General features: G+C 39.8%; 6 protein-coding genes and 1 long non-coding RNA gene across 21 annotated transcripts; 2 read left to right on the top strand and 5 right to left on the bottom strand.

The window, feature by feature from the left end:
• Positions 1–70,445: 70,445 nt before the first annotated feature.
• LOC147915844 (uncharacterized) lies at positions 70,446–139,402 on the bottom strand. Its single transcript, XR_015553825.1, has 4 exons — positions 139,153–139,402; positions 130,129–130,169; positions 71,139–71,308; positions 70,446–70,578 (listed from the first exon to the last, which is right to left on the bottom strand). It is a non-coding gene; the product is annotated as an uncharacterized LOC147915844 (long non-coding RNA).
• Positions 139,403–139,411: 9 nt separating this feature from the next.
• SCOC (short coiled-coil protein) lies at positions 139,412–148,347 on the top strand. The gene is made up of 4 exons (XM_004426476.3): positions 139,412–139,592; positions 144,750–144,821; positions 145,200–145,283; positions 146,757–148,347. Exons 1-4 carry the CDS (start codon positions 139,412–139,414, stop codon positions 146,897–146,899), a joined length of 480 nt encoding a protein of 159 aa, XP_004426533.1. The 3' UTR covers positions 146,900–148,347.
• Positions 148,348–153,193: 4,846 nt separating this feature from the next.
• On the bottom strand, positions 153,194–196,207 carry CLGN (calmegin). Its single transcript, XM_004426475.3, has 15 exons — positions 196,104–196,207; positions 181,168–181,320; positions 178,760–178,833; positions 178,039–178,097; positions 174,706–174,847; positions 170,735–170,816; positions 169,097–169,289; positions 165,875–166,064; positions 161,647–161,760; positions 161,372–161,522; positions 159,934–160,149; positions 158,713–158,838; positions 158,347–158,506; positions 156,990–157,090; positions 153,194–154,995 (listed from the first exon to the last, which is right to left on the bottom strand). Exons 2-15 carry the CDS (start codon positions 181,309–181,311, stop codon positions 154,915–154,917), a joined length of 1,833 nt encoding a protein of 610 aa, XP_004426532.1. The 5' UTR covers positions 181,312–181,320; positions 196,104–196,207; the 3' UTR covers positions 153,194–154,914.
• A 556-nt stretch (positions 196,208–196,763) lies between these two features.
• Positions 196,764–258,666, bottom strand: MGAT4D (MGAT4 family member D). The gene is made up of 11 exons (XM_014784482.2): positions 258,567–258,666; positions 242,615–242,773; positions 239,890–240,027; positions 235,363–235,496; positions 232,815–232,861; positions 225,655–225,768; positions 223,685–223,760; positions 222,262–222,376; positions 219,586–219,716; positions 215,864–215,971; positions 196,764–196,910 (listed from the first exon to the last, which is right to left on the bottom strand). The coding sequence occupies exons 1-11, from the start codon at positions 258,658–258,660 to the stop codon at positions 196,764–196,766; spliced, it is 1,263 nt and encodes a 420-aa protein (XP_014639968.2). The 5' UTR covers positions 258,661–258,666.
• Positions 258,667–272,435: 13,769 nt separating this feature from the next.
• ELMOD2 (ELMO domain containing 2) lies at positions 272,436–314,686 on the top strand. Of its 10 annotated transcripts, none has more exons than XR_015553824.1 (11): positions 272,436–272,565; positions 273,699–273,845; positions 275,750–275,778; positions 284,359–284,456; positions 286,099–286,228; positions 288,699–288,832; positions 292,580–292,648; positions 293,441–293,574; positions 306,177–306,865; positions 308,278–308,319; positions 309,409–310,035. XR_015553824.1 is itself a non-coding variant. In XM_004426474.2 (9 exons), the coding sequence occupies exons 2-9, from the start codon at positions 273,704–273,706 to the stop codon at positions 306,320–306,322; spliced, it is 882 nt and encodes a 293-aa protein (XP_004426531.2). In that variant the 5' UTR covers positions 272,436–272,565; positions 273,699–273,703; the 3' UTR covers positions 306,323–310,035. The 10 variants fall into 10 exon arrangements, 4 of the variants coding, with proteins under 4 accessions (XP_004426531.2, XP_014639990.2, XP_014639991.2 ...); XR_015553822.1 differs by having other exon boundaries at positions 306,177–308,122; XR_015553819.1 differs by adding an exon at positions 310,403–314,686 and having other exon boundaries at positions 306,177–309,523.
• UCP1 (uncoupling protein 1) lies at positions 313,943–322,669 on the bottom strand. The gene is made up of 6 exons (XM_004426473.2): positions 322,480–322,669; positions 321,342–321,540; positions 317,117–317,317; positions 316,917–317,018; positions 315,955–316,135; positions 313,943–314,057 (listed from the first exon to the last, which is right to left on the bottom strand). The coding sequence occupies exons 1-6, from the start codon at positions 322,603–322,605 to the stop codon at positions 313,943–313,945; spliced, it is 924 nt and encodes a 307-aa protein (XP_004426530.2). The 5' UTR covers positions 322,606–322,669.
• Positions 322,670–358,415: 35,746 nt separating this feature from the next.
• Positions 358,416–472,783, bottom strand: TBC1D9 (TBC1 domain family member 9). 6 transcript variants are annotated; one of them, XM_087437585.1, is made up of 21 exons: positions 471,809–472,783; positions 426,027–426,137; positions 414,475–414,593; positions 407,994–408,222; positions 407,300–407,561; positions 405,264–405,471; positions 401,114–401,320; positions 400,082–400,252; positions 399,128–399,278; positions 396,121–396,335; positions 393,894–394,011; positions 392,434–392,719; positions 392,012–392,141; positions 377,611–377,709; positions 377,367–377,435; positions 369,981–370,221; positions 365,277–365,342; positions 364,365–364,478; positions 361,635–361,709; positions 361,455–361,558; positions 358,416–360,557 (listed from the first exon to the last, which is right to left on the bottom strand). In XM_087437585.1, exons 1-21 carry the CDS (start codon positions 471,936–471,938, stop codon positions 359,835–359,837), a joined length of 3,828 nt encoding a protein of 1,275 aa, XP_087293711.1. In that variant the 5' UTR covers positions 471,939–472,783; the 3' UTR covers positions 358,416–359,834. The 6 variants fall into 6 exon arrangements, with proteins under 6 accessions (XP_087293711.1, XP_087293710.1, XP_087293713.1 ...); XM_087437584.1 differs by having other exon boundaries at positions 400,082–400,255; positions 471,809–472,782; XM_087437587.1 differs by having other exon boundaries at positions 364,365–364,451; positions 400,082–400,255; positions 471,809–472,782.
• Between the last annotated feature and the right edge of the window lie 76,854 nt (positions 472,784–549,637).

Genomic DNA, 549,637 nt, shown 5'->3' with positions numbered 1-549,637 from the left:
GCCCCTCCCACCCCACATAATCCTCTGATGGTTTTTCTGGACTCACATAACATATCCATTCCATCATGCCCACTTCCCTCAGTATTTTTATTCCTTCCTCTACCATCTTCCAGGGCAACTCAGGCATTTGCACTTTGCTCAGCATTGTCCAGCAATTTCTCCAGGCTTCTAAGAACCACCTTGCTCCCCAGGGCCCTTGCTAGAATGTTAAACCAGTGTCCTGAGAAAATGCCCCTGAGGCAATAAATTCATGTTTATCCTGTCTTACATATGACCCTATTGATCAAGCACCCTCAAAATCCAATTCTAGAGGTTCCCCGGCTTCTGCTGGAACATGATAGCTAATTCTTGCTACACCGCAGTGTATGATCTCTTTCTTCTCCTGTCAGGCACAGCACACACCTAGCCAGGTCTGCTGAGATGTAACCCTACTTATGAGCCCAGCAACCAGAGAGGAGATAGGCAGCTCCTGAGGGGGGTGCTTGTGGCCGCTGAGAATGAGGCACTGCAGGGAAAGTTTTAGCTCTTACTAGAAATATTAGTTTTCTATCACTGTATAAAAAATTGCCACAAGCCTGGCAACTTAAAACAACAGACATTTATTATCTCGCAGTTCCCATGGGTCAGAAGTTTGGGCCCCACTTAGCTGGGTCCTCTGCTCAGTGTCTCACCAGGCTACAATCAAGGTGTTGGTCAGGCTGTGTTCTTTTCTGGAGCTCAGGATCCTCTTCCAATCTCATGTGGTTGTTGGCAGAATTCAGTTCCTTGTGGTTGTAGGACTGACATACTCATTTTCATACTGGCTGTCAGCCAGGGGCCACTCTCAGCATCTAGAGGCACCCCCAACCCCCAATTCCCTGCCACATATGCCTTTCACAGACTCCCTCACAACACAGCAGCTTCCTTCCTCAAGGAAATCCAGAGAACTTCTCTTATCTCAGGGAGGATCAGCGTCCCTCTTTTAAAGCTTTTCATCTGATTAAGTCAGGCCCAACCAGGATAGTCTCCTTTTTTTTTTTTTTTTTGTGAGGAAGATCAGCCCTGAGCTAACATCCATGCCAATCTTCCTCTTTTTGCTGAGGAAGACTGGCCCAGAGCTAACATGCATGCTGATCTTCCTCCACTTTGTGTGGGACGCCGCCACAACATGGCCTGACATGCGGTGCATCAGTGTGCCTCTGGGATCCGAACCCAGGCTGCCAGCAGCGGAGCAAGCGCACTTAACCGCTATGCCACAGGACCGGCCCCTAGTCTCCCTTTTGATTAAGTCAGTCAACTGATTTGGGAACTTAATTACATCTGCAATAAATCCCTTCATCTTTGCTATATTCTATTGCCTAGAAGCTAGTCACAAGTTCTACCTGCACTCAAGGGAGGGGGTGTCTACAAGGGCGTGACTGACTGGGGGTCACCTTAAGTTGTGTCCTCACACTAGGGAAGGGAGGGTCTCCACAGGAACATGGTGGCGGATCCAGAGGCACGGCAGCTGGGCTATTTGTCAATTATGGTCCCTGCAGCAGGAGACCTGAGCAGCACATTTTCGTGGCTATTATCACAATAATCATCAAGGTATTATCACAATCTGAAATCTACGAATTTGATAATGTGTTATATGTTTATTATCTTCCCTACTAGAATATAAGTTCTGTGGGGGTAGGGACTAAATCTGTCTTTCACTCTCGTATCCTCATTGCCTAGCACAGTGCTTTTTGTATGTAATAGATGCTCAAAATATTTGTTAATTTTGAAAGAATAAATGAATGAATAGCTTCAGTAGCAGCAGCGATTTTATACTCTAACACTGTCCCCTGACCAAGTTTAACTCATCTAAGGGTGACATCCTGACCCAAGGTAGGCTGATGAGTCTCTTCCCTAATAATTTTGAGTTGAGACTGATAGACAATTGGGCTGGTGATACTCTGGGAGGCTGAACTGTAACTGGTAACATTCTCCAGAATGCTTTCTGCCTTGTGGACCAAGGAGCAGTGGATGTGAGTTTGTAGCATGGAGGAAATGCCACCGATGTGCCAACAGAAATAGAGAGGAGAGAGAGCAACCTCCAGATACATGTTTCTCCTGGGACCTCCTCCTAGACTATCAAGAGGTTCCACAGTATTCTTCCCCCCAATTTTTATTTTTGGCTTAAAGTAGTTGGAGTTGAATTTGTGAGTCCTATATAATATACTCTGGAGGTGTTAGAACACAAGGCAGCTAGCAGCCACCTGGCCTTACTTCAGGTGGGGCTGTGATGAGCGGGTTTTAAGGAATGAGAGGAGACTTTTAGAAATGGCTAAACCCTGCTGTCCAGCAGTTAGGCACAAAGGACAGAGGCCAGGGATCCTGCCCAAAAGAGGAGCTGGCTGGAGCCTCTCAGGGGCAGGAGATAATGCACAGAGTGTGCAGCAGCTGCCTTTGGGGAGCTGGAAGCATTGTTACCCCTCCAAGTTGCCTGGCTGAACTTGCCCTGTCCTGTCAGGCAGAAAGATTATCCAGTCACGGGAGGAGTCAAGTACTGTTTTTTCCACCGAAGGCTCCTTGGGACACCAACTAAATCAGAGCATGCAAATGGACATTTGCAGATTATTCTGTAATATATTCATTCATACTTTATTAAGCATCATTAAGGTGAAATAAAGCAGGCTCCAGTGAAAGGAAGAGGGTCTAGATGTTGATGAGCATAACAAACTGACTGAGAGTTGTTGCAGAAGACAGGAGACAAGAGGAGTAGAATGAAGCAGAAACAGGAGAGTTCAATAGAAGGAATGATGAATGGGAGAATGGAAATTTTGGCATAATTGTAGGTGGTGCAAGTGGGTGTCCAATGAGATACAAAGGCTAAGAGGAACAGATGAAAAGGGCAGAAAGATATTTTGTTTCTTCCAGGTGGGAAACAGGATAAAGAGACATATGTATGTATTTAATCATTCATATTTATTCAGCAAATATCCATGAGTACCTACTCTATGCCAGGCGCTCGTTAGGCACTGATGATACAGCGGCGAACAAGACAGGCAGAGTCCTGGCCTTCATGGAGTTAATTTTCTTGTGGGCCTATTTAGACAGAGCATATCTTGTCACCACTCCTTCTCCATGGTTAGTGAAGGACTGCATTAATACTCAGGCGGTCAGACAGGTCTTTCTCCCAACCCCTGATGCCATCTCTAGAGAAACACTGAGTGTGGAGTGAGGGCTGGGATGGAGAGACACTACAGCATATTAAAGGTTCAATCATGAGGAGACAAGGCAAGAGAAGGAAGGAGAATGGACTTGACAGTAGGATCAGGCCCACTGTGGCAGAGAAGGCTAGCTGCCCGTTGAAATTCACACTCCCCTCAAAACAGAGTAGTAGCTGCTCAGCCAGAGACTACAGTTCCCTTTGCATCTAAGTGTGGCCATTGGAATGGTTGCCACAGAAATATGAAGACCAGTGATATGTGTTACTTCCAGGCCAGGATTTAAAAAAAAAAAAATCATACACTCATCTTTCATATTTTAACTTTCCACACGCTCTTATTTAATAATGCCCAGCTATATGAAAGCAAATTCATTCCATTACTATTTACATCATGATGTAATAGAGAATTTCAATTTCACACCTTTATTATATTAAATTTTACGATGAAATATAGCATATATTTTTAAATTACTACTACTAACTTTCAAAAAGAATATATATATGTATATATACTCATCCATCAACTAACAAAGATGCACAGGATTCCAACAACAAAAAGCAAACAATAATCCCCACTGAAGATAAACTCGCACACAAAAATTACAAATCACACAAAGGCAACAATATGCTGTGAAAAAAGAGGCAGCAGAAACATTAAACAGGGATGTGAGATAATGCAACAATCTGAAAGAGACAATAAATTAGCTACATTTAAAATTATAACAGAGATAAGATATGGAATGGAAACCATAAAGAAAGAAAATAATCTATGGGGGGAAAACACAAAGAATTAATGGGAGGAAAGGAAATGGAGATAGGAGGAAGGGGCATTTTTGGTTAATTAATTAATTTAAAAAGTTAACCAATTGAAAAAGTACCATGTTAGGTGTAGACAGAGAAATGAACAAGACATGAGAAGATAGGAAGAATCAAAAAATGAAGAGAATGAGGGCATGAGTTTCTTAGCAGCTAAGGCAAAGAGAGAAACTCATTGGACTTATTGTCCAAAATTTAAAAATATAACAGTTTACCAACAGAGATGAACTGTTTCTGGCTCTGAGATCTAAGAAAAATTTATTTTGGGAGCATCTTTATAGAAGGTGAATTTAGTAACACTGTGAACTCTGTCCTCAACTCTGTCCTCAGTAGATTCACCAAAAATGCAGAGGGCTCACACTTGGCTTTTGGTTGATCAGCTCTTCATGAAAACTGAGGACATGACTTACATCATAAAAGAAATTCTCCAGAAAGAAAGAATTAGAATGGCTTAAACACAATGACATTATGTAATAATGTATATATTATGAAAATTTCATAAAATTTTGGAACAATGGAGAAAATATTCTAATTTGCTATAGAGAGTTGCTCTAGGCACTGTAGGATGATTAGCAGCATCTCTGGCCTCTGCCCAGTAGATGCCATAGCATCCCCATTTCCCCATATATCCCCTCTGGCCAGTTGCAACAAATATATCTCTAGGTATTGTCGAAAGTCCCCTGGGGACAAAAATCAACTCTAGTTGGGAACCACTGTTCCAATCATACCGAGTAAATACAATTTCTTTCATATCTGAGTAGTTTATTACAATCTTTTTCATATGTTATACATTTATGTATACATATATTGTATCCTGTGTTTTTCACTCAAAGAATGTTGTGAATGGCTAGAGCAGACTCCTGGCATTTGAGAAGAATACCCAAGACCTTTGTAATCCCCATACAGTCGAATAACCACTTTAGCATATAACAGCTCCCACAATTTTGCTTGAGAATGAAGAGAGAATAGTGAAACTGCTCCCAGACTCAGATCGTGAGCAATTGACTAGTTTCATTCAGTAGCTCAAGTATCTGGGTGTCTACTCTCCAACCTTGCAGCTCACTTTAATCAAATTTGTTTCAGCTAAACTACAAATCAGTATAGGTCAAGGGTCCCTGGGGTCTCTCTGGGGTAATTCAAGCAATGAATCCAAACTCTTCAAATGCCAAGGGACTACTGTGGGTCTCAGGGCCTGTGCTGCAGACACGTAACAGTCCTTGGAAGTATTAGGGAGGCCCATGAGCTAGTGCAGTGTGAAGGCCTAATGGGACATTCATTTATGCAAAATAAGGCCATAAGACCTACATATTTTAAAAGTGGTTTGTTCTGTAGATTGAAATATTTCAAAACATAGGAAATGGGGTAGAAGGGTGATGATAAAAAACACAGATGCAAATTTAGAGGTCGGCGTGCAAGCTGGACACCACTGCTTAATGTTTCACGTCATCTCCAAGGCCCCTAAAGCTGTCCAGTCATGACCCAGCCCTGGCGTTGCAGAACCAGCCTGGGAAATTCACCTGCACAGAGGAGCCTGTTGCAATCGTTTCTGCTCAAGGATAAACTCGGGGTTCCACTTAGATTCAGGACCTCAGAGACAATCTGAACATAATCTCAGGTGCTGCCATAACTGAAATTACTCTCGGGTGTAGATAGAGCATGCTATAATGGAGAAGAAAAGTGGATTAGGGGTTAAGAATGTCTTTGTTCCAATAAGGACTGTGCTGCTGACAGCCCCGCCTCCCTGAACAGTCATTTAACTCCTGCCAAGTCCAGGTTCACCATGGGGTCAATGCTACCTGTGAAGGCGACTGGGTTGTGAGAAATAAATGAAAATAAAGAGTGTGAAAGAACTTTGGAAACTTTAAAATGCAAGGTATTTGTGGCAAATTCATCTCATCACGAAACATTCCAATGCACTACAAAGTTATAGAAAGTGGGTCCTGAACGTAGCTTTTCACATGGCCAAATGCAGTGGTTCGGAATGTTGCTTTTCTCTCAAGTCTTAGAAGCCAAGAAGCAAGGGTGAATTTAAGATTTGGGGATTAAATCAGAATCTGTCTGTCTTTATACTCACCCCTAGAGGTTAAAATGAGATGATGAAATATGAGGAAAAACTGTTCACAAAGTTCTCAAATCATTCAAGCCTTCAGTCCCTGCTTGGTCTCACCTCCCATTGCTCAATAGTTGGTCTTGCAGAGGAGAGAGAGAAACACTGGATTTTCTACCTCTCGGCCACGTAAAGGGCCCCTCGCAAAGTCACCTAATCTCTCTAGACCTCAATTCCTTCACTTGTCAAACTGGAAATTTGGGACATGCCTACCTCCTTCAGTTGTGGTGAGGATTAAATGCAATGGTATGCTTGCATGACACAAAGCACAAAGCCTTTTGCAAATACCAGGTATTATATGGCAAAGTTATTGTTCATTATCAGCTCCATTGCTACTTATTATAAAAATGGGTGAAGGTCAGTGATACTAATGAATAAAAAGAAATTTGAGAATTGCCTATAGATTTTCAAAGTGTGTACTATTTTGCCTTTCTCACCGTGAACTGAAGTTTAGCTATAAATTGAAGCTCTGTTCCACTGTCACGAAAAGGAAACGTTTATACATCAACATGGATGAATCTCAACATATTTTGAGCAAAAAAGAAAGTCCCAGAAGAGTACATAAAATATAATTCCATTTATATAAAATTCAGAGAAACACAACCAATAAATTGCTTATGACATGCACTTATGTGGTAAAATTATAAATAAAAATGAAGGAGAGGGAATATATTGGGGAGGGTATAAAGGGTGTCTTAAAAGTTACAGAGATGTATTTCTTTCTTAAGCTGTGTGGTGGGTACAAGTATAATCATTTTATTATTTTCATTTAAACAGTTTAAATGACAATAGTTTAATAAGAATAGGTTATTTAAACTATATATATCAGTATATATATATTTACACACATACACTATATATATAGTATACATACATATTATATGTATTTGTTGTTAGTGCCTGTCTAGTAGATTCCAACTCCTAGCAACCGTGTGTACAGCAGAGGGAACCTTGCCCCATCGTTTTGCACCATCCTCTCAACCTTCCAGCACTGTGTGTATCAGACAATGCTCTGCTGCTATTCATAGGGTTTCATGGCCAGTTTTTTCAGAAGTGAGTGGCCTGGGCCGCCTTCTTCATAGTCTGTCTTAGTCTGGAAGCTCTGCTGAAACCTGTCCACCATGGGTGACCCTGCTGGTATTTGAAATAACAGTGGCATAGCTTTCAGCATCACAGCAATATGTAGCTGCCACAGTACGACAACCGACAGATGAGTGGTGTGGTTCCCTGACCAGGAAATGAACATGAACTGTGGTGTGAGAGTGCTGAAACTTAACCACTGCTAGACCACCAGGGCTGGCTATTATAAATATATAATGTAATGTAATATAACATAATATAATATGATATAAATGTAAATATAATATAAATACTCAGTATATATGATTTACTTCATAAAAATTTTTTTGAAGATTCTCCATGCCTCTAGAATCATACTATAATAAAATTTTATTAATATAATTCTTCTTTTCTTCTCTCTTGGTTTGTTACTCGTGGCTCAGCTTGGATCATTAACCTCATCTTGTGCCAGTTTGCCCCTCCCTGCCGAGGTCCCATTCATTGTGGACATCTCAGTTTCTCTATTTGCCCTGCATTGCCTGCCTTCCTGAGAGACTTCACACTTGCTGTTCTTCTGCCCAAGGGGCTCCCTCCCCAGTCTCTCATCCTTTAGGTCTCAGTTTAAGCATCATTTCTTTTAGGAATCTTCTGACTCCTCTGACTAGGTTAGGTTCTCCCGAGACGAGCTTCCAGAATATCCTGCATGTCAACTTCCTAATATTCATCACACTTGTAAAGACTTAATTTCTGTCTTCCCAACAGACTATAAACCCTAGGAAAGCAACACCACATCTGTTTGGCTTCCTGCTGAATCACTAGTGCTTGGCCCAGGCATCTGGTGGGCATGCAACAATATATGTTGGATGGATGGATGGATGGAAAAGCCAGTGGATTCCCACTAGCAGGTATACATTTGAGATTATAAAATAAATTTTATCAGCTACATTTTGGGCATTGCTTCATCTACTTTTTTCTAAGAGCTTGATGACCACTTAGCACCAGCTCTAAACAGTTGAAAGAATTGTCAATGAAATTTACCTTTATTGTATTTAATCTGGTCTAGCAATTGCTTCTTACTGATTGTAATAAGTTGTGATTGGCATGGTGATGTCACTTTAAATGCCTCTATAAGGTCTTTCGTTCACTACTCGGTAAGAAAAAAATAGCAGATTCCTCTCAGTGAGGGGCACAAGATAATGCATTATCTAAGTTATCACTGTTCAGTCAAAAAGTGCATGAAGGAGCCACATAATTCATCTAGACAGCAATCACCCTGGAGTTACGCAGGTCTCTTAGGTAGGTGATGAAACAGCCAAATTCCCTGACAGTGGTGAATTACTCCTCATGTCACTAAAGCGGTGCCAAAAGAAGTGTCAAGGCCACAGACATGGAGAATGGGGGCCTCAAACTGCATGAGTAAAAATTTGATATATTTTATTTGCTTTCTTTTAATCTTGATCATTGAGGTTTTAAAATAAAATTACAGAGATGCTAAGCCTACCAAACGGGTAGGGTGATTCATTTCTACTTGGCAATGGTGTTAGTATGTTGGCTTCTGTCCAGGTCAAGCCTGGGCTGGGGCCCCTGTGCCTCACTGTTCCACCATCATCCCCCCGGCTCAGCTGGCACCTCGAATCCTAACAAAGGGTGCATGACATATGGGATTTTTAAAAAATCTGTAATCAAATAATTCAGCAAATATATATCTCTTTTTCTCCTGCAGTTAAAGTATTGACCTGATGTAATAAACTTCTGATTTTTAAAAGCCTTGTAGTATGAGAGGCTAACATATGAACTTGAAATCTGGTGATTAGAAAGTGTTTTGAATGGCCTTGAGAACTGCAGGTAAAACATTAAATTACACTAATATTCTTGTTTAGTTAAACTTTTTAATGTTTTAAAAAGCACTTCATAATATTATGGATAAGTAAATTCTTGGGCCTGATTTCAATTTGAGTCAAATTTCAACTAATAATGTTACACCCATAAACCTTCTCCTTAACAGCCCATAACATTAAACTGAAAACAGAATTCTTAAAACACACTCGTATGCTGTCTATCCATGAAATAAGCATTACAGACTTTCACCAGATGTCTTTAATAGACATTGTTATTAAAAAGAATATTACATAAAATAAATTTAGACTGTTAGTCTAGCGCAATTACTAAGGGAATACTGCTGCATGTTCAGATAATCACATCTATACTTAATTGGGAGGGATAAAAGTCTGTGGACAATGATTATCTTTGGTAGTAGCCATGTACCACTCATTTACTTATCCAGCTCCTTATCCCAGGTTAGGATGTGTTAGTGCCTTTTCCGTATCATAAGCCCCAATTTTCAGGAAATTAAAAGTTGGTCAGAAAAAAGAACTTCAGCTAACAAGCATTAGCCTAAGAGCAAATTCCTTATAAAAATCTTGGGGAAAGAATTCAGCTCTTTTTCAGTGATGGGTGCCAAAGAAAAGAAGTTTTGTGGTTTCAGGCACTTTTAAGTTTTATAATTTGAAAATATGTTAGACTTGAAACAGAAAAAAGAAAGTTCCAAGTCCATAGTATGGATTAATGCCTCTGGTGTGTTTTGAAGATGACACAAAGCTAGTAAGAACAACCAAATTATTTATTGGGAAATATGTTGTATTGCGCATAAATATTTTTTTAAAAAAACACTACCACTTATGCCAGCATTGAATTTTGATTTCTGCCTTCAGGCCTTGCAATATGAAAAATACTATCCACTACAGTTAATTAGGTAATAACTAGAATTTACATGACATTTCCCATTCTAGGATATTGAACAAAGTAAGGGGAAAAGGCCCACTTTTCTGGTCAATGGTGAGTCCTTGTGGTGGCAAGCTCTTATGGAGAGAAATCAGAGGTAAATGGCCATGAAGATGGCCCTGATATTGTCATTCCCTGTAAACAGAGAAAGCACATGAAGGAGGGTCTTAAGCAAGATTACACAGCAAATCAAAGCTGAAGTTCATGTCTTTCCCAGGTGAGGATATATTTACTGTGTTAAGCTGTGGCTTCACCCTGGCTATGCACCCAGTAGATTAAGCACACATTTAGACACTCTGCATTCGGGCAGGTCTGGGAGAATGAGACAGATCTGCACTTACAAGGGGGGCAGTCTTGCCAGTGCTGAGCCTGCATGGAGGAGAAGGGGAGAGTGTGGGTTTTGGATCAGACAAACCTCAATTTGATCCTTGTTCTGCAACTTACTGGTTAAGTGACTTTGGAAAGTTACCTGAGCCTCTGTTGACTCATCTGTAAAATGAGGCTAAAAGAAATATATACCTCATGAGTAGTTTTAGGGTAGTTTCAGGTTCCATAAGGAAGAGAGTTTAAGTAGTAACAATCAATAATCGTAGGCTATTATTATTATTCTCAAATTCCAAATCTTGGTTCCGAATTATCTGTAAGTTGCATTTTAGATATACTGTCTAAAAGATCTTACTACTTTATGTATGTAGGAAATATCATGCTATGATGACTTACTTTTATACATTTTTTAATTTTTAATTTTTTCATTTTTGCTAAGGAAGATTTGCCCTGAGCTAACATCTGTGACCAGTCTTCTTCTATTTTGTATGTGGGTCGCCACCACAGCACGGCCACTGACGAGTGGTGTAGGTCCATGCCCAGGAACTGAACCCAGGCTGCCAAAGCAGAGTGCGCCAAGCTTAACCACTAGGCTACCGGGGCCAGCCCCTATACATTTTTTTTTAAATCTGACCATAGACTTAGTTAAAGCAGCAGCAATGAAAAGATGGCCAGTGTAGGATTCAGAAAACCTGGTTTCTGCTGCACCATTTACAACTTAAGAAAACTGCTTAAGCCTCTCAGAGCCTCAGTTGCTTTTTTTTTTTTTTCAATCCATAAAATTGAATGATGAATCTTACCTACCTCACACAGTTCCTGTGAGGATTATGTGAAAACATTTTGAAAACTATAAAGCAGTTAGTTGAAATAAATTAGAATATTTTTATAATTTTTATCATGCTCAAAGTCACTTATGATGACAGATTTCTAGATTCATCACTTTTTTCTTTGAAAGTTTATCCTTATTTGGAACCATTGTTATTTATTACTCATTTAATAATAGACATGAAATTAGTTCTAATGACAGCCTTTTTTGCTCACAATAAACCAAAAATGGATTCATGGTTTAGTAATGCTGTTCAGCTTTTCTCCCTTTTTGAAAAGTTGAGCCTTCACAATTTGTTGGAGCAAAGAGAGGGTTGTATTACTTCATAACTGTTCTACTAAAGTTCACCAGATTGTACTTGATGTTCTGACATTTACTGCTCACACAGAATATGCGTTTTCCACCTGGCCTTATTAAGCACACATACACACAAAACTTGCTTTGACCAAAGTGGTCATATGAGTATGGTTAGAAGAACTAGATAAATTCAATTTGTCTGAAACTTTAGGGCTTCAAGAGCTAATCTCAAGTGACAGAGTTATTGAGAAATTTTGACCAAGAGAAGAACCTTACCTTAGGAAAAGGACAAACATTTCGTGTAAACCTACTGGCTCCTTCCTCTGGCAAGGTTGTTTATGCTTAGTCATCGGGAAAGTTTCAGCTGAACTTTGATCAACATGGCTCACTAATTATCAAGACATTGACTACAGCCTAGATAGAAAAGGGAAAGCTTGACCTACTTGTAGCATGGATACCTGAAAGAATAACTCACATTAATGAATGCTTTTCTTGAAATGCACTTCCTTGAAATGCATCCCTTTATTTTATGGTCATACCTTGTATAACCCCTCTGATATTAGGTCTGCTCTACCCAAGGAATAAGGAACTTTGAGAGTAGGAGAGAATCCTGATTCAGATTTCCACACATTATTCAATGCCACCCAAACTTCCATGTCTTTAGTACACTTACTGTCTGCTAAGCTTCAAGGAAGCAACCAATGCACACTAAAGTGTGACTACCTTCCAGTTATGATGTTATTGTCTCTCAGCTCCACACCCACTGTTGTATACTTGGCTTTATGATGTTGGAGTAGGGACTCTGCAAATCATATTTCTCCTTTGCCAGCAGCTCCACGTTAGGCTCTGAAAATCACGTGCATTAGAGGGAGCCTGCAACGCTGGAGGAGGAGAAGGGAGTAACTCCTTCCCATTTGCTCCCTATTACCTTGAGGTCTGCTTGCTATTGCTGTGAGCAGCCCCCCAGCCACATTTCTTCACTCAGCAGAAGCAGTTCTTCCCTACAGCAGTGAGTGAATCCAGTAGTTTGCCCAACACCAACAGAACCAGCCACGCTGTGCATCCCCCGCCACCAGCGCCAGCCAAGCATCACTCCCTCCCCAGGGGTCTGAGTTTTAGCTCCATAGGGCATCTCCTCCAAGCTTCTAGATTTTAATAATTCCATCCTCTTCCCTTCTCATCCCAGCTCTAGTATCTTAATATCCTCTTTTTACACTTTTAGTTACCTAGTTAACAACTTGGTACCTAGTCAAGAATTCCTTATATTAAATTCTCTGTTAAAATAACTGGGGTGGTTTCTGTCTCCTGACAAGACCCTGATTGATACACCAGCTGACAGCCTGGATTCATGTAATAACATTCCCACCATATTCTCTGTTCTATAGTAGCTTGTAGTCCACATCTATTGCATTTGTCTGTCCAGAAACCAATCTTTTTATTTTGGCAAACCTCCCCAAACTCGTTCTCTGTCCATGTAGTTTAGGTAGGATTGTCTGAACCCCTTGATCCAGGAGTAGGCTTGTGACTCAAGTCTAACCAACAAAATTTTTGTGTGTCCCAGCCAGAGTGATGGACACGTGTTCCAGAGGTACATGAAGTCAGTGCCACCTTCTTAAACTTCCAAGTGACATAAGCCAATAAATTCCCATTCCTTAAAAAAGCTAGCTTGAGTTGTGTGTTTGTCACTGACAAGCTCTTAAACAAAAGGAATAAACCTTTAATAGTGGTACTTTAGCAGAAATTTGGTGGATGTGTGGGTGAGTGCCAGGCAACACTCCATGGCCTTGAAAACATAACCCAGAATGGAGCTGGGAGTGGCAGGTAGGTACATGCCTCATGTGGCCCTCCTCCAGCCTGGAGCCTGGCTGGGGCTCTTGTTGCCCATGTCCTCACAGGACTGATTCCACATGACCACTTGCTGATGAGCAGATAAAAGAATGTCTCAGGGCAGTGGCTTGGTGCTTTGACATCCACAATGTGAGAGCAACGTAACTTTCTAGACGCACAATCTAATTGACAATTTAGCTTAATTACCTTACATGGTGATGGGGACAGGACAAAAATGCTTCCTCATATTATCTTCTAAATATGATTTATCTGATACTGATATCCAAGTTAAGATAGAACTTGGAAGAGAATTGGCATTTATTGAATACCATTATAGACAGAGATTAGGCTGAGCACTTTCATTTCACAACCAATCCAGGACATATGTATCATCACCCACCTTTTAAAGATGAGAAAAGTGAGGCTTAGAGAGGTTAAGCAACTTGTTCAAGGGCACAGGCTAATATATTCAAATCCAGTTCCCTTTGACATTGAAGTTCATTCTCTCCCATCACGTCAGGTGATGACTTCCCTGAGGAAGTCAGCAGATAGTTCAAAGAGAAAAGGTGATCACTGAAAATGTCTTGTCTCCTACTTTTCACCTTGTTTTTCCACACCTAAAGCCCCAAGGCAGAAATGTGGCCAGAAACCTGTTCTAAACCATCACTGCAGGCAGGAATCTATCCTGTGTATTGGAGAAAGCAAATCCAAAAGCAATAGTACTTGGAGTGTTAGAAAAGTCTTAGGCTGTTTCTGGTTCAGCCACAAATAAATAGAGGTTTATACGTGTAGAGTGATTTACTATCATTCATTAGTGTATTTTATACTTCACTGAACTTAGATAGGCAAATTATATAAACACTTTATATATAAGCAAAATGTCAGATGTCAGGACTCAAAATATGATTTAATTAAAAAAATACATCTTAAAACCAAAGCCCTAAATAGATGTTAAACGATACCCTAATCTGAAGGTAGATGAGATATGCCACCTAACAGATATTAAGTGACCCACATAGACAGTAATACCTCCATTAATGAGGCAAATGCATCCCAACAGCACACTTTAGTGTCAGAAACTTCATCACCTGGTGAAGCAATAACACAGAAGTCATAAGGACTCCTCCAAGGAGGGCAGAGAAGAAGTGGGTACAGTGTGAAATTATTAAATATTAACCAAAATAATACAAGTATGCTGCCAGAAAACAAGATTTTGGAAGTTCTAAGATATAGAGAGAGGGGAGGAAGAGGGGGAGTGGGACTCGCAGGGCTAATCTGTGATCTGCCAGAGAAGTTGGGAAGAGGTTTGAAGGAGAAGTCTGAAGGGTGGCTTGGACTGGAGCAGAATGGACGCAGCCTGATGTGGTCACCCCAGCAGCCCCAGAACAGGCCTCAAGGAGCTGGAGCCGGGCCTGGCCCAGGCGTGTCTCTGTAAGGACACGGACTATCTAAGAGGAGAGATGGCACTTCTGATCCCCCAAACCCGCCAAGGGCAAGCTCAGTATTGGGGTTACATGTACATGATTTCCGCGTGTTCCATGTTGCCCCATCTTTGCAAGTCCTTTCATTAAAAGTTCGAGTATATTTACCTGGCTGAGGTTCCACATTGACAGAAACTCACTTAGACAAATGTGTTGCTCATTAATGCATCAGACAATCAGTACATGAAAATGACCCTGATCAGATCCTTTTTTTTCTTGACAAATACAAGGAAGTGGGGGGGTGGGCTGATGCAGGGCAGCTGAAGTACAGGGGAGGCAGCCAAGGGGTTAGGAGACTCAGAAATGAGAGGCTGGGGAACCCCTACATTTTTGCTGATTTCTTATTTATACCATAAACCATGCAGGACAAACACGCTCTATTCACCGAGGTATTTTTGTCCTGTGCAGCTGTGTGGCTTAGCAGGAGCTTTGCTGTCGAGCCATATGACTCACGCCAACACTGCTGCATATGATTTATGAAGACTTAAAGAAAAAGAAAACAGCCAGCTTCATTATGAAGGAGCTTCCTTTTCAGAGGATTTGTTCATCGAGGATCAGAGGACTATTTGGTCCTTTCTTGCTTGCTTTCTGAGTGAAACAGTGAGCTTGGCTCAGCCAGCTATGGGTGGGAGGACACCCTCCTGCTTCCCTCCTCCCCACTTTACCCAGCTTAAATGAGGATACCTCTAGTTTAAGAAGAGAACTGATAGCTGCTGCCAGAGGATCTGTGGCCTTCAGCTGCCGCAGGAGGTTTAATGACTCAGAAACCCGCCACACGACACTATCAGAGGTGTTGCTTGGGCCTGGAGCTGCTTCCCTCACAGACAGGGTCTGCAGCCCAAGGCAAGGGGAGAAAGGTTGAGAAGGGACCAGGTTTTATTGGTACCCAGGCTGGCCCCTTCTGTCAGACTGTCTCCCTGCCTCCTGACTAGGAGACCATCCCCCATTGATTTTCTGAAATGCTCTGCAGAGAACATTCAACCACACTCCTTTCCCCTAGTTGCACCCCACACTCCCCACTGGGGGGTCAGAAAGAAAAGGGCTGGGATCTCCTACTTTAAAAGATTTCTAACTCCTACCCTTGAAACTTTCCAAGCTGGACTTGACGAGTCTTGTCTCTCCTACCTTCCCTCCCCGTTTTAGCTTTCACTTTCAAACAAGGCCGGGGCTCACATTTATTCCTTGAAAAACGGGAAAATCGGGCCAGCTGATAGGCCAGGTTTATGGCTGTAACACATAACAGCTGCCGTGTGATAAAGCTACTTGGACTAAGAAAGCAACCTTGGTAATTTCCTGTTTATCTGCTTCCAGGAATGCGCCGTTACCCCCGATACCCTCACCACAGTGGAGCAGAATAGTTCATAAGAATTTGTGAATAATAATGTGGTCACAGAGCCTGCACTTTGGACTCTTTCATCTTAAATTAAACTGTGGGAGGCTCACGATAAAGTCTGTATTCATGTCGTCTAACTCGTTAGAAAGATATATAGTTTATCATTCTATGAAAGAGCAGAATGAAGCAGAGTTGGAAATTTTGCAAAAAGGAACTTTAAATGACAAATTTTTAAATATTAAAAGTATGTACCATGTGCCAACGAGGTTCTATTTAAAACTAGAAAATAAAAAATAAATGATAGTGTTTGCAATTTTTAATTTTCCAGTAAGTGTTAAATTAAATATTGTATCCTTTGTTTCTTTTTGTTGTAGTTAGTTTGGGTACAGTGCTTCCAGTGGAGCTTTTGGTTTATTTGTTTAATTTTTGGGTGGTCCAATCCCTGTCTCCACGAACCCACACACAGAGGCCCGGAACAATTGGTTGCAGGTAGTTGTAATCTCTCCGCCTGGAAGCTTTGAAGGTGTTTCCAGCTGCATCAAAGTGCTTCATTCTCTGTGCATCTCCGCCCAGCTTCAAAGGCTCCTGCAGGAATTTGCAGTGCCATATACCATGTAGTTCTAAAGGAGCCATTACTCTCTATTTATTGTGCAAATTTTTATGGAGATGCCCTGGTATCTTTCTTGACTCCCTGCTTAGCCTCACAGTAGCTCCTTCTAACTATGATTAAGAACCACCTTGGAAAATTATCTAAAGGAACAGGTGAGGGTCAGACCGCCTGAAACTAATCCTGCTGACTTTATGTCCTTTCAGTGTCTACGATCCCACACCACATTTAACTGTCTGAAAAGGTTCTACCAGCACAGTAGCTGGGGAGCTTTCCCTTAGGAGCCTAGAGAAAGCTAATTAGTTTTGATTTAAGTTGTGGTTAAAGAAAAGAAAAAAGCTCCACCTTTATAAAAATTATTGGTAGAGGATTCTGAAAGGAACAGGAGTCCCAAGATATAAGAGCAAATAGATGCTCTAGGACAGGCTTAATAGAACTTTCTGCAATGATGGAAATGTTCTGATATTCTGTACTGTCCAGTATGGTAGCTCCTAGACACACGTGGCTGCTGAGCACTTGAAATATGCCTAGAATGAGTGAACTACTGAATTATCAATTTTATTTCATTTTAATTAATTTAAATTGCCATTAGTGGCTAGTGGCTACTGTATTGAACAGCATAGCTCTAGGAATTAACTCTGCATGTGTGTGTGTGTTTAGAAAATGTAAGACCTCAGTTGGAGGAAAGAGAAGGAAAAGGAAGAAAAAACATTGCCTACTTGGACCCTACTGGAAAAATCCTTTTGACCTGTCGCCATAATCTCCCCTCCCAGGCAATAAGGAGATCCTAGCAATCAGCCTTAAAGAGAATAGTCTCCTCATTTATTTTCATTAATCATTAGGGAACAAGGCTGCCATGCCCATATACAGGCTGGTACTTCTCTGCATTCACACCAACTGATTGATAGCATTTCAAGTAATCTTGTGCTAGGTAATGGACAAGGGGGAAAGGTAGTGAAATTGCCTCCTCATTTACCAGCCCAAGCCAATAACGTGTCATTGTGCATGGCTGTCACTTTTATACATCAAGAGTGCCCAATACCAGGTAGAACACCCGCCCTTTTAAAGCGACATAAATCAGGAGCTGTACAAGTGGAGAGGGGTCATCAAGAGGCCACAGGAATCTCAGGCCTGTCCACTTGTCTGATTTGGGGCCTTGAAATTGTTCCCTGAGCTGGCAAAAACATGGGATTCTGAATACTTTGGTGGGGACTCCAAGCCACATGGATGCTGCAGACGACCTGATGGAAGAGAGGAAAGAAACACGACCTGACAGAAGGGAGGAAAGAAACATGGAGAGACTATTGTGGATGGGACTGTCCATATACGTGAAGAGAAGTTTCCCGCTGGTGTGAGGAGTGGGGTTTCGAAATACAGCAGCAGGGAAGACAGCCCCCCACCCCATTTCCCACCCCCTTCCCCTACGTTCATTTTCCTGCTATGTTCTAATTAGGAAACCCTGAAGAAATCTTGGAAAGTATAAAAATCCAGACATTAATAAGTTTTTCTCCATCCAGGAAAAAAAAAAACAACAAACTTGTTCATTAACCCACATTTCACTTCTGTAAAGTTGTCTTTTTTTCCTTCCTTTCTGAGGTAGGCATCTGGGCACAGCATTTAGCAAGGTACTGAAATGTTTAACTGCTGCTGCTGCAGTACTTTCTAGTCAAGAGAGATTTGCCTTTTTCATCATGAATTCTTTTGTTTTTCCCTGTGGCCAGCTGCTACCAAGATGCAGTCAATTTAGATTAAACAGGCTAAGGAGTGCTATTCAATATAGCACTCTTCTCTAACAGGCACACTTCTCTAAATACAGTGTTCAGCAGGTACAGCTTTTCTAAAAAAAAGTCAGGGGGCTGTTCCCAGAGGGGCACAGACTTTGTTTTTAAGTCTGGGAACAGGAGCAGCGATCCTTGGAGGGCAGACACGGGGTTCTCCATATTCAGCGCTGGGAGCAGCTCGCGTCCTTTCTTTCTGCCTGTCTTCACCCTCGTCCTGCTCCTCCCCTTCCCCTGCTGCCACCGGTTTCTATCTCCATTGTTCCCTTAAGCCCAGCAGCCAGTGTGCAGCCAGGCCCAGCACACGCTCCCGCAGCCAGCAACTTCCTCTGAAGCTGCAACGCATAATTACAACCAGCTGCTCCGGGCTGCTGGCTGGCTAGCTCTGCAGACAGGCATCCTGATACCCTGAGTTCCAGGGAGGCAGCAGCCTGCTGTTGGCAGCAACAAATCTTCCGAAGGAAGTGCCCACACCCTTGGAAGAAGAGGGAGCAGCCCTTCTCTCTCGTAGCTCCCAGAGGCCAGTGTCCCTCCGTCTCGTCTCCTCTCTCTTCCATGTCAGAGAGAGTCATTTTTATTGTTAATAGGAAGGTGCCTACTCTGTCACCTGCAGCTGCCCTGGCCCTGCTGGCCTATTGTCTGTGCTGGTGCCACCTCAGGCGGGATGGCGTGTCCTAGGCCTAACTCAGGGGGGCAGTAGCACGAGAGACCCAGGCTTTCTGTCGGCATCTCAGCTGTGTCAGTTTGAGAACATGTACAGAGAGATGGGGTGGGAAACGTGCCCTGCCCTCAGCTAGCAGGAGGCGAAAAGACAAGTGATGTATTGTTAAAACAGTACCAGTGAAAATCCAAACAAGCCTGACTTAACCTCCCTGAGGAGAGCAGCATGTGGTCAAGAGAGCTGAGGACTGGCCCAGGCCCCGCCTCAGAGCTGTGGGTTCATTTTGGGGCCTCAGTGATCTTTCAGGCTTGGCTACAAGTATGACTCTGATCCAAAATTAGGCTTTGAATGTGTAACACAAGGCTCCCTGCCCCACCCACCGCCTCTCTCTGCCCTGTGCCGTTTCTTCAGAGCCTGGCTCTGGGCCAGATCTGGCCCTTCTGGCTCCTGGGGGAAGGGCTGGATGTAGTGTTCTGTTTCCAGGCAGGGCTTTAGGGTGAGTGAAGATGCATGGCACTATTCAGGAAGGGGAGGGGAGATTGATACGCTTGTGAAGGGCACCCAACCCTCAAATCACTCACTGCATCAACCCTAAGCTGTAGAAGACCATGGAGGTGGGAGGGCAGGCGTGCCACTAGGGCTGCCAGCATTGCTTCTGCCCACCTGTGCCTTTCAGCTCAGCCTCCTAATAGGCTTTCAGCAGCAAGAGTCAAGCCATGTGGGCCCGCTGCTCTGTCATGCCCAAGAGCAGCCTCGGAGGTGGGGAGCAGCTGGGAGTCTGCTGTTGAAAAGGAGCTGCTCATTTTACAGGGCAATTTCCCAGGGATGCTGGCCCCAGCAGTAGCAGCTCAAGTGGGGCAGACAGAAGCATCTTTGAGAGGGTTTGTTCTTTCTGTCTGAGCTTCTGCAGCCAGACCATGACGAGCAGCAGCGGGCTAGCCGTCTGTCTTATTGGGGTTCCCCTTCGAAGCTTTCTCTGTTTCACTATTTAAAAATCTCAGTAGAACTTTTTCTCCAGAGTAGTGCCAGGCAGGGGGTACTTACTTGGAAGGAGTCGTAATAGCAACCTGGATTGGCCAAGGGCACGCAGAGAACTAAAGTCATCGCTGAATGTGTGCAAACAATGGAGTTCATGCCTCATCAGCTGCAGCTTGTCTGCGTTTCTGCATCAGGCTCTGATAATCTTGGCAATTTAATTCCCCACAGAAGAAAAATACCAGTTTAAAGTGCTCTTTTGGTGTTCAATCCATGCTTTCCCCTCTGATTCTTCAGCCTGGACACACTTTGGAAGCACATACAAAGCAGACGCGTGTCCGTAATAGCATCACGACGCGGCTACTGCAGCCTGCACGTTACTTGCGCAGCTTGACTGCCTCCTCCACTTCAAGTGGTACGGAGGTCCTGGTGACTCAGTAAGGTGATTTTTGGCAGGTTTTTCTTCGGGCTTGCAATGAGGAACAAGCTTAACAAGCAAACAGTCCTGTCTGAGCTCTCACTTCGCCGCAAACCTTACTGAAGGATGAGAGTGCTGCTTTAGAGGGCTCCGCTCCCGGAGAAGGAAGGTGGAGAAGGAACTTACAGTCCTGTGATATCAGTAAATGGAGAAAAAAGACGGATAAGAACAGAAAGAGAAAAAAGTTCAGGCTTCAGGATTATAAAAAATGAAGTTGAGAGGGATAAGCACCAGATTTTGATACAGGAGACTTAGATTATTTTCCTAACTCTGCCCCTAATTATCTGTGTGGACTTGGCAATCCATTTACTTTTCCTGGTTTAAGTTTTCTCATTTATAAAGTAGGGGTGATGATACCTTCTCTCTGCAATTCTACCGTGTGTGTGTGTGTGTGTGTGTGTGTGGTGACAGCAAGAGAGCAAGCACACTAAAAATGTTAAAAGTAGTATGGAGATGCATTTTGTAGTTGAAAAGTAAGCTAGTAGTAATAATAGCAGCCATGTGTCCTCCTTGTACATGCTTGTCTTATTTGTTCATTATTTAAACGAATATATAGGTTCAGCCATTGAAGTGGGTTTCATGGAAAACCATCCACCAATAAGTAAAGAAATGCAAGTACTTTTTTCAGGTATAAGATCATCTTCTTATTTAAAAAACATACGTTCTGTAATTTTTAGACCATAGGATGGGGTTTTATTTGACCACATGAAGGGAAGCATGAGGTCTTTCAGGCCCGTTCTAGCATCTCTCAGTGCTTCACAAAGATGCTCATGACACTCTGAGAGCAAGGTATCGTGTATCACTCTTTCCACCAACAGATGGAGAAACTGAAGCATGAAGAGGTGAAGCGAGGTCACCAAGGGAGCAGGTGATGGACTGGCTTCTGGTCTCTTGCTCCAAACCCCGCTCCGCTTTGTCTCTCTCATAAACAGCCATCAATAACTTCATCCCCAGGCTGAATACTGCAAACCAGGACTCACGGTGTGCAAAGCATTTGTGTGCAAATGGGATCTCCACCATCCTGGGGCAGAACACAGGGGCCAGAACAGAAGTGGAGGAGAAAGAAACAATTGTTACCACTGGAGGTGGAACCTCCATCAAAGGCCAGTCTCACAGTGACAAGCCAGAAACAGGGAAGCGGAGAGTGGAAAACTCACTATCATCAGTCAATCCACTACTAACAGATCAAGATCATATAAACCTAATGGCAGGACTTCTTAACATTTACTTTAAAAACCTATTTTATTAAAAAAATATTTATTTATTTATTTGTTTATTTTTTGTGAGGAAGATTAGCCCTGAGCTAACATCTGTTGCCAATCCTCCTCTTTTTGCTGAGGAAGATTGGCCCTGGGCTAACATCTGTGCCCATCTCCTGCTACTTTACATGTGGGACGCCTGCCGCAGCATGGCTTGATATGCAGTGTGTAGGTCCACGCCCAGGATCTGAACCTGTGAACCGCAGGCTGCCGAAGCAGAGTGCAGGAACTTAACCACTATGCCACTAGGCCGGCCCTTTAAAAACCTATTTTTGACACTGTACTCATACTTAGAGATTTTTCCTTCCTTAATATTAGAACTATACAGAGAATTAGACTGATGACAAAATAATTAAAATTTCATGTTAACGTTCATATGTTGTGATAAGGCATATCATCATGTATAAGTCAACCAAATGCTTAGGTTGACTGAACATTTCTATTTAAAAATTAAGGTGGTGACCCATTTTCCCTTTACATATTGTCTACTCAAACATGTACCTTATCCCTTTAGGTTATCAGCCTGGCTTGCCACTCACTAGCTTTGCAACCTTAGGCAAAAGCCCTGAGCCTCAATGTCCTCCTCTGTAAATGGGGCAATCAGGCCTATCTCAGATTTTTTTTGCTAAGACTATTTGACTTCCTGTTTGTAAAAGTATTGAACACAACCCCTGGTACATAGAGGGTGCTTAGTAAATGCTGTTTTCTTCTTCCCCATCTTTGAATATATTCCTTATAAAGTACTTTAATTGTTGGAAGTACTTTCACATATATTGCACACAATTCAATAAGGTAGTTAAGGAATGCGTAATTATCCCTTCCAAATATATGAGAAAACTCTGTCTCTGAGAGGTTAAGCAATTTGCTCAGAGTCACAAGCAAATTGGTGCAGAACTGGAAGCCTGGCACCTAGTCCTGTGATCTTTCCAGAAACTTCCATCTGTTGCTGCCATTGCCCCCACCTGAATGGAAGCACCTGGTCTGCAATCCACCCCAAACCAATTCCAACTCCCAGGAGGCAGCTCCTGGGTGCCTCTTCCTGGCCCTCCTTGCACTGTAGCCCAGCTTCAGTCTCGTCCCATTCCTCAGGAAGTTCCCTCTACCTCCACCTGGGGCTGGATGTTCAGGGACTAATCTACATGGCATATGAGTCAAAATGAATTGGGAGGGAATGTTCTTTTAAATGAAAGAGGTTGAATTAGATACCATCATCCACAATATGTTGTTAAATATCTACAGCATGATAAAATCATCCCAAATGTCACCAATCCCTGGGGGACTTATTAATAATTAAGCATTTTTAGTTCACTTAGGAATGCAAATTCCATTTAACAAGAGAATGTACACTATGTCCATTATATTGCAGCTTGCAACAGAATCTATTAGAGATCTCAGCTGGGTTTCTCCAGGACAGATGACAAAGTTAATGCAGGTATCAGTCTTTCTGAAAGGCAGCAGAGGAGCCAAAAGTAGCATCTTGGATTGGTTTATAAGGTTCCTGTTTATTAGGAGTGTTTATTAGAATGACTAATAATGGGAGAGAGATGACTTGGCAAGGGTTAGGGGAAAGCCGGTAGAAGCCCAAAGGAAATGACATGATCTCACAGAATGTAGAGCAGAGCAGAGACCCAGTGTCTGCGGTGGAGTGAATCATTTGTCCCCACGTTGATTTTTAAGGTTTTTAAGAACTGGAATAGGCCAAGAAGGCCTCGTTCTGTATGTTCCACTTGATGGGAAGGCCATTTACATTTTTATTTAGCTTACTCCAAAAAGATATATGGCCCTGGTTTTACACACACACACACACAAAACTTTTCTTTAAAAAGCAGTTTTCTGGGGCCGGCCTGGTGGCTTAGTGGTTAAGTGCGTGTGCTGCGCTGCTGGCGGCCTGGGTTCGGATCCCAGGCGTGCACTGACGCACCACTTCTCCAGCTATGCTGAGGCCGCATCCCACATACAGCAGCTAGAAGGATGTGCAACTATGACATACAACTATCTACTGGGGCTTTGGGGGAAAAAAAAAGGAGGAGGATCGGCAATAGATGTTAGCTCAGAGCCAGTCTTCCTCAGCAAAAAGAGGAGGATTAGCATGGATGTTAGCTCAGGGCTGATCTTCCTCACACACACACAAAAAATTTAAAAATTAAAAAAAAAAAGTTTAAAAAGCAGTTTTCTTTATTTGCTTTGTTTTGTTTTATCTAATTCTCTTTTCTCTGTCTCCTCTCTTTATTTCCTAAGCAAAGTCAGAATACTGAATACCTTGAAAGAAAGAAAGAGAAGCTAGCAAACAGGTTGCCAATCTTCTTTGTCTCTTTCAGAGATTTACTGTTTTTTCCTAGGCCCACTAGTGATGGTTCCTTTAGAAGATGATCAAGGGGAGAGCGAGAGGGTGTGAGGAGATCTGGGGAAATCAGTTAACCCAGGCTTTAGTCCTGGGCTCTCCTAACCAGCTTTGCAACGTATGATCTTTTGGGCACTTTATTTAACCTCTCTCTCTAGGCCCCTTTCCCTACCAATAGAAGTTTTCATATCTAGAAATCCCTTCTAGGCTTAATGTACCCGAAATCTAGGCTTGAAGCAGAGAGAAAGCTTCTTCTCAATGGTGCCTGGAGAATTTCGCAACCTTTTAGCAGAAAATGACTGTGGACAAATTCTTCTACTTCCTTGTTTCCTGAACTGAAACGACAAGCAAATCATGCCACTTCTTTCCTCCCTCACTTAAAGCACCTGCCCACATAATAAAAGAGCCATCAATTTCGTCATAAGGGCCCTCACAAAGGAGAAGGATCCTCTCCTGACCAAGGGGGTTAGCGGGACAGGCTGTCACCAGGAAGCAGAAACCGCAAGGAAGACTGTCCTCTTGGCCATTGTAGCCGACCTGGGAGGACTCAGCGAAGCCGAAAGGCAGCAGGACTTAATATGGAGAGTGGACTTGGCTTGCTCTACAGCCTCTCCACTTTCATCATGATGTTATTGGGGCTCAAGGTCCAGCTAGTACTGCCTCCAGGGGACTTCTGGTCTGAAAAATGCTTGTGTATGTCTATAGGAATCTCTCCACAGTGTTCTCTAAAGCCAATGCTTTCTGTTGTTAGATATGGGGTCCAGGCAAGTGGGTTGTTGAGTAGAGACTGCCACCCTACACTCAGGAAGAATTGACAAGGATAGAGAGCAAAGTGAGAAGAAACGGAGGAGAGAGCAGGGAGGGTATGGAGAGCTATTTATCATGTACCAGCCTTGGGAAAAGCGGAGGAGGAGGGGCTGAGTTTCAAAACAACTTGTGGACTTAGAGACTATAAAAATGGTGGAGGAAAGATAATTTAAAGTCAAATAGATTAATAAACTCAATTATCCTGGATGGTTTTCTTTAGCCACTGGTTTTCCTATTCTGAAAGTCACTGTTGTTTTTTCCTGCTAATAACCAGCTCATCCCAAATGACAACAGTGTGTATTATATTTCACAACTTATAGAAGCAGGTGCGGAGGTTTCTCACTTTGCTTTCACATACACACACCCCACCACCACCACCCTGATAGTTTGAGGAATTAGTCTGCTCTGTCTCTTTAAAAAATCTAGAACATTCTTTGGGTACTGTCAAGGCTAATCAATCAGAATTATGCTTATAACCAAGTGGGATCCCATCATCTATGTTTCATAAGTTGCTTCAGATAGTGACTGAGGGGTCATGTCCAATAGGGCATGACCTCGCACATTAGCAGATTAAAAAATATGTGTACACGTGTGTGGGAGGGTCGTTACCTGGTTTAGCTGTTGTACTTTCTCACACTTTCGGGTCCTGGCAAAGAAAAGCATCTTTGAAATTTCTATGGCTCTAAGCATAATCACAGATTTTCCAAGCTTGTAGGAGTAGAGTCCAACCAATTCACAGCACAGATGATTAAACTGTGGCCCACAGAAGTTAGCCAGATTAAGTGTGGGTCATCCAGCTGGTTAGCCATAGATCCAGAGAAGGAACATGAGCCTCCAGGCTCCTTGTCCTGTGCTCTTTCTACCCAGGTTGGATTCCAGGAGATCTGCTTGGCAGAATTTCCTTTCCACTTTGTACTCTGCTGGAGACAAGAAATCATATTATGGGTTTATGTATCCGAAGTCCTTACCAGTCAAACGTTCCCCAGCACCCTCCACTCTCACCCACACTGCTGGAGGCCACATATCTGCATAAGGATACAGCTGGAGCACTCTGCTCCCACATGACACATGTTCTTTTCCATCAAAGTAAGTCCTTTTTCTTTTCCCCAAGGTTAATTTCTTGGCCTCAATTTCTTTTTTATCTCTGTCTATTCACTTTTAGTTTATATGCCAATACTTATATGCACCACTAAACACAGCTAAATGCAACCCATAGTATCTAAAAAATAATCTCAGTTTGTGTAATATTTCCTATGTTCTCCCCTTAGTGATCACGTGATGGGTGGGGACTTTGAAGCTACGTAAGAATCATATCTCTCCTTCTGAAGAAGAGGTAAGTGACTTGCCTGAGAATAGAAGGCAGAGCTGGGAGTAGAATGGTCCCCATAGAATCACTGACTTTTCTTCTTTCTATTATGCCACAGTACCAACCTGTCAAAATTGGGTTTACAGTCTCTCTTCCCTCTTGTCCAACCCCGGGTAGATCAACAAAATAGACATGACATGAGCACAGATGTCATGAGGCACCTCAGACAGGATGAGGCCTGAACAATCTTGCCTACACTGTTCAATACATTAGCCACAAGCCATAAGTGGATAAAACTATTTAAAATTAAATGAAATTAAAAGTTTAGTTCTTCAGTTGCACTAGCCACCTTTCTAGTGCTCAATAGCCGCAAGTGGTTAGTGGCTACCATATTGGGCAACACAGATATGGAGCATTTTTCTCTTCACAGAAACTTCTATTGGACAGCTCTGCCAGACTGTAGGCCATCAGGGCCTAATAATAATAGCTACCATTTATTGACCCCCAACAGCATATCAGGCCCCATTATTGGTGTTTTATGCCTATTATTTTATTAATTTTCATCAAACCCATGAAGTATTAGTATTTGCATTTGACAGAGGAAAGAACTGATATTAAAAATTCTTAATAATTTGCCCTTCCTGTTCAGTAGTAAATGGCAAAAATATGAACACGCACCCGGTAATGGCAAACTATAACGGGATCTCTAGTTTCTTGTGAGCGGTCATAAAGACTGATAATATAGCTAACATTTATTGAGTACCTCCTACATGCCAGGCATTGTTCTAATAGATAACATACATAAAACCACTGAATTCTCTATAAGGTAGGTATGACCATCATTCCCACTTTATAGGTGAAGAAATGAACTTAGAGAGGTTAAGAAACTGTCCTAAGGCCACCCAGCTAGGAAATGATGGAGTCAGGGTTTGAACTCAGGCAGTCTGACTCTAGAATGTGGGTGCCAAACTACTACACCATACTGATGAACAGCTGGCTACTGCTTCTATGTTGTATAAAAGGCAAGGATTAACCTGTAGATTACGATTCTAATCCTTGTTCACAGGGCTGGTTGCTCTTTCCAGATGGGTTCTCTCAAGGAGCCAACTGTCAGATGCCTCTGCTCAGAAGGATCAGCTCCCTTTCTCCTTGCTGCTGGCCAGCAAGGTCTGTTGCTCTCACTGCCAAGCTGCCATGGCTAGAAGTCATCACAAAAGTCATGCTTGAGCAAGTCTTTAAAGGAGTCCTTTGGCCTACTCCTTGGAGTTGTCCCATGTCAGCTCACCACAGGGCAACTTTAAGAGCATCCTGTTGACATTCCTTCTTGACATTTGGTTGGCCCAGTGAACATCCCTTCAGTCCTGGTGGGCTGGCTGCATTTCAGGCATGTTGGTGAATCTGTCTTACCCTTTAATGTGAAGGTTGGGTGGAGGATCCTCATGAGGTGGTTCAAGAAGTTCGCTGTGATATTTGTGGAACTGGTCTGTAGACTTTTATTTAGTCCAGTCTCGAACCAGGTGCCATATGGACACCATACTCCACCTGCCAGCCTCATCAAAATATCCTGATTTTTTTTTTTTTGCTTTATTTTTCTATTGCTTTGATACTTTTAGAGCATTACTGTCTGAGCAGCAAAATTCAATGGAGGTTTTTTCTTATATTTCAGTGGTGAAATTCTTTTGGCTACCAACAGGCTTTACAATGCATGGGTTAGCATTTATTCTTGATCAACTTTTTGACTTTTCACACTCTTAGCAGTATTATAACTCTGCAAGATGGTCCAAAATCCTTTGGAGGTTGTTTCAAGTATGGTGGCTTAGGAGTCACCATACAACAATTCATAAATGACTTTAAGAGAGAATGGCCTGTGGGTTGTGAAGTTGGAAGTACCTCCCTAAGACCTTGAACTTGGGTTTCTTGGTGTACTCTGGAACAAATAAATATTCAAATTGGTCTCAAACTCTTAGTGGTGTGGACTGGCTATGGGGAATACCTTCAAATAACTGGCAGAATCTTCATGGAATCCCACTGGGCTTCTTTTGTCAGATCAATAACAGGCCCTGTGTAAGTCAACTCACATTATCAAAGACTTTTGTAAAATTGGTGGATACGGTGCACTTCCTCTACATAATGTACCATAAATTTCACAGGAAAGTCACGCCCACCTCACCACTGTAGCCCAAATACACGGCTGTCTTTCAAGGGTACAACTGACCTTATTGTGCAATCATTGGTTTGCAAGGATACTGACATGAATTTTGCTTCAATAGAAAAGTGTGAGAAGTTTGTGAGACCTGTCTTATCATTCTCACATTTTTTTCTTCTGGAAAAGGATGATGAACTTGAAATCCTGCTGTATGTCCTTGGCGTTCCACATAATAAAGGATGGTAAATACAGCTATCTAAGTAGCTTCTTCCATTTCAACTTGAAAATTTCCTCAGGTGCAGGACTGTGACTGCAATTCATGATTCCAGTTCCAGCTTCCTGGTTGGAACAAATTCATATTTTTAGCGTAAACTGGCATGGACACTTCAAGAGGCAGTACATTCCCTTACATGAAGAGACTCAAGCACAATGTGATTGGCTATTTAGAGGGAGTATTGTGAAGGAGATTTAAGAACTGGTTGGGTGGCCAGAGTAAATTACCCAATCAAACCCTGACAGACGATGATTTGGCATGTTCTCTAGTCTGCAAAGTTCTGTATCTGTGATGTTCTACTCTTTAAACATATCGCACTTTTTTCTTCTCAAAATCTTTACCCACACTGTGTTTTTTTCCTGGAATGTCGACACATGGCTAGAGTTGACCTTTTTTTATTGTGCAGATGTTGACTTAAATGTTTTCTTCTTAGAAAGGCCATTTCTAATCCCTCTATCTAAGTAGGCACACTATGTTATTCTCTGTCTCTGAATCCATTAATCTTTTTTCCCAGAATGTATGCAGTTCTGGATATATCTATACTTGTTTGTGGATTGGTTGTCTGTAGACTGTAAGGAGGGATCCATGCCTGTTTTATTCATTAATGTATATCTGTGCTTAGTACATAATAGGCATTTAAATAATTGTTGGATGTCTGACTGAATGAATATTAAAATCAGATTAAAGTCATTTATAGATTCTAAGCTTTAGAATTTTTGAGCCGGAAGACATGTTTAGAGACACTCTATTCCATCGTTTATCAGAAAAATATAAATACCCTCAGTTTCTTTTTTTCCTAACTCTACAAGGTTGGTGGTTGAGCTATGTAAATTTCTAAGCACTATATAGCTATTTTTGGTTAGGTTACACATTGGGACTTGTGTACTGTACCATCAGAAATCCCAGCAAAAGGAAAAAAAGTTTTTTGTTTGTTTTTAAAACAATATCCAGGGCTTGGCTATATACTGATAGTCTATCAGTTCCTTTCCAGATCGTTTGGAATAACCTTATCATCCTTCAGACTCCACTTATCTCCAACTTGTCTGACTGGAGTGGGTGGATCCTTGAGGTCTTCCTCTGGTCCTGTGGGTGGACAATGACCCTGCCTGTGTGACTCGTGGTCACCATGGTGAACTCTCCAGGTGGGGGCTGGTCACGTTGAATATGATAGGACCAAAGAAGAAGGCACCAATGACCAGAGGCATCAGGAACAAAGAGGGAGGAAAGCAGGGTCCTGAAAATAGAAATCACATCAAAAAATAGATGACGAGTTGATAATGCCTTGAGGCCTTTGTTCAGGAACACTCTGGTACTATAAAGGGAAAAATGACAGTGCCATATTCTTCTGTGAAGTGTGAGTCGGTTTTTCTTCAAGAGTTCTTCCCAAAGAAGGTCTTGTGGGTTGTGGCTAACTCTGCTTTCCATTTTCATCTCGATTTGTTCTTTAGCACAAATGTTATTCTTTTTCCAAGGATTGCTGTATCATCACATTAACAATAAGATAAACAAACTTGACAAAAATTCACTGAAAACAATAAGTATGGTAATTGCATATTCTTGTCCTAGGTATTCCCTTTTTGTTCCCAATTAAAAAGCAGTTCCAGCAGTTGTGTATGCTGTATCATTTGTTCACCTTAAATAAATACTTTTGAATCTAAAAATACAGCAGAAATAAAACTTTCTGAAAAAAATAAAAAACTGAAACTTAGAATCACATCAAAAATAAGAAATGGATTTTTAGGGGATCAGGATGGTTTTCAAGAGGGTGAGGTTTCCTGACAAGCCAACTCTGTTATGGCTCTAGATCTAGGAGGTCTAAGAGTTTATACAAAACAGTTAGACCTCTAGCCAAATGGTATAGATGCCCAGTCAGATATTTTAGATTTGTTTAAACTTAACAAGAATATGAGTTAACTATACTCATTGGCAGATATTTCATGAAAGAACAGGATTTCAAGTAGCCTTTGGTCAGCTCAAGACTATTATGTAGTAAATCATTTTAATTCACTCTGCTTGAATTAAACACATGATTTTTAACTGTGACTAACAGTGAAAAAGTGTGAGAGCCCTACTAAGCGAGTTGGTACACAAGATTGAGTCTGCCACTTTTAGGGGCATGGGCTCAGCCACCTTTCTATCTACAGGCAACAGAAGGAAATGACCAGGGAAATTTCAGGAAGAAGTGGCCCGACCACTGTAGCTTTCACACCTGATCCGTGGAGTAGCCCGGCCCTACACCCCTCAGGACATGGTAAGCTGTCTCCTCCCACCCCACCTAGAGGCTTTTCAGCAGCAGGCTTCTGACATGAAGAGTGAAAGATCTGACACAGCCTCCTTTTCTGTGTTCACACTTCCCCACGACATGCTGAAACCAGCACATCAGAACAGACACACTCATAATAAGACCAAAAAGCAGTAAGAGTGCTGGCAATTTTATACCTGGGCCAAGTGCCAGAACTGGCTCTGGGGAGGAGGTGCAGGGAGGGGAGGGAATGCTTTACTCTCAACCCTTTTCAAAAACAAAGGTGGGGGCTACTGTTAACTCAGTGCTGCGGGGAGACTGTAACTTGGGGTTTTCTCCCAGATCCTTTGGAGGTGGGGCCTTCAGGTGAGATCAAGAAGGGACTTTTAGACCCCAGACGTGTATGGAACCAGCAGAGGTGACTAAGTGAGGGGGCAGGACCCTCACTACCAGCCCCACTTTAGCCACTGGAAGCCCCCTAGCTCTTCTGAGTGTTGCTGAATTAGTCATCCATACAGCATCTATACATCTCAAACAGGCCTAAATGTTCTTTTCTCTCACACAGTTTTCCTGTGAGTCAGGAATTCAGGGATGGCTTAACTGTGTGGTTTTGGTTCAGGGTCTCTCACGAGGCCCAGATGTCAGCAGGGCTGCAGTCATCTGAAGGCTTGACTGTGGATAGAAGATCCACTTCATCCAAAATGGCTCACTCACACGGCTGGCAAGTTGGTGCCGGCTGATGGCAGGAGGCCTCAGTTTCTCAGTACGTGGACCACTCCCTACAGCTGCTTGAGTGCTCTCATGAGATGGTGGCCAGCTTTCCCCACAGTGAGTAATACAAGAGAGAGCAATGTCTTTTACGTGCTAGCCTTGGAAGTCAGTCAGCCCTGCTTAATATGGGAGGGGACTACATTAGGACATGCATACCAGGAGGCAAGGGTCATTGGGGGCCATCTTGGAGGCTGGCCATCACAGCTGCCTATTGGCCCTACTGATGCCCATGGGAATCAGTCTGCCTAATGACTGAACTTCTCCCAAGAGCTATACAAATTGAATGCTCATGGAAATGTCCAAGTGTCCTTTTAGAGCAGGGTCAACGGTTCCGACCTCTTGCCTGCCTTAGGCAGGTGGTGGCTCAGTGCCACACCCCCGCCACCACACCTCTGCTTGGGTAGCATAACACGTGTGAGTGCTAAGGAGTCACCGAACAGCCAGGCACACAGTGTGGCTTAGAATGCAACTTTAAAGCAAGACCCACTCCCAGGGAACCTTCAAGCTGGAGTATTACTCTCAAATGGGCATCTGGTGGCCCCAAACAGTTCATAAGCCTATTTAAGTGTCTGAGTTATACCTATGAGGCTCTGAGGAGAATGTGCCCTCACTGGATTTCTGCTCTTTTCCTGGAGGGGAAATAAACCTTGCTGACTCAGTTGGGAGTAGAGAAGCTAATTGTTAGCAGTTGCTGGGTTCACCTTTGGTAGATGTCTGTGGAAATTCCAGTGAACTTCCATTATCTTCTGCAAGACAATCCAACTTAACTTCAACTGTAAAACTGAAAATTTCAAATTTACTGAAGAGATAGTATGTGACAGGCAGTTTATATACATTATCACTGTTGGTCTTCACAGGAACCCTATGAGGTAAGTATCATGACCACTATTCATAGAGGAGCAAACTGAAGTGAAGCTCTGGGAGGTTAAATGACTTGTCCAACTTCCCAGCCAGCAAATGGGGAAGCCAGGATTCCAACCTGGGTGTGTCTGACTCCAAAGCCCATGTGATATGCTCTCTCAGAAACTCTCCAAATGATGCGGGGACATAAAACGGGTGAGAATGTATATCCAGAGAGAGGAAGGAGCAGAGGAGGAGCTAACACAGCCACAGCCCAGCCTCAGAGGCAGGAGGAGGGATGGAGGCTGAGGGCAGCAGAGGGACAGATGGGAAGAATCTTCTGTTAGGAAAGAAGAGTCCCAGGATGTTTGGCTGGCTCTCCTCTGAAACCCTTTTCCTCAGTCCAGGCAAGAGTGATGCCAGATCTGTCTCAAGGGCTGCCAACTGTGCATCTCCCTCCCCTCCAAGGAGAGTCAGGTTGTTAATAATAATAGTAACTCTAGCCAGGCCTCCTGCTAAGTTAAGCACCACTTTTAAAAAATCCTCACAACATTCCTATGAGGTAAGTATTACTGCTGCCTTTTATAGCTGGGGAGATGGAGGGTTGGAGAATTTAGGAACATCTCCGAGGTCACAAAGCCCCAGGTGTCAATGCTCACGTTTCAACTCAGGCCTCTGACTTCAGGAATCTTAACCCCATGTTCGACCAGACAGAGGGTGGGGGTCGGACGACTGCGTGGCCAGTGCATCGTCGCATGCACTGACAGCGCCAGCCCGCGACACAGAAGGGGCAGGGTTGGCCGCGGCTCCTCCTGGAAGGAGGCTTGGTGATGGCGCCAGGCGGGCCCACGCACTCGCATGGGACCCTCCCGCTCTGGGGCTCAGCCAGACCCTGCTGCTGAGGGACCTGGCAGGCGGGCAGGTCATGTCTCCTCCCGCGGGCCTCGGCGTTCCCGGAGTCGGAAGCAGCCCCACGCCCGGCTGGACAGAGTTGGGGTGGGCTTGGGCTCCGATGGCGGGGATGGGTGAGCTGGGGAGGGGTGTCTAGGCTGCGGCGGGCGCCAGGCATGGTGGCGCGTGGGGCTCGGCACCCAGATCACCATTTTCCTCGGCGTGGCAGTCTGCTCCTACGGCCGGAGCCATGGCCCCAGTGCGGGGAGAGGAGGATGGGGGGTGGGGGTGGGGGACGCCCTGCTCCTGGGCCGCCGAGACCCCGGAGGCTTTGTGTATTCGGAACCGGATTCCCCACCTCCCTTCCCCGCCTCCCATTCCCGCTTTCTTTTCCCCTAACCGAAGTCCCAGTAGAGTATCCAGCAATTAGCACGCGTGGAGGGGGTGGAAGACGGCCGCGAGCGGGGTGGGGGCGGCGAGACCCTCCTCCCGGGATCAGCCCGCGCTCCCGCCTGCGCTGCCTTCGTGCGCCACCTACCGGCTGCTCGGGGCCGATGCGGGCCCGCCAGAGCTGTTCCTAGGCAGATCTTGCTCTCCGTGGACAATAGACAATAAGAATTTTTTTTTGAACAATGATTTATTTTAGGGGGTGGGGATAAGGAAGAAGGAGGGAGGGAGGAAGCAGCAGTGTGTTTGTCATCGATTTAGAAAAAATCTCTGTTCTATCATTGTTTCTGCATATCCATTATATTGAGGACAAAAGAATCCCGTTCTGGAACAACAAAGCCAAGGGAAATAAATGTTTTCTGTGGCTGACATTTAATTGTGTGCACAAGGTGCTACATTATCACGGGGAGCAATGTAGAAAGGAATAGGGCACAGCTTCGGTTCAAAAGCCTGACTTTTCTGCTTTAAGTTATGGGCTTTCTTACATGAGCCCCATTTTATATTGTCTCGTGTATCTCCTCTCGTGTTATGCACTATACACAATTCTGTGTTTCTATATAGTTTTCCAGCCCATCACAAGGATTCCTTGTGGATTATTTTCTCACCACCTCCAAGGTGTATTCTTTTACAGCTAACAGGGATAATTATGCCTCTCTTCACAACCTCCCTACGCGTTTCTGACCAAAAGGATCCTAATTTTTAGGAGCTGTTAAGAACCTTGGAGAACACTTAGTCCAGCCTCCTGGTTTTACAAATGAAAGAGATAGAATGCCTTGTCCAATGTCACACAAATAATTAGAGATGAAGGCAGGACCAGAAGCCTTGTGTCCTGAGCTCTGGTTTCTATTATGACGTACTGTTTGATGTCCTGATGCCCAGTACCCCCTGACTTGCACACTCTCATGGCCTCCTTTCTACTGGGAGAAACCCACACATAGTGAGGTGTGTTGCACAAAGATGGGTGATCACTAGCACAAGGATGGGGTGAGAGGGGGCAGATGTAAGCCTCCTTGCTTGGTGGCAGTCCCTTTCACTCCCCATTTCCTCCCTTCCCCTCTGTACAATGAAGCAAGAGAGCAATGTGGATATCATCTTCATTTATTTATTTTGTTATTTTGCTATGATAACTTAATATGTAAAACCCATTGCAGTTATCCACAACTCTCTAGAAAATGCTTCTCCTGGGATGCAGGGCCTGAGCTCCCCCTCTGACCCAGTGCTAACCTAGCTGCTGGGAACATAAGAAGGAATGTCTTCCAATTTTGGAAATTGTGCTCAGTGGTCTCTTGGCAAAGGTGGGTTTGTGCTTGGGAACTTGAATAATACAGATGTCCTTCTAAGTTTCATGAAAAATCCTAGGGGAAATGCAGATAGCTGATCATGCTGTAGAATAGAGACATTTTTCTTCTGCAACCTTCCAAAACATGCTACAACAGACGGCGCTCCCCTTCAAACTCTTAACTGTGTCACACTGAGACAGAAGAATTTTCAAGTCTTAGATGAGAAGCTCAGTAAACATCTTAGCACATCCAAAATAAGTCAACCCATCATAGAAGTCTGCTTATTTTAAAGGTTGTTCAGTCTGTTTAAAGCAAATAGACCAATCTCACAGTCGGCAGACAAGTAGACAAGTGGAGGAGGTTTCAAAACAAAAGACCAGAACATTCCCTAACTCTCTTTAAACTGTCTTCTAAAAGCACAGAGAAGAAGAAGACACACTTAGGTTTCAAGCAATTCCTAAACCTTTCTGCTGGGTTTTGGCACTTTAAGAGCTTCGATTTTTACGGGAGCTGTGTGATCTGTTAACAGGGAGCTTAGATCTCTAAATCTCCTAGTTTCCATTTGTTTGTTCCTTTTTTCCCCTACCGGTGGTGATTCATCCTGTATCTACAAAAAGACCCACCATTCAATGATATTTTAATATGACAACCACACACTTACAAACACCTTGCCTCAAGGATTTTGTGAGAATCAGATGTGATCAAATGAGATGATGTAGGGGAAAGTACTTTTAAAAGCCTAAGATACTCTTCAGATGTGAGGTATTATACCCACATATTTAAAGTTTATAAAGTATTGAAATCATTAATTGGAGCAGCAGCCTAACTGTTCTGTAAAATTGTGATTCAGCCCATTTTTCAGATAGGAACTTAAGGTTACACATTAGGAGTAAAGTTTAATGTGAATATTAGCATATCCGAATCTCATCTTAAAGAATACCTTCACCTCATGTTGGAATCTGGTAAATGCTAGAATACGAGTGACTCATTGCTTCCCCTATGTCCTTATTTGGTATCATGCAAATAAAAATGATCATTTTCAGATTTAGATGTGCTCAAACCGTGGTGCTAGCAGCTATTTTTGCTTTCGCTTCAGTCACCATTCCCTGTAGTAGAAAGTGTATTTAGAGTTGTAAAAACTGTTTTTCCATTTGCAGCCTAAATTTAAACATGGAATACAGCAACTAACATACTTCCTTGGTCAGACACAGGAGTCACTGTAATTCAATCCAGTCCTTCTGGCATATGGCCCTCGTTTCTATACACGTCAGGACTCCGCAGCCCTGACTTCACCAGCACCTCCTAAGACTATTTTCGTAGCCCCTATTGACGTAGCATCTCTCTTTAGGACACCTCCAGTAATTTGCAGATGTTCTATAATTAATTCCCTTAATATTTGTATTGGAGAGATATGGATCCATTGACATGATACTCAGTTTGTGGAAAGTGAAACCTGACCCAGTCAGCAGGCTTCTATATCACAGGCCCATGAGATGCACAGCCCTGTGCTGAGCTCCACCCCAAGAAATGACTGTGTTACAAAGGAAGAGCAAATCTTGGAACCCCGATTTCCCCAATTGCTGTTGTCCTATCTTATTAAACCAAGCCTACTATCAAGGTTCTCCAGAGGTCAGAGCCCCAAATCGCCATCTGCTCATGAGGTTGCCTGCTGGGTCAGGGGAGTTTGGGAGCCATTTCCTGACTTAACCCCAGGCCTTTACACAACCTGCATCCTGGACCTGACTCAGCAGCCTGAGCTGTGACTAACTTCCTGTGACTGGACATTCAAATGTTAATGGTGATGATGCCCCTTCCAGGATAACCAGTCCAGACTGGCCAGCTGCAAGAATGATTTCAAGCTGGTTTCAGTTAAACCGCATTCTGGTGTTGATTCCCTTTCTCTTTTATAAACCTCCCATTGCTCCTTGGGGCCAGGGTAGTGGCTCTAACTTCTTGGAAGCTTCTGTTTACGGGGCTTTGTGTTTATGGGGCAGGAGCTGGTTCTCCTTGTGCCTCCTTGACTGTCCTGACTGCCCTCTCACATTCCAGATTTTGTGGTGGGCCTGAATCTGACACCAAATCCTGATGAAACGCAGGACAGGGTATTGTCACCTAAGCTGCCCTAAGAGCAAGTGGCCAGAGGCAGGAAATAAAGAGGATGCTGGCAGGTGTTGCACCTCAGGTGACTGGGCGTGCCCTCTGTAACTAATGCCGCCTGCCCTACATCCATCCCAGCCTGGGGCTTGGTCATTGGGCCTCCTTGGAGGAGGGTCTGGGCATGTTGCTGCTGGCTCTTCCTCCATTCCCCTCCAGCTCTACCATCTGCACTGTGGACTTCTGCCCCTATAAATTCTTGCAAAGGAGGAAATGCCCAGTGGAAATGCAAAAATCATCATGTCATCTTTCACACATTTATGGTATTTTGGCAATGTTTCTAATAGCCACTAAGGGACAAGAGTTTATCTTTCTATCTTATATCTCATAAATCTTTTCCCTTTTTTTTTCATCACTAGTGTAAATTGTGCTTAGTCCAATAACAAGGTTAAAATTATAGTGCTTTTCATCATTATAGAGATGCTCTTTCCTGTGATGGGGACCATGGTGACATCTGAAGCTTAGCAAATTTATTTTTTCCCTTTGCCTGCGTCAGGGTGTCGTCTGGAAGATAAGTAAAGATTTTCTCTTAGCTCTGTGCACAGGCTTTGTTCAAGGCCTCTGTTTGGGAGAGTAAACACCTATGGGAGAGGCCTGTAGCCTAGGGGAGAACCAGTTCATCTGTGCCTCTGTTCTTCTCCGGAGTTTCTTTTTCAGACGAAAATAATGGGGGAGAGTCCTCTGAGGTATCTCGCAGTGTTGAGGAACCCAGGCTGCGTAAATATAGACAAGTTATTTAACCTCTCTGTGCCTCAGTCTCCTCATTTGAGGATAATAATGGTGCCTCATAAGTTTATCGTGAGGGCTTAAAGCAATAGAATGTGTAGAGAGCTTAGCACAGTGCCTGGCAGTTAGTACCTGCCAGCATCATCCTCGCTACCGTTTCTATCCTCCTGTTTCCACATGATGGCCTTCTGCCCTGGCAGATCCCTAGAGCTGCCAGAAGAATCCATGCACACTGCTAATCTGTACCTCTGGCTATGGTGCCATGACTCCCCATTCAGCCTCTACTCCTTGGGTGGGGAACATTCCCTGGCAGAATTGGTGGCAAGCTGGTGGAAACTCGATGCCAGGCAAAGATAGGGTCCTGGAACAGTGCTGCCTCTCCTTTCAAATGCTGGCTCTGCTTATTCTCATGGAGGTGGTCACGCTGCTCTGGCTCTCAGCCCACCATACCTACTCCACATAGAGGTCTTTCACCCAGGCAATCTGTGGGAGATGCTCTTTCTCTACCCTCTGCCAAGTACTTCAGCTCCATAGATTCTTTTCTTCTGCCCACACAGCTCCAGAAGGCCCAGGTGTGGAAATTACCCCCATTTTCTGGCTGCGGTGAGATATTAATTGACAAGTTCTTTCCGGCCTTTGCTCATATCTATACTGAGGTTTCATCTTGTCCCTTTTTCCAAGAGTACCTCCTCATTGACCACTTTAGCAGGATGCTGTGGTTCTTCGTGAGGCCAGCTTCTGTTTCCAAATGTCTAAGAGGCATGTCCCTCCTCACCTCCATCAAACATCTAGTTTTTGATTGAGGGTTAGGTTAAGACATTTTCTGCCTGTCTCTGGATAAGACACAATCCATATAATCAGGCTGTCAACTGAGTCATTGGCCCTTCTTTCTGGAAAAGAGGGACAACGCCATGCAAACCTCTCTCCCATTTGATCTCATTACTTCCTTTATTTTCAAACTTGGTCAGACACTCATTCATTGTAGAAATGGAAGAACCCCTTTAGATGGTGTCTGAGTAGGAGTACAGCTTTCCCTCAAGAGCTTCAGGGTCTGTTTTCTCTCCTCTTTCTGAGTTATCAAGTAAGCCCCAAGAATAGCTTGCATTTTCCTCTCTTAGGAACCAAACCTAGTGTGCAGGTTCAGTTTTTTGAAATGATGGCACATTATATGTGCTGACCATTCCCTCCTGATCATAGTTCTCCTATCATCTATCACCTGTCTATGGGTTTCTGCTAATTACTTCCTTATATCTGACCCAGAGTACTTCAACTAAAAGGCAGATGTGCCAAGATATGACTTACTACTGACACAGTGGCCCGGTTTTTGCCAGACTCTCTGTTTGCTCTCAACAAGTGGAATTGGACACCTCTTTGGTAACAGCTCACATTAGAATGCAATACAGAAATGCTTGGAATTGCACACAGACAGGGTTATTACTGAAGCTGATATAAGTCAATGGAAAAATACATTGGCAACGCTTAGACACAGAGGAAACATCTTTGTCTACAAAAGTTTGGATATAGCTGACCAGTGATCAATACCTATAAGATGAAAAAGGATGCCCATTTTGATGCCTCTCTCCTTTGCAACGCCAACTCCCTTTGGTCACTGAGTTCTATCATCCTTTCTTTACTTCATAATATCCCTCTCGATCATTTCTTTCTTTTCATTCCTACTGTACTCTAATCCTGGTTAAAGTCTTCTTCCCTTGTGTCTGATCCACTGCAATAGCATTCTAACTGTTCTAGCTACTTCACATCTTTTCTCTTTAAACATCATTCTAAAACTGCCGTCTGATTAATCTTGTTAACTTTACTTTCTGTGAACTGTATGACCCCCAATCCTCCAATTTCCCCATGGGAAAATGTCCACAATTCTCTTGGTATGGCCAAGAGAACCCCCTATGGAGTAGGTCTTCAACTAATCCCTCCTTTCTTGATTAAACCTCCACCTCTATCAAATGCTTTTACCCATCCTTATCTAAAACATGCTCATGCCATTCCAATTCCTGGATATACCCTTTCTTTTCCTTTCTGCCTTTCCAAATCTCTCTGCATTCTTAGAGATTGGGCTCAAATGTACTCCCAGCCTGAAACAATTGCCCTCCTCAGAACACCCTGAGATATTATTACTTGCATGATTCATTTCACATACTCAACAAACACAGTCTCGTGACCTTTCCTCTAGTGTTTTGAGTTGCTTCCTAACTTTCACATGCTTACCTCTTGTCACATGTCCTGGGCGGTGAGTTCCTCACAGATGGCTGATTCATATTCCAAGTTTCTTCTAAAGTGTCTTGCCCAGGCCTTGCACTAAGTAGGCATTCAAGAATATTGGATTTAATTAACAGAAGAAAAAGCAACTGAAAAGGAAAACAAACCAGTCAAGCTATTTTCATCACCAGCACAGAAATGACAGGTCCAGAGTTTTGTTCCTGTGCATGTTGAATTTGAGAGGATGATCGAGAATGTGTTTTTCATAGTATTACGTATCTAGAAAGAATCTTGTGAGGCCATCTTGTCCAGTTTTCTGGCTCTAAGCCATCCAAGGCAAAAAGAGATCTATCACATGCTTAAAGAACCCAGGGATAGAATTTCTTGGATCTTTTGGATAACTGAGCTTCAGAAGTGCATCAACTCTCTTTGTGACAGTTCTCTCACTTGTCACTCTAGGCCAATGTCCTGAAATTTTAGTTTACCTTAGCAACTCCTGTAGTATGTGTTTAAAATGCAGGTTCCCATGCTTACCCTGAAGAATAGCATTTAGTCATTTTGGGGTGGGGGCACATAAATCTGAAATACCGAAATATATATAAATTTTATGTATGTGTAATATATCCCAGTAGTTCTGATACAAGTGGTCTGGAGAACACACTGTGAGAGAAAAAAAACTTCTCTGAGCTAATAGTTTTAAAAAATTTTAGTTTAGGCATATTAATTCAAGGACCATTTTCTAGGAACATTAAAAAACAGATGATTAATAGTTTTTCTTAATAATTGTGTGTCCTTACATGAGTATTTTTAACCTCATCTATATTAAGCTCTAGGAAACATTTGATGTTCCACACATATTTATTGAGCACCAGTGTGCTGGGCACCATAGTTATAAAGATGAATGAAGTAAGTGATAAGATAGATAGCTCCTCATTGTTAGGAAGCTCATAGTATAGTGGGAAAATGAAAACCTATGATGATGACAGTGCTGACCCATCACCTTTCATCAGAGGTTTAACTACTGATGATACTATACTACTGATGATAGTAGACGTCTTATAAGTTTGTGGCAGTCCAGCAGGGGCAGGGACTTGGGGTTTATTGCCCGTGACACTAGGCAGAAAGTATATGTAACATATTCCCTTGCTCTGGCTCCTGACTTTGCGCCTCTAGGGCTAGTAAAAACAAAAATGCCATCACCCCTTCACTCCAACAGCTTTCCAAAAAGAGATGAGCATTAGACAGTCAGTCAACCACGCCTTACGCAACATTTGGAATGACTAGCACTCAGTACAGCATTTGGAGAGGAGATTGTTCCCCTTCTCCATGCCCTAGACTTTGTCATAATAGTGTTCCAGTCCTTCTCCATTTACTTGGGTCTCTTTGATTTCACTGCCACCAACACTAAAGGCTGAGTGCCCTCTCTCTCCATGAAATAAATATTTAGTGAGTTCTTCAATGTGCAAGGCATTGGCTAAATGATGTGATGCATATAAAGATGAATCAGATACAGGTCCTACTCCTAAGGAACTTACAGTCTAGCATAGAGATACATCATGTACATAAGTACCCCATCACAAAGTGGAATATAAGCAAATATACCATGGGGTTACTTCCATCCAGGGTTGGGATCAGGGAGCTGGGCATATGGGAGGGATTGGGAGTGAAGGGGTGGCACTGAGGGGAGGCAAGTTCAGGTTTGGATGTGTCCATTTGGAAGTGTTGAGGGACATCTTGGTGAAGATGGCCAATGAGTAGTTAGAAAATGTGTGACCAGAGCTTGGAAAGAGGTAAAGGCAAGAGACACCAGTGGCATGTGACGCTACATGACTAGGTTTTATTGCCAAAAGAGTCTAGCAGCAGGAAAATGGGAATTGAAACACAACAGAGATGACTCAGACATACCATATTTTCCTATTAGACAGCACTGTAATCACTGAGAGGTTGAACTTTACAAGCTGAAAGATGAATTAAAATGTTTTAGTTACTCATATAACTAATAAAATACATTTTATTTTTTCCCCTTGCTTTGCTTGGGAGATAAGCTTAAAATATTTCCATGTAGCTTGACCAATGTCTCTACTAGCCCTGTGAGAGAAAGACTTTTTAGTATCAGATTAATGCCACTGTGTTTGTTTTATTCAGGGGGAAATGGAAGGAACGATAGATGGAAGAAAGGAAAGAAGAGAAATAGAATAGGATCTCTTTCTCATGGCACCTATGTTTGCTCTTAACTAGGGAAAACATCATGTATTCTGGCCGTGACTTGACTGGGATTCTATGCTTTTTAGAAGGCTGGTGTACTCTCAGGATCCCAAATGGCTGTATACTGAAGACCCCCTATCTTTGGCCTGTTGGATTAAAACTATGATCTCCAAAATTCTGCCCCACAGTCCTCGTGTGCTCTACTTTTTGCCTTCTTTCTTTTCTTGTCTTTTTATATCTTCCTCTCTCCTCACTTCTAGTATAGAGGGTTGGGTTCAATGACAGTGGCTTCTTGCATAGGAGTGGAGAAAAAAGGGGAAAAAGAAAAAGCCCTAAGAGAATAACACCAAAGTGTTGATTTGAAAATTCCCTTAGAGTAACTGTTACAGGCACATGCAAATTAACACCATGTGCATAATCCTGTTCGAACATATTTGTGTCTCTTCAAAAGATCACATACAGATGGATGTTGTCCTCGGAGGAGGTCCTATTAGAAATCCTTGCCGGGGTAGCTAGTGGATTTTCAAAGACCTTGTGACTTATGTTTACTTCCTTGACATCCAGCTCCCTGGAGGAAAATGAAACCTTGTCTTCCACAGCTTAATTTAGGACTATCAGTGTTGCAGAGCCTACAACCAACCTGCACAGGAGGCCAACTAGAATGTGCTCATGCAGAGCTGAAAGAGGAGTGAGCTGTGAGCAGGGCACTCTGCATTCTAGATCTGCTCTCAGAAACTCGCGTGGAGCCGCCCGCTGAGCAGCTGTGGGTGAGAGGTGAGCTAATCGCTTCTGAAACACCCCATTTGGCAAGCCGGCCTTTGTTTGAGATGACTCCGGGAGTAAGAGCAGGTTATCATCGCTATACCCAGCGGTCTGACAGAGAAAACGGAAGAGCTCTGAGAGGTGAGAGAGGTGAGGAGAAAATTAGCAAAGCTCCAAAGGGATAATTGGAAAAGTGGAGGGCAGGCAACAAATTATGCCTCTTTTACTTAGTTTAGTTATCATATCACAAGAATGGATGAAATAGGTCAGTGACCCAGGGCTGAAAAGCCAGCTCAGAGAGGGTGGAGGGGTGAGCTAAGGATGGCCCTTTCTTTTTTTTTTTTTGTGAGGAAGATCAGCTCTGAGCTAACGTCCGATGCTGATCCTCCTCTTTTTTTTGCCGAAGAAGATTGGCCCTGAGCTAGCATCCGTGCCCATCTTCCTCTACTTTATATGGGACACCGCCACAGCATGGCATCACAAGTGGTGCGTTGGTGCGGGCCCGGGCCGCAAACCCAGGGCCGCTGAAGCAGAGTGCGGGCACTTAACCGCTTGAGCCACAGGGCTGGCCCCTAGGATGCCCCTTTGAAGGGCCCTGGAGACAGTGTTGCTAGAGTCACTCTTAGAAAGAGAAACAGGACAGAAGACATCAACAGAGCTTTCTGTGATTCTCTGGAGGTCTTTTTCATGTTACCGGAGCCTAGACCTGTCAGGAGGGAACAGGCAGGGACAAACGTCTCACAAATGGAGAAACAAGTCAAGAAAGGGAGTGGTACTGGTTACCCGGGTTCTGGACTGCTTACTTTGACTTCCACCAACCGGCATCCTTGTTCTGTGACTTTGAGGAGTTACTTAGCCTCTTTGTGCCTCAGTTTCCTCGTGTATGATAAGGAAATAGTAATTGTACCAATAATTTCACACATATAAGGCACTTAGAACCATTCTTAGCACTTAGAAAACACTCACAGAGGCTGGCCAATTAACACTTGAGAGCACAGTTTTCAATGCCCTCCAGGACATTTTGGAAATTGGGGAGGGCCTTTTTTTGATTGTTGCAAGGATGGAGGGGTACTACTGCCATTTAGTGGGCGGAGGCCAAAAACAACAAAATTATCCTGCATCCCACATGCCTTTTGAGTGTTCTACGGGGTATTCTTGTAGGTGAAAAACCTTGGCTGATATTATCAGAACTTAGGATCTAACTCAGTATTAAAAGTTTACATGAGGTCTTTTTGCATTGTTTTAATATACACTGAATTTTACACAGCCATATGAATCAAGGAGGAATACTCTGCTTTGTTCAGCGTATTGTCAAGAGTTGTTCACCATTTCAGAAAATCACATCATGATGGCAAAACCCCACCTGTACTGGTGGCATCTGTGGCTCTTATGTTCCTGGGGCCACTCCACGTGGGTGAAGCCTCATGACTTGATTGCGACTTCTAGTATCACAATGCACAGTGCCTGAGCATTTACACATCGAAACACCCATTATTTTATTATAAATAACGTTGTGTCTTTCTTGTATATCGGTTAAGGCATTACGTTGATTTCTTTTTGAAATGTGTGAGGATAGGTTATGTTTATTAATTTTATTCAAAATATTAAAGGGGCATGACAAAACACTGGTTACAATAAAGAAGAGTTAGCTCTGATAGGTTTGAAAACCATAGGTTTTTAGAGCCAAGCTTAGCACAATCCTAAATAGTTCCCAGAAACTGGCCCCTGAGACAAGGAAATCCAAAGCCAAGGACAGGGCGTTTCACTTGGTCTAAATTAGCCTCTGTCCTCCCTTCGTTGAGTATTTAAATACTTCTTTGGCAGACAGAGCATTGTGGTGTATTGCCTGCACCTGCCCTCAAGGAGCTTGCCCTCTAGTTCGTGATTAAGACGTGGTGATCCAGGGCTGGCCCCGTGGCTTAGCGGTTAAGTGTGCACGTACTCTGCTACTAGCAGCCGGGATTTGGAGCCCGGGTGCGCACGATGCACTGCTTTGTCCGGCCATGCTGAGGCAGCGTCCCACATACAGCAACTAGCAGGATGTGCAACTATGATATACAACTATCTACGGGGGCTTTGGGAGAAAAGAAAAAAAAAAGAGGAAGATTGGCAATAGATGTTGGCTTCGGGCTGGTCTTCCTCAGCAAAAAGAGGAGGAATGGCATGGATGTTAGCTCAGGGCTGATCCTCCTCAGAGGAAAAAAAAAAAAAAAAGATGTGGTGATCCGTCAGTTTTCTCTGGAATACTAAACTTCAAGAGGAAAGACCATCTTTTCTTTTCTGCATGTGAACTCTTCTCCTCTCTCTCCCCGTAGGAGCTAGATCACTCCAGAAAAGCCTCTTCCTGGTTTTTCTGTCCTCCTTGCCTGTGGAAAGACCAAGGCAGGCAGACAGGAAGGACTGGAAGACCCCCTTTCACTGTGGCCGCTCCTGCTGCGTCAAGAGCTGTCTCCCAGCCTGAACCACAGTCCCAGGGTCCCACTCCTGGCTGGGTAGGCCTAGTAGAGTTAATTCTGAGGCACACTCTCTGACTTGATCATTGTAAGTCCTGTCGTAAGGGGAGGGAGTGGATCTGTTTACTCCCTCACATGCACAAAGAGCAAAAAGGAGCAGTTGCAGAAAATCTCTATGGTTGAGAATGCATTATACATTCCTGGAAGATGGTGGTGTCGTCAGACAGTCATGGGGAAGATGGCAAGTGGAGTCAGTTTTCTGGGGCAAGTCTTGATTTCAGTTTCTTTCTATTAGTATAGTAGGATATGTTGTGGTGAAGGTATTAGAATCTAGTCTGGCAAAATAAAGAGTCATTAAATCTTTCAAGGTTTAATCCGTGATTAAGCTATATGCAGAGATGTACTGTTTCCCAAAGATTAATTTTCCTGTCTCTAGGTATTAGAAGAAAATAAAAAGGCAAAGAGGGAAGGAGGAAATCTTTGAGAAAAACTATTAATTAGGATCGAGGAGATCTATAAAGTCTCTGCCTGGGGCCAGTTGTACTTTCATATTAACCACAACAACATCTCCCATCCCACAAGCTCTTCAGCAAAGAAGTGGGGTGTGACTCCTTTCCCCCTTGAATTGAGCCTACCATGAGAGAAAAACACTACGTTCTGCTGGAGAAGAGAAAAGCATGTATATTCCACGGTGAGAAAGAGGATTATTTGATACCAAACCCAGACTATACCCCCTGGAGCTGGGGATCAGCTTACAAAAATGGATCTTTGGGAGCCGGCCTGGTGGCGTAGCGGTTAAGTTTGCCCCTTCTGCTTCAGCAGTCCAAGGTTTGCTGTTTTGGATCCTGGAGTAGGTGCGGACCTACTCACCGCTCATCAAGCCGTGCTGAGGCGGTGTCCCACAGAGAAGAGCTACAACCCGACAGCTATGATATACAACTGTGTACTGGGGCTTTGGGGAGAAAAAAGAAAAAGAGGAAGATTGGCAACAGATGTTAGCGCAGGGCAAATCTCTCCCCTGCCAAAAAAAAAAAAAAATGGATTGGTAAAGACACTGGAGAGTCAGTGGGAACAACAGTGAGCTAGAAGACAGCGAAGTTGTAAGCAAGGAGAAGATGCCCGTGTGGGAGGCTGGAGGAACAAGTTAACTGAAGCTGGAGATTTGACCAGGGTGGGGCGTTAATGAGAAAGGCTGTTAGTGGACAAGGTTACATGAGTGCATTCAGAATAGATGTCAGTGGCTGAGACCTTCGAGCAGCTGACCGTGACCTTGGGCTGGAGGACGGATGCGTGCTAGGTCCTGGAGAGACCACAGAGAGCTGAGTGAGAATAGCTTTGGGGGTTACTGCAGTGCACAGCCTGGCTCTGTTTTCTTTGGGTCTGCTTCTTGCCCTTTCCCTACCCTGTTCTGAATCAAAGGGGTCTGACCCCTGTAGATTGCTTTTCCAAGACTGGAGGATGGGAGGCACTGACAGGTGACTGGAAGGTGGAGGGAGGGAGGGAGAAACAGGTGCCTCTTCCCCTCTCTCTGTGCAGCTGCACAACCTGTCTGGCTCCTGTTGTTGCTGGGCAGGTCTACTGTGATTCCAGCCTCCACCTGGTGACAACGCCCCTGAGCTCCAGAGCCCCCTCCCCTCTTCCCTCTGCCCTGTGTCAGTGTCAGCTTCCTGTCTTTGCTGTCTCTGGGTTCCTCACTGTCTCCTGCCTGGCCTCTTGGCTCTTCCGTCCCTCAAGTAATCAGTTCCTACATCCAAGCCCTTCTGTTTCAAATTCTGTAGTGGTTTCTATTTCCTGGTTAGATCCTGACTGGTACACTGGTCTCAGGAGCTGGTCAGCTCTGATTCAGGGGGAGAGCTGCTAAGGACCAGCATGGGAACACCGTGCTGGGAGAGGTTTTTTGGAAAGCATGAGGTCTTCAGGACAACTGAGTGTGTGTTTGCCTGGTCCCATCCTCTCCAGAACCACATCAGCTGTGCTGTAAGGGAGGGACTGTAACTGAGGAATTGAGTCAGGGGCTGGGGGTCTAGCTAAAGAATTCATTAAAATAGGAGCACCAAGGATGCCAGCCACGGAAGAAAGCTATGTTCACTCAGGTTGTATATAACCAAGGTGCTCTGGAGGGGTGATTTATGAATTCCTGAATTATCGTGGCGTTCTTGGGCCCTATAGAATGTTTGTACCTGTATCTGGTTTCAAATAGAACAGAGAATAATGTTGAGTGCCTCTAATTTAATATTCCAATAATATTTTCACCACATCAAATTCCCACTAGGACAAATGTACACAAATGAATCATTATAATTTTTTTCCCCTTACCCCAGCCAAGCCACTTGGGCCCTTGCTAAGAAACGATGATAAAAGTGATGAAAACAAAACAAAGAATACATTATAATATCATTTAAGAAATAAAAGATTTCCAGGAGATCCTTTGTTGTAGTGGAAGAACACAAGCTGCATTTTAAAATGACTTTTTGTTTTCCCTTTTGGATAATCACAGAGAGTCATGCAACCAAAATAATCCTTGGCTGCAGCTGAGCTCATCATTTAGTTCCTGCTGACATGTTGAGCCGGTCAGAGAGCCCAGGATCTCAGAGGGAGTAGAGCCCTGGAGTCATGAGAGAAGGCGTCACTCAGACTTCTGGTGCCTCCACTAGAGACAACAGGAGCATCACGTTTGAATGCGGTTCAACAGGATCCCATCGCCGCTCTGGGGAGGGGTTCAGGAGCATACTTGTATCACAGGCACTGGAGACTACAATGGGAGAGAGAAATGCCATCTGAGACGGTGTCCTTGGGGGATGTGATTTTTCATGCTGTGTAATAAACCTTCAGTAGGGAAGGGCATTTCATTGTGGGTTTTACTGCACTAGGCAATTCTGACAGGTATATGGATACTTATTCCAACTCATAGTTGTAAGATGAAGACAGTAGTGGGGAAGATGCCTGCCTTGCAATGCTATATTTGGGGAGAAGATTTAATGTCAAAAGTTCAGAACAGAATAACAGAGTAAAATTATCAAGTCCTAGAGTTATTTGCTTATCAGTTCTAGTCCCTTCACTAAAAACAGGGCTGCAACCAAACATTAGGTGGTAGTTTAAAAATATGGCCAACAAATCCTTTGATATGTCTCCCATCAAAATGTGAGATCCATATCTCCTACCCTTGAGTTGGGGGCAGGAGTGTTGTAAGTGCTTTGACGGATAGGATCGAGTACAGTGGAAGTGACAAAATGGGTATTCTGGGGTTGGGTCATAAAAGGCCATGTAGTTTTCACTCTGTTAGCTGGAACACTCTTTCTTAGAGCCCTAAGTTGTCATGTAAGGAGTCTGACTACCCTTAGGCCACCACATGGACAAGCCACATGGAAAAGCTATAGTTGACAGTCCCAGTGGAGCCCAGCCTTCAAGCCATTCCAGCAAGGTATCAGACATGTGAATGAATTAGCCCATAAGCCAGGTAAATATCTTTGAGTGGCTTCCATCAATGCCTCACAAAATAGAAGATCAGCCAGCCAAGCCCTCCCCAAATTCTTGATTCACAAAATCATGATATATAATAAAATGTTTGTTATTTGAAGCCACTAAATTTTGAAGTAATTTGTTATGCAGCAATAGTTAGCTAGAACATATTCCTAACTAGAAAAGTTTCTACTCTAGTCCCAAATGTATCTTAGTAAGTAGAGTTCATCACTTAGTAATGCTTTGATGTCAAATAGCCATCAACATCTCATACTGAGTGCCTGTTGCAAACCCCAGTGATGTGCAGGATATGAAGTATAAGGTTCAGTCTCTGACCTAAAGGATTTGATAAAATAATAATTATGGGATGTCATTTGTTGAATGATTGCTATGAATTAGGCTAATGATTCTCAAAGTTGGTGCCAACACAGCAGCGTCAGCATCACCTTGGAATTTGTTAGAAATGCATATCCTCAGGTCCTTTTCCAGACTTACTGAATTAGGAACTCTGGGAGTGGGCCCAGAAATAGGTATTTTAATAAGCCCTCTGGTGATTCTGATGCACGCTATAGTCTGAGGATCACTGTAGTAAGCACTTTATTTACTTAACCTCATTGAATCCGCACTGTAACCCAGGCTGTCTCAACCTTGCCACGATTGACATTTTGGGTGAGATGATTCTTGTTGTGGATGACTGTCCTATGCATTGTGAGATGTTTAGCAGCATCCCTGGCCTCTACCCACTAGATGCCGGTAGCTTCTCTTTCCCCATTTGTGATAACTAAAAATGTCACCAGATATTGCCAAATGTCCCCTGGGGGTCAAAAATCACCTCCAGTTAAGAACCATTATCATTACCCTATGTGGCAGTGTTTGAAAATATGTACCCAAGACTAGTTTCAATCAGGTGTGCTAACTCATGCAGACGTGGAAATGATTGTCATAAAGGGAGAAGTTTTTACTCATAGTTCCCTAGAAACAGGAGGTGGCATGCCATGGGGAGACCACCTGGGGAAGCACCTGGATCCGTCAAGAGGCGAAGAGAGCAGGGGAAATTGTGGGCAAGAGACTTTATTGTGACTTCTGTGGGAAGGAATGGGCGAGGCAGGGTAAGCAGGTTTAGGATTGCCTGCTTTGAATAATTATTGTGGCCTCTGGGGCCAAGGGGCTGTCTAGTTGCCCTGGGGTGATTAGGGCGTGGGGCTAGTGGTCAGAATATGAGAGCCCAGATAAAGGAGGTGGTTGGGGTATGGGCTTTGGATTGGTTGGTTTGCGTATGAAAGGCATTCTTGCAGGCCAGTCCCTTGCCAATTCCTAGAGGAGCAGTCTCTCCAGAGTCAGCAAGGCACCAGATGTCAAAGCATCAGAATAAAAAGACATGCTTGATACAGGTAGATACAAGTACTTTATTTTACAGATGGCAAAGCCAATGGCAGACAGGTAACCTGCCATAAGTCATATCTCCACCAAGGGGAGGATGCAGATTGAAACCTAGGTCCACTGGACCCCTCAAATGATGCTCTTACCTGTGTGCTACACTGCTATTCATCTAGCTAATTAAGCATACATGTGGGCGTCTATAACTATATAAAAAGATAATTGACAGACAGAGCAAAGGAGCATGTTGAACGATTTCCACATAAAATAATTACGCTAAGCAATGAGAGGGAGAAGAGATCACTTGTAGTGGTCAAAAAAGGCTTTGTGGAAAAAACGTCTTTCAGACTGCTGGTACCCTGCTCAGAGAAGACAGGGCCATCATGCTTGCTGGGTGGATCTGGACAGTTGGACAGAATGAAGCCAGGCAATATTGAGGAGAAAGGATATTCTGAAGAGATGGGAAATGATGTGATCACAAGGCTCAAAGGCAGTGATGTGCAAAGTCTGATGAAAACACCAAGTGTTAATAGGCCACCTTGGTTACTGGAACGTAGATAAGAAGGAAAGAGAAGAAAAGGGAGATGCAGCTGGATGCCACCCACTTTAATAAGCTGAATCCATTGGAAGCAGTGCACGGATGTACCAAACACCCAGCATGATGGACTAAATATTAACAGAATATCCCCATCCGAAAGTAGTGGCATAATTTAGATGCCTGGGCTAGAGGAAATTTAAAGTAAGAATCAAGCTGGAAATTTCCACCTTGACATCTTGCAAGATAAGAAGTTAGGCTGGGAATCTGTGACCAAAAGGGAGCACATAGATAAAGAATGTTCTTTCCATTTGGATTGAACAGAATGTCAAAGGTTTTGACAAGTGAAGCCGACAGCCATTCATTCATTTAGAGGTTTCTGAGCGCACTCACGCTGCGCCAGGCACTGTGCTAGGTGATAGGGAGTTATAAGTCATTAGTCATGTTGATGAAGCAGGATCTCTGCCATCGAGGGACTAACAAGGTAGTGAGCTCCCAGTCTCTGCAGCACCAGACTGAGCAGAGGTTTCTGCGCAGCCCAGCCTTGGAGAGGTGCAATGAATGGGCACCTGTCCATGTGCTGAAATTCCACGAGGCATCCGGAAAGATCCAGGCAGCACAAGATCAACCCTCCTCCGACTCTCCCACTATCTCTGGGGGGAGTCGCACCTTACCTCATCACTCTCACACTTTCCGAGGGTCTAAGTCTCCAGGGGAGTTTAACAACGCATGCTGTCACTGGGTCCTGCCCCCAGGGAGGCTGATGCCCTGGGTGATAAAGGAAGCACTACCTTCAATCCTCAATAACTCCATTCACACCTTTGTTAGCAGTTAACATTTCAGCAGCCAGAATTATAATGCAAGAATTTAACTAGAAGATAAGCTCCAGACGGGCAGAGATATTTGTCACTTTTGTTCACTGCTGTATCCACAGTGCTTGGCCCATGTTAGGTCTTAGTAAGTCTTTGCTGAATGAAGGAATTGGACACATGGTGGAGGCAGGGGAAGGGAAGAAATCAAGTCAAGAAGAAACAAGAAGAAAGGGGTACTTTTAACAAGGGAGGTGGAAGGGTATTCAGTGAGAACTTGGCTTTTACCAAAATCCTGCTATATTTGGGGAGAAGCCTCAGGTCTTCACTCTGCTGAACTAGAATTACAAGTTGAACAGCACCTCTTAAACCATCGTTCTAAGAAATGCTGTGCTTATGGAAAAATAACCATTCAGTGCCTTTCAAATCCTGTAAAGGCTCCTGTCTCTTACTGTTTCTAACCCTCAGTCCGTGCCATGTTCAGAGGTCACAAATGCCAAACATTTCTGAGCTAGAAGAATTCTCCCACAGGGCACCATGTGCTCATTTTTATACATTTAAAATGAATATACATTTTATTCAATGTGAACTCAGGCCCCAGCAACAGCCCTGGAATGCCCTGTCTCTCCACACCTCCTTCCTCAGATGAGCACGCCAGCTTGAAAGCCCAGTGTGAAAGGAACAGATCTCAGAAAAGATGGAGGAGAAAAATCAGGACATCTCACCAAGTTAAGCCAATACTTAACCAAACATCTGGATGGAAGGATTGTGTTATCAGGTTTTTACAAAATTATTTTCCATGGGAAATGCTGTTTTATTCAATATCTATCAGACACTATGTTTTCAACACTTTTTTCCCCCTAAGTCCTTTTAAAAATTCTCAATTCTGGTTTTGAATCTAATTCGCTTTTCTATTTACACATCTTCTTGGGAAAGATATTTTTTTCTTATGTACTTTTTCTCCTTTTTTTCCTCACTCATCTCCATATTTGGCCTAGTTCTCCTTTTGTTTTGGGCCAGCAATGGGCGGGCCTCCAGCAGCAGGCAGGAAGGTAGCTGGTCTCTTTAACAGAACCAAGCAGATCACAAAATGTCTGTCAAATGAACACATCTACCTCAAGCTTCCCACTCTGATGGGGCTCAGTGCTGAGCTCTGATTTGCTCTAGTTAAAAAAAAAAAAATTCCCCTAATTTCACTGTCAAGATTTTGAGAAGCATTCTCATGGTTTTAAAGAGATTATTGCATAATTTGTTCATGTTTAAAGAATTATATTGTTAAATAAATTTAGCTCTCCAGATTCTAAATGACAAAAACAAGTGAAGTTACATCATTTGAATTATGAAGTGATAATGTCTTCCAATTCTGCCCCAATCAAAAGTGTAACAGTTTAAAGCTTATAATAATCATGTTCAAACATATTCAGATTATAATTACTTTTCTTCTGATAATGATAGCCCGTCTGATTGGATGATTACCTATTTGACTTTGATAAGTCTCAGAGGTCAAAAAAGGGATAATTGCAGACATCTGTTTTCTATGGAAAATATAATCTCAGAAAATAGTGTTTAAAGTGACATCTGCAAATATGTGTTTTAGAAAGAAACTCGTTGCACATTTATAAATCACAGGGAAAAGAGCAATTTCTAAGCTACTATGTATCACGCTGTCTTTGTAAATAGAAGAACAAGTTTAACTTACTAGTATTCATGTATGCATAAGTAATTACAAGCAGGCATGATTATATTTTGTACAGGTAGAATTAGAAATGGAAATAGACTATGAGAAAGGAATTTGAAAGAGTCTATGATATGGAATGATGCGGAGGCTTTTTCTCTTTACTTTGGTTTAATTCAGTCTAGACATACATAGGTGTAACCATTTTCCTGGTTGTTTTTTATTTTGAAATTGGAGCTGGAAGATCTTGTCTCCTTGGTTTCTCTTTGCAGGTGACCTTCTCCACTGCTGAGCTGGCTCTTAGTGGAGGCAAAGGCTCATTCCTGGCTGCCATGATTCTCTCTGTAGAGGAGGTCCCAGTGTCTCTCCCTGCAGGTGCATCAACTTCCCTACCCTCTTAGGGAGATGCCAAGAATCTCTCCCTCCCTTTAGCCAGCAGCTGCATTCTGCAGTAAAAAGGGAGAACTTTAATATTCCCTTCCACACATGGTAAAACTCCGTTGGTTTTAATTCATTAACTCAGAGTCTTTTCTAATTCATGCAAGACCTGGGTTATCTCTTTTGCCAGATTAACTTTCTTAAGATATAACTTTTACCACAGCACTTCCCTTTGCAAAAGCCTTCAATGGCTCCCCAGTGTCTGCAGAAGGAATTCCAAACTTCTCAGCAATTCACAACCCTTCACCATCTGACTGTAACCTATTTTTCTCATCCTTATCTTCTACATGAAACTTCCCTCTTTTGTTAAATCCATCTAACACCAAAGGGTGTTAATCTTTCTTGCCTCTAGTCTAAATCTTTGGTGATGCCATTATACTTGCCTAGAATTTTCTCTATATCATCTCTGCCTGTTAGTCTTCTATTGTTGTTCGTTGGTTAGTTTTTGCACCTTAGGTGCACTGAAATGGATAAATCATAATCTTTGGTTCATAACATACTAGTGTAATTGGTCTGTGAAAGAGCCTCTTTTATATTTATTCATTCATATTAAAATTTTACCCAAGTCTACCTTAAATCCTATCTTTTCAATAAGCCATTCCTCTGTACACATAGGGATGATGACCCTGCTAAGTGGCCTCTTGCTCTCCTTTGAACTATTACAGTATTTAGTAGCTAGAGTCTGGACCACCACTTGTATGAAACATCGCATGCTGCCTGGTACCATCATTGTGTCCGCACATCTGTGGCCGCAGTTAGCTGTGCCAGGTACTCAGTCGTAGCTCCATACTAGCCCTTACCAAGTGGTTGTATTTTTATCTGGGCCTGTCTTCCCCATAAAGGAGTAAGTTCCTTGAGGTCAGACTCAGTTTCTCATCTATCTTTGCATCTCAAGTGCCAACCACAGTGCCTGACAGATAATGTTTAGTAAGCAGTCATTGAGTATTTTAGAGAAATTAGATTATAAACTCCTGGGAAATAATGAATGAGCTACAGAATTTCAGGCAAGGTATGGATCTCATGACTTATATTCCTTCTGTATCTCTCACAGTGCCTCAAAGAGTATTGAGCAGATATAAGCAATCCATAAATACTTATTGATTGGTTGATGCTTAAACTTCTTCAGAATATTAATGAACCATATATATTAGAGAGGGTGGCCAACTTATTTCAGTTTTCCCCTAACTGTCCTAGTTTTAAAATAGAAAGTTCTGTGTTGGGGAGTTACCTTTGGTCCTGGGCAAACCAGGGTGGTTCCTCAGCCTACTTAGAGGTCCCACATGCATATCAACAACATAAATGCTAACATTATTCTCCCTCCTCGTTAACATCTTTTTTTTTTTTTTTTTTTTTTTATTTTCCCCCAAAGCCCCAGTAGATAGTTGTATATCATAGCTGCACATCCTTCTAGTTGCTGTATGTGGGACGCGGCCTCAGCATGGCCGGAGAAACGGTGCGTCGGTGCACGCCCGGGATCTGAACCCGGGCCGCCAGCAGCGGAGCACGTGCACTTAACCGCTAAGCCACGGGGCAGGCCCTCGTTAACAGCTTTTAAGGACCACTTTGGCAAACTTAATTTGAGTTTTTGTATATTTGAAAGTGACTTTTAAAAAAAATTTCTTGAAGATTAGTCTAATTCAGGCTCTTCAGAATTAAATTTTTTTAAAAATGTATTATTATCCCTACTATATATTAGTAAGACTTAGAAAGGTAACTAGGAAATTTCATTTCCTAGAGTAAGGTTTCTTTTTTGGGAGCTTAAAGAGACAGCTCAACACAGACTCAAGTCTGTGACTTTTTGGCCAAGCTGGAATGGGTGAGACTGTCACCTTCTGGTGAAGGCCACATGCCACTAGGCTGCAGACCCCTCCCACTGTGGGGGGCTATTGTGAGTCACCAAGTCCCTTTTGTGTAACACCAGCCTCCTTGGATCCTCTTGGAAATCTTTTATTAAATCTCTAAGAATTTTCATGCTCTCCACACTGTTCCATTTTTATTCCATTCCACATCCATTGTTATTGAGGGAATATTTACTTGCTATTGAAGGAAGTCATGTGGGATGTATAGTCAATAATTTCATCAAGGAATAACTTATCTTTGTGCTTTTGGTGAAAAGGGTAGGGAAATAGTTTCACTCAAGTAGCTTATGAGCTTTTGAAGACTATTTACAAAGAGATATTTTTAGACAAAGAGATTATCATTTTCCTATTTTAGTAGAAGAAGCAGCAAAAAAACAAACAAAGTCTGAAACAAAACAAAACAGTAGAGACACATCCAGAGAATGTGATGGCCATTGATTTCTGTATTAGTCACTTAACAAATATCATACCCACAGAGGATGCGTGCTTATCTCTAGGGAAAGGCTCAAATGAGAATTATCCTGGATGTGACTTATATCATTAGAGATTTGTTGGCTCTCTAAGGAGAGGGAGAAGGTAAAACAAATACAAAAATTGAATAAAAACCTCTTTATTTTGTCAAAGGTGACAAAACTTCTAGCAAAAGCAAATTTTTGCCATAGTGGACTTTGGAACTTTGGCACACTTGAAATTCACACCATTTACATAATTCTGTGGTTTCATTTTTGCTTCTTTTGAGATATCCATGTGAACTAAGTCTAGCTGGCTAAGAGTGTGATTCTCTTTTACGCCAGGAAATTGATTTCCAGCTAACAACCATCTCCCTCCCCTGACATATCTCTGGTCCTAACGACCATCATTTCTTGCCTAGGCGACTGCAATAATTTCCCTGCATTCACTCTGCATCCCCCACCCCTTCTGTCTTCACAGTACAGACAGAATCAATGTTCAGTTTGCATATATGATCATGTCATCCCCCCCTACCTCCCCATTCTCTGCTTAAATCCTTCCTTGGGTAGGAAGTACTCTGATGTTAAAGACCACGATCCTTAACATGGTCCTCAAGACCCTATGTAGTTTGGCCCCATCTACCTTTCCATCTCATCATGTACCGCTCTCTCCCTGTCTCTCTGCACTTCAGCCAGGCCTTTACCCAGTTCCTCACACCTGCCATGCTTCCTCCTACCACAGGGCGTTTGCACAGGCAGTTACTTCCACTGGGAACATTCTGTCTCTCCCAATCTTCACTTGGTTAAATCCTTTTATTCCTTCAGAGTGCAGCTTAAGCACATGTCCTCAGGAAAGACTTCCCAGCGACCCTTATCCAGGTCAGATTCCTTTGTGATATGTTCTCTTAAGTCCATTTTCTTTCCCTTAAGCGAGTATATAATTATACATTCATTTTGTTGATTAAATAACCTCTACCACCAACTATCTTGGCTACGAAAGCAGGGACTTGGTTTCTGCTTGGTATGTCATCCCCAGTGCTCAGCAAAGTGACTGACACATGGCAGCCACTGGTCAACTGCATGGAATATCTTGGAAGGATTTGTTTCAAGGACTATGCTTGTATATTGGACATGCTAAGTAGACTTGGTAACATAAGAGGAAAATTCTAGCTCTGATTCTATTCTTCTGACTTGCTAGAAGAAATAATTTATTTGCCTTGGTTTCTGTGTCTATAACACAAGAATAAAAACACCTTTTGTGGACTATGCTTGTATATTGGACATGTTAAGTAGACTTGGTAACATAAGAGGAAAATTCTAGCTCTGATTCTATTCTTCTGACTTGCTAGAAGAAATATTTATTTGCCTTGGTTTCTGTGTCTATAACACAAGAATAAAAACACCTTTTGTGGGCTGGCCTGGTGGCGCAGCAGTTAAGTGTGCGCGCTCCGCTTCGGCGCCCCAGGGTTCGCAGGTTCGGATCCCGGGCGCACACCAAAGCACCACTTGTCAAGCCGTGCTGTGGCAGCATCCCATATAAAGTAGAGGAAGATGGGCACGGATGTTAGCCCAGGGCCAATCTTCCTCAGCAAAAAGGGGAGGATTGGCATCGGGTGTTAGCTCAGGACTGATCTTCCTCACACACACACAAAAAAACAAAACACCTTTTGCCCACCGGGCTCATCACATTGAATGTGCCATTCTCCAGTGAGTCAGTGCCTCCGCACGTTGGATTAGCTCAAACTTAAGACGCTGGTTTGGCTGCTGTAACAAAGAGAACTAGACATACAGTGCTTAAACAGGATAGAAGTTTATTTCTCTCTCACAGGAACATCCAGGTAAACATTCCAGGGCTGGTGTGTGGCTCAACAGTGTCAGCAACCCCGGCTTCTTACGTCTTCTTGCTCTGCCATCCTCAACGTACAGCTTCCATCCCGAGAGCCGAGCTGGACGCTGCAGCTTTCACGGGTGCAGCTGCATTCTAGCTATAGGAGAGGGAGAAAATGAAAGACAGGCCTTGCCGCTGCCCTTTAGCCACACGAACTGGCAGTTGCACAGACCACTTCCGATTTCTCTCCACTGGCGAGAGCTGAATAATATGGTCACATCTAAGGCAAGGTATCTTGTATTGCGATTTTTTACTTCCATTGTTTTCTTCCTGTTAGACTTGGGGTTTTTTGAGGCCAAGAATATTGTCTTGTCCTTCTTTGTGTCCCTCCTTAGTGCCTAAGTGAGCGCCTGCTACATAACAGTCCCTTAGTAATTGCTTATTTAATTAATGAAATAAATCATACTTGACGTGGGCCCAGAGTAAGTGAATGTTAGTATGGCAGCTGTTTGTCAAATACCAGTGTTTTTTTTTTTTTTTTAATTTTTTTATTTATTTATTTTTTCCCTCAAAGCCCCAGTAGATAGCTGTATGTCATAGTTGCACATCCTTCTAGTTGCTGTATGTGGGACGTGGCCTCAGCATGGCCGGAGAAGTGGTGCGTCGGTGCACGCCCGGGATCCGAACCCGGGCCGCCAGTAGCAGAGCGCGCGCACTTAACCACCAAGCCACGGGGCCGGCTCCCCAAATACCAGTGTTTTTATAAACTCCTAGAAAGAGCTTACTAAATCTTTCTGACTTGCTTTCTATGTCAACGTATATAATTCATCCTGAAAATGAATCAGGGGTGTTTAAACTGGTATTTAAAGCCCACATAGGGGCTTCAGGGAATTCACTTTTATGGGGAGAGGGTCCACGAGATTTTCAAACTGGTTTGTGACCTGAAAATGTTTATGAACCCAACCAACCCAACCTGACGTGGGGCTGGCCTGGTAGCGTAGTGGTTAAATTCGCGCCCTCTGCTTCAGCGGCCTGGGGTTCTCAGGTTTGGATCTCGGACATGGACCTCCCCACTGCTCATCAAGCCATGCTGTGGTGGCGTCCCAGATACAAAAATAGAGGAAGATTGACACAGATATTAGCTCAGCAACAATCTGCCTCAAGAAAAAGAGGAAGATGGGCAACAGATGTTAGCTCAGGGCCACTCTTCCTCACAAAAAAAATAAAAAAAGGAACCCCTGAAGTGAATGTGGGGATTTGAGGAGTCACAGTAAATCTGCTGGAATTCAGAACCAATTGAGAAATAAGACCAAAGACTAAGGCAGATGGAGGCCAAATTTTTATCTATATTACTACAAAGCTGGTGTTCAAGAATGAGGCTTATATGTTTCAGAAGACAAGTGGTCTTCCACATACTGAATACTAGATTTGAGCAAACTTACTCAACAGCCTTATACCCGAGCAGACCATCTTGTCCCCTCCCTACAAGGGGAGTGCCTTCTCTGAAGGAGGAGAGCAGAACACACTTCCAGTGGATAACTTGTTCCCAAGAAAGAGGGAGGAGGAAGAGGCTGGGTGACATGTACCTAGTTTCTTCTTCCAAAAGTCCTTGTCATATTAAGTCACTCTTTCTTCCCTGAGACAAAGTAACAGGTGGTGGGGGGGAGGCTAGGAGTTTTACACTAAAGAGTCTCCCTCCACAGGTGTGGGGAAGAAGCGTTCTCCCCTAAAAATAAAGTCTGAAAAATTACTTCTAGTAATGAGTCCCTTGTTTCTTCACTGATTAAATGAACAGATAGACCAGATAAGCTCCAAAGCCGTTCCCAGTCCCCAAATATGGGAAACAATTCCAACGATAAGATTCATGGCTTAAATTTTTGTTTTTTGGGTTATGTGGGAAGCTTCCTTAGGCAGTGCTGTATTTCCTGCTTTTTAGCCCCGGTCTTTGTCACCCTGGGTCCTAGAGAACTTGCCTGTGCCTTGCAAGTCCCTCATGCAGCTAGCCAGGGCCGGGGAGCCAGTGACCTTCTCCGTGTCTCCAACTTAGGACCACGTCAGGCAGGGGGATGTGGAGCGCTTCACTTGAACACTCTCCCTGCCCCCCTAATCAGCTACTTAGGGAAAGCAGAAGACACGCAAATGGGAGAGTTGGAAATGAAGCCCCTTGAGCCATTGCAGAGTCTCTAGGAAATTGGGGGACCTCGGTACCTTGGTCTCCGACCTCAGTTATCCCTGTTTATCGGTAAGCAACGCATTTTCCTGTTTTGACCGCTCTCTAGAATATATCCCTTGCAAACTGTAAGGAAATTGAGTGTCCTATACGCATATAAATAGCATCCTTAATCATCATCAACCAAATACACGACACTCTCCTTATGATGTTGCAGGAAAGCAACCAGGGCATTCCCATGGCCTTTAGAGGGATTTTCCTTGATTCTGTAAAGCCTTGAGTAATATTGAAGCTTTGTAACAACACTGAGCTACTTTTGCAATTATTCTAGTCTTAGGTTTGAACATTATAATATTAGTTGTTTAAATTTTCATAGATTCCAAGGTTCAGAAGAGTTCTGTGGAAATCCTTTAAATTCATCCTCCTGCAGGTCTCTAGGTAGGACTGCAACTTGGCTAACAAAGACAAATGGTTTTCTCTGTGACTCAGGAAGGTCTCCAGGGGGAATAGTCTGTAACTAACCACAGTAATCACAAATTACTAACATGAATGTGCCCCCACTTTAAGAAAACCTGACATCTGAAGCCTATGTGGCAGGATAATTTATTGAGATGCTAATCTGTGCTTTGTTCTCTGTAATTTGCCTCCCCACCTCCCTGCCCATGAAGGTTGCCAGTTCTATTTCCCTTCTCTGGAAGGTGATAGAATTGTGCTGTGTTCCTATTGCTTTAGTAGACAGAGGCATAGAGAAACGGGGTGCACTTGTCCATGTGCTAATTCTAAAGTCAGAGTCCAGCTCATCAAGGAACAGTGGAAGGAGGCATGCTCCTTAGAGGGAATAGCATCGCCCTGGGAGACAGAGGCAGGGAGCTATATGTTCTTAGAAAATGGTTTTTATCTCTTTGACCTCTGTTTGATCATCTGTAAAATGAAAGGTTGATTTAATGATGTTTAAGTACCTCCCTGCTCTTGATTCTGTGGGATTATCAGTCTCTTTAGTGCTGACTCTTCAGGACAGCTGTGGAGCATTTGCTTAAAGGTTTTTGAGGTAGGGTGACCAGCTTTAGAAAAGGAAAAAGTATATGCAATATTTGGGACAAACTTATACTAAAAAATGATTTGTTGTTTATCTGAAATTCACATTTAACCAGGCATCTTATATTTTATCTGATAACCCTATTTGGGGTTTTGGGAGATGAGAGGCTGGGAGTGGACGAAGTTGGCTTCTGTTCATGTGTGTCTAGACTGCACCGAGTGTTCAGGAAACAGGTTTGTATATTTCCTTGTCCTGTGGGTATGCCTATTTTACTTTTAAGAGAATTTAAATATACGTAGAGAATGGGCATCTTGGAATGAAAACTATCCTAGCACAATTTTCTTCAAAATCTTCAAAATAAACATATAACAGGAAAAATAAAAATGGGATCTACCCATTTTACTAAAGGTCAAAATTTCTAAACTTTATAGAAATTAGCGACCAGACCAATGAATCCTAAAGCAAGGAGAAACCAGCTGCTCAACTGATCAAAATGATAGTTCTTCCATATCACCTCTCCTAGGGAGAACATGACGGGTTACCAGCGGGAGTTCTATTTTTCTCGTGTCCTCAAAATTTCTGATACAGGAAAGCAAACGGAGTCAAGCTTCCCATTGCCTTTTCTATAACACTTTTTAAAAAAAAGTCTCTTTGAACTTTCCATTCCTTATTTTGGAATTGCATTTAATATCATTCTATGATTTAAGGAAATCATCTGTGAATCGAGCCAAGCTTGATGACATAAGTTGGGCTTCCTGTGATTTCTTGACACAAACAGGTCAGGATCTAAAACTGAATGTGGAGAGAAACACGATTTATATCTCGTCCAATTAGTGCATGCATGACCTTCGTGTGAAAGGAACGTGGCCTTGGGTCAAAGGACTCTCCCAGAGATTTATCCCATTTTTAATCAAAGTGAGGTACCAACACATGTAGGATGCAGTAACTCACAGTCTCAAGATTGAATGCTGTTAAAATTTTCAGCAAATTTAGCATCAAATATATCTTCACCCATAACAAGAAGGTCATTCTGTTAGTGAGTAGGTCTGGGCACAAAATTGGAAGTCCATTGTCTAGTTTTAATAATTTAGAGGAATCTAAAGCTTTGTGAATGAGAGCGATTGACTTCTAATGCCCTCAGTGCATCTGTGTTTGAATTGAGATTAACCTAAGTATGATCTGCAGGAAACAGGTACCCTTTAAAGATGTGTGTGTGTGTGTTGTGTGTGCGTGAGAGAGAGAATTTGAGAGACTGAATGAAAGCAATTCATTTATCAGTGTTCAATTTTCCAATGTCAACCTGATCTGTCTCTCTTTTCATACTTTATAATCTAGAAATAGATTTGCTTTGAGTCACAGGAAGTGCCAAAAACCCATCTATTACTCCTAATTTGCTTTGTCAAGAGATTTTGCCCTACTTGCATTCACAGGAAGGGCAAGTGGAAAGCACTTCCGGGCTGTGAAAGAATGCCAGTGTGATTTAGCTGGAAAATACATGGGCATGGACTGGATTCAGGACCCTGCTTCTGAAATGGCATTTCAAAACAACTTAATATGCTCAAGCATTTTCTAAGGGGCAGGATTGTCCTGTGGAATAGATAAAATGGTCCAACTTCAAGTAGGTAGACAACTGTTTAAAAGAAAAATTGAGGGGTGCTTAGCTTTGGCAATGTTATACTAAGCGGGAGTGGAATCTAGTGCAGGGCTGAGCTTGGGGGAGCAGGGCTGGGTTGAAGGTGGGAGAACTTGGATTAGATGTGCTGTTGCTTAATCAAGGTTAAGCCTTAGCCTGTTACCGGGAGAGGAAGAGCCAGTGACTCTGACTACATAATTGCTATTTATCTCTCTCTCTAAAAAAAAAAGACTGGCAAAGAAGGGACAAACTTAGACTCTGTGTAGGTTATTTCTGAATAATGGAAATATTTTAAATTCTTGTTATAATTAATCAAATCTATGTTCTTTCAGAGTAGAAAACTAAATGGATGCATCATCAATGGCTTATAAGTACAATCATGCAAATTTCACACAGCCTCCTATTCATTCCAACTGAAAACTCTAATGATAATAGTTAACATCTCAAACTTTCCCCATGTGCCAGACATCATGTTGAGATCTTTGCATACATTATTTTCATCACAACCACAGATGAGGAAACTGAGGCTTAGAGAATCGAAGTGAATTGCATCTCAAAGTTTGTATTTGGTATAAATAGGATCTTAATCTGAGGTCTTACTCCAAAGCTGTGTTCATGGCCATTGTGTTATATTTCTTCTCCTGCCTCTCTGCAACAGACACATCACTGCAGTCAGGAACAGGTTTTTCTTAAGGAGCCAAAGGAGAGAAGAGCCAATTTAGATGATAGGAGGAAAATTGTAGCAGAGCACACCTCTGTCACAAACAGGTCTTTGAAAATCCCAGGTGACTGAACTGAAATAAATGGAGAGAGTGTGCTTATTTGATGCAGGGCATGGTTTACTGCTATAGTGGATCAGCAGTGGCCAAGGGGCCAGTCCCTTGAAAACAGAGAGTGATGACAGAGCTGGCAGGAAAGGAGCTCTTGGTCACTGCATTTTTGGTTGGGGTCATAAATAGCTGGGGCATTTTGTGGGTGTCTCTAGGTTTTAATTTTTGTCTTTTGGCTTATGGAGATGCCAAGAGAAATAATATGAAAATAGGGATTTTCCAGATTTCAGGAGAAATTTAGATGAGAATACAGTATTTCCTCTCTTCCCCTTTCCAGTGGACCAAGACAATGCTAAGTGCTAACCATCATGTGGGTGGCCCCACATGTCAGTGATACAGTGGGAACAGCCAGACAGACCTGGCTTCCCACCCACGCTCCTCCATGCAGGCAGGCCCATTAACCTCCCAAACTCCGTTTCCTTATCTGTACCACGGGATGAGAATGCTGACCTTGCTGGGTTGTCGTGAGGATCGGAGATCAGATACAACTGTACCTGGCACGGAGGAGATACGTGATAGATGGTAGTTATTATGGGTCCACAGTTTATCCTGGGTGGGTAAGACAAGGCTAAACCAAGAAATGAAAACATTTTAAAGGCTGAAAATAAAAAAGAGGGAGGGAGGGGATGGTGGCATCTGGCCTGCGAGCCCTGCTGTTGCCCCTCCCTAACTCTGTCCTTTTAATGAGCCATATGTAGCTTCCGATAGATGAGATCTGGTGTCTGCAAAGACAAAACTGAGCCAAAAGGCGACATAACGTGGAATTATAGACTGCATTTCCCTCTAATGAGCCAGTCTGCTCGTTAAGAATGCAGTGCTGTTTGGAGCCCAGATTGGGTGGTGTGTGCAGTTGTGCGCCTGTGCCCTGCCTCACATGCACATGGGTGGTTTGAGCACACGAGCATGACTGCCAATATCACGGTTGGTTAGTTCCCGGCCCAACACTGGGCAGTGTGATGTATGCGGGAGGCGGTGCTGGAGCGCGGTTGTCAAGGACAACTATGGGAGTCACACAGCCTTCAAGCTACTTGGGAAATGGCCTCTTGTCAGATCTTGCTGAGTGAAGAGGTACTCTGGAAGTGAGATGAAAAAGGACACTAGCCGCTCCCCCAAAGGGCTTACTGCTCAGCTGGAAGACCACACACACACCCTACGCACATACACACACAACATGCATGTGCTCTACACACACAACGTGCATATGCATACCACACCCAGACCACAGACACACACCATGCATCACATATGTGTACACATCCACATGCGCCAACACATGCACACCACACACATGTACACACACCCAACACACACATATACACACATCACACACACACCCACCACACAGAGACCACAGACACATACAAACACCATGTATCACACATATTTACACATACCACATGTACCAAACACACGTATATGCACCACACACACATGCATGCCACACACAGCACACATACACATATCCATATATATCACACACATATACTCCTGCACATATATACTAACCCCACACTATACTCATGCACATATATCACACACACAGCACACACTTATACACACACACCATATACATAGACAATACACACCCACATAAATCACCCACACCCCACATCACACCCACAATTCTAGGCATACTACATACATGTAGACACACACTCCAGATAAATACATACCACACATATACACATACATTTATACCACATATCACACAAATATACACACCACACTCACAGTACACACTTGTACACACATACACACGCTACACAAACACCCAACACAAAACACACACATGTACCCACATCACACACATAAAAAAATTCCCACACACTAAACATAAACCTACACACAAAACACACATATGCACACATATGTCTTACACACACATCAGACACCTACAGAAATCCTCCCACACCCCACATACATCACACACATATCCATATCACAAACATGAACACACATGCACCACCCATACCACCCACATATCACTCACACACACATCACACATGTGTATATATATGCATACCACATCCACCCACACACAGCACACACATACAAACACAACTCCACTCCACATACGTACACAGCCCCACCACATACACACATCATGCATACATCCACATGCCACGAATCACACACCTGACTACATATAACACACACACGACGTGCTGAAACTTCTCATGTCTACACACATAACACGTATATGCAATACCACACACACATCCCATAAACACACATAACAAGCGCACACAGAAAGTGCCTTGCTGTGCGCAAGAGTATGCCTCTTTGGGGACCAGAATGCTAAACCTGCAGTGCTCAGAGCTATGGGGGCAGGAAGTACAGTAAGTCATTGGGAGTGATAAAGTGGGGTCATTCTGCTTCCATCTCTTAATTTCCGAACCCATTAATTTTTCCTTTTGGGGACATAGAACCATATAGGGGTCTCTGACTTAATGCACATACTACATCCTGAACACAGGATGCAGAACAGCATCCTGTCCTGGCAGAGTGTTTCAGCTGTGCTTTTAGAAGGTTGTTCCAAAATTCTGAGACTGGCAGATTTTGGATGGTGTGGTATGTGATACAGTGAGGAATCCCATGGGTCCACTCCCTTATTTCTTTCACCATGAAGCAGATCCTCTGTTGGATGCTATGTTGTTAGGGATTCTGAGACTGTGGATCAAACATACTATAAAATTCTGGATAGTGGTGCTGGCTGAGGCTCTGTGAGCAGGAAAGACAAATTCATTTTGAGATAGGTATCTATCCCTGTGAAGAGGAACTGCTGACCCTTCCAAGATGAGAGAGGCCCAATGTATGTGACTTGTCACCAAATGGTCCATTGGTATCCTTGAGGAGTAGCAACACATCAGGGACTCAATATTGATCTTGGTTGCTGACAGATTGGGTAGTCCAAGGCAGCAGTATCTAGATCAGCCTTGTTAAGTGCTGTTGGGTCAAAATTTTTGGGTCCATCCGTAGTCGCCTTCTCTGTTCCTGTGGCCATTCCTCTCATGTGTCTATTATGCCAGTTCTGATAGCTGATGACAAAGAATAGCTAACATCAACCGGCCAAGTCATTTTGTCTACTTGGTTGTTCAGTACCTCTTCTGTGAGGATGATTTTTCAATGGGTGTTAAAGTGTGATACAACAATCTTGACACTTAATGCTCAACCTCATATGTCTAACTGCATGCCTCTACCCCAGGACTCCTCACCAATCTTTCAGTTCCTTTACTCCCAGGCTTCTGGCCAACCCAAGAATTTCTATATATACTCACCTCAAGTCACAAAGTGGATGACTAGGTGCACTGCTCGCTTCTCTGCCCACTGGGAAGGTTTTCCTTATTCATCATCTTTCAAGGTCACCCCCCAAATATGGCTGTAATATAGCTGCCATTCATTTTTGACTTGCATCCCATATCAAGCCACATGAGAGACAATTCTCTGTGGGTCTCTATTGTTTCTGCATGTTTGCAAGGAGAGGCACTGACTGCCTTTGTTCCAGACCATCTTCTCTAGGATGTTTGTATAATGAACAGCCTTCAAAGACAGAGATAGTGTGTCCCTCCAGAGCAAACAGCAGACACACTCACTGTCTACTATAGAAGATTTTGGTCTCCTAAGCTCAAGGTTTCTCTCCTGTATGCAACCCACTATATGTGCATGTGTTACCTAGCATTCTTTGCATTGCCTTACAGGAATTGGAGCTCAGGGAACTGGTGCAAAAAAATGCTCATATCCTGGATACTGCTGTTGTGCTGAGTAATAAAGTTCTTTCTCTTTGACCTCATATCTTCTGCTAGCCTCATACAACTGTGGCAGGATAACCTATTAGCTTACAAGCAGGGTAAAATCTCAGACCCTTCACAGTTCTTGACAAGCTGACCCATCAAAAACCAAGCTTGGACTTTCTCCTCCTTTAGTTGGTCATATAGGACCCTCCTTTGGCAATAGGCGAGAGCTGGGGATAGGCACTGGTGCAACTGGGATGTGTTACAATGGGTTCCCTGCCCATGCAACTTTCTCATGCTTCTGGTCCCACTCATTTCCACTTTACAATAGATTACTTCTGAGCCTGTCTGACTTTATGACTTGGCAGTTCCAACAGAACCCAGATCACAATGGACAGTCTGGTCGCATGGTCACGTGATGCCCCATGGTCTAGCATTCCATCAGAAACATGCCCAGAAACATGCCAGGAGCTTTCTCAAAAGATATAAAATTTAACTGTAGAGGCATGGCCTTCCTCCAGAATCCTGGAGGCCTGCATTGTTGTTTTCTCACTGGGACTTACCATAAACTCCACACTATATCTTTTTATACTACTGACACTTCGAACACCATAGGGTCTGCTGGATCAATGGCCCATGTTGCAGCTTGCCCCACAGCCTGGAGCTGCTGCAGAGCCCATTCCTACTCCAGGCCCCACTGAGAGCTGGCAGTCTGCTGTGTCACCTGGTATATGGGCTGGAACAGCATTCCTGGGTGTGGAATGTGCTGTCTCCATAGGAGGCCAAAGAGGTCTATCAGGTGCAATGCTTCATTTTTTTGTGAGAGAGGATGCAAGATATTTGTCTTTTACTTTAGAGGGGATATCCTGGACGCCTAGAGACTTCACTGTGGGGGCAGCTCCCTGATTCTTCATATATCCCCCTTCTGGAGTGCATGTGTCTTCCCAACTCCTCCGATGTGTAGCAACCTCTTTCTCATCTTTCCTGATCAACATGATGTCATCAGTGTAATGGATCAATGTGACATTCTGCAGAATGTCCAGATGGTCCAGATCTCCTGGGACTATACTATGGCAGAGGGTGAGTGAGTTAAAAAAACCCTAGAAGAAAACTGAATTACAGTGATACTGTTTTTTAGTCGTGTACCGGTACATGTAATATGTGCCTGAGGCTTATTAATCTGTTCTAGCAATGAAGTCATGTCTAGCACAGCAGCTTTGATGAGGATTGCTAGCTGGCTAAGTCTGCAGCAGACAACAGTCAATCTCGAGGATCCACCTGGTTTCTGCAGGAGCTGGACTGGCAAATTAAAGAGAGATATTTTGGAGACCACCACCCCTGTATCCTTTAAGTCTTTAATGGACACAAATTGCCACCCCTGGACTATGATATTGCTTCTGATTTATTATCTGTGCTGGGAACAGGGTGGGGTGGGGGCAATTTCAGAGGCTCCCATTTGGCCTTCCCCACTGTGGTAGCTCTTACCCAATAGGCCAGGGATCCAACATGGGGTTACACCAATTACCAAGTCTATCAATTCCAATTACATCCTCAGGGACTGGAGACATGACTACTGTGTGGATCCAGGGACCATGCAGAGGACACACTGTGAGCCAAGCTTTAGCCAGGATTTTATTTCCTGGCCTTGTGAGCCCCAACTCTAATAGGGGAGCTGTGAAAACACCTCAGGTCTCCAGGTATCAATGCCAACTCAGACCTGTGTCTGATAGTCCTGAAAATATCTGGGTATTTTCCTTTCCTCGCTGTATGTAGGTCTCTTTGGGAAAGAACTGGAGGAATCACCATGGTACATACTTGCCAAGGTGTCGCAGTGTCATTCTGTCTAGGGATCTGGCCACCTCTTTAGTCAGTAGGATCCACAACTGAAAATCTTCTCAGGTCCAGGAAATAAGGCAAAGGGCAGTGACTTTTCATTGGATTGACCACCCTCTGCTCCTGCTCCTCCATTCATGCCTTCTTCTGATTGTGGGTATTAAGCAGCACTCTCATTGGCTGACCATCTGTTTTTCCCTCAGTCTTAAGTTCAACTATCTTGCTCAAGCATGTTCAAACTCTAATTCCAGGGGTGCTCCCCTGGCTCCTGCCGGTTCATGCTAGCTAATTCTCGCAGCTTTGGGATATAATCTTTTTCTTTCCTTATGAAACGCAATATATCCCCAGTTGGATTATGCTGAAATTTAATCTTAGTTATTGGCCTGGCAGCCAGAATAAGAGATGGGACAGCTCCTGAGGTGGGCACCTGTCACCTTGCTAAGAAGAGGACTCTACAGTATCATTTTGAATTGGAAAAATGCTAGCTCTGACTCTGGCGGGGAAGGGGGCTACCTCTCAAAGCTTTGAGGGTTCAGGGAGTCTGAAGAATCAGATCCTTGAGACTATCCACCCAGATGTCCCCATCCCAGCTTTTAGGGTCTCATGTTTTCCCAACCAGGGCCCTGATCCCATAATAGATCTGCCTTGGCTGAGCATTTAAACATCACTGGGGCTTCACAATCCTAACTATCAGATTTTGAGTTTGCTCCTCAACTGTGTCTGCTTTTCCACTGCAGGAGATGAAAGCCTCTTTATAAACTACCAGCATGGCCTCTGGCTCCCACACTTAGCTTTTATCTGTATGTTAACTGCTCTCAATTTCTCCTTATTCCCCTGCAGGCCACCAGTACAATTTAGTAGCAACAAGCAAACTCCACCATCCTTGTAGGCCATGTTCCCTCTCATATCTCTCAAATACCTTAATCTTTGCACAGGCAAAGGCATTCTCCTCTACCAGAATGTTTTCCTAGGTAACCACACATGAAATCTTCAACAAGTGGGCTGCCACCTTGTGCTAGGGAATATCTTTATCCCACATACTACTCAGGACAGGGTCCTTCTTGTCAGCTAGGTCCTGAGTAACCCAGTTTCAAAATTCCATCTTACTGCCAGCTTTCTCAGACATCTCTTGGTGTCTCTCATGTCTTTTGAGCAGCAGATACCCGCACAGGATTAGATGTGCAAGATATTTATTGGAGTAAACCCCTCAAAGAATAAAAGAGGAGCAGGAATAGGCAGGGAGAGTCTTGAGACTGCAACGCAGGTCTGGCACCTATGAAAGAAGAGAGGGAAGGAAGGAGTGAGTAGGAAGAACTATGGACCACTGTGCAGTTCTAGGTAAGTTGTGGCCAGGTCGATGGGAAGGCCCTGAGCCAAAGTTGCTCATTAGAGAATTCCAAGTTATGCAGGACGGGACTGGTCTAGTAACCCCACCATTCTCTCTCATTGGCTGGGAGCAGTTCAGAAATCGATAGTGGAGCCAAAGGTGCAGGAGCTAGAGACTGTCAATCAGCTATTCTCCCCACAGCAGGTTCTCTTAAGTGGAGATCTGAGTGACGCATCTCCATGGCCACCATGATGGGAGGACGACCCCACTTACAGGATTGATGGAGACAGCTACCAAGAGAACAGTCAAGCAGAGCCAGCCGCTGGGTGCTCTTCAGAAAGGAAGGAGAAGTTATTCAGGCAGCAGAAAAGTTAGAGTATGAGTCCTCAGAAACCAATGCCTAACTTAGCTGTCCCCAATTCAGCCATAACTTTTCTACCCCTTTGGTTAAGCTGAGAAGTTAAAGAAGACCCTTTAGGATCCAAAGTACTTCAAAACAGAGACACCTGTAACCAGAGCCTAAAACCCACACTGGCAGGTATGGTAACTTTCTTGGCTTCCAAAGCACCAAGTAATGCTGAAGGTGGCAGTCTCAGGCACATATTCCAGATGTGTCAGGCCAGGTCACTCCACTTGGAATGCTCATCTCCTCCAACTTCCAAGTGACTCTCTCCATCTATGAACAGGAAAATCAGGCAATGTCAATATCAAGGAAAGGTATTTAGGAGGGGGCAGTAACCTCAGTTACTCAGTTTACAATTCTCAGTTTACCTGCCATGGAAGCACCTGATAGCAACATAAAAACTAAGTGATTCCTGATTTAAGACACTATTGCTTCAGTGTATGCTTAAGCATAAAAGCTCCCCACACGCGTGATGCAATTCTCTAATTACACAATTACCCAGCCCATTGCCAGAAAAGGACCAGGGCCCTGGAGAGTTCATCTGGGTACATGTTAATTGGCTGACCAACCAACTGATTTCTCCTGTTCAAAGACTTGGAGGAAATGAGTCCAAATTCTGACAGCAGGAAATTTTTGTGGCTGTGTTCTGTTTCCTGGGCCAGTGGAGTCTATATTAAGGATTGCCCTCTTCTCTAGACCCATATCTGACCACTGGGTTTGCAGTTCTAGGTTCATGGAGTTTCAAGGTTAGAAGGGACCATACAAGCCATCCCACCCAACCCGCCCATGACCTGAAATGTTGGCAACACTGTCGTGTAGATGTGCAGACCTGGTGATGCCATCCATATCAACTCTGGTATCACATATGTTTCCCTTTCTGCCGATCCAGACACAGCTAAAAGTAGCTATTGGCCCATGTTCTGGCTCTTACAATTATTTGTTGTCAAAAGTGTTCTGTGTCCAAATGTCTAGGCCCCATGACTTGAAAGCTTACACACTGAGCATAAATGTAGTTATCATAATAAATTTGAAATCAAATCCCATACTAACTTCCCCTGGCCATCCCACACATTCCCATCGCACCATGCAACCAGCTGGCATATGGCTTAGGAAATATCAGCCACACACCAGTAAAAACAAGGCACAGTTAGGAAGCATATCTGCTGTCAAGAAACCATGCAATTAATTTCAAAGTAAAAAATAATTGGATTATCTGTGCCATGGCTTCATTAGTGCAGATAATTGGGAGATTTTAGTAGTACATTTCCTTCCTTCTTGAAGAAAATGCTTATAATGTAATGATGTGGATCCCTCCCCTTTAGGTTTACACTGGGTGGGAGTTTATAGCTTATGTCTGGTAACTTTAGTTGGCAGGTAAGGGGTAAAGTACTAGAAAAAAGTAACCTTGGTGGCCCAGACCATGAGAGAAATCACTGAAGCCCTAACTATCACTGTACACCATCACCCCATGTGAACATGACATCTGCCACACACTGCCACACTGGGGTTGAAGCCACACAGACGCATGTTCTCCAGAAGGAGTCAGTGGTCAGAGTCAGGCTGGCCAAGCGAGATCTGGCAAGGAAGTAACAGAATAAATCCAGGCAGGAAGGATCCTGAGGGCAAGGGCTGAGAGTCAGCAAGAATAGCAGAAAGACAAGGTGATACCCAAGATAGGAAGAGACAGTTCTGTCCTCCATGTTGCCCTGCCTGCTGTCTGGGCTTGGCTCAGGGCAAGATTTCTCAAAGTGTGGTCACACGACTACCTACAGGAAAATCACCAAAGGGCTTGTAACAAGGCAGATTCCTGGGTCCCTGCCACAGACCTGTTTAATCAGCCTCTTTGGGAGCTGGGCCCAGAAATATGAATTTTAACAAGTTCCCTGGGAGATTCTCATACAATGGAAATTTCAGACTCACTGCTCTGGGGACATGGTACAAACTCCAGCAGGAGAGTTCCACCTGCCTAGGTGTGAATCAGTATCTCCTTATGGCAGGCTCATCATGAGGGGGGTCTTCACAACCCCCACTGGCATCGATACTCACCAGTATCAAATCCAAAATGGGTTTAATGAGCATGTTCTTTTCGAGAAATGCTGTTCACTAATCCCAGACCAGCAATGGGCAATCTCTTAAGGCAGAAAGGCTGAAAATAAGCAACAACTTATTTTCTCAGAAGTGGTAAGGGGGGAGCGGCTGTCTTTTCTAGCTGGATGTGCTGAATTAGAACCATGCAAAAACAAATACAGTTCCCCTGGGGCCCCGTGCATAATTTATTTCCAGATTTAATGAATGGCCACGTGCCTGAGTTAGTGGAAAATAACCCGCAGACTGGCTCATCCCTGAAGTGCAGTGGAAAAGCCTCTCTCGCTGATGCCACTGAAGGACGCTGACCCATTTCCACATCCTAATCTCCCGGCAAAGCAGGTGACATGGCGGGTAGACAAGGTAGGCAGGCTGCCTGCTTTGCCTCTGAGAACACAGTTTCTCGACGTCCTCTGAAATGTCTATTGATCTGAGCATGTAGCTGATGTCAACACTGATTGTCTGAGGGGAGGCTGCTCAATATCACAAGGTCATGATGAGGAAAAAACCTAATAATTCACTATCCTTGTACACAAAGGACTAGGCATTGTTTTCTTCCTTCTTAATAGTATCTTTCTGTGGCTGCCGAGTGACTCTCTCCCTGTCACTGGCCTTGCTGTGGGATTTAGGTCTTACATTCGCTTTTTATTTACCTGTTTCTACCCTGGCTTAACTTTTCAGATTCACGTCACAGCGAACACCTGCTTTGTATGCTCTGTCCCTGCTGCAGCCTCATCGCACAAAAGGCTGATTTAAGTCCTCAAGAGAAAGCCACTATTTCCCAAGCCCTGGGACTTTTCTGAATTATATTTTCTGCCTGGTAGGAGCACCGTCTCTATACTGAAATAATGTTTATCGGTGCTTAATTGATTTAATAGGCACCTGCCTCGCAGCTGTACTGTTGGGCTTAATGAATTCGTTAGTTTGTAAGGTTTTGTGAGATTTGCAGAGGGAATGAGGGCTAGTGACGGTGCATGGGCACTGCTGTTGCTATCTGCTGCCGTAGCCCACACAGCACTTAGAGATGAATCTTGTCAAGTGCCACACCTCGCCGGAAGGGTGGCCACCGTGAGCAGAAGCAGGGCAGCTTTTAATAACACAGAGTTAGCTCTGTCCTTCTGGCTGCTCCTACCCAAAATTACGAGGTAGGCAAAGTTCGGGTTCAGAGGTACTACTCTCCTCTTTGTTTTGCACATTATTTTGTCCCTTGATTCATTCCTTCTCTCTGTTCTCCCACGCCCCTCCTCTCTCTCCATCCCTCACACTCTTTTTCTCTCCTCCTCTTCTCTAGGAAATAACCCCTACTTGCACCTTGCTGTCAGAAAAACACAGGATAAACCGATTCACATTAAGGAATAAGCAACTAAAAGGTTAACATCCCTCCACAGGATGTGTATTTTAAGAAGAAAATCTTAAATCTGAGGGAAGAAAATGCTATCATAGTGGAAATTCACACACTAGCATAGAGGTGAGGGAGAAAGTGGGATTTTCATTGTTCTCGAAATCGCAATACTAGTTAATATCCTTCTGCCTTTTCTTTAAGGTTAATAGAAACCCCTGTTTCTTGGATCACAAGTATCAATTTCATTCCATATATTCAGGTGTGTCAGAAATATAATTCTTTGTTTTACTTTTTGCTCTTTAAGCCTCCATTCCTCTGGGTTTGCAGAAATTTCATTTCAATTAATTTGGCTTCTCCCCTCTCGCTTTTCCCTGGGTTGCCTCTCAATTTTGGAGGCTTACACAGGGCCAGGTATTGGGAGGGGACATCTGGTCCTCAGGATCATTCGCCATCCATGCTGGCCTCCCCCAAGGAGTCCACCTTGCCATCTGGTCTTCAGTTATTGGTTCACCAGGTGGCTGCTGACTCATCCCTTGTTCCTGACCACAAGACTCCTTCACATCCAGCTCTCTCGAAGCTACTTCCAGGACCTCTTGGGCACATAGGTGTTAACTGTTTCTGCCACACAATTCCGGGCCTCAGAAATCTCCAAGAGGCTGTCCAAAATCTTTCCCCATTTCTTTGCCACTCACATGGATCCTACCAGTGCCCCACACCATGTTGGGGCATGAGAACAGCATTATATTGTGGGATCATGTTGCTACCTGAGCTCTAGCTGAGAACCTGGATGCAGGTCCCTTCCTTCTCCTGGCAGAACCAACCAAAATGGGTAGGGAGGGCGTCTGTCTTTCCTCCCTAATCCTGGACCAGCCTGAAACCTAGAAGGGGGAGTAGAAACACTTCTCAGGGACCTACCAGCCTCTAAGTTCTTGGGGCTTTCTTCCACCTCAGCTCCTCCCCATGGCTAATCAGTTACTCCTCTTTTCTCTGATTTCTGCTTTTCTTGAGGCCAGAAATGCAAAATGACTGAATAGAGGGATGATCCAAGGGATGCAAGAAAAAGATAGAGATTGATTTTATTTTAAAATATCCAGCAAACTGTAAAATGCTGTGCTAGCCATTGTGAGGGATATAAAGTATGATAAAGCATAGGCCTTGTCCGCAAGAAACTTACACACATAAATGTAATGCTAAATACCAACTCAGGAGTCATGTGAATTTATAAGGAAAAAAGAAGTCAGTTCATAATTGCCACCACACTTTTCCTTTTTTCCTTTTTTTCATTTGTCCCTTTGAAGGAATTAAGACTCTTCAGCTGCCAGTGGGAATTTCTTAAAGTTAGAAGCTAAAAAGAATACTAAATAGAATAGACTTTATATCAACAAATATTACTATAGCTTGAATCTGTGATTAAACTAGAAATATCAAAGCTTTACCATGGAATTTACTTACTTTGAGCAGTACTGGATATAAATAAATGCTAAGACTAGAGGATTTGAACACACACCCCCCTCGCCTTAGAATTGTAATGTCATTTGCCTTTTGTAAAGATCTATAAGTTTGGAGACTTTATTTTTCCAAATATAATAAGTTGGGCACAACAGCCACACAATTTGGGGACTGGTGTGGAAGGAGATGATTGGATTAGTCAGGGTAGGTAAGGCTAGCTGCTATAACAACAACTCAAAGTCTCCAGGCCTTGACACAGTGAAGGTTATTTTTCACTCACTTCACAACCCATTGGTTCCCCACAGTCATCTGGGGACCTAGCCTCTGCATTTAATGCATGGCTCCCAAGTTCACCCTGGGTGACAGTAAGCCCACTAATGGGGATGAGAGAGTGTGCAGGATCATGCCGGAGATCTTATGGGCCTGCCTTAGAGGTAATACACATCACTTCCTCTCGTCTTGCACTGTCTAGAGCTCAGTCACATGGCTCTATCTAACTGAAGAGGTTGGGAAAAGTCATCTAGCTGTGGGTCCAGGAGAAAAAGGCAACAGGTTTGGCAAGCACATTGCAGCTTCTCTGCCATATTTGTGAGCAAAATTATCTGACTGCATAAGGCTCCCAGTGACTAAAGCTTTGTTAGCAAAGAACCAGTGTTGCTTCATATATAAAGAGAGCTGGACTGTCAGAGAGGCGTGATACTTCTATCTGACCTCCTTCCTTCCTCCTGCTCCCCTTCCCCATCTCAGTCCACACAACTTGGGAGGATGGATAGGCAAGGCTAGAGCCTGCATCTGCACACTTGCTGGTGCCTTACAGCTTTCTTTAGAAAGCTGAGGATGGGCCGGCTCCGTGGCTTAGTGGTTGGGTGAGTGCACTCCGCTGCTGGCGGCCCGGGTTCGGATCCCGGGCGTGCACCGGACCCACCGCTTCTCCGGCCATGCTGAGGCCGCGTCCCACATACAGAAACTAGAGGCTGTGCAACTATGACATACAGCTATCCGTTGGGGCTTTGAGGGGAAAAATAAATAAATAAAATCTTTAAAAAAAAAAAAAAAAAAAAAAAAAAGAAAGCTGAGGAAAGAGCAGTCAGAACTGGGCTTCTCCTCCAGGTGCTCTGCAGCGCCTGGCCCCAGCTCAGAAAGCACAGCACATGAATAATCAGCACTAATGAATGTCAGCCTCATCACTGGATGTTGGCAGAGGCTCAGAATGGCACTGCAGAGAAACCTGGGTAGCTATGCAGGGCATGTGGGGTGGGGAAGGAGCCAAGACCTACTGAGCGTGTGGATGGAGGACTGTCTGTGATGAGAGGGTTCTGATGGAAAGTATTTTGGTCTCTCTCGTGCTGTTCAAGCCAAGCCCAGGCACTGTAAAGCACTCACTTTATTGATTGAAAGGGAATCATTCTGAGGCAGAAAATGTCAACAGCGCTAGTGGGAATTCTGCTTTTGCTCTTTAGCATCTAAGTGGCTTTAAGGAAATGGATTAACGTGGTGTTTTCAGATGAAATATTCTTTATCTCCTGTCCTCAGACACATTGTATATATATGCAAGGCAGCCTTCTTCTGGAACGAGCCACCACCTCAGGACAGAGGGCTGGCACCTCCGTAATAGCTGTGACATTTTTGTCAATGGATCAGACTTGAGGAGCTGGTTGGTTTAGGCAGCCATCTTCTTACATTACACACGTCTCAAAAAACTGGAACCTGAGGAAGCGACATTTGCCACAATGAGCCAAGCTTACAAAAAACAGCAAGGGCATTTAGGTTATGACCCAGGGAGAAAGGCAGTCGTCACCCAAGATGAATTGCGTGATGGAATTGGAGATGGAGAATGGTGGAGAACTAGCCTGGGCTTTTCAGATGGGAGCATAGGTGAAGTTGTAGGAGACGAGGATGAATGTATCTGATGAGGAATGTATGGTAGAAAGAACTCTGTCGTTCTTTCCTTCTTGCTTCTAGTATGTTCTAAAACAGTAAAGTATTGAATTAGCCTTTCAGCTAAAAAATAATCCATCTTCAATTCATCTCTGTGGAGTCAGGGGGGATGGAGTATATGAAATTCCAAAGTATCTTCCCTCCGATGCTTCTATACTCATGGGCTTCATAAACATTCAATCCAGCCAACTCTTCACCACTATATATAATCTCATAACCGTGTTATTTACCACAGAGGGTCAAGCTCTTAATATAGCTTTCCTCAGAGAGAACAGTTGTGCTGGATGTCAGCTTCAGAGAGCCTCACGCTGAGTGCCCCCCAGAACTCTGTCACCAACACTATTTCCTGCTGGAGTGAGGTCAGGGTCCTGAGAACTTTCTTCTGGTAGGTCTTTGCCCAGTCCTGCCTACCTTAGAAAATCAAGTGAACACCTGGGTCTCCGTTGTGGTTACAATGAGTTACAGTTGAACTTTGATAATATGCAAAATACACTTTTTCCCATACACTGTCAACCTGCCACGGAATTACATAATCACTCTTTTTCTGAGGAGTTAAGTTTCTAAAAAGAAGTTTAATTGCTAAAAGCACACATAACATGCTTTTGATTTCTCAAGCAATGGTTTGGGTCAGCTGGGTTTTTTTTTTCTGATTATAAAATTATGAGACAAGGTCATTGAATCTTCTGACCACAGAAGGTCAAAGAGGTCTTTGTCATTTCAGTTTTTTTTTCATTCTTTCATGCCCTCATCAATGATTTGTTGTTGAAGACTACTATGGACCAGGAGAAAAGTTATACAGGAAAGGAGAATCTTGTTGCCAAAAGGTATTGAGGAAATACAGTGCTTTGAGGTTCTTGTCTTTAAAGAATTGGAGGAACTGAAGGAATAATCAGGAATTATGGATTTGATTTTTGGCATGGGCGTTGAACCAGTGTAAGACTCTGTAGAGTTAGTTGATTATCCAAAGGTTTTCATTTCCCCATTCATATCTAAAATCCTTAGGTAAAATGCACTAAAAATAAGCCAGATACTATTTCTAGTCCTGAAGTCATCCTGAACAGTATCTCCAGAATGGATATTGTCCTCAATGATAATCAGGTGATTTGCTAAGATTAGAAGTGGAAATAAATCAGCTAAGTAATGCTTATGTCATTCACAAGAGACCAAAGTGAATATCAACAAACGTCATCAAGGTAGGTGCTCCTATCCATGTATAGTGTTGGAAGCCAGTAATGAAAGGAGATTGTAGATACAGTTACCCAGTCGAATATTTAAATGTGTCCTTATTTGACTGTGCAATCACACAGCCAAATATATTCAAGGGCGGTTTCCTTTATAAGAAAAAAAAGTTAAATGAAATGCTCAAAGATGACATTAGCTCAATTTTATGTTTGAAAACTTAATTGCACCCAAGTGATAAAATACAAAATTAAAGTTCTCACTACAACAATTGAGCCTTACAGTGCCTAGTAACAAGGAGAGATTTTGCCACACATGTTGGAACTCAATGTGATGTTGCTACTGAAACCTAGTCTGGGGAGCTGCCTGCAGATCCATTACTGCCCCTTTCCTAGAGCTTGAAGGAAAGCTTTCTTTAGAGATTATGCAAAAAGCCTTTTCTTGAGAATTACACCCAGGAGCGCTTCTTGGATTACACCAATTAAAGGGGGTGACAGAAAGAAATTACTGTTTACTGAGTGTCCTACTACTGGATAGGCACTTGTACAAATTTTATGTAAAAAATAATTTTGTCTTTCTTTGTCACCTACCTTGTCTACCAAGACAACCCCATCAATTCAGAAAGATGAGACAAAGCCTGTGTGAGCATGTGGAAGTGAAATCTCAGGCCCTGTGGTCCTGCCACCAACCTCACTTGGTTATTGGAGCACATGAGTTACTAGAGAAGCCACCAACTGTGGTGACCCTCAGCACTTTTCAGTGCTTGTGGTTGGGACCCTGATTTCTTTCTTTCCTTTGGAGGCTTCTGGAGCCTTGGGAATGTCTTGTACAGCTTCTCCACACCCAAACCAGCCCAGAAGAGCCCAGGATCCTCTCCCCTTTCTACAGGATTGTCTCCTGAGTTCCTCAGTTCAGCTGGAGCCATGGGAACAATACTAGGAACTCTTACTGTCTTCGTGAAATATCTACAAGAAACCAGGAAAGGGGAAGTGGAGCTCAGTCTAGGGAAACCGAGTTTGGAGACCTTTCACCTAGAATTCCTCTGATGTGGCTTAATCCCTTCCCACTCTTCTCTGTTGCCCACCTTGGGGGTATAGGCAAAGATAAAGAAAACAAACATTGCCTGTGCCACCTCCACTGCCTGCTTGTAGACTTGTTCATTCAATCATTTATTCAACAAACTCTAATTGAAAGTCTACCACAGTGTTGTGCTAGTCTCTTTGGGACATTCAAAGACGATTAAGACCTGGTCCATACCCTGAAGGGGCTCATTGTGTGATCTGAGAGATGATGCATATACAAATGCCCATAACATCAGCTAGAATATGATGAATACTGTGGGAGAAACCCAAGTACCATGGGGGTTCAGATTTGAGAGGAGGCCTCAGGGAGGGAGTGACATTTGAGCTGGGCCTTGAAAGGGAAGAGTATGGCGCCCTGGCATGGCTGACTACAAGATGTTGGTGCTATGGATAGGATGACAGTAGATAAGAGGAAAAACAGGGATTTTTCTGGGGAGGGGGGGCAATGGGCAATGAGGTAGCAGGTAGGAGGCAGGGGAGAGAGATGGAGATAATGCCACTGGTTCTGGACATGTTGAGTTTGAAATTCCAGTTGGAGAGCCCAGAGGAGCTTTCCAGGAGGCAAAAAGAGCAGAGTCTTGAGCAAGTTTAAACGTGGGATCACATGTCTGCACAAAGAGGCCTATTGAGATGTTGGATGTTGCCTAGGAACAGGAGCTAAGCGCTACAGTGAAGCAATTAACACTCTAAGCAACAGATACTGATGTCTTCATTACTTACAGGCAGGCCATGTACTAACACACAGGGAGAAATTCAGCTTTTTCTCTGCAGAGCTTCTGGGAAAACTCAGAAACATGCAGAGACTCTTCGCTAGATGAGAGCAGTAAGGTTGATCTTTGCTAAGTGGATAACGTTGGGGGCATTTTGGTGCGCTGATCCCCATGACTAAAAGCTGATCTGTCCCTTTAAATTAAAAAAAAAAAGGAATGCTGCACTTTCCTCCTCATCCCGAACCATTTTGAGGTTGACGTCATGAGTACCTCTTTTTCCTCTTGCTATCTGGTGGACTCATCTTCTCAAAATGATGTAGACACGCGTTCTAGCCCTTCCGTGATTTGTCCGCTGCTGTACTATTCTAAGCATTATTGATCACACAATCCATTAGGGCACCATTCACCCTAAATAATTTATCTCTTCAGGCATGAGCTCGTCTCTGCCATAGATGCCATCAGCAAGAATCCCCTTCAGGAGGTTTGGGCTGGGGGAAAAGCAACTGCATTGCAAATGTGGTTTAAACACGCAAGGCCCAGGGAGAAATAAAAATAATGACAGAGCAAACCTCATGCCTGGAGACTGCATTCTACTGGGGGTGGTCTGTCAGAGAGAGAACAGATCTGAGGTTTTTCAGACCAGCATTGCTCCCACAGAAAGCATGCTGTCCTGACAAATAGATATAAGCCTCTCTTCCTAGTTGAGGGAATTTGTTTAGGCAGCATATCAATATTTGTTGAACAGACTAGAGCAGTGCTCAATGTTATAATTGCTGGGGGCTGGAGGGGCTGAGGGAGGGGTACAGGCAGCAGAAGAAATAGTAGGCATGGTCTCCTAGCTGTATAGACCTTAACATTCTATTGGTCAAATAGGAAAGCATGTACAATTAAAACTACAAGATCTCTGGCAAAAATAAACAAGAAAGAGTACAAGACCATTAGGGCTCAGATTGCACCTATGACTTGCTGAAGGACACAGGAACAGAGTGCTCAGATTTCAGGCTTTAAGCAGAGTTGCAAAGGAGGAAGAGCCACATAGACAGAGAGGTGAGTAGGAGAGATGCTGTTCTAGGGGAGGAGGATGGATGTGCAAAAGTCTGCAATTAGGAGCTCAGGAATCATGGGTGCCAGCAAACAGATTTCAGCTAGGGCAGAGATTCCATGGTATGAAGCCTGAGAGTAAGGTGGTGACAGCAGGATGGTGACAGGGGGGCTGTGAGGTTATGGTTTTCCCACACAACACTAGAGTCAGAGGGGCCTTCTGTAGGGTAGACAAAACCTGGGGAAAATTCTTCATCCTTTTCTCCCCTTTGAGTCCCTCTTTCTTGAGCTCCCCAGGACTTCTCTGTTACTGTAGGTCTTGCAGAGAAAAAAAAATTATTAAGCTTATTTATAATATGTTTATATGCTAATTCTCTGAATGAGTCAGGGTAGAGACAAGAACACAGAACCCAAGTCAGGTAGTTTACTAAAGGGAATTAATTGGGGAACTAGCTACAAACATAGGTTGGAAGAGCTGGAGTCAACAGGAGGTGATGAGGCAGAGATGAGTAACAGCTAGAGCTGGAGGCTAGACTGGAAGTTGTTGTTAGTGCCATGGAATCGATTTCAACTCCTAGCCACCCTGTGTACAGCATAGCAGAACCCTGCCCAGTCTTTTTGTGCCATCCTCTCTCGTTCCAGCACTGTATCAGACAATGCTCTGCTGCTATTCATAGGGTTTTCATGGCCAATTTTTTTAGAAGTGGGTGGCTAGGTCTTTCTCCCTAGTCTGTCTAGTCTGGGAGCTCTGCTGAAACCTGTCCACCATGGGTGACCCTCCTGGTATTTGAAATACCAGTGGCTTAGCTTTCAGCATCACAGCAACACGCAGCTGCCACAGTGTGACAACCAATAGACAGGTGGTTTGGTTCCCTGATCGCAAACGAACCTGGGCCGCCAGTGAGAGCATTGAATTTAACCACTAGACCACCAGAGCTGGCTGAGCTGGAGGTACCGAGGGAGAAGAGCCTGAACCACCTGGAGGACACTGGAGCCATGGTCAAGCTGCCTGCTGGGAGCTGGGACCACAGAGGAAACATGGATACCATCAGAGACACCACCTGAGGCAGAGAAAGATGGGTGGAAACACCCCAACTTCTCCCCTTCGCCTCTCTGACCTCCTGCTAGGGCCTCCGTTTCGCATAACCTAATTGGAAGCCAGTTGGTAAGGAAACCTAGGAAATATAGTTTGTACATTTGTAGGTATCAGTAGGGAAAAGGTAGCGAATGATCAGCATTCCCCGTACAGTATTTGCAGATGACTCTCAAAGAAAAGCTAGGCCTGTCTCTTGCAAATGGATTTATAATGGTGGAGTTAGGCATTAAGTGAGGCAATATTTGGGGGCAAGATCTTCTTGGTTACTTTGCAGTTAACACTACTCAGTCCACTGTCCGTCCTATGGTACAGTAGCTGAAATCAGAATCGTAGCATAGGTGGGCATTCGCCTAGGTTTCTCTTGAGGAATCTGAGATTCCTTCCACCATGACTGCCCTAAGGTTAGCTTTGGAGAAGAATTAGCCAATACCTGTCTGACCCAGGAATGAACAGTCCACAGGCTCAGTGAAAGCTGAGCGGGAACTGATCAAAGTCTTTGGTTTCTGCTTCTTTGACTCAACCCCAGAGGCAAAGTCTTGTGGTCCAAAAATGCCTACAGTCTCTGCTGTTGTTTTTGGGCCCTTCTTGCTTCTCAGACACCTCGTACACCCCAGAGGAGCATTCTGGACCAGTCTGAGTCTCTTAGGCCTGATTTGAGTAACATATTAAACCATACACTAGTTCTACCAAGAGGACTCAAGCCAAGGCATTCCAAGGCCTGATGGGCACTCCTGGACACTGGGTCTCCCACAGAAATCCTGTCCCCAAGGGAGATGCTACTTAGTAAGCTTTAGGGGTAGAATGCTTTTACATTAAATAGTTCAACACTATTTTAAATGATAGTCATGACTAGTGATGATAAGAAGACAGAGGGACTCCAAGAAGTTAATGATGATGTATATCATATTGATTTAGTACAGTTCACTTAATATGGATTGATCAACTGCAGGGCAGATGGCCTCATAGAGACATGAGCCCTGCCCTTAGGCCAATTTAGTCAGGGCCAAGAAGAGGGCATCAGATACTTGCTGGTGGTAGGGACTGCTACAAGCCCAGGACTGTGTAGGCAGAGCACTGCTTTTCGAGAGTGGGATGATCACTGTGCTGTTCACCTGTTTGGTGTGATCGCTGCAATCCGCTGGTTCTTAAACAGAGCTTGACAAAATAGGCTTCTTGTTAAGCCAGGCTGCTAATTGTGCTGGTAATTAAAAATTGGCACTACTGAGTTTGGCTCATGTTCCCTACCTCAAAACCTTCCAAATCAGCGTTTGCCTTTCACAATGAACAAAACACCTGCTCTGTTTCCCCCACTCATTTTCTAGGACTTTCAAATGCCACTTAGCTGATGCTTTCACAGAGCCTGGAAGGATTTCTGGTATTTCATTCAGAAAGATCGCATGTGCACTGCAGGAAGCAGGATATGTATAGCCAGGGCCGACCAGAGGGCAACCTCTGAGAACGCTCTGAGGAGCTGAGGGCATGACTGTGCTCATGGCCTCATCTCACCCTCCTGCCAGGTTGCTTTGATGACGCCACTTTCCGTTCAGATTTTCTGGCTCTGGGAGCCTGAGTGTTGATTCCTGGAGGTTGAGGGCCACGTGGCAGTCTGCAGCTCGCAGGCTTGTTTGTGCACACACACTCACGTACGCACGGTCATGCACGCACATCTCCTCAGAGTTGATGCGTCATCCTCTTCTATTTATCCAGTTGCTGTTTCAGTGGCTGTAAGAAGTATCTGGAGAAAAACAAAGCTGCCTCCTCCTGCTGTGCAAGCTGTCTGAGCTCCAGAAACAGGCTCTACTGTCTCATTCTGTGTGTGTGTGTGTGTGTGTGTGTGTGTAGGGTCTGTGATTCCCGGAGTGCCTGGGTCACTGAGGAGACGCCCTCTCCCTCCTCCAGCCAGCCTAGAGCTGACGATGCAGGAGCATGCAGCTCTCATGCTCTAGCCATGGCCCCACTGTCCTTGCTCACCCCACTTAGGTCTGACTGCAGTGGCACGATGTGAATAGAATAGGGAAGGGGAACTGGCCAGGCCTCTGCGGCAGGACAAATTGGCACCAATAGCTGCAGTAAGGAATGGGTACCTGGAAAGGGATCATTGAATGTTAGAGCTGAAAGGGATCATGGATGTCATTTTCCTAACACTGTCGTTTTTCACGTGAGGAAATTGAGTCCAAGCAGATGAACAGACATACAGCACCAGAGCTGATCCTGAAGTCCTGCACTTCAGAATCCCAGCTCAGTGACTTTCTACAAGCCTATACCCAGCAGCTGGAACCTCACCTCACCAGCAGGCCATTCTCCTGTAAACATCCTTCAGAATGGAAGGTCCAAAGACAACGTGCTAAAGACCATTCACAAATCTCAGTCAGGGAAGGCCACTGATAGGTCACAGGAAATGTGTTGGCGAAGAACAACTAGAAAGGTGATTATACCTCAGATCTCTAGCTTCTGCCGAGGGCCACCTTCTAACATATCCCTGTCACCACTCTGTGCTTGAGCGATTGTCACATCCTGCTGTGCACTCTGGCCACCTCCCAGGCAAATCCTTTTACAATCTCCACTTTATACTGTCTGGACAAACTTGGTGCTAGTACCCACGAGAAGACTCACTCTAAAAAGACTCACATATATTTGGGTTTCTTTGCCATTCCTTAAAGCCTATCCACTCATGATAAGTTATCCAAGAAAAAAATAAATCCTATTCCAAAATCTTGAAGAGTGATTAAGATCTTTATTAAGGCTTTCCTTCATGTGGGTAAGAGGAAGTTACTCAGAAGTACCTATTGCAAACTTGCTACAAATCTGCTTATCTATTCCTGTCTCCCCCAAATCCCACAGCTCATGGCAGCTGCTCAAATTTCTCTCTTCCTCTCCTCCAAAATCTCCAGCCCAGGCTGCCTCTCCTGTCACTCCTTCCTTCCCTCTCTCTTGCTATCCTTCTTTGGTCGTGGATGTTTTCTTTGCTGGCTTAGCCCACTCTATGCCTTTTCCTATGTAGATCAAGTTACCTCTCTTCATTTGCTCCCAATTCTCTTTTCTACCCATTTTCCTGACCAGCACACCAAAGGCATAGGAACTGAGCAACTGAAACAAAAATCATCCTTAAAATGTGGGGAGGAGAATGACTGTAAATTCTTAAACATTAATATCTTTTTATCCTTGCCATATGAAAAATCAAATCGAATTGGTCTTCAACTAATTGTACTTGGTTGGGTTGCTCCATTATTGAATTCCTAAAATCCTGAAAGTAATTCAGTATTAATCAAAGGCTCTCTAAATCTTTCTTGTTTCAAATAGGCTGCTGCTGCGTCTCAGACACGGAAAATAGCCAGCTTCTCCCCTTGACAGCAATGTTCTTAGGATGCCATGATGAGTGTGTTCCCAGCTACCTAATGCTGCCAGCTGGATTCGTATCTCCTTTATCGCAAGGTTATGGTCAAATCTTAAATAAATCACAAAGAACAATAAACCCTTCAGGAACCTTCACTTCATGGGCAATGGATCTGTGTCCATGTTTTACACGTGTAAGAACTCATTACCAAAGCAGCAACCAGCACGCTCAGAACATTCAACACAATTTCTGGCATTTGAGGGAATCTTCCCTCTCCCTGATAGGGTTCTGGCCTTGGACCGTATGATAGGAACTTTACCTTTTTGAAAGCATTGGGAAGTAGCTGCAGCCCGTCTCTCAGCCCTGTTTATTCTTCCCTGAGGGCCAAGTAGTACCTTATCTGCCTGGTGAAGTTGGAAGGACTAAGCATGTAACTCAGCCCTTTCTTTTTGGATCTCCCTATCTGAGGGTGGGTGTGTTTGGCTCACCTCCTGCCTCATGGGTGGCCTCATGGTGGGGGGGGCTCTGGGCCCACCTGCTGCTAGGGCCAGGTCTAAAGACCTAGCTCGCACTCTGTTCCAAAGGAGGGACACAGTAGAGGCAGTTGACGCTGCTGTTTTGCTATGTATGTATGTTCTGCAGAGTCAACCCTTCCCTGAGTGAGCTGTGCTAAGTTTTAGACTTGGGGAAAAGCATTAGGGAGTCTGACTATGGCCACAATGAAGGCTTACCCTTCAATCCAGCTTCATCATTAATAAAACATGTTTTTAAAATCTTCATTTTTCTGATTTCTGCAACAGTTTCTCAGTAGCACTTGTGAAACCATAACATCTGCATTCAATTCAATTCAATTACCAATTCTGTAAATACCCCTAGCGAGGGAAAAATGTTGACTCATATCCTTATAATGAATGATTCTATAGCGTGCAATTAACATTTCCCAACCATCCACCACGAGTGAGTCTAAAGCCAAGAGAAACAGTAGGGCCATCCTAGATAAGTTCCTAGGATGACCTCAGGAGTGAGGATGGAGACCTGAAGCCCCACAATCCAACTTACAGTGGATTTTATCTCAGTGTCTGACAGACTACGAAACTGCCGCCTCCTTCCAGCAAACCTGGGTGTGTGTTGGTAGCAGCACAGTCGTGTGATTAAGGGGGTGGCTCAGGGTCAGTGCTTGGGTTCATCCTTTCTCCACCTCAACCATAAGACCTTGGGCTGGTCACTTAACTCTTTTTTCCTTAGATTCTGTATCTGGGAAATTGGGACCATATCTTTTAGGATCATTGTGGGAAATAAAATGAGAGAATTATGTAAAGATCTTAGAACAATGCCTGGCAGATAGTAAGCAAGCCCTCAATAAATGTTAGTGATTATTAGTGGTAGTAATAAAATATGTTTCTGTCACCAAAAATATCCCATGAGGATGCTTCTTGAGAATGTGTCATTGGGAAATGTGCTTTGCTTTTAAAATAATTTTGATTTGCAAATATTTTAGAAGGAGCACTTTATTTAAGTGAGAAACAGCTATATAGCTTTCTAGCAAATATGAATTGGGATTTACTTGTTAAAAAATAGAAATACCATTTTTATTGCTTTTCCCACCCACACCATCTCAAGGAACATTTCTTAGCTGCTTTTACCCAAAGACATATGTCAGACCTAAGATCTAGTGACAACTGCCTCCTGAAAGTCTTGACGTGGGCCCCTAAGTGGGGGCATTTCTAATTTTGAAATGTGCTATGTGGTTCAAAAGCTCCTTGCTTTCCAACAAGTAGATGATTGATAAGACTTTCTCGTTCACTGATCAAGCTTGGTAAAAAGAAAAAACAGGAACTAAAAATACCCTACATGTTTGAACCAGGGGCATGGAAAGTAAAAGGAGACCCAGATTTACATATGTGATTACATAATTATATATTTAATTGGTAGTTTGGAGTAAAATTATCCTAAAATCTAAGGATTTTTGTTGCCTCATCTCATAAACTTGTAGTTGTTACTACCACAGGGCAGAATGCCTCTTTGCTGATTTTTTTTTTTTTCCAATTCAAGGTACTGGTCATTATACCATCTAGGAATTTTGCAACCTATAGAACTACCAAGAAAGAAATTCATTTGAAGGTCACATCAGCCTTCACATGAATTTTCCGTAAAATTGAGATGACATTTTACATGTTAACTAAGTAAAAGTGACATAATAAATGATGGTTCTATTTAGGTTCTATTCCTACCTCCAGTTGGAATGTGCATGTGAGGACTCCTTAGAGTAACTCTCACTGAGTCAATGCTCCATCTTTTCATGCCAGGGGATCCTCATGTCATTTGATGTATTGTCATAAATTGTTGCATTTCTACTTGAACAAATAAATAACAGTCACTAACCTGAAGTCTATTCTGCAAGCAAAAAGTATCCAACAGGAAATGTGGATTTTAAACTTAGCGTATGAGCTAGCACAGAGAGTAATAATAAGAGCAGAAATGTCATCTCTTTTATTGCAAATCTTCTATCTGCACCGAAGAGAGACGAATTTCAGATTCAAGAGCCTAAGCTTGTATCCTAGGGGAGGTGGCTATTAAATTCCAGACTCTTGCTAATGTACAAAGTAAAGCCAAGGATAAAACCAGTAAGTCATCATTTCAGGAAAGAACTGGGTCCCAATCTTTATGTCCTTTTGGGATTCCAGGGCTTCCTATGGGTGAGAACTCAGCCCCATAACAGGAGCCCTATACATTGGAGGATTACAAATATCTCAGGTCGATTCTCTCTCTTGCATATGAATCTCAAGGAGATAGGGAAGCAAAAGCAGCAGATGTAGAAGTTGGCAGAGAAGCTGGCCAGGTGTTCAGTGGAGACACTACTCTCAAGAGCAATGAGAAGTTGGTCTCAGAGGGCAATGAGATGACCAGGGCCAGGGGGCCACTGGGACCTGAGATCCTGTACAGCTGTGAATGCCCCTCCAGTTCTCCAGGAGGCATGGCCATGTGACTGCTGAGATGGTTCTCTGCCATTTTTTACTTTCCTATCTATTCTTATAATAACCCTGTACCACCAAATGGGTCTGAGTCCATTGAACCCAAGAGAATCAAACGCTGGATCACACTTTCTATCAAGAATCTGAGGGCAACGTGGCAATTCAGTGTCCCCATAATATGTTGGGACTCCTATGTAAAGTATCTGGTTCTTTGACCCCAACAAATCCCCTGAAAAGAATGTGATCTTCTCTCTTCTCAGTGAGTGAAATAATAAAAATGCAAATCTCTACGCTTCTCCTTGATGTCAACAGACATTCCTTTTCTAGGGGGAAGTGACCTTTGAGTGATGGTACAAAGTGGTAGACTGTAGCTTAAATATTTTCAAAGAGAACAGTATAGCTCACAATATCTAACATGTATCGTATGGCTCTACAGGCTCTGCCCTACATTAGCTAATCTAATCCTCACAATAGCCCTTTGAGATAGGTTTTATATTATCCCTTTTTTATATTTTAGTAACTAACCAGAGGTCACATAACTAGTAAGTGGTAGAATAGGGATTCAAACTCAGTTTTCACTCCATAACTTGAGCTTCTAACGAGTATGGTGTAATAGGCAGAAACTCGCAGAAACATTTCATCCCATCCCTGGATGTGCATTTTCTGTTCCCAGAAATGTCTTCTACTAGCAGGTCCAAGGAGCAGCCCACATCCAGCCTCTCTGGGCAGCAACTAGGCCCTCTCAGTGTGTCTACAGTGACACCCACACTGTTTGGTAGAATCTCGGTGCTTTCTGTACTCCACAGACAAACCACGACGGAGAACCTTCTCAGCATGCTCTTTGAAAACTTTAACCTAGATTTTTAGAAGTCTCTACTTTATCTGGTTCTTCCTTTTTGCTTCAATTTCCAAGAGATTCCTGGTTTCAGACCTTCTTGTCTTCCCCCAGGCTCAAGAAGAAGTGCTGTAATACGATTTTATTAGGTAAGAGAAACAGGTGCAACGTGTGCAGCAGCTTGAAGGTATCAGGTTGCTGTGGCCTTTTGTGGTGGTGGAACATGTCCAAAAATAAGAAAACGAGTCCCACAACCAGGTCTCTAACTGTAATTCTCCACAGTGGCATCAGATGGAAGCTCTGGAAAGTGTAATATAAAATGTGTTATCCCCTCCATTGCTCATTCCCAGCCAGTTGCAGTCTCATTGGCAGAAACATCAGCAAGAAACACAGGTCTCTGCTATGGGAATGTCAAGGACCTCTCATCAGTAGCCAACACCGGGCCTCAGTCAACAGAACTGAATGGGAGAACGGTGATAATTCTCTCAATTGTTCACTTTGGGGACATTTTCATCCAGATGCTTCTGTGTGTTTCACTTGATCCTTCTTACAACCTCGGTGGGAGGCTGGGTCAGAAGGAGGACAGTTTCCCAGGTCAATAACCACTTCCCAAGGAGGAAATCCAGGGATTTTTTCCTCTCCTAGCTACAGATTCACAAATACACTTTCACTTTAGTTGTTTGTAAAGCAAATAGCAGTAACCATTTCAACTTATGTATATAGCACTATAAGTTTTCACAGAAATATGTTGGTTTTTAGGTGCACCTTTGTAAGAACACACCTCCTGCTGAAAAGAGTCAAATTTGTGCCTTTGTTTCAGTGTTCTAATTGAAAAACCCATAGACCAAGAGAAGAGAAGAGGGATTCTCAGGGAAGGGGTGGGCAAAGGGGGTTAGTGTAGGGGAGGAAGAGTTTTCAGAATCACCTGGGGAATTTATTCAAAGCACCTTTCCTCTACTGTCTCTACAATCCCACCCCACTCCACCCCACCCCACCCCATAAGGAATCATTACAATTGAGGGCACATTGAACCCCTCAGATGCATTGGAATGGAAAAAAATCTTGAGTCACAAGAATCCAAAACATTTTCAACAAAATAGAATGATAAGTAGGTCCCTGGGAATGGAATCCTTTAGTGGCAGGTATGATTCTTAGTCCACAAATTAAGGTGTACAAAAAATATTAAATCTCTATTGTTTTAGAAATCTACTATATTTGACTTTGAGCTCTAATCTCTCCAGGCTCAAGAGAAAATATAATCTCTGTCATTCTTGGGGCCTCCTCTCCCTCTCTCAAGGTCACGTCAGGTGTCCAGCATATTCTGCAGTATTAAGGTGTCTGTGGAGTGAACTCTGGGATTTGTCATCTGTCCCACAGTTTTCCAATAAGACTCCCATTGTCTTTGGTCCTAAGGACTGGTGGTACTTTTTGCTTCCAAGTCACACCTAAGACAGAGGAATCTTTTGTAAGGTGACTTAGGGTTCTTGTCTGCCTAGATAGTGCATGCAGCACTTTCTCTATGGGTTCTTGTGACCTCCTTCCTGTTCTATTCCAAGGCCTCTCTTGATCTCCAGTCCTGGTCCAGGAGCCTTTTTTCCAGTCTGGGAAAGGCTCTTTTTCCTTCTGTTATCTTCTTTGCTTCTTCTTATAAACCCTTATATTCTTCTTTCTCTGCACACCATCTAAGTTCTACTATGGGCTCAGGCTTCTGGAAACAAAACCCAGAAATTCTTGGAAGTTACTTCTTTCTGCCCTACCAAATACCTCCCTTGAGGCAATGAAACACAGAATCAGCACCAAGTTTGAGTAAGAGAGACATATAGAAAAGAAAAGAATATACAAATTAGCAACCCAAAATATTATTTCATTACATTTTTATACCTTCTTCATTGGTGATTCCTAGTTCTAGTTTCCAAATATACCTAGAAAGATGTTTTTGAGCTGTTGCAAAAATCCTCCAGAACTTTCAAAATCAAGTTAATCCTGATGAAATTTAAGTTTTAAAACATAAATCATGGTTGTGGTTAAAGCTCAGAGATTTAAGAGCTGAAAAACACACTGTTTCCACCCATAATAAGAAAAAAACCTGGATAAACTTCAAACTAACAACTTTTCTTGAACCTGTCAGAGAACTAATATTGCAGGCAAACAACTAACTTAAAACCAAGAGAAAGTCAAAAGCCTGCAGGGAGAAACAGGATTCAAACATTTGCTTACCTGAGACAGATGCTGCCGAATCCCATAAAAGCTGGTAAGAAGATTAAACTAGAAATATTTAAAGAATTGCTAAAGGCCAAGTGTGGGCTAGCATGAGAGTGTGAAGTCCCAGGGGGCTGCAGACATAGGAGGGTTCACACCCTCTTGTAGGCTTTGCCTCTGGGAACACCAGGTGCTCACAGGGAAGAACAGGGAGAATCCTAAGAAAATGTCCTGTAAGGTGCTAGCTGGGGAAGGAGCACAGCCCGCCACTGCCCAGATGTCCCCTGGCTATATCTCCTTTATCTTCCCTATGCAACAAAGCCTTAATCTGCAGAGGGAAAAGGATCAAAACTGTACCCCGAGGGCACTGGTGGAAACTGACTGCAGCTAGGAGAAGAGAATAGGGGGAAAAAAGAAGCTTCTCCAGTGGGTGAGGGGAAAGAATACTTGCTAGGTCCAGCACTATAGCTGGAGAAGGGGCAGGAACACTTGACACCCAGGTTTCCAGTGTCCTTCTAAGGCTGAGGCTTCATGAGAACAGAAGAGGTCAACCCTTCCCTGTCTCCTACCACCATGCTAACAAGAGTTGCAGTGGAATACAGCTGAGAGAGCTGAAAGACACAGACTCTCTCTAAGGGTTAATCCAAATGAAGACCCAAAACCAAGAGGGGAGATAATTACAAAGTGTCACTAGAGGAATTTGAAGCCTCTGGAGCACTGAGGGTAACCATAACAACAACAAACTCCCAGTCCAACTCCTGACTAGATTAACACAAACTCTCACATTTTAGGCCTAGCAGAAGGAAAGGCTTGTTCATCTCTGAGCGTAAAAAATATTTACTTCATATCTGTTGTCCTATACAATATGTTCATCTTTCAACAAAAAAAATTACATAACATACAAAAAGGCAAGAAAAAAACCACAGTCTGGAAAGGCAAAACAATCATCAGAACCAGACTCGGACATATGTTGGATTTATCAGACAGGGAATTTAAAATTACTATAATTAATATGTTAAAGGATCTAATGGAAAAAGTAGACAAAATGCAAAATCAGATAGATAATTTCAGTAAAGAGATAGAAACAGTAAGAGAATCAAATGAAAATACTACAAATCAAAAACTCAGTAACAGATATGAAGAATATCTTTGACAGGCTCATAAGTAGTCTTGACATAGTCAAGGAAAGAATCAATGAAGTTGAATATAGTCAATAAAATTGACCCAAACTAAAAGACAAGAAGAAACAAAAGTGGGAAAAAAATAGAACAAAGTATCCAAGAGCTGTGGGACAATATCAAATAGTGTAACATATGTGTAATTTAGAATCTCACAAGAAAAAAGAGAGAATGGACAGAAGAAATAGTCAAGAAATAATGACTGAAAATTTTCTAAATTAGTGGCAAACACCAAACTACAGATTCAAGAAGCTCAGAGAACACCACGAAGAATTAAAAAATAAAACAACAGAACAAAAAGTAAAACACAAAGACATGCCAAAGACAAAGAGAAAATCTTGAAGGAAGCTAGAGGAAAAAACACATTACCTACACAGGAACTAGAATAAGAATTACAGCAGACATCTTGTGAGAAACTATAAAATAGAATGATATCGTCAATGTGCTGGAAGGCAGAAAAATGTCAATCCAGAATTCTACATCCAGAAAAAATGCTCTTCTGAAGTACAGAAACAATAAAGACTTTCTCAGACAAATAAAAATGTAGGGCCCTACCTACAAGCTGCAGACCTACCTTACAAGACATGTTAAAGGAAATTCTTCAAGATAGAAGAATATGATATATGTCAGAAAATTAGATTTACAGCAAGAAATGAAGAGTGTCATAAATGGAATAAATGAAGGGCTTATAAAATCATTTTTGTCTTAATTGCTCTAAAAAATAACTGTTTAAAGCAATAATATTAACAACGTATTGTGCATTTATAGCATATGTAAAAGTGAAATGTATGAGAACAATGGCACAAGAGAGGGAGAAAGGAATTGGGAATATGCCGTTATAAGGTTCTTGAACTACAGTGTAATAGCACAGTATTATTTGAAGGTGGATTCAGATTTTTAAAAATATATATTGTAAACCCAGGGGCAACCATTAAAAAAGTTTTTAAATGTTGAATTAAACCCAGAGAAGGCAGAAAAGGAGGTGAAAAATAAATAACAAGTGAAACAAATTTAAAAAGCTAGTAAGATGGTAGATTTTAATCCAACCATATCAATAATTACCTTTAATGTGAACAATCTACACACACCAGTTAAAAGACAGAAATGAACAAATTGACTAAACAAAAGCAGGACCCAAGTATATGCAGTCTATGAGAAACCCGCTTTAAATACAGAGACATATTTAGGTTAAAAGTAAAAGAATGGAGAAAGATATATCATGCAACCACTGACAAAGTATTTACATTAATTTTAGACAAAGTAGACTTCATAACAGAGAAATATTATCAGAGATAAAGAGGATTTTACATTATGAAAAAGAAGTTAATTCTCCAAGAAAATATAACAATCTTAAACATGTATGCATCCAACAACAAGCTTCAAAATACATGAGGCAAAAACCAGTAGACCTTACAGGAAAAATAGAAAAATCTACAATTTTAGATGGAGACTTCAACACTCTTCTCTCAGAAACTGATAGAATAAATAGGCAGAAAATCAGTAAGGATATAGATGACCAGAACAGCACCATCAACCAACTTGTCCCATTTGATATTTATAGAGCACTGAATCCAACAGCAGCAAAATACACATTCTTCTAAAGTACCAGAGATTACTCTCAGTCAAAAAATACTTTAACAATTTAAAAGAATAGAAAATATACAATGTATATTCTCAAACCATATGGAATTAAACCAGAAGTCAATAATAGAAAGATTTCTGGTAAATACTCAAATATTTGGAAATTAAGCAACATCTGTCTAAATAATCCATGGCTCAAAGAGTAAGCCTTCAGGGAAATTGAAAAATAGTTTGAACTAAATGAAAATAAAAATACAACATATCAAAAATTTGTAGGATGAAGCTAAAGCACCTTTAGATGAAATTTATAGCATTAAATGCTTATTTAGAAAAGAGCTACAGAAAGATATGAATTCAGTAACCTAACCCTCCACCATTAGAAATTAAAGGGGAGCAAATTAAGTCTAAAGCAAGAAGATGAAAGGAAATAATATAGAGTAGAATCTTCAATGAAACTGAAAACATAAAAACACTACATTAAATCAATTACACCAAAAGCTGATTCTTTGATAAAGTCATAAAATTGATAAGCCTCTGGTCAGGCTGACCAAGAAAAAGAGAAAGACATAATTTGCCAATATCAGGAATGAAAGAGGGGACATCAATACTGATCTCGTTGGCACTAAAGCATAATAAAGGAATACTACAAACTTCTTTATGTTCATAAATTCATCAACTTAGATAAAATGGACCAATGGCTTGAAAGGCCAAACCACCAAAACTCACTCAAGAAGAAATACTTAACCTGAATAGTCCTATATCTATTAAAGAAATTGAATTTGTAGTTTAAAAACTTCCAAAAAGAAAACCCAGATGCTTTCACTAGTAAATTCTACAAAACATGTTAGGAAGAAATAATGTCAATTATACACAGTATCTTCCAGAATATAGAAGAGAAGGGAATATTTCCCAACTCATTTTACGAGATCAGCGTTACCCTAAGACCCAAACCAGACTGTGTACTGCAAGAAAAGAAAACTATGGACCAAGGTATCTCATAAAGTCAAAAATTCTCAACAAAATATTAGCAAATTGAATCTAGCTATGTATATAAATACATGACCAATTGGGATTTATGCCATACCCCAGGAATACAAGGCTGATTCAAATTCAAAAACAATCAATATAATTCACCATATTAACAACCAAAAAATATATATATATTTATATATATAGACACACAAAGACATATATTCATCTCAGTAGGAGCAAAAACAAAATTCAACATCCATTCATGATAAAACTCTTCAGAAAATTAGGAATAGAAGGGAACTTCCTTAGCCTTATATAGAGAATCTATGAAAAACCTCCAGCTAACATCATACTTAAGGGTAAGATACTGAATGCTTTTCCCCTTAGTTTACGAATAAGGGAAGGATGTCCACTCTCACTACACCTATTCAACATCATACTGGAAGTCATAGCCATTGAAATAAGCTAAGAAAAATAAATAAAAGGCATACAGATTTGAAGGGAAAAAGATAAGACTGTCTTTATTTGAAGACATGGTTGTCAATGTAGACAATTCCAAAGATCTACAAAAACACGCCTGGAACTAATAAGTAAGTTTAAAAAGGTCAATATACAAAAGCCAATCATATTCCTACATTCTGGAAATGAATAATTGGAATTTGATATTAAGAAGTAATACCATTTATAATTATACCAAAAAAGCTAGGTATTTAGGTATAAATCTAACAAAAGATGTGCAGGATCTGTATGCTGGAAACTATACAGATGAAAGATATTAAAGAAAATCTAAATATACTGAGACATACGCTGTGTTTATGGTTTGGAAGCATCAATATTATTAAGGTGTCATTTCTCCCCAATTTGATCTATAGATTCAATGCAGTCTCAATCAAAATCCCAATAAGTTTTTATAGATGATGGCAAGCGAATTCTAAAATTTATATGGAAAGGCAAAGGACCTAGAACAGCCAAAACAATTCTGAAAAAGAAAAAAAAAAGTTTGAGGATCACACTACAGGATTTCCAGACTTACTATAAAGCTACAGTAATCAAGATAGTGTTGTATTGGCTAAAGTATAGACACATATAGCAATGGAAAAGAATAGAGAATTCATAAATAGACCCACAGAAAAACAGTCAACTGATTTTCCACAAAGCTGCCAAGGTAACGCAATGGACACAGGAGAGTCTTTTCAAAAACTGATGCTGGAACAATTGGACACCTGTATGCAAAAAAACAAACCTCTACACATATCTCACACGTTGAATAAAAGTTAACTCAAAATGGATCATAAACCTAAACATAAAACTATAAAACATCTAAAAGAAAACATAGCAGAAAGTTTGTATGACCTTGGGTTTGGCAGTAAGTTTTTAGACACAACACCGAAAGCACAATCCATAAAAGAAAAAATTGATGAATTGGACTGTATTAAAACTTAAATCTTTGCTCTTCCAAAGATATAGTTAAGAAAGTGAAAAGACAAGGTACAGTCTGGGAAAAAATATTTACAAATCACTTGGCTGACAGAAACTTGTATCCAGAATTGATAACATCTTAAAACTCAACAAAGAGAAAAGAAACAACCCAACTTTTAAAATGGGCAAAAGATCTGAACATTTATTTCACCAAAGAAGATACCAATGGCAAATAAACATATAAAAGACACTTAACATCATTTGTTACCAGGAAAATGCAAATGAAAACCACAATGTGGTAGCACTACATACTTATTAGAATTGCTGAAATCAAAGAACCTGACAGTACCGAATTCTGGTGAGGATGCAGAGCAACAGGACCTCTCATTCATTGTGGTTCAGCATGCAGAATAGGACAACCATGCTGGAAGTCAGTTTTGTCATTTCCTACAAACTTAGACATATACTTACAACATGACCCAGAAATCCCACTCCTAGGGATTTCAACTCCCAATGAATTGAAAACTTATGGTCACACAAAAACATTATAAACATATAAACACTATAAACATTCTTATGTAAGAATGTTTATAACAACTTTATTCATAGTCATCCCAAATTGGAAACAACGAGATGTCCTTCAGCAGGGTAATGGATAAATGAACTTGATATATCCATACAATGGACTATTACTCAGCAATAAAAATGAATAAGCTATTGATCCACACACAATAACATGAGTGAATCTTAAACTCATTCTGTAAGTGAAAGAAATCAAACCCAAAAGGCTATATATGGTATGATTACATCTTTATGCAATTAGAGAAAAGGCACATCTATAGGGATAGAAAACAGCTCAGTGGTTGCCAGGAATTGGACGAAAGGGGAGAGGTTTTCTACAGAGGAGCCAAACTGGGTAATTTTTAGGGTGATGGAATGTTCTATATGGTACTGGGGTGGTGGATACATGACTCTATGCATTTGTCAAGCCCCATAAAACTGTGCACTGCAACGAATGAACTTTACTGTATGCACATTAAAAAAAAAAAATCAACCAGGATGTTTAGGTGATCCCGATAGGAAATGCAGAAAAAAAATATTTGCTGAGTAACAACTTCTAAAGAGCGTCATAGAGCGAAAAAACAAATAGCAATAAATGTAGTGTCGTGAATTCAGAAAAGTTGGTGTGTAGCCTCTTCACTTTTGTCCACTGTGATGAATGCTGTTAATGTGAGCTCCTGAAGAGCAAGGCCTGTGTTTGTCTCCCTCTGTAGGCCCGAGGGTTACAATACAGTGTCTCTCAAGCTTGAGTGATATACAGACCCCCCTTCTAAGGAGAGAAACTTCTCATGGGTTGTCAACTCATAATATTGACATCTTATATCATCTTGTTTTCATGATATGTATAAACATACAAATATATAAATTTTTTGTGCTTACAATACTTATACAGCTATGAAACCATAACAGAAAGCTGTAACTTCAATAAAGCTCAATGTGCTAACATTAAATTGGTGAAACCATATCACTGCTCACAATGTGGTTGGGTCTTTTGAGATGGGCAGGCCTGACTACTACTGGGACTACCCAACGTTCCTGCCATTATTTTCTCTTCAAACAATTACACAAACTTCATTTTTTACAGCATACCTTGATGTCATTTAAGATGGCTTGAAGAGGTTGGGAACCACTCCCTACACTAACACCATCACAACTACCACTAAACCTTGTTACAATTATTCTATTCCCATCTGCACCTAGCCTTTGATAAATAAAATTCCATGTAAGTTAAACTTGGTCCTTGTCCTCCGAGGAGCCTAAGTATGAAGATATCACAATGATGTAGATGGACATAATTCGTCTATGTTCCAGGAGAAAAGACTCTGATGGCGATTATGAGGGAAGGCTCTGCTATCCTTGTGCTGAGTTTTTGCCTGCTTTAGAAAATTCTGGCAAGAGGAAAATGCAAACACCACCCTCAGGTGGGATTTCAAAATCTTGCACCACTACACTGATCCGTTTTGAACTATTTGAAACTCCCAGAGGTTACAGGAATGCTTTCTACTGTGCTTTCAAGTAGCTTTTGTGCTTTTTTATGCTGGAAAAAAAAAAATCACTTATAGATGGGTAGCACCTATAACTCATCAATTTAAATAGAAATTTTAATCAATTTAATAGAAATTGTTTGACACCTGATTCTGTTGATTATCTGTGATTTGGAGAAATTCATGCCATAACAATGAATACTGAAGTGTTCACTGGAATAATTTTTGCTATATTTCATATGAAAATAAAACATGCCTTTGGAGTTTTACAATGGTGCAGGCAGCTTTCCTTGTGTCTGTAAGATAGCAAGTCGGGGGCTGGACTAGGGCTGTGTCGGAGAAAGACGCTGACTGGCATATTTTTCTGTAGTGCTGAGTGTAGCTCCTGGTCGGGCGCCTCAACAAACAAGACAGTCAAAGATCTCCCTGCTCCCTTCACTCCCTGCATGTGCCTCCAACACCGTGCTTGAGAAACAGCTGCAGGGCGGTGGATACAAGTGTGGGCAATGGAGCCAAATCCTGGCAGTCACACTCAGCAGCCATATTGCCTTTGGGCAAATCACCAGCCTCTCTGTGCTTTCATTTCCTCATGAGTAAAGTAATGGTAATAGTGATGAGGCTCAAATGAGGAGCTGCAGGTAATGTCCTGAGAGAAAAGCTTGATATGAGGATGTCCTCTATAAATGTTAGCTGTTATTATTGTCACACTTCACACATTGGGTTGGAATCACCCATTTCCTCTTTTTGCTCTAAATGCAACCAGTCTATGAGTTCTTGGAGGGCAGAGATCATAACTTCTTCCCCTCTGTACCCACAGTCCTGAGCACACAACACTCAATCAAAGTGTTTTGAACTGAAGAGAGGGAATAGAATTGGAAAATTGTTCAAGAGAGAGCAAAGAGATTGCAACAGAGCAAAGGGAGAAAAATGAGTAATTTTCACTTTGGAGTGGAGGATAGTAATATCTGTGTGCCACCTTGGAATCGACCCCTGCACCCAACATAATTTCTTCTCAATGCATTTAACAAATCCTTCCTCACAGTTCCTTTGGGTAGACTACTGGCGGCGATTCTGTAACTACAGGTTGTTTTCTTTGCTGCAAAATAGACTTGAATTCTAATAAGCAAACCAATTTTTAAAAAGTCTTATCCTGAGGTGCTGGTAGTGTTTTTTGATCTGGGTGTTGGATATATATTATATATCTATAATCTTACAATTTGCACATTTTACCGTATATATGTTATACCTTAAAACAAAGTTTTAAAAAGCCCTTTGCCCATCAACAGCAATTCCGTCCGACATGTGTTTACAGGATCACCACTGCTACCCTGACCGTCCTTTCCTTGGTACCTCCCAACCTACTGCTCCCAAAGGCGTCCTCTGTATACTCAGCATATAATCACAGGAAATCTGTTACTCACTAGGAATAGGCAAAGCTTTCAAGGCTTCAAAACACTGAAGCTTTTTGTTAAAGAGAATGCAAAATTAATGTTCACATAATCTATCCACTAGAGGGAGCCAACATAGCCAGAATAATAAGAACATACTGACCTTAGCAAGCCACCAATCAAGCTTTTCAGATAAACTGCAGAGTTTCAACACAAGCAAGTATCATTTTCTTGGTTCCTAGGAAGGCATGTGAAATTACTCAAGTCAGATTTAATTCATGGCTTTATATGTCTCCTCGACAGTAGACATGTTTTAATGATAAGAGGCAACTGTCTTTGGAGGCATTAACACTAATAAATGCCTAGTAAGGCTATGGACACGAAAATAAGGATAGCTCACCTTGAAAAATATTTTACAGATTAGGAAGAATTTTCACGTGGGGAAGTGAGTGCTGGCAGTTTTTCTCCTTAATACAAGAATTTAATTTACAAATACAGTTTGTGCCTGTTGGAGATGAAAAAAATAGTTTCCATTGCATTGATGTAGGGCCACCACTAGCATATATGAAAATTAGAAAAAGGCCCATCTGTGAGGTCTGGGACATGGCTTAACGAGCAGAGCATAGGATGGCTCTCAGGCCCCGCTTTCCCCTACCAGACAGCTCTGTACAGGGACAACTACACATCTACATGTGGCAGCCCCAGAGTCTGGGCAGTGGTGGCTCCAAGGGGACGCTTGGGGGAAGTTTATAATCCTCCCTCTCCCCAGTTCTTTAATAAGGACAATTTTTTTTTTGTTTTTTGGTGAGGAAGATTGGCCCTGAGCTAACGTCCATTGCCAATCCTCCTCTTTTTGCTGAGGAAGATTAACCCTGAGCTAACATCTGTGCCCATCTTCCTCTATTTTGTATGTGGGATGCTGCCACAGCATGGCTTGATGAGCAGTGCATAGGTCTACACCCGATGCAAACCCGTGCACCCCGGGCCGCCAAAACAGAGTACACGAACTTAACTGCCACGCCACTGGGCTGGCCCCTGATTGTTGTTTTTATCTCATGTAAAATGCAGCTCCAAGACAAGTCACCCAGTTGCCCTTTTCAATCAGAACGCTGACCTTACATTCTTCCTATAGAGAAATTCTGGATCCACCACTGAGCTATGGAAATAAACATTATCCATCCTGTTCTCTGCTTCCAATCTACACTGCTGCAAAGATCTTGCTCATGTTCTCCAAGTTGCCTTTTTCTTTATAATTTCTGTTTCCTGATCACTCCTCAGCTCCTTATTTTTGTAGCTGTGAGTCTTTCTCATTGGTTAAAAACTTTTTGGAGGAGAAAACTGAAACCAGGCATTCATTTAAACATCTTATACGTGATCATTTCTCAGCCCTTATCTTACTTGACCTGACAACGGCACTTAACCCCGTTGATCACTCTGTCCTTTAGATATGGTTTCTTCATTTGGCTTCCAGGACACAACTATTTGGGTTCTCCTCCTTCCATGCTGGCTGTTCCTTCTCAGTCTCCTGCCTGGATTCCTTCTCATATTCCTGATTGCTAAGTGTTCACATTCACAAGCCATCCTCTCCTCTGCTATGTCTATACCATTGCTTAGATGATCCTACCTGGCCCATGGCTTTACGTACCATCTATCACAGACAACTCCCAAGTTCATATTTCCCCCAGCCTCTGCTCTGAACTCCAGACTCATATTCAACTGCCTACTCAACATCTCCATTTGCATGTTTAAGGGCATCTCAGACTTGACATGTCCAAAAGCAAACTCTTAATTTTCTCTCCCCACCATGTGCTCCTCCCACAGTCTTTCTCACCTGACCAAATGGTACCTCCTTTTTTAGTTGCTCATGCCAAAAACCTTACAGTTATCCTTGGCTTCTCTCTTTCTCTCACTCCCCACATCAGCAAATTCTGTTGATTCCACATTTGAAATATGTCCAGAATTAGACTACTTCATACCACCTCCACAGCTATCACTCATGTCTAAATCAGTACCACCTCTTGGCCTGGGTTATTGCAGCTGTCTTCTAATTCACTTCCCTGATCCTGCCCTTCCTCCCCTCCCCACTCTCCAACCACAGTCAATTTTCTTCACAATGATCAGAATGATCCTAAGTGAACCTAAAGTCAGATGATGTCTCACCTCTGCATAATGGGTCCTACCTCACAGAGTGAAACCCAAGGAACTTGAAAAGGCCTGTAAGGCTCTACGTGGTCAGCTCCCTGCTGTATTTCTGGATATCACTCAAGCCTCACTGTCCTTCAGGCACCTTCTTTGAACATGCCAACCCTGCTCCCATCTCTAGGTCTTTGTACTTGCTGGTCTGTCTGTCAGGAATGCTCTTCCTTCAGATGTCCGCACGCTTGCCCCCTCAACTCCTTTAGTCTCTGCTCAAATGTCATCTTCTCAGGTAGACCTTCCCTGACACAATGTTTCAAATAACACCACACTCCTGTCACTGTCTTCTTTACCTTGCACTATTTTCCTTCACAGCACTTCTCTCCATTGTATGTATGTGCGTTTGGGTATATGGTAGTTCCCCCTTATCTGCAGGGCATACGTTCCAGGACCCCCAGTGGATGCCTGAAACAGCAGATAGTACCGAACCCTACATATACTATGTTTTTTCCTATACATACATACCTATGATAAAGTTTAATTTATAAATCAGGCACAGTAGGAGATTAACAATAACTAGTGACAAAGTTGGCTTTGGGACCATTATTAAGTAAAATAATGGTTACTTGAACACAAGCACTGCAATACCACGACAGTCGATCCGATAACCTAGACGGCTACCAAGTCACTAATGGCAGGTAGTATATACAGCGTGAATATGCTGGACAAAGGGATGATTCACATCCCGGGTAGGACAGAGTGGGACAGTGTGAGATTTCATCACACTACTCAGAACAATGTGCAATTTAAAACTTATGATTGTTTATTTCTGGAATTTTCCATTTAATATTTTTGGACAGCAGTCAACCTCGAGTAACTGAAACCCTGGGTAACTGAAACCACGGAAAGTGAGACCTCAGATAAGGCGGCACTACTGTACATATTTGTATATACATATAGTATATATATTTGTGTGTATTTGTTTGATCATTGTCTGTTTTCCCCACCAAGAATGTAAGCTCCGCGATAGAAAGTATTTTCTTTCATTCAGTGTTGTATCTCCAGTTCCTAGGAAAATGCCTAGCACATAGCAGGTGTTTAATAAATATTTGTTGAATGAATGTTGAATGAATCTAGGCAGTTTAAACACTAACTAAAAGTTAAATGCAACATATAAAATAAAATATGTTAAAATTTGCCTTAAATTTTCTTGTGTTACCCAAGCAGAACTGGGCGTCTTGAAAGCCATTTAAAGAAATACAGTATTTACCCTTGAAGCACAGTGAAGCCACATAACATTTGATGATTAGAGTGAAATCTGCCATCTTTGTGCTCCATGAGTGGATTGCCTAAAAGTAATTGGGCAAAACAGGAGCTACTAACTAACATTACTTAACCCCTTGTTGCCTTGTGTTGTATCACAAGACATTATATTTATTACACGTTTGTTTGTTTTTACTAATTGCTATCAAATTCTATTACTAAACAGGATTTGTATACATGTTGTATGCCCATCTAAAAGAGCATATTATGAATGTCATTGTTCACTACTGCAGATGCTGAAGAATCCAGGCTGATATCTTATGAGAGGACATCCATCAGTGAAGTTGGGAATTGTGTTTCTACTCATCACCCTATTGCCAAAGCTAATTTTTTACATAAAGATCCCTTGATGTGAGCTGTTAACATATTAAAGTATATTTACTGAAAATTGAATACATGATTTAAATGACATATAATTTAAATATACTGTGAAAACCAAGAGATAAATTCATTTAAAACAAGGTATAATTAAGGAGACATTTTTACCTAAAAAACCACATTAATAGCTAAACTGGTTTATGGTAGCCTAAAGAAGAAAAAGCTAAAATTTCCTTTCTTACGTATTTTAGGGTTTGATCTTTACCTTCAAAATGAACATATTAAGGTAAAAATACAATATTAATCATATTGCGTATTTTAATGCCTGTGTATTATAGACACCATGCACCATGGTGCTTGGAGTCTGGGCTTAGGACCTGGACTGCCTGGGTGTGAGTCCTAGCTCCATGACTTCCTGGCTGTGGGTCTTGGGCAAACCATCTTGTCTACACATTTCTGTTTCCTTATAGGGTTGCTGTGAAGAATAATGAGATGGTTATAGGTAAAACACATAGAATAGTGCAAAGCATAGAATAATCACTCAATAAATACTAGCTATTATTATTAGCTACATATAATGAAAATAAAGTTCTGCCATCACATTCCCTCTTTGTTGCTAATGGGCTGAATTAATCCAATTTGCACTATTTGTCAAAAATATCCAAATAGTTTCATGTGAAATGACTCTTAAAGAAAGCGAAACTTTTATACAGCAGAGGAATGCTTAGCACCTCCTTTAGAGATGCCACTTTCTCTCCAGGAATCTACTGATTCCATACACTTCAGATGTCATAATTGGTACTCAGAGCCCTTAGAGATGTTTCCTGGGTTATTGCTTAGAAAAAGAGAAAACCCATGCAAACACTGACTTCCAATGTGCTTCATTATTGATATTTGAGATCGTGACAAAAGGAGTGTGAGAATCCTGATTAGTATACTAATTCTCTTCATTTTATACTTTCTTCAGCTCTATTACCCCCCACACCCATTTACATGCACACGTGCATGTGCATACACACATTTATATTTCACACTCCCCACTTCAAAATGAGAGAAGATGATTTGTTATATAACCATATTGACCTTAGTGTTTTCTTTTGAATCTTGTTTTTAGGAAGATTGTATTACAATAAAGATTTGTATCTTTATGATACATGGCAGATAGGACACAAGGTCCATTCTAGCCTTATTAATTTTATGATACATGGTAGACTAGTCTTATGTTGAATTGAAATTGTAGAGTATGTTATGATTTGGGGTACTTAGATGTAATTCATTCAATTATACTATGGAGAGACAGGCAAACCATGGGTAATTTTTTTCCTAATTGGATTTTCTTAATCTTTTTTCTGTTTTTGTTTTTGTTTTTTTGTGAGGAAGATTAGCCCTGAGCTCACATCTGTCACCAGTTCTCCTCTTTTTGCTGAGGAAGACACCCTGGGCTAACATCCGTGCCCATCTTTCTCCATTTTTTATATGGGACGCCGCCACAGCATGGCTTGACAAACGGTGCGTCAGTATGTGCCCTGGATCCGAACCCCAGGCCGCCGCAGCGGAGCACACGCACTTAACTGCTATGCCACCGGGCCGGCCCCTTAATCTTTTTTTTTAAGTGAGATGAAATTCATATAACATACTATTAACCACTATAAAGAATACAATTCAGTGGCATTTAGCGTATTCCCATTGTGGTGCAACCACCACCTCTCTCTAGTTTCAAAACTTTTTCATCACCCGAGAGAAACACCTCATACTCATTAAGTAAGCACTCTACACTCCCTCCTTCCCCCATCCCCTGGTACCATTAATCTGTTTCTGGCTCTATGGACTTGCCTATTCTGGATATATCATATGACAGAGATCATGCAACATGTGACTTTTTTAATCTAGCTTCTTTTACTTATAATGTTTTCCAGGTTCATCTTAAGTTGTAGCATGTGTGAGTACTTCGCTCTTGTTCATTGTTGAACAATATCCCATTGTATTTCTATATCACAATTTGTTTATCCATTCACCCATTGATGGGCATTTGGGTTGTTTTCACCTTTTGGCTTCTATGAATAATGCTGCTATAAACATTCATATACAAGTTTCTATTTGGACACTTGTTTTCATTTCTCTTGGATACATACCTAGGAGTGAAATTGGTGGGTCATATAGTAACTCTATGTGTAACTTTTTGAGGAACTGCCAAACTGTTTTCCACAGTGGTTGCACCAGCAATGTACAAAGGTTCTTGTTTCTCCATATCCTCGCCAACATTTATTTCCCGTTTTTGTTGTTGTTTTTATTAAAGCCATCCTAGTGGGTGTGAAGTGGTATCTCATTGTGGCTTTGATTTGCATTTTCTTAAAGACCGATGATATTGAACATCTTTTCATGTGCTTATTGGCCATTTGTATATCTTCTCTAGAGAAATATCTGCTCAAGTTCTTTGCCCATTTTTAAAACTGGGTTGTCTTTTTGATGTTGAATTGTAAGAATTCTTTATATATTCTAGGTATTAAACCCTTATCAGATATATGAGTTGCAAATATTTTCTCCCATCCTGTAGGTTGCCTTGTCACATTCTTGATAATGTCCTGTGATGCACAAAAGTTTTTAATTTTTATGAAGTCCAATTTATCTATTTTTTTCTTTTTTTGCTCATGCTTTTGGTTTCAAATCTAAGAATCCATTGCCAAATCCATGCCAATCTTCAAATTCTTATGAAACTGTAAGGGACCTCAAATAGCCAAAACATTATTCAAATAAGAAAAACAAAGTTGGAGTACTCATATTTCCTGATTTCAAAACTTACCACAAAGCTACAGTAATCAAAACAGGGTGGTACTGACATAAGGATAGACATATAGACCAATGGAATAGAACTGAGATGCGACAAATAAACCCAAACATCTATGGCCAATTGATTTTTGACAAGGATGCCAAGACCATTCAATGGGGGAAAGAATATTCTCTTCAACAAATGATGTTTGGACAACTGGATATCCAAAGCAAAAGAATGAAGCTGCACTCCAACCTCATTCCATATACAAAAATTAACTCAAAGTGGATCAATGACCTAAATATAAGAGCTAAAACTATTAGAAGAAAACATACGGGTAAATATTCACCATGGATAATTTAAATCCATGGATAATTCTCCACTCCACATCTTCTCCATCATAACTTTTAGCCAACAACCGTGGGGATAGTAGCAACGCTGACTGACTTGAGCTTTATCTCTTTTCATTCCCCTGTCCATTAGGGTAGATTCTTCATGAGAAATGTCCCTAAAGGTAATCAGAAAGAAGGCAAAGAATCAAATGTCTGGGAGAATCCTAACAGAAAGTACAACTGGCCATGAGTAATCAAACAAACAAACAAACAAAAACACCCAAATATGCAATTTAAACCAAATGCACCCTTTGGTTTCTAAATTCTTTTGCCAGGTTGATTAAGTCTTCTCTTCCATTCTCTCCCTTACCCAATTATTTTATTAGGAGTTGTTAATATAGTGGTTAAGAGCACAGACCCTGGATCCAGAGGGCCTGGAGTCCGATCCCAGCTCCACCACTTACTTGGCTGCATGTCTTTTATTTTTTTCAAAAAATGAGCATCTCTAACCATTAGACATCTTCAAAGCCTAGGAGAGTATCACGTCATAAATATATTGAGAAGGCAGCTTGGGTATCATGTCGTGATTGAGAGTCTGGGGGTCAGACAGATTCTAAGTGTACCATTATATTATGCCTCAGCAACCTCATCTTTTAAATGGGATAATATTAGTGCCTACCTCATGGAGTTGTTGCCTAGCACATAGTAATCACTTTTTAAGTATGTGCTATTATTTCTAGGATTGACAGAAGATGGGTCAGGCAAGAGAAGTATTTCTATGCCTCATAAAGTATTGGTCCATGGTTATATATACAGTTTCTAGAAAAAGCAGCTCATGGTGGCCAGGAGCATGTACCTTGTAGACCTCCAGCTACACAGAGAGTAATTGACCAAGGGTCCCAGCTGCTGTGCTCTGAAATCCATCACCACATTTGCACAGAGGCCTCACTTCCCACCAGGTGCTCCTAGCCAGTAACTACGTGCTGCAGAAATGCTAAGGGAGGCCATTCCTGGGAGACATAGGACTTCTCCTACGGTCAACTTTTGCTCGAGTACTCCTTAACAGCCTTGTCGAAACTTCCTTAGTCTGAAAGACAAGCTGGACCTTCCATCCCGCTTTGTCCTCACTCTGGGTCAGTCATACATCATGGTCTGATGGCTTTCCCAGCCTTTCCTGGCTCCCTCCCTATTTCTCTCACCTTTTTAATCCCATCTTAGTGTCCAATTCTTAGAGGACTTGGACTAACACAGTGCAGCATTCAAAGCTCTCTTGTTATGACCTTAACCTATATCCCACCTTATCTCCCACCTCTTAGCTACATGTATCTTTCACTCTTGGTTCCCAAATGTGCCTAATGCTTTCCCATCTCTGAACCTTTGCCCATGCCCCTTCACTGAGAAAGCATTCACCATCTGGCCATTTTTGCCTATTGGATCCCATATGTCATTGATCATGCATCTCAAATGTTACCTTCTCTAAGCCTTTCAAACTCTGCCAGCCAGGTATACTCTTTTCCTTCTCTCAAATTCCAGGACTCTTGCCTATGAGCTTTTTTACAAGCTTATCAACAGCAATAACTATCTCTTGCTTTGAACCCTCCAAAGTGTCCCACTTATATAGACTAGGCACTAAATATTTGTAGACTGTAACTGGGAAATTAGGGGGAATCCTGTTCTAGTGAATTTAATTTTTAACATTCAAGATTTCCAACAGCTCACATCCATTTTGCTCGATAGAGCAACAATGAACTTGGGTGAATTCAAAAATCCTATATATAAAAGCACTTAGGGCAGAATGTAGTATATAGTAACTCAATTTTAATATCTGCTTAAGATTCATCATCAAATTTGGTTGATTTTTATCCCCAAAAGTGTGATGACTTGAAATTCTAAAATAGTTTTGGGTTTGTCTATGTATATCAATGTGGACTAGGGGACCAGAAAAACCAGTTGTGAAAGGATGCTTCCTCCTCTGACAAAGACCCCTTGGCCTAAGGGCTGGCAAGGCCAACATCCCTCCCCTTGGGCTCCTCCAGATATAGAGAGGAAGATCCTGTCATTTTAATGAACTTTCAGAGGGTGAAGTATATATACACTAATATGAGAGGACACTAATGAGCTCAATACATAATTTTATTTCTTCACATGTGCCTGATCATTTGTGGTTGTTATTGTGGTTGACATTTATCAAGTGCCTGTTATTCACTTTTAATCCTTACAACAGACTTATCCTCATATTACAGACAGGAAATTGAGGCTCTGAGAGGTTAGATGACTTGCCCCCAAGTCATGCTGCTAGGCCACTGATCAAAATCCTTGAGAATTTTATCATAGGTGTCCAAAAAATATGTTAATCATATACAATTCCATTTCTTCCCCCAATCTCCTCCCAGTGCTTCTCGGGCAATGTTTTTGAGCAATTCAGCCCAAGGAAACTGTCACTGGATTGAAGGCAAGGTTTGGCATCTAGCCAGGGTACAGCAGTAATGCCAGCTCAACAGCTTCAGGTAAAGGGTTGTAACTCTTTAACTTGGGTCTCTAATCATTTCCGGCTAGGAACGCAACACTCAGGTAAGAACTTCTCAAGTGGAAAGCAGGAAGAGGGTGGCTCGTGCTAGGATCAGATAGCACCTGCCAGGAGGCTCATTTATTAATGATTTAACAAGGGCGATCACATGAGAGAACTGCTGTTCTTGCCTGCTCTCATTTTTCTCACTAACAGGCCCGAAAAGTGAACAAGATGGATGGGTCCAGCAAAGAGGAAGAGGAGGACAGTACATTCACCAACATTTCTCTGGCAGATGACACAGGTAGGGAAGAACCTGATGAATTCTGAAATATAAAATTCAGCAACTGCTCAGCATTTTTTAAAAAATATAACTTTAATTACAGCGGTGAAACATACTCTTTGTAGAAAACTTGAAAAAATATTAGCTACAAAGATAAAACAACATTTTAAAATTAAGAGCTATTTTTCTTTTTCCTTTTAAATTAAATGATTATTTTAAAAGTTCTTGTGGTTGTATTACATGTACTTTTTAAAACAAATTGACAAATAAAAATATAAAATGTTTATTTCCTAAAAGCTCAGGAAACATGACCTCAAAGTTGTTATCAAAACAACCTATGATATTATTACCATATTTTGTTCAATTATAGTCAATTTCTTCTATATTTTGTAAAATAATTTTATCATTTCTGAAAAATAAACTGGAATGTGCTGCAGTTTACTTCAAGAATTATTTAAGAAAATGTCTGGTTTTTACACAAGGACAAAGTTTGCTGAACTCAACATGAGAGAAGAAGAAAAGGGAGGTAGTGGTTCTAAAATGCTGACAGAAGGAATCCCTGGCTCATTCAACATCCCGGAGAAAACAGACAGTGCTGAGTTGCACAATGTTAACTGAAAACACTTCAAACCTATAAGCACCTACGTCTTGGAGGTGTGTGTGTGTGTGTGTGTGTTGTGTTCTTGGCATTGTTTTGTATCAAAGTTCCTTTAGCACAATCATAGTAAGAAGCCGGCAAGACTGCAGCTAAGCAATGGGGGTTACTGATTTTGATTAATAGAGAGCAGAGCATGAATATTTAACATCAATTGCTCTTTCATACAGCCACGCTTCTCCACTTTCTCCCTAAATGCTCAGACTCAAAAAGCCTCTTTCTAAAGTGCGGCCAGACAATTAGCACAAACCGCCAGCCAGCCGGCGCTAAGCTTCCCCTCCTGGCACTGCATAAACATTCTGGGGGCTTTGAAAATCAAAGAGGAGCATTTTCAGCCTTTATGTGGGGAGGAAAGGTACAACGTCCTGGGGCTGTTGAAGAAGTGGGATACCGCTGGCCTTAACATGCTCCCACCAGGGTGTTTTAGAAGACGACAGAGCTGCAGAAGGCAGCGAAGGAAACAAAGACAAGGGAAACCTGTTTCTTGGCTTCTAGAAGGCACGATGAGCGATGAGCGTGCATGTGGGGAGCTCTATATGCTGTGGGCGGGTGCAGTTCATATAGAGTGCTTGCTTGCTCCGAATTCGCCCCAGCCCAGGATTCTTTCTCCATTGTAACGTGGGCTGGGCCTGAGAGCCGACCGTCGGTGTGGCTGGGAAACCAGCCTTTCTGAAACAGCTCTCCCATCCAGCCCTTGGCGTTGCTTCAACTCTGCCCTCCATGTCTCATCGTCTGCTATCCTCACATTCCCAGCGCAGACAAAAGCAGAGGGGGTGGGATTTGAATTCAGGTGTCCAGTCCACTATTGGCGATGGTTTTGAGAGGGGCTCCATTGCAGTTGCCTGCTAACCGAGTCTGAGGCCGTGGGTGCAAACGCTGAATACCAGGGACGGGGTAAGCGGTACTCTCCGGGTGGTAGTGAGGGTGGTGGCACTGAGGGAAGGCTGCAACGGCTCCCTGCTCCCACTAGCGACCTCCTCGGCCTTGGTTAGAAGAGTCACACAATCTTAGGGCACAAAGGCCCTGAAGGGATGCTCCAGCATGGTAATCAGCACGGGCTGAGGGACTAGTACTAATTTGTGCCATTTTGGTATTCCAAGATGGCAGATGGAAATTGTTCATATACTTGTGACAAAAATGAACTGAAACACCAAGTTTTTTTTTTTTAAGATTTTATTTATTTACTTTTCCCCCCAAAGCCCCAGTAGATAGTTGTGTGTCACAGCTGCACATCCTTCTAGTTGCTGCATGTGGGACGCGGCCTCAGCATGGCCGGAGAAGCAGCGCGTTGGTGCGAGCCCGGGATCCGAACCCGGGTCGCCAGCAGTGGAGCGCGCTCACCCAACCACCAAGCCACGGGGCCGGCCCACACCAAGTTTTTTTGACTTTTGGAGATAATTGTATCAATTTGATGTGGTAGCATTGGTTGGCTATTGTTAATAAGAGGTTTGTGGTCCTTGATAAATAAAAATAAGAACAATTATTATGAAATAAGTGCAGCTTGTTTAGTAGACATCATTCAAATCATAGAGTCTATGCAAGAGTAAAGCATTAAAAGGCTATATTGCTTGTATTATAAAAAAGTTTAGTCCAATTTCTTACATATTATATTTAATATACATACACATGTGTATATACGTGTACACATGTATATGAAAAAGAGGCCCAGAGAGGTTAAGTGACTTGCCCAAGGTGCATATAGGCTAGCCATGTGTGGTATTTGAAGCTGGATATGGAGGCTATCATACAAGGACAACTCATTTTTTCTTCTGAATATATACAGACCTCAAGTACTCTGGTGCTGATTCCCAGTGTGGCTGCTTCAGACCCAATCACTGTCTCCTTTAACCACAACACCCCGCCATCATGACACTGTTTCTCTTAGTCAGAGGATGACAAGAGAAAGGAGAAGAAAATATTTGCTAACTCTGGGAAAGGTTTGTTTGGGGAGAGGACTGAGGCATTAGTTAGACTTGGGTTTAGCTTTGGCTTTATTTAGGTGATCCTATTTCCTGTTAGTCTGCAGCTGTGAGAACTGGTGGCAGTGGTAGCAGTTATTCAAATCACAAACCAGTTGTGCTCCATAAATTCATTTGTAGGTTAGTTGTATGGATTTCAGGCCAAATGTCTCCGTAGAAAACAAGGTTATAAATGACAGTGAGGATTCTAGACCAGCCCATAGTGTTTAACCCCATGGTTCCCAAACTGTGTGCCAAGGTGCCCCGGGGCACTGCAGCAAACCCACAGAGTCTCCATGGGTTGTCTCCACCTCTATTAGACACTGTGAGAACAACTAGCTAGAGGTTGTTCACAATTTCACATAAGATCAAGCTACATTTCCTTCAATGACATCTCTTTCGATACTGGGTTTTCTGCAGTTGCTGTGATAAAAGGCAAGTTCTGCATAAAAATCAATGTAGAACAAATAATGAGAGTGTCAGTTTGACAAGGTTGGAGAAGTCGTGAAGTGCTCAAGAGGTGCACACATCCCCTAAGTAAGTAATTGAGTTTATTTAAGAATGAAACTAAAAAGAAAATGAAATTTCTTTCAGTTTAGGTGTAGTATTTTTTCAAATGGTTACTAAGTTTTAAGAACATAAATACATATTAAGATGTTTGGACATAAATACTTAATTCATGGAACTCTTTGGTATTTCTATTGGTCTTGGAGCACTGTAAAAAGATTACTTAGACTTTCGGGCTCTGTGAACCTAGGTAGTTTGGAAATCTCTGGTCTAAGTTTTATGATACCTGGTGGCCTCCCATCTGGGTGGGAGACATAGAGTGCAGAACAAAGACCTTTGATGGTATTGATCTCTCCTTCCTTCCTTTGTTTCTGCTCCCCTGGCTTTGATGCTACCACACTTCTCAGATTCTCCTTTAACCTCTCTCTCGTCATTCTCAGGCTCCTTTGGGAACCCTTTTCCTCAAGTGTTTCCCCAAGATTCTGCCCTTAGCCTACTTTTCTTCTTTCTCTAAACATACCCTTTGGATGATCTCATCCACTCCTCCTAGTCCCAGTCTCATTGTCCATGCTGTATACCAGTGACTCTAAAACAGAGATTGCAAATTCAAACACTTTTAGGGGCTAGGCAATGTATTTGTGGGAAAGAAGCAATGGTATATCATCACTATTTCTTCAATTTCCAAAACAAACTATTAAAATTTCAATTCTTTTTTCAGTTTGTTAGGTTTTTCATCATGCATCTTTTTTTAAAAATTTTATTTTAATGTGATAAGAACACTTAAAATGAGATCTACTCTCTTAATAGATTTTTAAGTGTACAATACAGTTTTGTTAACTATAGGCACAGTGTCGTACATCATTTTCTGGAACTTATTCATCTTATATACCTGAAATTTTACACCGTTGATTAGCAACTGCCCTTTTCCTCTCCCTCCAGCCCCTGCAACCATCATTCTATTCTTTGCTTCTGTGAGTATAACTATCTTAGATACCTCATATAAGTGAAATCATCCAGTATTTGTCCTCCTGTGACTGGCTTATTTCACTTAGTATAATGTCCACTAGTTTCATCCACGTTGTGGCATATTGCAGGATTTCTTCCTTTTTTGAGTCTGAATAATATTCCATTATATGTATATACCAGATTTTTGTTTATCCATTCATCTGTTGATGGGCATCTAGGTTGTTTCCACATCTTAAGCTATTGATAATAGTGCAGGAATGGACATGGGAGTGCTAATATCTCTTCGAGATCCTGATTTCAATTCTTTCAGATAAATATCCAGAAATGGGATTGCTGGATTGCATGGTAGTTCTATTTTTAAGTTTTTGAGGAACTTCCATACTGTTTTCCATAGCAGCAGCACCATTTTACATTCCCACCAATAGTGTAGAAGGTTCCAATTTCTCCACATCCTCACCAACACTTGCTGTCTTCTTTTATTTTTATTTTTGCTTAGGAAGATTCGCCCTGAGCTAACATCTGTGCCAATCTTCCTGTATTTTTTATATGGGTTGCCACCACAGCACAGCTGAGGAGTGGTGTAGGTCCACGCCAGTGATCCGAACCCATGAACCAGGGCCACTGCAGCAGAGCACACTGAACTTAACCACTACACCATGGGGCTGGCCCCAGCACGTGCTGTCTTTTATTTTTTTGATAATAGCCATCCTGACAGGTGTTAGGTGCTGTCTCATTATGGTTTTGATTTGCATTTTCCTGATGACTAGTGACATGGAGCGTCTTTTCACATACCTGTTGACCATTTGTATGTCTTCTTTGATGAAATGTCTATTCAAGTCCTTTGCCCATTTTTAATTGGGTTACTAGTGGTTTTTTGTTGTTGAGTTTTAGGAGTTCCTTATATTTTGGAAATTAACCCCTCATCAGATATATGATTTGCAAATACTTGTCTATTTTTGCTTTTGTTGCTTGTGCTTTTGGTGTCATATTCACGAAATTATTGCCAAGACCAACTTCATGAAGCTCTTCCTCCATATTTTCTTCTAGAAGTTTTACAGCTTCCGGTCTTACATTTAAGTATTTAATCCATTTTGAGTTGATTTTTGTGTATGGTGTAAGATAAGGGAGCAAACTCATTCTTTTGCATGTGGATATTCAGTTTTCCCAACACCATTTATTGAAGAAACTATCCTTTCCCCATTGTATATTCTTGGCACCCTTGTCAAAGATCAGTTGACCATATATGCATGGATTTATTTCTGGGCTCTCTATTCTGTTCCATTGGTCTATACATCTGTCTTTAGGCCGGTACCATACCATTTAATTACTATAGCTTTGTAATATATTTTTATTACACTGAAATCAGGAAGTGTGATGTCTCTAGCTTTGTTCTTTTTCTCCTCTCAAGATTGTTTTGGCTATTTGGAGTCTTTTGTAGTTTCACATGAGTTTTAGAATTGTTTTTTCTATTTCTGTAAAAAAATGCCATTGGGATTTTGATAGGAATTGCATTGAATCTGTAGATTGCTTTGGGTATAATGGACATTTTAACAATATTAAAGACATACACTGAAAGCTACAAAACACTGATGAAAGAAATGAAAGAAGATACAAACAAATGGAAAGTCATCATGCATCTTTTAAATAGAGCAGATATGGCTCTTAATATGGTTTATTTCACAATGGTGTCTCAAGTTTAATTCTTTCAAAAAGGATGTACTTTGTTTGCATATCAAGTATATGGGAATATTCTTCATTTCTCACTACCATTTTCCTTGAAACGCACAGTCCTCTTGGACTAGATTTCATTTTCTACTTTTTTTGTGTGTGTGTGTGAGGGAGATCAGCCCTGAGCTAACATCCGTGCTAATCTTCCTCGTTTTGCTGAGGAAGACCGGCTCTGAGCTAACATCTATTGCCAATCCTCCTCCTTTTTTTCCCCCAAAGCCCCAGTAGATAGTTGTATGTCATAGTTGCACATCCTTCTAGTTGCTGTATGTGGGACACGGTCTCAGCATGGCCGGAGAAGCGGTGCATCGGTGTGCGCCCGGGATCCGAACCCGGGCTGCCAGCAGTGGAGCATGTGCACTTAACTGCAAAGCCACGGGGCCAGCCCCACATTTTCTATTTTTGATTGAGATAAACGAACAAGAAAAGTTTTTCTATTAACTCTACTGTAAGAAACACAACAGAGCAATTGTGATAATAACATGTCAACCAGTGCTGAGCCTCAAGGCCAGGGGTCCAGCCAGGTGAGGCCCAAGGTTCCCTGGAGAGCATGTGCCCTACTCAGAGAGCAGAGGTGCCTCACACTTCTAGCTGACTGTTGCCATGGAAGAATAGAAATGCAAATAAGCAGAATTTTCAAGAGATACCAGAAATACAGATTTTTTGTGTGTGCAACGTCCTGATTTTTCCATTTTTTTTAACCTAATCCTAATTTTAAAAACAATATCATGAAAGTCCAAACAAAACACATCTGCAGGACAGATATGACTGCAGAAGAAACTATTTTCAGACTTCTGTTCTCTAATCTTTTTCATTTGTCTTTATCTCTCTTCTGCGTTTCTGATTGATAATCCAATGCTTGCTAGACACCTGGATATGTTCCAGGTGTCAGATGAACTCATCTGCCCCCTCCACTACCCCCAAACCTGCTCCCACTCCTGATTCATAATTTTAATGAATGGTCCCATCACCCACCCAGTTCCTTAAGCTAGAAATTCATGTGTCATGGTTCCATTCTCATCTTTCACAATCCAACCAATCACTGATTCCTGTTGAATTGACCTTGAAAATGTTTCTCAAATAAATCTTCTCCATCTTTATCACCACTCCCCTGCTCAGGCACTCATTATCTCCCACATGAACCACAGTATCAGCCTCCCAACTGTTCTTCCTATTTCAATTCTTATCCCTTCAAATCTATCCTCTACCACTGACCATATCACTTCCTCTCCCTGCAGAGATCAGTCAATGCCTTGCATCTCCTGCTGGATGAAGTCCAAGACACTTAGCATGGCATTTAAAGTCTCCTTCCTCCTGGCCCTACCTTTCTCTTCAGTGTCATTTCCTGCCACATAGTTTGGACTCAATACAAAACACAAGGTTCCACGCACACACTGCCCATTTCTTGCTTCTGGACTTTGTTCATGCTGCTCCCTTTGCCTGGAATAACACCACTCACCCTTCTCTTGCCTGGCTAATTTCTACTCATCCTTTAAGAATCCACTCAGGCATCACCTCCTCCAGGAAGCCTTCCTTGACCTTCCCAGGCTGAGTTATGTTTCCTTTCTCCTTCCTGAGAACCCCAAGCTTACCTCTACCTATATTTTTTCCCAACATATTATACTTGTATGTGCATGGGTCCTCCCCAACAGTCTGTGAGCTGCTAGGGGACAGAACCTGGGTTTTAAAATATTTGCACTTCTGGCACCTAGCACAATGTCTGGCACACAACAGACACTCAACACATATTTGCCAAAGAATTCTGACTGAGTGTGTGTGTATATTGGGGTGAGGGCCAGTTAGGCAGGCCAGCCCCTAGCTGAGAATTGACTCCTAGGGTCAGCTTTCCTAAATTATTTCTCCTCTTTAGAGTTTCTTTCCTATCTCCATTTCTGGGTCAGTTTAGTTCTGTTTTCAGAAAACATTTGTTGAGCACCACTATCACACGCCAGGTAGTAGACAGGACCTGGCTATTTGGAGAACTGGCCCCGGGTAGTGTGGCAGAAAGGGCTTGAACTTTGGAGTAGGAAATGCCTAGATTTGAGTCTATTAGACTCTGAACCAGTTATTTAACGTCCCTGAGCCTCAGTTGCCTCTGTTGCAAAATGATCATAAGAATATGTCTCAGAATCATTTTGAAGATTAAAGGAAATAATAAAGGAAGCTTCTAGAACTAACCTGGCACACAGTAAGTGTTCAGTACATTTTAGTTCCTTCTCTGCCCACTTCAAGGAGGTCACACAAGAGTTTCTTAAAAAGCTCCAAGATTTGTCCACATCAGTTGTCATGGTAACGGCAGTGTCCTGTGGACACTGCTCTGTAAGCCTGGACTGCCTGTTGACGTTCTTCTGATAAGGAGGCACAAGCGGAAGAAGAGGGAGGTGGATGTGAACAAGCTCTTTAAACAAGAGCATGATGTTTTTCTGATAAAAATAATACAGCTCCTCTTTTTCCTCTTCTTCCCAGCCCTCACCTCTTCCCCATCGATGTTCCGCCCATTGCCGTTCTCCTTTATGCCTCAGCCTCCTTCCTGACTCTGCTCTCTACAAGCCTCTCCTAAATAATATTCAGAGCTGCTTCTGCGTCTGCTTTTGGCATCAGCCAATTAGCCCTCATTGTAAGGTTGTAATAAGCTTCCCAGAGAAGTGGCACAATTGTCGTGTGCTTTTATTTGGGGCTGCTTCCTACCACTACACGGAAAATGTAACAATACCCGCTTCATGCCCTGCTGAAAGCAGCCTGGGTTTGAAAAGCTTTGAGAAGGCCATCTGCCACCCCCTCAGCCAAGCAGAAGATCAGACACGAGGCCCTGCATTAGTTAGCGCTCCAAGTAAAAGGTATCAAGGGTCTGTATTCCTTTTCATCTCACCCTCCATTATAATACAGACTAAAGAAGGAAATAGACTTGTGGCTACCCAGCTGGTAGACACACTGAGCCGTTGCAGGAGTCTCGTCCATGAAAAGGGAGCAGGCCTTTCTTTTCTGATGGTGAATGGAGCCAGTGTTTGCAGCCAGCACCGTGCTCATGAATGTCTGCTGCAATGCTCTTAATGGGTTTGCCAGGTTACACTGGACCTCTTGGAAGGATACTGTGCAGAGGAGAGTCCCAGAGTGGAGGCAGCATTAAATAAGTACACAAGGATGAGGCAAGTGTCTGCCATGTGTGCTGGTCAGGGTAAGTGAAGCCCTCCCTACATCATCTCAATTTACACCCTCCAATGAATTTGGCCATGAATATTAATTTAAAAGATTATCCAGACATCATTAGGGATGTCAAAAATGATCATCTCTAGTATGGTAGAAACGGTTTTTTTTAGTGGAATTGAACAAGTGTGTTCATTGCACCAGCAATGGCAGAAAGTTTCAGCAAATCTTAATTGGCATTTGGGATCCATATAAGTATAGATAATGACATTGGCTGAATGAAATATCTGTTCCTGTAAGCTGAAGATAATATGGATAGTGGCATTAGGAATACCTCCCCTGGCCCAGCAAAATGTCTTAGAGACTTAGCATAAGAGATTCAATAAGAAAAAGAAGATTAACTCTGCTTCTCAGTAGCTTCTGAGAGTGGTATGGCTCTAGGGTCACTAATATATTGCTAGAAATTGTAAGTGTTCCTTCTGCGAAAAAATCTTCAATCAGAGGAAATCCACTTAACTGAAATAAATGATCTAGCATAATGCAAAAAATATTTTTAATAAACAAGCTTAAGAAATGGAGTGTTAGGGCAGTATCTAAATGTTTTCAGTGATCTAGAGTGTTCTCTAATTTTCTCATCAAAGGATAAGTATTAATATTTTGACTCTTCCTTTAAAAGACAAACCCATCCATCAGTTGCTTTGTATCAGCAATGTGTTTTTTCTTCTTCATTAGATTAACAAAAAAGAGTAAGAATTTTTACGTTGTTTATATGAAATCCTCCATAATTGTGCTAATTTTTTTTTCTAGAGAAAATTCCAGAGAAGAGTCACATAATCAGGGGTGAAATTGATTTACCTGAGCTCCTGAGCTAATGAGAGGGTGACCTCTCCCAGGTCCTCTTCCTGATGAGAAGGGGGCCAGGTGGCTATTTTCCAACACAGGGACCTTCATTCCAGAAAGGCCCCAGTTGGATTGGATCAGCTTTGGCCACACTTCCCCTCACAGGCCTCTCGTCTGCCTGACTTGTTCAAATTTGAGGGTCAGAGCCTGGTTTCCTTAGAGACTCGTGGGTTCACTTGAGAGACCCTTTGAAGGTTCTCTGTGAGCCTTCAAAGAGAATCCGGAGTGTGGAGAGAAGGAGGGTAACTCTAACAGAACAGTACAAACTGGATGAACCAGCTTCCGTGGTGCCCCTCAACACTAGGAATGCAAATTTTAAATGATCCCAAAGCTATGAGTGACCCAACTGGAAATAATATGCACTCCAATCACAGAACCAGAGTTATTGTAAAAGCTGTTCCAGAAAAACGTTTTGCTTTCCATGTCGAGGACTTCATTTTCAGTCCTTGACATGGGAAACGGAGGGACTCAGTGGCAGTCCACATGAATGGTCCGGGAGAATAGTACGTCTCCTTTGCCATCTTTCTATCCCAGTGACCTGGGTTTTCCTGCCACTCGCCTTCCTGGGATGCACACGGCCAACAGCCGGCCCTTTTCAGCTCTTACTGGCTTTCTTCCCCATTTAGTCATTGTTCCCTTGTTTCTCCACACACACGTTTCATTGTCAGCTTAATGACTTTGGCTCAGAGTACTTGGCTGTGCGCATGCGTGGTCCTCTCATTGCTGGTAGCATATTAGTAAAAGCGGTTTGAAAAAGCCTGCATTTTAAAACACATTCTTCCTTTCTTATCACTCCTGAGAATCCCAGCAGACAAAAGACTACTATTATTTGCTCATCCATGTGAATATTTTGCTTTCATTTTCATTCTTGGTGGCAAGGTTAGTGGGTTTTTCTAAGGTCACAATAACTATTTAGAAAGCTTTGTTTAGAAAAGTACTTAGAAGATTTTTTTCAACGTTTCGTATCCTTTTTTATTTTAAAATTTTAAATGGCTTGAGCTTCATGCTATTACAACATTCCTTAGCTTACACAGTGGTTTCTTGTCTCTTCTGCTCTAAAATAGTGTAAAAACAGAATTTCTGTAAATAAAATGTAATCAATGTGTAATTTGAGAGACTCAGTCACAGTTAGCAGTGACTGTTGGCCCCTAAACACTAAATTTCTCAGCCAGTACCTCTCTGTGAAATACTAGTGATCATCGAGCACACAATTGCCCAGCAGGAGCCTATATTTCAAGGAATTTCTCAAAGAACAGCTTTTGCAGAATGTTTTTTACTAACACAAACAGTAACTCCTCTATTGGTCCATTTTGTAGTAGAGTAAGTTGGGACAATACTCTTTTTCCAGAATGTATAATCATTTGATTGTAAAGGAATTAGGCAAATTCGTAGCTAACTGATCATTTTTTATAAGCAAACTGTGTGTGTAATATTTCTGTCATGTTCCAATGATTACATCTTTTAGAAATTTTTTTTCAACTTTTTTTTGGGAGGCAGAAAAATTAAAGCAGGTGTTGGAGCAAGATGATTAATCAGCTGTCACTCCACTTTTCCTATAGGTTCTCAATTCTGGTGATAATTAGAAAAGCTGTTGGTTTCTTTAGAAATCCTAGTTAACTCTTTGGCTACTCGATACTATCTAAAAAATAACCCATTGCTCGTCACAAATAAAACCAAGAGTCACAAAATTAAATATTTGAGTAAGCCCACATTTTACTAACTAGTCACGTATTTCTTAGATGAATAATGATAATAACAAACATTTATTGAGAACTTATTACATACCAGGCACTGTGCTAAGAATTTCACATTCATTATCTCATTTAATCCTCACAAATATCATGTGATTCATATTATTATCCCTGTTTTTCAGATTGAAAACTGGGGTTCAGAAAGGTTTAGTAACTTGTGCAAAGCAGACCCGGGATTCCAGCCCAGGTCCCAGTGACTTCAAAGCCTCTGTCAAATGACAGCGCATCAGGATAGAAATTACCAGATAGATAGCATAAGTGCATTATTCTGACGAGGTAGAGGCAATAAGGTGCCCGCATTGCAGGTATTGAATAATGAAATATGGTCCCCTAGTTATGCTATGCGGTCAGTCTTTCAAAAATGTAATCATGGAATCAGAGGGCCAGAGGAGCCCCAGAGGCTCTGTGACAATATTGGAATATGCTCAGACAGGAAAGGTGGAATGTAAACTTGTATCTATGTTTTGATTACAACCATGTGAAAGTAATTTATGTCTATGGAATAGGATGAGAAGAGAACTTGGAAAAATGTATTTATTAGTGTGAAGGGATTATTATTACATTTTTATGTTATATTTATGGAATAATTTTTTCTTAGAAAAATAAGATTAACAGAGTTTTTCTACTATATGGAAGTAAGATATTAATCCTAACATGAGTGCTGATTTTGAGATATGAAAATACCAGTGCTAGGATTAGGGACATCTATCAAAACTTCACTACTGCCTCTTGCCTTTTTAGTGATGTGTGCAAAAAGTTGTCTTAGAAAAATAAAACATAGAAAGTGGCAAATTTAGTTATAGGACACACAAGGCACAGAGAGCGGGGAACAGGGGAGATGAGACATAAGTTGTAAATGCCACCCTTCAGCACAGTCGTGTCTTATGTGTTTTAATTTTATTTTTATTTTGAAACAATCTCAACTACCAAAAATTTACAAGTAGGCTAAGAAGGATTCTTTTTTCCTGAATTATTTGAGTAAGCTGACAATCCAATGCCCCATCACCCCTGGACACTTTAGTGCGTATTTCCTACAAACAAGGACTTTCTCTTCATAATCACAATACAACCAACAAAAGCAGGAAAATGACATTCGTACATTACTATCACTTAATCTTCAAAGTGAATTTAAGTTTCACCAGTTGTCTTGATAATATTGTTATAGCAAAAGCATCTAGTTCAGAATTATACATTACATTTAATTGTCATGTCGCTTTAGTCTCCAATCTGGAACAATTCCTCAATTCTCACTTATACTCACTCACTTCATTTCTTCCTTATTTTTTGTATTCTTTTTTTCTTTTTTCTCCCCAAAACCCCACCACATGGTTGTATATGCTAGTTGTAAGTCATTCTAGTTCTTCTATGTGAGCCATGAGCACAGCATGGCAACTGACAGACAGGTGGTGTGGTTCCATGACGGGGAAGCGAACCAGAGCCGCTGAAGCAGTGAGCGCCAAACTTTAACCACTAGGCCATCAGGGCTGGCTCACTTCATTTCTTCTTCTCTTATACATTAGCCCCCAAAAGAGAGATGCGAAAGATGACCAACAAGGAAAAATTAAATATTCCTTTATTCATTCACCCATTTAACAAATATTTAATGAGAGCCTACTACATACCAGGTATTCTATTCAGGCTGTAACTTCAGTGCGTCTGGTTCAAGCCTCAAGTTGGGCTCCTCCTGTAGTGAATGGCCACTGGATGGAAGGTGGGTGTAGACAGCATGTGTTCCTATTACCATGTGGCTAGGCCCCCCAAAATTGTTAACCTTAATTTCTCTCAGAGGATGGGATGTTTATAAACCAAACATTGGTATTTTGACATGGATCTCAAATTCAGGATTCATGTTAGGATTATGATCTTAACTTCCACATATGAGATATACCATAGTGACAAAATGGTGACACAGAGCAGAGCTGTCTTTGTCATTTCACTACACTATTTTTCATAACCCATCCTCCTACATTTGTTTTAAGGAAAACACCACCACACTTGGTCTCATTTCCAACATTCTAATAGAAGTCGATTCACAGTAGCATCCTTAATTCGTTGTAACTCATGCCTTCTCTTTTTCTCCCTTTTTCCTCATTCCCTCCACACATTTTTTTTTATCCACTCTGTTCCCTGCCTTGGCTTTTATCCACTCTTGATTGCCCTCTGTGGCCTTGTTTCTCCCTTCCATGCCTTGCTCTATCCTCCCTCCCTTCCACTTTCTCTCTCTCATATCTATGTTGTCCTAGGTCATCCTCCTTTTTTTCTCCATCCTAATCTCTTGGCCTGAACTTTGCACTTTTTGCTCCTATGGTCCAGCCACTGACTATACTCTTTATTGTACTGTTGGCTTAAGGGTCTCACTAATCAGAGTTGAATGATTTTTTTTGAAAAGTTACAGTTTTATTAGTTTAAGTACATGGAAAGGAAGTCTTTGGCTGAGAAAAATTTAGGTTTAGGTACTTATAATTTGCATATCACAATTATTGCTGCTAAGTCTATTAACTGTTCACACACAAATATTGCTGCTAAGGCTGGTATTTCCGTTTTTTATTATTCATATATGGAGTATGCCTTTTCCTTAGGCAGCACTGAGTAATAATTAAGTTTCCAGGCTCTGCAGTTAAAGTCTCTGGAATAGAATCCTTGCTCAGCTAGCTGTGGTAACATTGGGCAAGTTATTTAATCTCTCTAACCTTTAGTTTCCTCATCCATAGAATGGGGACAGCAGGTAGCTACCTCATAAAAATTTTGTAAGAATTAAGTAAGATAGTTCTTGTAAAAGCATGTGGCACCTCGTAAGCACTGAGTGAATGTTATCTTATTATAGATGACATTACATAGTACAATCTTATAATGATTTTTGTACTAAAAATCTATTTCCAAATATAGTAAAAATATTTGTGATATATAATGGAAAATTCTCTACAATTAGTATTCCTGACTAAACAAATCATTTTTAAAGTTTTTTTAAATTGTCACTGCTAATATGCAAAAAATAAGCTCAAAATATGAACTTTTGTGCTGTAGTTAGCTAAAAATCCACCCACAGTTCTTTATTGTTCTACCTGAAATAGCAATTATTTTTCTTTTTCTGTCACCCCCTCAGTCCTAATAATCCCCTCCAGAAAATTCCATAAAGTTTAAATATTTAAAGATACAAAAGGTGAATGACTTATGGTTAGGAGGCTGTAGAAACCTTTCTCCATCAGCTTGGTGATTGACCTAAGGCAATTTACAGATGTTCTGGTCAAAACCCAGGACTCTCCCAGTGAAATGTCACCATGAGGTAAGCCCTTCTCAGTCTCAGTGGATTACAAGGCAGGGAAAGGGCATCAACCCCAAGTGGTGAGAAAGGGGAAGCATCAGCACTTCAGGAAAGGCCTGTAGAGTCCTGGAAATTCTGGGCTCTTTACACAGTGGTACAGTGTGACCAACCTACAAAGTCTAGATTCTGAGGTCACCATTTTAAGAAGGCGAAGTTACTGGTGGAAGGGAAAAATCTTTTCAAGAAAATTCTTTATAGAGAAAACAAACAGGAAAACAAAACAATGAATAGTTCAAGCTATTGAATTCAAGAATTAAATTCAATGGACTAGGACATCAAATGATCTGGGAGCTCAGAGCTAGGAACTTGCTAGGTCAAAGTTAGAACTTTGGAACCAGTACTTTCTTGGTTAAAGATAGTCAGTATTTTGAAGTGGTTTACTAGACCAGGGAAAGACAAGGTTAAACAGGCTAAGTAAATGATATACAGTTTTCCAAAGGAAATCGGCTAAATAATCATAGCCTTTCTCAGCCAGGTTTCCTCAAATGAACCATGGAACACAGAAAAGGATTTGAGTGACTCCTTTCTCAGTTATCTCAGGATTGGCACATAACTAGTACCTTTCTAGCTGCAAGGAGAGAATTTAATTTATTTCATACAATGGACAGCTTAGCAGGGCTGACTTCTCTGTCAGAACCTTGGGTTAAAAAGAGCTGGAGGGACTATAGGCTAATCATCCATGTGGCAGAGCTGCAGCATGGTACTATCATTTCTCTAGAACCTGAGACTAAAAACCATGGTCACCTTTGACCCTTCCCTCACTTTATCCTCTGCAGTTGATTTAATCTCTTAACACATCTTGCTTTTATACTTTCTTTAAAATCTTTATGGTAATATCCTCTCTTCTCCATTTCCACTGCCTTTACCACTCACAACTGAATTATTGTAACAGTCGTATACAGTCATATAACTCAGCCTCTCAGAATCTCAGTTTCTCATGTGCAAAATAAAGATAATCATAGTACCTACCTTATAGGATTACGGTCAGGACTGAATGAGATGTTTTATGTTAAGTGCTCAGTACAGCACCTTACAAACAGAACTCAATACATGTTAGCTGTTATTCTTGTTATGTTCTCCTGCCATAGTCTCTTCCTGCCAATTCACCCTGCATACTGCCTCTACACAAGTCTTTCTAGAAAACATGTCACTCACCACCTTAGGAATTTGTTGTATCAAATTCCTACTTGGCTTTCCATGCCCTCCCCAGCTGATTCACTCATTCACTCTTTCATCTATTAATTCTTTCTGGTTCAAACTCTAGATATTCCTACCACTTCCAAACATGTATCATTCAACCATTCATTCAATATGTTTATATTGCATCCCTATAGTGGGCCAGGTATTGGAGATAGTGTAGGAATTAAGGCAGTAGCACTGCCCACTCTCATAGAATTTACAGTTGGGAGAATAACGAGCATACTAGTCAGAAAATTCTCTTCACCATGCCCAACGCCCTGTTCTATGTTTTCGTAACCCAGCCCAACTGCTCTCTCCTCTCTCAAAAGTTCTGTCATACTCAGTACCATCCTATTTTACAGTTGTTCTATCTAATGTGAGTTCTATGTGTCTTACCAACTAGATTATAAACTCTTTGAGAGACTCCTATATTCCCTTAAGTGACTAACACATTAGGAGTTCAAAGTATACTTTTCGATGGAGATTGACTCATTGATTTTTATAGAATGCAGAACACATATGTCCTCTTTTGGGTTCATATTTTCAAAATGTACATATCTTTAAAATTCACAGCCTAATGAAGGAAGAAGAACTTATATTTCTATCAATTGGAACATGTATTCTTTGGGACTGAAAGCTCTTTGATTTGTTACAGCCGTTATTATTGCCTGTTAATAGAAGATTAACTGAGATTCCAGTAGTATTTAAGAAGTGTACATTATTTTATATTTTTCATTCAGTATTTTTTACAGAATCAGAGAAATTTCCTAAATAAACTCTTTGTTCTGATTATTATTGCTGTGTAACGTAATCCAAAACTTAGTGTTGTAAAGCACCATCATTTTATTTTGCTCACTATTTTGTGCCTCAGAGATTCAGGAAGGGCTTAGCTGGGCTGTTCTCTCTTGAGAGTCTCTCCTGCCACTGTGGTCAGATGTGAGCTGGGGTGCCGTCATCTGAAGTGTGGAAAGAGCCTTAGACCCATTAGACTTGTAGTCCCACCCCTGAGGTGAGACTTCAGGCAAGTCACTTTATTTATCTGGGCCTTGTTTTCTGCTCAGAATGAAATAAAACCAATAAATCCCTTTGAGAGCTGTTTCAGCTCAAAAGTTCTGTGATTCTATGAAATGCAAAAATAATATTTGGTTATGAACAGATATAAATGACTGTGCATAATTAAGTTCATTCCACAAGTAGAAAATGTTACTAAATGAAGGGAAAACAAAAGGATTGAAGTAATGAAGTAAAATTTTTTGTTGTGAAACAAACTTATCTTGAATCAATTTAGCCACTAGAGGTCACCAGTGTACCATCTGGAAAAGAATAAATGCGATTAAGTCACTAGCAGTTCCCCACCTATAGCCCCTAAATGACATTCATGGTGTCTTTTAGTTTATTCTGAATATCTGCTGACCGTTGTCGGAGACATATGTTATGATGAGGTGACACTAGTTGTCACTCTAGGTGATGTTCCATGTGTGCCTGTGTGAAGAGCCGCCACTGGAACCATAGGGAAAATTACTTCTTTGGCTTTTCTGCCCTCTCTCTGGGATGTGATAAGGGGCTGTGAGATAATTTGATAGAAAGTAATGTGAGCTCTGAGGTGAAAAGACACTGTGGAAATACAGTGTCATCTTCTAATGCAGCACAGACACGTCTGCTTTTTATCAGACAGAAAAAGTAAGGACCCAGAGCAGAACATTCATTTATTCATTCAACTAATATTTATGGACATGCATGTAGGCAGCGTGCTTGGCAACGGGGCTACTTAATGAAGAAGATCCGTTGGTGCCCTCAAGGAATTTAAGGAATCAGGCAGAGGAAGTTTCCGTTCAGATACAATTAGATACAGACCACCATGCCAGGCAACTTTGCCTCAGATTTTCTTACTTCATCATCCCAACAGACCTTTAGGACAAGCACCATAATTCCCACTTCTGTAGATGGTCACTGGCAGCACAGCAAGGGCCAGTGGCTTTTTTAAGTTGATGACACTTTTCTGAGGTGATGTTAAGAGTAGACTATACACCTTTTACATCAAATCCAAAACTGAACCATAGAGATACTTGCAAGAAAATGTTAGAATGCTGAGTTGGGTTGTAGACAATGACGCTTGTTAGAAAAAAATATTAAAATTTATTTTAACATAAAATTCCTTAGATGGGAGAACTAATGCTCTAAGTGAAATTAATGCCCTGAAACATAAAGATCCATAGAGATCTCCTCTGAAGAAACTTCTGTGAGAAGGATGGACTCCAGAATACCTCTGAAGGCCATATCAATTTTCTCCCCAAATAGAAACTACCTATAGCAAATTTTCCTATAATTTGCTTTGTGCAATACATAAAGAAAAGATTATTTTATAAAAATTTAGTGGAACATGTACCTGGCTGAAATGATTCATATTGGTAGATCCGTGTGTAGAGAATCACAGAAACCCAAAATCATAAAAGCTGGAATGGAGCAGCTCGAAGATAACTCACTCAGGAAAGCTTTCAGAACCTACAGCAGGCATGGTGCCAAGGGCTAGATGGTCAGACACAACCAAACCATCAAAGGCTGACTCAGACATGGGGAAACATCCACTATAACTCACTGGTAGTGATATTTGATAAAGTCCTTAATGTTATTTTATGCAATATTAGAGAAGCAGAATTAACTCTATTCCAAGCCCTCATTTGGGGAAACAGCGGTCTATAGTAAAGTGACTCATCCCCCACAGCCTTACAGTCAATCTCAAACACCTGGATACTCTACAGTATCATAATGAACACTAAACTAAACTTTTAAACTAGGAAATATATGAAGAATTGAATGAACAAACATAAGTTGAGCCAGAAATGGAACCAGGGTTTCCTCTTTTTCAAACCAATGCTTGTTGCACTGTTGATAGATCAGGGTTTTCCACACCAGCCATTTGCATACCAACATCGAAACTTTTGCCACATGAAATTAACCATTTAATTAACATCATTTTTGAACTTAGCTTTGTTCTAAACAACAACATCTGCAAACTGAGGGTTAGTTGTATTATTCATATTTTTCTATTACAATAAAATATGTAACAATTTTTTAAAAGCTCATCGTTTACAACCAAAGATATAAGCACCAATCTTTGGGAAACACTGATTAAACAATATTTTGTCTAGAGAAAAATAAGCATCAAGACTGCATAGAATCATTCCTCATTTTCATTTTTGTCGTAAAGTTCAAAGCTTGATTCCATGGAGACCCTGAAGTCCTTCTGAATTCTCATTTGAAAAACACTAAAAATACACTGGTAATTTATTACATTTTTTTCTATTGAACAAATGAATGAAAATGACTCGGATCAAATTAGCCAACTATTGGTTGTTATCAGGAAATTGTAATCTTGAGAAAAGTATACAGGAACAACCAAATGGCAGTACAGTATACTATTATGTCTAGTTTTGAAATCAAGTTTCAACAAGTAGAATATATTCTTTACTCACCAAATTCAAGACAGCACTGGTTCTCCAATGAATGCAATAACCTTTCAAGGAAAAAAAAATAAGTAAAAAGGAAAATGCGAGTTCTTATTTAGGAATGAGATGAAACACATTTTGCAAATTAATGAGCTTAAATTATCAGGGAACACACCTGGTTACACTTGAAAGTTTTCAAAATGCCTCCATTTAGCATATTTCACTTTAAAATATCTACCGTATGTTTAGAACCCTCTAATTACTTGAGACAACTTAGAAGTTTTTATATGCATGAAGAGAGCCTGTCAGACTGGAACATCAAAATGATCTAGGACATTCTCTATTTTATTATTTATCATTTCTTCCTCACATAATACATTGCCTTGTAACAACAGTTTTCAATTTAGAGTTCTCCATTCTCTGTGAAGAACATTTTAATTTTGTGCTTTTATTTAGATGGTTTATAATATTATTATATGCATATTCCAGATCACATGAATGTTCATCTTATTATCAAATATTTCTGCGCAATGTCAGTGGTTTCTATTTGTACTTGGGTGTTTTCCTTATTCAGAAGAAGGGAATTTTGTGGCTATTTTAAAATCATCTTTTATTGAAAAATATAATGCAAATATGGGACACTGTATAAAGTAAACATATAGTAATGAATGTTCATTTCATAATTAGTTTGCCAAAATTTTAATTCCCTTTTTATATCCACTTGGATGTACTGTTCTCTTTTGTAACCTTTTGGTTATTTCAAGGATTTTTTTCCTATTCATTCTAGGACACATCTTAATTATCAGCAATGCTGTTTTATCCAGTTTGCAACATTTTGTGAAAGATATATTGCTTTCTAATGTCATGGTTATCTTTTTGTACGTTATCTTTTTTAGATAGTTTGCCTAAGGACTTCCTTTAAAGTTTAAATTATCTAGCAAGATATATGTTTGGTTCCGAAATTTTAAAAAGGTGAATGCTCTAAAATAACCATACCGTACTTTATGACAATCATTTTCATTTAAAAAATAGTTTTATCATCCAAGGATGCATCCAAAATAAACCATAAGTTTTTGGTCTGTTTTTAAAAATATGTATTTTAAGCGTCTTTTAATAACAGGTTTTCTTTCCATTCTTTTTTCCCCTGGTGCAATTTATTTGTTAAAGAAAAGGGCTTGGTTTTTTGTTGTTGTCATTTTTCATCCTGTTGTTGTTTTGTTCCATAGCCAGATTTTGCTAAGTTTATCCAGATGGTAGATTTAACATATTTCTCTGTCTGTATTTCCCGTTAAATTGCTAGTTTATGGGCTTGATCAGGTCAGGTTGCAATTTTTTTTTTTTTTGGCAAGACTATTTCATAGGTGGTGGTGCTTTCTTCTTTCCTAAATGCTATCTGGTAGGTTCTCTTTGTGCTGTTAGTAATGTTGGTACTTAATGTCTAGATCAGTGTTTCTCAGCAGTCTTTTTTATTATACCAAACCCCCAGAGCCTTTCAGACATTATTTTCCTAATCATCCCCTCCCATTATGAAATTGCCTTTTGCCAAATTTGGGAAGCCATTATTTCTTCAAATATTTTTCAGTGCCATACTCTTTTTCCTTTCCTTCTGGGACTCTCATGACACAAATGTTAGATCTTTTTTGTCGTCCCTCATTCCTGAGGGTTTTTTTTTTTCCCCAATCATTTTTCTCCCTGTTTTCAGAATGGATAATATCTACTGAGGTATCTTCAAGTTCACTAACTCTTTCCTCTTTCATCTCCATCTTGCCATTGAGTCTTTGCAGACAGTTTTTTATTTTTTTATTTTTTATTTTTTGTGAAGAAGATCAGCCCTGAGCTAACATCCATGCCAATCCTCCTTTTTTTGCTGAGGAAGACTGGCTCTGGGCTAACATCTGTGCCCATCTTCCTCCACTTTTATGGGACGCCACCACAGCATGGCCTGACAAGTGGTGCATCGGTGCGCGCCCGGGATCTGAACCTGGGCTGCCAGCAGCGGAGCGTGCGCACTTAACTGCTACACCATCAGGCCGGGCCCCTGCAGACAGTTTTTAACTTTAGTTATTTTATTTTTCAGTTATAAAATTTCCATTTGGTTCTTATTTATAGTTTCTATTATGGTGCTTATACTTTCAATTATCATATATATAATTCTGTTTCAGGGTTTTTCATGATTATTTGTTGAAGTTTTTTTTTAATAGCTGCTTAAAATATTTTCCAGATAATTTCTACATTTGTGTCATCTCAGTGTAGGTATCTGTTGATTATTATTCTCATGTGAATTGAGATTTCCATGGTTCTTCATAAGCTGAGTAATTGTGGATTAGATCCACATTTTCATTCTTACATTATGAGACCCTGGGTCCTGTTTAAGTCCTATGGGGAGTGTTGATATTTTTGTTTTAGTAGGTACTTCAGTTGGTTAGGTTGAGGCTGCAAGTTTCAACCCACTTTCTTTGGGCTGCGGTTCCAAAGTCATTTCAATTTGGAAAGTCTTTGCAGTGCTTTATTTTTACTTAATTCTAACAATCCTAATAACAATTAAATAAAGTAGGTATTGTGATACTCATTTTACAGATAAAAAGATAGGTTTGAATTCAGCCTATCACTAGCTATATGATATTGGACAAGACACTCTTTGAGCCTTGATTTCCTCATCTGTAAAATGGGATTAATAACACCCAGGTCATTGGATTGTTTGAAGACTGAGTACAATAACACATATAGCATACCTAGCATACTGCAAACCCTAAAGAAATCCTGGCTAGTCTTCTCATTCTGAAAAAATCAGTTCTATTGAGGAAAAATAATATATAATCAAATACACACATTTTAAGTTACAAGAGATGACTTTTGACAATTGTATACACTGTGTAATCACCCCTCCAATTAAGATATTATAGAATATTTCCATTACACCAGAAAGTTCCTGCATGTCCCTTTGCACCCAGCAGTCCACCATCTTCAACCCCAGGCAACCACTGATCTGACTTCTATCACAATAGATAAGTTTTGTCTGCTCTGGAACTTTATATTAATAAAATCATACACTCTGTACATTTTCTGTCTGCTGTTTTCACTCAGCATAATATATTTCAGATTCATCCATATCAGCAGTTTATTCCTTTTTATTGCTGACTAGTACTCCATTATTTCACTGGGATGTTTTTCTAATATTGATTGAAAGAGTTCTTAGATATTCTGAATTCAAGTCCTCTGTTAGATAATGTATTGTGGCTATTTTTTTCCAGTCTGTAGATTATCTTTTCATTTTCTCAATGGAGTCACTCAAAGAGCAGAAATTTTTAATATTTATAGAGTTCAATTAATTATTTTTTATAGTTATTATTTTTTGTGACCTTTTGCAAAAACTTTTGTCAACACCGAGGGGACAAAGATTTTCTTTCTGTCTTCTTCTAGAAGATTTATACATTTAGCTTTTATGTTCCAGTCTATGACCCATTTTGAATTAACATTTTTGTGTATGCTATAAGGTAGGGTTTGAGGTTCATTTTTTCCCCATACTGATATCCAATTGGTCCAGCGCCATTTGTTGAAAAAAAATCTATCCTTTCTCATGGAGTTACCTTGGTACCATGTTGAAAATCAGTTGACCATATATGTGTGGGTTTATTCCTAGACTCTGTTTGGCTTCATCTATCTATGTGTCTATCTCTATACCAATACTCTATATATAATTTCATTGCTTTAGCTTTATAATAAGACTTGAAATAAGGTAGTGTAAGTCTTCTAACTTTGTGGTTCTTCTACAAAATTGTTTTGGCTATTGTAGACCCTTTGTGTTTCCATATGAATTTTAGAATCAGCTTTAGACCATAATCCCTGAAAGAAGTGAAACTCATGGGGCCAGAATCACAATTGCCCAGGCTCTCTGTCTAGGGGCAGTTGTTGCATTTGATTTCCTAATAATTTGTTAAGGACTTTTGTATCTGTGTTTGGTTTTAGGTCTTTTAATGTCTTTGTCTAGTTTTGGTGTCAGGGTAATGCTGTTCTCATGAGGTGGAAAATGTTCTTTCCTATTTTATTTTCTGGAAGAGTTTGTGTAGAATTGATATAATTTCTTAAAATATTTGGGAGAATTTACCAGTGAAGTCATCTGTATCTGGAGTATTCTTTGTGGGAAAGTTAACCTAGTAATGACATTTTAAAATATAGATATAAAGCTGTTTATATCATCTATTCTTCTTGAGTGAGCTTCTGCATTTTTTCTTTCAAGGGATTTTTCCATTTCATCTAAATTATCAAATTTATTGACATAAGGTTGTTCACAATATTCCTGTATTAGCCTTTTAATATCTGTAGAATCTATAGTGATGTCCCCTCTTTCACTCTTGCTATCTGTAATTTATGGTGTCTTCTCTCTTTTTTTCCTAGATAAGTCTGCTTAGAGCTTTTAATTTTATTGTTCCTTTTAAAAGAACCACCTTTTGGTTCCATTGATTTTTTCCTATTGTTTTTCAATATGATTTATTTTTGCTCTATATTGTTTCCTTCCATCTGCTTGCTTTGTGTTTAATTTGCTCTTCTTTTCCTAATTTCTTAAAGTGAACACTTAGATTCTTGATTTTAAACCTTCCTTGTTTGTCATGTAAGCATTTAATGGTAAAGAAATTTCTCTAAGTACTGCTTTAGCTGCATCCCACAAATTTTTACATTTACATTTTAATTTAATTAAAAATATTTTCTAATTTCTCTTGTGACTTTCTCTGTGACCCATAGTTTGTTTAGAAGCATGTAGTTTAATTTTCAACTATTTGGGTTTTTACAAATATATTTTTGTTATTGATTTCTAATTTAATTCCCTTTGTGGACAGAGAAAATATTTTGTTATGATTTCAATCATTTAAAATTTGTGGAGGTTGTTTTTATGATAGAATATGGTCCATTTTGGTGAATATTCCTTGTGCATTTGAAAAGAACGCCAGTTATCTAGTTATTGGATAGAATGTTCCAAAAACGTCAATTAGGTCAAATTGGTTGATAGAATCGTTCAGCTCTTCTATAGCAATGGTTCCCAAATTTGCCTGCACTCTGTTGAAATCACCTTTGTATCTTCCAGAAATATTAGTGCCAGTATCCCATCCCTAGAGATTGTGATTTAATAAGTCTGGGGTGTAGCCTATTCTTTGGAATTATTAGGAGATTCCCAGGTGATTCAAATGTGCAGGCAAACTTGGGACCTGGGTTCTGTATCCTTACTGATTTTCTCTGTACTTGTTTTACAAATTACAGAGGAGAGTGATGAACTTTCCAACCATGGCTGTGGAATAGTTGCTTATTTCGGTTCTACCAGTTTTTGCTTCAGTGTTATTTTGTAGCACTGTTAGGATTTGGCATCTTCTTAATGAACTGACCATTTTATCTTGCTTTAATATGAATTTCCCTGATTACTAGCGAAGGTAAACATATAAAAGAATCTTTCTGGCCATTTAGTTTTCCTCTTCTGTGAGTAGCCTATTTATGTTACTTAAATATTTTTTATCTTCAATCATCAGAATTCTTTATATTTTCAGAGTTTTACTATATTCTCCCAGCCCGTGGCTTGTTTTTAACGGATTTAAAAATGTCTTCTCTTCTGTTTATAAAACTTGTAACTCTTCTGTTTATAAAACGATCAAAATTTAAAATCTTTTCCTTAGTGAATGGCGCTATTTTGTCTGGTTTAATAAATTCTTCCCCACGGTGACGTCATAAAGACACTTGTTTTTTCCTAAAAGTTTAGAGTTTTGTTTTTCACATTTCACGTTTACCTCATTTGGAATTTAGTTTTATTTGTGGTGTGAGATCAGAATCTAATTTCACATTTTTTATACAAACAGCCAATTTAGAACCACTATAATTTGTCTTTTCTATAGCCAATTACCGAAGTTATTGTACCAATTACACTCCCAATGTAATGAATAATAGTTTTTTCCCACCACCTCACAAACACTTATTCCTTACCAGACACCTTTATTGTATACGAACTTCCAGGTCCAGGTATTCTCCTTTCTAATTTTCTTTTGGTCTGTTCTTGTGTCAATACTACATTTTTGTGTGTGTGTGTGAGGAAGACTGGCTCTGAGCTCACATCCATTGCCAATCCTCCTCTTTTTGCTGAGGAAGATTAGCCCTGAGCTAACATCCGTGCCCATCTTCCTCTATTTTGCATATGGGATGGCACCATAGCATGGCCTGACAGTGGTGTGTAGGTCTGTGCCCAGGATCCAAACCCTCAAACCCCGGGCCACCGAAGCGGAGGACGCAAACCCAACCACTATGCCACCCGGCCGGCCCCAATACCCCATTTTAAAAATAGAATTACCATATGGTCTAGCAATTCCACTTCTGGATATATCCCCAAAAGAACTGAAAGCAAGGTCTCAAAGAGGTATTTGAACACACTGTGTTCCTAGCAGCATTCATAATAGCTAAAAGATGGAAGCAACCCAAGTGTCCACTGACAGATTAACAAAATGTGGTATATACATACCATGGAATAATATTCAGCTTTAAAAAGGAAGGAAATTCTGACACATGCTACAACATGGATTAAACTTGAGGATGTTATGCTAAGTAAAACAAGTTAGTCAAAGACAAATACTGTCTGATTCCACTTACATGAGGTATCTAAAGTAGTCAAATTGATGGAAACAGAAAGAATAGTGGTTGCCAGGGGCTGAGGGTAGAGGTAAATGGGGAGTTGTTGTTTAATGGGTATAGAGTTTCAGTTGTGCAAGATGAAGAGAGTTCTGGAGATTGGTTGCACAACAATGTGAATATACTTAACACTACTGAACAGTACACTTTAAAACGGTTAAGATGATAAATGTTTTATGTTATGTATAGTTTACCCTACTTAAAACAAAAAAACCCCTGTTTTTCTAGCAAAAAAAAGGTTGCTTTTAATAGTTCTTAGTCTGGTGTGCTGCAGTTTCACCACAATGTGTCCAGGGACGGAATTATTTCAATCATGCTCAAGAATAAGTGCTTCTTGATCTGAGAAGTCAAATGTACCACAATCCTGAAAAATTCTTAGCTATTACTCTTTGAATACTGCCCACACCCATTCTCTCGAGTCTCTCTTTTTGAAACTTCTATTAGATTTATGTTGGATCTTTCTTATTTTCCATTTATTTAGCTCCTGCGTTGCATTCTAGTAAATTTCCTCAAATTGTGTATCGTAGTTCCAGCCAAATGTAGCGTTCTCAAACACTGAATGCAAGATTTTTAAAATATATTCTTTAAAAAGATTAAGGCTATATGTCAACAAACTGTGCCAGAAGTAAAAAGTCAAGAAACAAGTGGACATAAGGCTCACCTCTACAACTGAGGAGAATGTGCCAAAGCCAAAACAATAAGGTGTTTACTATCTTGTACTCAGCAAATATTAAAAACAAGCAGGCTTGAATGTAAGACCTGAAACTGTGAAACTTCTAGTAGAAAACACTGGCAGTACGCTCTTCGACATCGGTCTTTGCAACATCTTTCCAAACACCATGTCTGACCAGGCAAGAGAAACAATAGAAAAAATAAACAAATGGGACTACATCAAACTAAAAAGCTTCTGCACAGCAAAGGAAACCATGAACGAAATGAAAAGACAACCTAACAATTGGGAGAAGATATTTGCAAACCATACATCTTATAAGGGCTTAATCTCCAAAATATATAAAGAACTCATGCATCTCAACAACAAAAAAACTACCAACCCAATTAAAAAATGGGCAAAAGACCTGAACAGACATTTCTCCAAAGAATATATACACATGGCCAACAGACACATGAAAAGATGTTCAAAATCACTATCAGGGAAATGCAAATCAAAACTACAACGAGATATCACCTCACGCCCTTCAGAATGGCTATAATTAACAAGACAGGAAACAACATGTGTTGGAGAGGATGTGGAGAGAAGGGAACTCTCATACACTGCTGGTGGGAGTGCAAACTGGTGCAGCCACTATGGAAAACAGTATGGAGATTCCTCAAAAAATCAAGGACAGAACTACCATATGATCCAGCTATTCCACTGTTGGGTATTTATCCAAAGAACCTGAAAACACCAATTTGTAAAGGTACATGCACCCCTGTGTTCATTGCAGCGTTATTCACAATAGCCAAGACTTGGAAGCAACCTAAGTGCCCATCAAGGGACCAATGGATAAAGAAGCTGTGGTATATATACACAATGGAATACTACTCAGCCATAAGAAATGATGAAATCCAGCCATTTGTGACAACATGGATGGACATTGAGGGTATAATGCAAAGTGAAATAAGTCAGAGGGAGAAGGTCAAATACCATATGATTTCCTTCATTAAGTAGTAGATAATAACAACAATAAACAAACACAAAGGGACAGAGATCGGATTGGTGGTTACCAGAGGGGAAGGGGGGGAGGGAGGAGGGTGAAAGGGATAATTCGGTACATGTGTGTGGTGAGGGATTGTAATTAGTATTTTGGTGGTGAACATGATGTAATCTATGCAGAAATAGAAGTATAATGATGTACACCTGAAATTTTTACAATGTTATAAACCAATGTTACTGCAATAAACAAAAAATTAAAAAAAAAAAACAAGCATGATTCTGCTTTATATCAAGCGCTAGATATCTATGAACAGTATCAAGCCAGATTACATCACGTCCCAAAGCCTGGCAACACAGCATTTCACGCTGCGTGTACGACTTTGAGCAAGACATTTATTTATCTTAAGCTTCAGTTTCTTTCTGTGGGGATCAAATGGGATAAGGTGACTGAAAGTGCTATATATCAAAGCACTATTAAGGTATTTTCTCAATTCTAAAATATTATTAAATGGTCAGGTGCACTATAGATTTAATAATAGTTTGGGGAGAATGAGGAGAGGAACAATCCTCTAGAGGTACACTTATGGTTTTCTGATTTGAGAAATAAAAAAATTTGGAAAAGTCTGCTTTTAGAATTGAACTACAGTATTGCAAAGGCTGTCTTTCTCAATGTCTGTAAATGCCCTTTTCTTGAATTTGAACCATCTCTTTCTCGCCCAGCGTTTGGTTTTACCAACCTCCTTCCTGACAGCTGTCAGAATTTTCCGCACTGAATTTCTGACCCCAATTTTCTGAGTCCTGCTGAGACTGAAGAGCTGCTTGGCTTGGACTGGCTTTCACACGCTTAAATTAGCTTCCGCGCTGTCATTGGCTGTTGCTCTTCCCGGACCCGCCCATAACGATCTCAATCCTGATTGGACGCCAATGTCCTTTTGTTATGGCAGAAAGGTGGATCCAGGAGCTTTGAGATAGGAAGATTGGGGAGCCGGGCAGCTAATGCGCAGGCGTGCCCTCTTGAGTGGGGATTGGCGGGCGACGGGGCGGGACGGGGCGGGACTCCCGTCTCGGCGCAGGCTCTGTGGGCGGAGAGGACGGAGCTGCCGGTGTCAGTTGGTTCAAGTGTCCCGGCCTGAGGCGTTCTGCCGATCCCTTCCCCTCCCGGCGCCTCGAACGGCAGGTGAGGGCCGTCGTGGGCCGCGGAGGGCCTGGCCCCAGGCGTCTGGAGTTGGGGCCTCGGTACTGCCGAGGGTCTGGAGGGCGGGGCGGGCTAGACGCGGCCCGGCGCCCCGGGGCCGGGAAGAGCGGCCTGGGGCCTGGCTCCCTGCAGAACCCCTGCGCAACTTCTTTTTCTCATCTTCTCCTCATTATTGGGCTCGGAGGGTCGGGCGGCCCCTGACGCGGACATCCTGCTGCCTCGCCTCGCCGCTCCTGATCCAAAGGCCGCTGTCCGGCCCCCCGCCCTGAAATAGGACTGCGGGAGGGGCGATGGGGTGGGCTGGGACCTGGCACGCCTGGGCTTGCCCGTAGCTGCTCTGCCCAGAGCCCGGGAAATGGGATTGGACGCCGAGGCGGGAAGGGAGGCGAGTGAGCGGTAAAGTAAGGGCTGGCGACATCCGTCCAGGGTCTGAAAGCAGCTCCTGGGTTAGTGTCCTCATGGGCTTCTCTCAAGGGTCCTGCCGAACAAGTTTTGGGGAGTTAAGATTGGAAAGGAGAAAGAGGATCCATTCCTGAAAGGCAGGACTTTCGTTATACAGTTTATCGATTCCAGTACTATGACGTAACAATGTGAAGGATGCTGTGCTATGTTCCCAACGCCGTATCTGTACCTGAGAATCCAAAGCTATGCCTCTATATTCTGTGCCTGTACTCACTGATTAAACTCAGTATAGCTAGCCACTCTCTGGGGATCTAGCTTCTGTTCAAATCCTCATTTGGCCAAACAGTTCCTTAATCTTACGGAATTTTAAACGGATGTATCTAACCGGAACAAATGAGAACTTGAACTGAGCTAAACAAACTATGTTGAAAGTTGCTGCAGCTTGAAGGGAATGAAATTTATCTTCAGTTGCTTAGCTAGTCGAAATATCAAAAGAATTTGACATTAAGGGTTGCAAAATGTTTGGCAAACTTAGAATAGGGCCATATTAAAGTGTCTTCCATTACATAATGGAAAAAACTGTGAACTGAGACCTGGGTTCAATATCTTGGGACAGACATCGGCTGTGAAATTTAAGGCAAGATACATAATCTTTCTGAGATGAGTGTCTACATCTGTAAACTGCAATGTCCTTCTGTTGATTTCTGAACTAATAATATATGTCAAACATTTAGTATATTAGTGCACAGTGACATTATTGTAGTAGTCTTACCAGTTCACTAGTTAAGTGAATGACGTGATGAAAATCAGTTTTAGATGCAGAAAAGTTGGGTCGTTGAGGTTAGACAGATATCAGGAAAATGTCTCAAAATTTCAGGTCTCAGATGTGAGCATACCTGTGGTTGCATGGTGGAAAAATCTAGACTGGGACATTGTCTGTAGTTGTGGCTCTGTTGGTAACTACTGTGATGGTGAGTAAGCGATTGCCGTCATTGGCCTTGGTTTATTTGTAAAATAGGGCAGCTGGACCAGATGGTTTTTCTAAAATTCTTTTTGTGGCCTGAATTAGAGCTAAAGGAGAAGATAATAGCTAACATTATTGAATACCTACTATGTACTAGGTACTGTTGCAAGCACATTATATATATATATATCAACTCGTTAAATTCTCACAACAAAACTATGATGTACATGCTGTTATCATCCTCATTTTACGGATGAGGAAACTGAGGCTGAGATGTTAACCTTGCCCAAGGCTCCAGAGCTTATAAATAGCAGAGCTAGGATTTGAATCCAGGTAATCTAAATTCATGTTCTTAATCATGGTGCTAAACTGCCTCTTAAGAAGAGGGGTGTTGTGGGATACTACAAAAGAAGATAGAGATATGCTTGGTAAAATGATAGTCTTTGGTCACAGTTAGGTGTGTGTGCGTGGAAAGTGGGTCTGTCCTAATGCTTGCCACACTCTCCTGGTCCTTGTTCTCTCATACCTTCTGTTTCCTGGACTTAAATTATCAAAATAATTCTAGATTCTCTTCCACTGACCAAGGCTAGATGAAGATAGGCACCAAAATTTGCTGTAATTTTTGAGAAAAGGTTTTGAGAGTTGCCCTAGGCTTAGGTCAGGGTTGAAGAATCTCGGAGAACCATATCCATTTTGGAACTAAGGCAGATTTAGGATCAACCGAGCAGCCTTAGCACCCCACATTCATTTCAGTGTCCTCACACTTGAGATACTTTGGTCTGGATTCTCCCTCTTTTCATGTTAGATTTGCATTTATGTGTAGGAGCAGGAGTTGAAAATGAACTCTTAACAGCACATTTGACATGGAATTGGATTGATATGATAGCAACTGCAGATTGAAAAAAAGGATTTTATAATTGAACAATTCAGTCTTGTATTGAGTGCATATTATGACGTAGTACTGTGCTAATGTAGACATTATTAAGTTTGAATATTGATCCTGTTTTGAAAGAAAATAAAATCTATGGTTAAAACACTTTGATATAAAGAGCTCAACAAACCTTTTGATCCCATATATAAAATAAATCAGTTTATTACGCTAAATTTACTGAGAGACTTGAAATATACACAAGAGTAGCATTTTAAGGCTAGTCTATTTAATCACACAATAAGAGAAAATTGCTACTTGTCTTTTCCGTTGTTGTGCAGAGGCAGCTGGTAATGCTCTGGTCTGCTTGATTAAAGAGTAATGCCCTTTTGCACAGGGCTGCTGCATATAGTTGGGCGGGTTTTGCACTGTGCAATCTTTGGGGTGCAATCTTACATAGACTGTGATGTGAGTAGTGCTCTCTTGGGTTGTGTAGTGTGTCCTATGGCACTGTCCTCATGCCTGGCTTTTGTGCTCTTGCCTCCACTCCAGTCTTGAATGTGTTTTTCTACGAGTAATTTTTCCTCTAAGCCCCCTCCATCCTGTTTTTTGATTTTTTTTCTTTCACTTTTTCAGATGAAGTCAAACTTGATAAGACATGCATAGATTTTCTTTTGTTTGGGTTATAGTGGCCAAAATTTCAGAAACTGGCTTCTTTTTCTTTACCTTCTACACTGGTCAGTCTGGTTTTGTAGAAGACTTTTTGGTTTAATTTTAGTATTAGACTGAAACATAAGCAAAAGAAGTATACTCCATCCCTATACTATATCTGATTTCAAAATCAGGTGCATTGATTTCATGATTATCTGTTGCTTTGGCTTGTATATCTTATAACTTTACAATTTTGTTTTAGCTGTATTCTTAAAAATACTAAATATTAGAAATTTGAAGCACTTTTTCTATCTTATTTAGCAGGGGAAATAGCCATGTTTCAGTCTGCTGTTGCTCAGTACTCCCAGGATCACTTAGTTTTGCTTTTGGCTATTGCCTCTGTCATCCGTCTCAGACTTTCTTTAGCCAGATCGGTGGTTGAAATAGCGTGAAAAGTGCTCTTTTCTCCGGGAAGTGCCAAATAAAGTTTTCACCGCCGACACGCTTCCTTTTCAATTATGAAGAGACATGTTGATTGAATGGAGAGGAATAATTTTTGAAGTGTGGTCTTCAAGTACTACAATAGGCTGAATAACTTAAAAAAAGAACTTTTGAAAAAATTTTTAGTAATCGGTCTACTTGAATTTATGTAGATGTACTAATATATATATACTTTCTCTGAAGTACAAAGAACTTGATAATTAAAACCACGTGAAAAAGATGTGAGGGAGAGCAGCTCTAATGCTGGATAAGTGGAAAGATGCTAGAAGATTGGAATAGATTTATTAAGCATTAAGTTAATTTTATACCATTTATAGCTAGTTAATTCTTTAATAATGCTATGTAAAGGATGTTTAATATCTTTCTTTTTTAGACTGAGTGATATCTTACTTGAGAGATGGTTTAAAATAAGAATTTCCATGTTCGTGGCAGTATCTGAAGTGTCACACAACTAGCTAAAGCTGTGAGGGAATATACAATACACTGATAACTCTTGATTGTGATCCTAGTTCTAGTATGTGGACATCCTTGTTCAATAGGTTTGGGTTCCACTGTTTAGCATATGGAGGCATAAGAATGCCTGGGGTATAGTAGGTGCTCAAAAAATACTTGTTGAAAGAGTAACACCATTGACAGGTCTAAACTGCTTCAGTGAGTAGACTGATTAACAAATCTGTTTTCAGTAATAATGTGGTAGCTTTATTTAATAAATTTTGAGCACATTGAATGTGAAATGAATGTTAGCAATAGAGCAGAACATGTTTCACAAGAATTTTGTGCTCTAATATTTTGGAGCCTTTTACAGAAACAATAAAATGTTAATATTTATATACTTATTTACATCCCAATTAGTCGTTTTAACCATAATCAGGAGGTGACAAGGGGACATTTTTCATTTATTCCATATTGGTGTTTCAGATACCTAGTATTTTTCTTTTGAATTTTATGTATAAAAGTATTAAATAGTATATGTAAAACAATACTTTAATAATGAAGAATATTTTTAAAGAGATTTGTCTTCATCCCAACCACAATCCTAAATGTAAGAGCTTTTTCCATTTTTCTGTGTTCTCTTTATCCATATTTATGGATACTTTACATAATTTTCATCAGTGAAGGAAGATACAATTTTGTAAACATTCTTCCATGTTATTATAGTCATCACAATTATTTTTAGTAGCCACTTGATTAGAAACTGCAACTATAATTAACCAGACTCTAAATGGACAGTTTATGTTGTTTCCAATGTAGTGGGTTATAAATAATGTTGAACTTAAGATTTTCTATAATTTTTTCCTTCTTTGTAATTTTCCTTAGGCTAAATTTCTAAGACTAAAATTACTTAGTAAAAAAAATTTCAATGTTTTTATGAATCTCGTTTATTACCATACTGCTTTCCAAAAAGGTTACATATTTAAAATTTGTGTCCAATATTTGTATTTGTTTTTCCATAACTTTGCTAGCATTGATCATTATCTTTTAAAAAATAATTTAATAAATGTACAGTGGTATTTTATTATGTATTTCTCTGATTACCAAGAAATTCAACGTTTTCTCTTGTTTACTTAATACTTCTCTTTGTAAATTATTTGTACATATCCTTTGCATATTTACCCATTGAGTGTTTACTTTATTCTTAGAAACAGTAAAGCATGTGCAAAGCCTCCTATTGGGTCATATAATTTTCTTTTGAAAAAGAAGCTTATATTTTATTGCTATATGTGTCTGTGTTTCTAACTTTTTCTTATTGCAGATCATTCATCAAGGATTTTCTATCCAAGGCCCAAAAGTTTATTACCCAAGATGATGAATGCTGACATGGATGGTATGTTATTTTCCTTTTTGCATGTTCCTGGTTTTATGTATATTAAGCACAAAATATTTTGTGCTTTATTAAGCAATGGAAAGAACAGAGAAGCAATATTTAGAAGGCTTGGATCTTGGCTAATTTACTTATTTATATCCCATCTAGTTCTAGAAAGGATTTAAGGCAGCTTTCATTCCTGAACTCTGACACATTGGCAGAACATTTTATCTTCATCTTGGTGTCCTTATCTGCAATGTGGGATGTAACTTTTTACTTTACAGGGCTCTTGTATAAGTAAGATAATGAATATAAAACATTTTGCAGATCTTTAAGTGCTACACTACACAAATGGTACCTAATGTTAATTAATAGTAAATTCGAATGTTTTTATTACAGCAGTTGACGCTGAAAATCAGGTGGAACTGGAGGAAAAAACACGACTTATTAATCAAGTGTTGGAACTCCAACACACACTTGAAGGTTAGCTTGCATTTTGTAGTTTTCTTGAATAACATCCAATTAATTGAAACTGTAAGTATTTATGTTGCTAAGTTTTGTGAGTGTGCATAGTTTTAAAAAGTATAAACTTTAAAGTCCATTTCAATAGGTTTTTTTTCTCCTCCTGCCTATAGCTTTGGCTGGTGATTTTAAAAAGCAGATATGCTTCAATAAGTAAGTCAGTAGTGTTCCTATGCTTCCTTCAAGGTCTAACAGAATGCCATTTGTACATGAGAGCCCCTTTTAAGCCCCTGTATTGTGTTACTAAATCCACTTCAATAAAGCTTATACTAAAGTAAAAACAATGCATTAGCCTCCAAGATTAAAAGAGATTGAGCTGAGTTTTTTCATTTTCTAAATGTCTTGCATACAATTAATACTACCACTGAAACATCTTTTGGTTTTTAATGAAATTAAGAGCTTGTGTTTTTTGTTTTTTGACACCCGAGTGAGCAGATCATGTCACTCCATGGCTTCCCATTTCACAGTTAGAAAAACCAGGTTACTCTCTAGAAGTCTACTACTTCCCTTTGACCTTTCAGAGTCATGTCACACATACTGTCTCATACATTCCACCTCAGACACTCTGACCTCCTTGCTTTTCTTTCAGCATGCTTCCACTCAAGGTCTTAGCAGTTGCTGTTCCCATACTTCAATCTTTTTCCCTTAGTTATTTGCATATCTATATGGCTTATTCCCTCACTTCCTTTTGGTCTCTGGTCAAATTCCCTTTATGAAAATAACTCTGACTATTCTGTATAAAAGGGCAACTTCCCTTTTGCTTCCCATGACCTTTACCCTTCTTGCTTTTTCCCCTGACTCTCACTCCAAGCCCCCCAAATGCACATGTGCCCCCATGCACATTAGAATGTAAACTCTGTAAGGACAGGGACCTTTCTTGTTACTGTTGCCTCTAGAACAGTGCCTGGCTCCTAGAGGGCAACCCAATACTTAGTTGTTAAATGAATGAATGGAGATATTGTTTTATTTGATCATCAAGAACTGTCTTTTGAGTTTCTTGCTAATGTAGAAATACAAAATGATCAATTGCTTAGAAACTGTCTATATCCAGTATATGAATTCAGTTGTGTTCACCTATCTCATTTTCTTAAACATTTCTAGAGAGGACATTATGGTTTTATGTTGATAAAACATGAACCAAAATTCACATTTTAAAAACAAAGTCCATATTTTTTTAAATAACCATTTTAAGAATTAACTACTCAACGTAAATGCTGTTTACAAATTAGTCCAACGTGAAATCTCTTTTTAAGAAGTTTTAGTAAATTTTGAGTTTACTTTGTATACTTTAACTTCTAAAGTACTCTGAATTTAAAAAACAGAAAATTTAAGGATTGTGGTATCTTTTTAATGAATGAATCTTAATAAGCATTTTATAATATGGACTCATTGCCACCATTTTATTGATAATAGGCTTTTTTATTTTTAATATAGATCTTTCTGCAAGAGTAGATGCAGTTAAGGAAGAAAATCTGAAGCTAAAATCAGAAAACCAAGTTCTTGGACAATATATAGAAAACCTCATGTCAGCTTCTAGCGTTTTTCAAACAACTGACACAAAAAGCAAAAGAAAATAAGGGATTGATATCCCTTCTGTTTTACGGAATTGCTGCTGATCATTTTTTCTTTAAAACTTGGATAGATTCCAAAAGTAATAGTACTTTTGTTTGTGGCTTCCTTGAATATTTATGAAGATAATGTCAGGTCTAGGCAAAATTAAGAGCATAACAGAAGACTTCCATGAGTTTGTGTATTATGTTAGTCTATGAAAACGTGCACATGTATTGTAGAGACTTTATAATTAGAAATGCATATATTTATGAAACTTGAAAATGTTTTACTGAATTTGATTTATAGGTTTAGCACTGTCTTTTATTTTAGGCATAGTAAGAGATACAAGAAAATAACCACCATGTTGTGAAAAAGTGACCAAAATCATGTACTGAATGCACAGCTTTATGTACCCTGTCCACCATCGTGTGCCTCTTCTCATTTGCTTATTCCCCTTTTCCTTCCTCTAAGGAAAAAATTGGTTTCACATTTGTAAAAGTAATTTCAATAGTTAATCACCTGTGAGAGTAACCTGAACTCTAATTGTTGACACTTAACCAAAATAAGATACTTTCTCAGTTAGGGCTTGTTATATTTAGTAATAAGATAGGGTGGCTGGTTTCTCTTGAATCAGTTGAAAACAGAGGCTATATAAATGATTTTTATTTGAAACTGAATTGTCATATTGGGAAGATTTGATGTTAAAAACTTCCCTTTGCACAAAATAACCCACTTGATATCTGAAAAGGTGAGCTCTGGTTGTGTGTGTGTTTGAAATAGAAAATTTTTAGAAACATAGAAGTAAGATGGAAAAAGTACTTGGTAAACAGTAGTAACCAACTCCAAATGTTTTTACTCCAGGTTTGTGTTCTCTCTGGCACAGACAGATCTTTTGGGGGATATATATGAAAGTGGATTAAGTTTGGCTAACCTTATGTAAACCACATCTAGAAGAGAATAGTTACAAAAAGTTTGGTGTCAAGGTTTATTTGTAGTACCCAGCAGATCAACTTTTGCAAAATCCCTTAAGAGTGTATTAGTATCGGAATCATGAATAAAATGGGAGAGTTGTACATGTATACTAATGGATACTTTCTCAGTATTTGCTCTTACTACTTCTCCCAGAATTTTCTGTAAACCCAACTACTTGGTTTGCAGGGTTTAGTCATTCTTTTAACAATTTTTAAAAATTTAGTTTGTAGATTCTATTTGGTAAGGAAATTAGTATAAGTGTAATGTTAAAATATTAAATAAAAAAGAAATCCACTAATATAGCTTATGGTTATTAGAATTGGGATACTTTTAATCATGGAATAATAATGTTTGTATTGGTGTAAGATTTGCTGACTTTAGCTGTATGACTATATAATAGTCATACTGCAAACATTTTGCATCCTTTTGTGACCTAACTTACAAACATTTAAAATTGTGTTGCAATTATGTTTTGCTGTTTAATAAAAAGCTGTTTCAGAGATTGTCTGTGTTTTGATATTGTTGCCTAAGTAACGAGTGTATATATATGTAGTGGTGTAGTGGTGTATCCAGAGTTGTTCAAAGCCACAGGATAAGTAGCATATCTTATTACTGGATGTTTAGGGGAATAATATTTTTATTAAAACAAATGTTACAGGATAGTATACATTAATTTTAAAAATAAAAGCAAAGAATTCAAAAAAGGATCCAAGATTGCCAGGAGAAAGGTGGGTTGTATTTTTTAGGTTATGCTAAGCTTCGGAAACAAGAGACAGCTTCGGAAACAAGAGACACAGTGATAAAGAATATAAAATAATATAGAAGTTTCTCTCCCAACTAATGGTTCTGAGGTGAGCACTGCAAGCTAGCAGGCTTTGTTCCACATAATCATTCAGGGACTCGAGGATGGCTCTGCCATTTTCAACCATGGCTTCCAAGTCACGCTAATTATCACTATTTTAATTTGCATAAAAAGTACATGGGGAAACAGATGCAAGGTTTTAAGTGTTGGGCCTGCCTAGAAATGGCTCATATGTTTTTTCACGTTCCAGTGGTTTGGAGATTTAGTCACATCTGGATGCAAGAGACACTGAGAAATGTAGTGCCTAGCTGGAAGCCATATTCCAGCTACAACTTGATTACTGTGGAAGCAGATAGAGGATTTTGGTGGCAACTAGCAGCCTCAGTCACAGTCTTCTTCTCTTGCTATTAAGTATCTGTGTCTACAACCTTCTTCCCACACAAAGAACATATTCAACCCCTCCTCATCCAGTTACTGATTCAGCTCAAAATCCAGGATCTCTATCAAGGTCCATCAGTTGTAGATGTGGTTTCTGATAGTCTGGTGAGCAAACTGATGGGCAAATTATTTGCTCTCACCCTCACCTTTGCCCATTTATAGTGGTGTAGTGGGCACAGGATACCCAAATAAAAACTGTCAATTTGGAAAATGGAATAAAGGGAAACACTTAGTGACTCAAAGCAATTGTGGAATACTCCTGGGAGACCCTGTGAAGATTCTGTCCCTGATAGTGGAGAGGTTTCCTGATTGATTAGACTCTGATTCTGATTTCTGTCAAAGGACTACCTTGTTCATTGCCTTCCATGGCTTCTCCTCTCTGGAAAGTTATTCCTTATCCATTTCCCCCATGGCTCAGACTGCAGTAGAGGTCGGGAGTGTGCCCTTTGTGGGAGTTGTGAAAACAGTCCACTTCTTGCTGATATGAGCTTGGTACTCATCACTTTAAGGCCAAGCTCAAATGTCTTAGGTAGTACAATTCCCTCAAAAACTCAGCCTTTTGTTCTCTATGCTTCCAGTTCCATATGCTAGGAACCATCATCAAACTCTTCTAGACTAAATTCTCAAAGTATGCTTTATTTCTTTCCTCCCTCACAGGACCCTTCCTCTCTTTAATAGAGGCTACCTTGAAACCAACTGAAAATAAGACTGCACTGGGAATGTTGCACCCAGATTATCACTGCAGGGCTGGGTCCCTTTCTTTGGCTTAACAACTGGCAGAGAAGTCCTACTGGGCTTCCCCCACACACACACCTCAAAAATAAAACAATTTGGGGGCAGGCCCAGCAGTGTAGCAGTTAAGTTCACGTGCTCTACTTCGGCGGCCCGGGGTTCGCAGGTTCGGATCCCAGGTGTGGACCGATGCACCGCTTATCAAAGCCATGCTGTGTCAGCGTCCCATAAAAAGTAGAGGAAGATGGGCACAGATGTTAGCCCAGGGCCAATCCTCAGCAAAAAGAGGAGGATTGGCAACAGATGTTAGCTCATGGCTAATCTTCCTCAAAAAAAAAAATTTTTTTTTTGAACCGTTTCAGCTACTCAGTGTACAGAAGCAACTGGCTTTTCTAAAATCCTGTGTGTGAGGTTCCTAATATCTGATCTTTCTCTATTCCCTTCCATCTCTGCTTAGAAACTGGTGAGTTCTTTCTTATGATACCTTGCTAAAAGCATCAAGGAACAGCCAATTCATTTTACATTCTGGCTTTTCCAACAGCTACCCCTAGAGCTATCAACTCAGTAGTGACAAAATTTTACCTGAAATACATGCCCCACCTGCTTGTGTAAATGGTAAACCAATGCCATATATTTTGTATTCATTATGGCAATAATCTCACTTCAGCATATCAATTTCTATATTAGAAATATAGGTGAATAGTGTGCATAGGGGCTGTGTCTAGCTTCTGACAAAGACTCTCTCTTTGACCAAACTTTAGCCAGGCACTTCTGAACCCGCTTTTCAACTAAGCCTCATCTTAGGTCGTGTCTTTGGCTTGCCTAGTCCAGTTTTAGCAAGAATCCTGTTAAGTCTCCCCCACCCTCAGTATCTGATCACCTTGGCCTGCCTTTAGCAAGAATCCTGTTAAATCAGTTTAGCAAGCATCCTCCTACCCTTGATATCTCCTCTTAGTAATTTTCCATCCACCAAACCCCAACCCCAGCTCATTGACTATAAATTCCCAGTTGTCTGCTGTCTGCAGAGTTGAGCCTGATCTCTCTCCCCTATTGCGATAGTCTTGGCACCTATTACAATAGTCCTGAATAAAGTCTTCCTTACTGTTTGAGCAAGTGTCAGAATAATTTTTTCTTTAATACTTCCTAGCTCTAAATGCTGGTGGAATTATGACTGCCAGGGAAAGCCAGCATACCCATTTTCCTTAGGGTCCCCCAACAGGACTTCCCTCAATATTGACACTTACTAGCATTCCATCCAAAATTTGTCCTCTTTATATTCCCTTTGGACTTTACTTACAGCAAGCTACTAATTCCTTATCTGGAACTCTTGGGATCAGTTGTTCCAGAATTTGGAACAACTGATTTGGGGTAGAACCTGTAATCAAATACGTTAAAATTTCTGTAGCAAAATATATGAATTTAATACTAAGTGTGATAAATAAAGACTATATAAAAGCCTGTAAGGGAGGTGAGGTTTGGCTGCCAAATGAGTTTTGGTATCAAACATGAAAAAACTTTTGATCTTCAGAGATTTCTGGATTTTGGAATTGTATGTGCATCAACAAAACATTTTGTAGAAAAGTAACCAAAATCATATAAGCATGTAGTTCCAACCAGTTTATAATGTCACATTTCTATTCCTGTCCATTAACTCTTCCTCTGCTCTAGTCCCTTTTCCAAAAGAAAAAGGAGAAGTGAATTATATAGAATCTAAAATTAATTTTGTGGTCCAAAGCAAAGCAAAATTGATCTTAATTCTTCAGAATGTAAAGCCTTTCTTTACTTTCCCCAATAATTTTGTTTTTCCCTATCGTGAGTTAACACCCTCTAGTGGCTGTCCTCAGATATTTCTTCAGTGCTGGTATCACACAAATTACCAGCAAAAGACCAGAGATTGCTTTAGTTAAGACCACCTTTACTTTAGTAAAGACCACCTGTAAATCATGAAAGAAAAGAGAATGTGATTATATGAAAGGTTAAGAATTGGAAGAGAGAATGACTTAATTGCCTCTTAGCTACTCTACTGGAAAAGTAAGCTACAGTTTATTTCACTTAAATCATAGAGATTAATGGTATTTAAAGACAAACTTACAATAACAAGGACTTTATGTCAGCCTTAGGACCAAATTTACCTTATAATGGAGGGGGATGCTAAGGAATGATGACAGAAGCTAAAGTGATACCTTATAATCAATTGTATAATGTACCCAACTTGTTTTAAATTTTATACATGATTTATAGATGGCTTATCAAATGTTTAGTCTAAGTTATTAAAACTTGAAAATATTCCCCAATTTTACAAAGAATTTAAAATTGTGTTCATTTAACAAACACAAAATATGTGGTAAGACACTGTGTGAGGTGTTTAAAGGTCATTTTCTAATTATCCTGTTGCCTATCTTCTCTAAAACTACCACTGGTCTTCCATGCATTTAGATCTCTAGAGACAAGCTCCAAATGCATCCCCAAATACATTTTCTCTCCCATCAACCCACCTCATCTCCCTGTCAGATTAGGGATAATTTTATTTCCTAAACTCCTCTAGCTGTCATACTATGGAAATGCATGGGAGCTATAATTTGGGAAGAGATTATTAAAATTTATGTAGAAATGCTATTTGTGTTGTAATAAATCACATACATAGGAGATTTAAGTAGCTATCTGATAACAGTCATCTAATTCCTCATCTCTAAATCCTGCTAAAGTTAAAACATATAGCCTGAAAAAACTTCATAGAGGCTTCGAGTGTAATATATTTATGTCTTAACTATTCTGAATAGTTTTCACCAAATACAAAACCATTTTTAGATTAATGTTCTAAATTTCTAAGGTATATTAAATTAATTGCTAGTGGTTAATTTTAACATATAAGCAGTTCCATCCTGTGTCTCTTGCAAATGTGGACACTTCAAAAAGGCTACTAATTCTAGTAGTATGTGTCTTTCTAGAGAAATGATCAATGGAAGCAAGGCTATCTTAAAAAAATATTCAAGAAAAAGGAAGCTACTTTAGCCTGGTAAAGTTAAAAAGCCTCTAAAAAGGCCAACTAAAATAAAATCAAAATACATTTATTTTTCTCCTTTATTAGAGAAAAGGATAAAGTTTAAGTCATTTTAAACAATCAAGTCAGATTAGGAGAGTAAAAGGAAAAAGCCATTTTGTTACTAAGGAAGAACATGCTTTGTCTACTGCATGGATCTAACACACATATTTATAAGAGCTTAAGTTTTGGTTAAACCTGTCAGCCTTGGTACATCCACAGAGGGCACATCCACAGGAAGTAGCAGTGAGCTGGCAAAACTAATTGATCAGATTTTACCACTGCAAGCTCATGGAGTTTAACCAAACGTTAAAGTTAAAATGAATCTGCAACCAAGAGAGCAAAAAAAAGCTTTAATATATCTTCAGAAAAAAAGCTCACATACAAGACACTTGTCAGGCAAGAAAGTTTCTGTAAAATTAAGGAAGGATTATCTCCTGAAGTAGCGGTTTACCTTCAGAAACATTCTCCTCTAGAATCATTCAGCATGTCTAGTTCATGTGCACATTCCAAATACAAAGCAAGAAAGGGAGTCCTTGCAAGATGTGTTAAGTTCAGTTAGTATTAAATAAATACAAACCATGGTTAACTATGTAGTATTAAGATTTTCCACCACCAATTTATGAAAGTTCAGAACACAGCAATGGAATAAAGCACTTATTTGCATTTTCAAGTCACTCTCTAAAATGAGTGAATAGTATTACTAGCTACGTTTGGCTTCCTTTAGTACAAGAAGCTAGAGACTCCTTTTCTTTATACATAAGCTCTAAATATACTATTGGGGGGGAGGTGTATGGGCATTTAGTTGGGGCTAAGGATGGGTGTGTGTTTCCATGAAGGGATCTAAAATATTACCCAACTAGTATAAAGTTCTCTAGATGGTTAGTATTAAAGTAGTTCCGTGGTCTCAGAGATTTAGATCACCTTCCAAAGGGTCTAACCTGTTACCCAAACGTAAAAAATTCTTAAAATATTTTAAATGGAACAACACAGCTCCATTATAGTGTAGTTCTGTGACTTCTGGCAACTACTTTAAAAAGAGGAGCAATAGTAATAGTTGCTGTACCTACCTCAGAGGCCGCTTTTAAGCCAGATGAGATAACAGACTTAAAACAGACTTGAATTTGTCAGGAAAAAAGCAAGATAAAAATACAAAGCATAATGACTGTTACCTATTAGCCATTAGAATCTCTTAAAGATCAGATAAAAGAAAATAACTTATAGCCCCCCCAACAATAATTTACCTATTAAAATGGGTATAATTTAAAGAAGAAAACATTTAAATTTTATTTTCAAGAGCAATGTACGCATAGCAATCTTGTGAATAGGATAAGCCATTCAAGCATAAAACAACTATAAAAGCTTGAAAAAAAATCTGTACACCATTTTGTTTTGATAAACCTATTGTCTTTGTATTCAAATGTAAAATACGCTGCCCTATTAACCAGTGATTCTATGAATGACACTTAGACATTTCTGTTTTGTTGACTTGTCAACAAAGCACCTCTTTAAAGGAATCTATAATTTAAGTGAACAACAGACCATAACTATAATTTGACACAAACTAGGTAAATGCAGGTCACATACAACACTTTCAATTGTTGATAGAATCAAATAACCATACAGAAACTTTATTGCATTTAGCTCTGTACAACAGAACATACTCTCATTTTTATCAGAGAGCTACCAGTTATATTGTAGCATAGCCGTTTAAGAGGAAATTCCAAGAACTGATTTTTCCAATAGCAGTGAAGCTGCTGCATATTATTTCGCTCTGTACAAACCAAAACTTTCTCCAAACTATTAAAACTGTGTAACTTCTAATGATATTAATCTCTTAAATCTGATATGTAACGTGCCACTTGCTTTTATTCTAAATTCAAAGACCAGGTAACTTCAAAGTTTTTTTTCTTAAAAAGAAAGACTAAAGTAAATGTCTGAAAGAATAACATTGCTAGATGTTAGAAACAAGATGTGCAGATTGATTCAAATTCAGTCTGGCAAATGATTTTAGAATCCAAATCTCCTCTCGGGAATTAAAAATACTTGAATATAGTTTACTCCTTTCGTACTCTTCTTTTGCGTATTGACTTCACTGGCCCATCTCCAGATCCTGTGCTTTCATCTGCTTCTTTCATCTAGAAAAAAGAATTATGAAAATGTTTACTTTCGTACAACAGGTAACTAGTCATAGTAATAAATAATATATTTCTTATTCTCTAAAATACATATTCTAACACATCAAATGCTGTCTTAATGTATGTTCCTTTACTTCATGCAGCTGATCGAGTGTGTATATAACTTGATGTGTTTTAACTGGCATGAATACATTTTTAGAATAACTGCTTATCAAATATGCATCTGACAAGGAATACTCTAACAACTCAATTCATGATTTAATTTTATGATTTGGAATTTAATGTCATAATTAACAGGTTATACAATATTTTCATTGTGGGATATTAAGCACTAACTATTCATCACAATATTCCTGCAAGTGAAGAATTGCTGAGCTGGTTTTACAGAGACTTTTTAAGAACTTCTGGCACGTAGTACTTTGAGCAATATTAGGGGAGAGGAAAGGGCAAAATCAAATTTATGGTTTGGATTTTTTCTTTAATTCTTATCCTTCCAGAATAAGCATTTATACACAAACTTGTGTAACAAAATAAAATAATGAAGGTGTTACATGGTATTATACAAAATACTTATAATTATTTCTCAAGGGTATGCTATACAAAAATTGGCTTATTTTCACTCACTGACAAATATATATGAGACTAAAAGTACACAAAATAGGGGCCAGCCTGGTGGCGCAGCAGTTAAGTGTGTGTGCTCCGCTGCGGCGGCCCAGGGTTCACCGGTCCAGATCCTGGGCACGCACCAACACACCGCTTGTCAAGCCATGCTGTGGTGGCGTCCCATATAAAGTAGAGGAAGATGGGCATGGATGTTAGCTCAGGGCCAGTCTTCCTCAGCAAAAAGAGGAGGATTGGCGACAGATGTTAGCTCAGGGCTAATCTTCCTCACACACACAAACACAGACACAAAATATTTTGTGAAGCAAAATATAACTAGAATACATATTCAAATAAATTATTGCAAGTATTATTATTAAGAGAGTGACAGCTGAAACAATGACTGTTTAAAACTTTGTTGTGGAAGAAATTATCTTCACCTGGCTCCCTCAGAATATAGATGTTCATGCTAGATAATGATTCCCCAAACCCCTTTAAAAACTCACAAGGCAGTTCAGACCAGTAATCAGGTATATGTACTGAATAAGCTTTAGAAAACAATGAAACAATAACAATAAAAGAGATCTCTCCAAACAGACAAAACAGAAAGTTTTTCATCACATGCAACAGGCCAGACAAAACTGTCTGTTCTGTTCCCTCCCTAACACTAAGTACCAACAGTGGTGAGGATGGCGACTCTGGGGGTGAGACTGCGCAGCTCTTAAAGGGCTAGAGAAGTAGAGAAAACAGGCTTTTGGTATATGCTGGGTGAAAAAAGAAAGCTCTGGTTCTGAATTATACCCTGGATGGTTTCTGATTCCATAATAACTGACTGAAAAAAGAGGCACTATGGAAAGTTCTATTATATATCAGCATGCAAAAAGGACTAGACATATCAAGTTAATGGGAAAACTATTTATTCAAGATTTAAGAAAAACACCATTTCAGGCAGATAGTACTCAACTACCCAATGAATGAAGTATCAAAACATGACTAAATTATTGAGACAAGGAGAATGTTTTCACAATGGCTATAAAGAAAATTGTCTCGTAATAAACAATTACCCTTTAAATATTCAAATAGTCTGTTTTATCATACTTTTCAAAGGAATACTTTAATGATAAAGTCATGATTTTTTACAGATGCAGCTCTATATTTTGTGAACTACAGGCTTACTTTATACTGTTTCATTAGGCATTAAGATGATATAAATTCTAGTATTTTCTTGCCTTCTTTATGGATATATTTTAAAAACAATATAGCTCTTATGAAAGCTGGGAGAAATATGGCAAAAAATTCTTCACAAGCCAGATTGCTGCTTTTATTGAAATAATTTTTTATTGATAATGATCATATATAGAAACTACTTTATTTTCTGTTAAAGAGTTGCTTACCTCATCCTCTGATCCAGACTTATTTGATTTATTACCTTCTTCTTGTCCTTCTATGATTTCAATTTCTTCTTCACTCTTTTCCTCAGGTTCACCTTCCTCTTCTAGAATACAGATTTTATTAAAGGCAAAGACTCGATGAATTAGAATTTTGCTACTGAAAAGTATAAAATACAATACGGGGGATTTATTTAAATTCCAATATTTAAAAGCAATTTCTTCCATTAGAAATTTTTAAAAAATTAATTATACTCATTATTTTACCATATTTTATAAATAGATCATCATATTTGAAGAAAAGGACAGGTTTTAAGAATTCTTAAGCATTGAGTCTATGTAATATGAAAATCAAAGAATACATATGTGTGTGTGTATTTCTTTTTTTGAGAGAGTATGGGGTTTGTTTTTTTTTTTTGAGGAAGATTAGCCCTGAGCTAACATCCATTGCCAACCTTGCTCTTTTTGCTGAGGAAGATTGGCCCTGAGCTAACATCTGTGCCCATCTTCCTCTATTTTCTCTGGGACACCGCCACAGCATGGCTTGATAAGTGGTGCACTGGTCTGCACCCGGGATCTGAACCTGTGGATCTCTGGGCCACTGAAGTGGAGCAAGCGAACTTACCACTACACAACTGGGCCGGCCCTGAGAGTATCATTTTTAAGTCAACTGTTTCATCAAATATTAGGTTAAAAATAGTGCTCAAGACAATTTAAGTTGCAAAGGGCTCAATCTGGAACTTGGCTGGGGACACCTGACAAATATCAATAGTTTTATTTCTACCTAGATGTGCGTAAAGAGGTCTCAATGGAGAGCCACCAAAAGCCTCAGTTCTTCAGTTCTAACATCTTCAGGAGTTCAGTATAGGGTAAGAAGGGGACATATGATTCAGCAAAACTTTCAGAAGATTAAATTATTTATTTGATATGATAAACTCTCTGCTAAACAGCAGCCATCGGAAGACTTGGTGTTGATTCTGTTGCTGCAATCACCTGCCTTGAACCTACCACTCTTCTACAGAGGCCACAGTCTATACCTCCATCTCATCTATATTCTCAGAGGCAAGAAAAGTCCTATACAAAAAGGCATATGGGATTCATAGTTGCTGGGCTCTGAAGCAACTGAACAATACTTAAATCTCTTTCTTCCTAGAAGACCAAAATTATGAACAGGACGGCTGCTCAGGGTACAACCGCCAGGCAGGGAGGATTCCTCCACTTTGCCATGGGCACACATTCTTGGGGATACAGGCAGTATAAACTGGACAATAAGCAAGTGCAACAGCTAGTGTTTACCAGACAATTGGCTGTTTTTATGAGCTTTGCCCAGGGTCCCCATATTAAATCACTATTATCATCTTACCTTTTTCAAGAATTTCATCATCACTTTGTTTTTTTTCCTCTTCCAAGTCCACTGGCTTCTCCAGGGCTGCCTTCTCCTCCTTCACTTCTTGCTCCAGTGCTCCCTTGGTTTGCGGTTTACATATGTCAGTTTTTTTATACTCTGCATGTTCATATTTTTTCTGTAATAGTTTAACATAAGATATTTTTACTAAAAGCAAAGCATTATTTTTTAAAAGGTTTTTTACAATAACTGACATACACAGTGAACTATCAGTAAAAATTTATAGGAAATTTAGTTTATTACTTTTAAGAACCACTTGCTCAATTCACAACTCCTAACACTAAGAGATTGTTTTTTAAGTTGAAGGAAATTCATTTTGTTTACCTTTACTTTTCTTGGCCAACAAAATGAAGTAAGTAATGCTAGTGGAAGTCCCACTGCCACAAGATAAATGAGCCAAAGCCAGGGGCGCTCTCCAGCAGCTGCCATTAACTGTTTAAATATACCAGGCTATGGAAGAAATAAGAATAAAAATTCAATGCAGATTTTACAAACCTCAAAAAAAAACTTATTTTACCTAGGTGTTTTATATTAAGGAGTGATGAACTTATAAGCTAAAAAATATTTTAATTTCCCATCTTATAGTCTGTAAAGTTTAAACTCCTTAATTATCAGCATGCATCACTGTTTGAGACTTCGTAGTAGAAGATATGTTACTACATGGGTGGAAACTGCTAACCTACCAGCAAGAGTTATGACAATTTTCTTTTTTGGTAAATTTTAGGATAGAATTACTCTGTGGATGTATTATCTGGTTCATTTAAAAATATACAACTCTCTGATAACTCATTCTGTACTTTTAAAAGACTTATTAATAAAATCAACCTGAGAATTATTGTGTTTTTCTTTTTTATTAACACATTTCACATACAATCTTCAGTAAGGAAATTGTTTCTTATTAAAATAAAATCTAAAATCATCAAATGTTTTAGTTAAGAGTTTCAAAACGAGAATCTCTCTACCTTTAACTTACTCTTTTGACGGGTTTTGCTAATATTCAAAGAAACCAAATGTAAGATACGAATTTTTCTTTATAATAATTGATTTTAAAGATACATTCTCCAAAATGCATTGTGTTGAAATATTTAGCTTTATCTCTTCTAAATAGTGTTAAGATTTGAGAGAAAAGAAACTAGAACACAATTTAATAATATTAAATCTCTAGACTCCCCTAAGTGAAAAGTAGTTAAAATGAATAAGAATAATATTTAGATTACTATTACCACTTAGGCCTTGCATTAACAAGGTGACAAAGATATTAAGAAGTCTTATTTCTATAAACAGCAAATAGGCATTAAATCCCATTGTGCTATCATAATTTAGTGAATGAAATGAAGACTTACATATATATTTAGTTCATTATGTAGTTTATAATGAAATTGTATCATAATATAGTAAAGCTAAATATTCTGTCTACATAAATTTATTTAAGTACATTTCTTTGGCATTTAGTAATTATTGCACATTTATTTACCTTTTTAAGGGCCATTTGTATAATCTATAACAGGACCAAGTCCTATTATTACTACATGGTAAATACTGTACCTCATTAGCATTTGCTACCATTATTTTCACTCCCCAACCATCTGCAGCCCAGTGATCCGCTACTTCCTTTTCTGAACAGATAATAAAATTATCAAAGTAGATATCAGAGGTCATAGACCAAAGCTCTAAACCAAGAGCACGGAAAGAGGTGAGAAGAAATGGATGATCATCTTCAAAATAATCTGGATTAGGAATTTTTCGAGGACTCCAGATTCCCTGGAAGAAAAAATAATTTAAGACATTTTCAAATGATTTTATTATAAATGCTACTCAAGAAGTAGTTGCTGCGGAATGAAATTAGCAATACTAACTGGAGAAAAAGAAAACTTGAACTGATATTAATTCATTAGTAATTCACCAGAAATAAACTTTTCTTTCTTCTTCTTCTGTATATGATATTCCCTATGAATGATACTGACATTAAACTGCAAAACAAGGTAAAGTGAAAATCAAACACACACAGAAACTTGAGTACATTTCATAAGTACGTGATACTAATTTAGACAAGTTTTTTACATTTCATAAACTTATTCAAGGCAAGATGTCACTAAAATTGCCCAAATCAGAGAGGTCACTGTATGGCAGAAATGGAGCCACTCCTTTCAACATACACCATGGCAGGCATCAATAATCAATCATGGTTGAACCTCAGAACAATTATTCAACATAAAAGTTCCATTAGATCTTAAATGATTAAACTCAACCAAATCAAATCAATTCGACACTACGATCACTCACTGACTCACTCCACCATCATATATATCTATTCTGTGCCAGGCACTATGCCAGGTGCTAGGGATACTGTGATGATCAGGACAGACCTGGTTCCTGTATTATGGAATTTAAAGTCTAATGAGGAAGACAGACATTAAAAACAAAGTTACCAAAATAAACATTTTGTGATAAATGCTATGAAGAAAACTACAGTGAGCAATTAGAATATGTAACTGCATATATATAATAAATGCTAGAAAATGTCAATGAATAATTAGATAAAAACTACAGTGTTAAATGGATAACATAGGGACTTCTACCCAAAAAGCTAGATATATTTAAAAGATATCTGATTCATATTAGAAAAAAAATCCTAATTTTAATAACACCAGAAAGTAAGGAGCACATTAATTAAGCACAGGTATCAATTACTAAAATATACAATGTGAGTCCTGTTGATCATCAATTGATTACTAGGGAAAAATATAGTATGAAGTGACTGATCTTTAGTTCTTTATTTTATTCCCCCAGAAAATTAAATAAAGAATGCTTTACTTTCTAAATATAAATTAGTTGAAGTCTATTTTCTTTGCCTTCTTAAGATAGCTAAGGCACACTATTACAAATCAAATTTCTAAAAGTTAACATTATCAATAACTAGATATATAACAGAAATGTCAAACAAATTTTACTTTACTATGGGACTGGAACAAGTGGTTATTACCTGGTAGTCAGGATTATCTATCATTGGAGGTCTCCATACTCCTTTGTATTTTGGGTTATCTATCATGGGAGGTCTCCACTCACCACACCCAATCCGACATGCTGGATTAGAAATACGCGGTGCCTCCCATTCTCCATCCATGTCTTCATTCCTTAGGATATCAGAACAATGCAAATATAGTAACCTTAAGTCTCTTCTGTCAATCATATGAACTAGTAACAACAAAGCAAGTAAGAAACATATGAAATTGACATTTGAAGGTGAGGAATGCTTACCAGTCATCAGGTTTTTCAGCATTAGGATCTGGAATAAATTTGGGTTCATCATCAAGCCAGCCATCAGGTTTAACAACACTTGAATCTTCTATTTGGGCAGGTTCACTTTCATCCCTGTAAATACAGTATTTTATGTTAATTATTAATTATTTGAAAAGCTTTAAAATGCACGTTACAAAATTCAGAAGGTACCAAAAGGCATTTCCTACCCTTCTGTCTTTGTTCATACTACTTCCCTATCTCGCATCCACCTGAATCTTCTGCTAACTTGCCACTTTTTTGTATATATTCCGTTGTGCACATATGTATATATCCTTTTTTTTATACAAATGATAGCATTTATACAAAGTATGTCAGACCTTGCTTTTGTTCACTTAAAAACTCAGTCATTCATCAACAAACATATAATGAACGCCAACTATGTGTCAAGACTGTTCTAGGAGCTCTATTTTATATACATATAAATCTGCTTCATTCTTCTTAACAGTCGCATAGTTTTCTACTTTCTACTGGATACATCATAATTTATTTAACCTATCTACTCTTAAGGGACATTTAGTGTTTCTAAAAACTTACTATTACAAATAATGCTATAATGAATACCCTGGAATACGTCAGAAATTAATAAGAAACTAGCTGTCAGCTATACGAATTGAAAATATTTTTTCCAGTTTCTCATGTATTTTTTGGAATGGGTTGTGGTGGGGTTCTTTTTACTGTACACAAATCATTTATTTCCATGTAGTTGAAATTTATTAATATTTTCTTTTATGATTCTTCAATTTCACATCATATTTGGAAAGATCTTCCCTATTCAAACATTATTTTTTAAAACTCTCCATATTTAATTCTAGTAATTTTATATTTTCATTTTAAAATATGACACTAAGAAAGTAAATTCTAAAGTATATAAACATTATCATAGTAAGTACTGAATAGAACTATAGTCATGCACCACATAATGACGTTTTGGTCAACAATTGACTGCATATATGACGGTGGTCCCATAAGATTAGTACCATCTAGCCTGAGTATGTGGGAGGCTATACCATCTAGGTTTGTGTAAGTTCATCTATGATGTTCACACAATGAGGAAATCACCTAAAGACATTTCTCAGAACATATCCCTGTCATTAAGCAATGCATGACTGTACTAATATAATTTTCATCTTTATAGAAAAGTAGAAATTTTAAAGAAGAGGCTACAATATGATTTTCCAAACAAAATCTGAGTAACCAAATAAACTGAAATAATCAACTCTATATATGTAAAGACTTATACTTGCCTGATATCAATGTTATCTTGAGTCTCTGAAGGCTCAGAGTAACCAGAGCTTAAAATTTAAGGGAGCATTTCTTTTAGCACTTCATAAAACAAATTCTAACACATATCACCAATCAGAGTGAAGCTGTTATATGCAGTTTCTCTCATTTAAGGGCAAACTTATTTCCCAGCCTTACTCTTTATGGGTAAGGAAGCCCACGGGCAGGGATGCAGTCCTACCTTTTCTGATAGTATGAATTCATGAAAGTGATGCACTAATAAGTGACTTTTTATTAATTTGTTTAAAAACCATACTGCTCTTCCTACCTTGTACAAGTTACTTCCCTATTATATTATTTGCTGAGGGCAAAGACATTTTCATTACTAATCAGTATCGTTCTCTACCTACAAGAGAGTTAAGAGGTTAACACTTTTGGTTATCCAGGAGCAACACTCTATGTTCTGAATAGGTAGTAACCCCAATGTTTATAAATAAACAAGAACCTGAAGAAATAGGAACACTTTCCAAAATGAAGCACAGAAAGAAAAAGTAGTTTAAAAAATGGACAGATTCACATACAGTGGTCCTCCCTTATCCAACGTTTTGCTTTCCACAGTTTCAGTTACCCACGGTCAACTGCAGTTGGAAAATATTAAATGGAAAATTTCAGAAATAAACAACTCATAAATTTTAAATTGTGTGCTGTTCTGAGTAGTGTGATGAAATCTCTCACTGTCCCGCTCCATCCCGCCGGGGACGTGAATCATCCCTTTGTCCAACACATCCACACTGTATACACTACTGCCCATTAGTCACTTAGTAGCTGTCTCAATTACCAGATCAACTGTCCCAGCATCTCAGTGTTTGCGTTCAAGTAACCCTTATTTTACTTAATAACAGCCCCAAAGTGCAAGAGTAGTGATGCTGGCAATTACGATATGCCAAAGAGAAGTTATCATGTTGTTAAGCTCTTACTGTGCCTAATTTATAAATTAAACTTTATCATAGGTGTGTATATATAGGAAATAAAACATATATATATATATATATATATATATATAGGGTTCAATACTATCCACAGTTTCAGGCATCCGCTGGGGGTCTTGGAACCTATCCCCCATGGGTAAGGGGGTCTACTGTAAAGAAGTAAATGTATGATAACAGCACAAAGGATGGAAGGGGGAAAATATGACTCTTATAAGATTAATTTAAACATGAAGTGGTATAACATTATTTGAGAGTAGAGCAAAATAAGTTAAACATGCATACTGTAAACCCTAGAGCAACCACTAAAACAATAAGCCACAGAGGAAAAGCTACTAAGCCAACAGAGAAGAAAAAATAGAAGACTAAAATAAAATAACTCAACCCAAAAGAAGTTAGGAAAAATTTTTGTATAATGGACCACAGACTATATGGGACAAACAGAAAACAAGTAGTGAGATGATAGGTTTACATCCAACCATATCAATAATTAAATTAAATAGTTTAAAACACTCCAATTAAAAGGCAAGACCCAAACACAGGTTGCCTACAAGAAAATCACGTTAACAACAGAGGCATACAGGGGCCAGCCTGGAGGCATAATGGTTGGGTTCTCGCACTCTGCTTTGGTGACCCGGGGTTCACGGGTTCGGATCCCAGGTGTGGACATACACACTGCTTTTCAAGCCATGCTGTGGCAGCGTCCCACGTACAAAACAGAGGAAGACCGGCACAGATATTAGCTCAGGGACAATCTTCCTCAAGCAAAAAGAGGAAGATTGGCAATGGATGTTAGCTCAGGGCCAATCTTCCTCACCAAAAAATAAAAATAAAGGCATATATATAGATTGCAAGTTAACAATGGAAAACAATATTCAATGGAAACATGATTTAAAGGAAAGCAGAAGTGTTGATTTGATATCAGACAAGTAGACTTCAAGACAGGGAGTATTACAAGAGTTTATAAAGAAGGATATTTTATAATAATAAAAAGATCAGTTCCTCAAGAGGTCATGAAATACTGTGAATGGATCTAGTAACAGATCTTCAAAATACATGAAGCAAAAACTAACTCAAAGGAGGTACAGACAAATTCACAATCATAGTTGAAGATTTTAATACTCTTCCCTCAGTAAGAGGACAGAAAACCAGTAAGAATATAGAAGTTTTGAACAATACTATCAACCAACTTGATGTAACTGACATTTGTAAATGTTTTCTGATCATACTAGAATTAAATTGGGAGTCAAAATGAAAATTACAGCTGTAAAAGCAATAAATTGACAACAAAGCAACACATTTAAAAAAAACACATGGATCAAAGAAGAAACCACTAGGGAAATCAGAAAATGGTATGAACTGAATGTTCTTGTAAAAAACATATATTTGTGGAACATATATTTGAGTTCACCATCTGAATTCAAACTATGGGAACTCAGGAACTGAATACAGTTCTTTTAAGGAAAAATTCATAATCCTGTAGAATAGAAACAATATAAATACTCTGCTAGTGAAAAATTTATGGTTAAGCAAACTGGTATGAGTGAATCCTGTAGAGTTTTATAAGATGCAGAGGATATGGCTATTTTAAGCCAAGTAATCATTAACTGAAAAGACTGCAACTAGATAAAATATGCACACACACACACGATAAAGATCTAACTAGGAATTAAAATTAAAACGTTGGTGTTTTAGAGTCATGGAATTTTTTTCACCATGTATAGCACTGAAAGCATAAAAATAAAAATATATCAAAAAAGGCAAAAAAATTAAAATATTAATGACAATGAAAATTAAGATAAATAAGAGGCAGGGAAGTACAAAATTCATTTTAGAAAAGTATTTCACCCAAAATAGTCAAAATAAGTACTTTTGACGTTTAAAAGAATAAGTTTCATTGGTTGTAAACTTCACATACATATTATATCTCATTACTTAATTACAGCAAATAATGCTTGGCTACTAAATTCTTTGCTTACCAGTCTTCTGGTTTGACGGCAGATGGATCAGGGATTTTTGCTCTTTCATCCCAATCATCAGGTTTCTTATCATCAGGATCTTCAATTTCTTTGGGAGGATTGATTGGAGGAACCACATCCTCTAGCAGGCTTCCTTTGTTTACAACTATTTGATCAATTAATACTTCAAATGTGTCATCTGGATTCAACACTAAAGATCAATTTAAATACATTACACTTATCATATTGATAAACATTTTAAAGATAATCTTCTAAATAATAAAATGACCCTAAACTTCATGGGTAAAATTTTCTCTCAACCAGAAATGGAGGTATTACCAACGTATGACATCAAAATATGCTGAAATCCCTAGATATAATGTTTCCTAAAATCAAAGAAAAAATTTTGTTTTAAGTAATGATAGTAACTTAATAAAATGCTCCATTATGTCTCAAATAAAAAATACCCCATAGCTACCTGAGAGTTTGGGACTCACACAACCAGTCAGCTTCACTCTTTTATAGTTACAGAGCACAAGCTCATCTTCTTCAGTATTTTAAAATAATTTTTTTGAAATGATCTCAAACTTAAAAAGTTGCAAACACTCTAAAGAACTTTATTTTCTCCTGAACCACTTGAGAGTAAATTACTGACCTCATACACATCATCTCTGAATGTTTTAATATATATTTCCTACAAACAAGGACATTCTCCTACATAACCCCAACCTAGGTACCAAAATCAGGAAATTAACATGGACACATTCCTACCATTTCCTAGAAATCTTTCAAGTCCATTGGCATTTCAAATTCAATGATTCATACACTGTAGTGTAAAATATCTCATGGAATGAAAATATTCAAGCTTACACTTATCAGTGTGTTTATTTGGAGGTAAATTCTAGCTCTCTAAAGGGACGTCCCCAAGCCAACTTTCATAAAGGACTCTCTTATCCACTGTAATGACAAAATGAAAGCTCTCTCCTCCATCTGTAAACGTGGGGGCAGGGGGTGTCACTGGGTAAAACTCATATCTTTGGAAAGAATGATAGATGAAAATAGCTGCAGAACATTTGCTGTCAAGAAGCTAAGGAAGTAGGAGCTGTCAGCAGATGTCAGGATCATCCTGACTTACCTAGTAAGTGAGTTACCACTTTCTGAAGAAATAGTTCTCAAGTAATAACAATCTCCAGAGGTTTCAGTCACAACAATGCCAAATTATTTATATCAAAATCAAATACTGCAATTTATATACAAACTCAAATAATGCAAACAAACACTCAATATTTTCTCCCTTCTCTTTTTTCTCCATTATTTCCTCTTCTATTACAGCTGAGATTATAAAACTATATGACTATACAAAGAAAAAAGTCAAGATTGAAGCAGAGCTAAGAGTAAGATCTTAAATGCAAAAATGTACTATATCGTTCCTAATCCAAAAAAAGAAATTTCTCAAAAAAAATCTTGAAAAGAATGTCTTCTGAATAAATTTTGCAACTGAAGTTGATTTTTTAAAATTACAGTTAAAACAAAAAAGCACATGACAAATATCCATATTGTGAAACAACATCTTTGTCCAAAATCTTTGGCCAAAAAAAAGTTCCATTTAGAAAACTGTATTAAATATTTTAAATGAATCTACAATAAAAGGCATTGGATTATAAAGTCGTTTAAGGTACTCGTAAGTTTCTTAGAACAACTACAGAATAATGTTATAAAAATGTAATATAGAAAGTTTTTTAAAAAAGAAGTCATTCAAGAATCCTAGCACAGCAAAGTTTTTTGTTTATAGTGGTAAGAAAAGCAAATGTTTACGAGTCAGACTGAATTTCAATTCCAGTTCTACAAGTTACTATTGTTTCCTAGAGCAAGCTATTTAACCTAAGGCAAAATAGAGAAACTGTTCCACTCACACGATGGTTCTAAACAAGGTACCTATCTCAGAGCCAGGTACATATCAGGTGACTAATGAAAATTAGTTCTTTTTTTCTAGTCTTTTTCTATCTGCTTACCTAATTTGCCTAGTGGCCATCATAATGTGCCTCTAATTTGAATTTTGTTTTCTTCTTCCATTTTAATATTATAAGAATTTCTTCCCAGTTGCTAAAAATTTTCATAGTTATCATTTTGTATTACATAGAAAACCCCTACTGTAACATTTGGACTGCTTCAAATTTGCAGTATATTTTCACACATAGGTCATTTTCTGCCTTCTGGATTATTTTCTTTGGATAAACTCCTGAAAGTGAAATTATGGTTTCAAAGGCCATAAACCTCTTATGGCCTTTGACATAATTTGATATATACTACCAAATTGCTTTTGATCAGGTTTGCACAAAGTCTAATCAAATTCATTTCAGATATTGTTCTAGTTATAATTTCTCATTATTTCTACAGTTTACTTTATATTTCCCAAAACGTCTAGTACTATATTCCAATTTCAGAAAAAGATATTTGACATCAATGCTGACATTAAAAATACAACTGGTCATTGCCTTGGCAGACAAAATGCTTGTTTCTGCAACTGCAGTCTTTGGAAAGAAAACTGTAATACCTTAGTGTTGGATGGAGTTGTCCTGTTAGGTTCTGACATGCTGAGACTCTAAGTAACCATGGGCAGACCAAAGCTCTCTAACCATAAGTGCTTGGGAAGAGGGAAACACTCCTTATAATATTCCTCCCCTCAATGTCTATGCAAACTCTACTTACCTAAGTAAAGCTAAGTATGCTAACACATGGTTGCCCAACGCTTTCTCTTTCAAAGTTTGGACGTGCACCACTACCACCACAAGGTAGGACTTAATAATAACCACAACTGCCTATAGAGTAAAGTCTAAGCTTTTCGCTTGGCATTAAGGACTTCTTCCTCTTTAACCTTATTTTCCAGTTTTCTGTTCTTACAGCACCACTAATGTCATAGTGCCTAAAATATCCTTTTCCCCTCCTATCTTCCACATTCTATCTATACTTCAAGACTAGTTCAAATATAATCTTCACTAGGTTTTCTCCAAGTCTCCAAACTGGAAGTAATATTGCTCTTGAACTCTTAACCGTCCCTTGTCCACACCTCTCATATGGCACTTTACTTTCTGTTTGTACTATAATTATGTATGTCTTATTTTTCTAAAAAGATAAGCTCCTTATGAGTAGGATCCATGTTTGCTTCTCCCAAAGCACTTGCCATGAAAATATCAGTAGTTCAGCAAATATTTTTGAATTAATGAATGAATTAAAAATATATACCAAGGGTATAAAGATGAGTCTTCCTGTCTGTAAAGAACTTTTTAAGGTCTACATCAGGAGGTTTGGCATGTTTCTCTTCAAAAACTCCAGTTTTTGGATGTTTATGTCTGAAGATAAAATGAAGTTTATAATCTTCTCCACATTTATCTGGTCCAAACATAATGGTATAGGATGTTTTATCATAAAAGTTTTCCTTCAAAGAGAGACGAGTGTTGGGATTAGTCCAGAATTAGAGTATTTAATGAATTCCTCTATTCTATCCAATTGGGTAGAGTTTACAAAAATGTATTAAATGCTAATTCACCAAAGAATTACTTGACACAAGTGACAATAAAGGATGTGGAAAAATGACACCATTTATTTCAGAATATTTTTTTAAAAAAGCACACACTACTTCCTTCCTGAAGATGTAGGAGAGAAGCTGGAACTACCCTAGCAACATCATAATAAGCTTTAATTACTTTATGTAAATCTGTACTATTAATATTTTATTAAGAAAATTAAGCATAGAGAAAAGCATACTTATGACATTTAAGACTACAATGATTATCCATTACTATATTTCAGGAAGACACCAGAAAATGACCCTCCTAAGCACAGAGTGAAAAGAGCTTCAGACACAAACACAGACACAGAGACATGCTCCCTGCTTTACCACTAGTGACTTCTCTTTATTTGGCATGGTCTACTGGTTAAGAGCATGGGACTGGAGTCAGATACTGAGATTCAAATCCTACCACTGACACAAACTAGCTGTATGTGGCCCTGAGCAAATTTCTTAACCTCTCTGTAGTTCTGTTTCATCATCTCTGAAGTATGGAGATAATAATAGTACCTACCTTATAAGGTTTCTTTGAGGATTAGCTGAGTTAATCAGTTAAAGTGCTTGAAAAGTACTTGGGCATTTGATTTTATTATTGTCATTATACCTTCAGGTGAATCGTCAACTTAGAATACCCAAAACAAGAGCTTCAACATATACCACAAATGGCTCCCCTTTAACTGATCCTACTAATAGTACATGAATCCTTTAATCCATGTTTCATAGCCTATGCATAGCCTCGCGTTCTGACAAATATCTCGATGTCTCATTTATCTTATTTCTGTTATATGCAGAAATGCTGACACAGCCTCCTGTAGGAGAACGCTATAAGAAATATCTCCAAATGGTCCTAATACAACCTACTTCATTATGAAAACATTTTTAACTCAGTTATTCTTGGGGGGCTGCCAACTCCTGAACTGGCCTGCCTTATTTACTTGGTTCTTTGGCCATTTCATTTTACTGCTTTGCTATATTATCTTGCTTCTCTGAACAAACTTTTGATTATTATTGTGCAAAGAAAATAACTCTAAGCTGATCCTGTGATTGCATTTATAAGCACCATGTTATTTTTCATTTATAGACATGGTAAACTTTTTATGTTGCTAAAGATTACAAAGCTGATGCCATCAAGTAACACAGCTGTATATGAAACTTGAAGGCACGCTGTACAAGCTATATAAACTCATGTTAAATAAAGATTTTCAAAGTTCTTTTTGATTTCAGTTGAAAATGAAAATTTCAGTTTTATCAATTACTCCTTAAAAATACTTATTAACTTTAATAAGGTTTTCTTAAACATTAAAATATCATACCAGATTCAAACCATCAGTGTCTGCTAGGAGTTTAATGTATGCACCTCCACAATCAATACCATCTTGAAAATTTACTTCATATCTAAATGAAGGGAAAAAGAATCATACTGCTGATAAATAAAAATTACTAATTGCTCTTCAAACTCTAATGTATTACTCTCAACTCATTTAAACATAAATGATTTACATTACTAGAAAGCTCATATAAAGCATATTCACAACCTATAGGGAATAAGCAGAAATGCTTTATCTATGCATATCCTTAAAATATTAAAAATAGAATGATTATAATCAAGTATAGAAAAGCCAACCAATTTGTTGAAATAATTTTTTCCATCAAATCTGTTGAATTAAGAATAAGATACTTTGACTAAAACTGTAATAGAAAACTTCAGATTAAAATAAGGTATGCACTATACATATTCTTTATAAACTAAAACACAAAGACCATGAGGACCACAGCTGCAGCAACAGATTTCTAGAAATTGCTAATGATCTTAGATATCCAGTTCACTACTAATTTGTCTTTTAGTTCAACTACACCTAAGCCACGTTAAATAAGATGTACATTTAATTAAATACCTCCAGTAAAGAGATTTCATAATCTCAATCAATAACCTAGATTATTTCAGACCAGGAGATATGGGAAATACAGTATAACAGCTAAAAGAGTGAAGCGACATGAGAGTCTTTTCATGGGTTTACAACACTGTGTAATTCTCAGCAAAAGTGTTTTTTTTTAAGGAAATAGTCTTATTTAGGCAATAAGACATAGGCTTACTAACAGTATAGAAGAGATTTTTGGTAAATTGATGAATTACACATGACAAAAATCAATGAGGAAATGGCTAACAAAGTGAAAAACAGTGAAAACCAAAAAGGTTTAGATTTGGTTTAATGAATTAAAAGAAAAAGAGATGAAAACTAGAGAAGCAACAGGAACTATATAATTTTAATAAAGAACTGTAGTTTAAAATGTTTCTGAAGAAATGTTTCTGAAGAAATTTTAGTGACAAGCAAAAAAAAAAAAATAGCATACAAAACTTTGACAGTTTGAACCCAATTAGCGTATATATTTTATATTGAAAAGAACAGAGGAAATACAGTAAAATTTTAAGTGATTATCTCTGAGTTGCCAGATTATGGTGATTTTTCCCCCTACTTTCTGTTCTGCTTTATTTCTCAAGATATTTGCAGTGGTGGTTACAAGCAGGTACTTTGGAGTCAGAAAGACCTGAGATTTATTCTTGATTCTGCCATTTACTCTAGTGACACCTAGGTGAAGGCAGGTTAAACTCTAAGTCTCTACTTGTTCATCTGTAACATGGGGACCTTGTCCATACGTACACCTCAATGGATTGTTATGATGATTAAAGGATATCATGCACAGCAATGGGCAAATAAATGCTCAAAAATGTTAGCTTCTGTTATGATCAGAAGAAAGGTTTTCTTTTGTTCTTTTTAATTTCTTTTTTGTGTGTGTGAGGAAGACTAGCTCTGAGCTGACATCCAATGTCAATCCTCTTTTTGCTAAGGAAGACTGGCCCTGAGCTAACATCCGTGCCCATCTTCCTCTACTTTATATGGGACGCCGCCACAGCATGGCTTGACAAGCGGTGCGTTGGTGAGCGCCCAGGATCCGAACCTGCGAATCCTGGGCTACCACAGCAAAGCACACGCACTTAACCTCTGCGCTACCAGGCTGGCCCCTCTTTTAATTTCTTAAATAAAAGGAATTTGCTTGTTTTCCTCAAAGCCTTATCAATATTTTTATTTTAAGCAGTAGCTGATGAAGAAATGTTTTTTCACGGAACATGTCTTTGAAGACTATAAAGTAAAAGAAATGGTACACAATGTGAATCAAAGGTAAATATTCACTATTTTAGGTAAAATAAAAAGAGATACAGCTTTTTTATAGGTGATCTAAGGACAAAGGGTTCTGTGAAAATATAAGAACCTGAAAGAACAATTTTGTAAATTGTCTCCATAAGTGTAAACAAAGCTTTGTTGTCCTATTATGCCTAGACTCGATTACTATGTCTACTTCTTACATTGCAAACTTTCAGAGTTTTCAAATTACTAATTTGGGACTAGTATAAATAACTCACAATGGATTAAAGGGTTAGTGAAATGTATATCATACAGCTTGACAGCTCCTCATCTTAAGTCACAGGAAAAATGAGGACATATGCAGAGTATATGTTAACGCTATTTTCTTCAGAGTATCATTTCCCAAACTCTTCTATGAAAGAGTAATTATTGTTAGGGGGAAAAAACTTTTGTGGCCAATATGTTTGGGAAACACAGTATTAAAGTTAAAAATAGGTTTTTATATGTAGAATGTCTCAAAGTCTTTAACGCGCAAATATGCTTCCTTATCTCCAAGGTTAGAATGTCCTTAGTTGCTAAAAATTACATGACCACATAATGCACGTTAACGTGTACAATTTGGTAAAAGCAGCTTTAGAGTAAAGTTATGTCATAAATCCATAGTATTTATAGTAGTTAATATAAAATTTCTTAATTTTATTTATCACATTTCATTTTATCAATATAAGGGAAGACAAACATTCACTCTCCTTTGAACTGTTTTCAAGCATATCAAAGACTGCTCTTCAATTCTTCTTGGTCCTCCTCCTTTGTCAGTATAATAATTTCACAATTGCTTTAATAATTTTTTAGACTTATTATCCAATCTTTGCTTCTAATCTTGCAGGCTATCTTTTGCTTACTTGTCTAGCAGTGATTTATACTTTCTGAAAATACTAAATTTAATTTATTTTACTCTGGAGAAGTTAAACTTTATATTATTTTCCTTTACTCATTCATTTAAGCCACAAAAGGTCAAAATAGAACATAATACTATATTCCACCTAAGTTTCCGCAGAATAAGATTACTTTCAAGAAAAAGGAAAAACCAAACTCTGAATAATGATAAATATCAAGCTCAAATATTAGTCACAATGAGTACTTATGACAATATTTTTAATTTGTTTAAATAATGGTCATATGCTCTTTGACATTATGTATCATTTTAAATTTATTGAAATGACAATGCAACTAAGCCAAAACATCACAACTGAAAAATTAAGCCAATTACACCAAATGCTATATTTTTTTTAATTTCTAAAATACAAAATAGCATTTTAGTTATACCACATAGGAACATGTTTAACTTGTTAATAAAAACTCGAAGGGGTTCTGGAGTGATATAATTTACAGTTAATGATATTTCCTTATGCTGTATTAACTTTGGACAGCCAAATCTTCTGATATAAGGTAGAAAGTAACATATATACATTTCCTCTTCTTTGTTTTTAATTTGAATTCTACTGGTTTTGTAATTGTATTTGTATAGATCTGTTTTTTGGTTTTATACCAGTATAGGTGAAGTAAGCTTGAGGAATTCATATCTGATATTATGATAGTACACATGCAAGCAACATCATAATAAAACTAGTTTATGTCACATTGTGGGGGAGGGGAAGATTGTCTATAACGACACGTGCCCTTTAAGAGGGGTCCATGCTTGAAAGACACTGATCTATTCATGTATTTCCTTTTTAAAATAAATTTGCTGCCTTTGAATCTAATCACTGGTTTAACAGCAATATTTACAGTTCCATTCTGAATATACTGAGGTTAGTATCTTAATAGCAAGTAATTTTAAGAAAATAGTTAAAATAAAAATGGAAAAATAGTGATTTTCATAAGCATTATATAGTTTACAGTGGCGGAATTTTATATATTACAGTGCATATTATGTAATTTTTAAACTAATCTACTTTTAACTCAAAACTTCAAGGTGTTTATGTGTATACATGCACTGTATATTTAAGTAAGTGAAACTGAAAAGGAAAATCTGGATTTTTATGCCCATTTTATACCCATTATAGCTTTATTCAGAAGCCAAATTATAAAAAGCTAATATAAATTTCATGAAAAGTATTCAAAAGCACAATAAAACTTACTGAACTATCAAAGGTTTATCAGCAAAAATGAAGGGTTTTGCTAATATGGCAGATATTGCATGGTGCTTGGCTCTGGATTTCAATACCAGTCCTCTGTCACCAGGTACTCGGTTTTCTTTTAATTCTTCTATTTCCCATCTTCCTAAAATATAAAGCAAAGCAAAAAAACCAAAAACACTGACTTAAAAATTATTTATCAGCAGTGGTGACCAATAAGATTTTTCCATGAAGGCTGATTTGGGAAAAACAAAACAGAACCTAAATCAGAAAATAACATCTCCAGCTGTATGATGTACCTGCTTTTTTTTTCTCTTATTAGAGAAGGGTTTCATTTTCTCAGCTAAAATTGTGGAAACAAATAACAAACACTACAGTATCTGATTAAAGCACTTCTAAAACTGGCTCAGTTTGGATTTCTCTGAAAGACTATCAATCAATGAAGTTACAAAATGTGGTTTCTCATTGGGTCTATCAACATTGTATTTTTAAAGTGAGAGATTTTAAAATTACATATGAGACAAAGTGCATCTTTAACACAAAATGAGCAGTTTGCCTCAGTCTATTTCTTTTGAAATCATGGTATTCATCAGCTACTTTTCTTACTTTGCAGAAGTTATTGTAGGGATTTAAATTTTATTTTGAAAATTGTACGCTCAGTGAACCTTCCCAGGCTAAGCCAATCAGCTCTCAGAACTTACTGGAGAAGCACTAAGCTGTAGCACAGCACAGCTGAGTTAGGCCCTCTCTGGACCATAATTTCCCATGTTTAAGACCAGAAAGCTCCTGAAATTCGGTCATGGGCAGCACACAATGCAAAGCTAGGTGCACTACCTGTCATCCAAAAGTTGTGTGTTGGACTTTTCTCCTTTACGCTTTAAAGAATAGAAAATAACCAACTTATATTAATTTGTATAAAATGTTCTAGTTTTAAAAATTATAGGCATTTCCTATTCCAAGAAAACCCAATTTAGCAAAAATTGCATATTTTCCAGTATTGTGTCAAATTAAAATATTTATTAATGGGTACTTTTGAATCACTAACACTCTTTATATTACTTTTTTTCTTTCTAAAAAACAACAGTGTAAGAACCTGAACACTGGAGTATTTTTTGGTCTATCACTGTGCACACTTTATTGGGCTTTTAAAAATGCATATTTTAAAGTTTCCAGATTTCTTTTCCCTTTTTCCCCCCTAATTTGGTTATACTATACTTTTCTAAAAAAGATGAATTTATTTGGTTTTTCTCCTCTCACACTGATGATAAATTGTATTATCACTACTAACCTGTGCTTTGACCAAATCAAAAGGTCTTCTTTTAAGAAGTAACAACTTTACCTTTAGGGTTTATTGATAGTAAAGGATTTTTAAAACTATGTGGCCTTTTTTGCAATTATGTACATATGCTTATCAGCTATAAAAAGGTATCATCTAGCACTTTAATTTTAGAAAACTTGTGACCAGGTAGTTATGACAAGAAATTTTCCCCAGCTTCAAATAAACAATGACTTTCTATTAATTGATCGTTTACCCAAATTCTAGACAATACCAGGTAGTATAAATTCTGATATAAATACATTTCAAAAAGAATTCACACAGTTTTAGAAGACATCTTGAAAGTTGGTCACTTAAAGAATTGGTATTTATAACATCTATACTTTTATTAATAACTTAATCTGAAAAAGCTAAAAGTCTCCTCCAAATGCAAATCCTGTACCCCAGCACATAATGCTTCATACAGATCTGCCCCTGAAAAGCTAGGAATTAGTTTTACTCAAGGGACACTTGATGGAAGCTGTGAGTAACTACTGTGAAGACGAAATATTCCTGCAAAGAAATCTGATACGGGTCTCAACTAACCACTATGTAAATAACACTGCTAATACTGACATACAAAATACCATTTTCAAGACCTGGAACTTTAAGAGAATCCGTGTTTTTCACAGTTGCTGTCAAGAAATTGGAAAAAGTCAGCCAAAAAGTCATACCAAATCTAATATGCTAGAAAATTATTTTCGTGGATATTTATGTTTAATAAGACTACAAACCAAGCTTGGGTGCTAAGAATTTTGGTTTTTGCTTGCTTGTTTGATTTTTAATATTAAACTGGGGAAAAAAAATCATTTAAACACTAAAAACCATTTTTGTCCAGCAAGACATAGAGACTTAAACTCACTTCTAAGACAGACTATATCTTAACTTTAGGGAAACTCCATCAATGGATTCTTCTAAAATACAAATGTAAAGCAAGTATTTACCCAAAAATAGTTGCAAAAAACTATAAAGTAACCTAAACATAGATGTTTTAGGCCAAGCATTCTGTTGGATAGTGTGTATTTCTGTGGGTATATTTTATCTCCGCAGACTTGCTGCTTCTTTGGGGGAAATTGTTCTGTTCTCTGAATGGATTTAGACTGAACGCAGGATTGCTTGTTCTGCACATATGGTAGAGTTCTTTATGGAGTATAGAAGCATATATAAGCACAGAGGATTGGCTAGGATGGAGAACACTGCAAAGGAAGGCATGCAGGCATGATCTTTATCTCACACTGAGACAGAAACTATGAAAAGGAAGTAGACAGCTGACATCCTGCACATGCTGTTATTTGTTTTGTTGTTGTTCTCATGAAACTGCCTGTTGGGGTCTGAGTGTGAGGTAACATCCTTAGGGGCATGAGGTCCTCTGAGAGAGAGGAAATTCCCACTATCAGTCACCTTGACTGAGGCTGCTCTTGCTTTAGGATATAAAAATTGAGGAGGCTGGTTTTAGACTAGAAGGAGGAAGAAATTCTTTTGTCATACTCCAGGGGAGTCCTGTTAGGGAAGAAAAGATGACCCTTGCACACAGGACATTTCTTTCTATAGCTAAGCCTGAAGATAATCCTATCAGAGACCCAATGATAATGGACGAAAGCCCGGAGATGGGGGCTCCAGGAGCAGCCACACTGCTTGTAGCTCTCGTGAATTATCCTGTTTTGTACTCACTAGGAGAATCTTGCCATAAGTTATGACTTGATCTAGGTGTGCCCATGCTTAAGATGAAACAATGGAGAAGAACAGTAGCCTGGGAAACACTGCTTCAGGAAATGCAAAAGACTAACTGCAGTGGAGTGGAAATTCAACTGTCCAGAGTTAGAAAGCTGGATGGTGGCTTAAGTATGGATTACCCTGGGACTCCAGAAATATTGGAAAGGAGACAAAAGCCTGAACATTCTATTGTGAAGCAGGATGGGGCCTCAGGCCCCATATATGTATATTTAATAGAAATACAATCTCAAAAGCTAGTGAACTCTGGGTCATACTGGTTAAATTGAATATTTAAATAAATTTTTTACCATCATATATAGAAATCTCCGCATCTGTATCATCTTTCTTTGCTTTTGATAAGACCCACCTATAAATAAAGGTAAAGCAAACGTATATCATTAAAAATAAAACTTGCAATTTATAGATACGACGCATATTAGAAACACAACAAAAGATAACCCAACAGTCACTTTTCATTCAAAAATAAATGAATACTTAGAGCCTAAATAAGGATGCCTATACATAATCCTGCAAGGCTAGAGTTAAATCAAATTTGGAATCTGCAATTTACCAGCTGTACGATCACAGGTAAGATACACTAAGCCTCAGTTTCCTCACTGGGAAAATGGAGATAAAGATAGTACCTACCTACCGATTTAGGACAATGTCTGGCATATAATAATCAATGGATAATAACTCTTATTGTTTTCACCATTATTTAGGATGAGAGAGTAATCTGAATTTGTCACCTGAAATTAGATTATTAATATCTTTCCTAAGGAATGAAGAAATGTTATAAGTTTTTGCTTTACATTCATAATTCATTTGTATATTTTCTTTGTATAAATGAATAACTATTCAAATTAAATATTTCTATCAGTAACAAAAATGTGTTAAGGTACTGGTTTACACTGTCAAAGTACTTCAACGTTTTTTATAGTTCTGCAGTAGAGGCAAATTTCATAGGCCAATAACCAACAACTTCAAAACAGCTAATCAAGGAAAAAATTCTCTTGAATTAATACTCACCCAGCCAGTCTTCCACTATCAAAAGTTTCTGTAAAATATACTTCTCCTATAGGTTGAGGTGTCTTATATTTAATCTAGAAAATAGATGTTTAAAAATCTAAAGTTATTCATCTTCACGAATATTTTAATTAAATAATCTCACTAGTTAAGAACCTAGTATGTAATGCGCTCATAGATAATACAGACAGAAGGTAACATGGTCTCTGACCTCAAAACTCTGTATCCTAGTGGTGATAACGTACAAGAGAATATAAGAGATATGCTGATGGAAAAAAATACCATATGTGTAAACAGAGAAAACACTGACTCCTTCTAACATGGGAGGAATGGGGGAAGAAGTGATTAGAGAAGGCCTAAGACACATGACACATGGCTTTGAAAGGCTTCTAACAGGTGACAATATCTGGGAATAAAAATCATTAGAAGTAAAAGAAACAGCCTGATCAAAAGCATGTAAGATGAAAAATTTAGTAAGCATATAGGCTAGTTTAAAATTACCTCTTAAATTTCACTGTTACATGGCTGGAGGATGATAATACCATTTTGAGAGATTAGGAACCCAAAGAAGAAAAGGATTCAATAGAGAAAGCATGGCAAAGCAATTATCTGCAAAGCATTGTTTCAAGTGCCATGTAAGTGTTAGCTGCTATGATGATGATGATGGTGGTGGTGGTGATGTGGCAGCTCTTTAATCCTCATGATACTTCTATGCAGGAAGTACTATTATTGTACCCATTTTACATATGATGAAACTGTGGGAGAGGGGCAAAGTAACTTGTAGAATATAATTGTAGGACTTAAAGACATGAGCCCAGGCTGTCTGGCTCCAAAGCTTATACACTTAACCACTACACTATCGAGAACGTACCAACAAAATAAAAGATTAAATTTATTGACAAATTATCAAAAGATAATTTGAACTGATAATGAACGAATAAAATTTTGCTTCAAGTAATAGCTCAATCTAGGTCCTTTAGAATCTGCCTTTGTGATTTTTATATGTATGATTATGAGATTTCTTCTCTCTGCCTTTAGGGAAAAGGATGCAGAAGTACTTTTTCTATTTTCACTGTCCCTACCCTGCCTTGAGAGTACATGATTTCCTGTCTAAGGGAGGAAAATCAGTAATTAAACAAAATTCCATATAATTACTGACAGGGTCAATATTCTGTTACCAAAATCACCAATCTTCTATGAAGTTTACTGAATTACAACTTTACTGTTCTCTATATTTTTATGGATTGGCAAAATGGACAATGATGTCACAAGAGGCTTCCTTATGTTCGACCACCCTTTAAATCACCAGCAGTTGATTTTGCCCTTTATTTATACTTTACTCGTACTTTACCATATCTAGATTACTCATGCTATAAAATTAGAAGCATCAAAAATTGTTCTTTCCCACTTCTTATCATCTTTTCAAATTATCACCAAATACAGTTAAGAGTGGTAGGTATCTGCCAACTCCTTTGAAGTATTAACCTCCAAAAACCTTTGTAGTTGCTGTATCTAAGTCAGTCATTAGCACTTTGATTACTTACTTTCTGTGGATCACAGAACTAGGTTTTAAAAGAAATGTCTTTGTGGAGCTTAAAACTTAGGAGAAAGAATATTCACCTTAAACAGCTAGCAACACTTGCATTTGGAAATAAAAAACTCTAAACGGAAGTGAGGCAAAGAAGTCTCTAACAACTATATATTATTCTCCTTGGCCCTTTAAACAGTAGTTAGCACAATACAATTGATGCTTTCTCACCATCAAAAATATTTTTGAAAAAAAATTTCTGATTGTCCCAATATTAGATGTGAATATTCCTCAATATGAAGGCTCTTATGGATTGTCAGTGTACAAAAACCTCTATAAAGTTTTCCAGGCTCTTGCTTGTCACCACCTCAAAACACACATCTTAACAATGCTGAGACAGAAACATGCGTGAGCCTCACTAAATGCTTATTTTACCATCACTTCCGTTTCTAATTCATCCTCCTATTTAGCATTTTCTTTCCTCAGAGAAATAAAGAAAAGCCACTTACTTTACTTTTAGGAGAAGGGCAAATTATACTACTTTTTCTTTTATCTGAAGAGGGCTGGCAGTGTCAGAAATAAGACAGAAAACCTTTCTCTTAGCTAAAGTACTTAGTCCTCTTTAGCTGGTGACAAACTCCCATTTTGACAGTCAAAACCTTACTCATATTTATTTGATAATAAAACTGTGTTAAGTGCCATGCGCAAATTTCCATAGCACATGGGCCCTCTAAAAACACAGCAACAAGGGTTGGAAAAAAGCAACATTTTTCTATTTACTTGGAAAATGAAACCATTAAAACAGAAATGAATCTTAAGACATCAGTCACCCTTATGTATCATGTAAAGGAATAATTTATAGCTCATTTCTCAATAACCTTACCTCTGAGGAGAGTCTACCTTCATTGACAACATTCTCTTCTGACTTTTCATCAAAATCTTCCATCTCAACCCCATCATCCAAAAATTCTGCATGAATTGAAACGAATAGAAGACCGAAACGTAGCCAAAAGCCTTGGAAACGCATATCGATTATCTGTGAAATTAAAAGTAATCAGTGAAAATAAAACAAAGTTGTGAAAAATATATGTAAGTATACTTACAAAGAAATAATTTCCCTTAATACTTCCTTTATTCTAAGATGGCTTTAAAAACAAATCATTACCAAAATTATTTAAATTATGATTTGAACAATGATAATACAAACTCCAAATTTCACAGGACACAGATTCTACAGCTGCAAGCCTGCCTCTAAAAACAAAGACCAATGGTATGAAACCTAAAGATATAGATAACAGTGATTACCAAACTCAAACAACATGTGGACACCTTTAAAAGAAACAAAAAAGGATCATGATTCCTAAATGTTCACTTAAGTTACTTTTTTATTACAATGTTGCTTAAGTGTATATAAACATAAAATTGGAAATTTTGTCATTATAAAACCAAAATACTTTTATATAAACACAAAGAAAAAACTAAGGAAAAATAATTTTACTACAACTTAATGTGATAGTCTTTTGCTGAAGTTAAATCACAGCTAAAAAACCAAATACAGGGTTTATTGCAATCTGGTTGACTGCTATCGATAAAGTTCTTTTGTATTTATCATTCCCCTAATACTGTGAAGACTCAAACTATTTCTCTACTCAAATACTGCAAAACTTCTGTTCCTTATAGCATTAACTGAAATGAGTAGAAGCCAAATATTATTTGGCTGCCCCTTGGCAGAAATAAATGATTTATATAATTACATCCTCCTCTATTCCTATTAGCATGTTAAAAATTCAAGTTTTATCTCTTGGTGCCAGTGGACTTTTAGACACTGAAACAGTGTGGCAGTCCTTGGTTATAAGGTGGTCAGTCATCCACAGTATAGCTATAATACTTTTTTTTCAAAGTTACCACCAACATGAAAATTTTTTTTAAAAGAAGTAAATTCTTAGAGAGAACTCTTAGATCCTCCACAACATATCTATGGGCCTATATGGGTCTGCTTAAGAAACACTGGATTTACAAGATAGCACTCTACATCTACCCAAATGGCTATAATCAAAGAGATAATAACAAGTGTTGGGAGGATGTGGAGAAATTAGAATCCTCACATATTGCTGGTGGGAATGTAAAATGAAGTGTGGAAAACAGTGTGAAAGTTCTTCAAAATGTGAAAAATAGAATTACCTTATGACCCAGCAATTCTACTCCTTGGTATCTACCCAAGAGAAATGAAAACAGATGTCCACACAAAAACTTATAATATAAATGTTTAAAGAAACATTTTTCAGGGGCCGGCCCCGTGGCTTAGCAGTTAAGTGCGTGCGCTCCACTACTGGCAGCCCGGGTTCGGATCCCGGGTGCAGACCGACGAACCACTTGTCCGGCCATGCTGAGGCGGCGTCCCACATGCAGCAACTAGAAGGATGTGCAACTATGACATGCAACTATCTACTGGGGCTTTGGGGAGAAAAAGGGAAAAAAAGGAGGAGGATTGGCAATAGATGTTAGCTCAGGGCCGGTCTTCCTCAGCAAAAAGAGGAAGACTGGCATGGATGTTAGCTCAGGGTTGATCTTCCTCACAAAAAAAAAAAAAAAACATTTTTCATAATAGCCAAAAAGTGGAAACAATCCAAATGTCCATCAACTGATGAAGAGATAAACAAAATGTGGAATATTCATACAATGGAATATTATTTAGCAATAAAACTGAACGGAGTACTGATACGTTACAAGATAGATGAATCTCAAAAACATGTTGAGTGAAAGAAGCCAGTCATAAAAGACCACATATTGTAGGATCCCATTTAAAAGAAAGAGGCAAATCCATAGAATTGGAAAATAGATTAGTGATTGCCTAAGGAAAGGAGTGGGAAGAAAGGGTTAATGGGTACAAGGTTTCTTTTTGGGGTGATGAAAATGTTCTAAAATTGGAATGTGGTAATGGTTGCAAAACTCAATAAATATAAAAACCCATTGAATTGCAAACATTAAACAGGTAAACTTGAAGGTATGCAAATAATGTAGCAATAAAGCTGTTTTTAGGGCCAGCACCAGTGGTCCAGTGGTTAAGTTCGGTGTGCTTCACTTTGGCAGCTCAGGTTCAGTTCCGGGGAGCGGACCTACACCACTTGTCTATCAGTGGCCGTGCTGTGATGGCAACTCACATACAAAACAGAGGAAGACTGGCAACAGATGCTAGCTCAGGGCAAATTTTCCTCAGGAAAAAAAAAAGCTGTTTTTAAAAAAGACACATCAGATTATAAAACCATTTTTCCATATTGTTAGCTCAACTGATTAGAACCCTTTTTAATGAAATCAAAACTTCACACGAATTTGCAAGCCAGTTAGCCTTGACTTCTTCTAAAGGTCACTAGCTACAACTCTACAGTTTACTTTGAAAATGCATGTTTTTCAAAAAAATCAGCACCAATCTACCATAATATGAACATTCTATATTGAAAGATGTATTACCACCATCTTTATGGACAAAGACAACACAAAAAATGATGCACACTATCATCTGTCACAAGAGTTTAGCCTCTCTGAATCATAAAAAAGAGGTGTAACTGGGATAGGAAGTAAATGTCAACATATCAATTTGACTCAATAAAAATAAGATAGGTTTATTTCTTTTAATTTTCACTTACTGACACAGGAATTAATAAGCAACATTTGCAAGTTGCTAATTAATGGTTAACCCCAAAAGCTTCATTGTTCTAAAAGTTTAAGAGCCTTCCATGATTTATACAATGCATTAAAAGGTGTTTTGCTTGACTTGCTATCAATAACATTTGAGTAAAACAGAAATGCATAAAATAATAATAGTAATAACAAACATTAATATCACTTCAGGTCCATATCTTCTCCTTCAAAATGAACACACACTTTAGTTTCTTATTAATTAATTTGTTGAAAAAATACATTCTAAGTGCTTTGTTTGAGCTCTGGTGTATTGAGCTGCCAGGGAAGAATTAAGGGGAAGCCAAGCAGGCAGTGCCCCCTCTGGAAGTCTACTCCTACTACAACCAGAGCAACCCAATTTTATTTGTTTTCTATATGAGAGTTCTTCCTAACTTGCCTTCAGAAATAGTTGCCAAGGCTTTAGAAAAAAAGTTTAGAACACACTTTATCTTGAAAGTTTGCTTCTTCTCTCAAGTTCTATGGCTAGGATCACTCATTTGTATAAAGGAACTAGCTAATTTAATCTTTGCAGCTCGGGACACGAATAGGATAGGCATCATCACTCTCAATTTACAAACTGAAAATAGAAAGATTTAAAAACTTGGTCAAAAACCCACAGCTAATATCATCCTCAATGGTGAAAAACTGAAAGCTATCCCTCTAAGAACAGGAACCAGACAAGGATGCCCACTGTCACCACTCCTGTTTAACATAGTACTGGAAGTCATAGCCAGAGCAATCAGGCAAGAGAAAGAAATAAAAGGGATCCAAATTGGAAAGGAAGAAGTGAAACTGTCACTATTTGCAGATGACATGATTTTATATATAGAAAACCCTGAAGAATCCACCAGAAAACTTTTAGAAGTAATAAACAAATACGGTAAAGTTGCAGGATACAAAATCAACACACAAAAATCAGTTGCATTTCTATACACTAACAATGAAGTAGCAGAAAGAGAAATTAAGAATACCATCCCATTTACAATTGCAACAAAAAGAATAAAATACCTAGGAATAAACTTAACCAAAGAGGTGAAAGAGCTGTACACGGAAAACTATAAAACATTGCTGAAAGAAATTGAAGAAGACACAAAGAAATGGAAAGATATTCCGTGCTCTTGGATTCGAAGAATTAACACAGTTAAGATGTCCATACTTCCTAAAGCAATCTATAGATTCAATGCAATCCCTATCAAAGTTCCAACAACATTTTTCACAGAAATAGAACAAAGAATCCCAAAATTTATATGGAACAACAAAAGACCCCGAATAGCTAAAGGAATCCTGAGAAAAAAGAACAAAGCTGGAGGTATCACACTCCCTGATTTCAAAATATACTACAAAGCTATAGTAACCAAAACAGCATGGTACTGGCACAAAAACAGACACACAGATCAATGGAATAGAATCGAAAGCCCAGAAATAAACCCACACATCTATGGACAGCTAATCTTTGACAAAGGAGCCAAGAACATACAATGGGGAAAAGAAAGTCTCTTCAACAAATGGTGTTGGGAAAACTGGATAGCCACATGCAAAAAAATGAAAGTAGACCCTTACCTTACACCATACACAAAAATTAACTCCAAATGGATTAAAGACTTGAATGTAAGACCTGAAACTATGAAACTTCTAGAAGAAAACATAGGCAGTACGCTCTTCGACATCGGTCTTAGCAACATATTTTCAAGCACCATGTCTGACCGGGCAAGAGAAACAACAGAAAAAATAAACAAATGGGACTACATCAAACTAAAAAGCTTCTGCACAGCAAAGGAAACCATCAACAAAACAAAAAGACAACCTAACAATTGGGAGAAGGTATTTGCAACCATACATCTGATAAGTGCTTAATCTCCAAAATATATAAAAAACTCATGCATCTCAACAACAAAAAAACTAACAACCCAATCAAAAAACGGGCAAAAGACCTGAACAGACATTTCTCCAAAGAAAATATACAGATGGCCAACAGACACATGAAAAGATGTTCAAAATCATTAACTATCAGGGAAATGCAAATCAAAACTACAATGAGATATCACCTCACGCCCGTCAGAATGGCTATAATTAACAGGACAGGAAACAACATATGTTGGAGAGGATGTGGAGAGAAGGGAACTCTCATACACTGCTGGTGGGAGTGCAAACTGGTGCAGCCACTATGGAAAACAGTATGGAGATTCCTCAAAAAATCAAGGATAGAACTACCTTATGATCCAGCTATTCCACTGCTGGGTATTTATCCAAAGAACTTGAAAACACCAATGCGTAAAGATACACGCACCCCTGTGTTCACTGCAGCGTTATTCACAATAGCCAAGACTTGGAAGCAACCTAAGTGCCCATCAAGGGACGAATGGATAAAGAAGATGTGGTATATATACACAATGGAATACTACTCAGCCATAAGAAATGATGAAATCCAGCCATTTGTGACAACATGGATGGACATTGAGGGTATTATGCAAAGTAAAATAAGTCAGAGGGAGATGGTCAAATACCATATGATCGCCCTCATTAAGTAGTAGATAATAACAAAAACAAACAAACACATAGAGACAGAGATTGGATTGGTGGTTACCAGATGGGAAGGGGGGAGGGAGGAGGGCAGAAGGGACAATTTGGCACATGTGTGCGGTGATGGGTTGTAATTAGTATTTGGGTGGTGAACATGATGTAATCTATGCAGAAATAGAAGTATACTGATGTACACGTGAAATTTTATACAATGTTATAAACCAATGTTACTGCAATAAACAAAAAATTTAAAAAAAAAAATCTTGGTCAAAGTCACATGATTGGAAATGTAAATGAAGATTAGAATCCAAAACTTTACATCAATATACCATGCCATCTCTTATTTTAGTCTTACCCCCACTGCATTATTGTATGCTTATTGATAAAGCAATGAAAAGGAGTCACAAAAATGGTAACAGCCTATATTTTCAAACCTCTTGGAAATTTCAAAAATTTAGGTGATTATTAGTGTTAAGCTATAAAGATATTTTCCCAGAAACGGCCATATCGACCTTACTAGAGAAGTGAAATACTTAAAAATAAACTGCAATTGGTCACAAACCATTCTGCAGACAATGCAGTTCTACAGGATAACAGTCTTCATTAAGAAAATGATATAGTCCAAGGTTGTTGTTGCTATTTATTATTTTTTTTTTAAATCAGAAATACAGACTTAACAGTTTCTGCTTAATGCTGCAGTGTTCTAATACTATTCAATGATGCACCAGGTGACAACTGAGAATTACATCATGAAGTTCACAGTATTACATAGAAGTCTATCACACTATGGTGCCAACACGTCATCAAGCTCCAAAAAAAATGTGACATTTGTCACATATCATTTCTTAAAGAGAGAGGTAAGATATTGTCAGCCTGCACTGGAGCTCTGAGAGGCCTGACAACGGGGTAACACCACAAAACACTGAAGTAATTAATTTGTGCCATTTTTAAAGATTTTTTAAATTGTGGTACAATACACATAAAAATTACCATTTCAACCAATTTTAACTGTTCAGTTCAGTAGTGTTAAGTACACTCACACTGTTCTGCAATCAATCTCCAGAACTCTTTCCATCTTGCAAAACTAAAACTCTATACCCATTAAACAACAACACCTCCATTTCCCCCTCCCTCAAGCCCCTGGCAACCACCATTCTTTTATTAGTTCTAACAGGGTTTTTTTGGTGGAATCTTTAGGTTTTTCTACACATAAGATCATGTTGTCTGAACAGAGACAATTTTACTTCTTCCTTTTCAATTTGGATGTCTTTTAATTCTCTTTCTTCCCTAACTGCTCTGGCTAGGACTTCCAGCAGTATGGTGCATATAAGTGACAAAAGCAGGCATCCTTGCCTTGTTCCAGATCTTAAGAGAAAAACCTTTCAGTCTTTCATCATTGAGCACGGTGTTAACTGTTGGTTTTTCATACATAGCCTTTCTTATGTTGAGGTAGTTTCTTCCTATTCATAGTTTGTTGAGTGTTTTTATCATAAAAGGGTGTTGAATCTTGTCAAATGCTGTTTCTGCATCAATTGAGATGATCATGTGGTTTTTTCCTCCATTCTGGTAATATGGTGTATTACCTTGGTTAATTTTCATATGTTGAACCATCCTTGCATTCCAAGAATAAATCCCACTTGGTCATATTGTATAATCCTTTAAATGTGCTGTTGAATTCTGTTTGTTAGTATTTTATTAAGGATTTTTGCATCAATATTCATCAGGGATATTGGTCTATAGTTATCTTGTAGTTTCTTTTGTTTTGGCATCAGGGTAATGCTGCCCTCATAGAGTGAGTTTGGAAGTGTTCCCTCCTCTTCAATTTTTTGAAAGAGTTTGAGGAGCATTAGTATTAATTTTTCTTTCAATGTTTAGTAGAATTCACCAGGTAAGCCATCTGCTCCTGGGATTTCATTTGTTGGGAGGTTTTTGATTATTGATTCAATCTCCTTACTAGTTATAGATCTGTTAAGATTTTCTTTAATATCATGATTTAGTCTTAATAGGTTGTGTGTTTCTAGCAATTTATCCATTTCATCTAGCTTATCCAATTTGTTGGCATATAATTGTTCATCATATTCTCTTATAACCCTTTTCATATTTAAAAGTTGGTTGTAACGTCCCCTCTTTCATTTCTGATTTTAGCTGAGTCTTATTTTTTTCTTATTCAATCTAGTTAAAGGTTTGTCAATTTTGATCTTTTCAAAGAACAAACTCTTGGTTTCACTGATTTCTCTATTGTTTATTCTCTATTTTATTTATCTCTCACCTAATCTTTATTTTCTTCCTCTGCTAGCTTTCGTTTTTCTAGTTCCTTAAGGTGTAAAGTTAGGTTGTTAATTTGAGATCTTCCTTTTTTAATATAAGCATCTACAGCTATAAGTTTCCCTTTTAGAACTGCTTTCACTCTATCCCATAAGTTTTGGTATGTTGGGGTTTTATCTTCATCTATCTCAAGATATTTTCTAATTTTCTTGTGATTTCTTCTTTGATCTTTTGGTTAAGTGTGTGCTATTTAATTTTCACATATTTGTGGATTTTCCTCTTTTCCTTCTGCCACTGACTTTTAGTTTCATTATATTGTAACTGGAAAAGATATTTTGTATGATTTCAAATTTTTAAAAATGTATTAAGACTTTTGTGGCCTAACATATGGTCTATCCTAGAGAATATTTCACATGCACTTAAGAAAAATATGTATTTGCATCAATATTCATCAGAGACATCGGTCCGTAGTTTTCTTATACTCACTTTGTCTGGCTTTGGTATCAGGGTAATGCTGCCCTCATAGAATGAGTTTGAAAGTATTCTCTTCTCTTCAATTTTTCGGAAGAGTTTGAAGAAGACTGGTATTAATATTTCTTTCAATTAACTGGTATTAATTTTTCTTTCTGCTGTTGTTAGATAGGGTGTTCTCTATATGTCTATTATGTCCAGTTGATCTATAGTATTGTTCAAGTCCTCTATTTCCTTACAGATCTATATGGTTAACCTAAGTTATGCAATTTTAGTGCAGCAAGAGTTTGTTTCTAAGGTATAAGGTAGAACATTTAGTACTGATGCTACCCCGTCCCTTCATTACAAATGTATAAAAGGTAGCAAGCCCAGGGTTCTATGCTTTATGTGTATTCCTCACTTCATACAGGTTGCTGAAATCACAAAATACCATTTGTGCCTTCATAACGAAGAAGGGAGGCACTAGAGAAATATATCCATTTGCATGTATCTTTGTCTCCTGTATGTTCTCTGTGCTGCTTCTGGGCTGGTTCAATAACAAATTGAAGCAGAAGTAACTCTCGCCAAGTATAACATACCATTCTCCCCAGTCTTTGAAACCAAGACCAAGCAGCCTGATCTACCTCAAGGAATTTCACCAACATCACCTAAAAGCACTCCTAAATCTCTACTGCCAGCCCCAAATCACAAATTACAAAGTGCAGTTCATTTACTGCTATCGAAGTAATGCTCAATCCCACATCAAAGGTAGCTAGAACACTAAAAGAAAAGACAATCACAGGATACTCAATATTTGTTGTAAAGTGTGGGAGAGACTGCTGGCTGATCAACAAGATATTTTCTCTTTTTCAAGGGGACATGACTAGACTATATTTTCCTTGGAGTTAGGTGTGATTCAGGTGAAGTGGAGTTAAGTGAGACCTGGAAAAGCCAATGATGTAGTTCTAGTCTGAGTCTGAAGGCCTGAGAGACAGGAGAGTCTATGGTATAAGTTTCAGTCTGAAAGCCAGCAGGGTCAAAATGCAAGAAGAGCCAATGTTTCAGGTTGAGTCCAAAGGCAAGAAAGGACTGAAGTCCCAGCTCAACTAGTCAGGCAAGAAGAGTTCCCTTTTCCTCACTGGAGGGTCAGCCTTTTTGTTCTATTCAGGCCTTCAACTGATTGGATGAAGCCCATCCACAATGGGGAGGGCAATCTGATTTATGCAGTCCTATCATTCAAACACCCTCTCAGACACACCCAGCATAACCTCTGACCAAATATCTGGGCACCCTGTGGTTCAGTCAAGTTGACACATACAATTAACCATCACAGCCATCCACTCCTCAGGAGCACCAGCAACTAGAAATTGTGTTAGGCCTCTGAAAATTTTTTATTTTCTATTTGAGCATTACCTTAACTAACACATACTGTTAAATAAAACTAAGTAGTTTTTTCTAAATCAGAAGGACCTAGAAACAATGAAAATACTCAAGAAATACAGCAAAAAGTGGGAAAAGAACCATAACAGCAGAAATGATAGTTGAAAATACAACTTAAGGCAGCTTAGGCAACAAAGTGCTACAAAGCATTCCAAGGAGTTTGGATCTGATTATATAAAAGTGAGACACTTTCTTAAGGTCTGAGATTAGTGAAATGATCAGAGCTGAAATCCTGGATAGGGGAGTATTATTTGGTTGTACTAATGATAGAAAGAATGAACTAAATCTGCACTGGGTTTAACTGACCAAATATCATCACTTTCAAAATAATGTTTATATAAGACATCTTTACTTGTTTATTTAGGATTTATACTACCTCTACATAGTTCCAAAGGAATAGCTGAAGCAACTTGCAAAACACAAAACAAGACAAAAATATAAGCTCACCGAGGGCTGGAATTCTCTCTCAGTTCTCTCTCATTGCCCCAAAGAGTGCTGGTATATAAGGATAGGAACAGAGATACATTTACAGAATGAATGAATGAAAACGTAAATGACAGGGGGGAAAAGGTTACACGGGGGGAGGGAAATAGATGAAATAGATGTTACTAAGCAACCATCTCAGATGTGTTTGCAGCAGCACTGCAGCAATACATTTAGCAAAAGCATTTCTAGGCAATTAGGGGAAAATCAGAAATAAAATGAGGGAATTTTCACTGTCTATAAAAGTCTACAAAGTCCTTGGAGGGAAAAATCCTTTTCTAGAATTTAACTCCTAGAAAAATTGATGGATTGAATCCTTATGTAACAGATGTCTTTAACTGTGGTTTTATGAGTGAGAAATAGCTACGTCAATGCTTCTAACATTGGCTCTCTAAAGTTTGTTAGAATATTGTTAAAACTTAACACAGTGAAAGCATTTCTATACAGAAAGAAGATAATGGTTTAGAAAGTTTGCAGTTTTATGATCTAATTTAATATGGGGGAATTAACCATATTTTTAAATTCTTCTCTACATCTATGAAGAAACATCTCTTGTGAGTTATGTCAGAATCTTGCTATAGCCATGCTGCGTTCTAACAACTCAATTCATAATTTACTTTATCAGAAAAGACAGTAAACAGAAAAATTTAAAGTTTTCTGTTACTACATCACAAAAATAAAACTGGATGAATTTTCACCAAATAAGAGGGTATTCTTGGAATTTTTTGGCTATGTAGCACATAGAAAATGCACTTTGAAGGATCACAAATGAGGTGAAGAGGCAGGTAATAGTGGCACCTAAGAGAGGTAGCCTTCTTCCAAAGAAGTTGCAAGACTCAATTTGAAATGTAGCTATTTTTTATGTAGAAATTCAGGGAAGGTTAGCCAGTAGATACTAAAATTTATCATTCACTAATTCATTTTTAACACATATTTATGATTGTCAAGTATGTGCCAGGCATCTTGTTAGACACTGAATTTACAGAATTTAGCAAAACATACATGGCCCCTGATCTCAAAGAGCTTATAGTCTAGGATGGAAAGCAGATGTTAAACAAATAATCCAGGTATAACATGTAAACTAAAATAAGTCACAGAAAAGAAGTTGTAAGAGTTGGTAATTGGGGAACTGAATTTACGTGGTCAGGGGAGGGTCAGAGAAAGCCTCCTTGAGAAAGTCATATGTAAAGCAGAGATGCAAAGGAGAGAAAGGATTGATTTCCCCAGGCCAAAGACAAAGAAGGCAGCCTGTGACAAAGGAACTGAAAGGGGAAGAGCAGAGCAAGGAGAATAAGTGCTATTTTTGAGTACTTACAGTACAGCATACTAATTCCAACCTTTACAGCACTCTATGGTGAAGGTATTAGTATTCCACTATACATAAGGAAAGTGAGGCTCAGGGAGATAAGTAACGTACCCAAGAATACAGAATGCTCCTGAGAAAGAGAAGAGGCACAACTCAAAAGTTAGGTCTAGCTTCAAGCTCTACATTCTTTTCATTAAGGCTCTAAGGTCAGAAAGTTTAATACTTTAATCCTCACTATATGGCATTAAAGTTCTAGGCCTATAAAATATAATACAAGGTTAAATATTTCCTTATTGTGTTCCATCCTTTAGATATCCATTCCAGTTTCTGTGGGTTTTATATTTTAAAAGCCACATTTTTATGTGTATCCACATTATATTTTGTGCACATATAGTTAGTTGGCTAAATGGCCTTTAAAATCTTTGCAGGAAAGATTTTACGTAGCTTAAGGCTACATAAAAACATAAAATTAACAACTTCATGGCATTTATATTTCTATGACACTTTAAAATTTTACACAGTGTTTACACAAATTTCAGGATATTTAAGAAGATACTTGCATTTCTTAGTTAAAAAGCTCAGGGATAAACTATAATTATCACATGCTAGATAATACAAGTGTTTCTAGGTATCACTTTTCCTTAACAAAAGCTTCTAGAAGGAACATCTTCATTAACTGTTAATACTTCTAACTTCCTATGGTAGACAGAATAATGACCCCCTAAAGACGTCCATACCCTAATCCTTGGGTCTTGTGAATGTTACCTCACATAGCAAAAGGGGCTTTGCAGATGAAATTAAGGTTGCTAATTAGTTGACCCTAAAATAGGGAGAGTGTCTTGGATTATCCAGGTGGGCCCAATATAATCACATGGGCCCTTAAAAGTGGAAGAGGAAGTCAGTGAGAGATGGGCAGATGAGATTTGAAGAATGAGAGGTCCACTCACCATAGGGACCTTGAAGATGGGGGAAAGGAGCCATGAGAAAAGGACTGGGGGTGGTCTCTAGAGGTGAAAATAGCTCTCAACTGACTGTCAACAAGGAAACAGGAACCTCAGTCCTACAACCACAAAGAACTGTATTCTGCCACCAACCTGAATGAGCAAGGAAGTGGAATCTCCCCAGAGCTTCTAGTAAAAAATGATGCCCTGCCAACACTGACTCCTGACCTACCGAACTGTGAGAAAATAAATGTGTTGCTTTATGCTGCTAAGTTTGTGGTAATTTATGGCAGCAATGAAAAATTAATATTTTTATTATTCCTGTACTCCTTAATTCTAGCTTCTTTGAAATTGTTCCAGCCAATTCTTAATTGTTAAGTGCAGTAAGTGCAGTCCCGTTGCCTACTGCTCCTCCTGACCTTGCTGACTACCTCCTTCTTGGAGCCCTCTCCTCCCTTGGTTTCTACGGTACCATTCCCAATTCTTGATTCTCTTTTCTCTGCCTCCTTCATGGGCACTTGCTCTAATCTTCTGTAAATGTTGCTGTACCTGAGGGTTCTGTCCCAGGCTCTCTTCTTACATTACATATACTCTTGGCTTCTACCTATAAAAGCTAGCTAAGGACTCCCAAATCTCATCCACAGCTCAGATATCACACTTTAGTTTCAATCACTACCCATCTTCAAGGATGTCGCAAAGCCTCCATTCATTTGAACTTGGTCTTTCCTCCCAAACCTGCTTCTCTATCTCAATTCTTTTCTCCCATTAACTGCACATCCAGTGAACCAATCAGTCAAGTTACTTTGCCATTATCTTAAGACTATTCTTTCTCACTGACCTCCTATGTTATTGGTAGCTAAATGCATTTGGGTATTTCTTAAATGTCCCTTTCTATCCCCATGCCACAGCCTTAATTTAGGAACCCATCATTTCTGAAAAGGATTAGTAAACTCCCACTTTGCCTCTTCACTTCTAGTCTTACCAGTCTACAAATACATCCTCCACCTTCTCTCTAGCATGAGTTTTCTAAAAAACAAGTCTTATTCTGTTTATAAAAATGTTCAATAGTTCTCTGTAGTTCTCAGCATAAATTCTGCCCTTTTAACACTCAGTTCTTTTACTCCCTTCAACACTCACCTATTTAACACATTTGTGCTGTTCTATATGCTCTTTCTTATAACTGAGATGCCTTTCTGCTCTTCATTTTTAATGGCTGACTGAGGACTCAACACTGGTATGCCTCAAAAGTCATGTTTGAAAATCACTATTTCAAGTCTTAATTGCATGCAGCTTCAGAAACTCAACTACAGAATGATATAATAAATAGTACACTGAACTTGGCACATCACACTAAGTTTCTAGTTCTATTATGAAAAAGGCAAAGGGTTAAAACTGCTCTGGGCCTGTTTTTTCATTTGTCAAGTGAAAAGTTTTAAACTAGATGATCTAAACTAGTCCACTAAAGTTGACAATTCTAGCTTTCTAATTATGAGCACTAAAACTTATTAGGTACTGAAAACACTGCACTGTTCAATTTCTACAGATCCATCACATCCTCATATCATTCGCACACAATAATTAACTTTATCAACTAGATAAATAAAGAATATAGACTATCTTGTTCTAAGAATTTAGGGATAAGGTCTAAATGTGATTGGAAGATCAAACCAATTAGATGTGAAGGCAAAATTATAAACTGAAAAGAAGTCAAACTTACAATTACCAAAAGGAGGGCTACCTAGAGTGATTAAATGACCAAGAATAATGTAAAAATTTCAGAGCAAGCAAAATCATAAGACTAGATCAGGGTTTTGATGGCTTTTATGCATCAGTTTCAATATAAATTAACTCTTCTAATTTGAGACTTCTTCCCATGGCCATTCTATTTACTTTCTCTCTCCCCCTTCTGAGCTTTGTTGCCATTTGCTTTTAAATCCCAAGCAAATGCCTCTTCCTTGTTGCTTGGGCAGAGGCTATAAGTAAATTCAGCTAAAGTGACTGACTGATCGTAAACAGGCTTTAGGCGATAATGAGTCTCTATTAATTAGGGCTTCATTGGTTTCAACCCAACCCTCTCGCTCCCTCCCCAGCGACGGACACCGCGCTTCAAACAGCGCATCTAGGGAGTAGCCAGGAGTCACAGGCCACCATCGCTGTGAGGGTTGGGTCCCTTCACCGTTACAGAGGTGGGGATTGCGTAAGCTGAGCCTTTTTGACTTTTGTTGGCGTTTCTGTGAGAAGTAGCCGGTGGGGTGAGCAGCGCCCAGACGCGACTTGGGTCTCCTCCACACCCCTCGGGAGCGCGCATCGGGGCTCGAACGTGGAACGGGGCTGAAATGCTAACCGCTGGAGTAACGGACTCGGCTCCCTGGGGCCCCTTAAGTCTTCAGGGCCGGGCCGGGCTGGGGAGGGCACCTGGCCTTCCCGAGCCCGTCCCAAGCCCAACACAACAGTTCTGGAGGACCCAACGGACCCGAGGTGACCAACTCCCGCCGCCCAGGATGGCCTTCCTTCTCCCGAGGCCGAGAGCCCGCCCAAGAACCTCGCTCGCTGCGCCCCCATCCCGAACTCAACATCCACTCCCCTCACCCGGCCCCAACCTGTTCAGCCTGGCGGGTCGCCAAAGAAAGGGGCGCGGCCCAGGAACCCCCGCCCCGGGGGAAGGAGCAACGACTCCGATTCCTCACCCCAGCCCGAGCGCAAAGGACAGCGGAAAGTGGCCTACTGCCCACGCACCTGTCTTGGGGGCCTGTTTTCGGCAGTGGCAGCTCAGATGTCCGAGTGGCTGCCACTTGCTCCCTAAGTCTCCCCAGACCACTCCCGCCGGCGGCCGCCCAGCAGCGACTGCTAACCGCGCATGCGCGTGCGGCCGCAGGCGGGGAGGAGGCGGAGGCCCGAGGCGCGTGCCGCGCGCACCTGCACCGGGGGGCTCAACGGCCACCGAGGGGCGCCGCCCTGCGAGCCTGCGCTACGAATGCCGCCGCCCGCCCGCCGTAAGGCGCGCTCCCGGCACCGCGCGCCGCGCCGCCTCCGCGGGCCAATGGTAGCGTGGACTGGGCTGGCGGTGGGGGGGAATGTCTGGTTATTAGTCCCAAGACTTTTCCTTCCCGCAGAGCGCTTTGCCCTCTCTGCAAGCAGTGGGGGTCTGCCTCCTATTGCGCATAATTGGGTCCTGAATTTTATGTAAATCCCGTTTTTAACAGCGTCCAGTTGGTACCCCAGGCCTTTCCTAGAGTTCGGTATGTTGTTGACAGATGAGAGGTCATTGTGGTCAGGGCGAGGCTTCCTATTTCATGTGCTGTGTACGATAAATACAGATATATTAAATGTTAACCTAATAAATACATTATGTTTTCTTCTTGAAATGCTGTTAAGAATTGCTATCATTTCTTGTGCTCACTGTACTGTAAGGGTTTTACATTCCTGTTCTCGTTTAACCATCACAACAGCCCACGTGAAGAAACTGAAAATAATTACATGCCGAGCCTTTGACCAGTAAATGGTGGAAATAGGGTTCAAATCCAGGCTTAACTCTCTCAGAGCCTGAAGTTTTAACCAACGCGCTAAAAATAAGAATACAGCATAAACATAGTATTGAATCACAAGCCTCTGCCCGTAGATGTTGGGTCATGGAGCTTGTACCACTTATATTTTATAGTAAATCTCGACTTTGAAATTGGTATAATGATTTCAATGTTATTGGAAGAATAAAATATTTAATTGACTTGTGATACCCCTGTTAAAGAGTATCTGATGAGAGGATTGATGATGCTCTATGCACAATGTTATTGGCTAGATGCCAAGATCACTGAATATTTTTCACATTGCATCAGTAATAAAGCCACTATTTCTAGATTTTTGACAGTGTCACCCTCTGAAGCATGTTTATATAGTGTTTAATTTTATTGGTTTAAAAAATTTTTATTTGAGGTACTATGTAACAATATTATCCTCTTAATTTCTTTCTCCAGTCTTTCCAACTTCTATTATTCAATGTAATTCTGTGGCCCATAACAAATATGCTTGACTTGCTAGAGAAGAATTTCTGAAGGATCCATTGAAAGTTTGCAATGAAGAAGCTGAAAGCTAAAAATGTAAAAATGGGGAATTAGAGCTAAATGAGCCGTTACCCTGACGCATTGATGCGAAAATTTGTTAAAACTCCAAGATTCTGATATACACTTAATTCTTATTCTCAGTTTGGAGTGTTGTTTTAGGAGGATACCTATTTATCTGTTTTAATGACTATTTTAATAGGAATTCAGAATGTAAAGTTCAAGTTATTTCATGTACAGTACTTCTTACTGGAAGTCTCATCAAACATTTGTTGAAGATTTATCTTCTGTGTGCTAAGCTGTGTGTGAAAATTTGGGGGATGCAAAGACAACTACATGAGCCCTGCTTTCAACTAGCTAATAATATAGTTAGAGAAATAGACATATAATCAAATATGTATAATATATGATAAATTATACAACAGCAGCATGGACAAAATGCTATGGGAGCATAGAGTGTGTTGCCATTCATTCTTCCTAAATGAAACAAAGCTTCATCGAAGAAGTGCCATTGGACCTGCGCTATGAAGGCAAAGGAAAGGGGCATTGTTGCTATCATGGTGACTGCATGAGGTGTCCTGAGAATGAAAAGTAGCCCATTTTAGTTAGAAATAGAGTGCATGGGAAGGATTAGTAGAAAATGATTATGGAATGGTACATTGGAACTATCAAGGAATTTAAATGTCAAGAAACAGAATTTAAACTTCATTCTTCAGATAGGGCTATCAAATTATTTTAAGCAGAAAAGTGATAGGATCAACTGTAATTTTTGAAAGATAACTGGCCACAATAGCGAGCCCTGGAGGTCTAGTGGTTAAGATTTGATGATCTCACCACCTGGGTTCGTTTCCTGGTCAGGGAACCACACCATCCATCTGTCTGTTGTCACACTGTGGTGGCTACATGTTGCTGTGATGCTGAAAGTTATGCCACCAGTATTTCAAATACCAGCAGGGTCACCCATGATGGACAGGTTTCAGCAGAGCGTCTGGACTAAAACAAACTAGGAAGAAGGACCTGGCCACCCATCCACTTCCTATGAATAGCAGCGAGCATTATCTGATATAGCACCGGAAGGTGAGAAGATGGCACAAAAAGACCGGGCAGGGTTCAGCTCTGCTGTACACAGGATCGACAGGAGTTGAATCGACTCGATGGCACTAACCACTGGCCACAATATGACATATGTTGAGTGATATCATTTGTGGGTGCAATGTGAATGTCAGGACGTGAATATCCTCCTGACGTCCCAAGATGCGTCAGCCTGCCTGATCTGCATGTGGCCACAGGTACCTGGATGTGGTTCCAAAGCTTCTGGCTCCAGGAAAAAAGTAAAACATTGTTGGGGATGTCTACGCAGGATGAAGGGAATAGGAAGGCAAATGTGTCCAGTTTACCAACGTGACAGAAATATACCAAATAGTGGTCGTGACAAAGGAGGTGGTGGTCTGGGGGTCCAGGGGAAGGCAATGGTGCCTTCTTTCACCCTCTTTCCTTCTACCTTTTCTTTTCACTTTAACTTTTATGTCTATTAAGGCAATGTAAATAGTCAAAATAATTTCAAGAACAAATTTTTTAGATTTTTCTTTGGTAGTTATCTTCTGGGCACATGGCAGGATTGTACTTCTGCCTATTTGAATTTAGGGATGGCCACAGATTCCTTTAACTAATAAAATATGAACAAATGCGATGTGTGTCAGTTCCAGATGGAAGCATTTAATTGTTGGTGCTCATCTCTAACCGTCCTTTCTGCTGCCACAGTGATTACGGAAGCACATGCCAAGACGCAGCACCTGTCATCCTGGTCCTTGTGTGACCTGATGAGTAGGGCCTGCTCACTAACCTGGCATTGTGAATGAGAAATACATTTTTGAAGTTGTAAGCCACTGAAATATGGGGGCTATAAGTTACCGCAGCATAAACTAGCCTATCCTAACAGAATCATTTTTCTTTTCTAGAAGACTTTTTTTTCATAACAACCCGTTCCATTTTTGAAAAAGTGAGATGTAAATTTGAGGGTAAATGAACTTAGACTGAGGTCCTAGTCAAAGAGTAAGGGAAAAGGATTCTTCAATTGTATCCCCAAGGTCTTTTGTTGCCGTTGATGTTGTTACTTTCTATTTTTGATTTGGAAATACTTTCAAACATACAGAAAGGTTGGGAGGAGAGTACAAAGAAATCCTATATATCCTTTGCCCAAAGTACTTGTTAATTTTTAACACATTGCCACATTTGCTTTATCTCTTTCTTTTTTCTTACTGTCTACCTATCCTATCTTTTTCTGAACCATTTGAGAATAGGTTGCATACATCATGCCCTTTTACTATTTAATAATTCAGTATATATTTCCTAAGACCAAGGATATTCTCTCATGTAACCACAGTATGGTGATCTACTTAAGGGAATTTAACATTGATATAATATTTTAATCTATAGACAATATTCTAATTTCTTCAATTGTCCTAATAATGTTCTTCATAGAACTTTTACAGTACAGGATACAATCTAGTATGAAATATCGCATGTGGTTGTCGTGTCTCTATAGTCTCCTTTAATCTGAAATTGTACTTCCATATTTCCTTGCTTTTCATGACATTAGTATTTATTAGTATTAGTATAAAAGCCAGTTAATAGTCTATAGAGTATCTCTCAACATGGATTTCTCTGGTACTTATTCATGATTAGTTGCAAGTTATGAATTTTTGCTGGAATATTGTATTAGTCAAGGTTCTCCAGAGAAACAGAAACGGGATATATATAGATATCTATAAGAGCAGATTTATTATAGTAATTGGCTCACATGGTTATGGAGGCCAAAAAGTCCCACAATCTGCTGTCTTCAAGCTGGAGAACCAGGAAAACCAGTGGTATAATTCAGTCTGAGCCCGAAGGCCTGGGAACTGGGAGGCCGTGGGTGTAAGTCCCGAAGTTAAAAGGCCCAAGAACCAGGAGCTCAGATGTCCAAGGGCAGTATAAGATGGACGTTCCGGCTCAAGAAGAGAGAGTGAGAATTTGCCTTTCCTTTGCCTTTTGTTCTATTTGGGCCCTCAACAGTTTGGATGATGCCTGCCCACATTGGTGAGGGCAAATCTTCTTTACTCAGTCTATTGAATCAAATGACAAATCTCTTCCAGAAACATACTCACAGAAACACTCCTAAATAATGTTTTACCAACTATCTGGGCATTCCTTGGCCCAGCCAAGTTCACACATAAAATTAACCATCATAGATATCTTATAAGTGATTTGTGACCTTTTCAGAATAATGTACCTGAGACACATAATCATTTGCCTCTTTTTGGTGATGTTGATTTTAAAAACTTGTTTAAGGTGTTGTCTGCTTTCTCTACTGTATAAGTTACTATTCTTCCATTTGTAATTAATAAGTTATCTGTGTGAATAAACTTTGAGACTATGCAAATGCCCTATTCTTCATTGAACTTTACTCTCCCTCTTCCTCCACCCTGAGATTTAGCATCCACTGATCATTTTTGCCTGATGCAATTTTACTATGATGATTGAAATATAGTGATTTTCTAACTCCATCTTCTCTCTATATTTATAAGCAACATTATATTTAAAAAAAAGCTTTTATTTCTTGTCCATCCATCTATGCATCCACCCATCCATCCATCCGTCCACCCATCCATTGAATCTATCATTAGTATAAAATCATGACTTTATTTTATTCAATGAGTTATAATCCAGTACTATGCTTAGTTATTGTGGTGCCAAAATTGTCCCAGATTTGGACAATGAGAGTCTCTTCAAGCTAGCTCTTGTGTCTTTTTGACATGGTCCTATCATTTTTCTACAGGCTCACTGAGGTATCTTTGGCATGCAATTTGATGACTTTTGACATATGTATACACCCAAGAAACACCAAAACAAATAACAAACACATCAATCACCACCAAAAGTTTCCTTGTCCCCCATTCCTAAGCATTAGGATTGAAGCATGTACATTTTATCTACGATTGCCAGATTTAGCAAATTAAAATACATGACACCCAGTGAGATTCTAATTTCATATAAACAAATAATTTTTAGTACATATATTTTTCATATGTGTATTTTATCTGGCAACCTTAATTTTATCATGTTAAGGAAGTATCCATTCGTTGCAATTTTCTATAATGTTTTTATAGGAAATAGGTGCTGAATTTTTTCAAAGGCTTTTTCAGCATCTGTGGAGGTAATCATGATTTTTCTCCTTAGACCTGTTGGTAAGAATCCTAACCAGATTTTTATACTCCTGGTATTAAAAACCAGGTCATGGTGTGTTGTTTTCTTAATGTGGCTTGGGAATCTATTTCTAATATTGCATTTAGGATTCTTGCATTAATCATCATAAATGATAAAGGTCTGGTTTTCTTTTTTGTGCTTTCGTTATCAGGATTGGGTATTTATGTTATACTTATGTCATTAAAATAATTTGTAAATTTTTCATTATTTTCCATACTCTGAGACAATTTTAAAGCATTGGGACTATCTCGTTTCTAAAAGTTTAGTTGAATTTCCCTGTGCAATCATCTGGGCTTGTGCCTTTTTGTTATTTCTCACTAACTTTCTCTACTTCTCATAATTGTTGCAATTCTGCCGCAAGGTTCTAAAAGGTCCATATAAGAGTATACAACAAACTCCCAAGATATTTTTACACACCTATGTTAGTAGAGGGTATCTCTTTCCCCTCTACCCAAGACTGTAGCCACATTTACTGTTACTATTACTATTGGTAATGTTGTTTTGTTGTTTTTCTTTTTTGGTATTTTTTTTTAAAGATGTACACAGAATTTTTATTTAAAAGTTTTCATCTCATAACTGTTTTTTCTTTCTTTTTTTGGTTTGTTTGTTGCAGTAACATTGCTTTATAACATTGTATAAATTTCAGGTGTACATCATTATATTTCTATTTCTGCGTGGATTACATCATGTTCTCATCTTCACCACCCAAATACTAATTACAATCCATCACCACACACATGTGCCTAATTATCCCTTTCACCCTCCTCCCTCCCCCCTTCCCCTCTGGTAACTACCAATCCAATCTCTGTCTCTATGCATTTGTTTGTTGTCGTTATTATCTACCACTTAATGAGTGAGATCATACAGTATTTGACCTTCTCGGTAATGTTGTTGTTAGTGCCATCGAGTCAATTCTGACTCCTAATGACCCTGTGTACGGCAGAGTGGAACCCTGTCTGGTCTTTTTGTGCCATCCACCTTCCTGGGCTATATCAGATAATGCTCTTCATGCTTTGCTGCTATTCATAGAGTTTTCAGGGCCAGTTTTTTCAGAAGTGGGTGGCCAGGTCCTTCTTCCTAGTCTGTCTTAGTCTGGAAGCTCCACTGAAACCTGTCCACCATGGGTGACCCTGTTGGTATTTGACATACTGGTGGCATAGCTTTCAGCATCACAGCCCCATGCAGCCACCACAGTGTGACAACTGACAGATGGGTGGTGTGGTGTGGCTGCTTGACTAGAAAATGAACCCAGGCCGCAGTGTGGAATCTTAACCACTAGACCACCACGGCTGGTGGTAATATTACCATATTACTATTTACTTCAATAGTAAATAATGCAGATGTTGGTGGGTTGTCTCAATACTTGAGAGACATTTTGGCAACAGAGTGAATTTCACTTATCATGTCTCCAATGTTTGCAGAGCTTTTACTTCAAAAATAATGTTTAAGAAAAAAAGATTTCAGTAGAATCTGGTCTGAATGTGATTTCCTCAAACTTACCTGCTATATTGATTCAGGGGCTTAAATACATCATTTGCCTTCATACACATGTTTGAAGAAAATTGATTTTAAAGAAACAAAGTCAGTAAGAAGCTTGTAAAACAAATGCCTAAACCAACCAACGAGCACTATTTGCTCTGCTATATACCAGAAGGTGGGGGAGTTCTCCACATCTCCCCTTCCTCATACACATCTGATCAAAAACCATGAGTGGCGAGTGAGACCCTCCAAACAGCCAGCATTTGGGAGCAGTAGGGATGGGGATGGAAGCCCCAGGGCATCTCTCCTGGCTACATTAGGGACATTTTCTAGAAATGCTTTGTACTGACCACCAAAACTCTCTTATCCTGGATTCATTTCATTTAGGACGCAGTTATCAGATTGAATCTTTAACACTGTCTTTTAACTTCTTTATCTCTTTTCCTTCTGGTATCTGCCACTCTCGGTATTTTGGTCAGAGTTCAAATGCCTCTTTCTGAGCGCCAAAGCAGCACTCCCTTGGAATCATCTCAGCTTTTCGGTAACCTTCAGTGATATGTTGAACAGTGTCTTTTTAACACTGTTCCAGTTTATGGTCCCAACCCTCTGGGTATTTTGTTCCAGACTTAGATGGTGGGCTGAGAAGTCCAAGTAAGCACCTTTTCAAGAAATGTTGCCATCTGTTCAAGAAAGGCTGTACCTGGACTTAGTTTTAATTTTTCATATAAGCCTGGAATATGCTCTGGCAGACTTAATCTTAAAAATTCAAAGTTTAAATCAAATTTAAAATTTTTGTAACATACATATTATGTGTTTTTTTCTTCTTTTTTCCTTCAACTCTATTTTTTATTTTTATTTTTGGTGAGGTAGATTAACCCTGAGCTAATATCCATTGCCAATCCTCCTCTTTTTGCTGAAGAAGATTGGTCCTGAGCTAACATCTGGGCCCATCTTCCTCTATTTTATATGTGGGACGCCTCCCTCAGCACGGGTTGACAAGCAGTGTGTAGGTCCACGCCCAGGATCCGAACCTGTGTACCCCAGGCTGCCGAAGCAGAGCACGCGCACTTAACCACTATGCCACCAGGCCAGCCCCTCCCTCAACTTTATTGAGATATAGTTGACATATAGCTTCTTTTCCTCTAAAAGGAGAGAATAAAATGGACACACGTGGACAGTTTATCTTTTATCTTCTCTTTATACATTGGTATGTGATACAATTCATTTAGAGGTAAATGTGTGAAGTTCTGACACTCAAAGATAATACAGCAGTATGAATTAAGATTTTCGCATTTGACTGAAGGATAAGAAAGAAGAACTATCTCTTATTAATTTTCAAAGTAAATAACATAAAACTCAATAGAATAACAAGAAGAACAGTAGATTTTAATAGACTCCTGTAAGAAACTGATGGATCAAGCAGACAAAAATTAGTAAGGATTTAAGAGACTTGAACAAGTAAATTAAAAAGCCTGATATAAGAGAACACTGCACCCATTAAATAGGAATATTTTAAGAAGATATTTTTAAAGCATAAAACTAACATTTATAAAATCAAATGAATACAACAAATTTTAAAGGGAGCATACAGAGACTATACATTCTTTTCAAATTCATATGAAACATAAGAATTCATAACAACTATAAAATTTTATCACACGAAGTTCTGTAACAACCATGTAATTAAATGAGAAACTGACAATAAAAGATGGCAAAAACCCATATATTTGGGGAGAAAAAACCCACACACACACTCCCAAATAACCCATGAGTTGAGAAGGCAATAATAAGAGAAAGTATGGACTCTTTAGAACTGAATGACTATCAAAATATATACATATCGAGATGTTTGGTAATCAGCTCAAATGGCACTTAGGGGTAAGTTTATAGTTTTAAATGCATTTGGTAAAAACAAGAAAATATTGTGGCTGTACTCTCAGACCCAAACCTGCTTAAATTTGCACTATTTCTTCAGATGTTTTAACAAAATGGATAAGAACATATATCAATTCACAAAGAACCTGTCCATGACAATAGGAAGTTTCTGAACTTTTAGCTATTTATTGAGATTATGTGACAGCATCACTAAGTCAACAAAATACATTTCTTCATTTTAGAAAACTTCCCTGCCTTTACTATTTTTAAATTAAATTGTAATAGTAAGTAATAAATAAATGTTCTAATTTTTCTTGACATAAGAGGTAGTGTAATACTTCCAAGTCCATTAGTTTGTTTATTGTTTTCTCTTCTATATAATTATATATTTTCATTATTACAACTTCTGAAAGATGCCGTTAGAAAACAATGTTATCTAAGGTTCCAAGGTATTACAGAGTTTCCTCTTGTTATGCTTATTATCTTCATATTTTCTGAAATAGAAATAAGAAACCTGTAACATCTAGAAATAACATATTAATTTGTAAAGATGTAACTATTTTTCATGACAATTTCTTTTCTTTCCTTTTCTTTTCTTTTTTTGGTGAGGAAGACTGGCCCTGAGCTAACATCTGTGCCAATCTTACTCTATTTTGTATGTGGGACGCCGCCACAGCATGGTTTAACTAGTGGTGTATAGGTCCACGCCTGAGATCCGAACCCACGAACCCTGGGCTGCTGAAGCAGAGCACACGAACTTAACCACTATGCCACTGGGCCAGCCCCTCATGACAATTTCTTGATAATATTCTTTCCTTACCCTGTCCTTTTGACACTACTTCCCCCTATTGAATAGACGATAACTTTACATTGGCAAAATACATAATTCTTAAGATGTACTAGACAACATCAGTTTTAATACTCTCATGGTGTTAAAACTATTGAAAGTAGATTTCCATCACTGGGATACCTGGGAAATCTGTATGGTTGGATTGTCATTACAGCCAACAAACTGTTGTAGATAAGGTACAAATATTTTAAAACATTAATTTTATTTTATTTTTAAAATTTAAAATTTAAATAAATATAGAAATGATTTAGGGTAACAAAGTGAAAATATAGTAATCTTTTAACAATAATATATGAAAGAAAATCAGACCAAACAGAAAATGAGAACCGGAAAAATTTTTCTGTGAATATAAGATACAAGGGTACCACATTTCATATGAAATTAGCTTTGAATTTCTTGTTAGCCAAAGGGAAAAAAATATCCACAGTGGGCTAAAAGAATCACAACAATTCTTTGAGAAAGATTATCTTTTTCTAGCTCCAAATTCTAAGAGAAAACTGTCGTACATATCTTTACGTAAAAGAGAAACATAAAACTTTAACAGTTTTGAAGAAAATGCAAACATTCTGTATATCATTCTTCAATAAAAGTCAAGGGCATAAACTTAAATAATAACTCAGTTAAAGCATTTTGATGGGAAGTCTCCTTCTACGCCATCACCTCCAACTAGGCTTACCAGATTTAGCAGCAATAACAAAACAAATGGGCCATACATACAAAAAAGTCATTGTTTAACTGAAATGCAAGGTTACTTCGCCATCCTGTATTTTATCTGGCAACCCTACCTCCAACACACTGAAACACTTTTCCCTATGCCTAGTGCACTGCCATAAAATGAAAATGACTTTTCATGTAGGATGAAGTACTAGCAAATTATGGAAAAACACACTGTTCTCTTGCTTATCAACTAATTGAAAAACTTTATTTTATTTGAGTTTTCAGAAATTAATACTGAAATATTTCAGTTGTTTCTAAAGAAATTTCTTTTATGTTTATTATATATGTAGAACATGAAATGATAAAGAACATTAAAATTGAAGACAGGCAAAAATTTAAAAATTTTAAAAACTAAAAATTCATTACTAAGATGAATGTTTGTTTCATTAAATTATTATTTTTGAACTATAAGCCAGATGAATAGAGATAAACTAGATTATTTTTCTGCTTAATAAAGTATAGAAAATTTGTCTAACATTAAAAAAAGTTTTATGAGAAATGTAACATATAATTCAACTGGTTAAGGAACAAATTTTGCAGAAAAATTTTTTAAAAAGACTTAAAGGAATGACTATTAAGGAAAACAGAGCAACAAAAGTGTTGCTATGTTCCCCCTGATTAAAGAAAAGAGGAGACATTTATCTCTCCAGGGCATGTATGTAAATCTTATTTTACTTAATAAAATTATAAGTTGAAAAAAATTGAAATGAAATATCCAAACTCTTGGTTTAAGGTAGTGGACGGCTAGACCCCACTGAAATGATAGCAAATGAATAGAAAAGGAGTAACTCCAAAACAACGTAAAGAATGGGAGGGAGTCTCTTGGCCCAGGAGACATTTAATCAGATTTATGAAAGGCATAAATCTAATGGAAGAGTGGGGACTGAGGAATCTGTGACCTAGACACCCGGGATGGGGGCTACAACAGAGATGGCAGATTTGATGAAGGATGGAAGCTAAACGGGGCTAACCCTGGAGAATGGATAAGAGGCTGTGTCGGGAGCACCATAGCCCACACCTGAGCAGCCAGCGCTTTATGCCCCAGGCAACGCACATACGCAGTCTTCTCTAACAAAAGCTGAATGAGCCATCTGGATATAACTAGTGCAGGCAGTATGTATACAGGTGCCTCAGAACAAAGCTCTCTATCTTCTGGCATGTTGGTGCCCCTTTTCTCAAACCACCAGGAAAAACAACAAAGAAACTTCAACACAAAACAATTGCAACCTAGCCGCTCATATACTCTATAACCCAACAAATTCTACCCATGTACCAAAAACTCCCAGGAAGCTTCATTCCTTTCATTTTTATAAAGGAATATGAGGATAAGTGCAGTTTCGGGGATTGGGGTGGGGGGATAAAATTTACCCATATTGCTATCCCTCAAAACGGATCAATATTAACATTTTGTATAAGCTCAATAAATTCAACAGACAACTAAGAATCACTCAATATTTGAGAAAGCATGCAACACGACTGAGAAAGAGCAAAATAAACAAGCAGATAGATTGCTCTGATCACAGAAACAACCGCTAATTCAGTGTACAGAAGAGAACTTTAAAAATGTTTAATGGGGACTGGCCAGCCAGCATAGTGCTTAAGTTCACATGCTCTGCTTTGGCGGCCCGGGGTTTGCAGGTTTGGATCCCGGTCGCAGACCTATGCACCGGTTATCAAGCCATCCTGTGGCAAGCTCTCACATACAAAGTAGAGGAAGATGGGCACGGATGTTAGCCCAGGGCCAATCTTCCTCACCAAAAAGAGGAGGATTGGCAACAGATGTTAGCTCAGGGCTAATCTTCCTCACCAAAAAAAGAAAAAAAAAGCTTAATGAAAAGATCTAATTAATACTCAGATATTTTGAGAAAAATTATATCCCCAAAAGAAGTAGATGCTAGGATAAAAATGAACAAAATTAAAATGAAAATTCAATAGAAAAGTTGAAAGTTAGTGAAGGAACCAACCTAGTACATAGAAAAACAAGTGACGGAAAATAGAAAATAAAGGCTATGACATAAAGAAGATCAATTCAGTAAGTTTAATATTTGATAATTAAGACTTTCAGAAAAGAGAACTTAGAAAAGAGAGGGGCAAAATGATCAAAGTAATAGTATGCTATGGACTGAATATTTGTGTCCCCCTCTCTCAAATTCCTGTGTTGAAGCCTAAATCCCCAATGTATTTGGAGGTGAGGCCTTTGGGAGATAAATGGGTCACGAGGGTGGAGCCCTAATGAATGGGATTAGTACCTTTATAAGGGGATAAAGAGACCAGAGCTTTCTGTGCTCTTGGCCGTGTGAGGACACAGCCAGAAGACAGCCTTCTGCAAACCAGGAAGAGTGCTCTCACCAGAATCCCCCATGCTGACACCCTGATCTTGGACTTTTCAGCCCCCTGAATTGTGAGAAATAAATTTCTTTTGTTTAAGCAACCCAGTTTATGGTATTTTTATTACAGCAGCCCAAACTGACTAAGATATAATAAAAATGAATAAGGATCTGAGCTAAATATTCATCTATCCTGTAGGAAAAATAATAATATGGATAAATAAAAGTTAGCAGCATAAGCATATTATTTAGAGATATAAACATAACTACCAGAAGAATTTAAACAAGAAATGATTAAATGTCATTGCCTCTGGTGAGTCAGATAGGGCTAGGGAAGTGCAGGGAATTGTTGCCTTTTATTATAAGCTCTTTTTTTTATTAACTTTTACCCATATTTGTGTATATTACTTGGTAAATAGAAACAAAACTGAGAATCATATACAATTGAATTTTATTCCCTTTTCAAACGCACCGTTTGGGAAATGGAAGGGATAATCCATTCTGCAACCCTTTCATCAGTTTGGAAACATCTAATTTGAAATATCTAAAAGTCTTAGCAAATGGACAGTCCATTATTTCCCTGAACTGGTTTTCCATAGGGAAATGTGGTTTCAGTGAAGGATGCTGAAAGCATTTCAAACTCCTAACTTGGGAAGGGAAAAAGCAGTGGTGATGGTCTTCTTTTTGTTCTTGCAGAAAAGAAGGGAAGCATTTTGAAAGGAGCTATGAAAAGAGAAAGACACTTAACTGGTAACAGATGAAGGATTCTGGGAAATTTGATACCTGAGATACCTTATTTTCACAGAGCAGCTGGGGATCATATTTAGATTTTGGATATCTTTGAACATTACAATGTTGAAAACTCCACATATGCCCTACCATATCTCATCTGTGCTTCAAACTTTTGCTGATCTCAGTCTCACTAAAAAATGAAAAAAAATCTGCACCATCATGCACGTCTAATTGAAACTTATAGAGTGCAGGGTTATCTTCATGGGAATGCACCCACATTTCCATGGGGAAGTGGTATGTGCAAAAATAAAGCGTACATTTGATTATATATTACGTGCTTCTTTTACTGTTAAAGTATGAAAAGGTAATTTTGTATGGACACACTTCCATCCACATAAATCATTCAGAGGGCAGTACTGGGTGGAAAATAAGTGAGACTGGATTGGAAGGGAAGGAATTCAAATTCCAAAACACATAGGAGCCAGCTACTAAAAAGATGGGAGTGGCTCTAAAGATGACCCAAGCTCAGAGGTGGTGGATATAGTGGAACAGGCGGGTGCCTTGGGGTTAACTGCAGAGCCACAGCTGGAATATCCATGCTTATGCCAATCAGCAGACATCAGAAACAACTGTTCCCCAGCAGAAGCAGTAAGTGCGGGTATCTGATGTGGAGAAGAAAAGCAAGACCCAAGAAGAATGAGGTCTTTCCTACTCAGAAGAAAAGCTACTGTACACCGTGAGCAGTAGAACACTCCATCCCTCCCTGACAAATACTGGAGGAAGGCTAAAGAAACAGATTCAGCATTCACAGACATGAATAGAGAGTCTCAAAAACAAGCAAGAAACAAAATTTCAGTTTGGAAGGGGCTTCTGGAAACACCAGAAGCAGCAGAAACAAAACTGAATTCAGTCAAGGAAACAGAAGCCACTTGAGGTATTTTTGATAAAGAGACAGATTTAATGCAGGCAGCGTAAACTAAAGGTGCACTCAACCGTTGGAAATGTTGGGGAAGCAAAGGTCAGAGAGCCACCTTCAGGAAATCTGGAAGTACAGGGGTCACAGGGAAGCCATTGCAGATGCTCTCAGCTGCCTCAGCAGAGCAGTGGGCCATTTTCAGAAGAACCCTGGAAGCCAGGGGAAGCCACCAGTGATCTCAGCTGCCTAGCAGCAACTGTGATCTCAATTTCCTGTACACAACAGGCCACTGCTGCTTTCTCAGCTGTCTTCCATGTCTACTGCAAGTATCTCTCACTGACAGAATCTAACGTGGAACTTTTGGGAAAAGACATCCTGTGAGGTGTAATTCCTGGTTTTTCCCCTGAGAAGCAGAGGAGAATGAAGAATAGGATAGCAATGATGCAGAATTAACAACAGACAATAAGTATAGGAAGCAGTTAAAACAACAAATTATATTTATACTAATGTACTAATGTTTAAGTGGAATTAATTTTCTCAGAGAGATAGGATATTCTATACATAAAAAGAATCAATTGGAAGTCCTTGGAAAATAAAATTTTGTTTACTGAAGTTAAAAAATGAACAAATAGGCTGAAAAGTAAAATGGACATGTTCAAGAATGAACTAGTAGTCTTCCCAATAAAGATGGTAAATCAGACACAAGTATTTACTTTTACTCTTTCTTGAACTCACACTTAAAACAGCATTAAGGGCCATTTAAAAATACATAATCTTACAAACAGAATGAGAGAGAAGACAAAGGCAACAAAATGGAAGAGGTCTGAGAAAGCTGTATCTCAAGCTCCCAGGGGAAACAGAGAAGCCATCTGTAGGGCAAACCCCCCAGCACTGCTAGAAATGAAGATGAAGATGGGGTGAAACCATGCGGATGGCTTGCAAGTCTGTCTGAGAGCTCTAGATACCCTCTCTCACCCCAGGAAGCCAGGTGACTGTCTTTTCTCCACTTCTGATGGGTAATTCTCTGAAAAGGAAAACAGAGGGTATCTAGACTCAAACCAGAGTAGGGATAATAACGAAAAACAGGACAAATAAGTGAATATAGACAAAGTGAACACTGAAAGCCCCAACTATCTTTGCCCTTTTGGCTTCCAAATTCTCTGGAAATTTAAGGAAGACTTAAAGATACTAACATAGGGGATTTGCTAAGGAAAGCACCTGGCCACTCCACCTAGTCAGTGAAAGTGACAAGTCCAGCCACGTGCTCAGAGCCTCCACTCAGCTTTCTCTCTCCATTTGAACATATAACCTAGGATCACTAGATATATGAGGAAACCCTTTAACATAAAAACAGAGACCAATAAAAAAAGGAACTTGTTGAAAACAGAAATTAGAAGAAATTTAAAAAAAAAAATATTTTTAAAAACCATTAAAATCCTCAGCGGGTTAAGTGGAACTATTTCAATCATAAAATAAGAACCAAACGTTATAAAAAGAGGCAGTGACATTAGGAGAACAAAATGAGTTCTTAGAAATTAAAACCATAATAGCAAAAACAAACAAAAACCAACCAAACCAACCAATCAATGAAAACAGCCATCCCCCGCAACAAACAAAAAAAGCACTAATAAAAAGGATATAAGATAAAATTTAGAAAAACTCCCAGAAAATTAAGCAAATAGAAAGAAAATAGGTAGAAGAGAGTAAGAGAGAAAGAACATTAATCCAAGAAATCTAACATTTCAAAGAGGGTTCCTTAAAAAGAGCATAGAAAATAAACCAATGTTACCTCAATAAAAAATAAATAAAACAAAATGAATTAGGAAAAGCAAGAGCATAGAAAATAGAGGAGGAAATTCATCAACAAAATAATTTGTTATTATTTTCCAGAACCGAATCATGAGTTTTCAGCTTTAAAAAATCCACGAAATATTAAGCACAATAGATAAAAACAGACTCATACCATCATCATGAAACTGTAGAATCCAAATACAAGAACATTTTTAAAGGTTTACAGATGGGAAAATTGTTCTTATACAAAGAAATGGGAATTAGAATGGCTTTAACAATTTTTCAACAGCTACACTCTCAAATATCTTCAAAAATTGAGGGGAAAAACTATTTCCAGTTCAGAATTCTTTGCCTAGCCAATCTAACAACTAACTTTGATAAACTGCAGTCATTTTAAGATATTTTAATTTTCCAAGAATTTACCTCGCACACAATCTTTCTCCAGAAATTACTGGTGGGTGTGCTTTACTAAAGCAAACAAGTAAACCAAGAATGATGCAGAGAACAGGAGAATCAACTCAAGAGAGAGACAAAAGGAACCCCAAGAGGTTCTTAAGATATCTGCTGGAGCTGGTCAGAAGGCTCCAGGAGAGAGATTTTTCAAGATTAGGAAATGACAGAAATGCAGAAAAGCATTTGACAGTAATCAACATTCATTCACGATTTTAAAAATGTCTGAATATATCGAGAACAGATTTAGGTAATTCACACAGAACTTGAGGTTGAATTAGTGAAAAGTATATTGAAATAAAGCAAATTTAAAACTGCAAAGAAAAAAAGCTGTGTAATAAAGAAAGAGTAGAAAGAGTATACGGTGTAGTTTAAGTGTAAAAGCGTTTATATTCTCATAATTATAAAATCATTGAATGATGAGCTAACCAATGATATAACTATATTGAGAGAATGGAGGTTTGAGTGGAGTGAATCCTATCAAAATTAAAATCTTTTCTTCATTGAAAGACACTAAGACATTAAGAAAATGAAAGGGCAAGCCATAGCTGAGACTTCTGGTCAGACTACATACAGAATTATTACAAATCAAAAATGAAAAGGCAAACAGTCCAATTTCTTTCTTTCTTTTTTTTTTTTGGTGAGGAAAATTGGCCCTGAGCTAACATCTGTGCCTATCTTCCTCTATTTAGTATGTGGGATGCTGCCACAGCATGGCTTGATGAGCGGTGCGTGGGTCTGCACCTGGGATCTGAACCTGAGAACCCTGGGCTGCCGAAGCAGAGCACACAAACTTAACCACTATGCCACCAGACTGGCCCCTCCAATTTCTTAAATGGGAAGATATTTGAATAGACATTTCACACAAATGTATACATTTTTCATAAAAAATATATATTTCAGGGGCCGGCCCCGTAGCATAGTGGTTAAGTGCGTGCGATCCGCTGCTGGCGGCCCGGGTTCGGGTCCTGGGCAAGCACTGACAAACCACTTGTCAGGCCATGCTGTGGTGGTGTCCCATATAACGTAGAGGAAGATGGGCACAGGTGTTAGCCCAGGGCCAGTCTTCCTCAGCAAAAAAAGAGGAGGATTGGCATGGATGTTAGCTCAGGGCTGATCTTCCTCACACACACACAAAATATATATATTTCGTTATATATATTTATATATACAAATATGTATAACAAGCACATGATAAGATGCTCAACATCATTGGTTAATAAATAAATGCAAATTAAAATCATGACATATCAGGATCTGCCTTTTCTAGAATTTCATACAAATAGAATCATATAGTATATAGTCTTTTGCATCTGGCTTTTTTTCATGTAGCATAATGTTTTAGAGTTCATCCATATTGTTGCATCTATTGATAAGAATGAGGCTTCAAACTCAGATCTATTGTCTCCAAATTCATTGTACATCTACAGTATATGATAAAAAGGGAAAAAGAAATACTGATTGGTACTTCTAAAACAGAATATTAGAGAGTGTATCAGAAATTTATATATATAAAACTAAAAAAATACAGAGAACATGAGGATATCAAATAAGATTAACATGTATCTGATAATTTTTCTATACACATATCCATTTTCATACTTACCACTTTATTATTGAAGGTTTAACTTTTTTTAATGTGATATAGTCTCTTACCCACCATGAAGAAAGTTGAGAAGTAGTCTAATTCTTGTTATGCCCGTTTTTCCAAAGAATTATTCCAATCATTTTTAAAGAAAGTGTTAGAATTATGAAACTCCTAATAATAGATATCCTGTTAGAAATTTTTAAAATAATTTAAATATAATCACATTTGACATGTCATTATTTCTATCTATTTTATGAGGTATAAAAGGAAAAAAGCTAAGATTATAACATCAAAATGAGTCTTTAGATGAACATTCTACTTAATCTGTCATGAATTTACAAAGGTAAGGTTAAAATATTTTATGGCAAAAAAATATATAATGGAAGAAAAGAATTCTACTATAATAGCACCAACAAATAGAATGGTATAGACCAATTTCTTTCCACATCATCTGCGGCTATGTTTTATGTATTCTGATGGTGTTACTTTTCGCATAAAGATTCATAACAGTTAAATTTTCATTATTCCAGACACTTCTTTGTCTGAAACAACAAACACTTTTAACCTTGAATTCCTCCTTGCTTGATAGCTAATAGCTAACATTTACGAGTTCACACTGTGTTCCAGGCACTGTTCCAAAGAGTTCAGTACAATAAACACATAGAGGAGAAATGGTGGAAAGAGGGCAGGTCATAAATAATGGATGAAATGATGGGAGGATGTATATGTGCATTTCTCTCATTTCAACTGACAAAAGATTAAAGCAATCATTTGCTTTATTGTGTGAAGAAACTAAGAAGGGTAGAGATGTCAACAGTATTCCAAAGGTGGAAGAAATCTTAAGGATCATCTAATTTAAACTCCTCGTTTTATAGATGAAGAACACTCAAACGAGTGTTAGGGCTTGCCCAATATCATGTACATGGGCCACCATAACTAAAAATTAGGTATTTTGACTCTGAAGTCTTTGCTTCCTCCACCCCACCAAGATACTAAGTAGATTATAAATAACATTGTTTCCAAAAATGATGGAAAATTTATGAATGACTAAAAACTAAACCCTGAATTTTTCTTCATCTGGTAAACAGTGGTCTGAAATAAGAAGGTTGATACATTTAAATCCAATAATAAGGGTATTTTATTTTTAAAATATGCTTGTATAATTTTGAATATTAGACTAAAATAATGAGTTGTATTATGATTTTCAAAACACTTTTTTAGTCTTATTATTTGAATTGCACAGCTGGGAGCAGTAAGGCAAAGAAGTTTATGTAGGCTGGATTTTTCTATCCATGATAGATAACCTAGGTCTTGAAAAGACGATTGTTCTTCACAACATACAGTTCTGTCATATGATGAATTGTGTTTAAACAACCATACTTTCTCATCTTGTCAACACTTCTTTTCTAAATAATATTTTATAAGTTCATGAAACATTGTATATTACTCAAGTCACATTTCAAAATCTTACTTTGAAATATTGTTCTTTTCCATGGAGTGATGACTGTATACCCGCATGCTGGAAAAGAGAAGATTTATATCGAATACGAATTTGCTTATTTCGTTCTATACATTTTTCCTGGGGAAAAAGTAAGAGAAACAGCAAACTTCTGTAAAAACCCAAATATTCCTTTTTATTGCATTTACTGATGGCAGAATTTTTATTATATTAGTTTTTGCCAGAGTTCAATATTAATATTTTAAAATTTAAACAAAACATTTAATTCTTAGCTTTTTCTTCATAAGAATAATAGAACAAAAGAGTTGAGATAGAAAAGGGTTTTAGTTAAAAGCATGTATTTTTATGAAATCTGTCTTAGAAAATCAGGCTACTGTTGTACCAACTATAATTTTGCTCTCTTTTCTTTTTATTCCAATAACATAAATGCAGTTTTTAGTCTTTTCCTGTCTATCCATTTCTCTCAGACTACATTATTCTTTTTCTTCCCATATTCATTGATTAATTCCTATACTAAATTACACCCTCCTCAATTTCTTCTTAAATAGTAAAAAGTATATGATTAAAACAAAGAGCCAATATTACACAATGAAAAAGAATTTGGATAATCTCCTTAAAAATAAAAATAAGAAAGATAACCTGTGACACCACTATTAAAAATAAACATTTAAAATTATTACGATCACTATCTGAGAATTATTTTATATATTGTATACATAGAAAATTCATAAAAATACCTTTCAAATTTATATACATAATAATTTTTTAAATGGCAGGATTATTTAAATGCATTTGTACTCAGAACTGACGTGTAGGAAAATATATTAAAGGATTGTTTTTATAACTGTTAAGTAATTAAATAATCAAGAGTTAATTTAATTTGAAACTAAATTAAGGTCAGATAAAATTAGTTGAGGAGTTAAAATTTAGCAAATATGATAATATTTTCTAAGTTATTAATAAGAGTTTCAGTGGGATGGTACTGTCACATGCTAGCTCGCCAAAATGCCCCCTAAATAACCGTTGATAAAGCAAAGCTCAGCTCATTGCTTACAGCAGTAAGGGAGAAATTGCCCTGATAGTGCAAGTCTTGTGCCTATCTTTTAATTGGGTTGTTCTCCTGTGGTTGAGTTTTGAAAATTCTATGCATATTCTGAACACAAGTCTTTGTTGTATACGGAATTTACAAATACTTTTTACTAGTCTGTGGCATCTTACCCCTTTAACAGTAAATTTTGCAGCACAAAAGGTTTTAATTTTGATGAAGTCCAATTTATCAACTTAAAAAAATGGATGATGCTTTTAGCGTCATGTCTAAGAACTCTTCACCTAGTCTTGGGTCCAGATTTTTTTTGTATATTTTCTTCTAAAAGTTTTATAGTTTTATATTTAGATAGATTATCTGTTTTTAAATAATATTTGTATCAGCTGTGATGTTTAGGTTGAGATTCTTTTTTATATGTATATAGATATCCAACTGATCCAATAAACATTTGTTGAAAAGACTATTCTTTCTCTTGAATTGCACAGGCTCCTTTGTCAAATAGCAACTGGCCATATGTTGTGGAACTACTTCTGATCTGTCTGTTCTATTCCATCGGTCTAGATGTTTACCCGTTTGCCTATGAAGGCTTGTCCTGATTACTCTAGCTTTATAGTAAGATTTAAAATGGAGTAGTGCGGGGCCGGCCCCGTGGCTTGGCGGTTAAGTGCGCGCACTCTGCTACTGGTGGCCCGGGTTTGGATCCCGGGTGCGCACCGACGCACCTCTTCTCCGGCCATGCTGAGGCTGCGTCCCACGTACAGCAACTAGAAGGATGTACAACTATGATATACAACTATCTACTGGGGCTTTGGGGGGAAAAAAGGAGGAGGATTGGCAATAGATGTTAGCTCAGAGCTGGTCTTCCTCAGCAAAAAGAGGAGGATTGGCACGGATGTTAGCTCAGGGCTGATCTTCCTCACCAAAAAAAAAAAAAAAAAAAAGGAGTAGTGTGATGCTTCCAACTTTATTCTTCTTTGTCAAAATCATTTTAGGTAATCTAGTTCCTTTGCCTTTTCTTAAAAATTTTAGAATCAGCTTGTCTATATGTACCAAAGAAAATCCTGCTGGGATGTTGATTGGAATTGTGTTAAATCCATAGATCAATTTGGGAGTATTTGCTTATTTACTATGGTGAGCCTTCCAATCCATGATCACCGTATGTCTATTTTTTTATCAGCATTTTGAAGTTTTCAGCATATAGATAATGTACATATTTTGTTAGATTTATAGACACAAATTAGATAGGTAGAGAGATAGATGATAGATTGATAATGTCATAGGATTCTTTTATTCTAATATTGGTAATTTATGCCTTCGGATTTTCTTTAGAAAAGAAAGAGGTTAGAGATTAGAGGTTAGAAATTTATCAGTTTTATTGCTCTTTTCAAAGAACCAGCTTTTGGTTTCACTGATTATCTCTACTGCTTTTATAGTTTCAATTTTGTTATTTTCTGTTTTATAGTTATTTTCTTCTTCCTTCTGCTTAATTTGGGTTTATTTTGCTCTTCTTTTTCTAGTTTCTTAAAGTGGAAGCTTACTGTGAGATCTTTCTTCTCTTCTAAGATAAAAATTTCATGCTATGAATTTCTCCTTAAGCAGTACTTCAGCCGCATCCCACAAATTTTGATAAGTTGTATTTTCATTTTCATTCAGTTCTAAGTATTTTCTAATTTCCTTTGAGACTTCCTCTTTCACTCATGGTTTATTCAGAAATGTGTTGTTTAATTTCCAAGTATTCGTAGACTTTTCAGTTATCCTTCTGTTATTAATTTCTAATTTGATTCCATATTGTCAGAGAATATACTTTTTATGATTTCAATTTAAATTTCTTAAGCTTTGTTTTATGATACAAAACATGTCTATTTTGGTGAATGTTCTACGTGTATTTTAAAAGAATGTGTTTTCTACTATTGTTGGATATAGTGTTTTTTAAATATCAATTAAATCCAGATGGTAGATGGTGCTGTTCAGTTCTTTTATTTCCTTGCTGGTTTTCTGCCTACCAGTTCTGTTGCTTACTGAGAGACGAATGTTGAAGTCTCCAACAATAATTTTCAACTAATTTACTTCTCCTTTCAGTTCTGCCATCTTTTGCTTCATGTGTTTTGAGGCTATGTTGTTAGATGAATACACTTTTAGGATTGTTACGTCTTCTTGGTGAATTGACCCTTTTATCAGTATATAGTATCTTTCTTGATCTCTGGTCAATTTTTTTTTTGCTCTGAAGTCTACTTTGATATTAATATAACTACTACAGATTTCCTTTGATTAATGCCTGCGTGGCATATCTTTTTCCATCTTTTACTTTTAACCTAGCTATATCATTATATCTGAACTGAGTATAGACAGCAAGTAATTGCATGGTGTTTTTTAACCCATCCTGATAAACTGTCTCAATTGGTGTATTTTGGTCATTTATATTTGACGTAAATATTGACATGTTTGGATTTATGTCTACAATTTTATTATTGTTTTTTCTGTTTGTCCCTTTGTTTCCACTTTTCACTGCATTTTTGGCCTCATTACTTCATTTAGTAGGTATAAGTGTCAGTAAAAATTTAGGATATGGGAAGTTTAAAAATTGATGCACTCATCAAATTTGGTTTGGTAAACAAATTTTAGGTAATTACATTAGATAGATAGTATTTTCCTAAAATATTTGATGTTTACAAAGTAAAGAAATACTCACAATTGTTTCTCCTGTGTTACACATCTTTACCTGAAAAATGTCCCCCAAAAGCAAGTCTATGGGTTTATCTTTGTAAAACATTAAAAAAAAACGTACAAAGTCAGTTAAGTCCTCAGATTTGAATAGCTTTCCTATGGAGAAAAAGTGAAGAAATCCAAATAACTCTTGACTATTTATACTACATATCATAATACAACTCTTATACATAATTGCTCATTCCATGAACATGGGAAAAGAGCACAAAGTTATTAAAAATTAAATATATCTTACTCCTTAGAAATTATTTAAATAAAGTTTACACTGATGAAGTTGGAGAATAATAAAGCAAAATAATATATCTGCTTAAGAATTAAGGATTACCACTTCTGGGGGGAAAAAGTGCGAAGCAGGTTTAGAATAGTGAATACTCTCAGGAAATCAACTCTGATTAATGAGGATCAATTGTCTAAATCAAGTGAAAGATATGTAAATAAAATGGAAAGTACAGGAGCTATAAGATTTTACTTAATTCTTCAGAAACTGTGACTTGTAACCTGACTTTTGTAGAACTTTCTCAATCTACCACATTTTTCACTTTTAGTACTTAATTTTGATTAAAATACAGTATTATTTCAATATTTGAGCATTGTTTTATAAGAATGTTATTTTTCTTTTATATTTATGATTCTGAAAGATTTACTATATTTTAAAGTATGATTTCAATAGGTCCAATTTTTTTTCTAATATATTGCATCTTTAATTTTAAAATGAAGTTGAAGGTATAAGATTCAGGTAAATGTTCACTTTAAAGTAAATAGTGTAAAATACATCTAATCATTTTTAATAAGTATGAGAGTAGGATGTAAGCACACTTCATTTTTTCACCAGGACTTGAGTCTATATAGGTCACTTAATCAAATGTACAGGTGCATTTGAAGTTTTTGGCACTCATTTATATAGTAACCAAAGCAAGTGATTTAACAATAGAAATACTTGATTCAGTATTTATGTTTTCCTTATCTGCTGTCAGCATGCTGTAAAAATTCTATTTAGCAAGTTTGTATTTTTGTTAAATATTGAATAACAGAACTGTCATTATGACAACAACAAAAAAGCCTTTGTAAATTTAAGCTTAAATAAGGCTTCAGCATCACATATATGGTGCTCCTTGTTCAATGTGCTCTTGTGATCAAAACGTGAATATTCTTTACCCTTCTCATACCTGACTTTGCTGAGGAAGATAGAAAGAATTTAAAATTCTCAAAGTAATACATCAACAAAATTATTTCCTCTCCAAGATTCTCATCAGGTGTTACTGTTACCTATAATTTTTCCTTCAGGGCCTTAAAATTGGATTCCATGTCACTTGACAGAAAGTTTGGGAAAGAAAGTAGTCAGGTAAGTATGTGAAGAAGAGATGGATTTCAGCAGCAATCATAGAAATGCTTTACACTCCTCCCAATGGCAAAGAAAATTTTTAATGGATAGAATCAAGTGTTGTCAATCATTGGGGAAGCAGGAACTCATAAGCACTGCATATGAGGGTATAAACTGTACAGCCAATCTGCAGAGCAGTCTGGCAGTAATTAGAGACCCAGCTATCTTTGCCCTCAGTGATCCCACTCCAGGGGACATATTTGTCACTTCATTTCTTTGTGGCAGCAGAGAGCTGGAAGCAATCAAGGTCTACCACCCTGGGAATGGATAAGTCAAATGGATTATTATGTAGCACTTATGCAGCAGTAAAAAACAATGAACTAAATGAACATAAAGCAACATGTTGACAGTTTTAAAATCTAGTTTTGAGGACAAAAACGTAAGGAACAGGAATAGGCTTATCACATCGCCATTTATGTAAATTTTAAACAGGTACGAACACGCTAAACACCAAATATTCTACGTGGATATATGTATATTTATATGTATATTTTGAACATATTAGAGAGAAAACCTATGGGGGTGGGAAGAAGTGGGAGTAGGGATTGGGCATAAAACAAAAGAATAAAATAATTGAGGGCCCTGCATGAAACAACACTGACATACACCATGAAATGAGTACGGTAATTCAACTTGCTGCCTCAAGGGTCAAATAAAAGAAAAAAGGACAGAAGGAAGGGAGGAAAGAATGGAAGGAAGGAAAAGGAAAGTCTACAGAGGAATTGTAAAAAAAAATCACATCATGGGCACAATTTCGGGAACTTTTTTGTGGTGGGTATAATTCACATATTTTTATATTTTTTAAAATATGTCAGCTTTGGCATACTGGAAATTGCAGAGACTTCAGAATACAATAGTCCTAAGTTAAAATTCCTTTCTCTACAACTACAATTCATTGAGTTTCAGTATTTTTCTATGTAAAATAGAGAGAAGTACATCTTAGTCACTGAGCTAACATGTATGCCAGATTCAGAGCAAGCATTTAAAAAGAGGTAGCTATCTTATGTTTTTATAACATATGTGTATATATGTCAATCTGCTTATTTATATTGTCCATCTAGAAAAAAATTTGGTTTAAAAATACATTTTCTGAGAAATTCAGATCCTTGAATCTGATTTTACTATTAAAGTAATAGTATCTTTATAGAAATTATGCCATTCCTTTCCCTTTAGTAACAAACTCTGACAAGTTCTCAAGAACTTTTAAGACTACTGTGTGCTAAAAAAAGCATGACCCCACAAAATAGATCCGTTGCTTACCGATGAATCCAAGAATTGAAAACTCAACATAAAACCAATTATTTGAAGTGATATTATGTAAAAAATGCGTGATTTTTGTAAAGTACATCTTTTTAGCTATGATATCATCTTCCAGCTGGAAAAAACCCAAAAAGACATTAGTACCTTTGATTCTTCCATTGAATAAGATATTAGCTGGGAAATTGAAAATAATTCCAAAAGAACACACTGAAAAAATGTTTTTATGAGGTAATAATTTAATTTTTAGTTCAATTCACTGAGGGTATTTACTGTTAGTCAATTTTCATTTTCTGATTCTGAGACCAGAGATGATCTGTTTCTTTCCTAAATACTAATATGTAACATCCAATCTAAATCCTCTTTGGAAGAGTCTATTTATTTGAATCCACTTTTATCCTCACAAATACTTCAGTTTCTAGTTTAAGGCTACCTAGCTTTATGCTTAGATGATAGGTGCCCTGTTCTATTGCCAGATATTGTGGTTGGCAAAGAGAGGACAAAACGGAACTAGTACTCTCATCCACAACTAGCTGGTTAGAATGATGGTGCCAGTAAGCCTAAAAATAGTTCTCCATAAGAAGGGGGGGGGACCTAGAATTTTATTTTTTAATTTAATATGTATTATGCATAGTCTATAGACTAAGAAGTCCTCATAAATGATTAGGAAAAATGTGGAAGTCCCTGGGCACAGTACCAGAGCACAAAACAGAATTGTGTTGTTTCAAATTTGGGAAGAGTACATTGGCTGGATTCTCATGTTGCTATTACATTGCCACTAACTAGGAATCAAAGTGATTCTTTTTTTTTAGTAAAAGAGAAGACCTTGCTTCAGGCCTTTTTCTAACCCTCTCTCTCTATTCTCCAGTGATATTCTGCAAACTCTTCTCACAACTGCACATTGTCTCATGTAGTGAGGTATATACCTACTGTTGGGAAACATAACATTATTTAACAATATGCAGGAATTTAGGGAGTACAAACTATATATAACTGATTTATTTCGCAAATACAATAAGGCACCATAGAACTGTTACTCATAAAATGTGAAGCAATGTAGGGTAGCAATGATATGCATATACATGGACATATTATAATAAGTGCTCAAAATATGCTTGTTTAATTTAATAAACCGTGGACAGAGAAATGTAGGCAGTACAATTTCTATTTTTTTCTAATTTGAGAATTTTTTTTCAGTTTGCTTCAGGAAACTATAATTTCCTCTGTTAATAGTGAACCCAGCAAAAAGACACGTATATAATCAATTTTAAACTTCCTTTTGGCATTTTAATGTAATGAGTATTTTCTATTTTCTGAGTATAAAGTAAGGTGAAGGAATATAATGAGGAAGGAAGGAATCAAAGGATGGAGGCAGAACATAATACTTCCACTTTAAATTATATATATATAAATACCAAGATCTTACCTGTAAATAATACATGGCCTTGGGCTGGGCATACAGCATCAAAAAACAAATATCCAAAACTTGTTTGATTTGCCAACTAAAGATAAGTTTTGAGGAACCAAATTATTACATTTCTTGTAATACTACCACATTTATAACCAAACAATAATAATCCTTTGTATATGTATGGAGCTTTTAACTTTTCAAAATTCTTTCATAAATACTATCATATTTTATTCTCACAATGACTTTTCCAAACACGTAATATAGTTAATAAATAAAATCAGTTAATATTTGCCATTATTTAATTTTTATTTATAAGCACACTTCAGTAATTAAAAACAAACTTTTTTTACACTTTGCTAACATAAAGTACTATCTACATTAAGTGAAACTGAATATGTCACACTAAAAAGTTTCCCATCTTTATTCAGTGGACAGTATCTGCCATTGCTAAACTAAGATAAGCATAATCCATTTATTTTACGTTTTGGTCCAGTTAAATCTTGATCTACATAATAAAGTTAATATTCTTTCTGATCTTAGGTCTTGTTCAGGTGAAAGTATAAAGAAACTTTATTCTAATTTATTACTAAACTAGATACTAGGCCAGTTCCTGAAGAAACAAAGAGCAACATAAAATGTATTTTTGCCCTTCTGGGTCTAGTAACCTAGTATGAAAAGATAGAAAAATAATAACATTAAACCAATTAGATAAGTGCCATATAAAGATACTGACAATGATGACTTACAGTAAGGTGGGGAGGGTGGAGGAGAAGGAGGTAGGACATTCAGTGCAGAGGAAGAGTATGGCAAAGGCACAAAAAGTATGAGAGAGCATGCCACCATAGATCTAGAGCAGAGAGAGTTGATGGAAAGGAAGCTGGTCATGGTGAGGTTGGCAGAAACCAGATCATGAAGGATCTTTTATGACATGCAGGAAACTTTGGACTTGATCTCGTATGAAAAAGTCTTCTGGCTACAGCATAGAGAATGAACTGAAGGAGAAGCTAGGCTAGGCTATGATTAGGAAAAGCAGATAGATCTGGAAGGCCCTGAACTAAGTCTGAGGCAGAGGAATGGGGATGAGAGGGATGATATGGAGAGAGATTAAGAAAAAGAAATGATAGAGACATAAAGGGCAGAAGGAAAAACAAGGATCTAGAATGACTCCCAGCTTTATGACTCTAAAAACTGGGTATAATGTGGGTCATTGATTAAAAGCAAAACAAAACTCTTGGAAGATTTCCAGATTCTGACATATTATTGATTATTTTAAAACAAAACAGCACTAATAAGTTTCCTGGGATAAGACTTTTTTCTGAATTCTGACATGTCTTTTGCTCCATTAAGTTTTGAGGAACCAAATTATTACATTTCTTGTAATACTACCACATTTATAACCAAACAATAATAATCCTTTGTATATGTATGGAGCTTTTAATTTTTCAAAATTCTTTCATAAATACTATCATATTTTATTCTCACAATGACTTTTCCAAACACGTAATATAGATTTTATGATACACACTGGAAAGTTGAGGAAGCTAAGAAAAAAAGGCTAAATCATCTGCCTAGGTTGATCAGGACACAGAAAAGCTGGGACTAGAATCCAGGTGTAATGACTTATAATCCAAGGCTTTTTTTTTCCTTCCTTATGCCTTTGCTAATTATTGTCCGTAAATGTGAATATAGATAATCAGTGGTGTGCTGGTGGTAAATATTCAACAACTGTCTCTCTGTAGGGTGGGGACAGGGGAGGGGGTGAGGCCTGATTTGTAGCTTTTGCCCATTTCCATCGTGTAAATGCTCCTGATTTCATGCTACCAACTGGATGTCACTGAACACAGAATTGGGAAGTAATGCATAGTCAGCTTTTGCAAGCCAACAAGAGCTGGCTGTATTTGAAATAGGATCTATTAGATGCTGAGTCCAACATTTCATCAGGTGAAGTTAGTTATTTAAGGATACTATTTTCTAAAATGTCATACCTCTTTAATTTTTGCGAGTCCTCAGTTGGTGGTTTGGCATGTAACATGTTTGGATAAAAGAAGGCAGGTATTGAAATGACCTCTAAGGATCCAGACTTCACTTGCCTTTTGAATCTATAAGTAGAAGTAAACGGAGGCTTGTAATTGAATATTTGATTTACCAGAATAACACAAATACTTAAAAAAGAATTTCCTTATTCATTTCCACCTAAAATTTTTATTTGAATTATTTCACGTTGACGCATGATATCAACATCATAAAACTAATACTTTTTAGCCAAAGTATTTCTTTTATAAATTAGTGACAGACATATCAAAAAATTAAAATATACAATATAAAATTCATTTCCTCTCATAAAAATTATAGATACTTTGAATTTTTTAAGTTTACAATCAGATGTGTACTCTGACAGATACAAGATAATGAAAGTAACGAGTTAGCATAATACAGTAACTGCAAAAGAGAAAGAAGAGATGATTTTTTAAGTGCATAATTTTAAGTTTTATTAATAAGCCACATTAATAGCAATGTGGCTCCTGAAACTAGACTGCCACAGCAAGGATTAAGTGTGACACTTGTATAATTATTAGAATATATGTATAATTTTTAGAATATTTATATTTAAAAGTTAATATTTACAGACCAACAAGGACATCACTAAAATGCATAAAATATTGCTTAAAAAACTGTAATATAAATCTTGTACCATCAAGGTAAAGGATGGGAAACCACGTAGAGCATTTCAAATGGTTTTCCCCTAGAGATAAATAATACGATGTTAAATGAGATTTAAATTTAGGCATTATATTATTTATTAAAATATTAAAGTCTCAGGAAAATGTTTATTTTATACTATTCGGTGAAAAACCAGGACAGAGTTTATATGCATGATCTCAATTATGTGCAAAATAGGCAGCGTTTATTTGCATAATTCCAATTTGCATAGGTTTCAGTTGCCATGTTGTAGTTAAGTAACACCAGTCTCCCAGTCATCATGGTATATTTACTGTGAATAGCTGCATAAAGTACCAACTTGGCTGCTGGCTCTTCAGTTCACAAATCCTTACATAATCATCATCATTATGATTACATAAATAATCATCTTCTCACTTCTTTCAAAGTCTGTTGGTGACTGGTCACTGTGCATCTCTTATTCAGTTCACTTACAGACAGCAAAACATGTAGCTGTGTTGCTTCCTTGTCTCCCAGCAACAAATCCATGTGACATTGAACAAGAATGGATAATCAAAAGAGGGCACTGGTCAACAGATGAAAGCGCAGACAGGGATAACGCTGGAAGTGAATTCGGATGTGATTAGAAGAGAGCTGACCCTGGGAATGTTGACACTTCTGCCACTCAGAGAGACTCTAGATACACAGCCACAGGCACTCAGTGAAGTGAACTTATCTGACATAAACGAGGAAAGTGGCTGTAGTGAAGAGGATGTCCCATAGGACGTGATGCTGGTGAAAACCTTCACATTAAAGGAAGGCTCAGAGATATTTCATAACATCGAGAATTCAAATGATAAAACGTAGGAACCTGATCCAAACTCAGAAAGGATGTGACAATTTGCCGAGGCATAAAAAAGATGTTTGCTCCATATTCTAAGTTATATGACAAGAAGAAGGCAAATACTGTTTAAACTATACTCTTGATAAATTTTCTAAAGGAAATAAAATACTTTATTATCAATAATTCTCATGTTTTAAATGACAGTTTACTAAATGAATATTGGCTTTACTATATTTTTCATTTTTCTAAACATTTATAGTTGACAGTAAGAGAATATTGAATGTCTTCACAAATGTTTAAGGTGATGGAACGACTGTAATTTTTCCCATTGATTGTTAATATTGCCTTGCATGGTTGCACCCTGCACAACCATTTTTATGGCCCCATATTATCATGCAAATCAAGGATTGCCTGAATATGTATAAACACACACAGAAGAAGGCACATGCTTTTTTAGCTATGAGTCCTTGGAATGTGGACAGCTATATTCCTTTCACTTGCTTTTTAAATAGTTTCCAGCTGTTTAATAATAGGTATGTATCATGAGCTTGGGGTAGGAGTAGCATCATGTGCCAGAGAGAATGTGGGGTTTAGACCCAGAAAAGTAAATGCACCAATTTTGCTTCCTTCATCTTCAAACTTGGTGTGAGTCATTTACTTTCTCTCACGTTCAATTTCCTTGACTGTAAAACTGGAATAGCAATACACACCTGGCAGGGAAAGAACGTTCAAAAGACACACACGAATTCTTCTCAGGCTCTATGGTTATTTATTTATTTATTTTGGTGGGAATGTAAATGGGGGAGGATAGGGGATGAAAATGTTACTGGCTGCCCTCTGATTTTATGGTATATCAAATGGAAAGATTTTTAAAAACTAATTCTAATATGTTCCTTGGGGAGTAGAAAATGCTGGTATGGAATAAAAAATGGGGAGTTCTGCTTGTTTGCTTTGGGGTAAAACTTTAGTAACATAACGTCTACATTTTTTTAAAGTGAAATTGTACAACTTTAAGCCTTAAGACTTTGTATAGCAATTAAGAATAGCAGAAGCAAGTGAAAATAACATCAAGTTGCAGTATATATAATCATCAAAAGGTCTGGATTACAGAGGTTAATGAGTAAATTTTGCCCGCTAGACAGTTTCATCCAAAGTCCAAAGCAACAAAAGTCAAGTTACAAGTAATTTCTACCTTGATGGTATAATTTCCCCTTACTGATGGAGAGAAAGATTCCAGCACGGTTTTAATCAATCTGTCTCAAGCAAGACCCTTGGAATGCTGTGTGTGACACCTTTCTAGGACTCTTTAACACTTTCCTGGCTTGTTAAGTTATGGATAGCGTTAAAAGTCTTTGAGATAATGATACCGGAATTGCTAGTTGCCAATAACTGGAGAAAATGATATAACTGTAGGTTGTTGCTATTATAGATGAATGATTTTACCTTATAGTCACATAAGAGTGGAAAACCTTACAGCTCTATAGTTTGGTATAAATACATAGTTATATACAGTTTCATGTAAGGTTATATATAACCTTAGTTGCATCTTTTAAAAATTACTATATCATCTCAAATTTAGGGCCAATAAAATATAGAGCAATCCCTCATTACTGCCAATGAAAAGACCTAGAAAAAGGGTTTTGGACTAAATATATGTTTGAATATGTAAACGAAAAGTTATGTGTCTACATTAACTTAGATACAACCACATATTTAAAACTTCATATTCTATAATGTGCTATTTTTAAATTATAGTTTTATTCTATTCTCACAAAAAAACCCAATTTTATTCCAACTCTTTACCCTGCATTGTTAACATCAATACCCTTATCCTCACTAGAATCACTTTTTGAATCATCTGACATAGTTCTCTGGTACACTTGATCTTCAAGTCTAACTAAAACACAGCAATTTCTGATATCAGTGGCATTGTCTCTGAACATTTTATAGCAAAACATAGTATTCTCATACACTGAGTAATATTTTCATTTGTGATCTCCACAAATAACCACATACCATAATTCTTTTTAAAGTCATCTTCAAAAGTCTTGCAATTATGTGGTCATATCCCCAGGAACTGTCTGTAAACCTTTGCCTTCTTTTTAACTGATTCTGTCAAGAATCCCTTGTAAGGATACCAAACTAGCAGAGACATAAGTCATTTCAGGCTAATGTGTCTTCTCCAAACAGTGGTTTATTATTGAGAATAAAGCAACTGAGAGGGTATCCTGACAGGAGAACATTTTAAGGATTCAAGTATAAGGCAACTTTTTCTGGGGAATCTTTTTTGGGGAAAACTTGACATACATACATGGTATTTTATTTTATCTTGCTCAACTCCATCTCCCTATGTGCACATCACCTACTTCAAGCCTTAATTACTGCTCTCAAATTCATTTACCACCAACAAATCCATCATTCTCAACATATGATCTTACCTCCTTCGCAGAGAAGAGAGCAACCTTTAAGGAGAGAATTCTTTCATTTCACCCTTCCTCCCCAAACTAATTATTTTTTTCCACTCTTTCACTTGTTCTTATCTCTTTTTTCTTTAGTTTTAGCTTAGTCCTGCCTAAATCTCCTCCACATGTACCTTGCATCCAGTTCCCCGCAGACCTCGCTCCATCAGCTTCTCTCTCTCCACTAGAGCACGTATAAAACACTCAAGTTACTCCCATCTCAAAACCTCCCCAAACATAAGTTTTCCCTCAAGCTAGTGTGTTTTAACTTTTCTTCCCATCATTAAGCTTGTTGAGAATAGTCTAATACACGTTTCAAATTTTTATTATGAAAATTACCAAACACACACAAAAGTAGAGATACAATGAATCTCAAATCACCTGATTTCAACCACCATTAATTTTTACCACATTTGTTTCATCTATGCAGCTCACTTTTTTTTGCTGAAGTGTTTTAAAACAAATCCTAGATATCATATTTCACCCTTAAATTCTTCAGTGCGAAAATCAAAAAGGGACATTTACATAACCACATGCCATTATCACACATTACAAAACCAAGAATAATTATTTAACATCACATAATACTCAGTTGATAGTCAAATGTCCCCAGTAGTCTAACAAGTATCTAATGGAGAGGGGGGTGTTCAAATGAGTATCCACAAAAATCTTCTCATTGTAATCGAGTATCTCTTATATCTTTTTTTGTTTTTCCCGAGAAAGATTCACCCTCAGCTAACATCTGTTGCCAATCTTCCTCTTTTTTTGCTTTAGGAAGATTGGCCCTGAGCTCATATCTGTGCCAATCCTCCTCTATTTCGTATGTGGGTCGCCACCACAGCATGGCTGATGAGTGTGTAGGTCTGCACCTGGGATCTGAACCCATGAACCCAGGCTGCCAAAGCAGAACATGCTGAACTTAACCACTACACACTGGGCTGGCCCTCTCTTATATCTTTTTACAACTTATTATCTAGACCAGTCACTTTAGTTTTTCTTTCTTTCTTTTCTTAAATGCAACTGTCTTTTTAAACGAACGGGTTCAGTTGTCCTATAGACTGTCCCACATCCTGGTGGTTTGCTCCAGATTGCTTCCTCTATTCACTGTGTATGCTCCAAACTGGAATTTAGTTCTAAAGGCTTGATTAGATTCAAGGTTGTTTGGTTTTGTTTTTTGGAGGGTGGTGGGCAACGACTCTCTCTGTTATTTCATTTCTGTATTTCATTTGCATCAAAACAGGAGGCACGAGATCCCTGACTGTCTGGCTTCCAGTGATACTGTGCTTGATCCAAGGTTCAGGAGAGGGAACTTGATCCCTTCGTGCTGATCGCCCATCTGCTCTGAGCCCACACTCTAGCACTCCCGCTCCGCATGTATTGTAGGGCCCAGGGTCTGCATACCACAGTCCCAGGCTCCTTTGCTAGCTAGCTTCCAGGTAGGTTCTGCCAATGGGAGGCAGTAAGTAACAAGAGATTGGAAGGCAGTAGCCGAGGAGGACATTCTTCCTACTCAGGTTTCAGGTGAAGTCTCCAGCAGCAGCAGGATGGAGCAGCAGTGATGTCAGCACTGGCAGGAGCGACAGCATGGTGGAGGCTCCAGTTCCGACAGAGGTGGCACCACTAGACCCTGCTGTCGCAGCATTTACAACAGTGCAGCAGCAGGTGCAGCCCAAGGCCAGATCTCATATAACCCCATCTCCCTTTATGTTTCTCCCCTCCCTTCTTCTCCCTTTTGTTCTCTCAGCCTTTGTAAACTTTGTGACCAATTTCTTGTATTAAATTCCCTCTATTCACTCTTTCTGAACTACCGAGAGTTTTCCCATTTGGACGCTGACTGGTACACCTTCCTTGTAAAGTTCCCTATCCACCTGTCACTTAATGACATGCCTGAATCAGTTGCGTTTCAAAATGGTGATTTTCTAATTCTACTCATTCTACAGTTATTAGCTGGAATTCCTTTGACTAGAATAACGTGGCCTCATCCACTGAAGCTATTTGTTCAGGAAAAAACAAAACAAAACAAAACACTTTGCTGGCTAAACCAAGCATGTCTGTTAGCCAGATTCAGCTTGAAGGCCATGTTTGCAACCTTAGTCTGCAGCATAAAGTGCTTATTCCTTAGCATGCTCCATAAGGCTCTTCATGATCTCATCACGGCCTGCCCTATCTCCCACCAATCCTTCCTCGTTAATCGCAAATGTCCATGTTCCAAGATATACTTATATTTCCAAAAATCTAGCATGCTCCCTTTTGGGCCTTTCTGCTTTCTCAAGCAATTCTATTTGCCAGGCATTCCTTTTCTCTGTTTGTCTGCCTGAAGATTGTCTGCTTACACCTTTAGGCTCAGCTCAATTATTACCTTCTCAACAAGTCCTTCTTGATATCTGCAGGTAGAGTGAAATACTTCCTCCTATGTTCTCATAGTGCCTTACTCATACTACTATGCTAACACTAGCTCTCTTGCTATGACTTGTTTTATTTTTACCAGTTGTATTGCCCACTTAACATAAAGATTTGAAAGGCTAGCTCCATTATCCATTAAACATCTTGCTTGATAAATAACTTCATATTGGTTCATCTGTATGTGTTCGCATCTCCCGGGCTGTGTACAGCAGGAGATTGTAAGCAGATGCAGTGAAAGTAACCTCATACAGCAAGGAACACAAGAATTTTTTTTGTGAGGAAGATCAGCCCTGAGCTAACATCCATGCCAATCCTCCTCTTTTTGCTGAGGAAGACTGGCCCTGAGCTAACATCCGTGCCCATCTTCCTTCACTTTATGTGGGACGCCGCCACAGCATGGCCTGACAAAGCTGTGTCCGTGCGCGCCAGGGATCCGAACCTGGGCTGCCAGCAGCGGAGCGCGCGCACTTAACCACTACGCCACAGGGCCAGCCCCAAGAATGTTTTAAAAATAATCCAGTAGGCTTCTCTCAGAGGCAATGGATTTCATGGGAGAACAGATATTATAACAATAATAACATGAAAAATATGGATTTCAATAGGTAGATAACCTACAAAATTGGGGAAAATTATAAGTTATACTTCATTACAGCTTAGACAGAACTACAGGTTCTTTCTGCACAGCTACACTCATTAAAAGAATATGGTCACTAATAAAATAATATAATTGGATAGAAAAATGAAAGAACAGCTATTTTTAAATTTATCAAACAGTACTTACTTTTTTGTAATCATGTCAACAACAGATTTTAAATAATCTTCATTACTCTAAAAATGAGAAAAATATTTTACTGAAACTAAGCATGTTTCATAGTTTTACTAACACGTTTGCTACAAGTAAATCTAGTTTATGTGTGGAATGTCATTATGTCCTAATCATTTCTAGTGTTTTCACTTTCGATAAAAGAATTTAAAATATCCATGTGTCTAAAAGATCTGACTTGAATACCAAAAATATTTCATTCTCCCTTTGTCACATTATGAAATATGACCACACATTATTTACACTTAAAAATTTTTTAAATTAATACGCAAAAACTTATGTACCTAAAACAGCTTTGTCTTAAAATTGGGATAGCTTATTTCAAAGAATCGATCTTTTTGAAAATGTCTTCATTTTACTAGTATTATATGACAACAAGCTTACTTCAAAATTACGCCACATTTTTCCAGACAGTATTACTCAGCTTGACTCCTAAATTTTTTTTTCATCAACAAACTTTGTCTACTCTTCATCTAACATTATGCTAGATTAGATGACAGCCTCATTTGTAAATAGCTTTTAGTGGTTTATTCTCAGATAATTTTTTTTACATAACTGATGGCATTTACAAGATGTAGCCTCAGGGCCTACAAGCATTCCCAATATATTTTGGGATAATGAAAATATTTTGAATAAAGATAGTTCTATTGTCAAATCTGAGTACTCTGAAAGGCAACTCTGAATGTATATCATTAGTTTGTTTAGCTTATTATATTTTAAACACAGTACTAAATTTACACTTCTTAAATTTACACTTCTTAAGTATTCTATATTCCATTTTAAACTTGGTCCCCCAATATTTTATTATTGGTCTAAACATTTTAGGCAGATGTGCATTGTGTCAGCAGCAAAGAAATAAAGATTATAATATGTAACACAGGGAAATATGACAAAACATTTTGGAGATTATGTATATGCTTCCAATATTAAGAAATTAAACTTGGAGAGAATGATTGTTTAATCTTTTATTTATATTTTCCTATTCTTCAATTGCTTATTTTGTTTGGAGTTTTTTCTGCATTCAAAGACATGTTTATTACAGAAAAGTCAAATAATAGAGAAAAGTATAAAGAAAGGACAACAAAGATCCTTCTAACTCCCAACATCCAGAGATAACTATTATTTATATTTTGGAGACCATCATTGCGCATTCTCTTTTTTTCTTTATACATTTCATCTGTCTGTATATCTTTCTTCCTCTTTCCTTCCTTCCTTCTCTTTCTATCACATTTTACATAGATAATATTACGTTAAATGTGATGCTTTGCAACTTTTTTCACTCAACAATATGATGTGGACATCATTTCATGTCAGTGAATTTAGATATTTATTCTCCTTTCAATGGTTACAGATTATTGCAATGTAGACATAAGTATTTAATCAGCCTCTTGTTGGTAGATATTTTGGTTGTTTCCAATATCATGCTTTTATAAAGCAACAGTGCACTTAAAATCCTTGAAATAATACTTATTGAACACTTACCATGTGCCACCCATGATTTTAAACACTTCAAATATGTTAGCTAATTTAATTTCCAAAACAACCCTGTGACATGCGTAATATGATCATCACTATTTTACAGATAAGGGAAGTGAAGCACAGAGGAGCAAAGTAACTTGTTCAAGTTCACAACCCAGGAAGTGCAGAAGCTGGCAACTGAATCTTGGCTATCTAGACCCAGAGTCTATTCTCAACTACTGTACTACTATACTGTCGTATTTTTATTATTTTGAAATTCTTGCCTGTTTATCTCCTTGGGATAACTTCCCAGAATTGAGATTTCTGGGACAAAGGATATACACATTTTAAATCTCATACATGCAGCCAAATTCCCCTCCAAAAGATCTTACGGTGTTAATATTTATATAGTACTTTATGGTTTTCTGTGGCGTTAGAGGCAAGATTGAAAACTTTGGGGCCATTAGAGGGACTTAGATTTGAATCTGTTCTACTAATTACTCCATGAGTCACTTACTTTATTTAAGCTCCAGTTTCTTCATCTGTAAAATCAGAATAGTAATACCTACTTTACAGGGATGTAATGCAGATTATAAATACTGTATATAAAAATTGTCCACAATCCTTCAGAGTTCTTCAATTAATGGTAGTTATTGTCACTTAATGTAAATTATCTCCTGATCCATATATCAACCTTTTATTGGGCTGGGCAGATTTTATTACTATAGCCTCAACTTTACTGTTGTGTTTGTAAATGTAATTTCTGGACCATATAGTATACAGGGCTCCTATTAACATATTTAACAACGCAATCCTATTTCTCCACATGGAACCATTCTATTTTCTTTTTAGATTTACGTATTTAATTTCTTCTTGGTCGTGTCGAACAAGTATTAAATATATTGTCTGTCACCCCAAAAAGGCATCGATGAACTGCTTTTTTAAATTTAAGAAAAAAATTCAAAATGATACAGTGATTACCATGGAGGAAGAGTATTGGGAGACTACAGGTTGGGAGTGAGGAGAGCTACGTATTTTTCATACATACATCTGCAATAGAGACAATCACCACAGAGTCCTTCTCTTCTGCAAGAGTCATCCTGGAGATAACAGAGGTCAGTGTTTGCTTCAGGTAACTGTGATTTCCTCTGTTAACAGTGGAAATGCCCAGCGCAAAGGAAACTGCAGACATAGGAGTATGGAATCATCATTTCAAACCACAGAGAAAAACATAATTTAGCATTAATATCTATGCTTATTTCTATGTTTGGGTTAGTTGTATGGTCATAAAAAGAGTGTTTGAAACTGTATTACAAAAATACTTCAAACTGCTGTTAATTTATATCACATATTTCATTTTCTGTTTGAGGAAATTTCAATTTGCAGTGGATTGTTAGTAAATGCACTAAATAGACTCCAAGATATTCTCATGTTGGAGGATTTGGGAAAAAAATAAAACTAACCACTCTCCATTTATTATAGCTTTCATCTAACTGGGTACAAAATGTCATACATTGGCTCATTCTCTACTCTTCTTCCTAATGAGAAACTGGAACTCAAAATAGGAAAAATACTATGAAATACTTTCGTCTGTGAAAAAAATGTATGAAGTAATTTCCAAATGATTTGATGGAATGAATCCATGCCCCTAAGTGACTTTTAATGCACAATAATGACTGAAGCACTGGGAGAAGAGATTCCATGTTATCCTAAATAAATATTAAGATTCTGCCCAAACTAAGTCTTGGCTGCACCCATGCCTGGCTGTATGAGCTTGGGCAAGACACACAGCCTCTCCAGCTCAATTTCCCCACCTTTAAGCTGGGGATAAGGACTTCCAGAATGGCTGAGTGAAGAACTCAGAAAATCTTCTCCCTAAGAAGAAAAATAAGACTTGGAAAAAAATTGTCAAAACAATCAGGACCCTGGTATACAACAGACTGAGAAGCATTTATTTAAGAAAAAAATATTGAACTTGAGTGAGAACAGAAGGAATCAGTATTTCCCTGATTACTACTGAGTTTGAACATATATGAAAATATGTTTTTGGCCTTTGGGTATTCTTTTCGGAAATCCCTATTTAAGCTCTTGCCTATTTCTCTATTGAGTTGTCTGCATTTTTCTTATTGATTTATTGATGCTCTTTATATATTCTGAACATGACTCCTTTGTCAATTATGTGTGTTACAAATATCATCTCCCACTCTTGGTTCCCTTTTCAATGTTTTACCTCTTTATGAATAGAAATTCTTAATTTTAATATGGTGCAATTTATTAACCATTTCCTTTATAGTTAGTACTTTTTGATTCCTGTCGAGAAATCTTTGCTTATCTCCAGGTCATAAAGATATTCCCCTGAGTGTCTTCTAGATGGTTTATGTTTGCCTTTCATATTTAGATGAACAATGCAACTGGAATTGATTTTTATGGATGATGTGAAGCGGGAGTCAAGTTTCAAGCTGCGGGATCCACTCTAAAATGCAATTCCTGGAATGGCTTCCCATGCCTTAGGACAAGGAATACACTTACAAAAGTTTACAAGGCCCTTAATGACCTGGTCCAGACCTACCTCTTCTGTTTCAACTACTTCACTCCAAACCAGTCTTACTTAACATCTGTCAACTTCTCAAATTGACCAAATACCACTCTCTCATCTCCAGGCCTTTGCACATGCCATTCCTTTTTGCCTAGAACATTCTTCTGATTCTTTGTGCTAATTCCACTCATTCTTCAGATTCCTTGTGCTAATTCTACTCATCCTTTCTAAATTAGGTTGGGTGTACCAGCTATGTATTCTTACTTCATCTCTCATAGTACTTATCAGCCTTTTTATTTTTACCCATTTGTCTTTCTAGCTGGAATGTAAGCTTGGTGAGGGCAGACACTGCTGCTATCTTGCTCACCACTATAAGTCCAGCACTAATGTAATGACTGGCACATAGTAATGTCAATAAATTTGGGATGAATAAATGAATGGCCAAGCCCCTTGAATTATTTGGCCTCTGCCCCATGTCTTACTGCCCATACCTCCAGTCCCAAATGTGCACAAAAGCCACACTTTCTTTCCAGGCCTTCTTGCTGTTAGACCTTTCACATTTCTTTTCCTCTACCTGGACAACCATCCTCCACTTTTCCACTATCCATCACCTACCTTTCCCCTGCTTAGCCTATTCCAATTCTTTTTACTCTTCAGGTCTCAGCTTAGATGTCACTTCCTCCAGAAAGTTCTCCCCAATTCCTTGAGAATAGATTACTTGGCCCACCCTTGCATTTCCCTTATCATAGCACTGGTCACTCTATATTATAATTGCTCTCTCATTTGTCTCCATGAGAGTGAGGTCCATGTTCTGTTCACCACTATATCCCCAGGGCCTAGCAAGTGCCTGGCACAGGGCAGAAGCTTGTTAAATGAGGGGACATGGGAGACCTCACAAAGAGGTTGTCAGTTAAGCTGAAAAGTCATACTGGAAAAGAGACTTACATGACAAATTAGTTGTAGGTTGACAGGAGGTGTTGTGCTCATTATAAGCAGTGACCAGCATGTGCAAATACATGGAGGTCTCAAAGAGTTTGGTCTATTTGTGGAGACTGCTAGTGGTCTGGGGTTGCTGGAAAGGGGAGGAAGTGGCATAAATTGAGATTTAAAAGATATAGCCTATTGTTCATATACCATGTCCAGGAGCTAACTTCATCCTGTATGCACTGAAGATCTCTTGAAGGATTCTAAGCAAGAGTTGAGCAAGATGAGTTAGTCATTTTAGTACTTACCTTTGAGGAAAGTATGGACTGACTTTAGAAATACTAAAGTCATGAGAAAAACTACATGTCTATAGAAATAGACAAGGCAAGAAATGAAGGGCTCAATAAAAAGTAGTTATAGAGAGGCTATAAAGAGCAGAAATTATTTGAGATATACTCAGAAGATAGAATAAATAAGACTGATGATAGAGTCCCCAGTAGGCCATGCTACGGGCTTCAATACTTTTGCAAATGTTTTATGTGTTAGGATGCTTTAGTTACCAGGAACGAAATCTCCCTTTATATTACCTCTGGTAATGAAAGGTTATATGCAAGCTGGTCCTTCCAAGAACCTAAGAAAAGCCACCAAAGGGGCCTCACAAGAAGGATCAGTATATATACAGCATGGCTGGAAATCAGGAAACAGTTGGGAAATTGGAAAATTATTCAGGATTTAACACAGCTCTGATTACTGGGTTATCTCAACACCCCAACCCCCCACACAGGAGTTCCACTGCTCTTCCCAATTATCAACATCTCGCTCCCTCTTTCTTCTCACTCTATATTATGGGCTTCAGCTTGTCTTTGCTGACGCTTTTCCAAGGCTGTGCTTATTCTTGGTACCTGATATTTTATAGTTTCTATGAATTGGTTTTTTTTCTGTGTCTTTCAACTCCTCTTCCTGTAAACTCTAGTTTTTGTCCAGCATACACTCTCTCATACATTCAAACACACGAGTATAAGCAGGTATATGTGCATATTTATACGCCACAATCAAAATACTCCTAAGAGGGAATCTGATGCAGTTAAAGACTTACAAGTGTGATCTCAAAAGGTTCCTTAATCTCTCGCCAAGCCTCAATTTTTTTCAGGTGTAAAATAGAGATAATCATGGGCCTACTGCATTGGGTTGTGAAGATTAAAAGAGATAATGAAAGAAAACGTAATAACTCAGTGTATGGCACACATCGAGAATTCAGTCGACATTAAACAATGTCATCCAGCACCCCCATCCCAACACAACAGGCCTGTCAGAGGCATGTGACATAGAACAGCACTGCTGATTCCCTAGGAACCACCTAGAGCGAGGTCAGCAACTTTTCTACAAAGGGCCAGATAGCAAACATTTTTGGCTCCTGGGTCATACTGTTTCCGTTACAACTGCTCAGCTTGCTATTGTAGTGTGAAAGCAGCCACAGGCAACAAGCAAACGATGAGCATGGCTATGCGCTAACAAACTACTTTAAAACAAGCACATTTGGCCCGTGGGCTCTGGTTTGCTGGCCTGCGACCTAGAGTGACTCACTCATTGGAATGAACGAGGGTTTTGAGAATGGCAGGCGTTCTGAGACTTGGCCTCAATATCCCTGCTTCTAACTCAAATGCTTTTTCTCTTCTTCTATACCTGGTGAGCTTGAACTCATTCTTCAAGGCTTAGCTCAAACATCACCTCTTCTGCAAAGCTTTTGCTGACTTTGGTCCCCAGAAAGAGGGGGAAATAGAAAGATAACCAGCTAAGAATAGATTTATCAAAACCAAGGGAGAAAAGAGTTGCCAAGCACTTAGCAGATGCTCAATGTATGTCTGACTTACACTGACTTATTTTCAAAGCATCTGTATTTAAACTGAATTTGAATTCAAGTCTCCCAATACTTAGTGAACAATTTTTTCTGCCAGACAATATACTGATTTCTGGTAATCCAAATTAATGCCGGATAGGCTGGTGGTCCATATATCAACCTGAGTATCATTTTAATGGATTACATTTTAAAACTTAAAAGCAGGTTCCCAAAGATCAAAATATCTGTTTTGATTTTCCAATTTTAAGTTTTCTTACCGCCTGTTTTCTCTTTGCCAATGATTACATCAGGATAAATTCTGCCTACTCTCTTTAGATGAGGGAAAAAGAACTTTAAGACTTCAAATGTATTAGATACTGTTTCATTCTTATCTGATGTATTCACTTTCTTCTCAACTGAAAGAGAGAAAAAAATAGGGCTTCTGAGTTCACAACTATAGGGATTTTTCTCCCTCTGGTACAATTTTCTTAAATGAGAGTTTGTAAATTAATTCACAGATTAATTTAGTATTCAATATATAAAAGAAATACTATTAAATGTAAATTATGAAAGTCATAAGGCTACAAAATATAGCTCAAATATTACTGATTCATATTTATTTAAATATATAAATATTTATACCTTATTTAAAAGGTAATATTTAAGCCTAGCACTATGAGCTATACAATCAGAGACTAATAGAACTGTCAGTTCCAAAAAAGGGAGTATAACTGAATCAGGCTATAATTGATCTGTTCTGCTACTTTGATTAAGACCACATCATTAAAGTTTATATCTTTATAATTTCATTTTGTAGCCCCTCAACATTTAATGACTCCATTTGTACTATTCATTTGAATTTGCCTCTACAATTTTGAAAAAGAACAAAGTTAGAGGACTCACACTACCCAATTTTAATTCACAATATATAATACAGTAATCAAGTCAGTGTGTTATTACAGTAAAAATAGATACATGGACCAATAGAACAGAATAGAGAATCCAGAAATAGAGCCACACAAATATGGCCAATTAATTTTTGAAAAGGTGCAAAGGCAATTCAATGCAGAAAGGACAGCCTTTTTGACAAACAGCGCTAGAACACTTGGACATCCAAAGGAAAAAGATTGAACCTTGACCTATACTTCACTCCATTTATAAAAATCAACTTGAAAGTCTCATAGACCTAAATGTAAAACCTAAAACTATAAAATTAAAAAAACATACACATAAAAGAAAATCTTCATGACCCTCAGCTAGGTAAAGAGTTCTTAAATACAACATCAAAAGCATAATACATAAAAACTGATAAATTGGTCTTCATCAAAACTAAAAATCTTTGCTTTCTGAAAGACACCATAAGGAGGATGAAAAGAAAAGTCACAGACTGGGAGAAAATATTTCCAAATCACATATCCCCTGATATGTACCCAGGATATACAGAGAACTCTCAAAACTCAACAGGAAAACAAACCACCCAAGTAAAAAACACGCAAAAGATCTGAACAGACATTTCACCAAAGAAGATATATGGATGGCAAGTAAGCACATAAAAAACGTTCAACATCATTAGTCCCTGGAGAAATAGAACTTAAAACCATGACATCAGAATGTCTATCATAAACTAGAGTGAGTGGAACTCTCACACATTGCTGCAGGGAATGCAAAATGGTACAGTCACCCTGGAAAACAGTTTGGCAGTTTCTTATAAAGTTAAACATACACTTACCACATGCTCATCAATCCTAGCTATTTATCCTGAAGAAATGAAAATTCTCTTCATACAACAACATGTACATAAATGTTTATAGCAACAGGTATTCCTAATCACCAAAAAAACAGAAAACAACCCAAGTGTCCCTCAATTGCTGAAAGGATAAACAAACTAACCATTGTACAACCATACAGTGGAATGCTACTTGGCAACAGAAAGGCAAGAAAACAATTGGTCACACAACAATTTGGATGAATCTAGCCAAGTGAAAGAAGCCAGTCTCACAGGGTTACACATGGTATGATTCCATTTGTACAGCATCTGGAAAAGGGAGAACTAGAGGAACGGAGAACTGATCGGTGGTTACCAGGAGTTAAGAGTGGGGGAAGCATCTGACTACAAAGGGAGAAGCACGAGGCAGGACTTTTTATCCTAGAGAAATCCTGTCCTGTATATAACCACTGAAGGTTGATATACAGGACAATATAGGCTTCACTTTGGCTACAGTGAGAATAGAGAGGTGGGTACAAGACCGGAGAGAGAGACAAAAAATAGGAGTCTGTTCAGATGAAGCACGAAGGTGGCCCGACTAGGGTAGTAGAGATGGTGATGGAAAAATGTGGACAGGCTTGTGAGATACGTAAGATTATGAATCGACAGGATTGCTTATTGACTGACATGGAAGGATGCAAGACGGAGAGGGAGGAGTCAGAGATGATGCTCAGGTTTCTGGCTGCTTCTGTTGGATGGATCATGGATGCTGGTGCAACACACAGAGAGAGAAAACACAGGAAGATCATTTTCGAGGTAGAGATGGGAGGAAGTGTATCAGTGATGTCTCTTACCTGATTTTTGCATGTCTCACAATAAAAGGACAAATACTGATTTAGTTATATTTACTGGGAGAAATGCCCTAAAATCAGAAAGCATATGGGGCCAGCCCCGTGGCATAGCAGTTAAGTGCGTGCACTCTGCTGCTGGCGGCCCGGGTTCGGATCCTGGCCCCGCACCGACTCACCGCTTGTTAGCCCATGCTGTGGCCACGTCCCACATAAAGTGGAGGAAGATGGGCACGGATGTTAGCTCAGGGCCAGCCTTCCTCAGCAAAAAGAGGAGGATTGGCATAGATGTTAGCTCAGGGCTGATCTCCCTCACAAAAAAAAAAAAAAAAGAAAGAAAGAAATAAAAAAAATTTTAAAAATAAAATCAGAAAGCATAAAATCTAAACTTCCAAACACAAAACATAAAACAAACAAATCACCATACACGAAAACAAAAGCAACACAAACCTAAGTCTGCTAATAGATTTTCTCTCTGTGTAATTTCGTACTTCATTTTATTCAAGGCTTTCACCAGTTCTTGGCGATTTCTTTCAGTTTTGTTTTTTAAACGTAGTATATTTTCCTTAAACTCCAAAATATGCTTTCTACAATTAATTAATTGATTACCTGCAAAGAAAACATATACATTTATGTTCATACACATAGCAATGGTATCATACAACTTCCTATAACATATAACAAAAATGTAAAATATATGCTTCAATATAGCTATATATATATAGCTCTCTATATATGTATGTATATATATAGTGCTATATACATATAATATATATGTACATATATATACACACCTAAAAGACTGAAAATAAGAATAAAATATCTGAAAAGTGGAATTACCAATGGTATTTGCTTTATTACTTTGTGCTTTTCTATGTTCTCCAAATTTTCCATTTTGTGCATGTATTAGATTTGTAATTAGAGAGAAAAACCAACTGAGCCAAAAATTTTATTTCTAAGAATTTATCTGAAGAAAATGACCAGAAATATGTACACAGATTTGGCTCTAAGGATGTTCAACATAGGCAGCATTGTTTATCATTATAAGAAAATCAGAAACAACCTAAGTGCTGAACAATGAAAATATGCTAAATAGATTACAGAATATCATTTTAAGAGCTCTGACGGCTCTGGTGCTATATCACGTATAACTGAAGCCCAGTTTTGCCACTTAATATTTGTGGCAAACCTTCAATAAGCTGTTTAATTTTTGTTAGCCTCTGTTCCTTCATGTGTAACTGAAAATATAAAAATCCCTGCCTCAGAGCTGTGAAATGTAATGTGATAATGCATGTAAACCAAGTGGCAAAGCACATGAAAAAATGCTTTGACAAATGTCTAATAAATATTATCTATCAATGGACTACTCTTCATTCATGTAAAAATGGAATACCATGCAGCTATGAAAACCACCTTGTAGAAGAATATTCAATATTCAATGTTGTAAAAACTGTTTTTTTTTAAACAAAACTATGTATAATTTCCTTTTTGTAAAACAAAGTATATGTATATATAGTAAAAAAGAGAAGAGTAAGTGTGCAAGTTTATATTTTGTTAACATATAATCTTTGGTTTGTTGGATCACTTTTTATTTCCTATTTTTACAAAATTCTTTTGTTTCTAAAATCATGTTGCATTGCTTCTATAATCAGAAAAAAGTTAACAAATAAAAAATTAAGCACCACTTATTTGCCAAGTGCTCTGTGCCAAGGGACATACAAAAATAAAAAGGATAAACTTTCCTTTGGAAATGTATAGACCAATTGGTAGAACTAACTTAATTGATAATTTAAACCACTGTGATCTTTCTGATGTTACAGATTCCCTTTTCCTTGAGTTTTAACTAATTAAGCACACACAGAGATAACACCAACCCCAAACAGGGGCTATCAGCTTTATTCGGGGCTTTCTGACAATGGGTGTACTGCAGAGTGCATTGGGATGTCCTACCTCCCCACCCAAGTTAACTTACCCCTACTCCCACCCTGTCATTGAAAGAGAAGCGGGACAACAGTGGAGCCGCAGCCACAAAGGGGATGACATCACACGTCCTTACTACTTTGGAGGAAAAAGTAAAGAGGGAGCTGGCCCTTCTTTCAGAGAGTATGTAAGACAGATATTACAAGAGAACGAGTCAGGTATGGCTCAAGTTGCCATTTTGGTTCTGCCTCCTCGTCAATGTGACCTATAAAAGTCAGGTCTGACCAATCTCACCATTCAGATTAATCTCCTCGTCTTCTGAGAGAGGAAATGAGCTACTGGGAGAAGGTCCAGGAGTCCACTTTAAAATGCCCATTCTAGGAGAGCGAAATGGAAGATATCCCCTTGGAGGAGATATGGACACAGTAGAACAAGGTTTCAAGCCCTGGGATGTAGTGATAATAGTATGCACAGGGGACAGAATCTAGACAGCTGGGAGGGGAGAGGACAGGAAGTTGGAGGATTCTGGATGACATGATGCCTAAGCAGACCCTTGAAGGAGTGAGAGTTAGACAGTCAAGGGAAGAAGGAAAGGCATTCTAGTTGAAACACAGTGTGAGAAAGAGGCATTCAAAACGCAGTCTCTGCAGACCTAGAAGCTGTTCATTATCTCAGGGACAACATGGGGAAAATTCAGAAGTGAGGTTAAAAGAAGGATCTGTTTATGCTGATCTTTTTGATAAGCTCTGATAAGGAGCTTCAACTTTTTCCTAAGACAAGTGTTTCTCAAACCTTTCTTCTAAAAAACCTCTAATGCCAGTGAATTTAAATAAAAGGGATGCAGATGAAGGCATAACCTGAAATAACCCACCATATTCATAGAATTTCTGTGAAATTTCTTTAAAATGTGTGCAAATTTTGTAGCCCATTCCACAGTATTATTTGTTTTCATGTAAAGATAATGGAGTCACTCTCCACTACCCCCCAATTTTTTTCTCAGGTGACTTTGTATGTTTTGGAACACCACTACAGACTATCATGGGCACATCTATTTCAACTGAGAAGCATAGCTGAAGACCATTAGGTGCAATACTTGTTTTAGAAAGATCATTTTGGTGGCCATATAGAGGATTGTTTCAGGAACGCAAAACTAAAGCCAGAGAAACCACCAGTTAGGAACCTACAGTTATAATAGTTTCATGTGAGAGATGATAAAAGAATAAACCAGGGCAGAAAGGATTGGGAAACAGGGGATGAATATGACAAATATCTGAGAGCTTTTACTGGAAAAGACTTAGTAACCTGACTGAGAGAGAGGAGATGAGAATCCCTCGTATGTTTCCAACATGCCTACTAGATTTCTAACCTGGTATTGGATCTGAATTGGGAAAAAAGAAAAAGGAGCAGGGCCAGAGGTAGTCATGACGCCTGTGAGACATCCAAATATGTGGCAAACATTTGGCTATCTGACTTTGAAGTTCAAGGGAGAGATTAGGGCCGGTATTATAGATTTGAGAGCAAACGAATTAAGATTCACTTATAAAATGGAGCAAGAAAATGTAGTGATAAAATACTATCCCAGTCTTATCTCCTGCTGTTTCCTTCATCCCTGCCTCGACTCACACTAGCCTTAGCCTAGGGCAGAGAGTTCAGTCTTGAAATCCAGCAAAGTGCCTAAGTGTCTGGTTCTTAGAGGTCTTGAATCCCTGGCCATAGGCACAAGTGACCCCTCTTGACAGAACTGTGTATCCATCTTGCTGGTCCCATTCACCTTTCAGACAGGCCAGCTTGGAACAAAACTTGTGTCTTGCCTGAGCTACCTGACTGAAGATACGAAGCAGCTAATAAACTAATATCTTGATATTTCTCTGCCAAGCCTCAATGGATCATCCACCCCAAGACACAACAGAGGAAAGTAAACCACTGCTTCTCTACTCTCGAACAAGATATTTTGTCTCTTCCCCTTGGGTTGGAGAGATCCTCTCTACTCCAGTCCTCACCCAGACTCAGCTGGTTCCCTAAGTTCTGTCACTAGTGATTCCCCATTTCCAGTTATTTGACACTGAGTCCCCCAAATGCAAAACATTTTCATATTATATGGGTCCACAGGGTTTGCATCAATAGAGTCCACATACAAAGAAGTAGATTCGGGTATTGTGGATAGTTGGGCTTGCTGAAATACGACAGTGGAGGTCTAGGGAAAGACTCGATTGGCTAAACATTTCAGAAATTGAGAGTTCTGGTAGTTTTCCAGCAGTGGGTGTTGCACAGAAGTCCTGACTTGCTGTGGTACAACCACTAGAACTCAAGGGTCTAGATCTGTCGTCTTCACTAGTGAGTGGGTGGTGGCACAAGATATATGGATTCCCCCCTCAATCCACCTCCAGTGAAAGGACAATGACTAATAAAAGGCACTGCTGGATCCCAGCCACACTTTACTCCTCACATACAAATCACTTGGTTAGGAAGAGATGGAGGAGTTGCTGGAAGAAGGGAGTAGCCATTTACGAAGATGGGGGAAAGCAAGTTTTGGTGTGAATATCAGGACTTTGGTTTGGGACATACTAGATTTGAGATGCCTATTACGCATCTCAGTAGGCAGCTGCACATGTGAGTCTGGAGTACAGAGAATTGGCCTGGTCTGGACATATGAATGCACGAAGATCTGTGTTTAGATCCACGAGATCACTAAAGGAATGAGGACGCATAGAGAAGAGATGAGGCCCAAGGACTAAATACTGGGGCCCTCCAAGTTATAGGCTGGACAAATGAGAAAAGGCCGGTAAAGAAGGCTGAGATGGATTAGCAGTGAGGTGGGAGAAAACTCAGGAGTGTGTGGAGTTCTGGAAACCAAATGAGGAACGTGTTTCAGGGAGAAGAGGGGGATCAACTGTCAATGCTGTTGAACAGGACACAGACGATGAGGACTCAGAGTGCATCAAGAGACCTAGCAATGCACACTCCCTGGGGCCTTGACGAGACTGGTTTCTGTGGAATGATGAAGGTGGAAGCCTAGCTGGAGCAGGTTCAAGAGAGAACAGGCGGAGAGGGCTTAGAGACAGGAGGTCTGCACAACTCTTTCAAGGAGTTTTGCTGTAAGAGGGGGTAGGATAATGGGGCAGTAATTAGAGTGAGGAGTGGCGTCAAGAGAGAGTTTTTCACTTTCCTTTTTAAGATGAGAGAAAATAGCATGTTTGTATGCTGATGACTATGATCCAGGAAAGAGAGAAAAATTGATGACACACGTGAAAGTAGACAAGATGGGGTGGGATCTGGTAGATGAACAGAGGGGTGGGCTTTAGCCAGAAGCACGGACAGTTGTAGCTATAATAATAAGACAGAACACAGAGTAACTAGGCACTAGTTACCCTAACTAAGGTGACCTTCCCATTGATTATGGAACTTTTGGAAGCTCTCCTCTTAGTGCTTCTATTTCTAAGTGAAATAGGGAGCATAGCCATCAGCTGAGTGTGTGTGTGTGGGAGTGGGACAAGGTATTAGAGACTTGAAAAGAAAGAAGTATGAAATAATTTTCTAGGAAAATAGGAGGATGGATGGGACAGGAAAGTGTAATATGATCTTGAAGCAGCCTGCAAGACCCACCTGAGGTCAGTGGTTATGAATTTGAAGTGAGACTGTCACTATGGCTGTTTATTTCACTCCAGTCACATTCAGTCATGAGGGTACAGATGACTGGATTTCACCAGGATTGTGATTTAGCCAAGTGGCTATGACTAAGTGAGAGAGAACAGGGTACAGATGACTGGATTTCACCAGGACTGTGATTTAGCCAAGTGGATATGACTAAGTGAGAGAGAACAAGAGAGTTGAGGGTGTATCCCAAGGAATTATTATGATTGTCCATGGAAGTTAAACTGGGTAAGGAAGAACATGGTGGGTGAGGGGTGTGAAAAGGTAGATGAATCTGCAGATTGTAGATCCTGATGTGTCAAAGGATTGTCAGAGTTGGGGTATTAAAGAGAGTGGCCTGGAAATTTGGGAGGTAGTGGTCAGAGACTGGGATGCTTGAAATGGAGATTATGGAAACAAAGAAGTTATTGCTAATGAGGGAAAGTGACCCACGAGTTTGAAGATGATTGCACAAGGAGAGAAAGTGGGGATATCATTTCATATCATTAGAGTAAATGCTGAGGCATTTGGGAAGAAAGGTGGCAGAAAGATTTGGAAGCAGTGATGAGAAGGAAGGAGGACATCTATCCTGCCTTAGTACAAGTGGTGTGGGAGAGAAAACAACCGCTATTTGAGAAAGCCCACAGGAGAAGTAGTGTCCTCAGGGAAGAGCCAAATTTCAGTGAGAACAAGATGGTGAAGGAAACTTTAGAGAAAAGGATGAAGACACAGGCAGTTTTAATAATGACCATGAGCTCCAGAGAGCACAAGGGGTTTGGAGTGTTGGGAAGGGTTGGGGGTAAAGCTGGAAAGATGGGGGCACAATGTGTAGATCCACGTGGGGATTAGAGTCCAGAAAAGGAGGAGCAACCTGGGAGTCAGAAGCCAGGATAAAGGGCTTAATGCAATCAGCCTTGATGGTCTCAAGGAAGAACTCGACGACGAGATTGTGAATGCTGGGAAGAGAAAGGGACGTGTATCTTGTCAGGGGCACAAGGAACTCTGCGGTTCTTTCTTGATCCTTATTGATGGAGATGTGAAGGCCAGGGGTGGGGGTCTTACTCTGAGCATTCGGGTCTCTGGGACTTCCTCTTGGCCCCTGATGACAGAGGAACGGAGGCTGGGAGGATGAGGTCTTACCCTGAGCACACAATAGGAGCTCCCTATTGAATTAGCTGCAGTCTTGGAAATCAAGTAATTTTAGCTAATGCATCGCTGGCCCAAACAAAATCACAGTTCTGTAAGTAAAAAAGAGTCTGCGGTTGTCTTCTGGATAGACTACCTGTGGTGTTTGCCATAGTCAGGGAGATAGCCCAAAGAAGTCAGGAGCATACAAAGGATACGTGTGTGTGCGCGCGTGCGCGAGTGTGTATTAGAGTAGAGGTGGGAGGGTGGGAGGTTGAGGTAGGGTAGAAAGGGTGTTCCTGAGAAACAAGATTGTAACAACAACCGGTTTTCAGCTTTCTTGAATAAGCCAGCTGGACTACAGCTCTGGATGACTCAATATCGCATATACGGCTACGGGGGGAGTGGAAAACCAACAGGGGCAAAATGGATAAACAATTAAAGGAAAAACTTTTGTAATCCAATAATTTTCTACCCAGATAAGCTTTTATTCATGCGTAAAAGCAGTGGAAAAACATTCTCATAAATGTAAATGGTACTTACATATCGTTCTTGAAAAAATATACTCAAAAATGTCTTCCAGATAACTGAGGGAGGAATCAAAATAAAGAATTCAAAGTAAAAAAAACATGGTATAAAAGTATGAGAGGTACACATAAAACCATTAAATATAGAGATTAAATGTAAATAGTTATTGTAAATATGGTGACAAAATGGAATATAGACAAAAAATTTTTTAAATAAGATGTACATGGTAAAGAAAATTATTAGAAAAGGGCCGGCCCCGTGGCTTAGCGGTTGAGTGCGTGCGCTCCGCTGCCGGCGGCCCGGGTTCGGATCCCGGGTGCGCACCGAGGCACCACTCCTCCAGCCATGCTGAGGCCGCGTCCCACATACAGCAACTAGAAGGATGTGCAGCTATGACAGACAACTATGTACTGGGGCTTTGGGGGAAAAATAAATAAATAAAATCTTTAAATCAAAGGCATAAGTATTGGATTATGCAGGGGCCATAAAAAAAAAATTATTAGAAAAAATTTTATAATTCTAGATTAAAGTAGCAAAGACCAGAGAGTTGAGGAGGAGGGAAGATGAAGAGGTGGAAAAAAAAAGTGCTAAATTATTAGATTTAAATGGAAAGAACTCAAAACCTCATTTTTATTGTTATTGTTCTGATCATTAATACTTACCGAAATACAGGTTCCAGTCTACAGTAAATGTAATTACTGGTTACAAACCCTTCTCCCTAGTTGCTGTTCACTGTTTCCTGGCCTCCACACCAGCTCAAGAAGAAAAGGCTGAGAGATGGGGCAAGGCAAAGTGCAGGACAGAGACTTAGCTGGAGGTCTTAAAGGATCACAAAAAAGATGAGTAGAGAGAGAGGGGGGCAACTGTTCTCTTCAGTCAATCTTGTGTGGCTCTCCTCTCTTCACCCTTCTCTTTCCCTCATTCCTTCTCCATGCAGTTTCTACAGTAAGACAGGACCCAGGAGATCTTCCTATCTACTTAAGTCTCTACACCTGGAAGGCTCTAGCAGACATTCATAGTCACCCACTAATACTCGTTCTTCCATTTTATAGCGGTGGAATGTTCAGCTGGGTACACAGCCACCCAATTAAATACTTTATTTCTCAGAGTCTCTTGCCTTTGATTTGGCCATGTGATTAGGCTGTATCCAGTATGCTGTGAGTAGAAGTTGATGTGTGCACCTTTTGGATCTGACACTTAAGGGGAAGAGACGTATCTTTCCCTTCCTCTTTTTACTCATCTCTCTGGTGGAATATAAATACAGGTGACCCATCCCGGATCATGCAGATGAAGACAACACCCTAGAGATGGAGAGCAACAAGTTGGAAGGAACCCAAAGCCTGGAATGAGGTTAGTGAGGAAAATCTCCACACTAGCTCCTTATTTAAATGTTAACCCATTGTTGTTTAACAATGTTCAGTTGTTAACACATCTGAACTTGCATTCTAACTGATACAACGGAACTAGCATATAGCCCAGAGGAAATGAGGACACAAAGCAGCTTCCAACCTGGGCTGCTTTGTTAAAATATTCAAACATCTGATTAGAGAAGCAATATATATGTTAAAATTTTAGAAAAAGGCACAGAAAAGAAAAATAACCCATTGTAATCCCACTGCTTGAAGATAACCACTCAATGTTTTGCTTTACATGGTTCTAGACTTCTACTTACTTTTTTGTCTCACATTGTCATCTAAATGTCAGATATAATAATGCAGGGGAAAAAGCATTAATGCCTGAAACAGTGACTACCATATAGCTCCTACACAAATATACACTGAATGAATGAATGAACAAACAACAAATAAACAGACTTGCCAGCATAGGAACTGATTTGAGTGATTCTTAAACTGAATCATGCTTTAATCAGAAAACTGCAACTATCCCAGATAAATCTTGAATATTCATACAGTGGGTACTCTTTGAAGATGCTTACAAATTTTAGAGATGGAAGTAGTTTACCCAGTATAACCCTACGTTATCAGGTTCCCCAGGTAATAGTCTCTTTGCAGAATGGATCACATGTTTGGAGTTGATATATCATGGGTGATGCAACGTATCTGGGCTTCCACAGTGTCAGTCAGTCTCTGAGGGATCAATTTGGTAAATATGAAAAGGAAGAGTTTTCTCTAGAGGAAGCAGTATTTGCAGAAACAACCATACAGAAATGTTAAAGGACATAATCTCTAGTCTTGGATCTGCTTCTTGTCTATTCTTACCTGATAATTCAATTCATCAATATTCCATTTAAAATACTTATATTACTTGCATATTCACACACGCATTTTGTGAGGATGAAATGTTATAACACTATTTTGCAAAAAAGGTTTGGAATAAACAATAATTTGATGCTTTGAGTCCCTCGTGGTGAAACTGTGAAAAGAAACACTAGTCCATGTATGCAATGGGCCAATATGACTTCCACCGATAAAAAAGGGTCCAGATGAGATGCTAAGGACCACTGACCTTTGCTTCTCACAGCAAAGGTCCAAGGCACTGCTCTCCAGTAGAAATAAAATGCAAGCCACATTTGTAATTTAAAATTTTCTAGTAGCGATATTTTAAAAAATAAAAAGAGGGCCGGCCTGGTGGTGTAGTGGTTCAGTTCGCACACTCAGCTTTGGCAGCCCGGGGTTCGTGGGTTCAGATGCCGGGCGTGGACCCACACACCACTCATCAAGCCATGCTGAGGCAGTGTCCCACATACAAAATAGAGGAAGACTGGCACAGATGTTAGCTCAGGGACAATCTTCCTCACCAAAAAAAAACGTAAAAATTGTAAAAAACATATTTAATATAATCCAATATATCTAAAATATTTTCAACATGTAATCAACATAAAAAGTAATTACTGGAATAGTTCACATTCTTCTTTTGTACTAAGTATTCTAAATCCTGGATATATTTTACACTCACAGTATATCTTAATTCAGATGCTAAACTTTAACAGTTACAGTGAAATGTAATCCTACCAAAACAGTAAAATTTCGCTTAATGGAAAAATATTTTGCACTGCTTCAGTTTTTAAATTTAAATTACTTAAAATAAAATTAAAAATTCAGTTCCTCAATTGCACTAACTACATTTCAAGCACTCGACAGCCACCTGACTGGGGCTACCATACTGGACAGCGAAGGTCGATGGCACCAGCTGTGAGCTGATTAGAAATGCAGTATCTCAGGACTCATCACAAACCTAATGGGTCAGAATCTGCACTTTAATAAGATTTACAGGTGATTGGTATGCAGGTTAAAATTTGAGAAGACTGTTACAGACCTCTTTAATTGTTTTATCTTTCTCATCATTGACTTTACCATAGTTCAGGTCTTCACTGCCTCTAGTAGCACTATTATAATTGCCTTTTAATTGGTCTCTCACCTCCAATCCACATTTAATCTTCTTGAAACATTGTCAAACACTTTAAATCGTTGCCTGAATACTTACTGAAGATTCAAAGTCCAAACTACTCGTCTTAAGCATACAATATGGTCATGACCTGACTTTCCACCTTATTTCATTCACTAAACACCTCCAGTAACGAGAAGCATGCTGAGATAGTCATTCTTTCTTCCAACTAATACTTACCATGTGCCACTCTCTGTGCTATGTGATTGGTAAATTAACATGGATAAAGTCAGGTTCCTGCTCTAAATTAACTGACAATCAGGCTGCAAGGGATGGGGGAAAGGAGCATATATTTAAACAACTAATTATAATGTAATTGTTAAAATGGAATTATCCTCAAGTGCCACGGGCAAAGGGAGGCAAGAATGATTGATTCTCAAGGAGGACTGAGGAGTAGGGGAGAGAGGTGGGAAAAGATTCAGAGAAGAGGGACTATGTAAGCATTTGAAGAATGTAAAGAATTTTGCCATACAGCAAAGGACAGGGAAGAGCATTCCAGACTAAGAAAACAACATAAATGAGTAAGTGTGAAATGTATGGCGTATCTAGAGGAAAGCAAATAATTCACTTGAGGGGTAAAAAGAAGGGGCAACAGCATGGAGTTAAAGTATTGGCAGGACACTTTCAATTTATTATTCCTTTATTTGTAGCCAATATGGTACCAAAGAAAGACTATCTGAGGCAGTTAGTTGGAGATGAAATTAAGAAGGCAAAATACATTTCGGATTACTCCTCTCACAAAAGTAATCAAATCACATCATGTACCATGCCCTGTGAGTAGTCCCCTATGCGTTAGGTTTTGTGATGAAATATTTCAGATGTTACAAGAGTATATAAAACAGTTTAAAAGACAACAATAAAAATGAACATCCATGAACCCACTACTCCTTTAGCCTTAGATATTCCATCTGTTTCCTTCCAACATCAAATTCCCCTTCCTCCCCACCCCCAGGTAAGCAAAATCCTGAATTTTGTATTAATAATCCACTGCTTTTCTTTATGGTTTTACAACTTTTTGCAAGATGACTCACATTTAGTTTTAGGTATTAATAAATAAAATAAAACTTATATGTATTCTTCTGTATTTGCTTCTTTTGCTCAATTTATGTTTTTGAGATTCCTCCATATTGATGAGCCAAGCTCTAGTTCATTCATTTTTACTGCTGTAAAATGTGCCACCATATTGACTATGCCACAACATTTTATCTCTTCTACTGTTGATGAACAATTATAAAAATGCTATCAAGAATATTCTGGTACATGTCTCCTACTAAACATGTTCAAGAATTTCCCTAGGATACATCTGGTGGTAGGAATATTATTTAAAATATTTAACAACCTGTATGGCACGGGTACTCATCAGTGAGAAGAGAAGTTGGCCATAAACCATTGGTGAGGGTGCAGACCAGTTTCAGCCCTGACTAGTAGCAGAACTGCTGGACATAGAAAATTCATATTTCATAACGAAAGTGGTCGAATGAATATTCCCCCACCAAGGGGAGTGTGTGTGAATTCCTGCAGTTCCATATCCTCACCAAATGTCTGATTTCCTAATTTAAAAAACCGGAATGGAATGAAATGGTATTTCATGTTTTTAATTTGCATTGCCTTGATTGTTGATGAAGCTTTCCTATGATTATTCAACACTTATGTTGCACTTGGCCTTAGAGTCTAATTTGCTGATATTAATATAGCTACACTAACTTTCTTTCGGCACGGGTTTGCTGGTGTATGTTTTTCCATCCTTTTTCTTCTAACATTTCTATGTCTTTAAAATTTAAGCTAATATCATCCTCAATGGTGAAAAACTGAGAGCTATTCCTCTAAGAACAGGAACCAGACAAGGATGCCCACTGTCACCACTCCTGTTTAACATAGTACTGGAAGTCCTAGCCAGAGCAATCAGGCAAGAAAAAGAAATAAAAGGGATCCAAATTGGAAAGGAAGAAGTGAAACTGTCACTATTTGCAGATGACATGATTTTATATATAGAAAACCCTAAAGAATCCACCAGAAAACTTTTAGAAGTAATAAGCGAATATGGTAAAGTTGCAGGATACAAAATCAACATACAAAAATCAGTTGCATTTGTATACACTAACAACGAAGTAGCAGAAAGAGAAATTAAGAATACCATCCCATTTACAATTGCAACAAAAAGAATAAAATACCTAGGAATAAACTTAACCAAAGAGGTGAAAGAGCTGTACACGGAAAACTATAAAACATTGCTGAAAGAAATTGAAGAAGACACAAAGAAATGGAAAGATATTCCGTGCTCTTGGATTCGAAGAATTAACACAGTTAAGATGTCCATACTTCCTAAAGCCATCTATAGATTCAATGCAATCCCTATCAAAGTTCCAACAACATTTTTCACAGAAATAGAACAAAGAATCCTAAAATTTATATGGAACAACAAAAGACCCCAAATAAGTAAAGGAATCCTGAGAAAAAAGAACAAAGCTGGAGGTATCACACTCCCTGATTTCAAAATATACTACAAAGCTATAGTAACCAAAACAGCATGGTACTGGCACAAAAACAGACACACAGATCAATGGAATAGAATCGAAAGCCCAGAAATAAACCCACACATCTATGGACAGCTAATCTTTGACAAAGGAGCCAAGAACATACAATGGGGAAAAGAAAGTCTCTTCAACAAATGGTGTTGGGAAAACTGGATAGCCACATGCAAAAAAATGAAAGTAGACCCTTACCTTACACCATACACAAAAATTAACTCCAAATGGATTAAAGATTTGAATGTAAGACCTGAAACTGTGAAACTTCTAGAAGAAAACATAGGCAGTACGCTCTTCCACATCGGTCTCAGCAACATCTTTTCAAACACCACATCTGACCGGGCAAGAGAAACAATAGAAAAAATAAACAAATGGGACTACATCAAACTAAAAAGCTTCTGCACAGCAAAGGAAACCATCAACAAAACGAAAAGACAACCTAACAATTGGGAGAAGATATTTGCAAACCATACATCTGATAAGGGCTTAATCTCCAAAATATACAAAGAACTGATGCATCTCAACAACAAAAAAACTACCAACCCAATCAAAAAATGGGCAAAAGACCTGAACAGACATTTCTCCAAAGAAGATATACAGATGGCCAACAGACACATGAAAAGATGTTCAACATCATTAACTATCAGGGAAATGCAAATCAAAACTGCAATGAGATATCACCTCACGCCCATCAGAATGGCTATAATTAACAAGACAGGAAACAACATGTGTTGGAGAGGATGTGGAGAGAAGGGAACTCTCATACACTGCTGGTGGGAGTGCAAACTGGTGCAGCCACTATGGAAAACAGTATGGAGATTCCTCAAAAAATCAAGGATAGAACTACCTTATGATCCAGCTATTCCACTGCTGGGTATTTATCCAAAGAACTTGAAAAAATCAATGCATAAAGATACATGCACCCCTGTGTTCATTGCAGCGTTATTCACAATAGCCAAGACTTGGAAGCAACCTAAGTGCCCATCAAGGGACGAATGGATAAAGAAGCTGTGGTATATGTACACAATGGAATACTACTCAGCCATAAGAAATGATGAAATCCAGCCATTTGTGACAACATGGATGGACATTGAGGGTATTATGCAAAGTGAAATAAGTCAGAGGGAGAAGGTCAAATACCGTATGATTTCCTTCATTAAGTAGTAGATAATAACAACAATAAACAAACACATAGAGACAGAGATTGGATTGGTGGTTACCAGAGGGGAAGTGGAGAGGGAGGAGGGCTAAAGGGATAATTCGGCACATGTGTGTGGTGTTGGGTTTTAATTAGTATTTGGGTGGTGAACATGATGTAATCTATGCAGAAATAGAAGTATAATGATGTACACCTGAAATTTATACAACGTTATAAACCATTGTTACTGCAATAAATAAAAAATTTTTAAAAATTAAAAATAAAAAAATAAAATAAAATTCAAATGTGTCTCTTGTAAGCATCATCAAGCTGAGTTTTGTTTTCTATGCAGTAAGAAAATATTTTAATTTCTTTTTTGGAGCATTTAATATAATTAGTGATGTAGTTATGCATTATTTTACTATGATTTTAGTGGTTAGACTAGACATTTCCACATGAATCCTCGACTTATTACAGTCTAATACAAAGTTTTACATTATCGCTTCTCAATAGCGCTACACGTTTAAATCATTTAACTCCCTTTACCCTCTCCTACCTTTTCTTGTAATTGTTGCCATGCATTGTTGTTCTACATATATTTCAAATTTCACAACACATTTCAGTTACTGTCTGGAATAGCCCAAGAGTCCCTGGATCCTGGACTCTGCTGACTTAGAGCTACACCTGGGAGCTGCTACCCCCACCAGTTCTGCTCCATGGTATTTTGTAGGCATATTCCCACAAGGTCGTATACCTTGGTAGTATACATACATATCTATATCTATATCACCTCCCACTTGGATGGGGGAGAAGGTGTTTTCCCTTCACCAAGAAAAGAAAGACCCCCAAAAATTCACTCATGAAGTTCAGGTGCTCCAGAAGGACCACTCTTTCCACGAAGTCAGGGGCTGGGGAGCGTTTCTACCCTGAAAATTGCTGAAGTGCTGGACCTACAAAATGTCTCACGCTGCCAGATGAAAAGGGACAGGAGAGAGGGAGAGAAATTGCTAAGCCAAGAGGGAACATCTGCCAGGCAGCCTGCGGGCACGCAGCAGAAGCAGCAAATGCACGAGTTTGCTGTGGCTCAAGTGAATACCTGAAGAGGGTCACCTGCTAGGCAAGAAAGTTCTAGCAGCAAGAGGCTGTGGCTAGGGTAGAGGGAGGGAGGAGGAGCTCAGGCAGGAGACGGATGTCCCAACCAGGGAATAGGAAGTGGGGAGACCCCAGTAGGCCCCCAGAAGCAGCCACAAACCACCCCACAAAAGAGCCAGCATTGGATGTCTGCCACACAGAGGCATCTTCCAGAGAAACTGAAACCATCATGCTGCCATCACACCATAAAATATAGGAAACCTAGTTAAATTTGAACTTCAGATAAACAATTATTTTACTATGAATATATCCCATACAATTTTTATACTAAAAACTTATTCATTGTTTATCTGAAATGCCAATTTAAATGGGTAACCTCTATTTTTATTTGCTAAATTGGCAACCCTATAGACAGCAATAAATTAAAACCATGGTGTTTCAAAGTGGTAACGCAAGCCGCATGGTCCATTTGAGCAAGTTTGGGTGCTAAACCAGTGCTCTTAAATTGTCGATTGTGTCTCTCTCCATCTCATCCCTTTCCAGCTTCGCAAAAAATATTTGAGGGAGCCTTGAAGTGTGGCTCAAAAATATAACGTAGAACACGAAAGAGGAAAGATGTTGGCTAGGAGGAGATCTTGAAGTCAGACATTCACACGTTTCCAGAAGCGATGGGGAAAAAGATGCCCCGGGGATGGGAGATGGCAGGAAGGCTGGGCACAGATTGGGCCCTTGAACCTTCGGAGGGAAAAGGAGCACGCCAAGGCAAGATGGGCCCGGGAGGCCCCGCAGGCCGATCCGTTAGCGCGCGCCTGCCGGCGTCACCGCGGCCCGGGTAGGCCGGGGGCGCCCGTTACAGCCTAACCGCCGGCCGGACAAGGGCGTGGCGGGCTACATCTGTAAAGCCCCTAATACGAGGGCGGGCGACAGCCGCCAGGTTCCCACGTCGCCCCCTTTCTCTTCCGGCCGCCCCAGCAATCCCGGAGCCCCAAAGCCGGGGAGGCGGGAAAGGAGGCGGGAAGAGCCACCCGCCGCTTACTGGTTTGAGTCATCCTGGAGATGCAGAAGCAGGAGAAGCTGAAGAGCATGGCGGCTACGAGCGCGATCAGCAAGTTCACCTGCCGGGTCCTCATGGAGCTGGCCGGGTGGAGGCAGCGGGCAGCGCAGCGGCTGGAGGCGACGAGCCGCGGAGGATGAGCCCGCACGGCGCCTGCGCCCTGGACGCGCGCGCCCCTGCGCCCCCCTCCCCACAGTGTCGCTGGGACCCCAGCACACCCCCTCTTTGGGAGCTCGCTTCTTGCAGAATTTCTGCAGCCTTTGTCTGTTGTGTGCGGCCCATCACTTAGAACCCTGAATCACGTGCTAGAGCTGCTGGTAGTTAAATATGATCCACTGTGGACAGCTCCCCACCGCCTGGCACGTGAGGAGCGCTCAGTAGCTATTTTCCTGTAGTAGTGACTTTTGTGCCAGACTCTGGGCTATACAGTTTGCAAATATTATCTCGTTAAGTCCTCACAACATCCCAGTTTTTTAAAGTATAATATGAAGATGACAATAGCGTCTACCTAATATGCTATTACTATCTTCATTTTCTCTTGAAAAAATTGAGCCATCGTGAAATTGAGCAACTTGCCTCAGGTTACACAGCTGGCAGTGGTTCCTCTACAAATCTTGTGCATAGATAAGAAGTTCCTAAAGAAAATATGTATCTTTACTTGGAGATTATGAGCCTTAAATGGTAGCCATCAAATTCCCAAATGACTCAAGAGGTTTAGATTTTTGTGTGGGAAGTGACCAACCCCAGACCTTCAGCTAATCCCCTTATCTTTATTTTTTATTTGTTGGTACCCCCTCCCTTACGAAAGGAGCAGAGAGTCAACTTTTGTGAAAGAAAAAAGTTATGTATACACTGAGCAGCAGCCTAAGAGAGATCTACTGAGCTTTGCGAAGTTCAAGGTATCAGTCTCTCAGATCTTTACCCGAGGCTGGGAAACACTAGGAGAACATGAGTAGGGTGAGACTCTCTTTGGGCTCCTTCAAAGTTGTTTGCTCTTTGAGTTGTCCACTCTGATCACTCTTCTTATTTGGGACTGACGGGCAGTGTCTGGTAATAAGTGTTCTACTTCAAACCAGCACTGCACCACTGGCTGGGCTAGTTTCTGGCCGGTTGAGAGGAAGAAAGATTTGAACACATGCCAGCCTGAGGATGCCATTATTAAGCTGTATTTTCTCATGCGCTAATGGCCAGGAGTTGTGGCCTTCAGTTGAGCAGTGAGCCAACCAGATCCCAAAAGAGAGAGCTAGGACGAATAAATACCTCAACTTTATTCTCCTTCATCCATTCAGTCTCTCGCCAGTGCTTCCCATTATTGGAAGCCAGAAGGCAAGGAAGTTCAGTATGATGTACTAGATCATACAAACCTGCCTCTTGGGGTATGGAGCAGGGTGGAGAAAAATGTAGAGTAGATTGAAGTGGAGGAAGGAAGCTATTCAGCACAAAGAGATATCTCCAAAACCAATAGTTCGTTGACCTCTTACTTGAGCTCCAGTTTCACGTTGAATATGAAACTGCCCACCCCAGCACCTCTGCATGGATGTCCCACATCAAATCCAAGATGTTCAAGTGTTCTCAGCAAGCTAGCTATCTTCCCAGAGTCCTTTGGTTTTTATCAATGGTACTATAGTTCTTCTGATCAGTTTACTCTTTCATTATATCCCATCACTTGTAAAATCTTCAGCCCTGTTGCTATTTACTACTCCAGTACCCAATTACAGTGATAATCAAACTGGTTGCACTGTCTGTCATGTCTACCCTCTGCAGTCCTCTCTTCACTGCAGTACCAGATAATCTTCCTAGTTCGCTACTGTCAGCTGTCACTCCTGTTTAAGTAGCTCCACTCTTCCCGGATGATAAAGTTCAAGGGCATCAGGACCCTCTCTGCTTTCTCAAGATCATCTCCCAATACTCTCTTACATGCCTCCAAGACCTGCCAGACTCTCCACTTTGTTCTATCCTGAATATGTCATGTTCACTTCGCTCTTTCTGTGCCTTTTCCCTTGATGTCTATTCTGTGCCCAGGATGTCCAGCCTCCTCCCTGATCATTCAAATCTTTTCCACATCTCAAGTTCTCACTCAAGTTTTATCTGTTTCCTGAATCAAAACCTGACTACAGCAGGCCACTCTGATTTCCCCTTCTCTGAATTCCTTTAATATGTAGGGTGTGAAACTGAATAAAGGAAACCTCATTCAAAATGGAGTGGGGGACCAGAAGGGAGAGCCCTCAGGCACTACCATAGAAGAATTGTCAATCACAGACCCCAACAGGAAGTCTACATTGCACCCCCAACAAGAAATCATATACCCCAGCACCTCGGCCAATGAGAAACTATCATCATCTTGAGCTCTCGTTTTCCATCAATGGACTTTTGTTCAAAACAACCCCTCCCAACTTCCTTCTTTTTCTCTATAAAATTTCTTTCTCTCTGTAACATTCCTCTCCTTTGCTTGCTGGACTTGCCTGTGGCTTTTGCTGTATCTTGTTTTTCCCGGATTGGAATTCCTCTGCTATTCCCAAATAAACCCATTTTCCTGGTAAAATAACTGGCTGTTTTATTTTTTTAGGACAACATAGGGTCTCTGTCTTTCATTTTGATACATATCCCAATGTGCTTGGAGGTAGGGGGTCCCTAAAATGAGCCTAAGTTACATCCACAGTTGAGGGAGAAATATATCAAAGCAGATTGAATTATTTGTGGTTGTCCTAAGAAATGTACTTATACATATTAGCATCAATGGTTAAAGAGGTTAATGGTCTAGCGAAGGATATTTGTGCATGGTTGCCTGGGAAAAGAGGGTTCCCTATTCCTTTGCCGTGCCATATAGACAGGCTCTGGGGATAAAAGAGCTGGCTGTGGGCAGAAGCTGGAGGGCATGTTTCCACAGGGACCATGGGAAACAGAGGAGAAAAATCTGCTTAAGAACCTAATCTCTCAAAATAAACAATCCATTACTGCAATGAGCCTGCATACATAAACCTTGTGGGTAGGTCAGTGCAAACAATGAGAGCCAAAAAAAATTTTGATAAGCTTGATTATCTTGATAATTGACAAGGCCATTAATGCATAACAAATAAAAACCTCAGTGTAAACGCGTCTAACAGGACAAATACATGTGCCCAGAAAAAAACTTCTGGGATTGTTTTTGATACTACTAAGCTGAAGGAAAGTAGTTTAATAACCAAGAGTTTCTAATTGTTAAATCTTTCTAAATTTATCCCTAATTGCTTCTGAGTATCAATGGATTTTCCTGGTATCAGAGGGAGTAAACCAGGAGATCTAATGGAAGAATAGCTAGCGCTTTAATTTATCCACGTAGTCCATCTCTGTTGGAAACTGGAAGAAATCATGATGCTGAGCACAAAAGAATAATTAATTTACTCAAAACACTTAGGCTTTGTGTGACAAACTCCTCAAATGCAGAGAGACTTTGTAATTGCATTGATACTTTTAGATCCGAAGAGTGAAAAGGCAAGCTTACTGCTTTTTAAAATTTCTATACATTTTGGCATTTTACTATAAACTATATATCATTATAAGTTAAATATTTCTTTTTTTCTTTTTTTCCCCAGGGAAAGATTTGCCCTGAGCTAACATCTGTTGCCAATTTTCCTCTTTTTAAATTTTTTTTCCCTTCCAAAAGCCCTGGTACATGGTTGTATAGCCTAGTGGAAAGTTGTTCTAGTTCTTCTATGTGAGCCACTGCCACAGCATGGCAACTGACCGATGAGTGGGTTGGTTCCACAACTGGGAAGCGAACTCAGGCTGCCAAAGTGGTGAGAGTGCTCAACTTTAACCACGAGGCCATCAGGGCTGGCTCATAAGTCAAATCTTTATAACTATATAATCCAAGTTACAAATCCAAATAAACACATTTTCTTCATATTCACTATTTATATATTTCATAATGGTGATTTAAACATATTAGCAACTGACTAATTAAAATGCTACCAGCTCCGGGAACAGATAAACTCCTAAACCTCCATGGCTTAACAAAATAGAGGTTTTGTTCTTGCTCAAGTAATGTTTCTTGCTCAAGTAGTCAGAGTTTCTGATGGGCCGGCAGCTTTCCACATGATCTCTCAGAGTCCCAGGTCCTTCCATCATGTGGCTCCCTTCTCCTCTGGGTTTTGGAATTCCCTTTGTCCCATTAGGGTGTCGGGGGAAAGCATGTGGAGAAGAAATTTGGACCACAATTAACACACCTTAATTCTGCTCAAATTCTATTGGTGAGAACTGGATGCAAAAGAACTGAGAAAGGTAGTCCCTGGCTGGGCAGCTGCTGCCCTTCAACACTTTGCCATGGGAAGAGATTGCAAATCTTCAGTGGTCAGCTATCCGTCTCTGCCACATCAACTTAACCAAAATCAAAACTAAAATGTTTTTCAAGACATTTAAACCCCCTCCCTCCCAAATAAGTCAATTACTAGTTTCTGGATTCAAGAAATTAGTGTAACTAAGAAGGAGTATAGTATTATTTTTCTAATACTGGAAGGAAATATTTTTCCTTTCTTGAAAATAGAATATCCATATTAAATATGGAACTTTTTTAATCCTGTGTGGGAAAGCAAACCACGTCACAATTCACTAGCAGAGTAATGTTGGGAAAGGTTTTTAATCCTTTCTGAGCCTGGGTTCCTCAATAGTAAGATGGGATGACTATCTGTCCAAGCTTGCTGAGTTAAAATAACATTCAAAATCACTTAGCGTATTTCCTGTCGTTATGTAAGTGCTCAATACATTTTGGTTCTCTGTTGTTGCTCATTGGAAGCAGTGCTAATTTTTCACCGATTCTAATTGTTACTTTCCTACAGCAGATTACCTGCTCAAAAATCCTTCAGTGATTCTCTGTTAAAAATGAAGTGTTAGCCTGGAATCCAGGGCCTGACACAATCTGGTTCCATTCTCCTTTTCTAGCTGTATACGCCTCTATTTAGGACTTAAAAGTTCTACTACACTCAAATTTACCAAATACCATGTTTTCAAGATTCAAAAAAACCACTTTGCTCTCCTATCTTAATGTTTCTGAAATCAGCATGTGTCTTCCAATCGATTTTTCCATTATGGTTATTTCTTATTCTTTTGTTTTTTTTCCAAAAAAAGGAAAAACCAAAAACCTGCTGTACAGTCAATGGTTTGTTTGTGAGTCAGAACCCATATTTATTGAGCACTGTCTCTGTGCCAGTCATTGAACGAGGTGCTAGAGACACAGATAGTCACCTGCTGGTTCTTCTTGGCACCACCTTTCTCTTCATGCTCAAACAAGGACTGCCCCCCCACACTCATATTCTTACTTATCAAAAGTAGTCAAGACTCAGCTGAAATGCCACTTCTTCCATGAACCCTTCATTGATTACCCATGTATGAAGGGATCTCTATCTTCTTCGATCTCTTGTAGACCTGGTCCTCTCTCAGGGCACTCAATCTGCATCATATTTTATTGTTATGCACATATTTTATTTCCTCTACCATGTTGTGAGCCTCTAGAAGAGAGAGATCGTGTCCTACACATTTTCACATCATGTTCCCCACTGTGCATTTCAGGGTGTTTTACAGATCAAAGGTATTGATTGAAACACTAGCCTATGGTCCGATTCAGCAATATTCACCACTAACCACTTGAAGTCACTACCTACTACCATTTAAGCCAACAATAAACATCACTTCAGGATATCCAGTAGACAGAGAATGCAATAGCATTCTCAAAGACCTTCAGACTTCCCTTTTTGATTCGTTTCTAAAAACTGGTGTCACATTCAGATCATGGGAAGTAGAGAATTGCCAGGCTAAAGATAAATATTTGCTAAAATAATAGGGATAGAAAGAGTGTCCTCTGGGGATGTTACCAGCGTTACAAACAGTCATCAAGCCTTCTTTAGTTAACCTCAGTCTAAATAGTGGTCTCACAACTGTTATTAGCACAGAAAAGTAAACTGAGTGGGGACAGATTTTTCTACTCTCACATATGTGTAGGATCCTGAAGGTGAAAAAAATCTGAAAGATAATGACTGTTGATAAAATGCCAGTTGTCCTGACCCCTATTTTCTGCTTCAAGTTACTTAGAAATAAGTCATCCATACCCAGGGTGAGTGCCATCTGTTCAGCACAATTCAGGAAAATGACATACTGAAAGGTGCTTTTATGGATCATCTACGACAGCCGTTCTTCTCAAACTTTAGCATGTACAAGAATCACCTGGAAACCTTGTGAAACACAGATCGCAGGGCCCACCCTCAGAGTGGCATATGGCATATGGGTGTGACAGCTGTGTCCTACCAAGGGGCCCTGCCTCGGTGAGGCCTGAAATCAGCATTTGCTCCAAGTGCACTCCAGTGCAGGACTGTGTCTGTTCAGAGTAAGGAAGGCATCTTGTACGAATTCACACAAAAGCATCATGTGGGCTGGATGAAGCCTCACTATTCTTGGAAGCAGTAAGACATTACATCTGAGAGAAATAGCTGTATTATTCTCTTACTATCAGATGCTCTTGAGGGCTAAGAGTTACAGTATGTTTGCCCAGCATCGTCATTCATTTGTTCTCCTCTTTTCCTTCTTTTCTATTTATCACTTGTCAGAATACAGATCTGGGCTCCCCAGGCAGGGGCCTCTGGTTCAGCCATACTCTCAATCCATAAAGAGGGCAGCAATAGGAAACTTGCCAGAGCCTACCCCTTTTTCGATTCCCAGGAAGAAGTGGTAGTGTTGCCTTGGTCAAGTGCAATATAACTACAGTCATGCACCATATAGTGACATTTTGGTCAATAACGGACCGCATATATAACGTGGTCCCATAAGATTAGTACCATAAAGTCAGGTGTGTAGTAGACTGCACCATCTAGGTTTGTGTAAGTACTGTAGGGGAGGAAGAAATTTTCCTCTACCCTTCTAGGTTCTTCTGGCTGGTCTAAGAATTAAATTGACATGAGACAGAATAACAGGAGAAAAACAAACAAAAGTTTAGTAACATGTGTACATGGGAGAAACCCAGGAAAACCAAGTAACTTGCCAAAATGGCTGAAGCCCTCAACTTAAATACCATCCTCAGCTAAAGACAAAACAAGATATTGGGAGTGGGGAGAGTCAGGGACCTCAAAGAGATGGAAGGCAATTCACGGGTAGGTGACAAGGAGCAAACGTTTGGAAAACAAGTATTTGGCCACATAGAAGCAGAAGAACACAGAAGAGAGCCTAACAAGCTTTTCTAGGTTCCTCCCTGTCTACCACCTAGTTCATGTTATGCTAAGATGATAGCTTGCTTCCTGAGACAGGTTTTTTTAATCTGAATTCTTTTAGGTAGCTAAGGAAGAAGTAAGAAGAAAAACTTTCTGAGTCTTTTGTTTCTTAAAAATAATCATCCTAAAATAATCCTCAGGTTTAAGAGACATATTTTGGGGTGGCAAATTTTGTTGCCCTTCAGTACACTCTGTGATGTTCGCACAATGGCGAAATCACCTGATGACACATTTCTCAGAACGTCGTCCCGTCTTTAAGAGACACATGACTGTATATCCCCACTATATGGGGAGAGTGAGGGAAATGGAGTGAGACATATACTCAATCCTTGTTTGGCCACATAATATGAAGTCAGTACCCAAGACAGGAGTTTCTTTAAAAATATGTACACTTATGTTCAAAGGAATAGAAATGGTGTCTTGGGCAGCAATTTTCCCTTCCATTGACTCATCCAAATGTGACAGTCTTTTAAACACAGGATCCAATAAAATAAAAGTTTGCACCAAGGGAAAGAGAGAGAGTCTATCAAAGCACCATCCTCTACCTCTTCATTCCCATCTCCAGTATCCAAAAACCTTTGCATTTACTTATTTTTATTGAGGTGTAATTGACATATGACACTATATTAGTTCCAGGCGTACAACACAATGATTTGATATTTGTATATATTGAAAAATGATCACCACAATAAGTCAATATCCATCATGATACATAGTTACAGAATTTTTTTTTCTTGTGAGGAGAACTTTTAAGATCTACTCTCTTAGCAACTTTCAAATCTGCAATACAGTATTATTAACTAAAGTCTCCATGCTGTACATCCTCAAAACTTATATTTATTTTTTCTTTGCTGAGGAAGATTGTCCCTGAGGTAACATCTGTGCCCATCCTCCTCCACTTTGTATATGGTATGCCACCACAGCATGGCCCCATGAGCGATGCATATTGTCCGTGCCTGGGATCCGAATCCATAAACCCTGGGCCTCCGAAGCAGAGCATGTGAACCCAACCACTACGCCACCTGACTTACTTATTTTATAACTGGAAGTTTGTATCTTTTGACCACCTTCACACATTTCAACCCTCCCCCGCCTCCCCCAACCCATAACCACCAGTCTGCTTTCTGTGTCTATCACTTCGCTAAATACTTTTTTAAAACTGTTCTCCCTTTACTACTTGTATTTGGACAAAGCACACATTCACCTAACTGATCTAGCCAGCCTACCATATCTTTACACTGTATTTTCAATAATGTTTCAATTACCTGTTCTAGTATCAATTTAACAACTACTGTATAGGTGGTAAGGAATATGATATGTCCACATTATGTTGGGATTTGGGGGGTGTATTTCTAAACACTGGCTATGTAGAATGCATTCTTTGGTCCAGCAACATGTATGATAGGGAACCAAATAGCCATTGACAAGTGTTTGGGCTTTAGCCCAAGACAGAGTAAATGTCAAACTCATTTGAATCCTCTAGGGGCTGCAAATGGCAATCCTATATAGTTCACTGGCTTATATGTTTGGATCCCTGGGTCCAGGAGATTTTTCCAAAGGCCATCTTTAAATTGCTACTTTGTTGTTGATGTTCTTGGTTAGCATTCAACAGTCTCTTACCACATTAGCAGCTTAGGTAGGAGATGAGTGGAATATATCATCATTCTACCCACTATTGCGTGGCTTCGGCACCACTGTACCCCACTTAAACTGCCCAGGTGGCTACTTCTAGGAAATTGTGGGGCATCAGCTCGACATTCCCCTTCTTGAACCAACTCGATTCTTGTTGTGGGCATCTCTGTGACCTGCTATAATCCCCCCTTGGAAGTCCTGTAGGGCCTTCCACAACTGCATCCCCTGCACTGGGAGTATTCTTAATGTTCATTCATGGAGATTCTCATATTGGTTACTGCCTATGACTCTTTACATATCCAAACATTGCCCTGAGGTAAGGAACTAAGTTCTTCCTCCACTCTCATGTATACTGCTCTCAACTCAGCCCATTGCATGAACTTCCCTTTGCATTACTGTTTGACTAGGTTTTTACTGTCCGTAGGGCAAATAGTAGCTAATATTTATATCAGGGTTCCTACTATACAGAACCTCTCATGGATAAATCAAGAAACTTGTTTTATTTTGGTGGAAAGAAAGCCGTGAGGTTTAGACCATTCAGCAACAAAAGTGGACTGCTAATTAGTCCTAAAGCAGAGATGCTACCTGCTCATGTGTTATAACTCCTCAGAGACACCTCTTGAAACATGAATTCCCTTTCATTTGAGAATTTTGTTGTGAAACTTTCTTTTTATCACGACTTCTTTCTGATATCAGCCATATTACATCACAGGTAGTTCAGATCTTAATTTGATGCTCTTAAGTTATGGGGACTGTTTTCATTACAGCCCAACAGCATGCTGGCAAACCGGCTCTCTAGCGCCATGATCAGGAACTTTTTGAGTCCAAAAATCCCAGTGGTTGCCACAAGGTGGCAGTATTATATTTCAGCCAAAGCCTCCCATTTCCATGTATCCTGGTGTCACAAACTTCTAAAATTATATGTGGATGTGTTAGAAACGTCTCAGCAGCATACTTGGGCCACTGCCCATTATATATTTTTTATAGCTTGCCAAATAGTCCTTCAAGGCATTGTGCCTCCTTTTTATTGGCAGGGTCCTGGAGGGAGAGTGATTTATTATTTACCATTTACAGAATACCTCTGGTGGTGTGAAGTTATTTTTAGAAATTTCACTGATTGCACTAGGCTCTGAATCTTAGCTGGATTGATTAACCATACCGCTAGTCATATTGTGCCACTACAGCTCTCAAATCTGAGTTTCTTCATCCACAGGGGAAATGATCATAATGTCATCGATATAACGAGTTAACTTAATTTTGATGGTGATCATGTCTAAATGCAATCTCACCAAACTGTGGCAGTGAGTTGGAGAAGTCAGATATCCTTGGGGAAGGACGATAAACATATATTACATTCCTTCTCAGGTACAAGCAAACTGTGCTTGACTTCTCTCTGAGGGTGAAATCAAGAAGATAGCTTTAGCTAAATCTATCACACACACAAAAAATCCCAGTTTGTTGAAGCTCTTATACAGTTTTTACAATGCCTAGCACTGTAAAACAGACATTTGTTTAAAACAAGTGTTTAAACAGACACTCGTTTAAATCATGGAAACTACCTTGTTTAAATCATGATAGTTAACAGCTATTTGCAAGAGCCTTCTCTTTTTCTCCTGGACCACAGAGGATTCATAGACAGCACTAGTGGAGCTTAGCACTTCTGCTCCCATTGGTTCCTAATGAAAGATGAGATTTCCTGTGTCCTTCCAGAATCTGATACTGCCTGATATTTACTACAAAGGAAGATCTGAGCAAGTCTCAGGGCTTTCATTTTGCATGTCCAGTTAAAACCATATGAAGGGCAGACTTCTCTGTCTCTTGAAGACATTTGGCTTTAAGATGGTAGTGACAAGGACCTTCATCACATCCCTTCTAATTACCTATTCAGGTAAAGGCAAGAGCTGGATATTTCTTTCTTTTTTATTTCTCCATCTTCAGCTTCTTTGTGATTCTGTTGCTTCCTACTATAACATTCCCATATGACCCAAACTTCGATTTTCACACCTTATTATTGCCTTTCCATTCCCCTGCTGGTATTATGGTACATTTTGCATGATCATTCAATAATCCCAAAAAAGTTTTCCACTATTCTCTGCCACTCGACATTATATCATTCAATCTTGGACCCCGAACCGGGGGTCAAATAAAAATTTCTTGATCCTCAAGTTAATCTCCCACAATCTTTTCTCCCACAATCTTAATAGATGAGTTAAAATCACTACCTGTGCTAAACACACCTTATTTCCCTATCTCCCTTCAGCATCACTAGCATCACAGCATCGCTATCCCATCCAGGCTGGGATAATTGGGACAGATCTGATAGGGTACTTGGGTGAGGTGGATGCAGGAGCTAGAGGTTTCCCTTCTCTCAACTATTGTTAATGTGCCACCAAACCCTTTGCAGGGATCCTGTCAAATTTCCTGCTTCTCTATTCTCCCTTACCCTCTGCCTGTTTTAAAAAACAATCATATAAATAGTTCTACCTGAGTCGATATTTATTTCCTTTGTTCTGGTTACCATTTTCATCCCAGCCCATTAGCTTAATTCTGAATAGCTTAAACTTCCTTTTCATTGGTAAAGCCCATTACTAGTAGCTGTGAGAACAAATCTGCCTTGGCATTCTGTATATTTCCTTGCTCTCCCATTAAAAGCATCATATGGGGAACCCATACACAAGGTGTTCCCCCTAATCACAGCTTCTAACATAGTTTCATGAAAGTACAACACAAATCATCATAAAACCAATCAGGGTTACTGCTGTCTTCATATTTTTATGCTTCCATAGAGGTAATCCATTTCACTGTTAGTATATGGAGTATAAAATTTTCCTTCTCAGTATAAATTTGCTGCCTTCCAGACTTCACACATTCCAAAAGGAGCATTGATATTTAATTTGGATCCTCTATGGATCAAATGCTGAGTTGTCCATTAATAGTCATACCAAACAACACTTTCCATTTAGCAGTTTCTAAAATCAACAGTGCCTTGGTTGTTTAGTCTGAGAATTCAAGAAAGCAGAGATTCCTTAGTACTACTCAAAAATACAACCACATTCCATTACACTATAGCCTCTCTTTTCCAGGTAGGTGTAAGGCCAGATAGGAGCATACAGGTTAGCTCAGAGACCAAAGTAGGTCCCACCTTCTCCTTGAAGCCAGAATTCTAATCTTAGGACTTAGGACCACCACAGCCAGCCACATGGAAGAGAAAATCAAAGAGCATAAGAGAGAAAGAGAGAAGGCTGATCTTCCCTGAGCGGCAGGACTGGGTTAATCTCTCTCTCTGTTACACATAAATGAATTAACAGAAAAGAGAACAGGCAATCACGTGGACCCGACATTTTAACGTCCAGTGACCCTGCATCCAATAAATGAAGTTCAATCAACTTCTCAGGTTCTGACCAAACAGGTTAGCATTTGTCTTGGAGAAAAACATGGATAGAAGTGGGCTAACAGGCGGCGTGGAGACAAGAAGAGTTCCTCTCTGCACTCCCTACTCTCCGTACAGCACACTGAAAAGGTAAAAGGATTATATAATTGTATTACAGGATCATCTCACTTTCTATTATATGAATGTGTTGTGTAGTAATGGAGAGACCCTGAAATGCAAATTAGTTTCTACTTCCTAATTTGCCAATTTGGCTGTGTACTTTGCCTTTCTGAATCTTTTTATCTACAATAAAAATTATTCAATGAGATGATCTTTAAGTTCCCTTCAAGATCTGAGATTCTATGGTTTTATAATTATAGTATATGTCCAGATTTCATCACCAAATTGATTGTTGGTTGCTTCTGTGGGGCGGGGATGAAGGCTTATGCACCCTTCACATGTCTAGTGTTTTACAATTAGTATCTTTTAAAAAGATGTTTGTTGAGGTGTGGAAAAGTGTGTATTGCTGCTTCAGTTTGTGTAACAAGGGAATGGAGGGAAATACATATGTATATTTGCATAGAATATTCGTGGAGGTATAAACAAGAAACAAATACTGGTTGCTTTCCAACAAGGGGGCTGAGGGGAGGGGGAGACTTGGGTGGATGGGGGGAAGATATTTTGCAATGTAAGTCGTCCTTTGTATTTACAGTCTACTCTCCCCTTGCTCTTTCTCCTCCAGCCAGACTCGCTTTCTTGTTATTCCTCCAACTTATGAAGTATGCTCCCGATTGGAGTACTCTGCGCTTGCCCGTCTAACGCCTGGAGACTCTTCCGACTACATTGTATGTATGCCTCCCCACCCCCAACCCCTCACTTTCTAATACCCCTTTCTTTAGCACCACCTGACATACTAAATATCTGCGTTTATTTAGTTATGACTCCCTTTTGGAACACTGCCTGATGCATAATAGCCAATCAACAAATACCTTCTGAATTACTGAACGTACTGTTCGAAGTCGGATTTTTTAAAGCATGTAACTTTTTCAAGAAAAACAACCAGTTAAGGAATAAATGTTTGATGAATTAACTGTTAGATGTTTATTATAGGATAAAGTCCAAACTTCTTTTCTCAACATATAAAGCTCTCTTTATCTGCCACGTATTGGCCATGGACAAGTTGTTTAACCTAAGTTCCGTTTCCTCATCCATAAAGTGGGGCTATTAATAATTACTTCACAGAATTAAGGTTAAATATAGGTGAAAGCGCTTTTATAATCTTGGCGCTATGAAAGTTACCAAAAGCACAGTGCTTCTTCCGTGCTTGGCATCTGGGAGCAATATGCGGTTTCAACTTGGGCCAACGACCTGGGTTTAAGGCGAGAAAAGTCTCAAGAGCTGCTCTAGGAGAGACCCATCTTTGGCGCGGGGCGTGCCTCCAGGTTGCTGTTGCCAGGGAAGCCGTCCGGCGTCCCTAGAATCCAATCACGAGCGCCGGGGCAACTCCGCTCGACCGCCTTTCAGCGTTAGCCATTGGTGGAGCGCGAGCCAATCGGAAGAGGCCAGAGGGGCGGGGGCGGGGCGGGCAGTGTCCCGGAGAAGGCGTTCCCGTGGCCCCGCTTCCTGACTTCCGGGTCGCGGTGCTTGCAGGGAGTGCTCCGCGAGTAGCATCGTTTCCGTTGCCGGCTGTGTGCAGTTGGGGAAACCGAGGCAGCTCCAGTCCCCCTAGTTCTTCCGCTCCTGTGAGGTGGCCGCTGTTTCTTTTCCTCTCGCCCCGCGCTGCTGCGGTGCGGCTGCGCTGAGGGCGCGCGGGCTGCGCGAGCACCGCGGTGTCCTACCGAAAAAGCCGCGGGGCGCCCGGGCCGGCGGGGCTTTGTGCGAGCCGGTCCCTCCCACTGGCGGGCGGCGCGCGAGCTGGGCTCGGCCAGGCCCCGGAAGGGGGGCTCGGCGCCGCGACGCCCCGAAGTCGGGGGCGCTCAGGCGCCGCGAAGCTGCGGTTCCCTCCGCTTGGCAGTTCTGCTTTTGTCCTGATGAGCGCGAACTGGATGGACTCATTTTCAAGTCACAGTTCAGCCCTTCTCTGCTGTGCATTGTTTCTGCACTGACCTGCGGGCATTTCGAATTTGACAGTCCCTCAGGCCCCAGTCTGGAGATGATGTGTCTGGGAATGTTTAAGGCAGGAAGGAGATGAGCATTTTTTGTTTGTTTTTAAGTAACTCCTCCTCCCTTGCGTTCCCCGCATCCCGCCTCATTTAGGAGCTGAAGATTTTTCTTATGGCGTTAAGATTCAGTTTTATCGAGGGTGTAGTTTATTACTCTCTTTCGTATTTCTGCCCTTCACTTGTTGAATGGAACATCAACAATTAGCCAGGGTGTGATTCACTACGTGTTCAACTTGATACTTCAATTTGTAAGCCATATGTAGTGTTTTTATTTGCTGGCGTCACCTGACTGTGGGACAGATGTAACTGGAATTATCCACAGGGATTGAGAAGAGCCTATTCCTTATAAAAACAATTCTGATATGTGGCAGATTTGATTTAATTGTGCTTAATTGGGTTCCTTTTGTAGTTGAACTTTTAAGCCCCATTCTGAAAGAATGAGAAATTAAAATAGGGAGCTGAGAGCGTGAATCTAAGTAAGTAGTTTGATTTTTACAGTTAACTTTTAAAGTGATAAATTGACCATTTGGCCATCATTTAATGAAATTGTGTATATTACACCCTCATTCTTAGATGTCTAAACACTACTACAAAATAGACACAATGGAATAACATAATAGATATTAATATAATTTGGGATTTGATGAGTTGGATAATTTTTTTTCCTTTTAAAAACCAATTTAAGGCCACTAAATGTGTCATATATTTCCTTCTCCAGGAAAAATGTTTTTTTCTTTGTGGGAGTTCTTCTATGGGCACTTTTTTCGATTTTGGATGAAATGGCTCTTACGACAGATGACTGGAAAGTGTGAATTGCAGCGAATTTTTGATACCTATGTAGGTGCACAAAGGACACACAGGATAGGTAATGTTATTAAAAGAATAATTAAAAACAAATGAAATTTTAACTGAATGAATATTTTTTTTCAATACTTATGCACTCATTGTGTATCCTGATCAAGTCATTTAAACTCAGTTGCATAATCTTTGAAATCTAGCTTTGAATCCTACCAACTCTAAAACTGTGATTTTATAGAAAAAGAAACTGATTGTTACTTAATTCTGCATGTATGCAAAGAATTAACTTCTCTGGCTCCTGAAATTCATCAGTTGTACCTTAGATTATATTTGCAACCTATTTTCTACAGAAAAATCTCTGTAAACCCTTTGAAATTTCTGCTGAAGTGGTGGGGAAGAGTGATTGTCTGGATCTAGATCCATTTTTATACTCAGCATCCTTCATCAATCTGTTAATCTCTTACATAATCACGAAGGGACAATAGTAGGTATCTAGTGATCCCTGGAAAAGATTATTAGGCTCAAAATCTGCACTGTCCAGTATTGCAGCCAGTAGTCACATGTGGCTGTTGAACACTTGAGATATGAATAGTCTGAATTGAGATGTGCAGAAATGTGAAATATATACTCGGTTTCAAAGACTTTATATGAGAAAAGAAAGTAAAAATATCTCAATAATGGTTTATATTCATAAGTTGAAATGGTATTTTGGGTATTATTTCTTTTATTCTAACGTGGCTACTAGAGAATTTTAAAGCGCACATGTGGCTCACATTTTATTTAGCTTGAATTATATTTCTCTTGAACAGTGCTGCTCTATTACCTTCTAAAATTCATCAGCTTTCAATGTTTAATAGAAAATATTACTTTCAATTAGAACACGAATGAGAAAAATGGTTGAGGTCAGTTCTGTTTGGCCAAAGTAAGGAAGACCAGCGATGGGCTGCAGTTCATGTTGACTGTGTTAAATGGAAGAGATCATGACTTAACCAGATCCTCTTTTGTGTTGAACAAGTGTGCTTCAACTAAAAAATACCTGCCTGTGAGATTTGGGGAGCAGGTGTTGGTATCCAAGACAACACGGGAAGAATGACAGACACAAGGAGGGAGTAGGCCTCAGGGCAGCTGGGTGATTGAGGTTTAATGACTTCCCTAGTTTTCTCACAACTTTGTGGCTGACTTAAATTATTGCCTGCTCTTTTGATTTGCCCTTTCGACTCCTCTGAGAAGAACAAAGTACCTCTTGATAAGAAATCTTGGCAATATTGGTTGGTTTTTTCATAGTATGGGGGAAGAACATATTAAGGCCTTATTTTGTGCCAAAGCATTTTTCTGGAATTTTTCAAATTGCTGAGAAAAATGAGACTATTAGTAAATGTGCCTGAAAAGTTTTTAAATAGACCAGTAAAAATATTCTTGTCATTCTTGAAACAGAAAACAAGACTGGAGAAGCTATGTTGCTATTTGTCTGGTTAGAGAATGGTTGGCCAAATAATCTGAGGCCTTTTCATTTTTGCCCCTTTGTTGTTGCATGATTCGGTGGTTAGCTCCTCAAATCTAGACACTTACTCCGTAAAGCTAATAAATGAAAATGTCGTAGAGAGCTCTCAACTGTAGTCTTAAGTTGAGTGTCTGAGACCCAAGCTATTCTGAGGCAGCCGTGGATGAATTTGCAGTGCTTAGTAGACACTTGGCATTCCACACAGAAACAAATGACCTTGGGGAAATTAGGTTTGTCTCTCCAATTTGGCTCTGGTATGTTGTGTTGAGTTGAGGAGTTTGCAATTGTCTCTAGTTCTCTATACTGTAAGGATAAAATTTAGAAATGTTTGCTGTTCATGTAGAAATTATGTCTTCTAGTTCTATTAAAGTAATTTATTACTGGCTTGATATTTACACTATTTGTCTATGGAATAATTCGCAACAGCATTTAAGTGATAACATTCTCTTTTCTTTTTTCTTTCATTTCAGAAAATTCCTTGACATACTCCAAGAATAAGGTAGGATCATATCAAGGTGATAATTTTAGAAAACTTAACTTGATGATACTTTTTCTTTAAGAGAATGCCTCAATTTTAGAATTAATGATTTTTAATGTCCTACTAGAAGAATCTTTGCTATAAAGAGTATTGAGTGAAATTTTTCCACGTTAGAAGTAACATTCTATTTTTAAAACGTTTTCTCTATTGTGTGCTACTTGTACACAATGAAGATATTTGAATAATTTGTCCTGTTCTGTGGTTTTGCTTGTTTATTTTGCCTCAAAACTTGTTAGCTTTTGGGAAAGCAGGGTCTGAGGGGGAATACCTTCTCTTAGACTGTGTCCTTAGGATAGGTTCTTATGTGACAGAAAAGCAAGCAATTTTGAATAGTTATAGAAAACCCTGGTCTTGTACCTTTTGATCCAAGATAAGTCATACTTTATGCTATTTGTTAGTCAGCTTTTTCTGTCTAACAAACTTATAAAATCTCAGGGGCATATAACAATACGTTGTTTATTTCTAACTCATGTGTCTGTGGGCCAGCTGGAGAGACTCTTCTTCAAGCTGGTGTCAAGTTCAGGTCTGTTGTTCCAATTGTCTTATTCTAGGACCCGGGTCGAAAAGGTAGTGAGTACCCGGGGAATGTTCTTGTCACAGTGGATCGTTGAAGTTCCAACCACGTAGACATATTTTAAGTTTCCTTATGTCATGTCCATTAACATCCCATTGGCTAAAGTAAGTTACATGGCCAAGCCCAAGTCAAGGGGTGGAGAAATGCACTATGCCCACCATAAGGCCATGGTAGGCATGTGGGTATTTAATTCAATTACAGGGGCATGAAAAATTGGGACCAATAATTCAGTCTGCTGCATGCTGTACTTCCCTATAGTAGTTCACATTTTTTCTGTATATGCATAGGTTATTTGGTGTGGCAAAGGTAGAGTATGGGTTGTCTAGACCATTGTTTGAAATCTCATAGTAGATCACAGCCAGCATTAAACAACAACAACAACAACAAAAGGAATAGGATAGAAAATAATTAGAAAACATTGGTCATAATAAGGTTAACTATTGTTTCATGAAATTTTAATTTTAGTTATCTATGTGAGTGTGCATCTATATATATTTTAGATATCCATGTATGTTTGTGCTTGGTCGTGATGTACAATGTGGATCAAAAATATGGGGTCAAAAAATGTTGACTTGCTACTGTCCAGTGATATTGATATGAAGTACTGATTCATGCCAGAAGGAGCATGGATGTTGTTGAATGTTGGAAGCATATCAGTAATGTTTTGGAGACTGACCTGTAAGATAGGTACTTTACTGCTTTACTTTCAGTCTTTTATTTAAGAATGGTCAATGTAAGAATAACTCATATACATGAATGAATATTGGGGGGAGGAGTCTAGAGTCCTACTCTTTTGTTCACAATCTTAGAGAGTGATTAATATTTTTTTTTTAATGAGATTTGAGGTATCTAGAAAGTTAACAAGTTGCTGGTTCTAAAAATTTATTTATGCCTTATCCACCCATATAGCTCTATAAATTGGAACTTAGGATGCAATTTCACAAAGCAACAATATCATAAATTGTAGATGAACCTGTGGAGAGGTTCTGGAACTAGGAACTCAGTGTCACATCTATCTGTGTAACTATTATTACTACAACTGAGTGTAACAAGATTTTTGGTCACAGAATTTACCGATGGGATTTTATGTGTGGTAAGATTATGCGGAACTTAAGTGGGACCATTCATAAGATGTTACTTGTTAAGAACTCTAGTGCGTTGGTCGAATCCTTGACCAAAGTGTGCATGATTGCCATATATTCCACATTCCACCAGGGTCTTTGGGATATATGAAAGAAGTAAAGACCGGTATTGAATGTAATTATAAATAGGCATTTAGAGAAGGAAGAGGTAAATGTGGGCTGAAGTGTATGGGGACTTTCAGGTAGTGGTTGCAAGTTAAAGAAAAATAAAATGTTCACTATTTTTTAGGTCATTTACTGGCTATTAAAAGTTCACTTGGAAAGTAAACATTAAAATTGTATTCTTTTGATTTGATTATTAAAAAGTATAAATTGCTAATAGTGTTTTGTAGGGCATACTCAAAAGAGAATGATCAACAAACGGGTAGTTAATTCCTTACTGAATTCAGTCATAGAAGATTTGTTTTCTTGAAGTGTTAAATCTAAGATAAACTTGTGAATAAACAAATGGAGGAAGCCTCATCAATTTAAATATACAATTTATGGAGTATATTGCATCTCATTTGCATATTCATTTATTATTTTTATTTATTTATTTTTTTGTGAGGAAGATCAGCCCTGAGCTAACATCTGATGCCAATCCTCCTCTTGTTGCTGAGGAAGACTGGCCCTGGGCTAACATCTGTGCCCATCTTCCTCTACTTTATATGGGACGCCGCCACAGCATGGCTTAACGAGCGGTGCGTCAGTGCGCACCCGGGATCTGAACCGGCGAACCCCAGGCCACCGAAGTGGAGCGTGCACACTTAACCGCTATGCCACCGGGGTGGCCCCGTGTATATTTCATTTATTTTGTAGAGTAAAATCAAATTCTGATTTTGTGATATTTCTAATCACCTGATCTACTTTTTTGTTTGTATGAAAAAAATCTAGGTTCAAATCCTGATTTTATCACTTATCAGTTGTTTGACTTTGTGTGAGTTATTTTCTCATTGTAGAAGGAAGTATTAATATTCACATGGTTTTATGATTAGAGATATTAATATGAAAGCAGTCTAAGAGAATGCCTAGTACATGATAGGTGTCTAGCAAATAGTAGTTACTAGAACTATTAATGGAATTAAACCAGTATATACTACAAGATTTTTAGAAGTTTAAAATAATCATGAAAACCTCTTGGTATTTTAAATGCTTAACATTACTGATGATTGCTGTGAATAAAAGTGATTTTACTCTATTAAGGGCAGTTCCCTAAAGCAGTGGTAATATGGTCAGCTGTTCCATGGTGGACATTCTTTCTTTGATTGTTAAAAATGGAGTCACATTTGCTTGTACTTTAGACTAAGGACTACTTATCAGTTATATATTAAGGGTTGCTAAACTTTGCGATTTATAAATGAAAAGGAGAACCTTATTAGAATTTGAGGAGTCTGTTCAGTGTTCTGCTAAGAAGTGTGGCTGCCATGCGATGTATGGTAATGTTGCAAAGCCCCACTGTCCTTATGCACATACAGGTATTTGAAAATTTTGAAATTTAGGGACAGAACACTTGGTCAGTCTAATAGTGTTTTTGATTGGCTGTGATTTTCGATTGCAGCTGCTGTCTTAGCTTTTAAATAATAATGACGACATATTAGCTGTTGGATAATAAATTAGTTTTATGGCATCAGGTTAGTTGTCCGTGGGCTGATGGTATAGTGATGTACCTTTGCATATTTTTTGGTCTCTAATTTTCCAAAAGCTAGACTTTAAGTACCTAATCTCTAAGTATATAACCACGTAGACATTGTGATTCAAAAATGATGGATTCACACCCTGTGGATATTCTAACACAAATGTATATAGAATCTTTTCAAATTTGCTTGTATAGTGAAACTCACTGTTGATTTTTGCTGCCTATGAATGTGTGCTAGTCATATAATTTGTAACCTACTATCAAGGTAGGTGTAGTAAAAAGATTATAGTACTTTTATATTCATCGAATGTTTTATTATAATAAAATCATATGCATAAGCATATATTATTTTCTTACAAAATATATGATAAATGATTTGTATATGGTACGCTCTCATTCTCTATTATCACCTGCTTTTTCTTTAGCTCAAAAGTAAACATCATTGGGAAAATGGTCTTTGGGTGCTTACCTGGGTTTGAGGTTAAAATAGGAAGTTTTAAAATTGCTGACCTAAGAAATTCTTTAAGTACTATATATTTCAGTATTGAATATACCTTCACAGTAGTGGGACACTTGAGAACTTAGAAAATGTTGTAATGGGTTATATTTCTCCTCCATCGAGCATGTTATTTTGTTTTTCTTTTTTTTGAGAAATCAAAGACCTACCAAAAGGTTAGAGAATAAACCAGAGATTGACAGTTGGATAAAAAAATCAAGGCCCAACTAACCGAGTGTTGTTTTAAGAAACATACTTTCAACATAAAGACAATGACAAATGGACAATGCTCCGCTGCTAGTCATAGAGTTTTCATGGACAGTTTTTTTTGGAAGTGGGTGGCCAGGTCCTTCTTCCTAGTCTGTCTTAGCCAGGAAGCTCCACTGAAACCTGTCCACCATGGGTGACCCTGCTGGTATTTGAAATACTAGTGGCATAGCTTTCAGCATTCCAGCAACAGATAGCCACCACAGTCTGACAACCGACAGAGGGATGGTATGGTTCCCTGACCAGGACACGAACCTGGGCTGCAGCAGTGAGAGCACTGAATCTTAACCACTAGATCACCAGGGATGGCTTTTCAATAGATACTGAAAAACTGTTTTTATAGAATTCAATACCTATGATTAAAAATTCTCAACTAGGAGTAGAAGGAACTTCCTCATCCTGTTAAAGGCCATCTGTGAAAAAGTTGCAGCTAACATGATACATAACACTGAAATGTTGAATGCTCTCCACACTCAAGTGGGAACCAGGCAAGGATGTTTACTCTCTCCGCTTTTATTCAGCATTGTGCTGGATCACCTAGGTAGTACAGTAAGGCAAGGAAAAGAAATCTAAGACATAATGGTTGAAAAGAAAGAGAACTATCTTGATTAACAGATGGCATAGTTTGTGAGTGTAGAAAATCCTAAGAAATCTACAAAAATTACTAGCATTATTAATAAGTGAATTTAGCAGTGTCACAGGACACCGTGTGCTTCTGTATGTTACCAACAAACTTTTGGAAAGCAAAACAAAAAAGATCAGTACCACTTACGATAGCATCCAGAATACTCAGGGATAAATTTAAAATACTCAAGGATAGATTTAATGAAAGATATGCAAGACTTCTTCACTAAAACTCCTTTTCCTGAGAAAAGTTAAAATGGAAAGATATACTGTATTCGTCAATTGGAAGACTCAATATTGTTAAGATGTAAATCCCCAAATTGACCTATGGATTCAATGTAATTCCAATCAAAATCCCAGCAAGCTACTTTTGAATAAAGTGACAAGCTCATTCTAAAGTTTATACAGAAATGCAAGAGAGTTACTGTAGCCCAAATAATCTTCTAAAGGAACAAAATTAGAGGACTTATACTACCTGACTTCAAGACTTCCTAGGCAAATATATAAATATAACAGATAAGAAGCCAGAAATAGACCACACATAATTTTTAACAAGGATGCCCAAGCAATTCAATGAGGACAACAAAGTCTTTTCGATAAATAGTGCTAGAACAACTGGATATCCAAAAGGGGGGAAAAAACAAAGCTCAACTCCTGTCTCCCACCACATATGAGAATTAATTTGATATGGACTTTATACCTGTGTTTAAACTAAAACTAAAGCTTCTCAAAGAAAGCATAGGACAATATCTTCCACCATGGGTTAAGTAAAGATTTCTTTTAGAGAAGATATAGTGCTATCACTTAAGAAAAAAATTGAAAAATTAGACTTCATCAAAATAAAAACTTCTTATCTAAGATGCCTTTAAGAAATGAATAGGCAAGCAACAGACTAAGAGAAAATACTTACAGCATATGTATCTGATTAGGGACTTGTATCTAGTAAAGAAGTTTCAGAACTCGGTAATAAAAAGACAACTCATTTCTAAAAGGGGCAAAAAGCCTCGAATAGTCACGTCACAAAGTGACTAAAAAGAAATATATACATATACACATATGTATATAGTGTATAGAAGAATATATATACATATATAGTACACATACATGAAATGGAATATGTATTCATATATATGTACATATACAAGAATATAAATAAAAATGGCCAAAAAGCACTTGAAAAAGTACCCCACATTATTAGTCAGCAGGGAAATGCAAATTAAAACCACAATGAGGGGACACTACATACCCACTAGAACAGAGTAATGAAACTTCCTAAATGAGGTAGACTAACACTACCAAGAGCTGGTGAACACCTGTGGTAGCATGAAATGGTACCATCACTTTGGAAAATGGTTTCGGCAGTTTCTTTAAAAGTTAAACATATATCTATCCTATATCTTAGAAATTCCACTTTTAGGTGTCTAAGAAATGAAACATATATTTACAAAAAATATAATAAAGATTGTTTGTAGCAGCTTTATTCATAAGAGCCTAAAACTGGAAACGATGCAAATACCCGTCACCAGGAGAATGAATAAGCAAACTGAGGTTTATTCATACAATGAAATACCACTCAACAATTAAAAGGAGCAAATTACTAATAAAATCAAGAATGTGGATGAATCCTGGAAATGTTATGTTGAACGAAAGAAGCCAGACGCAAAAGAGTACATCCTTCATGATTCCGTTTATGTGCCCACTACACAGTTAACGGTGATAGAAATCAGAACAGTGGTTGCTTCTTGGAGGAGTGATTAATTGGGAAGGGGCGTGAGGGAACTTTCTGGGATGATGGAAATGTTTTGTGTCTTGATAGGAATGTGGATTACTTGGGTATATGCATTTGTCAAAACTGATCAAGCTGGGGCCGGCCCCGTGGCTTAGGGGTTAAGTGCGCGTGCTCCGCTGCTGGCGGTCCGGGTTCAGATCCCGGGCGCGCACCGATGCACCGCTTCTCCAGCCATGCTGAGGCTGCGTCCCACACACAGCAACTAGAAGGATGTGCAACTATGACGTACAACTATCTACTGGGGCTTTGGGGGAAGAAAAAAAAAAAAGGAGGAGGATTGGCAATAGATGGTAACTCAGAGCTGGTCTTCCTCAGCAAAAAGAGGAGGATTAGCAGGGATGTTAGCTCAGGGCTGATCTTCCTCACACACACACCAAAAAAAAACCTGATCAAGCTGAATATGTAATATCCGTTCTTTTCACTGTATTTAAATTATGCCTCAATTTTAAAAATAGTGATAGAATAAACAGGAAAAAGTGTTTGCTGAGAGACTAGACATGGTTTCTAGTCTGAACTCTTTCTCTAAGCTTATATATGCCTTGGGCAAGTTCATTCAATCAGTCATTCATTCATGATGTAAGAGTACATAAGAGTGACAACGTCTGATGGAGAATATAGAAAAGTAAACAGATATGGTGTGGTAAGTGCTCTCAAACTGAGGTGTGAGCATAAAGGGAATAGCTAACTCCAAGGCTGATGAAGGCTTCACAGAGGAGGTGACATTTGACTAGGTTTTTCATGTTTTAGAAGTTTGTAATATATGCAAAAGGTTTCCACCCATAGTGAAGGTGACCCTTTTACTAGTGCTGGTTTTTAAGCTTCACATTTCCTGTAGCCATGGGATCCCAGGATTTGCCATCTAGACCTTCTTGACCATGTCTGTATCCCTACTGATTGTTAGTCTTTGATCATTTTCCTTATCACTTTTTAATTTCCTTTTGGAAGTCGTCCTTCTCTTCCCTTCCTTACCTCTCTCTCTCTCCCTTCTTTCCTTCTTTTAAAATCATTGTACGCGTTGCTGTACATATCTTTTACTGAAACAGTTGCCTTTAAGGTTTTCATCTGTTAAATATCTCCAATAATTATTTGTCAATTATTTCTTGTAGGCAGGATATGAAAAGATGAACTAGATACAATCTCTGTCCTCAAAGATTTTTCCACTTAATGTATAAAAATAACTATAATATAGAAAGTGGTAAGGGTCATAGAAAGGTTACAGATAAATTATTATGAGGATTCCAAGAGAGGAGACGTTATTTCCACCTGAATAGAATCAGAGAAGGCTTCCTGGACCTGTATGTGAGCTAGCTTAAAAATGGGAGGATTTAGAAATTGGGGAAAGGAGCATTCCAGAAGAATGCCCAGGATATGCAGAGGCATAACTCCAGGTAAGTTTAGAGTGTTTTCCCTGGAGTAGAAAGGATGCCAAAGAGGATTTTGATGGTAGCTTACAGAGGGATAAGAGTTAAAGAAACTTTTTAAGGGTAAGGAAGGCCTGCACTTACTTGTTTGTTGAAAAGAAGGATCCAGTGCACATTTATAGGACATATTATTTAAAAGAAATCTGTTTTATATGCATAGAAAAAACATTGAAAACATATATGCTAATCTGTTACCAGTTACCGCTATCTCTAGTGGTAGGATTCAAGATTGAGTTTTCTTCTTTTTGCTCTTCTGCATTTAAAAATTTTTTTGACTTCGGCATTAAAATTTTTTTGTACATATATTTTTGTTATGTAATTTTTAAATTTTATAAAAAGTATCTGCTTCATAAGCACACAGTAGTGGTAGCTCATTTGCTAAGAACTCATCGGCTGAGAACCCGTTGATTCTCAGTTAAGGAAGCCTGCATCATGCTGCTTCTCTTTTAACTTATTTATTTCTGATTTTAGCCCTAGTGAAAAATTGAAACAAATTTGGTTTTGATTTGCATTTTAATATATGCATTGTAAAGTTGAGTAAATTTCTCAAAACTTACTGTCCTTTTTTAACTGTAAGGGATTTTTCTCATTCAGCTTTCTTTCACATAAATAGGTTTTACAGAAAGCGACACTTGCTGTTCAGAGTGACGTGGACAAATGTGTAGAAGATATAATGAAGGAAAAGAATATTAACCCTGAGAAGGATGCCAGGTATGCTGTTTTTACAGGGTTCTCTTTTATTGTGCATGTACATCCTGTGAGGTGTGGAGATCACACACAGTTGTGAAACATTGGAGCTGAAGGGATTGTGGGGATCATCTAGTTCAGCCCTTCCACTTCACTAGATGAGGACTGAGGTCCAAAGAGGTGAGTGATGGAAGCAGGACTAAGACCTGTATCTCTTGGTTCCCAAGCCGGTACTATTGCCAGTTTACCGTCTGCCGCCTTTAAGATAGCTTACCATTACTTTCCCAAAGTTAACTAACTTTGGCTACTATGTCCTTGTCCTTCAAAATTCAGTTTCTCTGACCTCCTCCAGGAAGATCGTCCCTGGCTCCTCTGGTCTGAGTCAGTGCCCTTGCTCTGTCCTCTCCTAGAGCTCTCTATCATTGCATTTAACGCACTGTACCGTAATCGTTGGTTTACTCTTGTTCTTCCCCTAATAAATTCTAAGTTCCCTAAGAGAAGGACTTGACTCATTCCATTTTTGTGTTCCCAGCACAAGTATATTGAGATAGTAAGTGTTTAGCAATTTTTTCTTCATTCAGCATTTCCTGTGTAAATACAGAGGAAGGAGCAATTTATTTTGGCTGAAACAGGGAAGGGTGCAGGAGAGAACTGTGACGGTAATTCCACAAAAGAGGTGACGTTTGAGCTGGACCTTGTTGAGTGGATAGGGGAGGACAGTCCATCCAGAGGAGCAGTGCCAACAAGACGCTAAGTACTTGAGTATTTGGGAACCATAGGGAGTCTTTTGTAGCTGGAGCACTGAATAGGTGCAGAGCAGTGGTTGGAGAAGTGAATGGAGTGCAAGATTAGACATACTTTGCAAAGAGTCTTGCATGCCTTACTGAGAGATTTAGATGTTGTCCTCCAGTTTTTTTTTTAGCAAACAAGCTACATTATCAGATATATATTTTAGGAAGATGGAGGGTAAATTTGGGGATGTGGGAGGCTGGTAGAGGGAGTAAAGACAGAGAGAACAGTTAGGAATCTGAGTCATTCAGACAAGAGATAACAAAGCCATAAATACGTCAGGGTAAATGGATATATGATTGCTTTGAGGGACATTTCAGGGATAAGAAAGAATAAGGATTCAGGGATCTTTTGATGTATTGTTGATGGAGAGAGGAAGGTCAGAACTTGGAGGGTTCTAGCTTGGGGAACTAATGATTAGTAATGTCATTAATAGATTTAGAGACTTACTTAAAAAAGAGCTGTTTCTTCAGGGAAGATAACCTATTGTATTTGGGAGAACTGGGATAACCTGTCATGGAGCTGTTTGTTATCATATACTTTGAAAATTAGGTCTGTCAGTAATATCTGGCCCTAAAGATTTGGGAATGTATGAGATTGCCCAGAGAAAACATGGAAAGAAGAGGACACATCCTTGCAATTGCAAAGTTTGCCATTCCTACCATATCTTGCCCTCTTTCTAGACCGGGTTCTGTCATATCCTGCATGATACTTTGTATAATGTTCTGTGTTTACTCAGGCTCCTGATGCTTATTATACTAAACTGAAAGCTAGAAAGTGCTTTCTAAATAGACATGTCAACCACAGGCTGTGGAAAGCAGTACTTTATTGTGATAAAAGGTATAATTTTAAAAAATAATAAATTTATCATTTTCAGTTTTAAAATCTGCATGAAGGCATGCTTACTACAGATATCTGGTTATAAACAGCTCTATTTGGATGTAGAAAGTGTGAGAAAAAAGCCATATGATTCTGATAACATGCAACATGAAAAGCTGCTTCTCAAGGTAAATTTTTGTTTTCTGTATTTGGAGTTATTGAACGTTGGAAAAATAAATCAGGCTTGAGCTAGGGAGGTCTGTGTGCAGATTCTAGCGGTTTATGCAGCCATCCAGTTTCTTTGCTCCTTAGAGAATTTTATTATGTTGTTGAAAGATTTTTAGTTAACTTTTTTATAATTTTCTGATAAGCGTCATTAAAATATATTCAAATTTTATTTTAATGCTTTAATGTAATTTAACTCTGCAATAAATTATAAAATTAGGGAGATCTTTTCAACTGAAAAGTATGAGTCCACAAGCTTCAGATTTTCCCCCTACTTTTTATATGAGTTGCTCACATAAGTTAAGCATTTTTTCAGCTTACTCTCAAATTGTGAATGTGGATGTCTCTTTTCAGATGATTATGTCAGATCTTTTGGTATTTATGGAATGTTAATTGCCAAATAATGCCACAATAGATTTAAAAATTAAGGAAGTAAAGAAATTTACTTAGAATTTTCCTGTTTCTTATTTCTGAAGTTTAAGTACATAAAGCTGGTGAGATGCCAAAATTAGAGAATATTACACCTGGAAGAAGGCTTCCAGATCATCTATCCTAGTACCTTCATTTTAGGGACAGGGATTCTAAGGCCCAGCGGAGAAGTAATTTGCTTTAGGTCCTAGAATGGTAAATTCTGAACTAGAGCTGAGTCTCCTGCCCGTCCAATACACCTATTCTAATTTTGTTTTTAAGTGGTTAAAGTTAGAGAAAACAACACATTGCACTTGGAGTTTGGAGTTTGTTATAACTAAAAGTGTTGTAGAAAGAAATGTTGATAGTATCTGAGTAACAGTAAGAGACAAGTTTAAAATCGATAAAACCTTTTATTTTTTTCAGGAAAAGTATTATAAATATGCACTTTACCTAATTTTAAAATTAAAAATTTTGATTTTGTAAAATGTGGATAGTAAAAATATATACCTCAAAGGGCTGTTGGTGTGGGTTGACTTTTTATATTTAAAGTGTTAGAATAGTGCCTGGCACTCTCTGAGGCTTGACCGCTATTTATATCCTCCTCCTCATTGTCATTATTCCCTTAACTTCAGACCCTTTCTACACAACACCTTCCCTTTTGAAGGGGTAAGATACAAGTCCTAGCATTTTAGTCAAGGAAATTTTTATCTTGGTGATTTACTATGAAACTTAGTTTTGGAGGCGAGGAGCCAGTTGCCAGCAGTGAGCCACCCAGTTGCTACACATACTCAGCAGTCTCTCTGCGTAAAGAGCTGAGAAGATCCGTGTTTCTTTAAGTGTAGTCGAAGGACCATCTTCACTGAAGGTAACCAGCCCTTAATATTTAGAATCCAAGGTTCCGCTTTTGCCCTACCAAATCAGAATCTCCAGGAGTGGAACCCAGAAATTTAATACTTATGCATATTAAATTTTGACAATTAATGGTTTTACTGTGTCTCTCACCACATTACTGAGGCCTTATCATTGGCATAATCAAACCCCTTGCTGAAGTCATGGAGAGACCCTAATGTGAGCAAATCGCATGTGTTAGTAATAAGAGAAGGGACTAGATAAAACCCAATCTGTGATTGGATTTAGCTTCAGGGCCAGAGTCCTGACCCTGTCTTAAAGTAACGTCACAGGTCTTTACATTTTATTTTACTCCTTTCTTTAACAGTCCTTTACTCAACAATGCCTGAAATGGTAGTGAAATGGAAAAAAATTCGAGTATTTCTGTTTTGCAAATTTTCACAACCTTTCTTGTCAACTTTTTTGTATGTCTATTTTGTTTGATGACTTATGGTGTTGAATTTAGAAAAGGACTGATTAACACTTTTAAACTTTATTTTGCGTTGATTAGTTTGTTGCTATTTAATGGTTGGTAATTGTTCTTAAATCCTGTCTTAGATCTCTTACATTTTACAATAATGTGAAACCAAGTCACATTATTTTTTCTTTTAAAACTATGAAAATTTGTAAAATAATGATCATATAGGTTGGAATACTATCAGAATTATTTCTTCATGATCCCCTCCCTATCTCAGACCTAGTTTCTTTCTTCTAATTAGGAACTAATCACCTACTGTTCTAATAGAGCCTACTTAAGTATATAGTGTCTGAAGCAAGGGCCAAGTGCTTAACACTGTGTTCTTCTTGAGGAAGCAGTTTACCGATTCTGATCTATATGTATTGCTTAGTGAATAAAGACATCTCATTGTTTTAGATTTCTGTGTATTTGTTACCTTTTCAAAATCTGTTGTTCCTTATATCAATCTCTTAAATTGGAATAAATATGCTACATTTTTTTTTAGGATAATTGAAAAGTTCTCTAAATAGAGTCTTTCTTGAACCTATGGTTTGTGTAAAAAAGTTGTATAACTGAAAGCATTCAACTTACTAGTATATCAGCTATGAGAAGAAAAATGTCTTGGTAAGTTAAGAACATCACTATTATTTGTAATATGGAAGCAAATGTTTATACAGCTTTGGAATCTTCTAATGCCCACGAAAAAGTTGAAGGCTAGAGTCTCCAAGCAATGGGCTGACATTGGTTTCCAGGGTGATGATCCCAAAACAGACTTCAGAGGCATGGGCATACTTGGATTAATCAATCTTGTGTAAGTGAAAATAAACTTTCTTTTCTTCTCTAAATGAAGTTGCATGTAGTCTCCAATTTTGTTAAATTCTAATAAGAATTGATCTAGTTGTTTCATACTATCTCTGAATTTTAATAGCTGCAGTGCTACAAGTATTTACTAATGTGCTGGCAACAGTATGAAGACATTGGAAACATACTGTATGTGGTTTCTTTACTTACCAATACTTTTCCTCTTCCTTTCTCTTCCTGACCTCCTTTCTGATACCTCTTGAGGAATTATGTACACTCTTTTCTTACTCTTTTTATCCTCTTGCCTCTTCTCTCTTAGCTCTCTGATTCCATTTTGGGAAATATAACAGATAAGATGATAGTAAAGTCTCTTCACACTTATTCTTCGACATCTGTGACACGTGATTTAAATCCCTGATTTTGTAGAGCCTATAAGAACTCGCTCTTTTTCTTCTTTAATACTTGTGAAATCCCAAAATATGTAACTAAAATCAGAATTGATAAGGGGCCGGCTGGTGGCGCAAGCGGTTAAGCGTGTGCGCTCCGCTGTGGCGATCCGGGGTTCGCTGGTTCGGATCCCGGGCGCGCACCAGCGCGCTGCTTGGCAAGCCATGCTGTGGCAGCGTCACATATAAAGTGGAGGAAGATGGGCATGGATGTTAGCCCAGGGCCAGTCTTCCTCAGCAAAAAAAAAAAAGAAAAGAAAAAAAGAGGAGGATTGGCAGATGTTAGCACAGGGCTGATCTTCCTCACACACACACAAAAATAATAAATAAACCTCATTTAAAAAAAAAGAATTGATAACCAAAACTATTCTAGAAAGTAAACTGGAAGATTGATAGGGATATGGATATACAAATGAAGAAATTCTAGTGTTTGGATCTGTCCTTGAATTGTGATTTATAGACTCTAAAATGCCTAGAATGGGAAACTTAACCATTAACAAAATTTGGATAATTGTTACCGTGAAAAAATTAGTCCTGAAACGGAGCTAAATTATGTTAATATTGCGAAAAAATGCTAGGTCAATATGGATAAGGCTATTTTTGGGGAAAATAGAAGACACAAGGTTTCAATATCTATAATTTTTTCAGTTACAAGAGTATTTAATTTTCTGAAATACCTAAATTTTTTTGTGTGTGTGTGAGGAAGATCGGCCCTGAGCTAACATCTGCCAATCCTCCTCTTTTTGCTGAGGAAGACTGGCCCTGGGCTAACATCCATGCCCATCTTCCTCTACTTTATATGGGACGCCGCCACAGCATGGCTTGCCAAGTGATGCATTGGTGCACGCCTGGGATCTGAACCAGCGAACCCCGGGCCACCGTAGCAGAGCGTGCGCACTTAACCGCTTGTGCCACCGGCTGGCCCTTGTAATACCTAAATTTTATGAGTATGACAGTTACCTGTAAGTCTGCCTCCCAGAGATAAACCGCAATAGTCTTAAAAATAATAATAATTACAAAAAATGAGATTGCCAGTTTTCCATTTTGATAAATGGAAACTTCCATTTGGAATTTAAGTAGAATAAATGCAGTTTATTTCCACTTGGAAAAGTTATAAAATATTTTAAAATTCATTATTTTTCAGAACACATGAATCTTTTGTTCTTAGCCTTTAAAGACTATCTTTCTTCTTGGTACTTGTAAAGTACACAGATATTTGAACCTCAATTAGATATACACTATTATGGTGTTTTCTTTCTTAACTTTTTCTGTGTAACCTTGCTTCTGGCTCTTTTCCTCAGAAATCAAGATGTTTCAGCATTTGCCAGAAGAGAATTTAGCTTAAAATTTGAATAACTTAATAGGCTTTGATTCAGTATTGTGGTAAGGGATTCTGATAGACCTTTAAATGATTTACAGATATTTTTACTCTATTTAGAGCTAGTATCTATTCATTTGAAAAATGACCAAGATTCACATATATCATTGCTAATGATGTACTAGAAATGGTTGAAAACATAAAGCTATCTCTGATTCCTCTATAATTACGTTTATTGTCCTGTGTATGGAGCTGTGACTCTTCAGGATCAAAATAAAGATACAGTCAGGAAGCAGGCAAGCTGTTCAAATACTCTCATGTAATTTACTTTTTTAATTGCTTGGTTTTTGTCATCTAATCTCTTGAGATGTTTTGTTGCTTTGAAAGATAGCTGGTGGTTTGATAGATAACGATGCTTTAGGTAAATGAATGCTGAGGCATAGAAGACGAAAGGATATTGTACAGAAAATGAATTCAGGAGAGACTGAAGAAATCGGAATAGATGAGGAATACAAGCAGAAAATAAGAATATATGTTAGGTCAAAAATGTATGTAGGATGAGAGAGAGGGAAAGAAGAAAAGGGAAGAAAGAAAGGAAGGAAGTTAGTTAATGCAGATTATTGTAAGGAATAGTTTTCCTTATTGCATAGATGTTTGTTTTCATTAGACACTGTTAAGATAGGGGTTGACTAAATAAGTTCAGCAAGAAAATTAAAAGTTGTCCTGTGTTACAGATAAAATATTTTAAGAGTAGCTTGATTATTGAAATACTAATGTAATACTGAATTGTATTAGGAGTATCATGTAAAAAAATGAAATGCAAATATAAATAGTCTACTATAGGCATTTTAGAGCCAACCTAAGGATAAAGTAGAAAAATGAAAGTATGTAAGGAAGGCATTGCACTAAAACAGGACTCTTTCCTGTTTTGAGATTCACAGATCCCTTTGAGAATCTGATGAAAGCTTTGTATATTTTCTCCCCAAAAAATGTACTCACAGGAAAATTTATACATAATTTAAGATGGTTCATGGATCCCCTTTCATTCATGAATAATCCTTTATTCATGGACTTCTAAGTTAACAACCCCTGCCTTAATTAGTTGAAAATTAGAGCCAGTGAAGAAAAATGGAAGTTTATAGTCTTCTATCTGTAGAAGAAAAAATAGAGAGGGGAGGATTTGGTTAGAAATTTCTATGCTTTATGAAAATGTCAATGATTTTGCCCTCTAAAATTTAAGTAGACCATAGAAATCCATTTTTTATTCTCCTCCTTATCTTCACGTAAACATCCAGTCAGTCGTCATGTATGTATACATGTATGAGTACCAGTACATTATGAGGTGATCCAAAGGTTGAACAGAAGATTTGGTCCCTATCTCCAAGAACTCAAAGAAGTTGCGTTAGTACAAGCCAACACGATGTATGAGCCTACAAATAGATAGCTTTATATATTTCTCTGTTGTACCTGCTAATACTTCTGTTTATGGCCAGTATTTTAGTTACACAACTGGTCAAGGAGGGTTTTTTTTTTACTGCAAAAGGAAGGTTATTGACTTTCTTCTGATTGCACTGAAAATGACATTAAACAATACAGACTTAAGTTGTAATAGAAGTAATAAGCCTAGGAGAAAGGAAGAGTGTCCCAACAGGTACGCATTGACTATTTTATAGAAAATTTAGAACAAACAAACAAAAAGAACTCTAGATTTTTTTTTTAAAGTAGATAAAAAGTCTCTTATGAGATCATTTCTTTATTAAAATACTTTAAAGTCTTGCCAAGGCCCATGTCCTATGCTAGATGGCCTGATAGCTCAGAATTAACTTTTGATTCAGAAGCATTTCTGAATCACTGAAGTGATTTGGGATGGAGATCGGGATCATTGTGGCAGTACTAGGACTGTCATTTTGGCGGTAGCTTTTTAAATTGCTTCTGGATATCTTCAATTTGAATGACATATGTTAATTTCTTTATCTTTCTTAAACTTTTTTAGGTATTTCAGTGAAAATTATACCAGTGAAGCTCATCAGATTCTTTCCCGTTCAAATCATCCAAAATTAGGGTAAGCTGGAAGAAACTGTAAACTTTTGAATTTAAATTGATGAGATGATCTGAATTTGGAAGTATTTCAAGGTATTTTTAAAGATGAGATTATTTTAATTAATAAGAACTTTATAAAGGATATTGCATGCTACATTATTTTTAAGGCTAAATGTGATCATAAATCAATTTTGTATGCATTTTAGTATATTTTTATCCCAAGATATAGTTTATCTATAAAATGGAGATAAGAACCTTTATAAAAATTTTTTGAGAAATAGATTTGAAAATAGGAATAGGAAATAGCTTTGAAATAGGTATAGGAAAATGAGAAATAGGTTTGAAAATTGTGAAGTGAAATGCAAATTGAGGTCATATTATTATCTTTATTATTATTTTATTTTTATATTCCGGTGATACCTATCTTTGAAAAAACATTATAACAATATTACATCATAAAAATAAATACCCTGATAATGGAGGAGAAAATGTCAGATTACCCAGTGTATTTTAGAAATCAATGAGTGTATGTAGTACTCTTTTAAGTTTTTTTTAAGGATTTTGGTTTTAGATATTCATGTGACCAGAGCTTTACTTTTATTTCTTAGATTATATCCAGAAGATCAACAGCCTCTAAAGAACAAAAATTTTGATCTATTCTGGTTTATTTTTCTTAGTATGTAGAGATGATCATAAAATCAATACTATATTAGAAATGGATCAAAGTAACTTTTTACTAATTACTTGCCTAATTCTAAATTTATTTTATGAACTATTTGGCTAGCTGGTATAACTGGTAATGTTTCTGACTTAGGTATTCTTATGCAATAGTTGGAATCAATCTTACAGAGATGGCTTATAGCTTGCTGAAGAGTGAAGCTTTGAAGTTTCATCTCTACAACTTTGTTCCTGGTGTGCCAACAATGGAACACTTTCATCAGTTTTATTGTGAGTATTAAAATGAGTTAGAACTAGATATTTCTAAGAGTATTTTTAAATCATTAGGAAAGTATAATATAAAATTTAATACCTCTGTCAAGTATATAGCTTATGCTTGTCATTTTATTATTTAGGATCTTTGGAAAACAGGAAAATAATGAAGATGGGTCCCCAAGAGTATTTTCTACTTCTCTTTCTTTCTTTCTTTTTTTTTTTTTTGTGAGGAAGATCAGCCCTGAGCTAACGTCCATGCCAATCTTCCTCTTTTTGCTGAGGAAGACTGGCCCTGGGCTTATATCTGTGCCCATCTTCCTCTACTTTATAGGGGATGCCACCACAGCATGGCTTGACAAGTAGTGTGTTGATCCACACCCGGGATCAGAACCTGTGAACCCTGGGCCGCCAAAGCGGAGTGCTTGAACTTAACTGCTGTGCCACCGTGCCGGCCCCTGTACTTCTCTTTCTATGTTTGCTGATTAAAAAAAATTCAGAGGCAGTTTTTGCGCATGTACACAAATTTAGGATTCTTACAGTTTTTCTGTAGGCATCAATTTTCGGTCAAGTATAAAATGAATTTTCCCTCTTGAATACTGGTTAATGCATGCTGTTGAGTCAAGGAGAGACCATTTGCAGATTATTTTGTTACTCTTCTAAGGAAATTTAATTTAAAGGAACTTTTCACCCCCCTTTTTTCAAGGCCAGATTTTCGTATGTTAGGTTGGGGATACCTAACTGTTTTTAAAGCAGTCATTGTTAGTACTGTTCCATTAACTTTTATGATGATATTTGAACATTAAAGGCTTAATTGAATGAATCCATCTTCTGAAGATATTGCTCAGAATATCAAAGAATTCAAAACTAGCCTAGCTTCATACTCTACTTTTCCTGACCCTTTTGTATCTTTAGAATGTCATTTGCATGTTGGTAGAATATGGGAAACTACTTGGATAATAAATGGTCAAATCATAACTTGTTCTGCTCCATTGTTGAAGGTGTCTCTCTATCCCACACTTTCTCGTTCTTTCGAAAGGGAGGAGTCTCACTTTCACCCTCTTTCTCTTTCTTTCAAACTTCCTTCACCTTTACTTAATCTCTAATTCTGGTTTTATCTGCTTCCTAAATTTCGCTTGCATTTGTCTACTTTTACCCATCCCCGTTGTAACTGGGCGAGATCAGGCCTTTGTTACTTGGTTACTGTTATAGCTTTTTAACTAGTTTTCTGTGATGATCCTCTTCCAATTCTTCACCACATTGGAAGTATAGTTATTTACAATGAAAATCTAGTCGTTTTACTTCACTGCCTAAAATTCTTCAAAAAGTGCCACTTCAAGGCCCTGCATAATCCACACCTTGAAACCTCTCCAGACTCATCTTTTGCCACTCATGAACCCCCCCACAGTATAAAATTTAGGCATACTGGTCTTCTTTTAGTTGCACAAATATATCATCCTCTCTCTTGACTCTGGGCCTTTCCCTCAGCCTGGAACGCTGTTCCTGCTCCCTCCTTGCTTTCCAGGTGATGTCTCCTCATCTTTCCAATCTCAGTTTAGACATGACCTTCTCTGGGAAGTCTTATCAGAGCCTTTGTTCCTTCGCGTATCCATTCTTGTCTCCATTGTTCATCTTACCTTCTCTGTTGGCATATTCCTGTCAGACTACAGACCTGCTTCTGTATCTCCCGTTCGTTCATTCACTTGCTGTGTGGCAGATGCTGTTCTGGGCACTGCGGATATAGCAGAGAAGAAGGCAAAGTCTGCATTTATGGAGCTTTCATTTTCAAAAACAAAACAAAACTTTCCCTTAGTGTAGCATCCACCTGCGGATACCACTCCACGTATCTGCTCCCCTTCATCATAAAACTTTTATAACATAAGTGCTGTTTTCATTTCCTTGCCTCCAGTTTTTTTCTAACTCCAATTTAGTTTCTCTCCCCATTACTCTGCTGAAGCTCATTTTTTCAAAGACACCAACAGCCTTTTTTGTTGCCAAATCCACTTGCCACATTTTTTTCTTCGTTATTTGATCTTTTTAGCAGCACTAGACATAAATGGCCATGCCTTTCTTCTTGAAACGTTCTCAGCTTTTCTGATGCCACATTCTCTGGCTTTTCTCTTGCCCCACTAGATTTTCCATAGACTTTTTTGCTGACTCCTCATCCACTATGCACCTCAGAGCCGAGCCCTGGGCCCACTCCTTTCTTTAGCCTCTGGGATCTTATCCAGTCCTCAGTTTGACATACCATCTGTGTGCTGCTGATGCCGTAATGTGTATCTTTAGCCCAAGCTCTCTCTTTAGCACCCGCGTTTTTGTGTCCAGGTTTTTTTTTTAATGGATAAGGATAAAGTATCTTACGGAGATGGTTACACAAAGTAGGAGTCAATGAGACATGTTTTCAGATGGACGGACAGATGTTTCAGGTCCCTAGGACCATTGTTGATGATTCTCTCTAGGTAGACTGAAGATTCCTAGCAGGCGTGAGATGCTTTCCTTTACCACTCCAAAGTTGTCCTTGTTGTTTTGTTTAAATATCCTCCTGGCCCTTCCTGACTGTACTGGAGACTGTCTGCATCCCTTGCTTCTCCCAGATATAAATAACGAAACTGGGTCAAAATAGCCTCAGCACATCTGTTAGTATAGACTATGAGACTGTATATTTGTTGTATGAGCTGAGAAGAGCCCTTTGCCCTCGACCTGCCTTGGGTCAGACTCAGCCAGTCTCTTTGTTGGGGGTTAGGCATTTTGAACAGATTTTCATCCAGATCTGCATAGTCCTCCTCCCTGTTCTCTAGTCTTTTCTTTCATCTTGTTGCTGGAGAACTGTGTTTCCCCCGACTCATCTTGTTTGATTTCCACTCCTAACTCTCTCTTGACTTGTAGCGTAGTGCCGTAACTACTGGGGCTTTGCTAACTGCCTCTGATTTTTGTTTTCTCTCTGAAATTTATGCTTGTTTAATGCTGCCTATCGAACATAGAACAAGTATAAAAAGAAACAACCAAAAAACTTCTCCCCAAATTAAGCATTTTACCATTTAAATATAAGTACGGGAGTGTTATAGGTAGGAAAGCCGTGCAAAAGGACCTCTGTCCAGTATTTTTCCCCTAAAGACGGGTAACTTGAGCATTTTTGTTGCTGTTGATCTCCAGGGCCCTCAACACTAACATCTCGTTTGGCTCCTGTCTAGGAAGTGCACCAAAGTAATATCTGAAGTAGGAAAGTCATTACAGAACTCTCTCAGTTGCCTTGTTTCTATCAGTTCAGATCCGTAAGAGCTGTGGATCACCCTGGAAACAGTGAAGCTTATGTTTTTCAAATTTTTTAAAACATTTAAAACAAACACACACACATATATCCATCATCCATCTTTTATGCAGAAGATTCCCCACCAAAATTGATTTTCATGCCATTTACCATTAGAAAAGTTTCATGTCTTAATTAAGATCCTGCTTTTCTTAGAAGGAGCCTATTCTAACTGGAAAATAATTTTTTAAGGTAATATTTTTATTTATTTTTTTATTGAGGTCATAATAGTGTATAACATTGTGAAGTTTCAGTTGTACATTATTATTTGTCAGTCACCATATAAATGCACCCCTTCACCCCTTGTGCCCACCCCCAATCCCCTTCCCCTCTGGTAACCACTAAACTGTTCTCTTTGTCCATGTGTTAATTAATCTTCCACATATGAGTGAAATCATATGGTGTTTGTCTTTCTCTGTCTGGCTTATTTCACTTAACATAATACCCTCAAGGTCCATCCATGTTGTTGTGAATGGGACGATTTTGTCTTTTTTAATGGCTGAGTGGTATTCCATTGTATATAGTTACCAGTCATCAATCAGTGGGCACTTGGGTTGCTTCCACTTCTTTGCTACAGTGAATAATGCTGCAGTGAACATAGGGGTGCATAGGTCTCTTTGAATTATAGATTTCAAGTTCTTTGGATAAATACCCAGTAGTGTGGTAGCTGGATCGTATGGTATTTCTATTTTTAATTTCTTGAGGAATCTCCATACTGTTTTCCATACTGGCACCCATTTGCATTCCCACCAGCAGTGTGTGACTGTTCCTTTTTCTCCACATTCTCTCCAACATTTGTTATTTTTTGTCTTGGTGACTATAGCCATTCTAAGAGGTGAAAGGTGTTATCTTAGTGTAGTTTTGATTTGCATTTCCCTGATGATTAGTGATGTTGAACATCTTTTCATATGCCTATTGGCTATCTGTATATCTTCTTTGGAAAAATGTTCATATTCTTTGCCCATTTTTTGATCAGGTTGTTTGTTTTTTTGTTGTTGAGTTGTGTGAGTTCTTTATATACTTTGGAGATTAACCCCTTGTCAGATATATGATTTGCAAATACTTTCTTCCATTTGGTGGGTTTTTTTTTCGTTTTGTTCCTGGTTTCCTTTGCCTTGCAGAAGCTCTTTAGTCTGATGCATTCTTGTTAATTTTTTCTTTTGTTTCCCTTGTCCGAGTAGACATGGTATTTGAAAAGATCCTTCTAAGACCGATGTCAAAGAGTGTACTGCCTATGTTTTCTTCTAGGAGTTTTATGGCTTCAGGTCTTGCCTTCAAGTCTTTGATCCATTTTAAGTCAATTTTTATGTATGGTGAAAGATAATGCTATACATTCATTGTTTTGCATGTGGCTGTCCAGTTTTCCCAACACCATTTACTGAAGAGACTTTCCTTTCTCCATTGTATGTTCTTAACTCCTTTGTTGAAGATTAGCTATCTGTAGATGTGTGGTTTTATTTCTGGGTTTTCAATTCTGTTCCATTGATGGATGTGTCTGTTTTTGTATCAGTATCATGCTGTTTTAATTACTATAGCTTTGTAGTATATTTGAAGTCAGGGATTGTGATGCCTCCAGCTTTGTTCTTTTTTCTCAGGATTACTTTAGCTATTTGGGGTCTTTTGTTGCCCCATATGAATTTTAGGATTCTCTGTTCTATTTCTGTGAAGCATGTCTTTGGGATTCTGATTGGGATTGCATTGAATCTGTAGATTGCTTTAGCTAGTATGGACATTTTGACTATATTTATTCTTCCAATCCATGTGCATGGCATATCTTTCCATTTCTTTATGTCATCATCAATTTCTTTCAATAATGTCTTATGGTTTGCATTGTATAGGTCTTGCACCTCCTTGGTTAAGTTTTTCCTAGATATTTTATTCTTTTTGTTGCGATTATAAATGGGATTGTATTCTTGAGTTCTTTTTCTGTTAGTTATTAGAGTATAGAAATGCAACTGATTTTTATAAGTTGATTTTGTACCCTGCAACTTTGCTGTAGTTGTTGATTATTTCTAATATTTTTCCAATGGATTCTTTAGAGTTTCCTATATGTAAAATCATATCATCTGCAAATGGCAAGAGTTTCACTTCTTCATTGCCTATTTGGCTTCTTTTTATTTCGTTTTCTTGCCTAATTGCTTTGGAAAAAACCTCCAGTACTATGTTGAATAAGAATGGTGAGAGTGGGCACCCTTGTATTGTTCCTGATCTCAGAGGAATGGCTTTCAGTTTTTCCCTGTTGAGTATGATGTTGGCTGTGGGTTTGTCATATATGGCCTTTATTATGTTGAGGTACTTTCCTTCTATACCCATTTTATTGAGAGTTTTTATCATAAATGGATGTTGGATCTTGTCAAATGCTTTCTCTGCGTCTATTGAGATGATTATGTGGTTTTTATTGCTCATTTTGTTAATGTGGTATATCACATTGATTGATTCGTGGATGTTGAACCATCCCTATGTCCCTGGTATGAATCCCACTTGATCATGATGTATTATCTGTTTAATGTATTGCTGTATTTGGTTTGCCAATATTTTGTTGAAGATTTTTGCATCTATGTTCATCAGCAATATTGCCCTGTAATTTTCCTTCTTTGTGTTTTCCTTGTCTGGCTTTGGGATCAGGGTGATGTTGGCCTTGTAGTATGTGTTGGGAAGTGTTAACATCTTCTTCAACTTTTTGGAATAGTGTGAGAAGGATAGGTATTAAATCTTCTTTGAATGTTTGGTAGAATTCTCCAGCGAAGCCATCTGGTCCTGGGCTTTTATTTTTTGGGAGATTTGATTACTGTTCCAATCTCTTTACTTGTGATTGGACTATTCAGAATCGCTATTTCTTCTTGATTCAGTTTTGGAAGGTTGTATGAGTCTAAGAATTGTGTATTCTGGATTGTCCAATTTGTGGGCATATAGTTTTTCATGGTATTCTTTTATAATCCTTTGTATTTCCGTGGTATCCATTGTAATTTCTCCTCTTTCATTTCTAATTTTATTTATTTGAACCTTCTGTCTTTTTTTCTTAGTCTGGCTAAGGGTTTGTCAATTTTGTTATCTTCTCAAAGAACCAGCACTTTGTTTCATTGATCCTTTCTGCTGTTTTTTTGGTTTCAATTTCATTTATTTCTGCTCTGATTTTTATTATTTCCCTCCTTCTGCTGACTTTGGGCTTTGTTTTTCTTTTTCTAATTCTGTTAGGTATACTTTAAGATTGCTTATTTGAGGTTTTTCTTGTTTGTTAAGGTGGGTCTGTATTGCTATGAATTTCCCTCTTAGGACTGCTTTTGCTGCATCCCATATGAATTGGTATGGTGTATTTTCATTTTGATTTGTCTCCAGATATTTTTTGATTTCTCCTTTATTTTCTTCAGTGATCTGTTGGTTGTTCAGTAGCATGTTGTTTAGTCTCCACATATTTGTCACTTTCCCAGCTTTTTTCTTGTAGTTGATTTCTAGTTTCATAGCATTATGGTCAGAAAAGATGCTTGATATGATTTCAATCTTCTTAAATTTATTGAGGCTTGCCTTGTTTCCCAGCATATGGTCTATCCTTGAGAATGTTCCATGTGCACTTGAGAACAGTATGTATTCTGCTGTTTTTGGATGGAGTGTTCTGTATATATCTATTAAATTCATCTGTTCTAGTTTTTCATTTAAATCCACTGTTTCCTTGTTGACTTTCTGTCTGGATGATCTATCCATTGATGTGAGTGAGTTGTTAAGGTCCCCTACTATTATTGTGTTGTTATTGATATCTCCTTTTAGGTTTGTTAATAGTTGATTTATGTACTTTGGCGCTCCTGTGTTGGGTGCATATATATTTATAAGTGTTATGTTTTCTTGGTGGAGTGTCCCTGTTATCATTATGTACTGCCCGTATTTGTCTCTCATTACCTGTTTTATCTTGAAGTCTACTTTATCTGATATAACTGTGGCAACACCGGCTTTCTTTTATTTGCCATTAGCTTGGAGTATCATCTTCCATCTCTTCACTCTGAGCCTGTGTTTGTCTTTGGAGCTGAGATGTGTTTCCTGGAGACAGCATATTGTTGGGTCTTGTTTTTTAATCCATCCCGCAACTCTGTGTCTTTTGATTGGAGAATTCAATCCATTTACATTTAGAGTGATTATTGACGTATGCAGGCTTAATGCTGCCATTTTATCACTCATTTTCCGGTTGTTCTGCATTTCCCTTGTTTCTTGTCCTGTGTATTTTGGACTATCAATTCACTTTGGTAGTTCTCTATGATGGTTTTCTCAGTTTTCTCTTAATTTATCATTTGTGTCTCTGTTCTGATTATTTGTTTAGTGGTTACCATGAGGTTTGTATAAAAAATCTCATAGATGAGATGGTCCGTTTTCTGATAGCCTCTTATTTCCTTAGACTAAGCCGATTCCATCCCATTCCTCTTCCCCATCTAAGTTATTGTTGTCACAACTTATTCCATCTTGTGTTGTGAGTTTGTGGATAAAATGACGAGATTGTATTTATTTTTGATGTTTTCCTTCTCTTTATCTTTAGTGTTATAATTAAGTGTTTGCTAAACTCTTCTGATAGAGAGCTGCAATTTTCTGATTTTGTCTACCTATTTATCCCCTTGCTCAAGGCTTTTTAACCCCCCTTTTTTTTCAGGTATGAGGACCTTCTTGAGCATTTCTTGTAGGGGGGTGTCTTGTGGTGATGAACTCCCTTAGATTTTGTTTATCTTGGAAAGTTTTTATTTCCCTCTCATATCTGAAGAATATTTTCGCTGGATAGAGTATTCTTGGCTGAAAGTTTTTGTCTTTCAAAGTTTTGAATATATCATTTCACTCTCTCCTAGCTTGTAAGTTTTCTGCTGAGAAATCTGCTGAAAGCCTGATAGGGGTTTCTTAGTATGTTATTTTCTTCTGCCTTGCTGCCCTTAATATTTTTTCTTTGTCATTGACCTTTGCCAGCTTTACTACTATATGCCTTGGAGAAGGTCTTTTTACATTGATATAATTAGGAGTTCTTTTAGCTTCTTTTACTTGTATTTCCAGCTCCTTCCCCAGGTTTGGGAAGTTCTCAGCTATTATTTCTTTGAACAAGCTTTCTGCTCCATTCTCCTCTTCTCCCTCTGGAATAACTATAATCCTTATGTTGCATTTCCTAATTGAGTTGGATATTTCTTAGAGAATTTCCTCATTTCTTTTTAGTCTTAGTTCTCTCTCCTCCTCCATCTGAAGCATTTCTATATTTCTCTCCTCCAGACGGCTAATTCTCTCTTCCATAATATCAGCTCTGTTATTCAGGGAGTCTGGATTTTTCTCTATCTCATCCATTGTGTTTTTCATCTCCAACATTTCTGATTGGTTTTTCTTTATAGTTTCAAAGAATTCCCTCTGTTCATTAATTTTGTTCCTGATTTCATTGAACTATCTGTATTTTCTTGTAACTCATTTTTTTATGATAGCTATTTTGCATTCTCTGTCATTTAGATTATAAATTTCAGTGCTTTCAGGATAGATTTCTGGGTGCTTGTCATTTTCCTTCTGGTCTGGAGTATTAATATATTTCTTCTTACTATTCGATGGCATGGATTTGTACCTTTGCATAATGATAGTATCTGGTCGCAGCTTCCACCTGCCACCACAGGGTCAAGAGCTGTGTATTCTGAGCCTGCTGCAACCCCCGGCATCTGTGCCTGTCCTTAGAATCTACTCTGAAAGGTCCTGTCTGCGATTTCCAATTTGCTTGCTCACAGCTGCTACTTTTCTAACGTATGGTCAGGCACTCTGGCTGACTGGCTGAGCTGGAGCGCAGGGCGAGGGGAGGGGTGCTTTCTTTCATGTGCAAGATCCCAGGGGTGTTCTCACTCTGCCCTCACTGTCTGCTCTCCTGAGGTGCTGGTTTGATGAAGACACCACTGCAATAGCTTAGCCACCTCTGCATGGGGCTTTCCCATGGTCTGTGAGGGAGCTTGGAGAGCAAAGGTATTTTTGTGGAGAGCTGCCTCTCCCCTCTTTTCTCAGAGCCATGCACGGTCCTGTGCCCTGGGTCACTGGTGTTCCAGAGGGAGAGGAGATCCCCTTGCTTCCTTCCACTTCCTCCAGGGAGGTCCAGCACCTCCACCTTCAGACGTGTGGCTGCGTGGGTCTCTCAGACATCTTGTGAGTTGGATTATGAATGTCCTTTTCGTTGTATCTTAGAGGGGAGAGTCTAAGGGAAGAGCTTGCTCTGCTGTGATGCTGATATCACTCTAACTAGAAAATAGTTTGAAATCTCATCTTTTGGGCACACATACCTTTTTTGTTGGGGGAGTGGGCCCAGTTTGTTTGCACAAATCAGTTCCAAGGTCATAGTTTCTATCTAGAAGAAAGAGATTATCTATGAAGAGATTGGCTTTTACATTTTTTATTTTGTTGTGATCTGTCTCCATCTCCCCCTTTTCCCCTTTATCCCTCCTGCCATTTTGGTGTTGTTTTTCTCTATAGGCAAGGCTGGAAACAGTGAGTAGTAACTTAGCTTCTTAGCTCCGTTGTCACCCTCTTGTACATCTAAAATGTAAGCAGATATGTGCTGTCATCCTAGGAAGTTGCTAACTGCTGGTTTGTTGGTTCCAAAAAAACTCCTCAAGTTTGTATAACAAAAAAGTTATGGCTTTAATAACAACGTTATTGAAGTATAATTTATATGCCATAAAATTCACCCATTTTAATTGTGTAATTCAATGAGTTTTAGTAAATTTACTGAGTTGTGCAACCATCACCATAGTCCAGTTTTAAAACATTTTTATCACCCCAATAAGATCCTTCAGGCTGGTTTACAGGTAATCCCTGTTCCTATGGTTCCTTATTTTTAACTTCTATGACAAAAACCTCAAGTGCCCTGTGGCTTTGGTTAGAGGCAGTGGAAGTGTACGGGGAATTTTAAGTTTACAAATTTTGTGTGGTATTTCTATTGAGTCTAGTGTTTTAAACCTCCTAGAGTCAAAAGGACAGTAGATGTGCTTTGTGGAAACATCTCTTCTATCACTTTCTGCAAAGCTTTAGGAGTCTTATGCCATGTATGGCTTTGCCAGCTTTCTAGAATTTTGGTATTATCTCCTGCAATTTCCTGATGTCTCATTAAATCAACTTAGCCATTATAGTCTTAGTTCTTTGAGTCAGTCTTTCTTTGACACCAATTTACATTATAGACCAATAACCTCATTCTGAAGCAAGAAATTTTTAGTACTTTATACTTGAGCAGTTTGTTCCAGACCTATATAGTCATTTGAATAGGCCACATTCCTGAAAGTAATGAAAAACAATTTAAAGGACTTTTAATAATGATGAATAGCTAAAACCTAATAGCCAGAAATACTAAAACAAATGGTATACCATAAAATTTGGGTGGATGTCTGACTTTTCCTACTACCCAGAACATTAATCTCCAGATTTTTTGATTGTACCTCTCTATCAGTGTATTTGGGGTCAGGGAGAGCACAGATTCAATTTATATATATATATGGGTAACTTCTATAGATGTATTATTGTCCTGGTGTATACACAAAATGAGTTTCGAATGAAATAAAGATAAAAAATATTACTTAAAAATAATTGCAGGGCCAGCCTGGTGGCGTAGTGGTTGAGTTCAGCACGCTCCACTTTGGCAGCCTGGGTTGTGGATTTGGATCCCGGGCTTGAACCTACACCACTCTTCAAGCCATGCTATGGAGGCATCCCACATACAAAATAGAGGAAGATTGGCACAGATGTTAGCTCAGGGCCAGTCTTCTTCAAGCAAAAAGAAGAAGGTTGGCAACAAGTGTTAGCTCAGAGCCGATCTTCCTCAACAAAAAAATAATAGTATTATTAATAATTACCAGACTGCCATTCTCAGCTTGTCTTTTGGGAACAAGAAGCAGATGGCATCCCTCAGCTCAAAGAGGCCTTCTTCTTTGATTTTCTCACATACCCTGGTTGACAAAAATCTGTTTTGTCATATATCAAGAGATTAATCCGAAGTATTTCTTAAGTTGACCTTCTTGTAAGTGATATTTCAGTGTTGAAATGTCATTGTTCTTAACTGTTAATGTTTGCTTTGTGACTAATGTTTTAAAATGGAATTTATGTTTTTTTCATGCTAGGCAATTTGTGATAGTCTAGCCACACTTTTGTGTGAAGTCACTGGCTTTTTCCCCCATTTATCTTAAATAAGTCACTTCTGTCCTTTTTCTTTTGAAAAGCCTTTCAGAGGGGAAAATGAGATTCTGGTGGAACAAAGTCTAATTTATAACATAATAGAGACCACTTGCAAACTATGTGTTTAGGCAAGTCATTTAACCTCTCTGTACCTCTGTTTCCTCCTCAGTAAAATGAGAATAACAGGACTTGTGTCATAGGATTGCTCTGAGAGTGGAGGAGCACGTGGCGAGCACTGTGGTAGCATTCGTTAAATGATTAATTAATATACTTGGTTGAATCCAAATAGGGTTTAGGAGTGGTTTTACATTCACATTTTTTTTGTTGTTATAAATGTATCTATTTACATGTTTTGTTGTATTTTTTTTTTTTTTTTTTTTTTTTGGTGAGGAAGATCAGCCCTGAGCTAACATCCATGCCAACCCTCCTCTGTTTTTGGTGAGGAAGACTGTCCCTGAGCTAACATCCGTGCCCATCTTCTTCCACTTTATGTGGGGCGCCACCACAGCATGGCCTGACAAGCGGTGCGTTGGTACACCTGGGATCCGAACCCGGGCCGCCAGCAGCGGAGCGCGCGCACTTAACCGCTATGCCATGGGGCCATCCCCTACATGTTTGTTTTTATTAAATACTTTTAACATTTTGAGGGTTAATTTGGCTACTGTAATGAGAATATTGAAAAACAAAAATGTTAATTAAGCCTCTTTAGAGTTCATATATTCTTTTTAAAAGGAGAAGGTGCTGATAGTTCATTGAAAAAAGTAGAAATAACTCAGATTTAGAAATCAAGTACAAAACAACTTTCCTTACTTTATCCTTATCCAACATTTTCTTGTTGCTTTCATTTTTGTTTCTCTGGGTATCACTTTTTTACTATTCTCGAGGTATCTTCTGAAATTACTGTACCTGATAAGTTTGATGGATTTTATTGATTTCTGAGACGAATTGTAAATGTACACTAAATATTTTATTGAAATTACTCTTTATTTTGAACATAAGAAAATATTTCTGTAAAGTTCCTCAGGTTTCTAGTAGCTTAAGATGATTTCTGATTATTGTATCCTACTATGGAATTTAAAGTATGGTTACATACTTTGAAAACGAGATGATTTGGGTGTGATTTCACTATTGAGCACTATATTTATGTTTTATTTTTCTTTAACTGCAGGTTACCTTGTCTGTGAATTTGATAAGTTTTGGTTTGAAGAAAAGCCAGAAAGCATTATGTACTTCAACATATATAGAGAGAAGTTTCATGAAAAGATTAAAGGACTTTTACTGGATTGTAATGTATCACTTGCTTTAAAGATATAAATCATCCATCGTATCTTCTATTTCTACCACATGTTGCACACACTACAGAATTTATCTGTTATAATAGAAATTATCTGATCAATTACACTTCTTATATATAATTTCCTACAAAAATATTTCAGAAATTCTATTTAAGAAAGCTAGTGGACAATCAGTGTATGTTTACAGTTGTTTATACACTGTCCTCCAAAGGTACGTTATCCTTCCAAAGAACCACTCTGTGAGTCACTGAACTACAGTTTGGAACTTGGGATTTAGCTCATTTAGTGTCAAAGTACAAATCAGGTATTTGTATTAAATTGGTTGATTAAAATGTGTAAAAGTCAGTTTTCATTTTTATGTGTTGTAGCTGTCAAGATAATATCTTTTCAAAGCTCTTTTAAGATTTTTTGGTTTTTAGTTTGGAAATGATTGTTTTTTATTTCCTTTGTCTTATTTTATTTCTAGGTTAATTAACAGGGAGAGTCGTTCTTCCTGGTTTTCTTTGTTTTCATCTCAATCACATATCATAATGTTGCTTCATTAGTAGCAACGGGAACATAGGTATGTCAGAGAGGATGAAGAATCATGGTCTCCTTTTTGGTTTCTCTGCTTAGTTAGCATTACAGTTAATGAGAGAATGACAGTATTGGTGCCTAGCTTTTTTGTTTTTAAATACCACACTTTAAAATGTCGTAGTGTTATTTTAAAGCTTAAAGACATTTTCTCATCTTCAGTATTTGCTTTTTATCAGTTGTAGAAAAGAACCTTTGTAGTGCTTGATGTGAGGGCCTCTTATGAGGCCTCTCTACCTGTGTGTGTTTATGAAAAGAGATGTATGTGCTAAGAAAATCTTCATTGTATTCAAAGGACAGTTGCTATTTCAATAAAGCTGTCTTTGAACTTAAACAAGAGGAAAACTTAAAGCTTTTTAAAAATCTTGCTTAAATATCATTGGTTTATTTGACTTACTGTTAACTCTTGCTTCTCTTTGCTTTGACTCCATAGTGTTTCTAGATAATGATTTCTGGACTTTATGGGTATTTTTTGAGTTAACGGTCTGTGGGATTCTAAAGTAGCCTGAGGATGATGACTGTGCATTTCGTATAGCTGTATTCCCCTAAAATCTCAGGAGGGCAGCAAGTGCTGTCAAAGATTATAGAGTGATGAGATGCTAATGGGAATGGGTTCTTTGTGTGTTTTAGACGTCTGTATTCATAGCAAAACTGAAAGAGTTTAAAGATAGGCTCATCTGATTACCAAGTTCTCCTTAAATCCTACAGAAACCAACCTGTTAAAGACATAATTTAATCTAAAACATGATGCTATTTAGCACACCTTTTAACCTAGTATATATCAAGTGTTTAAGGACTTGCTCTTATGTGATATAGCAAGACCTGCGACTTGCAAGGGTTTGTTCATGTCTATTGATAAACTCCTATCTTCAAACTTGCCAAAGAGAAGAGTGGTAAAAAATATCCTATTGGAAAACAACAGATGCGGTGTTGTACAGCACATACATTAAAAGTGCATGTGTTAAAATTATTATTTTCCCTACAAGATAATACTTTTTTTTTTTTTTTTTTGGTGAGGAAGATCAGCCTGTGGCAACATCTGCCAATCCTCCTCTTTTTTTGCTGAGGAAGACTGGCCTTGGGCTAACATCCATGCCCATCTTCCTCCATTTTATATGGGATGCCGCCGCAGCATGGCTTGCCAAGCAGTGCGTCGGTGTGCGCCCGGGATCCGAACTGGCAAACCCCAGGCTGCCACAGCGGAGCACACGCACTTAACTGCTTGTGCCACTGGGCCGGCCCCAAGGTAATACTATTTTTTAAATTGGGTTTATTTTATTATAATAGTAACATTTTAGCTTTTCAGTATTATAGGAATTTAAAAATTGGTTTCTTGTAGGGGACTTCTCAACCTTGGGAGTATATTAATTTTTTTATTGCTTTCAATGCTTTATTATCCAGCTAAAGTTCCATGCGATGTAGCAAAATCCTGATAAGGATCAGGTAATAACCCTTAAAGTTCATTTTCTCAAGATGTTCACTATTACATGGAAAACAATTCTGTTAGTCTTTTAATTTTCCTGCTGAAATACTTATCTTTATATTTTAATCTTTCAACAGCTGAGATCTTGATCTGATTTTAAACCTTTATTTGTATGCTTAATAAAAGAATGAATGAAGTATGGAAGGGGAAACTTAAGTAATTAAGTTTTTCCCCTTCGAGGGAGAAAAAAACTTTTTAATAATGTTTAAAAAATGTCCTTAGAAAGTTTGCTCAATAATATGTTCTATAAATCCACGTCTGTTTGTACAATGTAGATATTGTTCTGTTTTTGCCTAAAAAATCAGTAATAATTTCAGATAATTCTATAGTGAATGGGTCTAAAAACCACCCACAAATTCTAAGATTTGATAGTCTGGAAGCCAAGCTAAATGTTACTAGCTGTAAATTAGAATGTGACATGAGCCTTCTGACTTTTATGTGATAGTGACATACATGAAAAGAAGAATAGGGTAATTGTGTCTGCCGTCCTACTTTTCCTTGCTTTCAACATATGTGTTTGAATTTTATGTAGTCTTACAGTCCATATTTAGAATCTTACCTGTTGCTATAATAATTAATAAAATACCAAAGTAGTAATAGAATTGAAGTAGCAGGAAAATTATGTTTGTTTTAGCAGCAAAAAAGTGAATCAATGTTGAAATGAATTTTTGTATATGCCAGATTGAAGAGAGTATGTCAGTGGCCAGAATAGTCTAAAAATATAATTACAATAGTTGTAGTTCAAATATGTTCTGAAAGACAATCTTTAAAGAAATTAGAGAAATCAGGGGATAACAGTGAACCTAGACCAACCTCTCTTTGTGTATAAATATGGTGATATAGTTAAATATAAAAATCAGTGTCTTACTGGCACCATTTACAGTTTAGAAAACAGAAACTTTTTCTTGAAAATCCCCATTCTGATTTTTTTTCTATTTTAAGAGCCACTTGAATTTGTATGTATTTTTCTATGTGAAAATATATGTACTTCTCATTTTTATTCCAGTGTTCATAATTGTTTATGTACTGTTTCTCCTCTTTGCATTCAGTGAAATATAACTTGGTCAAAGATTTGCTCAAAGTAGAAGCATATGGGTGTGAAAAGTGGAACGCTCATTGCCAGAGCAGAAAAGATGACACGTTATCAGGCACAGAAGAGAAGAGGTTTGGCTTAGAGGGCAATAATGTTTATTAACCTTCTTGAACAAATGATTGGGGACCAGCAGCTATTTTCTCAGGATAAATAGTCCACCCAACTTCTCTATGAACAAGTCTGGGGAGACTTAATCTCCATTTTCATATTTATGAACCTCTCCACACAAGCAATTTCTTAATGAAGATTAATGGAATTGTTAAAAATCTGAGAGAAATCATGAGTGAGCTTTTTTTTTTTTTCTGGCTTCAGCTTTTGACAAGAAAAATTTTAAATGTAGTGCAGGTAAAACCTAACTGCTACATTACTATTATAAGGAGATTCTATGTTTCTGTTAAACAAAGTATTCAAAAAATATCTAAGCAGTAGCTTTCCCTGGGGGAAAAAGTGCTAGTTGGCAATTTAAAGAAATAGATTTTTGTCTACTGTGGGTAAATCAATTAACTTCTTATGTAAAAGCAATAGTTGAAATGTGATGTCATTTTGTTCAGAATGTTGTGAGCAAATAAAAATGTTGAAATTATTATAAGCCTTTCTGTTAATACTCCTGCTCTCTTCCCATCCTCCCCATCCCTTATTTAACTCATTTATGTCCATGAAATGGTGCTTTTCTTTATATAATCCTTTAATCATGTTTCTATGGAGTAAATCAGAATATGCAGAAATTTTTTTTATTTTTGTGACTTTAACTCATCCAGTAATTACCTATTTAAGATGTTATTGGATAAGAACAATTGGTTATGAGACCAGAAAAGAAGCCACTCCCCCACCCCCATTCTTAACAAAAGATAGGAATAATTCATACTGTACTGCAATGTTTTTCTTAACTTTGCAATGTATCTTAGATCTATTTTTATATTAATGCATAGCTTTCTTCTGTTTTTTTACAGCTGCAAAGCATTCCAGTGTGTGTGTGTATCTTATTTTGAACTAAACAAAAATACTACGTGTGGAACTGGTTGGATACAGCTAAAGCAGTACTTATTAAAGTTAGTATTAATTATAGCTTTAAATGTATGTATTAGAAAAAAGAAGGGCTAAAAATTAAAGACAAAGCAATCATCTCAAGGAGTTTGAAGAAGAACAACAAAATGAACCTAAAGAAAATAGAGAAGGAAATACTAAAGATAAGAGCTTAGGTGCACACAATATAAAACATCTGTACAGTAGGATCAACAAAAGTAAAAAGTTTTTGCTTGAAAAGACTAACAATATTGATAAACCTTGGTGAGACTAAGAATAAAAAAGAAAGGAAATAATAAATGATGTCAAGAATGAAATATGAAACATCACTACAGATCCTACAGATATTGAAAAGAAAATATATTAAAAATAACCTTATCAAAAATTTGAAAATTTAGATGAATTATAAAAATTTCTAGCAAAATACAACTTACCAAAACTGCACAAGAAGAAATAGGGAAGCAAAAAGTCTTAGAACTGTTAAATGGATTTAGCAATTAGAAACCTTTCCACTAAAAAACCTGCAGTTCTGTATGGCTTGCACCAGTGAGTTATCACATTGAAAAATAAAATGATGTCAGTTTTCACAACCTTCCAAATAATAAAGAGTGTACACTCTGCAATTCATGAGACTATCATAATCTTGATGACTAAAGCCCACCTAGGACAGTATGAAAAAGAATAATTACATGACCATGTCACTTTAGATGCAGTAAACCTAAATAAAATATTAGCATACTGAATCCAGAAATATATTTAATATATAATAAATAATGAGCTACATATATAGATACAGATAAGCTGTTTTAATGTATGATCAATAATAGTAGGGTTAACACACACAATAAAATTAATGTAATTTGCCACATTAACACTTGAAAATCATATGATAATCTTAATAGATGCAGAAAAAGCATTTAATACAAATTCAACGTCCATTCACATTAAAAACTTTTAGCAAAGGAGAAATAGAAAGGGATTACCTTACTTTTACAAAATGTATCTTTATAAAATATACTGTAGCAAATATACTTAATAGTAAAACATTGGGATCAGAATTAAGAAAGGATGTCCTCTGTCACCACTTGTATCAGTCAGGTACTGCCACAATAACAATGTATAACAACCAACCACAAAAAATTCTCACTGGTACACACAAAAAATTTCCTCCTAACACATGGGTAGGCTAGCAGGCAGCTTTGCTAATCTCAGCTGGATTCGGCTGGACTTAAATCTAGGCCATGAGTTCAGTTCCGGTCAGCATCATGTGACTGATTCATCTGGGACCAGTGGGCTACCTGAGGCATGCTCTTTTCATGGTGTGACAGAAGCATAAGAACAAGCCCAATTGCTCAAACGTATTTGAAGGTTTTGCTCACATCATGTCCACTAACGTTCCGTTGGTCACAGCAAGTCAATGGCCAAGCCCAACATCAACAGAACAGGGAAATGTACTGTGTTAGGAAGGAGCGAGGAGTGAACATTTGCTGAATAATCCGACTTGTCATAGCACATCTATTCAAAATTGTGCTAGAGATCCTACCTAGTGCAGTAAAACAAACGGACGGAAAGAAAGAAAAGTTACTGTTCATAATGGTATGCATGTGTACACAGAAAATCCAAAAGAATTGGTGAGCAGATATCAAGGGCAGGGATGAGGAATGAGAACAGATATCAAGGGTGATCACATTTCGAGGGTGAGGGGTTCTGGCTAACCCAATTTAACAGAATTCTTGCTAAAATTGGGCTCTTGCAGACACACCCAAGGACGGGACCTAGCCGAAAAAGGCAGCTCAGAGGAGCCTGACTGGCGTTTGGTCAGGGAGAGCATCTTGTCACTACTGCCCATTGCTTGAGCAGGACCCCAGCAAAGAAATGGTTTTATGTTTTCTTCCTTATTCTTGAAAGAAACATGCCACCCTAAGGTCGTGTTTTTCTTAGTTTGAATTCCCCCAGAATCAACCTTGAGACAAGGATTTGCAATTCATTGGGGAGGTGATCCCAGGAAACACTGATGAGGGAGTGGGGAACTGAGAGGGAAGTGAGGTCATCCCATAAAGGGTTTTTGTACTGAGCAGAATACGTGTAACTGGATTTTGATCCTTCACAGGTACTCCACCTGAGGGTGAGGGGCTTGAGAGATTTACACACCAACTCCCATCAGTTATTGATCAAGGGCTGGCTGTGTTATTTTCCCTACTCTTCTAGTGTACCATGCACAGGTAGGCAAAGATGGCTCTGGTAGCCAGAAGAAGAACCTAAAAAATACAGGTGCTGACATGACTATAGGAAGTCGGGCCAGTGTGCCTTAAAGTGGTCAGAGCAAAGTGATGAGTGCAGGATACTGAAGCATCTGCTACAAGATGCTTTTACAGGTAACAACTGGGGAAAATAAGCACAGGAAAACCTCATGAAGTCAAGGGGGAAAAAAAAACAACAGTAAATGTAATGTGGAGCTGATTAAAACAGAAATAGAAGGATGCCTGACAGCCTGTAGGCTTTCTGGTCCTTCTGCTGCCACTCCTTGTTTTTGGCTTAAAACAAGCCTGGGCTTTGTCTTATACTTCTTTTTATCTCTTGCTTATTTCTTTCCCTGTCTCTTCTGCACTCAGATTGTAGGCATGAAAAAGTTACTACAGGTGTTAATGATGAATTTAACTCTCCTGGAAAGATACCATGAAGATTCATTTTTATCTCAGTAGAAATCTCAGACTATTCCTCTATCTAACCAAAGGTACCTTCCAGCTCAAAAATTCTATAATTCTAGGATGGATACCATGATTCTAATAATAATAATGCCCAAATGAATATAGTGTCTTAGATTAGAAGTTGTTATAGATGCCATAAAATATAGACTCTAAAAATTAAAAATCTGTACTAATAACATTTAAAGTAGGTTTATGCCTATTGATTCTCAAGACCCTCACTTGCTATTGGGAAATTCTGTAATCTAGGTGAACTTCAACTCTAACATTCACATATAGATCCCAAAAGACAAACTTTTAAAGATATTAGCAATACTTTATTGAATATATTAAGTGACAACTGGATTAATAAATAAAAAGAAAACAGTAATGTTTTCTTTGATAACTGTTCATTTTCAAGTATCTATAAATATAAAATGCATTTCACTCAGTTTTCCTTTCCGTCAGTTTGAATTATAATTAAAACATGTTAAAGTTCTTCATATTCAATCATAAAATCCATCCCTCCCAAAAAAGTCAATCAAATTCAGTAACTTATCTGGATATTACATTTGCCGGGGTGTATACTGAGTGTTTTGCTTTCCCCTCCTTAAAACACTGAGAATAAAAGTTGCAAGAAATGGGTATTAATTTTAAAAAAGTCCAACTCTCTACCAGAATTCCTTTATCTTTTTAGGATGAAATAAAGTGAACAGATTTTCTTTAAATTATCTAGTCAGCAGAGATTCCCACTGGTATGTTACATCCTTTTCCTGAAGATGATTATGTGGCACAATCCATGGTCTGCCTTGACTTCATCAATTCTCGCTTCAGCTGTTCAAAGCATAGAAACATGATGACATTCCAGGATCCGAGTCGCAAGAAGGAAGGTACAAATCTGGAAAAGTGCATGTCACCATTCTTAGTCTGCTTGAAATTCTTAAAGCTATTACAGTACAGGCAGCTTATGCTTCTCATTTTACCACTCTTCTCACGTGAAGATGCTTAAAAGTACCCATTCTTCATCTTCCCCTACTCTGCGTAAAATAAAGTGTCATCTACATGTCCTATACTGCTCCTAAACAACAAAACCCAGATGGTCACACCTATACAAGTACATAAACATCCTTCATTCCCACCAAACCAGAGCATGTATCCTTTCTGACATGGCCTTTTTCAATAACTCCTTTTTTGAGAAGAGGGGAAATTTTTGTTTTGTTTTGCTTTGCTTTCTTAATGGGAGAAAGGAAACTATTAAAAGAGGAAATAAGAGGAGAAAGCAAAGAAGCAGTGAGAGTAGGTGGACCATTTTCCAGAGTCAAGAAAAGAGGGCTGTCTAGGTCTTCGCAATTCTTGTCCTTAGACTGTCAAGGGGCTAAGTGCATGTTTTTGTTTTTTGGTTGTTTTTAAGAATTCTACCAGACTGTGCAGACCAAATGATTGATTTTGAATGCCTGTTGGCAGCAATGAAATATTCCAGGAGAAAAAGATGTCATCAATTAAATCTGCCTTGGCCTATAAAAATCATCCTCCAAAGGCTTTTCTTTGTTTTTTTTAGGTCTCAACATATTTCTCCTGACTCCTGGATGTGTGTGTGTGTGTGTGTGTGTGTGCGCGCGCGCTTTAATTGTGGTAAAATATACATAACATAAATTTACCATTTTAAGTGTATAATTCAATAGCATTAAGTACATTCACTTTGTGAGCAACCATCACCACTATCCATCTCCAGAACCTTTTGGTCATCCCTAACGGAAACTCTGTACCCATTAAACAGTAACTCCCCACTACCCCTTCCCCTTGGCATTCTACCTTCTGTCTCTATGAATTTGACTACAAAGTTACTTCAGTAAGTAGAATCATAACAGTATTTGTCCTTCTGTGTCTAGCTCATTTTATTTAGCATAATGTTTTCAGGGTTCATCTTTGTTGTAGCATGTATCCCCAAAAGGTTTTAAATTTGAAAAAAAAAGTATTGTTAAATGGTTAATGGTTCATAACTGGTATATCCATTTTAAGTTAATTTTACAATATATTTCATTTGTGTTAATGTATCATAGGTACAGATTATGGTGAATTGGAACCTTGTGTGTAATGTGTATGGTGCATTTATGCTTATTTTGTAAGGTTTGAGGCATCATCTTATAATGTTAAAGGATTATAGAATTTTGTTATTTTATTGCTAGTTTAAACAAAACCAGACACTTATATCCATAAATTAGTTCCTACTGTATTTTCTTAGGAAGGTATTTTCCAATATAATATTGTTTTATGGGAAAATGTGATCTACTACACAATACTGGTTTCTAGGTGAGTATAATAATTACCCAAACCACATCATTTTCTGCATCACTTTCCTAGATTAGTGGCAATGATTTTTTTCTGGTTTTGCTTTAATATAATCTAAAAATCGGAGTCTATCAAATTAAAATAGTGAAAATCGAATCTTATTTTCTCATAGCCTTCCATTATGATTTCTCTCCACTTTATAGTTCTCTTGCCCAGAGAAGGCAAAATACTGTCTACATTTCCAATAGGTTGGGACCAAGGAGAGGTCACTGATTTCAAATGAGCCTGTGATCAAGGTTGAGAAAAATTTAATATCACAGCCTTTAATTTTCAGGCACAGCACAACTGGTGGATTGGAGAAATTTATGGCAAGGAAAAGTAGACACTAAGTACACTGCATTTACTAAGGCTGGTCAGCTACATGCCAGTTGTTTAGAGGAGACATTGTCCCAAAGCACACAGATACCCTGAACACAACATTATACATATGAAAGATCATATCCCACCCTTTGAAAAAAGCCGACGGTCCTTCCTTGGTGAGCATTGTCATTGCACAGTTGGGCACACTTGCGTACTGTCCTGGTGGAGAATTAACAAATCTGGTTTTCACCACATCCACTGGAGAGGACAGAACTGTTGTACAAAATCCGGCAATAAGAGCTGACACAAAGTGGCAAGGTACATCATCTAAAATGGATCAATAAAACAGGTCAACATCACTTTGGGGAGGGGCTTCTAGTTTTTAGTTATCTTTCAGATCCTTGTAAAGCTGTTGATAACAGGAGGTCAACATGGGTGTCTGATACATAAAGAAAATATAATAAGGAAGGTTACACTTACGCTAGAAAAAGACGGCAAATAGTACACGGTATAGTGGGTTTTAAGTGCTTTAGGAAAATAACCTGTCAGTTTTCTCTGTGCCCTTAGGGTATGGCATAAAGCCCGATACACAGGCATCTAATACTTTTTTACTGTATTAAAGTCATTGTCCAAGGAGAGTTTCAATGCCTCTAGAACCTGTTAGAATATTATTTTTAGGAACAGATCCAATGGTACTACTCTTTGGATGAAACCACTGATGAGCTCCTTATATAACCAGCTCATTTGGGTACAGTGCAGGTTGGACTCACCCCTTGAATTCTGCTTTATAAAGAATAAGATGCTAACAAAAATCCCATATGTTAGTATTAAATGAGAATAATTGCTGATGTAAGAATACAGCTGCATTTTGTTTTTGTTGCAGAAAAATTTTGTTGTATCAAAACTTCAAAAACTCAGGGTTTTGGTTTTTTTCTGCTTCTCAAAAGTTATATCTAATGTTCAAAAGTACTTAAATTTTTTAAGAGAAAACTATTACAATTAGAGGATTCAGTATAATGTAGCTGGGGAAGTTCCAAGATGAAATTGTAAATTTTTATATTTATAATTATTTTAAAAATTAGATTTTTTATATAAAAAAGAAAGTTACCTGCTAATAGTTTGTTTTTCACAAGGGCCTCCTTCATTAGGTCATAGGTTACTAGCTCTGTACAATTGATGATGACATTTCTTGTCAGATTGGGAGTGGTCCCTAGGAAAAGAAAATGTTTAATAAATCCATTATATGATAAGATGCTAATTGGATATATGTGTTTTAATGATTATAAAATCCACTTTGAAGTTAGTTACCTTTCCAAAGACCCATCAAGCCTTCTGTTGTTGCTATAATTCTGTAAGCATTATAAGTCCCAGTGTAGCGAGGTTTGGGACCATGTAGATGGCTCTGCGCTTGAAGTCTGACCTTCACAACCTCAGTGGGTTGCCCAATGAATACTGCCACTCCTCCAGTCGTTAGTCCAGCTGAGATCTTGCTTCCTAAACTAGCTGTTGCTATTCAGAGAGAAAAAATATTTATCAAGCAAAAAAGAAAAAAAATCAAGACCCAGAATGCGTCTGTCTTTTTAATTTTTAGTGGTTAATATTGTTGTGTCTTTGTATCTTTCCTACTTCCCTAATGCTTGTGCATGTGTGGATCATGTACTAAATATGTGCTAAATTATAGTAGAGCTAGAAGACTTCAATGTTGACCAAAATTTTTAAAAATGAAGACTTTCAAGGAAAAGGAAAACATAATGCCTATTTAAACAGTGCCTTAGTTCTTTCCTACATTTAGCTCTCTTTTTCAGTACTTCCCAACTGGGAGGAGGCACCAGTCACCAATAATGCTTAGTCTCCTTCCCATCAATGATAATGTTAATTACTGGACTTAGAGGTCTTAGGAAAAGCCTAAGCGGACAAACTGCCCTGATATGGGGTGTCAAGTGGAGTCAGGCTACAAAAGGGACAAAAATAAGAACAAAGAAGCTAATAAAGTGATTTTTGACTTGAAATTTTGAAAAATTAGCTTAGGTTACTCAAGACAGATATCATTTAATAAAACTACAAATAGTCTTGGAGCCCAATGCCCATTCCTATAATTAAATATAAAGTATGGATCAATAACATTTGTTCCTCAAGGACTTTCTCAGTCTCTCTAATTCTGTTTCCTGACCTCTAAAATGGAGATAATATTGTCTTCCTCATAGAGTCATTGTGTGAGTTAAAATAATACCAATATGGCACTTAACACACTCTCTTGCAGTTAAAATAATACCAATATGGCACTGAATACACTGTCTTGCATATAGGAAGTGCAGCAATTCTTTTCATTACTATTATGATTGTACTCTGTTCTCATCATGGTTGGCCAGGGGCTGAGCAGGTAATAGATAACCATCTTTTAATTGGCAGGATCATGTGATTACAATTCCCTTCACTCTTGGCCTACATTTATCATCTTATTTTGATGCACTCATCCTATCCTCCAGCCCCCTTTTCATTTCCCCATCAAGCTCCTTGGGAGAGAGGCTATATTCTTTGTCTTCACACCTCATGGTCCATTTCCTCCTCAACCCTCTGCAATCTAGTTTCCACCCCACTACTCTGCTGAAGATGTTTTACTAAAGAAACCCATGAGCTTCTATGGTGGGGTGCATGGATCACTTTTCCACCCTAGATCTCTCTGCTCTGTTTGACCGTACTGAGAGTTCCTCCTGTGACTCCTTGGAATCCAGACATTTCTCCTAAGCTCACGTGCCGACTGGACATTACCTGTCATCCTAAACTGAATATCTTACCTTCCCCCTTAAGGCAGTTTCTGTATTCCCTCCCTCAATGAATGATATCTTTAGCCCGAAATTTGAAAGTCATCTTATATTCCTACCTTTCCCTTATGCCTTACTTCCAATTGTCCACCAAGTTCAATTATACTTCCTAAATCTTTTTTTTTAATTTTATTTATTCTTCCCCCAAAGCCCCAGTAGATAGTTGTATGTCATAGCTGCACATCCTTCTAGTTGCTGTATGTGGGACGCGGCCTCAGCATGGCCAGAGAAGCAGTGCCTCGGTGCGCGCCTGGGATCTGAACCTGGGCCGCCAGCAGCGGAGCGCGTGCGCACTTAACCGCTAAGCCACAGGCCGGCCCTAAATCTTTCTGATTGACCTCTCTTCCCCTTCCTTATTGCCACTGCTTTAGCATACCCCCATCATTTCTTACTTTCTAACTTACCCCTTCATTCCCCTTTTTCTATACATTCTCTATACTACGGCCAAAGTGATCTTTTGAAAATGAAATTATTTGTGCCACTCCTCTGCTTAACATTTTTCAATGACTTCCCATCAGTGTAAGGATAAAATCCAAATTCCTTAGCATGGCCTGTAGGGTCTCGTGATCTGGCTCCTTTCTGGCTTCACCTCTCCCTCCTTGCCAGCACATCCTCCCTCTCTGCCCTGTGTGTTCTCGCCACTCTTCTCTCAGTCTTTGTACATGACCTTCACTCTAATGAAGGTCTCTCCTCACCACTTTGCCCAGTTACCCCTATTGGCCCCTCAAGACTCAGGGCTGGCCCGGTGGTGCAAGCGGTTAAGTGTACGCGCTCCACTGCGGTGGCCCAGGGTTTGCCGGTTCGGATCCTGGGCGCGCACCAACACACCGCTTGGCAAGCCGTGCTGTGGTGGCGTCCCATATAAAGTGGAAGAAGATGGGCATGGATGTTAGCCCAGGGCCAATCTTCCTCAGCAAAAAGAGGAGGATTGGCAGATGTTAGCTCAGGGCTGATCTTCATCACAAAAAAAAAAAAAAAAGACTCAATTCAGACATCAATTCTTCAGGAAAATCTTGCATAACCATGCCCCCAAGGCTAGGTTAAATATTCCTCTTCCATGTGCCCAACTGCCTGTAATTACTTCTAACACAGCACATGTCACAGCATATAGTTATCTATTAACTTGTTGTCCCCACACACCCCACATTCTGAACTATAGCTCTTGCCTAGGGAAGCATCTGTCATCTGTGCATCTCATACAGTTTCTGGCTCATGGCTACTCAATAAAGCTAGCTAAATGAACGGAATAGGCATAGCATAGAATACTGCCAAAATATGCCCTATTAATTTGGTGTCTAAAGTATGCAACAATTTGTGAGAACAGTCAATTGTGAAGAAAACCACTAGAATGAGCAGCTTTACATCCTCTGTGTTTCTTCTCTTGCTACATCTATAAATATGACAATGCACTGTTGATCTAAAAACATCCAGACTTTATCTTTACTTTGGAAGTACTTGTGTAGATAAACTTAAATGTATATGTTTGTATAAACAGTATTTATAACTTGTCCCATAAAGTCATGTTATCCAAATGTTACTTAAAGCAGAAATGATGAAATCTGCCTAGGTAGTCAGTTATCATATTCATTTTACCATCAGTACATCTTCTCTCTGGATTGTCTGCTCCACAAGAAAGTGCCTCTGATATTTGCTAGCTGAGTGGTCTTGATATTACTTAACTTTTTTGCTACTCAGTTTCCACACCTGAAAATGGGGATAACACTTTGTATGTCACAGCATTGTTGTATGGTTGAATGATGCACAGAATCACATGCAAATTACAGGGGGCAGGAGAGTGGTTAAGAGCGTGGGGTCAGAGGCCAGACTGCCTGGGTTTGAACTCTTGCTCTGCCCCTTTCCAACTGTGTGGCCTTGGGCCAGTTATAAAACTGCTCTGTGCCTCAGTTTTTCCATTTGTTAAAGAATAAAAATAATAGTACCTTTCCAGTGGTGATGTATCTGAGGAACTTAGAACAGTGTCTGGCTCATAGGAAGCACTCCAATAAACGCTAGCTAAACTGACAGAAATTCTTGGTATTTACTGCACTCAAGAAATATTAGTTTCCTTTTCTTCTTCCCCTAAACAAACTCACTGCAGCTTAAGTCCACTTTTTCTTCCCTTTCTTCCCCAGCATTAGAGACCTTACAAGGAACCTCTTAAAGGAAATGAGTCTTGTCTTGTCCTTTCAACTCTCCTCATGAGGTCTGGTTTTCTTCTCTTCAAACCAAAGGGTTTCAAATTTGTTGCATACCAAAATTACTGGGGAAGCTTACCAAAGATTCCATGGTCCCAACCTGAACCATTCAGATTCAGGGGACATGGTAGTTCTCAGCTTTTGGATTTTTAACAAGCTCCACAGGTGTTTCTGTGAGACTTTGCTGTTCGGTGAACTTTGAGTTAAACATTATTTTGCAGCTCATCCATCTTCTCCAGACAGACATCCAAATTAGGCGCAAAACTTCCGTGACAGACTAGGTGATTTTTACAAGTATAAATCTGCATCTGAAAACTCGATTTTGCACACTTCTTTTTCTTTCTATGAACAGTGAGTACCAAGCTAATTTGGGGGGAGGGGGTAGTTCAAATATTGATGCTGGTTTGCCAATTTGTTATGAAGACCACTACCCTGTGTGTAACATTTTTTGGACAGAGCTTGGCCCAGGACATGTCTCTCTGACTATCTGCCCTCCCAGGAATGCTCATGGCTTACTTTCTTTCCCTGTGGTGAAGAACTCCTGGACGGTATCGTAGAGGCCAATCCTGAGAGAGGCGAAGCTTATTTGTCTCTGGAGGCCAGCAGGCAGCCCGCTGTAGAGTTTCATTGGCCCTTCTGTTTTTGCCAGAGTGGTGATTGTTCCCAGGACACCTTTATACCTAACAGCATTGGAGGCCTGGCATTCGCCTTGGATCTGAACATGAGAAAGGTACAGGTCAGAGGGAAGTGAAAACTGAGTAAGAGGGTCCTACCTGGTGAGGAAAAAAGGAAGGCTGGCATCAGGTTGTCCTCTGTGGAGAAACCTTAAGCCAAGATTTTTTTTACATTGTGTTCATATTTTCAGTTCCTTTTCCCTTCTCAGGAACATCTCTGCCAATATATCTATATTTAATCATCTATATCTATATCTATCTATGGAGAGAGATTGAGAGAGAATCTGGTTACAATGCACTTTTTTGTGTACGTGTGAGGAAGACTACCTCTGAGCTAACATCTGTTGCCAATCCTCCTCTGTTCGCTGAGGAAGATTGACCCTGGGCTAACATCCTTGCCCCTCTTCCTCTACTTTATATGGGACACTGCCGCACCATGGCTCGACAAGCGGTGGGTCGGTCTGCGTGGGGAATCCGAAGCCACAAACCCTGGCCAGCTGCCAAAGCAGAGTGCCAGAACTTAACCTCTTGGGCACCGGGACGGGCCCCAGAATGCACATTTTGAACATTCCCATCCCTACCCCCGAGAACTCTCCAGAACCCCTAAGGGAGTAGGATGGGAAAGTGCCCGTGCTCAATCAAAGAAAGAAGGAGAAAGAGTTTAACTTGTAAACTCGGGAGAGGCCGATAGTCTCAGCTCTGAGAACACTTAGTGCACCCTGACTTTTGGCGAGTTTGGCCGTAGTCATGGCAACTCATCCTCCGTGACCCTTATGGTTCTTCAGTTAATCCCAGGAACGTTCCAGTTTCCCACCCTAAAACCTCCAGTCCTGTGACAAGCCAAGCTGTTTTTTGAGGTGGCCACCTCCCCTACTTAACTGAGAAACGGTGGTTAAACCGAAGCCGGAATCAAAGGGGCGCACACAACAGGCGTCCCCTCTGGGCCCTAGACGCCTCCCCAGCCCCCTCGCGCTCGCCACCTGCAGCCGGACTTTGGCCGTGTCCAGCGGGAAGGTGATAACATCCGCCACGCAGGCCGCCGCGCCAGCCGAGAAGATCTTCACCGCCAAGGTCGGGGGCGCGTCCGAGGCTGTGGGCCCCACCATCCTAACTCAGGGCGGAGCGAGGCTCCGGTGCAAGGGGAGAAGGGCTGCGGCCCGGAAGGTAGAAGTTCTCCGTCTCTGCGCTCCCGGCCGGCGCGGGCAGCAAACTCGCCCTCCCCGACTTCAGGGCGGCAGGGGCGGCTGGCAGCCTCGGCGGGGCCCGCGCCCTCCACAGCAGGCGGAGCGCAGAGTGGGGCCGAGTCGGTGCACGCCGCCCGCCGCGGGTGACTTATGTAGCCCGCCGCTGGAGGTCTCAGAAGACCCGGGCTTGAGACCTGCGAGGGGCGTGTCCTGGGGCGCCGGGTCCCTCCCGCTCTCCCCTCCTCGCTCCGCGCCTGGAGAGTCACCCTTCACCCCGAAAGCCCTCGCTGCGCCCCTGGCCGTCTGCGCCCTGTGCTCGGGACGTCGAGGAGGGCGCACCGCAGCGGGCACCTCCAGCGCCTGGCACCTCCGAGGCTTCTGCCACAGCTCGGCTGCGCGCCCTGGGCTAGGGAGGGAAGCAGGCGGGGGCTCCCCGAAGCAAGGGCGATCTCGCAGTGATCCTGGTAAAAGGTCCTGCCCAGCTGGAGCTCTCCGAGGCAAGAGTGGGGAGCTCCTCTTATTCCTGACTCCCCAGAAACCTTGCAGGCACTCTCCCGGCTCGACTTCCTTTTCCTCTCTCCTCTCCTTTTAACTTCTCGTCCTCCTTTCTCATTTCCAACCACCAAATCCTGGAAAAATCCCAGGCAGAAACCAAGAACACTGTGAACTTTTAAAAGAAATAAAGTGTTTCTTTTGAACTTTTTGTAAGAGAATGTCAACTGAGATCATAGACACACTAGAAGGCAAATAGTAAGTTGCTAAACCGCCATACAAAGGGGGAGAGCACTGGCTCCTTTTATTGCTCCTTTCAATTCCATTTCTTAGGGGAGAGCAGAGGAAAGGACAGTGGCAGGTATATCACCTGGCTCCAGGTGCAGCTCTGCAGCTTACCTACTCTGTGACCCTGGGCTACTCATCTTTACTCCCACTTTTGCTTCCGTCTGTGTAGAATGTGGTTCCAGAGCTACCTCGGTATGAAATCCTGCTGCTAACTTACCAATTATAGTGATAGGTTAAACACTGTAATGTGTATTCGTTGTGGGAGGAGCTTTTCCTCCTTCTAGCCTTGTGCAAAGATTTATTTTGAGCGTGCATTTATTCTTTTGGTCCAGGAACAGGAAAAATAAGACGTGAAGCTCCTAGGGAATGATTTCCAAATCCTCTTTAAGACCAGGTTATGTGTACTGTACAAGAAGCCATTCCTAAGGGGCTTCAAGGGAGATCATGCTTGAGGAAGTCAACCTTAAAGGTAGGATGGGCTCTGGATAAACAGAGAGGGGAAGGAGGAGACTGTGGGTTTTCTCCTCTGCAAACACCTGTTGAAATAAAGAGCACTTGAGGCAAGTAAATGGCATGCATGAAGGCAAAGATGTTGGGGAAAGCAGGGTGACTATATGGGAATGCGTTCTGTTGGCCTGACTGGGAAACTGGAGGATGGGGAAGAAGGAGAGAGGCAGGGTAAGCTGCTGGTAAGACATTGTCTTAACATGAGTACAGTCATGTTTGGCCGCTCCATTGACCTATGGCCACCAGCGCACAAAGAAATATAACGCTGCTTTCTGTGTGGTGGGAACTGGCCTTTTCCCGGGAACTGGCCTTTCTCCCATGGAAAGAGTTGCAAGTTGTAACATTTCAAGGCTCTTTGGGCGTCATAGCGCGGGACGGACTGGCCATCTGTGCTGGGCTAGGACGATAACCAGAGAGAACAATGCACGTACACAATTACTGGGCTGGGACGTTAGCCAGGGGGCTCAGTGCACGTACGCCACTGATAACCATTTGTGCATGGAAACACTAAATGCTTGCTCTGCAAACTCTGTAATTGCTTACTCTGAAAATTATTGATGGTATAAAAACTGCTGGAAACTGAGACCTGGTGAGAGTTCCACCTGTGGAAGGGACGGACGCCTTGCCCAGGACGTGTGATCCTTGCCCAGCTGCGTCGATTGACAGACTCTCCCGGCAGTGGGGTGTGGATATTGTGAGTAATTGATTTGATGTGAAGTAGTTGATTTGATATGAAGTAATTGATGTGATGTGTTCTCTTTTCGGTCAACCTGTTGTTTCTCTTTCCGGTTGATTTGTGTCATTTCTCTTCAGCTGATGTGGATGTTTTCCCTTTCCAGTCGAGCTGATGTTTTTTCCCTCTTAATATTTGACCTATTCGGATCTGTTTGCAGACTCTCACCTTTACTATCCTCTATATAATAAAATATACCTTCAGTTCATTTGTTTGGAGTGGAGAGTGTCTTTTACGTCTCCGATCAAATCCCCAAACCTCTCATAACAGACATGAAGCTGTAGAAGCCAAATGAGAGCCAACCCTGAAAATCTATTCTGAATGTAGCTTCATGCTGTCACCTCATGCCTGTGTAGTACTTTACAGATTGTAAAGTGCTCCCAAATAAATGTCACATTTAATCTGGTAGACAATACAGTTTTATGAAGGATTGGATATGGAGTCAAAGATTTTCAGAGATGACTCTAAGTTTAAGAACATGCGTAGTAGGCTCAGCGATGGTGCCCGCTGGTTGTTATAAGGCAGTTGGTAAGGGGAGGTGATTTTAGGGGCAAGAAGATAAGATCAGCTTTTAAAGTCTTGGAATTATTTGAAGAGAAGGGTGTTTATCATAGGCAAAGAGCTACCATAGGAAACTACGTATAATATGCGAAGAGAGTAAGAAATCAGAGCTGGGGGGTATTTGGGAGTCAGCAATATGGATGTGATGAAAGAAGGTGCACTTTACGTGGGAGGAAGTACAGTGGGACTAGGAAAAGGGGTCAAGGGCCAAGCCATAGGGGTACCCACAGTTATGGTCTGGGACAAATGGCCTTGTCAAAGGTAAAGTTAGGAAAAGAAATAGAGTATCCAGTCATGGAACTGTGGTATTTGAGGCACTCAATGGCTGTGGTATTTGAGCCACCCCATGGCTTAGCGGTTAAGTGCACGCGCTCTGCTACTGGCGGCCCGGGTTCAGATCCCGGGCATGCACCGATGCACCGCTTTTCCGGCCGTGCTGAGGCCGCGTCCCACATACAGCAACTAGAAGGATGTGCAACTATGACATACAACTATCTCCTGCGGCTTTGGGGAAAGGAAAAAAAAAGGAGGATTGGCAATGGATGTTAGCTCAGGGTCGGTCTTCCTCAGCAAAAAAAAGAGGAGGATTAGCATGGATGTTAGCTCAGGGCTGATCTTCCTCACACACACACGAAAAAGACTCAATGCTTAAAAAAAAAAAAAAATAAGGAAGGGTAGGGTTTTGACTAAGGGTCAAGTGTGAAGTTTAAATGAAATGTCAAAAGAGGACAAAAACAAAGAAAAGCCTGTTGGATTTGGCTCTAACATTGTTGGTCATCTTAGGGAGTGCAGCTATGGTGGAGTTATTAGGTTATGAGGTTGATGTCTAAGCAGAGATTGAGAATGTTCGGTATAGTATGACTAAATGTATAAGAGGGGGGCATTTTTCCTTGCTAACTCTAGTGATCCTCTGCTATCAACCAGTTAATCCCCAACCCACAACCCAACCCTGCCCCTGAATCTTTCACAGTGGTTCCATCTGTAGTGGTTTTAAAGCATAGTTGTGAATTCCTCCCATCAAAGGGTGAGGGTCCATGTCCCTTCCCCTTGTATCTGGGCAGGTTTGTGAATGCTTTGACCAATAGAATAAGGCAAAACTGATGCTATGTTGTTTCTGAGGCTGGATCATAAAAGTCCTTTCAGCTTCTGTCTTATTCACTTGGAACACTTGGACCCCTGGGCTACCATGTAAGAAATACAACTTCTCTGAGGCTGTCATACTGGAGGGGTCCCATATAGGCACTTCTAGCCCTCCCCACCAAGGCAACAGACATGAGTGTGCAGCTATCTTGGACTCTTCAGATAAACCCACCTGCCAGCTGAATACTACCAAGTAATCATCATCAATGTCAACAAGACAGAAGAATCATTCAGCTGAGCCCTGCCCAATTTCCTGACCCATAAAACTGTGAAATATAAAGAAATAGTTGTTGTTTTAAGCTGGAACACCAACTTTACTTTTCTGAGAAGTTGGGAGTGGCATGCACTCTGTCTTTGCCTTTCCTTCCAATGCTACCTTCATGATGAGGAGTTGGATGCAGTGGGTGGGTATAGAATTTTGGGATTTGGACTATAAAAAGAAGTCACAGTTACATTTTTGAAGGAGAGGCAAGGTAAACTAAAAGTTGTTTTGTTTCCATAAGGTACATGTTTGCAGATTTTAAAGGCAGAGTATGACAAACTAGAGGAGAAGGTGAAATGAAAGCTCTTAGAAGGGAAGGGAATGTGAGAAAAAGATCTGTTAGGAAATAGGAAGGGTCCAAGATGGTAAGGAAAGGTAGGACAGGGGAGCTGTGACAGATAAAGAGGCTGACTTATTTGAGATCATAAGAATGACAGCATGAGCCTCTGGGATATTAATAGACGTGGTCAGAGACTTCTCCAGGAGACAGTTTTCAGTTTAGTTCAGTAGTGACTGAGCACCCGAGATGTGCTAGGCACAAGGCCAGTACTAAGGTTCAGAGAAGAAGCAGAAGTCAAAAACCTCATGAGAGGTTGCAGGAGTTCAAGATTCTGAAAATGGTTCTGGATTCCAAGCAGGCTACCTCACCCCTTCTGAGAGGCTCTGGGAAGTAGGACAAAGTTTGCCTCAGGTTCGAGAGCACAGTAGGGGAGAGGGTGGCGTCCCCAAAGGGTCAGACTGCTGCTCTTCTGGCACAAAGCAGAAGAAGTAAAGAATAGGTCAGTGTGAGTAAAGGTAACGGACATTTCATGACGTAGCTGAGGAGTGGCGGTGCTTTCCTAACGTACTAAACTCCTATTTTCCTCTTTTAAAATTTACAGCAACATTTACAACAGCACTTGCTCAAACTGTGGTCACTTGGAATCGTTGCACAAAATGCCTTCACATTAAATAAAAAAGGCTAACAAAGCTGTGCATAAAATACTGTTCTACACTTTCCCATAGTTCTCTCATTAACCACCAGTAGGAAATACCATTTCATAGTTGTATAGATAAATGCGCAAATGACAGAAGAGACAATTGATAAAAGAAGAAATACAAATTTTAAAAATACAGGGTATATGTTTAATATCACTAGTAAGGAAATTTACTTCTTTCACCTAATAAATTAATACTTTGACCCTACCAAAATTATAATTATTATAACATTTACATATACATATTAATTTAATATTATAAGGATACATAAATAATGAATTTTATAATTACAAATTGTGAATGTAAAAATATGATAATTATAATATCATGCTATGTTAATGATGGCATTATAAATTTGCATAATTCTCTTGGAAAACAATTTGGCAGTACACGATGAACCAAGATGATGTCTATATCCTTTGATCTACTAATTCTACTTCTAGTTTCCCTAAAATAATTAGCCAAAATATGAAACAGTCATATATAAGATGATGCTTTTTACAGCTTAATATTTATTACAGCAAATTAGTGGGAGTACCAACCTCAGTTGGGATCTAGGTGTGCATATCTGGGTTTGTCTGAAGAGCTGTGCGTGTTAGTGGTTCATAGGTGTCTACTAGCACACCTTGATATGGAAGTGGCAAGGGAGATTGCCCTTAGGAATTGGGAAGGAGTAGGGAGAGGACAGGATGGGGTTTTCTTGGTTCAGCCCAGCACAGAGACAGAGAGACCATCAAGCTCTGTGTTAAGAGAAAATATTCCATTTCCATTCTGATTAAGGTGGAATAGCATAGTGATTAAGAGAACAACAGGTCCATGTTCAAATTCTAAGATACTTACTAGCTAGGTGAGCATGGACAAATTAGTTAAGTTCTCTGAACCTCAAATTTTTCACTCTTACAATGAATATTCCTGCATCATCAGGTTATTTTTAGTAAATAGATCACTCTTTGTGCTAAGCACCTGATTACATAATCCTCATAACCCTGTGAAAAGTTTATCCACTTCATGCACTTAACAAACACTTATATAGCGTTTAACAAGTGCCTGACACTCTTCTAAGCACTTCACAAAATGGAACACGTTTAGTTCTCACTGCAGCCGTCTGAGGATGTCCTGTTGTACATATTGTATATCCACTTCATGGATGACGAAACCCAGAGGCTCAGAAGTTACGTAACTTCTCCATTATGTAACCACTAAATGGTACACTTAGGATCTGTCTGAGCCCCAGACTCTCAATCATGACATGATACCCAAGCTGCCTTCCCAATACATTTATGACAGGATACTCTCCTAGGCTTTGAAGGTGTGTGATGGTTAGATATACTCTTTTTTTTCAATAAGTCATATCAAAAGTTTTTTTAAAAATCACTTGTTTAAAAATTTACTTGGTTTCTATACATTACTAGCGAACTTACCAAAAAAAGAATAAAACACTTTTACTTTAAAAATCACTTTATTTCATTTCATCTTCAATATAACCTACTGGAAGAGGTGGGGAAGCTGATATATGAGATTTAGAAAAATGAGATTTACAGGGATTGAGGCCCAGTGGGGAGACCAGAGAATGAAGAGGAAGAGAGGACTTAGAGAATAGAACGTTCTTGTCCTCAGATGACTTGAAGGCATATCCAGTGGACAGGTTACATTTGTTCTGAACACAATTAAGAAAAAGACTTAGTGCTGAGGAGTGGAAAGTCCAGGTGGACAGATTTTAGATAAGTATAAAAAATGTTCTACTAGTCAATGTGATCGGAGATGGAATGGGATGCTATTTGGGGTAATGAGTTCTCATCACTACAGGTGTTAAATTTCGGGTATTTTGGTGTAATATTAATTCAGAGTGTCAAATTTATTGTCAGAAAGACCTAGATTTGAATCTGCCATTTTGCTAAGTTGCATAAGGCAACTTATTTAATCTCTTTACACTTCTGTTTTCCTGTCTGCAAAATGGGGAGAGTAATCATAATTATAGTGATGTTGTGAGGATATAATTAAATAGCATAGTAACTACAGAGTGGCACCTAGAAAGGGTGTAATCAATGATCGTTACAATTATGTTTTTTATTAATACAGTTGGATGACCACTTTGCAGGTTGTAGGGAACCAAAGCATTGAAGTAAAGGTTTCACTAAAAGATGTGCAAGGTCTCTTCGCACTCTGAGATCCTGTGTTCATGACTGTGACCCACCCTGGGATGCAGTTATTACGTAGGAGAAGCAGGACTGGGACCCAGATCCCTTCAGTGAGAGCAGCCAGGGTGAAAGAGCCAGATCTCTTTAGCGAGAGCGGCATGAGGGTGAAATAGGGACATTCCAGCTGAGAATCAGCCTTGAGGCTCTTGGGGCTGGGGAAGCTGAGCCTCTGTTCCGATAAGGACGTGGTTGCCAGGTTAGAGGTCACAGCCCAGTTCCAGGACCCTCTCCTTCCCTCGTCCCTCCACTTCCTAATCTCCCAGACAAATGGAAATTGCAGAGTGGTGCATCCTGCCTGGCAGAGAGGACTTGGCTAAAGGTCAGGGATTGCAGCCCTAGTGTGAATGTGACACAGACACCGGGGAAAGGAGCAAAGACTAACTGAGGTCACATGGGAAGTGTTCTTTGTGATGTCTCCGGGTTGTTGCTTCAAACCCTGTTTGCTTATTTCCAACACTACATGTGAGTCAGAGACGCACCAGGAGGTTCTCAGCCACTGCACTCACTGTGAATAGACCGACTGCAGCTCCTGTGAGGCGAGCTATTGATCCCGAGTGTCTGGGAACGATGAAGCCCTCACTCTAAGAATAAGATAGATTTTATTTCATCCACAGCGTGATGGAGCAGGGCAAAATAAAGAAAAGAAATTACTTCCATTAACTGTTTTCACTTTGTTCTTTGAGTATGGTGAGGAAAATGCTAAGGGAGCAGGTAATGGGGAACCTCCCCAAGGGAATTCAGTGTCTCCCCAATCTGAGGTGCCCAGGGTGCTTTGTTTGAAGGGAGAGGACGGGGAAAAAACATCTGGGGTATATGCACTCTTTATAATGTGCAAATACATTTGTGTGCTTAAAATTCCATAAAAGCTCTCTTTGTTACATTTCACTTGTGTGGTTAAAATGATCTTTTTGGAAATACATATGCGACTGATTTTAAAATACCTGAATCTCACAGAGAGGAGAATAAAGCTTGCTTTCCACTATTTTCTTGTGCTCTGTAGAATGACCTTTTGATCATGCTCCAGGAGGGTTTCCTTGCCCAGCTGAATTTCATAATGAAGTAGCTCGCTTGGAGGTGAGCTTGCTCAGAAGCCGTCCTTTGACATATGTTCTCCTCCTTGTTTGTGGGCCTTTGCCCTTTCAAGGTGTGCTCCCTTGGTTTAGATCCTTTGCTAAACTCTCTTGTTCAGAATTTCTTGGTAGGGTATGAAGGGGATTGGCATTTGGGGTATCTGTTCATTGGGCGGAGCTGTTCTGACATTCTTGGAGTAACTGTTTATTCAATGAATGTCCGATTCCACATGCAGTTATGCATTGAGCACCTGCTGTATGCACTGTGCAAAGGTTTGATGACATGGACACATTAATAGATGATTATGATACAATATGCTAAGTACAGTGTTAGAGATGTACCCAGGTGACTGGGAAACAGAGAAGAAGGGTACCTAACCCAGACTGTGGGCATTTGGGAGGCTTCCTGAAGAAGATGTCAATGGATCTATGTCCTGAAGAGTGAGTAGGAGCTACCCAGGCAAGGGACGGGGCATGGGACATGGAGATCAAGGTCATGCCGCACAGACGAGACAGCACAGCCAAGACATGGGGCCAAGGAACAGCATTGTAAGTTTGGATAAATAAAAGCTTATTGTTTTTTCTGGACTACAAAAGGCAAGGCAGGGGAAAGCAAGAGATTAGACTTGAGCCTAAGGAGGCAGGGCAAATCTGGAGGCTTCAATCCTATTATTTCCTGAGTAACGAGGAGGTTTTAAACAGGGAAGTGACAAAGTTCATTTTATGTCTTTGATAGTGTTGGAGAAGAGGGAGAATCCCCCTCCACCCTTTCCCTTAAGGTTCTTATGCCTGGCCAAATAATTAAAAAGGCAGGTTAGCAGGAGAAAATCAAACAAAGTTTAATAACATGTATACATGGGAGAAACCAGGGAAACTGAGTTTCTCAACAAATAGCGGATGTTTTTCACCTTAAATAGATTTAGATAAAGACAAAGGAAGATGTTGAGGGTGGAGGAGGAGACAGCTATGGGGGATTTCAGAGGGGAAGAAGACAATTCACATGGAGATGGAAATGCAAATGTTTGTCTGACAACCCTTTACGGGGCCACTTAGAGAATGTGGCCTGGGAGAGACAGAATTTTTGATAAGATGGGTTTGTTCGTGCCTTTCCTATTGCAGCATCTATTTTACACTATATTATAGCTATCATATGGTAGTGGCTCCTTCCTGAAACAGGCCTTCTATGTTAAATTCTTTAGGCAGTTTGGGGGAGGTCAAATGTCCATCAGAGAAAATAATCAAGGTAAAGAGACATATTTCAGGGTGGCCAATTTTGATCTCCCACGATAGATTCATGTGGCTTTGGGTGGAAGTCTTGAAGGCTATGAGGAAGAATCTGTTCCATGCCTCTCCCCTCACTTCTTATGGTTTGCTGGCAATCTTGGAGTCAGAAGCAACATCCTGATCTCTGCCTTCACCTTCATGTGGTGTTTTTCTCATGTGTGTCCAAATTTCCCCTTTTTATAAGGACACCAATCATACTGGATTAGGGCCTACCCTAATGGCCTCATCTTTTTTTTTTTCATCTGATAAAAATTGTATATATTTGAAGATAATTTTATATACATAGTGAAATGATTACTGCAGTCAAGCTCATAACATAGCCATCTCCTCACATAGTTAACCTTTTTATTCCTTTTGTTGTGGAGAGGCCACTTGAAATATACTTAGCAAATTTCCAGTATTCAATACAGTGTTATTAACTATAGTCATCATGCTGCACATTAGATCTCAACTTGTTCATCATCCTACATAACTGCAACTTTGAACCCTTTGACAAACGTCTCCCCATTCCCTCTGCCTCCTCACCCCTGGTAACCACTGTTCAACTCACAGCTTCTATGTATTTGACTTTTTTAGTTTCCACATATAAGTGAGATCATCCAGTTTTTTTCTTTCTGTGTCTGGCTATTTCACTTAGCATAATGTCCTCCAGGTTCATGCATGTTGCCTAATGACCTCGCCTTAATTTAACTGATTACACCTGCAACAACCCTATTCCCAAATAAAGTCACATGCTGAGGGACTGGGGGTTACAACTTTAGTGCATGAATTTAGTGGGGAAAGGGACATAATTCAACCCATAACAGGTGCCAAAGACGAGCCACAGAAACCTCTGTTGGCCTTGAGTCTGTATAGGTCACCCTCGGGTTAAAAATGAATAAACAGAAAAACAAACAAAGAAGAAACATGGTGGAAAGAGAACTTCTTTCTTCAGGAGTCAGAAAAAAATGTAAGAAAAATTGTACAGCGTATTAAAAATGATGTAGGGGACGGTGTAGTGGTTAAGTTCGTGTATTCCACTTTGGTGGCCCCAGGTTCTCGAGTTCGGATCCCAGGTGCAGACCCACATACCACACATCAAGCCATGCTGCAGTGGTGTCCCATATATAAAGTAGAGGAAGACTGACATAGGTGTTAGCTCAGTGACAATCTTCCTCACACACACAAAAAAATGGTGTAAAGAAGACATGAATTTTGAAAAAAGAAGCAGAAAGTCTAAAAAGAAATCATACTTAGATGAAAAAGAAAAGAGGGTGAGATGCAGACAAGTTGAGAAGAAAAGGGACCTGTGGACGATAAGAAGAAATGTAGAGAAATCAAAATTTCGATAGCCAAAAGGAAATCTGATTTAGTGACAGAAATAAACAGAATTTGCATAGGACTACTTAATATTTGGAAATATTATTTTTTGGGGTTTTTCCTTCCCCATATTTTCTTCTTTCCCTTAACCTCATTCAAGCAGGTAGCTGGCTTTATGTTCATTGCTTTAGGAGATATAAGGTAGAATGGAATGGACAAGTTGTCCTGAAAATGCTTCCTTACCGGCTATTGTTTCCAAAAACCCAAGTCCCAGAAAGGGAGAGGGAGTCCATTTAACTTAGAATGGACTGCCCACTCACCTCACTCTCCCATTCCCCCAGTCCCCAGGAAAGAGAAGCAGCTTCAGAGCAGTGTTCCCTGCCCAGATGTGGCATGAAAGCCACAGAGACAGGCTGCTCCCAGAGCCTTCAACCACCCTTGACACTGTAAGATCCACAGCCTGAGCCCAGGATGCAGAAGCCCCAAGAATAATTAAGAATATGTTTTCTGACAGACCTACAGAAAGGAACTAGGAATCAGAAATGAAGTTGCATCCCTGAATTTGCCGTCTTAGAGGCACTAATGGAATTTAAATCAGTGATTGGAGAACAAACCAGAAAACTTCCCTAATTTAGAGAACGTTGATTAGAGTGATGATAAATATGGAAAAGAGAAAATAAAACTGATTAGAGTGATGATAAATATGGAAAAGAGAATAGTGATTCAATTATAACATATGCAAAGCTCAGAAATAGCTACATCTTCTTTGGCAAAAATTACTTGAACAAGTAGGCCAGCTCCTGGAGAGATGGATCAAAATTAAGAGCCCAAGGAAGAAGCTGGAGGAGGGGGCCTGCTGCAGTCCGGCGTAGCTGGGCTGGTCGCAGTGCGGCTCCGGCCCGAAGGGATCCAGGGCAGGCGCGGGCTTCCTGGCCCCGCGTTGAGCCCGCAGGGTCTGCGCCCGCCCGGGCCGAGCATCCTGCCCCCGACGCTGCTGGACCAGGCGGGCGGCGCTCCCTCCCAGACTCCATCACCGCGGGCAGGTAGGCGAGCCACGATCCTCTCGCGCCCCAGCTCCTGCCATGCTGATGTCGGCCACGTTAGGGACCCCGACGGGATCGCGGCTCGGGGAAACCCGCCCCAGTGCCTCTATCGTGTTGTCCGAGGGGAGGAGCCCACCAGGTTTGGCGCCTTCACTGTCCACAGCTTTCAGGAGTGGCGACATTGACATGTACAGAGACGAGTAAGAGAATAAGCGGCGGAAGAACAGAACTCAAGTCATTATCAACCAAGAAAGGCCATCGGGTGTTAGAAAGAGCTGCTGGAGAAGTCAGGGCATAGAAAATCAAGCAACGTAGCCGCAGGACTTCTGAAGTTTAACCAGAGGGATGTGACTGTTTCCTGAGATAAGTGTTCTTCTCAGCCCCAGAGCCGTCAAACAAACCAGCCCCGAAATGACAACTGCCTGGTGTTCTTGAGATTGTTCTTGAGAAAACATGAAAATCTTCCTGATAGGGCTGTGAACAAATGCCCCTGTGTTAGGAAACATTTTGCACTTCAATAGCATTCATCAACCTTTAACTTTTGGTAAACTTATCCATTGTATTCCGTTTCAAGATTTTGTATTTTTATGCAACGAGTTATTAAAAATGTGTGTTTGGTTTATTTCCTTTATTTGTGGCTTTTTCTATTTGCAAATTGTTTGGTCTATTAACTCAATTTGTCTAAAAACCACCTATATTCATTATAGATTTTTCATTTTCTTATGGTAACTTTGTTTTGCAATTCCCTACATTTCTTTTGGGAGATCCAACTATCTATCTATTAAAGTCTGAATTAACAGAAGTTTTATTTTTGTCCGTATCTTTTCTATTACGTGATGACTTGCATACGTGTGGCTTTTGTAATTTGTTGGGCAGAAGTTGCTACCCTGGTACAGATGATTAGGATAATTTCCAACGTGAATGAGCCCGTCCATATTTTCATTTTGGATGTGATTCTATCCTGTACTTGCCCTAGCTTATTATCTATTTTTTGGAAACTGGGCACTATATTTTATTTCAAATAATCTTTTTTGTAGTAATATAAGGTTCAGCCTATATTGAGATGAACGTCACTTGTGTATACATTATCAATAGTTTTCTTTTTTTTTTTTACAGTTTACTAGTTTAGGTGTCACAAGCTCAATTAAACAGACATTACATGTGAATCTGCTTATTAGCTCTAAATGCAGCTTTCTTATTTAAAGTCCATGATCTTGAATAGGTGGAAAAACAGATAAAAAATAATCTGTTAATAGGTTGCCATGTTAAAATGAAGCAAAAGAGTTTGTTATATCTAAATACTTGGAGGTCAAGCTTAAATATTTTGCATTCAAAAGAGAAAAAAATTCTAGAATATCCTAAGAAGGATGGTTCAAACCACATGAAAATGCTTACTTAGTTGAATGAATTGATACTTCTGGTATAGTAGTGATTGGGGTTTTCATACTCAAAGCTTAAGAACTAAATTTGAACTTAAGTTCCCCTTGAAGCTTCTATCTATTCAAAAAGTATCACTTGGGACCGTGATTTGTTTGTAAGATAATACAAAGCAAAACAAAACCTTCCAAGAAAAGTTTTACACTTGTCCAAGAAAGTTATCCACCAAAATTTGTTTTTAAGACAAACATGGATAAAGTTGAGTACATTTGGCCATTTTAGGTTTGCATTGATCAAGTTTTATTGAATGCCCATTGTCTATGTTGATCTGAGATTTACTAATGACTGACATTATAAAAACTTAAATATTTTTGTCAATTAATAAAATGGAGAAGTCGGAATATGAAAGGACTGGCAGTCAGCTTTAAAGGCAGTTAAAAAAATGTAAACATGGTTATAAAACTAAACACAAAAATGATTTTAAAAGAGAAGACATGAGGTGCTGGCCCACTTGGCATAGTGGTAAGTTCGGGTGCTCCACTTCAGTGGCCTAGGGTCCACAGGTTCAGATCCCAGGTGTGGACCTACACACCGCATATCAGGCTGTGCTGTGGCGGCGTCCCACATAAAGCAGAGAAAGATGGGCACAGATCCTAGCCCAGGGCCAGTCTTCCTCAGCAGAAAGAGGAGGATTGGCAACAGATGTTTTAGCTCAGGGCTAATCTTCCTCACCAATAAATAAATAAATAAATAAGTAAACAAATAAATAAATAAAAGAGACAAGGAGCAAAAGTCGCAACATTTTTACATCTTAATAACACCAAACTGATTTCTATCTCTGCTTGGAATGCCCTTCTTTCCTCAGTGTCTAACCAACTCCCATTCACTCCTGAGACTCAGAGGAGACATCACGTCCCCGAGTTCATCCTCCCTCGCCCTAGAGTGGTTAGGGATCTTTTCAGTGATTCCAGATTCCCTGGCTTGTCCCCGCCATTGCACCTGCCCATTGTTTTGGAATTGTTTTTGCATTTGCATCTTCCAAAAGATTGTGAGGTCTTCAAGGACCATATGCTACATCATTGCATCCCCTGTGCCCTCTACTTGCCTGGCACACGCAAACACAGTATATGTTTTAAATGAGCTAATTTCTGTGGATAGGTAACTTGATTGGGGCCAGTCGACAACTCAACTAAGTGTCCTTTTCTCATTATCTCTTCGAATATTGCTTCTGCTCATTTTCTTTCCTCTCCTCTTCTGGGATTCCAATTATGTAGATTAGACCTTTCCCCCAAGTTCCATATGTCTTTTATGCTGTTTTCTATTACATTTTTTTTTCTCTGTCTAGACATTTTTCAGCTTATCAACATTTCTTTGGCTCTGTCTAATCTTCTACAGAACTCATCTATTAAGGTGTTTTTTTTTTTACATTTCAAGGTTTTTATTTGTCAGAAAATGTTATAAAAACAATAGAGAAAAATCTATCAAGAAAAAGGTCACTCATAATCTCACCACCACCTTTTAAAAAAATATTTTCCATATGTTTTGCCTGTGTGTGTATGTAGGGCTTTTCATTCAAAAATTTATTTTTTTCTTTTTATTATTTTAATTGATGTCTTAATAGTTTATAACATTGTGAAATTTTGGTTGTACATTATTGTTTGTCAATCAGCATATACATGTCTCCCTTCACCCCTTGTGCCCTCCCCCTACCCCCTTTGCCCCTGGTAACCACAATACAGTTCTCTCTGTCCATGTGTTGGTTTATATTCCACATATGAGTGAGATCATGCGGTGTTTGTCTTTCTCTTTCTGGCTTATTTCACTTAACACAATACCCTCCAGGTCCATCCATGTTCTTGCAAATGGGACAATTTTGTCTTTTTCTATGGCTGAGTAGTATTCCATTGTATATATATACCACATCTTCTTGATCCAATCATCAGTCGAGGGACACTTAGGTTGCTTCCACTTCTTGACTATGGTGAATAATGCTGCAATGAACACAGGGGTGCATAAGTCTCTTTGGATTGTTGATTTCAGGTTCGTTGGATAGATTCCCAGTAGTGGGATAGCTGGATCATAGGGTATTTCTATTTTTAATTCTTTGAGGAATCTCCATACCGTTTTCCATAGAGGTTGCACCAGTTTGCATTCCCACCAGCTGTGTATGAAGGTTCCTGTTTCTCCACATCCTCTCCAACATTTGTTGTTTTCTGTCTTGGTGATTATAGCCATTCTAACGGGCGTGAGGTGATATCTTAGTGTTGTTTTGATTTGCATTTCCCTGATGATTAGTGATGTTGAACATCTTTTCATGTGCCTATTGGCCATCTGTATACTTTCTTTTTTTTTTTTTTTTTTTTTTAAAGATTTTATTTATTTTATTTTTTCCCTCCAAAGCCCCAGTAGATAGTTGTATGTCATAGCTGCACATCCTTCTAGTTGCTGTATGTGGGACTCGGCCTCAGGATGGACGGAGAAGTGGTGCCTCGATGCGCACCCGGGATCCGAACCCGGGCCACCAGCATTGCAGCGCGCGCACTTAACCACCAAGCCACAGGGCTGGCCCAATCTGTATACTTTCTTTGGACAAGTGTCTGTTCATTTCCTCTGCCCATTTTTTGATCGAGTTGTTTGTTTTTTTGTTGTTCAGTTGTGTGAGTTCTTTATATATTATGGAGATGAACCCCTTGTCAGATATATGTTTTGCAAATATTTTCTCCCAGCTGGTAGGTTGTCTGTTCATCTTGATTCTGGTTTCATTTGTCTTGTAGAAGCTCTTTAATCTGATAAAGTCCCACTTGCTTATTTTTTTCTTTAGTTTCTGTAGTCTGTGTAGGCATGTCATCCGAAAAGATTCCTTTATGACCAATGTCAAATAGTGTGTTGCCTATATTTTCTTCTATGAGTTTTATAGTTTCAGGTCTCACCTTCAGGTCTTTGGTCCATTTTGAGTTAATTTTTGTGAATGGTGATAGCAGATGGTCCACTTTCATTCTTTTGCTTGTGGCTGTCCAGTTTTCCCAACACCATTTTCAATGACATGTTTTAAGAAGAGCACATAAAAGTGAGCAGATGCTTAATCCTCAATGAAATATTGGCAAACCGAATACAGCAATACATTAAGAAAATTCCTACACCATGATCAAGTGGGATTTATACCAGGGACACAGGGATGGTTCAACATCCACAAATCAATCAACGTGATACACCACATCAACAAAATGAGGAATAAAAACCACATGGTCATCTCAATAGATGCAGAGAAGGCATTTGACAAGATCCAACATCCATTCTTGATTAAAAAACCTCAACAAAATGGGTATAGAAGGAAAGTACCTCAACATAATAAAGGCTATTTATGACAAAATGACATTTTATGTCATTTTATTTTTATTTACAACAATATATATACACACACACAATGGACCACTACTCAGCCATAGAAAAAGACAAAATTGTCCCATTTGCCACAACATGGGTGGGCCTGGAGGGTATTATGTTAAGTGAAATAAGCCAGAAAGGGAAAGACAAACACTGCATGATCTCACTCACATGTGGAGTATAAACCAACACATGGACAGAGAGAACTGTATTGTGGTTACCAGGGGCAAAGGGGTAGGGGGTGGGCGCAAGGGGTGAAGGGAGACATGTATAGGGTGATTGACAAACAAAAACGTACAACCAAAATTTCACAATGTTACAAACTATTAAGACATCAATTTAAAGAAAAAAAAAGGTGCACAATAAAAAAAAAAAAAACCTGAAAAAGAAAATGTGAGCATACGCTTGATCTTTAAGATATTAGAAGTTGTTATGAAACTATAAAAATTAGGGGCTGGCCCGGTGGTGCAGTGGTTAAGTTTGCTTGTTCTGCTTTGGTGGCCTGGGGTTAGCTGGTTCGGATCCTGGGCACGGACCTACTCGCCATTCTTCAAGCCATGCTGAGGCGCCATCCCACATCGAAGAGCTATAACTCTACAACTATGATATACAACTGAGTACTAGAGCTTTGGCGGAAAAAAAAGAAAAAGAGGAAGATTGGCAACACATGTTAGTGCAGGGCCAGTCTTCCTCAAAAAAAAAAAAAAACTATAAAAATTAAAGCAAAATAGACTCAGACCTTTAAACGTAAATTAGTTTATCCGAATTTTAAAAATTGATCTGTACTAGAAATCTCTGAGTATATCAAATGATCTGAAACCAGTAAAGTATCCCCTTTTACATACATTCTTTGAATTTTTTTGCTTGCGTAAATGAGGTATTCTAAACCAAAATCTATAGAAAAACAATTCGACTGTACTGTACTGTGTAACCATAAACTTACAGTTTAATGTCATTTGCACAAATTGAACAATTTTTTACTGCCAGGTAAAAACCAAGGGGATTCTTCTGTAAATAGTGAGAAGCAGAAGAGAAGTTTAAATTTCCATTATAAAGTGAATTCTGATGTTTCTTGGGGGTGAGGTGGCCTGTGGTCACAGAGAGAGGATAATCGACACCGGCCCCCATCTGTCTAGCATGAGCTAAGGAAAAGCACTCAGGACGTGAACATCCAGGACAGGCTTCCTGGGGGTCTCCGGCCCCCTCTTCCCAGGGCTATATAGAAAAGCACTGGGAAATGCTGCCAATTCTCAAAGGGAAATCTTGACTATTAATATTTGTGCCTAACATATGTTTTGACAATTGCAAATTGTCCAAAGCTCTCAGTTTCTTTAGACACTTGGAAATCAAACAAGTTTGAAACTGAAGACTGCCAGATTCACTTTTATTCCATAAAATTGAGTAAAGCTTAAACATTTTGAGTCTCAGTTTCTCCTCTGTAAGACTGGGGAGTTTGGACTGGAGTCTTTGAGATCCTTTTAAATATCAAAATGTTATTCTGTAAATGTGGGTTTTGCCATAATGTGGGTAGAAGAACATTTTTGCCACCGTTACCGCCTAACAGCCATTCAGAGCCTAATGCCCTGGTCATTTTGATCTTACGCCAACGAATTGGGCTGAAGTAAGACAGTCTGGTATGTGGGGAATCCCTTGTTGTCCATTGGTACTTCTCAAGTGCCTGAGGCTGCTCATACAAGCAAAATGGCATGCTTGCAGCGGCAAGAGGTGCCGTGTGAATGGCCCACGACGAGGACAGAGAGGCAGGCTTCTCCTGGTACAAGGAGGGGCTCAGGATAAGACAACAAATGTATGACTGAAACCTGTCTGCTTAATTTGGGATTAGCACAAGGGAGGTTACTCTGGTTTCCAGAAAATAAAAACCCAGATGCTCCACTTCAGACTCCAGTCTTCAACTATTCTAGGCTCCTTAGGATGTTTCCAGTTTAAGATAGGATGAAGTCAAAAGGGCACTCTTAGGAAGTTTTAAAATATTTTCTTTTTGACCAGTGGTGGCAGATACCTGGCACATGGGCGGCTATTTCTCCATCCCGCACCAATGGTGCATCTGGCTAACTGATCATGGCACCATTTTTCACGAGTCCAGAGAATGTCTCAGAATCTTTACAAATATAATGCACAAACCAGGACCTGGCTTACAAGATAAAACCTGTCGGCCATGCCTGTCTTAGGCATTAGGCTTGAAATTGGTGCACCGCTTGCCACAAGGGAGTAGTAATGCCAATAAGAGTTTATTAGACATCCAATGGTACACAGCTTTAGCACAGGATCAATTCAGTCATACAGCTAGATTGCCCTCCATTCCTCCCCTGACCTTGCTGAAGCATTGTGTTATGGTCTAATGGTTCCTTTATAAATTGATTTCATACTAATGAGTAAATAATTGTGGTGCCTTTTTGAAGATAGATTGTTAACTCATGCAGGCCCATTCCAAGCATTTTTGGGTAGGGCAAGAGTACACATGGAGGCCATAGGCCCACCCCCTGACCGCCCCCCCTGCCTATCTCACCGTGAGTGGCCTGGTGCACATGGTGTGACACCCCAGCTTATACATTGAAGATCCAGAAGCAATCCTCCCAACTGTCAACGCACAGGCACCGTTCTGCCCCAGGTGCCCACATCTAGGATACATAGATATGCTCTCAGGAGGATGGGAAGAAGACTGGGCAGCCCTGGAAGGGAGGTCAAGGCTGTTTGGGAAGGGAATAATGGGGTCCAGGTCTGGAATGTGGTCTAGATGGTGAGGGTGATGCAGCTCCACTGACCACAGTCTCTGTGGTCCTTCCAGAGTGGCATATAGGAAACCATATGGCCTGAGGAGGTGGACAAAGCAGGGCCCTCTAAAGCATGGGGCCCAAGACGGGACACCAGTTGCCTGTGTCTGAGGACAGTCCTGAACCCAAATGGCTCTCTGATTCATGGCATTTCAGGCTGTATTATATTAAATAATATATGCTTAAAAATACAGGTGGAGGACTAGCTGGGAGAGAATATTTGCAAAACATACATCTGACAAGGGGTTGATCTCCATAATATATAAAGAACTCACACAACTGAACAACAAAAAAACAAACAACCCAATCAAAAAATGGGCAGAGGAAATGAACAGACACTTCTCCAAAGAAGATATACAGATGGCCAATAGGCACATGAAAAGATGTTCAACATCACTAATCATCAGGGAAATGCAAATCAAAACAACACTAAGATATCACCTCACGCCCGTTAGAATGGCTATAATCACCAAGACAAAAAACAACAAATGTTGGAGAGGATGTGGAGAAACAGGAACCCTCATACACAGCTGGTGGGAATGCAAACTGGTGCAACCTCTATGGAAAACGGTATGGAGATTCCTCAAAGAATTAAAAATAGAGATGCCCTATGATCCAGCCATCCCACTACTGGGAATCTATCCAACGAACCTGAAATCAACAATCCAAAGAGGCTTATACACCCCTATGTTCATTGCAGCATTATTCACCATAGCCAAGAAGTGGAAGCAACCCAAGTGTCCCTCCACTGACGATTGGATCAAGAAGATGTGGTATATATACACAATGGAATACTACTCAGCCATAAAAAAAGACAAAATTGTCCCATTTGCAACAACGTGGATGGGCCTGGAGGGTATTATGTTAAGTGAAGTAAGCCAGAAGGAGAAAGACAAACACTGTATGATCTCACTCATATGTGGAATATAAACCAACACATAGACAGAGAAAACTGTATTGTGGTTACCAGGGGCAATGGGGGTGGGGGGTGGGCACAAGGGGTGAAGGGAGTCTCATATATGGTGATGGAGAAACAAAACTGTACAACCCAAAATTTCACAATGTTAAAAACTATTAAAACATCAAAAAAAAAAAAATACAGGTGGAGGGAAGGACAGATAACCTGGGATTGAGTCTGCCCACAAGCTTAGCTTCACTAAGCAATTTTGCTGAATTTCTTCCTTTCCTCCTCTTAGGAACCAGAGGGGTCACAAAATCTCCAGGTTTGTTTCTTTCTCACAAGAATTTCAATGGCAGGTGTGGTTAGCTGGAGAAAGGAAATGAAACCGAGAAGGGAGTCAATTTGGAAAAGGCAGAGGCATGAGTAGGGAGGATGTTTATTCCCTTCAGGGGGCTCCAATGATCTGCCCTCTGCTTCTGACTCCCTTGCCACATTTTTACTCTTTGTTCTTTTTTTTACAAGCTCTCAGGTTATAGACTTCAAACTGGGATGTAATATCCCTTCCCGTTTCCAAGACTTGATCTATGGATGGGAAGGAGAGCCGTAGGAAACATATGTGGGAGTGTTAGCACGTGGTTGTCTTACCTGCTGAAACTTGGCTCACCTCTGAAACAGCCAGAGGTGCCAATCAGAAAGACAATGTGAGGACAGCCCCAGTGCCCTAGTGGTTAAGTTCGGCATGCTCCATTTTGGCAGCCCAGGTTCGGTTCCCTGGGTGTGGACCTACACCACTCGTCTGTCAGTGGCCATGCTGTGGCAGCAGCTCACATACAAAATAGAAGAAGATTGGCAACAGGTGTTAGCTCAGGGACAATCTTCTTCAGAAAAAAAGAAAAGAAAGAGAATGTGGATATTTCTAGGGGGCTAGCCTCCTTTATTCTTGGTGTCGTGACACTTGGCCTAGGTATTTTACTGGGTGAGCTCATATGTCCTTCTCTCCCACATGCACTCTCTCTCTCACCAAATGTGGGGAAGAACATTACCCAGCTTTGTCTGCTAGTGCTGCTGCCTGTGAGCTTTCTTGGTGGATGATCCACATGGCATCGATCCCTCTGTCAAGGTTGAGGAGTAAAATAGCTTTACTATTTTAAAAGTACACTCTCAAATCCTTTGTCTTTGAGAAATGTTTGTCTCATTTAAGGTGGATCATTTTACCCTTTGTTTAAGTTTCTTCACTCAGACCTTTTGTATTTTTAAAGGAGCTTTTAAAAGAGCAACTGAGGTTGCCTCCTTTGCAGAGAAAATAAAAAGTGTGCAATGGAAGGAAGTGCCCTTGGAGAGGTGGAAGATCTTTCAAAGGACGAAGGGTGATTTGCCCCAGGTCATGTTTTGTACATGATTTTTGTACGTGCTTTTGTACAGAAAACTGGCCTCCACCCACTGTGTCATGAGCTTATGACTGTCAGTGGAGGCCACCAGGGAGTCACCTGGGTCCCAGGCAAGCCCCTCATGGGAGGTGCCAGAGGCACAAGACGGCCCCTTGAGGCAACCTGGCACTGGCAGGGCCGTATAGGGAAATTTTGCCAGTTTAAGGCCATGAACCCAAGAGGAAATTACATTTTAAGCAGAAATAAAATCCTGTGGAAATATTTAATGTTAGGTAATGTTTGCGTCATGAAGGACATCATCCATCTTCCGTATAATCTTTTCTTCCTTTGATCTTTTGGCTTCCTGTGTTCATAATAGAATAAAGTGCCTTGTCTCTGCTGAGTACTGCCTGGAGCAGATGCTTCTGTCAAGCTCCTCTTGATAATATCACTTCAGTTACGCTTTAATTCAAAGCTCTGCCCTATTGTCTGGAGCATTAAGGGGGAATGTGTTCTTTTATTTTTTACTGGAGAAGTAAAACTTTAACCAGAATATATTGAATATGGGCCTTGAATTTAGTCACAGAGAATGGTCTTTAGCCCAGCATTACCCCCTGGTGGGATACACTAGAATAGACATTAATTCGGGTATGTTAATTCGGGTTGCAATTGAACAGGTACAACTGGAGGTATAACCTTTGCATCAGGTGTGCTCTGTGGCAAATGCAAGTGGCTATTAAGAATATCATTTAAAAATACAGCTTCCATTTGGAAAGTCACTAGGCTTCAGTGAGGGTGGAGCAATTCATTATGCTTAATAACCTTCTCGTCCTCTTTCATTTTATCCTCCCATTGTTGCATAGTGAATGGCATTTAAGAACTAGAGAAACAAGAAACAGAAGTCATATATAAAAAGAGAAACAGATTTGATCTCATGAAATTTACACACTATTTTAGAACATGTGACACCAAAAGGTAGAAGACAAATCCAAAAGAAATCTACAGGACTAATAAATATTTCAAAAAATATTCAACTTCCCCACTATGAGAGAAATTCAGATTAAAATGAAATATCATTTTGCATCTATCAGATTAGCAAAAATTCAAAGATTAACTTCAAATATCAGTGAATGTGTGTGAGAAGAGAACACTGCCTATGGACGGGAATGTGAACAAGTGGATTATTTTGGAAAGCAGTTTGGCAGTATTTGTTATGATTTTAAATGGGCATATGCTTTGATCCAGTAATTTTACTCCTTCAATTCTCTCCCCCCAAAATATTTTTTTTTAAATAATGTTTTTTTTTTTTGAGGAAGATTGGCCCTGCGCTAACATCTGTTGCCAATCTTCCTCTTTTTCTTTTTTCTCCCCAAAGCCCCAGTACATAGTTGTGTACCATAGTTGTAGAGTTGTAGCTCTTCTATATGGGACATGGCCTCAGCATGGCTTGATGAGCAGTGAGTATGTCCGTGCCCAGGATCTGAACCAGCAAACCATGGGCTGCTGAAGGGGAACGTGTGAACTTAAGCACTACACCACCAGGCCGGCTCCTCTCCCCAACATATTTTTACATATGCCCCAAATCTCTTGACAATGATATTCCTTATGATAATGTTTATAATAAGAAGAGTGTACCATAATGAAAATCTCTCAACTGGGAGCGGGGAGGGTGTGTGTGGTTAAATAAAATATGGAACATTCCCTGTCTATGGAATCCTGCGCTGCCATTAAAATAAATGAAGTAGATCTCCATATACTGACATGAAAAGATCTCCTGGACATTGAGGTGAAAAAATGAAATCACAGAATAATTTTTAGTTTGATGTCATTTTTGTTTTTCAAAAAAATGTGTGTATGTATATATAGATGCATATATAAATTCATAGAACAAATGAACTTCAATCTATCAATAATTCTTACCTCCATGCGGGAAGCAGGAGTTATATTAATAAAGGTAGACTTTCTATATAATTTTATAGTGTTCTATATGGGTATTCATTTTTGATTGTTGCATCTGTGTATTACTTGTATGTAAAAAGTAAATAAAATAATTAGATATTATCACGTGATGTTCATGAGGATGCACTGATGCTTATTGGAGACTTCTCTATTGTAGGATATAAAAAGCTTAAATTTAGCATGTGACAAGGCTAAGTCCAGTGACAAGTCTTTCCACAGAGTGTCATTTTTTAAGAAATCTCGGTACATGGGTAAACATGTTGCTGGAGAAATGAGTGGATCTGTAATCCACCAAATAGTTTGAATCTTTCCCTGGCCTCATCACTGCCCGTCAGCATTGTTTACTCCCGGTCTCTAGAATGAGTCATAGCGGAGGAGGTGGCAACAGAGTTGCTGGAACTGATGGGTGCAGCCTGAGGAACTCCAAATATGTCTTTTCACAGCAAATACTCTCGAACCTGGTCAAGCAACCAAGGAGACAATTTGCTCTAAAATAGTCTTTTTTGCTCCTCCCCATTTAGAAAGAGGGAATACCGAAGGAGATTCTGAAATCTCCATGTCAACCTGTGTGTATTATTAAAGCTGTTTCGTCTTACACTTCATTTTCAAAGGCGTTTATAACTTTATATTTTGCTTGTCTTTTAGGAAGCCAATATACCCGGATTAACTCCCCTGCAGCAGGCACTTACAAGTTCCCTTATGGCATGATGCGTCTTCTTTATGAGACCAGCTGCTGAGGAATTAACCCAGTGCCCCATCCCAAAAGATTTTGTACTTTTTTTTTCATGAACTCTTTCAAATGTGTCTTCTCAGCTTAAATGAGCATTTTTTTGATTTATTATTTCAAGAAGGACCCAGTGAATTCAAGTGTTATTTTCTTATTTTTTTCCTTGTTCTGATGTACAGTTCTTTCTCTCTCATGGTGAGAAGACATAACACATTGTATTATACTAGAAATAGCTGACATGTCAATACAAATTATAGACAAGTATTGTCCAAATATCTGATGCTAAAGCTTCCTTTTTGGCTTTTGATGAAATTTCATATTGGTCACACATTGGTTTACACCAAGATTTCTTTTACTTCCAAAACTTCAAAAGTCAACGCTCCTCCATCTCTCACTCCTAGGTCTAAATTTTTGGGAGGGGTTGAAATATCGCATGTAGTTCATAGATTTTGATAGCATGACAAAGGATACTGTAGATTATATATCAAAACCAGCAAGTGGGAAAAATGAATAAACTGTAATACATTGTATATTTTAGGTTCCTTACTTCTTAAAATACTAAGTGCTGAGAAAATAGTTTATAGAGATATAGGCAGTGACTGATCATAAACATTCTTATATGCTTGTTTATTATTCTGTAGGAAGTTGGGATGTTGAGAGCTTTGAAGCAGAGGAAAACATTACACTGAAGTTTTAGAAAGATCATGTAAGCAGCAGCTTAAATGAGTAACTGGAGGGTATGAAGGGAGAGGCCAGGGGCAGAAAAATAAAGTGGCTACAATCCACTTTAATCTTTGTTCTTTCAAACACTTGCCACAAACATTAACAGACACATGTGAAAGCTTGGCATCATGAGCTTACAGACTTGACCATTTCTTTCTTGCTTGCCAATGACTGGGAGAATAATTATATCATACTCAGACTGACCAATAGCCAAAAGGCTATTATTTTGATTGATTGCCTTCCAATTATTAAACAACAGACTCACTTAAGGAAAGTTGCCTATAGAATTGCCAGGGTCAAGGGCATAAATCCATACATATCCTTCCATCAGAGCATCAACCTCTGAGTTCCCCTTTTGGGTCACAATTTGGGGCATAAGAATTGGACCATCAGATATTTTGCAAAAGGTGTCAAGAAGAAACAAAATGCTGAGAGCCTGCTCAATCCACCAGGGCCTGAGGCATGCTTTATTCTTTTAACTACAAAGCAGTAGATCTTTTCCTGTTATGTGGCAGGTAGTTAAGATTGCTACTTTTGTTTAAGGATAACCTATTTTAAAAAAAAAAGCACAGTCCAGAGTGAAGAGGATAGATCAAATATTATTATATGTGCCTAATAAAACACTCTTGGACCTATCAACAAATGCAAGGCTGGACTTAGACACTACACTTGGGGATAGACAGAGGAGTAGAGATTAAGAGGTGTTTGGAAGAAGTAATGGACAGGTAACTGGCGCTGGGTCATATGCAATCAGGAGGAATCAAGGATGACTCACATTTCTGGCTTGAGATACTGGACGGATATTGGTGTTATTAATTAAGCTAGGGAAGAACAAAGGGGAACATGTTATGGGGAGAAAATACAAGTCCAGTTTTTGAGGTGCATATGGTACATTCAGGAAATGAGAGCGTGGACAAAGCCTAGAACACCCAAGACACTCAATACATATTTGTTGAATGAAACAGTTCAGGAGAGAAGTCTGAGCTGAGATAACCTTTGAGAGTCAACAGCAGACAGACAGGAGTTGAAATCACTGAAGTGGGTGAGCTCCTTCAGGGCAAGTAGTGGAGAAGATGACCTTGGACAGATCCTTGTGGTACCCATCATTTAAATGGTGGCAAAGGAAGGCAGCCCAGGAAAGTTGATGGAGGATTTGTCTGAGAGAGAAAAAGGAATCTGGAAGATGTTGTTGTCACAGAGACTATGCAAGGGAGGAAAGAATTTTAATGAGGGAATGTCAACAGATCTAAATGTCAAAGAAAGAGGAAGTAAGTTAAGAACCAGCATGGATCTACAGGATTCAGCAATAAGGAAATCACTGGTGCCCTCAGCAGGAGCAGTCTCAGTGCAACGGTGAACCCAGGAGTCATGCTGAGGTGAACTGAAGTTAAGTCTAGAACTGAAGAAATGAAGGCAGTAAGATTAGACCACTCTTTCATGATGTTTGGCTGTCATGTAGTTGATAAGTCAGTAAGTACAGTGTATAACAGAGCTAAGGAATTGAAAAAATACTCTTACAATATGAGGCCAAGGAATCCATTGTGAAGAAGATGTTGAAGATAAAAGAAAGACAGAGGTTAACGGAAGCCAAATTTTTCTCCAGGATGGAGGAAGGAGAAAAGTAGATTGCAGGCACAGATAAATTGGTAGTGGAGGAGCTAAAAGTTGTGAGTTGCAACTGATAGCACCAATTATTTTTGTGAACTCAGAATCAAATTTTTCACCTAAGAAGGGGTAGGAGTAGGATTAGGGGTTTGAAGAAAGTAGTCAAGAATTAAAATAGCTATTTTGGGATTAGGAAGATTGGATTAAGAACACGGAAAAGGATAGTAGCATTCAGGACTCATCTGAAGACAAAAAATAGAAAATTGTAGCAGCACAAATCTATATAGTGTGAATTTCCCCCACTCTAGCAGCACCTACTGCTCAGCAGCCCAGATGTGACTGAAGAAGGCAGATGTTTGTAATGATTCAAGATTTGGGGTGTGGGAGATCAAGATTGGCCACCCTGAAATATAACTCTTTACCTTGATTATTTTCTCTGACAGACATTTGACCTCCCCCACTAACTGCCTAAAGGAATTTAACTCTGGGTATGGACAGACTGACAGGGTCCTCACTAAAAGTTTCTTTTCAAAGTTCTGTTTACCAAATATTTACATTTGTAAAGGTATCTCCTTCTGTGCAGTGGGAAGAGGAAGGGATGACCTTATCTGTGAAAACTCTTATCAGGATGGAAGAAGAAGACTTAAATCTACATACTCTTGATTACTACAATTCCTGTCCCTCCAGCCACATTCTCTATAGGTGGCCCAGCAAAGCACTGTCTGACAAACATTTACATTTCCCTCTTCATGTAAATTTTCTTCTTCCCCTCTGAAATCCCAAAACACCACCCACCCCCAACATCCTCCTTTGTCTTTAGCTGAAGATAGTATTTAAGACGAGACTCTCTGCTATTGTGTTGAGAAACTCAGTGTCCCTGGTTTCTCCCATGTAGACATGTTATTAAACTTGGTATTATTTTCTCCTGCTAACCTGTCTTGTTAATTATTTGGCCAGCCAGAAGAACCTGAAGGGAAAGGGCAGAGGGGGATTTTCCCTCTTCCCTGACAGTTTTGGTGCCCAACGTGGGGCAAAAATTTCACCGGCTGGGCACTGCTCACTCCTGGACAACTGCAGCGGAGAGATCTCGGACTCTGACAAGAGCCGGCAGGAGGTGAGCATTCTTACCATGTCAGTCTCTCGGGGTCCAATGGAAGTGAGAGTGGTGAGTTTTCTCTTCTAAATTTAGATTAACAGGAGAAAATATTGGTGAAGCTAGCTTCTTGGACTCAGTGACTCTAGGATCTGGTTGGGTACCCATTGGATAATTGATTCTTTTCCTCCCAGAAACAGTCTTTATCTCTGTCTCTCTTTTTGTCTTTTACACAGGCGTCTCTATAAGCCTGTCGTCTGGGCTTTTGTCGTGTTCTATGTCTTGAGAGCTCGGCTTTGTGACCTTTCTGGTCTCCACCATCCAGAAGATGTATGTACTGGCGTGCATCCTTGGTGGCCAGTCGAGCAGACTGGGGTTCCATGAAACTCTCTTTGGCAGGCTGTGCCTGTTCTCAGGGAAGTTTGTCATAAGGGGTCCCATTTGCTTTACAAGGGGTCTTTGTCATCTGTTGTTGTGCTTTCTTATTTTGGGAGTGAATTCTCTGGATCTCTTTTGGGGACACCTCTTGCGTCCATAGTTTAAGGTTGGGATGAGTTGCTGTTAAGGTTAAGATCCTACTCATCAGTGTGGCCAGACGATGGATCGTTTAAATTGGAAAAACTTCTAAATTGGGGAAAAAAGTTTTTGAGAGCTCTCACATAATTGTTTAATTGGTACCTAAGAAAAGGCCAGAAAAAGAAGAAGGGAAAAATTTGACTAGCCTTAAGACCCTGACTCAGGTTACAATCGAATTGAGAACATGTAAAAGTGTAAGTGTTGATAAGATCATAAAGGTTAAAATGTTTGAGCTAATTTTATATAAAGAGGTTATATCAACTTTGGCTGAGTATGTTTTAAAATGTCTGACTGGGAATGCTTCCCTTGTCCAAAATTATAAGACCAAGACCTATTGATAAAAGTCCCAATGAAAACTATGTTTAGAGGTATAAGAGGTGATGAAATTTACATGAAATTTTGTAGAAAAACTGATGTTATTTCTATTACAGAACTGGGGTTAACAAAAATAATAACTTAAATGATGGCTAATATTATCTAATGTCTTATGAAGTCTTGTAGGCAATCTAAATAATTATTGGGAACAAGAAACTAAATAGATGTGAAAATGATTAATGTTGGGTGAACTTTTAAAAATAATTATGTGTTATGGTGGTTACAGCTTCCAGATTCTTTTTGGTGACTTAAAACTTTAGAGTTTTGCTAAATTTTATGATAAAAATTCATTGAGTATCTAGATCATTTCCAAATAAGATTAGATATTAGACATTGATTGCTAAATGTAGGTTTGTCTACTTCTGGCTTTTTATTACAGGAAAACTAAAAGGTGTTTTATTAAAACTAAAACGTGTTTTATTAAAAGATTGTACTATAAAGTAACATGTTCCTAGAAGTTATGAAGTGTTTACAAATTTTCCAAGCCACAGAATGCCAATGTAAAAGGAAGTTTATAATTGCTTACTTAGTTTTTACTTACAAATTAAGGTTTCTAAGGGTTTAAAGTTCTAATATGTAATTAAAGTTACTAAAAATTAATAAGGAAAACAGCTCTGTATACAAGGAAAGTTATAAAAGGTTTGTGGAAGAGAAATTATGGAAAAGGAGTTTTATGCATGGTCAAGTTGGCTGGGATTAAAGTAAATCTAAGTAAGTAAATAAGTTTTAATATCAGAAGTAAGCTGGTACAAAATTACAGTTTGGTCTTCTTTCTCTTAAACGGATGATTTTTCTTGAACTTTTCATCTGAGAGGTTATAAAAAGTTTCTTTACCTTTGAGTAAGTCTACCTAAAAGACAAAAGATCTATGTATTGTTAAAATAATTTCCTATGTTCAAAAGGACTGAGGTCTCTCTATTAAGGTTTTTTTGACTGTTTTAAACTCTCTGTTTGCCCTGGACTGTTTCTGTTGTCACTCAAATGAATAACTGAGCATTATTTCATAGTGAGCATTGTTTTCATACTTGATCAAGTGTTTATGATAAACCTTCTTAGATGATATTGTGTGGGTAAATGTTATTGATATAGGCGTTTTAAAACTGTAACATTACTGAAATTCTGATCCATCCTGGTTATCAGTCATAATTCTGGTTATTGTTACTTAAAGTATTGTATGTCACAAAATTAACCAAATTTCTTTGTCAATTGCCATTTTGGGGTCTTGTTTATAGTTATTTCTTTACCCTGATGCTTTTACATATGTTTCAACTTCAGAAAAATTCATGGAAAGGACTCTGACATTTACACTGGAGTATAGGCTTCTGGTAAACTTTCTGATCATAAAACTGAACTTGGTAAGAAATTACAGAACTCTGATGCAGAGACTGATAACTTCATGAAGCTGCTAACAAAAAGATCGGGATCAAGAATTGATTGCATAGGACTGAATGAACTGATGAGGATGATTCTAATTTTTATGAATTTTCATTTAAAATATTGCTGATTTTTTTAATGTTTTGTTTTTTCAGATTTAAGAAAAACTTTTTCTCTTCTCTCCTGAGCTAGCTATGACTTATAGCAACTTGGTAAATGATACTTTTGTAAGTGAAATTGAAATATTTATCTTTTTCTCTCTACCTGATCCCTCCAAAATTTGGAAACTCTTAGTGAGTGAGTATTGTTATTTTCATGGCAATATAGTTATTTGCATAAGTTCAGTAAGAATCTGTCCTCCTTATAACAGGACACAATTGGAAACACTGGTTATATTACCAAGGCTGTGACTGGAACATCATATTTGCGATATAACCATACAGCTTTTGAGGAATGAAGATTGAACTTATATGGAATAAAGACACATGGAAATATTGGCCTGGTACCTTATGTTCCAAGCAGCACTTACCAGGATAAGTAAAGAATGTCACTTATTTGGCAGGTACAAGGAACCTCGAAGTATTTTGGGGAAACCTCAAGAAGAGAGGAATTCACCCAAATCTGTAGGTATTGCAGGTGAAGTCTGATGACAAAATTCTTGGCTTGGCTTTCCTGGCCTCAAGAGGCCTTTTAAGTTCAATCTGAGATTCCTTATAAAAAGTTCCAGGAAAGCAGATTTAAAGGAGCCTATATGATCAATGGCTATTCTTGCTGTACTTATGTAAATAATTGGGCCAAATTTCTTAAAACTAGACTTATTTTACAAACTAGTTAGTTTTAATTTGGCTATCTTTGATAAAAAATGAGGGTGATTTTAGAGAGAAAAATTATATTTCAATAAAAACTATAGTATACATTTGTGGATATTGGATCCTAGGTTTGTTAATTATCTTTAAGGTTTTTGTTTTACATCTGTTGACTGGACTGGATCCTGATATCTTCTAGTCTCCTGAAACATCTGGCTATAGGTCTCCAAACTAATGTTTTTGATTTTTTCCATCATTTTCATTTGGAATCACTGAGAACTGAACCTCCCCTTTGTCCTGAAGCCTTACAAACTGAAGCCGATGGACTTAATATAAACTTAAGAGATTATCCGATGACATCATCAGAGACATTTTAAACTGCAAAAGATGCTTTGACACTGACATCTAAAAATCTTCTTAACTGGCTGTCCTCTGAACTCAGAAACTGGTTTACAATTTGCTCCAACCATTAACCTTGTTTTTCTTTTGTTTCCATAGAAATTCTTCTTAATAAATACTTGATTGCTTACTTCCACAATATATAAGGCCTAACTTTGGGAGCCTCCCACATCACCACCTTCTAAAATGAATTTAATTGAACTGATCTATTATCAGAACTAAGAAATGTATTCAGTAAGATGGAACAGTCTACCAACTCAGCTTCTGGACTATGAAACAACTTTAAGTTTCAAAAGGACTGTGAAACTTTTAGTTTCAAAGGCGGGACAGTGGGAGATCAAGATTGGCCACCCTGAAATATAACTCTTTACCTTGATTATTTTCTCTGACACACATTTGACCTCCCCCACTAACTGCCTAAAGGAATTTAACTCTGGGTATGGACAGACTGACAGGGTCCTCGCTAAAAGTTTCTTTTCAAAGTTCTGTTTACCAAATATTTACATTTGTATAGGTATCTCCCTCTGTGCAGTGGGAAGAGGGGGGATGACCTTATCTGTGAAAACTCTTATCAGGGTGGAAGAAGACTTAAATCTACATACTCTTGATTACTATAATTCCTGTCTCTCCGGCCACATTCTCTACAGGTGGACCCGCAAAGCATTGTCTGACAAACATTTACATTTCCCTCTTCATGTAAATTTTCTTCTTCCCCTCTGAAATCCCAAAGTGCCCACCCCCAACATCCTCCTTTGTCTTTAGCTGAAGATAGTATTTAAGATGAGAATCTCTGCCAGTTTGTTGAGAAACTCAGTTTCCCTGGTTTTTCCCATGTATACATGTTGTTAAACTTGGTATTATTTTCTCCTGCTAACCTGTCTTGTTAATTATTTGGCCAGCCATAAGAACCTTAAGGGAAAGGGCAGAGGGGGATTCTCCCTCTTCCCCAACAGGGGATTGCAGACTGGCCACTATAGATGAGGGAATTTGGAGCTGAGAAAGCTGGGAAAACAGTGGTTGAAGAGATCGTAAGAGGATCAAATTGGAATGGGAAAATCAGTGAGAGATATTGGGGATCAATAGAGGGTTTAAGAGACTAGAAGTGCCAAGAGCAAGTGTAGTGGGAGTGACAGAGCTGGAAAGTTAGGAGGGTCATACTTCTGAGGTACAGCTGGAGATGGAAAGTCACAGAAATCAAGATTGGAGTGTTTGCTGGCTTCTCTCTGCAGATATTAAAGTTCCTTGAATGGTAGCAAAAATTGGGGCAGAGAAGAAACCTGTGAGCCAGATGCTCAAGTATTTAGTGAATGTTGGAGAAGGCGCAGGAAAACCCAGAAGGTTGGTAGATGTGACACAATAGAGGAGGCACAAATTCTTGGATACACCTCTCACTGAGAGATCGGGTCTAGCTCCCCTCCATTTGAGTCTGACCTGGCCTGTAACTGCTTTGATCACTAGGATATGGTGGATATGTCCCTACTCTAGTTCCAGGCCTCAGGAGTGAGGGTGGAGGAAAAGTCATGACCAACTCTTACTTTAATCCTGCAGTGACCTCCTCACTGGTCTCCCTGTTTCCATCCTGTGCATCTACCTCAATGCTCATTACAGGGTCAGAATTATTGCTAAAACCTAAGCTGGGTCATGTCTCTCCCCTGCTCTGAACCCCTCAGTGGCTCCCCATCTCACTCAGTTAAAAGCTCAAGTCTTTTTGTTGACCTTCTAGACCCTGTGTGATGTGGGTCCCTGTTACCTCTCTGCCTAGTACCTTCCCTCTGCTCCATCCACAGCTTCCTTGCTGTTCTTCAAACTTGCCAAGTACTTGCCCACCTCTGGGCCTTCATACTTGCCGTTCCTTTTGTCTGAAAAGTAATCCCCCCAGATATCTCCACGGCTCACTCCCTCAGCTTTTACTCAAAAGCCACCTTCTCTGTGAGGTCTTCCCTGATCACCTCATCTAAAATTTCACCACCTTCCCAAGCCCAGCATTTCAAATCCTGCTTTAGTTTTTTACCCCTACGTCACTAACATAACATACATGGTATTTATCTTGTTTATAGTCTGTCTCACTTTTCAGAATGCAAATTTCTCTTGAGACAGGGATTTTTGATCTGTGTCATTCGCTGCTATACTCTCCGTGCCCAGGACAGTATCTGGCACATAGTAGATGGTCAATATTCATGAAATAAGTGGATTTGCTAGACCTATTCAAAAGATTATCTCCAGACCAGTCCTAGGGATATGGCATGAGTCTAGCTGATACTCTGCCCGTGAAGTATTCTAAGAAGAGCTACAGGGTTTAGCTTTGCAGAGTTCTAGCCTCTCTGTGGAGGGTGAGGAAAGGAAGCAGTTGTGAATCCAGGAAGCTCAAATAATCTACAGCTTATCCTTCAGCCACCTGCTCCTCCCACCGTGCAGACCCGTCTCCTGGCAGCCAGCGGTATTAACAAAGCCCACGGGAAGAGAAGCCTAGTCCTGGCTGTCTAAGCTCACTCTGCGCCTATCTACAAATCCCTTTGTCTGGCTCCCTATACTTTCCTTTTAAAGAATCAGACTGTCAAGAATATGTTAAACAAAAGGCACAGGGCCCTAAACATTACGTAAAAGAGTCGTGTTACAGCAGAAAATAGTGTGAAATCCTTTGTACTCACCACATCAATTGCTATTCTTTTCAGGTTAGAAGCTATGCTGTAACAAAAGAGCCTTCCTACAGGATGGGTAATGAAGAATACACAATCAGAGGAGCCCTTAACCAGAGGTAGGAGAAATGTGGCAGCTGCCAACACTCCCCATGAGTTGCACTCTGTTAGATCCAAGAACTAAAGAAGCTCTAAGTTTAGGTCCCCTAGACAAAGCTTTGATGGGAGACCAGGCTAAAGCTACCCTACTCAGACTGGGTGGCTGCTATAGAATCTCTGGGGACAGGTCAGTGAGGACAAGAAGCCTGCCTACCTTCCCTGCTTGCCGTGACAAGAGCATGCTGGGAGTTGCCTTCTGCTGGGCTGCCAGGGTTCCCGCCCTGCACACCTTGGCGGGAGGTGACGACAGTGTTGGCACATGAGCCTTCTCCTTGCCCACAGCTCCCTTTGTGGCACTTCCACATAGTTCATCCCCCTCCTACCCAGAATCAGACTTGAAGTAATGCTGGATGGAATGACGTGGTTGCATCTGTGGTTTCTCTGGCATGCTCCCTTCCCAGCATCCAGGCTCCAAATGGTTCCTTCCTTTCCCCCAGCAGTAGCTTTCTCTGCTGAGTTTTCACATGTGGAAGCTCCACTGAAGCCAGTGTCCAGTGCTCTGGAGCTGGAAGCTCACTGTGACGCCAGTTCAAGTCTTTTGGGATATAGACATTGAACCCACCATCATGGTGGTGACGGGGTAATGATTATTAGCATGGGAAACTAATCTGCACAGAGCTAGACAGAAAGTGACCATTCAGAGAAGGAGAGAGTAAACCACAATAAACTGAAATAACCAGGATAATCCATGGAGATACTAAACAGACACAACACAACCATTAAAAACTAGACAGGAACTTTAATCTTTTTTCAGGAAATGCTCTTTGAAATGCACTGACTGCCTTCTGGAGGCTGAGGAGAAATGAGCTGACAAGCCTATTTGTCTCAGACTATACTGGAAATAATCAATTCAAAGGCTCAGGGCTCCTCCATATGCAGCTGTTAGAAGCAAACAGACCAAACCTTGCCATTATGTAGTATACTGCTGCTGTGATGAAAAGCACTATGACGTGCTTGAACAAATAGGACAATATTACGATATTGGACAATATTGGGTATAGGACAATATTACAACATTACGACAGAGCACCAATAATACGATAGAGCATTCAGAGTGATGCGCTGTTCAGTATAGTCCTTTTCTCAATGATAACGGAAAGTTCTGACTCCTCGTTTATCTAGGGCTATACACTTAAACGCAAGCTTATTCCCCTCCCAAACCCATCTTTGATGTAGGTGAGGTAGAGGTGGGTGCGAGTATCAAAATTTACAGAGTTATTTCTTGAGGCATCTTTAAGTGACTTTAAAGACAAAAACACATGATAAAGTAATGTCTAACAATCTTAGAGTCAAATCAAATAAATGACTAGTAACTCCATTAAATACACACCAAATGGTATCACAGTGTACTAGTAAGGATTAAATAGGGATTTTCACCCTTTTTTCACTTACGTAGAATAAGTTAAATAATTAGATAACTGATAAAAATTCTCTTCCTTATTTTAAATATTCTATTCATATGCACATGCTTGCATATTGTATTTCTTAACCCAAAATATTTGCCTATAAAAATTTGTTTACTTAGTCAAAATGGTTGCCTAATATATAATTCCCTCTGCAAAGTTGTCGAAAGAACAATGTTACTCCTCAGGCAGGAACTCAAGCACCAAGAGAAAGCCACATCTGAGTATCTGATGTATTTTATTTGTTCACATTTATCCTATTTGAGGTTAACACTACTTCATTTGACAGTTTAAAAATCATTCTGTAAACAAAATAAAAAAACAGCAGCAACAGCTAAAATAAGGACACAATGTATAATAAAATAAAGGAATGTGTTGAAAGGAATATTCTGAATACGCAAAGAAAATGTGACCATGATTACAAATTCAACAGTAAGGAGAAAAAACCTCCAACATCTGTAAAAGACAAACTATAATAGTCATAAAAAAGAAGCAAGAATCAAAGTGCAGGTGTGCTAGTTTTCATTTCCACATCCTTTCAGGAACTAGATAGAGCATACTACTCCTTTAGATAAAGTGACAACTTCTGCTTTAAAACAGTCAGTTACGCTATCTTGCAGATTTTTCAGTTTACATGATCTCTACTTTACAGGATTTAACTGGAAAGACGGTCCTATGCGGTACATGGTATAATTTCTTGACTCTATGGAAAGTATGGAAATGGTAAAGTTTATTGTTTTATTTTTTGTTTTATTTGCAATGAGTAACAAGAAGCTGAAAATCCAGTATCAGAAGCATCAGTACTTTCACTCTTTCCAAAAAGAAAAAAAATAAAAAATCCTCAGCCCTCTGTCATCTTCGTTGCCACTTTCAGATTCTTTGTCACAAAAGACTGTTCATTTTCCCTGAATTCTAGTCAGCTGACTTAAATAATCAGAACAGTTTTTTAATGCAAAATTGGTCTGGTATTTGTTCGAACTGATCAAATAGAAGTGTTATTCTGGCGTCACATAAAAATCATTTACACTTTCATGATTGTTTAGAACCTCAAATGTTTTCCCCTTGAAGGGAACATCTGTTGAATGTGATTTTCGAATAGATGACTTTTATGAAATATACTTCAAATCTTAAAAAATGTTTTTAATGTTCCCTAAAATGGTATGGGATTTACACCAGCTGACAATGCCTTTTCCATTTGAGAACATTCTTGTGTTTGTGGCATTTCATTTTCCTCACAGCTCTAACTGTATTTAAGAAGACCAAATAGCCAAGTCGCTGCTGCCTTATTTAGCATTAATCAGCAATATTTTTTAAACCATGTATACAGCTCAACAGCAAGATTAAGAAGTTATAATACACACATATCACGGACAGGTTCATGTTTTTTTGGAATTCACTGAATAAACTGTATTCTGGTAAATCCCCCTCCCCCCAACATGAGAGTGTACTGTACCTACATCGAGGTGTTTAAATATTTCTCCAACAGTTTTCATTGTATTATATTATGAAAACACTAGGCTTTAAGCCAGGTACTAATAAATACTTAATTTAAAAGAAAGAAAGAAACCCCAACACAGAAGAACATAAAAAAGACCCATTCCCTCCCTCTCCTCCCCCTCCCCAGGGAAGGCGCGTGTGTATCAGCCTGACAGAGCTGAGATCTCGTAGTCACTGGCCGAGGTGAGGGGCTTGCCCATCATCCGGATGTTTTTTGCACTGGTGATCCTGGCCATCATGCACACGGGCTTGTCAAAGTACTTCACCAGGGCAGGCTCAGTCAGGAGGGAGGCCAGGAACTGCTCGAAGGTGATGGCCCAGTCCCGGTCCAGGCTGGTGCTCCGGGGCAGCGCCGCTGTGCCCTGGCCACTGCGCACCAGGACTGTGTCCTCCCCAATGTCCTCGCAGTGCAGCTTGTCCTCCTCATGGGAGCCGGCACTCAGCACCGAGTACGAGGACATGGAGCTGTCATCCTTGGTGTCATCGTCAGAGATCAGCATGGAGGTGCAGGCCCCGTTGTCGCGGGGCGAGGAGTCCTCCAGCTTTATGTCCTCCATCTGCCCTCCCAGGGAGTGCTCCTCACCCTCGCCCACCAAGCTGGCCGGGAGGGGCTCAATGGACTCCACCACGTAAGGCTGGCTGGGCCCCTTCTTGGGGAAGAGCACGCCTGGGATGCCCTGGTCGCAGGTTGGCCCGCTGCCCCCGCTCCCGCCCTCCTTTGCAGGCTGGGCGACGAAGAGCTTGCCGACTTCCCCAATCTCTAGCAGGAGGCTGGTCACTGCCGCCGTGGCATGGTATAACTCCTGCTCATTGGGGTCCTCGCTGAACATGTTATACATTGTCTTACACAGCTCGATAAACTGCCCCTGAAAAGTGGTTTGGAAAAACACAAACAGTGTGACCATCTCGTGGGGAGCACCAAGTCAGGACTGAAGTGGACTGCAAAGCCATTTAATATTAGACTATCACAAGATCCCCGGAGAGTCCTATACGTAGGGTGGATTGATGTGTTGTTTTAAGTCTCTTTATTGATGGTTCCATTTTTTTTAATTTGAAAAATTTCCAACATCCATGCAAGTAGAAACAATGAAATAATAAACCTTCATGCAACTATCATCTAGAGTCAAGAATGAGTATCTTATCCAGTTGCTCATTAACTCTTTCATCCTTTGTTGAAGTATCTTAAGTAAATCCCAGATCTCATCCCACTTCATGTCCACATGCTTAGTATGCAGCCCAGTTTTTCCAAGGTTAGCTCGAATCCCCCCTCCCATGACAAATCTGCCAGTGTCCCTGGTCAGAAATAATGCCTTCCGCCCCCCACCCAGATGATTTATCTGTGCTTCCATTAGGAAACGTAGCATTTTCATCTTGTGTTATAATTATTTATATTGTTTTATCTCCCTCACTACATTTCAGCTTTTTAAGAAAAAAAATATGCCAGACATCTTTATAGCTGAGCACAGTGATTTTGAAACAGCATGAGCTTGTCTTTTGAGTATCTGAGGGTATTTTTAATGATTGGGATGAGAATGCACGTACTCTCAAAATTGAATGTTTCATGGTTCACATTTTCTCTGAGGAGATCATTTTCTCACAACCAAGCATATTTTTGATGCATAAAAACATGCACAAAATAGATCCAAACAGACACTAATTAAGTGCCCCAAGTTGTGTTTGAGGATACTCATTCTGCATTTATCTATAACTGAAAACAGAGCTTCAAGGTTTGGAATGAATGAACTGAACTGTTAAGCACTCACCTGATTCAACTTGGGTAAATCCTTTGCATTCTTTGATTTGGATTTATTTTCCGGAGTCCAGAGTCTCAGATAATTACGATTTTCTTGAGAATTTGTCCTCTTCCCTAAAACCCAAATGTCAAGAAATAAGTGTTCAACCAGCGGTGAGGTAAACACACACACACAAGAGAAAGTCGGTACCTCTGTCTGGCTTCAGGCTCACTGTCACGAAGCCATCATCGGCACTGTGTTTGCTTCTGCTATCCAATCCGACCACTACCAAGAGAGAGTCAGGAGGAAAAAGCAGAATGTTGTAAAATAAACCCATAGATGTAGCATTTGTAGTAGAAAATTAAAAAACCTTTAGGTAGGGCTGCCTGAGTTAGCAAAACAAACAAAAGAAAAACAAAAACCCAGCATACCGAGTTACATTTGAATTTGAGATAAACAACAGATAAGTTTTTAGTATAAGTGAGTCCCAAATATCTCACGGGACATAACTTACGCTAAGCAAATTATCTGTTGTTCATCTCAAATTCAGATTTTACTTGGTGTCCCATACTTTATCTGACAACCCTATCTCTAGGTGAAGGATTCCCCTGGAATTCTTTGTCACAAGTGGGGTTCAGTGCACAATTAGGAATTAAACGAACAATTTCATGTAGTCTTCCACACTTATAAAATGGTGGTGCCTGCCCCAGTGAATGTTGATTTCCCTCCCCTCTCTCTTATATTATCATCTGAACTTTGCTTACATGAGATTGACTTGCTGTCAGGCCCGGCAAAAGATCAAGAACTCACTTTTTGAAAAGAAGTTAAAATCTACGTTTATAAAAGAAAACAAAAATATGCTATATGCTACATAATCTAGCATTTCAAAAACATGACTTTCAAGGAAACCACTTATAGCTTGTTTTCTTTTTCCTTCTTAAAACAGGACATCACAGGGCACATAAGGATTTCAAAAGAGTGAAGCGTACAACACCCCAGATTCCCATTCAGTTTGTCACATTCCAGCACTTCCTCGGCCAACCAAAAGATGGCTGGTTTGCCAGACATGTGACCTTTACTGCACTTAGTGTCAAATTAATCTCAGCAGCTTTTAAGACAGAGTGAGGACAATGTACTATATGTCATTGAGAAATTCCTCTCCTCTTAATGTTGAAAATGATTTAGTGAACAAGTAGACATTCAAAAATAGTTAACGTATGGTAAAGCCACGCAATGGCTATTATACAGCCATTTAAAAACCACGTTTTCAGAGAATGTTAATGACATGGTAACATGCTCAATGGATTTTAAGTGAAAAAAGTAGGATACAAAACTGTATAAACAGTTTGATCCCAGTTTTACATATATATGATCTATTATTATAATTATATGAATAAAGAGACTGAAAAGAAATATTTCAAGATATTAATTATCAGTTAGCTTTGTATTATAAGATTTTTTAAGACATCTTTGGCTTATTTTATCTATATTTAAAAATTTCAGTACAAAGCAATAGTACTTTTGGAGTCAGAAAAATAATTTTAAAAAAGTATCTTTTAATGATATTAAATGCTACTGGCCTGTGACCATGCCTGAAGCATTTTTGAAACAAGTGATTCCTTTTCTGAAATGAATGTCCAATAAGAAAGACATGGCAAACATTTTGCAGCCAAACTATGATTGCTCACAATGTTAAAAATACTGTAGGAAGTGCTAAGGCACTATGCTAAAAGCCTTACTATATTATCTCAGTAAGTCCTTACTAGACCCAATATGATAGCTATCATCTCCATCTTCACACAAGGAAACTGAGGCTCAGAGACGCAGGGACCTGCCTGAGGTCACCTAGATGACGATATACAGAGCTAGCATCCTGTCCAAAGCTCCTACCCTCAACTTGTGTTAACAATAATAAGACTGGGTCTGGCTCATTCCTCTCTCCTCAGTCACTTAGATGCTCACAGTTTAAAAGCAGGTCTAAGCTGTGCTTATTTTGGGATGGCAAGATTTAAGAGGCAAAAGACTCAGGGGCAACAACCCACATTTACTTTGGGATTTGGGGGAGTCAGGAAGCTGCTCTACTGATGAATTAGAGGGTAAATAACTCGCTGCAGTAGCAAGCTGAGAGACGTTGCCTAGATTCACACAGGACAAAACGCTACAGGATTTAACATGCAAATGTGGAGACATATATAATGAGTTGGATCACGTCTATGTACACCTAACAACCACACAGAGCAGGGGTCAGCAAACTTTTTCTGTAAAAGGCCAGATCGTAAATATTTTAGACTTTGCAGGCCACACGGTCTCTGTCTCAGCTACTCAGTTCCACCACTGAAGCGTGAAAACAGCCACAGGCAAGACATAAATGAAGAGCTTGGCTGTGTTCTAGTAAAATTTAATGGACACTAAAGTTTAAATTTTATATAATTTTCCCATGTCGTGAAATATTATTTTACTTTCGATTTTTAAAACTATTTAAAAATAAAAAACATTTTTAGTTCACAGGCTGTGCAAACAGGCAGTGGGCTGGCTTGGGCCCAGGGGCCAAAGTTTGCTGATGGCTGTTACAGAGCAAAGACAGATATGAGAGAATGCTTTCTGAGATAAATGCTAGTCCTGAGTCTGGATCGCACCATAATAATAGGATGATAATCTTAATGAGCCTGACCCTAGTGGGGAGAGGGAAGCAAAGTACACAGCTCTACAGGACACACTTTTTCTAAGCCACTGGGACCCAATGTACACAGTCCCTTCAGTGGGCAGAAGTACCTGCTTGACTGTAATTGTCCACCTTCAAAAACTTGAAAAGAAAGTAATGTATTAGACAACTGAATTCACACACTTCTTTGACTGACTAGCTTTGGAGGCAACTTTTTCTAGTAACAGAGGGCTCTGTAGAAATGAAATATAGTACCCCCGGTGAGGAAAGTCACTTACCATGTGTGCATTCTGGGGTGATATCTTCAAAGAAGTATTGAGTGGCTTCAAAAGCAGAATCTGGCTCATCTTGATCAGAGGATGGCTCTAGAGAGGGGAGGAAAGAGAATCCCCCTGTTGGCAGGGCCATGACTCAATAAAAGTGTGCTTTAATTGTTAAAGAAATGACACAGGAGACGATGAGAAGCTAAAGTGACAAAGGTGGGGTGGGGTCACATCACTGGGGGGCCTTCAATGCCTACAGCCTCTAAAACCTTATTGGGCGGGGGGCTCATTCATTACTAACTTCACCCTCCTTTTTAACAACCCCATGCCAAAGTGTCTCTTTACATTTTCCTTTTTATACTTTCCTAAATCCTGTGGAATGATGCTGAATGATGCTTTATGAACCAAATTTTAGGAAATTGTAAGCTATAAAGATAATTCCCAAATTTATAGTTTTACTCTATCTTTAGTGCCGATCTCTCCTATTTATTATTGTTATTATTTTTGTATTTGCTAGATATATCTCGATTGGAGGCCAACCTTGTTGAAAACTGAACTCAAAACCTCACTATCTTTCCCACTTGTTTCTGTCAGTGGTAACATGACTCCCCTAGACCCAGAATCTCAGTCTCCTCCTCTCTTTCCTTTCTACCAACCCTTGTACCCCATGGGTTACCAAGTGCTAGTGACCCTTTCTCTTGCAGAAGTCTGCTCTTCCCATTACTACAACTCATTGTTTAAACAGGTGAATGACCACAGAATCAAGCACATGCGGATTCAGGAACTTACGGAAATAGTCATTGTTCAGTTCATTCTCAGTGACCAAGGAGTGATATCAAAAAGAGGCAAACAGGTCACACGGAGAAAAGAGATTTCAGGCCAGGTCATGGTTACAGGTACAGGCGCTGCTCTGTGGAGCTCACTTACCAGGCAAGACGTGCATTTTGTACAGGAGTTTGAGCTTCTCTGTGAGGTCCCCGTGGCATGCGGCACCTAGAAGTCACATGAGTACCGATGTGAAATGCCTCGTGTGTGCTGGTAACCCCTCCGGGCTTAGCATTCCCCTGAAAGTCTACTTTTTACAAACTGAAACCAAGACATTGTGTGACATAAGGTCTGGCCAGGACATATTTGGGTTAAGAGCTCTGGAACCAGGATGTCTGGCTTCAAATCCTTTGTACTTAATACGTGCCCTTGGAGAGTTAACCTCTCTGTACCTCAATTTCCTCTCCATACAGCCAGATGATAAACAGAAGATTCTATCAGTGGTCTGGACATCAGGACCCATGAAATGTGAGACCTAAATATGTTAATACATATAAACTGCTTAGAATAGTGCCTGGCACATAATAAATTAATGTTATTAATAAGAAAGATCATGTGACTGGGCTTCAACACTCTAAATAGCTGTTGGAGTTCACAAATAATCTCAAAATATGTTTGAGATTGCTTCAAATTACTCATTTTAGAAACCCTTTTTAGTTGTTTTTGGGTTCTCCTAAATGTTTCTTCATTTATCCTAACCTATCTGCCACTATATCACCATAGCCTCAAACAAAATAATCCCGTTACCTTTTCCCTTAAAGTCCATGTGTATTTCAGGAATCAGAAAATCCTTTGTAAATATCTATTCTCAGGGCACCTAGGTGAAGATTAAAAGATCTGGGAAAAGAGGAATCATAGAATCTGAGTTGGCAGGAACATCAGGGGTTATCTTGTCGGATGTCCCCCTTAACGTAGGGTCTCCCCTCACACATCCATGTAAGATAGGAATCTAGCATCTGCTTGAACATTCTCAGAGACAGGGAACTCATCACAACCAGAGGCATCTCATTCTACTCATTTTTGCTTTAGTCTCAGGATCCTTAATCTGCAGTCTCAACTTCATAAAGTCCACGAACCCCATAATATGTAAAATTTTGTGTCTATGTGTATATGTCATTTTTTGAGAAGAAAATATCCATAGTCCTTTTCAGATCTGAGTCCATGACTCAAAAAAAAAGTTCAGAACTTCTCCTCTTCCCCTTATTCTACTGTCTAAAGCCAAAGAGAATAGGTCTATTGCCTCTTCAATGCAACAATCTTTCATATTTTAAGGACAACTATCCTGTCCCCCTCAAGCTTATCTTTTCAAGGCGTTAATCTTCCCCGGGGTACATCTATCCAAATTTTTCAACTTTTCATATGACCCATGGTTTGTATACCCTTTCCTATTCTTACCCACATCCACTTTGTGTTAATTTGTCAATCAGTATCTCTCTGGACAGAGAGTTCCAGAAGCTTCTTGTCCACTTCAGAGAATAGTGGAACTGTTCTTGACTCTTCTACTAATATAGCCTGAGTCTGCATTCAATTTCTTATACTTTCACTCTGGAGTTTCATATTATTAGCCCTATTTTACAGATGAGAAAAGTTGGGCTTACTGATGTTAAGTAATGTGTTTAAGGTCACAGGTGAGTAAGTGGCAGGCCCAGGATTTGAACTCAGATTTTTCTGACACTAGATGCCATGCTTGAAACCACTATACTATACACAGACATCCTAGCTGGTTCTTTTGCAATAATTTCTTAAAATTTAGGATTTCTGATTTATCCCTATCAATTTGTTTTTGCCAATCATTTCCTCCCCTCGTATTTTTTTAATCTTGTTTTTGTCATCCAAAATACTAACTTTCTCTCCCAGCTTTGTATAGCCCATACATTTGGTAAGCATGCCTTCTTTACCTTTATGGTTTAAGTTGCTTAGTCCAGTAGGGGGGGATGAATAGTAATTATAGTGACAATAATAACTAACCCTTTTTGAGTCAGGCACTGTTCTAGAAGCTTTACTTGAACTATCTCATTTAGTCCTGATGATAACTCCATTTTGCAAACAAGGAAACAATCACAGAGGTTGAATACCAAGCCCAAGGGCGAACTCTCAGTTGAAACTGACTCATTAACCATCACACTTTGGGGACAGTGTTCAGCCAGTCACACAATCACAGACTTCCATACACCTCCACCTTTTCCATTTATAATGAGTTATCTGTCAAATGACTGGCTGTATCATGACATCTACGACATGTTTAGAGACTCTGCCTTTCATCGACACGATTGGAAAAGGAGATAAGCTAATTTATGGCTTCAATAGTAATCCTTCATTTTTAATTCCATATAGACCATCTGTTCACTAATTTCTAGAGGGAACTTTCTGGGGATTAACATTAAACTTACTGATCCATCTTTTCCAGAATTCATTTTTTAGTTTTTTTTAACTCGAACAGAATTGCTCATTTCTGGTCTACTTGTCTGTCTCCATAAGTATACGTGTTTTTTTCTTTTGTGAAGAAGATTTGCCCTAAGCTAACATCTGTGCCAGTCTTCCTCTATTTTGTATGTGGGTCACCACCTCAGCATGGCTGACAAGTGGAGTAGGTCCACTTGGGATCCAAACCCGGGAACCCAGGCCGCCGAAGCGGAGCACACGGACCTTTAACCATTACGTCACAGGGCCGGCTCCTCCATAACTATATTTGACCCACAAGACTGACAACAGCTCTGAGAGCTCTCCCAGTAACCTGGGGTATAGTTTACTTTTCTCAAGAACTCAACTGCATTTTAAGAAGCCAAAGCCCTCTTTTCCAATGTTTTCTCTTATCTTGGACTTCAAGCCTCCTTTTCCTTTCTTGAAGATTTTGAAGAGTATTTTCCTTGTTGGAGTTGACTAAACTTCAGTAAATTAAATATTTCTACGACTTTCTACATGCGGAACATGTCTCTTTTTCCTCCTCCTTATTCTTGTCCAAAGATAATTTTTAAATACTCCCCTCTCGATAGACACCAATATGATAAGTAATTGCCTTGGGGCAGAAAAGATTAGGATGGGGCCAAAGAGGTCTTTAGCCTTGTCTGGATTGTTTCACTTTTTAAAAACACAGAATGTACTTATGTATTCCTTGTTTAATACCTCCCTCTTCCCTAAAAAAGTCCCGTTTGTTGTCCTCAGCATTGAGTAGCGAGAAAACGATAAGCTTTCCAGACAGCCCTCGTTTGAATCCTGGGCCCAGCAGGTAGTAACAGTTCAAGAACAGATATGTATTTGAAGACTTGCTAAAAACTCCTGTCCCTGCAAGTTACTTAACTTTTCTGAGCTTCCGTCTCTTTAACTGAAAATGGGGACAATGATAGCAAGCAGGTAGGTAATGAAGCATAATCGTAATCGCACAAACTGTGCCTCCAACCTTGTAGTTGTGTGCCTTGAGGCAAATTAAATGCACATAAAGCGTTAGAGCAGTGCCTGGAGCAGAGCGAATGCTGTACAAACGTCCGTTACCATTATGATTAGGACCTCCAAGGGCTGCTGTTCGGATTAAGTGATAAAGAACGAGTTCTAAAGCATCTGAACAGAGCCTGCCCTTAATAAAGGCCACTTCCTCCGTGGCCCGCTCTTCCAAGCATAAATATCAGTGCTTCAAATAATTTTTTCTTACCTAAGGGGATCTCACCTTTGCCTTTTTTTTTTCCCCTGGTGAAGAAGATTAGCCCTGAGCTAACATCTGATGCCAATCCTTCTCTTTTTGCTGAGGAAATGGCCCTGGGCTAACATCCGTGCCCATCCTCCTCATATGGGATGCTGCCACAGCATGGCTCAACAAGTGGTGCATCAGTGCACACAGGGGATCCGGACCTACAAACCCTGGGCCGCCGAAGCAGAGCACGCGAACTTAACCACTACGCCACAGGCCGGCCCCTATCTTTGCCTTTTTTAAAACCATCAGCTTCCTCTGGCCTTTAAGCCTTCCAGTCATTACTCTTAAAGATTTAGGGCACTCTGGAATCATCATTGGCTTCATGTCTCACCCCTTCATCTTTCCTAGGGCATGTTATTTTAAACTACATGGCCCAAGGTCACAGAGGGGCACAGTTAGAATAAAACATTTTTTCCTTTTTATCTCATTCTGGCAGCCTGACAGAATGCCTGCTACAACCACAACCTCACATCAGGTAGGTCAAGCTCGACTACCACATAGCTATATTGCTCAATTATAAACGGAACAAGAGTCCAGTAAGAATACAGGGCAGTGAACAGGTCAGACAGCGAGGCTGACACGCAGCACTGCACATGCCGCTTGTGAGGTGTGAGGTGTGGGTGTGCGCTCTCACGATGGACGGTCCTTTCTCCTGGCAAAACGGAGAGAAAAGACTTCCATTTCCACTGCAGAGCTACTGTGGTTTTTTTCAGCCCTTTATGAAAATGTTTTATGAAATATATTATATGCAATATAAATATATTTTTTGTTAAAGAAAAGCAATCCATCCAAACATTTCGTTTTCTCTTGTAAAGTTATCATGGTCTGTGGCTTCAGTGTTTAAGTTGGCATTTTATTGCCCTGCGAGTTCTCTGGTAATGTATTTTAATAGTGCTGAGGACTGTCTAATGTAGAAGTCAATGATTTAATCATATAATGTATCCATTAACCAAAAACATATTTTACAACCAACTTGCAAACCTTAAAATGTGTTCCTCTGCCCTCTAAACCCAATCTTCTGAGGCAGTGGGGGGCAGTGGCCCTGAGGGCAGCACTGAGGACCCCGGGGGTGACTGCCCCATCGCCCCCTCCAAACTCGTGCACTAACATCACGTCCTTACTTAGGCCAGAGACGAACTCTCGGAAGTTAATCAGAGAATCTCCATTTTCATCTAATAACTGGAACAAGCGGGAGGCCAGCACGTCAGAGTGAGTTCCACAGGCCCAGGGAAAGAGAAGCGCAAACATCCCCTTGAACTGCTCGAAGTCAATGCGATACTGTTCCAGGTAAGGCAGGCTGGGGTCGTGCCGGTCCAGCGCATTGCTGCTCCCGCCCCAGTAGCAGCTGGTTAGATGTTCTGCCTGAAAAATCAAAGAACAGGATGACTATTGGGGACTCTATCCCACAGCGAATACCAGGAAGAAGAGGCCCTCCCTCAAGTTTGGAAAAAGGTTTTCGGTCAACCCGCACGCATCTCTTGGGGCAGTGCTCTGGTCTCAGGGCCCCCTCCCTCTTCTCCTTGTCTACATGTATCTCCACTAGACCATCCCCACCAACTCCATGGCAACCATCTCTGCAGTTGATATCTGGCACGAAAGATCCAGTTGAATTACTAGAGGCAGGTGAAGAAAGAAGGGGAACACCCCCAACCCTCATTTTCTTCCCCCTTACACACATACTCATAAGCATTTTAAGAAATAACTCCTATGAAGATAAACAACTTCTTTATTTAAAAGAAACAAGTAGAATGTTAACCTGAAAGGATCTGTAATTTGGGCAATCTGACCACCTTGTCTTCTAGGTGAGGAGGGTAAAGCCCAGAGGTTAAGTGGCTCACACACAAGGTCATCCAACCAGTTAGTCAAAGTAGAGTCACGATGAGATTTTGGGTTTCCTAATTCCTGGTTTAGTGTCCTATAAACTCCCTGCCTCCTGGTCACCACAATCACATAAATATAGTCATAGTTATACAGCATTCAAGCTACAAATTGTGGGGTCCTATTTCACACATCTGAAAACAGCTCTAGAAAAATTATGAGTAGGAACCACTATGGTGAGGAGAATAGAGATCTGGATCCAACAAAAAGCTTCCTGTTTCTGCCCTTGGAAACAAGGCAGCCTCTTTATTCACGAGGTCATATTGACACTGGTAGAAACATACACCCCTTCTAGGAAGACTGCAAAGATAAAACATGTAATAGAAAGGTGCAGAAAGACATCCCTCCCCCCAGACATTTACAGTTAGCTCAGGATAGTGGGTGGGGGAAACAGGAGGGGCACGAAAAAGGGACTTTATTTTTACTTTATTCCCTATTATATGTCTGAGTATTTCACTACAAGCATGTACAAATACTGCAATAGAAAAAAACACCTTTGAAACAGATCTTTCCTCCTTGCCTAGGGGTTCTGAAAGAGGGGGAGTCAGTTGTGACTGTGCAGTACTTAAGCTTGGCTCTTATTTAGAAAGGAGCAAAGAAGACCAATGTCTTTACCACAGCTGTTTACTGGGAATAGTAGCTAATAACCTAAAAAAGAGAGGAGTGGGAGGAGGGAAGAGAGGAGGAAGGAGAGGTGGAGAGCAGAGCCAAGGCCAGGTTTTTTGTAATGCAGCCATGGGAGAATAAAGGAAGCGTGTCCAAGTTCACCAGGGCTTTGAGACTGCATTCCTGGCTTCGGGGCAGACAAAGTGGTGATACCAGAGGGAGGGAGGGAGGCAGAGGCTGAGGTCCCAGTAGCCGTGGGTTGAGCTGTACTCTGAATTATCACTGGTGATGCCCAGAAACCCTCCGTGGGTGAGACGTGTTGATGATACATCCCCAGGAGGGGTCCTCTTTACCTGAGCTACGTCAGTGGATAAAGGTTATCCAAAGCATTTCTTCCTAACCAAAGCACCCAAGTCACTCTAGAAATAGGCCTGAATATGGGTACAGGCACTTCCCTGGTGCTCACATCCATCAGGAAAGACAAGCCATGCAGATCATCTCCTATTTCCTGATGAGACCCATACTCCATCATTTGGTGGCTAAGGGCCTTGAGACTGAACAAGGACCAAAGGACTAATTTGGAAAGAGTTCAAGAGAAACTAGGACAAAGGGGCCCTGAACCACATTTTCCACCAAATCTGCCTCAGGGTGGCAGCCTTTGACCTTCTTCCACCAAGTTTTACCCCAAAGCCCAAGCAGTAAGCTCCTTGGGAGAGAACTGCATCTTTCCTTTCTATCTGCAGGAAAACCCCAAGAAATCAGCTTTTTAAAGGACTGAAAATTCTAGCAGGTGTCTGACACATAGTAATGTCTCAATAAATGTTTGTTCAAATGAATTCAAGCCAATTAAAGTGTTCAAAAGACTCAAGAAAGAGTCTGTAACTGACACCTCAGAAATACAAAAGATTATAAGAGAATACTACGAAAAGCTATATGCCAACCAATTCGACAATCTGGAAGAAATGGATAAATTCTTAGAATCATACAACCTTCCAAAACTGGATCAAGAAGAAGTAGAGAATTTGAATAGACCAATCACCAGTAAGGAGATCGAAACAGTAATCAAAAACCTCCCCAAAAATAAAAGTCCAGGACCAGACGGCTTCCCTGGTGAATTCTACCAAACATTCAAAGAAGTCTTAATACCTATCCTTCTCAAACTCTTCCAAAAAATTGAGGGAGGGGGAAGCTCCTAACTCATTCTGAAGCTGACATTACCCTGATACCAAAACCAGACAAGGACAACACAAAAAAGAAAATTACAGGCCAATATCACTGATGAACATCGATGCAAAAATCCTCAACAAAATACTAGCAAATCGCATACAACAATACGTTAAAAGATTATACACCATGATCAAGTGGGATTTATTCCAGGTATGCAGGGATGGTTTAACATTAGCAAAATCAATCAGCGTAATACACCCACATTAATAAAATGAAGAACAAAAATCACATGATCATCTCAATAGATGCAGAGAAAGCATTTGACAAGATCCAGCATCCATGTATGATAAAAACTCTGAATAAAATGGGTATAGAAGGAAAGAACGCCGACATAATAAAGACCATATATGAGAAACCCACAGCTAATATCATCCTCAATGGTGAAAAACTGAAAGCTATCCCTCTAAGAACAGGAACCAGACAAGGATGCCCACTGTCACCACTCCTATTTAACATAGTATTGGAAGTCCTAGCCAGAGCAATCAGGCAGAGAAAGAAATAAAAGGGATCCAAATTGGAAAGGAAGAAGTGAAACTGTCACTATTTGCAGATGACATGATTTTATATATAGAAAACCCTAAAGAATCCACCAGAAAACTTTTAGAAGTAATAAACGAATATGGTAAAGTTGCAGGATACAAAATCAACATACAAAAATCAGTTGCATTTCTGTACACTAACAACGAGTAGCAGAAAGAGAAATTAAGAATACCATCCCATTTACAATTGCAACAAAAAGAATAAAATACCTAGGAATAAACTTAACCAAAGAGGTGAAAGATCTGTACACGAAAACTATAAAACATTTCTGAAAGAAATTGAAGAAGACACAAAGAAATGGAAAGATATTCCGTGCTCTTGGATTGGAAGAATTAACATAGTTAAGATGTCCATACTTCCTAAAGCCATCTATACATTCAATGCAATCCCTATCAAAGTTCCAACAACATTTTTCACAGAAATAGAACAAAGAATCTAAAATTTATATGGAACAACAAAAGACCCCGAATAGCTAAAGGAATCCTGAGAAAAAGAACAAAGCTGGAGGTATCACACTCCTGATTTCAAAATATACTACAAAGCTATAGTAACCAAAACACCATGGTACTGGCACAAAAACAGACACACAGATCAATGGAATAGAATCGAAAGCCCAGAAATAAACCCACACATCTATGGACAGCTAATCTTTGACAAAGGAGCCAAGAACATACAATGGGGAAAAGAAAGTCTCTTCAACAAATGGTGTTGGGAAAACTGGATAGCCATATGCAAAAAAATGAAAGTAGACTCTTACCTTACACCATACACAAAAATTAACTCCAAATGGATTAAAGACTTGAATGTAAGACCTGAAACTGTGAAAGTTCTAGAAGAAAACATAGGCAGTACGCTCTTCGACATCAGTCTTAGCAACATCTTTTCAAACACCACATCTGACCGGGCAAGAGAAACAATAGAAAAAATAAACAAATGGGACTACATCAAACTAAAAAGCTTCTGCACAGCAAAGGAAACCATCAACAAAGCAAAAAGACAACCTAACAATTGGGAGAAGATATTTGCAAACCATACATCTGATAAGGGCTTAATCTCCAAATATATAAAGAACTCATGTATCTCAACAACAAAAAAACTACCAACCCAATTGAAAAATGGGCAAAAGACCTGAACAGACATTTCTCCAAAGAAGATATACAGATGGCCAACAGACACATGAAAAGATGTTCAAAATCATTAACTATCAGGGAAATGCAAATCAAAACTACAATGAGATATCCCCTCACGCCCATCAGAATGGCTATAATTAACAAGACAGGAAACAACATGTGTTGGAGAGGTTGTGGAGAGAAGGAACTCTCATACACTGCTGGTGGGAGTGCAAACTGGTGCAGCCACTATGGAAAACAGTATGGAGATTTCTCAAAAAATCAAGGATAGAACTACCATATGATCCAGCTATTCCACTGTTGGGTATTTATCCAAAGAACTTGAAAACACCAATTTGCAAGGTACATGCACCCCTGTGTTCATTGCAGCCTTATTCACGATAGCCAAGTCTTGGGAAGCAACCTAAGTGCCCATCAAGGAGACGAATGGATAAAAAAAGCTGTGGTATATATACACAATGGAATACTACTCAGCCATAAGAAACAATGAAATCCAGCCATTTGTGACAACATGGATGGACATTGAGGGCATGATGCAAAGTGAAATAAGTCAGAGGGAGAAGGTCAAATACCGTATGATTTCCTTCATTAAGTAGTAGATAATAACAACAATAAACAAACACATAGGGACAGAGATTGGATTGGTGGTTACCAGAGGGGAAGGGGGGAGGGAGGAGGGTGAAAGGGACAATTGGGTACATGTGTGTGGTGATGGGTTGTAATTAGTATTTTGGTGGTGAACATGATGTAATCTATGCAGAAATAGAAGTACAATGATGTACACCTGAAATTTTTACAATGTTATAAACCAATGTTACTGCAATAAACAAAAAATTAAAAAAAAAAAAAATAAATAAATAAATAAAAATAAATAAATAAAAAAAAAAAAAAAAAAAAAAAAGAGTCTGTAACTGAAGTTTTTCTCTTGGGTTCTGCAAAACCAGAAACTCCTTCCCATCCCTAACATCCACCAAGTCTCAGGTTCTTCTTTGGGGTGGCTCAGTAGACTTGGGGAACTTGTGTTTGTCAACACACCCTCAGGGCAGGGCTTTGGAGTATAAGAAAAGCTTGTCTTCTTCAGGTATATCCTCAGGGTACAAATGCTACAGGGTACACCTGGTACCTGGAGGTGCACAGACCAGAATGCAGAGGTGCCCAGGTAGGAAGACATGGCTTCAGCGATCTCTGGATCTGGGACTTCTGCACAACCAGCCCTGGTCCTCCTTTTCCTGGTGTCCCCCAAGGTCAGCCTCCTCTTTCTTTCTTTTTTCTTTTTGGTGAAGAAGACTCCTGTGAGCTAACATCTGTTGGCAATCTTCCCCCTTTTTTGCCTGAGGAAGATTCGCCCTGAGCTAACATCTATGCCAATCTTCCTCTATTTTGTATGTGAGATGCCTCCACAGCATGGCTGACGAGTGGAGTAGGTCTGCTCCCGGGATCTGAACCCTTGAACCTGGGCCAGGGAAGCGGAGCACACAGAACTTTAACCACACAGTCACGGCCCCTCAACCTCCTCTTTCTGATTTCATAGCCCTTCCCATTATCTGTCCATAGTCTTGCTGCTCCAGCTGCTACTCCCACGTCTGCTTAGTTACCCCAAATCCCGACCCTTCCCCCCACCACCCTGTGAAGCAGATTTCTTATGGTCTTCAGTATCCCTTTAAAATCGGACCTCAGTTGGATCATTATATTTTTTTGTTTTGATATAAGTTGGATCATTATATTGAGAACCAACTTACACCAAGCAATTACCTACAGTGCTTTACATGTATGAATAAAACATGAATGGGATGGCACAGGATAGAGACTTCACTCTCAAGTGCTGAATGGAAGCTGCTGGGGGCACTGTTGTCCCCTCTGTTGGTCATGCTGCTGGGCTGCACAAAGCGCATCACTAACCATCGATGACACCTTAGTCTCTTGGCGTCTGCATAGGAAGCACGCAGAGACTATACTAGATTGATAACTGATCACTAATTTACCTATGTATTCAACACACATGTTTTGAACACCTAGCAGGGAGAGACACTATAGTAGGCACTAGTGAAATAAAAATAAATAAAACAGTGGTGCCCTCCAGTCACTAAGAGGTAAGTGCAAACATTAGCAAAAATATTCCCAGCTATCACATTCTCTGATTCTAAGAGCTATTGGTGTTCAGCTCAGATCTTTATGTTTGTCCCTTTGTGTTTGTTCCTCTACTACCTTAGCAGTCCTCAATATAGCCAAGTTTAGTTCTGGCAGTGAAAGCCACTACAGTCATGAGGCATATAACAACATTTTGGTCAACAACGAGCTGCATATACGACGGTGGTCCCATAAGATTAGTACCATATAGCCTAGGTGTGTAGTAGGCTACACCATTTAGGTTTGTGTAAGTACACTCTGTGATGTTCGCACAATGACAAAATCACCTAATGTTGCATTTCTCAGAACGTGTCTCAGTCATTAAGCGACGCATGACCATATATACAAGAAGCTACCCAATTAGAGATTGTGATAAAAATTGGTACCTGCATAAAAAGCATCTTTTAAAACTTTTTTCCTGTCAATTGCCACATTTTTACCTATGATGTTGACAATGATGGCTATGGCAAAAGTATTTTTTCCAGAAGAAAAAAATTCTACATCGCTTTATTTATTAACATATTTTCTTATTCAGGATCAAGATTGGTATGGGCTGAATTATGAAACAGAAATCACAGAGATTTAACCAATTAAGACATGTGATCAGCTTTATTCTTATTCTAGCTATATATCTCTTTTTAAGGGTGCTTTAATACAGCTTAATATAGGAAATTACAATTTATAAGAATTTCAGGCAGAAGATAATACTCATCGATCCAATGAGTATTATCAAGTAAACACCCTATTTTCTTAAGTCCAAGGAAACAGCTAAAACATGGAGTGGAAGAAAGCTCAAACATGAACTTAAATGAATTATAAGAATATATTTATTTTTCATATTAAGTACTCCATTTTTATGCTCTCAGCTCTATCTTCCTATTTACGTATATTGAGACTCATGCTATCCCTTAACAATTTAATAGAAAATCTAGCACTAACTGAATTATTAATGTGAACTTTTATTCCCCTGACTGTATATGAATTTACTTTGAAACTCACCTTGAAAAGAGCATAAAGTTCTTCTAGCTCATCAATGGTAAAGGAAGTTTCTGTTACAATGGTTCGCACCTATAAAAAGAATAAACAGAATGAATTTCACAAACTCAAAAATGTCATTTTGGGAAAGTTCCTGATTTTCCTCTTCTAAATCATCTTCAGTCTGTCAAGCAGGCATGTATGTGCCCACAGGAGTGTGAGGAAGGATGGAGAAAGAAGGCCACACGCCATTTCTCAAAGGACTTACCACATTCCGCTTCGTAGTATCCTCCAGTGTCTGGATCACCTTCAGCCTCTGTTTGAATCTCATCTGCTCAATCAAATCTGCCCGGATAGTTCCAAATTTCTGGAAAGGAGCAATATGGGTATTTCTGAGAAATCTGCTAAAGCACAGAGTGTCACGCCTGCGGGATTGATGGAGACACAATCCTGATACATCTGAGAAACTTCTTGCCACGTGACAGGCATCCTAGACTACACCTTTGTTTACTACATTACCTTTATTTATTTTAAAGCCATTTAACAACCATAAATAAATAACAGGAAATTCTCATGCTTCTTAACAGTTGAACTAAATTTCAAAGCCCCAAATGAGTCTTCCTCAAATCAACAGTGCATGGGAAAGAAGAGGAGTTAAATACGGCTACGAGGGCTATTCGTATATGAAAAAATGCCTTAAAGGAAGAATTTTCTTGACAAGAAGAAAGGAAGTATCCAAGGCTAACTATTAGACTGGGAAGTGGGAAGAAATGTTGATGTGAGGCTCCCTGTCCCTGATCTCTATCTAGTTCAAGAGCATTTGTCCTGGTCCAGAAACCTACATGATTTGCCTCTGGATGGCAGACACTGTGGTCTGGCTATCTTTTCAAACTCCAAAATGCCTAGCACTGCCTGAGTGTTTACTGAACTGAATTTCAAAAGCCAAATGAGTCTTTCAATCTGAAGGTAGTGAAAGAATATGTGAGGTTTTACATCTTAGTGGTACAAAAGAAAAACAAATTCTGCTTAAAGCATGAAGATTGAACCATGGAAGCAATGGCTGCAAGGTCTAAACACATTTAAAGGATAAAGGAAAAGCTGACAGACAATATCAAGTATTGGCAAGGGTATGGTGCAACCAAAACTCTCACATGCTGCTGTCCAGAGTAGTGACTCGTGAGACCATTTTAGAAATCTGTCTGACAGTATCTACTAAGTCAGCAGATATATACCTACGACCCAGAAAATCCTTTCCTAATTATATGCCCCAAAGAAAAGCATATATATTTTTTTACCAAAAGACATATACTAGAATATTCACAGTGCCACTATCAGCCAAAAGCAAGTAACCACTCAAATGTTCATTAACAGTAGAGTTATGGTTTATAAATAAATTGTGGTACTGTCACACCACGGATTACTATGCAGCAATGAAAATGAGCAATCTGTATAAATCTCACAATCAACTGCTGAGCAAAACAAATCAGGATCAAAAGAGAACATTTTGTATATTTCCATTTATATGAAGTTCAAAATCAGGCAAAACTAACCTACGGTGTTAAAAGTCAGGACAATTATTAACTTTGGTTAGATGGATAGTGACAGGAAGGGGACACAGAGGGCACTTCTGGGGTGCTGGGATTGACCTGGGTAACAGTTACATGGGTATGCTAAACAGAAGGTTTAGAGTGCCTTTGTACATCTACTCAGAAATTTAAAAAAATACAACTATTGATATACATAATGACTTGGATGAACCTCAAAGAAATCCTGAATGAAAAAAGACAAATCTCAAAAGGATACGCATTGCATGTTTCTATCGATGTAACAACCATGAAATGACATAATTCTAGAGATCGAGAACAGATTAGTGGTTGCCAGAGTTAGCAATGGGGTGAGGGACGGGTGGGTGGGCTTATAAAGGGGTAACATGAGGGGGTCTTATGGTGATGGTACATTTGAGTATCTTGATTGTGGTGGTGGTTATGCAAGGCTATGCATATGACACAGTTGCACAGAGCTACACCCACACACAACACACGTAAATGAGTGCATGTACAACTGGTGAAATCTGAACACACTCTGTGGATTGTGGTGATGTCAATTTTTTGGTTTTGATTCTGTAATGAGGTTGTTGAGGCTGTTAGTGTGGGAGAGAAGGGGAGTGGAGAAGGAAGTGCACATGACTTCCCGGTAAATTTCTTTGCTACCTCCTGTGAATCTATAATTATTTCAAAATAAAAGTTTTTTTAACAAAATTTTTTTTTGAAGAGTGGCTTTGAAGTTATGGTGTAACATTTTAGGACAGAAAACAATGAAACAATCTGAAAAGTGAGTGACAACCAGGGAGTCACTCTGGGAGAAATTCCCTTTGAGTTTAAGAACGGTATTTGTATAGAGAAAGAGCACTGCCTTTTGAAATTTTTTGAATGCCTTTTATGAAATAAGGACTGGCATTATCTAGCCAAGTCAAATGTGACAGACCCCTAATGGTTGTCGCCTAGACTGGCAATGGACTCACCAATATCCATCTGGTCTCCCTTCATCTACCGAATTCAAAATTTCAGCTGAGTACCTGGATGCTCAGAAAAAGACTACATTTCCCAGCATCCCTTGCAGCTTGTTGTGGCCAGGTGACTAGATTCTGGCCAATAGGATGTGAGCAGAAATTTTATGGACAAGAGCCCATAAAAGGAAAGGAGCACACCCACCCTGTCCCCTTTTTGTAGGGATCAGACATTTTTCAAGAGTGGATAAGAAAGAGCCTGGGTCCCTGACGCCACTGAGCTCCATACCAGCCCTGAACCGCCTACGCAGACTGAAAGTGAGAGAAAAACAAATTTCTACCTTGTTTAATCTATTTTGGGGTCTGTAGTTGCAACAGCCTAGCCTGTATTCCAACTAATACAAAAGCTAAAACATAAACTGCTTATTATGGTGCTTGGCACAAATTTACATGTTTTAACTCCATTTAATCCCATTCCCCTGGTTCTCTTTGTACCTCAGTGGCCACTCCTTTTCTGTCTCCTCTCCATCTCTAAACCTCACAGAACTCCAGGGCTCAGTCTTTAGACCTCTTTTCTCTACCAACACCTCTCCCTCGGGATTCCCACTCGCCGTTCACCACCTCTACCGTTCCCACCCTTGTCTAAGCCACTGTTGTCTCTCACAATAGCCTCTAAACTGATCTCCTTGCTTCCGTGGGGCATTGCGCCTTTATTTTCCCCCCTAGCAGCAAGAATGGTCCTTCCAAAACCTGAGTCAGATGGTACTACTCCTTTGCTTAAAACACCAGTGGTTTTATCTTTCTCAGTTTGGCTTATTTCGCTTAACATATTTAAAACAATAATAACAATTTCACTTATACGTGGAAGATAAACAAACACATGGATAAAGAGAACAAATTAATGGTTACCAGAGGGGACAGGGATTAGGGGGTGGGCGAAAGGGGTAAAGCGGCACATATATATGGTGACAGATAAAAATTAGACTATTGATGGTGAACATGATGCCGTCTGTACAGAAACTGATAAATAACAATGTACACCCGAAATTACACGTTATAAACCATTATGACCTCAATAAAATAATCGAAAAAAAAAATGCAGGCTCTTGATGAACAGATAAACAAAAAGTGGTCACCCACACAATGGAATATTATTCAGCCACAAAAAGGAATGAAGTCCTGACACATGCTACAAAGTGATGAACCCTGAAAGCATTATGTCCAATGAAAGAAGCCAGACACAAAAGCCCACGTTATACAAAATATCTAGAATAGGTAAATCCACAGAGATACAAAGTAGATTAGTGGTTCCCAGGGGCTTGGGGAGGGCGGATGTGGAGTGACTGCTCATGGAGATGGGATTTCTTTTCAGGGTGATGGAAATGTTCCGGAATTAGATAGTGGTGATGGCTGCATAACACTATGAATATATTACAAATCGCTAAATTGTACAGTTTAAAAGGTCAATTTTATGGCATGTGAATTATATCTCAATAAGAATAAATAAAACTTAAAGACAGACAAACAAAGAAACAAAAACTCCAGTGGTTTTACAGCTCACTCAGGGTCAAATTCCAAGTCCTTCCCCAGGCCCACAAGCCCCATGTGCTCTCCCCCTTCCACGGCTGCCTCTCCAAGGCACAGGGGCCTCTTGCTGTTCCTCAAGCATGTCACGCAGGCTCCCTTGCCACCAAGGCCTGTGCCCTGGCTGCCCCCTCTGCCTGGAATGTGCTTCCCTCAGATCTCCATTTGCTTGCTCTCTCATGTCATATGTGTCTCTGCTAAATGCCACTTCACCAGAAACACAAACCTTCAGAGGAACAGCACATCACACCTTTCACCCTGCTGTGTTCCTTCTGACTTAACCTTATTACTGCCTCACACTCGGTTTTTATTTATTATCTCCATCACCCTTACTATGAGTACAGAGACTGTGCCCACCAGAGCTGAGGTTGGTGCAGATTCCTAGTAAGTGCTCAACATGTATTTGCTGAATACACTTGAATCCTCACGATAATCTCAGGAAGTAAGTCCTCCCCTCATCCCCATTTCACAGACCAGCAAACGGAAGTTTAACAAAATTCATGAACTTGCCTGAGTCCACAGAGCTGGTAAGTGGTAAAGCCAAGTCTGAACCCAGGCTGATTCTAGAACTCGCACTCATAGCCCCACCCCTGGGAAATGCCCCAGCAGTTCACCTCTCTGACTTAACAGAGTATAGCTGGTGCTCAATAAATGCCTAGGGTTGCCAGATTCAGCAAATAAAAACACAGGATATACAAGATGCCCAGTTAATTTGAATTTCGGATAAACAATGAATACTTTTGCACACTAAGTATGTCCCAGTCCTGTATTTTAGCTGGCAACCCTAGAAATGGCATCTCTCTATGGGTTGCTCCAGGTGGTAGACTCTGAACTACACAGTCGCCCAAGTTGGGGTTTACAGCTAAAGACTTCACCTTTCTAGTGCTTTCTACTTTCCCCCTGTTTTGAAAGGACTAATCCAGGGAACTGAGTTTCGACCCAAGCATTCTTTTCTGATAATCAAGATGAAAGAGCACACTGACATCTTTGCACCTGACCAGTTGATCTTCTACCAGTAATGCACTGGGCGGGTCTTGACCGAACAAATGCAGGATTTTCTCATCTCCAGAGAAGCACCTTCTAAAGAATGAGTCAGACATCTCTCAATAATAGGGAAAAATGCAATATTTATTTCCATTGCAAAGTCAGAATTCAGAATCAGTTGGGAGTGGTTGCTATTAGTTATTAAAAAAGAAAAAGTGACAAAAAATATGACATCTAATTCACTCTGGGATTAAATCTTTGGATGGGAAAGTGAAACTCTCAGGGAAGGTAACTCTTTTGATTCTAACAGACGAGTGGAAAACATTCATTGCAAAGTACTGCACCTGCTAAAGAGGGAGGGTTGGGTTTACTTCAAACTGACCCATAGTATGCCTTTGATCAACAAAAAAACATGAGTTGTGAGCCAGAAGGAAACTAAATTTTATTGCACCTACAACTGGCAGGGACATTAACATGCCACATCACTGGCTCCTTACAATAACCTTGTGAGTTGGTACTGTTACTTCCATTTTACAGATGGGAAAACCAAGGTTCAGAGAGGTTAAATAAGTTACCCAGAGTTCCACAGGGACCGAGCTACAGGTCTGATGCTCAGACACCAGCTTCATAACTCCACCACCTACGCTTCCATCAGACAATAAGTTCTTCCTTGTCTCTGGGTAGAACAGAACATAAATTATGGAGCTAGACAAAATTTGACTCAAATTCTTGTTCTTTCACTAATTAGCTGCATGACTCTGAGCAATTCAATTGAGCCTTCTGACCCTCAGTTTCTTCCTCTGTAAAATGAGACCCCAAAACTGTCCTTGTAGAACTGCCGTTAGAGATGAAGGCACATTAATACAAAATACCGATAAGAATAACTAATATTAAACATTGGCTTGGTCATCTTTGCAGATCGCTAAAGCAAGAGTTATTTCCCCCCAAGCCTGACATTCAAAGAGCCCTGTCTATTTCATATTTAATTAACATCTGTTCCTCAACTAGAAATGGATCCTGCTGTTTGCTGGGCAGGACCCCTCCCTCAGCCAGGCCACAGACAGAACACAATGGAATACAATGGCCCTTCCATCTGGAGCAAACGGTCCCAACCTAAAACGAAACCACGGACTGTAAGTTCCCGCCTGGCTATTTCTGGAGGATTTCCAAATGAGAATGAGTAATGAGAATGACTGGGTCTTGGTCTGCCTCTCTCTCTCTCACTTTTTCTCTTTTCCCTTCCTCCCTACCTTTTGGAGGGGCTCTGACAGAATGAAATGCTAAAAACAGGGTAAACAAAAGTTGGCTCAGTATATCCCAGAGCCAACATTTCCCAATACCCAAAACAAGGGCAAGGGCCCACTGACAATACCTTCTCCCCGGCACTGCACATTTCAGTTTCACGAAGAGAACCAATTTACTAATGCAACGACAATACTTTTTCTAACAAATAGAATTTAGTGATGGGGGAGAAGGAGCCTAAAGTTTTTTAATTTTCTAAAATCTCCTCTTATTTAAATAATAAACAAAATTACCTACCTTCATTTACATCTCTTCTCCAACTCAGTTTTTATCTGAATGTTTCTGTGGCTTGTTTCTAATTTTCTAATCTAATTTCTAACGACTTGATGAGCTGAGAGGAAATTTTCAATGCAGGCAGTACTTCTTTTTGCTGCTTTGCACCACCACCCCCACCCTCCCAGTTGCTGATACCAACTAACGAACAGGAAGGCAGCCCTTCATTTTATCACCCTCGCCACCCTGTCTGCACCCTTTTTCCCCCACAGACTTGGGACGGGGGCAAGTAGCTCAGATAAAGGAATGAAGTGGAGCAGCCGCGTCTGTCCCCAATTCCCAGTCTATGTCTGGCCTCTCCCACTCCCACCACCATTCCTGAGTGGGTTCCCCTCCCCATACTGGGCAGCCTCTCTGTGATTTCCTTCACCCTCCAAAGCCTTCCCTTGCATTGCTGGGAAGACAGGGATGATGGAGAACAGACACAGATTTCAAAAAGAGACCACAAGGGCCAGCTCCATCAAGTTCAATAGGCCCCCTTTCTAAATCTTCCAGAGAGGACTAGAAATATTCAAATGCCACAGCTTTAAAAAAATCTTAGTTTAGGCCATAGGTCCATGGAATGATCTGAACAAATCTGCCTAACACAGCAAAATTTATTGAAACAAAAAAGGCATCGTTTCTAATATCCAAACTCTATGGTTTATTTCTGTTTTTAAATAAGAGCAGGTCATTGAAATCATGCTTGAAAGTGCCTTTTACAGGCTTCTGAATTTGTGGGGTACTTATTTTCCCAGTTTATAGAATGGAGTTCACTACTGTTAGCCAGAAGACTGAGAACCATTCACACGAGTCCTTTCTTTTTTTTTTTTAAACAGATTTTATTTTATTTTATTTTACTTTTTTTTTGTAAGGAAGATCAGCCCTGAGCTCACATCCGTGCTAATCCTCCTCTTTTTGCTGAGGAAGACTGGCTCTGAGCTAACATCTATTGCCAATCCTCCTCTTTTTTCTCCCCACAGCCCCAGTAGATAGTTGTATGTCATAGTTGCACATCCTTTTAGTTGCTGTATGTGGGACGCGGCCTCAGCATGGCCGGAGAAGCGGTGCATCGGTGTGCGCCCGGGATCCGAACCCCGGGCCGCCCATAGCGGAGCACACGCACTTAACCGCTAAGCCACAGGGCTGGCCCAAGTCCTTTCTTTTTTTTTGTGAGGAGATCAGCCCTGAGCTAACATCCGATGCCAATCCTCCTCTTTTTTGCTGAGGAAGACTGGCCTTGGGCTAACATCCATGCCCATCTTTCTCTACTTTATATGGGACACTGCCACAGCATGGCCTGACAAGCGGTGTGTTGGTGCGTGCCTGGGATCCGAACCAGCGAACCCTGGGCCGAGGAAGCAGAGCGCACGCACTTAACCGCTGTGCCACTGGGTCAGCCCCCTGAGCCCTTTCTTTAGTCAGAAAATCTTCAAATGCCTAGGGTAGTGAGTGAGGCTCTGCCTTGGAAGAGTGGGTGGGGGGAGAGGGGAGAAATGGATGGGATATGAGTCTGTGGACTTACAGAAAACAGCATAAAGTTATAGGAGGCTGAGAACAAGAGATGGGAGAGAGAGTCTCAAATACAGCCAAAGGAGGATTTCCCCTAAACCCCACCTGCCTTCTTGTTTGGAGGTGGCATCTGTCTGTCCATGTGTACTTGTGTGTTGGGTGGAGAACAGGCGCTCGAGAGGAGGAAAGAGGAGAATGAGGAGAAGACAAGAAGGGACCAGGATATGAAGTCAGCCTGAGGACTTTGCTTGTTGGAGTTGGGTTTGCTGAATGGGTTGCCTTCTAGAGGGTCCTCTGATCTTTAAAGAAGTCTAAACTCATGACAATATGCATATCCATGTAACACCTTCATAACTCTTTGTCAGAAAGCAGGCCCATATTTTATAACCAAATTTGTACCCTAAACTCATGACAATATGCATATCCATGTAACACCTTCATAACTCTTTGTCAGAAAGCAGGCCCATATTTTATAACCAAATTTGTGCTCCTCAGGGTACTATGTCTTTTGAGGGCTTTGCCCAGCAGAAAAGGCTAGAAAAGCCATTGTCACGTAAGGTAAATATGAAATTACAAAAACGTGCTAGCTTCAGTATAAAATGTCCCATGTGAACTGACTAAATATTAGCTATAGCTTGAACGTGCTGGTTAAAACATAAGAAATAATGTGAAGCACATTAAAGATAGACAGATTTGGGATTTGAATCCCAGCTCCAACATACTGGGGAACCTTGGGTAAGTTACTTAACCTCTCTGGGCTGCAGTGGGCTGCAGTTCTATTATCTGTAAAAGGGGCATGAAAATATCATCTGACTCTCAGGTTTGTGATCACTAATTCTGATAGGGGATGAAACACTCTAAGCATGATGCCCTATATCATTATATATTTACCTAAAATTTATTTTAAAAGTTGTAGAAATTATAAAGAGGCAATCAGTAGGCTAGAAAGTCCACAACATACATTCTTTGGCCCAGCGAGCATTTTGAAAATTAGGACAATTCAAATAAAATCAAGACCTCCAAGTTCTCTTGAAAACCCAAAAGTTCTGGTAACAATGGTTCCTCACCTCAGGCGGCAGAGAGACTGCCCCCATCCCCCCCACCTCAGCCCACCCTTTCCCACCCCTTCAGCCCTCACCCACTTGGTGTTTGCCTCATATGTCGTGTGAACTTGCCACTCTGCTGAAGAGCATCTTCCTTAAATAGACATTAATGCAAAGTTCAGCCTCTATCAAGCAGACACGCTTCTGACAGCTGGACGTTACAGAAAGGCACAGTTTCATAGTCAGATATGGAGGCAAGCCCCAGATTTCACAGAAATTTCACAACAACTGATGAATCTCAGCTTCCTTTTCAGCAAAATAGGGAAAATTATTCCTACCTCCTTGGGTTGGTATAAGAATTTTACGCACTACGCAGGTAAAGCAACTAGCATACAGCTGGTATTACTCCTGGTACTGTTGGCAACAGGAGGAGGAGGAAGAGGAGGAAGAAAAAGCACGAATATTTAAATCAGGCAAAACGTGCCAATGTCATAACCAAGGTTCCACTGACAACTGATGATAACTTACTTACAAGTCTACATCTTTTTTTGAGGGACAAACAAACTTTTAAAAATTAAAATTGGACATCTAGGGCCAGCACTGGTGGCTTAGCGGTTAAGTTCGGCGAGCTCCGCTTCAGCGGTCCGGGTTCGGTTCCGGGTTGTGGACCTATACCACTCAACTGTCAGTGGCCGTGCTGTGGTGGCGGCTCACATACAAAAAGAGGAAGATTGGCAGTGGATGTTAGCTCAGGGCAAATCTCCCTCAGGAAAAAAAAAAAACAGGAAATCTAAGCTATGGATTAGCAAAAAATGTCATGCCCCAAATGCCCTTCCTGTTAGAGATACATAATGAAGGGTTTGTGAGTGAAATAATTTGCTGTCTAGAGTTTGCTTTAAAATATTCCCAGAAAACAAAAAAGGGAGTTAGATGAAACAAAATAAGTAAAATGTTGATAATTGTTGGGACTGAGTGACAGGTTAATGGAAATGCATTATATTATCTTTTAGACTTGTACTGTACTTGAAAATATCTATACATTAAAAATGAAGAAAGAAAAAAATTCACACCAAGTGTGATAATATATCCCGGGGGCCGAGTATGATGCCTGGTGTAAGACAGGAATTTACAAAATCTTTTTTTTTTTTAGATTTTATTTTTTCCCCCCAAAGCCCCAGTAGATAGTTGTATGTCATAGCTGCACATCCTTCTAGTTGCTCTATGTGGGATGCGGCCTCAGCATGGCCCGAGAAGCGGTGCGTCAGTGCGTGCCCGGGATCCGAACCCGGGCCGCCAGCAGTGGAGCGCGTGCACTTAACCGCTAAGCTACTGGGCCGGCCCATATAAAATCTTAAATAAAGATTTTCTGAATAAATGAATAGACAAACACTGCTCCTTGCATCTCTTGGGTCTTCCCCCACTGACACAACCATAGTATCTTCTTTGCTAGTCTATTGCTTCAGCTCTCCCCACTCCACTCTACTGCACAGGGAGCAGAAATAATGTACTTGAAGAAAAACTTCCCGCAGCTTCCAGTGGCTGTTGGCTGCCTTGCAAATCAATTAGTGGTTTCAAGACCCCCCCCAATCAGCCTCTACTGGACCAAATGACCTCATGTCCATATGTACATCTATAGTTCCATCTCCATTCTATCCAGACAAACCCCCAGGCTCTGGCTTTAATGCTAGGGAGCTCTTATTTGGATCCTGACTCTGCTACTTTCTAGCTATGTGGCTTGGAGAAACTAGCTCAACCTTTCTCACCTTACATTTTCACCTTAAAATTGGTTACCTGGCAGGGCTGTCTATGAAGTACCCAGCACCCTGCCCCACACAGGGCAGGTTCTCAATGGGTGGCAGCTATTATCGTCATCATTAATCAGCCCGACACATTATTCTGAACTTTCATAACTGTCTATCCTTCTGCACAAACTCCTTCTTGTGTTTTACTAGCTACATCCTTTTCCTGCTTAACATTTCTCAGATTAAACCCAATGGGCTAGGTCATCTTGAATATGAGAAACTGTGGGGGTCGTATGCCTGCTGTAAAATCTTTTATTAATGTGCCCCTCTGCCTTCCAGGAGGGTCATCTCGGTCTATGAGTCAAACTTGAGGGCTGGGACTTTGTCTTCTACTTCTGTATAACTCTACAAAACTCCAGAGCCTCACACAGAGGGCCCACATAGAAAGCAACTGTCTCTCAAACTGTGTGCACAATTCCTCTCAGTAGGGGTTTGGGAGAACTCACAATAAGGGAGATTTTCCCCATGAGGCATTCATGAATAAAATCATCATATCTACTTTCCAGGTGAGATCTGATCAATATCAGATCAACCTCCAGCAACCTGGGGAGTCCTTGCCCAGATCTCAAAGCTAAATGTGCTTTCAGTATTTTTCCTACTTTTTTATTTTCCTGGCTAATTATCCCAAAGCACAGAAAGAAATGCGTTACGTGCCTTAGAACACTCTGGTGTCATGCCTCAGTCCAAACCAGGTTATAATCGGCTTCTGCAACTAGTGGCCCCATTCTGCATGTAGGGCAGTGATTCTCAGCCTTCACTGGGTACGGAAGTCACCTGGGGAACTTTTAAAAAATACTTATTCTTGGGCCTCATGCCAGAGATTCAGATGTAATTGGGCTGGAATGGAGACTGGTAATTTATATTTGTAAAATGTTGGCTTAAAAAAATTTTTTTAAGCGATTTTAATGCACAGGCAGGATTGAGAACCACCAATCTAATGGTTAGGAGGGGAAAAAAAAGATAGGCAAGAGTTTGTGGTAGTCCCTTTAGGTTGACCTATAAGGCACTGGGAGCCATTGGAAACTTATGAGCACGTGACACTAAGCAGAGAAGAGAAAACAAAAAACCAATCATTGTGCATTGAAAGACCAGGTAACGTAGGCATTGATATAAATAAAAGAGGGTCTTCCTAGGCAGAGGAAGGAAACTGCTGCTGCGTCCCGCGATAGGATGTTTGGCAGCCTAACGGCCACCACTAGGGATCAGCCAGACAGGACGTAAACGGAAACCAGCCCTTGGCCTTGTCTCCATTCTCTTCTCTTTCCCATTAAAAATGCCAAGTGCTGACTTCAGCATGATGTTAGCTTATCTGCTGTCGAGAATAAAGCTGAGTTTCCACATACAAAGCTTTATTACTTTGGTCCAGAATTCTCTAAACAATAAAGGTTTCAGGGGATGCTTTTAGAAAAACAACCTACAAGTATAATAATAACTATTGCCTTTAATCACACGGGCTGTTTTTCTGGAAAAATAACCATCCAAAATTTCCGATAGAGTACTATCCAAAAGTCCTGGAGTAATGGTTTTTTTAAAAAATGCATTATGGGGCTGGCCCCATGGCTTAGCGGTTAAGTGCGCGCGCTCCACTACTGGCAGCCCGGGTTCGGATCCCGGGAGCGCACTCATGCACTGCTTCTCTGGCCATGCTGAGGCCACGTCCCACATACAGCAACTAGAAGGATGTGCAACTATGACATACAACTATCTACTGGGGCTTTGGGGAAAAAAAACGAGGAGGATTGGCAATAGATGTTAGCTCAGAGCTGGTCTTCCTCAGCAAAAAGAGGAGGATTAGCATGGATGTTAGCTCAGGGCTGATCTTCCTCACAAAAGAAAAAAAAAAAAGCATTATGATGATAACCAGTTTTGGAGAGAGTGAAGTGAAACAGCCATTCTTAACCTCTACTGGGGAAATATAAATTGGGACAATCTTTATGGAAATTGGACAGTGTGTGCCAGTAGCTTGGAAATAATTCATATTTTTTGATCTGTTGCTGTAAATCCATTCCTAGGACTCAAAGAAAATAATCAGAGATGTGATATTTGTGTACAAGTTTATCATAATATATCTATCATATGATATATATATAACAATATCATATAAGTTTGCCATATAATACTTAAAATTTGGAAGTAACCAAAGTAAATGTCCAATGAAAGGGGACCAGTTAGATAAATTTTGGTATCTCACTAAAGCAGAATAGTGAGAATCTACTAAAACCACGCCTTCAAATGATATTAATATATTAAAGAATGCTCATGGTATGTTCTAAGTGAAAAACAGAATGTTACAAAGCATTATTTAGTAGAAAACTTTTTTTTTTTTTTTTGGGAGGAAGATTGGCCCTGAGCTAACACCTGTGCCAATGTTCCTCTATTTTGTAGATGGGACACCGCCACACCATGGCTTGATGAGTGGTGTGTAGATCTGTGCCTGGGATCTGAACCGGCAAACCCCGGGCTGCTGAAGCTGAGCATGTGAACTTAACTACTACGCCACTGGGCTGGCCCCAATAGAAACTTACTTTTTAAGTATAATGCAAATACAAAACCATACCTGAGGAAAACATGGTGATATGCTCATATGGATATCCTTTATTCTTTTCTTCATATTTTTCTATCGTTTCTACATTTTTTACAATAAACATGCATTACTTTTATGATTTTAAAACATACCAAAAAAACCTTTTGTTTTTAGCGTACATGGAGTTTCAATGAAAAAATTTTAAAATAAAAAGTGACCAGTCTTTCTCCCATTATGAGTTAAGGACACACATTTCTGAAAATGTTTCTCGATCCACACCAATGTTTTTAAAAAAGCAGTAAAATTTTGACTTTAAGAGACCTTCTGACCTCAGCCCATCGCTCACCATTTCTCCCTTATCCAGGTTCTTGCTAGTTGGAATGCTGGCAATCCCCAATCATAGAATCCCCAAACATTTGTAGAGGGCAGAGTGTGCTCAGCAGAATATTCATGCTCTCCTAATGATCATTTCTATAAAAGTTTGTGGAGCCAAGGATCAGGAAATGAAGAAACCATGAGGTGTTGTGGGTACTGAGTCCTTGGGGCTCCACAAACCACCAGATGCTATGAGGTACACGTTACCTAGAAGCTCATTAGTTCTATTCTGGGACTCAGGACCAGATCCACGGTCATCATGGACCAGAAAACACCTCCTTGACCCAGGCCAAGCAATTAGAGGAATCCTAGGACTTTGGTTCTTCTCGAGGATAGTACAGGGTATTCAATGAGGATTGGCGTGCCTACTTCAGAGAAGACCTAAGTACCTGACATGAGAACAGACATGAATTGATTTGTGCAGGTCAACCTCCCCCTCCCTGCTCTCAACAGTCCCTCCTCAATCCACCCAGAGCTGAATCTGAGCTGCTACTTGATCAGGCTTCAAGGTGGGCAGAGCAAAGAACCAGAGGGCCAGAGCCTGTCACGCCATTTGCTCCATGGTATTAGACACAGCAGAAGTTCTGGGCCCCATTCAGCATCCATCTCTGGAGCTCAAGGCCATCAGCTGGCAGGCAGCTGCTTACTTTCACAGCCAGTTCTCAGAAGGTAAAAGGAAGCAGGTACACCCATGGTTAGCAACGGAAGTGTGTGGCACACGTCCAGCTGAGCCCCGCAAAGCATCCTCAGGGCGCTGTAACACTCAGCCAGGAAACAAGACCCACCTCATAGGAAGTTCTGATGAGTCTGAAGATGTCTACCTCAGGGTAAGGCTCCACGTCATCACTGAGCAGCGAGTGGAGGTGAGGGATGGGAGGCAGCGTGCTGTCTTTATTGGTCACACTGTCTAGATATCTGGAAGAAGAAATGAACCAGAAGTCACTGGGAGGCTAATCCGGAATTCTCCCATTACAGTTCTCCACCTATTTTCTGCACACTCTGCATTTAAAAACAGAAGACAAGAATTTCCTTAAGAACAAAATGAAACTCCCCTAACTTCTAAAGACAAAGCATATGAAACTAAATCCTCCGCCACAGAGGGAGGTGGGCAGTATAATTACCATTGAGCCAATTATGACTCATGAAACCAAGGGGAAAAATAGATGGAAACCAGACGAGGTTCTCAAAGTGAGGCTCAGTCCCTCACCTTCCTAAAACGGTCATGGCCTCTCCGTCGTCCTTGCAGTTCAACAGTTTGTCCACATTTGCATCCAGCACAGCCAGGGCCAACTGGAAGATCACTTTGATTCCTTCATAGAAGAAACAGTCGACAACCACAACTGCACTCTCGAAGGGCATCACACTGAGAAACAGCGTGAGGAACCAAGACAGGGAGATGGTGGAAATCACGCCCAGGTCCTGCATGCAGTCGTACAGCTGTGGGACATAGTCTCGTGCCAGTTCCTCGAAGACACCCTGGTCCACCAGGGCACCTGTAGCAGGGGTGGACACAAAAGGCCATGGGTTAGCCAACTACATCTTCTTACTAATGAACCCACTCAAATGGCTTGAGGATAATAATCCAGCTCACAATTGCTGCTGAGATAGAATTCCGCTCCTTTCTCCAGCTATTCTGTGCTTACTATGCTACTAGTTACTAGTTAGTAGACCAAGGAGCCAACACAGCTCAGTCACCAGATTAGTCCTGGCAGCATCTTCTTTCTGGGGTCTTCCTGTTCTGCTTTCTCTACCATAAAAGAGCAATAACGTGATAACTATAAGGATTGTTGAAAAAGTCAGTTTCCAAAGTTTTCACGACAATTAGTTATTTTGTTGGCAACATAATGTCTGGTTAGGCATGAAATGTATGTCTAAGCAGCTCCATATCTTGGCAAACCCTTATGTAAAAGAAAAAATCGCTCTTCTGGATGCACCGTCCCCACATATGAATCATTTTTTTAAACGATTGTTTCTTAAACGTAAAAGCATTCCAGCTGTACATATTGATGAACTTACATTTCTGAAGAATATTTCCAATGAATCAAATTAGTGTGCAAAGGTTTAGAAGTGAAGACAGAACACAAGAGGGAAACATAAAACATACATTTTACTATACTACCAACGAAAAGCTTGTCCTGCTAAATGAATGTCTAACACTTGAGGGGAATATAAGGAATAACAGCAATTATTTGTTTAAATGCTCACAATCGTTTTTTGCTTCACAGTGAAACCAGTTCTGAAAAATACCTTAGAAACTTAGCTTTGGATAAATTTTTATATGCTATTTTGTCCACTCCTTTTTTGAATACTACTTCTTTCCCTAGATTCCATCCTCTTTGTGAAAGAATTTTTTGTCAAACCTTTTTGGGTTGATAGTCTGTGTGCCTGGTGAAGCTCTCACGTGCCACAGAGTGACACCCACATCAAATGTTTTCTAAGATAATTTCTGTAACAGTGATACATGTGTATTCTCTTAAGCTCCACAGGGCTCCTTCGTGTACAATCTACATTGATTCAAGCCCTCTCATTCCCATTTTGGAAAACTGGAGTAGTCTGGAACTCTTTTGGCAAATGGTGACTGGAAACAGTGTTCCAGCTGGTATCCCGGATCTAGAAACATCTTCCTGATGAGATATAGGCGACAATGTCAACCACATCCCCACATACCAACAACTCTGGTGTTGTAGTAATCGGGAAGCATGCGCTCACACAGAGCCACCAGCAGCCAGAAAGCTTCCTCCTCTTTCGCATAGAGCAGCAGCACTGATGTGACAATATTCATGGCCTAAAGGAATACGAGGACCTCATCAAATACATTCTAAATACATCGAACACATTTTAACACAGAAGCAATTTTGCTAACCTAAAAAATTACTGAGCTAGTCTCACAGGGGCCAGCAAACTTTTTCTGTAAAAGCCAGATAATAAATATTTAAAGGCTTTTCAAGTTATACACACATACTATTCTGGGTCTTGTTTTGTTTACAACCTTTTAAAAATGTGAAAACTCTTAGTCCTTGAGTCTGTAACTGTTAAGGGTCCTCATGACCACCAATATTCACCAAAGACTAGCCACCACCCTTCCCAAAGCCTCATTCAAAAACTTTGCCCAAAGGCTATTTGACAAAGCATTTAACCAGCTAAAATCTCAGTGTCTTTAATCCTTAATTAATTCATCGAGGTAAATATTTCCTTTTTAATCTTCCATAATGGTTTCTATAACAAAGTACACATGGCTTGAGGCTCTCCTCAGAGAACAATGAAACCTTTCAAAGTTGGTGTCCTCACCCATTACTTCCATCTGGATAAGGGTGGTAGTGATAGGTAACAGTGATTTAAATTCTAAAGTGACCTACTTTATTAAAAGATATTATCAGATAGCTCATAACCACTCAAGGCTCAACTACTTTAATAGTCTTCTTAATTAAAAAGAGGAAGATCAAAAGATAAATATGAACTCTATTATATTAGAGGCCAACTAACTCCTGTACTTCTTTTGATCTTCTAGAAACCAGTAAGTGTTCATCAGACTTCTACAATGTAAATGTCAAAAAAGGAATTTTAGTCTAATAGGCTCTTTCTTGTAAGTCTTACTCAATATTTTCCCAAGTGAAATCATAATTAAAATTCCACTTGAGAACTAATCTGCCAATCCTAGTACATGATCATGGTCACGGTTAGTTCCTTAGTCATCAGTCAAGGTAAGTTTTTTTGAGGGTCTACTTTGTAACAGGCTCTGGACTCGGTATTGGGGGACAGGGAGGGGGAACACAGTGGTGACAAGTCTCACAGGGCTTAAAAGCTGGTGTCAGAGAGAGAGAATAAAGATGTAAAGATTAATCAATTCTGGGGTATATTTAAATTGAGTGCTATTAAAAAGATAAAATACAGTCATGTGTTGCATAATGACCTTTCAGTCAAGGACAGCCCACATATGTGATGATGGTCCCATAAGATTAGTACCATATAGCTTAGGTGTGTAGTAGGCTATACCATTTAGGCTTGTGTAAGTACACTCTAGGATGTTTGCACAACAACAAAATTGCCTAACAATGTATTTTGTATCCCCTTCATTAAGTGACGCATGACTGTAACATGGTCCAAGGAGACCTGTACTCTGTGTGTGTGTGTGAGTGAGTGTGTGTGTGTAGAGGAGTTAAGCCTGCTTTAGCTGTTAGCTGGATGATCAGGGAAGTCCTCTCTAAATATGTGGCCTTTAAATCTAAGGTCACATTATCTTGGAACTTCCCAGACTGTGGTATATTTACTAGTACAAGAAATAATTTTACTTGGTATGTGGGTGACATTTTTTATACCGAGTTAAGCATTTATTTTAATGTGTATTAAAATATAACCATAGCATATAAAAGTTATAGTCTCAAGGCCATTATTGCTGAGGTAGATGCAAAGTAGGAGCATTGTGGAACCTAGAATCCAGAATTAAAGGCCTGGGGCTCAGATATGCTCTCTATTATCCCAGGGAGGGATGAGAGTGATCAGAAGTGACTTTCCAAGGTCACCCAGCTAGACAGCGGTGGATCCAGAAAGAGCACTCTTGTCTCCTGGCTCCTCTGCTCAGTGCAATGGTTCTCAAACCAGGGCAATTTTGCTCCCCTGGGGACATTTGGCAATGTCTAAAGACATTTTGGTTGTCACAATTAGGCGGTTCTACTGGCATTTAGTGGGTAGATGTTATTAAACAGGAATGTTATTAAACATCCTACAAAGCACAGAACAGCCCCACACAAAGAATAATCTAGTCCACAATGTCAAGAGTGCCCAAGTTGAGAAACCCTGGTGCAGTGATGGTCCTGTTAACCATAAAGCCTTTCTTCTTCTTACTTACTGGCTATAAAGCAATTGTTTTTCAGTCTAAACCATCTGCGACATGTACCTGGCAATACCCTATGTTAGGATTTCGAAAAGCATAAGCTGTTAAGACTCTCCTCAGAGCAGCAATGCCCATTTCGTTCTGGAAGGCTGGGTGTTCTGGAAGGGAGCGATGCAAATCCCTCTCGATCTCCTCCGTGGCGAGATTATACTTCCCCATGGACTTCTCCACGAGGTCTTCATAGTACCCAGGATGCGTGGCCTTCTCGTTGATGGCACCTGGGAAATACCCAACAGATACAACATCAAAAAGTGGAAGCCCTGCCTCTGGTCTACAACCACAACGTCCTGACCAAAACTCTTCACTTTCCCACCACTCAATGGACGTTTGCACAACAATAAGGAAATTCCGTAGACGATGTGGTATGTTGCAATCGCAGTTAGACTGGTAAATTTACTTGTGGCCTCCTTCCCTCTTTCAGCTCCATAGTAAGCCAGCTATTTAAAAACCTCGTAAGGTGGAGGTTTCCAAGCTAAAAAACTGTGTCCCAAGGAACTTCCACAGACAATCCTGAGGGGCGGCTTATGAGTAGAGGGGGGAGGTAATCAGAGTAAGCTGAGCTGAGACCTCGCCTGTCTCAGACTTCACTTCAAACATAGCAGCTTTGCTTTTATTTTATTGGGGTTCCTTAAGATTTCACTTTAAAAAGGAGATTCTGCCTTGCAAAACAAGTCTGAACACCGCTTGCTGAAGCATAAGCTTTGAATGGCTTAAGTAGCCACACTGAAGGGCAAGAGGAGGTACCAGACTACCTGGAGGGACTTTTTAATTGCAGGGGGTGGTGAGGGTATTGCTAGCAGCAGTGAGGCACAGTTATTGATGGGGCTGGGATGGAGAGGTAGGCCAAGAATCACTGGTTTTGGGGATATTTACATTTTAAGATGCTTGAAGACACAAAAACCCCATATGCAAATATCTACATCTAATTATATATAATCTATAAGTAAAAATTATATATACACATGTACATATATGTACACATATATGTATGTATGTATATACCTATGTGTATACGTGTGTGTGTGTATATATTTAGTGCCAGGGTAAACATTCATATTTCACTGTTTACAAATCAGAGCCCCTGGGCTGGCCCAGTCCTTGTCGCTGATGGTCACCCAGAAAGCCAGCCATATCACTCACAATTGCCCTGGAAAAGGTAGTCTGGTTGACAGCAACCTAACATTGACTTTTGCTCTTTTCTCAAGGGAGATTTGCAAGCATTTCTTGCCATCTGGCCTGCACTGCACTTCAGTGGGTACACCGAGCCAGGTCCTGGGGCAGTGGTCTTAAGGGTCACGAGCAGCAGAGCAGGATCCAGGCGGGGTTCCCCTGCCAGGAGCTGGGCTCTCCCCATGGGCAAGCTGGCCTCCACATGAACCCCACCCCCACGAACTGGGTGGAAACATAGGCTCAGTTATCTACCCAACACAGATGGTGTGTAGACCGCCTTCATCCCCTGGCCTCATGGAGCCCATCACCATTAAAGAAAACACTGGGTGGGGAGGGTGTGGGAGGAAAAAAAAAAGAAAACTGGGTGGTCTAATTCTAAAAATGTCTCTGCAACAAGGCTGTGTACTATTGTACACTGTTTCCTGGTGCTCATTTTGAGTTTCATTTTCATCTAAACTGTGACTGTAAATAACTTCTAATTTGAATGGGAAGATGAAGATGGAATTTTTTGTTTACTCTGTCAGGGATCTGAAACCGGCTGTCAAGGTGACTAGTTCAACAAACACAAGGAAGACAGAAGCCTGGACGGTAAGAATCTTCTTGGGCTGAATTTGTAATCAGAGATGAGTTGACTCAAATTTGGGTTTCTAAATGAGAACCTATGGCTGGTCTACTTAAGGAAAATGAAAAACAAGACATGTAAATGAGGATAGAACAGACTAATTTTACATGAAACAGATAAAGCCAATTATTTTTCAGGATTCTATTCCCCTACTTCTGAGATGTTAATACATCTTATTAGGGGCAATTACCATTTACGTCTACTTTTAGAAAGAGCTACGAGGTGTTTTTTTTTACAGCTTTCCTATAAGTTTGGAAACTAGTCTTTTAATTTTAATGTCATTTTTTAAATAAATGTTTTAATAACAGCACTTGTGTCAGACCATCTTAGGTTCAAATAAAATATTCACATAAGTCTATTTAGAATGATTACATGTCAGGCCTCTAACGAGGTAGAGCAACTGATTTATATTGAAGTAAAGACTGGTGACACCTGAAGGAATGCCCTGATGTTTGTGACAGAATAGATCCCTGGGATACACTGGATGCTGCTGGCTGGGGGGAAGGAGTGATGGATGGGCTTAGCCTGAAGAAACTCTGGTTTCTGTAGCGAGCTCAAAGGTTTGACACGCCAGGGTTATGTTCGGGCATGAGCCTGGCTTGTGGACAGTGAAGGAAGACACATGTTTCCCAGAGGTCCATGACATGTCCCCTTCCGTCCTTCCTGGCATCTCCAGCTTGGAGTGTAAGTGTGCTCTGGGTGGACTTTCAGTTGTGGTGCACATTCTGGCCTTTCCTCACATCTCCAGTGGTAACCAGCCAATTCAGGCAGTGGTGAAATTCAAGGAAGAGGCTTTCTTATTGTTGTCATTTCCTCCCTCTCTCCCCGATGCCAATGACTGCTCTGACCATGCGCCACACTTAAACACTCTCAATGAAGTTGACACAGGTGAGAAAGGAAGAAAGGACTTCAAAAATCACAAAGTATTATACTCTTTTCCTTCAGGTTCTCTTTTTTCCTAAATAGCATTAGTGAAGAAACAGAAGAGGTTATGAGGACTCAAGGGATGGTAGCTTTGACATTTGGGCCACTGAAGGAGTGTCCTGTATTTCTATGGAGTAATTGAGGGTCTTCAACACTCTGGTGAGGAAACAAGATTTCGCTCTGAAGCAGGGGTTGGCATATGTGAAAGAAGCCCTGATGCATGATGGAAGGCGGAAGGGAAGCCCGGGTCCCGAAGACTCTGGGCCAGTGCTCCCACCCCACGCCCGGCCGTACCTGAGAGCAGCAGCCAGAGCTCCCCTCGCATGCTCTCCGGGATGCCCTTCAACACCAGCTCCCGCGTCTTTTCCGTGCGGTACATGCAGATCCCTTGCCCGTACTCAGCAAAGTGAATCTTCCAGGCTTGCTCTTTCAGAAACTCTTTGGCCTGAAAGGGATAATGAAACACTACTACATCCCAAAGTACTTGGAGGACAGTAAGGAGAGGTTCAAGGGAAGGTCAGAACATTTCCCCTCATAGATGGGGCGGTTAAGTCCTAGACAGAACTCATAAGAATAAAGAACTCAGATTTTCTGGAATCCTCCCCTAATTTTTGTTTCGTTTTTTTTTTTTGTAATGCTAATATTTTTTTTATTGATGTCATAATAGTTTATAACATTGTGACATTCCAGTTGTACATTATTATTTGTCAGTCACCATATAAATGCACCCCTGTGTCACCCCTTGTGCCCACCCCCCAACTCCCTTCTCCCTGGTAACCACCAAATGTTCTCTCTGTCTGTGTGTTAGTTTATATGGAATCTTTCTCTAATTTTACACATCTATCATAGTCTACAGATCTGCCTTGAAGCTTTCCGGCCAAGAGTCAGAATTCTACGTACCTGCAACGGGTGAGCAGAATGCAAATTATATTCATGGCTTTATGTCTACACCTCCAAGTGAAAGTGAGTTATGTTTTTTAAATGTGGGCTTAGAAATTATGTACTTACTTGTTGGTAGACTTAAGTTAAAAACAAGACAAAACAATGTCACCTGTATCCTTTATAACTCTCGTCTCCTACAAAGAAGCCACTCTGAAACCTAGTGACATATTTAGAATGAAATCAGCTGCTACTTATAGAAAGTTATCTATTTACATAGATATTTATGAGTTTACTTTTATTAAAAAACATTTTTAAATATTATTGTTCTAATATAGAAAGCTCCAGGGAAGAACAGGAGGCACCCACCAATTTGGGGTTGAATTCCTCAGGAGACCGCCGCCGATACATGGTCATCAGGGTCTGTGTGGCTGTGGGGACGCTGTTGCCGTTTAGGTTAAACTGGCGCTCTCCATCTGGGTCTGAGCTCGTGCTTCTCTGGGGGCTGGAGGAAACGAGGCTGCTGGGCCGAGAATACACCTGCTGATGGAGAGAGGAACAAGACATTGGAAGGGTGTGGGCAGTAGAATCTACTTCTTCAGTGTCCTCTGAACAGGTACCAATAGGTACATCATGGCTCCCAAGAAACAGGAGAAAGGCAGCAAGCCAGCATTTTGGCAAGGATCAGACAGGTGCATGGGGCATAGGCTACAAAGCTTCCGTGTTCAAAATAGACTTCCTCCATATTTTAGACATATTTTTGCAACAAACTGGTTGGCCATTTGTCTCTCTGATCAGTTGTTTATGGGACCACTTCCCTCATATATTCTCTAGTTTCTGGTGCCTCAAAAATGCCCACACAAGTTTGGAGCAGGTGGATAGGGCCAGGGATGTTACTTGTGAGCTCACCATCTTTACGACATGCCAGTAACTTGCTCTATCACTTGAGCTAGTCACATATCATCTGGGGCTCTAGTTTCCCTGGGTGTTGGTCCAGAGCCTAATTCAACAGGGACACAATACATATTTTATCTTAATAAAATCATCATCATGCTGTATTTCGGGTTTGAGACTTTATTTAGTGACCTCTGCAGCATTCCCATCAATGTCACTATATGAACCAGAGTCTCTTGCTGTGTAACCAGGATAAGTTACTTAATAACTTTTTCAACTGTAGAATAAGAGGGTTAGACCAGATATCTGTAAAGTTCTGTCCAGCTATATGATCCCAAATACAAACTCCACAAGATTTAAATGAGATATTGCTCTGGGCATCAGGGTAGGTAGTTTGTCTTAGCACAGCTGCACAGCCTGAAGATCAAAGAGAATGGACAAGGAGCTGAGCACTCCCAGGCAGAGCAATAAGACACACCAAAACACCCACAGGTGTCTTCCACAGACCTCATCATCTGAACTGTTGTAGCTTCCTGCAAACTCTTTGTCCGAGTATATTTTGGAGGTCGTCTGTTGCAGGAAATCAGAGATCCTCTGTACTAGAAAGTCTCTGTCTTTCAAGTTGGCAAATAGGAAGGTCATCCTGTTCCTGGTGCTGATGGATAAAGGACTGGGGAGCACACTGGAGCTGTCTGCCTTTTCTACAATTGTCACCTGAAAAGAAGCATGAAACAACAAGCATTACTGTCCAGGGATTACCCAATAGCCTATGAGCAGTACTAAAGAAGGAACACAGCACTTTTTTTTTTTTTTTCAGTGAGGAAGATCAGCCCTGAGCTAACATCCATACCAATCCTCCTCTTTTTGCTGAGGAAGATTGGCCCTGGGCTAACATCCGTGCCCATCTTCCTCCACTTTATATGGGACGCCGCCACCACAGCATGGCCTGACAAGTGGTGCGACGGTGCGCGCCCGGGATCTGAACCTGGGCCACCAGCAGCGGAGCGCTCGCACTTAACCGCTGCGCCACGGGGCTGGCCCCACACAGCACTTTTTTATTCTGCAGGAACCACCCATATTTTATCGAGGCAAACTGAGATTCTTTGACTTTGTTCCAATAAAATAAAACAGCTCATAACAAGTCAAAATGGAGCTCATACCAGAAGCTGAAATCATCTTGCTGGTCTTTCTAAAGCAGTAGTTCTAAACTGGGAGTGATTCTGCGCCCCCAGGAGACATCTGGCAACATCTGGAGGCATTTTTGGCTTCACAAGTGGATGATACCACTGGTATCTACTAGTAGAGACCAGGGAGGCTGCTAAATGTCTGGCAGGGCACAGGACAGCCCGCCCCCAACAAAGTCTGGCCCAACACATCAATAGCGCTGAGGTTGAGAAGGAATTCTCTGATTTTCATTAAAATTTCATGGAGTCATAAGAGAGAGGATTCCTAGCTGCTGCATTATCCATAAGAGACAGAAAACAACCCATGATCCTGGTTCCTTTTACCAAGCTTAATGTTGGGATGGTTTTCAAAACACCACTAATCCTTCAACTGTCTCAATTAGACTCCAGGGTTTTGCATCCTCACCTCCTACCACTTCAAAGTTTTAAAGGCTCGATTCTGCACAGACATGATGTAAACAGCTTAAGTGCAACCCTATCTGCACTGGCTGACTTGGTGTGTCTGTGTGTGTGTATGCACATGCACGTGTGCACGCGTGTGTGGGGTGAAGTAAGTCTACCAGATCGGGAGAAAAGTAGGAGAGGGAGACATCTGTTTTAGCTCTGAACTGAAGACATATACTTGATGGTTTATAATAGGATTTTCATCAACTGAAAACTAGGATAAATGCATTAAAACTTTTTCTTTAGCACATTAGGAAAAAACTCTCAAGGCAAGTCCTAGATAAACGGTTTATTTGCAGCAGCTCTGACTATATACTTAAAGTTTCTTTTCCCCTCTTTATTTCTACCTGCAAGCAGTCTAGACAGGTTCAACTTTAACCTACTCATCAGCATTTTCATGTGAAATACATTTCCTCCATTGCAGAACTTGAAAAACTTTTCTCCCCCTCAAGGCTAAGAAATCTATTGGAGTTGCCTAAAAAGTTGCATGGTCCCCAGAGCCAAAATGGGTATGGCTGAGACCTATAAAGGGAAAACTGCAGGACATGACTTCTACTCTCAGACTTTATAAATACATATAGTTACATATATTTACATATTTTTAAAGGAATCCTCTGAAATACCTGGAGTTGCACATAAAAACTTTTTTTCTAATGCCAAAAAAGCTAGAGAAACAGAAAAAAAAAACTCTCTTTATCATGAAAAGAATTTTCCCATAACACTTAAGGCATGTGCGAAACAATGCTTATTTTTAAAAGACCTTTAAAAACACCTTTTCTGACAACAAATTTTTTCTGATTCTTTCGGTCACCAAGTGTTGGGACTACAAGACAGATGTCAGAACTAAAGGTTCAAGTTCTGTGCCTAAAACACAGAGAGCCATGTACAAGACAGATGTCAGAACTAAAGGTTCAAGTTCTGTGCCTAAAACACAGAGAGCCATGTGGCTCTCGATAAAGTCAAAGTGGAAAGTCCTTTATCTAACTGGATCATGAATATAGAAATAATAAAGCTCCCACATAAAACATAGGAATGTTCACAAGGGTTACGAAATATTTTTCACTGACAAATAAGTTCTAGTAGAATTCTATCCTACAAGCTTTGTGCCACCAGGAAAGGATAACAGCTGTAGTCGAGTATTCTACAATATAAGGAGACACATTTTCATTACCAACTTGGGTTATAAAATAGACTGGAATTTAATCAAATCTGGGGGGTTAATATGGAACATTTGCAAGGTAATTTATGATTGAAAAAAAGAAGAGAGACTTCATCTGGAATCTCTCTCTAATGAGGAACCTAATCATTCACTTTATCCTCCTGCTTTGCTGCCTCAGTAATGTCTTCAAAATCTATAGCAATGCGATTCTGTGTCATCATTTAACATCTGTCCATTAGGTCTACCTTAAGCCTATATGTGGAATATATGTTAACAACCTCTAGTCAATATTTCAGTTTTTTAATAAAAAATTTAAAAAAAACAACAATTCCCAGCCTACAATCCTAAAAGTGGCCACTCCAAGTAGAATGTAATGTTCCCACAGAGGCTCCAGCTGATCAATCAGCTTAACTCAGTTCTGGAAGGCACCCAGTTCACGGAGAGACCACTCTTTACTCAAATAGACCCCGGATGGAGGGTGGAGGCCCCACTCCAATGCTTTTCTGTTGTTATGGTTACCTAAAGGTAATAAAAATTACATTAAGTCACTTGCTTCTTCCATTAGTCGGGGTTAGAGAACTACTGCTAATAGATCTCAGTGATTCATCAGGTTACAGGGAGGGGCACTGCTGTCTCATTGAGCATTTCTTTAAAGCTGCATCCTCCAACCACAACATGCTAATTTCTAAATGCCACCTCCACTACTGTCCTTCCTCTGATTTACCCTGAAGTATGATTGGATTATCTCTGCCTGACTACCTATTAGGGAAAACTAGCAAGCAGAAGGTGGGCTGAGAATATCAATCACCCTTCTTTCAATTCCCCTGAGCTCTCACTGTTGTATTCACACTAAATCACAGTAAAATGTACACAGAGCTTGCTGGACCCAAAACCTGGGAGGAGGTGAACAGGAGAGCAGACGTCTTGACAGCGGCTTCTAGCCCCTCTCTGCTCCTCATTTCCCTCTGGATAAACAGTGATGACTCATTCAAGATTCATAAATGGCACATCCATGGTACATTCTTAATCCCCAAATGGGCTTCCCTAGCCATACCAGGTAACTCTGCTTTACTACATTCAGGTAGTACTTGACGAAGAAAATTAAGTTTAGTAACAGTCTATGGCAAAGAAGGTACATTTGCTGGAAAAAGTTCTGAAATCCATTTCAGAGCCAAATGTAAGTACTGATGAATTATCTATCTCCGAATTCACACCCAAAAACATATCCCGGCCTCAAAATGTGTTATAATACCAGTTAGCTCACCCTCTAAGAAGGAGAACTCGATTTGTCAATTGTTCAACATTTTGAATTCTTTTTGATTCACCAATTCAGCTTGGTGATTCACCAAATCACCCAGACAACTAGGGACAGCCTCTATGCTCCAGAACCTGCTAAAATTATTCAAACTAGACAATCCTAAGCCTGTTTACCCTACTTTGCGTATTTCTTCCACGGAAATCACAATAAAGGCTCTTGCCCACATTTTCCCGGCTCCCTCTGTCTGCTGACTGACCCTGCTTCTTCCGTGTGGTCCCCATGGTGTGGTGTGCCCCCTCCTAGTGGGATCTGGGGGCATAACAAGCTACCTTTTCAATGGCGGTCACCCCTGATCTGTTGGCTTCACCAGACCTGAATAATTACAAAATCTCCTTTTTTAAACCCCAGGCGGTCTCTGGAAGAAGAAATCTTGCAGGTCCCACAGTCACTTAGAGCAATGACAACAGATGAAAGGGCAGCAGGTGCCACCAAAGAATTATGAACACTGACCTATGGTTAAAAGTCAACCAATTGCTGGTAAAAATATTGCTGGTTCACATAGAAAAGTATTACAAATGCAACTCACAATATCTATTTTCATTTGACACTTACCTCACGGAGTGGGATAATGAGGCTACATAAGTTCTCCTCCTTGCTCATAAAGCAGATGTAATTTGTGGAAACAAACATCTGCCCCAAAATGTGCATTTTGTTAAATGGAGTCCAGAGGGTGCAGTCTGTGTGGCCGTCTAATTTTTCATCTTTGGGCAGCCGGAAAAGTGCACGGTATCTCTCGCTCTTTGCCCTGGCATCAAGATCGCTGGAAAGCAATGATGGTAATTCATCTCACACAAGAGAAATGTGTCAACACCTTCAAAATGATGTAGCAATGGAGGCTCCCCAGCATCTTTCCCCTCCTCAATCTTGCCAGACTTATCTCTACCTTCCTAACTTTCTATTGGAGTTAACTCCAACATACGACCCAAAAGCATAACAAAATTATTTTAATATATTTAGGACCCTTGTGCAGTTATTTTACAATCAATATCTGTAATGTTCAAGATCTTAGGAAAACTAGGCCTGGACAGGAAATTCATCCTCATTCAAAGGAATACAGTAATTTCTAAAGAGATTATTACATTTACACTTACCCAGAGCCACTTTTGGGGCCTTATCTCTTAAGAAAGATCTAATGAGAACGAAAGATCTAATGAGAACACAAACAAGCCACATGAATCTGCTGGCTGTCACTGTCCGCCCTGAATAGACAGCAAAATTGCCTGAAACACAGGCACAACACACCTCTTGGACAACTTGAGTTTCCAACCTCAGCTGGGTCCTCTGGTGACTACAATCTTTTCCCTAGTGAGTTTCTTTCTCCTGTTCATCGGATTGGTTGTTTAAACCTCTCCCCTCAAGTTTCTACCTGACCTCGGCCCCTTGATGGTCTAGTTTCTGGCTGGCTTCACGGAGGAAAGAGAGGCCATTAAGCAGTAGCTCCCTCCAGTCCCTCCCTCCTATCTCAAAATTACCTCCATCCTCGCCTGTTCTTACTGCCTTTCCCTGTTTCAAAGCACATATAAGCATCCTTTCTCATGTCCTACAAGGGGTCACTTTTTAAGTTATTCATTTTCTTATAGCTTTATCTCTATGCTCCCTCCTGGTCCTGCACCTATCCTCACCACCAAACTCTTCCCCTCTGCCTACTTCATTCTATCCTATGTTCAAATCTTTTACATTCTAAAAAAGCAATCCCCTCTCCTTTACCACTGAATTTCTTGAAAAAGCAGTCTACACTTGCTTAATTCCCTTTCCCTGACTTTGTGTGCTATTTAGTCCACTGCAGTAACACCATCCATCCTCCACCACTCCATCGAGACATGTCTCAAATCACCAGACATCTTCAGGGCAGTGACCCCTTCCCGTCAGGTTCCAACCACCAGCTGTACGCCAATGATTTCCAATTCCATATAACTTACTGGACCAATCTCTAGCTCGATGTCCTGCAGGCAACTCAACCCCACATGATCAAAACTGAGCTCTCATCTCCCTTGGACACTCTCTTCCTTCTCTCGTTCCCCATCTCAGTTAGGGGTAACTGTGTGCTTACAGTCACATTTTAGAGCATCAACTTTTCCCTCATCCTCTCTCGAGCTCTACTCCCACTTCCAGACTTCCAGGCTGTCTGCAGCCTCTCTTCATCCCAGGCCCTGACACCTATCAGACATGTGATGGACTGACTTCTCTCCGTTTTCTTCCCTTGTGCTTCCCCCAACATGTTATTTCCTCTGCCTGAAATATCCACCCTCCTGAATCTGCATGGGTAACTTGTACTACCTCTTGGAAGTCCAGCTCCAAACAGCCTCCAATGAGGCCTTTCCTACCGCTCTGCCCGCTCCCCTCGTGTTTGCGCCCACGGCACTCTGCTCATAGGACCAGAAGAGGTCCCATCACACTGTGCCAGAGCTGGTCACACCTGCCTCACTCACAGAACTGTGACCGCCTCAGGCAGTCTTTTGCAGTTTTGTATCTGTACCCAGAAAAGTGCTCAGAAAACCATTAAGTTGGTCAGAAAAAGTTAAATTGCATAAATGAATGGATGGGTATCTTGTTTCTAAAGTCTATAAGGCTCAGTCTCTGTCACCTACCGTTTGAGAGCAGACACCTTTTTAGGAGATTTCTTTTTCAGTTTGGGCAGGGATCTATCTTGTTCAAACCCCTCATTGTCCAAGAGTTGCCTCATGGCTATGTTGGCGAGCTGCTCCATTAACTTGAAGGTCTCGTTGATGTTAAGAAATACAGAGAAGAAATGTTCACTGGACCTTGTGCTCACTTTGATCACATCAGGCAGAAGCAGCGTGGCATTCTTCTCAAGCTGAGTGATGTCCACCCACCGGATAACCAGCTTGGCTGAGCACAGGGAACAAGGCTGGGTCAACACCTGGCTCCTTAAATTCCTTTCAAGATGCTGCAATCTCACAACCCCACCCCCAATCTCGCTGAACCCCTTTGAGTTTGTGTGTCCATATTTATTGTTATTTTGTTTGTTAGTTTTAAGAGACAAATCTGGCCCACATAAATTCTGACTTCATAATCATTACGGACTTAAGTCCATGTCTGTTAAACTAATTATATCTTTGGTGAATCTTTATTCTCTAACGACCAATTTCTTTACAAATACTGAACCAAAAATGATTGAATTCACTTATTACATTATCACAAAATAATGTTGACTCAGTTTTAACTACAGATTTATTTTTGGTACTTTGATATGGTTTATGAGTTCAGGGCAAACCTCAGTAGATTTTCCAAAGCTTCCCTCTGAAATTCTAGCCAACTTACCTTCCCTTCCCATAAGAAAAGAATAAAAGCAAAGGTGATTAATACTGAGGTACATCCAACCCTGACGGGGGACTTTCCCCTTCCAGTAGCTGCAAGAGTAATAGTTGACGAGTTTCTCTTCCTCAGGCATCCCAAACAGCCTATGGAATTTCACAATGGCTTCTTTAAACTTCTCTGTGTCATCATCTTCCTTCACATCATTGATTTTGTTATACTCTGCAATGATGCCCTAGGCAGAAATAAAGCATAAAGCACACAACTGATATTAACATGACTAGAGCTGCCTTTTTCCTTATGCTGTACATATTAGAAAGGAAAAAACAATTTCTAAGGTTAGAATTAAAAAAAAAAATCGATGAATTATTTTCAAAGCCAATCCCCAAATTCTAAGCCAATTAACAAGTAGCATGTGTGTACTAAAAGATTTTGAAATGACCATATAGATCCCATTAGATGTTTATTGGTGCTAATCATTTTGTTAAGTTCATTTAAAATGAAGTCCATAGTTTTACTTTACAAATCAGGAGATGTAAAGGTTTTGCTGGTTCTACTGCTTTTCCTAGCTTACATGAAAGAGTCACCCCAAAGGTCAACTTCTGCCTTGCTCAAAAACCAACAAAATTCCACCGTGAATTAAAAGAGAGGAAAGAAAGATCAGAATGCATGTCATTAACTGACACTTGGCCACAGGTCCACTGTCTCAGGACCATGAATAGCATCAAGGAACCTAGAAAAAAGGAACAGCAACCATTTGAACAGAAAAGGGGTGAATATGAGAGCAAAAATTATATTAGACACACAAATTTTGGACAGCAAATGAAATATCTGCATAGCAAGTGACTGGCTTAATCTACTGTTTCATCAGTATAGTAGCTTGAGAAGCCGTTTCATTGTTATCCTCCGTAATTCCCTGAAAATTGGCTTCTATGTATATCTCTTGATAGAAAATCCTCCCTTGAATTCCATCTTACACTTTGTAATCATCAAATCCCTCTCACCTCCTCTTCATTTACTATGATCTCAAGGAAGCATTGGAAAAGCATGAGCTTTTGAGCATGAAAGTCTTGGCTTCAGATTCTAACAGTATCACTGAGTATCTGTGTTAAATCGGGCAACCTCTTGGATTCTCCTTGACATGACTGAGCCCTCCATATTCCAAGGATAGAAAATTACAAATGCCTCATACCTAGAATTCCTGCTTTGGACTCTTATGCTTCCAGTATATTCTGGATGCTCCCTACAAATGTTATCTTCCTAAAACTTTTTCTGACTACAAAATTCTTATTATCAAAATCCTCAGCGGGTCCCTACTACCAACAGTATGAAGTTTGAAATTCTACACCACGCACATTTTTGATCCAACCAACACTGCAACCTTTTCTCTCACTGTACTAATCTGACAAAAATTCCCCATCAGTAATTCTGCCCAGCCACCCTGAGGCACCCTCAGAGCCTGAATATGTCATTCATGTGCTTTCCCACCTTCCTGCCTGTGGTCCTGACGCTCTGAGTGCCTAAAAAAATCTAAAATCAGACTGTTTTCTGTTTCATTAATCCTACCAAGCCCCAAAGTCTGGTCCAGTTCCCACCTCCTTGTGAACTTTCTCTCAAATAGGATTCTCCTTCCCCACATTAAGTACTGACTGTTGTTTTTCGGCATCGTATACCGAAATTATTTCCTAGAATTTTATTTTTACCGCCAAACCTTTCACCCCTGTTGCCAGCAGTTGTGGTAATAAGGAGTGATGGCAAGAGGGAGGGCTTTAGTCTTCCATAATCTCCGTCACCAGTCAATTCTAGTAAAAAACGAATACACCGATAACAACCATAACAGCAAACGGTGCGCTTACCATGTAACACAACCCCAAGACAAGTCTCCAACCTACTCTTCTAATAGGAAACCACCCCTAAGCTCCTCTATACAGACCAGGAATGACTGCATAGCTTCCCAACTGGCAGCCCATCAACGGTCTTTCCACACTCTGTTCCATTTTATATGGCCACTTGCTGAAACAGAGATCTGACATAGCATTCCAAGCTTAAAAATGTCCAAGGCTATATCAGTGAAAGAGGGAAAAAGTCCAATCTGGATCTCATGCCATAAAATCCTTTTTGATCTGCCCAAATTAGTCGTTCCAGGTTAGGCATAAAAATCACGTTCTCTGTGAAACTAACCCAATCCTAAATGAGGACTAAGTAGTCTCACCTCCATGTTCTCTGAATTCCTACATTGGCTGAAAATATATGTCCCTCTACCACTAAAAATGAGTTCCAAAGATAAAGAGAGTGTCTTGAACACTTTTTTATCACCAGTATCTAGCATCTAAAAGATATTCAGTAAAAGATTATTAAATGAGTATATGTTGTCTTTCCAAATTAGAATGTATCTTAAGGGACATATCTTAGTCTTTATTGTGTCCTCCAGAGTTGCAGATTTCTAATGTAAAATCGTGTAAGAGTTAGCAACCCTTGGGAAATTAAGTACCAAGCTGCTGACTCCTGTTCTTGAGTCAAGCAGGATGGCTGTATGGCTGGCATTGGAAATAGCAATGTACTTTCCTGAGAGTATCTAACATAAGGTTGTTTCCTCTAATTACTTTTGACACTACTCCACTGAGAGAATAGAGATGTTGACTTTGATAGAGCTCACGGGAGATCCACTTTGGACCTAGGCTATTTCAGCGATGTGCAGACTTTGGTAGAATGCTTATTAGGGAACCAGGGGGCAGCATGAGGGCCCTACCTCTGGATGGGGAGGAGAAGAAGCCACTTCAGAGGGAAGAGGGATGGAAAAATCTTTCCCGGGTGGCAAATATACCTACAGCCAATGTGACATTTTGAAGTTAGCAATGTCTTTAGAGGGGGGATAAAAAAATAGATAAGAATGAAAGAAGAAATAAATGAATGAATAGATAAAAGTGCTGAATGAGAACCCAGTAATAAGGAGTAGCAGTTGGGTCCCTAGGCAATCTCAATGGCCAACCAACTCAGAGCCTGGAGACTCTCAAGTGGGTTAACATTTACTCTTCTCCTGGACCACATAGTAGGGCTCTTACCTAAAGTCAGAATAAGGAGAATATTAGGAGGGAGCGATGTATAACAAACCAAATGACACCCATGTTTTGAGTGGAAAAACATTACGGTCAGACTACGCTATCTAAAAGATCTACTAAAAATCACACTTCTAATATGCTCAACTAAATTTTAAAAAGAAAATATTTTAAATATAAGAGGATTTGTGAGGATATAGAACTATGAAACATCACTCAAAACACTCTGGGGCCTAATACACTAATATCAACAGACCAGGCCTTGCCAACTAATTTTAATAGTGAGGATAATAGTCTCCATAAGGCTCCACTCCTAACTTTCCAACCTCTAAGAAAAGAGAGGGTCTAGAACACAGTACCTCTTTTTAGTTTGCTATAAGTTTCTAGCCAGGTGGACCGGATAATGCGGTGGAATATCTCCTTCCTGTATGTTCTACATAATATAAAATGGGTCACCGGGGTTCTAGACAACAGCTGCACATACCTTTGGAAAATTACTATGATCCAAGTATGAGGGATGTTCAATTATATACACAAAGGGCATGGACAAGTAATTCACAAAAAGGGGAAAATTAACTTAGCAAATATGAAAAAGTGTTCAACTTCATAATCAATCAAAGACAGAAAATTAAAACAATAAGACACCAACTTTTACCTATTAAATTTGGAAAACCACTTAAACAACTATAATGCCGAAAGTCAGCAATGATGCAATCGCACAGGGATTCTAATACCCTGACAATATCTACTAAGGTCCATTAAAAATGTGTAAACCCATTAACCAACATTTTGTAATCTATCCCAAAGGAAAAAAACAAAAACTACAGGAAAAGTTATATGAACAAAAGTGTTCACTGTATCATTGCTTGTGCATGCCCCCACTAGTCTAGAAGCTAAGGAGACATCTAGAAAGAGAGGAATGGTAAGGTCAATTATGGAATAACATTGTTATCAAAATAACAACTAAAAATTATATAACAATATAGTAGATAGCAGTCAAGGAAAAAAGATGTGATACTAAATTATATGTACAGTGAGACTAATACTTTGATAAAATGCATACTAGAAATCAAGAAAGAAATACACAAAACGTTATCTATGGCGTTTGGATTATGGTTGCCTCCACAATTAATTATTACATTTATAATTTATGAAAGTTAATTGGATCTCAAAACAAATTTGTTGGTTCCCTTCATTACTGGACAATCTGTGAATGCTTAAACCATTCGTTTGCACATGAATGACATTCTTTCACACATAATTGCATTAACAGCAATTTCTTCCTCATAATTGGTTTCAGGGGAATTAAGACTGACATTTTTGGTATAATGAAAATGGTGAGAAGAATGGCTATTTGACATAATTGGTCCTTGATTTATTTTCTGTTTTTTTTTTCCTCCTGGCTATTGTCACTTCTAGGCTTCAATTTCTTCCTATAGCTCTTTATTTGTACCTATTTCCCAAAGATGATAACATTTGAGGGAGGACTAGGAAAAGCTAATTGAGCACCTCAACAGTGGCTCCTGGATAGAGAAGATGCTGCATGTCTGTACCACACCAATCGGCTGCCCTCTTTCACCCAGACCCTTTGCCATGATCAAATTAGGGATCCTCAGACTCTCTCCATTTACATGACTTCCCAGAAATCCACATACATCACTTAGAAACCAAATGAAGATGTTATAAAATCTGATTGGTTTTAACAATAAAACAACTCTCAATTATTCAAGAATAATTTTTTTGTCTGGAAGCTGCCATCTCCCCCTAACCTCACACTGAGTCCTTTGCAATGTCTCCCCCTCTCTCATTTTTATCTCCTTCACTACTCTTTCAATCTCTTTAATAAGGATAGAGTACAGACTAAATCACCAATCTTGAAGCAGTGATAAAATATTCATTCTGAGGGGTAATGGCTGGGAGTAAGGAAGAAGCTGATATTATCATACGTGCTTTTGTACTATGCATTCCTCAGTAATTTTCTGTGGCCCAGTTAAAATTCAGCTGTCTCCTTCAAAAACATCAGACTCCACAGAACAATGAAATTCCATTTGTATTGTTCTCCTTATTTTTTTCTGAGTATAAAATTACTACATATTCATGTAAAAGTTCAGGAAAGTAGAAGAAATAAACTAGAAATTGACCATTCTGTGGCATTTTAATGAGAAGGACATGTCAGATCACTTCCTAGAACTCCTCCTTAACCTGGGTGCAAAGAAAGGCTTTCTCACTATGACTAAAAGTCCAGATGTTATAACAGAAAGAATTGCTAATTTTGACTAAATAAAAAATTCAAACTTTGCATGACAAAAGCTATCAGGAGCAAAGTCAAAAGACAAATGACAAACTGAGAGAAAATACCTCCAACATATGTCATCAATAAAGGGCTAATGGCCTTTATATTAAAAAAAACTTAAAAACTAAAGAAAAATAAGACCAAAGTCCAACAGAAGAGACAAAAGACATGAGCAGACAAAAATGGCCCCTAAGCATATGAAAAGATGTTCAGTTTCACTCGTAAATGAGATAAATACAAATTAAAACAACACCAAAATATTTCTCCCCCGTCAGATTGGCAAAAACTCAAAAGCTTGATAATCCACCTTGTTGGTGAAGCTGTGGAGAAACAGGCACTCCCCTACATGCCAGTGGGAATGTAAAATGGTGCAGTTCCTGGGGAGGGGGATTGGGCAACATTCAGCAAAAGAACACATACATTTACCATTTTGACCTGGCAATCCCACTTCTACCAGTTTATCTTAAAGATACATGCCCAATAATACAAAAATACATATGCATGAATATACATATACATATATGCAGCATTACTTATAATTGCAGAATATTGGAAACTACTTAAATGTCCAAGCATAGGAGAGTGGCTGAATTACCTATGGTGCATACACGCATAATATGCAGCTTAAAAAAAAATGAACTAAATGCAACATGGGACCCTGGATTGGATCATGGAATGAAAAAAAGACATGAAGCAGAAAAATGGCAACATCCAAATAAAGGCTGTAGTTTAGTTAACAATATTGTGTCCATGTTAAAGTCTTCGTTTTGATAAATGTACCATGGTTACATAAGATGTTAACATTCAGAGAAGCTGAGAGTAGGGTCTATGGGAATTCTCTGCTCTATCTTTGCAGTTCGTCTGTAACTCTAAAAATTATTTCAAAATAAAAAACAGAACTATTAAAATCAAACAACAACAACAAAATGTGGACAATCTCCATGAACTTACATGGAGTGTTATTCAGGAGTGAAGTGAAAAACCCAAATGCAAAGGAGCATATATACATGAAGCTTTATGTGTAAGAATTAAAGAGAAATAAGAAAAATACATATATCTGCCCATCTTCACAACTTTTCTGTAAGTTTTAAATTATTTCCAATTGAAAAGTTTAAAAACAAAACAAAACACCCACTACCTGTATTTTTCCTCTCACAAATGTGGTGATATCGTTCTCATTTTCAAAGATGGAGAGTGTCTGCAGTAGATTCTGCTCAAGCCATTCCCAGTGTTCAGTGATTTCTTTTCTGGAACCACCTGTATGAATGTAAAAATGATAATAATAAATGCAGAATTTAAAACATACATAAAAAACCAGGCTCACTTCATTAATATGCAATGCCATTACAGGAGACTACTGTTCCAACAACTCTGTCTTTAAATGATTTCTCTCCTCCAGAGGAGACACACAGAAGATGCTTAAGGATGTGGAAACCCAAGAGTAAGGACTGTGTTCCAGTCAAGTCTGATCAGGTGAGTCCAGAAACTTTTCAGACATCGTTTGAGATCAGAAGGCAGCAAGTCTCTCCCATTCCCTTTTCTGGATTGGAAGTTTAGCACCATCCTCCTCTTTTCTCCTTCCTAGAACCTGTACTTCACAGGGTAACTGAGACCTTGTTAGGATCCAAGGTTACAGTTGTTAAGCTGCAACGATAGGAGAGCTTTGCTCCACCACTGGAGATGATGTAACCCCCTCCTACAACGGGCAAAAAATCCTCACTCATTTCAATTATGAATGAGATGTGAAAATGGACCATCACTGGGGAATAGCCGCCTGGCTCTCATGAGCACAGTTGCCTTGAAATGTAATGGGATGAGGTCATCCTCACCACCTCGACCAAGTCACTGCACTTCGGGCACTAATAAGAAGCATAAGCCACCTCGCCTGGCAACCTCCAAATTTAAACAGCCCTAGCACCACTCTGCTCACAAGTGCAGGGCGTAATGGGGTGACGTCAGGACGCAGTTGTAAAGATACTGAAATAAACTCTCTTCCCTTTTTTTCTTGCTCAGGGATTGTTAACGATCTTGCAGAAAAACAGTGTTTTATAAATCATATACATAAATTGTATGTATCACTCATTCCAGAATTAAAGAATGATTTGTGATTCCACTGATTCACCCTTCAGGCCTCTCCTTAGATTTCCAAGTTATCTTTTAATTGATTTCTTAAAAATGTTTTCTCTCTGTTCTTTGTCACCAGTCATTCAATATATCTCAGAATCTTACTCTGATTCTTGACAAAGAAAGGTGGGGGACACAAATGTGTCTACCATCATGCTCAGAACTGTGGGAGCAGAACTAAAATCTCTTAGAGAATGAGAGGGGTTTCAGAGCCACTGTTTGAGGAAACACAAAACAAAATCCAAGTTCATTTTCTTTTACTTTAAGCCTAAACACCAAAATTGCCTAGATGGAATGCTTACGTAGAGGATGAAAAGCAAATTTCTGAGTGGAGAGGCAGCCCCATGAAAACACTGAAGAATAGATAGTCTGTGGCTCTTCATGGCTCACTCATTCGGGGCCACAGTCAAGCACATGTAAAAGCAATCAATGACTCTATACTACAATGTCATGGCAAGAGCCAGAACTCAGGATGCCTGGGTCCCCTTCCCCCTCTGTCCCAAACACTTCACATGTAAAATGGAGACAAATGAAAAACAAAAGCAAACCCTTACCCATCTCAGAGCAATGCTATAAAAATCACAAGGAATAACGTCTACAGATACACCTTGGAAAGTAGAAAACACCTTTCAGACGCAAAGAACACAATGCCCATTTGAATATTTAGGGAATGAATCATTTTGGAGTTTGCCAGCAAGCTTTAAAACATTTTAGACATTAAAATTTTAAACAGTCATTGGAAAATTTTCTAAAACATACTGCGCCCTGTCTGTAAACAGGTCACTACCATCACCAGCTGTGACCGGCTGTGATACACAGATAGAGCCCCATCCAAGGTAAATGCCAGCCATGCGCCCTCCACCCGCTGTCCCATCTGTGCTTGTTGGCACTGTCAGCTGTGTGCACCTTAGGACAGAGGCACTCCTGGGGACCCACAGGACTGCTGAGCTTCTGCAGACCCATCGGGCACAATTTCCAGCCTCTGATTTTGTGTTTCCTCCGCCCCTGCCTATGTTGATCACAGATGTGCCTTCCAGAGGCTGGTTTTCACACATGCCCTTGGCTCAGCCAGGGCAGTCTGGCTGTTGACTGGTATCTCACTGTGCTCTGTCCTTTACCAGGGAGTCACACCCTGTTACACTGGCCGTGGAATCCAACCACAGTTCAACCTCACCATTTCTCAGTTGTCCTGAATAGAAAAGCCCATTAGCTACAAGACCTAGGGCAGAACAGGTGTGCCTTCAGTTTTGCACACACTGCTTTCAGTTTTCTTTATGCACGTATCCATATAAGTACATCCCCCCAACACACACACACAACCCAGGGTAGAAATGGGGTATGCAAGCATGCACTCATTCAACAAACATTTACTTGTACCTCCAATTTTCACGAGTTTCATATGAAGGTCTACGTGGCTGATCCTGATCTTCAAGTAGCCATTTGAACACTCGTACTGAAGTTCACGTTTACTATCCACACTGTTTCCCGACCTATTGTCTTCTCTGCCGCCCCAGGACCTCCTGCTCTCCACCCTGCCTCACTGCCCATCATTTCTATAACCTCCACTTTCCATCACCTAACATCATTTTCAGCACTGGCTCTTTTCTCTACTTCTCTCTGCTTGGGATATAAATCCCCATATTCGGTCTTTCATTAACAGCACTGGCCCCCCTCCTACTGCTGCTGTTTGTTCAGTTTCCCCTCTATCGTCCATCTCCTATTGTTTCTCCCACACTTGTCAGTGTCACATGAAAAGGCTGGCCTCTTAGTGCTATCACCAGCCACTGCTGCCATGTATAGAAGAGGCACTGGGGTGGCAAATTTCAGTATCTTTAGGTCCTCAACTCTTCCAGCTTACTTGGGGCTTTAGGCCTGCTTCCGTACTACCAAAGAGGTCTCTTCTGGCTACAACCAGACCTAAGATTCCAAAGTTCCAGAAGACTGGGCTCTAGATAAAGAAGAATATTGTGTACTGTCATATGAAACCATTATCACTATATACTATTTGAAGAAAGAAAAAGACACAAATGCCATTAGCCAATGGTAGTTTCAAGAATTAACTATGGATTCCTATGTATACCCAACAGATACTTTCCAGGGAGAGCAATGTAATGGTACATTTTACATTTATATTTACTGCGCAAATGCACCACATTCTCTGAACGCTTTCCTAAATGCACAAAGAATAAATGAGCACAGGTGTTCCAGGCTCCAGGTTCTGAAGACTAGAATTATGAGGACGCCCATAGGCAGAGCTGGATTCTCTTCCCTGGCAGACGAGACAAATTCTGAAGATGCCAATCTAGTAAAAATTATTTCTGAGGGCCGGCCCGGTGGCATAGTGGTTAAGATCATGTGCTCCGCTTCGGCAGCCCAGGGTTCGTGGGTTCGGATCCCAGGCGTGGATTTACACACCGTTCATCAAGTCATGCTGTGGCGGCGACCCACATACAAAAAAAAAAAATAGAGGAAGATTGGCACAGATGTTTTTAGCATATTAGCCACAGGTCCTGTGTATATATCTGAGCAAAATTTAAACATTATTTATGATGACAATCAGGGACAATCTTCCTCAAGCAAAAAGAAGAAGATTGGCAACAGACATTAGCTCAGGGCCAGTCTTCCTTACCAAAAAAAAAAAAAAAATTATTTCTGAAAGCAGGTGTCTACTTCTGTCCAGTACTCACGCCAGAACAAACAAAGGGTCCACGTTACCTCTCAGAGAACACAGCACAAACATCCTGTTAACAGTGTGAGAGCAGCTGTCTCTTTTGCTAGACCACTCTTCGGAACCAGCAAGACTCCAAAGGAAACAGTTGGCATCCTACATGTTCCTTATAAATGGCTCTTTCATTTCTCTGAAAAATAAATACAAGTGCTGCAATATTTAAGATCTTGGAACTTTTCTTTTGCTATTGTTTAAGGTGAGATAACAGAAAGCTCTTTTGCCATGACTGAAAGGGACTGGTCTATTTACCCAGCAGTTTGAGCAAAATGTGTTAGATGCTCAGAAGAGAAAGGAAGGGCTTGGCTGTCGACTTTCTGGAAAGACTTCATTTACAGAGATTCAGCAGGAAAACCAGGCTGACCTGACTGTGCAATCAGCTGGAACAGAGAAAGCTGGTGTTGGGTATGAGAATCCTTCAGGAAATCCGAGTTAAAGCATTCTGTCTTGGTAAAACCTAGACCAACACTTGATGGGCTTAAGGTTATCTAGAAATTAATTTTGGAAAAATGGGAATCTTTATCGTTCAGAGTGTTTTTTTTTTTTTTTGTGAGGAAGATCAGCCCTGAGCTAACATCCATGCCAATCCTCCTCTTTTTGCTGAGGAAGACTGGCCCTGGGCTAACACCCGTGCCCATCTTCCTCCACTTTTATATAGGACGCCGCCACAGCATGGCCCAACAAGCAGTGCATCGGTGCGTGCTTAACTGCTATGCCACGGGGCCGGCCCCCAGAGTGGTGTTTTTAGCATATTAGCCACAGGTCCTGTGTATATATCTGAGCAAAATTTAAACATTATTTATGATGACAAAAAATACTAAATTACCCTAGACTAATTTCTCATCTAGTTTGAAATGTATCTTAAAGTACGTAAAGTCTGTTTGACACAAAAAGGAAGAAGTATTAAGATGGATGCACACATTGATTCTATCACATCTGGCCTCTGAGGATTAAGAACAAAGGCTTAAGGCCCCACTGACAGATATTCGGTGGATACTTCTTTGCAATGCGTGATTAATAATACATTTTGGTTCTGAAACTACAGCACTGACTTAAAAACCTAAATTCCAGAATAACTGAGATGGTAAATTTTCACTGATCAAAACTGTGTGTATGCAAATGTGTAGGTATATATTTGTGTGTATACGCAAAAATAAAAACCACTCATAACACAGCAGAAAACAAAACAAAGCAAAACAAACCCACGAAACCTCCTAGGGATCAAAAAGCAACCAACCTAGTATTTTCAGATACCAGAACATGTGGCTGTTTGGATCCCAGAGCTGATCCAGTCCTCAAATGAATAGCACTTGAAGCTACTTAGATAAAGGGAACCAGATGAAGGAATCATCTATTTTATGGCCTTATCCAAACACAACCTTAGCCACAAAGATAATAATTTTGAAATTTAAATCCCAAATGAAGGCAAGAGTAATACTCAATAGACTAGAGTAACCCCTACTGTCCCTGTATGTATTTTCAAAGCCACGATTGTACTTTCTATACCCAGAAAAATGACAAACTTGTATTTTGAGAGGGCAAAAGATAAAACCCAAAAATCATGTGGTGATTTGAAGCATTTTTAGAAACAAAAGGAGACTTGTGTTTTAAAAATCCACATCTAATTAAAGCTATAATTATAAACAGGCTCAAAAGAAAGATAAGGATAATGTTATCTCTTATTTGTGCTGACTAACGCCAGGCGTCACGCTTTAACTTGAGACCCGTTATCGCATGTGACCTCACAGCAATCGTATGAGCAGCTCCAGTTACAATCTTTTCATGAATGAGGAAACTGAGGCTTTCATATTTCTATGAAATCAAATCCAGACTCTTCCAGCTCCAAAACCCATACTCTCCATTGCTACACTTGACCACCTCCTAACATATTTTAGAAGTGTGATGAGTATGACCAGAGGTTAGGTTATCTGGAGTAATAAGGAGACTGGTTATCAGGGAGACAATATTACACAATGGCTCAGAACACAGACATTGACGTCAAAAAAGTACACCTAGTTTAAGTCCCCACCTTGCCACATACTAGCTTTGTGACTGTGGGTAAGTTACTCAACCTCTCTGTGCTTCAGAGTCCTCATCTGTAATATGTACTTAACAACACCTACCACAATGATTTGTGCTGGAGATTAAAGAACATAATACACGTAAAGTCTTTAGCACAGGTCTAGAACATACAAAGCACTAAATAAACAGTTACTTTTGCTATTATCATCATAAGCCACAAAACACATAGATCTCATCTCGAAATGTGATGCAGAAGATATTTTAGATTTCTGATGTCAGGACACTAAGAAATCAGCTGTTTGTTGCCTAACATGCATCCAGCAGCAATCTCTCTGGCCCTGGCACCATTATGTCTGGATTGCAAAGTGTACATATTCCTGAAGTCAGGCACGCCTGGAACAACTCCTTGTGTGACTATTACAAGCTTCTCACATAACTGTAGGGAATCTCTTACAGGTCGTCACAATATGCTCACAGCTTTATAAACATTTGGAGAAAAGGGAGGCCCAGGGAGCTCACCCACCTTGGCAGTAAGAATCAGTGGTTGATATCCTCATTTTACTTATGTGCCAAGGTCCTCTTCTACCTGATGGAGAAAATGTAAATGGCTATCTTTCTAGAGGGCAGTCAGGCTAGGGACACTAAAAGCCTTATATACACGCATATTCTTTGACTCAGCATATCTACTTCTATAAATTTATCCTAAGGTGGTAATTAAGGGAATGTGAAAAGACTTTGTTTAGAGGATATTCACTACAGTTGTTCAAAATACAGTTACCATTGGGGGGGGAACCTAGATTTCCAACAATAGCATATCAGTTAGGTAAATTATGTTATATATACAACAAAATATTCTCTACCTATTAAAACTGACATTATAGAAATATATTTTACTGATATGGAAAGTCTATACATATATATGTATACACACACACACTTGTCTATAAAAAGAAGTCTAGAAGGTGATGATTTGTGATATGGTATTATTGCTTTTAATTTTTTATTCTTTTTGCTTATCTATATTTTCTAATTTTCTGTAATGAAGATGTATTGCTTAACGAAAAAAAAAACAAATTCTTTTTTTGTTAAGCTGCTATGTTCCCAAGGATACAAGAATAGTTCTTGAGGTCCAGAGACCAAGAAAGGATTATGAAATACTGACCAACTTCCACATTATGTGTATCTCATGTGGAAGGCAACTAAATTACCCAACATTTTCTCTCTCTACTGAAGAGAAATAGCAGAGGCAGAACCAGAACCAATTAGCAATCTTTAATTAAATTCTGGGCCTTACCAGCTGCTGACCAAAAGAATGTTTAATCATAAAAGCCAGGATGGTGCCGCTTAAAAAGTACTGGGCTGGGAGTGGGGGAGACCTGAGAACTGGTCTCAGCTCTGCACTGACCAGCGATGTGAACTTGGGCAATTCACTCTGCCTCTTGTATCCTATTGAAATAAGACTGTTGAATAAGATGGTGGCTAATATATGTCTCAGTTCTGAAAACAAAGGACCATCTAGGCCCAGATGAGATTCTGGAATGGTAAAGAAAAAGGAAACAATCAACCGGCAGCCGAATCAAGGCACTTTCAGGGTGTGTTATCAGTGAGGTGTCCCTCAAGCATACCTTCCAGCTCATTTTCTTTATCAGGCCTGTTGGAAGGTCAGTGTATCCAGAGGGAACTGTCAACAGCTCCTTCTGTCTTTCTGTTTGTCACTCTTCTCCCCAGCTGTCTCAGAGCTCCTCTTTAGACAACGTCCTTGGAATTACCTGCATTTCTGTGTCCATATGCTCAGTGAGGCTGTATAACCATTCTTAATGTTAGAACCTTCCAGTTCTTCTAATGGGGAGAGCCAAATGGGTTGCTTTCTACTTAAGTCCACTGAAGGCCAAGGAGGGCAAAGGGCTGGCCTCTCTCCCACCTCTGGGAGCTGTTGGGGGAAGACCTGCAGCTGTTTAGGTCCCTAATGAGAGCCTCACGTGCAAAGAAGTCAGTCAACTGATTGATGGGGGATAGGCAGAATAGTCAGAGTACACCGGCTTGACAAAGCTGGCGGGACAAATTCCTACAGTACTGCCTCCTTTATGTTCTTAGAGATGGCAAAAAGTATAATTTACTGCACAAACCGCTGAACAAAATGGAATTCAGTAGGCTAGAACTGACAGCACAAGAGAACACCAACCAAAGAGAACAGTGGCCTCATTTTGGGTAGTAGTGAAAAGAAAGTCATTACTTAGGAAGGCTTTTGGCTGCCCTTCCCAGGTAAAGATCTCAACGCCAAAGAAATGTAAAAAATCAATTTATTCAAACCAATCTGGATACAGACTGTTAGAAGATAATAAAAAGAAGCCTATGAAAATAATGTCTCACCAAATAACTCCTGCTTTTTTCCACCTCCTCTTTCTGTATGCTTCATATTGCCAAGGGCCAAGTGATACATATATCAGCACTAAGTTAGACTAGGTCCAAAGATTCCTCCTGCCTGGTTCCATGTGGCCCAAGTCTAAGGCAAATCACACAACTAGGATTTACACTAAGACTACTGCTCTTCAACAGAAAGCGGTCTATGTGAAGACATTGTTGCTAGATGCTCCCTTTAATTCAATTTACACATATTGAAGATTTACAAGGCGTGTGGCATAGAACAAGGTTTTGCAATCCCATGGATTTTACAGCATAGTGAGTTAGACTCATCCAATTTTCTGCTGAAGCTTCTCTTACAGCAACGATTCATGAAATTCAAGCAAATTAAAAAGCTCTCCACACACTGTCCCACTAAATAACAACCTTGTAGTTTATGAGAAAACAACATTAAAATTACAGACCGAAAGGTCAGCATATCAAAGAAATCTTTTTACAGTAGTAGCTTCTGCTCTTAAAATCCTCTCAGGAAAGGGAGCCAGCAAGTTGGGTTTTAAACGGAAATCAATAAGAAAGAACAACTAATGGGTGAAAGACACTTTCACAATTGTTGTAACTTCCGTGGGGTCTTCCACAAGGAAATTCTGGAGCTATCTCTACAGGTAATCAACACACACAAAAGCTAAAACCGTTCTGGGTTTATTATAATGAGATCACGTAGTAGTGACAGGCATTACTTACTGGGAAAACGAAAGTACATCTCTTTATGACATAAATTAGGCCATCAGCATTTACTGCCTAGTGTTCCTTAGCCTTGGCTCGGGGAATAATTCAGGAATAACTCAGCTTCGTAACTCTGGTCTCTTTCCCACATGAGCATTCACAGGAGCATCTGCTTTGTAGAATGGCAAAGCCCCAGAAACAGACTGAGTAGTGTGATGTCAGGCAACGGGAAAGGAACAAAGGTTAGGGCTGAGGGAGTAGAAAAAGAGTCACAGAGGCACCAACCAGCTGCTCTCAGCACCGCGCACATTGACCTGGGAGAGGCAGGAGCCTAGAGCGCTGTAAGGAGAGATCCAAGAGCTCTGAGGAGCTTCAGGCTCCAGAGGATCTCGAAAACCTCTGGGCACAAGTGGTGGAAGTGCTGGCAGGGGAGAGCGAGTGTGTCACAATGTCCTTTCCACACCCTCTTAAGTCGAGTGGTTTAGTAGCTCTGCCTAATTTCTAATTTCCTTTCTTTTTGCTTCTTCACTTGCTGGCTACAATGTCTATTTTAACACTATTCTAGATTGTTTGCCAACTAAATGTGGCACTTTCTCAACCAACTACCACAGGGCACTTCACCTTCTACAGTAGCTACTGGGCCGTCTCCCTTTGTACTGAATAAATCGAAGAGATGGCTGGAATGCTGTCTTACAGGAGCCTGGGTTACACTGGTGAGTCTGTCTTCTTCAGGGTCCCAGCTTCCCTCTTCCTTTATCCTTTATCTCCTTCCTCTCACTCCAATCCCCATCCTTCACTCCTAGGTGGTTTTCTCCATGCCCTGAACCCAGATGCCATTTCTTCATTCACCGGAATGTATAAATGACTGATAGATTCCACTGTTTCTCATGGGGCAGTTTGCATCTGGACCACAATGACTTGAAAGGGATACAACTACAATGTTAAATTTCGGCTACTACTAAATCCTTGAGGGAGCATTACTAGGGCAGTGGAGCCTCCCAGCAGCCTGAAATCACCCCCAGACAACTTCCCCTACCTAGGGAGAAGGCTGGCGGAGATTCCTGTATTTAGTTGGGCGCCCTGCAATCAAATGGCACCATATGGTACTTGTACACACTGGGCTATAATTGAATATTTACTGTGTTCTCAAGAGCAGAGACCGGATCTAATTATCCTTATATCTTTAGATCCCAGCACAGCACTATTTCCTACCGAATAGAGAGATCAATTTAAAAACTGAATCAAGTCAACTGAAAGAGCTCCCAATGGCCAAAGCCAGAATGATTTGAGCAATAAAATAGAGTAGTATTGGATTCTCCCAAAGTATAAAATAAATATTCATGATTCCATACTGATAAAATTAATTGAATAAATTAAAACCCCCCACTCCTTAAGTGTGTGCTGTGCACAGTGAGTTGCTTCCAAAGAGGACAATATGGAAAGGGGAAGAAAAGAGTTAACTTGACAGTGGAGAAATCTGAAAACCACTACTTCAGTTGGATGATCAAGGACAACATCGTCGGTCATAAATCAAGCCGATAGTATGTATCCTTGCTTGACACGATATGTTGAAAGTAGCACTTTATCTCTGTGATCTTCCTCACAAAAATCCATCACCCCAGCCTAATCACAAGAAAAACATCAGATAAATCCCAGTAGAGGGACATTCTACAATATACCTGACCAGTATCCTTCAAAACTGGCAAAGTCTTCAAAAACAAGGAAAGTCTGAGAAACTTCCACAGCCAAGAGGAACCTAAAGGGATATGACAACTAAATATAATATAGTATATTAGCTGGAATCCTGGAACAAAAAAAGGACTTCAGGTAAAAACTAAGGAAATCTAAATAAACTATGAATTTTATTTAGTAATAGTATATCAACACTGGTTCATTAATTGGAACAAATATACCACACTAAGATGTTAATAACAGAGGAAACTATGTATTTGGAGGGTATACGGGAGCCTTCTGAACTATATCTGCTCAACTTCTCTGTAAATCTAAAACTGTCCTAAAAAGTAAAGTCTATTAAATAAAAAAAAAAACTAAGTGGAGGTAAAAAAATGAAATAAAGTGTCCAGTGCCCTTGCTTTTCCTATGGTTATTTGAAAAGCCACATGCAAACAAATGATTGAAAAAAGTCTTGTCCACTTTAGATTAGAAATTCTTGTGAGAAATCCAATAATAGGATGATTGTTCACCACCATTTTAAGCACAGCACATTGTTACAGATTATCATCAGGAGAAAAATGATCCCTACTCAGTAGGAAGTAGTGTGCTAGGATATAAGTATTACTTAGCACACTCAAGTATTCCATGACTTCCTCTTTATTTCCCAGTGTCCCTTGGGGTTAGGCTGGGGCCATGTGACTAGTTCTAGCCAAAGGAGTGTGAACGAAAGTGGTGTGTGACACTTCTGGGCCAAAGAAGTTAAATGTGGTTGTGCCTCCACCTCCCACTTTTCCCTTGTAAGCTGATTTTGGAGGCTGTGTGCTCCAGAGGGTGTCACTACAGATGGAGGAGGCCACAGATCCAAACAAGACTTCACCAGAGTGAGAAGAAACCTTTATTGTGTTAAGCCATTGAGATTTGGGGGTTCATCTGTTGAAATGGCTAAGGCTAATTACCCTGAAATACCAAGAGACTGCATTCCACAAATAAATGTTCCTCCCCTTCTGGCAGAAAGTTGTTAATTATAAGGTTTCTCCGTATTTCAGAATATTGCTACTTACCACAGGCAATGGTCCAATAGACCAAAGAGTCTGGAGTCTGGTACAGGATTCGGTAAGGAGCCACCCGGGCACTGGAGTCCAGCACGACATCAAGGGTACCCACCAGGAGGCCTGAGGGTGGAGAAGGGGGAGAAATGAGTAAGGGTTTCCTCAGTGCTTTCCCAGAGATGGTGTGAACACAGCCCTTCTGCTGGACCTCCCAACAACCCATCTCCCGTTGCATCCTACCTTGACAAAACTCTCATCTTAGACCTGATGATGTCTGCCCTACGTTACTCGTTCCAACTAATTCCAAGAGAAACTACAAGAGCTGAAAGACTGTCTGCTGGTTTCAAAAATAATGGGAGGCTAACAAAGCTCCTAGATCAGTCCCTGGCATATGGTGAAATTTATAAATGCCTGTTTCAAATAAACTAAGTAAGGTATCATGCACTTAAATGCTGGGGTCTCTGCTTCACCTACGTTATGCCCAATGTGTATTATTTTCCCTTTTTCATCTAAGAAACAAATCTTTAATTTGAGTAATTTGTCAAGGCCACAGGAAACAGTCATGTTCATCTGAGTCAGTGTGCCAGGCTGCCCCACATATTATTTTCATCTGCCCCACTTTTCTTTTGTATTGAAAAAATACAGTTCAGCTCAGCAAACATTAATTAAGTGCCTAGCAAGTGCAAGGCAAACTGTGGGCACAAAGCTGAATGAGACAGAGTCCATAAGGCATTCATAATCTAGTAGGGAGCAGGTCAAGCAGCGTTTTAACGCTATGTTTAGGAGTGAACAAGGGCTGTGAAACAAGCATTTTCCTATCTCAATGGCAGAGTCCTTTTCCATCTGTCACATAAATCATTATAACCAGAGATGACTGGAGCCTGGTCTACACTCTGCAACGATGCAGTAATTAGGTGGAGGATCAGGAAAGGCATTGGGTAGCAGAGAGTTGAGTTCTTTGGGTTGGGAACCTGTGATCTGGCCAGGCCCTGGGGAAACTCGCTCACATCACACAAGTCCAGGCAAGCCTGACCATTCAACAAATGAATTTAGCTATTTATTTGTGAGAAATACAAATGCCCAGTACATCAATGCTCACTTAAGAAGAGTTCTCTTCCCAGGAGTACAAATTTCTCTTATAACCACTTCTCCTCCCACTCCAGGAAGGTGTGCTTCCTTTATCCACACCAAGTCGGGATTAGACACCAAACATTTTCTACACTATAGTAAAATAACATGGACACACACACAAATTCCATAAGGTCAAATAAATCAGATCCCTTACGTGGTAGGACAAATCCAAAACATTCTCATAAAGTACATGCCTATAATTATTACAAAGTCAGATAGAACTCAGCATAGAGCAGGGTTTGGACTTGCAAGGACCAATCAGGATCTCTAGCTTGTTTTTATCTGAGGGCAGACAATTTATTTCCAATGCCTTGGTTTTCTCAATTGTAAAATGGAGACAATACCATGATTACAAGGTTGTTCTTGAAGATTAAATATAATAAGACTTAGGGGAGGGGGGCCGGCCCCGTGGCGTAGCGGTTAAGTGCACGCGCTCTGCTGCTGGTGGCCCCGGGGTCTGGATCCCGGGCGCGCACCGACCCATCACGTGTCAGACCCTGCTGTGGCAGCGTCCCACATAAAGTGGAGGCAGATCGGCCGGATGTTAGCCTAGGGCCAGTCTTCCTCAGCAAAAAGAAGAGGATTGGCAGATGTTAGCTCAGGGCTGATCTTCCTCTCACACACACACACACAAAAAGACTTAGGGGCAAGAGGCTGGTTGGAAGGAGGGGTTTGGCACCTGTCTAGACCCTGCCAGACACCCCTTTATTTGTTTTGACTTTTACTTAGATTGCATGTTTATTAAGGATGGCTCTGGCATGGAACTGATGGTGGTTGATGCTGGGAGGGGAGGCGAACGGCCCCCAGCCTCCCTGCTCGCCCCCTTCTAGCACACTAGAAAGCACCAAGGTCAGTGCCTGCCCTCCAGCAGGCTTTTCATGATGTTCTGTTGACTCTGAACCACAAGTTCTTCTGAAGCTGTCAGCACCAGTATTTCTTGATGTGTTGTCTTGTAATAACGTCTTGAGGTTTAATTCTGACCACACCAAATAATACCCTGATATGCACGATACCACTGAAATTCACTTCCTTCTGCTCCAGCAGCCTGGGGTCATGGAAAGAGCTAGGGACACGTCAACTAGTGTTCAGAAGAGCTCAGTTCTGGCTCTGATTCTGTTATAACCAATTCTGTGGCATGGACAGGTCATTTCACTTCTCATTGCTTTGATGTTCTCAGTTGTAAAGTGGTCATAATAGCATTTGCCTTCCTGAGCCAGGGGTATTAATCAAGAAGCCTAAGAGGGGTAAGCTATGGGGAAGTCCTACAGTTGTCCTTGGTCTTTGTCCAAGGACAGGAATCCATTTAGTTCACTCCAAACCACAGTGACCATTAGCTGACCTGAACACACCAGGAGAAACAAACTTTCACTAAAGTGGAAACTAATTCATTTGTTGGCTCTGGACCGTATGAAGCACATTAAAAATAAAATCCTTAGAGCCTGCAGAGTTTTCCAAGGGGTAGATTTTCACGTAACGCCACACACGTGTGCATTTTTGTTTTCTCTACTGTGACTCAGATTTGCTGCCAAGACTTCTAATTACTTTTCAATTATCTGCAGATGGAAGAAGAGTAGATTAATAGGAAAAACAGAAAAGAACGTTGGCTAAACTGGATCCCCTTCTATGTTAACTAAAAACATAATGAATCACTCATGATAACTGAATGTTTGTAATAATTGAATGTTTGAATCAAAAGAAGAAATAAAATGCCCAAAATACTAGAAGCATCACATACGTTGGTCCTGAGGCACACAAACTTCAGTCTAGAGTCAGAGTTGCAGTCAAAGATTAGCCTACGTGGTTTAACGAGCCTCTAACGAGTGTCATGGTAGATGAAGATTCTTCCAACGGCAAACACAGCTCAGTGGCCAGAGCAGCCGACAGAGGTAGTCCTGGTTCTCGAATTCTTCAGTCCTGGCTCTGCCACTTCCCAACTCCCAGACCCAGCCTCTGGAGGCCTGTTCTCCCATCCTTAATGTCTCATTAGACCTCTGTACTCTTTAATACAGGAAGGAAGGTCTCTGAAAAGGTCCAACTCAATCCACCCATCTTGATCACCATGAATGTCCCCAATTAAAATCCATCTCCAACATCCATTAATCTAATTGACAAGACCTCTGGTATCACTCAGAGATAAAGAATATTGAGTTGCTTAATTGTGCCCCTGGAGTGAGGGCTTCTGATTAGATGCCAGCTCACCAATACTGAATGTGCATTCATGACTGGCGCCACCAACTTCAACTTCCACTAAGATTTAGAGGAAAACTAACAGGTATACACGTACCTACCACAGGGTCCATGCTGAAGTATTTTAAAGTAAATCACAGACTTTAAAGTATAATATTGCAATACTCACATTAGACTCATATAAAATTAGAAAATTTTTGTGAAAATTGTTTGAAAACTGGATATCCAAACAGAAAGTAATATTGTGAACTGAGGTATGCAGTTGGCCAGTCAAATCAATACACTCTTCCATATTAACCCAGAAGCATCCTTTCGCTTTGTAAGACTGACCAGTATTTTCCCTCCATATGGAACTGTCGACGCAAAATAACCAATAACCATTCTACAGAGGAGAGAGATAAGGTGAGTTTTACTTGAGCCAGAGTGATGATTATAACCCGGGAAGGTCTTTTCCAGAAAGGAAGAAAGCATTCTAGAGAAGCATGGTTTTCAGTACAGTCTTATACCTTTTAGAACAAAGAATATACATTAAACACACGCAGGATACATATTCATCAAAGTTTCAAAGAGGTATTCAGTCGCAAATTAGCAGGTCAACCTGACCCTGATGTCGGGAAAGGGAACTTAATTTAGGAGTACTAATACAGGGCCTCACTGGCTTTGCAGGGGGGAAAGCATGCATTCTTATTTTAATGGTTAAACCTGATGTACAATGTATGTTTGCTAGGCCATAAATCAGGCTTTTTAGCTTAAGCTGAACCAGTTTTGACCCGAACAGTTTGCCCATATACCCCAATACGTGAAAATCTCGTCAGAAGGTTGTGCTCGTCCATTAATTCTCACTTCCTACCACCTCAAACGACAGACTCCTAATAAACTAATTTCACCTCTTTCTAACCCTGATCTCCCTCCAAGTTCTGCTTCTGTAAATACTTACTGCATTCACTTAAAATTACTTGCACATTTTGCCTTGTTCCATTTCTTCTCCTCTCTCCAGACTGGGAGCTCCTTGACAGCAGGGTCTAATTGATTCCTTCAGACTCCCTGGCCCTGCGCTTTGCCTGGAGCACAGTAAGCCCTGAACACATGTTTGATGAATGGACAAGTGACGTATTTTTTGAACACCTAAATAATAAGTTATCACCATGCTGCCTAAATTCTGTTGATACAAGGAGTCAAGACACTGGAAAAGAAAAAATACTCGTTCTACATCCTCTATCCGCACAGAACACTAGAAGATGGGAAATCTGGTCTAGAGAATCCAAAAAAAGCAGTAATCAGGATTTTCTTAGAAGTCTTATTACTCATTCCTCTGAAATGGCTGTCAAAACACTGAACCTTTCATCATTTCCCACACAAAGCCTTGTTTTAGCAGCTGTTCTAGTCAGCTATTTCTGGTGTTAAACAATCTTTGATCGCCTGAGATAACTAAATCAAATTATGGCCCTTAAAATAACTCTTCCCTGCATCTACCTATTACATTAGTTCAGCGGCATCTTGTAACATAAAAGTGCTCTTTTCAAAGAGATTCAGGAAACACTCTGCAAAACGGTTACCTTTAGGCTTCCCACCCAGCTGTGGGCACTAGAGGGTGTGTGATGCATATAGAGTCACGGCTCCGCTCCTGGGCAGACCACCCTGCGGGTGGGGGTGGGGGGGCAGGATGTGTCAGGAGAGTGATGGATACACAGGAATGTGCCCATGACAACAATCAATGCTGATGATCTTGGAATAATTTAATGTTCAAGTGGACAGGATCCTAGAGATCACTCAGCTGCCCTCTATTCCCTCAGCCATGCAGCCAGCTGGAGATGAGGCAGAGATCTACAGAGACCATGCCAGAGTGGGCAGGGAAGCGGGCTTAGCCTCAGCCCACGTCTTGATGTGGAAACAGCAGTAGTACCCACTCAGAGAGTGCCCGATATGTACTAAGCACTATTGTTAAATGAAATATTTAAAAACCACAGAAAAGTATAGAAAATTACAAAATACATATACCATCGCTCTGATTTTAACATTTGGCCTTATCTGCTTCAGATCTGTTTTTTTTTTTTTTTAAAGAAAGAAAAGGTAACACACACAGCGAAGGTCCCCTCTGTGCCTCCTGAATCCTATTTCCCTCTCTCCATTCACTAGTCTCAAACTATTTTGTATTCTTCCCATCCAGGTCCTCACACTTTTATTGCCCCCTATGTATGCACATGAATATAGATTTAACTCTGATGTGTATTTTAAAATTTACATTAATAAAGAGTAGATATTGTTCTGCAACCTATTTTTTTCACCTAATGTTTGTAAAATTTACCCAGGTTATACTTGTAAATCTGATTCATTCATTTTATTTATTTATTTTTTTTTTTTTTTTTTTTTTTTAAGATTTTATTTATTTTATTTTTTCCCCCCAAAGCCCCAGTGGATAGTTGTATGTCGTAGCTGCACATCCTTCTAGTTGCTGTATGTGGGACTCGGCCTCAGGATGAACGGAGAAGCGGTGCCTCGATGCACACCCGGGATCCGAACCCGGGCCACCAGCATCACAGCGCGCGCGCTTAACCACCAAGCCACAGGGCCGGCCCATGATTCATTCATTTTAAATGTTGTGTAATATTCTACTGTATGAACGGACTATAACTTATCCATTTTCCTAACAAAGGACATTTGGGTTTATCTCCAATTTTTTGCTCTAACAGACACATTGTGATCATTTTCTTTGTACGTAATCCTTAAACATGAGAGCACATCTCTTTAGAATGGAATTGTTGGGTCACAGGCTAATTTTTTTGAATTTTTAAATGTTATTAGGTATTACAAAATTGCTCTCCAAAGTGATTGTGCCAATTTACACTCTTACCAGGAAAGTGAGAGAATATCTGTTTCTCCATAATATCTCCAAGACTTGCTATTATCAGATTGTTTTTATTTTTGCCTATCTCAAGGGTGAGAAATGGTATCAATTTGTTGTTTAAATTTGCATTTCTCTGATTATTAATGACTTGAGCATCTTTTCCGATTTATTGGCCATTCCACTTTCCTATGCCGTGAGTTATTTACCTTTCCTACTGTGCTGACATTTGCCGAGAGTCTAGGTCAGAAATTCAGAGTTTACCATTTAGAAGCTTCCGCTAATATATACACTGGATTCCGACTCATTTCAGCAAACAGACACTGATATCTCAAAAGCCAGAGAGGCAGTACTCTCGGATTTACTTCTTTATGTGTCTTCTACACAAACGCAAGAATTTTGGATCAGTGTTCGCAGCCGCTCTGCGTCACTCCCACATCTGACTTACTCTCTGGGAAGATGGACAGTTTCTGTAGGTCCCCTGCTTCCCCCCTGTCCTCTGCCTGCTGCTCCCTAGATGTCACTGGTACATTCCCTGTAAGTCTTAGCACTTACGTGGGCTACACGATATTAGATAGAAAGTAATTACACAATAACATCCAGAAGCAGCTGCTGACAGATGTACAAGCTCCAGCCACATCATAATTTTTACACTTCTCTTAAGAAATCCCCTTTGTTTGCTTGTTTGTTGTGAAAGCCTACAAGGCTTTGTTTTATCTGATCTGAAATGTCCTTCCTTTTTTCTCTTTCTGGCAAACATCTATTTCCCTCAATATGCAGGTCAAGGTGACCTAATGCATTTGTTCAGTTTTCTCCAACACCCTCCCCATCCTCTCAACACTCAACCCCTCAAATCTCCTGGCAATCAACTGTTCCCTTTTCTGAGATGTGCCAACCACTTTGCACTTCATATTACTAAGGTGGATATCACATTGTTTCCTACTGAAAAAAAAAAACAAGTAGTTACCTCCCACCAGTCCGTGAGCTCCTTGAGGGCAGGCACAGCCTTATTTACCTTGGAATTCCCGAAGCCTACATTAATGTCCAGCACTTTATGCTGAATATTTATAAGATAGGCCACAGAGTTTTCAATTTGATGGACACCAGGAGAAACCAAGAATTATTTTCAGAGCTTATTCCTCTTTGTACCACACTATCCAATATATTAAGTTCTAGCAAATTGGCCTTAAATAATTACAATTGTCTAAGAATCATACAATGAAAGGAGACCAAGACTTGAGAAGAAGGCTAGAAATCCCATCCCAGAGAGTGTGAGATAACGCAGACCAAACTCATATCTGAAACTTTGTACCCTGATACTTCTCTAATTTCAGAAGTAATTTGTCACTTTTTAATGAATATCGAGATTTATCCTGAATTAAGCTGGATCAAAAGCAGAGATGTTTAGGGAAAGCACAAGTCTTTCTATTCTCCTACTTTTGGAAACTAGTCCAGAGATTAGCAGTTGTTGCTAAAAAACAAGAAAACCCAAAGACTTAATTAATTCAAACTCTTGCCTCCAACACACAGATTGGTGAACACTATGTTGGCACACCATACTGGCCAGGGGACCAGGTAAGAGATTAGGGAAAGTATTCTGTGTGCACAGCTGTGAAGGGGAATGCTGGATTTGCCAGGTGAGGGTCAGCTCTGCATTTATACATGCACCTGAGTTCACGGTGTCACCGTAAACAATGTGAAGATACACAGGGGCTCCTGTAGGCCAACCAGTGTGTATGAGAGAGGGAGACGGACGATGATGGCTGTCTCTGCGTAAGGAGGTGAGGGATGTGGGAGGCTGCTGGGAGAGGAGGCTGGGGCTGGAGATGGGGACAATGTGTTTTCTCAGTTTCATAACCTCAAAGAGTGTAACAGCCTTTCTCAAGTATGGGTGCTACTGGCTACAAGGGAGAGACCAATCTCAATACCAGGATTCCACCTTCAATGTAGAAGAGTCTAGGAGTGTTTTTATTTCCATACGTATTGCATATTTGCCACCCCCTCTAGCATATTTAGGTAAAAATGGTTTCTCAGCACAGTTCAAATCACTGTTGTTGGTGTGAACAGGCTATGCACAACTCTTTCCTCTCAACTTCAACAGCTGCCTCTCATGACACCATTCCAGCCAGACGTATATCACGGCTGCCTGAAAATACGACAAGTTACTTGAGGGGAGGGAACCCGTCTTACCACACACAACACACACACACACACACACACACACACACACACTCCCTCTCTCTTTCTCACAGGGGCTCGTCACTGTTTGTGGAAAGAGGAATTAACGAGAACTCTATTAGTACAGGAAATACATTGCTGACTCTGTCCATTAGGACAGTATGTCTCAATTAGGAGAGCACTTCTTAAACTATTTGTGGTTAAGAATCAGTTTCTGTTTGTTTGTTTTTAGTTTCCAATCTGTGGCAGACTGATACTTCTGTAAAATATGGTGCACATGAAATACTAAACAATATTTATATAATATGAAAAAAGACAAAATACAAGCCTCCAATTTTTTAATTATTTAATTCGATAGAAATTGCTCTAAATTTCTAAATGTTTAATCTCAATTTCTGTTCTTTAGCTCGAGGCAATGGTAACAAACCGAGCGCTTTAAAACAGCACTAAATTAGGGAAGGGGAGACTGGTGGGCAGTAATTGTCTCAGAATTGTGTTTATTAGAATCATATGTATAGATTTAAAGAGCACATTCAATTCTATAATATAACGTTTTATTTGGGAAATGAAAAAAATTATTTTCCCATTGCAAACTAAAAGAAAACTCAACAAAATCATTTCTTTTTTTTTTTTTAAGTAAAGTGTTTATTTATTTATTTATTTTTTGTGAGGAAGATCAGCCCTGAGCTAACATCCGTGCTAATCCTCCTCTTTTTGCTGAGGAAGACCGGCTCTGAGCTAACATCTATTGCCAATCCTCCGCCTTTTTTTTTTTCCCCAAAGCCCCAGTAGATAGTTGCATGGCATAGTTGCACATCCTTCTAGTTGCTGTATGTGGGACGCCGCCTCAGCATGGCTGGAGAAGCGGTGCAGCAGTGCACGCCCAGGATCCGAACCCGGGCTGCCAGGAGCGGAGCGCGCGCACTTAACCGCTAAGCCACGGGGCCGGCCCCAAAATCATTTCTTAATTGAAGCCAAGAATACATGAATATTGGAGTTTTCCTTATATATTTATCCCAAGGGGCACTGGTTTAAAAGTGTGAGAGTCTAAACTCGTGCATTAGGTGATCCTGAGAGACCTTTGACTCATTTCTCACCAAAAGGGGAGCAGGCTCAAGGGGGCAGAATGACAAAACTCAGAGGGGCGGAGCCCCCCACTGTGGCAATTCAAACTAATTCTGGCTCACAGGGTCTTTGAAATTCATACTTATATAAGTACCCAGAAAGTTAGGGCTCAAAAGGAGAGACAGAAGCCATGACGTTCATATTTTCCACCACAAAAGATAAAGCACAGGCTGGTTTATTACTAAACAAACAGAGCAGAAGACTGAAATCTGAAGAGCACGTCGGCTGCAGAGCCCTTGTCATGCAGCCAATTAGTCTGTGCTGCTCAAACCTCCCCAGCACCCCTGAAGGCCACGTCTTCCAGGAGCTGCTCCATTTCACCCTGCAGGCCAGTCTCTTAAAGTCACACGCACCTCCTCCTGCAAAAAGGGAGGGCAGCTGGAATTGATTTTTCCTTCTCTTTGGGGCGGTGGCTGAGAACGAATCATGAAAATATTTTCTTAATACCTTATTTAACACCTCAGTAAGGCTCAGCTACATAGTTTGCAGGGCTCTGTGCAAAATGAAAAGGCAGGTCTCCTTGCCCAAAAACTCTTAAGAATTTCAACACAGCCACAGTAGAATATTAAACCAAGCCTGGGACCCTTCTAAGTAGAGGTCCCTGTGCAATAGCACAGGCCACATACCCAGGAGGCCGCCCCTGACCCCAGCAGCGTGGGTGATTTCATCCCCACAGACGAGCTTATTATTCTCAGACCTGTCCACGCAAAATAACCAATAAGCGTTCTATAGATAAGAGAAATGAGGTGAATTTACTTGAGCCAGAGTGAAGATTATAACCCAGGAAGGCTTTAGAAAGCATTCTGGAGAAGCATAGTTTTCAGTACAGTCTTATCTTTTTAAAACAAAGAATATACATTAAACACACCCAGGATACATTTTTATCAAAATTTCAAAGAGGTATTCAGTTGCAAATTAGCAGGTCATGGGCCGGCCCGTGGTGTAGTGGTTAAGCGCACGCGCTCTGCTGCTGGCGGGCCGGGTTCAGATCCCAGGAGTGCACCGATACACCGCTTGTCCAGCCATGCTGAGGCCACATCCCCTATAAAGTGGAGGAAGACGGGCACAGATGTTAGCTCAGGGCCAGTCTTCCTCAGCAAAAAGAGGAGAATTGGCATGGATGTTAGCTCAGGGCTGATCTTCCTCACACACACACAAAAAATTAGGGGGCCGGCCCGGTGGCACAAGCGGTTAAGTGAGTGTGCTCTGCTGCGGTGGCCCGGGGTTCGCCGGTTCGGATCCGCGCCCACACTGACTTGGCAGGCCATGCTGTGGTGGCGTCCCATATAAAGTGGAAAAGATGGGCATGGATGTTAGCCCAGGGCCAATCTTCCTCAGCAAAAAGAGGAAGATTGGCAGATGTTAGCTCGGGGCTAACATCTTCTTCTTCAAAAAGAAAAATTAGCAGGTCAACGTGACCATGATATCAGGAAAGGGACTAATCCCGGCTTTACCAATAGGGCGTTACCGATAGGGCGTTACCAATAGGCTAATACCAATAGGGTGTAGGAGGGAAAGTATGCAGTCTTAAGAGAGGGTATTCTTTAATGGTTCAGCAGATGTACAATGTACATTTGATAGGCCCTAAGTCAGGCTTTTTACTTCAAGCCACATCAGTTTTGAACCCAAATAGTTACCCCATATACCTCAATATGTGAGAATCTCTTGTCAGACCTTTGTCAAGGATTCAAGTCAGCTCTGATATAGACCAATAAACAATGGGCAGAATTTACTCAAAAAACACTCCAGGGGCTGGCCCAGCGGCAGAGTCGTTAAGTTTGCCCGCTTCAGCAGCCCAGGGTTCACGGGTTCAGACCTACACATCGCTCACCAAGCCATGCTGTGGCAGCCTACCACATACAAAATAGAGGAAGATTGGCACAGATGTTAGCTCAGGGACAATCCTCCTCAAGCAAAAAGAGAAAGACTGGCAATGGATGTTAGCTCAGGGCCAATCTCCCTCACCAAAAATAAATAAATAACACTCCAGGCACCTGTGTGATCCAATTCCTCAAACAAGCCCTCAACCCAGTAAGATGAACGTAGGTGCAGTTTCATTACATTTACGGCTGCTTCCATTTATGCAATGGGAAGGTGTATTGATTCTAACCTCGTCTGCAGAGACAGGTCTGAAAACCTGAAACTGATGTCTCAGGGCCAGCCAAGGTCAGCCTCCAGAGCACGGATGGAGGTGCCCTTTCACTGCTGGTGGGAGCAGTTCGTTGCCTTGAAGTCCACTCGTTTCTAAGAGATAAGCTGCAACTACCACCTCAGGGGAAACCTGGGCGTCATGCCCTTCGATCCCTTCTGTCAGGTCACATGTGCAGGAGCCACTTACTGCCCCAAGATGACTGCCAACCGTTCTTCTAATTCACGGACCCCCTTCTCCACAATGAAATAATACTATGAAATAGAAACAATTATGAATTTAAAATTACATTTAGGTAATGACCTAGAATGTGTAAATAAATTATAGTACATCTATACAATGATACTTTGACATTTAAAATCATGTCCTCAAATAATTATTTCATGATATGGCAAAACCTATCTAGTATGCTATGTGAAAAAAAGAACACAAAACTATAATTTTTGTTCTATATGATCCCAATCCGTCAAAATACAAGTATAATATTATCTATATTATAAATTACAATGTATGCATTATTTTTAAAGATTACAAAAATTAACATATTGGAGATAAAATAATATTAATTTCTGTGTTGTTTTCAAAAATTTCTCAAGTGTACACTCAAAATGTTTATGATGAAAAAAAATTTTTTTTTTTTTTCTCAATTACTTCCAACCTTCTAATTTGGGCTTTCTTTACTCAAAGACAGATCATGCCATCAAGCAAATAGATGTTTACTGTGTTTATAATAAAGCTGCTACTTCTTTTTAGATAACCTTGGTTAGCTATCTTGTTGCTAGGATGCAATATTCCAGATAGGGGTCAGAATCTAAATGACTGGTATCCTCAAAACACACATTTCAATGGAGAGAGGCCTGGCCTTTGCCTTTTAGAAATTTTTTTAAGTTCATTTTTTCCTCTAGTATATGATGTGCATCAAGGCTACAAATTGATACATATTTATATACACAGCACCATACTGCTTAACCCAGCTACAGGGACCAGGTGTTTAATAACGAGCTCATCTTGAGCCAGGAAGTTTATAGTTTCCAAATAAAAACTACAAAAATTAAATGAATGAAATTAGTTTCACTACTTTCATCACTGAGTATTCCTTATTTTGTAAGTACCTGTGATGTGGCCTTTAGCTATATATAAGCAAGGCAAAGAAAGAGGCTATATGTGCTTACACAGGAAATGTCTGGAAGGATATACATTAAACTGTTAATAATGGTGACATCTGGGGAATGACATCGATATGGGAGATGCCCCCTAGGGAAGAAACCAGAGATTCTTTTGATAATTAGAACTTTTTAAAAAGAAACTTTTATACTGTTAGAACTAGACTTTATACTTTGTACTCTTACAATTGTTTATAATGTGCATGTATTATAATAAAGTAATAATAAAAGAATTGACAAAGGAATAACAAAATGAAGACCCGGCTATAAGATTTTATAAAAGAGGAAACTGTGTAACCAATCAGCTCCTACTACTTTCTGTAATGGGGCACTGGCTCCCCTAGAACTGGTCCCCCTTACCATGCTGTGGAGGGGGCGGAAAGGAGGAACGCACACTGCACAAAAGAAGGCTGCCACTCACCGGGGACTCTGGTCAGGGCTAACTCACAGGGCTCAGATGTGGCCTCGAGTGAAAGATGAGGCAGGCCAATCACACCCTCTCAAGGGAACGTGAGCTGAGAAATCCTAAGAGAAAAGCCAAGTCGCTACAGAAGCGGAAGATGAAAGGATTCCATGAAAAGGGAATGTAACAAGCGAGGAGCTCATACAGAAGCAAAAACAGAGGTCAAGAAAAGAGATAAAGCAGAGGCTGAGAAAGCCAGTCGTCAGCCAGAAGAGAAGGGAGTAGAAATGTAGACGTCAGACAAGCGGACCACGTGATCCCGGGGAGCTGAGCCGGGAGGAGAGGAGCCACTTCCCTGCTGCAGTCTTGCTTCCTGTCAGCTTTCCCAGCCTGCTTCCAGTTCCCATGTATCTTGGCAACAACACCCAGGTACTGGAGGTAACCTGAGTCTCTGTTCCTTGCAACCAAAAGAGCCCAACTAAAACCCTGCCTAACCCCCTTGGCTCACCTACGTTGGACTCTTCCTTCCCTTCTGTACTACAGCAAGGCAAGTGTTACATAATGAAGTACCAAGGCATTAACAGCAATTTAATCATATGCTTTCCAGTTTTGCATCCAAATATTCCAGAACAGATAAAAATAGCGGCTACAGAACTGTAATTAAAACAATCATGCTATTTACAGGGGAGAGATACAGTAGCAGCCTGGTGTGATTGCTGCGAGTTTTGTGTGACCTTATCACTTTGAAGGCATGCAACTCACTTGCATGCCCTCTTCAGAAGGATTCCAGTTCTAGCTTAGCCTTAAGTCACCTGGATAAGACCAAGGGGTATTTCACAGGGAAATTTCAGTTTCTGATAGATCAAGTGAAAGCAATCTTCACCTAAGGTCCAGATAAAGCTTTAAAGAGAAAACTGAGCTAGGAGGACCTGAAAATAAAGAGAACATCATGGTACCAACATTAGCAGAGAAACCAAACAAGGAAGCCTGTCAAAGACGGCTTGACTTTGCAAAGCCGGTGTACAGCAGCAACTAACGCCCTTATTCTGTCAAGTTGTCTATCATAACATTATATGTTTTTCAATATATGTAAATGACCTGTGAATGTAGATGAGTCTCTTACGGAATACACTAGATCCAATTGAGATTTCCTAAGAAATAGTTCAGGTATGGCTGAGAAATAGCTTGTAAACTATTCTGAAAAATACCAATAATGGATAGAAAAAAAGGATCACTGGCAATAATAAAAGCAGTATACTGGGGGGTGGGGGGGACACTTCTTTGCAAAGTGATTTCAAAGTCATTTCCAAGAAACTGTTCTTTTTTCATGCTGTAAACAATGTTGTGACATAACAGACACAGAGCATTATGACACCAACAGTATGATACCAGCAATGTCACTGACTCATGTATCTTCTGAGACTGATGAACAAAGATAAAATGTGGGGGAAATTATTTTTTATATCATTGTTTTATTATTGAATGGGGAAATTAAAGTAATGAAGGTCTTGTTATATTTCTTTCACCCTGAATTACACCTTCTACACCTAGCTCCTTAATATTTAAGCAAAAATGACATATGTACACACACGTGTATACATACATACATAGTATACACACATATATGCAAACATACATACTATAATACACTATGCTCATTTAAACTGAGTTTAGAGTAGCGCGGGCTCTAAAAAAAACCTCTCAAATTTTGGTTTCTATCTTTGGATTTAATGAAACACTACGATGCAATAAAAGAATAAGATTACATCAAAATAAATATTTAAAAACTTTTTTAAAAGATAGTCACATGCAAGAATTCCTTTTATGCCAATGTTTCTCAACCAATATACTCTTCAAATAAATATAAAAGTTTCACTCTCTCCTCAGATTCTGTTATGCCATTCTAAACATCACAATTCTGTAGAGAATCAACAAATGTTCCAGAATCCGGAAGATACGGACAGAAGATTTTTGCCCCAACTTTCCTTTCTGTCATTTGTATTAAGGCGGGGGGAAGGAGAGAGAGAGAGAGAAACAGAAACAGAGAGGGAAGGAGGAAAAACCTAAGGTTTTTTTTTTTTAATTTTCAAGTTATAAATTAACAATATTTAAGACGCTTCTTCAAACTGCACAGGCCTTCCTATTTGACAGCTATTATACAAACAATTCAAGAATGCCAATGATTCTTCCTTGATTCACCATCCCTTATCCTTTTAGACACACCTTTTAGACCTTTTCCCATTGTGACAGTATCTCATTTATGCCTATCAAACTAATTTCCCAACAGCACGTCAGCTATAACCATGGATGGCAGGGAAGATACTGGGCACGATACGCTGAGGCACCCGCTCTGCTGAGATCGAGATGGCATGGGCAGTGTGAGGATGCTCATCACAGCACTTTCTGGCTCCAGAACTTTTCCTCTGCTGGTCGAGGGCCAGGGCCTCTGTGAAATCTAGAACACAGATCAGGAAAACAGATTCTTTCCACAGTTCAGTCATGGCGTGAAGATTCTGCAATTGGGAGAGGTGTGTGCTTCATGCATTCAAGGTTTCCACGGGGTGCGACACAGTGCAGTCTATGAGAGAGATGGAAAGGCAGGGCCCACCTTTTAATTCTCTATTAGGCCACGGCTTCCCAGAGTATGCCAGGAGATGGTGACAAGTGTGGCAGCATACAAATTCTTTAGTCCTTAGGAGCAACTGAGTGGGGCATTATCCTGAGTGTCCTGAAAATACTACAATTTCTAAGTGTGCTATAAGTGCACTATGAGTGAAAATAGGTGGAAAGCTCTGTATTAGATTAAATAAAGCACAAAACGTCTCTCAGATTAATGGCACGTTACAAAATTTCTACGCATTCAATTTCGATGCATACTGATATCATTCAATTGAGCTGATGGTATGTAGGTTTCCCATAGTTTGCCTATAAAGTTACACTACATATGCTTTATTTTATTTAAATGCAATGTACATATTTTTCTTTTTTTAAGAAAAAAATACATCTGAACATATACATCAGGAGGTGACTCATGTGACATTTGCCTGATCTTTGCTTCTCTTTGTGCTAGTTCTTGCAAAAATTTTTATTAGGACAGAAAAATTCCCTCTTTGTAAAAGTTTTAGGACCTCTGATCCTTATTCCTTGTGCCTCTGAATGGACTCCAAAGAAAAGTGAGTCACTGGGCCACCCCACAGAATCTATGCCCAGGGTCTCAGGCCTCCTGGCACCCCCCAGAGAGTCCACTGAATAAACTACAACAACCAAATACTTTCACAATGAACAAGCCAAACGATTAGGAAATTACATGCTTATTAGGAATAACATGGTTATTTCAAATAATTTCCAAGAAGATCAGGGAAACCCCTAGGAAAGCTAAGTTCTTTAAACTTAAATTTGGGATAGTACGCAGCCATCCAAGGGAAAGATTTAGATGTTCACCCTGGTCTATTTCCTTGATGGAAACAGGAACATTTCTAACATGGCAGGGCCCACCCAAGGTCGTGCAAAGTAATCAGAGGCAGTGGATTCAAGTTCCTACTTCCCCACTTAGGAGCTGTGTGACTTTAGACAAGTCACTTAGCCTCTCTGAGCCAGAGTTTCCTGCCACTAAGTCAGGGATAACTTATCTTCTCTGTCTGTCTCCCAGGATTGTTGGGAAAATCAGATGACATACTGTGCATGGAAGTGCTACGTGAACCCTAGAGTATCTTCCCGTGTAATGTATCTAGGATTTTTTTTTTTTAATAACGCTTAATTTTAGAGTGAGAAAGGAGCTTTAGGTCATACATTTCTATCTTCTTGTATTACAGAGGACACTGAGAGTTAGATAAAAAAGTGCTTGCCAAGGTTATGTTTTGAATCTTAATAAGTAGTCATCACGGTTATTAGTATCTAGAGGAAGTGAGGGAATAAACACGGTCTCAGTCCTGAAGGTTCGTGTTTTCCTCCTTATCATCACGAAATGGACACAGGGCACCCGTGAAGAAGACACTTTGCTGGACACTGGAAATATAATCTCTCTCTGCTCTCTTGGAGGAGAACAGGATCTGGTTTGGAAGACAGACGCAGTGTACACTAATAGCAACCATTAAAATGATCATTTGCTCATTTAGGTCAAGGGTACATACAGTAACAGATGTTGTTTCACTGTCCAGGGGAGTCCACTATGCTGCTTCCCACTCAGGTGACAAGGGCCGTGGACTCTCAGGTGCAGTGGGGAAACCGAATATCACTGTATTACTCGGGCAGTAATACTGGCCACCCCAGGGAAGGTGGCAAGTTCTCTGCTGCTTTTATTTCTATTAAGGGGAAGCCTTCTTAATCCACTCTCTCCCAGCGGGGCTAGGCTTTGAAGAGTGAGTTTTGAGGTGACCCATAAACTTCTAACAACAGTGGCAAGTTCTAGCCTCAGCAAGTTTAGTATTTTCTCTGTATTCTCCAGAAGGGAATGACGGGCCCTTTTTGTAACTGGGACCGCAGACCAGCTCCTGGCATATGCACCCAGAGGGGAGCCACTGTGGCCTAACCAGCAAACACAGTCTTGTTTCCTGGTTCCTTGAAGGTGCTTTCTCTCCAAGATAAATGCCCTCACTATAGAGCTTGGCCAGCCTTCAAAGGAAGTTTCCAGAATTACCCTGGCACCTAACTGGCAACAGATAACTAGACGCAAAGCATGGGGAAGACTCTCGAGATCCTAAGGGCCCCCCACTGAGGACTCAGGGGTGGCCTCGGGAAAGAGTTCACATTTCCACTAGAAGCCTTGTTTACACCTGGTTGGAGAAATGAAATGAAAATGTACTATACGTGCCAAGCATACATATATTATTCCAACTGACCCTTAAAACAACAACCCAATATCACCAATGATGGCCAACAGCAGTGACCATATGCCAGCTGCTATCCTAATCACATTATATGCATTTTCTAATTTAATCCTCACGACATTCCATGACATATATACAACTATTATCCCTATTTGATGGATGAGAACACTGGGGCTTAGAGAAGAGAAGTTAACTTGCCCTGTGGGCACGTAGCCACTTAGGCTGTGGCTCCAGTCACTAGGCCCAGGGCAGTAGAGCTCCAAAGCCCATGGTAGTTTCACTCATCAGCTTCTAGAATAATTTCTTTAAGGGAGTTGAGGATGCTCAGAGGGAAGTAGTAAGAATAAAAAGAGTAATAATAAGGTCTTTCTCTAGTTTCAGAAAATTCAACCTTATTTCAGTCTTTATCTACTTTAGATCCCACAGCCATCTTTCCTATTTTCATTTTTTTTTCCTAACAATCTATAAAAATTGCTTAACCCCTTATCCCTTAACCCCGTTTGTGTGACTGTTAGAAATTTTCATAAACATGCCTCACGGCTAAAACGAAACACAACAGACATTACCTTGGAAACCTTGAGACGGCTGGCAGAACTGGTTAGCCTGTTTCTGACCCTGATTTAGTTGCCCAGCCTGTGAACCTAATTAACTCCTTCATCTCCTCTTTCTTCATCTTCCTAAATCCTAGAGTAGGAGAACATGAAACACTGGCACTTGGACATGGGATCTGTTTTGTGACAAAGAGTATTTGAGGAACCCCCATCTTCCTGCTGGTCCGATTAGAACCATTTTGACCCAGTGTCTAGAATTATTCTCCAATGGCTGAATGTCTGTCTTGGTATCTTGCCCAACATCCCAACTCTCTTAGCACACAGTCTTCTCTCTTGCTGATACCTGCTCATCTCTGCCTAGGTCCTGCCCAACTGCCCTCTGCAGAGACTTTCTCAGACAACATGCCTAGTCTCAGTGGGTCTACATTCCCAGGTCCATTCTCCCAGGCTTGGCCTGTCCATCACCAACCCAGAATTTATCCCTTTCCTGTCCTGGATTCCCACAAGGCCTGGAGGCTGTTTTTCAATCAACAGAAGTAATAACTGATGCCCAATCCATGGAAGCATAAAACCTTTGAGGGATGAGAAAAGGTTTACTCCAGCCAAGCTTCAACAATCAGAATAGCTCCAATGGGACGAAAGCAAGGAAAGGAACATAATATCACATGAACATATGAACCAATTACTGTTCTAACTAGGGGCCCACAATAAATGTCACAACTAAAAAAGGTGTTTGGTCATTTGAGAAATTCCAATGATCACTGATCGTTTTTCAACTCATTCATTCATTCCCCATCAATGCGGGGGAAAAGACACTCAGACATATAGAAGAAGCAGTGGCAGGTAAACTGTGCCCAAGTACGGTTGCTGAAACCCGTTCTATTAACCTTTCCATCTGGTTCTACAAACAGATTGGTAATCTACAAACAGATAGGTAAATCATAACAAAGCTAAGACCATAAATATCTTTATTCAGTCTGAACTTAGGTCAGAGATCTAAATGTGCCCCAAACAGACAATTCATTTATCATCCAATCATTCATTCATCCAGCAAACATTTACACAGTGACTCACCATATATCTGGTATTGGGCTGGGTCATGGTAATGCTACATTGAGCTTAAGAAACCCTTGGTTTAATGGAGAGGAACTAGTCTGGTAAATAACATATGATACACAACACTGATTCTGGCCTATATGATAATTCTTAAAGGTGATACCATGCTAAACCTTTCACTCTTCAACTATTGTTAAAACAATTAAACCGTTATTTTCTGCTCCATGCTGCTGTTATTTATTTATTTCATTTTACTTTGAAGAGACTCCTCTCACCTTGTCTGAAATGTCACTCTTGTCCCCTCCTCGGTATGTCTCTGATTCTCCTCCTTCTTTCCTTCCCAGAACATGGGATTCCTCCAGTAACTCTCCTCCCTGTTCATTGAATTATGGCTCATTACTCTTGGGGTTCCCTCTCATCGTCTCTCATTCCCTCTTTCTCCCCCCTTCCTTTCCTCCCTCTTCTTTATTTCTTTCAAACTCCTTTGGGAAGGGGTGAGCTTTTCATTTTTTCTTAGACTATCAAATTACATTGCATGATGGAAATCATAGTACCTACTTATTAGCGTCCTTTCAAATGAGAAAGGCCTTACTGTGTCTGAATGATTGTGGCATCCTGAATTACAAACTCTAATAACTCCTAGTAATTACCCTTTATATGCTGTGCACTCTCCGCTTCTCTTCTCAAGGCCCTGGGTGGCTGGCATAAACAAAAACGATGTCCATATACCACAATTTAATCATCATGGCCTTCCCTGAAGGGTTTAACATGAGAAGGCATCACCAAAAGATCTGGCCTCAAACTAATTTACATCATTACTTCCCAGACTTTAACAGCTTCCTTCCAATCTGGACAGGCTCTTAAAATTACTGAACTGTGAAAATATTAATGTATAATCTCCATAAAAATGTCAAGTTTATGATCAAAGTGCTACTTTTCAACTATACAGGTACCATTACTTTCCCAATAAATTTAAGATAATAAAAGTCACAAAAGTAGCAAGTGATGATACATTTGTGAAATGGTCTGATTAATGCAAACAGGCCTGATTAATGCAAGGTCACTGCACAGTTTCCAGGGTCAGCTGGCCATTTCTGCTCTACTCTTCTCTCTTACCACCCTCTCAAATAGTGTCAAGAAAAAGAAACAGGATACGGGCTGAGGACAGAGTTGGTCTGTTACTGGTTCAATAGGCAACTGAAAATATCCTCATCCACCTTTAGCTCCCTGAAACTATGCTATAGCAAGACTGATGGAGGAGGAGCCATAGTAAGTTCTGAAGCCCCATGGCTCTAATGTAGCCCAGGAAAGCAACCTAAGCAGTAGTGGTGACTAAATGTTTCTGAAAGGCTTTTTCAAAATCCCCTTTGAATCTGGGAGTGGGAAGGCTTCCTAACTATGATTCACAATCCAGAAACCATTTTAAAAAAAGACATATTCTTCTACATAAAACTCCCAAATTTCTATATGGCAAAAACACCATAAATTAAATCAAAAGACAAACTGGGGAAAAAAGATGCAACTCAGATCACAGACAAAGGGCTCATGTTCCTAACATAGTATAAATAGTTTCTAAATGTGGGTAAGAAAAAGAGCAGCCACTCAAGAAAAGCGGGCCAAGAATATAGACAGTTTACAGATGAAATAGAAATGGCTTGTAAACATGTGGAAAATGTTCAACATCACTTAGAGAAGCAAATTAAAAATACACCGGCATGCCATTTTCGCTTATCAGCATGGCAAGAATCCAAAGTTTGATAAGACATTCTCTTTAACAAGACAGGGAAAACGGGCACTCCTTACACATTGCTTGTGAGAGTATAACCTGGTGAAACCCCGAGGGAGGGTGATTTGGCAGTATCTAATCAAAATTCCAAATGCATGTACCCAATGGCCCTGCCATTTCACTTCTTGGTATTTATTCTAAGATGTGCTTCACTTGGCTAAATGACATGTACAAGGTTATTTATTGCAGCGTGAGTTTTATAGTCCATGTTTGAACACAACATAAATGTCTATCAATAGAAGAGTGGTTAAAGAGATGGCACTGCCATATAACGGAATAACTGGCAGCTATAAAAAAGAAAAAGACATTCTACGTCTTGATATAGGAAGATAGACTCTGCACTGAAAAAGGATGGTGCAGAAAATCCCTTCCGTACAAAGCGCTGGAGAAAGGATGGGATAAAGCTATACATTGGTGTGTGTTTGTATGTGCAAAAAGGATCTGGGGAGGGAACACAAAAAATTAATACTGTAGGCGACAGGGCTGAGAAATATTCCACTGTATAGCTTTTAATATTGTTGGGTTTTTGAACCATAGGAATGTATTGTTATTCAAAATTTATTTAAATTTTAAAAAGTGTCTTTGTGACTGTGTCAAAGGTCGTCTTTACTGAGAATATTAATAAATCATTAACCTCAAGCATTAGGGGAGGCTTGAGGGAGAGCTGCTAAGGGTCATCATCATTTGTGGTCTCTTCTTCTCTTTTACGGTTTCCCAAATGCGAATTATGGACCTTAAAGGTAGAAACAGTCTCATAACCCACCCTAGTACTACATTTTCTTAAAACGGAGTTACTTAAATACACACAAACATAAATCCAAGTGTGAACTTCTTATGCTCAAAGCTCATTTACAATTATAAAACCAAAATATAGGGGCAGGCCTGGTGGCATAGTGGTTGAAGTTAAGTTTGCCTTGGATCTGATTTTCAAGCCTCTGAGGGGTCAGACTCTTGGTCCCTGAGTCTGCCTTCACCTTTTTGATTCCGCCTTTGTGTCCCTGCCCACAGCTGAGGAGCAGCGTGGCCCCACTCCTGTGCCCACTTTCAGGCTCTCAAACCCCAGCCTGGGGCAGAGTCTCGAATCACCTATGGCCTAGGATGAGAGTGTGGACAATCCGTGATGATATAATCCCCATTTAGCACAATTAACAATTCTCCAAAGAGGGCACATACATTTCAATCTGCGTTTCAAAGCCTCTCTCATTAAGTCTTAACAAAAACCAAAAATCTCATTTCAGTATTAAACATCTGTTCAGATTCTTGCTGAATCCAGTCTCTCAAGCATAGAGATGATGTCACATATTTTCACATCTTCAGTGCCTAACATGTGGTAAGCACCTAATATCTGTTTGATGGATGAATGAGTGAGTGAGTGGATGGACGAATAAAATGAATAAATGTGGGATGAATTAGCCAGAGAGTGAAACTGGGGAAAAGGTAAAAAAAAATGAGCTGCATGCCTGTAGACTCCGCCAGCACACCAGCAGATCTCTCTTTTATATCTCTAATACCTCTCTTTGATTACGCAGAAGCAGCGGTACCCGTTTCTAATTAAAATCTTTCTCCACATATAATGTTCTTTAAAAACCATAGTCTAGGGGCCGGCCCTGCGGCTTAGCGATTAAGTGTGCGTGCTCCGCTACTGGCGGCCCTGGGTTCGGATCCCGGGTGCGCACCGACGCACCGCTTCTCCGGCCATGCCGAGGCTGCGTCCCACATACAGCAACTAGAAGGATGTGCAACTATGACATACAACTATCTACTGGGGCTTTGGGGAGAAAAAGGGAAAAACAAAAAAAAAAGGAGGAGGATTGGCAATAGATGTTAGCTCAGGGCCGGTCTTCCTCAGCAAAAAAGAGGAGGATTGGCATGGATGTTAGCTCAGGGCTGATGTTCCTCACAAAACAAACAAACAAACAAAAACCATAGTCTACTAGAAAAATACAGTAGAGCTCTCACGTGCATTTATTTTTAAGTCATTTGCAGGTGCCATATAGGGAGTCATTCTGATATTCGGCCTGTTGCCAAGGCTAAAGCTAAAACAAGTAAATTCTACTGGACTTAAGCAAATAAAGGATGTAATGTGGTAAACACTTTCCCACTCAACGTGCACAGTGATGATGAAGGTCACTGGCTACACACTTCAGGCACATTCCTTTGACAGCATGTTTAACATCAGTCAGGAATGTTGGTCACAGCCCAACATAAGGGGAGAAGGAAACAATTCTCTCGCAAATTCAAGAAGTTTCTGAGTTGCGTGAAGAATTTTTTTTTTAACTTTAAATGGTGAGAAGTAATAGTTCTGCCAAAGCTTTCAATTAATTTAGGTTAGCCACTTTAGAAAAGGTGGAAATCTACTTCCTTGGATGAAAATTTAGGCATGTGTAATGCAAATATATGGCAGCATTTAGTGCCATTCAGGGATCCATGCAAGATCCTTCTAGCATTTGTTTTGTTCCCTTTTGCATCCTTAATTCTTACTCTTTCTCTTTTTTGGATTTTCTTAATGTCACACAGTCCTCATTCACCATAGCTGTGGAACTGCCATTAACTGGTTACCCTCTCTCTCTCAGTTGACATTTCAGGTTTCATGTGACAACACGGTGAAACCACCTCACTGATTTTAGAAGGTGAAGCTCTCATAAAAGCAATGAGGGTAAAGGTGTACATTAGCTATTTGTTTTTCCTAAGGTGTTAGAGATATTCAGGGTTTGAACAAATCCCCAGTTTTAATGAGATTTAACCAATGCTAGAGGATTCCGATGATGTGAAAATGAGATTGCATTCAACCACATTCCCAAAGTTCAACTTGTCCATCATGACAGCAAAGGGCCCAATGAAAGCACTAGAGAGATGATAACTTCAATTCCATTTAAGAGTCTGTGCTTTTCTTCCTCCTGGTTTTCAAAATAGAATAAAAAATGATGCAACAGAGTTTTTTCCCCTTACCAAGTTCCTTTGTAAAAATCCCCTTTGGTGCAATTAGTTCATTTGGGCCTGGGCAAGCACTCTCTTTTGAGGGATATCACTACCAACTTGCCCAGGCATTTTGTTGTGGCCTCAATGGGGCCAAAAATCTCAGTGTTAGCGAGTGGCAGGAAATGATGTCTTTCCCCTGCACAGACTCCTGGCTAGTTAGGTAGAAAATACCTTCACCCACTTGATCTCTTCTCATAACTTCACAGAGCTTCACCCTTGAGTCCCACTCTGATTCAAGGCACTAGAAAGCTTTGTCTGAGAGTTCAGGCCTGGACACGATCAGTAAGCCTGCACGGGTCCATCACGAGTAGCTCTTCACCAGACCACTTGGAGAATTAACGCCTCTCCAACAGCTGGCCACTGTGAGACCAAGGGGATCTGGTCAGGACAAAGGCCTCCACTTTAAACTGCTGGAACCAGGGGAAATCAGATGTCAGATACCCTGACAAATAATGGGGCTGATGGCACTGTCTATCGGAGACATCAACAAGAAATAGGACATGCATCACCTTGCACACCAAAGCCACCAACACACAATGGTAAGGAGCTGAGCACCACAGGAAGCAAATGTGAACAATGGGTACTCTCCACTCCAAAATGGAGAACACTGCAGAGAGACCTTTGACTGCCAGAACAACCTCTGTCCACCCTGAATATGCTTTGAACTGTTATTCTAAGCAATCAGTCAGAGAGTACTTGCCTGTCCTCAATGAATTCAACTTAAACGATATCTGTCCTTTATCCAAAGACGGTCAGCCACATTCTTCGTCAGACCACAGGGCCATTTAAAATTGCTTTTGAGGTTCCAGAAATGCCAGGGAGATGGGGAGGTAGGCTGCAGTGTCTCAGCAGGTGGACTCAAGGCAGACGGCCTGGGTTCACACACCACCAGCTCAAGCACTTACTGGCTGAGTGACCTGAGGCTCAGTCCCCCTCTCCTCAAAATGGGGATAATGGTAAGTGCTACTTATTGAGGTTGCTGTGATGGTCAAATGAGAGTGCCAGACTCTCAATAAGCACTCAACTGATATTATATATTGTTATTACGATTATTATTAGGATCACTAATTATTATGAGGAGTCTCACTGCCAAAATCCAGAAATTTTTTTCTGATTCATTAAAAAAAAAAAAAAAACCCTTTGAAACCACCAAACTGATTGATTCACCAAAGGGTAAATGGTTTTCAAGCTGGTGCCTGTCTCGTGGAATGAGTACCTGGTCTAAAACCCTATGCAACCTCATAGTAAAACAAAACTAAACTAAACATCTGCAGAGCACTTCAGCGCATCCAGATTCATTATTCGTTTGATCTTAGTGAAAATCCTGAGGAGCAGTTATTCTTCTCACATTATACCTACATGAAAAAACTGAAATTGGCAGAGTTGGGACTCAAAGCCAGGGCTTCTTACTCCAAATCCTCTTCTCCTTCCACTACATCATGAAGTGAAAATGCTTCTTGACTGGTGCTTTGGATCTCAAGGCTGAATCCAGAAAGAAGCATGGCCACTTCGAGCCTCCACTTCTTTTAGATAATGGAAATCATCCTCTAACAGAACGGAGCCGGGTGCAGTACGCTGAACCCTCCCTCACTTCTCACTCTCTAACTCCTCATAATAACAGCCATGACGCACGGAGCTCTCGCTAGGTTCCAACGGCTGTTGTAAACACTTTCCAGATATAAATATAAACAACTCCAATACATAGGCACTACTTTTATCCTCATTTTACAGACGAGGAGACCGAGGCAGGGAAACTCAATTTGCCCCCCAAACATGAGTTTGGAAGCGAGAAGTGGGTTTCAAACTCAAGTACAGGTCTATTCTATATCTCTGAGCAGTGTGTGCATTGCATAAAGGTACCTGGATAAGAGGGATGATGGTGCTGAAATCTAGCCCCAGCTCTGCCCGGGGGGCTGTGCCCTCCCCGTGGCACAGCTCAGAAGGGACACCATTTTCTAAGTGCACAATGCCTTGTGTAGCACCTGCTCAGGTAGTGGCTCCAAACCACAAGTCTACACTTTCAAACACTAGACTGCTGTCCCTAGAGGTGATACCAGTTGAAAATATAAACTCAAGGGCCAGCCCCGTGGCTTAGCGGTTGGGTGCACGCACTCCGCTACTGGCGGCCTGAGTTCGGATCCCCAGCGTGCACCGACGCACCGCTTCTCCGGCCATGCTGAGGCCGCGTCCCACATGCAGCAACTAGAAGGATCTGCAACTATGACATACAACTATCTACTGGGGCTTTGGGGGGGGGAGAAAAAAAAAGGAGGTGGACTGGCAATAGATGTTAGCTCAGAGCCGGTCTTCCTCAGCGAAAAGAGGAGGATTAGCACAGATGTTAGCTCAGGGCTGATCTTCCTCACAAAAAAAAATATATATATATATAAACTCAAAAGAGTAGTGATGAATGTATGAATAATATATAATATGTAATGGGCTCTAAGCTATTAAAGGGGAATAGGATTTAGACGTATGGGGCAAATTATACCCCATCTTCTCTGGCTGACTTCCAGGACAGCAAGTCTCCATCCTTGTCAGGATGTCAGCAAGTTGCTCATCCTTGTCAGATACCTGTCATAGGTCTTGTTTGGAAAGAAAACCAAACACTCACAGATATCTTTGTACTGTCGCAAATATATTCAAATATGCAAATACATTCTGCCTTAACAGCTGGATACTAATGTAGGATGTCTCAAATACAAGTACAAAAAGATTTATGGGAAATCAGAACACCTTTCCCAATTAGGACATTGTTATTGTTTATTCAACCATGTTCTCCAAGTCCTAAATAAAACACTGCTCAGTGGGTCGGCCCTGTGGCTTGGTGGTTAAGTGCGCACACTCCGCTGCTGGCGGCCCGGGTTTGGATCCTGGGTGCGCACCAACGCACTGCTTCTCCAGCCATGCTGAGGCCGCGTCCCACATACAGCAACTAGAAGGATGTGCAGCTATGACATACAACTATCTACTGGGGCTTTGGGGGAAACATTAAATAAATAAATAAAATTATTAAAAAAAATTAAATAATAAATAAATAAAACCCTGCTCAGTTCTCACCTCATCTCATTAAGTGCTTATTTAATTAACTGAAATGAAATCTGGTCTTGGTCAAGAAACAAACCTTGCCAGTTAAAACTGGTTCCATTATAGAACTCAAGTCTTTCCAGAGCTGTTTATAGCACGGGATACAATACTCTCCCAAGCCCCAGAATTCCCTCACTGTATTAGGGAACCAGGTTTTCTATGGAAAGTGTGATTATTTGAATCAGTAATACTTTAGGGTTAATTTCGAAGATGTTGAATGATTATCAGGGAATGAACATTCCTAGTGATACAATCCAATGAACAGCATATATTTGTAAATTATAAGATATATCATGGTGACACCATACAGTTGCAGTGTAAATAATGGCCTGTGACTAGCTATTCCAATAGGGCATGGGCTCTCCAATTTGCCTTGGTCCCCATCACTCCCTGTTGTCTCCCTAACACTGGAGGTGACCATCAGTTTCCATTTATCATTGCCTTGTACTCTTAAAAAACTAAACATTGTTCATTGTAATGAAAGGTATATCTATAACTATAAACTACATCTCTATCAAAGGTGGAAAAAACAAAAGATAGACTGAGAGGACTACGTGTTTCAAAATACTTGGGAAAAAATATTTCTTTGTGCAATAAAGAATATCCCTAAGTGTTAAATGTTTAAAAAAAACTGACCTTTAAATTATAGGCAATATCCCTCTTCCCTCCATCTCCTCCTTTGTCACTCCCCTCAAAAATAATTATTTGAGTTTAAAAGGCCAGGAGTTATTAAATATCAGGTACTAATCCCTCCCTTAGTTAGCTGGTGTTATGCCCAGACTTGCCCAGGAAAACAAAGTCTTTCCAGAGAAATTTCTCTTTCTGAGGGATGTTTTCTAGATCTTTCAGGGTTTTGGGGGGACTGTAACTTTGTTTTAATGCCTGGATCTTCAGTTTCCCTGTTACTTTCAGCAAACAACCCTACAACTTTAAACAACAGTAAATTCTTATTACGTGAGTTCACACACTCATATCCATAAAGCCAGAGTCTTCCTGATTGTACTGGGGCAATCTGGACACAAGGCCACCCAAAGACAGTTAAGCAGGCTTTCTCTTGGATTTCTACTTTAGCTGTCCTGGAATGAAATGGTAACAAGGTACATGGAATCTAAAGTTACATGAAATCACAAGGCACATGGAACTGCCTACACTTTGTGTTTAACTTTGTGTGTGATATAAAAATAATGCAATACTCTATTTCCAAAGAAATAAGGACTAGTCATAGTCAGTTTCACCTAGATTTAAAAATCAAAATGTCTGACAATTTATCATCCCAGTTACTATAACCAAACATTTTTCTTTTTTTTTTTCATAATTTGTGTATGTGTGTGTGGAGGATCGGCCCTGAGCTAACACCTGCCAATCCTCCTCTTTTTGCTGAGGAAGACTGGCCCTGGGCTAACATCCATGCCCATCTTCCTCCACTTTATATGGGAGGCTGCCACAACATGGCTTGACAAGCAGTGTGTCGGTGCACGCCCGGGATCCGACCCGGCAAACCCCGGGCCGCCGCAGCGGAGTGCGCGCACTTAACCGCTTGCGCCACCGGGCCGGCCCCTAACCAAACATTTTTCTTTTCTTTTCCTTTCTCTTCTCATTTTTTTCCTTTTCTTCTTCCTCCCTTCCTCCCTCCCTCTCTCCTTCCTCTGTTCCTTCCTTTCTTTCTTTCCTTCCTTCTTTAACTGTTTCTCAGTGATAAGCCTGTTTACTATTTTTACTTGGTACATGCTGCCACCGAGCTGATGGCTGCTCAGCAGATTTTGGATACTGCCACTGTGGTTGTTCCTGATTTTTTTGGATAGTTGGAGGATACTTTGATAAGAGAGGACTTCATTTGGAAACACAGAATCCTAATATCATATTCAACCTGACTGATGCTTTGTGGCTTTCAAAGGATTTTCAGTATCTCATTTGACTGTCACAATAAACACCTGAGGTGGGTAGGACAAACCATCCCCATTTTCAGATAAAAACCAGTCTCAAAGTTAAGAACCACGGTCACACATTTAGGAGATGGCGTTGCTGGATTTCCTCCATTCCAGAAAGTCCTTTAAGATAGCAACCACCAAAAATGTTCAGACTCCTTCACCACAAATATAATTTACAATGAAAGACAAATATAGAATGTCTTTTTATCAAACTCTTTCTATCTGCCATAAATAATCTCAAATAGGGAGAGAGACTCTCTTTGACATTTACCTTCTATTTGAAGGACATTCCCAAGAACATTTCAAAGATGATCATCCCCATTTACTAAGCTTTTTGAAAATACTCCCATTCTGTGTATGCATTATGGATCCTGTAAGACAAAGAACTAGTTGGTAAGAGCAAGAAAAAAAAAGTATTCATCTAAGGACTTTATAAAATCCTTGTGTTCATCTAAACTTTAAAAAAATGGGTTATAAGCACAATAGAAACAGAAATCTGCAAGTAGCCTTTAAAAGAACACGTGTTGGGCTGGCCCTGTGGCTTAGTGGTTAAGTGCGCGTGCTCTGCTGCTGGCGGCCCGGGTTCGGATCCCGGGCGCGCACCGACGCACCGCTTCTCCGGCCACGCTGAGGTCGCGTCCCACATACAGCAACTAGAAGGATGTGCAACTATGACATACAACTATCTACTGGGGCTTTGGGGGGGGAAATAAATAAATAAATAAATAAAATTTAAAAGCACACGTGCTAAAGTTTAGTACAACTGTAACATCCAATGATACACAGTCCCTGTGACAAATTGAAATGTCCACAAAAAACGAAAGAGTAAGAGGTGTCCTCTGCTAAGCAGAAGTTTTTATTGGCACTGAGAAAAGAGGGACAGATCACAACTCACTATAGATATTTCTATCAAGAGCACAACCTAAGTTATTTAAGTTGTGAAAGTCATGGGGTGCTTGCTTGATCAAACACACCCTGAAACTGGAATCACATGGATAAGGTTAGCAAGGCTCTGAAAAGAACAACCCATAAATTTATAAATCTTTTCAAAAACAAAACTACATGATGCCTTTATGAAAACTCCATGGAATCTCCCATGAAGATGGGGGTTGTCAGAAGAGGGGAAAACTGGCTTTTATCAGATAGAGTGAAAGGAGGGAGACAGTGGGCTCAGATAAACAGGTGACAGCACATAAATGGTTAAATTCAGAGGGTATGTGACACCCTCTTCCTAAAGATAACAGGTTACCTTCAGTCAGGGCCATATTTGAGAGACTAGAGGTGGTCCAGATGCAAAATAAAGATATAGGAAGAAAGAGGAGTTTGCAGTTCTTATGAGGATTAGCATCCTGACCCTTAAGTGAAGCAGAGTGCATGGTCTGTAATGATAGCCAGGCCATCCAATCAGAAGTGCACATTGACTGGGCTGAAAGCTGAATTTTGGAGAGCAAAATTCTGTATTCAGACCCCATTCTTCTCTCCCTCCTGTAGGGAAGGAGAATTACCAAGGGCGAACCAGGAGAGTTACCTGTCAGAGCTGCGTGCTCCACATTACAGAGCATCCCCGGGAAGGCTTCCTGAGAGGAGCATCTGCAGGGAAGGGAGCAGCCAGGGCAACCTCAGCCTGAGGACTGAGCCAAGACCCTCCACTGGCATGCTCCATCTCCTCCTACTCCCACCCTCGCTGCTCCTCTCTCTCCCCCACCAACACAACACACCCTACCAAAACTCACACCCCTAGGGTCTTCCCCACAATGAGGAAACTGAGAACTGTAGCTGAAGGGTCCCACATGTGGGTATTAGGATAACAGTAAGAAAGAGCACTAACATTTTCATCATTGTATTCAAAGACAGTGATATATTTCCATTGTTAAAACACTGTATAGCAAACTGAACATTTTTAACTGGTTCAAAGACTAACAGAATTACCTGGAAAGAGTATAAGACTTTTTACAATTCACAGTAAGCCTGGTACAAGCAATAGCAATAAATTCCTGAAAATCACTTGGGTAGAAAATTCAGAGTTGAGAAAGGTAAGACCTTAGCATATTGGCTCTTCATTTGTTTGATTCACAATTCACTTGAAGGAGTTGACGAAAGTAGTGGAGCTTCAGTTCCAGAAAAATACACGTTCCTAATTAATTCCACCAGTCTAGTATACGATTTCATGTTGTTCAAGGACCTCCTGAAATCCCCACCCATTTAAGCATCTCCAAAAGAAAAAATAGTTTGGGGAGCCAAACTGTTGTAATGATCCTATAAAAAGCTCAATGTTTTTATATCCACAAAGAGAAAAGAAGCAGATACTAAATAAAGAAAATCTTTATGACGTTTGACACAAATTACATTAATAAAAATCAATACCGTATGTCAAATTTACATTTTTCCTCCTTTGGTAGCCATAAACCTTTTGAGATTGACCTCCCTCACAATAAACATGGATATTTGTTGTCTCTGTGGAATATCCACACAAACACGCCTTTCCCTTGTCTGGTCCTCCACTCCAGGGTTCAATGCCCTCTTAATTGTATAACTGGGAATGGCTCCATATTGTGGGCCCAAAGACAGCTTAGCTAGAAGGCTGGAAATGAGCAAGTTTGAAAACCTTTTTTAGGAAAATCCAGAGTCAGTTTTCAGACTTCCTCCCCGACATAGAGAGTCATGTAACTGTAACCCATGCCAGCTGCCAGCCAATGACATCACAACAATGACATCACAACATGGGAGAAGGTGCAGCCTTGCTCTGCCTGTTCCCTTCGTTTCTAGACTCAAGACTGCATTTCTAAGACTGGACTCACTTGGTCTCAGCTTCCTTTAGCTTTCTAAAGGATGGATTGCAATGTCATCTTCCCCTTGCTTTTTATCCTTCTCTTTCCAAATTCAGTCAAATCTAACTACAAATCCAAACTCTGTCTGTTACTAGCAGGGTCCCCTCAAGTAAGATACTAAAATTCTCTGAGCCTCAGTTTCCTCATCTATAATAGAGGAAATAATGTCTAAGCTACAAGGCTGCTATGAAAATCAAATCAGTGATGTATGAAAAGTTCTCAGCAGCATGCCTAAACCACAGGGGATTCCAGCAATTGTTAGCTCCTTTGCCTTGATACTCTCTCTATGCTAATTGTAAAATTCATAAAAAATACATATAACTAAGCATTAATAAAATAATATGACCACAATAACAATGACTTTTTAAAATTTAGCTTTAGACCCTATAGATTTGAAAATTACAAAGATGCTTTCAGAAATAATGTATTTTACATTATTCATTATAGTAATAGATATGTAGATGTTATAAAGTGCCAACGGAATAAAAGAGAATAAATGAATTAATGATTTCTTATTAATGATTTCTTCTTTTTATGCTTTAATTAAAGAGTCCAAATGTCAATCTACGTCCCACTTACTTTTATTAGTGACTACCTTGGCTCCTAGGTTAACACAAAGATTTAAAAAATTCATTTGTACTGCTGAAATGTAAAGAGTTTTCCTCATTAAGAAGTATTAAAGGCAAATAATCTAGAAAAAAGGCAATGAGATGAACAAAGTCACTTTGTTTTCTTTAGAGTGTAAACAGAGACCAAGTCCTTAATGTTCTATTTGACCTTCCCTCTAGCAAATACTTGTCCGGCAAGCCTTAGACTAATGGAGCCGAAAAGGTAGGAGTGCATTTCACAGACCTCACCTCAGAGGCTGGATAGTCATTCACCTAGCTTTGTGCTCCTTGGACCCCAACAGAAAGTAGAAGAGTTGAATCATCCAAATGAACGTTTCTAATCCAGGTCTACCACAGAGAGTTAGGAGAACCTTCCCACAGCTAGGAAACCTAGCTCCCTGAAGGGATGTGTAAATAACCTTCACGTCCAGACCTCAAATGTCATCTGAAGCAAACTAGAAGCCAGTGACTGCAGAACACCTTAAAAAATGACTGGCCTATCCTCTGAGCACATACCTGATGGGAAAGGAAAACAAAGAAATGGGGAAAGTAGGTTATGACTTCTTCACAGTTCTCTGGTTTAACAACTAGACGATGTTTCTAAATCACAAATTTCTGATTGACTAATTAATCAAATATCTTTATATATATATAAAGCAATATGAAAAGGTGGCCCCTCCCCTGCCTCCCACCCCAGTCCTCTCCCTGGAGTCGCCGTTTGCCTGTCAGAGAGTCATTTGTGCGAGGAGAGAGAGGGAGAGGAGAGAGAAGAGAGAGGAGAGTGGATAGAGGATGGGAAGGAGAGAGAATACGGTATTTACTGGCAGAGCTTTCAAAATGTGCATATTCAGGAAGGAAGGAAGGAGGGAGAGATACAAGAACAATTTAAAGTTACTGATCAAAAATTACCTTCTCCAAAAAGCCTGAACATTTGACTTAACTTTTTTAAGCTGCTGAAATATCAGAAGTCATCCATTTGCTTTAACAGCATCCTTTAAAAACTGCAAGGTCTCTGTAAAGTGCAGTCCTCTTCAGTTACTCACACACTGGTGTGAATCAGTCCGAGCCAGCTGCCTCCTAACACCTACAGGACAACATCAGCAAGGGGAGAACAATGGTGGGCCATCATCTATGAATGGCTCTTTATGTTTTCTGTATTTTACATCACTTATCTCATAGAGTCTTCACAAGGGGTGCTAGAAGGTTATTAAGCCATTTGAGATAGGAAATCAAGCTCAGAAAGGAGGAGAAACTTCCCAAATCACATCTCTGCTAGCTGCTGGGGCTGGGATTTGAATCTAGCTGTCTGCTTACTAAGGGAAGGACTGCAAGACTGGAGCTCTCTGAGGGGGTGGAGAACACAAAGAAGTTGTGCAAATAGCAACCCTGGTGGTTTCCCAATTTGCCCCTGGCAGTCGCTGCACTCCACTGCAGCCACGAGGCATGCGTGGGCTTCGGTCTCCAGCCCCAGACCTCAAGGTGGCACCCTCCACAACTGTTAGCATCATAAGCTGCCTAGATCCAAATGACAAATTCCTGATTTGCACATAACTACAAAACAGGCTTTTGGGTGCAGGCCTGGGAACCATCCCATAATTTAAAATCTCATCTTTTCATGAAGTGGGTCCTCTGCGTGCATGATGGTAGCAAAGCGGAAAGTAGATGCAGTGTCTCTAGAACAGGAAGTCAGCCTCAATCCCTCCAATTTCCTTCTTTTTTTTTTTTTTTTTTGGTGAGGAAGATTGGCCTTGAGCTAACATTTGTGCCAATCTTCCTCTATTTTGTATGTGGGACGTGGCCACAGCATGGCTTGACGAGCGGTGTTTACGTCCACGCAGGGGATCTGAACACCAGAACTCGGGCTGTGGAAGCAGAGCGTGTGAACTTAACCATTATACCAGGCGGGCCCCTCCAATTTCTGAAAGAAAGCTTGGCACAAATTTTCTCTTCTCTACTTTTTTGCAACCAGTTTACAAACACCCAGAAGATGTCAAAAGCCATCTAGAATCCTATGCAAATTATATGCATTTATTCTTATGGCTTCTTTGTAGAATAAAGTAATCTTAGGACAAACTGGAATGGGAGACTAAATCATTCTGTGGACAAAATCACAAGCAGCGGGGGAGGAACTCATGGAACAAGCAAGCAACATCTGCTTTTGTCTAACCATGCTTCTGGCTAGTAGCACTTGCTTATTATGCAAGTATTATGAGCCAATCCCATACACAGCTATAGACCACTGCCCCCTCCAAGGCACAGAAGTCACCAGTTATGACATTAGACTCTGTTAGGAACTAACACAAATTTTATTTGCTTTTATATATAATTAATCTACAGAGAAAAGCATTAACCGCTAAGTGCAACTAGTAGCAACTTTGCTAAAATTTACAAATTAGCAAATGAAAGCATTTAGCCCCCAAACAGGCACCTGTTAACTAGACAGAGCTTCAAGCGCATTGCCTTGTTATTTAGGTCACCACTGGGGCTTCTTTGATTGTTCGGTACGGGAGCGGAAAAAGTTTTCCTCAACCCTCTTTGGGTCCCTGGCTGGGTCTGAAAATTAAAACTGACAAAGACAGATTAACAGGAGAAAGGCATACAAATTGTACTGAATTTTTACATGTAGTACATGGGAGCCTTCACAAGAGAATGAAGACCTAAACAAGTGACCAGAGCAGGAAGCTGTTACACCTGTAGACAAAGAAACAATAATATTTGTGAAGAACTGACAAGACAAAGGGGTAAGACTAACCAGGGCTAGGTAGCCCTCATCTTCCTTAACTAGGAAGACAGGGTCAGTTTAACAAGGCCTGTCTGCAGATTCCTCTGAGCTGATAAGAATCTGTCTCCAGTAAAAGGAGAATTTATTTCCTGCTTTTAGGCAGAAAAGGAGGGGCTTTTTCTACATTTACTGCTTCTTAATTGCCTTCAGCTCAAAATAATTTCTATGTCAAAGAGGCATATTTGGGGGTAACATTCTGGTTTCCTCCATTGGTTATCAAATGGAGCATTTCCCTTGTTGTGAAGGTTTCCATATGGTGCAAAAAGTCCAATTCATAGACAGTCCAATGCTGTTATCTCAGATAGAACAATTTGCTACAGCCTTACAGCATCTCCATGCCTGTGTTCTTAGCCCTCCCAAATGTATTCATCCAGGTTTGATCACTAAGTTAGCAATGGCTCAGCGAGAGAAACTTGCCTTTTCTCTTTTTTATATCTTTATAAAGTTCAGCACTCTAAACACAGCTGGAACTCAAACACATTTCTGACAGAACAGCTTACTGAGGATACTATCTTTCTTTGATTTTGTGTAACGAGAAACTGTCTCCATCTCTTGGTGACATCCTCTAACTTGAAGTGCCTATGTTCTAATTTACCTGGGATCCATGAACCTCCTAAAATTGCATGTAAATTTTTTGAGTGTTTTAGATCCTCAAGTTGGGTGGTGAAGAAAATAAGGTTAACGTATATCATTATAATTAGTCTTGCAAAGAAAAATAAATAAATACATAAGCAAATAGGCCTCTACTTATCAGTTGTGTGACCCACAGCAAGTCATTCATGCTCTATAACTTTCCTTTCCTTTTCTAAAAAATGGAGATAATAATAGCACCCACATGACAATGGCAGACGAGATAATTTGTACCAGTATCCACTAGTGAAGACCACCATACAAACTGAACAAAATATACTTTAAAATATCAAAGAATTAAAAAGAGACAAATTATCTCACCTGTAGAAGAGACAGGCTCAGAGAGAAGAGCCCTATATGTGGGGCACCTTTATTTTGAGAGGCATTTGCCTCTTCCAGAAAGGGCTGCTGAGTGGCCGAGAGTCTGGGTGTGCTTTTAACAGATCATAGACTGGAAAGACAAGGAGAGGAATCAGTGCCACCAAACAGGTAGAGAAGCTAATGATGTCCCCCTCTTTTTGGGTTGAGACTTTAGAGGCCTACAACCTAACCATAAATGTGAATCTTAAGTGGGCAAAACTGTCACCCAGGGAAGTCTTGAAAACATTTTCTTTTTTTTTGGCTGAGGAAGATTCACCCTGAGCTAACATGTTGACAGTCTTTCTCTTTTTGCTTGAGGAAGATTCACCCTGAGCTAACATCTGTGCGAATCTTCCTCTGTTTTGTATGTGGGTCACCACCACAGCATGGCTGATGAGTGGTGTAGGTCCATGCCTGGGAACTGAATCCACGAACCCAGGCTGCCAATGTGGAGCACACGAATTTAACCACTAGGCCACGGGGCCAGCCATGAAAACATTTTCCATGTCTAATGCTTTGTTCTTATGTTGTGCTTGCTCATAGGAACCAAGGCAGAACAATGCCAGGTGGCCAAACAGTAGAACCAGTCCAAACCAGAAGTGTCCAAGATGGCAATGGAGTACTGTGCCCAAAAGGAAATGTGTGCAAAAGGTGCCGTGTGCAAAAAGGGAAGATCTGCACATGCCCCAAACGCCCCCACCCCAAGCAAAGGTGCAGAGACCCCTCCCCCTTTACATCCCATAAGAACCCTGCTCAACTTCCCTTCCAGGAGAAGGTGTTTTAGAGCAGGAGCTCTGCCTGCTTCATTCACTGATCAATGAATAACGTTTCTGCTCTGCTATTCCGAACCTGGTCTCTATACTGGCACGGGCAGCTCTGGGCAAAAGAACCTACTTGTGGGTCATGGGTCCCTTGAGGCTCGGTAACAAACAACCCAGGTTAGAGCTCAGTTTTGAAATAAATCAATACCTAAAATTAAAGTGATTCTGGTTTGCAACTGGCAGAAAAAAATCTCTGTTATAGAATATAACATCATCTTCTGCATCAGATTACTTCCACACAGTAGAAATAAAATGTCTAGTACATAATCAAAAGTAGTCAGGCATAAAGGATAACATAATAACATGAATGAAAACTAGGAGAACTAACAGACAATAGAACAGACCCACATCAGCTCAAGATACTAGAGTTAACAGAGACTTTAAAATATTTGAAGAGACAGTGGATGTGAAGTTTACAAAACCAATGACAGATTCAAGTTTTACTACCCCAAACTGGATTTTTAAAAATCCACAAATAGCTGGATCATAGTAAAACTGCAGAAAACCAAAGTCAAAGAGAAAAACTTAGGGCTGGCCAGGTGGTGCCAGCAGTTAAGTGCACGCGCTCCGCTGCAGCGGCCCAGGGTTTGTGGGTTTGGATCCCGGGTGCGCACCAACGCACTGCCTGTCAGGCCATGCTGTGGCAGCATCCCATATAAAGTAGAGGAAGATAGGCATGGATGTTACCTCAGGGCCAATCTTCCTCAGCAAAAAAAAAGGGAAGATTGGCATCGGATGTTAGCTCAGGGTTGATCTTCCTCACAAAAAAAAGAGAAAAACTTAAAAGCAGCTAGAGAAAAAAGACATATTATCTATAAAGGAGCAACAATTCAGAGTGACAATTTATTTATCAAAAAAAATAAAACAAAATCATCAATGTAAATCAGAAGACAATGGAACAATATCTTAATCATGCTTTAAAAAAATTAACTGCCAACCATTCAAAGCAAAAATATCTTTCAAGAATCAAAGCATAATGAAGACATTTTCAGATATACAAAAACTGAGAAAATTTATCACCAACAGGCTCTCACTAAGGAAAGAGAAAAAGATGTTTTTCTAGGCAGTAGAAAAATGATTCCAGAAAAAAGGGCAGAAATGGAAGAAGAAAGTACGACAAAAATGGTAAACACGGGTGGAAATCTAACTGAATACAGACTTTAAAACAGTTGTAATTATGTTTTTAGGTTGAAATATATAAAAAATTAAAATACATTACAATATGGCATATAAACTGGGGATGGAGGGTAAATGGAGTTAAAGTATTCCAAGGTTCTTGCATTATCTGGAAAACGATTAAAAGTACCAATTAAAAAATTTTTTAAATAAAATTAAAGTACCAATTATAAAATAGACTTTGATAAGTCAAAAATGCATTATAATCTCCAGAGTGACCACTAAAAGAATAGTGAAATGAATATACAACTTGTAGCTAATAGAGGCTTAAAATGTAATCATTAAAAAAAAAAAATCAACCCCCAAATCCTACTAAAAGGCAAAGGAGGCAAATAAAAAGAATATAGAGCAGGTAGAAAAAAATAGAAAGTATTTAATAAGATCATAGATTTAAACCCAAATCACATGTACATTGACTAAATAATCCAAACAGGAGGCAAAGATTTTCAGACTGGATTAAGAAAAAAATCAACCAGCTGCTATTTATAAAAGACACATCTAAAACACAAGGATACAGAAAGGTTGAAAGTAAAATTATAAAAAAGATAAACATACGAACACTAACCAAATAAATTTGTTGTAACTATAATAATGAAGCAAAAAGCAATTCTGGAGATACAGACAAACATTTCCTAATGATAAAATGTCCAATTCACCAGAAATATATGACAATTATAAATGCATATACACCCAATAATATAGCCTGAAAAACATAAAACAAAAATTTTAAGAACTACAGGGAGAAATAGTCAAAACCAAAATTATGGTGGAAGAATTGTATATACCTGTCTCTGTAAATGACAAAATTAGAAGATTAAAAAATCAGTTAAGATATGGAAGATTCAAACACAAGTAGCAAACTTGACCAAATGAACATAAAGAAAGCATTTATCCAGCAACTGCAAGATACACATTCTTCTCAAGCACAACATGTAACATTTACAAATAATTGATCAACAGGACATAAAACAAGTCTTAATAAATTTAAAAGCATTGAAATCATATAAAGTATAGTTACAGTTTCTGACCCCCGTAAAACAAATAGCAAAATGTTTGGAAATTAAGAACTATATACTTAAATAATTCAAGATCAAAGAAGATCATAATAGAAAATAGAAACTATTTTAAATGAAATAATCACCAAATACTATATATCAAAACGTAGCTGTGAAGTGTAGGTAAAGCCATGCTTAGAGGGAAATTTATCTAAAATGCATATATTAGAAAATAAGGCTGAATATCAATTAACCAAACATCATTTTCAGGAAGCTAGAAAAATAACAATTTATGCCCAAAGAAAATAGAAAGAAGGAAATAATAAAGAGAAGAAACTAATAAAACAGAAAATAATATACAACAGAGAAGGTCAACAGGTCCAAAAGTTGATTCTTTAAAAAAGACATAAATTGATAAATTTCTTGAAAGAGCAATTAAGAAAGGAAAGGCAAAAAAAGGTCAAGAATAAAAAAGGGGAATATCACAGTACATCCTACAGACATTAAAAATATGAGAATATTATTAACAAATTTATGCCAATATATTTGAAAATCTAGATGAAAAAGATAGATCCTAGAAATAAACAACTTAACTTATAAAACTGACAGTAAAAGAAAATTTCTAAATATTTGAATAGCTGTCATTCTATTCAACAAACCCACGAAGAAAGCTTCCCAGTGAATTTTGGCCAGACAGCCTCACCGGTGAATTTTGCCAAACATGTCAGTATGAAATAATACTGCTTTCACACAAACTCTTCCAGAAACTAGAGCAAAGAATGAACACTTTCTTTTAGGGCCAGTATAATCTTGATACCAAAATTTGACAAGGATGTTATAAAAAAGAAAAATTATAAGCCAATCCTACTAATTTATAAGGATGCAAAAATCCTAAATAAAAGATTAACAAATGATATTAATAAACATATAAAAACAATAATATATCACAGCAGAGTTGGATTACTTTATATATACAAGCTTGATTAAACACTTGAAAATCAGTTAATATAAGTCACCATACTAACAGAATAAAAGAGAAAAATCATATGATTTCCTCAGTAAATATAGAAAAGCATCTGAGAAATTCAGCATCCATATATAATTAAAAACTTTTGGCAAACTAGAAATACTAACTTTTTTAAAATAAAAAAAATTATCTACGAAAATCACCATAGTTGTAGTTGATGAACAAATGTTGAAAATCTTTCTTTTGAGCCCTGGAAAGGGACAAGGATATGTAAAATCAACACATCTTTTCAACATTGTACAATTTGCCTGTGCAAAAAGACAAAGAAAAATTTTAAAAAGCATAAAGATTAGGAAAAAGAGAAATAAAACTGTCAATATTCTCAGATGATATGATTATGGATGTAGACAATACAAAAAAATCTACAGATAATCTACTAGAATTAATTTCATAAGTTAGCTAGATTCTGGATACAAGGTCAGTATTAAAAAACAACCATATTTCTACAGGTCAGCAAAAAGAATTAGAAAATGAAATTTTAAAAAGACACAATATACAGCAGAGTGAAAAAATATGAAATGCATAGGAATAAACATAATAAAAGATGTATAAGACCTCTACACAGAAAACCATGAATCACTGAGAGAAATTTTGAAAGATCCAAATAAATGGAGGAACATACCATGTTCATGGACCAGAAGACTCAATATTATAAAGATATCAATTTTGCCCAAATTTATTTATAGACTCAATGCAATCTCAAAGTCCCAACAGTTGAAGTCTTTGTTGCTGCTGTTTTGTTTTCATGAAACTTAATAAGTTGATTCTAAAATGTTGTGTAAATATTAAAGACAAAGAATAGCCAAGAAACTCTTAAAGAACAAAGAACAAGAGGATTTGATCTAATGAATGTAAACTCTTATTATAAAACTACAGTGTGGTACTGATGCAAGAATAGCTATTAGACAAAAGGAATAGACTAGGAAGCCCAAATAGACCAACACACATTTGGGCACTTGATTTATGATCAAGGTAGGCCTACAGGGCAGTGGAAATAGAATGTACTCACCAATAAATCATGCTGGTGCAATTGCACGTCCATAAAATTCTTTAAAACATAAACTTAACCCCTACCTTACACAATATGCAAAAATTAATTCCCAGTGAATTGCATATAAATATGGGGGTTAAAACTGTAAAGTTTCTAGAAGATAGTATAGAAGAATATCTTTATAACCTCAGAGAAGGACACAACTTACTGAACGGGACACAATAAAACACAAACCATAAAGGAAAAACAATTTATAAAGGATTTGGACATTAAAATTAAGAAGCTCTGTTCGTCCTTAAGAGAGGGAAGAGGCAAGCAACAGAATGAATATTTTGCCACACATCTAACCAACAATGAGCTCATATCCAGAATATGTTAAAAATACCTACAAATCAGTAAGAAAAAAACAACACAATTGAAAAGTGGGCAAGAGACTTGAAAAACCATGTCACAAAATATTGTCATAAAATCAAATGGCCAATAAACATGAAAAGGTGCTCAACCTCATCAGTAAGGAAAAAGTAAATTAACTCCATAATGTGATATTACTACAAAACCACTAGAATGGCTAAAATTACAAATGACAATATTGGCAACGATACGGAGCAAGGGAAATTCCCATATGCTGCTGGTGGGAGTATATTGGTACAACTATTTTTGAAAACAGTTTGGTGTTATCTACTAAAGTTGACGATATACATAACCTATAAGCTAGCAATTCCCCTAGACCAAATAGAGATGTATGCCCACAGGCACCAAGAAACACATACAAGAATGATCATAGCCACCTTATCCATAATGTCCCAAAACGGATCATCCAAAGTTCTACCAACAATACAGTGGCTAAATGGTGGATAAATGATCGTGGTATATTCATATAATAGCTTTCTGTACAGCATAGAGAATGAATGAATTACAGCCACAAGCAAGAACATTCATAAATATCACAAACAATGCTGAGTAAAGAATCCAGATACAAATGAATATATATTGTATGATTCCATTTCATTCCTTGCTCAAAAAGCAGGCAAAACCAAAACATTGTGTTTAAAGATATGTTCTTTGTTGGAAAAACTATAGAGAAAGGCAAGGAAATATTTACCAAAAAACATCAGGATAGTTTTTTTTACCTTTGGGGAAGGGTGAGAGTAGTAATTGGGCAAGCGTCACAAGGTGGGCTCCTAGGGCATTGGCAATATTCTATTTTTTAATCCTGGTGTTGGCTGCAAGGTGTTCACCTTGTCATAAATCATTGCACTCTGCATCTTTATTTTGTGCACTTTTCTGCATATGTATGAAATCTCAGTTAAAGGGGGTTAAATAAATAAGTCAGATGCATCTACAATGGAAGACTTCATTGCATCAATATATGCATTACAGTATTTCCTGGAATTGGGACAAGAATCGCTCAATTTAAAATAAAAACGCAAGTGTCCTCACCGTGGCCCATTATTTGTTATAGCTTTCTGTGCTAACATCTTACCAAGCACATAGACTATACATACACTGAGTGTTCCTGGCCAGTTCACACTGAGCAGGTTTCCCACACATCTGTCATCCATTTGCTAAGTGGACAATGGGGCATTGGTCCAGATAATGCACTTTATATAAAGGTTCTGAGATCGTCCAACAACTGGTACCCAACCCTTGCTCTTCCCTCCTGTCCTCACAGGCTGATTTTTTTCTTTCTTCAGTTCTCAGCTCAAGTGTCACTTCCTCAGGGAATCTTTCCTTGCCCTCACCCCACCCCACCCCCGACTGGGGTAACCAATATTATGCTCGTTCTCAGTGCTGGTCATTCTCAGTTTGTCCCCACCTCCCAGATTCATCTCTGGGAAGCTGATCTCTAGAGACTAGATCACCAGGACACCCTGTCCAACTGGCTTCCATTGGGTTCCACTGATGAGAGGCAATGGCAGGGGCTGGGAGGGTGGGACAAGAGAGAGGTCCGGGCATGTCCTCTCCACCCTGTTTTTGCTGTGATGTGTGTTTCTGGGGGTCGCTGCTTCTCTGGAGGCCCAAGCTCCTCCCGCCTGCCTCCAGCTCATAGGGACTCCAGTAGCATCATTCCTGCCTCTTGTTTTTCAGGCCTAGGGTGCTAACAGCTCCCCACTGCTGTGACTTTCACTGGTTCTGCTAACTCTGCCTCCTTCTTTCTAAGTTGTCTTTTCACTCAACTCTCTTCATTTGAACTAGGCTGGATTCTGTTGTCTGCTGAGACCCTTGGGAGTGGCAATTTTACATTATGTGACTATTTTATCTACATCTGTCTTTCCCCACTGGGCTGTGAGCTTCATGACACTGACACTTCAGAAGTTGCCAACAAATATCTGTTAAATGATTCAGTGAGTTAATGAATGCATGAATGAACTCACATTAGAAATAGAATATACTATACCTAGTACAAGGATCTCTAAAATGTTCCTGCTACATTTGACGTGGCACCAATATATCAGAGCAAATACCTCTGTTGGTTGAATATAGCCTTTGTTGGCACGAATATTTTTACTCATGACAATAATTTCAATTTTTCTAGCGACAAGTGCAATAGCTATGATTTCTCAATTAAAAAGATATAATTTTATCTGTCTGAAATAAGTCATCAATGATGAGATTCCAAATGGAATGTAGTTAGTTACAGCTCTAAGAGTCAGTAGGAACACAATAAAAATGTTAACTAGAAAAACAAGGCTCTGTATCTCTGAACTTTTCATAACCTATTGCGAATGACTCTAGAAAATAAATATCTTGTAGTTACATGGTGTACGAGGGTTAACTCCAGCAGGAAATGTTCTTTGCTAATACAGTAAAGTATCTACTCTATATTGTTGTTCTAGACTTAAACAAGGATAATCTGGGCTGATCCGAATATTAGATATGCAAGTTACATATTAATGTATACAGACAACTTCTATAAAATAAACTGGAAAATTCTGAGTCTAGACCACTAATCAGAATTTCAAGAACAGGGTCTGAAGCTCTGCAGATTCCTTTCTCTTTTATGGTAGAAAAAGTGCAGAAAAATCAAATTACCTACAGGCTATCTGATGGACTAGCAAGATCTTTCAAACCAATATGTGACATTTGAATTTTAATCTTGAGAAAACTAGTTCATAAATTATAATCACAGCTAAATACATACTTTATCAAGAATTTTTAGTTCATACCAGGGCATTTTGAAAGCAACAATCTACCTGGCATGCAAGCTCCTGGGGGGTGATATATTCTGAACTCTGAAGAGGTCAAGGTTCATCTCTCTTCTGCAGTCCCTTTCCTGGTTAAACCTCTGCTATTTCTTCTAACTTTTTCACTGTAAAAAGTTATCCCAGTTCTGTTCATTCTAACCAAGAGAGAGAGGGGAAGGTCCAATTTCTCTAGTATGGTATGAGTTCAAGATTATTTGTAACCTCCCACCAGGCAAACTAGTCAGTTAATAAAGAAAGATCTTTCTAATATGGCACTACTTGGGATACGAGTCTGACTGATTTTATAATCCTGAATGATATGACACGGCTTTAGTAATACTAGTTAGAATATTAATAATACTCCTAAGGGGGTTCGGGGAAGAAGGGATTGAGTTAAAATAGTTAAACTGCAGTTACACAGCTAATTCTTTTCACAACCAGATAACTCGGTTTGTTTTATGTCTAATTAGGTGCAACAAAAAAATTCCTTTTTCCTTATTCATTCTCTTCGGTCATAACTAATATAGGAAATGACCACACCAGCTCCTTACTGATTGCTTCCCTGGAAACAAAAGAGCATTTTATACCTGATCCTGCCATTACCAGTAAAGAAAATGAAGTAAAAATTAACGTCCTTCACTCTTCTTGCCCATATATAAAGCGATATTTTTTAGAAAGGGGGCAGGGGGGAAGTACTGCATTTAATTCATACAGGCCCATACTCCCCCACCCCAGACTCACTCATCTCCATTCTCATCAACATCACCCACTTATGGGGCGCCCAGTAGACGAAGGGCCCCATAGCCTGACAGGGTAGGAAAAGAAGCATCTCTTGCCCAGTCTGAAAATCACGACTCCTGATGCCTCCCACGCACCAAAGTGGGGCGGGTCGCCCAGCCCCGGGGGACCGGGCGGCGTCTCGGGTGCCCGCAGCCCAGGGCCGCGGGCGGCGCCGCAGGGCGCCGGCCCCCTCCCGCAGAGACCGGCCGCGGGTCCTTACCCGCCAGTCCGCCGCCGCCGCCTCCATCGCCCGCGTGCCCCTTCCTCCGCTGCAGGATGAAGTAGGGGTTGGCTCTCTCGGTGATCCACAGCGCGTTGGCCAGCAGCACCTCTTCGGGGTTCACCCACATGTTCCCGGGCGCCGCGGGCGGACGCACAATGGGGCTGCGGGTCGGGTCCTGCACACACCGGCGCGCAGGGGCGCGCACTCCCGGGCACACGCCCGCCCGCTAGGTGCGGCGGCGGAAAGCGACTTCACCAGGGGGCGGCCCGCGGCGCCCGAGCCACAACAAAGCCGCCGCGGGCGGCCGAGGAGGACGGCGAGGACGCGGGCACGGCGAGCAGCATCCTCTCCGCGGCGCCGCCGCCCCCCGCGCGCCCGCGGCCGCAGACGCCCAGGCCCGCCGCTCCGCAGCCCGGCTGGGGCCCAGGGCGGCGGGAGGAGCGGGAGGAGGCGGAGGAAGGGGAGCGGGGGGAGGAGGAAGTGGTGTGGCTCAGTCCCGGGATCCGGCTCGGCGGCGGGCAGGGCTGCGGGCGGCGCAAGCCGATTCGGCCCCGCGGCTAGGGCCGAGCTGGGCTGGGGCGCGGCTGCTCCCGAAGCGCCGACCAGAGCTCCGGGCCCCTTTGATCTCTAGCCGCTCAGAGCCCTGGAGGTCACCGCGGTTAACACTCCACGCTGGGGCACTGGCACCCGCGGCGAAGCCCAGCTCCCCGCTGGAAGGACGCTCCGGACACTGCGAATGAATGACGACAGCGAGGCTCACTTGGAGCGAGCCCGGGTGACACCCGTTTCCGCGGACGCGGGTCCTCCGTGGGCTCTGCTCGCCGAGCCGGGCCGCTGTGGCTGGCTTTGGGGGAACCTTCTGGGGACCGTGTGCCAAGTACTCGGCCCCACGCACATCCCAGCAGGGAGGACGCTGCCAGCCTCCGTGGGGGGTGTCTGTTATGTGTGTGTTTATGGTTGACGCTCTGTAGGCTAGCGCCACCCTTCTTCCCAGGAAATAAGTGTTTCAAGGTTCCAGACTCAGCTAGATACCCGGGTCGGAAGTGGACGCAGCCAATGGTTGTCGATGTTTTTGTTTCCTGCATCCCTAGGGCAAGTCATGCGCTAAACTTGTCACTGCCTGTAACCCCTCCCCCTCTCCATTCCATTGTAATTAAAGTGGCCCAGCTAAGTGCATTACATCACTTCTTTCCTTGACCTGTAGGGCATGAGCAATGGCAAGTTGGAAGCCGCCCAAAAGCTTAGACCAACTAATTCACACCACAGCTGTTCCTATATCAAACATTTGGAGCTTCAGGGACCCGGCATGGCAGAATTCAGGGATTTATCCACACTTAATAGGTGAATTAAAAGTCTTTTAAAATCATTGAAATCTGAGACACACAAAGGCCAGCTTGATCCCTAGACAATTTCGCTTTCCCCCAAAACGTCAAGTCTCTTGTGTTCACAGCTGGTCTACCTACATATCTGATGACCTTTTTTCGCCTCCTCCTACAATCAGAAGATCTGCAGATAGCTCAGCAAGAAGAGGCTCCTCTTCCCAGATGGGAATTTACCAAGCTCTGCTTTGTTGAGGAAGTTGGACAATCCTAGGGACTTCTCCCTTTCCAAAAGAGCAAAGCATTCAAATGTGACTTTCTTGTGTGGACTTCAAAATTTTTGCTTATGTAGCTCTCACTTGTACTGCTGAATTCCTTCCAATGACCTAATGAGTGCATCCCAGCCATTTTAATGAGGCTGCCTCTGTTTGTCTCCTACCCAGTGGGCTTTCAAGGAATGGAAGTCTCCCTTTGCTATTACATTGACTCATCTGCCTCTTTAGGAAACGTTTTAGACCCTCATGCCTTTGTGGAAACTTCACATATTTAACACAGACTCGAAAATGTTATTTGGCACCTTTGATCACAGTACAGTGCCTTCAGTCACAAAATCTATTGCAAATAAAACATGATAAACAATAAGATTGCAAATCATTTACGTGTAAAAATTGTATTCATAATATATTTATATAATTTTTAATATTTTTGAAGTGCCTCCAGAGATATTCTCTCATTTTATGTAATTAGCATTTTTTAAACTCCACTAAGCGCTAAACTCCAACTTTGTACTGTCTTTTGGAATGTCCTTATCATACTGCTCAAAGTTGTGGCTTAACACCTCTACCTAAAGTGTGATTTTAGCTTAGCGTTTTTTACCTATTGGTGCCAAAAAATGCCATTTACTTATATAATTCATGCATTCATTCACTCATTCATTCATTCAACGTGTAATTATTGAATACCTACTATACTTTAGGCCCTGGGGATAAGAATTAAAGAAAACATGCAACAATCTCTGTCTTCATGAAGATTAAATTGTAAAATTAATAATAAAAACCAGAACACAGTTACCAAAACTTGCTTTGAGAACAAGATTGGACACCAAGAGGAAAGAAGAAAAAATTTTAAGTCTTTAGTTTTTCCTAGTTTCTCAGAAGAGTTAGAGCACAGTCTCTCCAGGAAATCAGGGCTTCCATTATTATAATAAATTATGATAACCTGTAGTAGAAGGACATCACAAAGAATCAGAGAAACTACAAGGAGTTTATAGCAGCTTGCTGGTCCCATACTGCTAACTGCTCACTTATTAAAATGTGGCTTTGTTTAAAAAAAAAGATTTAAATATACCTGAACCAGAAATAACACAAAGAGAACCTAATTAATCCAACCAGTTCCTCAGTGAAATAGGTGAGTATTTTTAGCTTTCAATTCATTCTCATTGGTTTTAAGCCCATGGATTGTCTCCAACCACTTAAAGAGGAAAAACATTCAACAGATGCCTAGATAAAATAGGGGTAAATGATGTCACAGTCTTTGTCTGTGTCTTCCTGAGATCTCCCACTCTCCCCTTCCCCAAATGGAAAGAATCAGTTCCGGAAGAGTTCTGATGGCCCCACCTTGGAACAATCGGTGGTTTACTACTTAGTGGGGAGATCTGACTGAAGCAAAATTGTGAGGGTAGTAAATTTGTCTTTGACAATTCTCACCCCATTCCTACAATGTTTCCAACTTTTCTGCTTTTTCACCTTCACAGTGGTGTATTTTCCTCCCTATCCTCATCCCTCTGCCAGTAAGTCCTCTACTCTGCCTTCTAGGGACTTGCTCACCCTTGGAAATATAATGGTGCGTTGGGAACTTTATTTCTGCCCACACCCCCCACCTCTCACCTGCAGTGCCCACTCCTTGATGGCCCAGTTCTCCCAGAAGTAAGGGCGCAAAGGCTGCAGAACATGAATCTTACCAACCAACCATTCCATTGCCCAGTAGCCCCAGGAGTGGTCAGGCCAGTAGAAAATTCAGTTCTAGTTTCAGCAGACAAATCATCCAGCAGAGTAAAAAAGTGCTAACGCTTCCCTGGGAGAAGCCAACTCTTCCCCTCACCTTCTAGCTGAAGGTAACTTGCTAACATGGACCATTTAAAAAAAAAGGCCCAGGCTTTCCATGTCCAACCTGGAAGCTCTAGTAAGGTATTTGGAATTTCTAGTGTCCAGTGAGGAAGAAGGAAAGTGGCCAGTTGGGGCAGGGAAGAGTAATATTGTTTCACAGATCCAAGACTTTGCAGTAGCTTTGATGTCTGATACAAAGACCTTCACAGTGGATCTGAGTTCCTAATCCACCTGGAAAAACTAGATCAACCGGTCACCACAATGTCTACTCTGCAATAGTAGAACTAATTGATGATATAGAAGCCACAGTTTGCTTCTTTCAGCTTAAGTGGCTGAAGAGATCTGCAGCTGGGACCATCCTTATATATAGTGTGATTCGAGGGAAGAGACCTTTCAAAATAACTCTGATCTGCAATAGTACTATCTTGCCTCCACTCAGTGGGTCACTCCACCTTTTGGATTCTGAGGTATTCTGGAAATCAAAAATGAATAAAACATTATTTCTCTCAGATTCTGGAGAAACTGTGGTCAATGACTGTCAAATGCATCTGTGTTCCTGCAATGAAGGAAGAAAAGAAGATAGCAACCTCTCCAAGGGGAAAAAATAAAGCAACGTATTAGTGGAGATTCGTTTTCTGATTAATTCTCTTAAAGAGGGCAGTTTTATTGGTTGAGAAGAGTGGTAAGGTAAAGACCTTAGACCACAGGGAAGAGTGAGGAGACACTTTGCTTACTTCAAAATCATCCACTGTAGGTGCCGGCCCGGTGGCCCAGTGGCGCAAGTGGTTAAGTGCGCACACTCCGCTGCGGTGGCCCTGGGTTCGCTGGTTCGGATACAAGGCATGCACCAACGTACTGCTTGGCAAGCCATGCTGTGGCAGCGTCCCATATAAAGTAGAGGAAGATGGGCACGTATGTTAGCTCAGGGCCAGTCTTCCTCAGCAAAAAAAAAAAAAAAAAGGATTGGCGGATGTTAGCACAGGGCTGATCTCACAAAAAAACAAAAAAAAAATCATCCACTGCAAATTCCCTGATGGCTAAGACTGTGTCCAGATCTTTGTTCTATCCCCGGGCTCAGCACTGGGTCCTCTGTAAATGCCCAACAAGGAGAGGCTTACATGACTGCTGAATTTCTAAACTTAAGAAAAATTTAGAGATTTAGGAAGGAAAGGCCTTAAGAGACCCTGATCACGGTTACGCTGAGCTCCTCATTTTATATACAGGAAACCAAAGCCCAGAAAAGGGAAAGGACTTGACTTGGGTCACTTGGGTAATTTATAGCAGAGCTGGAAGTTGGTCTTATTATTTAGGAGACTATTATGGCCCTAAATTTTTTAATTTATTTTTTGTGTGTGTGTGAGGAAGATCAGCCCTAAGCTAACATCCATGCCACTCCTCCTCTTTTTTTGCTGAGGAAGACTGGCCCTAGGGCTAATATCCATGCCCATCTTCCTCCACTTCATATGGGATTCCTCAGCAGCATGGCCTGACAAGCAATGCATTGGTGTGCCCCTGGGATCCGAACGGGGGTCGCCAGCAGCAGAGCACACGAACTTAACAGCTACGCCATGGGGCAGGCCCCCTATGGCCCCAAATCTTAATTGCAACTTTTCCTTCTTTCTCCACACATTATTTGCCACATTTCTGTCAAGAATTAAAATAGTTCAAATTTATATAAGACTTTTATGGCCATTATCTATCACTGTGGTCTGGGCGTTGGGATCCACTGATTGGCTAGACCTGAGTCACATGCCTACTTGGGGAGGTGGTGACAGAGGGGAGAGGTCAGTGGGTGTGGGGTAGTCCCTGAAGTAAAATCAGAAAGCTGTTATCAGAAAAAGGTGAGAGCATTGTGGGCAAGCCTACACAACAGAGGTCAACTAGACGACCTATTTTTGACAATTTGTTCTTTAATGATTATATCCTCTTGGTTATAATTGTATATCACATAAATATAACATATTTTGTTTTGTTTAATGCTAACAAACCTAATGGTTTGAGCTTTTTGATAATTAGGGTCAGAAGTCATTTAAGTTACCTTAAAAAAAAAAAAAAAAAGAGGTTATTGCAAGGCTCACATAGACTAAACTAGGACCAGAGACCTTCAGGAAGCTCTGGAACCAATCTCTGTCTCTGTCTCTGTCTCTCTCTCTCTGAATCTCTGCTTCTCTCTACATTTGTTCTAGTGTCTTTTTTCCACCAACCAAATTCCTTTCTTTACCCATAATTTCTGTTCCCTCATAACTTAAGTATGCACGTGACTCATGAGAGCCTCTCTGGTTCCATCTTTCTGTCATTGCTTTCAAGCTATAGCTCCCACCATTAACTAAATACCTAAATCTAGGTATTTCTTTGCTATAATTCATGAGGGAAATTGATTGGCTCACCTTATCTTTTTGTTCAAGAACCAGGTTGTTGCCAGCCTATGATTGACTGCCATTTGGCCCAATCACCAAGACATGGCAGCTATGTATATATGCATATTTTGTGCAGCTGATAATTTACAAATTCTCACTAAAGTTAATTTTTATTATAAAATTAGTCATTCTGAGAGTTGACCCATTAATTCTTCAATTCTCTTCTAGCCTTCAATTCTTTACTAGCTGGGAAATGTCTGAAGTCTCCCCTGTTTTACATAAGCCGGTCAGCCATATCAGTAAAGGCAAACACTCTTCAGTGTGGTCTATAGTTGTCAGCTCTGACTATTGTAAAAACGCCTCCTCCTTCCTTTTAGAGGTGAAGTTTTTTTCCCACAGCTGTGCTGTTCTTTTGCCAGTGACTCATTTGTCCATTTTCTCTCTCATTAAAAACACAAAAACCTCCACCGTCAATAGGATTTCTTAAATCACCACAAGCACTAGTACTAAACATGTAAATACAGGTCACAGGCAGATTGGGACATTGATATCAAGGTAACAGTAGTGTTTTTTCCTAAATTGCATGTGTGCCTATAAACCTAATAAATAGTTTTTTTTCTTTTCTTAAATAGAAGAACACAATCTTTTTTCCTCCTAGGGTAAGAACTAACATCAATTTTTATTGATCTTTTTGAAATAAAATGCTTTTATTTGCACACATATGTTTTTATGAAAGAAGATGGTTAACTTTACACCGATTCTCTAAACTTGGACTTCTGGGAAAAATTGCATAGTTTCCTTTTCAGAATAAGACAACTCAGCTGTCTTTTTACTATACTGACAACATTCTCATTAGAGAAAGACTATATTCTATCTTGAATCTCAAATCTTTAAAACATTTTTATGATGTGTTTGAATAAATGATTTAAAAGAAAGAGGAATATCTAGGCATCAATACTAACACAAAATAACTTACCACCCAAACCCTCTAATTTATCAACGATATTTTAACCCTTTACCTCTTGATTTCCATCCTCCCAGCGATTCCATACAGGATTACAGATCATAAAACAGAATATGATCTGAAGATTGTGGATCTTTGAAAAACTTTAAGTATAAAATATTAAGTGAGAAAATGAACTTATTTGCTGCACCAAAGGAGAAATATCACAGTTCAGATCATTTCGTTCCCAAAGGATAAGCATGAGTGTTGGCTTTTGAGCTACCTTTATCAGAATTAAGATGAGGTAAAAAATGACTCAATCTTTATGTGTCCCCACAGCTCTTGACACTCTCTCTGTAGGCATTTCTCACTGAAGCTTCTTTTACAGAATGTATTGCCCTTCAATGATATCTTTTATTTCTTCTATAAAATACAGCCCTAAATAGGGATTTTCATCATAAAATTGTACTGGTTAGAATTTTGCTTTTTTTTGACACTTGCGATCCTCTTATAGACTGTGAAATGTAATCTTCCATAAAAAGGAATGTGTTAAATCACACTGATTTCTATTCCAATGAAAATTACAGTTTGCTCTTAATGGGAATGACTCAGTCAATCAAATTGGAAGCTTAGACATTCTGTCCCTGAATGAAACTTTTGAAAACATAATTTCTTCTTTCTTCCCTTACGTGGAGCCAACCCTCACTTACCTAAAGAACACTGAAGTGGAAGGCACATATTGAAAACAAAAATAAATGCCTATTGAATGCATCCTTCTCTACAAACTGTGGTTAACATGAAGTCTCAGTTAAAAGCCTTTTGCAAGTAATGAGAAAATCTCATTAGATGTGCCAATAGATCACAGAATTCTAGATAAAGATAGCTGATTGGTGGTTAAATGAACAGTGCTGTTCTAGAGATTACATTTGATTAAATCAGCTCTACGTAACTATTTTTATGGTTGCAGGGGGACCCCACGAAGCTGGTGCTAGATCATATATAGGCTTTACCAGAACCTGGAGCAAGTAACCATCTGTATTATAAGAGTGTGTGTGTGTGTGTGTGTGTGTGCGCGCGCGCGCACATAAGTGTCACATGAACTATTTTACAAATTTAAACATCTCTAAATAATAGTCCATCTGATGTTTAACTTTTAATCTCACAAGTAAATCGTGTTGATTGTAGAAAAATTAGAAAATATAGATAAGCAAAAAGAAGAGTCTGAATCTACAGGTGTGTAGTGTGTTTTTCTTGTCAAGCAGAAATGAGTTCACACTACACAACTTTTGTAACTTACTTTCTTTGCGTAACAATATTGTGAACAGAACACCAGATTTTTAAAAAATGTACATTTATAGCATTACTTGCATTGACTGCATATTATTTAATTATATGATGTATAATTAATCATACATAATTATGGCAGATAATTATTTGCATCTTGCCATGATGATTTGCAACTTGAAAATATTATAAACAAATCTCTGATGAACATGTTTCACTATATGTCTTTGCACATTTATCTAACCGTTTTCTTAGTATAGACTCCTAAAAGTAGAATTTCTGGACCATCTAGAATGCACCCTTTTAATGTTCTTGATACACATGGGTAAGTTACTCCCCAGCAAGATTGTATCTAATCCTTTCCCCCAGCAGCATGGGACAGTGCCTACCTCTCCACAACCTCATCTAACGTGTTTGTATGAAAGTATCTTTCACTGTTTGGGTGGAACATAGTAATGTGACTCTGCATTTTTATTACATTTTAGGGCTTTCAACATACATAATAAAACTTTTTCCCAAGATTTAAATTATTTCATTTTTCAGACTATAAAAATAATAAATGTTTATTATAAAAAAAATGAATGTGATAGAAAAGCATAAGAGAGAAAGTAAAATTTCCCAAAATATCACCACTTAGAGGTAACAATTGGCTTTTAGGTGAACATCTTTCCAAATATCCATCTGTGCATATTAATACATATGGACAAAGAGACAATCTTTGTTTCTGTGCCTAAGTGCTGTTTTGAGATAACATGGCTTTGCATCTGTATGCCAAGGATTTCTTTGATGCTTTTTCCATATGCAGAGTTAAACTGAAGATCAGGACTGCAATTATGGCCTCTCTCTCTCTCACAGTGTACAAGGACAGTCCCAACGGAGAGAGGAGATCTGTTTATGCTCCACTTTCTTACGTACGTGTAGACCAGGCCCTGAAAAAAGTCGTGATAATCTATGAAAAGGTTGGTGGTTACCCTAGCATCTTGCTCAAGCTTGAAAGGGAAACAGGCGACTATGTGAATGACTCTAAATTTCCCCTTTTGAAAGAGATGCAGGGTTCCCATGTAAAATTTGTAGTAAACTCTCCTCAGCAGCTACCTACGCAGACACAATGTTTCCCAAACAATGGAGGCCCAGGTTTACTCAGCAGAAGGGTCACCTACTAGCACAGCTGCACAGAGTTTTGATGAATCTAACATGTTGTGAAAACTGATGTCCTTCCAGAACTTCTTTTTACAGTTAAAAATATAGACATTTAATGCCATTACGACAGGTTTTTCTCATCAAATGTGGTTTTGCCAACATGGTACTTTTATGGGAAATGATCTTCCTCCATTGCTGAGGGATTACTATACGTGATATTCAGGGTGAACATTTGTCTTTTTGGCTGCTCGTCATCTGAACACTCTTTCTCTTCTCAGAGAAGTCCCTAAAATGGCAGCTGGGCTTTCTCAGCCAGGACTGACTCATTCTCACTTGGTTCCTTGATGTTGATGATCCACGGAGGTGTAGCTGGATCCGCACCCAGCCCTGGAGGTGACCACATCACATCCTTCTGATGAGATTTTCCCTTCTCCCAGTCACAAGAACCCTTCAGGCCCACCAGTAATTTTTATTCCCTACTGATGATGGGCCCAGGTGGAGAAAGGGAAGACAGAAATTTCTGGACTCTTCTCTGCCTCTTCCTCTTAGGAGGTTAGCTGTCTCACAACAGACATAACACAGCTCCAGTTCCGGGTTACAGCTGCTTCAACATGATGGGGTGTGTGTATGTTAAAGAGGGATTGGGGGAAAGCAGAGCAGGGTGTCTTCTCATTGACGCATATGGTTTCTCTTGCGTAAGAGGCCTAGGTTCTCTTTACTGTTGTATCTTAAACTTACAGCAGAAGCCCTGCTGACATGACACTACCTGAGATTCGACCTGAGGAGGCTGTGAGGGCAAGACAATTTGTGTGTGTGTGTGTGTAAGAATATATACATACATTCTGCATATTATATGGTTAATATTTATTGAACATGAACTATGTGCCAAGGCCATATATATTATTTCATTTAATCCTCACATCTTCCCTATGAGGTAGGGACTGAAGGTACTATTCTTGAACTCCATGTTATAGATGAGGAAAGCAAGTTACAAAAAGGTAAAGTAACTAGACCAAAATCATGCAACTGGGAAGTGGTAGAGTCAAAATTCAAAACCAGGCAGCATAAATCTAGCCTGCAGTCTTAATCATATGCTACTTCTTTCCTATAAATATTGTCTATTATTACTATTTTATATTACAGTTGTCTCAATGTTATTATCTCAACAAACTTTTCTAAGTGATGGAATTATTCTCAGATCATCTTTGGCATACAAGGGAATTTTAAGTGTGTTGTATGCAGATAGTCAAGGCTCTAAATGAGACTGTACAAAAGCAGTGATATGATGGTGAGAATGGAAATGTGGTGGAGCTCCTCTCTCCAACGCTTTTTCAGCAGGGAGCTGTTGAACACAGCTAAAAATCTCGTGTAGACTCTGGTCTCCTGTTCTTTCCCTCATTTTTATTCTCATTTCCACCAAGAACCTTAGCCTCCATGTTTCCATGGGTCTTCCTTTTCCATCATTTGAAAGTGATAAGATTGGTATATGTCAATGGTTCTCAAATTTCAGTGTGCCAAAACCACCTGGAGGGCTTGTTAAAAGAAACTGCTGGACCCCAGCCCCAGAATTTCTGATTCAGTAGGTCTGGTTGATGCCTGAGAATGTGCATTTCTAACAAGTTCTCAGATGATGCTGATGCTGTTGATCCAGGGACCAAACATCCAGGAACCACTGATACACATCAAAGAAGGGTGCTTCAGCTGGAGGCTATCTTTTTCGATAAGCCATGGATTTACTTAAATATATGTGGGTCTGTGTATTGGGCCTTCAGCTCTGGATTAATTTATCCCTTGACATCAGACTACAATTTAATGAAATGACCTAAAATTACTTCTCAGTTTTACATTGGGCGCCCAATTATCCTTGTGATCCTGTATTCACTTGTTGGACTCTACTTATAACCAACACGTTAATCCACTAATTGTTAGTGAACACCAATTCGATGCCTCACACTGTGCTGGGTGCTGAGAACACATGTTGAAGAAAATCAAACACTCTTTGTACCCTCAAGAAGCTTACAGCAGGTAGGAATCAAATATTAACCAACAAGTAAAATAAACATAAAATTCAACTGTATTAAGTGCTAAGAAGGAGAAGACCAGGTATTGCTCTGTGATCTTAAAGTCAGGGGTTTGACCTAGTCATGGTCATCAGTGTTCCCTGATGTGACTCTTAAGCTGAGAGCAGAAGGATGAGAAAAACCCACTTAACCCAAGAAAAGACGTTTCAAATGCTGTTTATTTCAAATATTAAATAAACATTACATAAAAAATAATTTTAGCAAGAGGAGAAATGTTCACTTGCAGTACCAAAAGCTCAGGAAGCCCCTATGGATTGTAGAATGGACTAGAATGTGTGATATTTTAGTAAACTACAAATCCCCTGACACTTCTGTCTTCAAGTTGCCAAATCAAGTTTTAAAAAAATCAGAGGAAACTAGTAAGAATTGGTCAGGGTTTGTTTCTCACTTATCCAGGGCGATCCTCTTTTGTTGGGAAAAATATCCATCTAGAGTCCAGAAAATCCTCACAGTCTCAGGTCTTTCGGTAGAGATTAGTAGTGCAAATGATTCTTATTACTTTCCTCCTCCCCTGCAGGAATAAAGAGAATAAAAAGCTGAAACACATTTGACTCATCTGAGCAAACCTGATGTGATCCTCTGAAGCAGGCCAGGTCTGTTCAAAGTGTCTATGAAGACACTGAATATTTTCTCAAGAAAATAATCTTCCCTCCCCAAGGCTTAGGAAAGAAATCGAAACACATTCCCTAGTGTCTGGTAGTAAAACACAGCCCTTAATTTTGATTCCCTGTCTCTTCTGTTCCCAGGTAGAAACTAAGAAGAATCTGAAAAGTTGAGTCAAAACAATTCCCACGGCAGCAGGGTGGAAGGGGAAAAAGATTCCAGGGGCATGTGTAATAACAGAGGGAAGGCCTGTCTGCTCAGCAGATCAGATGACTTCTCTGGTGACCCAGCCTTCAAGGATTTTTCCCTAGGTCAACTTCAGGAAGAGGTTAGTCATATGACACTTAGACATACGGAGGTTGTTTAGGAAAGACCTTGATAATGACATCATGGGGAGGTAGCCATGAACCCAAGTAAATGCCACCTGCTGTCTTTGAAAGAATGGAAGAATGGCTGAATTTGGCAATTTTTCTAAAATGAATATAAAATACTAAAAAGGTAAATACCTTTTGAATTTTCAGAATTCAAAATCTCATTTTATAAGAATCTCATTTATAAGAATTTATCTTACGTAACTGCTTGTATTTGTGCCAAAGGTGAATGTACAGCTATTTTATTGCAGCATCATTTGCATTGAAGCACAGAGATTAAAAAAACTGAACTGTCCTTTCAACAGAAGACAGGTTATATAAACTGTGATACATCTTTATAACTGCTATATGTCATAACTTTTAAAAGATGAGGCCCTTCTACATGTATATCTACTATGAAATGAGTTTATATGAAATAACGATAAGTAAAAAAAAGAAGATTCAGAACAGTATATACAGAATGTTCTCATCCATATAAGAAAAGAGGATCTATATCTATCCATCTATCTGTCTATATTCTAGTATATTAATAGTAACATTTTTCTGTGGTTGCCTCTGGGAAAGGAGGATTGCAGGAGTGAGGGTCTGGGATGAGAAGAATTGAAACTTCTTCAAATCCATATGTAGTATATGAATTTTACTATTTACATAGTAAATTTTACTAGTAAAATTTTACTAGTAAAATTTACATAGTAAAATTTACATAGTAAAATTTACATTTTACTATGCCCATGTGTGTTTCCTATAAAATTAATAGGAAAGTTTTTTATTTTTTTGTTTCAGGGAAAAAGACTTGACTGTGTATACAGTTATGCACTGCATAAAGCCGTTTCAGTCAACAATGAACTGCATATATAATGAGGGTCCCATAAGATTAGTACCATATAGCTTAGGTGTGTAGTAGGCTATACCACTAGGTTTGTGTAAGTACACTCTGTGATGTTTGCACAACGACAAAATTGCCTAACAACTCCTTTCTCAGAACGTATCCCCGTTGTTATGGGACACATGACTGTACTCTGGGTCTACTCCAGCGTGGGCCAAGCTCTTTGAATTCTGCAAGGCAGAGGTTACATGAAATGTGTTGATAATCCTGGTGTATTAGTCTTCCTTGCCATGACAAAATGCCACAGACTGGATGACTGAAACAACAGAAATTTATTTTCTCGCAGTTCTGGGGGCTAGATGTCCAAGATCAGGGTGCCAGCAGGGTTGTTTTCTGGTGAGAGCTCTCTCTTTGGCTTGCAGACAGCCACCTTCTCGTTGTTTCTTCACATGGCCTTTCCTCTGTGTGCGTATGGAGAGAGAGAGATCTCTGGTGTCTCTTCCTCTTCTTATAAGGACACCAGGCCTATTGGATTAGAGTTCCACCCTTATGACCTCATTTAAGGTTAGTTAACTCCTTAAAGGCCCTATCTCCAAACACAGTCATATTGGAGGTTAGGGCTTCAATATATGAATTTTGAGGAGATACAATTCAGTCCATAACACCTGATAAGTGAATTTTAGAGCACCAACGTATTTTCAAATCAGCCTGGCCTTTCACACATCCAAGAGTGCTTGGTTTGTGCTCCTTTTGGCACCAATAGAAGCAGGTGAGGTCAGAACTGGAGCAAGAGATTGTTGGGGAAGAAGTTGGCAGTCAACTCTGGAGCTGATATTGCTTGTGGCCTTCATGTCCTATCACCAACCCCCACCCCTGCTCCTGCCATCCTAGGTCCAAAAATCATATGAGGACATGTGATCACAAACCACCTCTGATTTCACTGCTTCCAGAATGTGCAAGATTATCTACAAAACAAAGTAATTGATGAAATAAAGCAGTGTCCTGAAAGAGTTCATTGTCTCAATTTTTGAGTGAACTTCCCTTTCTTTTCTCCACTTTGGATCTTAGTGGGATGAAGTCAATTGTTAAACATAAAGTTTGAATAAAGGGTTGAGGTCTTCGGCATTTTCCATGTGAATGTCCTTGGTTTTAGAAGAGCATTCTAGCCTGTGAACCATAATGCATTGGAAGCCATCTTGTCCCGTATGACAATATACCAGATCTCTAGGGGAGAAAACTTGATTGTCTAAGCTGGGCATGTTTTTGCTTACAGCGCTTTCCAAAGCATGGTAAGGACACCCAGCATGCATAAGAAATACATGAGGTGAAGGATGAGGAAAAAGAGAGGTCAAAGGGAAGTCAGAGGTCACATGGTAATTCAGATGGGTAGAGTTGGCCCACATAATCCTTTAGTGGTTCACCACAGCTTTCCAAATAAAGTCTCGGCCTGGTCTACAAGGGCACCCACCTCCCTCTCAGCCTCATGCCCACATTCCTGCCTCACATTCCTTACTCTGGCAATAAGTGGCTGCTCTGGTTGCCAATATCCACCCCTTTCCAGCTGACTGGAGATTCTTGGCCACTACTCAAGCCATATCTCTAGCCTGAAATCTCTTTTCTGCATGTCTTTGCTTTGATGAGTCTATCTCATCTTTCAACATTCAGAGCAAGAGTCATCACCTCCAGGAAGCCTCTTTTAGATCCACAGGCTAAGTACCTCTCTTCTGCACTTCCTCAGCTCTGACCACTTACCCTCTCCCTCTCTCTCTCTCTCTCTCTCTCCCTTCTCTCCTTCTCTTTCTTCTCTACCTTCCGTCTCCTTCTCTCTCTCATATAACCTACTTTTGTGTCCTAACCAGCTGGCACAGTGCCTGGCACACAGTAGTTATTTAAAAAGTGCATTTTGAATTGAAAAATTCAAATTTAATAACGCATCTCTTAACGAGTCTGATATCTCTCCACAGCAATCAGAACTTTCTCCTAGTTAAACTGGTGATTGGAGAAGATTAGATTTGGGACTGTAGGTGGACTTTCTACAGACAATATTATTACTCACTAGGAGTTCAGTGCCCAAAGGCGCCTACCTGCTTGCCTGTCTGTTTTCTGGAAGTAAAACTAAAGAGATGCTTCACAATATGAGCAGTAAGAGAGCAGCTGGAAAGTCAAGAGCTCTTCACCCTAGGATCTGGGTAAACGCTCCCTCATTCCTTCGTTTATTGCAGCCTTACCTTAAGACAGGCCTGGTACTACATGCAGGAAACAAGACACAGACTGTGCTCTCCTGGAATTCACAATCTTGTTTGGCTAAAAGATGTATAAACAAACACAGCTGATCCTTCTCATCAAGCATTTAAAATTTACTGTTCTGCCTGGGAGGCACATGATGGGTAGTGATTTGTTTCTCTGCTGAGGCCCACGTGTCAGAGAAAATTAACTCTCAGCTAGCAAGGGAGCTTACCAACAATCCAAATCCAACGTACATTGGCTTTAATCTTCTTTATTATTCTCTTCTCAGAATTGAGATTGTAATAACACTTAATATGTTCCTGATGGTAGTAAATTAACATTTCCAATATACTGCATTTTATAAGGAAAATATGTTCTATCATAATTTTTTAGAATTCGAACATTTTCAAAGCAGATTTGAACTATTTCCCTGTAATTAGTGTACACTGTGATAAGTGCATATTTAATATCTTAAGGCTGTTCCTAGGGAAGGGGTAGAAGGGTAGTAGAGGTTTTGTGAGGAAAATAAATAAAGCAAAGATCCCATTTTCAGCATGAAAAGCATTTCCTCTATTTTGTCCAAAAAAAAAATCAGACTCCTAACAAGACTTAGTAATGCAAATATTGGCTTCTACAGAGGAGACTTTTTTCTCCAGAGTGAAATTTAGGACTAGCCATCTAGTTCTAAAATCTAGGGCACACCTTCTTTCAAGAAATGCATTCTTGACTCTAGAGAATACAAAATGTAACCCAACTCGACTATTCTAGCAAGCTCTAGTCCCTGGAAAGCTCCACGGTGCAGCTGGGGGTAAAAATAGGCCGGTTGGCAACCGGGGCTGAGGGAGGTGAGATTAGGAGGAAGATACCCGGACCAAGCCTTCAGTATATATTCAGTATATATTATGTATATACTTAAAGGGAAGCAGAATGTGATGGGATTTCAAAGGGAAGAGAATACCTGATTCATGGTTGGAGGGATCTGGTAAATTTTCATGGAAGAGGTATGATATGAATTGGGACTCAGAAAATTAGACTTCTAAAGATGAAGATGAAGGCAAAGAGAAGGGAAGAGGCTTGAGGCAAGAGGAAAAGCACTTGCAAGTAGAAAGTTTGTGGAGTGGGTGTTTGCTTGTGTTTTTGATGCTCAGAAGCGCTGTAGGTTGGTGGAGAAAGCAAGTGGCTTGAGTTATTATTTCATGTATCGATGTCTTGTTGGAAAACAGTCAAGTGGGAGTCACAGAAAGTGCAGAACATCAGAGAGTTAAGGAAAATGTGGTAAGTAGAATATTGTCCCCCAAAGATGTCCTTGTCCTAATCCCGAGAACCTGTGTATATATGACGGTACATGATAAAAGGCATTTTACAGATGCGATTAAGTTAAAAGCCTTGAGATGGGAAAATTATCCTGGATTACATGAGTGGGCCCAATATAATCATAAGGGTCCTTATAAAAGTCAAAGAAGGAGGCAGGAATGTCAGAATCAGAGACAGATTTGAAGATGCTACCTGCTGGTTTTGAAGATGGAAGAAAAGGCCATGAGGCAAGGAATGCAGGCAGCTTCTAGAAGCCAGAAGAGGCAAGGAAACAAATTCTCCGCTAGACCTTCCAGAAGGAATATAGTCACGCTGATGGATTGGTTTTATCCCATTGAGAGCCATTTTGGAATTCTGACCTCCAATAATAGTTGGATAATCCCTGTTCATTGTTTAAGCCACTAAATTTGTGGTACTCTGTTACGGCAGCGATAGGAAACTAATACGGAAAACTAGGGAAGTAGCAAGAACATTGATGGGAGGTTTATGCAGATGAACAAAGCTAGAGATGAGAAAGGCTGATCTGTTTTTTTTTCTTTTTTCCTTTTTTTTTTTTCCTCCTTTCTTTTTTTTTTTTGTGTGTGAAGAAGATCAGCCCTGAGCTAACATCCATGCCAATCCTCCGCCTTTTTGCTGAGGAAGACCGGCCCTGAGCTAACATCTATTGCCAGTCCTCCTCCTTTTTTTCCCCCAAAGCCCCAGTAGATAGTTGTATGTCATAGTTGCACATCCTTCTAGTTGCTGTATGTGGGATACGGCCTCAGCATGGCCAGACAAGCGGTACGTTGGTGCGCGCCCGGGATCCGAACCTGGGCCACCAGTAGCGGAGTATGTGCACTTAACCGCTAAGCCACAGGGCCGGCCCCAAGGCTGATCTCTCATTAGAAAAATTCTGGTAAAAGTTGGTGGTTGAACATTTTTTCTTTAATTTTTACATTCCCTCATTATCTCTTTTTAAAACACACACGTTTTTTAAACTATAAAGTTCTCTCATTTTTAACTCCATATCTAGGTCTTACAAGTTCCCCAGATATCACTACTTCTTATTCTTTCCCAGACCCAAAAAGAGGCAAAATAAAGCCCTTCTCTTACTTCCCTTTAGCCCAGTTAAAATATACTGGGATTTTCAAACGTAAATTTACCAAAATCTGAAAGAATCCAGAAGAAAAAATATCACCCCATGAAAATACCTGAAAAAGCATAAAAGTAGTCATGCTTTTACTGCATAGTCTTGAGACTCTATATTACCTAATTTACTGTTATATATTAATTCTAAGACCTGGAAACCTACTACCTCCTGTCCTCATCTACTACCAGGGCCAGAAAATTGCTTCTAGATTCTTAGGATGTCCCTCATTCCCTTATTTCATTCTACTCCAAAGACATATTCAGCTTGATGTTGTGGTTATGATTCCAGTTCAACAAAACTCAGAGTGGAGTGTAAAAGTAGGAGCTAACTGGAGATGAGGGTCCATTTCTTGATGATCTTTTTTTTGTCAGCAATATTTACAAAGAATCCAATATGTCAGAACCAATTTAAACTATCCCGCCTTCACAAAAGTGCTCTTTGGTGATGATTTAAGAAACATTTTCTCCCCCAAGGAAATACAAAAGAGATATGCATTGATAAAAGTTTTAGAAGAGTCATTGAGTGGATTTGAAGCTATTGAACACAGTCATGGGCAAGCACACGACAAGGTCTTCTTTATTGGTTATAGAGACCAATGATTCATCTCCCTTCCCCTCCCCCTCCTCCTTATTTAAAAGGATGGTCAAATTTTTTTATTACTAAAACTGTGATGGGATAAAATTGTGAATATAGGAGTGTTTGTTCGTTTCCCCGCCTCTCCAGGCCCCTACTAAGAATCCTATCATTTTCAACCCAGTTTCCCAACCCAGGGACTTCCTCCCTGTCCAAGGAAGGATTCATTCTTGCTAGTCCAGAAGCTAAATCCATCTACATAATAAATTATTGAGGAGAAAAGGAAGAAGGAAGAGGAGAGGAAAAAGTTTGAAACTTCGATGGTGGAGAAAGTATTTTTCTTTTGGAGAGGAGCTTAAGGTGGGCTGAGTTGGAGCAGTTGTAAAGGTGAAAATGAATAAGAGAAGAATGGAGGTTTTAGTAAGTGTTGCTGTGGATGATATGTTTGGATTTCTTTTAATGTCCTTCAAGATATTTGAGTAAAGAATGCAATTTATTTTTCATTATCTCTGCCAGTTGAACTGTGTTTTGTAAACATAATACCAATACTGAGCCACATGGGCTCTGGATATGTAATTCACTATTCAACAATATTTCATACGTATTTACCGTGTGCTAGGCCAGTACAGGATCTGTGTCTGCTAAGATAAGTAAGATGGCCTCCACTCTCAAGAGGTCAAAGGGTCTACGATTGAGATAGATATGTACGCAATGAGTGAAACAAAGTGTTTCAGGTACCAAGACATACCAGTAAAATGTTTTCCACTAGATCCATGTTTTTAAAGTATGGCAGCAAGGTGTGTTCAGGGCTGCTGGGAATGGTGGACACCAGGAAGATCATTACAATTTTAGAGATGTTTCCTGACTGATCTGGGGAGGTGGCCATGGAAGAGGGAAGAGAGACAAGAGAGTGGTGAAGAATGGAACCATGTGCTATTTTCTTCCTGGAAAGACTCTGAGTTGCTAAGAATTTTCTGAGGATATATTTAAGGTTTGATTTGAAATCTAGATAAGCCAAGAAGGCCAGAGTGATCACCTCATGATTTTAAAGATGACTCCATCACAGCGAGAGAATGAGAGGACCAAGTCAGGAGATTGTTTTCTGCACTATGTAGAGTACAAGATTTCTTAAGGAGAAAAACCTAAAAGTGCGCATTACATTGCTAAAGACTTACCAGGTGGTTGCTAAATTCCTTCAAAACTGAAACTTGAGTGTTCATGCTTACAGTAGATGCTGTCATTGCACAATTAAATGTGCAATGTGCCTAACACAGCTAACTATGAGTCTGTGAGTAAGCTACGCACTCGGACACGAGGCAGATGATGCAGCATGACTAACTAGGGACACGTTCCATTCTGGTAGTTTTAACACAATGAAGCAAGATGATAACAGGGAAGGATGATGAAGCCAAATACGTGATATATTTTTGTCTTTCTTTTTTTTAATATATTTTTAAAAATTGTGTCTTCTGGGGCTGGCCTGGTGGAGAAGTGGTTTAGTTCACGCATTCCGCATCGGCAGGCCTGGGGTTTGGCAGTTTGGATCCTGGGTGCGGACCTACCACCACTCATCAAGCCATGCTGAGGTGGTGTCCCACAAAGAAGAGCTACAACTCTACAACTATGATACGCAACTATGTACTGGGGCTTTGGGGAGAAAAAAGAAAAAGAGGAAGATTGGCAACAGATGTTAGCGCAGGGCCAATCTTCCAAAAAAAAAAATTGTCTTCTATGTCATGTACTTTACTTTTTGTCTCATATGTAAGCATGAGACAGGAAGTGTGAAGTGGAATTTGAATCAGGCTTCTCTTTTCAAAGTTTGGTCATTACCTTAAACAAGAATGTTTCTGTGCCTTGGTTTGTCCCTCAGCAAGGAGAAGGAGAGATGTGAGAGGATCAAGGCTGACACTTCTTGAGTGCTCCTTCTGTGCCAGGCACAGAGCTGGGCACTTCACCTGTGATGTCACTGCCTCGGAGCAGCAGGGCAGGTAGTGTTAAGAATGGACCCCAGGAGCAGTCTTCCCGGTTGGAGTCCTACTTCAGCCACCTACTCCTGTGACTTTGGGGAAGTTTACTATTCCTAGCAACTAACACTCACTGAGCTTTTATCCTGTACTAGACACTGTGTCAAGTGTTTTACTGATTTTTTTTTATCCTCACAACATCGTTATAATAAGGTACTATTACTGTTATTTTGAAGACATAGAGGTAAAGAGAAGTTAAGGGAGGGAGAATGGTGTAAAGATGACAAGAGTCTGGTTCTAGCGTAATACCGCTGGTGTTCACATCCCAGCTAGACCACTAGTCAGTGTAGGCAAATTACTTAACCTCTCTTGAGACACTTATAACAGACTTTGAACAGTCCTTGGCACATACGAAAAGCTTAGTAAGTGTCGGCTATTCTTGTGATTCAGGGAAATGGCAGGTATCCCTGTTTGTGAAGTACATTTACTGCTGGGTCCTGAGTAACCAAGAGAGGGGACAGATTTCTTGTCTTCAGGACCCCGATTTGAGGTCATTCATAGTACAGCACACGTAGATATTTCTACGTGGGTATTTAGGGCTGTGCATACACTCTCTGGTCTGTCTTCACTGTGCCAGAGTGTGTGTTCCTCTTTCAGTTCCCCTTTGAGGTTGGAGTGGGGATGAGTGGAAAAGGGCGGGGTGCCATGCCCTTGTGATGGCTCTGAAGAGCAAATCAAGGCTACAGTAATGGGTGTCATAGAGTGCTACGACTTGCCCAAGTTAAAAGCCACCAGCGTCCTGACAAGGGGAGTGTCGGTGACATACGGCACACCCAACAGAAATAAACCTCATTAACTCAGAATTCTGTTTGGGGGAGTCTTTATTTGTGCTCCAGAACTTTGAAGCCCAATGGTAGGGCCCATTAAATAAAGACATTTCTATTTTATAATACGTAGAGGATTCTTTAACTCAAGATTTGTGAACATGGCAAAAAGACTAGTTTAAAAAGATGAAACTGTCTCTTGTAATGAAGAATTCATCAAGTATTTATTGATCCCAATAAAGTGATGAATTGAGTGTGCTTAAGCTCATTTTCAATACTAGTTCTTAGACTTTTAAAAATTACATTTAATTATCAAACCATTGAAGATTCACAAGAGAAGAAATCCAGTATAAGGGTAGTTATCTTTCCTTGTTTTTTTTTTTTTAATAGAACATAAAGAAATTCATTCATGCTTCTCCTTATGAATTGCTACTCTTTCTAAGACTCTAATTTTGAAGGAGCTGTCAGTTATGAGTGGAGTGGATGCCAGAGACCTCTTCCAGAACCAGCCCAGGGCCCCTGTCTCTTTGAGTCTGAGGAGTGAAGACCTTGGCTTGGCAGCCTCTCAAGCCAGTAAGCTGCTAGAGATCCATCATCAGTGCACGTCCCCATTTCTGTTTGATGTTGCTGCTTGTTGCCTTTCCTCAGCCACCCTTCTCCAGGTCTGACCTCCAGCATGTTGTGATACACGTTTGGCCTGGCTACATAGAACAATTCCCAAATGGAGACTTAATGATCTTGGGAACAAAATGGCAACATCACTGGGGTGGTTTCCATGGATCTTCTTTGGGGATATTTGATTGAGCATCTCCTAAGCAACCTGAATGGCTCAAAACGCGGTGTTCAGTGTTTCCTTTGTGACTGTAGTTAGGTCTGCACTGAGATCATCGTGGTAATCTGTTTAGAAGTATGAAAAGGGCCTGTTTAAGGCCAACTAGTATAGAGAAGGCATATCTCCAGGTTTGGAGCCTAAAGTGGTATCTGTTCCTTTCTAAAGACAACACTTGCTGTTTCCAGTATGAAAACAAACAAACAAAAATTTTTAATGAGCTGATAAGGATAATCAAATAGTGTATGCAAAAGTTAAAGAATGACAATTACCCAATAAGTTAAACTATTTAGTATAAATAATAAAGATTACTTTAATCATATTTTCTAACATAAAAGATTGACTTAAAGATGCTATAAATATAAAAATAGTAAAATAAGTTATTTAAATAGGGTGAGATTATTCCCTAAAGGTCAGAAAAAATGTAAATAAAGGATTGAACTAACTGGCTTCTGGACACTGCTGGCAATAGCTAACTTTTTCTAGTGTACGGGTGTCTTGGAAGGGATGAAGCGTAAGAACGACCTTTTTCTCTGTCTCAGCGTTCCCACTCCACATCCCCTACCCTCCCTCTGCAACAGACAGGAGCGATTTGAGGAGCATCAGCTTCAGTTGTGACCCAGGGTGAGACAGGAGAGGGACCCTCCTGTTCTGTGTGAACAGCAGCTGCAGAGGAGGCATCCCTGGTTCCCCTCTCCTCCCACTAGGCTGGTGGAGACTCAAGAGAGAGATGGTGGCAGGGAGTGGCCTTTCTGCTCCCTGAGATAAGCCTGTGGTGTGTGCATGCAGCTCAGGTGGAAGCTCCGCCCTTTCCACACACTTCTCTGTGTGCTCCAGGGGCTTCGTCCAGCAGGTTGGTAGGACTTGGAAAAAGCTTACTTCTGTAGCTGCTTTGGGCATTTGCAGAAGCTCCATTGACTGATCAGTTACCTGCGACATCGAGGCAACAGCCATCAATTCTTGGAAACGAGAAGAAGATTGTCAGTGTGTCAAGGTGAAAAAAGAAACTGAAGTGTATTTACAACCTTGCCCCCCTCCTCCCTCTATCCTACTGGAGATCCTTCACTTGTTCCTTGGCTGCCAGGCCTTCAGAATACTAAGTGGAGATGCCAAACTGAAGGAGCCCAGGTAGGGGATAGATCCATGTCCATAGGAGAAGGCAGGCAAAGGAAGAAAAGTCCAGGAAGGAGAAGGAGGTTGGGGGAAATAAAGAAACATGTCTAATGTGGAGAGGATTTTTACAGTCTTGCTGTACATTGTGTTGTGATGTCCTAGCCCTCCCCCAATGTTCGTCTCCCAATGACTCTCATTCAACAAATCCTATATCATTTTTCTTTATGTCTCAGGAAATATTTTAAAATCTACCATTTTAAACATTTTTAAAATAACAAAAGAACATTCTTACTGTGTACCAGGTATTTTCTAAGTGATTTAAAAATAATTGAATTCTCATAAGATAGGCACAATTATTTTTCTTACTTTATTATTGAGGAATTGGAGGCACAGAGAAGATAAATAGCTCAAGGTCACACGGGTAGAAAGTGACAAATCTGAGCCTTAAACTCACAGTCCAGCCCCTGAGTCTGTGCTTGTAGCCATTTGTATTATGCTGCTTCTCTTCCGTTTTTACATTGGATTTTTATTAAACATACAAAAATGAATATATACTCCTTTCTCGAAACATCAAATCATTATGAATCAGCCAAACCATCCCTGAACCACTCCCCATCCTCAAATTCTGATTCTTTTTCCTCTCAGAGATAATCATATCCTTCCAGATCTTTTATCTCCTGTACGTTTGTAGGCATTTATGTATATGTGTGTGTGTATATATACATATAGTGTATATATATATGTGTGTGTGTGTGTCTGTGTGTGTGTGTGTATATATATATATATATGTATACCCACACATATATCCACATAGATATACACATGTATACTTGCAATTGTAAAAAATATAGACTATTGTGTGTGTGTGTGTTCTGTTTATGTTTTGTTTTACTATACAATGTGTCTTGGAGCTCCTTCTAGGTCTACATATATTACTGCTGCATTTAAACAAATTGTTGCATAATATTCCATGGTATGGATATACTATATTTTATTTAAGCATCTCCCCAGTGGGAGTTGGACCTTTAGACCGCTGCCACCACCACTCTTTCAAACAATGCTGCAATGGCCATCTCTGTACATATCTCCTGGGCATACATATGAGTATTTCTCAAAGATAGATTCTGAAAAGTAGACATGCTGGGTCATATACAAGGTGCAACAAAAATTTTAGTTGAATTGTGATTTTTGTGTATAGCAGTAGATATAGGCATTCCTGAGAAATTTATTTTCTGAAAAATCATGCTCCCAAAATAATAGCACTTATGGGACACTGAACTGGGCCAGACCATTCAAAATCTAAGCAGCTTTGTAACCAGAGCACTAACAAAGCCAATAACTTTCTTTTTCTCAGCCACCCCTGCTCCAGGCCTGACCTTCGACTATTATGATGGAGATTTGGCCTGGCTGCAGACAATAATGTCCACATATCCACTTGGACCACCCAGGAAGGCAGCTCCTCAAGGCTAGAGGCTGCCCAAAGGAGATTTTCAAAATTCACCAAAACACTAGACTGGAAATGCTGGATTATAGGCACTAAGACAACACAGCTGGAAGTGGAGCTCTGAGCCAATGGGGATGCCTTTACGGTGGACACAGGATGTGCAACCTGTCACAAGCCCTAAGCTACGCAAAGATGGGGATGCACCTCTCCAGGAAAGAAGGGAAGATGCAGGAGCTGATTTTATTTGTTTGTTTGTTTGTTTGAATAGAGCTGAATAGATTCTGGTCTATGTGCAACAGCTGATCTGAGAACTTTTGTCTTTCTTCTAGAAGGTTATCAATTCTATTTCCACTTTTCCAGCTTTCCTTGCCCAGGAAAAACTGTGTATGATCCAACATAACTCCCTCATTATACTGACATCATTACCCTATTCATCAATCATGTATGAGTTACTTTATGTTATAAAAAACATGTACTGTAGCTGAACAGATTATTGCTAATTTGCTTTCAAAAGTGTTTATACCAATGACACTCCTACCAGCAGTGTACCACCATCACTTTTGAAGTTGGATTTCTGTTGCTCTTGGACATATCACTTGCTGTGACAGGTTCAAGTGGACCTGATCTCATCAGGTAACCATAGCAACAGGATGATTTATTTTGCATATTCTCTCAGAATGATGAACTTAATTCCTTTGGGCCATGAGATTGATTTAGAGGTCTTAGGGTTTTCTCTTAAATTGTCACACTTTTTTTTTTAGGTTAAAATTTCCTCTAACTTTCCAAACTGAAGATGATGCTCTTTAACAGAAAAGACAAAACAAAGTAAGAACTGAATATTCCTGCCTTTTTTTGTGAGATTGACTTTACGTTGCCAGTGACAATCTTGATTTATAATAAGATACCATATATTGGCAAAATATAGGAAAGATATTCCAAATGTCCCATGTTTTTCAAGAAATAATAGAAAGTGCAATGCAAGGGGGAAGTCCATTATCAATATATTTCTAGGGAGCTAGCATATTAATGTATTACAGAGTACGTAATACATTATTACATTACAATGCATTATTACATCACAAACAGTTAATTATTCCTCAGTGTTATAGGTCGAATTGCATCCTCCGAAAATTGATATGTTGGAGTCCTACCCCCCAGTACCTCAGAATGTGACCTTATTTGGAGATAGGGTTTTTACAGAGATAATCAAGTTAAATCGAGGTCATTAAAGTGGGCCCTAATCCCATATAACTGGTGTCCTTATAAAAAGGGGAAATTTTGGACACAGAGGTGTGCATAGAGGGAAGAGTTTATGAAGAGACACGGAGAAGATGGCCATCTACAAGCCAAGGAGAGAGGCCTGGAATAGATTCTTTCTCAGAAAGAACCAAGGTTGCTGATATCTTGATTTTGGATTTCTAGCCTCCAGAACTGTGAGACAGTAAGTTTCTATTGGTTAAGCCATGTAGTTTCTGGTACTTGGTTATGGCAGCGCTAGAAAACTAATATACTCAATAATCAGTTCCAGTGGCGACCTCTAATAAACCATGCCTTCCAGTATCCACACCCTTATCAGTTCCTTCCCCTTGAATCTGTGCTGAGCCCATAGCTTGCTTTAACCCACAGAATATGACTGAAGTGATGCTGTGGTGGTTCTGGGCTGAAGCCCTAGAAAGGTCGGGTACTCTAAGTTTTGTAGCTTGGGGAGCCCTGAGTGGCCATTTAAGAAGTCTGGCTGCCCTGCTGGAGAGGCCACATAGAAAGGCCTTGTAGAAAGCGAGAGATCTTGGGTCTACATGGAGAGAGAAAGGTCCAGCTGTCCACGCATGTCAGCTGAAGCCAGCCTTCCAGCCACCCCTGCCGAGGTGCCACAGATGTGAGTGAACCGTCTTGGACATTATAGCTGCAGCTATTGTCTGACTGCAGTTGCATGGGAGATGAGCAGAAGAACCACCCACTCAATTCACAGAATTGTGAGCAATAACAAAAAGTTGTTGTGTTGTAAGCCACTGAGTATTGGGGTAGTTTGTTACATAGCAATAGATAATTGAAATGTTCCCTTATTCTACAGCAATAGAACCTCCAAGAGACCAAGTACTGGCTAATGGGATGTTAGGAAAAATATTCTAGAACATCTCTTTAAACCCCTTTCCCAACCTCCTCTCTGAAATGTGGACATGGTGCCCATCTTAGACAATAAGTGAGTAATGTCTTAGAGATAGCGGAACAATAGGATAGCCTGGGCATCTGTCTTGCCAGACCCAGACTAGTACATGAGCAAGATATAAACTCCTTGTTTACTGTTATTTTGGGCTTTAATTACAGCACTAAACCCATATCCTACGTCAACCTACAAAAACAGAAACCAATTGAAGAGTCAAAGCGTGTATTTGGGATCAAAGAATTGGCAATTCAGGGAGTATAGATTCAGGTAGAAACACAAATAGTGTCCTGATTACAAGAGAGGGGCTCAGAGTTTTTATGGGAAAAAGGGAGAAAGATGACGTAAGTTGTATTAAAGAAGAGTTCATTGGCACTAGATGAGGTAAGGCTAGAATTGTACTTCATAGATTGGCTTGAGATTAGGTCATCAGGCGAAAGGCTAGACTTGTACTTCATTGATTGGTTGAGATTCGGTAATTGGCAAAGTCCAGTTTCATCATTCCTTACAAACAGGATATTCTTGTCTTTACTGACTCCCTGGAATGTTGGCAGTTTGGTCTAGTTTGAAAGATAAAGAAAACAAGGCATGCAAGACAATTCCTCTGAAATGGCTGCCCTGGCTCTATTTTAATATGGCTCCGTTCATGTCATCTTTCACACCTAATTAATACATAAAAGACAATTTATTGATGAAAACATTTTACAATCTTTTTCTCAAAAAGTTTCTCAGCATGTTTTACAGTCTTTTTCTCAGGAGGTTGTGGTGAATTAGGACATTGCCTTAAATGAAAGAAAAGGAAGTAAAATACAGGACGAGTACGTGGGATCATATACGCATATGTATGACAACATTATTTCAGATGTGATCCTTGGAATATCAGTTCTATATACTTAGGACTTAGTTCTTAGTATGCCTCAGAAGGAATTTAAGAAACAAGGCAGACCACGTCTATCTTCTGTCTAGAGATTTGCAATGCATGTGAACCTTTTAAAATTCTGCAGTATCTAGATGTGTTCAACTCAATTAGAATCCCATGGAACTCACTTTGGGAAACAGTCCAATCTGGGAGTGACTAGATTGGTTTGTGTTGACATTGTGTATATTTTAGTGAGGATGAAAACTGGAATCTGCACCCAGTGAAAAAAAAGGTCCATATAGGATTAAGTTGTTGCTCAGAAGGTTTACTGGGTAATACTTTGCTTTTTCTTTTAATAGCCCTTTTGGGTTTTCATTTTCTGACTGTGCTTACTTTAAGATCTGGCTAGGCACCCTGAAAGGCTTCCTTCCCAGCCTCTGGGATCTACCACAAGTCAGCTGCCGCCTCCTCCAACACAATAGCCCCAGGGGATCTTTTCCTTTCCTCAGCTGCCTGTTCCTTCTCCCTTTCTTTACTTGGAGTTTTATTTTTTTTAATGGAATTCTTTTTCACTCCCTTCTTTCACATAATCTAGAAGCCTCAGGCCAACTCCAGTCCATTGCCGCACTCTGCCCTGGCTTCTTGTGCCTTAGCCTGGGTGGTGCCACGATCGTCTGTGAGCTTATGAAGGGAATTTGATATTCACAGAGTTCTCTTAGCTGTGAGAAGGAGCTATCTAGGAGAAACACTGCTGAACACCCAGATGAGTCCACCAACCAGGTCTTTAGATCACTGTGTCTGGACTACATACACTCTGTACCCTTGCAGGATGAAAGACTGAAAGAGTTACAAGAGAGTCTCAGACCTGGAAAGGCTGCAAGGAGGAGTCAAAGATTCATAGCTTAGTCAGAATTGAATTCACATTCACCGCAGACCCAGCCACTTATTCCAAGGTCTTTTTGTTAGTTCCTCTTATTTCCACTTCTCATTTTCCCTTTTTGATTAATTCCTTCCTTCTGCTTCATACCTGTTTATGTCTTCCTCATAAAACCACTGAATACAATTATAGGTCTAAGAAGATAAAATAAAGGTGTTTGGAAACTTTCTGTAGCTGGGTCAGGACGAAGACTCTCTCCTTGATCAACCTCTAGTCAGGCTGGTCAAAAAGAAAACCACAGGCCCCAAACGGCATCATGCTAAAAGTCCATGACACCAAACATAGACTTAATGCTTGATCTAATTGCAATTTCAACCTCTCCCAGAAATGTACTCTTAATTTGACCAGTCTGGAATTTTCTGGTCGAGCACCAGTAAGGTAATCTGTCACATAGGCCCTCTCCACCCCCCAGAGGAAGAAGAGGTATTTTTTTTTTTTGATAATTTTATTTATTTATTTTTTTTTCCCCCAAAGCCCCAGTAGATAGTTGTGCGTCATAGCTGCACATCCATCTAGTTGCTGTAGAAGAGGTAATTTTCATCATAAAACCCACATCACTTCCCTTCCCCCCGAAAGAAACTCATCCTGGTCCAAAATAACCTCTTCTTTTCTTTTGCTAACAGCTCCATTGCCCACTCTTCTTCCTATAAAAACTTTCCATTTTGGGACCGGCCCTGTGGTGTAGTCGTTAAGTTTGGTGCACTCTGCTTCAGTGGCCCAGGTTTGTGTGTTTGAGGGTTCAGATGCCAGGTGTGGACCTAAATCACTTGTCAGCCATGCTGTGGCAGCGACCCACATACAAAATAGAGGCAGACTGGCACAGATGTTAGCTCAGGGCGAATCTTCCTCAAGCAAAAAAATAAAAATGAAAAGGAAGATCAGTGAAGGAGAGGAAGACTATTCTCTACCCACTCTGGGTCTTTTCTGGCTGGGCTACAAATTAAACTGACATGAGACCGAACAGCAGGAGAAAATCAAACAAAGCTTTATAACATGTATACATGGGAGAAACCAGGGAAATAATTTCTCAACAAAATGGTGGAGGGTCTCTTCTTAAATAGATTTAGGTAAAGACGAAGGAGGATGTTGGAGGTGGGGGAGTCAGTTATGGGTGATTACCAGAAAAACACGGTAAGGTTATTATGTAGCCTTGCATTCTGCATTGATAAGTTTCTATAGATGAGGTCATTCCCCACTCTTCCCAGTACAGATAGGGAGATACTTTTACAAATGGAGATTTCCCTTACAAATGTAAATGTTTAGTAAACAGAGCTTTGATAAGAATGGGCTTAGATATGGGTATCTGACTGACCTCCCAGTCTATCCATACCCAGAGTTAAATTCGTTTTCGCAGTTAGTGGGGGAGGTCAAATGTCACTCAGAGAAAATAATCAAGGTAAAGAGACATATTTTGAGGTGGCCAATTTTGACCTCCCACATTGGTAACAGATGTCAGCTCAGAGCTAATCTTCCTCAGTACAAAAAACCCAAAACCTTCTATTTTGTCCCACCCCTCTGAGCACCCTTCCACTTGCAAGATGGGATGCAGCCTCATTCATGAATTGTTTAATAAAGCCAATTAGATCTTCACATTTACTTGGTTGAATATTGTTTTTTCACAGGCTCCTCTGAGCTCTCTTCTCAACTAAGCCTCAAACTCGGCCTATAAAAACTGCAGATTCCCTGCCCTCCCCCACTGTCTCCCCCCAGCTACCCCAGGCACACACACGCTAAGAGACTTGGACAAACACTAGCAGGGTTTCTAACAGCTCAACACCACATCCTGCCCCCCTTAAAATACCTTCTTGAGAAAGCTCAAGGCTGCCAGGAGAATTTACTGTTCGTTCCAGCCCAAACTGGTAATATGCAGACAGGCCGCTGAACCTCTCACAGAGCAGTTCTTTAGAAAGCTTGCAATTATAAATCCTTTCTCTGCCTCTTTGAGACATAAATCTTCTACCACCCTGAACTGTCTTCTCAAAGACCTGAGAGCCATCTCTTTGAAAAGCAAACATTTAAGGAGATCATCTCACTTGCTCCCTGCCTGGTGGGCACCTCGCTCTAATTTATATCACTGCCTCCTGTCATAAACATTTGAGAAGTTTGTTTCTCCTCTGGATAAGAGCCACTGAACAAACCCAGATGGCCTCGTCACATGGACTAACCCCCTTCATACTCCTCAGAGTCTTTCCTTAGAACACCCCAACCTTTAAAGTGTTCCCTGCCTTTTGTTTCAGCCGTGTTGAGTTCAGTTCACACTGGACCCTTCTCTCTGTCACAGTAGTTATTATTGAATAAAATCTACCTTTACTGCTTTAACTGGAGTCCAGTTTTGTTTATCCTTGACAGTCAGAGTGTTGTTTGCATTCAGCTTTTCCTGATCTCCCCAGGCCTTAACTTATTCTTATGCCTCCTACGTTTCCAGCTTTCTTTTCCACTGAATATTGGAAGCTCAATAGTCAGACTCTCCCCACAAAGGGCAAACCTGGTTCACACTGACGCACAATAGAAGGTGTGTGGTAGCACCTTGGCTAGGTTATCATCATTAGCATATTATCTGATTTCTTTCTCAAATGTTGGGTAAGACTTAATAAAAATTCATTTTCTCTGGGCTCTTTTCTTTCTCCTTTCCTCAACCCTTTCTGTTCTTCCTGCTTATCATTTTTGCATCAGGGGATACCCAGAATATTACATTGGGGGTCTTACATTATGTTTGATGTATGAAATGAAATGTATTTTCCTAACATAGCTCTACTTAACTAACTAGAACAATCCTTCTGAATCTTTCCCTGTCCATGCCAGTTCAGGAGAACTGAGGGAAGTGCAGGGGAGGAACTTCCAAGGACTCTGCTCCACTTGAGATTCAGGGTGAATCCTAATATCATCACTGGAGGCCAGAGGTGACTGGGTTTTTTGCCCAATGCTTAGTGAAAAGCAGTGACTGGATGACTTGCCAGCCCTGGAGTGGCCCCTTGCGGAAGGGAAACCCAGTGTGATCGCTGAGAACCTGGAGGGTTTGGGTGAATTGGGTGAGTAGCCAGTCACCCCATCTGCAATTCAAGTCAGTGTTTGTGGCTCTTCCAGATTTCCCTGTCCACACTAACGTGCCCAGGAGTGGCTGTGGTTGTCAAGGACAAGCTACCAGCCAGGCATATCCATGATCAAGATCATCTCACTCGCTCCCTGCCTGGCGGGCACCTTGCTCTAATTTATATCACTGCCTCCTGTCATAAACATTCAAGAAGTTTGTTTCTCTTCTGTATAAGAGCCACTGAACAAACGCAGATGGCCTCTTCTCATGGACTAACCCCCTTCACACCCCTCAGAACAAAACGGAGACTGAGAAGTGTAGCACGGAGGACAAAATCCAAACCTCCAAGTGGGACAAAATTCGTACAGAATCCATAGGTACCTCCAGGAAATACTGTAAGACATTTAATAAAAGTGTATGGTAAATACCTGGTAAATGTTAACTACGCTGCAGGCACTGTGTTCAACACTTCATAAACATTACCTCATTTAATCCTCTCAAGATCCTCTGTGGGTAGGTTCCATTGCTACCTCTATTTATAAAGAAAATGGAGCTGATGGAAAGTGAGTAATTTGCCTAATGGCAAACTCTTAACCAGTGGCAGAGCAAGCACTTGACCTCACGGTATGATCCCTCCCCACCTCTCGGATTTTGTATCCTTACCAGGTGGTCTTCTGGTCACCCCACTGAGCTTCTGGCTCTCTCTCCAAAAGCCAAGCATGCTCTGCTCTAAGACCTGAGCAAGTACTTTTCCCTCTGCCGGCACTCTCCTTCCCTCAGATAATATGTGGGTTTCTCCCTCCCTTCTCCTAGGTCTCAGTTCAAATACCAACTTCTCAGTAAGGTCTGCTTTAACTCTCCTATCTAGAATGGCATCCGCCACCCTTGTCAATCTTTATCTCCAATACCCTGCCTTATTTTTCCTTTTAGCGATTATTTTTTCAGCCTAGACCTCTGCCTTGAATTCTAGGCTGTGATAACCAATTGCCAACTCAACATCGCCACTTGGCTGTCTACCAGCCTTCTCAAACTCACTGGAGCCATATCCAAAAGCCAGCTCAAATCTCCCTCTCGCCTTCCCCCTGTCGGTTATTCCTGCAATCTTCCTCATTTCCATTAACGGCAACTCTGTTCTTCCAATCCCTCAGAGCAAAACCTTAGAGTCGCTTTTCAGTCTTTCCTTTCTCATACCTCCTGCTCAGTCTGTCAGCAAATCCTACTCTCTACCTTCAACATAAATCCTGGCTCCAATTACTTCTCATCACCTCTACGGCTGCCTCCTGGCCTGGTCACCATTGCTTCTCAGCCAGATGTTCGCAATAATCTGCTGATTTCCCTGCTTCTGCCCTAGGTCTCTTCAGTTTGTTTTCTACAGAGCGGCTATCAGGGTGGGGAAAATCCCCTTTCTTCCCTTGTTGTGTTCTTATGGTGAGACTAATAATAAAAAATTGACACAAGACTAGATTAAAAGGAGAAAGACCTGGCCGGAGGCGCAAGCGGTTAAGTGCGCACGCTCTGCTGCGGCGGCCCGGGGTTCGTGGGTTCAGATCCCGGGTATGCACCAACACACTGCTTGGCAAGCCAAGCTGTGGTGGTGTCCCATATAAAGTGGAGGAAGATGGGCACGGATGTTAACCCGGGGCCAGTCTTCCTCAGCAAAAAAAAGAGGAGGATAGGCAGATGTTAGCACAGGGCTGATCTCCTCACAAAAAAGAAAAAAAAGGAGAAAAACTCAGTTTCATACATATGTATTGGAGATCGTAAAGAAATGATGCTTAGAGAGTGAACAACACAGGCAGTACATATACCTTTTACTTAAAGAAACAATAAATTTGTGAAGAATTGACAGGACAAAGAAACCTAGGTTTGGGTTACATAAATAGTGAGGAATTTAAGCAGAGTTTAGGCTTGAGGTAGTAAATTAGCAAGGTTTGTTTATGCAGGATTCTTGGCCCTGAATTCCCCAGCTCTGGTGATAAGGATGCAGGGAGAGCACCTTCCACGTGGGAGATTTATTTCCTGCTTTCAGGGGGGACAGAGACAGGAGAGTCAGAATGCCCTTTTTGCTACTCAAGTAACTTTAATTCAAAATAATCAATATAGTATTGTGGGATATTTTGGGGTGGTCTGCCCTGGGCCCCAACACAGACAAAGTTGTCCTCTTAAAATATTAATCAGATCATGTCACTCCTCTGCTCAAAACCTACCGCTAGGTTCCTGTCTTACTCAGAGTAAGAGCCAGAGCCCTCACAATGGGCTAGCAGACCCTATTCTCCCTGTGCACCATTACCTTTCTGACCTTGTCTCCTAGAAAATTGGAATAGATAACTGCAATGTTTATTGGAAGAATTCATGAATCAATAGCACTCATAGATCTACTTGTTCATCTCTTTATTATCTGTCTTTTTCCACCTGAATGTGGGAAGAGCAGAGACTTGCCCAGAGTAGGTACCCTATAAATATTGATAGGGTGGATAAACATCTAGGTGGACTCAGACTATCTGACTTCAAAGCTCATCTGCTTAACCCACACCAAAATGGACCTCAGGCCCTCTGATTTCATATACACTCTGAATCCCCTGACCTTTCTCAACCACCATTTTTCATGTGTCTGCAGCAATTTGACACTATATTCGCCTGCTTTTCTCTCTTAAAAGAGATTTCACAGCTATATGCTTTTCTTCTATGCTAATGGTTACCAAACCTAGTATTTCAAGTTCCAGACTTGAATTTTCACACAGCTGCTGTGATGAGACCTGGTCCTGGAGAACAAAGTAAAAAAACTCACGCCATGTGCCAGCACAGAAGGTGCAGCCAATAGAGGTTAGTTCCCTTTCCTCTCTCAGGACAAAAAAAAGGCACTCATCAGTTCAGTTTAAAGCTGGGGTGCAGATGGAGACCCAGGAGTGGGGGTGGTCTCTCGCCAGCTGAACATTTCTATTTTGTTTTACTACTGCTCTGTAGGCCTCCTCTTATTTGCATCAACCCTCGGAATGTGGAAGTGAAAATCCGTCCCCTGCTACCCCAATCCCTCTCAGATGCTTCTACTTCCTTTCTTGCCACTGTAAGATTAGGCGATCTTCCTCTCTGGAAAGGATTTTCACGCACGCCTTTTTTGGGCACGTCCTTCTTGAGTGTTTCAGCAGAAGGAGACATCCAGCCACACTCCTTTCTAGCTCTGTGATGTTGAGCAAGTCACATCATTTTTTTCCTTTTGGTAAAAATGTGTTCCTCATCTATAAAATGGGTACATTATTTGCTCCACCTAGTGTTGTGAGGCTCAAGTGATATAATAGGATGAAATAGTGGTTTAAAGGTATTAGATTGTATAATTTTTATTTATATTATAATAAAAGTATTATGTAAGAGAATAGAAAAGTGGTTGCTAGGAGTTGGTGAAACCAGCAAACAGTCAGCCATTGATGATTAAGTAGGTAGTAACTAAAGTTTTTTTCCTTTTTGCAATTACTGATTATAGCTTTTAAGTTGTTCCCCCACCCATTGTTAACTATGCTGTTTGGGCAATATGCCAGCTGACTCCCACTAGGTTCCTATAGATAACATGGGTGGTTGAGCTGTTTTTCAGGAATTAGAACCCCTTGTCCACTTCAGGCTGGTTGAGACAACTAACCCATCAACTGAGCCTGTGCAGATGCCCTATAAGCCACCTTTTGATGTCAAGAGGCTAAAAACTCCACCCTCAGGTCATGCTAATGCCACCATTTTGTGAACACGTGTCCTATGAAGAGGCGTGAAGTCTGACTACACTTGTGCAGATCATCAATTACCTCACCTCCAATCATCTATCTCCACATTTCAGACCCCCTTGCTCCCCTGGAGAATCTGTTTCCTTGCCTTTTCCAGCTTCTGGTGGCTGCTGGCATTTCTTGGTTCATGGCCCCTTCCTCTCTCTTCAAAGCCAGCAGTTTAGCATCTCAAATCTCCCTCTGCTTCTGTCATCATCACATCTCCTTCTTTCTCTTTATGTCAAATCTCCCCCTGCCTCGCTCTTAGAAGGACACTTGTGATTGCATTTAGGGCCTACCTGAAATCCAGGATAATCACCCCATCAAAAGATTCTTAATTTAACCACATCTACAAAGATTCCTCTTCCATATAAGAGAATATTCACAAACTTGAGGGATTATGACCTTTGGGGTCATTATTTCAGCGTACCACATATAGGGTTCTATTGTTTTAAGGAAAACAAAAAGTCAAAAACTGTTGCACTAAATAATAATAGTAATAGTAATAATGATAATGATAATAATAACATATAGTATACTCTATGTGCCAGACACTGTTTGGGTCATGGTGTGTTTGACATGTGGCAGACTATCCATTTACCTGCAGGTGTTAGGGTAAGTAGAAATGGGGGGCTACTGCTTGTTTAAGACCAAGAGTAGAGCTGAGAGTTATTAGTGAAGTAGCAAAAGCTGACGACGGACTATTGTTGGATGTAGCCAAAAAGAAGGTCATCAGTAGAAAACAGAATCCCTATTCCACACGTGTAACTGGTGGCAGTTAAATTAAATTCATTGGGAATAAACAATCACTTAGATAGTAACCAATGATAGAACAGAATTCTCTCTCTAAAACTTAAAGGTTTTTTTTTCCTGAAAACTTCAGGAAAATTTTCCTGAAACTTAGCCTAAAAAATAATAAAAAATTCTATGGTTGGGTTACTTAAGGCCTTATGGGAAAAATAGGACAGAGGAACCAACCTCGCAGAAACTTACAAATATTATCACATTTTCTAAACTCAAACAATGGAGGACACACTAAGTAGATCATCGGTGACATTAAGCACAGCCTAAATTAAAGGGCACTGGATAATTAATTGCCACATACCTTTTCTTACTGGCTAGACGCTTTTCAGGATTTCTCCCCCACTTAATTGAGATGGTTATAAGTTCAGTTTGCATTATTGCAGACAACACTTATTTGAATTTTAAGATATGTTTCCTTTTTTCCTGGGTCTGGTTTCCTGCTCAAGCATCCAGTCCTTTCCGATCTGGAGTTGTTTTCTTCTGCTTCCTAGAATAACTCTGATGTTTGTGAAGGAACATTTGCATAATAAAGGAGGTTATTTCTCAAACCCCTAGATTTATGCACGAGATGGTGAAAACAACAGAATAGAGCAAAGCATTGCAACCTGGCTCTGTCAGTTCCTTTTAGAGGTTTCAGTTCTTTTCTTTCTGCAGATCAGAGCTAATAATATAATGGACATTCAATCAGCATTTCTACGCACCGAGTGTTGGGCTCAGTGATTTACATAAGTTGTGCTATTTGCCCTCACAATAACACTGTGAGGCAGTGTCAATCACCATCTTAGAGGTGCGGAAACTAACTCTTAGCCTAAAAAATGTGGTCAAGGTAATCTCACCAGTAAGTGGTAGACATAGATTTGAATCCAGGTTGGGCTGACCCTAAATCTTTATTTCATTATTGCAGTAAAATATACATAACATAAATTTACCATTTTAGCCATTTTTAAGTGTATAGTTCCATGACATTAAGTACATTCACATTGTTGTGCATCTCCAGAACTTTTTTGTCTTCCCAAACTGAAACTCTGTATCCACTAAACAATAACTTTCCATTTCCCTATCCCTCTCAGTCCTGGGAAACCACCATTCTACTTTGCGTCTCTAAGAATTTGACTATTCTAGGTACCTCATATAAGTGGAGTCATACAGTATTTGTCCTTTTGTGTCTGGCTTATTTCATTTAACATAACATTTTCAAGGTTCACCCATGTTATAGCATGTGTCAGGATTTCCTTCCTTTTTATGGCTGAGTAATATTCCATTGTATGTATATACCACACTTTGTTTGTCCATGGATGTTTGGGTCGCTTCCACCTTTTGGCTATTGTGAATAATGTTGCTATGAACAAAGTCCCTGCTTTCAATTTAAGATCCTAAATCTTAAGCACCGCTCTTCAAAGCAGCAAGATCAGGGCTCTGAGACCGAGGTTGGTGAGCCTGTAGTTTCCTTTATACAAGCCAAAACAAATCTAACATCACAGGAAAGGAAAGGAAGGAGTATAGGAACTTTGTTACCCTCCCCAACACCTTCCCAGTAGAATAACAGATTCCACTATTGTTGACCTGATGGTACCCGGAATTAGCTGCATAAATTGTGAAACACAAGTCACAGTTCTACTTCTTCTCCTTCACAGTTAAAAAAAGTACACATTTTTCATCAGTATGGGAGATATCTCTTTTTAAAATCTGCTCTTTGGTATAATTTATATGACAGTGCTATTTCAACCACACCATCTTACCTGCCTGGCTTTCTCCCTGTCTATCCACAGGAGCTTTTGTTCATGCAGATATCAGCCCGGCTCTGTATCACTGGGAAGACACATTTCTCATTCTTCTTCAAGGCATTTTCTGTCTTGACAGATCAGGTGTGGTTTATTTCTCAGTAATTAATCAAGAAAACGTAAAAACAAAACTTTCTCTTCTGATTCTCCTTGGTAATCTCTCAGTGCCAAATCTCTTCAACATCCTCCCCGCTTTGCCTTCCTTCAATGTCTCCTGATTGTCTTGAGACATTGTCTCCAATGTCTTCCTGCCACTGGTTCAGGATCCCTTGAAGAGGCTGGACAGGAGTCACCGGCGTGTGGCAGGGTTTGGAGAAACCTCAGGGCTTCAGGGGAAGGACCCGCCTGCACTTTGCCGATGCCACATCTCCCAAAGCTGCAGTGACGGTGTCTCCAACTCTGCCATCCACCTCACCTCATTGCTCTCTTCCCAGCTCCGTGGTTTTCTAATGATCTGTCACAGGAATGACTCAAAATCCGTGGGAATGTGCACCTAAATTCTTATGGTTCAGGGAAAGGTCTGCAGAACCTAGATGCACTAGATGTTTCCAGCTCCAGTGTGCCAGCGGGGAGGTAGCTGGCCCTTATTCAGAACTGTAGGGACAAGAAAATAAGAATATCTCAAACTGAGCCGGGAGAGAGCAAGGGAGTGAAGTTTGTAGACCAGAAAAAAAGAATGTGAGGCAGATTTTGCATCAGGAGTCAGAGTACGAAGCCAGGAGATTGAGGAATCCTGTAGGGAAGGTCACGTGATAAACGGAACCTGAGCTGTGGTCCTGCCCTGTGATGCCTGAACTGTGGGCTAAGCGTCAGGGACAGAGCCCATAACATTACTCCTAGAGTTTTGAAGGCAGGTGGGAGAAACCAGTGATGCAACTGAACGTCTCCCTTATGGTAGTTTTGTTTGTTTTTGCTGAGGAAGATGCACCTTGAGCTAACATCCATGCCAATCTTCCTCTATTTTGTATGTGGGTCGCCGCCACACCATGGCTGACGACCGGTGTAGGTTTGTGCCTGGAGTCTAAACCTGGGCTGCCAAAGCATAGCACCCCAAACATAACCACTACGCCATGGGGCCGGCCCCTCCTCTATGGTAGTTTTAATGTGCCTTTTTAAGCTTAAACTGGCTGTGAAGAGACAAGGTTTCTTAGAAGGGTGGGTATTTATTATTCAGTCACTTGTTGTTCTTAAGGAGAATTTCTACTGTGGTCAACTTCATGAATTTATGTACTAGGAAATCCATGTTTTGGTATTAGGGTCAATGTTCCCTCTGAGTTGTTTAGGCAGCAGGTGGAATACCTTGTTATGTGATTCACAGACTAGGAAATTGGAATCCATGTGAATAGACATTAATTTTGAAATCAAATAAAATTTAAAAGCAGGCTTACCTGACACTTTGGCTGCCTGTGGTCAGGTATTCTAAATGCTCCCCCACCTCCTCCTTCCCTGACCAAGTGAAGATCCTCTCCTGGCTCTTTTCCACACATTCAGACCTGACCCATTGCTGAAGGCCAGATCTGTGCCAACTCTTCTAAGAAAGCAGCCTCTGTTGCCCCAGCCTGGAAGCCTTCTCCCCTCCTTTCTCCACACTCTTGTATGACTTGTGGTCTCTCCCACACGAATACACTCTCATTACTAGTCTTAGACCCATTAGATACCACACGTTGAGAAGGATCCTTTTGCTTACTGTACTCTTTAGACATTTCAGGTGCTAAGTCTCGTCCCTTGAGAAGACTTGAGTGAAACAGGTTCCTCGTATTGTGTACTCCATAGGTAGTTCCAGTCCAGTGCTGCGCCCAAAAGTGGTTCTCAGAAATGACTTATTGACTTGAGAGGGTGCATCAGGAAATCCAGAAATGCTCTCTTGTCACATCTCAGTGCCACGGTTTCGTGGAACACTTTGGAGGAAGGACACCATGCTGGCTCAGCAGACCTTGTGTTCCACACTTTCAGTTGGGTCCTTCAGTGGCGATTTTCTAAACCTCATAACCAGAGGTGGACATTCAGAACAGAGGAAGGTGGGTGTATTAGTCAGGGTTTTACAGAGAAACAGAACCAACAGGATGTGTGTGTGTGAAAAGAGAGAGAGAGAGACTGATTTTAAGGAAATGGCTCAAACCATTGTGGAGGCCTGGTAAAGCCAAAATCTCTAGGGTGGGCCAGCAGGTTGGAGACTCAGGGAAGAGTTGCCGACCCAGTCCGAGGGCAGTCTGCCTGCAGAATTCCTTCTTACTCGGGGAGGTCGGTCTTTGTTCTGTTAAGGGCTTGGACTGATCCGATGAGGCCCACTCATGTAATAGAGGGTAATCTGCTTTACTAAGTCCATGAATTTAAATTTTAATCTCCTCCCAAAAAAGCATGCTCACAGAAACATCCAGAATAATGTTTGACCAAATATCTGGGCACTGTGGCCCTGCCAAGTTGACACACAAAATTATCCATCGCAGTGGGGATGAGGTAAAGACATTTCCTCTTAAGTAGGTGAGCTTCCCCACCTGCTGGACTGACTAACAAATAGAGGCTGTAGTGGACAGGCCTTTGAGCAATATTTCCTAAGGAGACAAGAAAACAAATAGAACGAATTCTCTAAATGGGAAAAGGTCAAAAGGGAGAGGCGCCATGCAGGTCCAGGCTGTTGATTTTCACAGGAAGGTGAACAGATGGGAGAACGTCCTGGTGAGAACATAAGGCACCTCTCTCTGGGAGGCCAGAGGCAGCTGTTGAGGAAGGCTCAGAGCCCCTAGTGCTCCCCCAGACCCAGCTGGTGGGCTCCTCTGTGGGCCTGCTGCTGCCCCCTGCAGGTCCCCTTGCAGTGCCCCTTCCCGGTGGGCATCCAGCCAGAGAAGTAGGCTCCGGCAGAGGTGCCTGGCTGTCCGGCCCCTGCCACTGAGGGGCGGTCCTCCTGGGCTTTTCATCTCCACCCTGGCTGATTCCTTTTTTGTCTTTCTCATCCTGAGGACACTTGTACACTTCTTCAAGACGCTGCTCACTTGCCACCTCCTCCATGAGCTTTGCGCTGAAGCCTCTAGCCTACATTTATTTCTCCTCCATGGAATTGTCTCAGGGCTTCCTCTGAACTACATGTACCTCACTTCACCGGGCATTACCTACCTACTATCTGTGGGACTGTAACAAAATACCACACACTGAGGGGCTTACACATCAGAAATGTACTTTTTCACAATTCTGGGAGCTAGGAGTCCGAGATTAAGTTGTAGACAGGGACGGTTCTTCTGAGACCTCTCTCCTGGGCTTGTAGTGGCCATCTTCTCCCTATGTCTTCACGTTGTCTTCTCTCTGTACATGTCTGTGTCTAAATTTCCTCTTCTGGGGCCGGCCCCGTGGCTTAGCGGTTGGGTGCACACGCTCCGCTGCTGGCGACCAGGGGTTCGGATCCCGGGCGCGCACCGACGCACCGCTTCTCCAGCCATGCTGAGGCCGCGTCCCACATACAGCAACTGGAAGGATGTGCAGCTATGACATACAACTATCTACTGGGGCTTTGGGGGGGAAAAATAAAATAAATAAAATCTTTAAATTTCCTCTTCTTATGAGGACATTAGTCCTATTGGATTAGGGTTCACCCTAATGATTTCATCTTAATTGAATCATCTCAGTGATCATCTATCTCACAAATCACGTATCTTCCAAATAAGGTCTCATTCTGAGGTACTGGTGGTTAGGACTTCGACATATGAGTTTTTCAGGGGGACACAATTCAGCCCATAATGGTGCGCTTGGGCGAGTTGCTCAACAGCCCAATTTTTTCACCAGAAAAATGGGGAAAATAATGACTATCCCATAGTGCTTTTGTGAAGATGAAATGAGTTAGCATAGAGCCTGACAGATATTAATCATGCAATAAATAGCAGTTACTTTAATAATAATACTCAGTGATTATTGTTATTTAAATGTCTTATTTAATGATTTAAAAGTATTTCTAAAAATTTAACACTTAGAATTCTTATTAAAACCAGAATTAATAATGAGAACATTGGGTTAAAATTGTGGGCTTTGGATTCCTGGCTCCAGTACCTGCTAGCTTTTGGATCAGGGGCAAGTTATCCAATCTGTTTGTCTATGTCTCAGTTTTTTGATCTGTAAAGTGGGGATATGAGATAACTACCTCACAGAATTATGTAAAGACCTATTGAGATAATGTGTATAAAACATATTAATCATTCAATAAATGGTAGCTCTATCAAATTAAAAGCTCACACATGATGGAATACTACTCAGTCATAAAAAAGATGAATTCTTGCCATTTGCGACAACATGGGTGGACCTTGAGGGTATTATGCTAGTGAAATAAATCATGTGGAAAAAGACAAATATTGTATGATTTCACTCATATATGGAAGATAAAACAAGAACAACAAACAAACATATAGATACAGAGAACAGATTGAGGTTACCAGAGTGGGAGGGGTGCTGGAGGATGGCCATAGGGGTAAAGGGGGGCATTTGTATGGTGATGGATGGAAACTAGACTTTTGGTGGTGAACACGATGTAGTCTATACAGAAGTCAAAATGTAATAATGTACACCTGGAATTTATATGATGTTATAAACCAACGTTACCTCAATAAAAAATTAAAAAGAAAAAAAAAGCTAACAGATTCTAAAAACACAGTGCTTAAAAAAGAGAGAGGTTTGTTTCTCCTCCATGTAATAGTCCAAGATGAGTGAGCCAGACTGGGAAGGAAGGCAGCCCTGCATCACAAGGTCCGTGGCATCCTATGTCCCTCCTCCTTCGTTCTCTGCCGTCCTAGGGTGTTGTCCTCATCTGCACAGTTGAAGTGGAGCTGCTGCAGGGTCCATGTTCCAGCCAGTGGGTAGAAGAAAGAGAAAATCTAGGATAAGTGACTTTCCTTTAAGCAGGTGACACACATATAAGTTTTCTCATCTTTGGTAAGAACTTGATCACGTGGCCATAGCTAACTTCCAAGGAAGGTCAGAGATACAGTCTCTAGCTTGGCAGCCTGTGCTGAGCCAGAATTATTCCGTTGTTATGGAAGAAGGAGGAAATGGATTTGGCAGGGGGTGGGGAGTGGCAATGAAAGCACTCTGCGACAGTAACTTTCATATTGTTACCGTGTGGCTTAAAAACAAAACTGACATGCCTTCCAATATCTTAGCACTATGATTATACTGTGTGGTCCTTGAAGGCAAGGGGTTGCCTATTACTTCAGTTCTTCTCATTCCATCTAAAAAGCCAAACTATTGAGGCATTTTTGCTAGTGGTTTTAATAAATACTTGGATTTGGTTGTTTGTATCAAGAAACATAGCACTGGGGCTGGCCCGGTGGTGTGGTGGTTAGGTTCATGCGCCTGGCTTTGGTGGCCCGGGGTTCACAGGTTCGGATCCTGGGCCCAGACCTACACACTGCTTGTCAAGCCATGCTGTGGCAGCGTCCCATATAAAGTAGAGGAAGATGGGCATGGACGTTAGCCCAGGGCCAGTCTTCCCCAGCAAAAAGAGGAGGATTGGCAACGGATATTAGCTCAGGGCTAATCTTCCTCACCAAAAAAAAAAGAAACATAGCACTAACATAGTTATACCTCAGCATCAGGTATCCTTTAATTTTTGAAAATGATATCTTCTAACTATGTTGTCTATAAAGTAAATAAAATTTTTCTAGTTTATTTCCATTACAGACTCTTAGAGGTGTTCCTGAGAGAAGAAACCAGTCTTATTAGTAAAGAAAAACTAAGATCTATGAAACACTTCGGAAAAGGATGCCATGCAAAAACTATGCATTCCTTGATTGAGAACAAGAATGTAAAAACTGATATTTTATATAAAATCATTTAAAAAAGAGTTCAGCAATAAAATTTAACAAGTATTCCCCTATGTCTCCATACAGTGCTGGTATTTTCCGTAGGTTTATGCATCTCTTGTTTCCCTCTATGTCTCTGATCACAATTTGTCGGTTTCTTTAGCTCTTATTTTTCTGTACATTTCACCAGAATTTTTCTGTAGTCATCAAGATTTTACCATTCTTCCTTTCCTTTTATTCATCTATTCTTTTCAGGTGATCTCACTCATTCTCATATATTTTCTATACCCAGGCTCACGTTTTGAATTGAATTCCAGCGTAAAATTTCCGAATGTCTGTCAGACATCTGCCCTGGATGTCCTAGAGTTAGCTCCAACACAACATGCCTAGAATTGAGTTTGTTATCTGACCTGTCAATCTGCTCCTTCTTCTGTATTATCTACCTCAGTTAAGAACATTACCATCCATGGGGCCGCCCGGCGGCGTAGCGGAGTTCACTGGCTCCGCTTGGGCGGCCCGGGGTTCGCCAGCTAGGATGCTGGGCGTGGACCTACTCACTGCTCATCAAACCATGCTGAGGCGGTGTCCCACATAGAGCAACTAGAAGGATGTCTAGCTATGACATGCAACTATCTACTGGGGCTTTGGGGAGGAAAAAGGAAAAAAGGAGGAAGATTGGCAACAGATGTTAGCTCAGGGCCAATTTTCCTCAAAAAAAAAAAAAAAAAAGAACATTACCATCCATGCTACACTCTAAGCTAGAAAGTCTGGACTTACGTCTACTCATTCTTCCCCTTTGCCCTCCCCCAACCCCCTCCCTAGAACCTGATTTGTTACCAATGCCTGTCATTTCTAACTGTGCAATGTCTTTTGAATTCCTTCCCTCTTCTCTATCTTTTCCATCACTGCCAAGGGCTTTTCTGGCGCGGGGGGGGGGGGGGGGGGGGGGAGGTGAGGAAGATTGGCCATGAGCCAACATCCGTTGCCAATCTTCCCCTTTTCGCTGAGAAAGATTGGCCCTGAGCTAACATCTGTGTCCGTCTTCCTCTATTTCGTACGTGGGACGGCTCCACAGCATGGCTTGGTGAGCAGTGCGTAGGTCGGTGCCGGGATCCTAACCTGTGAACCCCAGGCCGCGGAAGCAGAGTGTGTGAACTTAACCACTATGCCACTGGGCCAGCCCCCCTGGGCTTTTCTTAAAAAATAATTTCTGGCAGTATTGTGTTATTGGTTCTAGTCTTTATCCAGCTACTTTCTAAAATACACATCTGACCTTATAACTTCCCTTAAAATTTTTTTTTATGGCTTTCCATGGTCATTAGGGGGCTGGGTAAGTCCTTTGGCAAGAGATTCAGTAGTCATCACACTCTGGCTCGTCCTTTGCAATCGTTTCTCCTTTATTACCTATTATGCCACCCATAGCCTGATTGTTTGCTTATTTGGCATTTCCCCAAAGTGATAATAAGGTGCTATCTCTGTATCTTTGTTCATGCTCGTCTCTCTACCCGGAATATATAGAAAATCTGTAAGTGCCGCGAGAGGTAAGGAAACAGGAGTGATCACTATTGTCATCCATAGAACATTTCTTTGGAAGGACGGATCTGCACTGGGGAATAATGAGGCACATAATATTGAATCTTCATGGTAGGGAAAGATAGAGGACACTTAATATCAGGGGGAGTTGGCAAATCCACATTTCACCATTTAACTTTGGGCCAACTCTTTTATCTCATAGAAGCTCAGTTTCACCAACTACAACCTGGGACTAGAGAGCATCATTTCAGCTAACAAAAATAGCATCCCTCTAGGAGAGATACTATGTTAGGCTCTCTGAAGGTTGATGCTAAATGGAAAACAACATAACACAAAATGAAACAAAACCCTTGTCCCTACCACTGAGGAGCTTAAAGTTACCCAAATCAGCCTGGAAGCAGGCAGGACTGGTGCTGAGTACACTGATAGCTACATGGTGCAGCAAAGTCTCAGATGACAAAGTGGAAACCAAGCGAGTCCTTGTGCTAATTCTTTCTCTTGATATGCTCCCGTCTTCTTGATAGTAACTAGTTCTTCTGGAAGGCAGCAGAGTCAGCATTTCCCCAGCCAGCAGATGGCTCCCATAGAGCCTTCCTGCTGGTGAAGAGCAGCTTGGGGACATGAGGATGGAGCACTTGGCAAATATCCAGTGAATGACGAAAGCAGCTTCTGTTACACACTTGCAGGATCCTTTAGATATCCGGATATGACGGAACGGGCTCCAGGGCCAATGAGATGTTTCCCCACATCTGCTCTTCTCTCTAACACTGAATTTATCTTTTGGTCACAATGAAATGTATGCTCTAAATTGTTGTTATGAAAGAATTTGCTCACATGATACAGAGCATTATTCTGAGACCAGCAGTATTTGATCATCCTGGGCATTTTGCTTTGCAGAACTTAAATATATTTGATTGGGGAAATAGACAGAATTGGAATCAGTTCTGGCTAAGGGTGTGCAGAGAAATGTTTTCAGAACATCTGTGAACTGTGGTCATGGGCATGGTTCAGATTTTAGCTGTCAGGAGAAGAAGATTTGGAATAAAATCCCACAAATAATGAAAATCTTACATATATGGGTGGAATCGTTCCAGTTTTGCTAGGACCCAGACTAGCACTACCTCTACCACTTACCACCGCCTCTGGCAACACAGCCTCTGCCAACAGGCTGCTGTCTGAATGGACCAGATATAGAATGCTGGTGATGAATGAGTGCCTAAATGTTTACAACTATCACTTGCCGAAAGCTTCATAGGGAAACACAAAACTTCACTAGAGCAAGCTGATTATGGAGCAATGGTGGAAACAAGACCTTAATACAGCTGGTCAGAAGAGGAGAGAAAGCAATCAGGATAGAAGGAAGGGGATGAGAATTTGGAGGACAGTATTGGTTCTGAGACTTTCTTTCTCCTGCCAATCCCGTGGATTTGTGCCTGAGTCTTAGGTGGGAGTGACGATGAGCAGAAATGCAAAGGATGGTTTCATACACAGATCACTGTAGTGCATTGGGAACCCAGGGAAAGTCTCCTCTGGGCTCGTGGTGACAGAATGTGGCAGAGGAAGGCATGTTCCTCACTTCGGTAGGGCTGTTTTAAAGCAGGTCATTGCTGGCTTGATGTGAGTTTGGTGGCCAACCCCGGTGGTAGAGAAGAGGCATCCTCATTTGACTCTGGCAGCAAAATTGTGGAAGAGAGCCAAAGCATAAGAAAATGAAAGAGCAAATGATCAGGAGTGGTATAAAGTGTTTGTTTGGGTATTCTCCCCCTGCCCCAGGAAGGCTTGAGGGAGCAGAGCAGGAGGCCCCCACCCAAGTGGATGGGAGTGAACCAGATAAATGTGTTATATCAAATCACCAAAATGAAGTGTCCCAAATACCCAACAACTCATGTCAAATCCCAAGTCATGACATCACTAGAGAGACTGCTTGCTGGTCTTTTTCCAATTTAATTTGGAGGCTTGGAGATTTCATTTGACACAATCCTGTTAGATATCAACAAAGCTTCCACATGCCACTGTAAATTTACTGTTCCAAGAAAAGACTGCAAAGATGCATCTTGTTTTTCTCCTGCATGTTCTTCCAAAGATAAACCTTTTAAAAGATGAACTTCATAGTTTCAGAATTCCATTTCATGTGTATATAGTTTATATGTATTTTATCTGTGTATCTGCTATTATCTGGACTTCTAGGGATAATTGTCAGAAATTTCTAAGCATTCTTTCTTGCTATTACTAAAAGTTGTACATTTTTGTAACGCTCTTAAGCTCACAGAGCACACTGACTTAACATCTTATTGTATTTTCTTCTCAGAAGAAGGTATGGGCCACATTTTATGGATGAAGAAACTAAGACTTGAGTATCTTCTTCAAAGACTGAGTGCTAATGGGACAGATGCTGCCTAAGGCCAGATTTCCTGGCCTTAAGCCTGTATTCTTTCCTCTATACAGAGGGATATTGTGCTACCAGTAAATGTTATTCATGAATCATTTCTAAAATGTAATTTTATCCAGATCTTATCAACCAAGTGCATGAGCTTGAAAAAATGATAGCGTTCCCTCTCTTTGATGTACTTGAGAAAATAGACCAAAATGCAGCCAGCAGGAAGGAAAACATTCTGAGAATCCTCCGGCTGTAATTTCTGTGTATGTTTCTCAGATAGAAGTTTGCCAAGACAATGTCGGCTGTGTGCAGTCCTGCTCACAGTACTTAGTGTACTGGTATCCCATATAGAGTACACAGCATAGGGCTGGCTCTCTCCTTCCACAAACTAGTTGTCTTCTTTTGTCTCTGTCCTTCTCATCTGAAAGCTAGGCATGGCGCAGCCAAGCCCAGCTTTTCTGTTGCTAAAACAACAGCATGCCTGTAGCTGTTAAAGCTACAATCTGTCACTCTGTATAATATCACAAGGCAAAGAGGGCATGGCTTACCCCTTCCCGTGGTCACCCCCCCAAAACTCTGCCTTGTCTGATTTCTTTTCCCCTTCAACATCATTTGTGGTGTGCACTTTAACTAGAGGTCCCTTCTTTGAAGGTGTTAGAAGTCGCCCCATGATTTCATTTGTCCTGGTTAGGCACAAAACAATGACTTTTTCTCTTGTTGAATGATAGATTTTGCATGTTCCTTCCAGAATATATCGTCTCAAAAAACTCGCAACTTCCATGTTGTCTTAAGGTGAAAATCTCATATGACTAATGTTGGTAAAAGTGTTTGAAACCGTGGCGCCTGGTCCCTGATCACTTCTGGACTTTGGCAAGTTAACTTCTCCCTTGCTGTTTTTGAAGGAATGACTCACTGTCAGTTCAGTAACATAGGAGATCTCATTAAGGGCAAACAGTGCAGAGCAGGAGGTTTTCCCACCAGTTGGGAGGTTACCAAGAATAATTCAAGACATTCACTCAGCAAGCCAGGTGCAATCTTCCTGCACACATCATTTCAGTATCAGCTGTGCTGTTTCAGTTTCTAACATACAAAAGCAGGGGCAATGTATGAAAAATGAATGTTTGTTTACTAATTAGAGCACCTTTTGTTTTTCTGACTGTGGTTGGCTCGGTTCCCCTAATTTGGTTCCGGTTTACGCAGAGCAAGCCTCACAGTGAGCTGGAGGCCCGGAACTTGCAGGAGTCTCCCCCACGGCTTTGGCCTCATGGGCAGAAACTGGGCTTGTCTTCGCAATGGAGCTGCTGCCCACTTGCTTAAGAGGGGCTGGTCCCTTCACACGAAGCTGGTGTTATGGAGAGCTACACTTGGATCTGTACTACATCTGTATGGAGATGTAGGCAATGGGGGTCCAATGCGTTTTCCAATCACTTGCCTTGTATTAATAACATCTTTACATTTGTGTCTGAAATATATGTTACAGAGCATTTTCGAGTTACAAAATCTTTTTGATCTCCATAAGAATCCTGTTACTAGCAAGGATTATTATCCAGAGTCCACAAATGAGGAAACTGAGGACCCTAGTAATAAATAATAAGATAAACAAGAACAAAGGTGACTTATTGCTGCCATTTATTGGGCACCTACTATGTGCCAGGCATGGTAGTAGCTGCTCTACTTGCATTATCACTGATTTGGTATCACTCCTGCCAGGTAGTATCCTTAGCCCCGTTTCATAGAGAAAGAATCTGATGCTCATTCGCTCAGTTATGTTGTTACTTGCCTCAGGCTACACAGAAAGCACCAGAGCTGGATATGAACCCAGGATCCTCTGGTTCCAATTCCCAGGGTCTTTCCACCATCTCATACTCAAGTGATTTGCTCTAGGTAACCGAGGTCTTCCTACTATAAATCTAATTTGCTTTCCACTGCATCAAGATATCTCTTTGCAGTGTAATTTACTTGTAGCTATTTTTTTTTAATTTATTTATTTTTCTCCCCAAAGCCCCAGTAGATAGTTGTATGTCATAGTTGCACATCCTTCTAGTTGCTGTATGTGGGATGCGGCCTCAGCATGGCCAGATAAGTGGTGTGTTGGTGCGCGCCCAGGATCCAAACCCGGGCCGCCAGCAGCGGAGCTCGCACACTTCACCGCTAAGCCACGGGGCCGGCCCTACTTGTAGCTATTTTTAAATTCACCCTTAATTGGTATTCTCTTCTGTATTCCCTCTCTCATATCCCTAGATTTTCCTACCTAAGAGTGTGCAATAAAAAAAAACAGTGTTTCTTAAGATGGCTTGATAGCACTTCAGGTTATAGCCCATTCTCTCAAGTCATGATATTCTCAAAACAAAAGCAAGTTTAATTACCTTTTTTAGAAAAAGGAAATACTTATTGAACAGCCCTTATCAGAAATAAGGGGCGTGTATTATGAAATATTATTATTCTAGGCAGGGCTTGGAGTTTGGGACACATGCACAACCATTAGTCAGGGCTCTTTCATTGTCACGACAGAAAGTCAACTCAAAATGTCTTTAGCAAATAGGTGTTTATTAATTCAGATTGCTGAAAGGTCATGGGTAGATCTTAAGGAACCACTACATGTCTTTTTCCATTTCTTACCTCTGTTTTCCTCTGTGCTGTCTTCATTATCTGCCAGGCTCTCTCTAAGGGGTGGTATATTAGTTTGCTAGGGCTGCCGTAACAAAGTGCCACAGACTGGGTGGCTTAAACAACAGAAATTCACTGTTTCATAGATCTGGAGGCTAGAAGTCCAAGATCAAGGTATTGTCAGGGTTGGCTCCTTCTGAGGGCTGTGAGGGAAGGATCTGTTCCACACAAGGGCGTTCATCGAGGGAACAGCACAGAGAAAGCCGTGGAGTCATGGAAAAGCATGGCATATTTGAGAAGTAGCCAGCAGTCCAGTGCAGTTGGAGCATAGAAGTTGAGAAACTTCTTCTCCAGGACTTTGTGTTAACCCACGAGGACAACTCCAGTCTTGTTTCTGCTGGATCTGGATCCATAGTTCGTTGGATTATTATTTACAGTTCTCTATTTTTTTGTTTCGTGTAGTTATCGGTCCTCATATATAGTAAGTGGCTCTCAGGGGCCTGAGAATTCTCTAGTTCTAGGGAAAAGCAGAGACTTAAAAATGAGGGACAGAGAAAAACAAGGAGCTTGTCTTTGGGTCTAATTCCCTCTGAAGTATAAGTTTGGATGTCATAGGGTTACCTTGAAATTTATTGTGCAAAATTAATTAACAAAATTGCCTTAATCAAGTCTAGAGTTAATCAATATCTTCACCTTACTCTGAAGTAAATCAGCACTGTTGAATATTTTAACTTTGATCGTTCCCCTCCCAATTTACCTGATTTTGTTGTCTTTAAAAGTTAATTTAGTAAGGGTCTGTAGGTGGTAAATACTCTCCATACTTATTTATTTGTGTATTTATTTATTTATTTGGAAACTGTCCTTATTTAAGCCACAGCCTGGGGACCAGGATGAGATGCTCAAATATAAGTTCTGTCTCCCAGCTTGCTTAGAGCCTGATGACATTACTTTTTATCTGGTCTCTCAATACTTCCTTATTCTCTTTCACTAACCGTTTCTGTGAGACTGTTTAAGTGCCTTACGTTCCCCCACGCCAAACCTGCTTTTGTTGTAACATTTAAATTAGGACTCTCTTGGAAAATCCTCAAAGAATTGTCCTTTACTTAAAGGATATACCCAAAAGATTGTGTATATAGGATTGTGATAGTTGATTTACAAATGTTGAAGCCAATTGAAAAATTGGTTCATATAAGCCATAATCTAGATTTCACGACTGGCCTATCATTTTAAAAATAAACTTTTCATTTTGGAATATTTTTAGATTTATATAAAAATTGCAAAAATAATACAGTCAGTTCTTATATGCCCCTCACCAGATTCAGTTTCCTCTAATGTTATCTTGCATTACCAAGGTCCATTTATCAAAACTGGGAAGCACACATCGGTATGTTACTACAGACTAAACTTCACACTTTACTCAGATTCTACTAACTTTTCCACTAAGGCCCTTTTTCTGTTCCAGGATGCCATCAAGGATGTCACAGTGCATTTAATCATCCTGTCTCCAGAGTGTCCTCTGGTCTGTGACAATTTCTCAAAGACTGATCTCAATAGTTTTGAAGAGTACTAGTCAGGCATTTTGCAGATTGTTCCTCAATTTGTCAATTAGATAAATGGTCTAACAAATTATTAGAAGGGGTTATAGATCTTAGGGAAAACTACCACAGAGGTGAATTACTTTTCTTATTACGTCATATCAGGAGGTACATTGGTCTATCATTTTAAAGAATCTATTTCTTCTCTTAAAACCTTTAGTTTTTATCTTTCTTCACTGCATATATCCTATGCAAATCTCTCCTTCTGGCTTGGCTCCATACAATCCACCTATAAAGATTCTCTAATCTCCCCCGCACCTTAAATACTTTTTCTTTAATCCTGCTCTTCCCTCAAGCTACTTGTCTTCCTCTCCATGTTTCCTTCTCTTCCACTCTCTCTCACCACCACCTCTTTCCCCACTTCGGAATATCAGTTCACATCCTTACTTATTTGCCATTTGGCTTGAGCCTCTTTCTGGCATCTCATTTGTTCTCCAATGATCTACAATGATCCTCAAATCTCATGATGGAGTAAGAGAAATCAGGAAAGGGGAAAGATTAGAAAAGACAGTATGACATAGTGGGAAAAGCATAGCATTTAGGCCAGGAGAGTTGAGTCTGAAAGCCAGCTCATTCACTTGCCAATTTTCTTATTCTTTATATGCACCCTCCCTCCACTCATACTGAATTAGTTTTCTGTAACAGACTATACTGTTCCAAACCCCTTGCCATTGCATGTGTCCCTTTCCCCTTAGCCTGAGGTGCTCTTCTTCGCCCATCCTTTCTGTGATCCAATTGTCTGGTAAACTCCAGCTCATCCTTCTGAAGAGCTAATGGACAGCATGGTGACTATAGTTAATAATACTGTATTGTATACTTGAAATTTGACAATTTTTATTTGTCAATTTTACCACAATAAAGCTGGGGAAAAAAAGAATCAATTTTTGAGTATTTCTTAGATCCTCTGGAAGATGTCATCATCCCCACCTTTGAGTTAGTGACTGTCTTGTGCATACCTCTATTGCAGCATCTAATACATTGTACTGCAAGGTCTAGTTATCTATTTAATGTTGATTTAATGTATCTATATTATTTTGGGTTCTCTGAGGGCAGTTACTATGGCTTATCTATGTTTCCTTTGTGCCCATCACAGGCACATATTTGACACAAAATTTTTACTGTATGACTAGATCAATTAATATTTAAAGTTGAGTAAGTCAAATAATATCATTCTTAGACAGGTTTATTGTAAAGATCAAATGAGAAAATTGTGGTGGAAGCACTCAGTAAATTGTAATGAGCTATGTAAATTTGAGTCATTATAACCCCCAGTCACCCATTTCTTACTCCTGTGAACACCCACCACCCCAAATACTTTGTTTTTATCACTCCTATGCCACTTACCTTACTATATCTTGTTTTGAGGGCAGATCGTGTGTATTAGTTACCTATTGTCACATAACAAATTATCCCAAAACTTTGCAGCTGAAAACAACAAACTTATATTCTCTCACAGTTTCTGAGAGTCAAGAATTCAGCCACATCTTAGCTGGGTCCTCTGCCTCAGGGCCTCTCACAGGCTGCAATCCAAGTGTGGCTGGGTGGTGGTCTTCTCAAGACTCAAGTACAGGAACATTTGTTTCCAAGCTCACTCACCTGGCTGGTGGCAGCCTCAGGGCTTTGCAGGGCTGAGACATCAGTTCCTTGCCACGTGGACCTCTTCATTGGGCCACACAAGACACGGCAGCTTGCTGCCCCCAGAGCAAGGGCTAGAGAGAGAGAGAGAGAGAGAGATGGTGAGCAAGATGGAAGCTACAGTCTTTTTGTAATGTCACCTTGGAAGTGACATCTCATCACTTTTGCCATATTGTATTTGTCAGGGGTGAGTCATTCACTAGATCCAGCCCATACTCAAAGGGAAAGGCCTACTTACTGCATGAATATCAGGGAGCAGAGGTCATTGGGACCATCCTAGAGGCTGCCCACCACAGCACACTACATACTGTGATGCCCTATAGGACCCAGCCCTGGCTAACATAAAGCAGGTTCTGCATACATGGTTAATAAATTGATTTCAATAGAACAGAGTTGATGACACCCCTGAAGTAGGACATATGTTGCCACCTGGAGACATTTTCCCAAACACCTCCCTGTCTCCCACTGCCATAGATTTGCCCCTCTCTGCTGGGCACCCTGGTCTCCTGCTGAGCAGAGCAGGAAGGTGGGAGTCAGCTAAGGAAGTCAACACAACCTATTTGGGGCATTGCTCCAATGTCTTTCTGGCATCTGTCTTGAATTGTGCATTATTTATATATAGCAAGTGACCATTTAGTCATTCACTCAACAAAGGTTAATTGAGTATGTTCTACGTGCCAGGACCTACGGATCCAGTGGTGAAGAAAACAAATCCCTGCCCTGTGGAGCCTACATTGTAGTAATTATTTTCCTTTTGGGCTTGAAATGGTTTCTCTACAGTGTTTGGGAAAAGAAGCCAGACTTTATTATACCTTTATTGCTGTGTCATGAAGGTCCGGGGGGAAAAATCTGAATAGACATCAGCTCATAGCAGGGGGGCCACTACTTTCCTAACTCTCTCACTTTCTTCAAGTCTTTGCTCACCTATTCAGTAAGGCTTATTCTGACCATCCTGTTTAACAAATCTGCCAACACCCACTCCTACTTACCCTCTCGTACTCTTTCTTTTTTCCCATATCACTTATTATCTTCCAACATACTAACAATTTACTTATCATCTCTACTCTCTAGTGTCTATCTCCCTTTTGCTTGAATCTAAGTTCCACAGGGGTAGGGATCTTTATTTCCATCTCTGCTGTATCCCCAAAACCTAGAACAGTACCTGGCACATAGTTGGTGCTCGGTAAATATTTGTTGAATGAATGAACTGAGTACCTCCAGGTCAGGCTTCCATTGTAGGCCCACTTTGTAGTTTGGCAACATTTTTGTGAAGGAGTAGGGATGCAGAGAAAACCAGTGATGCTCTTAGCTGCAGCTATTGGGCCCTCAAAAGGGAATTAGATTTAATTTGTTCATCAGGCTGAGAAATGAGATGTGATTAGTAAATGTCAAATTGGTCAATGACGGATGTATGGCCATCATTTTCTCCTGCTCACTCTTTCTTCCATGTAGTCCATTTGGGGCATTGTCTGGTTTTCACCCAGTCCCAATGACTCTTTGCACATACAGGTTGAGCAGGTGGGGTTGTGAAAGCCTGGGGTTGCCTGGTGATTTGGGGTGAGTTATGTCTAATTGGTACAGAATCAGCATCCCTTACCCTTTATCCGCCAAAGAATGAGGCAATGCTGGGAAGCAACAATTGCCTTCCCCAAGCAGTTCAGAAAGTTCAATGCTGCAATGTTTCCGGGCCTTGCAGATAATAGGAAGTGATTATGGGAAGTGAAGTTACTCTGGTTGACCTCACCTTTTTGGTTTAAATTTGTTCTCATGTGTGTCTTCCACATTTTGCTCTTAATGCCTGATGGTTTTGAACCAAAATCCTTTAGCTAAGCCGTTAACATTTTGGTGGGTGGAGAGTCTGTTACAAAGTTGTACTTCATAATTGAACCACATTCACACATGTTCAGAAGATGATTAAGAACAGATCTTACGGGCCGGCCCCATGGCTTAGCGGTTAAGTGCACGCGCTCCGCTGCTGGCGGCCCGGGTTCGGATCCCGGGTGCACACCGACACACCGCTTCTCCGGCCATGCTGAGGCCGCATCCCACATTCAGCAACTAGTAGGATGTGCAGCTATGACATACAACTATCTGCTGGGGCTTTGGGGGAAAAAAATAAATAAATAATTAAAAATTTGTTAAAAAAAAAAAAAAAAAGAACAGACCTTGGCTTCGCTCCTGCAGCAGCTTTAGTCCACATAGAGTCCCCGTCAGAGGGTGGGAAAAAGTCGCCCTGTTTTGTTTCCCCATCTTCTCTCTTCTCTGTCTACCTTCAGAGTCTCCCTTCTGTTTCTTCCTGGCCGGCTTAGGTTGTCATTCATGTATTTCAATTCATCTGGTTTTCTCTTGGAAGTGACGCCAAGTCACAAGCAGGTAATAAGGGAATGAAGGAAAAGGAATTTTGAGGTCCAGACTTGCTGCTGTATGATTAGCCGCACCTTAGCAGAACTCTAGGTGTTTCTTTGCCTTATCAAGGGTTCACTTTTATTTTTTTTCAGAATAGATCAGGGTCCAGGACTGAGGCAGACGTGTATCCCTCCATGTGAAGAGGGTGAAAAGGGAGAAAACCTCCTCCTGCCACACAAATCTGAATGGACATAAAATCTCTAGCTCTAGTGGGGAGGAGCTCTCTTTAGGGAGCCAGACGTGCTTGGAGAAGACACTATAGTATGATATAGAATCAGATCCTTTGTGAAACCAAGTGCACTGGAGGCTCACTTAATTTTTTTTTGTTTCAATTTTTAAATTGATATTCTTTTTTATACTTGAAAGTGAAATATGTTTATTAACGTAAATTGAACAAAAGTAGAGAAGTAGAGAGTACAAAATTAAAATCACATGTATTCCCCATCACTCAAAGATAAATAATGTTAACACTTTGTTATACTTCCTTCCAGTCCCTTAAAAATTTTTTCATATAATAGTAACTATATAGTACCTAATTCTGGTTTTTTTTTTTTTTTTTGGTGAGGAAGATTAGCCCTGAGCTAACATCTGATGCCAATCCTCCTCTTTTTTTCACTGAGGAAGATTGGCCCTGGGCTTACACCCGTGCCCATCTTCCTCTACTTTATATGGGATGCTGCCACAGCAAGGCTTGACAAGCGGTGCCTCAGTGTGCGCCCGGGATCCGAACCTGCAAACCCTGGCCTGCTGAAGCTGAGCGCATGCACTTAACCGCTACACCACCGGGCCGGCTCCCTAATTCTGTATTCTCTTATTTTCCCATAGCATGAAACATTTCTCCAATTTTTACAAACTCCCCGTGAAGTTTTTTTTTTTCTCCAGTGGCTGCAAAATAATCTAGGAACCATATGGGCCATAGTTTACTAACCAATAGCCATAATCTAAACTAAGGATCAGCAATTCTTTCTGTAAAGGGCCAGATAGTAAATATTTTAGGCTTTGTGGGATGTATATCTCTTTCACAATTATTTAGCTCTGCCATAGTAGTGCAAAAGCAACCATGACAATATATAAACCAATGAGTGTGGTTGTGTTCCAATAAAACTTTATTTACAAAAACCAGCAGTGGGCCACATCAGGCCCACATATCATAGTTTGTGGACCCCTATTCTAAGCTATTACATTGTGTTAAATTTTGCTATTTTTGATTCTATGGTGAATATTGTGCTTCCTCATCTAGAATCACTTCCTCAGAAAACATTTGTAGAAGTAAAATTGAAGTGAAGGTCAAAGTCTTTGAAAGACTTTAAGGCTCTTCATCCATATTGCCAAATTTCTTCCTCAGAGAACACAGTTATCAGTAATGGAGGAGACTGCCAACTTTATCACACTTTTTCCAGTACTTATTTTATTCATTTCATTCAAAGCCATGTTTAGATAAATTACTAAATGGAAAAAATAGACTGAAAAAAAATAAGGTGTGAGGAAAAAATTAAAATTTTTAAATAAATAAAAAATCTTTCTCGTTGTGATGGGCAAAAAAAAAGAAATTTCATTATTGTTTTAAACTGCATTTCTTGGAGGCTGAGAGTTTTCCCACGTTTGCTAATCTGTTGCATTTCCTCTTTGTGACATATCTGCTTATGTCTTTTCTTACTTAGAATCTAGACATACGTAGCTGTTCCATTTAACTACATTCAAGAAGTTTTAAAGGCAACATTTGAAACTACCTAAGTACATCTTGAGAGGAATATTTAAATACATTTTGGTGTATCATTAACAATGGCGTTTTATGTGGCCATTACCAATTTTTTGGTTTTGTTTGTTGTTCTTTTAGGACTGCAGGTGAACAAAATTTAGTGGTCTATGAGCCTCAGTTCACAGCAATCTATAATCAGACATCCATGTAAGGCAACTTCTTTATTTTATTTTATCTTATTATTTTCCCCCTTCACGTCTGGTTTCCTGGGGCTGCTGTAACAAACTGGCGTAAATTGAGTAGCTTACAACAACAGAAATGTATTCTCTCACAGCTCTGGAGGCCAGAAGTCCGAAACCCTATCACCGGACTGAAATCAAGATGTTGTCAGGGCCACACGCTCTTCAGAGGCTTTAAGTGAGCCTCTTCCAGCTTCCAGTGGCTCCCGGCGTTCCTTATTACGGCCACATTACGCTCATCTTCAAGGTCACCGTCTTCAAATCTCTCTCTCCTCTGTCTTCACAGTGTCTTCTCTGTGTGTATAAAATCTCCCTCTGCCTCCTTTTATAAGGACACCTATGACTGTATTTAGGGCCCACTCGGATAATCCAGGATAATCTCCCCATCTCAAGATCCTTAATTTAATCACATCTGCAAAGACCCTTTTTCAAATAAGCTAACATTTACAGGTTCCAGGCCTTAGGACCGATATCTTTGGAGGGGGGCATTTTCCCCAGCACAGTCTCCCATTTACATTCCTATTCTTGTCCCTGGTTTAAGCATTTCTACATATTTAATGTATTTTCTTCCAAACCTTTCAAACATTTATTTATGTATTTATAGCCTTAAGAAATGTATAATGTGGTTGTGCTTATATCTCTTAACATTTTTAAATTAATATTTTAAAAGTGGTATTGTGCCTTGAAAAGCTTTCTGTTCCTTATTTTCCCTTCAACATCAGATTTTTGAGATCTCTCTGGTATGCGATTATAGCTCTTATTCTTTTCTGACTGCTGTGTGATTTTTTACCATATGTACAGTCTTCTACCTGTGGACGCGTGAAAGATCTCTAATTCCAGGTCAGCTGTAAATTTCTTATATCATTAACTTGTTTGTTTTTACAAACACATGTTTGGCTTTTGTGGTAATACTAGCCAATGATGACTGAGTGTTTACAATGTGCTGGGCATCACATAAAGCATGTTTTCTACGTTATCCATTTAACCCTTCTAACTTTGTCTTTATCCCTTTAAACTTATCAAGAAACTGAGTGACAGAGCAGCCAAGCAACTCTTCTGAGGTCATACAGCCAGTGAGTGGGAATACAGTGTTGAAAAGGCAGTCCCTATTCCCAAGGAATTCCGGGCCAAATGAAGGAGAAATACACACATTCTGAAACTCCATGGCAGTGCGGGTGTATAGCCAAGCGCACACACACACACACACACACACACACACACACACACACACGAGACTTCATGGGGCTCGTGCCAACGAATCTGCTCCCTTCATGGCAGGCACGATCTGGCCAGAGGTCTGGGGTTCCCCTTTCTTGCTCTGGTTGTTTCAGCCTATCTGTTCTGACTTTCTGCTCTTCGCTCTGAACACACAGCATCACAACAATTGCCAAGATCTATACACTGTAACCCCAAAACAGCTCTCAAATATATCTGTCCCCTCTGTTACCATACTTGCTCTATTTCCAATCTTCTTGCCAAGACTGTTGCAATGGCCTGGGTTAGCCAACCTCGTTGTGTTCCCCCCACACTCGCCTCCTTACCCCTGGTCTACCTGTCATTCCACAGCCAGATGAATTTTACTAACATGGAGGAAAGATCATCAAAACCTTCAAACCTCATGATGCATCTGCGCTGCTGAAATAACTGAGTGCAAATAACTTAGTGGACCATTCAAGGCCTTCCGTGATCTGACCCCAACTGACTAGCCAAGGCTGTCTCCCATCTCTTCCTTGCGGACATTTGGTCTCCTCATTATTTTCTGATTATGATGTCCTATAATATCTTAACTCTGAGTGGCCTTTTTCTACTCCCAGTATTTATTTAATTCCAACTTATCTTTCAAGTAACATCTAAAATAGTAGCATCCCCAAAAAATCATTTCCTAATTTTCCCCAATGAATATTTCCTTTCTTTATAATTTTTAAAATTTAGTGAATGTTTATTCAGTACTTGTTCTATCCAGGCACTGTTCTAAAGCCATAGACATGAACTCAATTGTCTTTGTTCAACTTGGTAAAGTATTATTTTCCCCATTTTCAGGATGAAGAGACAAAGGCACAGAGAGGTTAAGTAACTTGCCTGAGGTCACACAGCTATACTTCTCAGAGTTGTTTAATCCTGGCAGTCTGTGCTTTTAACTGCTCTGTGTGCTGCCTTCCTCCCCTCTGTTCTCCTTTTCTCTCTTTGCTTATTCCCTCCGTCTTTTCCTTTCTTCCTTTCAATTAACAAATATTTGCATTACATATAAGGATAGATCAGTGAATAGAGGAGTTGCCCTCATGCATGCATGGTGGGGAGGATGCACAGAAACAAACCAACCAACCAACAAACAAAACTCACAGTTATATTAATCAAGGAAACTTCAGGCTGCTGTGACTTGCTCTTCCTTGAGCAAATCTTAGCATTTTAAAATTAACTCCATTGTAGAACTTAACACTTTCTTTTTTGAACTGTTTTGGAAGAGTTTGCATATAGATCTTACCTGTCTTCAGGTGGGTCAAATCCCAAGAAGTGCTGTTTTTTTCTTCTTTTATACTCAGTAATTTGGGCATAGTGAACACCAAATAGGTATGAGTTGGATCAATGGATTTGTTGCTGAATCAGGTTTGTTTTGCCTGCCGCCTCGAAAGCCAATCACCAAGACAATGAGATTGCAGAGAGAGAGGGTTTAATCACAACACAGCCATGTGAGGAAACTGGAGAACGAGTCTCAAATCCACTTCCTGGAAAACAGGAGCTCAGGGATATTTATGCGGAAGGGGGCAAGGTGGTCTGAAATGTGGAGATAGACGGTTGGAGGTGAGGAGAGGTGAGGTAATTGATGATCTGCGCAGGCGTAGTCAGATTTCATGCCTCTTCATGGGATGCATGTCCACAAAATGGCGGTGTTGGCAGACCCGAGGGTGGAGTTTTTAGCCTGTTGAGGTCAAAAGGTTGCTTATCAGACATCTGCGGTCCCAGTTGATGGGTTGATGGTCTCAACCGGCCTGAAGTGGACAAGGGGTTCAATTTCCTGAAAAACAGCTCAAACATCCATTACCATGGTGACCCAGGCTTCAAGGAGATGTTATCTATAGGAATCTAGTGGGAGTTAGCATGTTGCCTAAACAGCACAGTTAACAATGGGCGGGCGGTTAGCCAGTAACTGCAAAAAGGAAAAAAACTTTAGTCTTTAGTCCCTAGCTACTTAATCGTCAATGGCTAACTTTTTGCTGGTTTCAGATTGATGGAGGAGCTTCAGTCAGTGCAGAACCTGCTAGTGATGGCTGGTCATCCTCAGTCCTGGGGCCTGACACATGGCTGATTCAGCATCTGGCTGGTTGGCCTGGGGGAGGCACAGGGCCCTCACAGTGGAGCATGAATCTATAGTATTTTTTTTTTTTTTCTGGTGAGGAAGATGTGCTGTGAGCTAACATCCATTGCCAATCCTCCTCTTTCTTTGCTTGGGGAAGATTAGCTCTGAGCTAACATCTATGCCAGTCTTGCTCTACTTTCTGTATGTGGGATGCCTTCACAGCATGGCTGATGAGTGCAGTAGGTCCACGCCTGAGATCCGAATCTGTGAACCTGGGCCGCCGAAGCAGAGCACCCGGAACTTTAACCACTTGGCCAGGCGGCCGGCCCTGAATCTATAGTATTCTGATATATATCTGAGCAAGGCCTAGTACTTGAGGGTGAGGCCAGATGCCAAGAATCCACGTCGGGATTTACATTAGGAAGAAAGGCTCGTCTGAGATACTGCTCTGGGTACACTCACTTTCTTCTTCTAGGATTCTGTGAGCTCTTCAGCGTGTAAAGCAGGTGAGGCTGGGCTCTGAGAGAGTCTGCAATAAGCAGCACATTGTTTTGAACCCCATCAAAGCTGGTTGAGCCTAAGGAATTATAGTAATTAGCAACATGGCAACGATTTAGTTTCTAGAAGAAAGTAGGCCCTCCTGATGCCAGAAAAACAAGCGGTCAGAACAAAGTTCTCTCTGTGTGTAGCACCGCCTTCTAAAATTGGGGGAAATTGCTGAAAAGGCATCAGTGTGCAACGGATGAGAGGCTGACTGACAGAGGTCGTCTGCATTTAAAAATGAGAAGCTGTACCTTTCAAAGTCTGGAAGCCAGGCCTGCCTGAGCATTGTAGCTGCCCTCCTTTATCCAGCCAACTTCTCGCACATCACTGCTTGGGGTAGCTGGCATTCCCTAATGTCTTGGGAGCGTGGCCAGTCTTGGTCTGATTACATCTGAATATTCTCTTCAGACAAGTTCTGGAAAAACTTCAATTTCCTTCGAGTAAACAGTTTATGAATCTGTGCTTTGATATGTATATGAGACAATCCATGTATCAGTTGCATGGAGTTTGTGGAAAGGAAAAAAGCTTGTAAAATGTTTATACTCCCGTGTGACATTGACCCAACTGTGTCCAGAAAATAACAAATCTTCCAGGAAGAAGAAATTGCTTCCCACTTCAGTGGAAGTCATCACACCTTCTTCCAAGCACCTCCACCCTAGCCTGAGAGACTGTCACAGTCTGTAAAAGTGCATTTGTCCTGGCTTAAGGCCAGACACCTGGGTGCCAGGGTCCCTGAGCCCCAGAAAGGATGACCTAACCAGAAAGGATGATCTTTTTCTCCTCTTTTCTCCACTCCCAACCTCTTCCTTACCCAAGCCTATGCAAGAATAGCAGATTCTTTTCATAAAGACCTCAGCTGGTGAGCAGCCTCAGAAGTCCATCGAGTCCCAAATGGATTTTATATTTCATTTACAAAGCATTATTTATTAGCATATGTGCAAATCTAGCAAGGTCACGTAATGTTACAATTCTTTGCTTTTCCTCTTAGATTCTGGGAACGTTTTATTCACCTTGTCCTTCACTGTCCAGGAGAGAGCCTGGCAGAAGGCATGTCTTCAATGACAATTTGTTTAATGAGTATATTTGATAAGGAATGCTTTGTTTAATTAATGGAAATGTCTTTGATATATCTGCTGATTATAGAAGTCTGCAAGTTCATTGTAAAAAAAATCAGCAACTCCTAAATGTATAGAAATCTATAACACAATATCTTCTCCCAGAGATAACCACTAGTTGGTTTGATGTATATACTCTCAGAGTATGTAACGCAGAAAGAAAGAAACAAAGCAAGAGAGAGAGAAAGGAAGGAAGGAAGGAAGGAAGGAAAAAGAAAAAGAAAGAAATTTGTTTTATAATCGCTTTTTCATTCTATATATGATGTAGAGGGCATATTTTCAAGTCAGTACACATGAATCTATATCATTTTTATTTTTTTTATTTTTTTGTTTTTTTGTGAAGAAGATCAGCCCTGACCTAACATCCGATGCCAATCCTCCTCTTTTTTGCTGAGGAAGATTGCCCCTGGGCTAACATCCACGTCCATCTTCTACTTTATATGGGACGCCGCCACAGCATGGCTTGACTAGCAGTGCGTAGGTGTGCACCCGGGATCCGAACCTGTGAACTCTGGGCCGCCGAAGTGGAGTGTACACACTTAACCTCTGCCCCACCGGGCCGGCACCTATATCATTTTTAAAAGAAAGTCCTTAGGGCCGGCCCCCTGGCTTAGCAGTTAAGTGCGTGCACTCTGCTGTTGGCGCCCCGGGTTCGGATCCCGGGCACGCACCGATGCACTGCTTCTCAGGGCATGCTGAGGCCACGTCTCGCATACAGCAACTAGAAGGGTGTGCAGCTATGACACACAACTATCTACTGGGGCTTTGGGGGAAAAATAAATAAATAAAACATCAAAAGGAAGTCCTTAGTACCTTATTACACATTTGTATGTGTATAGCATAATTAAGTTAACAAAGCCACTATTGTTGGACTCTAGATTGTGTCCAGTTTTTACAATGATAAATAATGCTCTAATGAACATCCTTGTTGAGAAACACATTTTTGCACACTTGCCTGGTTATCTTCTTAGAATAAATTTCCAGAAGTAGAATTGCTAGGTCAAGGGTATTTATTTAAATTTTTGATATTTTCAGATTGTCCTCCAGATAATCTGAATTTTAACTAATTTTATTTCTAACAAATAAATAATTAACACATGACTATTACTAATAAATACCACATCTATTAAAATAGTAATTTTAAGTCATTTAAAGATTTCTGTCAAGGTGTTTCTCCACATCCTCATTAACATTGAACATTATCAATCTTAAGACTTTGCCAAGACAATTGATGAAAAATTATATCCCATTGTTGTGATTTGCATTCCCAATGTTATTTATGAGATTGAGTGTATTTTCATATGTTAATCTTCAGCATTTTTTTCTTCTTTGATTTGCTGATCTTATCCTTCACACATTTCAAATTTCTGGATTATTTCTTTAAAAAGTTCTTGATATCATATTTTGCCCAAGGAGCTCCAGGCAGACTGAGTTTTATTAGCCCTAAGAGGTCTCTGTGGGAGAGATATGACTTCCCAGGGTGAGGCTGGATCAGCGGCAAAATGACCAAGACATTACCATGGAGGTGGGAGTGAATATTATTATCTGAGGGATGAGATATGGATATACATATATATAGTCACAGTAGTCACATTTTTATCCAGTAATTCCAATTCCAGCAAGTTTGTCTAAGGAAAAGTTAGGAAAGGATACAAGGATTTATATTCAAGGATGTTCATCACATGCTCATTTATAAAATAGTGCAAAATTTGAAACAAACTAAATGCCTAAAATAGGCAAAGAATTAAGTAAATTTGGTATGTGTTATTATCACAACTTTAGTAATGTGACTGGCAGAGGTTAAAAGATATATAGAATTCAATGGTATCAGTTAACTATCGATAAGAATTGTGGTCTAAACAGACAAGAAGAATATGAACATAATTTGGAATAAAATCAGGTGGTTAATGGAGTGAGTAGTTGAATCCAGGCAAGAGGTCAAGAGGCAAAGAAATTTGCAAGAAATGTGCAAATTTCCATTTACCCAAAGCAGGAGACAGTAATAAGTATAGTATGACTTGAACCCAGGAACATGGACCATATAGAATGAAGCCCCTGTTGCAACAGTGACTGTGAAAGGAGCTTGGCACACCCATTGGAGACACCAGCAGGTTTGCTTGCATGTCTCCAGCCCTAGATGTGGTGTCCCTGCCCAAACTTTCTGGCCAATGAACAATCCCAACTGCAGATGTTGTCCTCTGCTCTCTCTTGTCATGGTAACTGCAGCAGGGTCTGCCATGACATTTACCAAATTTAAGTCACTCATAATATCTGTCAGTTTTTAATCTGTCATAATTAGTTTATTCACATACCAAACGCCCATTCTGGATTCCACTCCATACTCCTGTTCTCCACCTTCTGTCTCTCTGCTTCCAGAAGATAATCCTTTAAATAAATACAAAATTGTATTAGTCATCAACTGCTGAATAACAAATGATCCCCAAATTTAGTGGCTTATATTACTAACATTTAGTTTGCTCACAAATCTGCAATCTTGCAAGGTTTGGCAAGAATAGCTCATCTCTGCTGGGCAGTTTGAAGTCTGTGAGCCGAATTCATCTGGTACCTGGGTGACTGGGCTGGAAAGATAAGAACACCTAGGGGGTAGATCAGCTGGGGCTCCCCAGGCATCTCCCTCTGTCTCTATACAGTGTCTCCACATGATGGCTTTGGGATAGCCCACCTTCATACCTATCTGCTCAGGACTTCCAAGTCGTGTGTCCCCAGATAGAAAGCCCAGCAGAGGCTGTAGTGTCTTTTATGACCGAGTTTCAGAGGTCTCATAACATCACTTTCAATGCATCTGATCAGCTGAAGCAGTTCCAGAGGTCCCAGAGTGTCAAATATTACACTGTAAACAGAACTGTGAGATAGGATATATATAGTTGTGGCCATCTTTGGAAAATTCGCTCTGCTCAAAAGTCAACATAGGTTCATGGAATGGCCAGTATTTTAATTTTTTTATTTTAAAGCATCCCTATGTACACCAAAGAGTGAAACAGGTTAGAAGCAATTACTTCTACTAAAAAACTGCAGTAGTACTTCTGCCACTGCATTTTGGGATGAGTCTTCTTAAATTGCCACCAAAGAGCAAATGAGCAGTGTGATCAGTCATTAAAGGAGGTTTTAAATGGGGGGCTAACATGTAGCTCTATGGGGGCATCTTCCTCACCCCGCCAAGGTTCAAGAAAGGCTTCACTGTGTATTACCATCAAATCAGTTAATTAAGGGCTTGTAATTGGTTTGTGGAGTCCCAGGTAACTTTGCCTTCCTTGTCTTCCTTTTTTGCTTGTCTGGATGCTGTCATTTGAAAGCAGGGGAAACTAAACGCCATCCGTTCCTGGACAGCGAGGGCATGGAAAGGGCGCTGCTACGTGTGGAGACAGGTTGACATCCAGAACCTGCCTCACCTTGGGCAACTTACTTCATCTGAGTCTCTTTTCCTTTGCAAGGATGTAGTTACTATTTCTTGAGAGATATTTCTCACCCTTCCTATGTATTGAAAACAGTTGTACTTCTGAGCAATTGGTTAGGATTTATGTGTGGACAGTGTGAAGTGCATAACTGACAGGGTTTCCTTTCTTTATAGGTTAAAATCTAATTTGTGATCTCCTCTAGTAACCGTATGCGTGTTTTCGGCACACTTGTAAATTTGAGTTTCACCCCTAACTCCATTTTTTTATCCTTGGAAAAACTATGAAGGAGTATTTTTTTTTTCCACCCTTATTTTTGTTCTTTTTCATTTATATCTTTGTTTCATTAATTATGCCTTTTTTCTTTCATTACAAAATAAATCATTTATTCATTGAAAGTGGTGCAATAAAAAAGCATAAAGAAACCAATAAAACCACCCATAATTTCATGAATCTTCATAACTTTGTTAAGATTTTGATGTGTGTGTATATAAATCGGGTTATGGTGTTTTGTAATTTGCTTCTCCTATTCAGCAACATATCACATCTCTTTTCCACCTATTTTCTGATATCTTTCTGTAGTTTATGAATCTCTTTAAGTGCTCTTAAATCCTTTCTGGAACAACACACACCATATACATAAGTAGACAAACAAACGAACAAATGTGTCTCCCCAACCTGCCTCGTGGGTTGTTACCAGGATCAGGGGAGATAATGCAAACAAAAGTTTTCTGTGAGCTGTGAGGCAGAGCACTCAAGAGATAATTTATTCTAGTATCTGTTTGCTGGGATATTTGGTATAATTCTATATTTTTATAGTTAGATAAATACTAGTGGTTTTAATTATATGTGAGTTTTCTGCTCGCATTCCAGCAAAAAGTAAGCGTGATGGGAAACCCCCACTTTCCTGGCAATACACTCCTTCACAACCACCCATCTAAACTGAGGTGGTCATAGAGTGTTGATTCTTGTTGACTGTGGTTGCCAAGGTTACAACTGCTTATGGAAGTTATATGAAGTAAACCTACCTCTTAAGCACGTGACTTAATGTTTCTGCTCCAATCCTCTCCTTTTCCTTTTTCATATTCCCTCGCTCTCCTGCTGGGTGACTTTGGCAAAAATTACAAAACGTGCTTCTCCTGCTTTCCATGTCCTGTCCCTGTCTGTTGCTCTCCCCTCTCCCTAGTACTCTCTATGTCATCTATACCTCCCCATCCTATGACCTAGTCCCACTGAGTCCTGCTTTTAGATCGAAAACGGTCTGCTAACCATGTCTATCCCTTCCCGTCTTCCACCTCAGGTGATCAAACGGATTTTAATAGGAAGTTACTGGAAATCTAGGGTTTCAAGACTCAAATGAGTGATTCTCTAATGGAGGAACTTAAGGCATAAAATTATATTTAGCTTGGTCACTCAGAAAAGTATGTCGAAATCTTCCACTATGTTAGTAGAATTTTGTTTTTTCTTTGAAATCCTTTGTCAATTTTTCCTTGTAGGCTATATTGTAGGAGTTGTGGCATAGACTTTTCTAGCTAACCAAATATCCATTTGCCTACACTTTCCTGGCCCCCTTGCAATTAGGTAAGTTCTTGATACACGTTCCAACTAGTGGGCTATGAGTCAAGTGATGCGTATCACTTCTGGGATGAAGCATTTTAGAGCTGGTATGTGACTCCTCCCCACTAGCTCTTCTTTATCTGACTGAAGATGCCACAAGTTTCAGAAAGTGGAGCTATAAGATGGTGAGCCTCCATCAGCTGGAGTCTCTGGTTATGGGAGCAGAGCTCCTCACAAACTCATGTTAGACATGCAATGTGAATGAAAAATGGACTTTTGTTATGTTGAGCCATTGGAATTTTAGAGTTGTTTGTTATTCAACACAGACTACTCTATCTTGACCAAAACTAGTGTACCCTAGTTCATATCATATTTTTTGTTGGTTCGTTCTCTTTCTCAATATGAAATGTTCCATTTGTCTTTTTTCCATGTGTCCATGTGTTCATTGCTAACATATAGAAATACAACTGATTTTTTGTGTGTGTGTGAGGAAGATTGGCCCTGAGCTAACATCTGTTGCCAATCCTCCTCTTTTTGCTAAAGAAGATTGGCTCTGGGCTAACATGCGTGCCCATCTTCCTCCACTTTACATGGGACACCACCACAGCATGGCTTGACAAAGTGGTGCGTTGGTCTGCACCCGGGTTCCAAATCTGCGAACCCTGGGCTGCTGAAGCAGAACACGCGAACTTAACAGCTACGCCACTGGGCCGGCCCCAGAAATACAACTGATTTTTGTATGCTGATCTTGTATCTTGTGACCTTGCTGAACTCACTTATTAGTTCTAAGAGATTTTTGTAGATGCCTTGAGATTTTCTGTGTAATCACAGCATCTGCAAATAGAAATGATTTCTTCCTTTTTTATCTCTATGCTTTTTATTTCATTTTCTTGATATAGTGCATGGGCTAGACTTTCAGCATTATGTTGAGTAAGAGTGATGGAAGCAAACATTCTTACTTTGCTCCTAGTCTTATGGGGAAAGAATTCAGTTTTTCACCATTAAGTGTAATGTTAGCTGTAAGTTCTCTGTAGATGCTCTTTATCAAGTAGAGGAAGTTCCCTCTGTTCCTATTTTTTTTGAGAGTTTTATTTTTTAATCATAGATGGGTATTAAATTTTGTTAAATCATTTTTCTGTAGTAATTGATATAATCATATACTTTTTCTTCTTTAGTGTATTAATATGGTAGATCCACATTAATTAATTTTTGAATATCTTTGCATCCCCAGAATAAATCTCACTTGGTCATAGTTTATAAATCTTTTCATATATTGCTGTATTCTATTTGCTAATATTTTGTCAAAGGACTTTCACATTTATATTCATCAGGGACATTGGCCTATAGTTTTCTTTTTTTTGGATTGTCTTTGCCTGGTTTTGGTATCAGGGTAATATTAACTTCAGAAAATGAATTAGGAGATGTTCTTCCCTCTTCTATTTTCTGGAAGACGTTGTGTAGAATTGGTGTTAAGTCTTCTTTAAATGTTTCCGAAAATTTTCTGGGACATCTTCTTGGCCTATAGATTTCTTTTAAGAGGAGTTTTCGTTTAAATTTATAAATTCAATTTCCTTAATAGATATAGAGTTATTCAAATTATCTATTTCATTTTGCTTGAGTTGTGGTAGTTTGTGTTTTTCAAAAAATTAGTTCATTTCATCTAAGTTTTCAAATTTATGTGTGTACAATTGTTGGTAGTATTCTCTAACTATCCTTTTGATGTTTGAAGGATCTGTAGTGACTGCCTTTGTTTCACTCTTAATATTGGTACTTTATGTCTTCTCTCTTTTTTCTTTGTCAGTCTTGCTAGAGGTTTGCTCATTTTATTGATCTTTCCAAAGAACCAGGTTTTTATTTCATTGATTTTCTCTATTATTTTTCCATTTCCAATTTTATTGGTTTTCATTCTAATTTTTATCATTTCCTTCCTTCTGCTTGCTTTTGGTTCATTTTACTCTTCTTTTTTAGGTTTTTGAGGTAAAAGCTTAGACTTTTGATCTGAGACTTTTTCTCTTTTCTAATATATGCATTTACTGGTATAAATTTATTTTGCTTTGGATTCATTGGGCTTCTTGATTCTGTGGAACGGTTTTCTTCATCAGTTTTGAATTTTTAATTAATTGCCTCTTCAAATACTGCCTCTGCCTCATTCTTTCCCTTCTTACCCTCTGAGACTTCAGTTAAACATGTGCAGTATTCTTTATGTCTCTTACATTTTCTTCTGTGTCAGTAATCTTTTTGTCACTCTATCTTTCACTGTGAGTAGGCTTTTTCTATTTTCCAGTTTATATATTTTTTATTCATCTGTGTAAGCCCTATCTGCTGAGTTTAAAATTTGGTTATTTTCTTTCTTATTTCTAAAAGTTCCATTTGATCCTTTAAAAAATCTGTTTTATACTCTAAACTATAGAACTATAAATCTGTTTATAGTTTCTTTTTCTCTTCAGATGTTGTTAATTTTTAAACAAAATTTTAAACTTAGTAAATTTATATAATTCCAAGGTTTGAAGTCTTTGAAAAGACTAATAGTTTATAGTCTGTGGTCTGTCTCTGTAGTCCATAGTTTCCATTTGATATCACTTATGACACCTACTTTCTTTAAGTATCTAGTTATCTTTGACTTGGTCTTGGATTTGAAATATTTGTTGGGTAAATTATCTGAGGTCTAATAGGAAATCAGCTTTTTCCAGAAAGAATTTACATTTGATTCTGCCAGGTGCTTAGAGGTACTACCAGTTTAAGACAACTCCAAACCAAATTCAAGATTTGGAATTCCCTGGAAAATAAAGGAGATGCAGGAGAGCTTAACTGGGCTGCAATTCTGTGCTGAGACTGGTCTATGTGGTGGTACAGCCCTTTGCAGTCTAGATTATTATGGGGTGGATCTTTTATTAGATTTCCTATTATATGACGTCTCTGGGCTTTGATTTCTCTTTTCCTCTCTCCAGAAGGCCACCAACATGAAAATCCAAGATTTTTAGGGTGGATACCTACTGTCAGAGTGAAAAAAGCTTCTGTCTGTATTTGCACCTCTAGGATCTTGATTTCCCTTCTTTGTAGGCCTAGTAATTCCTTGCTATCTTGTTAGTTCTTTGATTCTTTTAAGATGTATTATATATATAATCTATGTTTATTTATATTTTATCTCATTTTAAAAATAAGTTTTTACCGGAAGCATTGGTCTGAATAACCTAACGCAGCATTTCCGAAAACAGGATGGACTTTGTTAAGAGAGTGAATGTCATAGAACCTACACATCGTGGGGAAAGATACTCTCTTTTATTGTTTGTTTCTCTGGCTTCACTTCCTCTGAGGTTAGCACAAATAGGTTTTCATCTTAGCAGGAGTAGTAAATTCTGAAATCCAAGTGTTGTCTTTCTGAAACTATTGTGTGTGGTACAGGAGAAATGAATAATTAATAGATATTGTCATTCTATCATTCCTTGCATCCTTGAGATTCAGAATTCTCCTCATAGAATAAAGGAAAAGCATACAGATGTAATAGAGAAGTGGTTAATTAAAAAACTTTGTGGTATTAAACCTGAATTGGAAATGTCAATGTAAACACATTTTTAAAAAAGGTATATATCACTGAAGAGGCATGCAAACAATAACCAAACCAGTAGCAATGAGTATCATGAGAGCCTAGCTTGTTTCTTGACATATTATTTCTTAGAGATATACTGATTTCATGTGTGGGGCAGAAATGTACAAAACGATTCTGGAATATTTTGTTATACTAGATAGCGAGGAAGCTCTCAAAGACTAATAATATCATGCAAGAAGGACTTAGAAGCCAACTCAGACTCCCATTAGCCAAGAACAGGGCAATTTGGCTTCTGACAGCAAAGCCTAAGCAAAAGGAATATTCTAATTGGTCTAGCCAATTAGAATCTTGCGTGGAGCATGGCTTTCCCAGGTATCCATTATAGATTTCTGTCTCTCGAGGACCTTACTTTGCTAAGGAGAGGCTGAGATAAGTCAGAAGCTGAGTTTTCCAGGTTCTCTGGTTTAATAATAGTACCTAGCCTCGCCTGAAGCAATACATAGAGGTGCTAACCTGCTCTCCATCAGCATAGTCATCTTGGAAGATATTTCTCTAGAAATTTCTCTCATGACCTGTCGCAAATATGACAAATTTTTTGATTTATGTCATTTTATCTTTTATTCTTTTCTACCGTTTTTTCCTCCATATTTTGCAGCTAACATTTAAGTGGTTTGCTTACTACATTATTTTTCCTTAATCTCCCAAACTGCCAGGTATATAATGCCCAAATATCACTAGTTCCAGTTCCTGGGTGAAGTGGCTTTTTCTTTTTGGATGAAAAGAGTAAAAGAGGTAGGAGTGAGTTGGACAGCTGGCAGGTAGCTGGTTATTGCTTCAATCATTTATTCTACAAAGAAGCAGTGAAAACCTACTCTGAGCCAGGTACTATGCTAGCACTGGGATGCACGGAGAATAGAAATGGGAGCCCCAATTCCAAGGAACTTGCAAGGAGAATCGATATCAATCTAACAATCATATAAGTGAATTATTAATGCTAAACATTGTTTAGTGCTATGTTTAGCACGTGGAGTAGACCTGTCATTAGAGCTATGAAGCCAAAGTACAAGGCGCTATGTGAGCATTTAACAGGGCTGCCTAACCAACCTGGGGTGAGAGAAGGTTTCTCCAAGGGAAAGCTCCTGAGCTGAGATCCGAAGGATGAACAGGCATTAACTAGAAGGGAGTGGGGCTGGAGCACGTGGGAGAGTGGTATAAACTAATTCTGGAGATGTTGTCAGGGGCCAGATCATGCAAGACTTAGGAGGTCATGTTAAGGATTCTCTCCTGTACTTGGACTTAGTAGAAATGGGAGGTGTTAAAGGATTTTAATTGGGTCAGTGTGAGTGTGTGTGTGTGTGTGTGCACGCGCATGTGTTTAGAGGCTGCTCTTGCTGCTTCATTTAGGTAAAGAATTAAGTGCATGAGCTATCTTGTGAAATGCTATGTGGAACAAGATATTTGTGGTCAATCAATGAGTAGACGACACTCTAAGAACACTCCTTCCACATTACATTTCAGGAACTCAGGTTGGACCTAGGATAAGGCATTTCTAGTTTTGTCATTGCCAACCTCCTTTTCAGCTGGGGTATATGGTTTCAATAATACATAGCCCAAGGGCTCTGTTTTCTGTTGTAGACCAATATACTTTCTCCCTTCTGTGAAACACCCGCTACCCCAAACATGTTGGTTGCTGTTGTCTAATCCCCGTTTCCTACTGTACAAGTATTACTGGAGAGGATTTCTGAAAGGTTATTCTTCCAAGTTACTCTACAAACACTATTTGAGTGGAATCCATGTACCTCTGTTCTCCAAGGCCAGGATGTCTTTTCCATTTGATGGTCAGCAGAGCCCCCTACTGGGAGAAACAGCTCAACGACATAAATACCAACACAAAGTGCAAGCTTTCTGTAACATTTGGTGTGTGTGTATGTGTTTGCGGTTCACTCATTTAATGTTAAATGTAATTACTGTGCACCGGCTAAGAAACTTACTCATTATCTTTGCAATAACTCTGACATATAATTATAAATGATTAGCTTCTCATCTGGTACATTTTCCAATTACTCTGGATTTAAGAGTCATTGTAAAAATTAATACAAATCACAAATTTATACTCTTAAAAAATCTGGAATTGATGTTGAGAAATAATTTGGTCCAGACTCCTGCTTCAAGAAAAATATCTAATCTTTTCAGGATACTGAGTTGTCCGTTCTATTCTTAAAATTTCCAGGGAAGGCCACTCCACAATATCATCAAAAACCAATTTCTATGTTTCTAATAATCCATTGCATTCTTATATTTGATAAAAATATCTTTTAAAATAAACTTATTTTAGAATAGTTTTAGACGTACAGAAAAGTTACAAAGATGCTATAGAGTTTCTGTGTGTTCCTCACCTAGATTTGCCTATTGTTACCCTCTGACGTTCCCAGGGTACATTTGTCACAACTAAGGAATTGACGTTGGTGCGTCACTATTAACTGAACTCCAGACTTTATTCAGGTTTCACTAGTTCTCCTTTAATGTCCTTTTCCTGTCCCAGGATCCCATCCCGGATACTACATTACATTTCGTCACGTCTTCTTAGGCTCCTCTGGTCTCGGACAGTTTCTGAGCGTTTGTTTTTGATGATCTTGACAGTCTTGAGGAGTACTGGTATTATCGGTATTAGTATTTAGTAGAAAGTCCCCCCATGTTTATTTGTCTGATGTTTTTCTCATGGTTATACTGGAGTTATGGGTTTTGGGAGGAAGACCACAGAGATAGGGTACCATCTCATCACATCATGTCAAGGGTGCACACCATCAACATGACATCACTGTTGAGATTAGTGCTGATCACCTGGGAGGTGGTGGTGGTTAGATTTCTCCCCTGCGAAGTAAATTTTTGTTGTTGTTTTTGTTTGTTTGTTTTTTAAATTGAAATCTATTTCCTCTTATTTTCTAGAGGTAGAGAAACATGTCAGCTTTCCTTTCAGAAGAGGGAAGGCAGTGTGACGCAGTGGTGAAGGACAGCTTTTAGAAGCTGGAAAGACTTGGGTGTTTTGAACAGTTTTGCCACTTACTGGCTGTGTGATCTTGGGCAAGTTACTTCCTAAGCTTCACTATCAGAATTTGAAAAATGGGGATAACAACAGTACTTTCCTCAACTGTTATGGCCAGGGCCCAATCACATGATGCAGATAGAGCCCTTACCAAGTGCCTGGTGCACTAACATGCACCTAACTCTGACACTCAAGGGTTTGCTATTATTACTGACGTTCATATGATAGCAGTGATTATAAGCACTAGGTATTTATTTTAAAGTCACTGTTGAGTTTATTCTTCGGAGTCAGTAGCAGCAATTCCTCAGCATGCAATTCTTTCCATTAATATGCAGGCCTGGACTAGGGTTCTTTGGGCTAAAACGCTGAGCCTGGGTGGTTCATTCAGTTATGAGTTGAACAATCTTCACTGAGCGGCTCCTAGGTCCTGAAGATACAGCACTGAACCAACAGACACAGTGTGGCTGTAGCCCTGCCAGTCCGGAGGAGAGTGCTCAGAGAGAGGGAGATTGGAGATATAGGCAGGGCTAGAGCATATGGGACTCTGTAAGTAAAATAGAACCTTGTTTCTTCCTTCCTGATCTGTAAGTCAAATAGTCTCAGGCAATAAAACATGTTATGGGTGGAATTCAATCTCCTCCACATCCACATCATAAGACGAAAGCAGCCCAACCAAGGTGGTGATTTCACCTGTTCTCTCTTGCCGCTTGGCACTTGGGGGCTCTCTATTGGGCTCTGAAATGACTAGAATGGTGGTTTTCAAACTTTAGGGTGCATTAGAATCCCCTGGAGGGCTCTTTTCAACATGAATTTTGTATCCTGTACCTGATATTTCCCACATTGTGAATCTCTCTGCGTCTCACTCTGCACTCTGTCTTCCTCACAGTGGTTTGTTTCCTCACGTGTTTTGAGATTTTTGTGTGTGAGTTTCTGTTTCTTGGAACTTGGTCGGGGGGATTTCCTTGAGGGTCAGGTTTAAAGAGTATCCTCCGGTGAAGATATGAGTTGACTCTACTGAACACCTAGTGTAACTGTCAGTCTGGGACCACATTAAACTCAATCTGTGCCTCAGGTATTCAGGTCCCGCAGGTGGTTAGATTCTGGTGCAGAGCTCATGCAGAGGCTTGTCTGTGGTTAGAGCATGTGGGGGTGTGAAGTGGAGGGGGAGATGGTTCATCTTTTCTCCTCCTTATCTAGAACCAAGGCCACCACTTGTAACATCTGTATCAACTCCTTCTGGAAGACATATTTTTTTCTGGTTTGCTCATTGAGGTTTTCCTAGTTTATCCACCATTGTGGTTGCTGGTTTGGGGCCAAGGTCTCTGATTCTGACCCTGGAGTCTGTCCCTGTCCCTGGCAAAAGCAGTATAAACTCTTCCTGTGGTCTATTTTTGTATGACCTTTAAGCTAGAACAGTTTTTACATTTTTAAAGGGTTGGTAAAAAACAACACCAGTGAAGGAAAGCGACAGAAATCACGTGTGGCCCACAAGCCTGAAATCTTTGTCTGGCCTTTTACCGAAAAAACAGAAAAAACGTGTGGCTCCCTAGACCATCAGGGATCAGCATATGCCCCCAGGGCGAACTCACTTTTTGATGCTCACTTTCCCCTCTGAGTACTACTTTCTTACAGTTTCTGGCTTCCAAGAATTTGTCTTACTTTCCCACCAGCTTAACTATCCTTCTTGAAGGAGATTTCTAATCTTTTATCCCCATATTTTTAAGTGTTCTCTAGTTTGGAGGGTTTCTCTGGACATCCAGTTTCCCTTAATATATGAAAAAGAAGTCTTTTCTCTATACTTCCTGTCAAGCAAGTCTCAGCGTCATAGCAGAGGCTAGAAGAGGGGCAGGCTGTTGCCCGTGAGCCAGTTTTGGAAAGTACAAAATAATAACTAATTTTATTTTGAAGGAGGGAGTCTAGAAAGTTAATAACGCATACTGGGGTCTTAAGACAATGAGGTTTCTTGCATAGCTAAAATTAGCATCACTGGGGACTCACCTTATAGGTGGTGTGTGTGTGTGTGTGTGCACGCGCGCGCACACGTGCATGTGTCCCTGCTTCTGTACTGTGGTTGCATCCACCCTATTTTGTTTCCAGATTAGAATTGTTCCTGCTCAGGGAGTGTTTTGTGACTATACAAAATATAAATCAATATAATGAAGTCCACTTTCAGTTTTCCTTGCTTTCCATTCCTGAGATTTCTGAGCAGTCTGGAGATGCCTACCCATTTATGGAAGGAGCATGATGCAACCCAATGAACTCTAGCAATGGCGTCAGGAAACCCAAGTTCTAGCCCTACCTCTGCCCCTAATTAATGTCCTCCCTTTTCTCCTCCTCCTTGTTTCAAACAAAGGGAATAAAAAAGAGGGAAAGAGAAAGTAATAAGAGGCAAATGGACCACTTTTAATTTTCCCAATTGTAAAGGAAGGGCTGTACATTGTTAGATTTACTGCGAGTTTTGCTGGTAGAAAACATCAGGCCCAGGCCCATAGCGATGAGATGTTACACTCTGTTGTGTTCTTATATTCTGTAATTAACTTTCTGCGCTCACATTTATTTATAGATATTGATGCCATTTCCAAAGCTCTGAATTATGTGTGTTTTTTTTCTTAGAGATTTGAGACCCTTGACTCCTATTAGATCCATAATATCAATGACAGCTGTGTTGTGTATATAGCTCTCATAGCAACCAAGGGCAGTTGCCTGCCAATGAAAGCTGGTTCTGGTTTCTCCCCTGACTATTTAGTAAATGATCCTTAAGAACAAAGAAGGTAGGAGTGTTAGCAGGAGGCACAGAGCGGGTGGGTGCTTAGGTTAGGGGGGTCATGACTATGATCAGACCTTCTGGATGTTCCCACTGGGAGAGGGTGGGGAATGTCTTCCACAGCAGAAAGGCCTGAGGGTTTTGGGGAGGTTAAGTGTTACCTCCCAGTGTGCCAGCAAATACAGGCTCCCACTGGTTGCAGATTTAGGGTGGTATCCTACCAGTGGTAGGGCACTGTGACTGCAAATCAATGAAGGGAGATCTAACCATGGTGAGCAGAGGGCTCTCCTGGTATGTGATGGCAAGTAGAAAGGTCACTGTCCCTTATTCTTCTCACAGTCAAGAACAAAGAATCACAGTGAGACTTGAGGGAGACTCTATACCAATGAGTGTGATGAAATAAAAGGTAAACTAATTTCTGTTTTTGGATCACTAAGCGTGATGGAACTATTGTTCTGAAACATCTGAAACATCTCAGTCATCTGAATTTTTCATCAGCTGGCACTCCCACTCTTTCATGTAATTATCATAGAGCAAAAATAATTCACATCGTCCCCCCATCATCCCCGTTCCTCAATCTGGCACAATGTCTTACTCAACCAAGGCAAGGAGATGAGCAGGGAGACTTAACATTGTTTTAGAAGGAATTGTGAGACTTAGAAAAGAACTAAATACATTTTTGTGTTTTTTGAATAGCTCCTCATACTGCAAACAGGTGTTAACAGAGAATCAGGTGGCCAAGCTGGCTTATTACAAAGCTCTGAAGAGTTTTAAATACTCCATTCTCAAAGGGCCGAATATGCTGCATGGATTCTCAAAACAAAAACCCACAAAGTGGACTGTGTAAAGGGGCAGGGACTCTACTTCCCCGGTCAAAGCGTGATAATAAGGCAGCCACGTAGCCCCCGGTGCTC

The sequence above is a fragment of the Ceratotherium simum genome, chromosome 12, assembly GCF_057802395.1.
Source record: "Ceratotherium simum simum isolate JZ-2026a chromosome 12, ASM5780239v1, whole genome shotgun sequence".
Taxonomy (NCBI): domain Eukaryota; kingdom Metazoa; phylum Chordata; class Mammalia; order Perissodactyla; family Rhinocerotidae; genus Ceratotherium; species Ceratotherium simum.
The sequence above is the reverse complement of the archived record's forward strand: the minus strand, read 5'-3'. Positions and strand labels throughout refer to the sequence as shown.

Excerpts from the sequence above, each read along its gene's own strand:
- MGAT4D (XM_014784482.2), bottom strand. The coding sequence starts at position 258,660 with ATGAGGACCCGGCAGGTGAACTTGCTGATCGCGCTCGTAGCCGCCATG. Across the intron at positions 240,028-242,614 it reads AAATCTATTAGCAGACTTAG|TTGAGAAGAAAGTGAATACA; the intron begins GTTTGTGTTGCT and ends TCTCTCTTTCAG. Across the intron at positions 223,761-225,654 it reads GACTCGCAAAAATTAAAGAG|TTGGCAAATCAAACAAGTTT; the intron begins GTATGACATTTT and ends ACTTATCTTTAG.
- UCP1 (XM_004426473.2), bottom strand. The coding sequence starts at position 322,605 with ATGGTGGGGCCCACAGCCTCGGACGCGCCCCCGACCTTGGCGGTGAAG. Across the intron at positions 321,541-322,479 it reads CGGCCAAAGTCCGGCTGCAG|ATCCAAGGCGAATGCCAGGC; the intron begins GTGGCGAGCGCG and ends TCTCATGTTCAG. Across the intron at positions 317,019-317,116 it reads CTTGATGGGTCTTTGGAAAG|GGACCACTCCCAATCTGACA; the intron begins GTAACTAACTTC and ends TTCTTTTCCTAG.
- CLGN (XM_004426475.3), bottom strand. The coding sequence starts at position 181,311 with ATGCGTTTCCAAGGCTTTTGGCTACGTTTCGGTCTTCTATTCGTTTCA. Across the intron at positions 169,290-170,734 it reads ACACTGATGGTTTGAATCTG|GAAAACTTTTATGATAAAAC; the intron begins GTATGATATTTT and ends CTCTCTTTGAAG. Across the intron at positions 161,761-165,874 it reads GCCGTCAAACCAGAAGACTG|GGATGAAAGTGAACCTGCCC; the intron begins GTAAGCAAAGAA and ends CTGTATTTACAG.
- SCOC (XM_004426476.3), top strand. The coding sequence starts at position 139,412 with ATGCGCAGGCGTGCCCTCTTGAGTGGGGATTGGCGGGCGACGGGGCGG. Across the intron at positions 139,593-144,749 it reads CCCGGCGCCTCGAACGGCAG|ATCATTCATCAAGGATTTTC; the intron begins GTGAGGGCCGTC and ends TTCTTATTGCAG. Across the intron at positions 144,822-145,199 it reads GATGAATGCTGACATGGATG|CAGTTGACGCTGAAAATCAG; the intron begins GTATGTTATTTT and ends TTTTTATTACAG.
- TBC1D9 (XM_087437584.1), bottom strand. The coding sequence starts at position 471,938 with ATGTGGGTGAACCCCGAAGAGGTGCTGCTGGCCAACGCGCTGTGGATC. Across the intron at positions 392,142-392,433 it reads GCCATGACCGTTTTAGGAAG|ATATCTAGACAGTGTGACCA; the intron begins GTGAGGGACTGA and ends TTCTTCTTCCAG. Across the intron at positions 370,222-377,366 it reads AACTTTATGCTCTTTTCAAG|GCAGAACATCTAACCAGCTG; the intron begins GTGAGTTTCAAA and ends TTGATTTTTCAG.
- ELMOD2 (XM_004426474.2), top strand. The coding sequence starts at position 273,704 with ATGTTTTTTTCTTTGTGGGAGTTCTTCTATGGGCACTTTTTTCGATTT. Across the intron at positions 273,846-275,749 it reads ACAAAGGACACACAGGATAG|AAAATTCCTTGACATACTCC; the intron begins GTAATGTTATTA and ends CTTTCATTTCAG. Across the intron at positions 292,649-293,440 it reads TCAAATCATCCAAAATTAGG|GTATTCTTATGCAATAGTTG; the intron begins GTAAGCTGGAAG and ends TTTCTGACTTAG.